This window comes from Homalodisca vitripennis, chromosome X, assembly GCF_021130785.1.
Source record: "Homalodisca vitripennis isolate AUS2020 chromosome X, UT_GWSS_2.1, whole genome shotgun sequence".
Taxonomy (NCBI): domain Eukaryota; kingdom Metazoa; phylum Arthropoda; class Insecta; order Hemiptera; family Cicadellidae; genus Homalodisca; species Homalodisca vitripennis.
In genome coordinates, this window is record NC_060215.1 from 31,113,101 (window position 1) to 31,545,954 (window position 432,854).

The 432,854-nt window shown below is 36.4% G+C and overlaps 3 protein-coding genes across 11 annotated transcripts; 1 reads left to right on the plus strand and 2 right to left on the minus strand.

Annotated features, from left to right (window-relative positions):
* Window positions 1-11,731: 11,731 nt before the first annotated feature.
* Window positions 11,732-260,085, minus strand: LOC124368883 (latrophilin Cirl-like). Of its 7 annotated transcripts, none has more exons than XM_046826373.1 (17): window positions 259,182-260,074; window positions 185,656-185,747; window positions 53,183-53,375; window positions 48,203-48,309; window positions 43,487-43,768; window positions 41,818-42,134; window positions 40,841-41,168; window positions 39,394-39,775; window positions 38,529-38,754; window positions 37,016-37,181; window positions 36,296-36,510; window positions 35,158-35,261; window positions 31,856-31,900; window positions 26,812-26,980; window positions 21,182-21,403; window positions 16,661-16,825; window positions 11,732-13,263 (listed from the first exon to the last, which is right to left on the minus strand). In XM_046826373.1, exons 2-17 carry the CDS (start codon window positions 185,729-185,731, stop codon window positions 12,664-12,666), a joined length of 3,597 nt encoding a protein of 1,198 aa, XP_046682329.1. In that variant the 5' UTR covers window positions 185,732-185,747; window positions 259,182-260,074; the 3' UTR covers window positions 11,732-12,663. The 7 variants fall into 7 exon arrangements, with proteins under 7 accessions (XP_046682329.1, XP_046682331.1, XP_046682330.1 ...); XM_046826377.1 differs by having other exon boundaries at window positions 13,126-13,263; window positions 21,145-21,403; window positions 259,182-260,085; XM_046826375.1 differs by lacking the exon at window positions 16,661-16,825 and having other exon boundaries at window positions 259,182-260,075.
* A 22,633-nt stretch (window positions 260,086-282,718) lies between these two features.
* On the plus strand, window positions 282,719-319,768 carry LOC124368884 (TBC1 domain family member 22B). 2 transcript variants are annotated; one of them, XM_046826382.1, is made up of 12 exons: window positions 282,719-282,891; window positions 284,533-284,673; window positions 289,890-290,002; window positions 293,849-293,976; window positions 297,542-297,706; window positions 298,436-298,534; window positions 301,120-301,265; window positions 304,148-304,276; window positions 306,904-307,090; window positions 310,676-310,858; window positions 314,424-314,647; window positions 319,286-319,768. In XM_046826382.1, exons 3-12 carry the CDS (start codon window positions 289,929-289,931, stop codon window positions 319,424-319,426), a joined length of 1,476 nt encoding a protein of 491 aa, XP_046682338.1. In that variant the 5' UTR covers window positions 282,719-282,891; window positions 284,533-284,673; window positions 289,890-289,928; the 3' UTR covers window positions 319,427-319,768. The 2 variants fall into 2 exon arrangements, with proteins under 2 accessions (XP_046682338.1, XP_046682337.1); XM_046826381.1 differs by lacking the exon at window positions 284,533-284,673.
* Window positions 319,769-333,859: 14,091 nt separating this feature from the next.
* On the minus strand, window positions 333,860-364,885 carry LOC124368885 (short-chain specific acyl-CoA dehydrogenase, mitochondrial). 2 transcript variants are annotated; one of them, XM_046826384.1, is made up of 11 exons: window positions 364,691-364,885; window positions 360,283-360,446; window positions 357,827-357,857; window positions 355,363-355,472; window positions 352,690-352,841; window positions 350,662-350,850; window positions 348,697-348,840; window positions 345,855-345,982; window positions 343,998-344,093; window positions 342,468-342,533; window positions 333,860-334,573 (listed from the first exon to the last, which is right to left on the minus strand). In XM_046826384.1, exons 2-11 carry the CDS (start codon window positions 360,324-360,326, stop codon window positions 334,430-334,432), a joined length of 1,104 nt encoding a protein of 367 aa, XP_046682340.1. In that variant the 5' UTR covers window positions 360,327-360,446; window positions 364,691-364,885; the 3' UTR covers window positions 333,860-334,429. The 2 variants fall into 2 exon arrangements, with proteins under 2 accessions (XP_046682340.1, XP_046682339.1); XM_046826383.1 differs by lacking the exon at window positions 357,827-357,857 and having other exon boundaries at window positions 364,691-364,884.
* Between the last annotated feature and the right edge of the window lie 67,969 nt (window positions 364,886-432,854).

Consider the following 432,854-nt stretch of genomic DNA (forward strand, 5'->3'; position numbering starts at 1 on the left):
ACCCTTCAAACAAGGACCAATAGTTTACAAATATTTCCTGGCCGTAATGTTTTCATCACAAAGGACTTTTATGATAGATAATATACATATGAGAGACCTTAGGAAAGTTTGGCCTGGAAAAAACGTGATCCTAGCAATGAGTGCGTCCACCGGGATGGCTTTTATGGCAGACCTTTCTAACCAGTATAATAGATACCCGCTGATAACAAAGGGACCATCTTTTTTCAATAGGTGAGAAAAGGGGTAGGAATCTATATAATATATATTCACAAATTTTAGAACTCACTCTTTCATCAGTGGCTTCAAGTTCTACTCTTCTTGGAGTTAGCTTTGACCACAGTTGTGAGTTGAGATATATTCTGTATATTTAACTGTAGCTTTTCATATTGATTTGTTTACAATATTTTATGTTTTGAATTTACTCTAGTTGTATGAGTAGATATATTCTGTATATTTAACTGTAGCTTTTCATATTTATTTGTTTACAATATTTTATGTTTTTAATTTACTCTAGTTTTATGAGTAGATATATACTGTATATTTAACTGTAGCTTTTCATATTGATTAGTTACATTACTTTACATATTGAGTTTAACATTATGTTTTTTAATATTTATTTTATGTTCGTATGATAATTTTAACATAAAGTGTACTTTTATGTTTACATATAAATTGGGTGGAGATGATCTAACCTCAAAAGATCAATGACATAATTAAGTTATCTTCAAATTTAAGGGCAGAAAAAAAACACAATTAAACTCTATATTACATTTAATATTACTATCACAGTTAAATGTCACATCACCAAATATCGTACTGTCATTGTAAGTTTGTCCGGATTTTATTTTAAGTATTTAAATACGCATGGATCAGTAGTGAATTGTTTAAAAATGGTGTATTTTGTACTTACTTGATGTGTGAGTTAGTAATGAAAAGTATACTATCACAGGTGTATTTAAAATATTGATCTTTACACCTGCTTTAGAGGAATTAATTTAAATTAGATGGATCTACTGGCCTATTGTAAATTTGATAGCATCTTACTGGTTAATGTAATGGTTTAAAAAAAACGGGAACAGTTTATTAATTTCTCTGCTTATATTTAAATCTATAAACGCAATACATATTTAAAAATTTTAATTGATTATAAATTGTTTCTGTCTGATTTGTTGATGTCAATTAGGGTTTTATCTGTAGTTAAAAATAGGCCATTTCTTAGTAGATTTGAACAAAATTAATTAAAGGGTAGCTGGGATACTAAAGAGTAGTTTATTGAATATTTATAAATGTTGATTGACGTTATTGTGATTGAACTAAACTCTTGTAATAATTTATGTCTTGTACAAGAATTGAATGTAATTCGTATGTAGGTTATAACAATGAGCTAGTTGGTTGTTCGATGTAATATTAAAAATTATGTTTTAAGAGTGGATGTATTTAGTTAATGTTAGTGATGGAGAGAATCGAATACTTAAAATAATTGAATGCAGTGTATTCAAAAGCACCCTTGTATTTTTTTCTATACTTTTTCTAACAGTCAAGTCTAGACTTGTCTTACTTCCTTCCTGTAATCCATTATTTCTTGGTTATTTGGAATTGGCCTGCCAAAAAGGTGGGAAAACCCTTTGCCTTTTTGTGCCTCCTACAAACATGTCACGGCCATGATTTATGAACTTCAGAAAAAATATATTTGTTGACTTGCTACTTCAGTCCTGTCTGAAAGATTCTTTTTTACTGCAGTTTTTTTTACCAATGATCTTAGAAATAGATTTAAGCCAAAAACCTCAATCATATTTTGTTTTTACACATTAACATGAAATAAACATTCATTTTTGTATTTATTGTTTACAAATGTATTTATTAATTGAATATTTTCTACAATTATATATTTTGAAAAGTTTAAACATTCTTAATAACTTATTCCAAATTATGAATCTCCCCTTAATTATTCTTTTCATAGTCCAGATATATATATATGTAGAAAAAGGCCAACTTGTTAATATTAATTAACTATATTTCGCATTACGCTTCTTCAGGTTAAAAAAACATAACGAAACACATAAAATAATTAAAAACATACATGTAAACAGATAAATAAATTAATAAGCATAATATTCTTGAAATGATAAACATATGTTCAAACTGTGGGTGTAAAGATGTGATGAGTGTTCAGATGATTTAAATTTATTGAAGATTTAATCCATAGGGAAATTTAGATTTTGTGACAATTTGACATGCTTGTTCTAAATTTCTTAATTTTGATGTATTTGAATTATTTTTTATTGATCGTATTGGTTTTACTGTATATACATTTTTAAAAGATTCTTTGTGTATTTTACTATGAATGACTAATGGTTTTGATTCATCATTATGCTTAAAATCATAACGGTGACCTGTCATTCTTATTCTTAAATTATTTGTTGTAGAACCAAATATATATATATATATAATTGTCTTTATTGTTTACATATGTATTTATTAATTGAATTATATATCTAATTGATTTATTTTTAGTTAATATTTTGTTTTTGTAATTAGTAATATGGCTGATGAAGTCACACTTAATTTTAGGAACAAATCGATTATTTGAGAGAACTATTAGCTGAGTTGGAACTAGCATCCATATCAGGCTTGTTTAAGATTAAATTTTTTGTGAATAAAAAAATTATAGCAACAATAATAAGCAGGTATTATTCCTTTAGTTTTTATGTAACAAATTTAGCATAACAAGTCATAATTTGGTTGAGTTTCAGTGTTGTAAAGCAATCGTAGAAAATGCTGAAAATACAATGGTAGTGGATTTTGCGCTAAAGTTCAAAAATTGCTAAACAAGTAAACATTTTAAAAGTAAAATAGCTAAAACTATATATTTTTAATAATTATAAAATTATGTTCCTTTTGTGTACCATTTGTAATTTATATAAACCTTTCACACATACTTGATGAGATAATGCAAAGTTATAAAAAATTCAAAAATATTCTTACTAAGAACATTCAAACACCGACATTTTTTTTGAAAGTAAGAAAATGTTAATGAACATAATTTATTATTATTATTTGGATTTTCTGAAAACAATGATACATAATAAGTTGTATATCTGACAAACTTTGAGAGGTATATAACAGTCAAATTTAATTCCATCATTTGACCATCTTTGAAGAGAAGCCTTCCTACCTGAGGCCCAAGTTCCTCAGCCTGCTGCCCTGAGGCAGCCAAAGGAGAAGGTGCACACAACATGAGAAGATGACTCACCACACGGGTACTGGATAGACCATTCTACACCACACAAGATTTCCTGAACTGGAGAACATCCCCTATTGACCTCTAACAAGAAATTATATTGACTCTACCATTTTATCGTTACTATGTTTAATTTGTTAACTACTTAACACCAATTCTGTACTCTAAGTTCATGAATAAAGTCTTCTGATTTCTGATTCTTACAAACGGGTAAAATAGGGTGCCAGTACAGGAGCGGATACCGCCAGTTCAGAGTTAAGGTACACTTTTAAATAAATTTGTAACATGTAAGATGTACACACAAATTGTTGAATAAATAAGAACTAAAGATAGTTGTCGTTCTTTATTGGAGGAAAGACCTAATTTCAACATTTTAATTGATTATAATTCTGTGCTTGTGTGAGTCCAGGTAGCATAAAATTATTTATACCTGTTAATATTAATAGTTTAGTAATATCTGAATTATTTTAAGGTGTTAACCGTATCAAAATAGATTGTAAATTGTTCATTCACGGGTTTTAAGCTTTTCTAATAATCTGTATTACAAATGAAGAGTGATCAAAAGGCTGGAAGGAACAGATTGCTTGTTTACTGTCTGCTAGATGTCTCTGAAAAACAAGTTGGCGTCATTGAAACATTTATCCATCTAGAAAAAATAGAAGTCGTGGACCTTCTCCATCGTAAGCTAACAGGAATGTAGCAGCAGTATGGTGACTCGAACTATAGCAATAAAACTGATGTGCAGTGGCATAGCCAAGACTTCGCTTTGGGGGAATGAATCTGTTTGAAGAGCACACCACACCAGAGGGTACAGAATAAATCTAAATTTTAATAAATTATATACCTTATTCAAAGTAAAATATTTACCTAATGTATTTCGATGTTGTTATACCTAGATTCACAATACATTTTACATTCGTATAATACCCGCTATTCCAATAGTACAATCTCTCAGAGTGAATGAATCGATCTCAACTACTAATTGCTACTACATCTCCCAAATTTTATATCAAAATATTTCTTCAAATTTAAACAGTACTAATATATTTTCTGCGCCTTCAGTTTTTATTAAAAAAAAAACGTATAAATAACATAATTTTCAATTTAACTGTATCAGAGGCTGAGTCACTGATAGCGACCAACTATGGACGGTTTTGACCACTACCTCTCACCCCCCCCCCCCTCCTCAGGACACACTGTATGTGGACCCACTTCCTTGGAGCAACCTTCCCTCAGGCAGATAAGATAAGAATGTATTATAAGAAACCTGTTTAGTTACTTTTATTTGTTCCTTTAGATTAATAATAATAATTATTATGTGTATCTTTTCTGTTCCTATGTATATTGTAAAATCTTGATGGAAATAAGCTGATTCATTTATTTTTAGGGTTTTGGGAATTCTATATCCCTCATCCTCTTTTTAATTATCCCACTGGTGATATGCCACTGTGGTGACATTAGTTTAGTAGGCAAGTCACACAGTTACCATAATGGCATCAGCACTGTATATTTTGAATCAAATGTAATCAGATTTGTTGTAGATGCACACTTTTTAAATAATTTTGTTGTAATTTTTGTAATAGTAACTTCAAATTGTATTTACATAATCATGTCATATTATAATTGAAATCTTTAGAAGCATTCCGATAGCAATGTGAGATAAACCTATTTTTAGTTTAAGGTTGTCTATGTCAGTATCGCATGATAGGTCACATGAACATGATCGTTTTCTGCCAGGGCCCAGATACCACAGCACTCTGGCTAGTTCCCGTCCACTCCGAGTATTGGGAAATAACTATCTTTATCCCACCTGCTCTTCGTCTCTGTCCCAACCCACCTCAACTCTAGATATGGCAATTAGAAAATTCTATATTGACAGCATTTTTCATGTTTAACAAGTGTTCTTTTAGAAATTCATAACAAATATTTTTTACGCTCGATCCATCAATCATTTGGTATTGTTGCCTTCAAAACATTATGAAGCTTATTTATATGCAAAAAAAATATACATACATGTCTTGTTAGGCATTAATTTTATAAAGTTACAGCTGTAAAATTTGTAAACAAACTTCAATAAAACTGAATTTTACTATGAGGAAAAATTTAAAAAAGTTTAAGCAAAATTTGAGATAGCAAAATGTTGCTAAATATTGTTTTTTCTTACAAATTTATGAAATAATACACAAATAAAAACCGAGATACAAACATTCCTTTATAACAATTTTAATCGCCATCTTGAAACCTTAAGAGATGCAGAAAAAGTGAAAATATAATAAAAGTTGTAAATAATTGCCTGAAATTAAAAAGTGTAATATTGTATCTATAACGGTAAGTAGTTGAGTTTTAATGGAGCAGTTTTGAATAAATATACAGAAAAATTGTGGAAATAGTGGTGAAATGCCATAATTCCTAGGTAATTCAAACTAAAATTGGAACTAATACAATACTTGGATAAGTTGACCGCTGATAAAAGTAGTCCCTCAACCAATAAAAGGCTTCAAGATCGTGACTACCCGCATTTGTGCAAAATCATGACATAATGCTAATTTTAAGAGCATACATTCTATAAAATATTAAGTATAAATTACTGTCTAGACAAATTTCAAGTCAAAATCATTGAAATCCAATCATTCTTTCAAATCTTCCATCGATTATAGTAAAAAATCAATTTAATAAACAAAACACAAATTTGAGATATTGTTCTTGCAGGACTGACAAATTTTAAATTCTAAAAATTATATAATTAATATGCTTTCGATACTCAGGTCGCAAAGTCTTGTTCATAAATATTAAAATATAACTTATAAGACTAGAGAACTATAGTGCTACAGCATTCATATATTCATGTTGCCAGTTACTCCCTCTATTTTAGTCTGTAGACATAATGCCTTGTGTGTGGTAAATAATTAATTACCATACCCATTTCACGATTGTGAGATTCATGGCTCTAGAATTCACAAAATATAATTAGAAAGTGCAAAAAAAAGGGGAGATTCTGAATGGTGATCAAGTAAAAAAGTAGGAAAATCATTTAATACGAGACCTGACTTTTGATGGAAAAATCTTGAAGGAAATAAGCTGATTCATTTATTTTTTAGGGTTTTGGGAATTCTATATCCCTCATCCTCTTTTTAATTATCCCACTGGTGATATGCCACTGTGGTGACAATATTTAGTAGGCAAGTCACACAGTTACCATAATGGCATCAGCACTATTGTATTTTGAATCAAATGTAATCAGATTTGTTGCAGATGCACACTTTTTAAATAATTTTGTTGTATTTTTTGTAGTAGTAACTTCAAATTGTATTTAGATAATCATGTCATATTATAATTGAAATCTTTAGAAGCATTCCGATAGCAATGTGAGATAAACCTACTTTTAGTTTAAGGTTGTCTATGTCAGTATCGCATGATAGGTCACATGAACATGATCGTTTTCTGCCAGGGCTCAGATACCACAGCACTCTGGGCTAGTTCCCGTCCACTCCGAGTATTGGGAAATAGCTATCTTTATCCCACCTGCTCTTCGTCTCTGTCCCAACCCACCTCAACTCTAGATATGGCAATTAGAAAAATTCTATTATTGTCAGTATTTTTCATGTTTAACCCTCCATCGGGCGCTTAAAATTAGAAACACCATCAGGCGCTCACGGAGGTTTCCTCCAGGTTAGTGAATAACGGATATTATAGTCGTTTAAACTGTTTTATTTGTTTAAATATTTCATACTGATTTAATTACAATGTAATATATTCATTTTTAGAATTTAAATAAAAATTACTCTCTTATGTAATGAATTTTCCAAATAAGAATTTAAGAAATTAGAAATTAAAAAAAATGTTATTGTATAGTAATACATGATTTATTTTAAGGAATAATGCAATTAATTGTAAAAAATGTTTAACCTTCTGTAATAATATATGGAAATTAACTTAGTTTTTAACTTCTTACAAAAACAACTTACTTCAATTCTAGAGATATACAATTGTAATGTCAATTATTATACTAAAATCAAAATTTATTCTTTACTAAAAATTTTTTTAACACTACACAAAGTTTCAAAACATTTTCCTTCCGGGTTCTTATAACGACAATGTTCACTCCATAAACAGTACTGAAATGTTCCCTAGCACACGGGTACTGTACTGACAAGTCTCTCGTCTTCATTCTCCACTTCACAAAATTCAAATAAAATATATTGCAAAACTTAAAAAGAAACCATCACAGATCAGACATTTAGGCGCACACGGATTATTACTCCATAAAAACTAAACACTATAAGGCGCTCACGGAGATTTCGTCCAAGCACTACAAACACGACATCGGGCGCTCACGGAGGAATCGTCCAGTCTCGCACGGAAGTAGACCTCATACTGACAGATTTTAACAAAGATAAGCGGGAGGCTATTGTTTCGCTTCCCCGAAAGATGTCGTGAAGTACACTGCGGAAACACGACTGCCAACATCAGAAAAAGTACTACTATTTTTAATAATAAAAAATACACGGAGGAAAACTCCGTTTAGCGCCCGATGGAGGGTTAACAAGTGTTCTTTTAGAAATTATAACAAATATTTTTTACGCTCGATCCCATCAATCATTTGGTATTGTTGCCTTCAAAATATTATGAAGCTTATTTATATGCAAAAAAATATACATACATGTCTTGTTAGGCATTAATTTTATAAAGTTACAGCTGTAATATTTGTAAACAAACTTCAAGAAAACTGAAATTTTTACTATGAGGAAAATTAAAAAAAGTTGAAGCAAAATTTGAGACAGCAAAATGTTGCTAAATATTGTTTTTTCTTACAAATTTATGAAATAATACACAAATAAAAAAAACCGAGATACAAACATTCCTTTATAACAATTTTAATCGCCATCTTGAAACCTTAAGAGATGCAGAAAAAGTGAAAATATAATAAAAGTTGTAAATAATTGCCTGAAATTTAAAAAGTGTAATATTGTATCTATAACGGTAAGTAGTTGAGTTTTAATGGAGCAGTTTTTAATAATATACAGAAAAATTGTGGAAATAGTGGTGAAATGCCATAATTCCTAGGTAATTCAAACTAAAATTGGAACTAATACAATACTTGGATAAGTTCACCGCTGATAAAAGTAGTCCTCAACCAATAAAAAGGTTTCAAGATGGTGACTACCCACATTTGTGCAAAATCATGACATAATGCTAATTTTAAGAGCATACATTCTATAAAAATATTAAGCATAAATTACTGTCTAGACAAATGACAAGTCAAAATCATTGAAATCCAATCATTCTTTCAAATCTTCCATCGATTATAGTAAAAAATCAATTTGATAAACAAAACACAAATTTGAGATATCGTTCTTGCAGGACTGACAAATTTTAATTCTAAAAATGATATAATTAATATGCTTTCGATACTCAGGTCGCAAAGTCTTGTTCATAAATATTAAAATATAACTTATAAGACTAGAGAACTATAGTGCTACAGCATTCATATATTTCATGTCACCAGTTGCTCCCCTCCTTGTGTGTGGTAAATAATTACCATACCCATTTCACAATTGTGAGATTCATGGCTCTAGAATTCACAAAAAAATAAACAGAAATGCAAAAAAAGTGGAGATTCTGAATGGTGATCAAGTAAAAAAGTAGGAAAATCATTTAATACAAGACCTGACTTTTGATGGCTGGTTACAAAAGAATGGAAACTTCAGTAATGTTACAAGTCACTGTTTTCCAGTTTTCGTTGAAACAATGTTAGGCCCAGGTTTTGTTACACAATTCTACGAAGTACAAATTGTTACTTGTGTCCACTATTGCCACAGATGAGTGGTATCTGTTACTATGTGATTATTTTGATCCTCCAATTGAATAATGTCAATGCCATGATGGCCGTGCCAATTTCCTATAATATAGCTTGTTCCTACTGTAGGTGGGTGACAATTTGGTATCTAATTAAAAATTTGAGGACATAAAGACAACCATTAATTAAAGAATTTCACTTTAAGAAATAAAAAAAATATTTAGTATTGAGAAAAGTCAGAAGCTGGAGTTCAATTAATGGAGTTTTCGATAGAATTGTGGGTACAGTTTAAACATTTATTGTGAATATCGATTTAAAATGGAACTTTGAGTTGGAATAAATTTATCTGGATTAATTCATTGCACACAACCATACTTTATGTGGAAAAACATTACTATATTATAATCAAAATCATTCACACTCGAAAGAAGAATATTTCTCTCTGTAACTAACGGGACCCAGCGCATCTGTTTCTGTTCCCTGGATAGATCACCGTGATTGGTTACAAATGATGCGTTTTGAGATTTAAGTACGACTTGAACGGTATGTGAGTCGTGCTAAATTGATATAGCATGTTTTTATTATATTTCCTATGAACATAACATTGCATCTTCTGACATAAAATAAGTCGAAATATGTAGTTTACAACTTCCTGAATCCAATGAGACTTAAATAGATGTTTAATTGCACAAAACCCATATGCTTCTGCCACACTTATAGCAATAAGTGTAATTAAATTAACTTAAGCTATTATCTTTTACGAGGTTCATCACATCACCCTTGTAATCGCAGACAGGCAATGGTATCATTGATGTTTGCCACAAAGGCATTTCTCTGTTTTTCATAGACCACTGGAACTACTTTCCTCACTTCTCAGCTGTTTCAAGATTGTCATCAATAATTTCAAATTTGTTTGCCCTCTTTTCTGCATTTATATTGAAATATTTTTCAACTTTGTATTGTGTTTCTTGACTAAGTGTTAACAACACAATTGGGCGCAGAATCACTCTACAATGTAAAATTTTTATATTATAATTTATAACTATTGGCCATACAGGGTGGAGCGCGGTAATTTGCTTTTTTTCACTGCAGGCTGTGTCGGCACTGTTGGTCGAAGAGAGGGGAGAGTGGGCGTGGCTTATAGTGGCTGACGGGAGATTTGTATTCCTCCGCGTTCCAGTTGCCATCATGCAGTGGACAAGAGAGGAGAGGTCGTTTTGTGTTGAAGCGTATTTTTCAAATGCCCACTTGATCATTGCTGTGCAGCGTGCTTTTCGTTTACGATTCGCTGATCCCCCACGCGGACGTGTTCCTGGTCGGCAATCAATTGTAAATTGGGTAACTGCATTCAGAACAGCAGGGAATGTGTCATGTGTACGAAGGGGACCTCAGAGAAGGATTACAACACCGGAAAACATCGATAGAGTTAAAGCATCAGTACTGCAATCTCCAAAACGCTCTGCTCGGAAGCAATCACTTGCTCTTGGCATTTCAAGACGTACTCTCCACCGGATTCTTCATGATGAACTGAGATTTCACCCGTATAAAATGTGCGTGGTCCATCAATTGTCAGCACGGGACTATTTGACACGGCGTACTTCTTGTGAAGACATGCTTGCAACTATACCGCGTGACGCAATTGTGTTCTTTTCTGATGAGGCACATTTTCACCTCAGTGGGTGTGTCAACAAGCAAAACATGCGCTACTGGAGTGAAACAAATCCCAGAGAAGTCCACCAGAGACCTCTGCATTCGGACCGCGTCACTGTGTGGTGCGCCATATCACAAGTAGGCATCATTGGCCCTTACTTTTTTCAGGATAACCGTCGTGCCATAACTGTGAACTCCGAACGGTACTTGACTATGATACAGGATTTTTTTCAGCTCAGCAAATTACCGCGCTCCACCCTGTATCTGTGCCCAACTCTTAACATGTTTTTATATTTTGAAATTTATAAAAATGTTACATAAGGTGGAAATAAAGTGATCTTAGCTGGGATAGATTTATTCCGTTTGACATAAAAAAGTTTTTTCTTTTATTCTCGAAAACTTTGAACATCTTGTTACTTCCTGCATTAACGATCACAAAACATATAATCTGATTCCATACAAAAATACCATCATTGTAAAATTAAAACTTTCTTTTGAAGTACCACTAACCTCAGCCTTGTAACCTATCAGATAAAACTGAATCTAAAGCTGCTTCCAATGAGTTTACTTGCCCCCCCCCCCCCTCCCACGAAGAAAATGGTAGATGATTAAATACTGTTATACTTTGTATTTTGGGTTTAGTGTTATTCTATGCACATTTCATAAAATGAGTTAATACTTTGTTTAAATTTAAATTATTATGGTTTGGAGGATAGTCACATATGATTTAAAAAATATATAGATATACAATTTCAAACTTAAAACAACCACACATTATGTACGGAAACAACATAAATAAGTTTTGCAAACAGCATTTGATGGGTTGTAATATGGGAGTATCCATTTTACAATTTTTAAATGTCCCCTGCCATCCCTATTTCAGAAAAAGGGAAAAAATACTTCAACAAACCTATACAATATACTAGAACAAAATTTTTTGTTGTTAATTAACTATTGACAGCTGATGATTCAAACGATTGCACGTTTGAGAGCGTTACCAAAAACAATGGGATATGGGATGTTGAATAAATAATAGAACAGTATAGTGTTTCAAAATAATATTTATTCATCATAAGGTATATTTGTACAACTAAACCGGAACTTTAGGTATGTACACATTTACAAATCTCCACTTATATACAGTCTCAGTACTGTGATCAGATCTAGGGTCTCTAGACCCTTCACAATATGGAACAACATTTTCATGATACAATAAACTCTCTCTTACAAAGTTTCTTGGTTGTTAGCTACATCAACTATTGTTTTCCAAAGCACTGCCGTAGTTCACAATAGGACATGGTTGTTGATGCTAACACGGTTCGCCTTTTTGTACAGCCTAAAAGAACTACATTAAAATAACTAAATATAAACGTGAGAACTGAGGTTAAAATTTTAACTTTTTCATAGACAGCCAGTACAGGGGCACATTCTGTTCGGGTAAGAGAGGCATACTGCAGAAGAAAATATCCCTACAACAATTTTTTACACTAAAATGTACATCATTTGACATTACGAAAAACTCGGGTTTCAATGACAAATGTGCAATTATGTATTAAAAACTGTATAACAGAATAAATTAAATAATAATCATCACAGCAAAATAAAAGTTAAATAACTCGTATTGTTTATTTGCAAATTGTTGGTGCAAATAGTTAAGTCTTGGGAAGTTTAAAATTAAACTATACATACAGTCTAGGGGTAGTGTTCTACCACTACATGGCCTCATCACAGGTAGTTTTATTATTAAGGTGAACACACTGTGTCCGAATATCTATAATGCGAAGTATTAAACTTAACACATCTCACACTACATAGATTTTTCACAGTGAGTTACATTTATGTATCATAATTTATTATAAAGTTTCTATGTACAATATACACACAAGGAGTCAACGCTGTCAACACGTGTTGTGTCTCCAAAGCTGCACGTTTTTACATTGTATATTAAATAAATTAATTTAATGTCTAAGAGGAATTAACACTCGCTGTACGGCTGATGAATCATAGTCCTGCACGAGTACAGATGAGGGTGAGGGTGAGCTTCCGGAGTCAGGTGACAGACCACGGTCTCACCGTCCAGCACGGCCACACTACCCTGCGCGCGCGCCTGCTCCAACCGGTGACGTAGTGCTACATCCAACGCCATCTGGAAGTTGGGTGACGGGGAGAGATGAGGTGGTGAATACGGGATAAGTGGGCGGTGGTCACCGTAACTACGGGACGATTGTCGGCTCATGTCGCTTTGTCTCCGGCCATCCTCGTCACTCATGTCGCTCACGCTCACCTCGTGTCGCTCCCTCTCACGTTCCCTCTCACGCTCTATCTCCTCGTAGACCGGGTCCTCTTCACGAGCTGCTGCTGCCTGCTGCTCACGTATCTCTGTGTACGTGTGGTTCCATGGACTGGCTGCACGACCACGGTGACCTGGTGGTGCCAGATGGTGTGATGGCAGACAGTCCGGGTAGTAGCCTTGCCGCTGCCGTTCATTCAGTGTACTCGAGTGTGCCCTCGGCGATTCTTCCTTCTCTGAGCCTCCGTGGCCAGAGTCCCGACTGTAAGACTTAAAAGAAATGTTCTGTGAACAAATACAATTATGAATCAACAACAATTTTATTTAAGATAATCATGTTAAATTCTAATGATATTCATTCTATTATAACTCTCTCATGATAATCATTGAACATTAATTCATTAACCTCCCCCAAAACCCCCATTAGTATACATGTTTTCTGTTTTGTCTACTGACACTTAAGTATTAACTTGTCAAATAACTTATAAAATCAATTTTCACAGGTCTTGAGAAAATCTATTTAAGTGAATGTTGTTATATTTTCATTTGACATTTATTTTATAATGGCTGTCATTTTGAAATTGGTGGAAATGCATCTAACATTTTTAGCAATTAGTTAGGTATGTAACTTAATGTTCTTTGGAGAGCTGACAGCAATACTGTCTAATGCGTCAGACTTCGGATCTGAATTAAAGGTAGTGCAGGTCCAATTCCTATTTCTTGCACCTTTTATCAGTATTGACAACCTTGTACTGTACAGATTCTCCCCCTTATTCTGTTTAACATGCCATCGACCCATGAGGACAGGGAGAACATGCTTAACAAAGTAAGATAAGACATGATAAAAGTTCTGTCTTTAGTTCACTTTGCATAATGATTAAAAAATCAATGATTTTTGTGGTTTATCTTACATTCGCAAGTTTTTGAATGTATCATTTGTCATGGCTATTACGTAGGATATTTACTGTCATGTTTTCTACAAAAATAACGATGACAAGTATGTCAGATTAAGAACTGAAGAGAGATTTTTAATTGCTATAAATTCTTGCTCTACGCTCTACCGCAAACCTTGTTTAATAATTCAGTTTGATTCATACAATAGTAATTAACTTGTTATTACTAACTAGAATAACACTACCTTGAAAAAGAAGTGAATTTTCTTCAATCTGGTAAAGGTAAAGGTAAACCTGTTCTTCCAATACTATAATTTTAAAGCCTGGCTTTTTCCCCTCTTTAACCATAAAAACCTACAATATCAGTACTTTTTCAGAAGATTCTTCTTACACATTTAATTCAATTACATATTACACAACCTTGATAATAGTCATTGAATATCCAATGCATAGTACTAAAACCAACAATATCACATGTTAAACTGTTTTAGGACAATTTTTGCTTACTGTATGAGTTTTTAAGGACTTGAACAAATGGGGTCTTAATCACCTTGACTAAATTATGTACTTTAAACACTTTTTTGTTCAGATTATATTTGCTTTGATTTTGAATTAAATTTAAGATTTATATTTAGATAGATTGGGGATGAATTATTGTAAATTTCTGGTGTTTTTTTTTTATTCTGCTTACTATAAATTTTACTTTATACTCAAATTCTTTAGTGGCGATCGAAGTTTTTTAGATTTAAAAGTGATGACATTTGGGGAGCATCCCCCTACCTACTCTTTTTGCATTCAGTTTTTTGGTTTGCTCACTATAACTTCATGACTTATCTATTGAACAATGAAGCCCATGTGAGTGAAATCTCAAATGATCCCCTTCACAAATTCGCTGCTGCACAAGATCTATTAATTTCATTCCGGAACCCTGTTTGATTGTTCGTATTAATCCTTCATTTAAAAAAACAAAAACCGCTTTAAATTGTTGTGATCGCATTATAAAAAATGAGTATTCAATTATTGGAACTGTAACACGTGTTTAGAAAAATGAGAACTTAGTTGGTACTGTATCCTCCTACAGGTCAAAACAGACCATCAATTCATCCAAGAAAGGTGTTGCGGCTTATAACAACCGTTAGCTATTTAAGCAGACCACAGTAATTTCCCGATCAGTGAATGGTATGCTTCCAACCAACTCTTAATGTCATTGCTATCAACAGAACACAAATCAACGATTCCGTACAGAACCAATTAAGTACTGAGCGTGATAGTGATAGTGGCATTGACAAGAGGGAATGATGCACACATTGGAGGCTACTCACCATGTTTTGCACAGAAAGGGATTATGTACTGAGCGGCCTGTCATAGTGGCATTAGCAAGAGAGGGAATAAATTCAAAAATCTATCGACGGGTTTTTTTTTGACAGGCCGCCGAACACAACTCGACACCCGAAAATTCCGGTCGGCCGAGGTGCATATATGCGCACATTGCAGGCTACTCACCATGTTTTGCACAGAAAGGGATTATGTACTGAGCGGCCTGTCATAGTGACATTAGCAAGACTGAGGGAATGATGCGCACATTGCACGCTACTCACCATGTTTTGTACGGAAAGGAATTATGTACTGAGTGGCCTGTGATAGTGACATTAGCAAGACTGAGGGAATGATGCGCACATTGCAGGCTACTCACCATGTTTTGCACAGAAAGGGATTATGTACTGAGCGGCCTGTCATAGTGGCATTAGCAAGACTGAGGGACTGATGCGCACATTGCAGGCTACTCACCATGTTTTGTACGGAAAGGGATTATGTACTGAGTGGCCTGTCATAGTGGCATTAGCAAGAGGGAATGATGCGCACATTGCAGGCTACTCACCATGTTTTGTACGGAAAGGAATTATGTACTGAGTGGCCTGTGATAGTGACATTGACAAGAGAGTGATTAAGTTGAAAAGAGTGATTCCAGCTCAATAAAATATAAAACCTTAACCTGATCAGAATCTGGACAACATTATTCAACTATCACAAACGAATGACATTCAGTGAAAACCCATCAACAATTAAAATTTAGGACTGACATGTGAAATTGTTAGCGGTTTTCAATTAACTTTACTTTTCTTACTTTCACTTTCTGATTATTGCTATAAATGATTCTCCTCCATTAACACTTTAGGCATATCCTCTCTCACTTTTTGGCGAAAATTCTATATGTAGCACTGAGAACAATTTCTGAATTCGTTTTGACTCAATGATAATCTGAACACTGATTACTGTACACAGCAAAACATGAACACATACCTTTTCTCAATATTAATCTACAGATTTTAAAATTATCAGAGTTTTTTTTATACTTTAAAAATGTCATAGTTTTAGGTTGTTTGTTGCATAGTTTATTTAGTTGTTTTGCACATGGCGAAACTCAGTAAAGATTATGAGAACAGCAATTTATAAATGTATTTAATTCTTACTACTAACAGTATACCACTTGTGCTGAATTTATTATGTTTTAGAAAAATGTCAGATTCTCGATTTATTATGATAGTTACTTAAAATCAATATCTACATACAATTATAAAACCTTCTTGTATTAAGTCCTGTTATTTTAGCCTGATGTAACTTTAACATAATAGAAAACAAGGAAAAATTCACCAATCACCAGGAAATAATAGGTTTTGAAGGGGAAAATCCAATGCAACAAAGCAAAAAAAAAAAAAAAATACAGTATAAATCAATATATGGGTGATAGGGACAGGGTTAAAGCAAGCACAAAGCCGTGAGGGTCTCACCTTCCACATAAAAGGCTTATGAAGCGGATCCCATGTTGTTGTAGCGGACTTGGGAATGTTGGGCTGGGGGGGCGGGGGGCGGGGATGGGTGTAGGGGAGAGTGGCGACCGCGGGGCCCACTGCCCCGCCGGAGCCCCCACAGCTCCAGCCCCGCTGCAGGATATACTGCAAACAAACCTACATCAGCCCCGACAACCTACTTCCACACAAACCAATCTGTGCGTTCGTTCAACATTTATAGAAAATCATAAAATGTTAGGCGAAAATAACTTTGGCTTTGTACGCAAAATAAAATTGGTTTAAGTCAGAGACTTTTCATGGAACACTCAAAACTCCCAAAAATTAATATAACAAAATTTAAACCAGCAAAATATAAAACTGAACATTGCCAGTTTGAAAAGAGTGATACATTCCTAATATAGCTATAAACCACCTTTTGAATTAAATTTTTTTAGTTGCCTGCTGAATTTGTTGCTTAGAGAGTTACTCTGTACAGTTATTGCTTGGTAAAGAGCAAATATTTTATTGACTTTATTCACCCGTACTCCATGTCCTAAACAGATCGAATAATTTGATTAAAATCCTGGGGTTTTCTTCGTCTAAGGATTTGGAATTTGTCTTAGTCTGATAGCCCAAAACCAAGGTTGTGAACGGATTCTAGTTTTCTCAATTATTATTGGTACAAAGATTATGGAAGGAGATTTTTAACTTGTGTTTATTATTGTTCAGTTGCGACTCACTAATGCTCAGAAAACAATTTGCAGTACAAGAATGATGGAATAGAGCTAAGAATAGATGTTTCATCACTTCGATTGAACTCTGACTTGTTTACTAAATGTATCATGTGTCAATTGAAAAAATTACATTTAAAAATTACTTTCAGACAAAATATTACATTGGAGAGTTAATTGTACATGTGATACAATTTTGAGGAAAGAATTAGGCAAAGCGGAGGAGATGAGGTTAAATCTGTAATAAAAAGAAAAAAACCCAAGAGCAAACCACGAGCAAGCAGAGATGCATGCAGGCTTCAGGATAAACTAAGTGCGACATCTCGGCGCTAGAAGTTGAGTCCAACTAGAACAAATTGTAAATTAGATGAATAGCCATACTAATACTTTTAACATTTCTCTACTCTCAAATTAATTTTGAAGACTTTGCTCCCTTTATCTTTGTTTGCAATTCGTTATTCCGTAAAGAACTTACATTATGTCTTACAATATATGCAAATACGGAGCCACAACAAAAAGAAATCTTGACAGAATCTCATTACAATAGAAAAAAGCTTTAAGAATAATGTTTAACCTAAAACAAAGAGTTCAGTGAAACCATATTTTTCTCGGCTTCAAATTAAGACTGTGTATGATCTGTATATTTATGAAACTGTTCTATATATAAAAAAAATATAAAAACCAAATAATATTTTTATTCACCACGATTACAATTTAAGACGTAATAAGTAGGTGGAACAACATAGCCTAAAGTTTTATGAAAAGAAAACTAGTTTCATAGGCAAAAAATTCTTGTTTAATCTTCCTCTTAATATTCAAAATGAGCAAAATTATGACAAATTCAAAAAAATACTGACAGATTATTATCTTTATACTCTTTTGGTGAGTTTTTTCCATAAATATGTAAATAACTTTTAAATACTATTAGAGATTTTTGTTAATATATAAAATCTATTTATGTATCTGGTGTATGAAATCTAAGTAGTCAATAAGCTAATTTTAGTAAGTAAATTAACTTCACCATGATGAAAAATAAAATTGTGTTAACTTGCCCTGTAGAAGTCCACAGAGGTCAAATAGAGAATAAAAAAAGTCAAACTGGGGTTTGTTTGTTGTCGTTAGCTGTGGTGGATGTATATTTAAATTTATTTTAACACTATTCTTGTAATCTGTACTTATATTAATAAATAAAATTTGAATATTTCACTAAGAAATAACCAAAAATAAAACAAATACCTCAATAGATATAATTTTGTTTGATAAAATTGCTTGATAAAAATTCAAATTGTTACAACAGCTTAGCTTGAGTGAGAATTATTTTACTTTTAAAATATGAATGGTAAAATAATTCAACTGTTTTGAAGATAACAACCAACTGTGTTTGGTTGTATTATGTTTTTATTTTAGAATTATTTCTCTTTAAGATAACTTCCTTGAAGGAATTTTAGTTTTGATTTTTGTAATATTTAACTAATTTTTATACAAAATTCTTCAAACTTTTTTAAAGGGCTGATTTAGAAATTTTAATTTGGCTATTGAATAGTGTTCTTGTTTTACAGATCAGACTAAATAAAATTGTATAAAACCATAATATTGTACCATAACACGAAAGTTCGTCATTGTGAAGAAATTAGTTAGCAATATGTCAAAGTAAGTGAAAAATTACTTACGAATTTTTGAAATATATCATACAAAGAGTAAACAAGTAATTTGCCACTGTGGAAGTTTGCCATTGTCAGATCTACAATTACAAGTAAAACATTTCAATACGTAAATGAATTGTACAAGGCTTGTATACAATAGTCACTAGTCTATTGCTGTAATAAGTGCCATACAAAACAAAATACAGCACAACTCGCTGCTTTGTGTTCAAGGTAAAACATCAGTCCAGTGGATGGTTACACAAAATTAACACAATTTCAATACTACACATTGCGTTGCTGGAAATCATCACATCCAAAGGAACCCCCTTAGTTACTGTAACTTTAAAAAAGAAACCATCAACTTTAGCAGCAAAAATTGTTTTACAAATTACCAATGAGCATTCTACATTTTTAATTTATACAGTTAAATTTAAAAAATTTAGCTAAAAAACAAAAGTTGTAGAAATTATAATTAAGAGCCAGCTGTAGTGAAACCACCTCGAGACTTTTCCTAAGAACAATCTTTAATGTCATACATTTCTACACCCATATTTTAATCATAGAATTATAGAGATACACCATTTTCAAGATACGATTAATGTGTATCCAATTGCTATTAATTTTTTCTTTTAATGTTTATACTTATTTTTAATATTTAAATAATGAACTATAAATGTTTGAAACGCTTTTGTTGAATGAGCAATAAAAATATTGAAAGAACTAAAAAGAATCGAATGAGAAATTTTTCATAACTTAAAAAAGGTCATAAAAGTGTTTGAAGGTCAAGATTGGTCTTAAGGGGCTTCAATCAAGATAGCCGCCAGTAAAGTCGGCTCTTAGCTCCTGTAATTCATATTTGGATCTCACAACTAAAACTGCCACATACATTTGGTATCATATTCACATCTATGTCCACATAAATTTAGGGACATAAGTAGATGTTGAGCTTGAATGACTGGAGAAGAATGAGTTATCCATTACTCAGCGTACGACAAATTTCAAGATTAACAATATTTAATACAAAAATCAATATTAAAATGTTAGTTTTTAAAATTTGAATGAATCAAATGTTGGGTCAATAGTTAATGACAATGATCAGTATTTTTATATGAATCCACAAAAACGCTCAATGATGTTGAGATTGTGACATGTCTAAAACAGGGTTTCTACGACAGTATTATGATTCAGAGTTCTCAACAAACAATCAGGCTGTACAGAAAACTACAGGTCATATAAATATACTGTGTGAACCCTTCTTCCATTGTTGAAGGACGTGAACGTGCCACCTCACCATTACAGAGTGCAGAGCTCACGACAGGGAGTGGTGCCGCTGTTACATGGTCAAATTCGAACAACAAACTGGTTTGTGTTTTCTCTTACAAATATTGATGAAACTATTAATTACTTACATTCTAAGCTGAAATGGATGTTGATAAAAACAGTACTGAAAGAGCTAGATTACAAGTTCTTCATCCTCCTCTCTTACTCAATCGATCTTTTTACCGAAAAAAAAAAAAACACTCAAAATTTTATTATTCTTGTTATCTGAGCCAACTGCTTGATTTGTCTTCAAATAATAAGCTTTTTGTTTGAAATCCAAGACATACACAATTAATTATGCAACTTCATTTAATTTTTTGTTATTCACCATTTTCATTTTTCAACGATCTAACCATTTTTACAAAGGAAAATCAGGATTCATCTGATATACAAATTCTTTTTAAGTAAAATATATAAACAGCATACAGATTTGGTATTTTAATACAGCAGTCACATATTGAAAATTATTTTACTTTGTGATTTACTTAATAAAAACCACTCAACATTCTTTAGAGTCAAGTTCTGTTTTTTATGTGAAAATTCAGTTTATTTTAAAATCCTATGAAGGAAAATGCTAAGTAAGTGGAATTTATATCAGAATTAGATTAAACACAACCAATTTCATCTCTATAATGGTGAGTAGAGAAGAGAATGAAAAGAACTGTAAACAAAGGGACAAGTTAGGAAATGTTTTCTTTTTGAAATTTTGAAAAGTGGTGTGTGCAAGCATAAATGAGGCCCAGCCCCCAGTGTTAGCATGTTAGTAGCGAGGCCTAATCAAGATTGGTACCTTGGTGGGGGGCTGGGGGGAGGGGATGTGTACCCACACTAGTTCCATGTGCATCTGCGTGCGCGTGTGAATGCGTGTGCGTGTGCGACGACGGGTTGCCGTTGGAGCCCGTGTAGAGACTGGACCTCCGTTCCTTCCCGCTACCACTGCCGCTGCCGCTGCCACTCCCACTCGTCGAGACGCTCGCCTCACCCACACACCCCAGGCACTTCACCAACCACGGCTGCCTCCTCAACATTTTCCTATATTCTTTCTGAACCTGAGACAGACAAACACTCCCATGTAATACAACTACAATAATATCTTTATTTACTCTAAAATCAGTTACATGAAAATATCAACTCGGCAATTTGAACAGAAATAATACTTCCCTAGTAACCACTGCTTTCTACAAGTTCATTAAACATTTACACTTCAAACATCAATAAAAAGTAATCAACCAAACATAAAACACAAATCTAAGATTAAAATACTGACAAAAACATTTAAAATTGTCCTTTTGTTAACATTTTATTTGAAAAAGAGGTTGCTAAATTTATTGTCCTCCGTCCATGCCGTCATTTATATAACCTGTCGAACATTGTTTTCAATGATTTTTTTATTGAAAGAAATTATGTGTAAAAAATAATGCTTTAAAATTATTAATCAATTAATGTTTTTACAGACAACTACTGCATCGTTTTACTGGCTTCTAACATTGCGTCTGCATATTATGTACATAATTCTACTCTTATTACAAAATAAATTAACAAAACGAAACGCATACACACATATGAATCCAATAATAAAAGCAGGACAAATGTAACAGAGCACAAAAATTTGCATATATTACTCTTGTGATACATAATGAAATAAGAGAATATTATTTATTTCCTATACACACACACACAAACCATATTCAACGTTCATTTTTTACAGTGGTCAAGTATACATTATAGTTGTGACTTTGTCTATCATGGAGCATTTATATACATAATAGATGTGACAGCTATCATCAATTAGCACATATCAAGTATAGATGTGATTTTGGCAATCATAAATTAGAAAAACAAGTATACACGATAGATGTGGCTTCCGGTACCGTGGATTAGTAAAGGCAATCAATCCAAAATTTTCAAAATCTGTTACAAGGATTTTAGCAGCCAATTTTTGAGAATCATAACAATTATCAAAACTTATTCCTTAAACTCCAACATTTTCTTATAAGTATGTAGCATATTCATTGAAGAGCTGAAAAAGTAAAAATCGGTTCAATATAAAAATTTTAACTAGAATAATTATTTTATTACATTTGAGAAAATAAAAATAATCTAGTGATTTAATTTACAACTAGCTAGATACAAATAACACACAGCTAAAAGCTAAAGAGATCTACTTGTACAAGAAGTTAAAGTACACTCTCAAATCAAAATTGAATTATTAATTTTAAAGTATTAGAAATAAAAACAGAAAACTAGTAAAGGAATCCTTTCAAATACATTTTAGATCAATTAGTCATATTACAATGCATCAAATGTATTTATACCGACAATTGGAGTTTAAAACTCTGTGAACATACAGCTTTGAATTTTGTATTATTTTCATAGTTACTAACAGTTACATAATGATGTGCCTTAAAATCCGCAGTAAAATTTTCAGAACAAGTAATTGAAGTAATAAAAAATATGTTTGCTTGTAACTCGTATAGTCTTACTTCATGGTACTACATATTGACCTACAAAACTTTTACTGTAATCTTGAACTTTAAAAGAAGCATGATTTTCCACAATTTTCAGTGAGGTTTAAAAATTTGCCATAAGAAACTGCTAATGCATTTTTTATTTCAAAATTTGTACACGCTGGAATGAGATTCTTTTATTTTTGTTACAAAATCTAATTGTATTTATCAATTTTATAAACCTTTACTAAAACCATTAGTTAACACTTAAAAATTTGTTTTAAAGGATCAATATACTACGATAATACAGTTAACATATTTTTTTATTGTGGATAGAACGTCACCTTTTACTATAATTTAGAATCAAGGGATATTTATACGATTTTCTATGTACACAGGACCTAACCGTTTGTGGTACAAATTATACTACATTCTTCCTCACCCTCTCACAGCACTAATCATAACATGTTTTGGCTACACTGGAACAAGGTTTCAAGGGATTTTAAAGTGGTTTAGGCCATATACCCATAGTTTAGAATCCACAATATCCTAACTGAATAGTTTTTAAAATTTTTTTCCTATTTGTTGACTGTTAGCTAACTCTATGTTCTACATTATCCATAACTGGTAAACATATTATGCATTAAAGTGTGCTCAGGTGGTGGTCTTGAATCTTTTAACCGATTTATCATTAAAATCTATGCGAGCAAAAATCATAATTTTTAGCCAAATCACAATCAATATTTGACACAACTATAAATAAAAGCAAAGCATTTATTCTGATATCTGTTATGTTTATTATACTGGATTAGTGTTGGGTGACTAGTTTGGGTAATGGTGGAGCAACGACTTTCAACACGTGAACAATTCAATTCGAAAGGATTCCTACATCTAATAGAATTTAACTAAAACATTAATGTTCGGGGTAACATGCAGGAGATCTAATGCCAAAAAGTGGAATCAAATGTGCTACTTCAAAACGAAGAGTAGGTGGATACATTAAGAGTACTTTCTTCATCTACTTTCATTATTTTTAAATTTTGGTAAGATATGAAATTATTACAGGTCGTATTTACTCAAATTTGTTTTGTGTCAGCCATTGTACGACCTGCAATTGTTGGGAAAGTCAACAAGAAAAGTACCACAAGGCGGTACCAAATCTGACAGAGCGTTGTATACACTCTTGACAGAACACTTTAACTACACATGTTACATCTATTAGCCCTTTTTGTTTTTTGTGGGGGTACTGAAACTAACAATAACAAGCAAATGCGCATGATGCATGAACAGTGAAAATAATTGAACAAACAACTAAGAAATCAGTTATTCTTTAACTTTGAACAAATCTATAACATTTGGAACAATAAAAAATAAGGCGTGAACGTAATTTCCAGAATTAAGAAAGGGAAAAAAGGTAAAAAGTCTTACCTTATTCATGAATGAAGCGGTTAAGTAAAATGAGCGGCATGGAAGAGACAATGACTAGCATGAATATCCCCCTCCACAACAAAAATACATCGAAAATTCTGTGTCCCCCAACCATAGAAAATAAAACTACCTCAGTTTGTGTTTCCATAATATCCTTATGATACAGTTGGACAGATAAAAATGTACAGCTTGTCACAAATGTTTTTTATCACAGTACTTTTAAAACTAGCCCTATTCACATCACTATACACTAAAAAAAAACCAGTAAAATGTTTATATGTTCTTTAATTAGATTCCAGTGTAATATTCTAAATCTAAATTATTATGCACTGGAGTGATAAATTTTCATTACAACAACACTTTTAGTACACTGAAAGAGTACTAGGCCTATACTATCTAGGCTAGTGAGATGGATTTGATGAATTTACAGTCTGTAGTTAATTGAATTAACTTTCAGTAGTAAATATCTCAAACTAATCAAACACCTGGCAAAGCAAAATAAAAAGTATTTATAGTTTAACAAAATTTCAAAAATATATCTAGTTTCATTTTTAAAGCTTATAACAAAATCTACAGTTTAAGAATTGTAGCCTCAATTTTTGGAGGGTTCTTGTTTGTGTCAAGATTACATAATTCGTTAACTTTAATTGTTAAAATAGAATTTTTAGGAGCACAAAATATGTTACTAAACAACACAATACTTTGTTGCTTCATGTTGACAATATATAATACTACGATCAATTCCTAACTACCAATGGATCAACCGTGTGAAGCTTCAGGGACTCTAACCCTCTTTGTTGTTATGACAGCAACAGTTAAAACTTGCAACACGGAGTGGTAGTATTTGATGATTGTAACTGTGGTTCAAACACGTGTTGCGCTTTACACACACACTGACCTCTATATGTTACCTTCTGAGTCCGAAATTACAAAAACTATCTGAATTTTATAATTAACTAAACTCAGACTTAAGTTACACTACGTTCTAAAAACTCTAATGGCGATAATTAGAAGGAAACGAGTAAATTAATTTGCATTAAAACAAAACTCAAACTGGTAACACGGGAAGTAGGACAAAGACAAGTAAAGAGCTGAAAGTGTTTAAAGTTGAGGAATCGGACCATTACTGCAATTAGAGCCACGATCTCGCTTTTTACTCTTTTCCTTTAGTACATTCTCATTGTTAGAGAATAATTTATATTTTAAAATAAATCATGTTTTAATGGACATACTTCTCTTGAACGTAATCGATAAAGCGTTATAAAATTTCTATCATTTGGTGTTCAAATTTTCATTGTTTTCCAATAACCATCTTTAGGTGTAGATGTGTTTTTACATGTTATAAAGTAAAGAGCAAAACATGTTACAAAGTAAAAAGAAAAGAAATGCGACAACTGATTTTGCTACAAAATAGACTACTGTTGGGAATTCTTTGACATTAATAAATTTTTGTTTTTTGTCCAATGTTTTCCTAACAGTTTTACTTCACCTTAGAATATTATATTGCAAAATAATACTGCATATTCTTTTAAACGTAGTCAGTTTTAGTACTCAATCAATACCTTAATTCAAACCAATTTGTTCTGTACTGATTATATAGAAGTGCAATTTGAAAACAAAATTGTTTTCTTATATAATTAATTTGCCACATTTATAGACATTGCCACTTGTCTTGAACGAGATGCAGTTTTTTAGCAATCTATTGTCTATTGTCTATTATTGTCTTTGCATTTCCTGATTACCAACACAGTTTGAGTTAATTATACCACTAGTATTTTATTTCATCTTTGTATACGCTATCAATAATATATGCATTTCTTTTCATTATACTTTTTTTATATTATATAGTTCTAATTGTTTCAAATGTAAAGTACACGATGATTGGTTTCACAAACAATTAAAATTGCAGTAAAATTCTAGATTGAGAATTAGTATTAATACTTGATATTTGATAACACAAGAATTTGTACTTTGCCTAATTTATTATTATACATGTAAAGATGTTTTTATACATATTAATCCTTGTATACAAGATAATATATATATATATATATATATATATATATATATATATATATATATATTTGGGATTTTGTACTTGTTAGCATGTTCATTCTGAAGATTGTACTAGTAAAAAGCCGTTACATTTTCAGTGATTTCGCTTAACAATAATATGTTCCATGTATTGTGGTAAAACTTACAAAAAGCCAAAATATAAAAACACCAAAACTGATAATCCACTAATTGGTATAAACTGAAAACCAAAATAGGCATAAAGCTGTTTACAATGCATTGTCGTAAAGCACAAAAATCTCAACAAAGGGCAAGCTCGTAAAACAAATGAAAGGCATTAAATCAGAAACCAAATGAAATCTCAACTGGTTTATAAAATGACGACTGGCCAGTCAATCATATCATTTATTGACCATTCATATAAAAATCTAATACAATCTGTAGTTCCATTTACATAAATACTTCCCAACATATAACCTAGAGTGCTAACATAACGAGAATAGAACGGAACGGAACAGTGTAGTCTACAAGAGTGTTGTGGTGTGACCGAGTCCGATTAACCGTCTTACCTTTTCATTTTGAACACAATGGAACACAAATATAAAAAGTCCTTGTAAGCTATTCAACACTGTAAATATGTATGCCATGAAGACGGATTCTTCATTGAGGTACAGCAGGCCGAACGTCCAAGTGAGGCCGAGGAGGAAGACGAGAACGATAGCTCCTCTCAGCCAGGCCCTGGAACACAGAGGTCACTCGCTTAGCTCACTTACAGGCGGATAAGCTTTGTACCAAACACAACAAGAACAAGTGGCAGAGTGAACACCTTAATGTGATAATAAATTCAAGCTCTCTTTGTTGTTGAAAAACGTAACAAAAGGTGGAAAATATATAAACTGTTATTAAATTGAAAAAATGTTTTCCTCAATAGCATTTAACCATTATTAAACATACTACCATATACTGTTTGTAATAATGTTTTCCAGATTTCATCATGAAACACTCAAATGTTTATTATGTGTACACAACAACAACAACAACAACAACAACAAAGAACACGGTTTTTTGTTTATTCCCATTTACTACCCCAGAATGTTATAAATTAATGGCAAGTAAATGATAGTGATATCTGAGTTACATGGATGCATGAGTGTTGTGATCACCTAGATTATTTTACCCCAACCGAAGCACAATATGCAAACCAAGACTAAAGCAATCAAAACTTTATTTTAAAATATAATAGAGCAAAGTACATTAGAAATATGGATTGCATATCTATAGTAAAAATAGAAGCAGATTAATAAAACATCTAATAATAATAAAGTAAAGAAATTAAACACTAATGATACAAAGTTGTTAAATAAAGTTTAATGGACATGGCACAACAAATTTACTCTTTTAGAAACAAAGAGAAGTTGATATCACCATGAACCGCAGACCTGTGCTAGGATCTTACAAAGAGAATAATGCGAAAGTTGGTACACAACGAAGTCGACAGTGCTGATAAAAACTGGTCACAGACGATATTTGAACTTGTGCTGTCTCTAACCCATAACTTAAGTCGAACACTTCAGACTGTGCTGGCAATGGCTTACCCAAAAAGAATAATCAAATTTCATAGTCTTGTATTGAATCTTTGAATAAAGCAAATATGCTTTATAAAATGTTTAGTTTTTATTTATAATTCAGAAAGAAACTTAATTACTTCATTCCTAGAACGAGATGGGAATACTTAAATAAAATAGTATAATGTGGTGGGTTCACTGCAACACGTGTTGTTCTGGTAGTCTCGTTCCTCCCAAAATTGGTTACCTCAAGATATACCTATTGATGAAACATCTCGGGAGATGAAAAGTTGCAACTGATCCAAATATCAGCCTCAACACATTATTTTTTACGAGATAGAGCCAGCTTTGATTAAGAATGCCAAGGGAAGAATAATCAAAAAGCAGATGAAGAAGTGGCATTTACATTTCTGGTGTTCCCAGTCCTCCTTAGAAAAGTGAAGTGCTCAGATCTAATAGAACCTAACTTTAATAGAAAGCTGGAACTCCAATGCTGGAACTTTAATAGAATCTGTATCATCTAAATGAGTATATAATTAGGGTTTGTAATTAACATTTCAATGACTGTTTTCAGTCCTGCCTTCACTTTGAAGTTCGCACTAACATAACAGTCTGTAATCATTTCAGAAATAAACATATCTTCTAACAAATTGATACAGAAGTTATAATTATTTTTTAAATCACAAGAATCTTGAATTAACTGTGAATCGCCGTTCTGAAGTTTTCTGAAGACTCCACTTACTCAGCTGATAGGGAGATCGTTAAGTGAATCTAAAGGATTTTAGTCTGAAGTCTAAAACCGTAGAACAACACTTTAACGGATAAGTCTAAAGCATTACAAAGAAAAAACAACCATATGAAAATGGATTGTCGTGTTCTAAAATTCTCAAAATGTTTAAACTCCATCCAAAATGGTTTGACTTGTATTTTTATCTCAACACAGACACTCTTATCTCATCCAAAAGCGTAGCAACAATCTGAGCGAATATCCAATAAAAACAACTAAAAACTTAATATGACCTCACTCAATTTCCAAACCCCCCCCCCCCCCCACCGCAATAAAAACCAACACTAAGTGCTCCCCACAAATTGCGATGTTTCGCAAAACTAATGCAGGATCATTGCTATTTACATTTATTATTATCCTTGAAATCTCTTGGTGTTGAGCCAAAGTTATGGAAATTGTTAACAAAATAAGATGTAATGTATAGCATGAGCATACTTCTAAATGATAAAATAGAAATATGAGCTGTACACTGATCAAGGTAAACAATACAGATTTAATTTAGTGCAAAATTAAATTGAGTTTAAAGAACTGAACTGATTCACATCAAAAGCAAACTACAAATTGACACAAAGCCTTCTATAATTTGTAACTATAACTAGTTTATTACCCTAAAACAACAATAAATCAGATATATGAATAAAACTAGCATTTTAAATCAAAATAAAGGTCACGTTCAACACAATAAAATTATTTGTGCTGAATAAATTTATTGTTCTGACCGATTTTTAATGAGATTTACATAATTTGTCACTAAAATCTTAAAGGGATGATACAATTTATAACCAACATATATGTGTTTATATTTATTTAATTATTATTGAAATTTAAAGTGTAATAAAACAGAAAAAAATCAGTTAGTAACTGAGTGTGTTGAATCTATTCCTTTAATTTTTATGCATGTTTACCTATTCATACACATTAAGATTGAATAATGCAGGCGTAATTGTCAGTTGAACAAAAGTATTGAAGTATAAACTCATATATCTAATGTAACATATACATTTTAAAACATTTATACAACATTGGTTTTTAACCCTATTTTGACTACTTCCAGGCACAGTACATTAAAATACTAATCATTTATCATTATGAGTATTTAACCACATACATCATTTCACTCACACATTGAATGTAGTTCTCTACCACAATCTTTTCAACACTTGTCATTTCCAGAATTTTTCAATTAAAATTAAAAAAACAAGTTTAGAAGATCTAATAGTCAATAAATTTTTTGTAGTCTTAACGAATTTTCCTGTACATGTAGCTTACATATTTAACAGGTAACTATTTAACCATTTGATTAAACAGGTAACTATTTAACCATTTGATTAAACAGGTAACTATTTAACCATTTGATTAAACAGGTAACTATTTAACCATTTGATTAAACAGGTAACTATTTAACCATTTGATTAAACAGGTAACTATTTAACCATTTGATTAAACAGGTAACTATTTAGCCATTTGATTAAACAGGTAACTATTTAACCATTTGATTAAACAGGTAACTATTTAACCATTTGATTAAACCGCACAACAATTTGAAAACGTTTTTGTGACACATAATAGTAACCTAGATAGATTTACAATCATGTAAATAAGATCTGTGTAAAATTTCCTGTGTTTTTCATATTGTGTGTGTTTGTGTGTTCATGTTGTGGTCTTAACATATGCGTTACCACCTGTAATGATTTATATAAAAATATGCCTGATATTTTGTTGCACCTATGAACTTGACAAGTGTGTACGTAGTTGGTATTGGTAACTCCAAATTTTAGTGGTCTTATAAAATGCACTGGAGTGATACTACAACTACTATTTAATTAAGTATTGTAAATAATTAAAATTTGAAACTGTGTAATAACGTAAAATATTTTAAAATTACTATAATATCCTTGTAAAGGAAGCTGTGATTTTATAACCAAGCTAGATGTACAACAATAATTAATATGTTGGAATTAACTCTACATCTTGGAAAATAAAAAGTGCCAATTAAAATTTTGATCAATACAAGTAAAGTAATGCAGTTAATTAATGTTTTTTAAATTAAATTTGGACTAATTTTATTAACTATAAACAGTATAAATAAAACCACTATAAAACGACCACCTGGTATACTAGAGCACTATTTTTTTGCCCAGTAAAAATGCTCATGTTGTATTGAGTAAACCTTCTTAGCCAACACTGTCATCTCTTATTTCACAGATGACTGGTCAAATGGATGTGCTTATTAACCATTAATCAGCACTTATCATATTGAGATAATATTGTGAAATCAAAATCATCCGCTTTGCTCTATTCAAAAAGTCCATTCTGATGACTTTCCCCACCTTGTTGTTATCAAAACGTTTGTACCATTTATATAAGTAGTGATTCAGCAGTTTTCTTCAATGAAAATCCCCTGCAATCATACTCTTTCCACTTCAGCCTCCTTGATGAGGTTTATAAGTTTGTGCAACTAGCCAAGAATACTTAGTTGGCTTTAAGTCAGCAGCCAAAACACAGCAGCCAGGAATAAATAGGGTTGTCTACACAAGTGAAATGCATGCAGCAACAAGTTGCAATCTGGTTTATTGCATGCAAGAGCGCATGGGTCCCGTGACGGTTCTGTGTAGCGCAGTGTTGTGGTATTGTGTTGTGGTGCAACTACTGCGGCACAACAGCCTGACTGCTGAGCAATTCAGACAATCATGAAATTTTAAACAATTTTCACACAAATATCAGTTACTTAAATTGTATTTACAAGTGAATGATAAAAGAGCTTGTTTTCTTATACGCTTAACTGTTGTCTGAGAAGAATTAAGTTTTAATAGGAAACAATTTCTATTGTCAAGAATCGTAAAAACTAAGTTATTACTGTAGAAAACCCTACTATTATACTGCTTCAGCATTTTATCAACGATTACCAAGATTTAAATATAATTTAGCGTGTTTTGACTACCGATGCCGACCAAGTGACACGGTATTCCAGTGTGTTCTTTGAAATGTGTTCTCGTTATGGGACTTACGATAAGATCCTTAGGAATACTTAACTTTCTAAGAGAAGTGCAAATGATTGAAGAAAATAATAAAGTAACTACTCGAACGAACAAAGTAGTGACAACAAGTCTGATCCTACAACAGCTAAAATAGGAAACAAATACAGCTTTGAGTAGGCGGCTAGCGGAGCTTAGCGAATGAGCCTCTAGCTACACTAGACATTCAAGCTACACTACTGCTACAACAGGAGAAAATATGAACAGATTATTGTAATCGTCTTACAGGTGTGATAGTAATTTGTTCTGAAGAGCATTTTCTTCTTCTCCACTATCGCATGCAAGAGAAAGACAAGGGGGTGTTAATACCCGGTCAGTGCAGATAGATCACTATGGCTAGCCTATGGTGTACCTAACCTACTTCGCCTCCACCTCTGCATCCTCTTCTCGCATACAAACCTCACACCTCAGGACACGTAGTATCCACTACAGTTATCAGTAAACTTGATAACCTCATAAATATTAATATTTATATAATTAATTTTAAAAACTGAATTGCACCCCTTTAAAAAAAATACAGCACAAAAGTTCAGTGGGTATAATTACGCCACTTCATTTAATACAGTCCATTCTGTAAGTTCCTTACAGAAAAGAATATATGACTCATGGTTTTTAATTTATAAATTCTGTGGGAAATTGTGAGGATTCTAGTGTACTCTTTTTAATCAAAGTTAGCAATTTTTTGTAAGTTTCCAAAAAATAATTAGCAATTTCCAATTACAAGTGTTCAAATTGGAACACCTTTCATGTGATACGTCGATGCAAAGAGCAACAAAATATGAATTGTGATGTAACAATATTTATATTACAGTTTATTAGAACTAAGCGTATTGTGACATCTTTTAAAAAATGTATAGGGAGCAATCAAACAAAAATTATAAATCACTGATTGAAACACAATTAAAAATTACATTTAACAGAATTAAGATTTTAGTGTTTTTCAACAGTCCTTATCAATTTTTAAATACTGTCCAAAAACACTAACTTATGTATAATTTTACACACATGTATCATGGGACAAAGATTATAATTACAAATTTTGAATTAGGGTTGCTACTATTGTTTTTGTATTAGAAAACAAAGAGCATCTTAAGAATTCCCATCTAAAATTTTCCCAGAACTGAAATAACATGAGATATCATATTGTTGTATCATCACACAAAAACACACCATTTTCTATTTTCACCCGTAAATTAATAAAAAATGGGAAAATGTTCATTATTATTATATAATCTAAAATTGTTAATTAGAAACTTGCCAACTTTTCAGGTCTGGACTATATTTCCTTTTACGTACTGTGGCTCTGTAAATTATTACCTATTTTAATGTAGCTCACTAAAAATAATGTTGTGTTCTCAAGAATTGCTTTCCTCAAAAATATTAAAACTAAAAGATTACTGCAGCTCATTCTGATAACTCATAAGATTTTGATGTTTAAGATTAATGCTTTATGATCACCTAAACTATTCAATTAATTTTTTTATGTCAGATCAAAACAATTTGACAATGAAGTTGTTTACTCAAGAATACTCAACAGTATGATAATTATGATGTTATGCATTTACATTTATTATTCCTACTTATATTACTAGAGGCATTTTCGACCAAATTCTACAATATTAACAGTAGGCACCCTTTATACCTTTTATAAAACTATATAGGTTTTTTAGTATTCCAGATCCAAAATCTTTACCGATTGTTCATTGAGCCTTTTTTCCTTATTGAACATTGAAGCATTGAACACAATATGTATCCAAGGGGTGATACAAAATTGCCAATGGAGTAAATAATGTTGGTCCTTAGTTCCCAAATTAATGTTTATAATTTGAATGATTAAAAACATTATTACCAATAGCTATCCCAATAATTTCAGCACACTGTACTATAACCTATTGTACAGTACGCTATACAATAAAATATGCTATAAAAATGTAATTCAGGTAGTAAAAGAGAGGTTCGGAACAATATTTTTCCTGTAAGACATGCAATTGAAATATTTTTAATTTGACCGGTCCATTTTTGTATATAACCTATAATCCGATTGTGGCCTGGATATAAAAAACCAGTTAATGGAAAGAGAAGCTGGTATTATTATTTTTGTTGATTTTAACAGTTATTTTACCTTATGTTCTCAAAACAGTTAAACAAAATCTACTCCCTACAGTGACACATTTCACGTCTGACATAGAGTATTACTTTAGTCTAATTAGCCATGTGTATCAGGTAACACTGACGCCTAGTAAATTCTTTGGGCTCGAAAAGACGTTCCCAAAATCTATTATCTATTCCAGAACTACGTGTACAGCGGCTGTCCGGATAGTAACTGTACAATAAGTCGGTACAACTCGAGCAGTGGTGGGCTGCCAGCTGTTTGTTTAGTTTCCATTGAAAATTAACAACACCATCAAAAACATAGCAATTCGGTTATAAGGTTTTTGATGAACGAGAGTGTTGTGACTCAATGGTGGGGACAATGTCCATGGCAATGAAAGAAGGGGTATTACAATAAACTGCTCCCGAAAACTGATGAAAACACTCGTAAAAATATTGAAGAATCCTGAACAATGGTCCTAAATTTGGAACTTTTTTTGTAGACAACAGCCTAAATATAATGTATGTCTTCCGTCTTGATTCTCTTTGTACAAGCAGAGGCATTATTTAATTACTCTGCTATATCCTGATTGTTTTATCGTGTGATAATCATATAATTTTAAACATAATTAGCATGAAATTACTTTAATATATAACACACTAGTATTGTACTTTGACTTGAGTTTATTCCTAGTGATTTGGCTGGCATACACTGATCTAATTTAAAGAGTCTCATTGTAAGCTATTAAGTGTTTTACTTTGCCTTTTTTGGAAATTTTAAGTGAATTAATTGGCCAAATAATTAAAATTGCAAAAACTGTTTTTATTTACAGTCAAATTTGTGTAGGTACGCCACATTTACTTAAATGGTTGCTTTTATTGAATATATTTTATGATTGAATTGTTTTTCAAGGTAATAGCGTAAACTTTTTGGTGTTCACAAATACTTTTCGTTTTTAAGTAAGTTTGGAAGATGAATGTCCTTCTAATTTGTTTGTAAGTTTAAAAATAAATGTTATCTACATAAATGTTTTATTGCAATGTTTTTATATATTAATGGCTAATTTTTAAGCTATTTTAGTTTAAAAAGGTACAAATCTAGTCTGAATTTATTTATTTATAATAAAAAATACAATATCAATGACCACCAACATATGTACATGCACGTACAGCTCAGATTGGGCCTGGATGTCCCAGAACGTAACCAATGTGGGGACTTGTTACAATATTTGTTTAACATTAAGGACTGGCAGTAAAAGGGTTAATGACACAAGGAATCTCTGCTGATATTAAAGGACAATATAAACACTGAACGAATGACACAACTGAAGCAACGAGTACCACATAAAACCTGACTTGACCCATATATCAGATCACAATAATTGTGGACACAACAATACGAGGGAAGGATAAAACAAAACAATAAGGGTACAATACCTGGCACTCGCGAGTCGTGAATGCTCCTTACTCTTCATAGACACTGAGGCATTTGCATGCCTGCACATCATATAGATTGCCATACTTAAAAAGACTAGATTTGCCTGCAACACAGAACACAATATAATATTAGCATTTGAAACTCTTAAGAGTTACTATTCTACTTTGTGAAATAGATCATGCAGTGGAATCTGTTATTGGTATGCATTGACAGAATAAGAACAGAAAATAGATAAAATGTTATATACACCTATATACAGTATACAATGGAAAATTCAAATAGTTTTGATTATCTTCATAGCTTTAAGACAACTCAGGTACAAGTTCAGGTATTATCTCACAATCAGTTGTTTCACTGTTGTGTCTAAACTGCACAAGAAAATCAATACTAGATGGATTCCACTTTTAGTTATTAGTTTCATACTACATGAAAAGAAATAAAATACAACACCCAAATTTAATAAGATACTTGGATATATGCTGCAAGTATATTATTCTTTCCATTATTAACTAGCAGAACCAATCTTTGCTAAACTTAATAAATGTGGCATCTGATAATCTTCCCGCACACATACATAACGCTTTAAAAATCAATAATCTTTAAGTCAGATTCACACTATGCGTCCAATACCAACATTGTGTTGGGTGTAAAATTGCACCCAAAATGTGTAAGAACTTTGGAATTGTAGCCCAATACATCATCCCACAAATTTATCATACATTTGACATACAGACGTATGTAATTAATGTTGTTAACGATAAATGAAAACATTTCATGGCTTCGGCACATATTTTTATGTATTAAATTATCCTAACTGAATTGAAGCAAGTAGCACAATGCCCATGAGGTAGCATGATAAATATAACAAACATTTGACACATTGTGTGGATGAGCACAAAATATGTGTCCAATCATCCAGTTTTGTACATCAGAGGTATCGGACACATACTGGATCCAGGTTTAATACTGAACGTACAAAACCGTTAGGTAACCTCACAAAAAATCCTGTGAAGTCTTAATTATTTAATGTAATTCAATGTAAAACAGGTGAGACAAATGTCTATACCATATTAGGAATGGAACCAAGTTAAGACCCAGTGCATTGAGCTCTAATGAATGAAATGTCGAAAAACTCACAAGTATCACAGCAATAACTGGCCCGACGAAGCTGAATATGAAGAAGTTGTCAGCCCTGAGCCAGCAGTAGCGGTCCGTCCCGTAACTGTAGGGATCGATGAAGCACGAGATTGCCACGATGATGAGTGGTGCGCCGTACGCAAACAGATAGTACCATCGGATACGCGACTTCTCCGCCTCAAACACCTCGATCAACATCACATATAACTGGAAACCTGGAATCATAATGTTTGTTTAGTAGCAGAAACAGTGATTACTTACACTATACTAGAAATCGACAGCAACGTACATTCTCCTTGATAGCTGTGTACAAATGATGCAAAATCAAGATAAAAGTAAAAAATATTGAGAAAATCTAAGAATATAAACCAAAGGGAAAATGAAATACGTTTAATAATATTTCATGTGCGAAACATCTACAATTTTATCACTTTTTATACACAAAAACTGTATAAATGTAGACCGTAAGTTACAGTAAAAAAGTACGTGTTGGCAAGCGTGACTAAGTGATCATGATTTATTACAAAAGTGGACTCTTAAATACTTGTGTACGCAAGCAGAAACACAGTTTTTAGCACTGTAAACATGAACAGTATGAATTTGCATACGCAAGCAGTACCTAAGTGATTGCTGGCACCAGACAGATGACAAATCAATAAGCTAACGGTAACCGTGTGTGACGTGGACTAACGTAACATATGAAGAACTCGTGAGCCCTACCTTCCAGAAACATCCAGGCGAACGCACACAGAAAGAAGAAGTGCAGTAGTCCGGCGACGACCCCACAGAGGATAGCTTGGTCTGTCTGGCCGATACCGGCAAGAAACAGGACCTCAGCAACCAGGAGGCACACGCACAGGTTCTTGTGGATCGTGGTCCTGTCCGACTTCAAACAAAACATTTTTATTTTAATTATTGCTAAAAAGACAAATGTGAAATTGTTACAAATAACAACAGGTAAAGAAAGTAGTAGAAGGGTGAAGGAGAGGTTAGACTGAAATTATGCTCATACAAAGATCTGTTTTATATCAAAATTCTATCTATAACACTTACAGCTCTTGAAGTTATACAATTTCCCAAACAAGCTGTTTCAGAAAACATTAGTCGTGTTTCTCTAAACAATTAAAATGTAAAAGACAAAACGTAATTCATGTCAGAAACAAATTGACTGTAAGTAATCACTTTGTCCTGTTTTATTAGGCAATATAACTTGACGCTAATATGAACATGTGACTCTCAACTATCAAAGTGTCACATACATTATAGTTAAACAAATATAGTCATCAACTCCTAATAAACATGTCATAAACTTGACATGAATCATACGTCTGATAATTTATAATATCACTGCCACGTAATGAATGAAAGACTATGATTTAGTGTAAATGGTATAAATCTTATTACGAGTTTATAACCATATAATATAACCAATTACACATGTAGCAATCTAGTTCTGGGTCTCACTCACACACGCAGGTCATTTTTGCTTTCGAGCATGACAAGGGACAATGAGTAAGTTACTTAACAACAACTGGTTCTGAACAAATTCCCTATCCAATGTTGACCTGACACGGTCTACAACTACACATATCTGTTCCCCACGAATGTAAATTGTTGACATTATTTCTTTTCGTTTTTGGAAATATTTTGTCACTTCTCTTCTCATGAATGGAATTTAAGTTAAGGACAATTCACTTACACTACTTGAAATTATAAGTTAAACTTTCAAAATAAAATCAAACTGATGAAAATCCACCATTCAAACTTTCTTGTAAACAAATTGTTTGGTAATTAAACATGGACAACATTCTCGATTGGTAAAATCATGTAACAAAGTATGTCAACAGTTCTAGTATTTATTCAAACTGCCACAATTTTGTGATACAGTTTGGAAAAACTTTAGAAATCTTTCATTGATTCACAAATTATTTGTGGTGTCCAATGTGCTTAAAATATATGGTACTTAAAATCTACTTTTTAACTCTAGACTACTGTACGATTCATTTCATAACTTGATTTTAATAACCAAAAATAATAAAACAAATAAAAAATGTAACTTACTGTATAATTAAGTATTATAAATTTCTTCACAACAGAATAAAAATGAAGTACGTAATGAAGTGTTCAATAAAAAGCTACAATATTTTTCACGAAAGCTTCAAGGACTGAAAAATACTTTTTAACCAAGCTATAAGTATAGTATTATTAAATTGAATCAGTTTTTGAATAATACCTTTAATCCACGGAAAAGTTGAAACGTGATAATCGCAAGTATGAGGCACACCACAGAAATGATGCACCCTATGTAGGTGATGACCTGGAGTGCCCTGGCATGGTTCGGGGGCAAGTAGGTGGCTTGTACGTCCATCAGGATAGCGAAGTTAGTCAAGTGGTCGCACTTACAGATGGTGTGAGTGAGGTTGGTGGATTCCACTCTACACCCTTCCTCGGACCACGAACTGAAACAATGTACTCAGTCAAGTTGGGCAGTTGCTACCATTTCATACACTAGGTATACTTACAGTGTGCTTCTGGAAACCTTCCAAGAAGTGTTTTACAAATATGAATAACACTTTTCTTAATATGAAGTTCATAAAATTGATTTAATCATCTGGTCTACAACCGCTTTGTCAATATATAAGTCTTCATCATAATTCAAGATCAAGATATTGCCAATAAATATACCTCTGGATATCCAAAGTGCCCGAGTATGATGTAACATAATCCAAATTTCACGTCTATCTAACGTGAAGAAAAACCAATTCTGTAAGTTTGGAGACCTGTAACTTCTAAAGTGAAATTTCATAGAACCCTATGTTCATATGAGAAAGGCATATTTTAATCACCAGAAAATGCTTCCAAGACATTTTACATATATTTTTTTAACTCTGTATATAATTGGAAACTTTTAAATGTTTTTTAATAGTTTTTTTTTTAATTTTATAGGGGAAAATGAACACTTCTATAATGTTTTGAAAATTTCATGAATGTGAGCTTTTAAAATGTATGTATATTCCTAAAAAAATTCTATCTTTCATAGATTAATTTAAGATTGAATACTATTTAAGCAAAGCTGGGTGTGGTAACTGGCTAGGCACCTCATGGTGTAGTCCCAGAAGACACAGACAGGATTGGTGACATTGTCGGTGCGGATGTGCCTGAGGCAGATTGTGACTGGGTCAGATAGCTGGATGTGCCGGCCCTTGCCCAGACTGGCCGATATCACCTTACTGTTGATCAGGCGTGTGGCGTTGGGGGCTTCCACCTGCAGGATCTCCTCCAGGCGGTCGAACGCCACCAGTACCAGCCGTACGAGACCACCTTCACTGTTCTCCATCAGAGCTTCACGCTCCAGCCGGATCCAGTTGCCGCCACCCACCGAACTGCCCCCGCCCCCGCCACCCCACTGGTCCACTGTGCCGGGGGCGGGGAACACTTCTGCTCCCACGTTGCGCAGCTCCAGCACTCGCACACTCAACACTGAGCAGACACAAAAGTAAGGTTACTTATCCGTTATTACACTTTAGTATAACGGAGTATATGATAAGTCCTTAGTACCAATCGTATACTGTCGTTTTTTCCATCACATGTCCATACAATTCCCTGTGTCAAGAATATTCTACAGCGATTTTTCAAGAATTTGATGTTGAAATATTTCAACATTTCTTTTGACAAACGAACACGGAACCTTGTTACTAACAAACTTCAACTATTTATGGCAGTAATGGAAAAATGCCACATGACTCACTTTCATCAGTAGTACTGCGTGAGGTTGAATTCACCCTTGGTTACTATTCTGGAACTATTTTAGTCTACTTCATGGTAACTCTGAACCAGAGTAGCTAAAAACACTGATTACAGCATCACCACAACAGATTACTACTGACAATGACAGAATCACTTAGTGATCAGCCATGCAAGAAGTAGTAACGCCTGTTATGCTTCTCAAGACCTCCTACATAATACACAAAAATTGGGTGCTATTTTGACGGAATTTATAGGTTTAGTTTTTTAAACAAAGCATTTTTAACCATTTTCCATAATCCAAAAATATTATATGAATCTAATTTCATACTCCAAAACCCACTTAATGCTTGTAAAAAAATTAACAGAAACAAGTTTTTTATTTAAAACAAGGTAAAGAACTCATAAAACTGTGTTTTCTTTCACTTATAAAAAAGTTAAATTTTTTATATTTTTTTAGAAGGACTCCATGTGTATACATCTTTTTAATAACACCAACCTCATTCATATAAATAATAAGATGTTATTACATTCATCCAACAGAAAAACTTAAATGGAAAACGTACATAAATAAATTTACTTAATACATTATCTTCTTCAGAATATGCAGTCTTGGAAGTAAGTAAACTATTGCACAGTCATCAAAATCACATTTGGCATACTAGACTATCAACTCTACAAAAATAAGAATGTACAACTGCCATCTATAGTGTTAACTGTAAGGGGATGATATCTAAAACTCGCAATGCTCAGAATGTTTACAAAACATATTAACATCGGAAGGAAAGAGCCAAAACTCACATATATTTTTGACGGAATGCGTGACAGTCTTCTCGCGGATGACAGTTTCTGCCAAGAGGAATGAGTTCTCCTCCAACCCGACCAGGAGGGAGGTAGCCACCCTCATTTGCTCCTTATGAGTGAGGTCTCGCCATGAGGCCAGCTGTGAACTGTCCAGGAGGTTGCTACTGGTCTTCACCACCCCATGCAACAACTCGGTTACGATTGCCTCACGTTGCCGTGGATCCGGGAACGTCGCTATGTCGGCAGACATCTTAGTCGCCATCTTCTTGATGATCTTGGTGGTCGTCATCATATCACCGCCATACAGCGTTTTGCTTTCAGTTACCTGTCGGCCAAGAGGCAGTTGTTAGCATTGATGTTAATACATAATTTACACGGTCATAATACTTCTCGAACTAAAAAATAAGTATTTACAATTAATATATTTGTGATCAATGTTGTGTATTATTGCTCTTATTTCTATCGATAAACATTTACAGATTTTTTTTATCCTGAGAGAAAGAGACAAATTGTCTCCGCATTTAGTCCTAGAAGGATCTTTGCGCCTCCCTTACTTATATTTGTGTCCTCAGAATCTGAGGCTTTTACAGAAGCCAATCAGATTTGAGGGCTCCTGTTCTCTGATGTCCTTGGGACTGAGGAGATATGCTCCCAGGAATCTTTTCCTAATTTCTGATATGGCAGGACAGTTTAGCCAAATATGCTCCGCTGATTCCTCCTCTTCATTTACAGTTACACACGCTATGATTAGAAAATATACATTTGTTTGGTAGAAACACTAGAACTTTTTACAATTAAAGTAAAAACCTTGTGAGTAAAACACATACAAAATGTATTATAGTTTTAATATATGTTAAAGGATTAACGTAAAAATGTGGGTCATGGTAATCAAGCTAGTATGAGAAACAAATCAGTTCTAATTTTCACTGGTGAGGTAAAATATGTTTTATACGTAATATGAAGGGCATACTAACAGAGCATAAGTCATTGGCAATGCTGATGATGGTGTCGCCCTCGGTGATGCGACTGTCGAGGTTGGTAAGCCAGACACTGCGACACTCGCTGAGGTCGGGGGATGCAGGGTGGCGACGAGGCGGCAGGGTCGGATCTGTAGCTCCCATACACCGCCAGCGCGCCAGCCCCGTGGCCCCGCCTGGGCAAGGCTGCGCACTCAAATCCCCCACCTGGGTCCAGTTCCAGTACAGGCCCCTGGCAGAAGTTGGTGGACACAGTTCCCCTTTCAGGACCTTTTCTCCTGGACCGTTGCCTGACCCGATACCCACCACTTCCCCTGCAGACACACATACACTGTTTAGCAGCAACTACTTCATTAAGTTACCATATATTAGGGTTCCATCAATATTGGATCTGGTATGGGATTCGCTAACTCAATTCCATGTGGTTTTGTAATGGATTCTGATATTGATTTTTATCACATAAAAATGTTCCAAAAACAGCATCTATTTCTTCATTCAGTTGAGCTCTTTAATCGATATATTGGTGAGGCTATTTCCACAATAACTATAATAATACAATAGTAGATGTAAATAATTTTTATTTAATTCAGATTTAAACGATGAAGGTTTTAAACAAACTAACTTTTCGATATCAATGTTTGTATAAAAGTTTAAAAAATGATGGTATGATAAACATTCAAAGTTAATTGTCTGTAATTTTTAAATGCCTTAGTATTCATACCACAAATCAGAATACATTGTGGACAAATTACTTTAACTATTTTCAACATTAACAATGTACCTGAAGTGTGATTAACAATAGTAAACGCTTAATATGTTTTCAGGTCTGTAGCATGAATAACACTCAGACCTGCTTGGGAGATCATGAACAATCGTGAAGAATTTAAGAAAAGAAATTCCCTTGAATAATTCCTTCATTCCTTTATAACAAGTGTTGGTTTTGTTTGTCGGTTTTAATTGAACTTTAGTGTTCTCTTGAGATAAACAATATACTAAATATACTGTATTTTCATTGCAATACATAAAACATACCATAAAGTTTGAAATATCTTATTTCTAAACCATCAGAACATCTTTTTGCTTGTTTCTTTTAAAACGCTACGTAACCATTCCAACAAGAAATGTATGGATGCTTTAAAGAAACATCTGTTTGTCTACAGAAAATGAACACACAGTGTTTGTGTTTCACACACAACTTTCATGAGAGACATAATTATTTATAAGGCACAGAATTGTCACACTTCTACTGCACATTAATCCCTGATCTAGTTGCAAACATTACATATTACACTAAAATCCTTCAGTGGTTAAATTTGCAAATAACCACTTTTTACTAGCTGACCCTTTTATTAACATACACTCGCTAATTATCTTCTTGAATTCTGTAGGATGAAAATACGTTGATGCGAAATTAAGGTTTATGGTGATAATTAGTATAAATACTTTATTTATCTTATTTTAGTTTTAACTAGCATACTTTAGGAATTTAAAGTAATAGGAGCCTCATCACTACTCTATAGGGACAAAATAGAAGAGCCTTACATTTAATTATTACTACAAAATAGTTTAAGGGAACATTGGGACCAATTGAAGATCAATCGGAACAGTTGATACCACAGAAAAATATGAAGACCTCCTATCAATATGACGTTATTGCTGAGCGTACCTGTGGTGGAAGGTGGGGTGGGGGAAGACACGACTGTGGTAACAGACACAGTGGTGGTCTCCAGCCCGTGGTCCTCTGGTTCCTCAGGATCGGGGTCCTGGAGAGGTGGCAAGGCAGGGGGTGGTGGCAAGGATGAAGATGTGGTGGGAGAGTACTGCACTATCGGCGGGGGTGGTGGGGGCCCAGGTCTCACAGTCACAGGTTTGGCGGTGCTCCACACGCTGGGCTGTGAAGTCATCAACCACGGCGGACTGGGCCTTGTTGTCGTCGTCGTCATAGCAGCTAAACAGAAAAAAACTAATATATTACCATTTGTTACAGATATCTATAAACTTAGCCAAAGGCTACTTACTTACCTGAACACAGCAACTGTATTCTCTATGAATCACAAATTTTCAAAGAAATGGTAGTAACATTTTTAACCTCAGTAACATTTTTAAGAAGGTCTGTGATTTGATTGTTTAAAAAGCTCATTATGTAAAGTAAATTTACTACATATTTAGTGCTTTAACATTTGGATTATTAGAATCAATTTCAAAAATGATAAACAACAACAGAGAAATCTGTCCTGAGTAAAACTGTTTTGTAAAAATAAAGCAAGCAAATTGATGCAGAAATTTAAAAGCCAAGTAAAGCGTGAAACAACAGTTGGGTTTTTTACCATTAGAGCAATGTTAAAGCTCATGCACTTTTATGCCTTTATGTTTTATCGTTGCATAGCGTTATGGGATATGTCTCTGTTTAAAGGTCTTATCAATACTGATCTAAACGCCTTTTGTTGCCCTCCAAACGATTTTTTGTTTTTCAGTAGGTTTTATAATTTTTAGTGTTTAAAATATTAATTACAAAGAAGTTTGAGATTTTTTTTAATAACCAAAAAATATTGAAAAAACTAAAAAAATGTTGGTATGTGTGTTAATTAACTAAACTGTAATACTGTAAAGTAAACTAGAGTGGCAAAGGATGTAGCAATTTTACATTGATTGAAAAGCAAAAACATTTAATAGATTGGACGTATTGTTAAAACCTTCGCGTGTAATGTAATCTTTACGACATATGGAACTAACTCTATGGCATACTTACGTCACATATTGCTACTTACACATAACAATATAATAATTTATACAAACAGTTATAGTAAATAATATTGAAACAAACTGTTTAAGAGGTACAATATGCTAGAACTAAGTCTTCTTATACTTATTATCCATGAGGACAAGTAGAACATAAAATTACACTAACATAATTTTTAAAATGTACAAAATTGTTATAATGATTAATTCAGGTGGCAGTAATAACACACCTTTAGAAGTGGTCCTTCATTGGATATAAACTTTCTTGTACGACTACTTTGTGTGGTCACCTCAAAAGTTTTCAGATACAAGCAAACTGTGTATTCTGTGATAGTCTTAAAATCTTATCTGACTGTCCAAGGTTCAGTAAGTTTTCAACAGCAGTATAGTAATTTATATGTTCTTGCCATGATTTCCTACAATCTATCCCAGAAACAGTGTATAAAATATCTCCTTCTTCCTTTTGATGATGCACCATCATGCTCTAATGTTTTCCAGAGGTATTCAGAATTCCGGAGGAATCACCATTAGCTTCAGGGCATTGAATGTTCAGGCAGGCCAAATTCTGCCTTTGCACAGAAAAACGTGCATGGTGTCCGCACTTTGAATGAAGAGGCAGAAAATGCTCTTATATTATGGTCAAAACTGAGTAACAATTAGATCTGCAGCAGTACAAACAATCTTGTCTTGCCTACAAACAGGGTGTCTCATAATTTGTCAGACCATTAAAAAAGGGGAGTGTGTAAGAATTAGCTTACAAAACTTTCCAAATGACTATTGCTAGTAGTGGAGCTGCTGGTCCCTAAGTTGTGTTAGAGAGGGCTTCTTAGCCATAACATAAGACGTCTTTACTTTACTTTTTAGTGGTCATTAGATCAATTCTGGAACTGTCACGGGTTATGAGACTTATATACTTTTAACACGGTGAAGAGTTGAGAAAGGATGCGTGAAGATGAGCGAAAAAAGATGAAGAACGCCTTATCTTCACTCCACAAACTTTGGAGTATTCATCTTATTTGTGTATCCAGGCAAACCATGACCGTATCAGGTGAATATCCATGTGACTTCTATGTATTTTTCAGTCTAAAAGAAAACAGATGTGTGGTCTATCGCTTTTCCTTGGAACTACATATTTATGGCACAATTGCTAAGCACTTTTAGTAAATTCCAAAAACGAGTGCCTTGGTGCTTTTGACACATGGAAAATTCTACTTCAAAAGTACAGTATATGCACTATGTAGGGGAGTACTTTGAACATATAAGGTTTCAGAAGTCTAGCATGAAAAGTTTGGACTGACCTCTGTAATAGTAAAAACAAAATCGTTATTTAAGAAGTAATCTAGTATTGTAGTTACATAGACTACAATATATGATTTATCGTTAAGAACAAGAGCAAATTTCACACATCTTCTGATCTGACAGAACCTTTATACTGCTGACTACAACGCATAGTGTATCCACTACACACAGTAAATAAATCAAGGACGACAGCAGTAAGCTAGTAACCATAACATTGGAGAGGAACTCATCACACATACGTCAGTCTGTTTGTGCACATAAGAGTCACTGTTTGTTTCCCAATACATGCCATGAATTGACACCACGTTCACAGACATCAAACAAAGCCATTAGCTATTAATGTTTGGTCTTATGTTACTCTTCCTGCTTGAATTGTTCTGCCTGTCTATAAATTATTCTCAGTGGTGAATAAATTTTAACTGTCACCGCTGAGAGAATGGATTTTATAAACTACACATTTTACTCTCACATAAAGATTATTGAATAGCTATAAACTAAAAATTAATTCGCACTGGCTGAGAATTTTTAGATAACTGAAAATGGTATGAAAATACAACTTTCCTATATTTTGTTTTATGAATATTCAGATTTATGAACAATCTTTGTTGTGGAGCAACACAAATTCCAACCACAGTAGACTTGTTCTGGTGCTTTACTATTGGGAACTGGGAGTATTGGCCAGAATCTAAAAAATAATTGATTATAAATGGATCAAAATACAAAATATATGGTTTATCCATCCTTAGCCCAATTTCCGAGCCGGTGTAAGATCCGCCCAATGAATTTTGAGTCATCAAATAACCAGTGCCTCAGCCACGAGTGGCCAGTAGTTGAATAAATACAGCCAATTTCAACTAGTAAGGAAAAGTACATAGGGATTAATACTGATAAATAACAAAGTCCGATCTGAACATAACACTGTTGCAAGGACTGCACATTAAATCATTGAAGCTATAGCTGTCATTCCCAACAATAAAAGGAAATACCAAGCTAGCAATGTTGCTGCAACATTTGAAGCTACTGTATGCTCTACATTGTTGTAAAACGGAGGTATCGGAGAAGAAAACAATGTTTTAGTTCTTATAACAACAATACGTCTCTTCCTGTAGATGAAAATAAATGTGATCGTATGCTGATTCAAATCAAAACCATAGTTATTACAGTTACACGATTGAAGAAAAGAAGTATTTCAATTTCAAAGCATACCCAATGGTTAAAATGCTTGAGTAATGATTGCATTAATCTCTTTGTCCGAGTGCATAGGAGTTTTTTTAGTATCTCAACGCAATAAACCATCATTTATGATGATAAAGAATTTCCTTTGTAAACAAACTCTCTTTGTGTTCTCTTTGAAAATAACATCTCAAACTGCAACTAAACAATAGCATCTTTGTGACTGCCATCGTTGAGTTCTCATTACATATTGTGAATAAAGCTTTTATACTCGTATATGAATTAAAATATGAAATTGAACTATCACAGTTGATTGTGATATTTACTGGTAAAGTTCTCATTTTATCAAAGGCAATAAATATCAACAATAGAAATGTAGGCCTCATACAAAAATGTTGTGTAGTTTTGAAATTACGTTACGCACCTACTTTCTCCTTCCTCTAACTAAGCTGACGGAATGGTAAAACTAAGGCTTGGCATAACAGTAAATAACACATTGGACGTACTGGAACTAGTTGTTAGAGCAGAGTTAGGAAAAATCTTTCTCAAAATTAAAAATAATATATGTGAAAAGGTGGATTATTCAAACAAAAGAAATGTCACCCATACGGTTGATAATTACACAATGCAATACCAAAAATTGATCTGAAGCTTGTTTTTTTAGTGTTTACAGTAACATGCAAAGAGTGTTTCCAGTTTTATTCTCCTAATTCACTTTATTCTGCCAAAGCCATGGACTTCAGGCAGTAGAAGATCCTATCAAACACAAGGGAAGGGGGCCATGACATAAGGGGGAGGGGGGGGGGTTGTAAATACTGATAAATGTGAAAAAACAACAACTCTGATTTGGTCAGGAGAGGGAGAAGTCCAAAGTAGTCTAAATCTGTGTCAACAGGTTCTTTGCTGAATGACTATGACGTTCATAAAATACAACCTTCAATTTAAAGAGGATCATTCAAAATTTGAACTTGAACATCACACTCTGACCTGATTTACATACCTACAAGGAAATACATAATCAGCATGATTTAATTTAATTCATAAAATTCAATAAATCAAATGAATTCAGGTCATAATAAGAGGTAACCACCATTATTATGTCATCAAGACTTGGGATTCACTCAGTTACAGGGTTATAATAGCAAAGTATTGTCTGGAGCACCAGTCTCACCTGGGACACACTGGTAGTGGGCCTCCAGGTACTTGAGAGTCCCAGGACAAGGGTCTGCGAAGAGGCTGGTGCTGGCCTGTATGCTGCAGTTCTGGTGTTGTGTGCATCTAAAACACATACAGACATGTCAAACTCATACATGTTTTAAGGTCTTCATCACGATTCCATCAAACTCGACAACATTAATTAACAATATATCAAGGTCAATACAGTCATCATCAAAAGAAACTTAGATAAGAATAAGAATTCTCTGCCAGAAAATATTCCACACGAATACATTGGCACGTCAATACAATGTTACAACTTTATTTGTTTGAAGGTTATTTTTGACGATGGAAGGATTGTGAAGGAAACAGGATTTTTTTCGGACATTTGCCATCGTTCAGTGAAACAAGAAAACAGTAACACTACGTTTCGAGACCTGCAATCTGATCTCTTCTTCAGGTAAAGAGAGAAGAAGAGATCAGATTGCAGATCTCGAAACATAGTGTTACTGTTTTCTTGTTTCACTGAACGATGGCAAATGTCCGAAAAAATCCTGTTTCCGTTACAACTTTTGTAAAACAATGAACATTCTAAAATTCTTGCTTCGTCCACACTGTTGAGATGTACTCTTCCGCCAAATAGAATAACTTTACAAAGAAAATAATTTGGTTTAGCTTTAAATTCCATATCACTTAGCATCCTTATATCTAATGGTAACTTATTGTATAGTCTAATAGCCATCATCATTGGGCTTTTGTCGGTTTTAGCTAGTCTAGTTTGAGGTAGGTTGATATTGTTACAACTTCTTGTTTCATAATTGTGAACATTTTCTTCAGGTTTACTTCATCTAAATTAGCTCTGAGGTAAAGTAGGCATTGTTATTTATATAAAGAGAATAATGTCAAAATTATTCTGACAGTTTTTTTTTATGTAGAATACTTCATTTGCGTAAGGAGAAGAGCCCCAAACAATCAAACGTAAGTTAAATGACAGTGAAAAAGCCCGAAATAAGATTGTATAAGAGCTTTCTCCTCAAGTTCACCACATAAACCTTTTTTAATTGCAACCACACTTGCACTAAGTTTACTTTTAACCCCTACAATTTGCTGATACCAATTTAAATTAGGATCACAATTCAAACCTAACAATTTTGGATATTAGATCCAATCAAGTGATATGTAATACACATAAAACACATTTTGACTTTAGAAATAGGTTAATTTACTGAAAAATAAGTATCTCTCCACTGATAGAATGGATTATTGACATATGTTTTGCTTTATCTTCAGGCTTTCCTCATTTTCCGTCCTTCATCCCCGAAGTAGGTATCATGCATCAGGTACATGCAAAGAAGGAGGCATCTGGAGGCACATCTGAAGAAGCTAGATATTTGTGAGGAGGTAAAAGGTATGATGTAGACACAGGTACCATCTGGAGGCATGTCTTATGATCGTGGATATCTGTGAGGGGATAGAGGATACTGAGTCGAAACATATAATCTATCCCAAACATTTGTCATTAAACGATTTAAAAATAAGGTTTACTCCCAGACATGTCACATTTTGATGAAACACAATGAATGAACCAAATATTAAAATACATTATATCACTTACTTAGTGAAAAAAACAATTAATGATTCTAATACATTTTGTAACAGAACAGACTAAAGCTTTTGCTGTAACTTTTGCATCTTCATCTTGGAGAAGCTGACATCACTGCAAAAACGAGTGTTTAAGTGGAAAACACTTAGAAAATAACGAAAAGCTCAAGGGGCAGTAACTACTTGGCTTAAGCAATTAGCAACAATGGGACTGATAAAATTGAGCCTCATTATGGTAAGTGACTCAATAAGAATGTCGGCAGTCCAGAAATATAAGGGAGGTGTGTGATGAATACTGTCTTCATTGTTGTCATTAGTTGGAACCAATGTTCTTTACTGTTATAGTGGCAATGTACAGCACCTTTGATTTTTTTATTGTACTGATATAAAACTTGTTTCCAAACGTATGATATAAAACTTGTTTCCAGACGTATGATATAAAACTTGTTTCCAGACGTATGATATAAAACTTGTTTCCAGACGTATGATATAAAACTTGTTTCCAGACGTATGATATAAAACTTGTTTCCAGACGTATGATGTAAAACTTGTTTCCAGACGTGTGATATAAAACTTGTTTCCACACGTATGATATAAAACTTGTTTCCACACGTATGATATAAAAACTTGTTTCCAGACGTATGATGTAAAACTTGTTTCCACACGTATGATATAAAACTTGTTTCCAGACGTATGATATAAAACTTGTTTCCAGACGTATGATATAAAACTTGTTTCCAGACGTGTGATATAAAACTTGTTTCCACACGTATGATATAAAACTTGTTTCCAGATGTATGATATAAAACTTGTTTCCAGACGTATGATATAAAACTTGTTTCCAGATGTATGATATAAAACTTGTTTCCAGACGTATGATATAAAACTTGTTTCCAGACGTATGATATAAAACTTGTTTCCAGACGTGTGATATAAAACTTGTTCCTAGAGGTAATACACAGTAAGTGCCCATGTACATAAAAATTGTGTTTTCTGATGGCATTTAAAATTTTGTTTATCGTCTACAGTTTTTTATACAATTTTGAATACTTGTATTTTGTATTGTTCAATCAAAGTCCGTAACATTGGTCCCATTTAGAGTCCTTAGATAGGAAGAAGCATATTTAGTAATACAATAATACAGTCGAGTCTTGATAATCCGACAGATATGGGACCAGCACACTGTCGGATTACCAAGGAGTCCGGATTACCAAGGGTGCCATTTACACAATGCATAAATAACCTATAATCAGTAAGAAACGTGAAAATAAGCAAAATGAAATAGTAGAATGAACAAACTGTGCATACATAAAACATAAGTGAAAACTCTTAAAATACCATCTTTACACTTAAAAAAATCAAAAACAGTGTTTTTGCTTATTCTTACTTAAAGATTCTGTACACTTGTACAGTGATACTGTGGCCTGGGCAGCCAGCGCCGACTGCCGATAGCCTTTTTCGAGCGTGTCGGACTGGCAAATGTCGGATTATCAAGATTGGACTATATTAAACCTTTGATCACAGAAAAACTTCTGTGTGACCGTGCGAATTAAGATAAAAGAATGAACCGGAGAGGCACACAGCCATGTACATGAAGATCGTGTACAAAAAGGGCGGTGATAACAAAATTGCATAACACGTGTAACAATCAAAGAGAGGAGTCTGGTATCGTGGAGCATACAGGATGTTACTCTCACTACCTCACATATTGTACCAGAATGTATGATTTAACACAGAGATAAATATCGGAAGGTAGACAGTAGTGACAAAGGGCATTGTTTGGGAAGGGAAGAAATTGTAAGGGAGGGCTCTGAGAGCAGAGGGGGAGACCTAGGGTACTCGTCCCAACCCTTGTGTGGGGGAGGGAGGTGAAAAGAACAAGAATGAAGTGGCGCTTAGAAGGGCTTTGACAATGCACGTTAAATACGTCTAATTAGTTTTCTGGAATAGTTACAAGATCTTAACACTAGACTCAAGCTGACAAAGTAAAGCGAAATTGCGTTTAGATAATTTTTTAATAACTGTAACCACAAGTATCTACAAATAGTTCCAAAATTTAAAAAAAATATATCGTTACAACTACAATGAATATTAAACAAAATGCTATCCACTGTGTGATCAAAACAAAACAATCTGATTAGCCAACAACGTATTGTACGTATTGTTGTTGTGGCCGTAGCCTGTAGGAAAAATATAACAGATTGTTCATTGATTACGCATGTTTAAGAAAAACATGTTGTGTACATTGGACGGATATAAAACAATATACATAATATTATATTATATTATATATATATAAATAACATATTTTTTTGGCAGACGAGAAAGTTCTCTCTTTTGTTGAAGCACGTGGAATAAATAGGTTATATCACATTAATTTGCCCTCAAAGAGAAGACGCACTTACGTCATAATGACTCATAAAGACTTCTACCTGTTTACTGAAAGTGACATGAAGAAGCAACACTGTACAAAGACAGCTGTAACGCACTCTTTTCCTACAATGAAGAAAAAGCGTATTAAATTGCTAATCAACGAAGTGGAGTCTTAATGAAGTGTAATTAGGTGGAGAAGTGGCCCGCGACTGATCACTAATTGTAGGAAGGCAGTAGCAGTGCAACAATGAGGAACACTATACAGCCGGCTTACAGACCAACCACTGATTCGATTGGTACATCATCCCTACTTATCTGGCATCACAGATTATTTTTCCATTTTTGCTATAGAGGACAGAATGCTACATTTAGCCTACTCACTTGCTGTGGAGGACGCGGAGGGACTTGGGCGACATGCAGTTGACACTCCACTCGATAACGCTGTGACCACTGTTACAAGCAATGCTAGCAGAGTTGCTACAGAGGACAGAATGCTACATGTACTCACTTGCTGTGGAGGACGCGGAGGGACTTGGGCGACATGCAGTTGACACTCCACTCGGTAACGCTGTGACCACTGTTACAAGCGATGCTAGCAGAGTTGCTATAGAGGACAGAATGCTACATGTACTCACTTGCTGTGGAGGACGCGGAGGGACTTGGGCGACATGCAGTTGACACTCCACTCGATAACGCTGTGACCACTGTTACAAGCAATGCTAGCAGAGTTGCTACAGAGGACAGAATGATACATGTACTCACTTGCTGTGGAGGACGCGGAGGGACTTGGGCGACATGCAGTTGACACTCCACTCGGTAACGCTGTGACCACTGTTACAAGCGATGCTAGCAGAGTTGCTATAGAGGACAGAATGCTGCATGTAGCCTACTCACTTGCTGTGGAGGACGCGGAGGGACTTGGGCGACATGCAGTTGACACTCCACTCGGTAACGCTGTGACCACTGTTACAAGCAATGCTAGCAGAGTTGCTATAGAGGACAGAATGTTACATGTACTCACTTGCTGTGGAGGACGCGGAGGGACTTGGGCGACATGCAGTTGACACTCCACTCGGTGTTGCCGTGGTCGTTGCAGATAGTGATGGAGAATCGCCCGTAGTTGGCACGGATCAGATGTATCAGCTCTCCATCCTTGCACTCGATCTTGAGCGTCTTGCCCTCACACGCATACGCCGTATCGTAGCGGTGTTGTTCTGCAACATAACATACACTCGGCTGTCACAACAATGGTACAAAATCGATACACGTGATGTTTACTACATACTTCTTTCTTTTTCGTCTCTTTTCTCCCTGCCTGTTAAGTTATTTGAGTACTGACGAATTCACAAATAGCCCCTCTACAAAATGTAAAATATACACACAAATATATCTATTGCGTTTAGGAAGACCACTTCAAAGTACACAGTTGGTGAAGTGGCAAGGTAGTTTCCTACGAAGAAATGTAGACAATTGATTAAGTTGTATCAAACTGGACTAGAATATCAACTTCACGAATAGTTTTGGTCACATGCAAAGCCGTAGTAATTTTCAATTAATCACTCTCAAAATCCAAGGAGCCAGGTCTGTGAGAGGTAGACCACTTGAAAGTGCATAGTTCATGAAGTGCTCCTTCAAGTGAAATGGGTAAGTGTTCTTCACCGGGGCACTTCATTTACCATTGCCTGTGTATATTTCACGGTGGCATGCTGTACTGCTTCGTTGTGGATGCTGAACAAATCTATTTGTAGCCGAGCTTCTTTTCTTTCAAAATATTAATTTTATTCACTGATTTATTAGACAAAAAGTTATCTATAAATTCGTACACTTTGTGAACTGCCTCAGTTAAAGGCAGAAATGACTCATGTATTAATATAAATACTTTTCACAACATGTCTCATACTCATGGCGTTTAACAAAAAACAACGTAATTTTACAAAACTACTTTTGATTTTTAATATTTACTATAAGCCAAATTAATAATCAAACTGAACAACAGCAGCAAATTGTATCGCCAGCGATGCTCGGAGCGACTAATCCTGTCCATTTCAAATATTAAAAATCTAAATAATGAAATACCACTGGGAACGTGTTATTGGTGTGCCTTTTATTGGCTATCGTCCGAACAGGCGACGTAACGATTCTGTGAACTCGATGCAGAGACAACAGAGTATTTCACGAACCGATTCCTTGTATTAATTTGGCGCCGCAAAAATTAATCCAACAATGATGTCGGCAGAGGGGAGAGGGCTGATTGCAATCGATTGCAGGATTACTGGAAGCCGGGAGGATGGGTTGTGGCAGGATGATTTGATTAACTAATTGCGGAATCTGGTAGTCGGTGCAGCCATGATCCAAAAATGTGGAGGTGGCCTGCGTACCCGCTGACCCGGCAACTTTGTTTGAGTTAGGGAGGCTTTTAGTCGTCTGCTTCGTGCCATTACGGGACTGCGGCGGCCGGCCCTGGCTTATTGATTGCCTCAGGAGTTCACATTGCTGGAGTTAATTTTAGTATTTCTTGCTTTTTACAGATGGATTCCTAGGTACAATAAATATATACAGAGTAACTAAAAATATAGCGTGAAGAAACCGCAGTCTAACGCAACATACCGCATTATATAAGGACAACTATCATTGACAACCTAGTCCAGATACCGCATTAGATAATGACACTTGTCACCGACAACCTATTCAAGATAACGCATTAGATAAGGACACTTATCACCGACAACCTAGTCAAGATAACGCATTAGATAAGGACACTTGTCACCCACAACCTAGTCAAGATAACGCATTAGATAAGGACACATCACCGACAACCAAGTCCAGATACCGCATTAGATAATGACACTTTTCACCGACAACCTAGTCAAGATAACGCATTAGATAAGGACACATCACCGACAACCTAGTCAAGATAACGCATTAGATAAGGACACTTGTCACCCACAACCAAGTCAAGATACCGCATTAGATAATGACACTTGTCACCCACAACCAAGTCAAGATACCGCATTAGATAAGGACACTTGTCACCGACAACCTAGTCACAATAACGCATTAGATAAGGACACTTATCACCGACAACCTAGTCAAGATAACGCATTAGATAAGGATAATTGTCGTCTTGTCTGTTAATGTGTTCATCATAATACAACATCATGCACGTGAAAAATCGCGATTTTAATAAATAAAAAAAAAATTATTTAAACTATTTACAAATAAATCTGAAAACATTTTAATAAGCGGTTCAAATCAAACCTTTACTTTATCAAACATACACGAAATTAAAAGGAACTAGCATACAGGAGGTCAACTTCCAAAACAGTGCGGTTTTTAACGCTTTTGTGATTACTTTGTGAATAATATATCTCCCCGAGTATTCCTTTGTACAAAACCGTTTAAAATAACAAAAAATTGTTAAATTTGCTTTATTGAACTATGAATCAATTGGAAGATTACTATAAGAATATACGTGTATGCTCAGAATTTAATACCAAATCAGAAAATATAACGTTTGGAAAATGTGACATTTTAAGAAAACATAGCCTATAGTTGTCATATCCTCTTAAGCGAAACAACAATTTTAAAGTAGAATTCCTTAAACTCCCGGATCTAAAACATGACGGATATCACAACGCGAAATCACAGCTTTATTTACATTGTCGTTTCCGAGATACATTTATCAGTCAATTTGTGGTATTTGGCTTCCATATTGTAATTGAAATTGTGTTCAATGTTGTAAAGCACACGTAAAGCAAGTAAATAAGTGTTTCTGCAACAGAAGCCTGAGAGACTTCATGCTTCCAATGGAGTTTAAATGTTACGTATGTTCCACGGTTGGTAATATTAATTAATATAAAAATTTATTAGTTTTAGTTTTTATTTATTAGTTTTTCGGAAACACAAAAACACAACATGACAGACACATTAAAACTTCTACTAAAATCATTTTCAGCAGTACAATACTGCTGTTTTAGTTCCTAAATTCGATTTTCGGAGAACACTAGGGTACAATTAAAACACCGATTGATACAGTTAATACGGAGTTGAACGGTTCCTTGTACATTGCGGGTATGAACTGTAATATAAACAGAAAATACAGTGAACGCGGGAGAGTAGATTCTGTTGTGCTTTATTCTTGCCAATCTGAAGGAACCCTTGTCAAATCATGACAAGTGGCGAGGCAAAGAAATTGACTTGCGGAAGTCACTCGGCGTTGGGATCTGGTGGAAAGGAAAACAGTCACATTTTTACCTCGACGATTGAATTACGTGTGCACTCCGCGAATGACGGGAAATGCTACGAGAAGGTGTGTCCTCGGTAAATCGCTCCTGATAGAGAAAACCGGGGACCCGCGGAGAAGGAAATTTAGTCTGATGGAATTATATTTATACGGGGTATTAAATCAGTGGTAGGACGAGAGGGGGCGGGGCGGGGGGAGGTGGTAGTGGGGACCGCGCTCCAGTTCTTCTCAAGAGGTTATCAGATATTGGATGTCGTCCGTAACAGAACAATCTTTATTGTTATTGTACATCTTTCTACAGCTTCTGTATATTTATACGTTCTCTACAAGTGCGACTCGAGTATTGTCAACAAGACAACGCACCGCTCTCGCTGTCTTATCCACCTCAGTTTACAGAGAGTGGATTACACGTGTGACTTGGCAGAGCGGACATTGTCGATACATCCACCTTGCTGGGACAGGAGCTAAACATCATGCGCCCGAGCAAGTCGCTCCACGTCAATCTTTATTGTTATTGTACATCTTTCTACAGCTTCTGTATATTTATACGTTCTCTACAAGTGCGACTCGAGTATTGTCAACAAGACAACGCACCGCTCTCGCTGTCTTATCCACCTCAGTTTACAGAGAGTGGATTACACGTGTGACTTGGCAGAGCGGACATTGTCGATACATCCACCTTGCTGGGACAGGAGCTAAACATCATTGCGCCCGAGCAAGTCGCTCCACGTCAATCTTTATTGTTATTGTACATCTTTCTACAGCTTCTGTATATTTATACGTTCTCTACAAGTGCGACTCGAGTATTGTCAACAAGACAACGCACCGCTCTCGCTGTCTTATCCACCTCAGTTTACAGAGAGTGGATTACACGTGTGACTTGGCAGAGCGGACATTGTCGATACATCCACCTTGCTGGGACAGGAGCTAAACATCATGCGCCCGAGCAAGTCGCTCCACGTCAATCTTTATTGTTATTGTACATCTTTCTACAGCTTCTGTATATTTATACGTTCTCTACAAGTGCGACTCGAGTATTGTCAACAAGACAACGCACCGCTCTCGCTGTCTTATCCACCTCAGTTTACAGAGAGTGGATTACACGTGTGACTTGGCAGAGCGGACATTGTCGATACATCCACCTTGCTGGGACAGGAGCTAAACATCATTCGCCCGAGCAAGTCGCTCCACGTCAATCTTTATTGTTATTGTACATCTTTCTACAGCTTCTGTATATTTATACGTTCTCTACAAGTGCGACTCGAGTATTGTCAACAAGACAACGCACCGCTCTCGCTGTCTTATCCACCTCAGTTTACAGAGAGTGGATTACACGTGTGACTTGGCAGAGCGGACATTGTCGATACATCCACCTTGCTGGGACAGGAGCTAAACATCATTCGCCCGAGCAAGTCGCTCCACGTCAATCTTTATTGTTATTGTACATCTTTCTACAGCTTCTGTATATTTATACGTTCTCTACAAGTGCGACTCGAGTATTGTCAACACGATAACGCACCGCTCTCGCTGTCTTATCCACCTCAGTTTACAGTGCTGCGTCAGCCTACTGAGTCAATGACGCTCGGCCAAATTCCATATTTGGATATGCAACATCATTGAACTTATTCTTGTGTACGCAGATTAAACGCAAAACACAACAGTTAACAACAGTTAACTGTTAATAACAGTTTTTTTGTTATTCAGTTAACGCAAAATTTAAAGTCACCAGTTTGAAATCCTTCTCAATATATCTTGCCACATAATGCATTCTCACTATTGCACATTACACTAGGTTTCATGGCAGTGTTAAGAGTGAGCTAGAAAGGGTACTACAACGCAAGTGTGCGCTGAAATCAGATCTTATCACCGAGTTTAACACTGAGTTTCCACTCTTTCTTGAATAAAAATCACATGTTGAAATCTCAAATGATTGGATTCAGTTTGTTTTTATTTTGCCATTTTCTTGTTCCCATCATGGTTACCCATAAGACAAATGTACAAATCCCATATTGTGACATGCACCATCATTGAACTCAGTGTTGTTAATATACAGTGTGAGTTAAAATTACGGATACACTCGGTTTAGTTTTGATGGATAAATATGGAGGGATAGGAACTCGGTACACCTTTCTAGGAAATAGAAGTGAACTTTTTAGTCACTGTTACGTACAACTTTCCCATTGGGAGCTTAAAATGTTTAAATGTTGAAACCCATTAAGTGACCATTTTGTACTGGGTTAAGATAGGAAGCTCTAGTTTCCACTGTTCTTATTCTTTTATCAAGACCTTTCAAATGAGGAGACTTAATGGGCCTTTACGTTTAAATATTTTGAGCCCCCCCCAAATCAAATTTTGGGAAAATGGGCAAAGTTGTAACAGTGACTAAAAAGTTCACTTCTATTTCCTAGAAAGGTGTACCGAGTTCCATCGCTCCATCTTTATCCATCAAAAACTTAATAGAGTGTATCCATACTTCTATAACTCAGACTGTATAAATGAAGTTTTATGCAAGCTCTCAAGTCTATCGGTCTGTTCGTTTTCGAAATATCGTGCGGATGGACAGACAGGTAGAAATACAAATTTGTCCAGCCCCACGAGTGGTAAGCTTCGCTAATGCTCAGCCAGTAACAAAGTTACACCATTGCTAGATAAAGCTGTATCTGGGTTACACGTAGCCGAACTAACAAATACGGCCTGTGGCATACACGCGGTCGATTAAGGCGACAAAAGAATGTTTTTACTGAAGTTACGCGGTCCGCCTATAAGCTCACAGGTGAAAGGGTTCCAGCTAGTACTATTACCCCTTCACTGCATCCTCCTAAAGAATCGCCCACTTTGAGTGTTCACATCTCGTACTCGTATGTGGGGATTTACTGTTATGCGATCACTAAACTTTAGGAAGTAAATCGACTCCGTCACTCTTGGTGATGCAAGATAGTCGTAGTCAGGTTAACCATATTGCCATAAGGTACGGGCGATCCGGCCATTGCCAAACCGGGCCGTACAGAAAGTTCCCGGTTACGTAACCACTGTCGCCGTAACCATGAACATTGCTGTTCAAAATTGTCTGCAACGTAAAAAACACAAGTGCAACCAAAATGTTGTGTTTTAAACCATAACTACTTATTTACTGTTACCAGATTTTACGAATAAATTATCAACGGTAGTGAATTTCACATTTCACTCGGGAAATTCAGACGAGTATATTTTTAAGGTGAAATTGCCATTACTGTTAAGGACAGTTGTTTTTTAACCATCAACAATAACCCACCGTTTTTAAACACAATGGGTTTACGCTTTTCATTGTTAGTTTGAGATTAGTTGGTCTGTTTTAAAAGTGTACACGGCTCACGCTATTTACGTTTGTGTTTAGTTTCCACAATTTTAATATATACTAACACTAATATATTGAATAATATTATGAACACATATGTTTTTATGATAACTTCTAAAAAGTGAAATACTCTAGCAGTGCTAGTGTTTTATTGTAGTACAGTATACTAATATTGCACTTCAATTTCTTAAATCAATTAATTATTTCAATCTTTACTAAATAAAAAAAGACCAAAAATGAAAACCACAGATTGATATATTGCACAATTATAAGATTTATCACTGGTAGTAAGTAAGTATACTGAGTCTTTTTCGCTTAAGGGCCAGCACCTTACAAACATACTATACCTGACTAACTGACAGTGCATTTAATCGTTTTTTTTTTTTTTTGTGTTATTAGTTCGTAGGGCAGTAGTCCAGGTACTACTTCTAGTATAAACTCGTCTTATCTTATCAGTGGTAAACGCGCGCCGCTTATCTTTTGCCTGTAATGAAACCTGCGTTAGTTCTGTCTGAGTTTTGTGTGTGTCAATAAAGCGTGGTGAGTTGATCTGGGCTTGGACTTTGCAAGCTCGAGTTATTTTTTTTTCTAAAAGAGCAAGCATCGCGTGATCTGAGTTTTGAATAGGCAAGCTAGGGTCTTTTGTGCTGGCCCTTAAACGAAAAAGACCCAGTATACTGTATAATTGAGTACCCAGACTCTACTTTGGCTGTCATCATGGCTGCGGAAACAAAACACTACATTACCACTATAGCCTCTAGTGGTCTAGAATATACCAATATCATATTTACCATAAATAGTGTTAAAACACAGCATAGGCTTGTTGCTTTTACATAGTATCGTTGCAGAGGACGTTATACGGAGTATGAATGAATTGAATTGATTTATTTCCCAGATATAAGTACAATATAGCAATCTGACCAATAAACATTATAATTGAAAACAATTTTTCAAACAACACAAAGTAGCTTGAAACAACAGCACCATAAAAAGCATTGTCCTTGTGAAATAAGCCTGCACGGGTCATGTGCCTATGCGCAGTGAAAGTAGTACTAACTATTCATTCTTAAGACATTTCTTGGACCCCGAATATTTTATGCTTAAGAGAATTTTATGCACGATGTGGTTTATGTATTTATTGCATATTTTTAGCTAGTCTTTATGGTTTCTTTAAGTATAAATATAAAAGGACATCATCGCATATACAAATTTATAATGTTAGAAAATAATTTTGGTTGTTCAAGTCCGACCATCCGTAAGGGTTCCATCACGGGGTCAATTGAATTCTACGCAACATTTTGGTTCAATGGGTTATAACTTTAAAATGAAAATGTTGAAAGAGACGCAAATTGTGCTATTTGGCTAAGTATCTAATGGATGCAAATATTACCAATCCAATAAAAGATAAATGGCGTTTATTTATTTTGGGTTCTTTACTTAAAATCAAGGCTTTTGGGGGGTAAAAGATTCACAAAACTGGATTTTTAATATGCATAACTCAAGTTCAGAAAAAATCGAATTTAGAAGTTGGAATTGAAACCAAAATTGTTGGAGTCGAAATATGCATAACTTTTTCGAACCGATCCACCTCTAAATACAATCAGGACAATCACTTTCAGGGCGATTAGTTGACAGGTTTCGTTTAAACGATGAGCCACAGTTTATTTCGTCAATCACTCTACTATGCAAGAACCTCCGAAATTTAATTGTTGGTAACAGCTAATTATCATACCTATGAATCATTCGAAAGAAAGAAATTAAAAAAGAGGGTTATATGTGTAATTCCAGGATATAAAATAAATAACACTCATTTTCGATGAATAGTAGCATAATGTATCTCTGCAGTAATTTATACATTAGGAATGTTTAATATTCAAATGCGATAATATATAATGTTCTAAAATGAAAACTACATTTACTTAGCCTTGTGATCATTGACTAGAATCGACACAAACTTTCCTAAATACGGAAATATTTGGTAAATTAAAAAAAAACGAGACATAGCACACAGCTAACTGTTTACTGATCTCATATTTCCATTTCTCGGAGATACTTCCTATCCAACAGTGCTCTTGCGTATCCAACAACATAATTGTGTATCCAACAAACCACTCGGTAAAGCACTGGGGGTCCGTTGTCGCTGAATCAAAGGTAAAGATCAAACGTACAGACTTATTAACGACCGGCCGTCACCGCAATAACAATGACGCGTCAAGTGTGGCAGAGCCGCGTCAATAAACAGGAAGAATGTGTCATAGATGACACAAACGGCCGTGTACCGGGTGACAACACGTTGTGCCGCACACGGTAATGGAACGCCCTATTAAATTCCTTCCATCTCGAAACCTCTTGGTCATTAACGGGGTATTGCTGCCCTACAACGGGGTTAGCAGCTCGCGTGGTCGGTTCCATATTAGTTTCAATACAATACGATACGGCTATTGTCCCGGGCACTCTACATACAGCGCTGTGCTGTATTCGTTAGGGCAAAGTGGACGATATTGCGGCATATCTGACGTTAATCACTTGTTTGGCCGGTTACTCGATAAAAACTAGTATATAGTATAGTATATTCTGTTACAAGTCATCCAAAGATGAGTGGCATCGAAATGTCACTCTTTGTCGATACATGTTTAATTAATCCTACAATGAAATGTTATGACTCCCAGAATATTCACACTGGCTAGGAAGTGTCCGCCGAAAAGTCGTCTCTTTCATTAACTAACGTATTTGTAAAGTCCTGACAATTTCAAGTTCTCAAGCAGGTGAACGATTCTGAAACGGAAAGGTGCTATAATAAGCTTCAACAAAAAAAGTGCGAAGTAACCCCCATGAGGTACTCCGATAACCTAACTGCTTCATGGCTGTTAATAACGGCTAGTGTTTATTCATGTTATTTCCGAGAAAATCGATAATGTTACATTGAATTCAAACTCAGGCCTTTGTCAGAAATCTCGAACGTAATAGCGGTAAACGTCCACAACGTTCGACTAGGTTTGTGTTGCATTATTTTCTGACAGCGAACTAAGATGAGAATTACTAAGTTCACGTAGCTATGTAATTGACAGCTGTCTATTCATCATATATGATAGACGACACTCGGCACATCAAATAACAACATTTAAACGAAGTAATACAGCGATGCAATTGACAGCTGTCTGAAATTTATACATTTACCATACCTGCAATAGAAAAAAATCAACTTATGAGATATATTGTAACGTAAAAACATTTAACTTTAAAAGCTCTTCACGTCTCATACATTAAGAGAGAATGAAAACAGAAGATTTAGGAAATTGTAGTTCCAAAATCATAAAATATACAATTTAGTACATGTGTACAATAAACCGGATGACACTACCAACGTTATGGCCGAGTATACAACTATATGTTATATTACAGTATGTTGTAAAGTACGGAGTGACGCGATCCTGACGCAGTGACCCTGAAACAGTGATGCTGGATCTGAGAGGAATCTGGCTACAATAAACTTGTGTGTCCTGTAAAGAATGAAGAGAACGGCAGAAACACAATACCTGCGGCAACTCGATCCTGCCCGCGAGTGTGTCCCTGTCCTCGGCCACTTCCTGTATCTCTGTCACTCGAGAAATATCTGAAACATTGTGACAACCGCGCGGGAGCCTTCTGCGGCACGAGCGAATCGCGGCAACTTCTCACATTGATTAGCTATCGGCCTCTTCTGGCTAATCTTCAGGCTCCTGGAAGGGATACACACATACCACCCCGTTCGCCAGAACTGGTAGGTAAATGAAAAGCGAATGGTACATAGACAAGTCTCGAATATGCAAAATATAAAAACCCCCATTAAATGTAACGTGTGCAAGTCGGTGACGTATCCAGAAGGGGGTGGAGGTTTCAACCCTTATTTTATGGCGATAGTGGAATACATTGACCTTGTCATTTTTTAATGTTATGTATAAAATGTTCATACAATGTGGAGGGAAACCAGTCGAAACGGTTGAAATGAATTCATACCTAGGAACTGTGCGGACACCAAACGTCTTCTCCTAACATTGTAATATGCCTCCCTAGCTACTATGTGGCGATCGTTTCCTAGAATGCCTCCGAATCGGGTTTTAGCAGCAATTAAAATTTCTACGGTTAAGAAATGCATGACGAATTAACGAAGCAGGCAATGAATCAAATTATACGTCTAATATTATTTCTACAGATTTCAATAAGATTCGTGAACGCGTCCATAGTGAAAAGAACATAGATTATAAACGAATGATTAAATTGCAGGAATCGCCACGTGAGCCATCAACGCACCATTGAACAACGTTCAAACGAACGAACGAACGAACGCACCTGACGGACAACGTTACATTCTACCTTACAGTTGGATTAAAGTAACAAAAGCACACTTATCACCCATAAATCAATATATACGCTTTGTATTTGAGACCGTACAACTTAACTTCATAAATTACACGATTTGATTCAATGTTTATCGGAGGATTGCATAAATTTCTCGAATAGTTTGAGGCATCCAGTCGAAAACGGCGCTGGCTCTAACACGGCACGAAAAGGTAAATACTCTACATACAAACCGAATATTTCTGCAATGCCTATCAGTGTGCTCTATATTTTGCGGCCCACAAATAAACCGACCACGATGAAGTGAGAACGAGTGACTATAACAGGGGCGTGGGCGCTTTCCAAACACACGAACATAGGTGCAGTAATGGTGTTTGGCGCTTTCCTAGAAGGTCAGGACTATATTGCTGACAGCCCCTGATGAGGGTTGACATTTGACGGGAACTTCCCGCGACTTATTCAATACACGGCACAACACACTGCTGCCCTTCCTTATGAGTAGAAATCGTCCACGTCATATTGTCGACAACCCAACGCTTATAGCACAGACCTTGTAATCCTCAGCGCTATTTACAGCGGATTTAAGATAAGGGTGGATGCATTACTGATTTACGGGGAGGGGAGAATTTAGTTCGCCAATATCCTTATTGTAACAGGTGATTTTGCATATCAATGGAAACGAAATAAAAGCAATTTACTCAAACTCAAAGTTTGTTTCATTACGTCAAGTTAAGTTTACTCTTAATAGTTACAGTAAGGGAGTGATTGCGATTTACAAAACCGCCTTTTTTCAAAATCTTGGAGGGAGCCCCCCCCCTTTGCTCCTCTCCTGGATAGGTCATTGAAAACAGAATCTGATTTGTACTGTGTACATCAGATTACACAATTCACACAAATGTGAGAGAAACACATCTCTATTACATATGATTATGTTAAGTGCTGGCTGTATTAAATCACGTTTTGGCCCGTAATAACTGCCCGTAAATGTTTCATTTCACACGTATGGTTTGTAGCGTACAAATTTTCGGGTTATTATATAATATTTTTTGCCTTGTTACTAATGGGCGTTTTAATTTTTGAAAAGTTAAGATTTTGTTTAATAATTAGCAGCCATGTCTAGCTAAAACACTAGACGTTGGTAGGGCTATTGTGAGTAGTACCTTTACAATTAGATGTGATGCAAAACTGTACACTCAATTAAGGAAAAAACGTATTGTATTTTTAATATTCTGTGAAGCTCAAGATGATCAAAATGAAAAACATGTAAGAAATATAATCTTTAAACAAAATTTGATTACTTTCTACAAACATGCAGAACGCCGTTTTATACATGAACGTGTTAGCCAATGGCGCAGTGTAGCGGGTACGACGCTTATCGCGATATAACCAGATCAAGCAACGTCGAGCGTGACTGCTGCTTGGATGGGTGACCGCTGAGCGATCCTGTCCTTGCAAGCAGTCCGCCTGCCCGGCCATTAGTGGTGGTGGTTCGGAAGTCACCTTTAAGCCGTTAGTCGCCAGGTTAAGTGTTAGGCAGGGCTTCTTAGCCCTAACTTCGCCTGATAAAATGAAATTACTTTGCTTTAATTTTACTTTAACGTGGTGACAGTGGTGGATAACGATAAATTGCATGAATCATCTTTAAGTTAATAGCTTTATTTGTGTCCAATAATGTAATACTTGTGTATTGGTTTCTCAACGTAAAAGTTACTGCTTTTACACTACCACATTTGGTTCACTAGAGTTTAATGGAAAAAATATACATAATCATTTTGAAAATATTACAATCTAAGTTTTGTAAGAAATTACAACTACTGGGATGGATCGGCATTTTTACGTTATATAGTGATTGCACTTCTAACAGTTGTCTATTGCTAGTTGATTGTTTAAAAAAAATTATAAAGCTGGCCGCAATAGACGAGAACGCGAAGTAGCGTAACATTACAGAAAGTTAATAGCTTGTTATTTCAGTGACCAGAGAAGACTAAGGATTATACTAAATTTAAATTTCCATCTAAGTAGAAATTATTCTGAAGAGGCGCTGCGCTTAGTTAATTTTATGTAGGTCAATATTTCAACGGTAAAATATTGTATTCATTTACGTTTTATTTCAGATATTACGCATGAGTGTCATCGGAGCAGAGAGTCCCCGATTGCTGAACTATAGTGAACTCCATCAAGTTAATCTGGTCCGAGAAACTGCACCGTCGTTCCAGTCAAGAATTCTTCATCAAAATGTGCAGACTTCGAGGGGAAAAATGTCTCAGGAGGTGACAAATCTAAATTTTATTTATCGGCGACCGGAGATCGATGATAAAAATACTGCAGCTGTGAACCGTAAATTTCGCTGCAATATGTGCGGAACGACTACGGGCTACGGCACTCGGAGATTGAATCAGTGAGAGATAGGATAAGCGGAGAGTCGGAGAGTGCAGAGTGCAGAGGGGAGATCGTGATAAAGAATAAATGTCCGCACCGCGCCGCAGAGGCCGATAACAACTGACGACTCTCGCTTGAGTATGAGGTACGAGGACTGACCTACGAGTGTCCCGAGTCCACACTGCAGCGATTTCTGTGCAGTAATGGAATTCCGTGCGGTTACTTCCTCACCGACCTTCACAATGTGTACCTTTTTCTTGCTATGAAGGAACGATTCCGAGTCGGTATGATTTTTATTCCAGTGAATTTTAATGGTGGAATATAAATAGAACATAAATAGAAATACAGTTTTTTCCAAGAGTTTCTTAGTTTACAGACTGCTTTTCCGAATAACTTAGGTCAATAAAGACTCGTACAATGGAACAAAGGCTTAAAACTACACAAATATAAACTGAGAATTACAACAAACTAATAATGATTTCAACTGATCTCCTTTACTCATCTCTGCTGACTTCCTTACTTATTTCATACTGCTGATGTTTTGATTTCTCAAGGTTCATAAAAATAACCACCATGAATAGAATTATAAAACTTTATTAAAAATACATTAAATGTCATCTCGGGTGTCAACGACCTCTAGCCGAAAAATCACAGACGCTATAACGACAATCTGGTTGCCTGCCATGGTCCAAATCAAAATACGAAGCGTCAACAAGGGTTTATGTCATGATAAAAATATGAGAGTTAATGAAAATTAGAAAGCGAGAGTATTTAGTGAAGTTTCTCGTGGCCTTTTTGCTATCCCAGGTTCCACAGTTGTTTCCTTACGCGAATGTTGACTCCTCGTTTTAGATTATTGTGTCCAGACTTTATTTATCCACAATAACGTTCAGAACTTGAGTACTTCGTTGTTGATCTGAACCGTTTCAAGTGTAAACATTTACGTGGAACTCGCCAAACCGTCTTTTGTTGCCGCGAGGCTTGGATTGCGAGCAAAAGCTTTCTCCAATGTCTTCCGATAACCCCATTAGTGCGACGTTCGGGCGACTCGGTGCTTTCAGACGGCGATAAACCAATCTCGACAGAGTTCTTGTGCCAACCGTGAATTGTGGGGCTGCCCAGAAGATACTTCCCGTTTTCGGTGTAAAATTTACTTTGTTGCAGAGATTGTTTCATGAAACAGTAACACAAATCGGGAACGCTCCTCAAGAGTGAAAGTGGCCGTAACACGATGCGCACTACGCATGCGCCGTCGGCAACTAAATGTATTACTAGGCGAATTAGAGTACAACAACGCATCTGTGGAGTTTCTAAAGTTGTTTTCGGATCACTCTGTAGTTATGTTAGGCATCGTGGTGCATGGGTACAATAATCAGAACAAATCAAATGAATATTAAATAATTTTAGTCGGTTAGTTAAGGAAAAGTAAAGAAATACCAAGTAGTGCAAGTTGGAGGGCACATCAAATCTGGGTTAAGTAAAAAAATGGCAAGTAGTACAAGTTGGAAGGCACATCAAATCTGGGTTAAGTAAACAAATGGCAAGTAGTACAAGTTGGAAGGCACATCAAATCTGGGGTAAGTAAAAAAATGGCAAGTAGTACAAGTTGGAAGGCATATCAAATCTGGGTTAAAAAAATGGCAAGTAGTACAAGATGGAAGGCACATCAAATCTGGGTTAATGCATCAAGGTTTACCAGTGACATGGTTAAAGGCTATTGGCGGGATAAAGCCCAGTACACTACTTTAGGCAATGTTAAGAACTCACGAGAATTTAGCGAATGTTTCTAAGAACTAGGAGTACAACCACAGATTAAGAATCGGTTGTAATGGAACACAACATCGACCGCAGCGGTCCGGCCAAAGTTGGAATGAGTTAATCTGTTTATTACGAGTAACGCATGTCCTATAAACAAGTATGCCTATATAAACAAGGGACACGCGATTTCGGGAATCACGCGACCAACGGGGTTCTGCAAGGACGGAAATATCTCATTACAACGAGACTTAACATTTGTACTTCGCCATTCTGGGTCAAGGACGGCCGACCGTTCCGTCGGTTTCTCGGGGAGTTCTTAACGTTTTCTACATAAATACGAGAATTCCTTTTCTTAATCTTGACTCGCCCGATCAAACGTACTACGTGAAAAAATACAAAAGAGAATAAAACTGATTTATGCATCATACACGTAAGAATTCCGCTTAAAGGAATGAATTAGTGATAAGAAATCATTACACCGAATTTCATGAGGTTATTTGTAAGGTCGAAATATAACAGAAACGTTACACAAAGAACACGCACGCACTAGTTGAAACACGCGGTGCTACGTAACTCCTGTAACTCTAAACACGCCGTACCAAACCCCTCATATGAGTTCAACATCACAAATCACATTATCTCGTGTTATTTTTAGTTACTAACTTACTAGTTTGCGTGTGGGTATATACTTAGTAACTGAAACTTTACGGTATTTCGCAATTCATATTTTAACATAAATACATATTAATTTCAAAAATCTACTCCACGATCCCCCGACAGTCATGGAAGTACATCTAACGTTAGTATGCTAATAACAGTCCTTTCAGTAACTAATTTCGGCAAATTTGAAGGCCTTAAAATAATGTATTTTACAGTACTTGTGCCACTTCTACTTATTTTAATTGTATAAATATGAATATACGGTGTCTCCGAGCAGAGGAAATGGCGCGTATGTATCAGTATATCAACGGGATGTGCATTGATATAAGAAATCAATGCAATATAATTGGCACTTTTATCACTTTGTTTCTAGATTCAAACATACCAGCATCATTGTATTGATTCCTTCTTCTCTTCTACTCTGCCAATACTTTAGAATGTATCGTTACTCACCATAGCAGTCTTGATTTATAATATTTTATGTATACATTGAATTACAATAACACATGTATTCATTGTGTTACATTGGATACGAAGATTTTACATTACTTATTATGTTGATGAGTACATATTCATGCTGCTGATCGCGTCTCGATCTCCACACACACAGGCTACGCCCATGTGGAGATCATTTCCCGTTTTTGCATGTATGTTGAGATCTTTGTATCTATGAGGAAATAAATAAATATTCAATCATTCAATTGATTGCCATCCAAGCAAAACCCATATCCATAATTTTAAATTTCGAAGGAAGGGATGAAATTTACATCGATATTCTAAGAGCATGGAAAAGTTACAGTGTGTTTGTTACCTTCTAAATTTATAAAACGTGTAAAGTTGTCTTTACAGCTTGTGCATTCGTGCAGTTTAGGAATGGCAATTACAAAAAAGGATAAATCAAGGTCTAGGTTACAGACGCATTGTGTTCAGCAAGCAATATCTTGCCATAATATGATTCAGAGGAAATTAATTTATATAATAGTGTCTCTCGTTTATACGTCATCACTTAAACATCTGGGATCTTAAACCCGTTTTTACTGTTGCCATGTTATCGCATGGGGATGAAAAACGTACAATTCCAACAATATTTAGCGAAGGCACCCCATTACAAGAGAAATATGCGAATAAAATAAACGTATTTTTGTTATAAATAGCAATGGTGCAGTAGTGTTAATCTGTTACCCAGCTATGGCTGTAAATATGAGTTGTAAGGTTAAAAATAACACCACTCCCTAACCGCAAGCCGATTGCGTTGACGATGAGTCGAAGTGACATGCAACATCCTAACATGACGGGAACGTCTCATTTCCGTCCCGCTATCAGAACAGTATTTGAAGCAAGTAGTACACGTACTTGCAGCGAGTAGTACACGTACTTGCAGCGAGTAGTACACGTACTTGCAGCGAGTAGTACACGTACTTGCAGCGAGTAGTACACGTACTTGCAGCGAGTAGTACACGTACTTGCAGCGAGTAGTACACGTACTTGCAGCGAGTAGTACACGTACTTGCAGCGAGTAGTACACGTACTTGCAGCGAGTAGTACACGTACTTGCAGCGAGTAGTACACGTACTTGCAGCGAGTAGTACACGTACTTGCAGCGAGTAGTACACGTACTTGCAGCGAGTAGTACACGTACTTGCAGCGAGTAGTACACGTACTTGCAGCGAGTAGTACACGTACACGTACTTGCAGCGAGTAGTACACGTAGACTGTTTCTTGACGCGGGTTTTACGGGGAGACACGACTACTCGGTGTGTGTGTTTAATTCGATACTGGAGAGTTTACTAAGATTACATCTTGCCCATAGATGCATGGAGCGGTCCCCACATGGTTACCATTCGTTCAACTCAACTACTTTAGTAGAGGGATTACACAAATAAAAATCAATACCGCTACTAGTCTGTACAACAATGTTTTTTTTTTTTCAAAATAAAGTTTGTACTACGAAACACACTTATATGAATGCTCTATTGAATAAAATGATGTACATTAAACCTAAACTTTTAATCAAACTTATTTTCATGGTTAATAGTACACTCACGGAAGTTAACTCGTATTTAGTAACGTTAAAGATATAAAACTTGCAAATTACACTGTATTTAAAGTATAATTATTACTTTTATACTTTATTTTTTAATTTTATATATTTTAAGTAAACAAATAATAGGCGAAGGCATTAAAAACATGTAAATAGGAGATAGGCACGACTATGGTTGTGTGGTCTATCCACAGTCCACCGCGTCTGACCTCTGAGCTGCGGTCCGCAGATGATCAGCCCCGGGATGACGGCATACACACCACACCGTGAGTCAGACAGCCTTGTTCCGTTTTCGTGCAGAGGCAATAGGCGATAACCGATCGCACAACCTTCATAGGCCACGTAAAGGCCGTGGCCACCCCTGATAAGTAATATGGGAGAAATGGCGAAGTCAATATTCCTACCTTAAAGAAAGACATAAAACATTATTCAGACTTCAAAAAACCTTACTTTCCAAATTGAAACCGATGCGGGTCTTTTTCGTTTAAGGGCCAGCACAAAAGACCATAGCTTGCCTATTCAAAACTCAGATTACGCGATGCTTGCCCACTGCGCAGCGCTTTGCGCTGCTTGCTCTTTTAGAAAAAAAATTAACTCGAGCTTGCAAAGTCGAAGCCCAGATCAACTCACCACGCTTTATTGAACAAGAAAAACTAAGTATAACTCATAACGCAGGTTTCATTACAGGCAAAAGATAAGCGGCGCGCGTTTATCACTGATAAGATAAGACGAGTTTATACTAGAAGTAGTACCTGGACTACTGCCCTACGAACTAATAACACCAAAAAACGATTAAATGCACTGTCAGTCAGGTATAGTATGTTTGTAAGGTGCTGGCCCTTAAACGAAAAAGACCCACCGATGCAAACGTTTTGTCCATATTACAATTAACGCCCTCAAGGCACATCAACCACATGATTGAAAAGCATAACAAACTGAAGAACCTTACGATCATTAATCCATATTATTTATATAATTGCTAGTTAATCCCCTTCGAAGGAACAGTGAACCGCCACCCCCATATGACACATGATCGGCACACAAGAGTAGCTATTCTAGAATCACACGTTAGGCATGTAGCTCATTGTATGACCTTCAGAAGAAACTGTGTACCAGCAACACAATCAATCGGCAAATAGAAAACTTTCTCTGGAATAACACGTTAGAAATGTCGCTAGTTGCATTATGCCTCTCAGAAGGAACTGTATACCAACAACACAGTCGACAAATAGAATACCTCCTCTGGAATAACACGTTAGAAATGTCGCTAGTTGCATTATGCCTCTCAGAAGGAACTGTGTACCAACAACACAGTCGGAAAATAGAATACCTCCTCTGGAATAACACGTTAGAAATGTCGCTAGTTGCATTATGCCTCTCAGAAGGAACTGTGTACCAACAACACAGTCGGACAAATAGAATACCTCCTCTGGAATAACACGTTAGAAAGAAATGTCGCTAGTTACATTATGCCTCTCAGAAGGAACTGTGTACCAACAACACAGTCGGAAAATAGAATACCTCCTCTAGAATAACACTTTAGAAACCATTATGCCTCTAAGAAGGAACTGTGCACCAACAACACAATCGGCAAATAGAATATATCCTCTAGAATAACACGTTAGAAATGTCGCTAGTTGCATTATGTCTCTCAGAAAGCAACAGTGGATCGTCACCCCTATAAGGCATACAATTGGCACATAGAGAACACCTCGTAGAATAAATAGCACGTAAGGTATATCGCTAGTTACACTATATGATCGTCGTACACGGTCGCGGCGACTACTGAGTACGACCCAGATACTCGCATGCGACTGCAGAGTTATAAAGCACAATGTACGACCATCGTACAAACACAGAGCACACACTAGTCAATCAACTGTACACAATTGTGATTACAGTGTACATAATATCAATCAATGTGTGACTATACAACAGTGCACGACACTAGAGCAACAAACGCGCTCAGGGGTGCCGGCAGCTCGCGATTGTTCAACAGTACAAAAGATCAAACGACGGAGATAGACAAACAAACAACAATAGGCCTATTATCTCATCTCATCTGGGAAAGGCCCCCGATCCCTCATCGGGCAGCGGTGTTGTTGCTCTCGCTTCTCCGTGCCTTCTGTAACTATTGTGCAGAGTTTAATTTTAACATTCATTAAGTACCAACTATTAGATTTTAACAACCCAAATTGTATTAAACAATCAAATGGACTCCGCTCAAATGGGTACAGTATCCCGCCTGTTACCGTTGTTCTCTGTATGTGTGATGTCCACCTTATCATACCCTATTCTACGTATTCATTGTTGATTATTACCAATGGCCAATGGCGCAGTGTAGCGGGTACAGCGGTTATCGCAAGATAACCTTATCAAGCTATGCCGAGCGTGGCTGCTGCCTGGATGAGTGACCGCTGAGCGATCCTGTCCTTGCAAGCAGCCTGCCTGCCCGACCATTGGTGGTGGTTCGGAAGTCACCTTTAAGCCGTTGGTCCCCAGGTTATGTTAGAGGGGGCTTCTTAGCTCTAACTTCGTCTGGTAAAATAAGACACCTTTTACTTAAATTTAATTTTGAACTAAACACCATGACTCAAGTGACAACGAGATCTGCCAATAATGAATGTCAAGGTCACCAATGACAAAAGGATTAGTACGATATTTGGTAGATTATGATAAGAGAAATGTAACTTACAAGCCTGTAGGTTCTCCTGGTATTATGGGAACTAACATATGTTAACCACATTTTTTTTTAAATGCACCGTTTTGAGGAATGGTTTTAATTCAAGTAAGCATAATCTGATTTAGTGGCAATTCGTATAATTCACACAATTTAACCAGCAAAGTGTGTAATACACGGCATTTCTTCAAACGCACAGAAATTTCGATCCCTCCCCACAGTTAAGGTTCGACATTACAGGAAACAAATTAGCCAGACCACAATATGATTTGCCTTCCCTGCTACAAAAAAGGTAACAACTGAGTTTATGGCCGGCAGAGCTTTGCAATAATGGGCAATAACTCCAATAGAACGCAAAGCTTTCATTGTATTGTAAATGCCAATAAAAATGTGTATTTATGGGGGTAGATTATTACTCGCGTAATCACACGGGGAACAATAGAGGTCAGAATAGACTCCAGGTGCTGGAGGCCAAGTCGGCTCCTGGAGCTACATCATTTTTATAACTATTTCACATTTACAACTTTACACCTAACGTGTTAATCAAATCAAGTTATAAACTGTTCCCTAAAAAATTCAGGCTTTCTAACCAAAACGGAATATTTCAGGTAAACTGTATTTGAAAACTATTAAGCCAACACGACAACAACAATCCATTGACGATACCTTCAAATACACGCAAAAATGTACGTATCTATATTTACATTCATAAATTTACAATATATCAAAGTTTAATATCAAGTGAAATAAAAAATATCGCAGCTACCTTCAGATCCGTAGGGTGGATCAATGTTTGTTTACCTAACAATATTCATTAATAAGAATCAATTAGAAAACAATGAAATTTTAAGAACTCAAATTCTATCAAGCAATCAAACGGGATATTAATATATATATATATATATATATATATATATATATATATATATATATTACATCTAAGTAAGTAGATTTTATAGATGTTTGTATCCTCCCTGTCGACAAAACATTGAATCAGTACACAACCCCGACTAATATATTATAACAATTATGGGTCTTTTTCGTTTAAGGGCCAGCACAAAAGACCCTAGCTTGCCTATTCAAAACTCAGATCACGCGATGCTTGCCCGCTGCGCAGCGCTTTGCGCTGCTTGCACTTTTAGAAAAAAATTAACTCGAGCTTGCAAAGTCCAAGTCCAGATCAACTCACAACCACGCTTTATTGACACACACAAAACTCAGACAGAACTAACGCAGGTTTCATTACAGGTAAAAGATAAGCGGCGCGCGTTTACCACTGATAAGATAAGACGAGTTTATACTAGAAGTAGTACCTGGACTACTGCCCTACGAACTAATAACACCAAAAAAAACGATTAAATGCACTGTCAGTCAGGTATAGTATGTTTGTAAGGTGCTGGCCCTTAAACGAAAAAGACCCACAATTATTTTTCTCGTTATTATTTCTTATAGCTTATATCACAGTTTTTCTTCACAGATTTACAATATATCAAGAATTACTGACAGATAAATACATGAAGGTTATCTTCAGATACACAGTTCGGAGGTTGCGTTATGTGGTACTTATCTTTGCAACTCATCGGTTACGGCAATGATTTCGCCTAGTCAACAACACAAATCGAACCATTACACATGAACTGACCATCAAACTGCGTCACAATGTCAAAACTTAATATTGTAACAGTGTAACTGATTTATCCGAGAACTTATTCTTTCGGGTCTTTTTCGTTTAAGGGCCAGCACCTTACAAACATACTATACCTGACTGACAGTGCATTTAATAGTTTTTTTAGTGTTATTAGTTCGTAGGGCAGTAGTCTAGGTACTACTTCTGATTGTAGGACTGTAGGTCCACGCCTAGTTTGACGAGGGTGGCTGACGTCACTTTTCTGCAGGGTAGGACAGTTAGTCCACGCCGACACCTGTGGACTAACTGTCCTACTTTTCAAAACTGATCTGGCTGTGCATTAGTTTTTCTACCTGTACTTATTCTTTACTCTGGTCAGTGATGCTTCCACTACATTCGCACAGCGTACTGCTAAAGCAGCAAATATTAACAATAGTTTACTCAAGCTATCACATATGAAGTGGATTACTAATAGGGAATATATCTTAACGAATTCCATATAGCATTATATTACTATCTGATTAATTTGGCATTGTCCTAATGAATCATAAACATCTACAGTAAGTTTGTATTAGTTATTCCTTATATTGGACCATCGTTTGTATAATACTGTCTATACCAGTAGACACTATAATGGTTAGACATTCTTAAGTTAGAAATGGCGTAACTAACCTGACTTTATTTTATGTATATAATTTCGTTTCATTCTTTTTGCAGCTGTCTTATGTAGTGTACTGAAAATTATTTAGCAGATATAGAGTTTAGATTTCGAAACATCCATTCAAGTGCTGCAGTGTGAGTACGACGATCCCTTATCAACCCCTCGTCAAAAGAAACCCGTGAGTCGGACAGTGAGTCCCAGGCCGGTACCGTGGACCTACTGTCCACCCCTTAAGAAGTAGGTATGAAATGCTTCCGGCAGTGTTACGACGTGGACCTACAGTCCGTTTACCACTACTTCTAGTATAAACTCATCTTATCTTATCAGTGATAAACGCGCGCCGCTTATCTTTTGCCTGTAATGAAACCTGCGTCAGTTCTGTCTGAGTTTTGTGTGTGTAAGAATGGTGAGTTGATCTGGGCTTGGACTTTGCAAGCTCGAGTTAATTTTTTTTTTCTAAAAGAGCAAGCAGCGCAAAGCGCTGCGCAGCGGGCAAGCATCGCGTGATCTGAGTTTTGAATTGGCAAGCTAGGGTCTTTTGTGCTGGCCCTTAAACGAAAAAGACCCATTCTTTCTAAGAACTGACTACTTTGCCTGACTGCCACCGTATTAGAGGGCTGGATTACGTATATTCCGTTTATCGCGACGTATAATTATTACAAACATATTACTCGTATTATAATTTTTGATTGAGGATACTCACATTAATACTTAAATAGGGTGAGTAATACCGGGCAGCAGGAATCAACGTATGTGGACTGGTTTACTGACTGGAGTAAAGTTTTCTAACTGCCGATGTGCGAGGGATGGGATACGTCGACCTCCGAAGTTTCCGAGGGCGTACTCACGTAAGTAACTTACGCAGTAATTACGCTTACTGATACAAACAGTGTGCATCGTGCATTCACTCGTGTGTCAGGCGCTCTTCGCAGAGCTTTCACAAACTTGGGTTGTACACCTTTATTGCTTTATTGAATATTACCTGTTGCTGAACTCGCACATTCGTGTTTTGGCTAAAAAATTGAATCCTCAACTAAACAAATGGTATAGGCTAACTGAAGCACAAATTGTTGATTATATTGAGTACCGATACTTTTCACGTGGTCCAAAGCGGTTCGGAGATTGACGTGTACGAATCGAAGCCTCTCCGAACACATCAGGGAAGTCGAACACGGTTCTATTTACAAACATGTGGTCGGGAATCTCCCTCTCGCACATCCCGTGTACAAGTAACAACCCCGACACGAGGTCGGGCAGTCAGGCTACTCCGAAGAACAGACCGACCCGACGCGACGGTCACCGGTCGAGCAGTAACCGAGGTCGTAACCGTTTGACATATATTACCCGGCGATAACCGCTGTACCCAGCAGATCACTGAAGCGATTATCAAGGAAAGTGTAGAGAGGAGAACAACGGCAGCGGGGCAGGGAGTCGGCCGGGTCCTGGAAGCAGTCGGATTGCCGAGTGCGAGTAGCGGAATAGTGAAGGCCGCCCTGGTAAAGGTCAGCGATCTCTGCGAGGAGCGGCAGCGGCGTCTGTGTCCTACAACACTGTGTATCACCGGTCCTGGCTCCGGCCATACCGCAGTTCCACTGTCAATACTGCGGTCTCGCTCCTACTACCGGCCTACCGCATCTCAAACAACGGATCTCCAACATCTCCGCGGCATCTTCGGCCCATAGACCGATAACCGGTATCTGTATACAAGAAAACTTAAGGAGAACAACACAATGTCTTGTTCAATTCTCACCTAATTCAGCGATCCCGTATCCCGGTAGCAATGTTATCTAGATCCCATCAGTGTTGTAACACTACTAAACAACTTACACGAACTAATATATATATATATATATATATATATATATATATATATATATATATATATATATATTAGTTCCTATTATATAGGCTTATAGGCTTTTGGTGTCACAAACATTTATAAAACTTTTTTTGGGGGGGGAGGGGGAGGGGCTTCTCAGCCCTAACTTCGCCTGGTGAAATGAAACATCTTTACTTTACTTTAGTTTTACATTTAAAATAAATTATTCTGATTTGAATTCTGCCTTATTAAATACTGACGCTTCTATAGTCAATTACATTCTCCATAGGTTTAGGACTCTAAAATTACAAATAAGAAAGGTATAAGAATCATCAATTGATTAGTACAAATAAATCATTACTTAATCCCAGCCTTAATCGTTAAATAATCAGTTTATAATTTGATTTAGTTACTGTGGATTAAATCAACCACAATTACAACAATTACAAAAAAGATGACTACTGTAAAGAAAATAGAAACAATTGTATTAGTCCATTCACATCGATTACCGTTATCTAATAGACAAATCAAGTTGTAATATATTTGTGTAACAGTACTGTACAGTTATTCATGGATAATTAAGATACCAACGGACTGATGAAGGTACTCGTCCCCACTCATAGATCATATAGTCTTAGGGGACTTTTCACTGTGTGTATGTATATAAAGGCGGCCATTTTTTCTCGCATTTCTATACACAAAATGTAATTTTATTTGTCCACAAAAGTGGACATTACAGTACTAATATTCAGATCACATAAAATCTTACACAGACAATTATGCTTACGCAATTCAACAACTTCATTAACATAACACACAGTCGCAACGTCTAGTTATGTTCGAAGGATAAAGCGGAGGTAAAAACAAACCCAACACAAGTGATGGTTCGATGGTTTCAAATAGAGCTGCAGTATTCGATTTGAGACAGCTTAATGCTACAAACAAACGTTTGTTGTGCGCCCTTTGTTATTTTCCACAAATTGCTAAAACCTCATAATTATTTGATGAACAACCTTTGCCTCACTGTCGTAATCCCTTCACACGATCTAATAAACTCCCATTCCAGACGTTCGCTCTTACGATCCAATCTTTTAATCCCACACATAATTTAGCATCCATTGTTCTAATACACTGTTGATTTCGAAAAATCCGACAATAGATCTTAAGCCGAATATAATCACAAACCACACATTCATCAGTATCGAAAATCGATTGTCTGTAGCTCCAATCACCGACAACTCATTTATATAACATATGTGTATTCTGAATTCCCGTTACTCACATTGGTTAGTACTAGCATCAAGGTGCTCGTACAGACATTTTACAATTTCAACCGCAACTACATTACTCTGGACTCCGGGTATTCCAGTGATTCAAAAGAGGTTTTACGCAAGATCTTGCTCTAACAGGTTTTGGATATGTTTGAGTGTGAAGGCTTTTTGAAGTGGTTAAGGGGTTTTAAACATTACGAAATGATCCATACGCATCTCACTGTCAATACTCATGTACAATGGTGTGTGGTACAGTATTGTCACTGAGACTTAACAGTGAGAAGAAATTCAAGTCTCAGAATGGTGTTGGAATGATGTTAAAATGCGTTTCATGTTCAAACAACAAATTTGAGTAATATTAGCCCACAATTAAGAGATTTTCCATTGAATGTTAAAATAATTCGCTACCAAACATACCACCGGGTAGCAGAGCGAAAAAATCGATAGTTTAGTTGGGTTCGGATTTTTTAATTCCAGAATAATTTTCCTTTCTCCAAGTCAGAAAAACATTAAAAGATTACTTGACCACACCATGAGGATCTGCAGGTATGTATTTATAGTAGGACATTTTGGTAATTTGGTAATCTGTCCAAGTAAAACAGCTGAAGTTAAGAATGTGATTGTTACAGCTTGTGTGCGGGTTATAACTTCAGAGAATGAAAAAGGTTTTCAATGAGATATAATTTAGGTAAATAACATGTTTTTCAATCAAATAAAAGAACATACCACTTCTTTCAGACATCTTTCCTGAACATGATATAAAAATAACATATGCTTACAATCAGCCATTATGTAGGCCTAATTACACTACTATAATAGTAACGATTCCTAAATACCACTATATTAACGATTCTTTTTGGAACCAACAAAGATAAGTTGTTTTTACTTTCCTTGCCTGCGATAAATATATTATTGCTAATAAGTTTAGAGGGTCGTGTAGGAACATTCATTCAGGGAGCTCAAAATACTAACATTACCATGTTTGTATATACTGGATACTACTGTACATTGTCGGTTTAAGAGCCAAATGGTTCGAGGTCGTGACATTCACAAGTACGATACAAGGTATCGTGAAAATCTGAGACCTGCTCAGCATAGATTGAGAAGATACGAGCAACTTCCTTCTCAAGCCGGCATAAAGTTTCTAAATGGCCTCCCTGAAATCAATAAATAATGTAAATCGGTTCAAAAGTGCATTGCGACACTTTTTAGTGTCTCATTCATTTTATACAGTTTGTGAGTTCATGGACCATCTCACTAGCTTTTATGTGCGATAGTACAGGGGCGTTGAAATCCCAAGTTATTTTTTATTATATATTAATTTTACTGCTTGACAACTTTGATTGTTAACTAAAAATGATATTGTTTACGATATTTTAATAATTAAATCGTTACCATATGACATTTTATTATTTTAATGAATATACAATTATTATTATTATTATGTGACACATGCTATGCAATCTTAAAATTGTTGTTGCAGTAAAGGTATATTGTATTGCATTAAAGAAGCGGCCACGGAACAGTTTTTAATTACAAAACCACCCCAACCGGGTGATGGGCTCCTCATAAACAATGAGCAGACAGCCCAGGCCCTCATGGATGGGCTCCTTCCAGACTCCTAGCAGACGAGCCCAGGCCCTCATGGATGGCGACGCCTCAGACGCCGCGACGCCGGAACCTGACACCGATGGTAAGGCAAGTGGACAGACAATACCACCGACGTGTCGAAGCGGGGGTCCGACGGACGACCCAGAAATGAGCCAAAAACTATTACAAGGAAATCATCTACCCTTAAAATCGAGGCCGAACTGTAAACTGAGACGCGTGTTTGTTGTCGTTCCACGGCCCAGAACTCGTAATTTCACGGTTTTCACGTACCGTGGACGTAGACTATGGCGGACCAGGAAGCGGTATTGTCTAGGGCCCTGTCCTTTTTCTTGTAATCTGACACTTTTTGCTTGCCCTTAGAACAAGGGAGGCAGTGTTCCGTACGCTGTTGGGGCGATGTCCGCGACCGCTCGCTGCAAACCGAATAGGCTTATAACTTGTTATACACACATTGCCATAAGTTACATTATGTATATATATCAACAGAGTCGTGTTTTCCTCATCCATAACTGATTATCTTGTACCACAATTCACACAAATCGACGGAAATTATTTTATTACTATTGTATGTATCTGGGGGAGGGGAGTTTAAACAGGATGTCTGATTTACATACAAAAATGTTCAAGCCGAATATTTGGTCATGTTCTTCAATGATTTAGAAACATTTACACAAGAATTTTCAAAAAGGTTAAGCAGCAAACATCAATTTTGACAGTCTACATCAATTAGAGCTTGGGATAGGATGAAGCTAACCTTGTCCAAATATTCAATGGAGTCTAACTTTGACAAAACGCAGCGTTAGTATGTGATATGCAACATATCTTCAGATAAGTATATGTTTTACGGGTTACACTGCTTCGATATTTTCGTACACAATTAAAATCGTTCGATTATTTTTGCAGCAAGTTTGAAATATCTCAAGATTTTAATCGAGTTAGCAAAGTTTCCAAGCAGTATGCACAGGAAAATTTAGATGAATGTCATGTCACCGACCGCTTAAGCTTAGAAACTGCAAGTCATCCTAGCTTGATTATACTAATACTCTGGCTATTACTGCCTTAAGAACTAGGATCCATTCCAACTGTCTTACTGCAATAAGAACTACGACAAGTCATCCTAGATTGATTGTACTAATACTCTGGCTATTACATCCTTAAGAACTAGGATCCATTCCAACCGTCTTACTGCAATAAGAACTACGACAAGTCATCCTAGATTAATTGTACTAATACTCTGGCTATTACATCCTTAAGAACTAGGATCCATTCCAACCGTCTTATTGCAATAAGAACTACGACAAGACATCCTAGATTGATTGTACTAATACTCCAGCTATTACTGCCTCGGTTATCCAAGGAATCCATTGAAGCCGTCGCGTCAGTTATGGCGGAGGTTGCAGCAGTAATATATCAAAGTGCAAATATGCCCTGGGAGTCATTCATATACATGTCAGAGATCAATATGCTTGCAGGAGTGACAGCGCGGTTCAGCAATACAGCGCGGGACTGCTGCTACTAGCGTTGTAAATACAACGCGAGTGTAAAAAGCGCTTTAAATTTAAATTATATCCGGTCTTAAACATGTAAAACTGACTACAGAATATGTTTTTATTAATAAGTATTTCTCAACTAGAACTCAAGGAGAATTACAACCACTCATCTAAAAATATGCAATCTGAATCTTGATTAACATACTATTCTTGACAGGCTCCTCTCGTTTAATTAAATAAAACATTGGGTTAAAATTTAATTTTACATATCCAATAGTCATCAAAGAAAAGTTCTTTGTTTAAAGCTGACGATGGATGATTTGAAAGAGTAGTGGGATTTCGGATATGCCGTAGTTTTATATCAGTAAAATAGAACACAATGATTCGAGGACTGGTATTTCCCTCCTTCATAGGGTGTTATAACACTAAGACAGAACGGTTCGTTGCCATATATTTTCGTTTCAAGTTTTATTTTAACCTCATGTGTTAGGGTTCGTTGATACCTGAGGAAGTGGGTACATTTCGATTCTCGAACCGCAGTGTCCATTTTTGTAACATATAACGACGGCAAATGTCCAACTCCTATTGCTATTGGCGGATGTCAAATGATATTTCTGTTCGTGCGCAAGTTTCTTCCTTGGATCGTGGAAAATAAGGGAAGAGTGAATGAAGACTGAATACAAAGTGCTTTTCCGAACAAGCCATTGATCTCGTTTAACTCCGATAAACATATGTTTCTGAATAGAGTAAATTATAAACAAAGTTAAGTACACCGATATTTGTGAGCCGTAATAACGTGACAAATCCTGTACGTAATCAGGTCACAAACCCCGGTTTAGTCACAGGCACCTCTGGAGACTGATTAATTAGGATCTACACACAGGCTTTTGTGGAATTTAAAACTGTACCTTGGAATATGTTTTAATGCAGCAGAGCGTTGTTTTAGGGTACTTTGAATTTGACATTGAAAAATGTGAAGTCTTGAAGAGAAATTGGGAAATGAAAAACACTTACGATATGTGAAACCCAAATGTACCTTCCTCTTAGTGCAGCGTCTCTGACCTGACGTTGTTACAGACTGAACTCCTGAAATATGGAGTAATTCTCACCTGAAGAGATAAAAAAATAATCGGCGACGAATAAGCTCAAAATGAACTCGTTACATCGTTTCGACATCAGAGAAACCTCGACCACAAGATATCTAGACTTTTTTTGGATCTCTTCAGACAAACATGACTCCAGATTTCAGGAGTCAAGTCTGTCATATCGTCAAACCCCATACGCTGCACTAAGAGGAAGTTGAATTGGAGCTTAACTCAACATTCACTTGGAATCAACCCTTCACACCATAGCTACTTAAGTGATGATGTCTTGTATGATACAGTTTGATCCAACTTAAAAGAGAGGAAATGAACATTTCAAACAGTGTTTTATGTTGGCCACGGCAAAACCTAGACTTGTTATGGTAAATGGACCATATATATCTTATATATATAAAAATCTTGAGTCACGATGTATGTTGCCAATAAACTCCAAAACGACTGAACCAATTTCAATCAAATTTCACATGTATCCGTAATTTAGTCTAACTTAGAAGATAGGATAGTTATTATCTGAATTATTCGCTTATGTCGTGAATATAAACGAATAAAATGAAGAAAAGTTTTCAAAGCGCCTGCACATTATAACCTGCAATTACGAGATAGATACGTATATTAAACAGTGAAACACTATTTGAAGGCGCTAAGTTATGATGTATAATTGTCTAAACTAAATTTTTTGGTTGAACTTAAAGGTTGAGTGGTAGACCACTTTGTAATAAAATACATTATGCATGTACAATACATTTTTGACATATTTTCTTGATCGTGACATCAAGGTAAAATCTACATCGGGGTTGGAAATATAATTTACTTCAACCAGAAATGCTCATACGCGGGCAAAACTTACGAAAAGCGTGCGAAGCCGCGGGAAACAGCTAGTATATATATATATATATATATATATATAAAACCATAGTTCAGCCTGGATATACCGAATCAGACAATCTGCCATAACTCTGTTGAACCAACTGTTGTATGAACATTTACTCAATGGACATATTTACTGATAAACAGCAGCTTCCTTTAGACGAAGGGATTATCCACTGACACTAAAGTAGGGTGCTGATAATTTTAAGTTTTGGTTAGTAAATAAGTAACTTGTCTTAAAACGATGCTGTCATTAAACCCTTTAGTATTTATTTGCATTTTACGTAAACTGTACACAGTTTGAAACTTATGCCCATGAGACTGAGATAACATCGAGAGGAAAGACCTCAGCTGTTGGTTTTACACGTCACGTCGAATCAGTTAAAGGTTTACACAGAGTCAGTAACGATATCGTAACAATAGTTACAAAGGTCTGTGTTCAACATAACGGGAGTGAGGGCGTATTTGCTTTGGCACGCTGTTTGGTCATAGCGTAGAAACGTAAACCAACGGTTTCCTTGATGGATGACCAATCTTCTAATAACCCTTCCTGAGGACCAGTCGATCTGGCAGCCTACAAAAAGTGAGTAAAAAAGAACGGAATTCGTCGTCGAATAAGGAATTTGCCACTTATACCATTTAATCGGGCTATAGTCTATTTCGGTCGGGAGAGACCGAGATGGAAAATAAAAAGAATGGAGAATCTCCCCGATAGAAAACTAGTCTCCACGCAAGAGATACGGCCCGACTTCTTCCGATAGTTGTAAACAAATAGGACCACTCGGCCAGCCGGAGTGGTGGCATTACGACAGAGAAGATGGGGTTATCAGGAGTTCCAACTCCAGCCGCTCAGGCAACTCCGCCGACGCGACGGGGTCACTGCTACACATTCTAGCAGAGAGGAGTGTGGCGAAGTGCCTTGGCCCTGACACTCAGGTGCTGACTCTGAGGAAGAGATACAATCGAGTATAATACACGGGTCTCTTCCAGCAGCATATACGTAAGGTGTATCTCGACCCAAAAGAGAATTATCTTGGATGCATTGTGTAGATAAAAGTAATATACTTTTATTCTCTTTTGAAAATCGTTCTAAATTTTTAGAAATCAGTTTTAATGGAACATCACCTTCGCTATTTCAGTTAAGAATGAGGAGTTGTGGCTATCTCCTAATTGGTGACGTCATACCACGGCAACAAAAAACTCCACGGCTTTCCCCTTACCCTTACACAGACAAATCTCCGGCTAGGAATTTACCCCGATGTATTCCGACCAGACCAGTTGCACTCGACCCAGCAATCTTCAAACTCGTTTTTCTTCTATTAAGTGCATGTTTTAGAGTTAGTGAAGTTGACAAACAACATGGTGGTTGTGATTCCTGACTTACGCGTCTCACAACGCTCTGGTATGATTTGTTCATTTTAACCTAGTTTGTAATTATGTGTTAGGTAAAAGAAATGAAATTAATGTGTTAGGTTAGTTATTTCCCTGGAGAAGAGATCAGATTGCAGATCTCGAAAACTCAGTGTTACTGATATTTTAGTATCAATGAACGATGGCAAATGTCCGGAAAAAATCCTATTTCCTTCGCTTTTCTTAATATCATATGGTTACCATCAAATGTAAAATTTAATTCATTTCCAATCTGATTATGTACTACAGTGCAAACAAAATCAGACATAAATTTTACTGGCATTTCAAAATAATGTATAGTTTGTAAAATAATTCACCTAAAACATCGACTAAAATTTACAGATAATTTATAATGGCCAACATTTAAATTTTACAGTTAAAAAACTAAACACCTTGCAATTGTTTAAGTTCGAGCTATTCCTTCGAATTTTGGAGAATCATTATTCTGAATAAGTCCATATGAAGCGTAAAAATGAACACAGGACAGAAAAGTACAACTTTTCTCTCTATAACACGTCCTGGACAAGTTTGTCGCCCGGGTTCAGAGGAATTCTATACAGAGCAGGCCTTCAAAATGGACCTTGCCGGTAATTTATGCGGCGATGCAGATGAATCGAAAAACCTATCAGTTTCATAATGTGGGGAGCGGTGGAAGGAATGAATATTTGAATAGGGTGTGGGTTTTGTTTTGGTTCTTTGTTGCTCCTCAAACTACTGATGAAGGAGTTAGCGTCGGCAGTAGATCCATTGACCTGATCAGTCTGATAAAGAATAACTCCTACCCCACCATATCATTGACATCCCCACGAACACCCGAGGATAGCCTGCAGTTCTAGATGAGTTTTTTTGTTGCTCCTCAAACTGCTGATAAAGAAGGAGAAAGAAGCGTCGGCAGTAGATCCATTGACCTGATCAGTCTGATAAAGAATAACTCCTACCCCACCATATCATTGACATCCCCACGAACACCCAAGGATAGCCTGCAGTTCTAGATGAGTTTTTTTGTTGCTCCTCAAACTGCTGATAAAGAAGGAGAAAGAAGCGTCCGCAGTAGATCCTTTGACCTGGTCAGTCTGATAAAGAATAACTCCTACCCCACCGTATCATTGACATCCCCACGAACACCCGAGGATAGCCTGCAGTTCTAGATGAGTTTTTTTTGTTGCTCCTCAAACTGCTGATAAAGAAGGAGAAAGAAGCGTCCGCAGTAGATCCTTTGACCTGATCAGTCTGATAAAGAATAACTCCTACCCCACCATATCATTGACATCCCCACGAACACCCGAGGATAGCCTGCAGTTCTAGATGAGTTTTTTTGTTGCTCCTCAAACTGCTGATAAAGAAGGAGAAAGAAGCGTCGGCAGTAGATCCATTGACCTGATCAGTCTGATAAAGAATAATTTCTACCCCACCATATGGAGTGGCTCCCCACGAACACCCAAGGATATGTGCAGCTTATGGTTAGTTCCTAACAGATGCTGAATATACAAAAGGTTGACAGAGCATCAGAATTATAAACAAATGGTAAACGTCCCTAATACATTGTTACGATGAATCAATGAATAACGGCGAATTAAGAACACTTGCTTTCTCTATACCTGACTAAATTTGTCCTGAGTGTATTTCGTAATTGCACCCTGTCAATGCTCACAAAATCGGTGTTTTGGTTCAAAACGACAAACTGTCGCTAAATTTGAGTTACATTTTAGCTAATTAAAGCATGCCTATACTCTGAACAAATTTTCACAAACACTGTCTCTCTCTCAATATTACTAACAAAACACTAGAGGTTTTTAATCAAATGAACTGAAACTGTGATTGGTAACGGTCTGATTTAAAGATGATATTTCGGCACGTGAATACAATTTTAACGAACAAACCTGATATGCTACCTTATGTAACATATGACGATGGCAAATGTCCTTAATCCTGTTATCCTTTCATCCCAGAACACTTTCGTTTTTTAATTATAATACTATAAAACCAATTAATCACTATTTGCACAAGAAATATTTTTACCCCAAATAAAAAAGATGTTAAAAGATTAATATTACATTTCTTATTCATGTGATCCATTCCTAATTTTATAACTATAAAGGTATGAGGCACAAACAGCCTTTCGTAATAATAATGAAAAAGATGAGTCTTCAGATTGTGTTATATATCAGATTAAAGCATGAAATATGCTGTAGTCGATATTGCAGACATTAAAATGACATTACCTCGCGTTGGCATCTTCTTTAATTTAAAAAGAACCGTTTCGTTTAAACAAAATCTCTAAGAAGGATAGACGTAGAGGAATCTATGCTGAAGTGTCCATTCTCTAAACGATCTGTAGTATAAGACCTATAATGGCAAAATGTTACGTGATGAAAAAAACCTATTTATACTGCGATACGACCTCAGGTAGCCTTTAAAATGTAAATTCATAGATCTCTGGTTCAAATACTCTGGTAGAAAAGCGCAAATACATTTATTTTAAACTTGGATGTTTCTAAAGTAGTTTGAAAGGAAAAACGACAATGTTGAAAACCTCTTAAGTGATGATCCTTTAATATCAGCTAAGTGTTGTGTGTTTAACACTTGAACATGAAACTCAGACCTTGAATACCAAATCATATACTGTAAACAGTAAAATTACATCATGACGGCATCATAAATCCCGGTTCAGGATTCACATTGCGATTGGAGATCGAATTATTGTGAACAATTGCATCTTGAAGAAACTCATTACTTGAAATAAAAGGTTTTTATAAATTAAATATTACAATAAATTACGATGATTTACGGTTTCATGCGTAATTATAAAATGGGAAGAGGTCTAAGTCCCTATATCCACCAATCCACCAATGCATCTTAGTTTTAGAGGAATAAATCACCGGTATGATATCGTATTATATCTGAAGATATCACAAGTACCAGTAACTCTGGAGAAAATAAATACTAAACGACACAGCATCCCCTCTTTGTATCGAAAACAAATTTCATGAAAATACTGTACTGGACTCTTATTGTTTAAAATCTAATGTAGCATACTTCAATTTTGAACATTTTGTTCGCAATAAATAAATTTCAGATTTCGCGAACTATTTCCAAAAACTATGGACAATTCTATTCATTTCAACTTTCCACTACCGAAACTTCGTACCTATCAAAATGTTATTGAAGAAATCTGGAACGTGATTAAACTCTTATACTTTCTGATGTTCCCTCGACACTTTAAATAATTTACTCGTTGTAGTCCACAATTTCGTTCCTCAGAACATGAAAACAAAATCGATACAGCAATTACTACTAGCTCATAATTTGAATTCGGTGAAGATTTTAATCACGATTTCCAGCATACGACACAGTCAAATTTCCAATTTCATCGAATTTGTTGTTCATCGAAATTGAACTACGGTCTGTTGTCTGTCTCGCACTCAGCGTCCTGCTCCTGTCGTCTGCAGACCGCAGTAAACCACTGAGCGACCTGACACGACACTCCACTGTCAGCAAGCCTACTGGACGGGCGTCATGTTACCGGCCTGTTAATAAATCCCATTACCTCTCACTCTTGCAGCTTCGGTCCAAATTCCAGCCGTCATTGTTCGCAACCAATAACTATGACCCCACCTCAGACTACGGTCTGTTGTCTGTCTCTCTACCGTATCGCACTCAGCGTCCTGCTCCTGTCGTCTGCAGACCGCAGTAAACCACTGAGCGACCTGACACGACACTCCACTGTCAGCAAGCCTACTGGACGGGCGTCATGTTACCGGCCTGTTAATAAATCCCAATATTTCTCACTCTTGCAGCTTCGGTCCAAATTCCAGCCGTCATTGTTCGCAACCAATAACTATGACCCCACCTCAGACTACGGTCTGTTGTCTGTCTCTCTACCGTATCGCACTCAGCGTCCTGCTCCTGTCGTCTGCAGACCGCAGTAAACCACTGAGCGACCTGACACGACACTCCACTGTCAGCAAGCCTACTGGACGGGCGTCATGTTACCGGCCTGTTAATAAATCCCATTACTTCTCACTCTTGCAGCTTCGGTCCAAATTCCAGCCGTCATTGTTCGCAACCAATAACTATGACCCCACCTCAGACTACGGTCTGTTGTCTGTCTCTCTACCGTATCGCACTCAGCGTCCTGCTCCTGTCGTCTGCAGACCGCAGTAAACCACTGAGCGACCTGACACGACACTCCACTGTCAGCAAGCCTACTGGACGGGCGTCATGTTACCGGCCTGTTAATAAATCCCATTACTTCTCACTCTTGCAGCTTCGGTCCAAATTCCAGCCGTCATTGTTCGCAACCAATAACTATGACCCCACCTCAGACTACGGTCTGTTGTCTGTCTCTCTACCGTATCGCACTCAGCGTCCTGCTCCTGTCGTCTGCAGACCGCAGTAAACCACTGAGCGACCTGACACGACACTCCACTGTCAGCAAGCCTACTGGACGGGCGTCATGTTACCGGCCTGTTAATAAATCCCATTACTTCTCACTCTTGCAGCTTCGGTCCAAATTCCAGCCGTCATTGTTCGCAACCAATAACTATGACCCCACCTCAGACTACGGTCTGTTGTCTGTCTCTCTACCGTATCGCACTCAGCGTCCTGCTCCTGTCGTCTGCAGACCGCAGTAAACCACTGAGCGACCTGACACGACACTCCACTGTCAGCAAGCCTACTGGACGGGCGTCATGTTACCGGCCTGTTAATAAATCCCATTACCTCTCACTCTTGCAGCTTCGGTCCAAATTCCAGCCGTCATTGTTCGCAACCAATAACTATGACCCCACCTCAGACTGCGGTCTGTTGTCTGTCTCTCGACCGTATCGCACTCAGCGTCCTGCTCCTGTCGTCTGCAGACCGCAGTAAACCACTGAGCGACCTGACACGACACTCCACTGTCAGCAAGCCTACTGGACGGGCGTCATGTTACCGGCCTGTTAATAAATCCCATTACTTCTCACTCTTGCAGCTTCGGTCCAAATTCCAGCCGTCATTGTTCGCAACCAATAACTATGACCCCACCTCAGACTACGGTCTGTTGTCTGTCTCTCGACCGTATCGCACTCAGCGTCCTGCTCCTGTCGTCTGCAGACCGCAGTAAACGTCACACGATCGTTAACGCGGGATTAATGTATTAAGGACCTGACAGGACCTTATTGAGAACGTGACGTTGCCCGTCTGCGCGACTCTTGAAAAAAGGTCCCAGGCACTTGAACCGTCGTATACAGTTTCCTCTTTGTCGGATTTTAGGGTGAACAGTTTCAGGGGCAGTTACTACACCTGTCTGTCCGTCTGTAAATTATTTGCGTTTTGTTGCGTCCTTCGACATTCCGCTGTACCGTTTATTTGAAGAGATAATGACTTAAAACTGTTCCCTGCCCAATGGCATTTACACTACATATTACACACGTATTACACTACATACATTTTATCGCACTGAGAGGAAAGAAACTAGGAGGTCAATTCCATACTATCGCGGTCCGGTCCGTGCCTATTGCTTGTCTGTGGGGCTTGTGTTATTGTATTTACTCTCGGATTTAAACAACTGAGTACAGCAAAATGTTTGGTCAGGGGTCTGGTCGAGTGTGTGATTTCACTGTTGTTCCATTTATCGCTGACAAGCTCGTGATTTAATACAAAGAACAATAGTTTAATAGATACGTGATTTTAACAACTTCTCACAACCGTGGTGATAAACTGCACGCATTGGAGTAATATGGTGTAAATCACACTTAATTAATCTATAAATAGTTACTAATCTATAGATTGTTTGCACGCATGCGCTATGAAACCGCGTTAGGAGTTAACAGGGCTCTCACCGAGGTATAAACTAGTGACAAAGAAAGCCGAGAGGTAAAGAGACCTATAAAATCGCGTTTTGTAAAGAAATGAAGTTAGTTAGTGGACCAGTCCAAGAGATAGGAGTTAACAGGGCTCTCACCGAGGTATAAACTAGTGACAAAGAAAGCCGAGGGAGGGAAGAGGGTGTACTTGTGTAGCAGTCAAACGACTCTTGTAAACAATCTACTCGCTCAGTACTACTGCCACAGACAGGGCTACCAGAACCAGACAAACCGAACTTCTCACTCCGTGCTTTAGTTTCTTTTCAACAAAATGTAACTTTGCGTACGCTTTTTTACTTTAATTTTTGTTAAACCATTCATTCACTGTCAGAAATTGATCGAAGTTGGTGTAAGAGAGCATTTGTAGTACAGAGCTGATACTGTAAGCAGGATTTAAATATAATCTCTTCGTTTGAAAATTTCAGTTAAACAATGAAATTTTGCTTTCGAATTATTACAAAGTCCGGAAAAAATAGTACCAGTAAAAATAAAATAAAATTAGGTGAAGTCCACACAAGTTTGTGAAAGTTTGTCGGTAATTAGCCTATCCGTAATAGCTGTGTTCATGCGCAGAGGCTTGGAGGAGCAAACCAAACCGGTGCATGAAAGGCAAACAGGCGTGGACAATCACATACAGACACCCCGGCTTCGTTAATTAGACACGAGGAACTAGAATATTCCACTTTCGCAGTGGCGGTAGAAACACGGCCGTTCGTCATGAGCAATGCGCCTTGATGTGCGAGAGTCTAATTGGACGGAACACTACGCATGCGTCATAAACAGAAGGCGTGTAAGTGATAATGAAGAAAGCGGGTGAAAAACTGACGGGGGAGAGTCGGAAGGTTACGGACACGGACACGGACACGGACACGGCAGAAAGAGCCAAGACGAAAGTAAACACGGAAATGGAGCGTGGCCGTGGCAGCCAGCGAACACGCGGTAATGTGCATATACAGTATATGTGGCACACGTGTTTCGACCATAAAGAACGTATTAGAGATATATTTTTGTACATACTCCTCATTCTGGACCGTTACGCAGTCTTGGAGTCCGTCGAGAATGGAGTCACTTCTCACCGGTTGTCTCACGCCTTCTTGCTGTTTGTACCAGAACCGGTGTAGATGGTTAGGGAGGAAAAGGAAACGTGCCACAGTTCTTGTACAGGAGAAATTAGCGGTGATTACGACGATTTAATCAGGAGTTGGAGAAGGTGATATATCAGGCTAAAAAGTCATGGGTAAGAAGAACATTTAAAGCATGTGTCGGTAGACCGCTAGTTGGTCACCCATCCATGGAGCATTCAGACCTCTTGTTGTTGGACATCAACACTCTCGTGGCAACGTAGCTAACTTGCGAAGACCAAATGTAAACAACAATACTCTAATCATCAATGCTAAACTACTGCAGTAACAGGATTGTGAGGATTCCAGCCAGCAGGGGTCTAAAATCGAGCCCACCAAAGACGGAACCCCTTCCTCCCACTACCAACGGTCACTAGAAGATCACAATTAAAATCCTTTCATTTCACTACCAAATGTCATACGGAGGTTACTACCAAATTCTTTCCTCTTACTACCATAGTTGAGATGAAATTCTATCCAAAACCCTTTCTTTCACTACCAACGATAACCCGGAAATCACCACCCAAAATCCACCCTTCCACTGTTAAATGCGATACGGAGGTTACTACCAAATTAATTGATCTCACTACCATAGTTAAGACGAAATTACTATACAAAACTCTTTCTATCACTACCAACGGTAACCCGGAGATCACCACCCAACCTCCACCCTTTCACTACCAAATGTCATACGGAGGTTACTACCAAATTCCTTCCTCTTACTACCATAGTTGAGATGAAATTCTATCCAAAACCCTTTCTTTCACTACCAACGGTAACCCGGAAATCACGACCAAAACTCCACCCTTCCACTGTTAAATGCGATATGGATTTTACTACCAAATTAATTGCTCTCACTACCATAGTTGAGACGAAATAACTATACAAAACTCTTTCTATCACTACCAACGGTAACCCGGAGATCACCACCCAACTTCCAGCAACAAATGTGATACGTAGATTACTACCAAATTCCTTCCTCTCACTAATAACTCTCACTGGTACATGAGCTTGTCCGAATATCGCAGAGGTTGCCGTTGAGATAACCGATGCAAAACAAACAAGAAGCGTGACTATGAATATCCCTCGGGAGCGACCTATTAGAAGTCACCTTTAAGCTATTAGTCCCCACCGCAGACTTCGAACTACAACGGGTTCTTTACCCCCAACCCCACATGGTGAAATACTCTTCCAAGTAATGTTCTATCCGACCTCCAGGAGATGTATGAATGACAGCAATACCAGTAGTCCTAGCCATTTACACGAACCAATACACGATATGCATTTAAATTGTGCAAAACAATTCCTAGAACATGTTCTATATGTCGAATAAATATGTTCAATAACATGCCTTTCAACAACGCACTATTCTGTGGTAACGCTCTAAAAAGTTGAACAAATATAATCTGATACTGATTTAAAGACGAAATGAGTTTAGATGCTGAGCGGTGAAGAATTTCTAACCTATAGAAACCATCAGATAGATTGCTTGAGGGAATTACTTTTCCTTTAAATAAATAACATATGACGCCTACATGAATTTTTATTTATGAAATTAGGTCATACTATCCTGTGTACGGTATAAATGGAAACATTTCGCAACGAAGTACCAAATTTGAGAAAATCAAGTTTGGAGATTGAAAAGCCACACTTTAATGACTCTAGCTGGGATTTTTTCGGAAATAACTACACAGTTGCAAGGATAAGATGGATGTTGTGTGTTACCGAAAACAGAGTTTGGTATTGCCGTGGATTTAAGGCACTGAGTAGGAGATACGTAGTGACCACTAATTAGGAAATTAGGAACAATTTAACTGAATGGAAAAGCTACTATTTGATAACAATTCAATAATAAAACTTTACAGGACTTTGACTCTGAAAGGAATTGTAGGAGAAATGTTATAGTTTGACCTCTAGAAGTTTGTCGCTCGTGCTCAGATACACCCTGTATATCGCAGCGGTCCCAACCACGACAGCTCATCACTCATTGTGACAATGGGAAACACCATCAAACATCTCCGTCGGCTGGCTCTGTTTTACCAACATTTTATGACGCATCAGATAAAAGCAGCGTTGTCTGGTTGTAGTTGTAACAACAAAGAACACGAGCCCTCACTCTGTGTGGGGCGATGCTTCTGGCCTATTTCCTCCCGCGGGGTATAAATTAATCTTGTACGAAATCAATACACGATTTGCGTATACAAAAACATTTTTAAGATTGTAAAATGTCCTGCAGATTGTTGATAAAAGTACTTAAAATTTCTCGTACATACTAAACACAAATACTCAATGTAATTAAACCATTTTAGCATTGGTTGGATATTTTATCATTTATACTTGTATCTGAGTGCTGCCATTTATTTGTTTAAATCTCATCGAAAATTTCAAGCGATACATTTCCACCGAGGAAAAATGTCCAGACATTCATCAGTATCGAAAATCGATTGTCTGTGTACGTTAAATCACCAACAACTACTTCATATAATATATATTTACTGTGAATTCCCATTACTCACATGGGTTAATTCTGGCATCAAGGTGCGTATGCAGACGTTCTACATTTTACAATTTCAACCTCACGTTGAAAAACACAACATTTACTGTGGACTCCGGGTATTCGAGTGATTCAAAAGAGTTTTCACGCACAATCTTGCTGTAACAGGTTTTGAACGAAAATATCCCTATTAATAAAACAGAATTTAAGAGGAAGTTTACTATAAGAGAACAAGAGAATGGATTGAAAGTATTCTCCCAACACTGACAGTTTTTAAAGCATTTACACAATCAGAATAAAACTGGTGAGACCTAGAAACAGAATTTGTAAAGTCCTTAACTTTATAGCGTCGTGATTATGCCACTTTCCGTTTATTGATAGCGAATTTTGATGTATTTAGAGGAATCGCGTGACCGAGCAAGCCGTTTATAAACGCACAAAAACCGTATAAGACTCGAAACGTCTGGATGTGGTAAGCATGTTTCCTTGTGACCTTACTACAATACACAGGGTGGCGTCTCTGTACAGGTCTGTACAGCAGGGTTTACGCAAGCCGTAACAAACCCTCTCTACAACCGATAACTTAGAGAACAAATAACACGTGTGACTCCTCACAGATAAACTAATTGATTTATAGCGAGTTCTATCATTCATGGCTTTTTGATTCTGCTACTAATTATAAAAATAATTGGAACTATGTCTGCATCAATTAATGGGGCCGTACGTTATTATGATGGATGTAGTTTGCCGTAATGCGTTCCCGACACTGAATCATTACGGTTTGCGACGGTTGCGTGGGCCTCAGATAGATAGCGTTGGCTACGGGACGGGCACGGACGTGGTCATCCGAGTCGGAGACCTGGGAGAGGATCTGGCCGGTGTGGACTCTAGAGAGCGTCTCAGTGTACTTCTTCGTGTTAAAGAAGGGATGATGAAGAGAAAAGAGGGTCGACACCACGGAGAATATTCAAAACACTTACTTCTCACTGGAACCAATTCGTTGGCGCTAGAGTAGGGGTAGTCATAGCAGTTATTCAGCAGCTACGAAGTTTCTTCATAAACGATTCATAAAATTCGAATTGGAGAGATAGCTATTTCAAGATTTAGCCAGTACAGGACCGGATGAATAGTTGTTAGTGGCCGGTCATTTGTAATTAGCCACGCTTTCGCCTTTTGTGAAAATGTTTCCACAGGTTCGTGGCTAATTTAGGCAAGCAACAAGGAATGATCGCTCCAGTTGCCCCGTACAGCCCGTACTTTTCTGATAGTCAATGTATCTAACGTCGACGATTATGGTAAGATAACCAGATCAAGGAACGTCGAGCGTGGCTGCTGCTTGGATGAGTGACCGTTGAGCGATCCTATCCTTGCTAGCAGCCCGCCTGCCCGGCCATTGGTGGTGGTTCGGAAGTCACCTTTTTAAGCCGTTGGCCCCCCAGGTTAAGTGTTAGAGAGGGCTTCTTAGTCCTAACTTCGCCTGGCAAAATAACACATCTTTACTTTAATGTTACCACCTACTCACAAAAACAAGGTTATTAGCCCTTGGATACAATGTTGAATATGAAACAGGCGATTAATTTGTATTGCACATGTTGAGTACTTTAAAAACATTATATCGGTATACGACTTATAATACGCTATAACAAAAACTGATTATGAAAAATAGTTAGAATTTACTTTAATCAGTTTCTTCTTATAATAAATTATGTGTGTTTGTTTCTAACGTACGCGTGGCTAAACGTGGACTCGATTAGAACAAGGAACTGAGCAAAGCAGCACAAGGGTTACCACGGTCAAGAACAAGCGATAGCTTTTACATCTTTGAACCTAGTTAGTGTAATTATCTACAACACGCTGCCCGCTGACTATAATTGATTGTCTTATCTACGTCGCAAATTAGCAGCTTTCTCGAAGTCATATTACACGAAAAGAATAGATAATAATAAGAAGAGTTTAAATCCTTCTCGACTATACGGCTTTCAAAATTATTAAGAATACATTGACGCGATGTCTTTGTCGAACTTCATGAGTGGAATATAATTCCTGCATGAATACTGCAAGTATCTGACACAAAATTCCTACGGAGTACTTCTTACGTCCGCGTAATTGCGTGAAACTCCACGTATTTCCTACGTCTGTACATCACTGCACTGTTTTAATGTGTCAAAACGTATTAAGGGACTTTTGTGAAACGCCTGAAAACTAATTTATTATTTCTGGAGCAATGTGTTATCTTTTCGACATAATGGCCAGTTTAACTTCTGCATCACAATGCTACTTCCTCAACTTGAACTCACTATGTTGATGTACCGATCTAGCAAAAAACGCCTCAGCCACATTTGCTATTATGTGCATCACAGTGATCTGACATTGACGCAAATTCCTCAGCCGAACCTTCTTACTTCTGTATAACACAAAGACATCACAATGATGCGGTTTATTTTTTTTAGTAAGGGGTCAGATAGCGGACCTCGAAACGTCATGCTAGTAATGAGTAAGAGGAGACAATGAGTGAGACTCATGATACCGAGAACGATGAGTGATGCAAGGTGTAGAGTTCGATCGGGACCGACCAAGGTTGTGGTACAATGGGAACCGAAACCGATACGACCGCGGCCTCGGTGTCAGTATGTTGACGTTCTGTAACCTGGTACCCGCAACCCGGCGGCCCGCGCCAGCGTGTTCACAATTCTCTCCACCTCGCTCCCCGTCTGGCCTACCCTATCGTCTTACACGTGGGTCTCCCAACAGTTCCCACCTAGACATACCGACGTTTCCTGGGTGCGGGGACCTCATTGCTCTTCAATGATTACGCTTGCCAATGGCGCAGTATAGGGAGTACGACGCTTATCTGCCCTTTGACCTTTTGATCTCATAACCAATAGAGTTGTTCCATGGACCGAGATGAACCTATATATCAAGTTTCAAGCCTGCGTTCCCTTTCTATCAGGAATTATCGTATGTAAGGACAAACAAACAATGGCTCTTTGTAGCGGGTACGACGCTTATCGCAAGATAACCAAATCAAGTGACGTCGAGCGTACCTGCTGCTTGGATGGGTGGCTGCTGAGCGAACCTGTCCTTGCAAGCAACCCATTTATTTGCCCAGCCGTTGGTGGTGGTTCGGAAGTCACCTTTAAGCCGTTAGTCGCCAGGCTGTTAAGTGTTAGAGAGAACTATTTAGCCCTAACTTCGACAGGTAAAAGAAAACATATACTTTTTTTAATAACCGTGACCTCAACTTCTGAATTATTGTACTTATTGCATGAGGAATAATTTAAGAGTAAGGGCCTACGCGATTATAAGAAGTAACAACGTTGAAAGCCCACACCCATCGCCGTAATGAATTTTTCAAATCGTCTAAAAAACAGAGAAATCTACACTGGAATCCCTGTACATGGAATTCTTGAGTGCACCACCGATTAGGATAAAGTGGACAGTACTGTAAAAGAGTACAACACCATGTGCTTCTTGAAAACTTCAACTCATATATCTACGAATACCTTTCTTGCAATACGAATACTTCTGTGATACGAATTCTTAACCCCGATTATACGAGAAAGCAGATACGAGTATTTCTGCTAATTTCCCCCTAAATGAAATGAAACTTACAAGTTGGACCACGTGCACTAGTTGTTCGTATTTACAAATGAGCGAGTTCGGAATTCACGAAAAAGGACGCGGCGCTACAGACGTGATTGGCCCGATCGCGGGAAAACATGGAACGACAGGAATCGTGCCGTCACCAGTTTCTGCATTGGCTTTGCTCAACAGGCGTGGAATATGGAAAGCGAAACTAGAGATAGAACAAGACAAAAGGTGGTAGGCCGACATACATTATTGTCGGATACGGGGTCTTGGGAACGTAGAGATTTCTCCAGGGGCTACAGCGGTATGACAAAACTTCTCTATACAGTATAAAGCAGGCCACACCTCAGCCCAATATTATACAGGATATACAGCGCACTTTGCACATATCCCCTGCCGCGTCGATATTCCGATCCCGGTATCCGGTTTAAATCCGGAAACGTATTAATAAAGTTATGACTGCCGCTGAGAGGTCCTGGCATCATTTGATATTTAAGAAAGTGCACTTAAGAGACTGCACATTTACATTAATAATGAATATGTATTCAATCAATGTTTTAACAACAAGTAATATCTGGCTGTAATAGATTTGGGGTTGAGAAAGAGAAATAAAGAATCAACTGAACAGTAACAGTCAAAAGTTAGATTGAGTTCATGAAGAGGTTCAATATACTATATAGGTTGTAAGAGTATAATCTCGTATCAACAATTATATTCTAAATATATATGTATGTATCTGTATACATTTAAAATACATAAAATTATACATATTTAAATTTAAATATGTATTAAAAATATTGTTTTGCCATGTATGCAAATTTAGCAAGAACGGATAGAGAAAATTATGTAAATTCAGTTCACAAAATTAAGATACCATACAACCGACTCTTCCATAAACTCGGCGTACATTCCATTTATATTTATATACTGCGTCGATGAACCTCGACCCAGGCTTATCGATATGTCAACAAAAAGTGTTATTGAACGATGAACGGACACGACAAAGGGATTTACACAATAGTATGAATGCGGCACTTATTGTACAACTGGTTGAAAGTTAAACTTCACAAGATAATTTTAAACTTAGTTACAAGAAACTCAAGAGAGACGTACTTGTACACGTTAATTTTACTTCACGGTAAAAGTTATACATAAGAACGCAAAATAGACCTGGATGATTATAAATAACCTAAAAGCTTCCAGGCTTGTCGCACTTAAGGCTTCTAAATAAATACGTTCAGTGTTGGGATTTGTACTAAAATATACGAGAGAACGCAAACTGTTAATCTGTGTAAGCAACACCTTCTAGAAGACGGCGTAATCAATTTAAACCATATTACTCTATTACAACTTCTACCATGTGCATTGAACCACAAAGGTCTCCAACTTGTAAATGCTACTTTCTCTCTTATCTAATCGAACCAACGTAAAGTCTTCCTTTATTCACACCAAACACAAAGCCAGCCATAGGTGAATACCAAGTGGACGAGAGAATGTGTGCAGTGCAGTCTTTTTGAGGTGGTCTAGTACTTGCATACTACGAATTATTAGAAATTAAGGAAACTTGGAAACTACAGATTAAAATGGAGAAAAAGCCACTTAGATAGTCTGACTATTGATTAAGTCGACCACTAACTCACACTTCAAACATAGATAACTCTAGTATTGTTCAATTGCCCGAGGGTTACGTACACATGTGCGCTGTACCACCTACGTGTTCACCTGTCCAACGATATGTGGCAGCAGGGCGAATAATAATAAAGGCAGCCCACGACACGTACCCGGACATAACCCGTCAACGGGATATTGTAAAGTCTAACGTAACTTGACAGTCCACAATACGTACCCGAGCTCAAACCGGACTACGGGATATTGTAAAGTCTAGTCTAATGTGACAGTCCACGATACTTACCCCGAGCTCAAACCAGATTACGGGATATTGTAAAGTCTAGTCTAATGTGACAGTCCACGATACTTACCCCGAGCTCAAACCAGATTACGGGATATTGTAAAGTCTAGCCTAACGTGACAGTCCACGATACGTACCCCGAGCTCAAACCAGATTACGGGATATTGTAAAGTCTAGCCTAACGTGACAGTCCACGATACGTACCCCGAGCACAAACCGGACTACGGGATACTGTAAAGTCTAGCCTACTATGACAGTCCACGATACGTACCCCGAGCACAACCCGGACTACGGGATATTGTAAACTCTAGCCTACCGTGACAGTCCACACTATACGTAGCCAGGCACAGGCCGATGTGTTGTGGCAGAGTAGGAAGTGAGTGAATAGGAGACGCACCAGTAGACAGGGTGTTCTCACTCCGTATGGACACCAGATGTCACGAATTCGGCCAGATTCGACCCGTTTCACTCTACAAGCCTCGGATCAGATGTTTGCTTAACTAACGAAATAAGTTACTTAAATCCTCTCTGGAGGCGTGGCCGGGAGACATACTCCTAACAAATTACTGTGAGCCCATAAAAACTAATGACACTTGGACGAAGTACTTGGACTGAGTGATATGACAAGTCATTCGCACGGTTCTTTTCTTCGACTAAGTGATTTGGCGAGCCACTCGCACGATGGTTGTTTTCGACTAAGTGATTTGGCGAGCCATTCGTACGGCAGGTATCTTCAACTAAATAATTTGGCGAGCCATTCGCACGCTGGTTGTCTTTGACTAAATAATTTGGCGAGCCAATCGCACGACAGTTATCTTCAAGTAAAATATTTTGGCGAGCCTCTAGCATGGTGGGTATCTTTGAATGGGCGGTTTGGCGAGTTACTAGCAGGATTGTTTACTTCTACCGGGTCATTTGACGAGTACTCGGATTTTCCGCAAATCACCGGCACCACGTCGGTTCAATTCGGCCGAACAATTTGGCCAACTACACGATAAATTGGCTTCTTGTGGACACAAATCAACGTGAAGTCTTATGTCATACGTCACTTACTTTCCACTCTCGCAGTCTCGGAAATTGATAGACTGTAACTAATGTCTTTCTTACTCCGTGCCGCCTTTACAGTAAATATCTCTCCCTTTGGAAAGGAGACCCGTTATAGGGGCATAAAATTGTAATACACCCAGATCGTTGCCAAGACGCTGCATCAGCGGCGAGTGTAGTAGGCTGGCACTTTTAAAGTGTGGCACCTCGTGATAAAATAAAGGTGAACTGGTTTGTAATAACACTGCTACACTATGTCTTGCACTGAAGCACTTTACTATGTATCATTAGAAACAAAAAACTTTCTACAATCAAAGGTAATTTTGTGAACCTTGGTAGATGATTCTGAAATGCATTATCTCGTATTATTATAATAAATATAGAAAACTTCAAAATTCAAGATGCGTTATTAAACAATGTTTCTTTGTGGATATCCAACAAACTATAAACGCTTATCATTAGGTGTCAAAAAATATAACTACACAAAATATGTGAAATAGTAAATTAAAACCAACATTAAACGGGATTGCAATTCAAAGCATTTTCCTACACGTATAGTGACAATAAACTCAGACAGCAAAGAAATGATAACGTGAATGCTTATTGTTAGGAAACAGATTTAGGAATAAAAAGTAAGTAATTAGTACATACTGTACTTCGAAATGAGAAACAGTAAAGCACTGAAAATAAAGAGGGAAGCAGTATATGAACAAAATGGCTAGGCTTATTTTCATGCTGTAAAAACAACAATTATACATTAAACATATTTCTTAAAACAAATAACTCAAAAGTAGAGTGGACTATAAAGATTATTAGTTTAAAATATAACAAAAATTATATTACATATCATTTATCCTGTTAACCACTATTAAATATGCAGATTTTGGCGAAAATAGGAAGCTAAAGAAAAGAAACTAATTATTCGCTAAAGGTAACGAAAACTAGCTTTTTTTACAGTTACTCCAGTCTAAACGGTGTTACTAAACTAGGAAACATTATAATTATCATAGAACTGTCGGTTGTAACAGATCACGTCCTATAGGTTCTGTTTCTAATTCCACTCTAAGCGTTCCTCGGCAAAGCGTTGGGGTCTTAAGCCTATAAGCTTTAGCATCGGCGTTGAGGCTGTCAACTTAAACGATTGTAACAGATTTCAATTTGTAAGGTCCCTTTAGGAGAGTGTCCCTGTAGGAGGTGGTGGGCCGCAAACAGTCGATTAGAAGGGTCATGCCTAGCGTTTCAAAGTACAAGAATACACATGGCATAGAGTAAGGTAAAGCAAAATAAAAGTAGGTGTGAAACCTTAAGAGGTTAAATTGGATATAAAATATGGATGATATACTTCACGTGTACCGCTCGACCTGCTTGTAGACTCACCTAAACAAACAAAATACAACGAATTAAATGCTTGTATAAACAATTAAGAGACTAAAATTCAAACAATAAATGTATCAGTGTATTTAAATACAAAGTCATTAAGTTTCAATCTAACACTCCAGGGTAAACAAAAAATATTAATTTCTGATCCAAACAAAGCGCAGAATAGGAACAAATCGAGTGCATATTTCAGAGTATGTTTGACGCAGCTAAATACACCAGGAGTTTAAACAACAAATTAAATATTATAGTGATCAATTCAGTGGCAGATCCTGCAATTTAATTTTTATGTAATTTAATTTAGATCACGGGTACAACAGAATTATTTGGGGGGAGACTTATACAGGATACTGTCTGAAATTGTGTGATATAGTTCAAATTTAAAGACGCTAAACTAAATATGATAGTTTTAAATGGCATTTAGTAAATATAACAACAGTATATTTAATTATTGGTATGCGTTACGAGAATCGGGTAAAAAGATGATTTATGACCACGGGTATGCAGTTCAATGCCTATATTTTTGATTGTTTTAATCGTTACGATATGTAATATACGTAATATATCTAATATATGTTACATTTGCAAAGGGCGTTAAAAAACAATTCCACCGATTTGGCTTAGATCCCCATATTTTGTTCTCCAACCAACGTTTAAGGAACCCTGTAAGAACAATTGAGCGGGGTATGAGAAGTACGTTCTTAAAAATGCAGAACAAGGGTTTAAGATACATCTTTGAGTAGCAGTCATTATCTCCTAGAGTTGCTGTTGTCTAATGCCTTTCAGTATTTTTGCTCGGAGATGAAGTAGGTGGTTCTCGCATCACGAAACGCACAGAGGTAGAAGCGACAGGAACATGTGGCATCGGAACGGGTGATTTATTGTGGAAAATATAAGTAATAAGATTATATAGGTGAGTGATGGAAGGCCAGAAGTGTGTTGTATGCGGGGACAAAGTTACGCGATACGTTGCTGCGCCAGGTACGGCCGGGCCACGCCGCCGCTCTCCCGCAGGTCTCTAATCCGCGACCCGCCATTGCTCAAGCCATTACTACACTTAATTACAGTGATCCTTGGCCAAAAGTGACGTTCTCAACCCTTCCCCTTCTCACAGGAGGCGCGGAGCGGCGTGGCAAGCTGCATCTCACTTCGCGCTTTCCTCATCTCGATTCCACATTTACTCCTCTTTTGTCGCACACTTTCCCGTGCCATGCATTTCTTCTCTTACTTATTTCTTAGGTATTAACTTTTACACGTAGCAAATATCTTGTAACGTTAGTTGGCCGGTAACTATCAAACAAACTGAAACAACGCCTCCTTCATACCCAGAACTGGATACTTTTGTTTTGCAATATAACAATCAACTGGTAAGAGAATTGTCTGAATAACACGCTTACGGAACACGGACACGCCATGTAAGTCGTGGCCTACGCCTCATTCTAGGAAAAGGATCCATTTTTCCAGAGTGTTTCACGTTGGCAGACTCCGTTCTAGAAGAAACAAAATCCACTAAATTCCTTGGAATACTCCTTGATCAAGGGTTGACATGGAGTGCTCACATCGACAAGGTTTGTACCAAATTAGCCTCAGGCATTTATGTTATAAGGGTTTAAGCCAAATACTGCCCGAGTCAGGAACTGATGACAGCACATTATGGTCTGATTTACCCACATCTTACCTAAGATTGGTGTTGTGGGATGCTTGTGCAAACAATACATTTTAGAGAACCGTCATACTTCAAAAGAAAGCAATTCGAATCATTGCCAACATGACTTTTTATAGAGCCTTCAAAAACTTGCAACTGTTGACTCTGCCCTGTCTATACACCCTGGAAACAGTTTCATTCTGTATGTCCAAATGTACCCTGATGAGGGGCCGTGACGTGCATAGATATGAGACAAGAGGCAGAGAAAACTACCGTTCTGGAAAACATAGAACGGTGGTTTATGAACACTTGCCTTCGCAAGCAGGTGTCCATTTTTTCAACAGATTGCCACCTTTCGTTAAAAATGCACCAACGCCGAAGGCGTTAAAAACCCGTCTTAAACGCTTAGCGTCAATGGCATTTTACAATGTCGGCGAGTTTTTTGCACGTAACTGGGAGACCACTCATTTTGAAAACAGACCCTGACGTTGAAGATGGTATAAAATGGCGAGTGAATGAGTGCAAATTTTTATATTCAATGGCTGAATTTTACCATACAATATTGTTTACGGCAATAAAATATTTGAATTAGAATGTTTGGGCTACAAGTCGGATACGAAGTCCTGCGAGGATCGGTGAGTTGGAGGAAGGGGGTAGGAGTATAATCAGAGAGAAACGAATCTGAATTATTTCGATGCGTACTTCTCTGCCGCAACGTTGTGCTACTTTTAGACTTTCAAAATCGTTACCGTGTACTATTATCGAATAATGCCAACAAAATGTGGAATGAGTTCAGTTCTATACGTCTGTTGTTGACGGCTGCGGCCGTGTCGCCGATGTTGCTGTAAATAACGTTCCCTCGCTCCCGAGGGAACTCACCCCCTCACCTGTTTTGACAACGGCCCGGAAAACAAAAACAAATTACGAGGTAAACCGCGACGAAACGCGATAAGATGCGGTGTATGGATCGCGGCTGCAATAGCGACCGACGCGCATTGCACATTGCATATTGCACATTGCACGCTGCAGTGTCGTCAATAAGCTCACCTGATCCTACGCCGCGACACCGCACATTACCTGTATATCATACAACCAGCGATACGACCCGTCATCTCTTGTAACCGGATCGCTCTGCCTTAATCAACTCCCCTCTCAATAACCGGTGAGAGGCATTTCGATATTTCACGCCCTTCTCGTATCTCACACCTCTCATCGCACGTACTAAACTCTCTTACTTGTCACCACCGTTGTCGTCGGCGTTCCCAGGGGAGAGTCCACGCTCTACATACTCACGGCCCGGACACACACAACGCCTCGACACGAGATAGGTATCTAAATACTGATTTATACCGCGATTAGATAATGACAGCTATTAAAGCGCAAGTGGAATAATGACGGCCGTAAACTCGGAATGACGGTCTTAATGCACTCAGTTTAATCGCTGCGTACGCCGAGTTCTGACCGATTCCGTCGTATATATTGTTCTGGCCAGAAGTGTAGAGCGCGTCCGGGTTCGAGTTTTCATCCAAACGGATTCTCTCGTAGGAATATCCACAGTGTAAATTTCTTTTAACTTTTAACCGAGTGGTGTGAACTCACTCCGCAACAGACTCGGTTTCAGGAGTATCTACTGATGTTTCAGTGAGTATTTTAGACGAGTATGGGTTTCTTGTTAGTGAAGAATCCAAACGGATTCTCTTGTAGGAATATCCACAGAGTACATCTCCTGTTTAGCCGAGTGTGTGTGAACTCACTCCGAAACAAACTGGGTTTTTGGGCGTATCTACTGATGTTTCAGTGAGTATTTTAGACGACTGTTCTTGTTAGTGAAGATTATCAAATCTCCACTGATGCAAATTGAGGCAATTCGGTTCCGGATGATTTGAGAACCGTTTAAGTGGCGAACGCGGATTTTTGAGGGCACTCGAGATCTGTTCGCTCATTATTATGAAAATCTCCGCTAATGAGGAGGGGACATTAGCGAATGGATGGAGATTCATCTCCGAGGTGTGTCCGGCTCCTAAATATAATTTAGTTGAATTCTCTTTGTGTGATAACAGATGAGTTCTAGACGAACTAGTATCGACTTTGTACCTCGCTTAAAGGTTGTTTTAATTATCCATGGGAAGATTTCAAATCCTCTGTACAAGCCCACAACCTGGAGTTTCTTGAAATCAATATAGGCATTTTCCTTAAGAAAGAAATCGGTCGCTAACTGCGTTAGTTTTAGTGGAAGTCTATTTGGGAGGGTATCAAAAAGGTTACAAATAAGAAACGATATTTTTTCTCATAATAATTTTCTGGTTTGACACATAAACAATAATTGTTACGGCATAAGATTAATTTACAGGAGGCATTTGAGACGAGTCTGACTACCATCAGTGATTTCTTCAAACCCCGCCAAAACTATTACAACTGATTTCTATCAGAAACGTCCAACACTAAAAAACTGATAATTTTCCGCAAGCGATTCCTTCCCGTACTTTAGCCCCAAGAGTCCTGACCGAGTCCTTTTATTTCAAGATATCAGAAATAAAGATAAAATGTACTGCCCAACAATACCGAAATCCTAGCGACTGGTGTAAAATAAATATAGGTAATTTGTTACTATATTCACTTTATCTTATTCGCAACACTGCACGAATACGGAGCTTATTGATTTACTTGTTCCGAAATGCCGGGTTCGCTCATACCACATACCACAACCACAGACATTACTACTGTATCCTATTAGTGATTGACAGGCATTCAGACACGGGTGACGTTATCTGTTATCAGAAAGGAAGTCACGTCAACTGTATACAAATATGACGATGAGTGTGCTATGATTAGATTACCACATGTACACTGCGTCACTTCACGCGTCTAAACATTCGCCTCTAAACCGAACGTCGAGTCACAATCCTAAACAATTCGGGTACGATTCGGTGCGGTGGTGCGCATTTATTCCTGAAACACTCTTCTGAGAAATATTCATTTCTGCGGATGGAACACTGCGTGTTATATGAGGGCATTATTTCACCGTGTTCCGGCTCCTCACTGGATGTACAGAACAAATTAAATTCCTTCGCTAAGGTTTTCATTTCCGTTTCGAATGAGTGACAAACAGGTTCGGTGGCCCAATTTCGACGCGAGTATTGTACTAAACTACTAACTGACGAACTAAACCATAGTTCCGTTTCAACCCAACTATTAATTGTGTTCAATTTAGATTTAACGACCAATTATGGGCCAGCTTCAGTGGCTGAGCTTTGATTTCCCAACAATATGTGGTGCGGGGTTAAGTATCGACTCTACCACCGAATACGGTTGTTTCGATACAACGAATGATTTCCGTTCAACTTCAGCGGTTCACTATCGACTTGCCGATTATTAGTAGCACGATCGTCAGTAAGCTGAGCCCAATGAACCAAGTTCATTCCTGCCAAAAAAGTGTAAGAAGCGATGGGAGATTACGTTTAAACTACTCTCTTCACGTTCTATTCTCAAACTCATAAAATGTCTACTACTCAATACAAAAGCGCACTGTTTTAAGTGGTGCAATCGGTTACCAGTCGATTAAGGAGTTTTCAAACAAAAGTATCAAAACGTATTCGAAAGAAAGGAAAGACAGAGTAAATATTTTAATCCTTCCCAAAGAAGTTGTGGGCATCTGAAGCAGAATTTAACAGCATATTGTAAATAGTTCGAAAGGAAATAAGTTACAGATAAGGATATTGTACACTACGAACATGAAATATAACTATGTAGAGTAAAAGATATTTTCTGTAAATATAAAAAAAAAACAATCCTAAAAATGTGATTAAAAATGTAATTTTACTAAGAAATATGCATTAAATGTTGATAAACGTGTCACTCCCTGAAGCTACAGCTCGTGATCGTGCTCCAAAAACTTCACAATTTTACCATCGACCATCGACCATTTTCAATTGGGTTTAGTTACTACCTCAATTTCAATGCAATTCCTTGTTAAATGATAAAACATATTTCTCTGTATTCAACGAATTTGCCTTAAAGTATTATGAAGGAAACAGGATTTTTCCGGATATTTGCCATCGTTGAGTGAAACAAGAAATCAGTAACCTTACGTTTCGAGATCTGCAATCTGATCTTTTCTTCAGGTAAAGAACTAACCTAATACATAATTACAAACTAGGTTAAAATAAACAAATCTTACCAAAGCGTTGTGGCACGCCTAAGTCAGGAATCACAACCTACATGTTGTTTGTCAACTTCACTAACTCTATAAACATGCACTTAATAAAAAAACTATACAAAACACTAATCATGTAGGTTGTGATTCCTGACTTAGGCGTGCCACAACGCTTTGGTAAGATTTGTTTATTTTAACCTAGTTTGTAATTATGTATTAGGTTAGTTCTTTACCTGAAGAAGAGATCAGATTGCAGATCTCGAAACGTAGTGTTACTGATTTCTTGTTTCACTGAACGATGGCAAATGTCCGGAAAAATCCTGTTTCCTTCACAATCCTTCCATCGTCAAATATAACCTTCAAACAAAGTAAAGTGTTATGACATAAAAAACACAAATTGTCAAAAAATCGATTAGAGAAAGATTTTTAGTAAAAAAAATAAAACCTTTCTCATTAAGGAATGCTCTGCCAATTTCACACTGAGTTTGTGTTCAGGTCCGTTTAAAGATAAACTGTCATGTTCGTAGTTGACATAAATGAAATCTTAATTTAGTTCCTAAGTAAACTTCAATCTCTTGAAAGGAATGTCTGCCGCAAGAAGATTCATAATTTATTTGATCGAGATTGGAACATGAAGTCCAGTAAATCTCTTGCATGATTCGTTTTTTTGGGTTATTATAATATAGTTTTCACTGTATTTCTCTCAGTTATGAACATCGTTTTCAAGAATGAGAACGTTTTCACCCACTCCTTCCGTTTTAATTAAAATATTTTAAAATTTTATTTTGAATGGTTTCGCCGTTAGCTTGCAGTACATACATAAATAATACTGTGCAACAAACGTAAATTATAATATATTTTTCACTCCATCACCGAATCATTACAGCGACTCTGGATTTAATTTAAAGTTTTAATTATTTTTTCTTCTTCATTTTATTTGTAAATGGCTTTGCCGTTGGTATGCATTAAACAAATAAATAATTCTGCTCAAAAATTAACATAAATTACACAACACAAATTACAATATATTTTCCACTTAATTTCGCTCAGTTATGGACAATCTTTCCAAAAATGTCACAAACACCTAAACGCAACTTTAGTTTTAATTTACATTTATTTTAGTATTTTTAAATGTATTTTTAAACGGCTTCGCCGTTGGTTGCATTGACTAGATAATACTGCTAAAAAATCACCAAATGTTCTTAATATAAGCCAACCACGTGTAAGTATAAGTATAAACTACCATACTCGCTATACACCTACGTATTAGCAGCTTTTATGAGTGCCATTTACCATCATTAGTGCGAACGTACATAACCGGATATTACATTAACTAATAACCTGCTTAATACTTAAGCTACACCACCAGTTTACCACGACGTGGAGTAATATAACAGGGCTGGACACTCGCCACAGCTGGGGCGTAATGTTTAACTATCCTACGTAACACTAAATCAAACTGGAGTAAGCGGGTTAATTGAGAAGAATGAGTCACGCTATTGTAAGGTTCGGTTCAGGTCAGCATGTTGGACATCTTACTAAACGTTTTTAGAAAATGCGTGGAAGGGATAAATACATACGAAAGCCTGTATGCAACATGCTATGAAAGTCCTCCACAGGCACTGGGTATATAGTACACCGGAAATTTCACGGTCTATCTGATCTTATCATAAAAACGGATGACAATATCACAAACTCACTATATCGATATGATATGTACGGCATGTGAAGATATGATATCTTCGCTATATGAACGTCGAAATAGAAAAAGTTTTCACTAAACACGACTCTCACTAGCGGTCTTCGTTCTTGTAGCGCCCCCAAATGTATGAGTCGTAACATTCTCATTGTCCAAGGGTGCCCTCGAGATCATCAATCGTATTATTTAATGAAAAGGGGGAGGAACTACTCTTCGATTAAAAATCTCCGTGGGAAATTTGACAAGCTAGGAAGAGTAGGTACAGGCAACCAGGATGAAACGTCCTGTCGAATCGAAGAAGGGTTTGAACTTATGCGATCTGCAACTCAAAACTTTAAGATGGTCCTAGACTGTGGATCCACTGGTTATTTCAAAAATCCGCTTAACAGCCAAGACTTGAGATCCGAACGTATAAAAAGGTGTAGTCCAGGGGGCCGTGCACTGTGAGGCTCTGCCTCAAATAAAAAATAAATAAAAAATATATGTATACACGTCCAAAATATATTTTTCAGAAAACAATTAGAGTTTGATCATTCAACAAGGAGGTTTAGGCAGGCATTGTAGGAAGCATTTAGGGGCACCTTATAACCATGCCCAAAGAACACCGGGTGAATATAAGAATATGAATTTTTACAATGTGTATCCAAAAAATGAATGGAGGGGCAAATTTTTTTTATTTATACAAAATAAACTCCATACACATATTTTTACTAATAAATACGACTTTTTCTTAAATTCTATTTCATAACACAAATGTAGTTACCTTACATCATAAATAATTAAAACATGTGTACTCCGAATCTATAACTTACATACGTACTGTAGACTGTACACTGTTGTTTTATTTTTTAGTAGTTTTTATTTTAGTATCATTACAAAATTGATTAAATTTCCTGTTTTCTATCCCCGTAAAGTGAAAGCAACATTTCTGCTTTTCCATCTTTAGGTTAATTATCTAAAGGGCTACGACTTTCAAATAAAAAGTTATCCCAACCACACCGATAGCAACACTCAAAACTTCCCGTAGCGACGATTCTCCCTCTGACGTTTGCAGATGGATCACAAAATCGGTCCCAAGGCTGTTCCTAATAGGGTACTACAGAAGTTATGGAAGCTTGAAAACACTAGAGTCCCTGTCAAAAGTGACAGGTAAACTGTTATTGTACCCAGACACCATGTTTACCTAGACAGGTACGAGTATCAGCTACGGGGAATAGTTTAGTTGATTTATGGCATATTTTATGGCTACATTTATTGGCTGAACGTTGTTTTCACCACTGAACACGGCATTATTCCAAGTAACTCATATCTAGAGTAAATGTTCATATAAATGGTTTGTTAAAAAGACAGTGTTACTTTATACAGATACTCTGCTTCACAACAAATAAAAAATATTCCAAGATAAATATTTGTTAGCTGTCTGTATTTTACTGAGGATTAGTGATCTAAAACTACTTTAATACTAATGGAAACAAACAAAAACAGTCTTTATGACTGCTTCAAGAAGGTTAGAAACTATTTATGGTTTCCGAACGGTCTTACACAAATGCCTCTGACCATAAGGATTTGGTCCCTCGCAGTGGTGGCCACGGAATAAGACATCTTATCAGTGAGCCAATGGAGATCAGAATACAATTGTAGAGTCTGATCACAAATGCTTGAGAGAGTTATCAAATATTATAAACTCGTTTGCATATATGTATTTTGTAAATAAAACAGTTGTAGTTTCAAGCCCGGCTGACCAGTTGCAAGCCCGTTGTCTTTATAGTAGTGATAAAGTTTGACTCAGATAGTTTCACTGATAACGCCATAAAACGGATTCCTAGTAGTTTTTATCAATGTAGAATAATGCACGAAACTGCTTTACCGTTAAATCGCTGAGATAAAAAAAAATTATGATTTGGGGGCAGCTAACAAATTTCTATACCCAATATAACTTTTTACCATTTATAAAAAACTTGTCTTGATTACATACTTTTAGATTTTATTAGGCGTAGACCAAGCAATGTCCGTATATTGGCATTTTAACATTGAGCACATGTACGAAAGCACATGCAGAATACTGCCTCGATCCAAAAATGATTGTGAAATAAATTACGAATGTCAACAAAATCAAACAACGACCTAATTCACGTTCAAACTGTTCAATTAATCTAACATATAATGCCGTAATTTTTTATAATTCTCTTCCTGTGGACCTAAAGAATGTAAATGATGTAATGGTCTTTAAGAGAACACTGAAGGCTTTTTTAATAGAAAAATGTTTCTACACCCTCAGTGAATTTATTGGTAAATAGTCTATATGTATGGATGTAAACTGTACTTGTATTTTTATAATACTTATGACGCAATCCAATGCATGTTATATGTCTGTTTGGAAATAAAGGGGAGTAGCGCAACGTTACCGACATATTAAAAACTCATACACTACTAACTTGTCCGGAGGTAAGGAATTCTAGTTAGAATTACCCTACTTTCTTAATATGATAACGAGCGATCGCCATCCAATTCAATAACTATTTCAGTAGAAAATCCACAATGTCAATTCGTTTAAACGCTGCAATAATTGAGCATGGTTTACGTTTAATTAGAGAATGATCTGGCATAGACTATTAGCGCACTTTTATTATTGGCTTAATCAATTGAAATAGCACTAACTAATACATCGTAATTGAAATCATAAATTGGCTCAATACAAATTGGTGTTAGTTTGACGGACGATGTCGTATAATTGTTTTAATCGATCCCAACCAAGTCTAATGGTATTGCGTTCTATGAGCGGTTTACAGTTTGGTTATGACGTCTTAAGTCCAACATATATACGGGGTTACTGCAAATCACATTTTCAACTGCACTTAAAAGTGGACGACATTTTCACTTGCCAGAACAGAACACTATAAACATGAAAAGGCCATCTACGCATCAAATAAACTAGATGTGGTTATAAGACGTTAAAAATTCCATCAAATACTCAAATCCAATTCACAGAGAATCGTTAAGACACACGAAACGTTCCGACTAACACCTAACAACACGGATAGACCGAGTGTTTTCATTAAAGGGTTGTCTAATTTAAACACTTACTCTGGAAATAAGTGAGGCAATCGGAGACTGTTCTAGGCTGGGTCACATTTATTAGCACAAACAATTAATTAACCGGCAACGTGACGCCAACCGAGGCCGCACCCCGGGGCCGCTGTGGTTGACCGCAGACCCCGCCACAGCGCACCGCACAACGGTCCCGTACCAATCAGATCGAGGTTACCTTTCATTTATATGTACGATCAGTGAGACCACCAAACAGGCAGTTGTTGAAAATAAAGGAGGTGATAACTACGTCAATCCAGTCATTGGTATAGAACAACAGTTAGTTTAAAACAAGCCATGTTTTCCAAACGATTGGGTATTTTTTTATTATTAAAATAAATTACACAATACCCAATACCAGAGACGTCTGGAAGATCATGGCAGAAAATTTATTAAGTGTGTTGTAAAAAAAAATAATTAAGATTTCCCGAACACTAAAAAATATGATACGTTTCCATCGAGATTAATTACACACTGAACTACGACGAATATGCTTTTTGCAATAAAAATTAAACAAATCGTGTATTCTTTATCACTGCTTCGATTTAGTTCCTCCCTAAATTTAAATTAACTATTTTTTTTTTACAATAATGTTTAGGTAGATAAATGCTAAAAAGGTAATAAATTTCCTTTGGTACAGTAATACCATCACATATTTGAATACTGAAATCTGTTTTAAACACATCAAATGTTACACCATGTATGTAGTATTTGAGTATGATCAAAAATACATTTAGGAATTTTCTATAATTCTGGGGTTAAGACTAAAATTCCGAGTCGGGTCAACTGTTAATTCCCAGGCATTTCCCACGTTCATCACAATTCCCGTCTAATTCCAGGTCTCAGAGTTCCCCATGTCCGTAGATCTCGGCAAACAACTACCTGGAAAGCTGTAATAGGGAGAGCTGTGGACACCGGGACCGAGACCATAGCGAATGATAGGTTCACGCGTCACCGGGTCACCGGGAGGAGCCACACATCACGCCACCTTCGTACCGCAGAATCTGAGACAGACATGTCCACTGATACTAGGAGGAGCCACACATCACGCCATCTTCGTACAGCAGAATCTGAGACAGACATGGCCACATGTCCACTGATACTGGGAGGAGCCACACATCACGCCACCTTCGTACAGCAGAATCTGAGACAGACATGGCCACATGTCCACTGATACTGGTAGGAGCCACACATCACGCCACCTTCGTGCCTCAGCATCTGAGACAGACAAGGCCACATGTCCACTGATACTGGGAGGAGCCACACGTCACGCCACCTTCATACCGCAGAATCTGAGACAGACATGGCCACATGTCCACTGATACAGGGAAGAGCCACACATCACGCCATCTTCGTACCGCAGAATCTGAGACAGACATGGCCACATGTCCACTGATACAGGGAAGAGCCACACATCACGCCACCTTCGTACCGCAGAATCTGAGACAGACATGGCCACATGTCCACTGATACAGGGAAGAGCCACACATCACGCCACCTTCGTACCGCAGAATCTGAGACAGACATGGCCACATGTCCACTGATACAGGGAAGAGCCACACATCACGCCACCTTCGTACCGCAGAATCTGAGACAGACATGGCCACATGTCCACTGATACAGGGAAGAGCCACACATCACGCCACCTTCGTACCGCATAATCAGAGACTGACATGGCCACATGTCCACTGATACAGGGAAGAGCCACACATCACGCCATCTTCGTACCGCAGAATCTGAGACAGACATGGCCACATGTCCACTGATACAGGGAAGAGCCACACATCACGCCATCTTCGTACCGCACAATCAGAGACAGACATGGCCACATGTCCACTGATACAGGGAAGAGCCACACATCACGCCATCTTCGTACCGCATAATCAGAGACAGACATGGCCACATGTCCACTGATACAGGGAAGAGCCACACATCACGCCACCTTCGTACCGCAGAATCTGAGACAGACATGGCCACATGTCCACTGATACAGGGAAGAGCCACACATCACGCCATCTTCGTACCGCATAATCAGAGACTGACATGGCTACATGTCCACTGATACAGGGAAGAGCCACACATCACGCCATCTTCGTACCGCATAATCAGAGACTGACATGGCCACATGTCCACTGATACAGGGAAGAGCCACACATCACGCCATCTTCGTACCGCATAATCAGAGACTGACATGGCTACATGTCCACTGATACAGGGAAGAGCCACACATCACACCACCTTCGTACCGCATAATCAGAGACTGACATGGCCACATGTCCACTGATACAGGGAAGAGCCACACATCACGCCATCTTCGTACCGCATAATCAGAGACTGACATGGCTACATGTCCACTGATACAGGGAAGAGCCACACATCACGCCATCTTCGTACCGCATAATCAGAGACTGACATGGCTACATGTCCACTGATACTGGGAGGCTGCATCATCACGCCATCTTCGTACCGCATAATCAGAGACTGACATGGCTACATGTCCACTGATACTGGGAGGCTGCATCATCACGCCATCTTCGTACCGCATAATCAGAGACTGACATGGCTACATGTCCACTGATACAGGGAAGAGCCACACATCACACCACCTTCGTACCGCATAATCAGAGACTGACATGGCTACATGTCCACTGATACTGGGAGGCTGCATCATCACGCCATCTTCGTACCGCATAATCAGAGACTGACATGGCTACATGTCCACTGATACAGGGAAGAGCCACACATCACACCACCTTCGTACCGCATAATCAGAGACTGACATGGCCACATGTCCACTGATACAGGGAAGAGCCACACATCACGCCATCTTCGTACCGCATAATCAGAGACTGACATGGCTACATGTCCACTGATACAGGGAAGAGCCACACATCACGCCATCTTCGTACCGCATAATCAGAGACTGACATGGCTACATGTCCACTGATACTGGGAGGCTGCATCATCACGCCTGTCACCTCATTCGCAGTTGCTTACAGGTCACGCGTCCAAGTACGTTTGAAACACCAAGAAAAAAGGAAATCCACGGTGACAACACTGTAAAGTAAAAAAATTTAAGTATTTCTCCAACTCCCTACATAAAGTGACCTTTTACCAATCAACTTCAAGTGACTGTAAAGAGATTTTCACAAGAAAGGTTTTTACAGCCAATTTCAAATTTACCATCTTCGGTTACAAGCTGAAAAGTCGTCAGATACACGTACACCGTGACTGTGCCTCCATTCATGGTCAGAGGGTCAAAATACTATCTATCACATTGCATTTCAATTTTTTTTTTTTTTTTTAATTTCAAGCGCGATAAGATTTATATTTACCTCCACAATAACTGGCCCAGCAGCAATATGTGCGAGAAATGCAGTTTCAGCTGTTCCGGTGAATCTGTCGGGAATAGACCACCAACCACATGGCCTCAGGTTACGTGACGATGTAGCAAAACACGAGTATTTAGTTACTTTATCACTTTTAATTTGATGCCTCCACAAGCTCCGTGTATAGTAGTAAATAATACTATGTTCACACAATTATACTTAATTCTGGGAATACGTTGTTTGTCCTCATTAAACACATTAGAATGTTTATCCCCTATGTACTAACACGTTTTAGTAATTTAGGAAATACAAAAGTGACGTAACCTCGTCTTTGGTTTACTTATTTTTTACTTTAATTGATTATTAACCACAATATTTTACAGTAGACCTTACCTACAGGATAACTTTTACCATTTACTCATTCTCATATTGACTGTCAGAAAATGTTTACCTATTTCATATTTTTAGACACAAGGATAGTGGCACGTAAACGCCGTTGCTATAAACAAATGCCTAATGGAAGATAATAGCTACTTGAGTATTTTGATCTAAAGATACAGTATGGACGGTAACAGAGACATAGCCAGACAACCTTGTTTACAGTATCTGACCGCTTGCTCGCTAATGATCAAAGCTCACCCTACCCGGACACCGGGTAGGTACAAACAGGCCCTGTCACTTGTTTGTTTGTCTGTTTGTTTGCTTCTTCCAGAGAGCTGGGAGGCTTTTTCAACAGACCGCGTCTTCTGTGTGATACAATCCTCGTTCAATGACCTTGTCCCAGAAATTCCATAAATTTGTTAATTTCGGCGATTATAATATTTCCATTCATAGTACAGGCGAAAATAGTGCTATAATAAAAAAACAATGATTATTATTTGTAATATATTTATTTGTATATTGCCAATAGCGTAGTGTAGCGGGTCCAACGTTTATCGCAAGATAACTGGCTGAAGCAACGTCGAGCGATATATTTCGAAGTTCTCCATGGGGAATTGTGCGGGGACAGTGCCACTTAGGGAATAGGCGCCCGCACTTGATTGAATAGGAGGAAGTGGAGTAAGCAGTACTGCAACGAGGCAAACAAGACCGTTTCAAGAAGAGACCGAACTCCTTTATAGCCTTTTCTCCGGTTGCATTAGCTAATGTAGACTTGCGCCAGAATCTTATGAAGCATAATAAAAACACGCAATGGAATATAGAAGGAGCCGACATAAGATAACACCTTGACAGCATCTCTCTACGGAGGTCCATGTAATTTTGCTACTTTTCATTTCATACCAAGTTTCAAGCCTGTATTCCCTTTCTATCACGAATTATCGTGTGGAAGGACAAACAAACAATGGCTCTGTGTAGCGGGTACGACGCTTATCGCAAGATAACCAAATCAAGCGACGTCGAGCGTGGCTGCTGCTTGGATGAGTGACCGCTGAGCGATCCTGTCCTTGCAAGCAGCCCGCCTGCCGGCCATTAATGGTGGTTCGGAACTCACCTTTAAGCTGTTGGTCCTCAATTTAAGAGTTAGAGAGGGCTTCTTAGCCCTAACTTCCCCTGGTAAAACAAGATATCTTTACTTTACTTTACATCCTTGTCAAGACAGTGCCTCCACGAAAAATACCCATCCAAACTTATGTACGTGGTATATCCAAACTTGTATACACACATATCGATTTTAGGCTGTAAGTACTTCGTACCTGTCCAGATAGACTTATCATTATTAGAGAAGTTTCTATGATGTTACTGAACTACGACAAAACAGCAAACCTTCTATTAACACTGACAAAATTAGAGAAAAAGACCATTTCACACTTCACTTGTGGATGATAAAGTACTATTATATTCATTTCCTTCATATTGAACGATAATTATTGGAAAGAAAATTGTAAGACCACATAAAAACAAATAATGATAGATTATTATTCTTTTTTAACAGTAGAAAACTTTACTAAACTGTTACAAATAAGTATTAATTTCCACCCAACACGGAGTATTGACAATTATGTCCCTACAACATTTGTACGTAGTATTTAAGTAAAGAATAATAGTAGTATTATAACAATTAGCTCGGTGTCATTGTGGATCCCACCGACTTTACAAATTCCGCCCAAAATCTGGGATTAGACTACGAAGGCAATCGGCATTGTTAGGAGAAGAGCTATTTTTCATGAATTAAACATTGAATATAAAACGGAAACATTTGAAATAACTCCGAGGAATCCATATATTGATTTATGCGGGATTATTATTTGCCAGCCTTACTTTGCATGCCTTCAGAGCGCTGTCGAACAAACCCCCTGCCAATAATCCAAACCGCCGGGCCGCTCTGCGATCTACAAAGAAGATTCATAGATCTGATTTGCAAATCGAACATGGGTGAAATTCCCGATCGCGTAAATAGCTTTTGTTTGTTTATGAATTTTACGCGCATTACTACTGCAACGCCACTTGTGTGCTTGGATAGTAAATAGTGATGGTTGTAAAGATTTAGCTTAGAGCGTATATGGAATTTGGAGCGTACATGGACGATCGTGGAAAGGTGCAAAGAGGCGGAACTCGAGAGGTAGAACAAAAAAGAGTTTAGGGAAGGATAAAGGGTAGACGGTCAGTATTTACAAAAGTGAACCTTTATTCGTCCAACGATAGGTATATGACGATGATGGATAAGTAACTCGCACCAATAATATGCGAGTCATAATGCATCATGCCCTATGTTATCATTATGCATACCTTAAGTAGCCAAGAGTTCCAAATCGTCATTAGGACGGACGTTCCGAATTTTAATCCTGCACTGAGAGATCGTACTGTCTATCTACATATCCTTCAGATACCCTCGTGTACAGTTTATCTCCGGATTTGACCGTATTCTTCGTGACACTCCATCGCCATTGCTTTTCGACAGGATGTTTGAATCAAGTAAAATTCCAAAACCCCTATTGTTTGAGTCAGCATAGTAGTCTGGAGTTTGGAAGAAGACAATGTTTTTTTTTACTTGACCTATCATTGCAATCAACATCTAATCTTGAGATATCTGGTTTATTTTAGGACCATGCCACAATTTCTAGTCGAAGTAAGCATCAAACATAGAAATAATGGTATACCGTCCAACTAATGCGATTTATGCAGTTGGATGTTATACTGTAAATAACTCGCCCAATTCTTCCTTCAACTCGACGAGTGTGTATCGCGAGGAGAAGGTTTAGAGGAATCTATCCTATAAAGCCCTCAAGGGGGTCTGATACAAATCTTCCGTAAGCACAGGACGGATTATAGCTGCAGAGAGAACTGATACGGAACAGTCCTCCCCCTTCCGAATATACGGTACGTAACCACTAAACAATTATATTGTAGTATTATACTTACGCGTGTAATACTTAGCATATACGAATGCTTAACAATATTAACCTTTGAGTAGTTTGTTTTAAAACAATAAGCAACGTGATATTCTTAGTTTAAAGTTTGATATCGACGCAGTACAATGTGAAGGAATAATATGATTTCCGGCATTTAAGTGTTACAAAAATATAATACTATCTTTCATTTTAGCATTATTTTAATGTCTGTGACATGTAACGTGGACTAACGTGATGATATTGCATAGAGTTGACCGTTCGCAACGAGAACGAAGGAAATTACAAAAGATTTTAATATAAAAACAGCCATCTGTAAAGCGACTAGAACAAAATGTGTTTCACCTACTGGAATTTCATTTCCATAAAATGTGCACTGGAACTGTTTTGGATGCACGTTTTCAATACATACCACAAAATTATATAATTCATCAATAAGCAACGATTTGTCACTATCGCCGCACAAAAATTGTAGCTGCGTAAAGTTGGAGGTGCACAATGTACTGTGTAAAAAACAAAATGGCTATATTGACATTAATATAGTGCTACTTTTGCGCACTTTTAAGAATTCTACTCACTTCCGTTTTCATAAAAATCAATTTAAAAGATGACTGCAAACTTAACGCTGCCATATAGCGTTTACTTGACAAATAAATTGACTTGAATTTAAAGTCCCATCAGTATAAATGTTGGTTCTCTTGACTGCCAAATAAGAATTTTTAAGTGTGTTTTTTAATGATTCCACTGATATAATTCTGAGCTTCAGATATAATTGCTATGCGCGTTATTATGCTAAGATAAATGTTCTGAATTAATTATAACTTCCATCTGTTGTAAGCGGTTTGTTGCCAATAATTAAAATCATACTATTTTCTAAATTAGATTTTTTCTGCTTCTAAAATGATTTTCATAATTGCTGGGGGGGGGGATTTAAAAACTGTCTTGCAGTGTGTAGTTCCAAAGTTAACAAATAAACTTTTAAACTCAATTACTGACAAAAACAAATTAAAAAGCCAAAAGCTGCATTAATATCTTAGCAATATTCTTGCAAGATACGTGCAAAATCTTAACTACAAAAGATGACGTAGTCCGAGACCGAGATAAGTTCAAAGAGCCTCATGACAACGTCATCAGAGAGAGGGAGTGCTCCAATAGAACGTCTCGGTCTAGTCTGACTGGAGATGAACAATCTCCCCGGCTAAATTACCAATATGAATGAATGGTAAACCTTGTAATCCACCGACTCGGCCAAGGTGTAAGCCGTTATGCCAGTGGGCTCCGTCGTCCTAGAGTCTCCTTCTTTTCGTGCGAAGTTCATAGAAAAATGCTACAGATAGTTAAAAGGTCTACTTGCCTGGTTACCGTTTAAAACGTCAATTAACCAAACAGGAGGCTTCACGGCCATCCCTGACATTCTCCATTGAGGGAAATGTTCAATTTTGTTACATGACAGTTACGACAATCGATACCAATAAAAATTCCAGTTTGAGACGTATTACTCGGAGCTGCTTTACGCGATGCGGGGTCAGCGGTTTACGGTCGTTTTATACCGTACATTGAGAAGGACATGAATCTGATATTATATGTATGTAAAGTTCCGACACTTACATATGAAATACAAATATTACTTTTCATGGATAACATTCTAGGCGAGTAGCAATGGAAATATTAATATTCTCGCCTTGAATTGTGGGCAGTAAATCGTGGAGCAATAAAAGGGTCAAAACTCACGTGAGAAACTCGGTACCACTAGGGTGAATAGGATCCCGGGGTGGTTTACTTCGGCTTCTTCACTTTTCACCGTTCGGGTCGAAGGAATCGATGGTCGGTCGTCAATCTGGGTTGCAAACATCGATTAACTCACGGACAAGTGGTGAATTGTAAGTTTATCGCGATAAATGGTGGTGCTCGGCTCGCGATGGGATTGGTGGCCTGGCAGACAGATGGCGGCGGAAATGTTAGTGCTATTAGACAGTTTATTGGTGTGAAAGTTTGCTCCAGCAGCGCAAGCACTCGGCGTTAGCTCGGTAATGTGCTCAGACATGGGGTCGATTTGCCTCAATACAGACAACTGCTCTACACCCAGATCTAGGGGCTGTTGAAATAGTAGGTAGTAGTCAAAATGTTATACATAATTTGTAACTTCACGTGTGTAATGTACGATAAGCACAACTCCGAAATCAACGCTGTCTGTATCAAACAATATTGAGACAATGATTTTCAATATTTCCATCTAATCACTGTGGAATGTTTTCGCGTATCCATAATAACTATAAGTGTCATCTCAGAAGCACGATTGTAACTAATACTAAACAGCTTGTACTGTATTTAGATTTAGGTTCACAGTATTATACCGAAGGTACTCACGGAATATTAAATGCGCCTCACTTAAATTTTTAAGTGATCAATACAAAAGAGTTGATACATGAAATATCGACCCATGTGTGAAATAAAAAGCAAATAATTATGTTTTGAGACATTTCATACATGTTGGAAAGGTTTGAACGACGCGACGTTCCCATCCCAGTTTGTTAAATTTTGTTTTTTTAAATTTAAATTATAATTTAATAATTTACCGAAATTTTATCAAACTATTGTAAATGTACTGTATACAATATGAGGTGTAGTGGTAGCGAGGGCTTGATAGTCCTAACTCCGCCTCTTTAATAAAGGCAATTTTATTTCATATTTTTTAATTTTTCAGTTTTCCCCGCTTTAAACGGAAGAAATTCCCTCTGCACTTCGTCATACAAGGACATTGGTGCATGTCCCGGAGTGCGAGGATATTCAAGATGGATATAGGAGAGGGATGAAGGCTGCCGCGGCCGATATCCCAATGTACAGCCACCCCAAGGAAGGATAGTGGGCACAATCTTATTCATGCCACCTTGGGAAAAGTAAAGCCATGTTCTAGCCTCTACCAGCCAAGGTGGGGAAGACAAGTTTCTTCTTCACGTTTAATCCAACAATCGTCTTCTGCAACACACTACATCCATTCTCCGCAATAATTTAGACATATCGATCACGTTATCTTTTTACCCTGTTATCTTAAAGTTTTCTATACATTATACAAGAATTGAAAAACATTAAGTGGCACACAGGGTTTCGCTGGACCCAGTCAAGCCACAATTGGTAGGTATATACTAGCTAAAAGTGAACTCTGCTGGAGAGCTCTGCCATAGCTTGTTACGGATTGGGCTTCGATCTTCAGGTTTGGAACAAAACCGATGTTGTAACGGAATGATATGTTACAGTTCAAACCATTTCTCCTATGAAAAGGACTTTTTTAAATTTAAACACATGATGAAATACAGTTGAAATTAATATTCTCTTTTGAGAGTAAAATGAAACAGCTGTGTTATTTTTACAGCAATTAGAAGTTTGCTAGCAACCGTTACCCAAAGCAGAAATCTTTGAAAGGTTCAGATATTATGGTCAAATAAGTGTTTATTACAACGGATATTAGTTCACAATACAAACAAAAATTTGTATTCTATTTAAATTCTAAGCGGAAGAACGTCTCTTATCATCTGAGAAAACGTGCCGGCCTGTCTCCACGTCATGTAGTCAAGATGTCACATAATTATCCAGTTTAAGAACTGTTAAACTTATATAAAATATAAGAGAATCGTAATATCGTAAACTGTTATTTAAGGTATCCAGTTCGTAGCACAGAAACTTTTAATGTGGGGTTAAGGGGGAATTAAAAATGCGAATAGTAAAAATTTGATTTGGATGTTGAACTGAAGATAACCGGCTGGAGGATACAGTTCTGGTTTTGGAACTAAAGATTTTAAAATATTAGATCTCGAATGCGTCATTTCGACAACACTAGCTAATCTCGTCTATGTATCAATCAAGGAAAGACGTCCATGAGTGTGATGGCTCCCACGCTGACCAAAGTTCAGTCGTGCACTCGACCTCGTAAAAAGGCATAAGGAACTAAACAAATGTTCTAAAAGTACTCACAATATATAATGTTTTCTGTCAAACATTCGGTATGAAGGTCATTTCGACTCAGAGTCAGCGTCTGGGAACGGCGGGCAGGGACCCGCCATATCCGCGTAATGTGTTAAGTTTACTGGAGGTATAAGACTGTAATAAGTGTACGTCTTGTAGATGACTTTTACTCCTTTACTGTCGGCCCGTGACGGACAGCCGCGGCAGGGCCAGGCCGGTCGCCGTCTACCGCAGGGCCTCTCACGTGTCAGCTAAATCATTATTCAAGAGCTGTAAACACTCCCGGTGTCGATGCGAGGTTGTGAGCGCTACGACAACGCTAGTCATCTTAATTTCGCGTAAAATAACCACCTATGCGTCCCCTCAGGCATACATCAAATTCCCGTCGCTCGGACCGCTTACTCCGGCGATACATCACGATTTGTCACTCGGAACTCCCGACACCCAGATACGTGTGTATGTGTGACTCGCGTACATTAACCACCTGTATTCTGTACTTTAGTTTGTAATAGTTAATGTAGTGTTTTTATTAAGTGCATGTTTTAGAGTTAGTGAAGTCGACACACAACATGGTGGTTGTGATTCCTGACATACGCGTGTCACAATGCTCTGGTATAATTTGTTTATTTTAACCTAGTTTGTAATGATGCACCATGTTAGTTATTTACCTGAAGAAGAGATCAGATTGCAGATCTCGAAACGTGGTGTTACTGATTTCTTTGTTTCACTGAACGATGGCAAATGTTCCGGAAAAATCCTGTTACCTCCACAGTGCTTCCACTTCAAACAAAGAATATACGTGTGACTTCGTATATTAATAGCTTTTATATCAACATTCCACTTCTCGAATCGGTGGTATTTGCTAAACAAGTTTCAGCCATTTAAAGCAGTATTATAATCCATTGTCAAGTCTGATCACCACCACTTTGTGGTGTTCTAGAATATTGAAGAAACTATTACGACCTGAAAGAAAACAATAGTATTTTTCAAAAGTAACAGTACTGGTTTAAACATACTTGTATTACAGCCCATTACCTAATTATTATGTTTACAACGCACCACTGGAATAAGTACGCCTGACTTTATGATGTCTATTCGCTTAATGTTCAGCCACGCTGAAAGCCGACAGAGTATATTTCAAGTGCGGGACAACACAAGATGGATCAACGGCGGAGATCTTCAAATGGAATTAGCGAACCTTAACGGATGTCAATAGAAAGTTCTGGTAGGGGAGAACTTGTTTAGATAGAAGCGGGGTGAAAAGTTTCAATGACGAGTCTTGCTTACTTTTCGCGTGCAATTGAAGTGAGTACTAACAGCGTTCAAACTGCTCGCCACTTTCTAATTCGGTCCAATTACACGTCTTGCTGCTTTTCGCGTGCATCGGAATAAATAGCAATAACGTCACAATGTTCACTACTTCGTAATACAGCCCGAAATAGCATTTCTACGTCTAGAAGTTTACCCGAGTCGAAGCGCTCGTCTGGAAATGCGGTGACACAAACTTATGTCTGGTTCAAAGAAATACAACCGAAATAAGTGAGGGACGACACTATTTTAAGGAGGAATCCGGACCACCGGAATACTGAATCATTAATCAGAGTGAGGCGGCGTAGGGTAGACAGAAGCAGTGATAGGGCGCTGTAGCGTGTAACGGCTATAGAGGAGCTGTAGCATGACGCTCTACAGCGCTGTATAACACCACTCTACTTCAACTGGGCACTTTTTTGAAATTGTGACCGCGGGTTTGGATCACTTGTATTTATTTATTACGTCACCCTGCCATAAATGATACAATTGTTATTAATTTGACTAGCGTATTACCTAGTATCTAAATGCCTATCTACACTTTGCCAATGGCGTAGTTTAGCTGGTACGACGCTTATCGCAAGATAACCGGATCAAGCAACGTCGAGCGTGGCTGCTGCTTGGATGGTGACCGCTGAGCGATCCTGTCCTTGCAAGCGGCCCGCCTGCCCGGCCATTGGTGGTGGTTCAGAAGTCACCTTTAAGCCGTTGATCCCCAGGTTAAGTGTTAGAGAGGGCTTCTTAGCCCTAACTTCACCTGGTAAAATAAGACTACTTTACTTTACTTTTACACTGTGCACTGTAATTCACTTTCTGAAAACTGTGTACATTAAACGTATGGAAACCCCTTTACTTTCGGCTTCACTCAGGTCTTCACGTTTTTTCCAGTATTTCTTTATAACGAAGAAACATTTGAAACCGAAGAAGTTACTCGCACCTGTTGAGTAAACTATAATACTCGGACGGCCCAGCGAACGACTCAGCGGCCATTGAAATTCCTGCATCAATATTGAACATTAAGGAGGAAAACCTTTATAGTGATTACTCACATTCCGAACTTAAAAATCGCAGTACAAATTGCAACCATAAAACGCGTTTAATGTCACCGATATCGGGATCTGTTATAATTGATTTTGCCAACCGTACTGAAACTCAGGTAGGGGGCGAATATGACTTCTAGCCGGGTTTAATACACTAGTGAACCGGGCTAAATGCTCGGCTGTAAAGAAAATAACAAAGCGAAATGGCTTCATAAAAGTTATACGTAAGGCAGGCAGATTTATATTAGTAACAGCCAACACCGCACTAACACTACCTGACACTGATACGACAAAGAGTATGGGGCTCAAGGGACATTAAAGTGGCGGGGCTGAAGTCGCCATTAGTGGTCTGCCTTTATTGACCGTGTAACTTAAAGCCATTTAAAAAGCTATCAGATCGAACCCATTTGCAAATCCGACATTCCCAGCAGTTCCATGTTTTCCAAATGGCCCTTCGTAACGAATACAGATCAAATTGCATATATATTACTTTCAAGTTTAAGTGATTTGTAATTGCGCCGTCTGCGCAAGATGGATTGCATTTCAACATATGGTGTTCATTGGACGTCAATTAATACGTTAGCTCATACCACGAACTTAGAACTACACATTTATAATGTAACGTCTGACGTATGTACACAAAGCTGATATCCATATTGTGAAATCTGGCACAAACAATTTAAACTGATTTCAGTGACTTCCCTGACCCCTAAACAACGCATACTGTGATGCAAAACGACCTGTTGGGCGACAAAATTAGCTCAGGTTCTTTGCAGTATTTCTTGACATACTGTACAAAACCGTCTATAGATTAGACAGCAAACTGGTACTGTATTTAAAGTGACGTGTAAACTTTGATAGATAACATTACGGATTCTGCATACAAATAATTGATTTCAATTACGTAATGATTTACATTTACTTATGTACAGGTAAATACAATCAGTTTACAACAAATGTGACATGTATTGGACGTGAATCAAAAGTTATCGAATTATTGAACAGTTTCATAAACTATCTGTTACAGTCGGCGTGTAAATCTCTTTGTATACACGAGTATTAGACCAACAGTGGAACAAAACGTAAGCTGAATAATCCTCCCACTTTACTATAAATACTCATTCACACTTTATGCGTTACTCATAAAACACTCAACTAGTTAAAACGTAATAGACTAGATGTACATACAATTATTAATTATTATAATGTTTTATTACTTAAATGTTAATATACTGTTGTTAGTCCAATAAATTAATCATACTTAATTCAAATATAGCGTCTACGACGTATACACATTTTCCATTTTTCTTTTCTAGTACCCTACCCACCTTTTATCCGAGTCCGGAAATGTTTATGTTTTCTGTTCCTGAGATCGTTTGAACAGACAAATCTTGGCGCTTTGACACGCACCTAGAGATCTAGAGTTTGTAAAGCATTCCATTTAGATAAACCAATTTTAGTACAATAAAATTCATTAATTCCATTTCAATCGACTTTGAAAAATAGTGTGATTGGTCTTAATTACTAAGTCAAATATAAAAATGTTTGACTGAACTACGAAGCTTGACTCTCGGAGAGTGAATACAATACAACATATAAATAATATAATTTATCAACAAACCTGAGAATCAATTGTAAGTATTCGAGGAAACAACCATTATTTGGTTCACAAATAGAAGCAATTAATACACTAAAAGGTACAAATGAGTTAAATAAAAGTAACAAATTACATGTCAACCAGTTTCTGATGGTGAATGACTACCGAGTGACTCTTAGATGTGGGTTGTAAAAAACAATAAACATTGCAGGAGCAATAGAGGGTATAAAGGGGCCGAGACGAGGCTAGGTGCCAACCAGCTCGCAATTCTGAATGACTACCGAGTGATGAGAAGAGGAAAGCTGCAAAAGGGACAATAAACATTGCAGGAGCAACAGAGGGTATAAAGGGGCCGAGACGAGGCTAGGTGCCAACCAGCTCGCAATTCTGAATGACTACCGAGTGATGAGAAGAGGAAAGCTGCAAAAGAGACAATAAAAGTTGCAGGAGCAACAGAGGGTATTCGCAATTTTGAATGATTACCGAGTGACAAAAAGAGGAAACCTGCAAAAGAGACAATAACATTGCAGGAGCAACAGAGCGTATAAAGGAGCAGACACGAGGCTAGGTGCCAACCAGCTCACAATTCTGAATGACTACCGAGTGATGAGAAGAGGAAAGCTGCAAAAGAGACAATAAACATTGCAGGAGCAACAGACGGTATAAAGGGGCCGAGACGAGGCTAGGTGCCAATCTGCTCACAATAGTGAATGACGACCAGTAGACGGAGAAAGGATGGGTCTGGTTGGCACTAGTTCTATTTCAGAGTGAACAAAAAATTTTAATTAATAGCCAAAACAACACACTCTCCCGTGGTCCACGCCAAACCATTAGACCGCAAGAGGATATAGTGATGGCCAAGGCACTATTGGTCACTTAGTGATAAACAGTTTAAAGATTCGTTTTGAAATACGATTTATTTAGAAAGTTCAGCAGAATTTCTGGGTAAACTACCCTTTTAATGCCTCTTTTGTAATTACAAAAACCTATAATACCAAATTTTATATATAGCTGGTAAAGTGATTAAATTGAAACATAGTTTAATTAATGTGAATGATTAAACAATTCATGTCCGGATGCAAGAAAATCTTTAATGCTTTCCCTTTGCGAAACATTAACTGCTCTTATTTTCTTTTATTTACGGGTTCAAAATTGTTTCCTTACACAATACATTACAAAGAATTACAAAGGTAGTTGTGGGAGATATGTGTTTAATTTCTGAGAATACTTATGATATTATGACAAAATAAAATTATGCTGACGTTGCCCGTTTGATATTGCAAATATGTTACGTGAAGAAACTGAATATATGCTAAGATTGGCAAAGCTCTGCAAGATGCAGATGGAAAAACATTTTACTACCGGCAAAGAACAAAAAAATTAAACTATTTTCTGTAAATTCTGTTCAAAATATATAACAGTAAATATAGCCTTATTCTTAATTTGAGACTGCAACCATTACGGAATATAATAGATCGGAATATTCAGGTATCTCAACCCTGGTTAACCAACCCTCTGTAGACCAGAAAACGGCTTCCGTTGGTCGGTGTTACGTCATCGTTCTTGTATAAGGGTTAGTAAATTACTCAGGACAAAGTGTAACGATTACTCTATGCTCACATTCTTCTCTACTAAAATCTCATACGGAATCCCCAAATTAGTACTGCATAACAATCCAGTAGTTGAGTATATAAGCGATCTAGTGAGCCTACTATTTTGAGGTTACCATTGTTCACCCATCCATTGATTTAAAAGATTAAAAGAGAGATTAATCACAATTTTAAACCTCACAAATCGTACTCGAGTTATTTTAAAAGGGGACACTAAAAGATTGTTTATAAATTAAGACATCGAATTAAAAATATCGCACATAGATTGCGATTGTAATCAATATCTGATAACGGAGACAGGTTCTATCGAACCCAATAATATCGCGCTTAGATTATGATCGCAATCAATGTCTAATAACAAAGGCAGATTCTATCGAATCCAAAAGTATCGCGAATAGATTATAATCGTAATCGATATCTGATAAAAGACAGGTTCTATCGAATCCAAAAATATCGCACATAGATTATGTTCGTAATCGATGTTTCATAACAAAGGCAGGTTCTATCGGACCCAATAATGTCGGACATAAAGTACAATTGTAATCGATGTTTGATAAGAAAAACATGTTCTATCGAACCCAAAAATATCGCACATAGATTATGTTCGTAATCGATGTTTGATAACACAGACAGGACTTACACTTGCGTGCAAGTGGCCCACACCATCGATCGACGAGCTCCCTGCTGGTCCCGCACTGATCACAATTTCCCACTCCAATCAGCCTAGCCCGTTTGAGCAACCGGGCCGAATGAAACACGACGAGGAAACAGAAATGTTATATGGCCGTGGAAAAGTATATATCAGTGAAATGCGGTCGTATAACTCCCATAAGTAAGAGTGTGCGTGTGCGTGATGGCACTGAATCACGGGCACAACAGAACATCTGCTTGCCGCCTCGGTGTCCCATGTGTTACGCTGTTTACAGAGTATATGAGATCTCTCAACACTTTTACCAACAGCAGGTCAAGCGAGGCGGGTGGGCGTCTCCACGTTCTTTTCTTTCGTCGACACCAAATTTTATAGTGATGATTGTTTGTAAGCACATAATACCTCGAAAATCCTGCTGTTTCTCGATGTTTGAAAAATTGATTACACGGCAAGTTTTGTTTGTACTCCATTCAGACACGTTTTCAGTGAACTTACTTTTGAGTAGTTGAATGCGATATGGAGCGTGAAGACATTAAAAATAAAATACAACTGAATAACGATAATTTCTTGCTATGCTTAGGTGTCTTCTAACGTATATTGTATGTAACTGTGTCAACTCGACTTTCGTGATTCTAATACGCTTTATAAAATGTCTAATTTACTTTCTTTTAACTTTTCCAACCTGGAATAAGGAATAATGATTAGGCTTTTTAATCGTGAAGAAAAAAATCGTTTGTGAACCAAAGGACAATCAAATCATCGTTTTCATATTGAAATTAAAAACTAAAATAATTTACAATTAATATTTCCAGTACATATCGCTTCACTTCACTCACATCGTGTGATACGAAATGCCACAGCTGTTTTTGACGAAATACGATTTCACAAACCGAGTCTGAGGGATTTCTCCCGAAACGCACCCATTAAAAATACAGATCCGACACCCCTTTTTATTCCCGAAATCCGATCTCGGAGCGAATGCACCCCACCGCGCAGAAAGGCGGGTATCCAGATCCCTTCAGGTTGACGGATGCACAGGTTACGCCGGAAGGGATGTATTATCCCGGGTCGGGTAATCTGCGCAAAACCGGGGGTCTGGGGAGAGATGTGAGGCGACTGGCGGGTCTGTACAAGCAGGGCTACCCCTCACATACTCCGTGCATAACGATACGACAACGCGTCACCAGCCCCGGTCTGAAATGTTATACCCAAGTAGTATTTTCTGTAGAACACGAATGGAAAATAAAGAAAAACAGCCAAAATTATTTTTTACCATTACGCCATATTGTAGACATTTCTTCATGTAAGTTATAAAGCGGCGGGGGGGGGGGTTACACACGAGAACAACCTATGCCCCCCCCCCTGTACGATGCTGGTGCGATGAAAACAGAGAAAAAGTTTACATATTGCCCGTAACATTATCTACGTATTGATGTAGACGTTTTAACACGCAGAGGGTTCTTAATTTAATTCTTTAACTGGTTGTTTTCATCCTTCATTGACAGCCTCCCTTTCACTGCATCGTTCATCCTAAACGAGCTTCCTAAAGATAGAACAGGCAGATTATTTCTTTACAAGTACCAAACGAATCCTAAAGTGGCAATTGTCACTTATTATACAATTAATTGTGACGTTATAATGATTAATTGTAACCTGTTAAACCCCATTTCAATACACTCGTGCAATACTGTGTAGTTGAAACAAGCGGGCAAGAACCACACTTACAACGATCACGCTGACCACCTCGATTTATTATCGATGGAAACGCACGTAGTTAGACTTTAGTTGTAAAAATATATGCTGGGTGTAAACATCGGATTAAAATTAAAATTACGTTACATCAAGTTTTGTTTAGAGATCACTGTTTGTAAAAGCTGAAAATACTTCTATTTGTTTGTCAATAACTTTAATAACATCATGAATTGTTGAGCAAACAATCCTTCGACCATTTTAAACCTGTTTATTGTTTGCCTCCGAAACAGTTTTAACTTAAACAAGCACATATTAGTATTAACGCACAAATAAAACATTATTTCAAGCTATTTCAAAGTATTCAAGGATTTTAACTCGGATTGAATTTTAATTCACCAACCTAATGAGATAAACCGTTCTCAGAGTCTTATTTTGGACTGAATGCACACTCACTTTTCACCAAATGACCTCATGTAGTTTACATAGTATAATGAGAACATAATGAGATGTTTCGCATTCTTAACGCTGATCTTGTGTCTATATATAGACAATATGAGAAGGATTTGCAACGGCAGTAACGTCTGACATCTGTATTATAGCTTAAAAATGTCATTTTTCTTATAGTATTTCTCATTCGAACTCTGTGCATTTGTAAATATTAATACTGGCAATCAATTGAAAATTGGGATATCTGTAAAATTAAAATGCATCTTTTATTTTTGTTACTACTTTAAACAGTATTATTTTTGACTCAGGAAATCACGTTTTCTAGAAATGAAACGAGTCACAAGGACCGTGGAAGGCAACAGGTTGAAGAAATCGAATTTGAAGTGCAAATCACTACTTCAATGACTTCAGGAAAGCAATTTTTTTATAAATGAAAATGAGTCCCAAGGATCGTAGAGGGCGAGAGGTTGAAGAAGTCGGAGTTAAAGTGCTAATCACTACTCCAATGACGCAGGAAAGCAATTTTATAGAAATGAAGACGAATCACAAGGATCATGGTGGGCAATAGGTTAAATAAGTCGAAGTCGAAGTTATAATCACTACTTCAATGACTCAAGAAAGCAGTTTTCTAGAATTGAATACAAGGAACGTGGAAGGCGAGAGGTTGAAGAAGTAGGAGTTGAAGTACGACAACAGTTACCCAATTGCTCGGTTGGTACATGGACACGACCGATGGTGTAACAGATCCTGAGTATTCAGTTTCGACAATGATGAAGACGCCCCGAGTCGAGAGGACATTGTTGGCGGTTACGAAGGATGGCCTGGGAGGCCGTTGATATGGTCGCGGATACTTGATTGTTTCGTTATGCAAGAAGTTACACTACAGTGGGCACGTATCGACTGTCAAGTTCTCTTTGCTGGGAGATAAGGAAAGTTGGTAGTTGAGGCGAGATAAACATTTATAAAGTAAAAAAGTAAAGTAAAGATGCCTTACTTTACCAGGTGAAGTTAGGGCTAAGAAGCCCTCTCTCTAACACAACCTGGGGACCAACGGCTTAAAGGTGATATCCGAACCTCCACCAATGGTCGGGCAGGCGGGCTGCTTGCAAGGACAGGATCGCTCAGCGGTCACTCATCCAAGCAGCAGCCACGCTCGACGTTGCTTGATTTGATTATCTTGCGATAACCATCGTACCCGCTACACTGCGCCATTTATAGGAGAGGAATCGGATGATCAGGTCGTGCGCGGAATGCAACGCTACAGATACGATATTTAATTAAGAGTAAGCATTTAATAATGTTGTAAAAGATGTCATAGTAGAAAATTCGCTTAAATCAACGACTCCAAAATAAAAGCTACAGTGACTATGGTGCAGTATAAAATATTTATTAATTGATGCCGGATTGAATATCGAAAAATATCACAGACACAAAGAACTTCTTAGTCCAATTACATGCGTCGGACAGTACCAGCCTCACAATATTCATTCTGTTCTGAGAAAAGACCAAGCATTGACTATACGTCACAAAGTATTTATCTTTTTCGTGACCAAAACGCACGTCTTCTATGGAAATCCCACACAGATAGTTACCATGGAAACCACTTTCTTGGCGATCCGTTGCTTTAAGAAGTAAGCTGAATTCGTTAACGTTTAGCAGATACGACATTTTGTCAATAGAAAATAAATCGCACGGTGAGTCATATAGCTCTCTTTGGCGAACAGGCTTCAGATTCTGGTTAGTTCCCTAGTGTGTCCATCACCTCTGAATTTATAGAGGCCTCTAACTTGCACCACGCTAGAGCCGTTTCACATTAAATCTAACAGTGTATGTTGCACTTGATATTTAACGTACTTTTTCACACTGCATAATTACTAACCGTTTGCTAATGATTAATACGGTATTCCTAAAAAAATATAATTATAAATTGTAAAAGAACTTATTATATTTTTTTTTATTTTCAACGCGCGAAATTACCTCACTGTATTGTACGAATGCCATGTACATCCTGGTATATCGTTTGATAATGAACACGAGGCCGTGACACGATGCGACAAAGGAAATTGGAAACTGGTGTTTTATTGTTGACTTCCCTTCCAGTTGTACATTTTAATGACGATACCCACAATGGATTACACACCTAAACATGAACGCCCCAAAAAATGAAATACAAAAACTATGATCCAACTATTCGTTTTTTTACAGTTAGTCAACGAGCACAGGCTATAACTATGCGTCTGGTTTATATCAGACTTGTATATACCGATTTTGTGAATTATTAATTAAAAACTGCAACTGCGCAGAAGTGAATAGAAACGTCGTTTGAACAGTTAGTCCGCGCAGTGTGTGATTCACCAACTCTATTCCTGCACATACTCGTTGGTGATGTAGAGCTAGATCTAACAGGCGTGGTCTCAGTGGATGTATAAACCTGTTGGTTAAAGCGGTAGTAAATACCGTAACGTTAAACGAAGAAGTTTTCATAAAGATTCGGCACAAAGGTGGATTGGAAGGTGTGAATGGCGCCCACGGCTCTGTTTCAAATAAACTTCCGGAACATGGCGCTAAACTCTAGAGGTATTTGACATTCATGGAGGTAAACATCGGTTATCCCCAAGTGCGGCGAGGGAAGGCGAGAGGCGACTTTAATATGGCTCGGTCCCCACGTGCATTTTGTGGTTGGGGGGAGGGAGACTGTCACTGAACTTCAGGTGTCAGCACTTCGCACTTTGTCACTCGTGAGTACCCCCTATGTACGGCTGGCGGTTGAGATGTACTAATGGTTCGATTGCATGCCCTATCATGTTTTGTTTGGAATCAATTAATATTAGACTTGAAAATTACAAACTAATCTAAACTTTTCACGGCGAAGTTCAAAGAGAAGTGATTTGTAGGCTATTGTAAGTTCTCTATGAAACTAGGGTATTATTTACATTGCCAACATAAACTAAAACAAACTGACTTCACGGATTGTTATGTAAGATAATTAAATCATAAATACCTATAGTAAAAATCACTGTTATTTCAAAATAACTCCCACATTGTTACCTGATCACGTGGAATGGGTGAATAAAACTACCTGACTACAAGGAATAGGTGCACGAACTATCCGATCATGTGGAATGGGTGCAGGGATTACCTGACCACAAGGAATCGATCACGTGGAATGGGTGCAGGGATTACCTGACCACAAGGAATAGGTGCACGAACTATCCGATCATGTGGAATGGGTGCAGGGATTACCTGACCACAAGGAATCGATCACGTGGAATGGGTGCAGGGATTACCTGACCACAAGGAATAGGTGCACGAACTATCCGATCCTGTGGAATGGGTGCAGGGATTACCTGACCACAAGGAATAGGTGCACGAACTATCCGATCATGTGGAATGGGTGCAGGGATTACCTGGCCACAAGGAATAGGTGCACGAACTATCCGATCATGTGGAATGGGTGCATGGACTACCTGACCATGTGGAATAGCTATTATGCTAGGATATTATTACAACTAGAACAATTTACATAACATATTCGAAGAGCCACAGTGTAGATTGTTTTAAGAAAAGACAAAACAACTACTACAAGTTACTAATTATATATGCAGTCTCTACTTTACGTAGTCAGGATAATTTGAATTCATACGGTTGATTTACGTCGTCTTAGCACATAAGTGTCCAACAGATCTTATGCTCGTGCCAACATAAGATGAAGTCTCCATCGCCTTATCAAATATTAGCATCTTGATGCTGTAGATGGAATAAATGGTTTATTAATAAGTAATAGTATGGTTAATAAATAGTATATACGGTAAATGGGTAGATGGTTTATATTTTTGTTTAATGTTTAACTTTCCTAGTCACTTTGTTAAAATGCCTTTCTTGAAGACACACGAAAATAGAAAACAATTCTTTGACAATTCCACGAGCAATTTTATTCATTTAAAGTAGTATTTGGGAGCATCTACAAATCACGCCTACAAGGAAATTGCTGAATATAAGGTTATAGATTGTTGATAAAAGATTGTCAGTATGAAAGATCACTGAATTAGGTTATCATGAAAAATATGAATCTCCTAATAAAGGTAATACTTTATTGAAAACATGCAATTCCAAAAACAAAATTCACATAAATAATGTAATATTTAGTATAAGTTAATATTATGCCGTTTTCTTTGGATTCGGTTTTCGAAACTTAAAAAATCCCCATTTTAAGTGTCCACAATGGCTCATATGGCGATTAAAACTGTTTTCATGTTGTTCTCTGTCAAGGAAATTTAGACAGAAACCGAACATAATCCAGTAAGTAACACACCCAGTGTCTACGCGACTCCAGAGGTGGTCTCCTGCATCTGCTGGGGAGAGAGTGCTTCTCTGCACACCACATGCGTGCTGTAGATAAGATTATCTGAATTCGTGCTAAATAAAAATGTCGTGTTTTCATTGTACTTCACAACGTGTATTGTTCTTAATCAAACCGCGTGTCTTTTTTTTTGTCATCTAATTATGTTCACCCTCCCTCAGTGGATATGTTTTCGTTACGTTGTACACATTAGGCTTTTTTATAGAAGCCTTATAATAGCTGAGCGTGTGAACAATTAAACACTAACAATATTTGTACTACGGTATTCTATGAAATATATACCGAAAATTGCGAGTGAATATCGAGAACTTACTGACTACTCTTAAGGAAAACCTATATTAAAATAATAAAAATGTAGTTTTCATAGTAATATGTGATTGGTTAAACTGGTGAATCAATTTGTTTAACAAGTGAAATGTGTAGTTAAACTCATGTGTTATGTTTTAAACATCATGTCTCAATTTTGTCGTGCTTAAACGCTTCAATTTGCTTAAACAGTAATTAGCTCAATCCAGAATTAGGCCGCTGGCAAAGGTGAGAATTTTAACTCCGCTATAAATAAAGTAAACTTAATGGTAAATCTTACATGTCTTGCGTGTGGGTAGTGTACTACACAATGTCGAAGTGTCAAGAGTATATGTCACTTCAATTATGGGAGCCAATGAGTTCAGTTTCTCGTGGGGGTGCGTTTCCATACCTATCAGTACTGACAATTGAGTATCACAGTCTAAGACAATTCAACTATGACACCTACTAAGTTCAGTTTCTCGTGGGGGTGCGTTTCCATACCGATCAGTACTGTCAATTGAGTATCACAGTCTAAGACAATTCAACTATGACACCCTACTAAGTTCAGTTTCTCTTATGGGTGCGGTACCATACCGATCAGTACTGACAATTGAGTATCACAGTCTAAGACAGTTCAACTATGACACCTACTAAGTTCAGTTTCTCGTGGGGGTGCGTTTCCATACCGATCAGTACTGACAATTGAGTATCACAGTCTAAGACAATTCAACTATGACACCTACTAAGTTCAGTTTCTCTTATGGGTGCGGTACCATACCGATCAGTACTGACAATTGAGTATCACAGTCTAAGACAGTTCAACTATGACACCTACTAAGTTCAGTTTCTCTTATGGGGTGCGTTTCCATACCTATCAGTACTGACAATTGAGTATCACAGTCTAAGACAGTTCAACTATGACACCTACTAAGTTCAGTTTCTCTTATGGGTGCGGTACCATACCGATCAGTACTGACAATTGAGTATCACAGTCTAAGACAGTTCAACTATGACACCTACTAAGTTCAGTTTCTCTATTATGGGGTGCGGTACCATACGATCAGTACTCAGTTGATAGTATCTAGTCACAGTCTAAGACAGTAGTTCAACTAGACACCTACTAAGTTCAGTTTCTCTTATGGGTGCGGTGCCATACCTATCGGAGTATAAATTGAGTACCCTACAGACTAAGCCAATTCAATTATGGCAGCCACGAAGTTCAGTACGGTTAGTGGGTGCGGTTCCATACCTGTCGGAGTATTGACAATTAAGTGTCACAGTTTGTGTCAGTTCAATAATGAGAGCCACTAAGTAAAGTTTTGCGTGAGGCCGGGGTTCCATACCTGTCGGAGTATTGACAAGTGAGTGGAGTATCACACTTTGTGTCAGTTCAATAATGACAGCCACTAAGTTCAGTTTCGCGTGTGGGCGGCGAGCGGCCCAGCTACCCCGGCTACACGCTCACGCGACATGTATACAAGTCCAAAAATATCCAGTTAATTTGCCTCTACCACTTAACCACCCACTCCCGGCGTTCTCTTATTGTTATGATGGCTTTGGGTCTACAACTGTCGATAATAATGAATGCTCTTTGTAGTTTATGGTTCCTTTTCCACTCGAATATTTGTTGCTTCATACAGAAATGAGTTATCAGGCACAATGACAATACAGTTTATACACGATGCCCATACGGTATCAGGGTTGCAGGCCACGATCTGGGAGACAGTTGTAAGTCTCAAGGGACGGATTACAAAGGGTCGTGCCCCCCAACATCGTCACTTTACGTACAAAGTGTCATCTACTATGAAAGATAAACCATTGTCGATTAACTTCCTTCATTTATAGTTACTCGCGAGAAATATAATTCAACTTTATGTTCTCTAACTTCATTAAAACAATGAATCAGTTTCAGTTATGATTTAAATAGATGTAATAAGCCTTATGTAGACTTAAAACGCTATTATAGCAAAGACGCTGATGTAAATACTTTTAAATCTTTGCTGTTTCAAAAGTAATCAGTTTAAGCTATTAATCAAATTTTAAAATACAACTGTATCTCACTGAAAACTTATATTTACCTTTACAGCAGATTAACTGAGACTCACCTGAAACAGAAATTTGTATATTAATACACAGTAAAAAAGCACACTGCATTTGGTAAAAGGTCAACACAATAACCCAATCGTGGCAATTTCAGTAAGATTTTCCCGAGCACTAAAAAGTGGCAACGTAAAACACTTGATATCCCAGCAGTGTCATTGAGAATCGTTTTCACACACAGGTGACTGCCCTTTACCGCGTTAAAATAACCCTACGCAAGACAGAGACATCCAAGCTCTTAATATCCAAACATACTAGATTTGGTTAATGCAGTGCAACAGTCTTCAGTTGGGTTATCTTTAAATTTAAAAAAGGTTTCTTTACCAACTTCAAATTAATTGGTAACTTTGATTGTAGTTGGCAATTATTTTACCAACTTAAAATCGGGCATAAGCAAAACCTACTAAAGAAAAGGATAGGATATAGTATGTTTATAAAACATGACTGAAGTGAATGATTAGTTTTTATGAAGGAGGGACTTAATTCTTATTAGTAATATTTCACATATTTTAAAGGTTATCTTCTTATTATTAAATACAGTTTAAGTGTATATAGTATAAAAATTCATATCCTTATTTTCAGCAGTGCTTCCTTCGGCTTAATTCATTATCATACTGTAAGTAATAAGGTTGAGTAATACTACAAATTCTTCGATCTCCATCACTTAGCGATATCTTTCGAAGTTCTCCATGGGGAATGGTGCGGGGACAGTGCCACTTAGGGAATAGGCGCCCGCACTTGATTGAATAGGAGGAAGTGGAGTAAGCAGTACTGCAACGAGGCAAACAAGACCGTTTCAAGAAGAGACCGAACTCCTTTATAGCCTTTTCTCCGATTGCATTAGCTAATGTAGACCTGCGCCAGAATCTTATGAAGCATAATAAACACACGCAATGGAATATAGAAGGACCCGACAGAATATAACAAACACCTTGACAGCATTTCTCTACGGAGGTCCATGTAATTTTGCTACTTTTCATTTCATACCAAGTTTCAAGCCTGTATTCCCTTTCTGTCAGGAATTATCGTGTGGAAGGACAAACAAACAATGGCTCTGTGTAGCGGGTACGACGCTTATCGCAAGATAACCAAATCAAGCGACGTCGAGCGTGGCTGCTGCTTGGATGAGTGACCGCTGAGCGAACCTGTCCTTGCAAGCAGCCCGCCTGCCCGACTATTGGTGGTGGTTCGGAAGTCACCTTTAAGCCGTTGGTCCCCCAGGTTAAGTGTTAGGGAGGGCTTCTTAGCCCTAACTTCGACTAGTAAAATAGAACAATCTATGAATTTTGACTTTTTGACAAACAAACAACGAATCGATTTCATGAAGGGCCTGTTGGGTCCTTAATAGATAATCCTACAAGATTATTCGGTGGTAGATCAAAATGATCTATTACAACATTTATGAATGTACGAGCATTTTGATAATTATACATTTTACTGAAATAATAAATTATTTCCTAAATGTGGGAATTAGGAACATTGCTATCTACCAATGAAAAAATGTTACATTTGGACTTAGTGATCTGAATTCGATTTCCGAAGCGATCACAGCCATACCCAGAATATCACAGTAGAATACAATTTTGTTTTTACATAAACACTATATACATCTCGTAGTGTTAGTAAACTCTACAGCCGTATTGCATGTGTCTGGAAAACCAATTATTATCCTGTTTAGGTGCATTTCAGAGTTTCCTGAGGGAGCAGGGAGCAACACCCAAACCCCATAGGTAAGGTCTCGATTCGACAGTGAAACCGCATGCATACATATTGGATACGGAATCAGTTGGCGAGAGCACGTGCCCAATCAAAACTGAGCCAAAACGGCCGAACTTGCCCCATATATGTGCTAATCCACATTCGAATGTCTAAGCGATTATTTATGAATTTCTAAGTACTCAACAGCGTATATAAGAATATACAAATGCTGAGAATTGTAAGAGCATTTACAAAAGTTATAAATGCTATGACCTCAGTGAGATGGATTCAAACATAATTCACGTACTAATGACCTAATCGGGATAATCGACAATAACAACTCGGATACACTAAACACTGCCCGCATTCGTAGTCACGACCAAATGTAATAAACGTACAATAAAGTTGGGACCTTCCGATACGAGCAATGTCGGTTTAACTTTACCGGTCTTTTTTTAATTCGTTTCGGGCACAAATTAAATTCCATCAGGGTTACCAGCCGACGAGGCGACCTTTTGTGCATTACGTCGGCAAACACGGAAAAAGAGTTCGTTATACAAACGAGACACTAAAACAAGAGGAAACAGACGCGAGCCTTGCATACACAACTATTGCATAACGAACTCGTATTGTTCTCCGTTAAACGGTTTAAATTGTTTTGTAGTTTTTATTCCTTATTACATTACCGTATTATAAAGTCAATAAATACTCACGGGACGTTTGATTACGTGATTCACAATCTCTGGACACAGCCTCTAATGAACTTAGGGTAAGTGTTACCGGTATGAAAGAGTTTCTGAAATCAGCTACAATTATGTAAACATTTATAAATTTCAGTAAATTGTGTAGTAAGTTACTAAAGTATCCGTCTCATGAACATTTCATGTGCTACTGGTACATTTTTACCGGCTCTTTTTTCCGCGTACTGAATTGAAAAATGTATTACAACTTGTCGTGATGTGAAATTACAATTGTTTTTAAGAAAGTGGAGACGTGCTCTAAAATGTTTCAGATCATACATGAATCTAAAGCGTAATTAATTAATATTCAAAGTTGTATGAATGATAAGGAAAATTCAATTGTTTTATTTATCTGCGTCCCAAACTGGTCCCAGAGCAGTGATTCTGATGCTGGATATGCTGATAGGCTGAAGCGCCCCCAAATACTCAGGAGCAGTGATTCTGATGCTGGATATGTTGACAGGCTGAAGCGCCCCCAAATGGTGAGGAGCAGTAATTCTGATGCTGGATATGCTGATAGCCGGAAGCGCCCAAAAATGGTCAGGAGCAGTGATACTGATGCTGGATATGTTGACAGGCTGAAGCGCCCCCAAATGGTCAGAGAAGTGAGACTGATGCTGGATATGCTGATAGGCTGAAGCGCCCCCAAAAGGTCAGAGCAGTAAGACTGATTCTGGATATGCTGATAGGCTGAAGCGCTTCCAAATGGTCAGAGAAGTGAGACTGATGGTGGATATGCTGATAGGCTGAAGCGCCCCCAAAAGGTCAGAGCAGTAATACTGATTCTGGATATGCTGATAGGCTGAAGCGCTTCCAAATGGTCAGAGCAGTAATACTGATGCTGGATATGCTGATAGCCTGAAGCGCCCAAAAATGGTCAGGAGCAGTGATGCTGATGCTGGATATGCTGACGGCTCCAGCGTACTCAACTGGTTCGTAACATGTGGCCAACTGATTTTGATGTCGTATATGTTGAAGGCTGTAGTCTAACACTGCAACTATATCACAACTATTTACCAGTGAAAGAGATCATCACTATCCAGGTAATTAATGTACTACCTGACATTAATTTTTGATAACTATAACTGTAAATCACGTGTATATAATATCCACAAAGAAGCATTTACGTAGATTGTAATAAGTGTATGACGCAATGATGTTAACAAATAGATTGAAAAGTCGACAGCTCGGCAAGTTCGGCCTGGACGGATGGACGGGCCGGGGGCGCTGTGTATTAACTAGTTTAGACTGCAGATAGCCAATAACGGGGTTTGGAGGAAACACAATTTCTGTGGGGAGGAGGACGCTGATGGCACCTAAATGTAATCTCACGTTTACTGCCAGTATTGCTTAGGCCCTGCGTCACACAGTGCAATCACAAACCTGTGAAATTTGTACACATAATGTGTACCTTGTAATTTTAATATGGAAGTTACAAATGTTAAGTGTACAATTATATACCACAACTATTTTTAGAGTCCATTTGATAAAAACTGGGAAATGGAACTATAGTTGTAACAGTCCCAAAATAGTAACACAGTACTAAAACAATGTTAACTGCATTAAAATATAAATTATCTGTTATTATTATTACAATGTTCTGTCTTTTTGTTTATCAAATAGGGGAGAGGGGGGCACTTGTGGACAATTTTCAAGATTTTTATTTTTTGTATTTTTTTCTAACATTTATTTTTTTAGTAATATATTTTGTTATAGATTCATTAGCTTATTACTGATTAAATAAACTGCATTTTCAAGAGTACTAATCAAATAGTTTTTTGTATAATAAAATTTTTAGTAAACTAATGCACACTGTCCACAACTGCCCCAATGCGGGGCAGATGTGACGTACCAATATTTTTACGGGGCACATGTGGACACATGGAAAAATAGAATTAAAAAGCACAAATAATTTTTTTTAAATGAGTATATTTTAAAACTACATTGTTCCCTGATATAACTTAACATATCAAAATACACTTTTAATTAGTGAAGTCATTATTTTTAAATGTTTCACACAGTAAGAACAAAATTACGTAAAATATTACAAGTTTTTACTCATGTTATGTTTACAATCTTTTTGAAAAAACAATAGGCCTAAGCTATAATTTGCAATAAATTCTTATAATTTCTCCTTTAAACTGAATGCTTTCTTTAAAAACGTTAAGTTATTAGCCAAAAATTAAAGGCCTATCCCATGTTATATTCATTGAAATCAAATTTAAAGATAAAAAGTGCTAAACAGCTCTTTCAGTACCCCCTACTACAACTTTGGCTGAGCAAGTTTAAAAAACTAAGTCAGTTATGTCCACAATACTCTCATCTGTAACATCAGGCTTCACCAAACTTAAAAGAATCAAACAAAATCTTTTTTTTCTGAAAAAATTTACTGTGAATTCGGTGAGTCCATGTTTTTTTTTCACTTATTTGAGCAACATAGTGTTTTAACGCTTTTTTCCCACTCAACTATAACTAAAAACAAAATCGTTTAAGGTTAATATTGCTTCCATCTTTATTAATTTCCTCATACTCTGCTTCGTTTCCACTTTCTTCACTTAAAAACAAGAGGGCTCAGTCCTTCACACCAAAATCTATCGAATCCTGAGATTCTTCTGAGTCGGATGTTTTATCTGAAGACTTCTTGGTAAACTTAAGTTTCTTACAAATCCCTTGCTTAATTTTCTCCAAACTAAGTTTTCTCTTACAACTCTTCTGACTAGGTAAAATCTTAGCTTCTTTTTTTATCTTCCTTTTCTTAGTTTTTCTTCTTCAATTCTATTTTTTTTTTCCGGCGTATCTGTCAATATGCATGTTTTGCCTTTTTTCCTACCTCTGCAGCTTTCCTTTCTTGGTTGAGATTTAGGATAAGGCCTAACTTCAGGTGTCAGTATTTTGTTTGTTGTTTTGTTGAATATTGTAGGAGAGTTGAGCTGTGCTAAGCTAACGTCACACATTGGTCTTGAAACTATTTCAGAAGGCCCTGCAATTGGGCCCAAATTCACCGTCGTTATCAAAAGGATTTTCTATTTCATCATAAGCCCCACAACCTTCTTTTTCAGTTAAAAAGGTCTGAGGCAAAGGTTGCTCAGTCACTTTAGATGGTGCGTAGTCATCTTCATTAAAAATCATCTTATTGTATGGCACGATACCGGTTTTTTTTTAAACCCAGACAATATGTTCGTCCTCGTGAAAGCGTTATCATAGGCCTTTAAGCAGGACAAACCTGCAACATGATAGATTGAAATCGTCTTTCCTGGGTTCTGTGATATCCAATGATTAAATTCTGCCTTGCAGGTGTTCTTGAAGGATGAAAATACACCTACATCCAGAGGTTGAAGCCTATGCTTGTATGAGGCGGAAACGTGAGCAACACAATTCTATTGTCACGACAGAAATTTATCAGTTCAATGCTGACGTGGCTTTCATGGTTGTCGAGAAGCACCAAGATAGGATTTTCCTTTGATGCACAAGTGTGTTTTTGAATATGTTTCATAATTTGCAAAAACACATCCTGTGATCATCCATCCCGACTTTGTTGCAAAACCAATGCTACCATTTAGGGGCACCTGCAATAAAAGCATCTTTAAAAAAAAACTCTTGGGAAAACATAGGCTGGGGGTATAGTATTGCCCAATTGCATTTACAATAGCACAGATGGTTACAAGTTCACCTCGTTCAGCTGATACTGTCTGTCCAACTTGTTTTACTCCAGCTGGAAGCAACAACTTTTGGTGCCTGCAATACGGTCGTAATACCTGATTCATCATTGTTTATTATTCTCTCATCAGAAAATTTATACTGTTGAGTTACTTTTATACAGGTTATCAAAAAAAGCATCTACATTTTGTTTGTTAAAATTCATGTTTCTTGCAAGGCTGGTATTTTCTGGTTTCCGTAGTGTTAGTCTAGGATGGCGACGCATTGTATCCTTTCATCCAATCAATGCCAGCAGTTTTATTTTTCTTCCCATGTTTTGGGCATTTTACTGCTGACTTTAAGGGCATATGAATATGCAAAATCTCTTACTTGTCTGTAAGTCAATCCATATTGCAAATTTTACTAGATTGAATCAAGTAGTCTTCTAACATATCTTCTTCTTCTTTTGCTGAAGACCTGCATGGAGCTGTACTTTGAAGTACCTCTTCTAAACGGCACTGACGGGAGATCCACGATTGGTACTTCATTTTATTCTAATTTATTTTCCTCTTTTAACTTTTTAAACCGCTTATGCAGCAGCGACTTGGACACTCCATGATCAGCAGCTGCCTTTCGAAAAGAGCAGTTTCCATGAAGGAGATCCTGAAGAGCTCGTTGGATGGCATCTTCAGGTATCGAAGCTCGGTCTGTCTTAGGTGTGTAGGTTCTCACCATTCTACCTGTAATATATAAACTGACATCAGTGGTTTAGGCCTGTAAATAAAAAATTTTTAATTATTTTTTCCCTTTGATTCATTCCTATAAACACCATGGGTTTTACGCAAATAAAAAACGCAACTCGTTTCTAATAGACCTACTTAAATTTCGGTAGGCCCCCTAACCTGCTATTCTAAATGGGACTTTATTACATTAAATATATTCCAATAGATTATAAAATGTAGGAACTGTTTAAACAACATATTTTGCTAAAAATACACATACAAATTGAGTGTTGGGGCACTTGTGGACATGTCCACATGTGCCCCATTTTTAATGTCCACAAGTGCCCCAAGTGACATTTTATTATATTTCCCTCCCAATCTTAGTTTTAGGTTAGGTTTAGGTACACAATACATATACATCAAATTATTGCTAAAATAGTGGAGATTCACCCTAATATACTTTTGTTAAATAAAAACGTAAACACAAAAAATATTTGCCTTCAAACACAGTGCTAAAATTTTTACTTTAGACTATAAAAAAACTAAAAAATTTCTCACCTGTCTCAGAGTGTGTGTATGAGCTTCAAACTTCCTTCGTAGAGACAATACACTAGTACCATCCTGTGGTAAAAACTGTGAACTAAATTCTGCACCTACAAAGCGGGAAATTCAAACTGTCCACTTCTGCCCCTGTCCACAAGTGCCCCCCTCTCCCCTACTACTGATATTATACACCAGAGAGCGACACTGTAAATGTTAAATAAACACATTAAACCATTTTTTTAGCATGATGGAGTACCTATCCATATTTTTCTAGAATAACATGTAGCTCTAGGTTGATATTTAGCACATTGGAATTGGAATACTCACACATTTAAAGATTAAAACCCCATTTATGTCACAAAACGTAGCCTGCTTGTATTCACCTGATACACGACGAGAATGTATTGGTATCAGATAAATATACCTTTAATATGTAATGGGCATCATAACTAAAAAAATAGGCCGATTGTAGTAAATGACTGAGTTTTCCCCCATAAGAACTGTGTTAAACATCATGCAGTGTTACGCCCTTATGTTTAGTCGTAGAGTTATGATAAATGTATAATTTTAAAAAATACACTTAATGACTCTAAACTCTTTATATTTAATAGATTTTTTTTATGAATCATTCCGAAATATTTCAAAATTAGTTTTACTACATTGTTTGAATAGTAAAAAAGTGTACACTTAAAAAAATAAAAAGCATTTGGAAGCGTATTATTTATATATTTCAAATTAGACATTTCCCAAGATATCACGTTAACATATTAGGTCATAGGCATGTATGAGGTTTATTGTTATGGGGAAAAAATCAAGGTCGTTTTATTACAGCCGTTTCTTATCTTTGAAACCCTCAGACGGATTTTTGGCCGTTGGATGTTATCTTTTGACTGTATCTGAAACGTTGCATATTTATCTTTAGGTTTTATGTCTTAATTTGTATTGATCTTAGTTAAATTTGAAATATAAAACAGATTTTACAGCATTCGAAACAATTTACTAACCGCCTACATCATAGCTTGAAAAAATGGCACGGAAGGTAAAGGAAGAAAATATTAAAGGTATGGATTGGCAGATAGGGCTACCTTTGCCGCAAATACAGACTCCTTTATACTGTCACGTAAAATACTTCACGGTTCGGAGCAGCCTCTGCAGCTCTGGTAACCATCTTGTTTCATCATTCTTACTGTACTCGGAGAACCCAAACCGTCAAATGTCTTCATTACAGTGACAGCACCTCGTTATAAAACATTGCATGCAAAACACTTCACAGTCTTTCCAACAGCGAATTACTGTCACTAACACAAGGTTGTCGTCTCTCGAACACCTTATGGTCGAGGGTGTCTTTCATCCGAGTCGATCCAATCCTCAGCCACTGTCGATATTACTATTCTGAGAATCTCACAAGAATGTCTAATCACAGACAGATGTTGTAAACATTGACAACCGAGCCACATAACCTTTGTAGGTCACTTGAAACCGCTGCGTCTTTACATTGCACGCACGAATAAACGTCTATAATGAGATTTCATAATGAACACAATAAGCCCAGTGCGCCAGACTGGTACTAAGCAGTAAGCGGCTTTTCTCAAAGGCGGTCCCTTTGACCCGAACCCGGAGTAGTTGGCCTGGACCTGCAGTGAGCGCCGCGGTCGCGCCACCGTCATTGACCTTCACCCAGATCGTACTCTGAGTTCGTACCTCTGTACTCTGTACTCTGTACTCCGCACTGGCCGGAGTTCATTATTGCCACACGAACCTTGATTACTCAATAATCGCTGTACCAGTTCACGATCAAGTGTATCCACACGAACGCAATACATTGTAACATGCATCACTTTACAAAATCATATAGTTGTGTATCCAAATGATTCGTATTTTTATTCTGTTTTAACATCATAACATGCAAAAGGCGATATTTCGCAAACCGAACAAATTAGTGTTCTCGCACTATCTTCCGAACGTCAAACGCGCCAACCGGTTAGGAGTGAGGAGGGCGTGGGTGAGGAGCAAGAAACGCGGCTAAACGAGCGAGAGAGAACGCTAACCCAAAGAAAGCTTTTAAAGAGCACTCAACATGAGATATCTCAGTGATAAAAAAGGTAGAAAATGCCGGGTTCCGTGAACGGAAAACGGCCGTGTGGCAGCTGTGCGAGCGGCCGAGCGAGGCGCGAGGTGGGCCGTGCGCATGCGTCATGAGGCCGCGCCGAGCGGAGCCGAGGCCGCCCGAGTGCCGCCGAGCCCTCCGGCCACTCCGGACCGGAAACCGAGGTGTTCGCCTCAATCTCGAACTACGTAATACGATTGTACGACAGCTTCCAAATATATCAGTCGGCCGCTCGTCCAGTTCCTCTAAGCGCTCGTCTAATTAATAATAATTATATACAGTGTGAGCGAACAGTAAAAAACGACCACCCACGAATAATGACTGGAGAGTGTTAGAATGATTACATGTTTGGTGATTCGGGCCGGTGCCAGGCAGGTCGGAGCCGGTGTAGTGCCTGGCCGCTCGCGGCAGCGTCACCGCGTTACGGTACACAAATTTTGAAGGATTTTTAGTAAAATGTTCAGCATTTTATAAACGTTCATAAAGAGGTTTTCTAAAACTATAAACTCCCCTCTCACGATCGCATTATACGGTTGGAAATAAGAATTCGTCTTCCTCTGCAAACGCCTCTATTCAGAGGTACAGCGCCCCAAAGTGAGCCGCAAGAAATAGTTTTTCCATTACAGCGCCGAAATAACTAACTGACAATAATACAATAAATTGGTACTTGGGACTACTCTATGCACACAGTTTGGTTCTCGTTAAATAACCGTGACAAGGGTATCCGTGTGTTTACAGAATCTTTTTCATTGCATATTCGGAAAAAAATTAAATAAATTTTTGAATTTAATTAAGAAAGTCGAAACTGAAATAAAAAAAGCCTTCTTATCGACCAAGTTCTGAGACACCGAGCAATTGAACTATGTTGGGTGTTTATTTTGGATGTTTTTAAATGGAAATGAAGTATCTATAGGACGAAAAGAAAAAAACTTATGACCTCTGAATATGTTAACGAAAGGTTTAAATAAGTTCAGAAGAATCTTAAATAACTGTAAACCCTTGGAGTGCTATAGCATCCCGGTGGGCAATGCTGCGATTTGGTCTACAACTGCGAGGATTGCTTTCGGCATATCGACGTCTTTTTTTTTTTTTATTTACTTTAATACACCACAAATTTCATATTACTAAAATAAACTTATAGTGTACTCTGTATATGCAATATTAAGGTGTTTCAATTGCGAGCCCTACAACTACCTCTTCATGGTATATCGTCCTTTTCTATGTTTTAGAAGGCCCTTTCAAAGACACGAGTGTTGCTTAACCTTCTTTTGAAAATCAATCAACTTTGTGAGGTTTTAATATTCGATTGCACATGGCTAAGTGAAATCCCAGATAAACCAGAGTTTCTATAAGCAGCATAGTAAAATGTTCATTAATCATAACATTTTAATTTGATGTGATATGCATTATTTAGTTTTCAGTATCTTTAAATTTTGAAGTACAAAATCTAACATGTAGTAAGTTGTGTGTCTACAACTATCTTTACTTCCCATTCACCTGACAATTATAAGGATCCTATTCATGAATACCCGCACCCTTGCCATTGTTCGACTGCATGCAATAATCCTACAAATTAGACCCACCAATATTTATTTTGTTGTATATTTACTTTCAAAATAAAACAGTATCAGTAAATAAAAATGCAACATCTTTAATTAATTGAAAAACATTGTTGCAAGCCTGCAAAACACCAAATTGTTTATCGTATAACTAATGTATGTATTATTCAGTAAGAACGGAAAAAGTAAGTGATTACTGTAAAAGCAAACTCTGAACGACCAATTATAAAATTAACAATAAAAAAACGTGCCTAGAGGCTAAGTGGTTAGCGTTCAGTTCTTCGTTTAGTACTGCACAAAATCTATCACAGCATGAAATATGTGTTTTTATGTTGGCAGAACATTTTAACCATTTAATAAAAATTGCATTAAAACATGTTCACACGAGTGTTAAAGATACTTCTTGATATAGAGCAAGGAATTTCATTTACATAAGTATAACATTAATGCTACATCGTTATAGAATACGTTATTAAATACAGTTGTCTTTCAATTGAAAAGCAACAAAGCATAATGGCGAAATAAGTGCGGAGATGTAAGAATATATAAGAGATATACAATATTTCTTCATCCTCACATGGTTCTGTACTCTACGAAATAGAGGTTAACATTATTTTACATACAATAAAAAAACGAACATAGAATATTATACAATGTTTATTTCAAATTACAATGTATTGATTACAAAATCAAATTAAACAGAGGCATTTAAAATATCCCAAATGCGTTGAAGTCCACATAGGTGTTACACGTCAAATTCTCAAACGAGTCTACTAAATCGTAAAAGGGGTTAGTGACTTTAAAAAAAGCAAACAAATCCTCGACGTGATACCATGACTTAGTGAAAGAATAATAGCTATATTCAACTTTACCTGACCAGTTAACGTGATTAATAATTCACCAGGACTAAACATATGGATTATACGAGTACCTGCTCGGACGAGAATCGAACCTGAAGCCTGAAGGAGATACAGGCGCCAGTGTCAGGGTTAGGCCAATAAGGGAATGTAAAAGGTTAAATTTTAAGATGCATTACAAAGTGTATATATTCAGCTAGTGGAAGAGAGGATACATCCAAAACTCGCACGTCCTCCGTTCTGAACTTCCAATTCGGAATATATCACGGCGGATACCTCGAAGAGACTCGGAAGAAAATCTACAAACAAAACCATTTTATTTTCTGTGCTCGCTGCACAGTGCAGCTGACTAAATCGGGGTTCATGTTTATGGAAATTGCTTTTCAAGCTAACATATCTTTACCTTAGATATGACGAAACAGCTAGAAACACGAGAGTACGATGTCTATGGCGCAAGACTGTCTTCCACGCTTCCTGTTAGCTTTTCATTACATTACACTAGAACTCAGGATAATTACACTAATGAGGAATAAAATGCTTTTGTTTGTACTCGAGTCACATCATTTCACCAACACAACATGTATGGTATTTGTTTAATGGTATAATTTATGGTCTTACTGTCACACAACATCCAGGGTTTCGGCGGCCCGAGGCAGTTTATTGTCACAGGGAGTAACACACCACTGCGCATGAGTGAAGGCCTATTATCTTGTGAACGGCAGCACGTGACTGGCCGAAACCGATATGGGAAGATAGGGCCTATAAATCTACTTGGGAGATGTGCGTACATTATTATCGTAGATATCCTTCTCTACGTATCGCGCGGTCTGAGCACCGATGACGTGTTACGTGTTAATGCGCAAATGTCATATTCCTAATCCTATATATCCTATTTATGTGTCAAAATGACAAAAAATAGGATAGTGGACTCTATCGAATGATTAACACTGCAAAAAACTCTGGATACGTTGAATTATTTGTATCCATAACTGACGCGCGTCATAAGTGTAACGTTCTTCAAAACTCTGGATATCTAGAAACTATCTTTAACCATGACCAACGCGCACATGTAAGTTTCTGTCGGAAGTGTAACGTTGTTCAAAACTCTGGATATCTAGAAACTATCTTTAACCATGACCAACGCGCACATGTAAGTTTCTGTCGGAAGTGTAACGTTATTCAAAACTCTGGATATCTAGAAACTATCTTTAACCAAGACCAACGCGCACATGTAAGTTTCTGTCGGAAGTGTAACGTTGTTCAAAACTCTGGATATCTAGAAAACTATCTTTAACCATGATTGACGCGCACATGTAAGTTTCTGTCGGAAGTGTAAAGTTCTTCAAAACTCTGGATATATTGGAACTATCTTTAACCATGATTGACGCGCACGTGAAAGTGTCTGTAGGAAGTGTAACGTTGTTCAAAACTCTGGATATCAAGAAACTATCTTTAACCATGACTGACGCGCACGTGAAAGTGTCTGTCGGAAGTGTAACGTTGTTCAAAACTCTGGATATCTAGAAACTATCTTTAACCATGACTGACGCGCACGTGAAAGTGTCTGTCGGAAGTGTAACGTTGTTCAAAACTCTGGATATCTAGAAACTATCTTTAACCATGACCAACGCGCACGTGAAAGTGTCTGTCGGAAGTGTAACGTTGTTCAGAACTCTGGATATCTAGAAACTATCTTTAACCATGACCAACGCGCACATGTAAGTTTCTGTCGGAAGTGTAACGTTGTTCAAAACTCTGGATATCTAGAAACTATCTTTAACCATGATTGACGCGCACAAGTAAGTTTCTGTCGGGAGTGTAAAGTTCTTCAAAACTCTGGATATATTGGAACTATCTTTAACCATGATTGACGCGCACGTGAAAGTGTCTGTAGGAAGTGTAACGTTGTTCAAAACTCTGGATATCAAGAAACTATCTTTAACCATAACTGACGCGCACGTGTAAGTTTCTGTCGGAAGTGTAACGTTGTTCAAAACTCTGGATATCTAGAAACTATCTTTAACCATGACCAACGCGCACATGTAAGTTTCTGTCGGAAGTGTAACGTTGTTCAAAACTCTGGATATCTAGAAACTATCTTTAACCATGACCAACGCGCACATGTAAGTTTCTGTCGGAAGTGTAACGTTATTCAAAACTCTGGATATCTAGAAACTATCTTTAACCAAGACCAACGCGCACATGTAAGTTTCTGTCGGAAGTGTAACGTTGTTCAAAACTCTGGATATCTAGAAACTATCTTTAACCATGATTGACGCGCACAAGTAAGTTTCTGTCGGGAGTGTAAAGTTCTTCAAAACTCTGGATATATTGGAACTATCTTTAACCATGATTGACGCGCACGTGAAAGTGTCTGTAGGAAGTGTAACGTTGTTCAAAACTCTGGATATCAAGAAACTATCTTTAACCATGACTGACGCGCACGTGTAAGTTTCTGTCGGAAGTGTAACGTTGTTCAAAACTCTGGATATCTAGAAACTATCTTTAACCATGACTGACGCGCACGTGAAAGTGTCTGTCGGAAGTGTAAAGTTCTTCAAAACTCTGGATATCTTGGAACTATCTTTAACCATAACTGACGCGCACATGAAAGTGTCTGTCGGAAGTGTAACGTTGTTCAGAACTCTGGATATCTAGAAACTATCTTTAACCATGACTGACGCGCACGTGTAAGTTTCTGTCGGAAGTGTAACGTTGTTAAACACTCTGGATATATTGGAACTATCTTTAACCATAACTGACGCGCACGTGAAAGTGTCTATCGGAAGTGTAACGTTGTTAAAAGGATGGCTTACATTAAGCGTAAACTATGACCGGAGGGCAAGTGTGAAAAGACACTACCAAAACTGTAAAGTAGTTACAATTATAACGTAGCGCGAATGGCAAAAATAATGTTGGTTACAACACAAAATATGTGAAACAGTACATTAACCAAAACTGTTTACAAACGTTAGTTATTCACCTATCCCCTGTATGGACGTGTTGAAACCGAAACCTAAATTGTAAAATTTATTTACCTGTGTGCCTTGTGATTAGAATGCATATTGGTTCCGAGAGAATACATTTACAATACAGATAGACATGCTATATTTGACGGACAATTGTACTTTAAACGTCAATATCACTCGCTTTATTCATCAAGCTCAATTTCAAATTTAGAAGAAAACAATCAAAAAATTTTAACTTGAAATCGATTAAGACTGAAATAAATCCTTTTCAGTCGCCCTGTGTTGACGAAAATAATAAATAGCCCACCCATCGACCGACCTTTTGTTAAGACATAAATAACCGAGCATTGAAATATTTTCGGAACTAAGCAGACTTTCCTTTCTCACAAAACGAGGTTATAGCCATATCTAAATTCCCTTAGGTAAGCTACAGGATTACCCTCAGTGTTTACCGCACAGTCTAACACCAAATGCCACATTTTTATATAAGAATTAATTGATGAAATAACACTTATTTAGGTAAACGCCGTCCTCGCCACATACGGAGAAATAGAACGAAAATAGATAGCTTTTGATGATTTTTAGTTATATATCTTCTCAACCGTGCTGGGTTTTCTTGGAATACTTACTTTCAGATGGCAATCTCACCACTTCCAGGAGACTGTACCGGTCACCCTAATTGCTGCGCTTACGTTTCACTTCCAGATTTAGCCGAGGCGAACGTTTCAAAGAAAATGCAGATTGCTATCGACAGTTTCCACAGAAATTCCGGATTTACTGAGAAATATCCGAGTTCAAATTATCCGCACTCCACTTCCAAAGTTGGACCCTTGGCGATGACGAGTCAAAAGTACAAAGTTCGGAAAGAGCAATCTCATCCGAAGACGTTAGTAAATTTGAGTAGTATAATGGCATCTTTCTCGTTAAGCAAGGAGTCGGCCGCCACTCGTTGTAAAATAAAAGTTAACCAGTTGTGTCAATAGCTGTCTTTGTTAACCACTTGTCTCCCCCTCCACCCCCTCATACCCCCCACCCTTACTCACCCTGACAGACCCAGGCTCCGGGCAGCACCGTAATCTTGCTCGGCTTGCGTCTGGCAAACTCTTGTCTCATTTCGGCGAGTCCAGATTGAAAACAGCCGAGACTCGGGCGGTCAAACATCAGCAGCAGCAGCAGCAGCAACAATATCAGCGCGGGCGGCAAACACTCGCTGCCTCATCTGCTATCTGCTGCTGCTGCCTAACTTTTCTTCATTCACTTGTCATTATCCTCACATACATATTTTTATTCAACAAATAATCCCACTAGATAACATTCGAAGGTTTTAGTACACCTCGTAGTAGCCTAGTAGTGGTTTTTATGGCAACTAAAAATCTATTTCACTTTTAAAAGTAGAGCTTCCGTTCTTTAATGAAGCTTTTGTGTCGCAAATTGACAGCATTTTAAGTTGTTATAATCTCCCTATAGTTGTAAATGCTGGTAATGGAACTGCTGTACAACTTCAACATACTTTTGTGTCGGAACATACCTTTACTGAGCTGCACGCACAGACAGGTAAAAACAAAAGCTTCACGCAGTAAATTGTCATTACTATTCATTACTACACGTGCATTACTTCCAGTATTAGTAAAGAGAATTCGAATACAGCATTCGTTACAAAACAAATTTAAAAATAGTATTGAGTAGCTAATTTTAAGCGAGTATACTAAAACACTCGAAATCTTCAACGAATAGCGAATACAAATGTCTATATTAAACTTGAAATTTGTATTTTTAGTATTGAAAGTAATCTGTATTTCACAGGAAATAAGCCATTTTAAATGGCTCGCGACCCACTGTTTTTGTAATAAGGAGAGTGCGGGGGTGTAGCATGGCGAGTAGCCGAGTAGCCGGTGTCGTTATTTCATTATTGTGTCCCTCTCTATTATTGCCTTTCCCAGTATTCGCGTCAGGGTTTAATCTCGTGTAAACATCCAACAGCCCCTAACGGTGGGACAGGGGGCGAACGTCAATTCCCCCCCCCCCCACCACCACCACCACCACCACCACCAACCCCGACTAGTGCACCGCTCGCATTACAACCGATAACTCATTTTTTATACTTACGGCTAGGGGGTACTCTACGGAATTACTAATTATCCAGTAATGGCCGAACGCTTGTAACAGTGCACAATGCTAGCAAGGGACCACTGTAATATTCCAACTGATGGTGCTGACACCGTCCGTTTATAGAAACGGCGTTCATATACATTCCAAATATTGTTTGAGGATGTAAGTCTCATTAGCGGATATTTAAAAACGGAGAGTGGATGGTACATTCCAAATATTGTTTGTGACGATAAAAGTCTCATTGCGGATATTTATAAATCTGACAACGAAAAGTATTAGTTTCGAAAACACAATGGTGAGTGTGTGTATGGCGACACAGCGTGTACGGCCAGCTTCGACGTAAATAATCTAAATATAACGTAAGTAACATCACCGTAATTGGGGAATTTTCGTTGACTAACGAGGAAACATTGTTTAATTATTCATTACTTTCCTCTGTTAGGAATAAAAATAACGCACAGCAATCGTATAAGAATTTTAATCTTTATTATGTATTATAGCAAACAGTATTTCGGAAATTTGTTATCGTTCGATGCTACCAAAAGAATATAACGATGGCAAATTTCAGAAGTCCTGTTATCCATTCAATTCATCCATCGCCAATGACATCTTTAAACGATGACGTATTACATTGAGAAATGCACACACCAGCTTGTACCATTGACATGTACAGAACGTAAACAAATAAAACAAAGTGTATATGGAAATGTACTATCAACACTCGAGATCTAATCAAAATCAGGGCGGTTGTTTAGTCTAGCAATATGTAAGGACATATACACAAGAATATGTTTACAGAACCCATTGTTAAGACTTTGGAGTTCTTTTTAGATAGACTTTTTATATTGACAAGATATTTTAATGTAGTTTTTGAAGGCATTACATCAATTTGCTCTTGAGATACACTTGTAAACCTCGCCATTCTGGATTGTTATTATAAAAACCACTTAAGGTCAGTACACTCATGGGGCAACTTGAACGCTCGACAACGGGCAACCTGGTGGCGGCGACTAAGTTGCATATTTACCTGTACAGGTCTTTCAATTGGACTGATAACGATCTCGAGGTTGCCATATGACATTTTGGTTTATATGTTTGCACTGGAAGTATTTTAAGATCACCAGCCATGAGGTTTCTCTAAATTAGCAGCGTGTGGACAGCCTAGCGACCAAGTTGATCAACCTCAGACGATTCGCGCATGCGCACTGCACAGCTGTAGTCGTTTTGTTGATTTAAAACTGCTGGCGATTGTGTATCCCGAGTCATAACAACGATCCTCCTAGCAAAGATACACTTACTAAAGAACAGCAAGAATCTGAGTTATCAAAGCAAGTTCTCAAATAGATTTATTGACCTACACCTAAGTATACTTGTCTATGACAAGGTACACTATTGAATATCTGAGCTAGCTCTACTTAACAATTTAGTTTCCCATCGGTTATATCGGGCTGTGAACTTGGTTGAAAGCAAGGTCGAGATGCTAAAAAAAAGCACTTTCAACAAGCAACTCGGTCGCTGAGCAACTAAGTTACCCGGTCGCTGAGCAACTAAGTTGCCGGTCGCTGAGCAACTAAGTTGCCGGTTGACGAGCAACAAAGTTGCCCTGTGTGTACCGGGCTTTATACAATTGAAACTCTTTCCACCCTGTTAGCTGATCATTATTAGTTAATATCATTATTATTATTATTATTATGACTCAATATCTATCGGAGTTCTCATCTGTAAAAAAAACACTGCTGATTTCAATTTTTCCACACAGTGACAGCAGACATGTGCCGGGAATGTCAGTGACAACACCGTGGCGTGCTGACAGTTTGCTCCTGACAGATAGGTTATCGTGTCGATGTACGAGTACTTATCTCTACAGCACATTACTGATATCGTGTTTAGTGATTCATGTCGCACTTTATTGACAGCATTCACATATTTTTACGTCCTTTTCGCGGAATGAACGCACTAGTTTCGCGTCACGGATAGGAAAGTTAATGTTTAGGCGAGCTTTTACCATTAGTACTCGTGCACTTTTAAAACGACTCTTACGTGAGTATAATTCACTTTTTACAACGAGACATAACGTTTCTGAACGGTTTGTTCAATTTAAATTAGTATTGGAGTTACATTTACATAATTAGTTCAAGTTCAAATATTCCGCGACTAGACTTCACTGACATACAAATGTTATTTACTTGAAATCACAGCTTGTGAATTAGGCCAATTGAAATTGTTCTTAATCTATCTAAATACATCTGAAAGAGGAAATAAATAGTTCGGTGCATTCGTGCACACCAGTACATTCACGATAATCCCAGATACTAAAAGTAAAGTTTAATTAGTATTAATTTAGACTACAATTGGATACATTTATGTATTCCAGACCAACTACCAACAAGGTAGAAGTACGATACACCAAGTATTGTGACAGGCTTCGCCCAGGTTGCATGCAAAAAGTCAAATCTAGCTCACTTCAATCTCGACTTGTCCTGTGGACAGATAGACAGAAAGTCGATCATACAAGAAAAGAAGTTGACACGAAAATCATAGAACTCATTCTTTTGGAACTGAAGTATTATGCCAAATGTTAAGCTTACATGCGAAATATGTCTCGACATATGACACATTCATATTATAGTTCATTAAATTTGGTTTCATATCAATGTTTCAAGTCACATTAAAATTATGTATGTGTTAGGATAGTTAGGCTATATGTCACGTGTCCGAATCCCTTATGGTAGTACTGAATTTGTTTACAAATTTATTTATTCTGTTATTGTCTCGAAATCGTCATACTAGGTGTTCCGAGATTACAAGTCTACAGGTCAGTTCGTTATCGAGATATCGTGGAGACAGACAGAAATTAAAATTTTCTAACCCCACGAGTGATAGGCTTCGCTAAAGCTCAGCAAATAACTAATCGATCCGAATGCAATTGGGCGGACTTACAGGATAATGAGGTCAGATTCCGTTATATGCCCCCAACGCTTAAACTTTTTTCAATGAACTTAGAACGTTATAAAACGATGTAGTTGAGTATCAGAACAAACATTAAGCCCCCAACGCTAATTTTTCATTTACGGATGATTATAATGAATTACAATTGGTTGGTACTTACGTATTATATCAACCACACCCCTACATTTCTCCAAACACAAAAATTCAACAAAAACAAACATTACCAAACAAAAACTAAACTCTTTATTGAAAAAACACACACAAAACTTGTTTTTATTCTTGATCACACTCCGCCACCCAAAATGCAAATGCCTCCGGCCATCAGCGCAGGGCAGCACCGAAGGAATACATCCCTCGAGATAGTACCTATCAGTAAAATATCAAATTCTAGAGGAGCTGATCAGAAATATAAATTGAATTGGAATGGAATGACAATTATGTAACGTGTAAAAGACTTAAATAATCATGTGATGCCGCGCGGCCTGCCGTAATCGGGATTCACGAGAAAGATAAGATAACAGCGACAACAATACCGACCGCAATACCTGGAAATGCTTGTTGATTGATGGAATGTTAGTTCTGTTACTCAACTACATCGTTTTATAACGTTCTAAGTTCATTGAAAAAAGTTTGAGCGTTGGGGGCATATAACGGAATCTGACCGATAATGAATGTATGGAAATGTCAAATCAACGTTCCCAGCCTAAGTGCGCAACCACGCTGATGTCAACGCGGTACCCCGGGGCGTCAGTGACTGTCAGTCCAACAACTCAGGACCGACGTAGATCTACATCTTTGATAACTTCATGGAAGACGGTACTACCACTGTAGCCATAATTATGTCACCGGAAAAGTTTGGGTTGTCACATCAATAACACTCTCCAACTTGTGCAGACGTTTCATTGAGAGACGTTTAAACGTTTTAAAACTGTTCTAGTTGGGGAGGAAATTTGATCTATCCCCCTCACTTGGGTTGTGGTTGCGAAGGGGGGAGTACTCAACCCAACTCGTGATATCTCTATTTAGAGGCCTCCCTGTTAGACCTGTTAAAATTGGCGACAACCTATTAGGTGCTTCTGCAAATCTAACCGTTTCGTTTCAACTTTTGGTCCCACTAGTTGCGAGAGTCACGTGTTTTCGGAGTTTCCACATTTCAACCGTTTGTGACCGGTGGAAACACAGATGAGAATCAAGACTTTGATAAATGGAAATCTAATTTTTAACGAATGATTTCCACCTCATTTCATGACGCTGAAATAAGCTTGGAAGTCCTCGAAGAGATATGCTTATTACACTTTTGATTAATGTGCGCACGCAATAATATTACCATTTATTTGCTGCATTTTGGAACCGGAAACTTTACCACTCCTTTAACAAACTCGTTTATAATAGCGTAACACAATTAGGGGACATTTAATATTTTTGTTACCTCCGCTCCATTATACTCGAACAAAGAGATTGTAAAACAGGGTTGTTACAGGAGTCCAATAATGAAATTCCCTGACTTTTCCCTGATTTCCAGACCAAATTTTTCATTTTTCCCTGACTTTTTTCGACGCAATCCCCAGGGTTTTTGGCAATTAATGGGTGGGCCAGCCGAGCCGCCTCGGCTGCCTGCTTCATGCGCCGCGTCGCGTCGTCTGCAGGCTTGGACTCGGCGCGGCGGCAGTAAGTTTATTTGTGTAAAGGGATTTTATATTTTTCCCTGACCAACGTCGAAATTCCCTGACTTTTCCCTGACTTGAGACCGGATTCCCTGACTTTTCCCTTGATTTCCAGTCCTGTTTTTTTCCCTGACTTCCCTGACCTGTAGCATCCCTGTAAAATGACAATACCACGAAAAGCCTCATTTAAGGTATGTTTCTGTTTGCAAGTAGCTAAAAATTAAGGCGAATGAAAACGGGCCAATACTTAGTAAAAATGTGTTGTATATTCGTCTTCCAACCGAATGTATTGTTCCTGCGTAACTTTTATTGTTAGGCCACCTAGTAATTTTCAACACACAGATTGTGTGAGGTGTAAGCATCCAATACGATTTTTGTAATTTTTATCTTTTCTGTCTGGAACGATGGCAGACACGAGTTTCGGATTTCCCGGCATCGAACGTGCGATGCACGTTCATTACATTTTCGATTTTTTTTGGCTTGCGGATAGTTTGTCACCATCTTATTGCTATTGTATAATCATTGAATTTCTATCTTCCCCAGGGTAAAAAGTAACCTAAATTACTTGAAAGGTTTATTTATACGCTTATATTACGTTTTATCTTAATAGTTGTCTGTGTCCGCCAGTACATTATTTTTACACCTGGACGCGCCTTCATATAACGATATCGTTCTTTTAGTATTTTCTTGTCATGAAATGCTGTCTTTTGCACGTTAAGATTATTAAGTCTCGTTTTAAATAAATCTAATTGAAATCGCGCTCATAAATGCGATCTGTGCTTTGAGTTGCGAATGTCCTTGTTCGCAAAGAATCGTACTGTGGAAAAAGAAAGACGTAGGTAAAGGTAAACTTAAAATCAATCATTTAAGTTATTTGCCGCTTACCTCTGGCTGTCGCCGGACACCGGGAGGTCGGGTCCCGGTTCCGACGTAACAAAGTGGGGAGACTCGTTCCATAAACCAAAACGGAAAGGACGGGGAAACGTCCTTAAATTACAGTCTTACCCACGCAGATCGCCGTTAAAGATATAACACAATATACGCACGTTTAGTGAATAACAAATCTGGCACTTAGAAATTTCTCCACCCGATGCATCTGCTTCCTTTCCCTACACAAGTAATGATGTATTGTGTGACAAAAGGTTTCTATTCATCGACAATTGTTGTACTTGTAATCACAAAATATATCAATTCATTTACTACCATTCTATTACAAACGCTGTCTATGCTGATATGGTAGGTGTATTCGAAATGTATCCTTCCACACTAAGAAACTGCAGGACTTGCTAAGTACATATATATATATATATATATATATATATATATATATATATATATATATATATATATATATATATATATACATATATCTCACACTAGTATACTGGTGATCAGAATGTATTTATAAACCTTATTTACCACCACTGCACACATAAACTGTTATCCTTATTTTTTAAATTCAGTTTAATTTATACGTTTTTACATTCTATTTTAGGAATGTGTGGGCAGAATGTCAGAAACATTTATTTTCCAAAATATTTTTTAAGATATAGAAATTGAATTCTTACTACAGTATACTGTGTTTTTATTTTAGTTAAATTAATTAAAAATACTATTTTAAAATGTTCCCTAGCAACCGATTTTGGTTGGGCAGGTTGCCTATATTGAAATATATTTATATAGAAACCATTAAAACTAACGTCTAAAAACACAAATATTTATATTGTGTTCGATGCGGTGTTACTTCTCATGTGTAAGGCGTAGCGCCACTACTGCTGTGCCCTAACCTTATTTCTTGAGATTGCCCTAATTGGCCACACTACACGGGGTCCTCCATCAGTCAGCCCTTCCATCCAGAAGGGTGCAGGGCAGTGAAGTCTCGTAGTTATCCTTAAGTGCTACACGCCTGAAAACTAACATTACCCTGGAGCACCTAACTTCTAAGAATTGCACGAAATAACCGGATACCTCTAGTTGTTGAGATTCGGTGGTTGCAGGAAGACTGTATAACATTTTTCATATTCAAAGACATTGATTTTAACCTTTTAAAAACTCTGGTTTTATATTTGTGAAAATACTGTTACCATACCAGTAACGAAATAAATAGAAAATAATAATTTAATTTAGAGTATGAATATTGTGCATATTACTGATGCAATACAATATCAATCACACGTTGCAAAAACAATACGTTACTGTATTGAACAAACGAGTAAGAGATTGCTGAATTGTGATAAGTGCACATTTGTGTGTTGAATAGCTGGTGTTTCCCAGCCGCTTGAAAGGTTGAACTGGGTGTATGAAAGGATAAATTTCGTCAAATTAAATTGTTCAAGTCTTTATTGGCAGTTGTTTCAGAGAATTCCGAGACAAAGTTCAACGCAGAGATCTTCATTTTGTGGCGGTGGCAGTGGCAGTTGTAGTGATCGAAGGGCACGAGTTCAGGACGCTGCGCGCAGGCGTGGCGGGCCGAGGCATGGCGCAGGCGCACAACGCTGGATGAACACAACACGCATGTCGAATGGGCTAAGCTGGCAATACATTGCGTTTACCCCTGCCAGCGTTCGTCCACACACAATTCACATACCGACACCCAACAAATTAAACGTCACACACGGACCCGTAGACTCGTGTTATTTGCGCTTTATTACCGCTCGTAAAACAGCCCGCCTGGAATATTGATTAAAGTGGTCCCTTGGAAATCTCGAGTTGAGCCTGCAAACATGAACCGAGGACTTCCATCTCACGCCGCGTCTCTATTAACCTATCGACAGGAGTCGGCTTGTACAAACTCCTTCGTGAGAAATAAAATTAATACTTATTGTGAGTAAAGTAACACTTTGTCACAGTCAGAACTATGTACAGGTGGAGCCGAGGATAGTAGAGGTTTCAAGGATCTCACTTTCCCTCACAATCACACAATGTTCCACGCAACTTAAAACTAAGAAGCTGCAATTTATACTTTTATTCCGGAATCGTCGTAAAACAAAACTCTAATTGGTTAAAAATTGTTCATAGAAGTAAATACCTACTTTGCATAACAAGTCCAAAGTAACCCCTGATGGAAGCAGTCCATTAACAAAACACTGTATTGTTATCCGATTCTTTTAACTTTAAAATTAATAATTATACATTCGATTTGAAGCTCGCTAACAGAACGAGTTGCTTGAAAAAGAGCAAAACACACACGCTATACATGATACCGTATTCCCATTTTGTGTTCCAATTTGAATAATTCCAAAATGTACGAAGGTTTACAATGCCTACATGCCATGTATCTATGGTATACTGTACAAGGTATACGCGCGCCAAATTAAATAGTAATGTGAAAGATTTTCCGATTTCAGGCCACATGCATGGTCAGGCGTCCGCGTACAGAGTGTGTCAGAAACTACGCAACCAACTTTTAGGGCTTAACAGATTGTTTAAAAAACTGCGTCCTACTTTGGAGAAATAAAATATAATTTTTAAGAAACCACTGCTCGAATAATTGGTTCAAAAATGGGGGTTCACTTTCAGAAATTCATATAATGTTTTGATGGAATTTTTCGTTGAAATACGTAATATTTGCAACTGCTTTACGACTGCTTATATAAAAGGGGGGATGTTAAATCTTATAACATTTGGCCATTATGTACCATTTTCGAGATAATCTAGTGTGGAAGTGGAAACCTTTACGTGTAATTCCTCAGGGCGGGAAATCCTTTAGCGCACTACAGGTTGGCTAAGCTCATGATACCTCGGCTTTACATAAGGCTCTACACTGAAATGGATGTTTAAAAAAAAACTGTTGTCTCATTTTTCTCTCTGGAATAAACTGTAGAAATTCGTCAAGTGAATTCATATGTAACCCGTCCAAGAAGTAGCGTTCACAAGAACAACTATTTTAGACCGCCAAGAAAACTCAATTCACCCAAATCATAATGGAAATCTTAAGTATTAAATATAAAAACACAGCAGACAGTATTCGTACGAATTATAACGAAATGATTAAACTTATAAATAAGTAATAGGCTTCAAGAGACAGATGGAATAACAATTCACGAAACCAATTACTGGAAAGATGACAACATATTTTTCATTCTTATTTTCCTCGCGGTTGCCAACGAAACGGATATCCAATCATTATTTTTTCAAGATACAGAAGAATTCATAATACACAGTAATAATTAGTTATTACTTTATTAATAGAACAAACATGTTATAAGTAACGAAAATAGAGGCTGTTGTTAATGAAGTGAACCAGGACGTACTGTCTGAGAAACGTTTTATTTTGTTACATATTTTCCGAATTATTCGTACACATTTTTAGACACCCTTTACATGATGGTAACCACGACCTGTGCCTGGAACTCAATTCACCACATTATGGCCGCGACATTGTGAACTGACTTATTTACAACGCCCATAAACCCACTGCTGAGCTGAAGTTCTGCCCTGGAAGGAATAGCAAGGGAATATTATTCACAGGAAGATTCATTGCCCACACATCTACATCTACGAACGGTAGCGCTCGTTTTGTCGGTGCCATTCACAAATTCCTCCGGCGGCTTAACGCGTACAAACGTGAGACCGGTCTGTGCAACACGAACTGGGGAATCTTTTTATATTGGAACTTGAACTCGGAAGTGAGAGATCCAATTCCAAATCTATTAAGTACAAATTGCACTAGATTATTTATTATTTAAATCGGAAAAAGAGAATTTTTACACAAACGTGAGACCGGTCTGTGCAACACGAACTGGGGAATCTTTTTATATTGGAACTTGAACTCGGAAGTGAGAGATCCAATTCCAAATCTGTTAAGTACAAATTGCACTAGATTATTTATTATTTAAATCGGAAAAAGAGAATTTTTACACAAACGTGAGACCGGTCTGTGCAACACGAACTGGGGAATCTTTTTATATTGGAACTTGAACTCGGAAGTGAGAGATCCAATTCCAAATCTATTAAGTACAAATTGCACTAGATTATTTATTATTTAAATCGGAAAAAGAGAATTTTTACACAAACGTGAGACCGGTCTGTGCAACACGAACTGGGGAATCTTTTTATATTGGAACTTGAACTCGGAAGTGAGAGATCCAATTCCAAATCTGTTAAGTACAAATTGCACTAGATTATTCATTATTTTAATCGGAAAAAGAGAATTTTTACACAAACGTGAGACCGGTCTGTGCAACACGAACTGGGGAATCTTTTTATATTGGAACTTGAACTCGGAAGTGAGAGATCCAATTCCAAATCTGTTAAGTACAAATTGCACTAGATTATTCATTATTTTAATCGGAAAAAGAGAATTTTTACACAAACGTGAGACCGGTCTGTGCAACACGAACTGGGGAATCTTTTTATATTGGAACTTGAACTCGGAAGTGAGAGATCCAATTCCAAATCTGTTAAGTACAAATTGCACTAGATTATTTATTATTTAAATCGGAAAAAGAGAATTTTTACACAAACGTGAGACCGGTCTGTGCAACACGAACTGGGGAATCTTTTTATATTGGAACTTGAACTCGGAAGTGAGAGATCCAATTCCAAATCTGTTAAGTACAAATTGCACTAGATTATTCATTATTTTAATCGGAAAAAGAGAATTTTTACACAAACGTGAGACCGGTCTGTGCAACACGAACTGGGGAATCTTTTTATATTGGAACTTGAACTCGGAAGTGAGAGATCCAATTCCAAATCTGTTAAGTACAAATTGCACTAGATTATTCATTATTTTAATCGGAAAAAGAGAATTTTTACACAAACGTGAGACCGGTCTGTGCAACACGAACTGGGGAATCTTTTTATATTGGAACTTGAACTCGGAAGTGAGAGATCCAATTCCAAATCTATTAAGTACAAATTGCACTAGATTATTCATTATTTTAATCGGAAAAAGAGAATTTTTTACACAAACGTGAGACCGGTCTGTGCAACACGAACTGGGGAATCTTTTTATATTGGAACTTGAACTCGGAAGTGAGAGATCCAATTCCAAATCTATTAAGTACAAATTGCACTAGATTATTCATTATTTTAATCGGAAAAAGAGAATTTTTACACACACCGAGTTCTTTATCCTTATTAGTCTGTTATATTTCAAAGATATATATTTCAAATTTGACACACTAAAATGTATTTCCCCAGCAGGGTTCACTTCTGGCTGGTTTATACCTTCCAGTTGAACCTACCACTGGGCACAGCAAAAACCAATGTGTCACTTAAGTCTGGGCAACTTTATGGATGTCCAGGAGCGGCACATCACTAACCGCAAATGTCGAGATTCTGGGGTGCAAGGACAATTCGATAGGTCTAGTCTACTGACTATTGGAGTTTGTTAGGTTCTTATAGGACCAAGTGCAATTTTTAAGCTTCTTGTCCTAAGGGGAAAAAATTATTATACCATTTTGACATTTTTGGAAAAGGTACAAGTTTGGATGAGAATGCCTAGAGCTCCGAAACCGACAAAATCCCATTCACATTTCAAATTTGTCCACAAACCGAGGTGTGAAAATCAATCAAACTTTGGTGAATTCTTTGACAGCTAAAAATTCTGAAAAAGTTGTCATCTTAAAAGAATAAAAGTTAATCAGGTTCATAAAGACCTGTAGAATTATTCTACTGGGAGAATTATTCTATTGACAGGGAGCGAATAGTTTGATAATTTTGTGTGCAGTAAGGCTACGCAGTAACATACATAATTTGTTAATAAAGTTATTCGTATGACTCAGTGTACGTTGTTATAATGCAACACTGAACAAAAAAGTGTTAAACCCATTTTGCTATTTTTATATCTTAAGCTTGTTACAAGTATCTAAAAAGTAAGTTCGCAGGCAAGCAGGAGAAATATTAAACTTTTTGCTCGTCGGAAAAGAAACTGCGTCAATTCTCGGTGTCGGGTATTGTGGTTGTGCCACCCTCTTAGAGTATACCCAAGGCATGGTGAACAACACGGGCCGGTCTCGATGAAAAGAAAAAACTTGCCGGTCTCAATTGTGACAGTCTCTTGACGAGACATTTATAACTTTGGCATGAACTCCGGTGGTTCCATATTACGGCTGTCTGTCTGACAAGACGGTGTTACCAGGAAAATTGCTAGATAGTTTTTTCCTCGTTTGGGCCAATCTAATTTGTAATAAAACTTTAACAGTGCCTCGAGGTGGCATTTAGTAGCAAAGAGAGAAGCTACTCCCGCGCCATCGCGGCAGACACTTTGACACTATTTAACTCACAGTTTCAATCGCATTACGTTTTAAATTAGAACTTGAATCAAATTTGTGGGTTTAATACTGATGGGCAACATCTTTAAACCTCGGAAATATACACTTTGCTCGAAGTACCATTCGAAAAACAGGAAGATTACTGAAAGATTAACTCTTTAATAAGTGGCAGTCCACGAAAATCCATAAGGTGGTTTGCCAATGGCGCAGTGTAGCGGGTACTACGTCATCGCGAGATAACCAAATCAAGCAACGTCGAGCGTGGCTGCTGCTTGGAGGGGTGGCCACTGAGCGATCCTGTCCTTGCAAGCAGCCCGCCTGCCCAGCCGTTTGTGGTGGTTCGGAAGTCACCTTTAAGCCGTTGGTCCCCAGGTTAAGTGTTAGAGAGGGCTTTTTAGCCCTAACTTCGGATGGTAAAATAATACTACTTTACTTAAGGTGCGCTATAGCTTCTCATGGTTCAACACTTCCAAATTCAATATTTTCTGTCGCATTAATTTCAGAAACATTTTAGTTTATCTAACAGAGACATATGAAAATCTCCACAACGTGTTCGATTTTATTACACTTTAAATGCAAGTTTTTATTGGACTCAAACTCTATCAACCTATTCCTGTTTATATTTTTACCGTTAACAAGTTCTAAGCTATTTCACCGAAAAGTTTCGACAGCTAAATCCGGTAACTGTTCAGTGTCCTCTTTCATGAACAAACAAATGGTAAAGTATAATACAATTGGTGTGTTGCAAGAATGTACTACATTCGTTACACATATCCCTAAAGTAAAGAAACTATAAACTACACAACGAACTACACAAGATAGGAGAAACGGCTTCGATAGAGATGCTTGTCCGACATGTCAATATTCTGAGAGTTGCTGCTCAGCAGTCTTACTCCACTTTCTCTTACAGAAGTAACGGAGCAGTAGAATATTGCATAATTATTCATTGACAACTTCTCTATTTTTATTTGTTGCCCCATTGCACAGCATAAAAGAAATTATTATGAAAAACGTGTACTATAAGTGTATAACAATCCAATTTCGGTTTCGAGCGTAACCCCCCCCCCCCCCCACCACACACACACACTAAAACACAACAAGCAATCTTCATCCAATCGGTTTAATAGTTTAAGAATATTCAGGTCTTCAGTCAGCAAAACAATATTTTATTTTATACTCTTCTATATAAATTCTCAACGTTAAAGAAATTTTGACGCTCTCCCCAATATCCACGGTTCACATATCATTTTATAAAAACCAAGGTTACAAAAAAAATGTGTTATTTTTAACCATTTTACTACAAATGTATAACTAATCTATACTATTACGCACACATCAAAGGTAACATCATAAATTAACAGTATAAAAACGTTATTACCGTTACGAATAGCGACACGTGTTTTAAGACAACTAACTCAAGAACATGTATTTTACGAAGTAACTCAAAATATAAACAAAACATTAATTTCTAATCTTATTTTAAACGTGAGCTGTTATCATAACGCATGTACTTCACCTTTTAGTACAAAACATAAACATTCTTGACCCTACGTTAGTTAGGATGATTTTCTTTAATTCTCTATGTCAATAAAGGCCTTAGTATAAAGTGCGGGTATCTCACAAAACCGAATGACGGCTAATGAGGCTTTACAACACAAACAATCGATACTGTCAAAACTCGCGAGTGGCGGAGAGACCCGTATCGATGGCAGAACACAGATGTTGTAATTAGGTTTCAAAAGCGAGGTTTCCACATTTAACAAAAAGCTTTTAAAATTGTCAACAGCTCAGGATCGGAGGCGCCATAAATTTGGCGTCGTGAGACGAACACAGCCACACCACTGTAACGCCCGCCTAAAAGGTTCCGATAGAGGAGGTAGACGGAACGGCCATAAATAATTGGGAGTGGAAATGTGAGACGTTCCAAGCGCCTAAGTGAACAATCATTCTCGTTCTTATAACACATGGGCTGCGATTGTTTTGGCCTTTTACCACCATTTAGTCGAGTCCAGGATACGGAGCTGTGGTCGATCCTGGCTTCTCATCAGATCCGTGTTACTAACGGGACAAGTTAGTTCTAGATCCCTCCAAAGGTTGGTCTTCCACAAACATAACTAGTCAAATTTTTAGATTGGGAATCAGCTGATCTTCCACATTTAGCCGTTCCGTAAATGCCATGTGAAGTAACAATATAAACGTACACGTTAGTCGAGTAATTCGGTAATTTTGTATTTTTATCAATAATTGTCACGTCAAGTAACACTATTACTTCAAACGACATGCTACTCCGTAACTGTCAACACTAAATACGAAACAACAAAATAAAGTAGTTTTCTCTATAAAAATACACGGTAATTGCAATCTCGTGACAATGATTCGTTTACCCTCAGTCCATTATGATTACAGATTACAAAGCGCACGCTGTTAACAATGTTCGGTCACCGTACTAAAACTGGTAGGTGCGCGGGGTAAAAACAAGTCGCGAACTAAATTACAACTGGTGAGACAATGTTGCAACGGGCGAGACGCAAAGTATAGTGGACACTGAAACGTCTCCAATCGTTTTAGTAAAAAAAGTTAAGAGGCGAGAAGAAGGTGATAAGCGAGAAGTGAGAATGTTATACCGGGCAGTATCACAGGCCGAGACCGGCCGGGCCGTACACGTACACATGACACTCGTTTATCTTGGCGAAATGAACATTTAGACAGTTACACGGAAATTCACTTGCCTAATGTGTTCCTGTCGACGCACGCCGCACGCCGCGCCGCACACTGTAGCTGAAGCCACCGCAGCAAGATGAGCAGCGATCCCGATCTTCTCACTGGACTAATTCAGGCCCAACGTTCTCGTCGACACACGCCACACACTGTAGCTGAAGCCACCGCAGCAAGATGAGCAGCGATCCGATCTTCTCACTGGACTAATTCAGGCCCAACGTTCTCGTCGACACACGCCGCACACTGTAGCTGAAGCCACCGCAGCAAGATGAGCAGCGATCCGATCTTCTCACTGGACTAATTCAGGCCCAACGTTCTCGTCGACACACGCCACACACTGTAGCTGCAGCCACCGCAGCAAGATGAGCAGCGATCCCGATCTTCTCACTGGACTAATTCAGGCCCAACGTTCTCGTCGACACACGCCCACACACTGTAGCTGAAGCCACCGCAGCAAGATGAGCAGCGATCCCGATCTTCTCACTGGACTAATTCAGGCCCAACGTTCTCGTAGACACACGCCGCACACTGTAGTTGAAGCCACCGCAGCAAGATGAGCAGCGATCCCGATCTTCTCACTGGACTAATTCAGGCCCAACGTTCTCGTCGACACACGCCACACACTGTAGCTGAAGCCACCGCAGCAAGATGAGCAGCGATCCCGATCTTCTCACTGGACTAATTCAGGCCCAACGTTCTCGTCGACACACGCCACACACTGTAGCTGAAGCCACCGCAGCAAGATGAGCAGCGATCCGATCTTCTCACTGGACTAATTCAGGCCCAACGTTCTCGTCGACACACGCCACACACTGTAGCTGAAGCCACCGCAGCAAGATGAGCAGCGATCCCGATCTTCTCACTGGACTAATTCAGGCCCAACGTCTCTCGTCGACACACGCCGCACACTGTAGCTGAAGCCACCGCAGCAAGATGAGCAGCGATCCCGATCTTCTCACTGGACTAATTCAGGCCCAACGTTCTCGTCGACACACGCCGCACACTGTAGCTGAAGCCACCGCAGCAAGATGAGCAGCGATCCCGATCTTCTCACTGGACTAATTCAGGCCCAACGTTCTCGTCGACACACGCCGCACACTGTAGCTGAAGCCACCGCAGCAAGATGAGCAGCGATCCCGATCTTCTCACTGGACTAATTCAGGCCCAACGTTCTCGTCGACACACGCCGCACACTGTAGCTGAAGCCACCGCAACAAGATGAGCAGTGATCCCGATCTTCTCACTGGACTAATTCAGGCCCAACGTTCTCGTCGACACACGCCGCACACTGTAGCTGAAGCCACCGCAGCAAGATGAGCAGCGATCCCGATCTTCTCACTGGACTAATTCAGGCCCAACGTTCTCGTCGACACACGCCGCACACTGTAGCTGAAGCCACCGCAACAAGATGAGCAGCGATCCCGATCTTCTCACTGGACTAATTCAGGCCCAACGTTCTCGTCGACACACGCCGCACACTGTAGCTGAAGCCACCGCAGCAAGATGAGCAGCGATCCCGATCTTCTCACTGGACTAATTCAGGCCCAACGTTCTCGTCGACACACGCCGCACACTGTAGCTGAAGCCACCGCAGCAAGATGAGCAGCGATCCCGATCTTCTCACTGGACTAATTCAGGCCCAACGTTCTCGTCGACACACGCCGCACACTGTAGCTGAAGCCACCGCAGCAAGATGAGCAGCGATCCCGATCTTCTCACTGGACTAATTCAGGCCCAACGTTCTCGTCGACACACGCCACACACTGTAGCTGAAGCCACCGCAGCAAGATGAGCAGCGATCCCGATCTTCTCACTGGACTAATTCAGGCCCAACGTTCTCGTCGACACACGCCGCACACTGTAGCTGAAGCCACCGCAGCAAGATGAGCAGCGATCCCGATCTTCTCACTGGACTAATTCAGGCCCAACGTTCTCGTCGACACACGCCGCACACTGTAGCTGAAGCCACCGCAGCAAGATGAGCAGCGATCCCGATCTTCTCACTGGACTAATTCAGGCCCAACGTTCTCGTCGACACACGCCACACACTGTAGCTGAAGCCACCGCAGCAAGATGAGCAGCGATCCCGATCTTCTCACTTGACTAATTCAGGCCCAACGTTCTCGTCGACACACGCCGCACACTGTAGCTGAAGCCACCGCAGCAAGATGAGCAGCGATCCCGATCTTCTCACTGGACTAATTCAGGCCCAACGTTCTCGTCGACACACGCCGCACACTGTAGCTGAAGCCACCGCAGCAAGATGAGCAGCGATCCCGATCTTCTCACTTGACTAATTCAGGCCCAACGTTCTCGTCGACACACGCCGCACACTGTAGCTGAAGCCACCGCAGCAAGATGAGCAGCGATCCCGATCTTCTCACTTGACTAATTCAGGCCCAACGTTCTCGTCGACACACGCCGCACACTGTAGCTGAAGCCACCGCAACAAGATGAGCAGTGATCCCGATCTTCTCACTGGACTAATTCAGGCCCAACGTTCTCGTAGACACACGCCGCACACTGTAGCTGAAGCCACCGCAGCAAGATGAGTAGCGATCCCGATCTTCTCACTGGACTAATTCAGGCCCAACGTTCTTGTCGACACACAGCACTGAGAACAAAGCCAAATACCGAAGGCGGATCTATTTATTCGATACGATTTCTACATTAGTGGCCTTCAGTTTTGGAAGGGCAAGTACCAACATCGAAGTGAATGTACTGAACCGAAGTTCAATAAGTAAGCGAAATCGATTTTTAATATTGTTTATTTACGTGCGAAAACAGAAGTCCCTTGTCCCTTGTTCCCAATTACGATCGATTGCTGGCAGACAACCGTTTATTTCTCCAGGCACGCGATCTAAACATCCCGGCCCCATAAATGATGGTAAAAAGGTCAACATCGGTTTCTTAAATTAATTCCGTTAATAAAGTAGCAGAATTATTTCCGTAGGTACCATAATCTATTTTGCAGAAGTGGGGAATGCAAAAGCCCTTGGGTTGATTTGTCTAGGGATGAGGTCCGCCCGATTTGAACAGAATAAACCATTGTGCAGGAGGAAATGAAAAAATATCACGTTACACGTTCGTATATTGTTGGAGGGTTTCAACAAAAGTTTACTTACAATGACAGATATTCTTGCAGTAACCAATAAATAGTTTGTAAAATTTCACAGTTCATTCAACATACCAAATCAAATCACATAAAACGAAGTAAGTAGGCAGTGAGTTTTGTACATTTACTGATAAGAAAACGTCGTGTCATGATTCCCGTTATAAAATTAAAAATTACGTACAATATAAGATAGTTATACATAATTTCCTAAGGATCTGTACTTCCTCCCTGATTGAAGTGTTATGCAGCATATCCTAACTTAGATATATAATGATATTTATATACTTTAAAGATATTGTTCTTCGCAGCCCCCATAGTTATGACAACTCCAGCTCGTCTACTATACAAAATAACAGACAAAAGCTAAAACATAGCCTTAATGGATATAGGGTAAAGGAAAGTGCGTCACAACCAGATTCTATTCCTGCCTTTGTGCTCTGTCCATTTTTATGTATATGAGGATGTACGGTAGGCTGTAGAAGAAATGTAAAGTATCTGGCGAAATAGTAGGAACACAATGTTAGAAGGAAATAAGATAGATATTTCAAACCATTAAGATTAAAATTTTCAATGGTTCACAAGTTCCTTGAGTTCTGCTTTACAATGAGCCCGGTTCCGCATAAATTCAGCTTTCCGTACCCTTATAAATAAGAAATCTGCAATCACAAGGGTGTGATATAAATAAATCGAAATGTATCAGAACTGTCAACGCGTCTTGGGTATTTGATATTCATCTGTAAATATCACTTTAAAACGGCAAAAGAACTTAATTCACTATATCAAATATGTTTGGCGACATTCGAGAAAAGTTTGTGAAATGTGATTTTGATCCGGGCATCCATCAACCGGAATATTCATTTCCTTTCACACTCTCGCTGATTGAATGTAGGGTGAGCGATGAAATTGAAAAAGTTTAACTAATTGAAATGGCATTACGTCCCGTATCTGTGGCTTCTGATTGGCCGACAGTGAGTCGTGTCCTCTACACTTGACGTGTCGAAGTTGACACATCTCACGACCTCAGTTGGCACAAAGTAAATGGCATTACGTCCCGTATCTGTGGTTTCTGATTGGCCGACAGTGAGTCGTGTCCTCTACACTTGACGAGTCGAAGTTGACACATCTCACGACCTCAGTTGGCACAAAGTAAATGGCATTACGTCCCGTATCTGTGGCTTATAATTGACCTCTACACTTGACGTGTCGAAGTTGACACATCTCACGACCTCAGTTGGCACAAAGTAAATGGCATTACGTCCCGTATCTGTGGCTTATAATTGGCCTCTACACTTGACGTGTCGAAGTTGACACATCTCACGACCTCAGTTGGCACAAAGTAAATTGCATTACGTCCCGTATCTGTGGCTTCTGATTGGCCGACAGTGAGTCGTGTCCTCTACACTTGACGTGTCGAAGTTGACACATCTCACGACCTCAGTTGGCACAAAGTAAATGGCATTACGTCCCGTATCTGTGGTTTCTGATTGGCCGACAGTGAGTCGTGTCCTCTACACTTGACGTGTCGAAGTTGACACATCTCACGACCTCAGTTGGCACAAAGTAAATGGCATTACGTCCCGTATCTGTGGCTTATAATTGGCCTCTACACTTGACGTGTAGAAGTTAACAAATCTCACAACTTGAGTTGGCACAAAGTACGAGTAAATGGCATTACGTCCCGTATCTGTGGCTTTAATTGGCCTCTACACTTGACGTGTCGAAGTTGACACATCTCACGACCTCAGTTGGCACAAAGTAAATTGCATTACGTCCCGTATCTGTGGCTTATAATTGGCCGACAGTGAGTCGTGTCCTCTACACTTGACGTGTCGAAGTTGACACATCTCACGACCTCAGTTGGCACAAAGTAAATGGCATTACGTCCCGTATCTGTGGCTTCTGATTGGCCGACAGTGAGTCGTGTCCTCTACACTTGACGTGTCGAAGTTGACACATCTCACGACCTCAGTTGGCACAAAGTAAATGGCATTACGTCCCGTATCTGTGGCTTATAATTGGACCTCTACACTTGACGTGTGTCGAAGTTGACACAAATCTCACAACCTCAGTTGGCACAAAGTACGAGTAAATGGCATTACGTCCCGTATCTGTGGCTTATAATTGGCCTCTACACTTGACGTGTCGAAGTTGACACATCTCACGACCTCAGTTGGCACAAAGTAAATTGCATTACGTCCCGTATCTGTGGCTTATAATTGGCCGACAGTGAGTCGTGTCCTCTACACTTGACGTGTCGAAGTTGACACATCTCACGACCTCAGTTGGCACAAAGTAAATGGCATTACGTCACGTATCTGTGGCTTCTGATTGGCCGACAGTGAGTCGTGTCCTCTACACTTGACGTGTCGAAGTTGACACATCTCACGACCTCAGTTGGCACAAAGTAAATGGCATTACGTCCCGTATCTGTGGCTTCTGATTGGCCGACAGTGAGTCGTGCCCTCTACACTTGACGTGTCGAAGTTGACACATCTCACGACCTAAGTTGGCACAAAGTAAATGGCATTACGTCCCGTATCTGTGGCTTATAATTGGCCTCTACACTTGACGTGTCGAAGTTAACACATCTCACAACTTAAGTTGGCACAAAGTACGAGTAAATGGCATTACGTCCCGTATCTGTGGCTTATTATTTACCTCTACACTTGACGTGTCGAAGTTAACACATCTTACGACCTCAGTCGGCACAAAGTAAATGGAATTACGTTACCACTCGATTGAGATCTATTAAAATAAACAACTACAATCCTGTAACGGTTTAGTTACAACTCTAAATTTATAAGCTATTACACCAAATTTTAAATATCTCCAAAAGCATTTGGATGCTTTTACAAGTGGTAGCATTTAAGTAATAAAACTTGCAAAACTGCAACCAATCATTAGACAATTATGTGACTATTTGTGATTTATTTAAAATTATTGTTATTGGAGTTACAACTCTTAGCTTTAGTCTTAGCTTGAGACGTGACCTCAAGACAGTTCACAGCTACCAATGTGTCTCATTATGAAATCTTGAAGTCTTAGAATAAGACTTGATGATTCGGCAAATTTTCAATTTAAAACAACAGGTCACAGTCTTAACGACTAATGCTTCTGAATTATAATGTCGAGTTGCACTGAATTACAATTTTAATTCGACATATGTCAATTACAATATAATTCAATGTTGGTAAGGTAATATCAGCCCTTGGGGTAGTTTCTGTTGTCCCCGGAGAATGCCTTCTTTGCACGGCTATCCGAACCTACCTACGATCACAAGTTAACGTCATCCTTCTACTGACGATAATTGGCATGGGGTTGAGTCCCAATGAGAATTCGTGTTGGAATAGTATTCTGACTGTATCTCATTGCAGTTAATGATGCCATACTCCTGCAAGTATCTCGCCCCAACAATAAAATACAATCCTAAACAGTTTCGGACACGTGCAATTTGAAAACACAATAAATACTGTTATATTAGGAGCTGAAATTTAGGAGTAATACTATTACACAATTGTTACTAACGCTCTTTGTATTCCATTGATGAAATTATACAAACCAATCGTTAAAATTAAGTCATATTAAATTACTAATTAAATCATACAAACCGTGGTAGGTGCCGAAGATAACGGGCGGAGGAGTGAAGTAATACACTCGTTGTGCTGAGGATTGAGAATGCAGGTCACAAGACAATAATATCTGGATGGCGGTGGCGGGCCGCACAGAACACAAAGGACAGTACATTTTGCGCGATTACTGCCTGGGGCCGTAATATACTGGGGACTGCCGGAGACAGACAGCGTAGCCCCACATGGCGATGGTGTACTGCCGCTCTGTGTGCACTGAGCGATCTGTGGCCGTAATATAGCGGTGACAGACAGCGTAGCCCCACATGGCGATGGTGTACTGCCGCTCTGTGTGCACTGAGCGATCTGTGGCCGTAATATAGCGGTGACAGACAGCGTAGCCCCACATGGCGATGGTGTACTGCCGCTCTGTGTGCACTGAGCGATCTGTGGCCGTAATATAGCGGTGACAGACAGCGTAGCCCCACATGGCGATGGTGTACTGCCGCTCTGTGTGCACTGAGCGATCTGTGGCCGTAATATAGCGGTGACAGACAGCGTAGCCCCACATGGCGATGGTGTACTGCCGCTCTGTGTGCACTGAGCGATCTGTGGCCGTAATATAGCGGTGACAGACAGCGTAGCCCCACAAAGAAGGTTACAGACGGTGCAGCTGATGCGCAAAACTGTCCTGTCACCTGTGTTCTTTGCACAGTTAAAGATTATCTGTCGCTGTCCGGAAGAAACGCGCTGTCACAATGAGCTATTAGAATTGTCTTCACAGGGCAGATCGAGGCCATAGTCACATACGGTGGTGGGATATAAACTTCATACTACTGTAAGGAGAGAATTAGTTCTAGTCTGAACTTCATGCCATGTTCCGACCAAGCAACACGCGCAATTTCTCGTTTTTGCCACATTAGCCTTGCCTATTTGCGGCGCAGAAAACCTGCCTCTGGTGACACCACGCTGGAGAGCCGACTGTTTCTCTCGCAGCGAAAAAACAATGCGAGAGAAAGACTCGTACACTCGACTTTCTATCGAGTTATGTAATCCACCAGGCGCTCCTTCAATATTTTTCAGTAATATAACCGCATCTTCACATATGTTCAGGTAACATTTTCACAAGCGTAAATAAAGCTGCCCACAGAAATGTCGAAGACACTCGTTAAAATGAGTTAGGATCACTCCGTCGCAGTAACAAGCGAAAACTACCAACGAGTATTCCTGATGTTTGAGGCAATAAGGACAATTTTTAACCAGTTCGGTAAGCTATTTAAAATGCTTGTATTCACGTGATCACAACTATTCAAGCAAGTTGAAATCCTGAAAACTATTGATCGAAAACACTAGTTGTTCACATTGAAAGAGGATCAAGTTAATACACTGTATTCATCGGGATTTCCAGACTGATCGTGAAAAATACCGGACTTATTTCTTGAATGATTAATTAGTAAACAAACATGGTATGAGATCTTTAAGCCTTGCTTGCAATGTATTCTTACTTTTATTTTGTTTTTTATTTTGATTGTATTTATTGTTTTATCACACTTTGTATGTAGACCTAGTGGCTATTTGTTACTGACAAACGAAAACAGTAATGCAATATAAATTTCAATTGTTTAATGTTTGGGAGTTTTATTTTTTGTTTTCACAATAAAATTGTTTTATAAGTGTTACTGTTAAGCATATTTTAATTTTTTAATTTTAATTGCTCCTCAACACAGACTTGCCCTTGGAGGTTCTCCTTTATTTTCTCTTCAAGCTTTTTTTGTGTTTTTATATCATTGTTATATTAGTATAGCCGGCTGCATTGTATACTGGTCAGACTTGGCATTTAGATTAAGTTAAGTTTGTACTATTGTAATTGTTATGCACTCTTGTAATGCTTGATTGAGGAAATAAATAAATTATAAATATTATATTAGTTGCTCTGCAATTTTAAGGCAAATACGTATATAAATACTCAATAATTATAAACTTTTATTTGCTCTTTTCTTTAACAAATGTTGACGGATTTCAACTATTTGTCAGCTACAGCAAATAATTTAAGGTTTTCACACCCCGTTTCTACTAACATAGGCCCACCTGAACTAAAAAAAACAAAAAGAAACACTTGTGTTTGTAAACATATAAAAAGTTTTAAAATATGTATATCGGCGGTAATATTGGGTAATATAAGTACGGTGACCTCCTAAAAAAAACGGTTGCTCAATAAGATGGATCGGGCCTACATTTATACGTATTCCAAATGTTGAAGGGTTCGTCCATCTTCGGTCCGATTCAAACCGTTAAAAAAACAAAACAAATTTGTGATAAACATTTGTTCAGCGATGCCGATTAAAATAAAAATAACCGTAGCAGCACAAACACATAAAACAATAAAGTATTTACTTTTGTCGTTCAAACAGAGTGAGCGACGCGTTAAAATAATCCCTTTTCATTCCTGGCTACAATGATGTCCCTCTTAAGTTAAGTACTTCTGTCAGTGCCGTGTTTCCAAAATTATGAAAAGGCATTGCATTTTAGAGAGCGTATTAATACGCTACACGTCAGGTCAGAGGCGGGCTAATCTTAAGCAGCGGGAATTTATTCGTCATTACATTTTGTTATCATGAATATCGTGAATTATTCAAATTGACATGTTTAATAGGGTTTATCCATAACTATGCTAGTTCTAAGTAATATACAAATGGATTTTTAACTAAATAAAGGGGAAATTTTAGGCCACGGGATAGGTATTTTCTCACTGGCGATCCAAGACCACAATCGCTTGATCTGGATCCTGAGGAGCGTTTGGAAACGTGAGCGCTCTTTGTCAGGCTCTAAAACCCATTTCACTAAAGCGTGGGGGGACGTTCCAATGTTCCAATTGTGCGGCGCCGCGGCGCTTTGCGTGCCGTGGAGTATCGAGTAGGAGTTTCAATGTGATTCACGGTACAGTTGAGAGAGTGGTCTGATGTGTTTAGGGTTGGGGTCGGGGTTGAGGCAGGGGCCGGGGCAGCATTATGGCCTCAGCACAATGGCAGCACAATTACAATGGCCTTCCTCGCGGTGAAGGTCGATCCCGCAATCAATACCGTGATACAGATCATGATTCACTTCCCGATCTGCGCCGACCCGCGCCATTGATCGCACAAACATGAGGTTCTTTGTCCGCGGCGCGAGTGTCGTCAGCCGTGTGCAGAGGTCGCACTTGCACACAGTGTACAGTGCGTCTTGGGGCCCGACACTTGGCCGGGCCTGTATCTGAATACATATATTTACAACAAGCTACTCATTTAATGGTAGTTAAGATACCTACACACCGTGTTCAAATATCTTATGTTATCTACGAGAAAACTTGCATCTGCTTTGGGTTCAGGATCGGATCGGCTTGAGGTAAACTGTTTACAGGACACAGGTAATGATCTCTTCCACACGGGAATACCTTTGAAGACGCACAAAATCTGTGAGGAGTACGCGAATATGATTCTCATCCACACGCGAATCACCTTGATGACGCACAAAATCTGTGTGGAGGACGCGGGTGTGCATCTCATCCACACGCGAATGACCTTGACGACGCACCAACTCTATGTGGAGGACGTGAATATGATTCTCATCCACACGCGAATCACCTTGACGACGCACTAACTCTATGTGGAGGACGAGAATATGATTCTCATCCACACGCGAATGACCATGACGACGCACCAACTCTGTGTGGAGGACGCGAGTAATAATCTCTTCTACAAGCGAATCACCTTGACGACTCAGAACATCTCTGTGGAGGACGCGGGTGTGCATCTCATCCACACGCGAATGACCTTGACGACGCACCAACTCTATGTGGAGGACGCGAATATGAATCTCATCCACACGCGAATCACCTTGACGACGCACCAACTCTATGTGGAGGACGCGAGTAATAATCTCTTCCACAAGCGAATCACCTTGACTACGCACCAACTCTATGTGGAGGACGCGAGTAATAATCTCATCCACAAGCGAATCACCTTGACGACGCACCAACTCTATGTGGAGGACGCGAGTAATAATCTCTTCCACAAGCGAATCACCTTGACTACGCACCAACTCTGTGTGGAGGACGCGTAAATCATCTCTTCCACACGCGAATCATCTTGATGCCGCACCGATTTAAAGTATAAAGGTAAGTATGTATGACACTGTACTGTACAAGACGCAAATTACTCGCGTCACTAAAATAGGCACCCTGAATACCCGTAATTCCAATTGTTCCTTTGTCTACGTAGTACAGAGATCACGATCACTCCTCAGTTGTTTCCCTCTAACTGTTGACACAGCTTATGTTTTACAATTTTAATTGTTCACTGTAAGGATTGTTTGGTGTTGTCGGCAATAACCTACTGATATTATGGTAGAAATGTATTTCTAGCTTGGATAGTGTAATCTCTGTTTGTGTATAACATACAATATCTACTATGTTAAAACATGACCTGGAATTCCTTATGGATTGCGGTTATTTTATAAATGTATATAATCTTCTACGTTGTACAGTGCATTGTGACGTATATATTATATTGTACGACTGTATAATGTCGTGTTCCGTACAATAGTACGTTATAAGTGTACGTATTTTGATAGCATCGACCGTGTACAGAAGTGTAAAACAATATTTTAAGACGAGACACAAGACGTGAGAAGTAATAAATCCTGAAGAAAAAAAGAATTATGATGATCGTCACACGCACATTACTGGCAGTCGACATAACATCGTAATGTCGAGTTTAAGTAGTCACCTGTAGCGGCAGCGGGAAACACTTGAATACGTGTCGGGCTCTGAAAGGAAACCTTTGAGTTTACCCTTTGAACATTGAAGAGCACGGTATTGGCTGCGTATAACAGATCAAGCGACGACAACCCCTCTATGCCACAGTTAGCAAACTCCTCACCTCGAATTATACTACAGCACAGACTCCTTTAAATATTTACACGGCGAATACATTTGTAGATTAATAGTGGATTTATAAAACTCCTGTCTTCCTTATCAACCTTATTTTGGGTCATTCATACGTTTATAATTTATCTAGTTTAATAGTTCTCCATACAAATTTTACAACATTGAAATGTAATGATAATCATCCTTTCCACTTTTTGTCAGCAATCATATTTTTTCCTTTAAGATACGTTTTATAAATGTTTCATATTAAGTAGTAACACTGGACTTATTATTGGCAACTCTAGTTAAAAACTCCTAAACTCAGTAATCAACAGTATTTAAGAATAACTAAGCCATACTGTCCTTTATTTAAAAAATGTTACAAGTTTAAAAAAAAATTTAATTCCAAGAGAAACTAATATTAATCTTTATATTTGCAAAGTGTAAGATTTTTCCTTTTTGTGTTAGTATACTTTTCTTTTTAATCGTTATGTTGTTGTATACAGTATTTACATGTTTTTAAATGAGAAAAATAAACGCATTTCTTTATGTATCCCTTCCCTTAGTATATAAGCATACGAAAGGATCTTATCAAACAGAAAGGGGGATAGGTTGGTGATAACATGGATAGCACTTATACTGATTCGATCATGGCCAGGACTCAAACATACTTTTTAAGTCTGACACTATTATAATGGTGGACGTTGTCCAAAACGAACAGTAAATGAGATACTAAAATGTTTTGTACTTGCAGATGCTAGTTTCATTACTTAAATAAAAGGTCAGATTCCGTTATATGCCCCCAACGCTTAAACTTTTTTCAATGAACTTAGAACGTTATAAAACGATGTAGTTGAGTAACAGAACTAACATTCCATCAATCAACAAGCATTTCCAGGTATTGCGATCGGTATTGTTGTCGCTATTATCTTATCTTTCTCGAGAATCCCGAATGCGGCAGGCCGCGCGGCATCACATGATTATTTAAGTTTTTTACACGGTATATAATGGCCTATCCATTACAATTCAATTTATATTTCTGATCATCCCCTCTAGAATTAGATATTTTACTGATAGGTACTATCTCGAGGGATGTTTTTCTTTCGTTGACATCAGCGCGGGCTTCGGCAGCACCTCCGGAGGCACTCGCATTTTGGGTGGCGGAGTGTGATCAAGAATAAAAACACGTTTTGTGAGTTTTTTCAATAAAGAGTTTAGTTTTTGTTTGGTAATGTTTGTTTTTTTTGTGTTTGGAGAAATGTAGGGGTGTGGTGGATATAATACGTAATTGTAATTCATTATAATCATCCGTAAATGAAAAATTAGCGTTGGGGGCATAATGTTAGTTCTGTTACTCAACTACATCGTTTTACAATGTTCTAAGTTAATTGAAAAAGTTTAAGCGTTGGGGGCATATAACAGAATCTGACAAAATAAAACGTTTAACGCATTAATGGTTCTGAATTAAATATTTACGAGGTATGGTGCGCCACACCACGTGTCGCGAAACAGGCTTCATTGAGGTTGTATGCAACATTTCTACTGAGATATAAATACGCTTCAATAACGCACAGCCAAATTCCATGGTTAGACATGCACAATCATACAACTCGTTCTTGTAAATGTAGAAATTAAGTTAACTTTATGGATGAAATATCTTGGCACACGATACATTCTTTTTTAAATTAGTTAGCTTTCATACTAGTGTTCAAATAAAAAAGGTTATGGGGCAGGGAGGGCACTACAACACAAGAGTGCCCTGATAACAAATATTGACACCAATTTATAACGTTGACTTTCCCTCCACTATTTTTGCTTTTACCTCTATGAATAAAAAAAAATGTCACGTGTTGAAACCCCATATGATTGTACTCAGTTGGTTTACAAACTTACTTATTCTCCAATTTCTCGTTGTCATCTTGTTTACTCGTAAGACCAATGTAAACGTATTCGCTAAGGCTCAGCCAAATCCTACCATCATTAAACTCAGTGTTGCTGATACAAAAATGACGCCTCATTCAAACTTACAAGTCTATAGATTAGTTCATTTTCGAAATATCGTCCGGAACAATCATGGAGATGGATAGACATATAGAAATGAAATATTTCCAGCTTCTCAAATGATAGGCTTTGCTAACGATCAGCCAATAATCAGTTAAAATAGAACTAATAAGTCTTTATCTACAAAGAATTGTACTGTAACATGTATGAATTCTGTGGATTTTATAACATTTACATCTTATATAAAATAAAAAATATTGTTTATCGTAAAGTTCCGGATTGAACATTCAAAATTAATCAAAATAAAATAAATACATTTTTAACTACAATAAGAATTACTAAATTTGTCACAATTGTAGTTATTGTACAGTTTAAAATTGCCTACAAAATGAAAATATATTTTGCGAAATAATGTGCTTTTATATACTTTTAAACAGCACATTGTTAGAATTTCAAAAAAGGTATCTTTTAAAAAATCTACAAACATAAATTTTGACGATTTAATATTTTTGACATTATAATATGCACGCCAAGAAAGCACGGATTCTCCAGGAGTTGATGGACATTTGCAATTCTAAAGGGGTCGTCCCAGTTCAATTTTCTATGCGCGTACTTTTGAAAAGGCAGCATTCCCGTCGAACCCCTTTCCAATGAAAATTCCTTCGGTTCGTTTTTAGCCCACGTATACCTTGCCCTTCATTCAAATGCAAATTCTTTATAACCCTTCTGTCTCCTCGCATTTCACTTTAATTTCGCCAAGAGACCCGAGGCGTGTAGGCCTATCAATAGAAGGAATGTATACTTTAAATACGGCAATCACTATTGTTTTGAAACTTCTAATAATTCTAACATGATTCTAACCAACACTGGCAGACAACTCTACTGTTTTGACAGTGAGTAACCAAATTTAGCAATTGAGGTTTAAATGTAAAATTTGAGTTTAACCCCTTGCGAATACAAAAATTATGAATGTTCTCAAAATTATACTTATTTATTACAATTTGAAGACTTTTGCAGCTCATGCAAACTACCTTAACAGAAGGTACAAGCATAAAGATTCCTTTAAAATTGTAATAAAAGTTCACAATAAACGTGTAAATAAATGTAACTTATGGAGCCACATATGTTACAACTTATTTATGAACAATAATTATGCAATGTTCAAACTTTTATAATATGTGGAATCATAAATAATGAGGAATCTATTGAATACGTTGTAATTCCAGCGAAGGTTTATCGCTTTACATTGAACCACAATTTTAGAAATATTTTTAAATACTACTTTCGTCCTGATTCTTTTGATCTCCAAGCGTAGTGATGTGTTCGTTGGTGAGACCTAACTACCGGTACAGTAAGTGTCAGAAACAAGTGTGACACGCTTTAAACACAACTTAATGTAGGATACACGAAAGGATCGGACTGTAAGGAACACTTACCTAAGTTGTTTCGAGCAAGACCATTGCCCGTGTCGATTAGGGCTACGAGCAAGGAATAGATCCAGAGCCACTGCATTGTCAGCCCCCTCCACCTGTGGACAGAACACCACCATGAGTACATAGAGGACACAACACACGCAGTGCACAATACCACAAGTACGTAATTCAAATTATAGTTATGATAGGTTGTCATCTTTTTATCCGAGATATTTTTCATTTTTTTTAGTAGAAGCCGATCCCCCTTTAAGCCTCATACCCGTCCTCATGGGCCACTGGCATGTGCGAGGATCTTATCAAACAGAATAAGGGGGAGAGTCAACACAGTACAAGGTCGATGGTACTGATAAAAAGTGCTACGGTCACAGACAGGATTCAACCTGCACTATCTCTAACTCTCAGACTCAAGAGTCTAGCGTCTTAGACCGCTCGGCCAAAAGCACTCCCAATTTCCATTTCCTTAGCGAATCGAGTAATATCCGGTTGAACGTCATATTCGACTCCCGAAATTGTAGGTTTTCAATTCTCAAAGATTTCAAAATATACAGTTTCCAAATTATGGCCCACTGACATTTTGGAAAAAACATTTTTATAGAAGAAAAAACTTAACCACTCTCGTATTTTAACCACAAAAAATAAAATTGACTTAAAATTGACTACACTTTTAGTGTGACTAAGTTACTTTCTAAACATTTTAATTTGTAGAACCCCGAACGTCTCCCATTCCCTGTAGCATAGGCGTCTGTAATAAAATTATCTTGAGCTTTTTCCCATGCGAGTAGTACAATTTTACGCCCTTATTTTTAGTCGCAGAATCATGGAATATGCCCCATTTAAAATATACAACTAATGAGCACCTAAACTCTTTTTTTCATTTTTCACCGAAATTTTCCCGATTTTTGTTTGGACTCAGGGAAAAGTTAAAAAATGTACTGCATTATTTAAACACTAATAAAATATAAACTCTATAAAAAGCGTTTGGGTACGTATTAGTAAACAGTTTAAGACAAGAAATATCCCGTAAAGATACGATCGAAAATAAGGACATACAAGAACGGGAGATTTAACATTGTTCATGCGAGAGAAAATCTCAAGGTCGTCTCTCTCCACGGTGCCGAGAAGTGGAGACTCCCTCACCACCCCCAATTCGTCATCAGTTCTAATTTTAATACCACCACAAAAATAAATACCAACTTAAATACTGACAACTTCATGGGCATCTGTTAGATACGAGTTTTTCAGTATTTTTCTAAAGTTTGTTCACTAAAATCTGAACGTTAGTCCAGACGTCAACTTCGAGTACTTACAATACTAATTTTAAAAAATATTGAAGGAAAATCAAAACCATAACTTTTTGACAACATACCAAAAGTGACAAACATAATTAACACTTTGAGTGCTGGCCCTAAATGACATGTAACTCTGTAGAATGCTGGGCGTTTTTGGTGGTTTTCAAAAATTTATTAAAAAAAAAAGTATTTAAGGTATGAGAAAAATGCTTACATCCCTTATTTCAGCTTACTTTCGTCTTTCTTTTAACGTGAGATTGTTAGTGGTTTTTTTAAAAAACTACACATAAAAATGTTTTTTTAAAAACATATATTTTTGGAAAAAAAAATATTTTTTGAGACAGTTTTTTTATCTAACTTACTAAACTAAGCATATATACAATTATTTACAATGACCCATTTACAAATATAAACTGTCCTTTGAATAATACAAATCATGTTTTTATGTTTTGTAGTTTTTTGACAAAAAACATGCCGTCATATTGATGCGTCGGCATCACTTTCGCTGTCAGCACTGTTTTCAGCATCTGTAACATAATAATATACTATGTAAAAATATGAATATATTTTCATTTTATTCATAAGAATAAAATATTAGTTGAATAAAGTTAATTTATTATAATACAAATTATAGTTTGATTCACGAAAACAATAACATAACCAAACTTTTGGACTGATGTTTATATGATAAATAGAGTTACTTATTCTTACCTGAAGTATGTGTCTAATCTTCTTCCATTAAATCAGGATCAATGTCAGAATCGTCAAAAATACTATCTACACCAATAAAACTATCTTCATCTAATACATCACTGATCGCAACGTCGTTCAAGCTGCGAGAAGCCATGATTGCGACATCGACTGCCGGCTGCAACGAACGTCACGTCAGCGGCACGTAAACAACGCGACCGAAGTTGCTTTGTCATTAAGCTCATACAATACATCTGACGCTTTCTAGCGGTGAATTGTGTTACTAAAAACCCATATAACATTGTAGAGTAGGCAAAACCCGTTTAAATACGGACTATGTAATATAATACCAATTGCAATGACAACCACGTAAAACTACGGGATTAGCATTCTTCGGAAGTTTCGCCGTTCCGTAAAATTACGGGATTAGCACTCTAAGTGTTAATACAGGTGAAAGTTGTGATTAGCATAATGTTATTGTTAGCTTATAGTAATGATTGCAGTTGTGCCTTTTTTTAAACTACGCGTAAAGGAACGAACCAAACGTAAGCTCAAGGAAAGGTTTAGTTATTTTTATCTCCATCAGACTTCAAGTTTTGGGAAATCAAATCGTTTCTTCTACATTATTTTGCATAAGTAGATACCGCGCGTGTACTGTACACATACCACTATAACATAATCACACATTTTACTAGGCGGTTCAAACTCTATATCCATGTTAGATTTGAGTTGTTATACATCCAGATTAAGATCTATGTGTTTTGGATAACACAAATAGGAATGAGGAAAGTGTCGACTGTCGAGGAAAGGTCAAGCAGCTCTCCTCTGGAGGGCACTCCACTTTTATCGCCGTCGATTTCTGACAGCAGCAAATTTCGGTCCCAAGGTAACGAACGTCCCATACAGAATAGTCTGAAGTGTTGATTAGATTCACGAATACAGTAAAATCACTATTTTAGTCCCCTGTTCCTTGCAAAGCAACGGTCCCTTACAGATAGTATGAAGTGTTGACTAGTTTCACGAATAGCGTAATAACTATTATAGTCCCCTGTTCCTTGCAAAGCAACGGTCCCTTACAGATAGTATGAAGTGTTGACTAGTTTCACGAATAGCGTAATAACTATTATAGTCCCCTGTTCCTTGCAAAGCAACGGTCCCTTACAGATACAGTTTGAAGTGCTGACTAGTTTTACAAATAATGTAAAATCGCTATTATAGTCCCCTGTGCCTCACAAAGAAACCCCTAACGAATCCAACATACTACACCTTTATTATTAATCCCTTTGCATGAAAATGCTTATGGTTTTTATACAATGTTAAATTAGCTGGTAGTATTGTTTCATGAGATTCGAAAACAACGTACGGCGACTAAAGCTAATATTGAAACTACGGCTACGAATATCCCATGTGGCTAAAACGCGTTCTACGATTTTCACAAAACGTTGAACTGCGTTACAATTATCGTCCCTTTTATACAACAATAGATCGAACTGTACAAATGCTTATGTCCCCAATGAAGTAACGACTATGTTCTCGAAATTTGAAACTACATTATTACTCTCATTTCCCTACGAGTGAACAACACCTAATTTAATTAACTACTGCATATGTAATGCACATTCGCGTCTGATTATGACACTATAAAAGTTACGATTACATCAGCACTGATATTGTTCACAATTTGTTAAGTTTATGTCGAATTTTTTTTACAATCTCTATCCAATAATGGTGAACATCACAATCCGACCAGTCGTTCATTTTTGTAACCTCACTTTTATTCTGTTTGTATTCGGATAAAAATAAAAAAAGGACTAAAACTCCACCTAACCTAGAGAATTTAATCTACAACATATTAACAGTATTTGAAAAAATAGTCAAAAGCTTATGGATTAAAACACACAAAGTGCACTCAGCGTATTACGCTACAACGAGCCAAATATAAAACCAATAACTTAAGTAAAATATTACATCAAAGGCGAGTATCCGATTTCAGATAATACAATTCGGATAATTAGTGTATAATTCAACTTGCAACGAGTTAATTTAATTAAACACTTAACTGTGGTGCTATATCGGTCTCAGTTTTACAAAAGAACTACTCATGAATAAAATTACATTTTTGGACAGATATATGATCAAACTATTATTTCAAACATCCACTTATAAAGATTGTTATAATATACAAGCATTGTGTACCCAGGCCATGTACTTAAGTAAGCGACTCGGTTTTAACAGACCAAAGCTTATCACTAATTATATTCAAAGACGAACAAAACACATTTTAAAACCGCAAACATAACATATACAGAGCACGAAAGAGAACAAAGGAATTAATGTGTCTGGCACCAAGAAAACCACACAGGGGCATGTCGCTGGGGCAACATTCCGTCACCTTAGCGACAAACTTCCAGACTCGGTGTGTTCTGTAGTTAAGATTAGTAAAAGAACCAGAGTATCGCCAATAAGAGAACACGGAGTTCCTCATTTATACAATACAAAATCACATGTGATAGTTGAGGTACGATCTATATCATAGCCAACACGGCATTCACAATGGTTACAGTGTAATGTGTACTAACTATAGTCATATATGTACCAACTATAGTCTTATGTGTACCGATTCTAGTCTTATGTGTACCGATTCTAGTCTTATGTGTACCAATTCTAGTCCTATGTGTACTAATTCTAGTCCTGTGTGTACCGATTCTAGTCCTACGTGTAACAATTCTAGTCGTATGTGTACTAATTCTAGTCCTGTGTGTACCGATTCTAGTCCTACGTGTAACAATTCTAGTCGTATGTGTACTAATTCTAGTCCTGTGTGTACCGATTCTAGTCCTACGTGTAACAATTCTAGTCGTAAGTGTACTAATTCTAGTCCTGTGTGTACCGATTCTAGTCCTACGTGTAACAATTCTAGTCGTATGTGTACTAATTCTAGTCCTGTGTGTACCGATTCTAGTCCGACGTGTAACAATTCTAGTCGTATGTGTACTAATTCTAGTCCTGTGTGTACCGATTCTAGTCCGACGTGTAACAATTCTAGTCGTATGTGTACTAATTCTAGTCCTGTGTGTACCGATTCTAGTCCGACGTGTAACAATTCTAGTCGTATGTGTACTAATTCTAGTCCTGTGTGTACCGATTCTAGTCCGACGTGTAACAATTCTAGTCGTATGTGTACTAATTCTAGTCCTGTGTGTACCGATTCTAGTCCGACGTGTAACAATTCTAGTCGTATGTGTAACAATTCTAGTCCTGTGTGTACCGATTCTAGTCCGACGTGTAACAATTCTAGTCGTATGTGTAACAATTCTAGTCCTATGTGTACTAATTCTAGTCCTATGTGTAACAATTCTAGTCGTATGTTTGCCAGTTCTAGTCATATGTGTACCAACTATAGTCATCAACTAACATTAAAAGTGTAAATTAGCTTAACTTTTCAATAAAATAAGTAATCAACATGTCCTGGGCTGCAACCATGCTTACTGAGGATCGAAGAGGATTTATACTGCCGCCAGCCCCTTGTTTTATTGCTGAAACAAAATGTAATCCACTGCTGTATTTTAATTATTGTAGCATAAATGCCTAAATAATGCTGAATTAATAACACAAATATGATATTGCAGAGATAGGGGTATGTACAGGTCTTCTTTATGAGGCGGATATTCAAAGCGCGCCGCAGGTAGTTGACAGGAGAGGAATGTTGTAGATCTGGTTCATGAGATGGTCAGTTGCCATGTAATAAACATGTTGCCAACAAGAGTAAACGGGCATGCCATAGATCTGGATCGTGAGATGGTCGGTTGCTATGTAATAGGCATGATGCCAACAGGAGTAAACGGGCATGCCATAGATCTGGATCGTGAGATAGTCAGTTGCCTTGTAATAAACATGTTGCCAACAAGAGTAAACGGGTATGCCTTAGATCTGGATCGTGAGGTGGTCAGTTGCCTTGTAATAAATATGTTGCCAACAAGAGTAAACGGGCATGCCTTAGATCTGGATCGTGAGATGGTCAGTTGCCATGTAATAGGCATGATGCCAACAGGAGTAAACGGGCATGTCTTAGATCTGGTTCGTGAGGTGGTCAGTTGCCTTGTAATAAACATGTTGCCAACAAGAGTAAACGGGTATGCCTTAGATCTGGATCGTGAGGTGGTCAGTTGCCTTGTAATAAATATGTTGCCAACAAGAGTAAACGGGCATGCCTTAGATCTGGATCGTGAGATGGTAAGTTGCCATGTAATAGGCATGATGCCAACAGGAGTAAACGGGCATGTCTTAGATCTGGTTCGTGAGGTGGTCAGTTGCCTTGTAATAAACATGTTGCCAACAGGAGTAAACGGGTATGTTTTAAATCTGGGTCGTGAGGTGGTCAGTTGCTATGTAATAAACACGATGCCAACAAGAGTAAACGGCTGTTTCAGATCTGGTTCACGAGATGGTCAGTTGCCACGTCATAAAACGCTGTCAACTGGAGAAAACATAACCGTTGCGCAAATGAGCAAATATGACAGTATAGGTGGCAAGCAGATAGAATGGAAATATTTCGTGAAGCACCAATCCGTAAATTTCTCTCATTAAGGAAAAAACCCACCTCCACCCACCTAATTACATTCAGTTGTTATGTACAAATAATTATGTTTCTGTTCGGTTTTATACCACTAGATATTAAAAAAAACACACACATTATGTTATTCATTTTTTAACTTGAACAATTTTTTGTCTAAAAACCTAGAGGAATTCATTTTAAAGCTAGCGTAGTTTTATGACTATCTAAGAAGACAGGTCCATGGTATCGTTCATTAACCAATCAAACAGATCAACATTTTTACGTTTGGTTCGAACCACATAGACATAGTCCAGTAAACCACAGCAGAACACTACTTCAATTTTCAGGTGTGAAAGAATATACTGTAGAATGTACTGATCTGCATTAGTCCTCAACTTAAGTAATGTTTTAGGAGGCAGCATCGAGTATATCTTCTAGTTGATTTCTTTCATCCGGAGTGGAAAGTCCTGACGCAGGCCCATCAATCTTTCGTGAGAGCTCAAAGTTTATACCAGCCGAATAACTTTGGATCTGTATTTACGGATGGATACTGCAGCATTTATAAAGCAGTTCAGTTTCAGATACATACCGTAAGCCTCGAACATTTATACCAACCAATAATTGTTATTATTATGTTAAGAGGAACAAAGATCAGGACACAATTTACAACTTGTTTTTGTGAATGAAGAAGCCAACTTTCTTATATACTCGTGAATGAAAATTATTTTGAAATCATGAAGTCACAATTTGGCTATGAAATTAAAGCGAATATTGTAATTGTGTTTTTTTCTGAACTAATCATATATAACGATAATTCCTTTATCCAGGGAGCAATAACTCGAAGTTTGTCGGAGGAGTTCTGATACTGACGTTGGGTTAGTTTTATCCACAGCACATCTGGATTACTTTTGAAACTAAGACTGCTCAGTCTGAGGAGGGGAATTTAGTGAGAGGCGGTACATACACAACGTTGAGTACCAAGAATTTTGCGGTGGAAGTTTAATTTGACTTGATTATCGGAATTACTTATTCAAACAGACGTACCAACCTAACAATTATATTTTAACTCATAGGAGTGAAGGTTTGTAACACCTTCTGGCTCCTTCATTGCTACCGATCACCGAATGTAGTTACTAATAGTCCGGTCACAACAGTTGGCATCACTAAATCCTAGTTCCAGTTGGCCAGAATTGCTAATGAGAAAATCGTTCGTCAAGTGTGAGAATTTGATGCGGGGGGAAGCACAGGGAAATGTACAACTCTAGCAGAACAGCGGTCTTACTGTTCTCTTGTCTATAAAGTAAAGTACAGTAGTCTTATTTTACCAGGTGAAGTTAGGGCTGAGAAGCCCTCTTCAACACTTAACCTGGGGACCAATGGCGTAAAGGTGACTTCCGAACCACCACAAATGGCCAGGCAGGCGGGCTGCTTGCAAGGACAGGATCGCTCAGCGGCCATCCATCCAAGCAGCAGCCACGCTCGACGTTGCTTGATTATGTTATCTTGCGATAACCGCTGTACCCGCTACACTGCGTCATTGGCAAACAACAGAAAACAATCAGGGATACAGAGACGAGAACTAGGGAAGCGCATAATTATTGTATTCCGGTTTTTTGAACGCTATCGCTGGTGTACGGAACGGCAAATTCACCGCGGACAGCTATCGAATATTGCTGAACTGATGTCTTGGTCCGCCCGGTTGGAGTAATCCGATATTCGTTTTAAATAGGCGAGGGCAGGGAAGGGAAATAACAGCGTTAGGCTGGGGCCTTCGCAACAGTAAACTCCATCAGGTTTCAGAATCGTAAGCGGCAGCTACGTCATGACACCCCTCCCCGAAACGTACAAAATATCGACAGATTGTCGCTAAGCTCGAATATGCGCAGCATCTGCAGGTCTTATCGTTAATAATACTATATTTGACACTTCCCAGTGTTGGGCATATAGGTAAGCTCGGAACACTCAATAGATCCATATATAGGGGCTAAATCTACCTAAGTATGTACACACAATAAGGTATATTTCATTACACCTGAACTCCCAACCTTTATTCTTTTTATTTTATTATATGATTTTCGTTTCATTATATTTCTTTCCTTAGTTGTCGCACTACTATATTTTCGTATCACAAACCACTAAAGTGTCAATTCTAAAAGATACCGATATTGCATGAGAGTTTGTAACGATCACGCTATTTTAATACGAAATCCCAGACTTCATTGCGGATATTTAATGAATATAACAATTTTTACGTACATTTTCCTCCTAAAAACAAAACCTTGTCATAAAAATGTGAAAGATTGATATACTGCACAGAGGAAGAGATTGAATACTCTTTTATGAGCGACGTATCGGCACGAACAATAAAGCATAAACATAGTCAACTTATTTTAAATGATGAAAATGTCAATTCCTTTCCTTAAACAACAAACTGAAAACCCCCCAGTCGAGTGATGCAGAACGATGAAAAGACGATGTTATTAAAAAAATGGAATATGAATCCTATAAAACTGTACATCAAAGTGATAAAGAAATTGAATATGAAAGGTCACCTCTACAAGTCTGATAGCCCGCACGTATAGACCCTTGAAGGATTTCAGTGCAGAAGCTGTCGCCAGCCAGTGCCCTCTGTATACTAGTTCTATGACAAAGGGCTTTGATCAAATCTATTTGACGATACAGTTGACAGTGTAATGGGTAAACTTTGATCAAAGTTCGACTTTGAATATCTCGCCTGTCAAAGGTTGTCATGAGAAAATCTATCTCATAAAACTATGTCGATAATTAAAGACACTGTGTCTATTTGAGACGCCCCGGTCGCATTCATAACTCTTCTGACATTTCCAATCGACGAAGCTCAAGCAATGAAATGGTTTGTTTCATGTTTAATATCAAATATGACTTGACACGGGATTTCTCCCTTAACTAGGTACATATTGAGATTCAACTGTGACGGAATATAATGAACGATATCTTTTGAACAAAACTACAGCACACTTTATTTTACTAATTTACTGTATTTATTGCATACCAGAAAACATTTCACACCTTTGTTCGTTAAGGTAGGTTTTATAACAGTGTTTAAATATCATTTCCAATGTGTAAGTGCTTTATGCTTGTAACTGAACAATATGGAGCAAAAGTTAGACATTAACTTTGTCTTTGCGGTCTCCATTACACTACTGATCAAGCACTGTTCTAAAATGTAAATGTAAACAAAATGTTTCAACATTTACTGAAAGTGACAACAGCTGTTCGGTGGCATTTAAATTCAGATTATGAAGCATAAATATTACCGTTTTTTTCGGAAAGCTTTTCCGACCTTTTTCTTCATATAAACCTTTCTCGGATTTCAAAGAATATTTTACAAATATTTTATCAGCCGAATTGGTCCAGCAGTTCTCGAGGTTGACGCTTAGTAACAAATTTAGCGATTCATTTTTATTTATGAGATTTAAGTTATTAATCGCATATTGCGATTAAGTAACTTATAAAATAAGGTGAAACCCATAATTATTGTTTCAGTGCTTTTACTTTCTTTTTCCACTTATTTCGTTTCATGTTTGATGAGTTTTTTAAGAGAAAATCATTTCAACGCGGGCACCCCAATACGCGAGGATTAAATTCGGTGATCATCGTACAGTTTATTATTTTTATACCACTTTTGTCTAAAATTTGTTGCTTTTATATTGTTACTAACGCCGTTGCTCGATTGTTTATGTTACTATAGCTCCGCTAGCCCGGTCCCAGGTGGCTGCCGGCAAACAGCCTCCCCCAGCCCGTTCCCCATTGATCTCTTCACACGGCCACTATCTGTTAGCTCCATTTCCTCTCCACTACGACCCATCAAGAGGAACTGAAGAACCAATCACTGGCCAAACACTTAAACATGCCGTATATTTAGACGCCGAGCTCCTTCCGTTGCTGCCCCTCAAAAAGTCCGAAGGAAGAGTAACGAACCCAATACTCCTATACGGAATTAGGTTCTTCGCATACCTGCGCCCCTAAAACACAGGAACAGCAAACTTTGATAAACAAGACAGAACACAAACACCGACGTAAAGAACATTCCAGGATGTCTTAAGAGGCGGTCATCTTGATTGTAGTCCCATAAGAACAATGTTAAACCTCAAGGACTTTCACGCCCTTATTCTTAATAACGGGCTGTGTTCGCCCATAATTAATAGGCCCCTAAACGCTTTTATACATATTTTATAAGGTTATTCAGGGGGAAAATCTCAATTTTTTTGTACTTCATCACTGAAATACTAAAAACTAAACGCTTTACAAAAAAGCGTTTTGATGCGTATTCATTATCTTAATCTCCCCATAACGCTTTGATGAAAAATAAGGGCCAGTATACTATGAATTCACAGGCTTGGTTTTTAAAGCCATTCAAAAAATTTCTTCCTACATCAGTTCAATGGATCCCAAGATGACAACTCGCTGAAGGATTTTTAATGAATATAGTAATGGCTAAAATTTCAAAGCATATCCTTGTAGTACGTATTGTGTTGATGGAAAGTTTATTAAATCGTTTCATTCACTATGTGACATCAGAAGTAAAACAGACGATGCACTAGTGACATCAGAAGTAAAACAGACGATGCACTATGTGACATCAGAAGTAAAACAGACGATGCACTATGCGACATCAGAAGTAAAACAGACGATGCACTAGTGACATCAGAAGTAAAACAGACGATGCACTATGTGACATCAGAAGTAAAACAGACGATGCACTATGGGACATCAGAAGTAAAACAGACGATGCACTATATGACATCAGAAGTAAAACAGACGATGCACTAAGTGACATCAGAAGTAAAACAGACGATGATAATTTCTTTGACAGCATACCCCATAGTAGTCGCTGTATACAAGCACATAGTGACTTATACTTAATATCTTGGCTTTAAATCACTTTTCCGAGTGGCAAGGTCCTGTGTATCCATGCACCTCATAAATGAACTACCTCAACAACCAACTTTTAATGATAATAAGGAAAAGTTGTAAGAATTCTGGGGATAATAGTCTATCCACCGGTGATTCGGATTAAGTTAGGAGTATACTTATTACTACCAAGCCACGACTTGTATTATTTCATCGATGGTTAAAACTAAATATATCTCGAACTAGTGATGTGAGCCGGGAATATTCCCAGTGGGAAGGGAATTTATTAATGGGAATATTCCCAGGGAACTTCCCGAAGGCTTTATAAGTTCCCAAAATGAGGGAATTTATGGAATAACTTATTTAAATTAGGTTTACTTCGTGTTAAAACAGTTTTGAATATGCTCCAAATGATCAGTAATACAGACAAATATTCAAAAATATTGTGATATACCAAGGCAAAAACTTCATCATGGAAGAAACTGAAAATGAGTTTGGACGTAATGATGCGATGGAAGATGAAGATGATGAAAACTAATTATTAACACATAACAACTAGCCTACACTCATTTACTGTGCACAATTTAATAATTGCCAATAAAGTGTTAATACAGACAAATTTGTCATTTCTTGGAAGACCTGATCTGAAGAAATAGTGAATCTATCAAATCTAATTTAAATAATCAAAATTATTTAAAAATAGAAATATTTAAATTTACAGTTTAATTTATTAATTAAAAAGGCCTATTAGTAATTTGAGACTATTTTGTACTGTTTTATATTCAAGAAATGTTAATAGGTTTAAAAATTTGATAATTTCTTTTGCTACTAGAAAACATGGTTGGTAGTAATCTACCAAGCAATCATGTGGTATTCGATAACATTTAAAGATGAACGCAAGTATCACAATTTTAAAATTGATGTAAAGGAATTAATACTTGTATGATTTTATATTTTTGAATATGACGCTTTCATAATTGATTTATATGTTCATATTAATATTTTAGATTTTTTTCAGTTGGAGTGCCTAATGACCTATGATTTTAAGAGGAAATCATACATTCCCGTAAATTCCTGGGAATTTATAAATTTTGGGAATATTCCGGGCAATGTTCCTAGGACATTCTTTCCCAAGTAACTTCCTGGAAATTTTATATCACTAGCTCCAACCGTCTACATTGAGACGAGTATGTATACTTGCTACATAAACATGAGTAATATGTTTAGTCTACTACGCTGTGTTTTGCATTTGAGACACCAGCTGTTCGCTAGACATGTATACAAAGTACTCAAAGTTATATTTAATTAGGTCTGGACTGATTGGATAAGACCGACCTTAGACTGCGGGTTCTAGCGCGGGTGTGGGTACGAAGTAGGGTAGGGTATGGGTGCAAGACGCCTTTCGATTATAATCGACAAACAAGTTCGATCGCCATCAGCCAGGATGAAGCTTTGTGTTTGACATATAAACTCTCCCGTGGCTCCCAAGTAATTCACAAAATCTACCAAAGCCGTCTACTTTGCTTTCTTTTCCTCCTATCGCCTTTTACTAATAGTATACAAAGAACTATAATTTGGTAAGGCGAAAAGTGTTACAAATATTTGGACGTTCATTTATCTATGCCATTGGTAGTTTTTGTCAAGATTTCAAAGAATGGTCCAGACCTGCTGTATGAGAGTAATGTGTTCAGAATGAGTGTGGAAGACCTGTGTAGTCCAGTTTAATTGTGCTGTCCCCGATTCCAACACTTGCTGAAGACCGAGAGCCTACCCTTGCAATCAGAGTATCCAGCATACAAATATCGAGGTCGTGCTTTAAAGCTTCAGCCTTCTCGAATGATCGGTCTCCTAGTGATTGAGTGGCAGCGTTTTGTTCCAGGTTTAGACGAAAACAACTTTATATTATGATCAACGATCCTCCATATCCAAGTCAATAGGTGTCAGAGTTTCAGAGAAACCCTTTTAATAATTATGGAGAAGTTCAAAATCACTAGTTTTGAAATTTTTGTTAGTGCTGTCCAAATTTCATCCTTAATACAGTCACAAAAATAAAAAAGCACTCAAGTATCGTCAGTGATGGCAAATGAAATGAGATGCACGATCGATCGGTATAGGAATGAGAAGATACACAACCGATCGGTATAGGAATGAGAAGATACACGACCGATCGGTATAGGAATGAGAAGATACACAACCGATCGGTATAGAAATGAGAAGATACACGACCGATCGGTACAGGAATGAGAAGATACACGACCGATCGGTATAGAAATGAGAAGATACACGACCGAACGGTACAGGAATGAGAAGATGCACGACCAATCGGTAGAGGAATGAGAAGATGCACGACCGATCGGTATAGAAATGAGAAGATACACGACCGATCGGTATAGAAATGAGAAGATACACGACCGATCGGTACAGGAATGAGAAGATACACGACCGATCGGTATAGAAATGAGAAGATACACGACCGAACGGTACAGGAATGAGAAGATGCACGACCAATCGGTATAGGAATGAGAAGATGCACGACCGATCGGTCTAGGGTTTTATGAAACCTCCGATAGTTAACCTACGCTTTTAAGAACACCCTTTATATATTTGAAAAATAAAACTAATCCAAATGCATTCATAATTTATATATGCATTATATTCCCACTGCTAAGATTTAGAGTCACTTTAAACAACACCCTCATAAGTTGTCGTATTCGTCCTTTATTATAAATGTTGAAATTAAAAAAAGAATCTTTTTATTCACTCTAAACAAGGGTTTATTTTACTCCCAACAGAAACGAAGCAATACTGTATCTCTACGAAATGAAATACGAATAAACGGCTGTACTGTGAAAAACTTTTAACTGTTAACATTAACAAACCTCATCATCGCTAGTTCTGAGGTTCTCATCCATCAACTGAACAGTGCTATCTCATTGCGGGTTCTGATGAACTATCAAGTTAACAGTGTTACCTCACTGCCAATTCCGATGAACTATCAACATAACAGTGTTATCTTATTACGAGTTCTGATAAACTATCAACATAACAGTGTTATCTTATTGCGAGTTCTGATAAACTATCAACATAACAGTGCTATCTTATTGCGAGTTCTGATAAACTATCAACATAACAGTGCTATCTTATTGCGAGTTCTGATCAACTAACAATTAACTAAGCAATGCTCAAAAAAGTGTTTATTTCATTAGGATATGTAATTAGGAAAATGTAACTGCACTTAGCCAATACTGTATAAAATAGAGTAAATTATGACGGTTGCTAGTATTAGTGTACTGCCACGGCTTTGTTAATGACCTACCGCAACATAACATCATACAATTTTAGTCCGCTGTTATTTTGACCAGCTTTGTCTAATGCGACTAATTGGCAGTGGTCAAAATGTAAAACCTAATTACATGATAGATTACTGTATTTCCAACATCAACATTGATGGCTTAACCATTTAAACTGCGATTTATACAATTAATTACGCTTCCAGTTATATGTTATTGCATTTTAAATGAGCAGAGTACTTTACCTCTTTGCTACGACCAAAACCATTAATCAGTTTTTCGATCCCCTACCTTTCCGCCTTCACCCCTCGGTGTAGTGGGCTTTAGCACGAGGGGTTACTTTGTCACTGATACCGGCTCCGAAACTCAGAAAATCTCTCTCAGTAACAACGAGTGGTAGGTAACCTTAGTTTTTCAGTTTCCGGAAGAACATTTTAGTCATTCCTGATCCATATTAGTATTTTTACTTCAAACTGTACGGATTTCCACATAACCTTATCAAATCAATGGATGCGTATATTCCGTGATAATAAGAGTAACGGCTTATAATGCATTGTGAAGGTAATTTTTTCTACGTTAAATGGATTTAATTACAGTATAGTAATTACTTCTTTAAGAATTTCATGATTCGTCATATAGGAATAATTTCAAAATATGACGGAAACAACCGATTTTATTTTCAATGCCCTTCAATCGATTACGAAAACTGTATCGGTTTTAAAAGAAAACTTCACTTCAGACACTAGTAATAATGAAAATTATTCCTTGCTGTTACTAAAATAATGAGCTAAAATCGCCCTGGAGAGCTCACTTATATAGTAGTGAGGGAGGCGAGGCCCAATTTGCATTGTACAAGAACACAACCTGCTTTTTCGTGAAATGAATAAAGGAATTACCCGCTGGAAGAAAATCGATTGCCAGTCACGCTAGCTTTGGCGCTAGTCAAAATGGAAGGGAAATTTCACCAATTCCAAATGATACATTTTTTCACAATTCATATTTTTTTAATACCAACCATCAGACTAAGGGGAAATTTCTCTCCCTGGACAATACGAACAATGCATAAGACAGACATCCCATTATTATTAATGATCTACTTGAAATGTATTTGCTTTAATGAGAAATAAAAATTGTATGTAATAAGCAGCATTAGTCGCGATAAAAAGGAATTAGATGGGTAAATTGGCAAACAACTAATTGGATTATTGAATATAATGGAATATTTATTATTTCAATTGCTGTACAATATTAAGCGATAACGAGTTCCTCGAAAATTCTTGTTTATTGTTAATACACGGGGGTTCCGAATGAAGACACGGCTAAATACGGAGAAATACGCGGCATTGCTTGTATGACAACCCGTCGGGTACAACGCATAGTTACGCGACGGGAGTGCTGTAGAACATTTACGAGATAATTATGACGGCGGCTAATGTGGATTGTGGAACAGAGGAGCAAGAAGCGAGAGCAGAGCAGGAAAGGAACGAGTGGTGTGTGCACGGAATGGCAACAGCGCAGAGAGTCGACTCGGCAACGTCGCGGGTGGCTGCATTGGTGGGTCGATAATCGTCCAGGTACGCTGCATATTACAATACACGGCTCCTTCCCAGCCGAAATCCGCTTAGATTAGTCGCCGTGCTGTGATACTACGGTTTGTCTGTACCATGCTCTATCCCTGGTATGACTACAGACACTGTACCTCTGACGTACCTGCTACACTGTACTTACTCCACAATACACGGCTACTTCCCAGCCGAAATCCGCTTAGATTAGTCGCCGTGCTGTGATACTACGGTTTGTCTGTACCATGCTCTATCCCTGGTATGACTACAGACACTGTACCTCTGACGTACCTGCTACACTGTACTTACTCCACAATACACGGCTACTTCCCAGCCGAAATCCGCTTAGATTAGTCGCCGTGCTGTGATACTGCGGTTTGTCTGTACCATGCTCTATCCCTGGTATGACTATAGACACTGTACCTCTGACGTACCTGCTACACTGTAATTACTCCACAATACACGGCTACTTCCCAGCCGAAATCCGCTTAGATTAGTCGCCGTGCTGTGATACTACGGTTTGTCTGCACCATGCTCTATCCCTGGTATGACTACAGACACTGTACCTCTGACGTACCTGCTACACTGTACTTACTCCACAATACACGGCTACTTCCCAGCCGAAATCCGCTTAGATTAGTCGCCGTGCTGTGATACTACGGTTTGTCTGTACCATGCTCTATCCCTGGTATGACTACAGACACTGTACCTCTGACGTACCTGCTACACTGTAATTACTCCACAATACACGGCTACTTCCCAGCCGAAATCCGCTTAGATTAGTCGCCGTGCTGTGATACTACGGTTTGTCTGTACCATGCTCTATCCCTGGTATGACTACAGACACTGTACCTCTGACGTACCTGCTACACTGTACTTACTCCACAATACACGGCTACTTCCCAGCCGAAATCCGCTTAGATTAGTCGCCGTGCTGTGATACTACGGTTTGTCTGGTTTGTCTGCACCATGCTCTATCCCTGGTATGACTATAGACACTGTACCTCTGACGTACCTGCTACACTGTACTTACTCCACAATACACGGCTACTTCCCAGCCGAAATCCGCTTAGATTAGTCGCCGTGCTGTGATACTACGGTTTGTCTGTACCATGCTCTATCCCTGGTATGACTACAGACACTGTACCTCTGACGTACCTGCTACACTGTACTTACTCCACAATACACGGCTACTTCCCAGCCGAAATCCGCTTTAGATTAGTCGCCGTGCTGTGATACTACGGTTTGTCTGTACCATGCTCTATCCCTGGTATGACTATAGACACTGTACCTCTGACGTAACCTGCTACACTGTACTTACTCCACAATACACGGCTACTTCCCAGCCGAAATCCGCTTAGATTAGTCGCCGTGCTGTGATACTGCGGTTTTGTCTGTACCATGCTCTATCCCTGGTATGACTATAGACACTGTACCTCTGACGTACCTGCTACACTGTAATTACTCCACAATACACGGCTACTTCCCAGCCGAAATCCGCTTAGATTAGTCGCCGTGCTGTGATACTACGGTTTGTCTGCACCATGCTCTATCCCTGGTATGACTACAGACACTGTACCTCTGACGTAACCTGCTACACTGTACTTACTCCACAATACACGGCTACTTCCCAGCCGAAATCCGCTTAGATTAGTCGCCGTGCTGTGATACTACGGTTTGTCTGTACCATGCTCTATCCCTGGTATGACTACAGACACTGTACCTCTGACGTACCTGCTACACTGTAATTACTCCACAATACACGGCTACTTCCCAGCCGAAATCCGCTTAGATTAGTCGCCGTGCTGTGATACTACGGTTTGTCTGTACCATGCTCTATCCCTGGTATGACTACAGACACTGTACCTCTGACGTACCTGCTACACTGTACTCCCCAATACACGGCTACTTCCCATCCAATATTAACCCCCACAGGGACGACCAATTTCCGTAGTGTCATAGTCTTGAGAGATGTTTTTTGTTCTTTGTGTGGGAAATATACAAAATTATTTTGACAATTTCATGTTGAGTTTAGGTATTTAAAGTGGTATTTTGGTCACATAATCAAGCCCAAACCCGGCTTAAGAAAAGATAACAAATTTACTATTTATATGAAATATTACAAAGAAGAGTTAAATATTTTGTAACAATAACAATTAATATGTAATTAAAGATCGTGTAAGTTTTCGAATGATATTTAATAAAAAATGTACTTTCCATGTCTTAAATCATTAAAATCCTTGACATTTTCTGAAACTACAATTCGTAAACGAACTGTAAAAATCTCAATTTTATCTTAATCGTGATAGTTTGGCCATGCTTACAAAATTGTCCATGTTACCTGATTTGGTACGTAAAATGTCTCGTAGAATGGTCGAACAAATTTGTATTCTTCTGCCTTCAGAATAATCACCTTGAAGGTCGTTACTTAACATTTAAAGAAATTAACTAAACCTATAAAAGGTTGCATTCCTTTATATTTTACAAGGACTTATACCTATCGAATTCAAACTGAATTTAGTTTTTTTATATATAAATGCGCGCTTTGATGAAAACTTGTTTTAAAGATAACCAACAATTACAATAGGTTTGACGCTTACAGGGGAGTTCTCCTGTTCTTACGGGATGTTTGGCAACTATCATAATAAGGGGGCGAACGATTTAAGGGTTATCATTACGGGAAGAAAATAATGATAAGCGTCCCTAAACTAGGCTTTTAAAACGTTTCCCGCGCCGAACGCAGTAGTTAGAGAGATACTTGTACGAAGTCAAGAGGCATTTAAATTCTTCAAAAGAGACTAGAAGTTCTTTTCCACAACATCGCGAAAGAAATAGTTAAATTATAGCGTCGAACCTAAGAGAGAGGTTTCCTTGTGTGGAAATAACAATTGCGCCGGCTTATTCAAGGAGCCTTTATGAGCACCAATTGCCCACACTTTAAGCGCTGCAAGCGCTAACTGCAAGTGCTGGCACACGTACCGGCAACGAGCGGACGGAGTGTCTAACGATAAGTCCCTCGTTCTTCCCCCAGGAAAGGAATTTTTAATTAAAGAGGATACGATTTAAATGAGACAAAGGCTGTGCATATTCCCTTCTTTAGTACCTCCTATTGCTCCTGGAATACAGACGATTCCACTTATCCAGTGCTCGTAAACCGTCCTACGATTAATTAGTGAAATTACTGTTCAAGAACTGCGTTTCCCTCTTTATTGCTTTTTTCATGTCCAAACGAGCGTTTTCTGTGTCCGAAATCAAGCCTGTAGTTTATGATCGTACAACTCATTTCTGTTGGCTAACTGTGGCGATATACTTCATTTGTCCAATCAACGGCCTATAATTAAAGACACCAATGTTCTTCAGCATCACTAATAAAGCGCACTAAATACGCTTAGTGCTAAATCCCCACACGTGACACGATCACTGGCCTCGTGATTTTTGTCTCAGGGGAATAATGCTCAACCTTAGACAGTTTTTTTAATTTTAAATCCGGCTCTTAAGTTCTGGCGAATATCTTTTTATTAGTAAAATGTATACGCATTTTTAGCTTTCACGAAAATAATACCGGTTATTATACAAAATTTAACAGGTTTCATTGGCAAAAACTACTACACAATATACAAAAATACACCAAGAAAGTTATATGTGTATAAATTGTCTACTTATATAATAAGCTTCGCACAACTATACAACCAAACATGAGGGCGTAAAATCTCTATAACTACATATATGTATATAACATCTCTTAAACTAAAAAAATAGAGAGACTCAACTCTATGTAAGGATATAATATCCATACAACTATGTAAAAGGGAGTAACATATCTAAATCCACAAACAAAGGAGTAAAATCTCTACAACAACATCTGATTCTCTACAATTACGTACTCGCATAAGGGAGTAACATATCTCAATTACACATAAATAGAGGTTCAAATCTACTACCACATGTAATGATATAATATCCATACAACTTCACATAATGGAGTAACATATCTGAAACCACAAATAAAGGAGTTATAGGAGAAACTACAAAATCATTTCAGTTCAGTGGGTCCGTAAAAGTGTGGACTGAACCATCACATTGATTTTATTCCATATTAGCACTCTATATATAAATCATTTTGCTCTCTTATTTGTGGTTTTAGTCTATCCTGTATCGATTTAAAGGTACAGTTTTTACACATGCAAATATGTTACATTTTTCCTAAACTATTTAGTATTTTAAAACAATACCTCTAAAATTGTTTGATAAAAACAGACTGATCATGAAATATTTAAATACACTTAGATACAACATGTATTGTAAATAGTATTGTATATTTAAGGACATTACAAAGCTGTTACAATTAAGGAAATACTTGACAATAACAAATATTTCGCATAGTACGCAATATGTTTTACTATATCTCAAATAATACTATTTTTTATAAATAAAAAAACAGGAGAGGCCGATTCCCTTTTAGGCCTTATCTTGTCCGTCCTCATGGGCCACTGGCCTGTGCGAGGATCTTATCTAACAGATTAAGGGGGAGAGTCGATACAGAACGAGGTTGATGGTACTGATAAAAAGTGCTACGGACACAGACAGGATTCGAATGTTCTATGTTATTAGGTTACAAGATGTGACTTAAAACCTTTCACATAACTTATCTAGGTTACATGTAACGTCATGTCACTCTCAACTTACGATGGCCTCGTAATGCTAAGTTGTATGCTGTACAGAAGTGAATAAGCAGAAGGGAGTTATGCAGCTGATGGCCGAGGTCGAGTAAAGGGGGTGGGCGGAATTATCAGCGCACTATTTATTCAATTATTGTATCCTTGTTTTCAGACATTGATAATGTGGAGGCAAGGTTATGGAGTGGAAACATTTACTTGTAGATATGCGTGTTATCACGAGACAAACGATCGTAATTTTAGGGAAACCTTTTACCGTAAAACTGTTATTGCTGATATCCCAAGGACAAGTTGGAGGCTAGCAGTGGTGGATGGGTGGACAGGACATTCCATCGTAAAAGCCCGCTTGATGACCGTCGCGGAGCGCTCCCTTAAAAAGAACTGGAACCGTTTTAAACGCCAAATCCGGTAAGGTTTTGTGGGAGAAAAGAAAAGGGAGCGGAAATCATTAAAATCCGAATTAGTAGATACTGTGACAGGAAATAATGAATACAGAATAATAGAGGATAAAGTGAGAGAAATATGGAAGCCTGACATAACCGGCTAGATAAGATACTATTAAGGAGGGAGGCCGGAAGCAGATGTGAGCAGACTGCAGTGGTCGAGGACTACTGCAGACATCGGGATACTGTCCGACAGTTTCATCTATGGGGAGCAAGTATTGGAGCTATGAGGTAGTAAATTCTGACACATAAAAATTTTAAACTTTTTTTGGACACTTCACAATGTGTTGGATAGGCATATGGGGCAGACCTTCTGGCCATCTTACACCAGACCTAAACAATAAATGTTGAAGATGCGGATAAGAAACCTTCTTCAGTATGTATATAAAATATGACTGTGGGATAAACCATTTATTATTTTATAAAAAATATATCAGACATAAACAATAAACGTTGAAGACGGGGATAAGAAACTTTTTCAGTACGTATATAAAATATGACTGGGGGATAAAATATGTATTATTTTATTTAAAAGATATAGTTTTTGTTGCATTATATTTAATTTAAAATGTGGTCTTTAATAAATCATAAATGTGGTATGAATTTTAAACTATTATTATTAAATTAATTACAATTCAAGTCGTTTAAAGCATTCTTGGTGTGTACATCCAACTGTGTGCATTCACAGTAGAGCATGTGAAAAAGTTTGGTTAGTTAATCAATAATTAACAAATACAATTATCATAAATTTGTCCCTAAGTAACGGCATTTAACACCTTTGTGCGTGTGTGTGGGAGAAGTGGGAACAAAAATATTGCTTTGATCCCTTTAAACGAATTATCCCACGCCGTACCTGGATATAAACGTGGCTTCAAAGAAATATGAGATTTTCAATTCCGAGCTGAAAACGTACCATTTACATCTAACACACAACGTCAAATATACAAGTTAGAAACATACAACTTGCAGCACAATGTGATACAAATACTTGTTCTGTACATATTAATTAATTAATTTAGGATAATATAACTAGTACCAATTACTATTTTCCGTGTAGGGTAAATTTGAACGAACTAGCTAAAAGCACAAGAAATTGAAGGTATACATGTAATTTTATTGTTTTTATGTATTGTACACTTATCCACCCTTTCCCTTACGAAAGTAACTCATTTACGAGGTAAATTACGAAGATAAGGGTTTAGAAAGGGAATGCGTACCGGGAATTCGAGGGTGTATGAGGGGGAGGTTCTGCTGTTATCTCTGACCACTCAGTGTACAGGTTTTCGGACAATTAGTGTTGTTCCCCAGAATAGCGATTGTCGGTGTCTAAGAGATATCCTCGGTTCCAGTACTTCGCGTAGAAAAAAAGCCCTCGTTTTAAAAACACCTTCCTTTTATGGCTTGAACAACTTATAAACGATTCTAATAAAGGATTTTCGTAGTTTGCAACTATAACCGAAAATCACCATTCAACTCAGGAAGTGCAACTTCAACATTTTAGCGGTACTTTTCGTTCTTGGCCTGTCGGAAACCTGAAGTTCAGTTCTCCCTCATTTCACTATTCGACACTATCACTTACCAGACTGTAGTGAACTTACAAAATGTTTGGATTTTCCATTCATCGATCCCGAATAAAATTACTTTATTCTGGAAAGCGTCACGCAACATTTATATTTAGGACAGCACTGCATATGGAACAAAGGCCTGACCTGAGATTATCCAATGTAAAAAAATTAATTGTAAAATGAATAGACCCACGTGTGATTCAAGAGGAAGAATTTGTATTCTTAAATGATAAAAGAGTCTAGTGACAGCCTTTTCCCCCCGTTTCTTTCCTTTCTCCCGCGGTCATAAAGACAACAACTTTCAGTAATAATCATCGGAAAAGTCAGACTTGATACAATTTAAAATATTCGTATTCCACTGGGAGCGCCGAATAGTGTAAATTGTCAGTTTACTTTGTTATGTATGGGTTACATCACTGAAGTCTGTTAATGCTTGATACGATATAGCTGCAGCGTGAGAAGCTCCGACACCGATGTCGTAACGAATGGTTGGCTAATAACATTATAATTAGTTCCCACATTTTCAACGTTTATAATTATTGTTCAGACAGAACTCATAACTAAGCTGTTGCTTAAAAAATGTTGATCTTTTCGTCAAATATTACAACTGATTGTCAACTTTGTCGCTCTTGCAGAACATGGATTCTTACCCCATCTTAAACAAAACAATATTTTTGTCAAAAACCTTTTATGTTTTTTGCGGGTTTAGGAACTTACAATAGTTTAGTAAAATGTTGGTTATACATAAAAATAATGCTTTTCCGGGAGAATCAGCTTTTCTTGCAATGTAATGTAGTCGTTAACATCCAAATGTTGTGATTGAGTGTTACTACCACCAAAAAGAACGATGGTTCAGCAGATTCAACATGACAAACATGGTAAACCTTGATTCATTTTGCCCTCTACGTCTGTTCTAGAGTTTTGCAAGTAACTTATGCAAGAAGGTAATCGCAAGAAGTTTCAAGTTTTCTTTGAAACTTTAAACTATGAAGAGACACCAGAAATCGAAAGTACTTGAATAAATAAATATATACCGCACTGTAAGACGCTTTGCTAAATTTTTCGATAAAAACGAATGGACTCGAAATTGCCCATTACTGAAATTAAATAGAATAATTTATAGGATCTTGAAAATCGACATTTTAAAATATACCGAGTACGCCAAAACTCAAATCACCCACCTTGACTTTTCAACCGTTGTGCATTTACGACTCATCCTGTTAATATCATATGGAAACGTATCTAGTGGACTTCCAAATTACGCCAATATTTCCCAAACCGAGAGCCCGCAATCCCAGAACTTTGAACTGGGTTATCCCTCGCGTAATATTTTGGATTGTGTGAATTTAGAAATTTCTAATTTTCACCATCCTTCTTCTTTTATCACAAACTTTTACGATGGCGTTACTAAAGATCTGTTGTAGCCCACAATCGCTCATTTTGGAAGACGAGTAAAAATATTTAAACGGTACGCCATCGTGTAACATCTAATTTTCTAGGTATTGATAAAAAAAGAAAATTTTGAAAATTAGAGGCATTTAATGTCAATCCACCCAGCATAGCGTCCGTCCATTTAAGTGTAGCAGTTTACTTGTGTTCGAAAAGTTGTATTTTTAGAAGACTGGTCAGAAATTGTTTTTTGTCTTCAAGATATTTAATTTTGGACAGTATGGAAGAAGAGGGTAATTTTAAAATCTATCAAAAACGTCCCCAATCGATTCATTACAAATCTCAAAGGACATTAGAACAATCTCAGCCGTTCAAAAATGTAAGGTGGGGGTGGGAGTGGGGGAGATTTTTGCGAACTCCCGTGCAGAATCCGAAGAAATTCAGTACTGTACACCTGGGAGTACTAACGTGCCTGAATGATATTACGTTCACCTAAACTTGGCAAACTAGAATTCTGAATCTAAAAACACTAAAGCGAAAATAAAAGGTGCAGAGTGAGTGACCTCGATGTGTACGGCTGGCCCGCGCCTTCTCTTCCACAACGTACCTTCTGGCAGCGCGTGGCACTGCACGTCCTTGGGCTCTTTTGTCATACCTTCATTGCTCGCCCTGCCCACGCTCGCCGGGACTTACACCATCGTCTCCTTATGGACGAACTCAGATGCAGAATGCTAAATCTGTCGGCCTTGACCGGCATCTGGAGGGCGGGGAGAGTTACAACCACTTAGAAATTTATGGCCGAGTAATAGGCCTTTATGAGAACAATAACTCATTTTGACAACTGGTGGACCGGAGGTGTTGGGTTTCGCTGACGCCCCAAAAAGTTCGCGGACAAGGGCCTCAGAATGATATTCCTCGTACAATCCGTTCGTCCTCTCGATTGCGAGGGCCGTTGCCGCTCTTCCTGAGGTACATGACCATCCCGGTCCACATTTCTGGCAGCAGAAGCTGGCGCGCTGTACATTGCTGCTCGCAATTCTCTCATAGGTCTCATTGCGGAAAACTCCAGTTACCAGATGCAGCCCAATTTAATCAGTATTGGTCATACTCGACCAATTCCACCACTTATAAATCAATTCCTAGTAATTGTTGCTTCAAATCTGCAAGTATTGAACAGTTGCTTTTGGACTGTGCACGAACACAAAATTGTTGCGTGATTCATGTATATGTTCAGTACAAATTCAAACACGGTATTGATATTACATACCTAATCATGGCGGCTCTAAATTGTTCTTAATTTTATTGTAAAGTATACAGTCATCCGTATATACAACGAAATCCGGATACATTCAATACTTACTCGGCTTGATCACGTGGGCGCGTTGGAGGACATCGGCCATTCACCGATTGTTGAATCATTAATAGTTCGACATGAAAGCCGAGGTCGAGCAGTCTATCTAATTTACATTAAGCCTATTATAATCTACAATAATCCTTTACTTCTCGCAAGTTTTCTCTAAAATTCGACTCTTTCATCGGTGCACAACTTTAACTCCCTTCGGCAATATGACCTTAAGGATTGCGCTGCTGTGATGGTGGATGATGTCCTCCTAAGAGAAAACTGATTCTACCAAGTTTCTTAGGATGTGTCTTGATCAAGGCCTGACATGGGACGAGCACATAGAAGGCATCTATCTGTTCGAGGGTTTCTTCGGGAATTTATGCTTTACGAAACCTGTCAAAGTTTTGCTCCTTGGACGTACTAAGAACGGCCTATTTTGGCCTTGTATATCCTCATATAACATACGGGCTGAGACTGTGGGGCAGCTGTTCTTAATACAAATTTGAAAGAGCATTTAGAATTCAAAGGAAGCTGTCCGAATAGTTAAAAAGTTGAAATTCAGAAATTCAGAGATTCGTGTAAAAATTTCTTTAGGGAGCTTGAATTGCTGACTTTGCCCTGTCTCTATATCCTTGAGGTTGCTCTGTACTGTGGATTCAAGTGTGAGTTGGTCCAAGGCAGAGAGACGTTCACCAATATGGGACTAGAGGCCGGAACAACTTCCGTATTCAACAGCACAGAACTGCCACGTTCGAACGTTTACTATCCGAGTTTGAGGTTAGGTTGATAAATAAGCTCCGTGGTTAGATAAAAAATTTTAATGATCCTAAAAAATTCATACCTCGATTGAGAAACCTATTGGTGTCGAAGGTGTTGGACTCTGTTGAAGAGCCGCTGGGATAAAATTTGAAATTAATTGAAATTTGAAATTGGTTAAATCCTTTAGTTCTGTTCTAACTTGTAATCAGTATAGCTGAAAAGTGTTTAATAAGTGAAATGACGTGTATTTTAATTTATTTATACAGTTTAATTTTATTTTACTACTTGTATATTGACGAGTGTATATAATTTTCTTAAATTGAGAATGCAATAAAGATTTATTATTATTATTATAATTAGACCACATCTGTAAATAAACTAAATTATAAATTTTGTACAACAAAAACTAAGCGACCGGTCAAAAACATTAGTGTTTAATTTAGGACGTTCCCCAATGAAATAGTGTCCACACTGTAATATTAGCGGTAGGCGTGGAGGACGCCCAAGTCCCGGCCGATACCCAACGGTACTGATGCACATCACTGACCAAGCGGTTTGTTTTCTTGTGGCTTCCCCGCTTTGCTCCGATCTTCTTTCATCCTTCCTCTCGGGATGCTATGATTATACCTTAAATAGCCTTCGATTACTCCAGAAGCGATCCTCCTCCTTCGCTGGCCAACAGATCATATCTGCCTTTCTCCGGGGCTGTCTTGCACTTCGTGAACACCAAAGAATTGTCGAGCTCTCTACCATAAGATCCAACTCAGAACCGAAAGAAAGTACCCTCTAAATATTATGACCTATTGAGAAAGATGACCGTATCCATGGTAAACACTTTCATCCCAAAAACCGAGCAGCTAACACACGATCTTATACTTCCTTTTCGTTAACTATTCAAGGTCTGTGATCGAACCCTTGCTCGGTTTCTAAGCCATCCAACCCCTCTTATACCTATGATTGCCTAACTACAAGGGATTCCTGCGAATTCAAAGAAGAATGCAGGTCCTAGTCTGACAAAAGCTAAGCCAGATGCTCTTCTGGATACTGCGGCCCTATCGCCTTTCAACACCTGTGCCCTCGAAATACCGGTAAGCTCTATAAGACTTCCGCAGGGTCTAAACAAAACTACTATAACTGATAAATGCTGCAAAACATTCCAAATATCGCCATTCCAAAACTATGTAAGTATATTTGGACCACTGGCTTTGATGTATCTCACCAATTCTACAGTCTTCGATTCATTGTTTAAAAATCTGATATCGCAACACGATTCTCTCTGTTTTGATCAAAATTAAGGGAGGAACTGAAAAGTTTATTTGTTGACGTAATTAACTGAATTATTCTGAAGTCATGTTATTTTAATCCACGCACTCACTGTTCATCAAAGTTTGACCTGAAACGTTTGACCTCCGTCAAATTTCAGGAGCCAAAATACACCAATTCACATAGTTTCCTGGAGGTCTAAGATCGAGGGATGGCCAAACTTAGCACACAGTGTGTTTAGCTCATGCCTCACACGTAAGTTTTTCATTCCTTATTATATCCACATATTTGAACCATACGTATCGGGAAATATAGAAAATGCCGTAGATACTCTTCAAAGATAAAATCGTACGAGCCTTTACAAATTTAGGTTTCACTTATTCATAGAAAATACTCTTGAAGAGCTTGGCTTTGTAATGCTAAGGCTTTGTAATCATTGCCAGATGCTTGTAATGCCGGTTAAAGTACGTGTCGGTGCAGAGCAGAGATAATTATCGGCACAGAACTGTAGACGAGTACAATTATATAACACAGCAGCATCTTACAAGAGCATTCGATGACTTCAATCGGAATTCTGTGTCAGGATTACAAACAATCATCGCGAATGCATAAAGGAATCAAACACAACACAGTTCAAAGGTGACTAATACACTGGTTGCTGCGAGGCTATACGTCGCTGATGAGTTAAAGACGATTGTTGTATTTAAGTCGCAAAGCTGCCTTCGGTGTCGATAATGGGAAAATAAATACTAAAAACAAGATTTTATATGGACTTAATGATCAAACAAATATATGTTTCATTAATTTTCGTGAATTACACCGGTTGAAACACGACACAGATATTCGTGTATAGAATAGAGACGTTTATATATGTTTTGTAACAACGTGTTACAAATTCATACGGCAACGTGAAGCGTCGGTGGCGGAATGACTGTGAGGGACGAGTCAGTGTCTACCGCTGAAAGAAATGAAATGGAGGCACAGCGCTGTAACTTGTTGAAGGGGAATGGTTGTGTCGATAGCGACACGTTTGATATTTGACGTCTCCGGCGATGGAATTCCTGTATTTGTTGTCGCCGGAAAATATACGCCAGCAAGTCACTGCTTAACAGGGGAGGCGTCAAACGTATCTATGAATGATAGCTCTCTTTACCAATACACAGGAAACAAACCAAATAATTTTTCATCTTAATTACCCACAGGACATTTCGCACTTTAAATGGCAGGGAAATTGAGTGACGATGCAATGTATAGTCGAGTTATTCGATCCGTTAAACTAATCCGAGAAGGGTAAACGAATGTACAGTTCAACATGGAGAAGGAACCAACCATGTTTAGGTGTGATTAGTGAATTAAATTAATCTCCGCTATATCAGGATTCCGAGTAGAGTTAAAATTTATAGATTCTCCCAATAGCTCAAATTTGGAGCGTAGCTACTCGGATAGGCACCCCGCAGATTTAATCGATATTAATGTACCCTGCTGGCATCTTGTGTTCAGGTAATATCCAACCGAAGTGATAAATTTGCTAAGGAGCGCACGATACCACTTGGAACTTTAAATGATTTCAGACACTTTCTCATAATTACAAGTTTCCCTAAGTGATGTTGGCGGGTTCTTGATAAATAATACCAACAAAGTTGTTTCACATCGTATCAACAGAGATAATACGCCTCTGTCGATCCTCGAGTGATGATAACATGCGTCTGTCAGTGTATTCATCGACTGACAACAAGCGTCTATCGAATTATTCCTCGAGAGATAACACGCTCTGTCGGTGATTCCTCGAAAGATAACAGACGGCTGTCAGTGTATTCATTGACTGACAACAAGCGTCTATCGAATTATTCCTCAAGAGATAACACGCTCTGTCGGTGATTCCTCGAAAGATAACAGGCGGCTGTCAGTGTATTCATTGACTGACAACAAGCGTCTATCGAATTATTCCTCAAGAGATAACACGCTCTGTCGGTGATTCCTCGAAAGATAACATGCGGCTGTCAGTGTATTCATCGACTGACAACAAACGTCTATCGAATTATTCCTCGAGAGATAACACGCTCTGTCGGTGATTCCTCGAAAGATAACATGCGGCTGTCAGTGTATTCATCGACTGACAACAAACGTCTATCGAATTATTCCTCGAGAGATAACACGCTCTGTGGGTGTATTCCTCGAAAGATAACAGGCGGCTGTCAGTGTATTCATCGACTGACAACAAACGTCTATCGAATTATTCCTCGAGAGATAACACGCTCTGTCGGTGTATTCCTCGAAAGATAACAGGCGGCCGTCAGTGTATTCATCGACTGACAACAAGCGACTATCGAATTATTCACCGAGAGATAACATGTGCCCGTTTCTGTCAATGTATTCGTCGAGTGATAGCATCAACCTATCGAATTGTTTCTGAGATATAATATGCGCCTGTCAATGAATTCCTTGAAAAATAACATACGTCTATCAATGTATTCCTCGATAATAATATCCGACTATCGAATTATTCCTCGAGAGATAACATGCAGCTGTCCAATTATCCCTCGAGAGATAAAATGCGTCCTTCAATGCATTTCTCGAGAGATTACTTTCACCTGTCAATATGCCCATTTCCTTGGTTTTAAAAACTATGAAGCAAGCTGTTTTGGTTAACGATACTAAGCACTGAAAATTAGTCTATCGTTAAAAGACCAATGGCGCTCAATCTCATTATTGTGTCGAGTAGATGAGTGTGTCACTACTCGACTTTGACTCGCGTTCTACATCTTAGGATAAATGGTGTTTTACAGCATATTTTGCAAAAAAAGTAACATTAAACACTAACTCGGTTAATACAGATGTTGCCACAAGACATGGTATAAGGATATGGATTAAATATAACGTTTCTCATCAAATGCCCCTGGAAGTTCTGCAACCATGAACTTACAATTTCCTTCAGGACATCGTTTTACATTATGTTGTTTACAACTTTATACTAGAGCAAAATAAACAAATATATTGCTTACATTTTCAAGAATACAGTACCAAAATAGGCAAATAAAATAAACAAACACACTTGTATTTTATTTTAAGATGCTCTTACCGTCTCCACTTAGTAGTAAGAAGCCATCAAGTGTTGAGAAGCCAAATTTACCTAACTACGATTGATGTACGTATATACAGTAGTTATTTCGAAAGTGGAGAATTTCTTCCATCTCAAGACTTACTGTTATTGATGGACTGAAAAGGTTTTTGCGATAAACCCCTCAACCTCGTCCCTCGCCTCAACGCTCGAAGATTGAGCATACTTAATCTCAATTGGGCCTGCAGCGCTGTGCGGTGGGGCGCGGCGTTACTTATATCAACGTGCGGGAATGAAAGGGAAACGTCTTCAAGGGATTAAGGGCTTAGTTAATTAAAACTCGTTCCAAGCCCTACCTAGATCGTGTTACATCTTTGTAGCAACATCGCTTGGCTAGAGCTGCCGGATAGTGCTTCTACTAAAACATCAATTTATGACAACGGTATGGTCATATCCTGAAAAATGAGAACGTACAGCTGCTACATTAAAAAATAAAAACATAATGGCAAAACGCTTAAATTCACTTAACGACATATTTTGTTCCGTAACAAATATTTAAGGTTAAAGATCCAAATTAATAATACGCCCTCAATACATGACATGAATGATCAGTCCAGGAGATTCCACGTTTGTTCAACCTAAATCGAAGTTACAGTTTCTGTACAATATAAATATAAATAATTTGTTTCGTTGAAATAGTATGTCATATCGTCAAGCAATGTTAGGATTAGGAATCTATCACATATACTACCGTGGGTGCCAATGTTTTGTGACTTCCTAACCATCACTAGTAGCAAGCGGGCTACTCGAAAATACATGAACTAAGTACAACTCAACAATTCATACTAGTTACTTTCTATAAAACGTAGAGGCTGATCCCCTTTTCAGCCTCATCCTGTCCGTCCTCATGGGCCACTGGCCTGTGCGAGGATCTTATCAAACAGAATAAGGGGAAGAGTCGATACAGTACACAGTCAACGGCTACGTAAAAGACAGGATTTGAACCTTCCTTATCTGGAAATGGAATTAGGAAAATGTTGCTCCTAACATATTATAACTCTATGCACAAATTGCTTACTGGGTACATATCTACTAACATGCTACATGATAATATGTACTGTTACTTAAAAGCAATCCCATGTTTTGGAGATCTATAGTTATTTATTGACACTGTTCTAAGAATATCAAACATATACCCGAAATCTAAGGTATAAGTATACTTGATATTTTGAACTAACGCAACGTACAACATACATCAGATTAGAGGTGTGATGTGGAATGAACTCTGTTTGACAGCATGTTATTCTCATCAATGCTGCATAATGACATTACAAAGCTGTCCTTTATTTTACGTACTCCTTGATACATATGATACACGAGCTGACAATGATACACACGATACACCTCTCCTTCTACAAGATAAGTAGGAAGAAGTGAATTCTTCATATGATGGTTGGTAATTTACCATGTGAGCGACCACGTCGAGTAACAAACTCCTCCACCTAAATGTTATTTGACTCAATGACACTACGGGGGTGGTGAAGGTGACAAAAGGGGGAGGGGGGAAGGGAGGAAAAACTTGGCAATGTGTGCTGGAATTGTTTACGAGGTAATTTCTAATCAAGGTTTGTTGTTTGCTAGAAAAATATTGGTTTTCCAAAACTGCGCGAAATAAAGGAAATCGAAACCTTATGTAGTGAATTACGTCACCGACCACAACTGTTTAACAGGCCTTGGTCAGTAAACTCCCCCCCCCACACCAACGCAGGGCCAGACACAGACTACTCAAGCAATATTGCTTACACAGGATTCCCGCGCAATTCTACTTGACTGGAGGCCTCTTATAATCTGACATAAGTAAATAATTATCACTTAACTAAACCGCTTATCTTACTTTTTTATAAAAAGAGCTGACTTGTTTTCGTCGAGCAAGGGAAATCTCACATGTGTTTCAATGCCATTAGATACATTGAAACTTTTCGGCCGAATACATTTTTTTCCTATGTATGTTGTTATTTTTTTTAATAATTTTTATAAAATAAAAATATATAGGTAATTACGGCACAGACGGCTGAACAGCCCTTTTACCTTTTGTCCCCAAATTGAAAAGTATTTCTTATTACAATCTATTTTATATAAATAATATTTGATATATACTCTATATTTATACAAAATCGATACACCTGTTACTTGGACAAAGAGGAAACTGTATACGACGGTTCAAGTGCCTGGGACCGTTTTTTCAAGAGTCGCGCAGACGGGCAACGTCACGTTCTCAATAAGGTCCTGTCAGGTCCTTAATAAACAAAGAAATACATTAATCCCGCGTTAACGATCGTGTGACGTTTACTGCGGTCTGCAGACGACAGGAGCAGGACGCTGAGTGCGATACGGTCGAGAGACAGACAACAGACCGTAGTCTGAGGTGGGGTCATAGTTATTGGTTGCGAACAATGACGGCTGGAATTTGGACCGAAGCTGCAAGAGTGAGAGGTAATGGGATTTATTAACAGGCCGGTAACATGACGCGCTTCCAGTAGTCTTGCTGACAGTGGAGTGTCGTGTCATGGTCGCTCAGTGGTTTACTGCGGTCTGCAGACGACAGGAGCAGGACGCTGAGTGCGATACGGTAGAGAGACAGACAACAGACCGTAGTCTGAGGTGGGGTCATAGTTATTGGTTGTGAACAATGACGGCTGGAATTTGGACCGAAGCTGCAAGAGTGAGAGGTAATGGGATTTATTAACAGGCCGGTAACATGACGCCCGTCCAGTAGGCTTGCTGACAGTGGAGTGTCGTGTCAGGTCGCTCAGTGGTTTACTGCGGTCTGCAGACGACAGGAGCAGGACGCTGAGTGCGATACGGTCGAGAGACAGACAACAGACCGTAGTCTGAGGTGGGGTCATAGTTATTGGTTGCGAACAATGACGGCTGGAATTTGGACCGAAGCTGCAAGAGTGAGAGAGGTAATGGGATTTATTAACAGGCCGGTAACATGACGCGCTTCCAGTAGTCTTGCTGACAGTGGAGTGTCGTGTCATGGTCGCTCAGTGGTTTACTGCGGTCTGCAGACGACAGGAGCAGGACGCTGAGTGCGATACGGTAGAGAGACAGACAACAGACCGTAGTCTGAGGTGAGGTGGGGTCATAGTTATTGGTTGTGAACAATGACGGCTGGAATTTGGACCGAAGCTGCAAGAGTGAGAGGTAATGGGATTTATTAACAGGCCGGTAACATGACGCCCGTCCAGTAGGCTTGCTGACAGTGGAGTGTCGTCGTGTCAGGTCGCTCAGTGGTTTACTGCGGTCTGCAGACGACAGGAGCAGGACGCTGAGTGCGATACGGTCGAGAGACAGACAACAGACCGTAGTCTGAGGTGGGGTCATAGTTATTGGTTGCGAACAATGACGGCTGGAATTTGGACCGAAGCTGCAAGAGTGAGAGGTAATGGGATTTATTAACAGGCCGGTAACATGACGCGCTTCCAGTAGTCTTGCTGACAGTGGAGTGTCGTGTCATGGTCGCTCAGTGGTTTACTGCGGTCTGCAGACGACAGGAGCAGGACGCTGAGTGCGATACGGTAGAGAGACAGACAACAGACCGTAGTCTGAGGTGGGGTCATAGTTATTGGTTGTGAACAATGACGGCTGGAATTTGGACCGAAGCTGCAAGAGTGAGAGGTAATGGGATTTATTAACAGGCCGGTAACATGACGCCCGTCCAGTAGGCTTGCTGACAGTGGAGTGTCGTGTCAGGTCGCTCAGTGGTTTACTGCGGTCTGCAGACGACAGGAGCAGGACGCCGAGTGCGATACGGTCGAGAGACAGACAACAGACCGTAGTCTGAGGTGGGGTCATAGTTATTGGTTGCGAACAATGACGGCTGGAATTTGGACCGAAGCTGCAAGAGTGAGAGGTAATGGGATTTATTAACAGGCCGGTAACATGACGCCCATCCAGTAGGCTTGCTGACAGTGGAGTGTCGTGTCAGGTCGCTCAGTGGTTTACTGCGGACTGCAGACGACAGGAGCAGGACGCTGAGTGCGATACGGTAGAGAGACAGACAACAGACCGTAGTCTGAGGAGGGGTCATAGTTATTGGTTGCGAACAATGACGGCTGGAATTTGGACCGAAGCTGTAAGAGTGAGAGGTAATGGGATTTATTAACAGGCCGGTAACATGACGCCCGTCCAGTAGGCTTGCTGACAGTGGAGTGTCGTGTCAGGTCGCTCAGTGGTCACTCCTTCTGCCTGTAAACCCGCGACGCGACTTTCAATCCCAATAATTGATTTCCACTGTATTTGAGTTGTATTTATTTCACTTTAAATTACTTTTAAAACTATTCCAAATACGTACTTAATTAATAAAAATTGAATATGTACTGATTGTACTCGAGTATTTTGCAAAGTCCAAAATACACGACATTACAGGTTTAAAATGTATAAATCAACGCAATCTGTAGAAATGAAAATTGTACGACGCTGTAAGGGACTGTATTTGGTGACGGGGACGCAGGTAAACGACCGGTCCCGGCACATTGTAAATGGCCTGCCAGCGAGCGTTCGTACAAGAAGGGTCTCCTAATCCGACAACCGCTTCCACACGCGGACAAAGTATGATACATATGTTGGTTGCCAGGCGTGAATATACCCACCTACACGAAGAAGCCAGGCAACACACCGAGAGAAAAGTGCAATGAAATGTAACTTTACAACCCTACGGAATACGAGTAAAGTATTAAAATAAAATTGTATTCATTCTTTCACAACCGTTGTCTAAATATGAGTTTTACTTTTGAATTTCCAAGCTGCGTCGGGTGTTGGTTTGCTTTCTGGTAGTAGATCGTCTCGCTGTGTAGTCCTCGGCAACGGGGAAGAAACAATGGAGTACGGATGGATAGTCGGAGCTTCAAACTATCTACAAACTACCAGTCTGTGGATGGTGAAGGTTGGAAGCCACATCCTCAGTAGGTGTTTGCTTTTAGTAATTGGTTTGGGTTCAGATAGTTCTCGCGTTAAGAATTTGTTCACATTGTTTATATTTCATTACCTTATTTTCAATGAATTTGTATTACAAATGTTTTAGATTTGACAGCACCAAACAATTATTAATTACTTGATAGCCTATCATTGGGGATTTACATAATTAATTTACATCCATATTTATGCGCTTAATTTACCACATAGTACTTGTAACGTTATAGTTCAAGTACTAATAGTTATACTAATAATAGTTATTGGTTGAAAGGAGGTTTAAAATGATTACACGAGGTAACCATGAAAACAATTATTTATATAAACGCAAAACCGATAATTTTGCACCGAGTGAAATAATCCCCGATCCCTTCGCCGTCGTTATGTCCACCTTACTCTAGAATCTCCCACTCCATCTTTGCCAATTTACTGGCTAAGATTCCTACAAGTACTGTAAGGATGTGTACTAATTGTGGAGCCTGTAAAGGTAAATGCAAAGGGATGTCTTATTATACCAGGTGAAGGTACGGCTAAAACTCCTCTCTAACACTTAACCTGGGGACCAACGGTTTAAAGGTGACTTACGAACCACCACTAATGGCCGGGCAGGCGGGCTGCTTGCAAGGACAGGATCGCTCAGCGGTCACTTATCCAAGCAGCAGCCACGCTCGACGATGCTTGATCTGGTTATCTTGCGATAACCGTTGTACCCGCTACACAGAGCCATTGGTTATCAAAACGAATTATTAAGACGAAATCTTTATCCTTGTTTCCGTCATGGAAAAATCAACGAGAAAGCTCTCTTTGCAGCAAGTAACATACAACTTTTGCGCATTTTAAATATGTATATATTTCAGTAAACAGATAATTCCTAAAATATCAAGCTTATGAATGCAGGTTTTCAAAATAGTTATTTTTCAAAAGTTTATTAAAGAAATTAATATTCTTCCTGATCGTATATTAAGATAAAAAAAACTTCAATAAGGTTGAATTTTAATCTTACTTGAATAATATCATAACACAAATACGATTTTCAATAAAATGGATAATATTTATTGTTTTGTTTGGGGTTTCACGAGATCTCAATAGGATCAGTAGTAAAGGAATTCGTCAGTAATACATTTATTTACAGAGGGTGTTTACATCTCCTTTTCGCGTTAGCATGCAAACAGCCTATTTAAGGTAACAAAACAGTTCCCTATTTCTCCCCCACCTTTCCCGTATCCACGTGCCCATAACAGTATACATGGCAAGGGGAGCAGGAGAGAGATTGCGCCCCCAAAATTAATGAACAAGTTTTATCACACACATTATCAGAACCACATGTGCCACATGGAAAAGTACACATTACGAGGCTTGTTGCTCCTGGATTGTGTTCTCATGAATACGTCCTCACAATTCTCGTCTGAAACCCTACTGAAAGACTTTCTGCACACAATACTACACTACTAACTTTACCAACTCCACCTCTCATTTCTTTATTGTAACTGGTGATAGTAATTGTACTGTAATAAATCCAACAATCAAATTATAGCTATATTCGTTTACAAGATTAGTATAAATATGTCCAATTTATACTAGTTACCTAACTATAAACATGTATCTTACTAAAAAAAAGTAAATTATACGCGAATACCCTAGCTACTTATTCCAGCTGTAGGGGAATAGAACACCTGGCACAGATCCCCGTCGAAACAAACTCAACTGCAATTACCAACCAGCGTAAAGATAGAACGTAAAAGCTAACGTAAAAAATAGAAAGTCCAGTACAGAACCCCGTCGTAAATATAGTGAACTATAATTGCCAGCTAGCGTAAAGAAATTCAACAACAATCAGAAGCTAGCGTAAGAAAATTGAACACTCAGTACAGTACTCCGTCGCAAATATATTCAATTACAACAGCTAGCATAAGAGAATGGGACGACCAGTATGGAACCCTGTCGTAAGTATGTTGAGATATAATTAGCAGTGTAAGGGAACGGTTACATCACCGGGGCAGTGCACGTGAGTACCGGGGTAGAATAATAATCCAACGAATTACACCACCCGCGCCATTCTTCACTGCCCTCGTGCAGTTTTAAGGCCTCAAAACAAGGGAGCGCTCGGCTAAATATATCCCTTTGGCCTTTCTCTCCACGTAAAGTGTATATGAATGAGTTTGTCAAGTGAGATGGGAGGCAGATGAAATATTATTCCTAGCGAAGCTTCAGAACAACGCGGTAATGAGTTTCCGGCGAATGTCTGAATCTACGACATATTTATGTGTAGTAAGATACATTTTTATAAATTCTAATATACATTTACAACAATGCAATTTAGTATACTTTACGTATAGTTACTGTAATCCGTTTATAAATATTATAAACGTAAATTAATTAAGCATATAAAATAATAGTTTTTATAACGCAAAATGAACGCTGTTAATAACTAGAAAGTTATATTGGAATGAGATACCATGAATGAGAATAGACGACAGATGAGGCTGTTTCTGTACCAGGTGCTAATTGACGGCCTTCGAAGCCGTTGGAGGCTAAGAAGCTCCAGTGACTTTGACAATACTCTATTTTGGCTTGGCTTTCTCCGAGGCACAACCAGAAGAAAACGCTACTTCTCCAGTCTGTTGCATGACGGCGGATATGGCAGTTGTACACTGTTGTTCCCAGAGAAGTTACTGACAGATTGTTACTGTTTCTACTCAAGGACAAGTGTAAACATTAGCTAACATGTTTGGCATGGCAATGCTGGAAAAAGTCGGGTAGGCGTATATACTCCAAAATATTAAACTTTTATATATGGACGAATAGCGATCTAAAACTACTTAACTATTAAATTCAAGTCAAGACGAATAGTCTTTATTATATTTGCAAAAACTTTCAATTTTCCGAAAGGTCTAACATTAAGGCCGACGAACTAAAAACAGACCCCGAGATAGTCACTATCACGTAACAGAATAATATTCTAGATGGTCTGATCACAAAAGCCTGAAATAGCTATCACGTATTATTATCTCATTTGCCATCTAACATGATAAAGTTTGAGTTCCAAGCCCGGCTGACCAGTTGCAAGCCCGTTATCTTTACAGCGATAAGACGTTTGACAGATAGTTTCACTGATAACGGCCGTGAAACTGATTCTTAGTAGTCGTTGACAATGCAGAATAATGTATGAAATTGTGTTAGATCGTAGGGAGCATATCATAAAAATTTCTTTGGGTAAGCTTAAACGACTCCATGGACTCGGCGACTGTCTCCAAACAGAGGACCTGGGTGAACGAAGATTACTCAGTAAGACCCGTGACAATCAAGATTCACTGAACAGAAAAAGGATTTTAGTTGAATATCTTTTGTCCAAAGGGGTTAAGCCGAGAAACGGTGAGGGTCCTTGAAGAAAGAAGTGGCTGAATGTTATCAGAGGGTTGCAGTCCAATCGGAACTTTTGGCAGAATAGCTTCGACTTGCCCAGCCTCCGGCAGGTCACACTCCACTGACCTCGCCGTTTCTCATTTAACACAACTACACAGTAGAATCTCTTTTAACCGGGTCTTCTCTTATCGGGCCTGACAATTGTCCTGTTGGACCGAATCTTTGCCGTGACCGCGGTCACTTCAAAACAATCAGTACTTAAAAAGAAAATAAATTGGACTGCAAAATTGTTACTGTACATTATTAATGCTAATAAATAATTGACTTAATCGTACTACACCTGTAATGATGATATACTTTGTAATCACAAACTCTTAAGACGAGTCGTGTTCCAGGGTTCACTTAGACAAAATTTTCGTTCGTAAGGATTCGGTTGATCCGCACCCGGTTTGTTTCTAACATACCTAAACCCAACAAAAGATAAATATGAAAAATTACTGTTATAGTTTATTAAAATATTACTTATGAAAGATTTTACAGCACTAGATCCACATTGTTCACATAACCACCGAATTAATATTTGTCATGTTCAAGCCTAAATTAAAATTAACCAATTGCTTCAGATAGTCCTTAATAATATTTGCTATTGTACATTGCGTAGCTATTGTGGAGGAGGGTTAATTTATTGTGTATGTTGAGATTCGTTGCAGTTCAACTTCCTCTTAGTGCAGCGTTTGGAATCTGACGCCGTCACACACTTGACTCCTGGAATCTAGAGTCATGTTCGTCTGAAGAGATTCAATAAAGCCGGCGACGAAGAACCTGAAAATGAACTTCTTCACATCGTTTCGACATCAGAGACACTAATACTACAAATTGTAGTGTTAACATTGTGAACAGGTATTCTCATTATCTCGTCAGGTACACAATTGATTAGTTTCTTCAGACGAACATGATTCCAGATTCCAAGAGTCAAGTCTGTAACAGCGTCAGACGCTGTACTAAAAGAAGGTGATATGGAGCATATTTTTAATTTTCACATTTGCTATTATGTTATTTATTTACAATGCCACTCCGTAGCGTCATAACTTTATTTAAATATTGAAATTCCGAAGAATTGAAGATAATTGAGTAATTGTTGAACCTGCTATTGTCGATTTTCCATAAGTTCTCAACAATTCCTAAGGTTTTGTTTAGCAGCTGCGACTCACCAACTCTTCGGCTCCAAAATTTAAAAAAATTTCATGAAAAGTAATTAATAGTTTTAAGAGAAAATTCATTTGAGGCCACGACTCTAGTATTACAATAGTCTATTTTATATTTTAATTATGTTTTAATTTTTAAAGTCAACAGTTATGTTTGTATGCCAATTTTTACAGCAAAAATAGTACTGATAACGTGGTCACATCATAGATGTTTCTCCAAAAAAATACGTATACCAACACGTGTGAAGACCATGGATGCCGTGTTTAACTTTTCCACTATGGTAGTTACGGTTATTATTACAATGAGATTGCTTTCGCGACTGCAGATTCACCACTTCTGCTTTGTTCCGTAAAAGCAAGCCTGTACAAACTCGAGGGTGGGAGGGTACGAACAAAATTTATTTACGGAGGCATAACCGAGTCAGATCCGTTTAAGGGGAGACACTCTGAAAGGGAAGTCCTCAACAAAAGCGCCAATTACTTGACTAAAAGCTGCCCGCAAATGTTGTTACGCCACGTGGCGGTGGTAGACTGAACTGTCACTGATACGGGAGGGAGCTACAAAATCGGAAGGTACAGATATAAGATACATTAAGAACCTAAGATGTTTCTTGCATTCTTCATTTGTGTATAGTATAGGTGTCTCTAATGAAGAAACGATGTGGAGTTCGTTTTGAGCCGAACTGTTTTGGATCTCTTTAGGCGGATGTTGATTCCAGATTCCAATCAGTCACAGCGTAATGGAGCTGAACTAAAAATTCGAACCTAACACCTAAAAAATAGAGGTGTTACTTCACACAACTATTGTTGTCCACATCTTAAATCCAACTGTATGTTGACTTTAGGTTTGGGACAGTCAGTATCTGAACTCTACCGACATATTTCGAATTCTCAAACGGTATAAATGCAACTACACATTTGGAACATTCAATCCCACAATATTATCTACAAATTTGGAATTATCAATCTATCTAAATGTAACTGTTTGAACATCTGATCAATCTTAATCTTATCTACATGTTTGGAACATTCAATCCCACAATATTATCTACAAATTTGGAATTATCAATCTATCTAAATGTAACTGTTTGAACATCTGATCAATCTTAATCTTATCTACATGTTTGGAAGATTTGAATCGACCCAACTTTATCTAAGATTTGGAAATTCAGTCCGACTTAATTTTATCTATAAATTTAAAACATTCAAACCAACAGGATTTATGTGTAGATTTGGCACAAAAAATCCTACTGATTTCTACCCACAGAATTGTATTTAGAAAATTATTCTTTTAGTAAACACGCTCTACTCAGACTTGTTTAAAACAAATCACAATGTAAGTGGTATTAAAAACGAAATATTTGTATTGCCAAATCTGAACTACCTGACATGAACATTACACTTAACTGAGATGACAACTGAAAATATATCCTTTAAAATTCAAATACTTATAACTACGACAATTTGAACGAATTTGTATTCAAATCCATCTTAGCTTGTTGTTAACCTTTAGTTGAATTGATGCTGAATAATAAATTTTAATATAACGTAAGATTCACAATCCCCAATCCTTCCTTTAAACCGACATTTAATGCAAATTAAACCAAAAGTTTGATTACGTACAGTCAACTACAAAAATAGTCTTCTCGTTACAAAACACATAACCAATCTGTCGGTTCTATACATGGTTGGCATTTGTATAGATCTGTCTTTCATAACTAAATAATATCGGAGAAAAACATCAGCCTTTAAAGAAAGAATAAAAGCCGATCTAAACATTAAATCAATCCACAAGACGAGAAACTTTCAGATGAAAATAATCGGCATTTGAAATGGTAATAGTTTTAAAATAAGAAAACAACGAGGAGTACTGTTCGAGTCCCAAATAAAAGAGAATCACTAGTTTTTTCACTTGAGTATTTTTAGAATTTATAGGACCAGTGAGCACGACAGACGACACGGCGGCATGCGACAGAGCCGGCCGTTATTTCTGTGCCTGCTGCTCCATTATTTCCATTCACGGGATTTATCATCTTTGTACCGGATTAAATTGGATCTTTAGTGGCAGTTTGTATTTTTGTGGCATTACTTTTTCATATAATTAGATCACATTTGCAAATAGCGACAGCTTGAACAACTACGCAAAAATGCCAATAAAGAAAACAAGTCTTAATAGTAATTTCATTTAAAAAATTATCACAACGGAAAATGTTTTGCAATTTTTTTTCTGGATATTGTTAACCTGTTTGCTTTTTGGAGACAGTGCGTTTCGATTCACTAGGAAGAATAATCTCTGTACTATTGTCCTATATTTATAATATTTGATTAAGAGTAGGATCAGGGCACACTAATGAGTGAGTATTTCGATAAAAAAAATTAAGGTTATTGTTTATTTACATTATGTATGCTACCTGTATCTTTCAGCAATGCTGGATACATTTACATTAAAATTTATTGATCGAACATTAAATTCATGTTTTTTGAAAGGATTGAGTTAATTTATTAATAATTGTAAATGGAAATTTATTTGGATAAATCTTTTTAGCTACACGGGCAGAAAACAGACTTTAATTACATCGTACTTGCAATCCTCCACCTTGGTGTTTAAGTCAACATTACGTCATCTGGGGAGGTAATTAATTTTCTATGGAAACGAAGTAGCAGGTCAGGGATTTTTGTGTTGCACAGTGATATGATGGGGGATCTCTACATTGACAAAGGTAATTCTTTATGTTACAAAGTGGTAACTTCATGTACGTAACGTAACCTGCCAGCTCCGCCGCGCCACGGCGCTCCGTTACCGTTGTTACCACAACACTCGCATAGCACTATTACCGCAACTGTGCTAATCAACAGTGCGCGCAGAGAAACAATCAACACGACTCATCATCTCTGTGCATGTCGTGCTCGTGCCGTTACCGGGGTCGCTGTCGAACCTTTAATTCTTTGGTATTCTCTGGGAATTATACAAATTTCTCATACCTCTTAAGAAGTGTCATCATAACCTGTATTTTACACCGTATAAAGATTGAATAGAAATCGCCCTTTACTTTTTAACTAGTTCATATTCCGATCGGTTGCCCCCCCCCAACGGTTTGATTTTCCTGGTGGGCGGTGAACCGTTTGCTTAACGTATCGAAATCAAATAACCCGAGAAAAAAGGTGTTGATCTATAAAATGTTCGTTTCAATAATATACCGTACATACCGACATTACATAACCATGTACAATGGTGACAATACAATATGGCGGACTGAAAACATTATAGGGACACGTGAGTTCACTCCTTGTCTGTATAGATTCAGAAGTAAGACATAAAATACAATTATTTTCATAACACTCGGTTTGACATAACGCACAAAAACACTCTTGCTGAACATTGTACCTATAGAATTTAAAATAAATAAAATTCACCCACAACGCCATTGTGAGCCACTAGGCCCTATCAGAGTTTCCCCCGGTTCGGAATGAAAGTGAATCATCCTACACACATTTAATTCACATGAACCATTCATCGGGGGGGGGGGAGATGACCCAAGAGCCAGGATACGATCAGCAACAAAGGGTTGGTACGGGGCCGAGGAGAGGGGAGGGGTTCGTATTAATTCAATATAGATTCAATAAACACGCGTCGAGAACAGGAGGGGAGGGGAGGGGGGGAGGGTCTGAATGGTGGATGCCGCGGTAGTTCGAATGTCAACTGTGAACATGTACACCTACTCCTATCTCTCTACAAATGTCGCTTCGACACCCCGACACACAACACACAACACACAGCACACGGTCGACCACGCGCCACTCCACTGGAGTGACAGACTTGTCTGTCGACGCCGCCACCCCACCGCATCGGAATTAGCTCACTTAGTGTGACACACTAGTTTGTACACTTGTGCGTAGCTAGCAAATCACCTCGTATTTTATTGCATAACTTTAGAGATAATTTGGTTGCACAGACCCACCCGTGAAACGTCACGTTGTGAAGTGTAAACCCAAAACGAGTTCTTTAACCCGTGAGAGGTCCCGAAGCATGCCCCATGTATAGCTGGTATCTAACATTGTATAGCTGGTATCTAACAGTGTATAGCTGGTATCTAACATTGTGTTTTTGTAAGTTACTTTTATTTTATGCTTCTAAAGGCTTTTTTACACTTATTACCCTTACTGTATCTGTTTTTTTTAAGTCTGTACTTATTTTATTGTAAATAATTATATTATTGTATTACATTTTTTTTAAATGTTTCTAAATGCTATTTTACACTTATTACTCTTACTGTATCTGTTTTTTTAAGTCTGTACTTATTTTATTGTAAATAATTATATTATTTTATTACATTTTTAAAAATAATTCATTTTTTAATTTATAAATATATTTGTCATATAAATAACACATTTTAGTTACAACACAAAATACAGAGACAAATGCGGAGTAATAGTTATTATTTTTCCTCTGTTGCTCAATTATGGCACCAATGCATGGTTTTCGCAATATTTTCCTAGCATGTAGACCTTGAACAGCGTAAATTGTTTTTCTGACAGGTCAGTTGGGTGGTAACATAATGTTTATAACGATATCGAACCAAACATTGTATTGGCAGTAACACGCTTGCAGTAAAAAAAAAATAACGGGATTGGTCACATGCGTAGGTGCCGTCTAACAACTGCACTAACGCGGTCGGTCCCGCGAGATGTAGTTGCCAGAAAGCGCGCAGAGTAGTATTCCCCCAAACCCCCACAGTCACGGCTATAGATGAATCATACGGTGTTTGACGGAAAATAATGTGCCATATAGTCAGTGAGGCACTTGTAAAGTATCAGTGATTTATCATTTCATAAAAAAATTTCATCAGACCAACTATGTTTGTTAGGTGCCATCTAACAAGGGGACCTCTCATGGGTTAAACAAAAGCACGAAATCTGTGCTAAATTCCTCGGTAGATTTCAAGATGGCGGCCCTTTGTAAGTAAAATCGACAAGCATTGTAGGCATTCCCGGTATATGAATTTTATAAGATCGTTGAAGTTCAGTTTGAAAATCGGTCTATAATCTACGCAAGGCCGCCCGTCAATGCTGCCAATGCTTAGAAAGAATGCTAGTCCAGGATCCGCTGAACGGCATACCCGTTGTGTTATACAATCAATCAATTATTTACTTGCACAATATAGATAGTACAATCTTTATGCACGTCAAAACACATAAAACCCTAAAAGCAATGGAGTGAACAGTTGGATTTAGAAAAAGGAAGGTTAGGCTGACGTGTATCACTCGTTCTTTATTTAATGGTGCCTCGACGTTATTGCGTATAAACAAGAAGAGTTATGTCCTGGAATAAGTCCTTGGCGCACGTTTTGATGTGGACTGCATTATATGAAGTACATTTGTGAATAAATATAGATTTCGTACCATGAACAGGTATTTATATTAGCCACGATGAAGAATTTAAATTCAATGTTGATTCCAAGTCCACGCGTTCGTAAAGAATACATAATTACACGGTAGTGTATCTTCTTCAATACTACACACGTTACGGTGTTATCGGTCTGGGTGGTGTTTGGTTTTTGCCTATTCCATACTCCGCTTACACTGTGTACTGATCCTGATCCTGGGCAGGAAGTAAATGAGTCCTCAATGCGAAATTCCCATCAGCCGTGCCAGACTTATAAGCAAATCTACCAATCCCTATTGCCGCACACTCATTAAGAGTACCGACTAAACCAAGCGGGCCAATTAGGGGTACCGATTGAAGAAGAGTGTTAGATCTCTGACAGAGCTTACCGTAGGCTACAACGCCCAATTTGCTTTAAACCTCCAATGCCTGTCAGACGCAGTTCCCGGAATAATAATGCGGCCCTGGCGGAAGAATATCACACCGAAGAACTGCTAATAACTAGTGTTTTAGTTCTTGCCAAAATGCCGCTTTTGCCAAAATGTAGGCAAAACACATCCGACCCTTGTGTACTACGCGCATAAGACACAAAACAAAATTTAAGTCCGATATATTCAACTGGAGCTGAAACACACACACGGATATACCCACGTCGATAGTTTACAATTAACGAATACCAGAAACAATATATTGTTCAGAAATGTATGTCGTATAAAAGCCACTTTGGTCCGGATAGCCCAATACAGAGTACAACGATAAATTATTTCTGACAACTTAACCCACAGTGGGCGGTTTTAGGTGAGGGGAGGGGGGGGGCAGGGCAGCATCGATTCAGATACTCGACCGCGAAATATTTTAATTTGTTATCCCTCTAAGTCACCCGGCCACAAAATAATATAATCCCCAGCTCTCCTCCCTCGATTATTGTGTTGTTTTTTATAATTCCAAACAGTTACCCCGCCCCCCCCCCCCGCGGAATGGGACCCCCGCCCCCGTCAATAAAGGCGAAATTAAATACGTGCTGTAATTTCTTTGTCAACAGGACGAGCATCTGGTGACATCATCGTCTCGTCTCCATTTTACCACAGGACCACTTTAACAAGCTTTTCCGTACACTTAAAACATAAACATTGCCTTAAGAAGTCTATTTTACACTAATTTTATTTTATAATTTTCGAGATAAACAAACAACAATTATAGACATTCTGAAACAAATTTAAAAACAATGCAAAATCAAAATGACCGACTAGTTTTTAACAATACAATACTCACCTATTCTATAAACAGTTTTGATTGTACTCGTATTTTTGTCACACAAAACAAAAACACCCAGAAGGGAGAAGAACAAAGATATCTGAAATGTAAAAAATGGTTTATTTTGTTCTTACCACGAAAATTGAACAGCATTTATTTACAAATCGATGCTAAATTCCAGTAAGAAAAAATGAGCCGCCAAAAAAATAAGAAACTAATGCGATTATTTCGCCATCCACCAATAACATTGATGTAAAATCGGTTAAAAAAATCCATGATGATACTTTTTGGTGTCTCGTTCATTTAATACAGTTGGTGAATTCTTGGACCATCTCACTAGAAACGATCTGTTTGTTTGATAGTGCAGGGGCGTTGACATCCAAAGTTAATCTTTATTATGTGTAAATTTTATGGTCTGACAATGGTTTTATTATTAAAAAATTAAAACGTTAGCATTAGACTCGAATGTAATTTTTAATGAGTATAAAATAAATGTGACAACCTATGCAAGTTTACATTAATTCTTGCAATTATGATATATTGTATTATAATCTATTGTATCAGCAAAATTTCCAAGTTCCGTTTTCACACAGTTCTGAGTATTGTAGGTAAGTAACAGCATATCTGATAAAGAAACGATTCAATGTCATTTTGATCGGTCGCACTTTTGATATCCGTTTATTCGAATCTCCTTCATGACGAGGGAAAATGGTCATATTTGCACACACGCGACTCTACAAACAATCTCAGCTAAACTAACTGTTCGGTTAAACATAGTTTTACAGGTACAAGAGGTTTACACTTAACTCACCTCGAAAACTTCATAACATTGATCTGAATTTTTAATCATGCGAAATTACATTACATTTTTGAATTGAAAAATGTGCATACTGACGACCCTCAACGACAATTTTTATAAAGATTCCATCTTCCAACATCCATTGGCCAGTCGTACTTCAGCCCGGCCAGAAACCGTGAAGTTTGCCATTAAGGAGTTTACTAGGCGATAAGGCATAACCACGATATTTATCATGTATATACTGAAGCCCTACGCCGAGACACACGTACCGGCAAGAGTTCTTGAATTCAAAACACTAAAGGAACACTTAGGACATTTGAAGTTGAAAATAAAAAAATGTAATATCTCAGTCTCCGTATCGGCCGACTACAGTTTACAAGTCTCAGGCTGCACTATTGATTCAGGATCAGGCGCGATGTTGGTGGTTAGGGACTTAAAAATCATTCATAGCGAAAGTCCGGAATGTAACGACGCGACGGAGCGAGTAGTGGTGGGACCTGCACGTTCTCCACCGGGAACACGTCGGCCGTGGGTACCGAACGCGATGTCGAAGGAAGATTAATAAGGAGGTAACGGAGGGGTCAGGAGCGCCAACATTCGGTGTGTCGCAACAGACGTTATAACGCAACGTAACGCAACATAAAGTTCTGTTGTGTGGAACGCGAAGCGGCGGGCGAGGCGTTGTACGAGCAGTCGAGCACTTCTGGTGAGGCCGAGAGATGCTGCACCGTCGGTAATGTGCGCATTACTTTGCCTTTCACCGCACTTTCACCGCGGTCCTGCCTCGGCATCCAGAGGCGGACGCGGGGCGGTCATCTGGGGGGAGGGGCGAGGTAGTTACGCGAAGAAAAATTAAGGAAGTTTTCTCCGCCACTGTTTCCGCGGCAGAAGAACATTCATAATTAGCACGCTCATTGGTATTGGTGCAAGGTTAGGTTCGACCATTGCTACAGAAGCGCTCACGGATATTGCTGCAAGGGTAGATTCGACCATTACTACAACGCTCACGGGCATTGCTGCAAGGTTAGGTTCGACCATTGCTACAGAAGCGCTCACGGACATTGCTGGAAGGGTAGATTCGACCATTACTACAACGCTCACGGGCATTGCTGCAAGGTTAGGTTCGACCATTGCTACAGAAGCGCTCACGGATATTGCTGCAAGGGTAGATTCGACCATTACTACAACGCTCACGGGCATTGCTGCAAGGTTAGGTTCGACCATTGCTACAGAAGCGCTCACGGACATTGCTGGAAGGGTTAGATTCGACCATTCCTACAACGCTCACGGGCATTGCTGCAAGGTTAGGTTCGACCATTGCTACAGAAGCGCTCACGGACATTGCTGGAAGGGTAGATTCGACCATTACTACAACGCTCACGGGCATTGCTGCAAGGTTATGTTCGACCATTGCTACAGAAACGCTCACGGACATTGCTGGAAGGGTAGATTCGACCATTACTACAACGCTCACGGGCATTGCTGCAAGGTTATGTTCGACCATTGCTACAGAAACGCTCACGGGCATTGCTGCAAGGGTAGATTCGACCAATACTACAACGCCCACAGGTATTGCTGCAAAGTTAGGGTTTAAAATGTTCTGGATGGTTAAATTACATCTAATGAATAATTACATTATAATTATTTCAAACCGGATCAAACCTCTTTTTCTCTCAGTTTATTAGGTATCAGTGAAGTCGATTATTGTAATCTTAAAAGGTTCCTAGGGACTGTAGTACAATGTGGAATAAAGGTCGCTAGAATGTTGTTATGCAACCTGACTCTTCATGTATCAGGAAGTCGAATGTGTACGGTATATCTCTGTTACGCAACTCCTCAGGCCCATGTGTTGTGGATGGTGGGGGGGGGGGGGGGGGTTATAGGCGCCCGCCCATGCGTACGCCCCTGTCAGCTGTATGACCCCTGCCTCAAGCTGCCGGGCCCTGCTCTTCCTTGTTGGTCTGACCGGCGTGGCGTGCCGGGTGACTGTGCAGTGTGCGGTACCCAGCACCGTCAGCAACTGACTGGTAAATGTCAGACGCCTAACGACGATTATTGTGAGACAGTTGATATGATTGACACTACACTTTCCTCACCGCCCCCCTCCCTACCCTGAACCGTCCAACGTGTAAACTAGAGCTACACAAGAGCATTTTCTCAGCAGAAGAAAGGAAATAGTACTGGAATCCAACTTTAGTTTTGTATTACTTTCCAGGAGTCCCCCTTAAGATGATTAATTGCACTCTCCACTCCTGAAACTTCAATAATAAGACTGAAATAACGACTGTACAAGAACACACTTAGTAATTTAACTTAACCAAATATATTATTTATGACTAAACATGCTTGTAACCAAACAAACCAGCCTCCTGGCATGCACAGGGTGACCAAGACAGTGATAAGATAGAGCTGGATGCGTCATCAGTTGTGTACAAATGAAGCTCAAACTTGGGACAATGTCAACCTCCTCGCATGTACAGAGTGATAAGGTCAGTGACACTACAGTGCTGGATGTGGCATCTGTATACAAATGAGACTCAAACTTGGGACAATGTCAACCTCCTGGAAGGTACAGAGTGATAAGGTCAGTGACACTACAGTGCTGGATGTGGCATCTGTATACAAATGAGACTCAAACTTGGGACAATGTCAACCTCCTCGCATGTACAGCGTGATAAGGTCAGTGACACTACAGTGCTGGATGTGGCATCTGTATACAAAATGAGACTCAAACTTGGGACAATGTCAACCTCCTCGCATGTACAGAGTGATAAGGTCAGTGACACTACAGTGCTGGATGTGGCATCTGTATACAAATGAGACTCAAACTTGGGACAATGTCAACCTCCTCGCATGTACAGAGTGATAAGGTCAGTGACACTACAGTGCTGGATGTGGCATCTGTATACAAATGAGACTCAAACTTGGGACAATGTCAACCTCCTCGCATGTACAGAGTGATAAGGTCAGTGACACTACAGTGCTGGATGTGGCATCTGTATACAAATGAGACTCAAACTTGGGACAATGTCAACCTCCTCGCAGGTACAGAGTGATAAGGTCAGTGACACTACAGTGCTGGATGTGGCATCTGTATACAAATGAGACTCAAACTTGGGACAATGTCAACCTCCTCGCAGGTACAGAGTGATAAGGTCAGTGACACTACAGTGCTGGATGTGGCATCTGTATACAAATGAGACTCAAACTTGGGACAATGTCAATCTCCTCGCATGTACAGAGTGATAAGGTCAGTGACACTACAGTGCTGGATGTGGCATCTGTATACAAATGAGACTCAAACTTGGGACAATGTCAATCTCCTCGCATGTACAGAGTGATAAGGTCAGTGACACTACAGTGCTGGATGTGGCATCTGTATACAAATGAGACTCAAACTTGGGACAATGTCAACCTCCTGGCATGTACAGAGTGATAAGGTCAGTGACACTACAGTGCTGGATGTGGCATCTGTATACAAATGAGACTCAAACTTGGGACAATGTCAACCTCCTCGCATGTACAGAGTGATAAGGTCAGTGACACTACAGTGCTGGATGTGGCATCTGTATACAAATGAGACTCAAACTTGGGACAATGTCAACCTCCTCGCATGTACAGAGTGATAAGGTCAGTGACACTACAGTGCTGGATGTGGCATTTGTATAAAAATGAGACTCAAACTTGGGACAATGTCAACCTCCTCGCATGTACAGAGTGATAAGGTCAGTGACACTACAGTGCTGGATGTGGCATCTGTATACAAATGAGACTCAAACTTGGGACAATGTCAACCTCCTCGCATGTACAGAGTGATAAGGTCAGTGACACTACAGTGCTGGATGTGGCATCTGTATACAAATGAGACTCACACTTGGGACAATGTCAACCTCCTCGCATGTAGCCTAGAGAGTGAACAAGATAGGACTGAAAAAAAAATGCTGAATGCGTCATGAGTTATACACAAACGAGACTGGGGTTATGTAAACCTCCTGGCAAGTACAGAGTGAAAAGGTCAGAGATACTACAGTGCTGGATGCGTCATAGGTTGTGTCATAACCATCCAGTCTTTACGCACACTGATATAAAGACGATATATATTATAATATATCCAAAGGGTTGGGTATAGCAACAAATCTTCTGTGTCTTTTAAATAAAACTACTAACATACCTAGGCCTATAATGGCGTACTAAAGTACGTGTACATAAAGTAAAACTGTAAAAGCCTCTTAACTACTAAACCAAACGAAATCCCAAAACTTAAGTCGACGAATAACAAAATTAAAATACGGAATTGTTTGCAATAACACTTGAACTGTGAAATAAAGTCTACATTAGCAAATGCCAATACACATTTTCTTGCATCACAAATATAAAAACAGTGAACAACCAAAAGCAAAGCATGGAATGTTTTACAACGCAACACCTGTAATAAAACGTCTACTCACCGAAACCGTGTAAACACCGCTGTGTGCATTTGAAATATTATATCCGGTTGTAAAAAGGGAAAGATGGAAAGTAGAAACTTGTAGTGGACTGTGTCCAGTACGAATTTAAAACTTGATAACTGCAGAGCATCAGAAAATTCCGGACTAAATTATCGGACAGTTAAATACGCGTTTCTCTTCGATCCGATTCAGTTTGGAACAGAAACTCTGTCCCCCGGTTTCTCCTTCAATAGGAACAAAAGAGCCTCTCCTCTCAGTCAACCGTAAGGCGAGTAGGTCGCCTAAACAGAAGCTTCAGTAAGGAATCCGCACAGTGTCATCATTTCCACCAGACTTACAATTCAATGGCTGCGATTCACCGTATCACAGGCGGAAAGGGTTGGAATTTTCGTCCGCGGTATTTAAGGGGGTGCCTTTGTAGATGAAGAGCGCGGCGCGGCGGTCGGGGGCGCGACGCTGTATTTCTCCCCCGTAACTTGTCCCCAACACCTGTTAGTTACGGCCCAATTATTTACTCCACTGTATTGAATTGAGAACGGTGCCAATTTGTTTCACCGACGAAAGTCTTCGAAAACAATCGGATCGGGGATCCCCCACCGTTCGTTCTGTGTCGCTTTGTCTTAATTCTTGAAACCTAATTTACGGTTCCGGTCACGTCGAATCCACACGGTTTAAATTCAAAAGTTTTAAAAATCGTGTTTCAGCCACGTTCCAAAATATAAAACTAATTTTTCGACTAAATATTAACTCGCATTTATTCTGTAATAATAGTTTCTGCAGGATTTCGGATATTTTCTATATGTTACAAAATGTATTACACAACGTTTCGAGGGTTGGAATCTGTCCTCTTCGTCAGGTGAAGTTATTGTTAATACATACAAAAATTAAGAACAACAATAAGAAAAGAAGGGAAAGGAAGCTGCTTCAAACACACTAAAGCTTGGAGTCCAGTCCATGCGTTATAACATATGAAGATTTTGTAACGATGGCAAATGTCCGAAATCCTGTTATCCTTTCAAACCTGACATCATCAATAACGGACTTTAAACAAAGAGTCACTGCAAGTTTGGAGTTTCTACGCACAGCAAAATATTTCTCCAAACGAGTTATAAAATCTATTATCGGTTATGTAAATTTACAGTCACTTAATACAACGGGACAAAGTAACTGGGTTAGAGTGATGTTATAACTTCAGGTTACAAGAGGTACGGTGCAGTTGGGACACTAATAGCCATATTGTTCACTTCCGATCTAAAATATTATGTTACACAGAAAATAATATTATTAACGTACTGTTTTATCTTCAGAATAAAGCATAGTTTTTATCCGATATGTACATAATAATAATACATTATGTGTCAATAAGGATTTAGGATAAGAATACATAATTATATAAACATAGTGATTTATTAAGTCAAATATTAAGATGACCGCCAGTACATACCTATTGGAAGCACCAGGACCATTACTACCTCGATTACAATACAGAAAAAATTACAAATATAATTAAACAATATAAAGCGTGTTCCGGATTATATTCCTAACGCTAACCTCAAAATTAATATTTACTTTTATGGAAATATCAGTCAAATATACACAACTTGAATTCGCGGTTCTCCACTAGAGCACGATTGGAATAGTAGGCACTCCATACACTTTATAACTTACACTACTTGAAATCGTGGCTCACCACTAGAGCACGATTGGGATAGTAGGCACTCCATGCATGTTATAACTTGCACTACTTGAATTCGTGGTTCTCCACTAGAGCTAGATTGAGATAGTAGGGACTCCATGCATGTTATAACTTACACTACTTGAATTCGTGGTTCTCCACTAGAGCTAGATTGAGATAGTAGGGACTCCATGCATGTTATAACTTACACTACTTGAATTCGTGGCTCACGACTAGAGCCAGATTGGGATAGTAGGCACTCCATGCATGTTATAACTTACACTACTTGAATTCGTGGCCTACCACTAGAGCCAGATTGAGATAGTAGGCACTCCATGCATGTTATAACTTACACTACTTGAATTCGTGGCCTACCACTAGCCAGATTGAGATATTAGGCACTCCATGCATGTTATAACTTACACTACTTGAATTCGTGGCCTACCACTAGATCCAGATTGAGATAGTAGGCACTCCATGCAAGTTATATCTTGCAGCAATCACATTTTACGTTTAAATGGAGACTTGGCGGGGAAAATACATGTCTCTGGGGTTCTCTGGCTGCCAGTAACTGTAATATTACTTTTCTTCTCTACACTTGCAATTTTAACGGATAGCATGCCTCTGAACTGTAAACACTTTTAAGAACCTTGGAAAGAAAATATATTTCAATTTTTTATACGTTAAATACACAGCTATTTAAAATGTATCTTGACAGTAAGAAAGCCTTTTAGATTTTGATGTTAGCACTCTTTACGTAGATAGATGATTACTGGGAAGGAATCAAAGGGTCGTGTCAGTGTGCAAAGCTAGAAACAGAGCTGAGCCATTGAATGTCTCAAAGCCCCGAACTACCGTACGACACGGGATGGAAATAAGCATTTCTTCCGCGGAAGTGAAGGTTAGAAAATCAAAATTGAAATAATAAGCTCAACAGTTTACTAATGATGATTGTGGAGTAAAAGTGGCAAGTAGGGTATCAGTTAATAAATCTACAGTAGTGTATAGGTCAGCTTGGGTAAAACGCCAAAACACATTGTAATCAGCCATTAAAGGAAATAAAAAGTGGTGGAACACGGAGCTTATCAGGTAGTGAAGTGGTAATCTGGAGTTGCGTGTACGGCCGGCGGTAATCATGGGCCCGACTAACACCATACTGTGTAATTTGGCATGGCGGGGTAGCAGGGTCTGTGTACCACCTGCACAATCGAGTTCATTACTCGGCCATGTAGTGTACCAACTTGCACCTGCTATCATTATATACATTGTCGAACTGTGTACCATCTACACGGTGTATCGTCGCATGGTCACGTTGTGTACCACATACACCTGGTATCATTACATGGCCATGTAGTGTACCAACTTGCACCTGCTATCGTTATATACATTGTCGAACTGTGTACCATCTACACGGTGTATCGTCGCATGGTCACGTTGTGTACCACATACACCTGGTATCATTACATGGCCATGTAGTGTACCAACTTGCACCTGCTATCGTTATATACATTGTCGAACTGTGTACCATCTACACGGTGTATCGTCGCATGGTCACGTTGTGTACCACATACACCTGGTATCATTACATGGCGATGTAGTGTACCAACTTGCACCTGCTATCATTATATACATTGTCGAACTGTGTACCATCTACACGGTGTATCGTCGCATGGTCACGTTGTTTACCACATACACCTGGTATCATTACATGGCGATGTAGTGTACCAACTTGCACCTGCTATCTTTATATACATTGACGAACTGTGTACCATCTACACGGTGTATCGTCGCATGGTCACGTTGTGTACCACATACACCTGGTATCATTACATGGCCATGTAGTGTACCAACTTGCACCTGTTATCTTTATATACATTGTCGAACTGTGTACCATCTACACGGTGTATCGTCGCATGGTCACGTTGTGTACCACATAAACCTGGTATCATTACATGCATGTATGGTTGTAGTGTACCAACGTGCACCTGCTATCTTTATATACATTGACGAACTGTGTACCATCTACACGGTGTATCGTCGCATGGACAAGTAGTGTACCACCTCTACCTGGTGTATGGTACATAATGTACCACTCACCGCATGACCACTTTGTGTACCACGTTACAAAATGAGTTTATTATATGCTCCTGTTGTGTTTCGTGTACAAATGATGAGCAATGTACCACTCTCCGCATAATCACGTTCTGTACCACATAATAAACGATTATTGTACTACCAGAGCGGTTCCCACGACAAAAAACTTGCACTCATTCCAAGGTAACAGGCGTTACAAACTGTATCCACGACGTGATCTCGGAATGTTTCAACCGAACTGTTCCCACAGCAGAGTAAACAACTCGCACTCATCGCACGATCGTACCCACAACCCGATCCCCAAGTGTACCATCCGCACCTGAACTGGATACAAGACCGAAAGGCGTTACATCAGCAATCATTACGCGACCTCTTATTGCAGTAATGTGCGAGTCTCATGAGCGAGGTGTGCCGCGGAGTGATGTCACCAGGGAGTTGCAATCACGGCTCTCGCCAGCAGACTTTCGCTCAGCAAAACCGTTCCTCAGTTATCGTTTATTTATAGACTTATCGTTTACCCTTTACACTCAGCGAGCTACGTGCTCTCAGCCGTCGAGGCGGAAAATCTTTCAATATGCGTTGCAACAACTTACATTTCACAATCGACCCAGGATAGAACCGAATTGGACGCAATGCCCAAAATATGTTCTCGAGAATTACAATATTTGAAACAACAGTATAATTTCACACGTCCGACATATTTTATACGATGCTGCCTCGACGTAAAAATAACACCATGCAGAATATAGGCGGCAGGCACTTCGTTTTTTAGAATTTTTTTAGAATTTTTTCTAGAACTACTATTTTTATATTCCAACTTGCAAGCCTGACCTTCATTATTAATAATAATAAGAGGTCTTAATTAGTTTCTTATAAACTAACCCCCTATATATCTCAGGCCTTAATACATTTAACAACAGCTTTTTGCCACAATCAAATCAGGCAGGCACTGATATACGTCTCATAGTTTATACAGTGAATGGAAAACTTGGTTAGGGTCTCCCTTCACGTTTTTCAAGTCCGTAGACATTAAAATGAGACCTCACCGTCTAAACTTAAGGTCTCGAAGGTGTAGGGTCTGATACTGACTTTTGGGTCTAAAATTCGAGATGACCGCCGGTACAGGCCCTTAACGTGCGGTGAAGCGAGGAGTACAAAATAGCCTAACGTCGACAAAGCGTCGCGCGTGGGGAAAGTTAAACCCCCCAAAGCATGTGTAATATCCCCCCTCATTTATGCACGCAAAGTGATGTATCATCTACGAGGAGCAGACTCGTCCGCTACATCCCTCCTGGTAGCTCGCGTGTTACGAAAGAGGGTCTCCAATGGCTCTACGAGCTGTACTTGTTTAATTGGGCTGAGCCGGAAACAGTAGACAGATGTCTTCAGGCACCACTGGTGCTACTCTGGATGTTATTGCTGTGGGAGGAGGGGAGTGTGGAGCCGGGGGGAGGGGGGGTCGTGTCTCTGTCCTGTCCTCTCGACCCGACATGTGTGTGCGCGCTATACCGACACCGCTTGGCTCCCGGCCTGCCAGAGGCTTCTCTCTGCCAACACTACTTTTTCATTTGTTTCTCCATAAATTATTTGTAGCTGCCCGTTTAGAAGCGTGTAGTATTTTTCTACTCCGCCGCGCCGCCTCGGGTTCTTACTCGACTCGGCCATATTTATGAATGTGGGCATACCTGCACGAAACATGTGTTCCTGTATGATGTACAGTACACAGGCCGCATTAGTATTACGGGAATCGCCGCCGCACCGCATCTTTCCAGCTCTCTAAGTGCTTTCTTTCCAACACGTGTACCCACCAGTACTACGAATTGCGTGTATCAGAGTTCAGAAACTCGGAACAGAACCGATCGGTGGGGATGTAGCTAAGTAGGTTTTATTTCTTTATACACAAACGCACCAAAATTGAAGTATACCTCCACAACTCACACGGTAACTAGAGAAATTACAACGGGAACCGTTGCAAATGACATGAAATGCCATTACGCGACATACACCGATCCTGCAAGTGACATGAAATGCCATTACGAGACATACACCAATCCTGCAAGTGACATGAAATGCCATTACGAGACATACACCGATCCTGCAAGTGACATGAAATGCCATTACGCGACATACACCGATCCTGCAAGTGACATGAAATGCCATTACGAGACATACACCGATCCTGCAAGTGACATGAAATGCCATTACGAGACATACACCGATCCTGCAAGTGACATGAAATGCCATTACGAGACATACACCGATCCTGCAAGTGACATGAAATGCCATTACGCGACATACACCGATCCTGCAAGTGACATGATATGCATTACGCGACATACACCGATCCTGCAAGTGACATGATATGCATTACGCGACATACACCGACCCTGCAAGTGACATGATATGCATTACGCGACATACACCGATCCTGCAAGTGACATGATATGCATTACGCGACATACACCGACCCTGCAAGTGACATGATATGCATTACGCGACATACACCGATCCTGCAAGTGACATGATATGCATTACGAGACATACGCCGATCCTGCAAGTGACATGATATGCATTACGAGACATACACCGATCCTGCAAGTGACATGAAATGCCATTAAGAGACATACACCGATCCTGCAAGTGACATGATATGCATTACGAGACATACACCGACCCTGCAAGTGACATGATATGCATTACGCGACATACACCGATCCTGCAAGTGACATGATATGCATTACGAGACATACACCGATCCTGCAAGTGACATGATATGCATTACGCGACATACACCGACCCTGCAAGTGACATGATATGCATTACGCGACATACACCGATCCTGCAAGTGACATGATATGCATTACGAGACATACGCCGATCCTGCAAGTGACATGATATGCATTACGAGACATACACCGATCCTGCAAGTGACATGAAATGCCATTAAGAGACATACACCGATCCTGCAAGTGACATGAAATGCCATTACGAGACATACACCGATCCTGCAAGTGACATGATATGCATTACGCGACATACACCGATCCTGCAAGTGACATGATATGCATTACGCGACATACACCGATCCTGCAAGTGACAAATCTGGTTGCAATTAGAGGTAGTATAAAACTGATTAATATCCCCTAAAAATTCAAACTCAAAATAAATCAGACTTTTACATAAAGATATGTAGGTATAGAAATATTTTATATATCATGTAAGTAAACTACATACATTTTTTAAATCAGCACGCAATTCATGATTAAACGTATGTATTGGTTTGTATCTTTGTGCGGTATAATTCAAAAGACATAAATCTGAATATGGTGATAACTTGTTAGATGATGAATTAGGTGTGGTTGAATTTCCATAAAAGACAAAACCCAAAAATGTGTGTGTTACTGTTAAAGTTAAAACTCGTAGGCAATGGTACACAATGTATGATGGTTTTGACTTGGACACATCTCGCTCCATATTATGTCGGACATATGGACCAGCCGTCGAAAACGCAGCACTTCCTGGGGACCCAGGACATCTGTCCACCCGACCTAACTCGAGTCGGTGACAGATAATCCCGCAGGGGCTCGGGAGTCTAGCAGTGTAGTGAGTGCAACCTACAACAATAGTGAAGTTCGGTGATGTCGAGTGTCGAGGCTCGGCGGCGCGGGCCAGGACTAGCAGATGTACCTCTACCATGTAATTAGCGTGTCTGTCCCTGCGCATGCGCCGGCCGGCCTGCTCTGCCTGGCCCGTCCTGTCTTATTAATACTCGTGTTAAGTGAGAATATTACCTGTATTGAGCTGTAAGTGTGTCGCCAAATTACCGGTACAAACCCTGAGTCTTCCGCGCCGGCCGAGCCGCTGCAACGCTCCTGCCTTCTTTGACTTCGACCAACCGTCAATTATCGTTGGTCTTACCCGACCTGCCATTTTGACGTGTCGACATTCCTGCACTTTAATTTTTGTCACACCACAGTGTGAATTTACTGTGCATGTATGTGTGTGTGTGTGTGTGTGTGAGAGAGAGAGAGAGAGAGAGAGAGAGAGAGAGAGCGAGACAAGTATGTTACATGTTTACAGCTAAGCAGATAGGAAAAAGACTGTTTATTGGACAAACAAATACAATATATCCCAAAAGCATCAGACGAATTACGACATGGTGGATATTGACAATGGCGGATATTTCGGATGATACTATGAAGGGTTGCAGATATGCAAACCACTAGGAGTCATGACCAGAGTGATAATTTTGGACAATTGGAATGATTCCAAGAAGAGTTGCAGATATGCGACTCGCGAGGAGTCAGGACCTGAGTGATAATTGTGGACACTTGGAATGATTCCAAGAAGGGTTGCAGATATGCGACTCGCGAGGATTGAGGACCTGAGTGATAATTGTGGACACTTGGAATGATTCCAAGAAGGGTTGCAGATATGCGACTCGCGAGGATTCAGGACCTGAGTGATAATTGTGGACACTTGGAATGATTCCAAGAAGGGTTGCAGATATGCGACTCGCGAGGAGTCAGGACCTGAGTGATAATTGTGGACAATTGGAATGATTCCAAGAAGGGTTGCAGATATGCGACTCGCGAGGATTGAGGACCTGAGTGATAATTGTGGACAATTGGAATGATTCCAAGAAGGGTTGCAGATATGCGACTCGCGAGGAGTCAGGACCTGAGTGATAATTGTGGACACTTGGAATGATTCCAAGAAGGGTTGCAGATATGCGACTCGCGAGGAGTCAGGACCTGAGTGATAATTGTGGACACTTGGAATGATTCCAAGAAGGGTTGCAGATATGCGACTCGCGAGGATTGAGGACCTGAGTGATAATTGTGGACAATTGGAATGATTCCAAGAAGGGTTGCAGATATGCGACTCGCGAGGAGTCAGGACCTGAGTGATAATTGTGGACACTTGGAATGATTCCAAGAAGGGTTGCAGATATGCGACTCGCGAGGAGTCAGGACCTGAGTGATAATTGTGGACACTTGGAATGATTCCAAGAAGGGTTGCAGATATGCGACTCGCGAGGATTGAGGACCTGAGTGATAATTGTGGACAATTGGAATGATTCCAAGAAGGGTTGCAGATATGTGACTCGTGAGGAGTCAGGACCTGAGTGATAATTGTGGACACTTGGAATGATTCCAAGAAGGGTTGCAGATATGCGACTCGCGAGGATTCAGGACCTGAGTGATAACTGCTGGTAATTGTCGCCTTAATTTAATATAAAACAATACAGTATCTAATACATCAGTACATCGTGCAAACACGGTAATGCCAATGGTCATGATAAACTACTACTACAACTGTTTGATAAACTAGCGTGTTGTGCAATATGTTCTATGTTACACGATACGATTATTTAGCGTTGGAAGGGTTGATTTTTTTATTACTGCGTTTTATGACCTCCCATTGTTACAAGAGCCTTGGTTTTAAGCACCTTTGTGAGTAGGGAACATGTAATTTTAAGATAGATATGTTACACATGTAAATAATACATGTTTTAACTTTCGTTCTGGGTAATATGGTTTTATTTTTACATAGTAAAAATTTTAATGCCTGCTTAATCAATTGTTACGTAATGCCTGGATCTACTATTATCACCTTCGGATAAACAAAATAATAGAAATTAATTCAGCCATTTTCTTTTTCTTTAAGTCGTCTAACACTGGAAGTAGAAGAAATGCTTGTAATAAAAAACACACACAACAATCCCATTATTTAAATGAATATATTTATAAAACGATAATAAACAAGAAAACACAATGGTCTACTACAATGGTACGTGATTCATACAGTTTATAATGACTATTATAAAATATACGGTTTCTTATCCGAATAAACAACGGAAACCTATTTATATTTCACGTCTAACTTCGACCTAAAACATTCTGATTGTAACTTCGTTAGTTCAATCAAATACTTCGCAACTCAGAAGTTTATGAAACACTCAATACACAAAATAACATTACCTTTACCCATTTAATGCCTGTTATCGCAGAAAGATCCTGTTTCTTTCGTCCGCCACTGAATCCTAAAATGTCGGTCAATGTGGTCAATGTCACACTCGTTTCCAATCTTCTAGAAAGTCCCGTATGACTTCTATTCGGCAAGAAACTAAAAGAGCGTTGTGTTGTATGGTAGTTAGGTATAAATTGCTCCGTACATTGCAAGAATGTACATAAACTTTGTCTTGTATTGTTCTACCGTACATTGTACAGTAATGTAAACAAAGCCTCGCCGTGTAGGATAACTACTCGTATTCCCTAAGAATATAGCCTAAAGAACCCATCCCCTGTACAATAATGAAGTATATTCTGCAAGAATGTAAATGGACCTTGCCGTGAACGATACACACTTGAATTTTGCAGAATACTAAAAAGCTGCGGTATAGTACTGACGCAAATTCTGCAGGAATGTACAGAATCATTCATTACCTTGTACAATACGTACTGTGGTGTATTTTTAACGAATGTACAGAAACATTGCCTTGTACAGTAATGACGTGCGTTCTGCATGAATGCAAATAACTGAGACTAGTACACACCTAATTTATTATATATGCATTTTGCACGAATGCACAAATACTGCTGCTGTCACTTCTAACCATAGCAATCGTTTAATGGTGTCATAGCAGAGCTGACGTGTGTTTGCTGCACTGTGAAGAATAGTGGTTGTGTCGAGATTTCGCAGCCGCAGACACCTGGATGTACAGGAATACCGGGCGTGGATGTAGGCCTACATGTACTGTACACTGTACAATAATGCCGTATGTAATGGTGCATACGGAGATGATACGCTGCTAGCATAAATGTAACAGATTGGTCCACGGACAGCCTTTTTCACCAGGAGTTGCAGAGTCAGATACCGCGATGTACAGGAATGCCGGACGTGGATGTAGGCCTACATGTACTGTACACTGTACAATAATGCCGTATGTAATGGTGCAGGCAGGCAGGCAGAGACGATGCGCGGCGAGAGGAAAGGTAACGGACTGGTCCAAGGACAGCCCCTTTCATCAGGGTCTGCAGCCGCCTGCCTCGCCTCGCCGACACTGCCACGGCTAGCTCGCTAGCCTCACTCGGTACATTCCGGCACCTACTGTTGTACCTACCACGCTCCCCGACACTGCCACGGCTAGCTCGCTAGCCTCACTCGGTACATTCCGGCACCTACTGTTGTACCTACCACGCTCGCCGACACTGCCACGGCTAGCTCGCTAGCCTCACTCGGTACATTCCGGCACCTACTGTTGTACCTACCACGCTCGCCGACACTGCCACGGCTAGCTCGCTAGCCTCACTCGGTACATTCCGGCACCTACTGTTGTACCTACCACGTTCGCCGACACTGCCACGGCTAGCTCGCTAGCCTTACTCGGTACATTCCGGCACCTACTGTTGTACCTACCACGCTCGCCGATACTGCCACGGCTAGCTCGCTAGCTTACTCGGTACATTCCGGCACCTACTGTTGTACCTACCACGCTCGCCGACACGGGCTCCCCGTTACTCGGACGTTAACATCACCGGCATACACGATTACGTTACTACCCGGTAGGATCTGTCGTCTTTATTTAGGAACGATGCACCCACGCGCATTCCACTCACATATCATACTTGTGTCTGAGGATGAGGCGTACTTGTGTAGTTCATGGACCAACTGCAAGGACGAGCATTAGCTAAACCTGTACCGTACCAGATTAATTGTATTAATATAGTTTGTCATACTTTAACGAACTTGAATCTTCTGTGAATACCACTCTAACAATTACATTATATTTTGCAACTGTAACACAGTATTAGTTCAGTATTTTGTATTTATTACGTGAGCATTGCGTATTAAACGTTATTGAAAAATACGTTAGTTACAAATGTTACGTAATAGCCCATATTACAGCACTGGGACGCTTGCGCACCTACGCGAATCTGAGAGGCTGTTACCACCCTTGTGTTGTAAAGAAGTTTTACTCGATATGCCATTTAAAATATTTTAGCTCCACTTCCATTTTGTTTTCATACCAAAAGCACTTTTCACATCTCCAAAAGTAATCGAGGTTAGTTTGACAAAGTAACTTGAGTGATGTGCAATGCCTACTTAAATTGAATCTAAGATTAGCTTCAGGTTATAAACACTGTATGAACCTTTTCGTTCCATGATCTTTTACTTTGACCACCGACAATGATCTCCTGACCAAAGCGATACGTAATTGTAACTTACAGACGCAAGAATTTGTAATTAAGACCATTACGTCATTGTTGATACTCAATACTTGTTTATTGACACAGTTGAACTTTAGAGTTTTTTAGTTTTTTTACACGCATGTACAGATTATTACAGATTGACTTGCCGACTTCATATAGGCTCATCAAGGACCTCCTGAAAACTGTAGAACGCCTTTCCGACCAAGTGGGTCCTCAAGTGGAACCTGAACTTTTTCATGCTCGTTATATTTTGTATATACGGTGGAATTGAGTTAAACAATATTGGTTCAAATTAAAATATTGGGTTTTTAACAGAGCTAATCTTAATTTGTCTACCATAAAATCTGTTTTGTACCTAGTGTGCTATTTAAGATCAGGAACTGAAAAGCGTTTCTTCACGTTTGTAAACAAATATTACCGTATGATAACATAATAGATTAGCCAATGTAAGGATTCCACTTGATCGGAACGTTAGGTTAAGACTTCAAAACACGTGGATAGAAATAGATTCGTAAATTTAATCAATGGGAAAAAGGTAATATATAACCCGATCCGCTTTAACCTTATCAGTCCAATTTTATTTGGTTAACTTTTATTCGTGGAAGTAGTAAGATTGCATTGTTTAATCGTTAATATATTGGATTTGCCGACATTAACGTCTTCAAGAAGGCACAGCCGAGTGTTAGTGGCTCAAGCGAGAGAGTGAACTAATTTTTGAAGTAAGTGGAAGAGGACCAAGCGGGTCGTAACGATGTCAGTTTGTTAGCGTAATTAGGAAGTAGTTTTATTTGGGGGTTCTAAACTTCCGTAGGGGTACATTCTGGCATTAGTATTTGTATTAAACTTCGGTAGAGGCACATTCCGGCATTAGTATTTGTATTAAATTTCCTTATAGGTACATTCTGGCATTATGATTTGTATTAAACTTCCGCAAGGGTACATTCAGACATTAGTATTTGTATAAAATTTCCTTATGGGTACATTCTGGCATTATGATTTGTATTAAACTTCCGCAAGGGTACATTCAGACATTAGTATTTGTATAAAATTTCCTTATGGGTACATTCTGGCATTATGATTTGTATTAAACTTCCCCAAGGGTACATTCTGACATTAGTATTTGTATTAAGATCCGTATAGGTACATTCTGGCATTATGATTTGTATTAAACTTCCCCAAGGGTACATTCTGACATTAGTATTTGTATTAAGATCCGTATAGGTACATTCTGGCATTATGATTTGTATTAAACTTCCGCAAGGGTACATTATGACATTATGATTTGTATTAAACTTCCGCAAGGGTACATTCTGATATTAGTATTTGTATTAAATTTCCTTATAGGTACATTCTGGCATTATGATTTGTATTACACTTCCGCAAGGGTACATTCTGACATTAGTATTTGTATTACATTTCCTTATGGGTACATTCTGGCATTATGATTTGTATTAAACTTCCGCAAGGGTACATTCTGACATTAGTATTTGTATTAAATTTCCTTATGGGTACATTCAAGCATTAGTATTTGCATTAAACTTCCGTATTGGTACATTCTGGCATTAGTATTTGTATTAAAAAGCCAAATAATTAACCTGATAACACATCTGAACTGAGGTATCGAATAACTTTATCAGGCAAATCTTGTTTGATAAGTAAATTCCTTGAACTACACAACTCAATCAATCGGAAACTTCGCGAATGGCAGAAGAGTTTTTTTACGTCTAAAACCACAACATACACAGATTAAAGAAGATAGAAAAGGAAAACGTTAAGATCCGGAAATACGCAAAGGAACGAACAAAGTTCCAATTTAAGGCACTTGATAACTTCCCCGAAAGTTACGTAAATCACTGCATAGCCTAAATGTTAAGACAATTCTTAGAAAATCTCTGACAACTAAAATCATAAAACGTATTAAATGTATTTATCGCGTATTTATAAGTTAAGTATGCATTTATATATTTATAAGTGTAATATAACTTACTTATTCGTATAGTGTAATAGTAAGTTCCGATTTATATAGCATCGTTTAACTCTACGTAGAAATGTTAGGTTACTGATGTGTTTACTAGTCTATAAACCAAATCGTACTTAAATCCTTCAACGTTTCGTACAACAATAGTTTTTAATGTTTCACCGAGATAAGCAACCGTCGATAGAACACACAAATCTCTTTAGAGGTAACGTTTGAACATTCACACGAAAAAGGAAAATTGGGGGAGATTTCAAAATCAACCATTTATTCAGGTACAATCTTAATATGGAGTTGGAAAGCCTATAAAGTAAGAACGTCCTAAACCTGAACTTTTTACACGATAGCCCTTTTTTAAGACATTATTTAAAAAAGAACGAATGCCGACGCAAACCGAAGGTTTACCAGCTTTGCAAAATTTCAGTTTTACAAATTTTAAAATGTTATAGTCCAAGAGACAATTGGACGGAAAGTGGTGAAAGATTTTTCACATAAAACACAGAAAAAAATTCTTTGTCTCTTTGCAAGACATGCGAGGTCTTACTGTAAACCTTTGGTGTGGATGACGAACAGGTACCAGAATTCCTGTTTTTCAGTCTGCAATCTCTCGTAAAAGAAGCAGAAGAAACGGAATTTTGGATCACCCTGTATATTATGGTTTAAATTTAAATAACCCGTACGCTTGGATATCGTAGCTACAATACGTGAAAATACACTTTTTTATAAATACGGTAGTGAAGTCTTTCACGCTTTAAAATAAGCGATCATTAAAGATTTGTAACAAAAGTGTAGGTTGAAAATGAAACAGCAATACTTGCTCAGTTGTGAGGCATTTAAAGTTTTTGTCATTCAGAAACAAACTTTTCACAAACAACATCAAGCGTTAACAAACTTTAAGTCCGTTATAAAATACAATCTACACGGACAGGCCTAAAAATTATAAATACCAGATTTTGAAACCTAGCGCAACCCATCCAAAGCGATGCAGTAGAGTGAGTAACAAATTTGGTTTCTGTAACAACAACGCGTGTTTTGTGAAACACACAAAAAGTTTTGTTGTTACGGTTTGTGTGTTTCACAAAACACGCGTTGTCCGTGGATAATCGTGAACGCAGTTCAATCAACTCGCATTTAAACTAAACACTTTTCTCTGACACACCCTGGTTAATTACCTACAAGCACCACATCGCTACTAATACCGAATTTCAACGACCACCGGCAAAATAAAAATCCATAGTTAGTAATATACATCAATTTTACTCCACACAAATATAAATTACCACTACAAAATCGGGAAATGGTAACGAATTTATTGAATTGGTAAGATCGGATCAAATTTGCACCTTGGTGAAAACTGGCGGTTTTTATTGTTGTGTCGTATACAACTGAAATCCGTTGTATACATGTTTATAGCAATAAATGCACGACTAAACCCTCGCAACAGCCATGGTTTTAACTCCAACAATATGCTGAGCACCTCAATATCGATTTTTCTCTCTCAAAAAAATTTACAAATAACACTCTCTCCAATTTTCCCCTTCGTCGCGAATTGAGGACACACAGAGCAAAGGAAATGTGGGATGTAACGTTTACCGAATTAGTGATCTCACAGTGAGGCCTCGTAGCCCAGTCTCTCTCGGGCCAGGGTCTCTAGACGCTAGGCGGCCGCAGCTGCCGCTGTGTAATAGTTCCCTCACTCAGCAAGGCAGGCAGACCATGTGTTATTACAAAGGTCCGAGGCCTCTGCTCAGGTCGCCCGATCCTTAACCGCACAATAATACCCGATTTTTTCCCCTTGAGGCCCTCATCTAACAGATTTTATTGTTTTCCCTCAACTTCGCGAGACTATCCGAAACGCATCAAAAACACATGGAATTCCGGCCCAGATGATTGGGTCAGACAGAGCACTCGCTCGCTTTAGATGATACAATATTTTTACAGAATTTCATTAACACCTCTGGCGACAGTGGGTGTGAGGGAGAGGGGGGGGGGTAATTGTGTTTCATAGACATAAGCGTGTACTTTGTATGCGATGACAGTGTTAGGACGCTTGACCAGAGGAAGACTGCACAACGAAAGTTGCGTTCAGTTTCCGAAATGGAAATTAACAGAAACCCTTTTAAAACAATACATTTATTAACAAATAGGCTACCAGGAAAGGGCCATGCTGAGGGAACTCTACAATATACATTCGAATAATATTTCTTAATTTATAGTAGTGATTGAGAACTGATATTATATTTTGACACTGCCTTACATGAAATTAAAATAAAAACACGGCGTTTATAATGTTTAGACCCTATTGTTCGATTTAATTTTATTTCGAATCTCCAACACTGTAACTTGTTAACCTTGGAAGAGGGTTCGAAACAGGAACATTGATTTTGTCCCTAAACTTTACTATTGTAGCTATCAAGCTTATTTTATCACATAAATTTTAGGCCTAGTGTACATATACATATTACAACTTGTTATGAATGTAGTGTAACTTACTATAATAATGAATAAGGCCAAAGTACGGTATAGTTGTGTTTATAGCAATAATACATAAATTACCGAAGTAACAACCGGTAACTCTGATTATCATTTAAAAAACAGAACCAGTGGAGAAAGTGTTAAAACATATTTGCAACAATCTGGTGGTTTTTTTTTAACTCTAGACAATGTGCAAATATGTATCTGACGTTGGTTTTTGAAAGGGCCTTCGTACCTATGTACTTAACAGCATACATGAACTATTTTTAGTGGCGTTTAAAAATTGTACATGGAGAAACGATGTCAAAACAATTTGTATTTATTCATGAAGAACGGCTAAAACTGTGATTATTTTATCTCTTTGTGCTAGAGAATTTTCATTATGTACTTTATTTAATTCCAAGATGGCATCCCTGAGGGTGACCCTTTTCGGAAAACTACAAAAAAGGGAACTAGAATTTTTAATATTGGGAGGAAAAACATTATAAATATTTGTTGGTAGCTTTTGGCTGATCAAATAAAAATCTATCAATTCAATCAAAGGCATAATTTAGTACTCATCTATATTGCATTGATTTACCCAAAATTTTAAAAGTTAACTTGTTTTTGTTTAAATAAGGTTTAAACAGTGTCCATCTAGTATGCAAATATGCTTTAAAGTGCTTCTTATAACTGTAATTTTTCTGAAATGCTTATTTCGTCAACTTCCTGCCACTGTTGTCTTTTTTTTACTTTTTATCTTATGAAAGGTTTTAAAGTGATTGAGCTGAAAGTTTTTCTTGTAAACTGATGCCTAAACATGCTTCTTTAACCACCTACAGCCTTTTTATTTTTAACTAAATAATTTTCGCTGACCGCTATATTTATAGAAAGCTGAACCGATTCAGTTGAAAGAAATTTCGTTGCTCATCCACCCTGAGACCAGTTCAGAAAAATAATAAGAGCGTTAAAAAATTTCATTTCAGAATGGAGACAATTATATACATGGTTAATCTTAAATTAATTTTAAAACCCCGTACTTTCTTAACAAATTTGTCAAGACTGGATTCGTTTTTCAGGTTACTTTTATATCAGTATGTATAACTGTCGAAATATCAAACAAAGGGCAACAGAAGAATGTGTCTATTTGATCAATCTAAGAGAGCCCTTATTACTCACTATCTATTATAGATGCATTTTAGTGGTAGTAGTAGGTTTTGTTTAATAATTTAGAAGGTTGCGCCAATAGATATAAATAAAACTGGGTAGCCAGTTTTATTTATATCTATTTGTAGAAATATTTTCACTTAACAAGTTTGTACTAATGCAAAAAATTTTTTTGATTTTTTTTGCCTAAAATATAAAAATTATTTTAAAAACGAGTGTACGAAGGAATTGATTGTTTTTCTCACACTGGGTTTTTAAGCATGACTTACGTACAGTTTATTTCAACTCAATTAAGAAGTACTAATAATATTAATGAATTGGCAAATAAAATAGCTGTTTAGAACCATGTCTATACGGAAAATTGTCTTATGGCTCATATAATAAAAAAACGTATTGTTTTATGTCCCTGCGTTAGTTTTTTTAATCATTTTTTTTATTTATTACTAATGATGAAACGGACAATAGGATTTTGGAAATTAGCCATCGTTGTTATTGAAAAATGTATTACACTACGAGTCGAGGGTTGAAATCTATCCTTTCTTGACATAAAACTTTTAGTTTTTAAAAACTATTAAAGCCTACTGCGGCAATTTTTTAGTTTTAACGTTTTTTGTGTATGCATTAAAACCTGAAGAAGAGGTTAGATTTCTATCGTCTACACGCAGTGATATACTTTTTGTAACAATAACGATGGCATGGCTGTGTTTGAATTATGTAAACTATTAAACTATTCTATTGTAATTATAGATTAAGGTAGATTTTACAACAAATATCCGTTAATTAGCAATTACAAAACTAATTGCGTTAGTTATGTCTATATCAGAGTTAAATGTTAATTTATATCATTACAATGAAACCGCCCATTAAAATTTTTCAGCAAACTGTTTACCTTTCATTTGCATAAGCTTTTTCAAATTTAATTGCAGTTTAAAAAAATAAAAACAGTAGAAAGCTACATTTTTTAGTAAATCGTTAATTTAAGGAAATCGTATGTTTATAAAATATTCTGTGCGCCTTTTTTCTGTTTTATTTTTTTCTAAATTATGTTGGAAAACATAACTTGTAACTTTAATATTTAGGTCCCACAGACATTTCAGTTTTTACCAGCTGACTAACTTAACCATGTTTATTCAGAAAAATGTATAAATGACAAGTTTTTTAATCTAAATTAAAAACAAATTACTTTTTAGTCTACTGTATGTGTTTTTATTGAAAATTTTAAATGCGATTATAAATTATTGACTGTTAATGAGTTCCCTATTGCTTTTATTGTACAGTTTTGATTTCTAGTCAAACTTCTTGTTGAAGTAATAATAGCAATAAAGCAAACATTGATGGTATAAACCTAGTTACTAGGTATAAACCTATCCAAGAATAAAATATTTGACTAATTTTCTTGGTTAACTTTGTTAGGCGTTCCATCTCTCCTTGAAACCATGTATTGTTGCCTTTATTTTTGTTATATACACAAGAGGGTGATAATTATAATATTGCCATTCATAGTAACTTATTGAACTAGTCTAGACTTATTTTTCGTCACTTTTTAAAATTGTGGTAAGCCTACAGCTTCCAATGTTTAAATGATATTATTGTGGCTATTTTTAATTTAACAAATTGTCAAAATTCAAAATATAAATTGTGAAATATGTGTGATTTGTGTAATTGTCCATAATTTATTTCCGCCTCAAATATGATGCATGATAAAAATCTACAATGTATTAAAATTTATGTAATTACAGTAGAATAATTTTTAGCACATCATTCTTAACTCTTAGGAAAAATATTTTGATTCAAAAATCTAAAGTCTATCTTGAGCTCTATTTAAATCAGTAGTTTTACTGACAGAACCAAATATTGTTTTTTTTTCTTTTTCAAATGAATGGGTTACATATACTTAAATTGTGTGTGTGTGTATATATATATATATATATATATATATATATATATATATATATATATATATATATACCGTTAGAGTAAACACCTCCCTAAATGATGATGTATGTTTATGTAAAATGGTTTGCCATTATACTTTAAATGTAACCAATCGCATCAATGGTTTCAATGTATCGAACTTAAATTCTCATGTTAAATATATGTTTATTGTGCATAAAATTAAATTTTCCATCACTAATAAGTGTATATTTCCAACTGAATTTAAAAAAATGCATTAAACAACGTAAAGGGGGGTGTTTTGAGAAATCATTTGGCCTGCAAACTTGAGTTTATATATTATTAAAACTTAAAACCATGTATTTTGTTGCCAGAGGTAATAATAGCAAAAAAAACAATTGACTTTCCTTAAGCAATGTACAGGAGCAAAACTATAATATCACTGCCTATGTTCCCATTCATTTTTTGGGTAAAACTCTGCAAAACACAAAAATATGCATGTACTGAGTTTGCTTTCTGTTCTAGCAATATTTGTTCATCTATGTGGTACACATTCATCTAGTGTAACTATGTGGTAATGTGCTGAGTTTTGAGACTCAACGATTCACTACCAATAACTGGAACACGCTGGGATTTGTTTGACTCCCAGCAAAACTGACCAAGAAAATAAATCAGCTTACATATATCGCGAATCTAACATTGGCCATAAAGACGTACTTCCTGATACGTTTAGAAATGTTATAAGACGTATGAAAAGACCAGGTAGGCTAAACATTAAAATGTAAGTAAAGATTTCAAGTGCTAGGTGAACTGTTTTATCCCATGTACTAATATTATTGCATAATATACGTGGGAAAACAACAGCCCTAGGCAATGATAAATTTTATAGATCAAGATTTTACTGCAACACAGTACTCAAATAAAAGTAACTTGACGTTATTTTGATAGTATTAAAATATGTATATATTCTATGGTACACAATACATATGTATTTTCCAGAGTATTTTAAAAGCCAGGTAGGATACTTACCTTAGTACAAGGTATGAGAGACTTCTTAAAAATAATACTACACTGTAATAGATGAAAATATGTATAATTATAAATTGTGTTACTCAAGAAGCATGAAGCAACATACATAAATTCGAGCAAATAGTTAGTTTCAAGTAAATTAGGATAAAAATTCTCCTTATACTATAAACAACAGCAATATCCGATTTGCTTTATCCGAACATGTTCGTTCAAATTTCCGTTTTAATGTTGTATAAAATTTGTTAGTCCATTATTTGCTGAGACTGCTTTATAAAGTATCATGTGATGTTAAAAAAAAACAACACCACTTTCTGAAATGTATCCAACTAAAAAAAGTTGCTACAACTTGCGTCATTGTAAGCAATTCATTAAGTATCTAGCAGATAAAGAAAACTCTAACTCGACTTTCAAAAGTCGATTATTATTTCAAATCTGACTCTAAGGATCAATAGTTGCCTACGATGTCTAAGACAGGGTGTTATAAAATAAAAAGTATTAAAACTACTATTCAGCCTTGAAAATGAATTAATATTCAGATGACTTGTGATTCGTAAAAGCATTAGCTTATTTGAATTTTAGCTGGAAAAAATATACGAAGACTGAACCAGTAAAAAGTATCTCATAAAATGTATTGCACATAGCAGAATTATCACCAAATAAGTACTAAAATGGGCATAATGTTGATTATATAATTTGAATATCGGTTAGGGCTTCGACTACCTATTATGTTATGATGCTGCGAGATAAAAAATCGCATAGTATACATTCAAATATTAACTTGCGTTATTACATACATAGCTATATTACAATGTACTTATGTACTTACCAAATGTTGGCACGGTGAGGGTTTGATTTTATGTTCGCTGATGTTCTATGATGTTTATGTGTTCCAATTCCAATTGACAAAGAGTTTGGAAATTAAATCCAAAATAAACATAACGGAAACTTGAGACTGTTTGATCTCAACATACACTGAAACACTCACTACACAAAACAGTGCCACCAGTAAACAGTAATTCGTTTGTATTACAGTTTAAAATTGTGCACTTCCACTGAAGACGACTTTACACCAGGTCACATAGGTTTGAAAACATAAAATATATACATTTTAAACACAAAGAACTAAAATACAAACACATACTGCATAAAATGCGAACAACAGCTATGCACGGAGACTTTAACTAAGCGTTTCATTAGTTAGGTTCTTGTTTTTTAAAACAGCGCATTAAAACGAGAAACAAAACTGTGGTCGTGAATTAAAACTTTCGTTATAACACATACGGAGACGAATGTACATGAACAGGTACAACACTCATAATGCGTTTACGATGAACACCGTTCTAAACGACCCATGTATCTTCGGTGTAGTACTGTAAACACAATGGTGGGCCCGGATTCTTAGCCCAGATGCACACCAACGTTCTTTTCGGTCACAATTCCCGCTTCGTGTCGCAGAGACAGTCCAATTTACACACACCACTATACAAAACGCACACTTATCAGGAGAGTTTCACACATTCGGAGTGAGAACTAATTAAAACAAGTGAACTTTGAAAGCTCGACTAGTTATTCTGCACCCCATACAGACTGACAGTGGAGACTGGCCGCGGCGGCGATGGCGAAGGCAGCCAGACGAGCGAGTTCTCCCCACTCCGCCGACTGGTGTAGGAGCATGCCACGAGGTGTCGCTAGTGAACACAGATGCGGAATGCAGTCCTTGTACTCTGGCGCTAGGATGCACCACTGTCACTTCACCTCTCGCATGCTCGTCCCCTTGCCCACTGCTCCAAGCTTGCTTCGCATTCTTTCCAGTGTACTGTCCCTACCACATCACGACTGCTTTGCAATCTCATTGTATAATTACTTCGTGATAGTAGCGCTAATAATGCGATAACCAACCTGCTTTTTATTTTTTTTTATTTGCTTTTGTTTAAGTGCCGATCAACAGTATTACTCAACGTTGATTCTTTACTCATATCAAAGTTGTCTCTAAAATATAATACCTGTTGCCATTATATTTACTAATTGTTTACTACATGAAATTATCAGTCGATTAATCTAATAATTTACGCGCACCTACAATTTGAAATGTGTACGCTTATCGGCTTTGAGGCGGTCGATCTCCAGTATAGTAAATAGTGAAGAACACACAGTTTACATACTAATGTTCAGATTTTCCAATTCTGCCGTTAAAGCAGTATTACTCGAATATAATAAATTATTGTAACACTCGCGTTTTAACGGTCTTGTTGATTCAAGATCTTTATTCGTAAATGCAAAGTACATATTTACATTACGCGTTAAATACTTAGAACTAAATCTAACCTAACAAATCTTTTATACAGTAATAGCACTTATCAAGAAAGTGTGTCTTAAGTTTTTGTTTTTTGACTCTTGAGCAATATAGCATTTACAGAATTTTGGGTGCGTGGACTAAATGTTGCACTGTACAAATTGAGGCGTTCTTCTACGTCAATTGTTCGACACGACGGTTCGAGGCGGACGCGAAGCTGGTGACGGGGGCGACCGGTATGGCCCTGACAACCCCGACTGTAGACCAGGCTCTGCCGGCACCTCCACTCAGTTCCGCACTAGTGGCCGGTTCGAGGGATCCGGCGCATACTTCAAAGCGGTGTTGTGTCGCAAGGCAAGATAAACCAGACGCCCCCGTATGTGCTAAAGTTGGGACCCCTTTCATTTAACATATAATTAACGGTTGAAATGTTTATGCCGTGTACCAACTTATCGCAAAGAAATATTCCCTGATTGCTTGGTGTTACCAGATGGTGGCCGAAGTCTGCATTGCCGACTGACCTCCAGACGTTTTAATACAGACACTACTTGATTATTATTAGGGACCTTGGTTAAAATTACTTCGTGAAATAACCTCAATACAACGTAGATGAGATTTCATTAATGTAATTTTATTTATTGAGATTAATTAATTTACTTGTTCGAGGAGTCCATTGTGAAAAATGTAAATGTTATACAACGGTTTGTATAATGAAAAGTGAAATGAATATTTTATAGCTACCCAGTGTCACTATACACATGTTGATTAAAGACGAGATAACAATTTTATTTCATTCATAATTGTCTCTAAGTTTAGCAACAGTGAACAATTTGTAAAGCAAAGGGAGACAAATTAAATAAAGTTCGGTTACAATAACGGTCAACGTTGGAGGTATGAACATGAAATGTATATCTATACTTTGAAAAAAACAATTACGCCTATATCAGGTTTGTATTATAGACATAAAACACTATTAACACTATTATTGAGTAGTGCAGAACCATTTTATGAGAATTATTTTGTACAAACAGAGGAGAGATAGTTCTTTTCCACTTTTTTGTCGACTTAAAATATTGCCTTTGCAGAATTTATTTATCTTTAAGGTATTAAGGGCTTTTTATCTCAGAAGTGGCAATTTGGGAACTACTGATCTAACATATGAGACCAGAAGTAGAGAAAATCGAATTTTCCGAATTCCTAAAGTGAATAAGTCTGCATTTAAACATTCTTTTTCCTATGTTGGTCCCAAGTTTTTTAATAGATTGCCATACGAAATAAAGTTAGCAAACAATATAAATTCTTTCAGTTTTAAGCTAAAGACATTTTTACTATCTTTTGAAGAGTGTAATTGGTTTTATGATTAACTTCAAATTCAAAATTAGCACTAATTTACAGTAACTTTAATTTAAATAAAATAAGATGAGTATGTTTATGTTCTTAATAAAAATTATTTTCAATCAGTGTACTGTATATTTGCCGGGTTTTTATTTTTATTTCCACTTGTTGCTGTGGAAGCATAATTTTCTTTTGTTTTATATGTATTGTAAGCCATTTGTTATCTAGTGAGTAAGGTATAGAAGTGTATTGATAAGCCGAATGCTAGTGTTAAGACACAGATGCCATAGAGAGCGGCTCGGCTGTTGAAAGCACATTAAGAAACTGGACTCTGACACAAACAGTGTATTTTATTTTGTTATGTTTATACTGGCCACAATACTTGTAAAAGTGGCCAGTTAATACCAAGATGTTCATTTTTTCAATATTAACTTTGTATGCTAGTGTTAAGACACAGATGCCATAGAGAGCGGCTCGGCTGTTGAAAGCACATTAAGAAACTGGACTCTGACACAAACAGTTTATTTTATTTTGTTATGTTTATACTGGCCAAAATACTTGTAAAAGTGGCCAGTTAATACCAAGATGTTCATTTTTTCAATATTAACTTTGTATGCTAGTGTTAAGACACAGATGCCATAGAGAGCGTCTCGGCTGTTGAAAGCACATTAAGAAACTGGACTCTGACACAAACAGTTTATTTTATTTTGTTATGTTTATACTGGCCAAAATACTTGTAAAAGTGGCCAGTTAATACCAAGATGTTCATTTTTTCAATATTAACTTTGTATGCTAGTGTTAAGACACAGATGCCATAGAGAGCGTCTCGGCTGTTGAAAGCACATTAAGAAACTGGACTCTGACACAAACAGTTTATTTTATTTTGTTATGTTTATACTGGCCACAATACTTGTAAAAGTGGCCAGTTAATACCAAGATGTTCATTTTTTCAATATTAACTTTGTATGCTAGTGTTAAGACACAGATGCCATAGAGAGCGTCTCGGCTGTTGAAAGCACATTAAGAAACTGGACTCTGACACAAACAGTTTATTTTATTTTGTTATGTTTATACTGGCCAAAATACTTGTAAAAGTGGCCAGTTAATACCAAGATGTTCATTTTTTCAATATTAACTTTGTATGCTAGTGTTAAGACACAGATGCCATAGAGAGCGTCTCGGCTGTTGAAAGCACATTAAGAAACTGGACTCTGACACAAACAGTTTATTTTATTTTGTTATGTTTATACTGGCCAAATACTTGTAAAAGTGGCCAGTTAATACCAAGATGTTCATTTTTTCAATATTAACTTTGTATGCTAGTGTTAAGACACAGATGCCATAGAGAGCGTCTCGGCTGTTGAAAGCACATTAAGAAACTGGACTCTGACACAAACAGTGTATTTTATTTTGTTATGTTTATACTGGCCACAATACTTGTAAAAGTGGCCAGTTAATACCAAGATGTTCATTTTTTCAATATTAACTTTGTATGCTAGTGTTAAGACACAGATGCCATAGAGAGCGTCTCGGCTGTTGAAAGCACATTAAGAAACTGGACTCTGACACAAACAGTTTATTTTATTTTGTTATGTTTATACTGGCCAAAATACTTGTAAAAGTGGCCAGTTAATACCAAGATGTTCATTTTTTCAATATTAACTTTGTATGCTAGTGTTAAGACACAGATGCCATAGAGAGCGTCTCGGCTGTTGAAAGCACATTAAGAAACTGGACTCTGACACAAACATGTTTATACTGGCCAAAATACTTGTAAAAGTGGCCAGTTAATACCAAGATGTTCATTTTTTCAATATTAACTTTGTATGCTAGTGTTAAGACACAGATGCCATAGAGACAGTACTGGACTCTGACACAAACAGTGTATTTTATTTTGTTATGTTTATACTGGCCACAATACTTGTAAAAGTGGCCAGTTAATACCAAGATGTTCATTTTTTCAATATTAACTTTGTATGCTAGTGTTAAGACACAGATGCCATAGAGAGCGTCTCGGCTGTTGAAAGCACATTAAGAAACTGGACTCTGACACAAACAGTTTATTTCATTTTGTTATGTTTATACTGGCCAAAATACTTGTAAAAGTGGCCAGTTAATACCAAGATGTTCATTTTTTCAATATTAACTTTGTATGCTAGTGTTAAGACACAGATGCCATAGAGAGCGTCTCGGCTGTTGAAAGCACATTAAGAAACTGGACTCTGACACAAACAGTTTATTTCATTTTGTTATGTTTATACTGGCCACAATACTTGTAAAAGTGGCCAGTTAATACCAAGATGTTCATTTTTTCAATATTAACTTTGTATGCTAGTGTTAAGACACAGATGCCATAGAGAGCGTCTCGGCTGTTGAAAGCACATTAAGAAACTGGACTCTGACACAAACAGTTTATTTCATTTTGTTATGTTTATACTGGCCACAATACTTGTAAAAGTGGCCAGTTAATACCAAGATGTTCATTTTTTCAATATTAACTTTGTTGTTTTTGGAAGGAATAAAATCATTTATTCATTTTTTTTTTTTTTATTAGAAAATCGAACAATTTGGACTCGGATTATTTCAAAAAGAAATTCAATTTTAAGGTGTGCAATCATTTTTGGTTGGAATATACCGGGTGCCTTAACCCCCCCCCCCCCACTCTTATAAACTTTCTTATGAATTTACTTTGGGATATGTTTATATGACCAACTGAGACATTAGTTATGAGACACAGTAACTGGACTGAATGTGTCTCACATACTAACTGGTAACCAATAAGAGATGACATGGTAAAACCAGCTATTGGTGTTCCCAGAACTTCCTAATGGGCTTCTGTCAGACAAAACAAAACCTAATAATAATGCTGTGCTATTCATGGTTGTTGATTCCTGTAATAACTTGTTTTACAATTTGTTGTCGTAAGTTCTCTAAATAACTAGCGTGTAAATGTTTCACCTGCCTTAAAATAACTTTAAATGTAACTGTAATTGTGGGGGTTTCAAACTTTAATTAGCCACAAAATTTGATGAGTAACATTACAGACCTCTATTTTGTGGCTATTCTACTCCTTTTTATTATACCTTTAAAATGAGGGGTAACTTTATATAGGTTCCTAGTTAAAGATTTTGGCTTACCCCCAAAATATCCTATTTGTTGTGGGGGGGGGGGGGTAAAAAATGTCCGTACATCAAAAACTCCTCATTTAGTCATATTGTCATACCCCAAAGTAAATTACTTTATACCTATTCATAAGTCAATGGGGGAGGGGCTTTTAAGACATCCGGAATATATATATATATATATATATATATATATATATATATATATATATATATATATATTCATTTTAAAGTCATAGCCTTTCAAGATAACATTGCTGAAGACAGGGAAAGTGCAATTCAATTTTAATAATTCAACGATAAACTATAGGAGTTTATAATAAGAAATTTAGATAATTTTATACCAGGGCCAATTAAAAATTTGATAACAATGGGCTTTATTACAGTACATAATTATGCTTTAGATATAGCTTCAAGGAGTGACATCTGTTTATGATTTATGACTTAGTTTAGTTATATTTTTATTACTGGAGTATAAGAAATTGTGTTTCAATTATATTTTCCTTGAGCAAATTATTATTATTTTCAAAGTACAAATGTGCCATTCCCCCAGTTACTTTTCATTTACATAGTATAGGCGACATTAAAAATTAATATCCATATCTTAAATGGGTTTTTGAGACCCCGATTATAAGACGCCTTCAATTCCTTTTCATTTACATAGTATAGGCGACATTAAAAATTAATATCCATATCTTAAATGGGTTTTTGAAAGCCCGATTATAAGACGCCTTCAATTCTTATTCAAATGATTGCATCTCTTCGTGGAATAATCAAAACTTGTTCATATTGCCTGTCTTATATACTGTATTATATCAGAGACCAATAATATAAGTGCTTGAATTATTTGTCTCTAATTAGATCGTAATATTAATAATATTAAGGTATCTTAAGGGGTTGAGACCTAACCTATGTCTAGTTAAAATTGTAATGTGTAAACGTAAATGTAAAATTGAAAAAATATCCCACCAATTTCAATAACCGTCTATTATAATCTGTACATAAGAGTGAAATTTGGGCATGCCCCAGACAAAGATAGCTCTGACGGTGGTGGACTGTTAGATCGTGATCAAATCGGTATTTGGATTCAATTTACTACTTCTCTGTGTAGAAACTTACGTACTTTTCATTATCATCGATATCGTCTCAGAATCATATTCTTCCCACAAGTCCATCGGTTAATGGATTAAATATCTAGAACTAAATGTGGATTGGGAGTAAACACGTTTAAAATGCTGAGTAAATGGGAGGTGGCCTTATCTCATTACTTAAGGGAGAAACGGAAATGTTCCACTCTATAAAAAAGCTGCAGTCTACCTAGTTTAAGGATTTTATTATCCGTACTGAAAACAAACGCCATCTTCTTACTTAAGGTGAGTGAGATCCGGCGACCATTACACTAAGCAATATTTTCAGGGAATTGATTAGATTAGATAAGATACAATTGATTAGATAAGATAATATTCCTTATCATCATTAAGCATTACACACAAACAATAAATGTAATAAAAATTGCAATAAATGTATACGATGTACACAGTAGAAATATATAAAAAACGTGTTTTCTTAAGCTTTTCTCTTAAGCTAAACATGCATTCCAAAAAAAAAAATGTCTAAGTATATAGATGTAGCTATAATGCTCGGGGAGTCGGTCTGACAGAATTGCTGAGTGGCCAAATGGATAGAAAGACTAAAACAACCGACATATTTACATGCTATTTATACTTACAAAAAATTTAAAAAATCAGTAAAAGACAAGTCTTTCGTACAAGCTGTAACACGAATTCTTAACAAGTAAACCATGCAATCTTTTTTGGGGGTAGGGTAGCTTATTATAGAGTTTTTAAGGGCTTCATTAAATATGAAGGCCTGGTATTCTGTAGCCTACCAAAACGGACATCCAAGAATTCACTGTTTCTGGGCGAGGGGGGGGGGCGGTAAACTCACCATGGATTTCGGACATTTGCCATCGTTATATGCCAACGTAGTGTTATTCAAAAGTACAACACTTCGTTTCGAGTATTTAAATCTACCCCCATCTTCAGGTGTCAAAAACCTTAGTACATAAAAATGAACACAAAATTATAAAAATGGTGTAAATTTATTGTCCCTAAAAAGGGTCCTTTGAGTGAAGTAAGGATATCGACACCTTTTTTAGTATTTGACGGAAGGGGCAAGCAAGGTGTATAGAAAATGTGGACCAAATTTCAAAAAAATGTTGAATATTTTCTACTATTTTGTACCATCTGTGTGAGTTTATATTTGTACATTCTTAATTCAAAAACTGTCTTATGCCACAGCGTTGTAAATTGGTTTTTATTGATTTAATTGGGACTTAATTTATCTTCCAAACAAATTTTTTAAAAATTAATATTAATATTTTAATCTATTTTGCACACGCATAGTAAGCAATAATGTCGAAATGGATTTTTTTTTTCAAGAAAATGACTATGTATGATTGTAGCCTGACTGTTACGTAGCGATATTCTTATATGAACTAGCACATTTACTCTCTCTAGTCTGATAGAAAACGTAAGGGCGGTGGTACTCCGTAGAAATCCGAAAGGGTTCTGATCTAACAAAGTTTCTTCGCTTAACTTAAGACATTGAATAATGCTACCAAGATAAATGATTTCAATTAAGCCAGTGCAAATCATCTTAAGAGTTTAATATATTTATTTGAATTTTTGAAACTCAACTTGTAAACTCAATTTGGGACCTCGTTTTCCCATTTAATACCAGCATAGATATACACAACACAAAGCAATACGGGAGAGGGGGTTGGATTTATAGAAATACAATTGTTTAAAACAATTGTTACTAGTATAAAAAAAGTAAAATATATTTTATATATATTTGTAAGAACATGTTTATATTGAACACATTAAAAACTTAAATTATTTCTAAAAAGCTATTAAAAAATGATACAAAGTTTTAGCGTATAAAGCAAATAAAAAAATAGGAATATAACTGTATAAATGAAGTTACTTTGTATTTTTAATATTTATTAAACAGATATAGATGTGTTTATTTGTAATTGGGAAGCAGTGTCTTTTATTATCCCTGAATCCAGAATCGTATATTCTGTACTGACGGTGTTGTAGAGAAATGATATTTCTCGGGGAAAGGTCACCACTTTGCCATCAGGAAATTCAATAATAACTGTTAACCAACATCGCGCAGCAATTCAGGTTACATCAGTTCTGTACTGTCCGTGTTCCGGACAGACGATATTCCTTGTGTAAAAGTCACCTCTTTGCCATCAGGAAATTCAATAATAACTGTTAACCAACATCGCGCAGCAATTCAGGTTACATCAGTTCTGTACTGTCCGTGTTCCGGACAGACGATATTCCTTGTGTAAAAGTCACCTCTTTGCCATCAGGAAATTCAATAATAACTGTTAACCAACATCGCGCAGCAATTCAGGTTACATCAGTTCTGTACTGTCCGTGTTCCGGACAGACGATATTCCTTGTGTAAAAGTCACCTCTTTGCATCAGGAAATTCAATAATAACTGTTAACCAACATCGCGCAGCAATTCAGGTTACATCAGTTCTGTACTGTCCGTGTTCCGGACAGACGATATTCCTTGTGTAAAAGTCACCTCTTTGCCATCAGGAAATTCAATAATAACTGTTAACCAACATCGCGCAGCAATTCAGGTTACATCAGTTCTGTACTGTCCGTGTTCCGGACAGACGATATTCCTTGTGTAAAAGTCACCTCTTTGCCATCAGGAAATTCAATAATAACTGTTAACCAACATCGCGCAGCAATTCAGGTTACATCAGTTCTGTACTGTCCGTGTTCCGGACAGACGATATTCCTTGTGTAAAAGTCACCTCTTTGCCATCAGGAAATTCAATAATAACTGTTAACCAACATCGCGCAGCAATTCAGGTTACATCAGTTCTGTACTGTCCGTGTTCCGGACAGACGATATTAAACTGTACCATGGGGAAATTGAATTATAACTGTTAACTAACTAACATCGCGCAGCACTTCGGACTATATCGATTCTGCACTGTCGGTGTTCCGGACAGACGATATTCCTTGTGTAAAAGTCACCTCTTTGCCATCAGGAAATTCAATAATAACTGTTAACCAACATCGCGCAGCAATTCAGGTTACATCAGTTCTGTACTGTCCGTGTTCCGGAAAGACGATATTCCCCATGGAAAGGTCATCACTGTGCCATGGGGAAATTCAATTATAACTGTTAACTAACATCGCGCAGCACTTCGGGTTTTATCAATTCTGCACTGTCGCTGTTCCGGACAGACGATGTTTCTTGTGTAAAGGTCACCTCTTTGCCATCGGAAATTCAATTAATCTGTCAACAATATCGTATAGCACTCTAGGTTATTAGACACGTTAGAGATACCTTTAACGATGCTTCTAATAGATAGGTCACCAATTTTCTAACGGCAATTTAATAATAATTGTTAACCAACATTGCGTAGCACTTCGGGTTATATCAATTCTGTACTGTCGGTGTTCCGGACAGACGATGTTTCTTGTGTAAGGTCACCTCTTTGCCATCGGAAATTCAATTAATCTGTCAACAATATCGTATAGCACTCTAGGTTATTCGAAACTTGAGAGATACCTTAAACGATGATTCTCATGGAAAAGTCATTACTTTGCCATCGGCAAATTCAATAATCACTGTTAACTAACATCACGTAGTGTTTCAGATTTTATCAATTCTCCACTGACGGTGTTCCGGACAAACAATATTTCTCGTGTAAAGGTCACCTCATTGCCATAGGGCATTCATTACTGTTAACCAACATCGTAGCACTTCGGATTATATAGATTCTGTAGTGACGGTGGCACGGACAAACGATATTCCTCCTGGAGAGGTCACCACTTTGCCATCGTGAAATTCAATAAAACTGTTAACCAACATCGCGCAGCACTCAGAAACTTGTCTATTGATGCAAAACAGGATGCGAACTCAGAAAGCTTTTAACTTCATTATGCAACTGTAGCGACACCATCAACTCGGCCATCAGCCATCATAGCAACACACTTCACAGTTTTGGCGGAGAGCTTCAAATTGTATTTTATATTTCATTATATTAACATCGATAAAGCTAAACGCCAGAGCAATTATTTCATTGATATTTTGAAGACACAATTTGCTCCAACGCATCTGTCGTAAATAGTGGTTTTTTATATACTGTAAACACTTGACGCTTCAAACTCTGTATACACGAAGTAGACACGAAGTATACATGCCCGGCAAGACTAGTGATGTAAAATGCTAAAACTAACAATGCCCTGAAACATGCTTGTGCTACGTATCAAATTAAAAGTATTTTCAGAGAATTTAAATACTAATTCATGTTTTACAATACAAAAGAGTCAATATACTGTACATGTATGTGTGTCCCTGACTGCTAAAAATGTAATAATTTTGTGAGGAAAAGGAAATATTTAAAATCACCCAAAGTGGTTTATTTGGTATTGTTTACGTCAATCTGATAACAACCTGATTTACTGTGTCAGTATAAGTATAATAACAACGTTTTATTTTCTAAAAAAATGTGTACAGTTGTTTTGCAAACAATAATTTCTTAGAAACCAGGTCTGACCTCAAGAATAAAATTATACATATTTTTAGAAATACTTACATATAGAACATAAATCAGATCATCTAACAGTTGTAGACAAGGAAGTAAATAAACATTCAATTCATCACTAATTCTACAACTAAATATCAATATATACCGTACATAATTGGAGAAACTTTTGGGCCTCTAAGGCTAAGCCTGTTTAGAGGTTCCATCAAAATGTTTAATGTGCGATCAGAAAAAAATTGTACTTATACTTTTTTTATAAAGCGGTCTAAAACTAAAAATAAATCTATGCCATTTCTTAAAATAAAATATATATATATATATATATATATATATATATATATATATATATATATATCTGTTACAATTTACAACATAAAATAATAATAATAAAATAATTTTTTTTCTGTGGTTGTATAATAATAAAAATAAAATACTGTAGGTGTATGAACAGTATTTGCTCAACATCAGATTCAAGCAACCATTTTTTTAAATTCACAAGGAATATTTTCCTACTAGGTAATAATAGTTTTTTTTGTTTTCTGGCAATTTATTAAAAATACATGGTGCTATAAAGTTAAAAGTACTTGTAAAAATGCATTGTTTGGCTTAGGAACAGTATAGAGTTTAAAATTCTTAAGCCGTAGGTTATAAGTACTTTCGTTCTGGGGAAGATTTTCACTTGGATCATAAAACAATTTCGGAACTTTGAACAAGAAGAGATACTTTAAAGGGAAAATATTTTGTGATAAGAATAATGGGAATAAGTGTTCAAATTTACTTTTGAAATGAAATCAATCTTATAAAATGTTTTTGTTTAAAATATATAGGATTAAAGGAGATTTAATACGTATTACCCCATAATATTATTCCATATTCAATCCTACTTTGTACCATGGCCACTATTGGTGGAATCGCTACGTGTATGTCACGATATCACCAGACACGCCAAAGGCCTGTCGAAATGTGTATGTACCATGGCCACTATTGGTAGAATCGCGACGTGTATGTCACGGTATCACCAGAAACGCCAAAGGCCTGTCGAAATGTGTAAGTACCATGACCACTATTGGTGGAATCGCTACGTGTATGTCACGGTATCACCAGAAACGCCAAAGGCCTGTCGAAATGTGTATGTACCATGACCACTATTGGTGGAATCGCTACGTGTATGTCACGGTACCACCAGAAACGCCAAAGGCCTGTCGAAATGTGTATGTACCACGGCCACTATTGGTGGAATCGCTACGTGTATGTCACGGTATCACCAGAAACGCCAAAGGCCTGTCGAAATGTGTATGTACCATGGCCACTATTGGTGGAATCGCTACGTGTATGTCACGGTATCACCAGAAACGCCAAAGGCCTGTCGAAATGTGTATGTACCATGGCCACTATTGGTGGAATCGCTACGTGTATGTCACGGTATCACCAGAAACTCCAAAGGCCTGTTGAAATGTGTATGTACCATGGCCACTATTGGTGGAATCGCTACGTGTATGTCACGGTATCACCAGAAACGCCAAAGGCCTGTCGAAATGTGTAAGTACCATGACCACTATTGGTGGAATCGCTACGTGTATGTCACGGTACCACCAGAAACGCCAAAGGCCTGTCGAAATGTGTATGTACCATGGCCACTATTGGTGGAATCGCTACGTGTATGTCACGGTATCACCAGAAACGCCAAAGGCCTGTCGAAATGTGTAAGTACCATGACCACTATTGGTGGAATCGCTACGTGTATGTCACGGTATCACCAGACACGCCAAAGGCCTGTCGAAATGTGTATGTACCACGGCCACTATTGGTGGAATCGCTACGTGTATGTCACGGTATCACCAGAAACGCCAAAGGCCTGTCGAAATGTGTATGTACCATGGCCACTATTGGTGGAATCGCTACGTGTATGTCACGGTATCACCAGAAACGCCAAAGGCCTGTCGAAATGTGTATGTACCATGGCCACTATTGGTGGAATCGCTACGTGTATGTCACGGTATTACCAGAAACTCCAAAGGCCTGTTGAAATGTGTATGTACCATGGCCACTATTGTTGGAATCGCTACGTGTACGTCACGGTATCACCAGACACGCCAAAGGCCTGTCGAAATGTGTATGTACCATGGCCATTATTGGTGGAATCGCTACGTGTACGTCACGGTATCACCAGACACGCCAAAGGCCTGTCGAAATGTGTATGTACCATGGCCACTATTGGTGGAATCGCGACGTGTGTGTCACGGTATCACCAGACACGCCAAAGGCCTGTCGAAATGTGTATGTACCATGGCCATTATTGGTGGAATCGCTACGTGTACGTCACGGTATCACCAGACACGCCAAAGGCCTGTCGAAATGTGTATGTACCATGGCCACTATTGGTGGAATCGCGACGTGTGTGTCACGGTATCACCAGACACGCCAAAGGCCTGTCGAAATGTGTATGTACCATGGCCACTATTGGTGGAATCGCGACGTGTATGTCACGGTATCACCAGACACGCCAAAGCCCTGTCGAAATGTCCAATATACATCTCGATTCAATTAAAAGTAGATTGTGGTGGCTAACATTTTTGGATAGTTGTAACAATGGGGAAATCTTCCATAAATAAGAAGAATCACAGTGTTATTGACAACATCTGTCCGTCCAATGATTGTCTCAAAGACGAACTGTAGGTACCTGTAGGCCATGCTAATACGGTGACCATACGTCCCGGATTTTCCGGGACAGTCCGGATTCCTGAGCTGTGTCCCGGCGTCCTGGAAGTGTCTTAAAATGTCCCGGATTTCAGGATATACTAAATGAAAGCCTACTCCAACATATGCTGAGGTCCGATAGTAATGCCAATACGCATTAGACACACACCGTGCCAATTCACCGTTCATGCACATTCTGACAGGAGAGCAGAAATCATTCTAGTTTGACCGATGCGCCGATGCGATTGCTAGAAAACTCAGCAGAAATCGCATGTGGTAAACTGCTTAACCCCGCATCACGTCGTGGGTATTGTGTAGTGGACTAGTGGACGTGTCGTACATACCATTTTTACCTTGTTGCCTTTCTAGTGACTGCTTAAAACGTGTGAGAGTGCGAAAAAATGGACACGACGCAAATGTGTGTTCAATGAAAGTTTTCAAAAAGGGGTATCCTTCGTTTGCTAAACGTACTAATTCAAATTCTTTATTGTATACACAATCTAACAGTAAAAACAGTATTGCTCCTAGAGGTAAGTATTGACTTAAAAGGATCACCTGAAATCTAAAAATATTTAAATGCTTTTTTTGCTATTGCCGAACACATAAATGAACAACTTCTTATTAAAAGCACTCTCATAAAAATGATCAAATTGCTGAGGAAGCGGTAATAACCTATCACGTGGTTAAACATAACCAAACCTTTAGGCCTCTGGATTGTACTTTAAAGCTCATGTCTTGTTTGAGACAAAACTTTCATTTGCGAGGACAAAATATAAGGGTATCACGAAAATGTTTAGCTCCTGAAACTCAAAGACAAATGATAGAAGAGTTGGCCGAGACGTCCTGTCTTTCAGTAATGAATGGTTGGTTCATCCAACCATGGCTCTGATAAACTATTACCAATCGTAGTAAGATATTTCCATGTAATGTTAAACTCTTAGAGTTATAAACTTTACCTGGAGGGACCATCAGTGAGTAATTAACTGACTCTAAACAAACATGAACTTGTGGAGAAAGTAGTTGGTTCGTCAGTAGATAATACCAATACCAATTTTAGTGGTACTAAGAGAAAAGGAACTAAAAATCTATTCAAAAACTTATTTAGAAGCTGCAATAAAACCTTGATTCGTATGGGCTGCGTTGTATCAACAAATCATCTTTGCCATTCGATGAAGAGTTTATTATTGCGATACTTGGACAAGTTGGAGACATCAACCCAAACAGGAAAAATTGGAAAAATGCTGTACGCCAACATGTCACCTGATGACATGTTCAACGAAATGGTGATATTAAAATCGTATCTTAAACTAACAATCCACTGAGCAAAGATGGCTGACTCTCTTCAGGAATTTGACAATACAAGGGATAACAATTTCAAACGTAAAAAAGTGTGAGTTTTTTATCTCTTCCAGGCACGAATGCATCCGTTGATAGAGAATTTTCCTTAATGAACAACTTTTGGCTTTCAGAAAAAACTTCGATGTCACAGATATCGATCTGTGTCAAAGCTATATTATTGAATAATTATTCAAATGAACATAAATCGTTCACTGAAATGTTTAAAAAAATAAGGAAAAACGCCCTGCAACAAGTGTTTTCTTCCAACAAATACATATAAAAGGTTTCTTATATAATTGTACACATTATAAAGAAATATATTTCATTTGATTTTGATTTGTATTTATTGAATACTTGAATTCCTATTATATTTTAGGTATGGTATTTGAACCATCTGGGGACCATTTAAAACCAATGCCATGAGTCTGTTTATAGGCTTTTCATCTGAGGTTACACTTCCATCTCGTCACCAGTCGGGTAATTCCGTTGTCCTATTTAAAATTATGTAAACATGTCCTGGATTTTATATAAAGAAAATATGGTCACCATGCCTATGCGTCGTAGGTGGTTAGTAGACGAGTGAAGACGTATTGTGACCTGTATTCCGTAGTTAAGTTAATGATTAGCGTTTTGTATAGTTTTTTATTAAGTGCATGTTTATAGAGTTAGTGAAGTTGACAAACAACATGTAGGTTGTGATTCCTGACTTAGGCGTGCCACAACGCTTTGGTAAGATTTGTTTATTTTAACCTAGTTTGTAATTATGTATTAGGTTAGTTCTTTACCTGAAGAAGAGATCAGATTGCAGATCTCGAAACGTAGTGTTACTGATTTCTTGTTTCACTGAACGATGGCAAATGTCCGGAAAAATCCTGTTTCCTCCTATGCGTAACTTATACAAAGTAGAAACTAACTTACTGATTGATTCCTAATTGAGGTAGAAACACCAAGTATAGTAATTGGCCAGGCTTGGATTTAGAACATTAGAAAATTCAATATCTTTGAAAAGCATTTTCGTCGTTCAAAGAGGTTCAAATGTATTTATTATTTATTTGTTTCAATTATATATATAATAGCCACAGATGCAATATCCCTATGGCTATTTTGACATTTTATAAAACTAAACAAAATACAATACATTTCAGTGCAATGGAAAAAAAACTATAAACGAGAATATTAGGCTAAGCAAAAATTAATAACTTAACATGATGCTCTGTACAAGTTCAGACACTTGTTATACCTAACTAAACAAAAATATAATTTTTATAACAATACAAAATTGAGTGGGAAAACAATGAGAAAAGTAGTACATAAGGTTTGCTAAACATGTTGTGTAAGATGATTTCATAAACGGTCACTAACTACTCGATTTATAATACGTAGTTCAAACATTCTATGGCTAATATCTATGCAAAACTTGATAGCACTAAAACATATTTGAATTGGGCATACTATTAAAGTGTTTTTTTAATAACCAGTATGACCTTTAATATTTTGTTACATTCGTCGAGCTGGAAAATTTATATTTTATCGTTTGCGTTACCAGATATTCAAAATACGTTATGTTTAAAATATATTTTCCACTGTGTTCTGACACTAGTAGCGTCGTCAAGTATTATTTTACCGATGAAAACATGTGAGGTAGACCACGTGACTATGAGCGGTAAGTTCAAAGGCCAGAAAGAAAGAATGTATCGTAGCCCAGCGCGCGATGAACGCACAGCCTCGGAGCTTTGGCCTCTACTTCGCGGGTGGCGGAGGGGGGGAGGTGTTCGGCGGGGGCAGGGGCGAGCAACCGGACACTCCCCCCTCCCCCTCTCTAACACCTCTCCCCCTCACACCATGGCTCTGACCAGAAGTCGCAGTAACAACAGAACTTCTTGCTGTCTTGCTCTGTCTCACTAACCATTCTGCATTTTAGAGCCATCTAGTGGCAATTCCACAAACTACTCACTGTCACCTTTGAACACGCTTGTTGGGCAGATATCCCTATCACTGTATCCACCCATGTGGGGTCGTGGTCTCTGTTTGGCGAGCCAATGAATAAAATATTTATTCAGTAAAAGAAAACATATTTCAATATAATATCAGATCCCAACATTGTACGCCGAATAATTTATTCGAATATAATGTAATCATTTACAAAAAAATTCTTTTCGGCCTTTTACGCAAGAAGAGTTGACCACATTTTCGTAAAAGTTTCGAATTTTCTTTTGGGGAATGCAACGCTTATAATTCATTATTTTATTCGTGAAATTTTATCACACTATTCGTTTTAGAATCTGGTTATAACAAACCGCTGAGGCAATTCATGAGTACTGGTCATTAATGCCTGTCTTACAAAAGTTTTGCATAGGTCATCTCATGTGGTGAGAGGAGGCAAAGGGTTTCTGACATTGGAACAATTTTCAGAACCCTATGTTACCTCAACTTATTCACTCGGCATCTAAACAATGGTAGGCATAGCCTGGCGTTTAGTGTCAGCCTTATCCAAAGCTATTGGCGAATATAAAAGTAGATGTAACGAATCATTTCATTGGTGGAAAGTACGCTAAAGCGTTAAGGGAAACAAACAAAGGCGCATGACAAAGGAAAGCAAAGGAAATAAAGTGAAGAAAAAAACCAAACTGATGAATAAATTTGATCAAACAGGCTGTACATATGATAGATTACAAATGTTCACAACAAGTCAAACATGAATTGCACATTATGATTCCTTATGTATTACATATGTATGTGTGTGTAAAATAATGTATAGCAACAGTCAATAATTATCTAAACATTTCTTAAGGGTTTCTAATTATTTATTTTGTGCTCTATTTCCGCCGTAATTACTAGTCAGTTCAGAAATAATTATTTAAAGTTTGGTCAATTTTATATTTCAACAGAACTGGACGTTCTATATGAGTGCAAGGGTAAATAGTAGTATTTTGGGTCTTTTTCGTTTAAGGGCCAGCACAAAAGACCCTAGCTTGCCTATTCAACACTCAGATCACGCGATGCTTGCCCGCTGCGCAGCTGCTTGCTCTTTTAGAAAAAAAATTAACTCGAACTTGCAAAGTCCAAGCCCAGATCAACTCACCACGCTTTATTGAACACAAAACTCAGACAGAACTAACGCAGGTTTCAATACAGGCAAAAGATAAGCGGCGCACGTTTATCACTGATAAGATAAGACGAGTTTATACTAGAAGTAGTACCTGGACTACTGCCCTACGAACTAATAACACCAAACAAAACGATTAAATGCACTGTCAGTCAGGTATAGTATGTTTGTAAGGTGCTGGCCCTTAAACGAAAAAGACCCAGTATTTTTACTGTAGACCGTAATATGTTGAATTTTGAAATTAGAATAAACCCAAATTTAAGTGAAACGTTACTTTAGAACTTAAATATGCATTCGATACATATGCCGGAATAAATTACATTTAGTAATATAAGTTTATAATATGTAACAGTATAATGATGAAATAAACTACTCATTTTTCCTTTGGGCGTAAAGTACATAAGGATGTAGTGTTTTACTTTCAGATTATCTAAACACAAATCTTAAAACTAACTTTGGGTTAGGTTAGCTCACCTTTCTTACCACCTTTACACACAAAGTTATTTTCTTTTATCCTTTTTTTCTTCCTTAGTATAATTTATTTGGACTAAATCATAGTATAAGACCATAAACTGGACGTTAAGTAAAATAAAATGTAATTTTACAAATATATATCTTTATATATTTTGTTTTGTCGAAGACTTAAACTTTGGAAATCTCTATCCTAATGTATATAAACAAAGCAATAGGTGTATATATAAATAATATTCTACCATCACACCCTAGGGTGATTAAACTAACATCGTGGGTTTCAGAGCATTTATCATTAATTGTTGGAAATTATTTTCCTTTACCACATCTTTCAGGTTTATATTATAAAGACTGTTTCAGTAGTAATTATTCAACCAGTGTAGCTCCGTATGACAATTATCCGAGAATGGATCCAAATCCCGTTTACTCTATGGCTGCCAGAGGCTACTGTATCGCTAGTGTCAAACTGCATGTTCTGCGGCACATACTGAATCAGGTAAAACCCCGACTGTCAAAATAAGACTAGACCTTCGATCCACTCACAGTCCTAAGCCAACTCCACCAATCTTTGTCAAAAAATCCTGACCATTGGATTCAATATCCCAATTGACAAATCACTCCGCTACCCAATTCTTCTGGCAGCCAGCCAGTTTGCTCGATTTAATTGAAGCGCAATCCTACCAGCGGCTTTGTTTGGCTCATACCAATCATTACTACTTAAAGAATATTTAGTAACACTACTCAAAGGAATTACACTTTAACATTTTACATAAACAACGAATAATCAATTACAGCGGATTAAACTCAAATAGTTTAGAACATCTAATACGTTAAGACACTAAAAATAAAAACGTACAGAGAGTCACGAGTTGAGATGAAAATGGCGTCATGATTAAATCACTTTAACGTTAAGAAACGCTTTGTTAGCGAGAAAGTTGGAGATGAGATCGATCCCAAATTTAATGTCGGTAGGTTATGAATAAATTTATTACGACCTATTGTGTACTTTTCAAATCAAACTGGCCGATGATTTGTGTTTGATAAGTGTTCAAACTATGAGTGTTCCATACTCACCCGCTTTGAAAACCTGTTGTCCAGAGTGTACATAATATAATTATTACTGCCGCTGCGATACAGTATTATGTGCGATACATGTATTTAACCCTTAACGACAATAAATGATAATATTTAATTAGTATTTGGAATGGTCTTTTGGCTAAACTATTTAACCAAGAAAAGCAAAAGAACATTGTTCACACCCCACATAAAAAAATAATTACGCTAAAATATAATTTTACAAACATTTCCATACATTCAGGTATGTAATCTATAGATCTAAAATTTGCTGTCTTAGAACAATTACTTGTAACTACTTCATAATAACTCGATTTGGCTCTTTACATCAATACGACATGGCCTCAGCTCAAAATAGTACTTATTTTTACCATAAAACAATTTATGAGAAGATATACCAATGCTATATTATTTTGCCACAAACCGTCGGAATAAAGCCATCCAATGAAAAGGTATTATTTAAAGTGAATTACTATCTAATTTATAGCATAATCGCAATGCAATGTGCGTGTCATGAACAAGTGAGTTGATTGATTTTTGACGCTCGTCACTAGGATAATTATTCATCGTGGGCGACCAGTCTATGCAGTGCATCAAATAGGCTTTATATGCCAAGCCAGTAAACCGGCTCTAGTTATTTCTTTAGTCGCTGGTCCGGTCCCCCATACAATTACAACGCCGTCTCAGGTGGGGAATTGAAGTGAACTTGACATTCCGGAAATCTACTCCCCATATACTGTAGTACCAATCTCAAGGAAAAGACTGTACAATTTCGACATCGAAGTAATCCTTGATGTCTTTGACAGAAGTGCAGTTGGCTCCTACTCTGAAGTATTTAAATGATTTAACATTCATTGGTAACCTACAAAATTAGCGTATCAATATGGCAATTAAAAATAATATCTTTATTACTTTTTGGTGTTTTTATTCAGTGGTTGTAACAGGCGATTTAAAATTCGTGATTAATAATTCACTGGTACACCTTTCCTAATAATCAGGTGAATATCACCTCCCTTTGATTGCGAATATTTTTCATAGTTTACAGATTCTTAGATTGAGATTTTGTTACAATAAGCTACATTGCAAAGAACACACGTGCATGTCTTATATTAGGCCTATCAGCTACTCCAAAAAGAGGACTGTCCTGCGGATGAGTGGGAAGTGACAATGGTGTCACTAACTGTTATAGAGCGCGAGACATTTATTGTAATAGACATTCTACTGTACTGTATAATAATGTAATCAATTACTCGTCTCCCAGCTTCAAAAAGAAGCTTCCGTTAATAAAAATTTGAAATCTTTCTGGATTTAGGATGAGTAGTCAAGTGGCAAAAATTTATTTGGAAATTGTCTATAGTTAATAGTTTACTTTTGAACTTATATTAAGTGAGCTCAAGAAATGACATCTTGTTACGACTTGTAAGAACATACTTAGTAATTAGCCTACTGTCAAGCCTAGTATTAGAATTAAAATTTAAAAGACAGAAAATGTCATGTCCGTGAATGTTCAATATTACTCCATATTCCAATAAAAAGCTCAGTTGTTTTTTCAGTTGTGATATCAGAAGAAGATAGAAAACTTCAGTTATTGCTGCCATCTGTGAAATTGATACAAATACGTCCAGAATTCTTGGAGGTTTTTTGAAGAAGCCGTTTTTAGCAAAATATGCCTTTTTGACCTATTAATCCGATCATTCAGATCACTTGTAGTGAGCTTGAATTTTGTCCAATCTTTAGCATGTCTTATTCCTAATACTTTTTGTATATTTTATTTGGTTAGATATACAATTTCGTCATTTTTCTGAGTGCTTTTCTTTTGTCACTATCTTGTATACTATTGGAGCATTTTAACAGAACGTATTGTATATATTTGAAGTAAAACATTTCTATATTTCATCGGCGTCCTACATCTGACCGATATGGCTCCATTGTATTTCTTTTATTTGAATATTGAGATACCGCTCTGTTTACATGAAGAAATCTCTGTAAAACTCAGTAATAAACCAATCATATCGTTCGTTCTTAATGTTTACTCAGTTATAAACCAATCATATCGTTCGTTCTTAATGTTTAGGATGCAATGCACGAACAAAGAGAAATTAACTAGGTTAAATGGTTGAGTACACTTTATAGTCATCATTTAGTCTATAATTAATGCCATTTTTCTGTTACCAACTTGTGATCCATCATATTTTCTATTCTTCAGTGATGTCTAACTCATTAATAACACCGGTTCTTTCAGCCTCGGTTGATCTGTCCACTACGATATAGTCTAACAAGGTGGCCGAGTGAGGTGTAACTCTTGTGGGCTCATTTATTAATTAATTCACACTTGATTGTGTCAAGAGAGAGCTTAAATGTTTGACCTCGAGAGAACATAAATATGCTAATTTCTCCCCCGTAAAACAAGTCATAATGTTCACCTCTGCAGCAAGATAAAATAAATGAGTGAATAAGACTGAAAGTGATGCGTACTTCTCTTTTGGTGGTCGATTTTTACCTCTTTAAGACAACGCAAAGATACTCAATGCCATGATCAGCATCTACTAGTAAATTTTAATGCATTATCACGCTTGGACACCTTCACTCACTCCGTCACCATACTGGTAATTTCACTCACATGACAGTACAGCTTAGCATGCTATAGAATAGTTGTAAGAAAGATTGTAAATCCTCAATTCTGTTGCACCAAATAAATATATCAAACTCAAAGATAATAATCATTACTCAATTTGTAAAACCAATATTTAGCGATCATAATTTTAGGTGAGCAATACTGTGATCATTTTTTTAATCCTCAGGCCAAATAGTTTTCCGGGGCATGAAGCGAGGAGTGAGTTAAGCGATTATGTTAAAATTGTTCACCACATCTTTCATACTGGGGATCTAAACCGGAATCTAGAGCTGCTTTATCTTGAGCAGATCTGCTACTAAATCCACACCATTATCTAGACTTTGCAAGCTAGTTTTTATAGTAAATTACTAGGTTAGTATCTAATAATTATTAGAAAACATCTGGAGATGAGTCTCTATAACGATACTTTTTAAGTGTCAACCAACATCTCAACTATATGTACCGGTATCATCTAACCCATTCCTACCGATTAGTGATATTGTCGTTAAATGTACAAATATTGTGCACTTATCTTGATACACCAACGTAGGCTTATGCATTCACGCCAACATTTTATGAAAAGAGTTGCTTAAACCTAAAGTATAATATTAAACGTAAGGTATTAATTTATATGTATATGGTGTTGGGCGTTGTTTCATTCTTGTGCCATTTTGATTACAACACGTTTATTTAAACGACTTTGTGCGGAAAAAACCAAAATAACAGATGACAACCCACTTCCTAGCCTGTGTCAAACTTTAGTTGGAATTCAATTACTACTTTTTTGTTTTTAGTTTACAATAATATTTTCATTGAGGTCATGTATGAAATTTACTAACTTCTTGTCTTCACATATTATATATGTTTCAAGATTTATAGAATTACAAATTTCAAGTGAGTTTTACTTAAGCTCTTACTTGCTTCAATTTCTAGTTGAATATTGTGATGAATAATATTTGTTACACACATACCTCTTATAGTTAAATTGCTAATTGGTTTACAGGCCTATGTTAATTGTTAACGGTTTAGTTGTAGTCTTATTAGTTACCTAGTTATGTTTGATTTCATTCAGTATTATTTAAATCGCGTAGTTTATTTTAAGATAAACTAGGCTATTGCCATAGTTGCTCAGTTCTATAGTTTTTAGGATTGGTTTTACTTTAAAAATTTACCTTTCTTTTTAAAATAGCCTAGGGTATTGATTCAAACCCTACCTTAACCAACTAATCTACTTCACCATTCAGAATATCAGAGTTTGAACAAGATCTATAAGACTAAGTCCTAACCCAAATCAGATGTCTAAGAAATGGCTGATTACTGATATTGCACAAGGTGGTGTTGATTACCTCACAATGGACCTTATCTTGGTGAATATTTAGTAATTTATCTACTATACTGATTAAAAAATTAGGTAACCTAAATATATACTTTAGCTACTTCACACTATTAAAACATTCTTTCTCCAGATTGGAAATGTTTATAAATTGAACAGAGAAACAACAGAAAACAATTAAAGTGTTTACAGGCCAACAAGGTTAGGTGTGTAAAGGCCTAAGAGGTTAAAAAAAAACATTGAAGAAGGAACGTGTTGATACTAATGCCTCTAGCCAACAATGCAGGCTGATGGTACAACTTGCTGATAAGGACGAACGGAAAACATCCCTCAGATTAAAGATAAAGATTTGAAAGAATCTGAGGCACTTTGGTATTTTCCGGAGGCCACTATCTTTGCAAGAGTTTTTTATATCTGGGACCTAAAAAAACTACATTATTACATTAAAAGACTTTATTTGACTTGCTGTGAAAATTACATGTCATTCTTGTTTTTTGCCTCCCAAAGCGATGTTGGCAATAAGGCCTATGTATCCTAAGTAGGTAAACTCGTACGTATTATTAACATTAAAAGTTAACGAGAGCGCTCATGTGATCTGAGCTTCAATTTAGATATTCTCTCGAGTGATGTTTTTTTTGGCAGAAGTGCAGGATCTACTGAACTCTGACAGCAAGTGTTTGTTCTTGTTCCGATTGGTAGGCTACTTTCCTGATCATGTACCAAATCGTCCAACGTTATCTGACGTCAGAAATTAAGTACGATCTGGGCCATGATCTAAGGTCGGGAAAGTATTGATCAGAAATGCCCCTGGCCATTAGTGCGGGCTGTTGGTACCAGTTGCTGATGAGGATAAATGAAAAACATCCTTCAGATAACATTCCAGAGAATATGAGGTAATTTAGTAAAATACGGAGGCCACTATTTTTGGGAGACTTTTTTTACCAGAGGGCTAGAACATTACATTATTAGAAAGAAAAGATTTTATTATGACTTGCTGTGAAAATTACATGTCATTCTTCTTGACTCCCAAAGTTATGTTTGTGATAAGGAGGCCATTCTGTCCCTATCTACTATTTGTTATTAGACTATATAAGTGGGTAAATACATATGTACATATTATAAATGTTAAAATAACGAGCGCTCATGTGACCTGAGCTTGAATTAAGGTACTATCTTGAGTGATGATTTTATTTTTTCACCAGAAGTGCAGAATTCACTGAACACTGATGGCCAGGGGCAGTTCCAATTGGTACTTTCCTGACCTCAGATAATTTAACAGATCATCCAACTTGATCTGGCGTCGAAAAGTTGGACGATCTCGGATGTGATCTAAGGCAAGGAAGGTATTTATCAGATTATGTAATGTACCCTAGCCAATAGTACGTGCTTCGCTAGTGCTGTAGGTGCAAGCCTGCACTTCTGGCGAAAAAAATCACTCAAGATATTACCCAAATTCAAGCTCAGATCATGTGAACACTCGCAAAGATAATCTTTAACTCTGATACTACAATGGTTACATATTTATGACAGCCTAATCTAATCCTACTGATTACAGCCTAATAACAAACAAATAGTAGATAGAGATAGATTCGCCTTCTTCTTTCCGACATCGCATCCCGTTGGGAAGAAGAAAACAAGAACCAACATAATGATGTATAATTTTCACAATAATGTAGTTTTTTAGGTCCCATGAACGAAAAACTTCCAAAATTAGTGGCCTCTGAATAATACCAAAGAATCGAATCTAATCACGAATCTTTCTGTAGCTTGCTTCTTTCTTGATATGTCAAATGTGATAGATAAACAGAGACAATGATTCAAAATGAAGTTGTCACGAAAATGATGCATCCTAGAACTCATTCTTGTAGAAACCAAATTTCATGCAAAAAAGTCTATGTATGAAATCTTTCTCGGCATATCTTGCCACATTATACATTTAAATCCGTATGTATTAAATTGAATTTTATAACAGTATTAAATATTTAGATAATAAAATTCTACAAATCAAGTCACTGTGAAATGATGTTGTGTGTGTTGGGATAGTTAGGCTACACTTTTTGTTGATTCAAACATGTGATGTGTTATCACAAGTTTTCGATTCTCTTATGGGTGTATTGAGTTTGTTTACAAATATGTTTATTCAGCTATTTTCTCGTTGCTATCATGGCTACCCATAAGACCAATGTAAAAATGTAAACCAAGGGGATCAGTGTCAACATTTCCTGTGGTATTGCAGCGTATGGTGTTGTGGTACTGAAACATGAGACAGGAAGGCGATGTTCGGAAGGTGTTGAAAGGTTAAAGGCAGCCGCCTCTGGCCCTATGTTTGTCCTAGACCTTAATTTCATGTATGAATTTGGTACTTTGGGATTATACCGACCACACCAGTATGAAGAACACAAAAATATAAATTTATAGAAATAAACATGATAGAACGAAAAAACAACTCTTTAATTACAAAATTACAAACTTACAAGCATTTCCAGGTATTGTGATCGGTATTGTTGTCGCTGTTATCTTATCTTTCTCGAGAATCCCGATTACGGCAGGCCGCGCGGCATCACATGATTTGCACTGTACATAATTGCCTTTCCATTACAATTCAATTTATATTTCTGATCAGCCCCTCTGGAATTTGATATTTTACTGATAGGTACTATCTCGAGGGATGTTTTTCTTTCGTCGACATCAGCACGGGGCAGCACCAAAGGTGCTGTCGAAGCCCGCGCTGATGGCCGGAGGCACTCGCATTTTGGGTTGCGGAATGTGATCAAGAATAAAAACAAGTTTTGAGTGTTTTTTCAATAAAGAGTTTAGTTTTAGTTTGGTAATGTTTGTTGTTGTTGAATTTTTGTGTTTGGAGAAATGTAGAGGTAAAACACGGAAGTACAACAAAGCGACGCACCAGCTGAACGGGCGGCGAGACTCTGCAATCACGTTATCTACTAGACGCGCTCGACTTTGACCTCTGTCTGAGGATGGGGAGGGGTTTGCGATAAGACAATTCCTGTTTTATATTGACGAAATATTGTTCTACGCTAACCTAGTAATCAGTAAAAGCAAAATGTCGAATAACGATTCATGTCTGGGTGTGGTCGGTATAATCCCAAAGTACCAAAGTTAAGGTTTGTTTGATTGTTAAAATCTTTGTACGTTTCGTAGTTAGTTCTTTTTTTAATACTGGCTTAACCTCATCCGAAGGTTGACTTAGCGATTTGTCTGCTAATTTATGAAGTATCAAAACTGTTGTGTTCAAAGAAAATCTCCCCGCAATATATTATTTCGGCATCATCACATTTCATGTGATCCTTTTCAGGTCGACAATGTTGAGCAGTTTTAGACTTTTGTACTAGCTCTTTTTATATTTTATTTACATTCTTTAATTCTCTCGTCTATGTATTTGTTATTACACAAACATATTTTTATTGTAAACATAGTTTTTGAGTTCTGTGTGCCATTTTATTTTACAGGACCTTGTCTTAGAGTGTTTTGTTGTTCTCAACACGGTTATAATATGATATTTTCTACCTACTTTTCTAATTTTCTTTGATAATCCTGGCACATAAGTTTACGTAATCTTTTGGTACTTAGTTACTATACGGAGGTCACTAATATTCCTATTGTACTCTGTCCCTATCTACTACTTTTTATTACGCTTTATTAGTAGCTAAATACATATGTATATATTTTAAATAGAAAAGGTTAAAGTTAACCTTTACGAACACTCACGTGATCTGAGTTTGAATCCCTACATATACATATCAAAGAAAATCTCCCCGCAATATATTATTTCGGCATCATCACATTTCATGTGATCCTTTTCAGGTCGACAATGTTGAGCAGTTTTAGACTTTTGTACTAGCTCTTTTTATATTTTATTTACGTTTTTTAATTCTCTCGTCTATGTATACATACAGCTGCATTTGTTACTCACTGACTGATAGGGTATACAAAATTCTAACCCACTTCTAGAAGTGCAGGAAACACAAAATTTTGCACGCAAGTAGTTTTTACCTTCAAACCACTGGGAAAAGTCTGAAAACTGGAAATTTTTACTTTTAAACTCCTTAAAAAAATTCGCAAACTTTCACACTTTTCACTCTTGCAGGCATTTATTTGAAGCCCGTTAACGGGTGAACCGTTAGAGCTAGCTCGGATCTGACAGAAAATCATTAGTCGGGGATGAAGTGATCTACAAAAAAGATCCAGTAAATGTTTGCTCTATCTCTATCAGATTGGCCACAAAACGCAATTATGTGGAACATTTTCGCAATTTTCACTTAAACATTTACCTTCCGGGCACGATAGCGGCCGAACCGTTAGTCGTAGGTCAAATCAAATTTTCAATGGGATTTAGGAAACAGCGTGATCTACAAAATAAGGTCCAGTAACATTTTGCCCTATCCTCAATGGTTTGGCCGAAAAATGCGTTAAAATGCATTTCTTTTCTAAGTTTTACGTAAAAAATGTGATTCTGGGCTCCATTGCAGCAGAAACTCTAACTGTAGTATAAAATAAAAATTTTATTTAAATACAAAATAATGCGATCTACAAAAAAGGTCCAGTGGCTTTTTGCTCCATCTTCAATTATTAGGCTAATAAATATTAATATTTTGACATGATAATTTTGTTTCTGGAGTCGATAGCGGCCAAACCTTTGGTCCTTGCTAAAATTTAAAACTTTTTATATCTAAACAATGACGAGATATATAAAAGAGGTCAAATAGCTTTTTGTCGTATATCATTTTGTAAGCCCAAAAAATGCTCTCAAGGGCAAAATCTTTGTCTTAAATTGACAATTTTAGGAGTTTTAAATGTTTATGCGACTACAATTTGTGCAATTCCATCCAGTCCCACAACGAGCTTTTATTACTCTATGAAAGAAAGATTTGTGTAACTTCTGATATGTCGATGTAACTCATCTGGTGGTAAATGTTTGTCTGTCTATATGTATTTCATAGGATATCTCGAGAACGAAATGAGCTGTAAACTTGAAATTTTGCACGATTCATCGTTACTACGCTGAAATCATTTCGTTCAGATGAGGCATACGTATCTCCATTGGATTTGGTTGAGGGTCAGTGAAGTTTACTGCAGTACGATATTTGTAGAACGAATAAAGCTATGGACACGAAATTTTTGCATTTTACATTAATTACTCGTTAATAAGTCATAGGTCAATTACGGGCTATATTCCCCCATGGGAACTGGTGGAGCGTTAGCTAAGCATTAATAGTAGAGAGGGACAGAGTGAATTCTGTTTATTTTCACAGAAACTACACCTTCCAAGAAAGAACCACGTGTGTCTTACGTGGTAACATTATCCCTCCCTCCGGAATTTCCTGGTATGATCAGATAATCTCCTGTGTAAATTAAACCCCTGATCTACGAATCTGATAAGGATTACTGACAGAATAAGCACTCTTCGTGTATTAAAACAGATTGTCTCATAACGCTCTGGTGGGCAGATTTACTCAGTACACAGTCTAATCCTGGTATGCTATAAACTTGAAATTTTGCTCAATTCTAGATTAGTCCGTTTAATCACTAGAAATTACCTGAAAGCCAGCAATTGTACTTAAGTTACTCAAATCCAGAAGTAGAATTGAAGACAAAATTAAATTTCCGACAAGAAATGTCCAGTCACTTTTTGTTGTATCTCTTAACGGTTAAGCGATTAAACGCCCCCAAACTCTAGTTTGGTTAAAATTAAACACTCTACTTTCCACTTCCTGGCAAACCTAATCTTGGACTTTAGTTATCACAAAACTCTTCTTGTCTCCTAATTTTACTAACACGTCACCTAATTTTTCGACGAAATCCATTGATTTTTTTTTATATATCATACCATTTGGCTGAGCGTTAGCGATGCATTACAAACCGTACGATTTTCGAGATCGGATACAGCAGGGAACATGAAATTAGTAAACCTTATGCCCGAATTTAATGAATCACCAAATCCATGTAATCCCCGAATTTTTAAGCACTTACTTTGGGGGCCTGGGGATGTTTTTCTTCTTTTGTCAGAACTGCAGTGGCACCGAGAGCATTCTGAGCATTCGAGAGCATTTATGTTCATGGACATTTCCAATTGATGTTTTTCCGGTGTCAGATCAAGTTGGACGATCTGGCACATGATCTGAGGCTGGAAAAGTACCGATTGGAAGTGTCCGTGGCCATCAGTACGGGCTTCGGTTGCGCCTTTGGTGTCACCCCACTTCTGGCGAAAAAAAGAAAACATCCCTCGAGATAGTATCCAAATTCAAGCTCATATCACGTGAGCGCTCATGAAGTTAAACTTTATCTTTGGTAGTACCAAAGTACTAGTATATGTACTAGTAACATATATTTATTTATGTCAGTTGGAGGTGTTAATACATAAAATACAACCCCAATGTTTGTCAACACACAGGAAAAATTTACCCAGAATACCTAAGTAAAAAATACCAACATTTCACATTATTGAAGTATATTTATGTCACAATATTAGACGTTAATTTTTATACATTTAACTTTTTAACTATATACATACCTGTACGTTATGTTACCTTGTTTCCAGGAGATGGTTTTGTTAATTCAATAATTTGAAACATCAATAATGGAGAACCATGATAACAATGAAGACCAGGGATCAACATTTTGGAAGAAAAGCACTAAACCGGTGCCTGGAAGGTAGGTTTTAAATTATGAACCGGTTTTGTGTAGGATAGAAAATTAATTTATCAAATGTTACCATAACTTTCTGTTTAGTGATCTTTAGTATGTACTTAATTTTATTAATTATTACGAGAACAAAAATATAGTTTAAGAGAGTTATAATTTTTGTAGAACATCTTTATAGATAAATACAAAAAAAGTAGGGGGCAGGAACAGAATGGAAGTTCATCACTGGAGTAACCTGTCGCATGACCTAAACAGCAGTTCTGTTATCAAACAAGTCAAGCTGCATAGTCAGTAACTTAGTAAAATAGCACCAATAACAGTGACCCATTATTCAAAATTAAACATTTGATTTTCAAAGATTCAAAAGGATTCTAATTTTATGTTTGATATTTGTTTTTTGTTGGTTGATGAATATGAATTTTGAGATTAAAAAATATCAAGATTAAGATTTTGTATTTGAGAGAAAAAAAAGTAACCGAATTCTGTTAATACAATGTGGGACACTTTGAGAGCAGAAGAAACTCTGCATGTTCATTAGTGATCAAATAGCTCTTTAAGCATTGACAAATTTTTCAAATAAGTTATGGTCATGTTGAGAGCTAAATATTGCCCCATGAAATAGTCCCCCATAAGAATTTTTAAAGAATTCAACAAGTTGTAATTTATGAACAGACCACTCGTCTGCTGTGTACAGCTACTGAACCAACAAATATAGCTTCTTCGTTTTACAAAATACAAACTTAGTATTTTTGGCGTCATTTCTAGACCATCCAAGATAAAGCCAAACTTTAGATACAAAAATTTATGTTTTTAAGAGAGCTATTGAAAGGTGTAATGCAAGGCATACCTTGATGTTTGAAATTTTAGGGTTTACAAGTTAACCTTATATATCCTAAAAGTGAACTATTTTTTAAAATTGGAAATGTGCTTAAAAGTGACAACTGCAACATATTTTTATTAAGAGTACTTCTTTGTTAACCTTGGATAAAAATCTGGATTTGCTAAAAAGTTTTAACGAGGTAACGGTGTAAAAGCTTTGAAACTGTATAACTTTGGCAACTTTTGACTACTTTTTTTTTTTTAATAAGCAAAATAATTTAAAACTTTATTTCAAAATGAACATTGAATAGAAACCTTTAGGATGAGCTACGGCCCGACCTACCTTTACATTTTTAAATCTTTAAAAAATTATCCCCCCCCAAAGGGCCGTTTTGGGGTATTTTTGGGTGTTTTAAACTATTTGGGGTCGAAATATGGGGATTTTCGTTAAAATGAAGAAGGTAGATTTCTTGGTTTAGCTGCTATACATCGCGGAAGGGTAGTCTACCTCACCCTGTATATGATGAAGCATAGATTTTTCCTTTAACTGTTAGATAAAGTTGTAACCATTTGAGAGGAAACTAATAATTGTACGAAAAATCTAACAAATAAACATAGCTCTTTTTCCGAACCAAACTGCTGCTTTTAATAGCAAAATTTCAGATGACTCTGCTTTCAGCAACAGTGCTGCGAACTCCAGAAGTAGAAATATCCCTTTAAGTGTTCCTTTTTGCGTATAGGGAGCAATTCCAAAATTATTTGACCGTACTTTATGTATTAGGCCATTACGCCAATTATGTATGATAACATTGAGAATGGACAAGTTAAGATTGCTAAATTATTTTAGTTAATAGGATTTATATTTGAGCTGTCAAATCACTGTTATGTGTAACTCAGCGAAGTAGATCATTATCAATCACAAGGCAGTGATTAACACCTTACCTGTCACGTTGGGTCAACCCTCACGACATCCATAGTCGTTCAGACATAACTTATCGGGTGAAGTTACCCGACACCATCACTATACATCTGGTAGCCATTTCCTTTACCTTCCCACTAATGTTGTACTCTGACAGAACTCAATAAAACGATGAACTAGAAAGAGTAGGACATTTCACAGGACATTGTCTTTTGTGGTAAAGTGTTTTTCCAGCTGAGTAACTGAGATTGTAAGATTGGACATTATCAGCACAATTTGTTGAGCCATTTTATCCGACAGGTCGTATATATTCACATGTAAACTTGGTTATGTTATTTGGTATTACAAAAAGTAACACTGTCTTATTTTTTTTACTCAATTTATTTCTAATTTTATAACATTATTAACAATTATTGCTAGTGAATGAATGTCTCTGAAACAAAAATGGTTTTTCGGGACATTCATTACAAAATGAAAAACCAACCATTTCAATGAATGTGTTGGGACCTGAGCCGTATTTCTTGGCACATTACGTTCTTCGTTCTTTTTCTTCAGACATTCTTTATGTAGCACATTTTGTACATTTTCCTTGATCTGCATTTTGTAGCTCCTTCCCCAACAAAAGAAGATGACGTCAGGTAGTAGTGACCAGTTGATGTTACTTTCAGAATAAACGTTTCTTATTGCTCGTCCATCAATGAACAGGGTAATTCCTGTTTGAGCTGATTAATTTAGACCATGTGTTTCTTTTTTTTTTTTGTGAGTATTACGAGTTATCAGAGTTCAGGACTACCAACTATTGTAAGCCAACCAACTCTTAACTACTGAAGTCCGAAGCAGAAGTTCCTCTCCTACTTTATGGAACCATTGCATAGTATTTCGCACTACAGTGCTGAAGGATGACAATTGATCTAAGAGATAAATCCCAACTTTTGCTTTATTGTAGTCAACAACAAGTAAGGGCTTCAAGATTTGTGGTCCACTGGATATTTTATGGTCAAGCTCAAAATATTCAGGCCTTTGGAATGTGAGGAACAGGTGTACTTCTCTCTTATCTTTCCACTTAGCAACAACTATGCCTTCATTGTTTTTTGAGCACATCATCTCACCTTTTTTGTTCCAAGAGGTTTTTTGGCAAACCTTTGTGATTCTTTCTCAAAGTATCAGCGATAATAGTTCATCAGTTTGGCAAGATCAACAGAAGTATAATAATTGTCAACATGTAGTATTCAAACTGTTTGTCATAAACTCGTTGACCACTTGGTGGCAACAGACCTGTCTTTTTTATTTCGTACAGTACCTTTCCCTATGTATATTTTTACTGAATATGTGTACCCAGATATATCACACAGTTTGAATATTTTGATCGAGTACTTGTGCACTTTTCCAAGAATGTATTGCCGGAAACTTAGTCTACCATGAAATGGTATCATTGTCTGAAACTAAATCTTTCTATGCTACTTTCAAGTTACGAAATAAATCATTCAGTGTAACCAACAGGGTTAAATTTTGCCAATTCACCCAGCTTTTTTCTCGGTTCTCGTTGTTATGGAAATGCCAGAAACGTGAAAGTAACTGGAATCTGTTTCATCAAATCACAGTTATTAGTGCCCAGTAAAGAGGAAAAAACCCAAAAGTGACAAGAATTTATGTTAATAAAATTTGGCACTATACCGCTAAAATGTGATGGAGTTGGCAGTTAATGTATTAAAGGAAAATAATACGCACTTAAACAATTCAAGTAAAGTTACTTAACCGTTTTACCTTTTAACGAATATATTGGTCAAGAGAATATTGAAAGCATGCTTATTATGATTGAATTATTTTTAGAAATCCTGAACCATCTGAGAAAACCCCTTTATTACTTCAGAGAAGGGACCATTTACCACCTCCTTCCTTAAATCCTTTCACCTGTCTAACACATCCTTGGTCGTGGTCCGCTCGAAGACTTACTCAGTTCTGGTAGGTTGTGAGCCATTTTTAAATGCATCCTTCACAATAATATAAGCTTAATATAAGATTATTTGCAAAATAAATATTTGTTTTTCAACTTAACAAGTACTATGTAACTATTAAACATACTGTAGGATAATTCTACATAAACCATGTTCTTGCAGGCCAAGTCCTAGAAAAGAAGTAAGGAGCAACTCCCAGCAAAATTCAAGTTCTACATCATTCCAGGACTTCCAAGACAGTGTCAGTGATGCGTGGGATATCGGAGATGATGAATTCTGTAATATATTAGGTAAGAATGACAATTTTCTGTATTTTGTATAAAGAGATCCAATAATTATCCGGCATGATTTGATGCAAGGATCTTACCAAGATTTATGGCAGCATCTGTCTACAATGATCTATATATCGTAGGAAAGAATCCGCATGTAGTGTTAGATGTGCAAATATTGAAATAAAAGGAAAAAGGTTTTTATTTTTAAGTATTATTCTTAATTACATTTACATATAATTCATGTGCATTCATGCACGTTTGGATTATTAATTATCCAAAAAGACATTATACATTTGTGTCTAAGCAGTTGCAGCTGTTCATATATCAGTCCTTTTTCATCTTGACGGCAAATATATTTGCCACATTTATAAAATATGAAGGAAAGCAAACATTAAATATTTAAAAACAACTAGTAATGTTGATGTTTCTTAAAATTTAACTAAATAAAATTAATTTACATAAATAAAGACATACTTCTATACATTGTATTGATAATTGTTATATATACACTTGATGACCAATTATTTGTTTACATGAACTTTTATGTAATAATATAACGTAGCATATATGCTGTAATATATAACTATTATATATGTATAAACCATGGAAAAAGAATCAAGAATCAACAAGACTATGAAATAATATTTTATAAATAATTTAAACACCTCTAATATGTAATGAAATCATGGAAACAGCTTTACAAAGGTCCGAATTAGCCATTTTGGTTCTTATTTTGCTCTTTTACTGTCTATAGATGATGTGAAACTCTACTGAAAATGTCTCTCTCAAACTTTCTCCAACATTATGTTTCAAAAATTCATTTAAACTAAATTTTTAAATGTAATGTTTAGTATATAATTTTTGATTGTAATGTTCTGCTCTACTACAAGAAAGCTTTAAAAATTAAAGTAAACTACTTTTTCTTATACGTTTTCAGTTGAAACTTTTATTTTTTTTCATACTGTAAATTATATATTTTTTGGATGTTCCAAACAAATTAGAATGTTGTGTACTTCTTTTGATATAATTGCATATACAGAATCTTGTAGAGATAGCAATTAAACATTCACTATTTATTTATTTTGGTAGGTAGTTACCATAATATTTTACTAAAACTCTGTGATTTTACTAAAAATTCGGTCAGATAGAGAATTGAGAAAATATTTTGTTTTTACTTTCTATTAAATAAATACAAAATTTTTTAATATGATTTTGGATTGCCTTTTAATGTTCTACAACACGAAAGCATTGAAAACTACAATATTCTACTTTTAAAATTAGTTAATTCAGTTCAAACTCAATTTTTATTGTTTCTTCTGGGGAAAATGCTCTTTGTGTTAAAAAAAAACATTTTTTTATTACATTCCATACATTTTCCAATGCATAATAATTAATGTTTAAAGCAAGACAAAAGTTTTCAGATATGTTCATAAATAATATTTAATATTCTATATTCTATTTGTATACATTTTCTCCCAAAACCTTGCGTTTTTGGCCAAACACCTGGCACTTTTCGCAACATTGATTCCAAAAATAATGTGACACTTTTCAGCATGTAAAACTTGCTGAAACTAGCGTTAAAAGGTGTAAAATTTTACGAGGTGAATGATGATAAATGCTGAAATATAGTTTCTTACTCTTCCAAACTTGCATTGAGAAATTCTAAACAGCAGACATGGATGCTGAATTACGGAGTTATCTTGCTTAATGACAATGCTTATTTAGACGTCATAAATGCAATCCAAGGTCAAAAGAGATAATACTGCTGTGAACAAATAGATCATTATTGTTCAGCTCTTGACAACTCTCAGGCTGCTACATTTTTTTCACACGAGGTGACCCTTGGGTATCAGAACTGTGAACAACAGTGTCAATTTTGTAATAACAACAAACAACATCAAACCAATCAGTTTGTTGTTATAAATTTGTGTTTTGTATCAACAGCAAACCATCATTGACAGCAAATTTTTATGAAAATAGTATTCAAAAGCTGATTATTTGGTATGGTAAATAAATGGCTTCAAAATGTTAGAAGTTGATGTAGAAGTTTGGTTTACTATGTTGTTATTTTGTTTCACCAAAATAGTACTTACAGAACACAGAAGAGATTTTTAGAACACTGACGTCAAATGTCTGAAGCTGTTTCTACGCTAAATGCGGAAAAACTTAAAAGTGACTTTGACACCGCCGGTGGCTAGCTAGGCAGACAAATATTCATTATTACAAACAACTACACAAAAGTAACAGGTTTAATGACAGCTGTATCATACAATGATGACAATTACTGGAACTGATAAAGATAATTATGTTGTAACAGTTATCACTATATCATACAGCATTTTTGTTGAAAGTTATCACTTAGCAAATTCATATTTTTCAAATCTATGTTAGATAGGGAGAATTGAAATTCAGTTTTTCTGGCCTCTATCAAAGAAACACAGTATTTCTGAACATGTTTTTATGTTCTGTTTGATCTGGAAAATAATAAAATGGTGAAATGTAATCCCGCAGGCAGAGCAGCTGAATCAATTCAGCCCCCTAGCGTCAGAAGTGCATCATGGTAATTCAATCAGAAGATAGTGATAGTGCATTGATTGGACAATCCTCAGATGTTTAATATTTGTAATGATTCATTTAAAAATATAATTGACAAAATGAGAGGAGAACAGCATATATCTCAAACAATTAATATTGTAACAGATTTTAGTATTAATTTTTGGGTATATTGTGGCTCAAAGTTGACGTAGGTTATTATTAGTTATAAACAAAAGATTAAGAATAATTTTGGGAGAAAATAATACAATGAATCTTTGAACTAGAATTATTTTAGTTTAAAATTTATAGACCTGAAGTCCAATATATTGGACTGGACAGTTAGCTAAAATAACCTCAGTCTGTTATATTTAACATCTGCTATTTTTAAATCGGAAAGTTACTATACAACACGCTCAAGAATCTGTCAGCAATTTTAAAAGATCTGTCTAAGGAACTTCACAAAATTGATTTGAAAGAAATAAATTGTTTGTCATCCTTGTTCAAATTGAAACCGGTTTGATGTAAGATAAACTTGTACCAAGCAGGGGTCACTTCTGACTGGTTTATACTTTGTAGTTGAACCCACAGTGGGTACAGCAAAAACTGATGTGTTACTTAAATCTGGGCAATCTTATGGATGTCCAGGAGCAGCACATTACTAATTGCAATTGTCGATATTCTGGGGTGCAAGGGCAATGTGATGTCTAGTCTACTGTGGGAGATGATTGTTTGAGTTAGTGGGGTTCGTTCCCTAAGAGTCAAAGGTTCTTGCCAGCCTAGACATAAGGGTGTGCCACCCCTTGCCTGCTTCGACTGGAGAGGCTGGTTCAGAGTTGGCTTCCCCTTCGTCCGAGGAGACATGACTTGAGATTAGTGCCATAAATTCTTCCTCATGGATCTCGACAGGAGGCGCCCTACCCACAACCTTACCCATCCAGAATATCCTGTCACTCCGGAAGCAGCGCAAAGGTCCTTATAGGACTAGGTGCAATTTGAAAGTTTCTTGTCCAAGGACAACCAAATAAAAGATAAACTTGTTATGTTACAGATGTTAAGATTTCGAAGCAAGTGGTACACTCCACAGCTCTGAGTGTGATCAACAGCCATCGCAACAAAAGTGCACTGCAGTCGGCGGAGCAAGCAGCACTGCCGGCAACGCAGCCTGCAGCCCAGGCTCAGCCACCATCACACACTCAGAACGCTGTCAAATCAGGTAATCCTATGAGCAACAAAATTATACCGCAGCAAACCAATTAAAACTCCTAGCATGAATAAACCACTAAACTTGGTTTATTGTTTCAACCATTTTGGATTTCTTACAACATGCAGAAGACATTAAGTGAACAACAACAATAAATGAACAAACACAACACATACAAAGCATGCTGTATGCTATGAACAAAATTTTTAATTGTATTAGTTTCACAAGAGACAACTCATTTAGTGCTATAAATTGAAGCACACAAGTTGTGAGCACTTGGACTGCTCTCTTTAGGGGCTTAAGTAGTAAATATCTGAACGGTAACAATCAAATTTACGTAGGGCAGCTCTAGCGTCAGACCTCAGAAATAACTTAAATACTCCCCCGGACCCAAGTACATCAGTATACCTCATCCATATGAAAGATTTATTTCCTTTGCAACTAGTACAATCAAGGAAAAAAGACACAAAAACATTTAATATCAATAAAAATGTATGTGGTATCTCAATTATATCCATAACTTCGTTTCAATATTATCCTGAACTGTCAATTTTATTTTTGACTGTTTGATGTTTCGAACGATTGACAATTAACTGTATTGAAACCAGATTAGCAGTTTTAGTAACAGTGTAACATGTTCATACACTGGTATTTGCAAATACATAATAGGTAATAAATCACATTTATTTAGAAAAAAAAACATTATTATAAACTCATCCTTATAACTCTGCTTGTTGACAGTTCCAGAGTTGAGTCAAGGAGACTACACGGTTCACAACTCTCCCAAGACAGTAACCAACAACAGCCATCGCTCTCTCACAAAACTGCAAAATGCTGTTGGTAAGTAGAAGAGACAAGTTTCAATTAATTGGTGCTATATTTGAACAAGTTTAAATTTAAATATTACTAATTTTTAATAAAAACACTACTTTTCCAAATTGTTTATTTTTTGGACAAGGCCTTCCGAAACCAAAGGTTTCATCTTCAGGCAACTCCACAAATAAATAAACGCTCTGTATAATAAGTAACCGGACTGAGCCTGCCCCGCTCCGTCAAAGCGTCTGCTAACCGGTATCTGGTGCTGTAGTGGTGGTGGGGGGTCTAGTGAAAGGGAACCGGGCTGCAGCAGTTGCCTCCAAGCGCTTGAAGAGTTAGTATCGAGCGAGAGCGGAGTGCATGTTCAGTTACCCCCGTCGGAGTGAAAATGGAGAGTACGATCGAGCAACGTTTTAGCATTAAATTTTGTGTCAAACTCAAGAAAACGGCCACGGAAACTCTTCAAATGATTCAAGAGGCTTACGGTGAGGATGCTCTGTCCAGAACTCAGGTGTTTCAGTGGCACAAAAATTTCCGGGAGGGCCGCGATGATGTCCATGACAAACAGCGCGTCGGTCCTTCCATCAACGAGTCACACGGACACAAATGTGCAAAAAGTGCGTGATGTGTTGAACAGTGATTGTCGTCTGAGCATTCGGGCTATCGCAGATGAGGTCGGAATTGATAAGATGACCGTTCAAAACATTATTAAGAACGATCTGGGCATGAGGAAGATCTGCGCGAAGCTGGTACCCAAACACCTGACTGATGAGCAAAAGAAGCGTCGTGTTGCTGTCGCTTCGGAAATCCTTGATCGACTGCAAACCGAACCAGAGATTTTCAACCACGTTATTACAGGAGACGAGACGTGGGTTTTTTTAATACGATCCTGAGACGAAGCGGCAGAGTTCGGAGTGGCACACACCGGACTTCTTTCTGTTCCCCAAGATCAAGAGACACCTTAAAGGGACGCGGTTCGGGACTCTGGAAAACGTTCAACGTGCTACGATGAGGGCTCTAGACAACATCGAGGTTGCCGACTTCCAGGGAGCGTTTAGGGAATGGAAAATACGGTATCAGCGTGTTATTCGACTCCAATGGGGACTACTTTGAAGATTTCTAAAGAAAAATTGTACATATTTTGCCAATAAAAAATTTTCTGAAGTCAGTCTGGTTACTTATTATACAGACCCTGTATTTATGGATGACTGTGACAAAATTTATATTGGACAAACAAAAAGAACAATAAAAACACGATTTAAAGAGCATTTGTCACACACAAAATATGGAAGAGTTGACAAATCTGCTGTAGCCAAGCACTGCATTGAATCAGGACACAGAACATCAATTAAAAATCTAAAATTAATAAAAGAAATAACAAAACCAATGAACTTAAATGCTTGGGAAACACTACACATAAGCAGAAATAAAGAAAAACTCATGAACAATGAAGAGGGTCCTATTGAAAATTCCAGTCTTTTTTCTTCTCAATTTATTCAAAAATTAAACTCTAGTTAAATTTAATTTCTCATACTGGCTGAAATATTTCCAAAATGTTTGTATTTACATTTTTACACCATATGTTATTTTAATATTAATTGTAACAAACAATATGTAAATATTTATTTGTGGAGTTGCCTGAAGATGAAACCTTTGGTTTTGAAAAGCCTCGTCCAAAAAATAAACAATTTGGAAAAGTAGTGTTTTTATTAACATTTAGTAATATTTAAAGAATTTTCCAATTGCTCCAAGAGTCTACAAAGTTTAAATTTCTCGTCATTCAATAAAGTAATTAGTTTCTTACAAAATACATTATTAACGTATTATTAAAAATATATAATTAGGTATTTTTAACCATTTCGATTCTTTCCCTTTTGACTTCCACCAAAACAAGCTGATTAATAATTTTAATTTCTTTTATAGGAACATTTTTTATTGATTTCATGAAAAACTAGGGTTGCATGTTTGTACAACAGTGTATCTTGGCTCTCAGACTAGAATATGTGATTTTGAAATGTATGTTTTTTAATTAGTTAAGTGTGAATACAACAGTAAATTTTTAACTTTGTACATAAAAATTAAATACTACATAATAAACCCGTATAATACTGATTCAATATAATGATTCAACTTCAATTGGGATATGTCAGTTCTAATCATCGTTGTTTCTAATTTTGAATTTGATTCCGATTCTAGTTTAAAATAAGCTATCCAATTAAATTTTTTAGTTATACCACATTGCTTTAAATTTGTTGATAAATTGCAGCAGTAAATGTATGTTCAACATCTTGTTTAAAACAGTGTTGCAAAGAACACATAGAGGAAAATATTAACAGTTTTTGTCCCCCACAACTTTCTAATTATTCTAATACACAAACACCTCCCTTGAAAATCTTCTATGCCTTCCCTGGTGTAAGATATAATCTGAAAGGTTTTACTGTGATCTGCCATGTCAAGATTTACTGATTATCCACTGAAGTTATGCTACCTGGGATTTCGGTACTTCGATGTAATACGTTATTACAATATTGGTATTCAAACCAAAGTTTTTTAAGTAAAGGTTGAGACTCGTGTGGAAGTCAAGTATGTACCGAGTTTGTTGTGTCCAGGGGTGGACAGTGAGACGACTGTGAGCAAGTTGGCCAAGTTCCGAGCTTTGCTGGAAACTACTTTACTCAATCTGGATGACCTGCGGCACCTCAGCTGGTCAGGAATACCTGTGGAGGTGCGACCCGTCGCGTGGAGGCTGTTAGCTGTAAGTATGCACTGAGAACGCGTAATAATGCCATTTCTAACTGTTTTCCTGCCTGCTCAGTTTGCAAACTGAGTTTTTCGCAACAAATATAATATTGATATTTATAATAAGAGTATTACAATTTTACCATTGATAGCTTTTAGTATAGGAAAAATAACCTTCCAACACTTTGTTTGAAGTTTGTTTTTCACGATGGAATGATTGTAAAGAAACCAGGATTTTTTGGAACATTTGCTATTGTTCAGTGATACAAAAAGTCAGTAACACTACGTTTCACACTATGTGGGATGAAGCCAACATAATACATCAGAAACCCCATTTCTTTAAAAAGAAATTAATCAAGGCTACATACTACATTAAATTGGCAGACCAATCAATCAGTCAACCATCAGTCGAGATTCGGCCGTTTTGGTTGCCAATTCTGAAAAATGAACTAAAATGAAAACCTAAAGTATCAAACAGATTAGATATTTGTAATAAACCAATGCGGAGTTACAGTATGGTTTTAAGAAGTTTATCTAGCAATGAACCAATAATAAAAAAAGGCCCACTTCTGTTCCCCTCTTTTTTACCGCAATCTTTTTCTGCCGTGACAATTGCCATTTGCTATTGGTCCCTGGTCAGTCGTACGTGGTTGGTCGGCGAATGCAGACCTATTGTGACCTGTATTCTGTAGTACAGTTTTAATAATTAGTGTTGTTTTTAGTTTTTTTTATTAAGTGCATGTTTTGGAGTTAGTGAAGTTAACACACAACATGGTGGTTGTGATTCCTGACTTACGTGTCACAAAGCTCTGGAATAATTTGTTTAACCTAGTTTGTAATTATGTGTCAGGTTAGTTATCTACCTGAAGAAGAGATCAGATCACTGAACGATGACAAATGTCCGGAAAAAATCCTGTTTCCTTCATAACCTTTCTATTCCCCAAGAAAACCAAAACTTCTGGTTGTTCTTTCCTATATTGCATTAACCACTTGCTGGGAAATGTTCTTTCTCCACATTTGGCCAGCTGCATAATAGAGTGGAATACATTACATAGGTTTGAATTTGTTATACAGTAGTCATTATTGACTACTTTGATTGTTAAAACTTTAAAACAAGTGGTCTATTTATTTTACAAAGAGCATAAAATAGTTATGTGAATCGGGACCATTAAACTCGTGGGACAAAATTCGATCAAAACAATCCAATTAAGACTCCTAGCATTAAAAAAAACAAAACTTCAAAATAAAAAATCACAAATATTTTATATTAACCCTAGAACTGGCAATGGTGTCACTCTGTACTGGCGGCTCTATTTTAACAGTCTCGTTGGTTGGTCAAACACAATGTGGTTGACCCGTACTACGTTCACGTCAGCTGTCCAAAAAAAACGATGTTTTACGGTAAACAAAGAAGACAATAATCGAAGTAAAAACATTAAATTGGTACTATAGTTATTGCTCTTCCAGAATATATCAAATAAAAATCATTTATATGACCTTAATTGCCTAAAATTTCAATAATTGTACATGTCTACTTTGGCGACGAATATTCGTCCTTGCCAAATTGGACGGGCCTTTGGCGACGAAAATTCATTTCATACCAGCTCTAGGGTTAAAAGTATTATAGCATAATATTGAGAACCGCTAAAGTTTATAATAGAAATAAAACAAATACTAGCCTTACTGACAGACAGGGAAATAGCAATAATAAGTTAAAGTTTATCAGACATGCTTTACATACTCTCATAAACATTGCAATTAATGTAAAAATAACACGGTAAAAATTAAAAAAATTATGTGAAGACTACTCTTACTTAACAGTTGAATAGGAATTTGTAGGCACAATTCATAACAATTATTAAATAATTTAATTTAACATTTATTTACAATAAAGACATGCCATCGAATAACAATTTGGCCATGAAATCAAACGATGTGTTAAAGATAACTCGATGCCTATCTATTACTATGTCACCATAGCATGTCTAAATTCAATAACATCTTTAAAGATGGCTTAGACATCTTCAAAATCTCTTCTCACATCCAAAATCATCTGAATAGAATTTCCACCATTATCTTGGTGACTCAAAAATTCTGTACTTAAAAACGTGTTAAATTTTATTTTAATTCATCAAGGTTTTGTTCTAACTACTGTCACAAAACTTCACTTGTGTTGGAATTTTTTTATTGTATAAAAACAAGAAATTAATTTTTGTTGCGATTTATTATTATAAAACATGACAAACTTTAACTTAGAAAAACATGTATACAACTCTGATTTACATTGACAAACTTTTTACTATGTGATTGTTATTTCTAATTAAGTGTTATTCTGTCCACCATAATGTTTTGAGGTCAGTTTGTTAAAAAAAAAAAAAAAAAAAAAAAAATCAAATCAAATCATTTATTGCCAAACAACTTTTCAGTACTGGCATTTGTTGTGTTTTCTCCTAAAGATAGTTACAGTTATTGTACTAAAACTATCCTTTACACTAAATACTAATCAATATTAATACTAAAGTTTTGACATATTAGCAATTTTCTGTAATGTGGAAAAAACCATATATATTGTATTAACATTGGTAAAAGCAAAATAGTAACAACAAAAAATTAACCAATAAAAATCAACAAATAACAATTAAAAACTGAATGTAAAAAAGTCTCCTATGGAATATACAAATTTTTCTGTTAGTTTATTTTTAACGTGTCTTTTAAACGAATAAAGAGGGAGTTTTTTTTATTTCTGTCGGTAAAAAGTTAAAAAATTCTTATACTGCTACCATAAAAACTTGATTAAGACTTGCTGCATGTACAACAATTGTTAATTTATTTGTTCCATAATCTCTACTAATACAACCATTTATGAAAGCAGTATTTTTGTAAATCTGTATTTCCTAGGGATATCTGCCGGCAAGCCTGGAACGTAGACAAGCTGTGATGGAAAGAAAAAGACTTGATTACTGGAACCTTGTGAAGCAGTATTTCGATACTGAGAGGGATGAAACGTACCAGGATACTTACAGACAGGTACTGTCTAAGGTGTAGATAGTTCTTAGTTTAACACTTTTACATATTGCGAATGTTGAATTTAGCTCCAGTTCACCTTCCTCTTACGTGGAGCATCTGAAATCTGATGCTGTTGCAGACTTGACTCCTGAAATCTGAAATCATGTTCGTCTGAAGGACAATGTTCGTCTGATCAATCTGTAAGCAAATGTGGATTAAAGAGATTATTTTTAATGCTCATATCATAGCGGTATGCTTTTTTGAATAAAAAACTCATCCTCAGTGTGGCAAAAGTAAAACAGGTGGTGGACAGTTTTTTGAATAAAATGTAAACTATTAAAAAAATTAATAAAATCTTTTTTGAAAATATACTTACTATTTGTTACTTTAACAAAGGAATGCATATCTTCATGAAAGGGCAAATATGAAATATAACAAAACTACTTTAGTGTTCAATGTGTTTTAAAATATTTATGAAAAAACCCATAAAAAGTATTTAACAAGTGGAAAGTAATTTCTCTTTTAGAGTATACATGAAACATTAAAATCCATGAAAAAGAAAGTGTATAAGGATAAACACGCACTAGCACGGCCAATACCAAGACCAAGACCACGACCAAGAGTGTGCAGCCAGGACAACCTGAAATGATGTGGAGCAACGCGCACTAGTCAGACCAAGACACGACAGACGCACGACCACAGCTGTACGCTCTGGTCGCACAGACCAAGCGCGAGACCGGCTTGACGTTGCGGCCAGGCTTCCATCAGCTGTTATAGAACAACGCGCACTGGCTATGGCCAGTCTGCGACCAGGAGTAGTTGAGAGAGGTTTTGTGTGCGATTGAGTTGTTTGTGATTTGTGAACAAGTTTAGTAGACAATATTGTAAAATGGCAACAGAATCAGTGTTTGATACAGACCGTTACCTTATTATTAAACTTACCTTAACGTTACTAGTAGTTTTTCTTCATTTCCAATACACAAGCACATGGCAGTATCAGTTCCACTTATGTGAGGCGCAATTTTCACTAACAGTTCGTCAAAACTTTTAACACTCATCCGTGTGTAGTTAAAAAACTCTTCTTCATGCTCACGTAAATTAGCATAAAAACTAACGGAAGTACCCTTTTAAAAGCCTCTCTGCTCTCAAAGGGTGTATCCAGTGTTTTCTTTTACCTTTTACATATTTACGGTACACATACACAGCCACTGCTATTTCCTCGACATGCATTTTCAGACTGACTGTTGTTTTTAGTACATTACAATACTGTCTTGGTCTTGGTCGAGGTTGTGGTCGTGCTGTTCCAGACCAGTACTGGTCTTGGTTTTGGTCGTGATCTTGGTCTTGGCCGTGCTAGTGCGCGTTTACCCTAATACTTGTAAATTTCTAAACATACTATTTATTATTTTAACGTAATTATTAATTTATTGTAATGAATAATACAAAATACATTTGTTTTTAAGTATTAATGGTTTCATAGTGATTGGTATTAATGAACTGATGTATGGTAGATTACATTCTTTCTAAAAATATTACAATGTGTTTTATTTAGATAAAATAAATAATTAGCAACAAAAATAATATAACGTGGCATTTTTTACATATGACTGTTCTCAAGTAGAAACTAATTGAATTGCTATAAATACTATATACTATGCATACTTTCAACTAACTGTTTTAGTAAGATATAATACAAGCCAACAGCAAATGAATGTTTCTTAATGAAATAAAAAAGTTTATGGTCATAATTCCAAGAATTGTCAGAACTAATTATGATGACTAATAACTGAAATGTGGGAAATGAACATACACATCATACCGATCTGTTGATTAAAACCATTTTTTCATTTTATTCTTGCAACTAGCTTCCAGTGTGTAGATTTACTCACAATCTATTTGTTTTTGAGGAAATAACACTGATTCAGTGGTGTCATTGACTAACTTTTCAATGTATGAGTGTGTTTTCATTGCTGTTTACATGATGAAGTTATTTGAGTGACCGAGTATAGCTTGTTTCGCAATGGGGTGCTGTGTGAATCGTAGCTAGCTTAAATCCTCAAGACAGTAGAGAGGCTTTTAAGAACCTGGATATATCACAGTGGTGTCTGTTTACATCACTGAGGTAATTCAACAAGCCTTAAAGGGAAATCTTTGAGGAACTACAATATCCATAATCATCAAACAAGACATGGCGATGACTTTAATTTGTCACAGATCAGCTCTATTTGCAAGGAATCCATCTTATGCTTGTGCCAGGCTTTACAAAATGCTACCAGAAGAACCCATGGCCCTCAGGTTTTGAAGAAGAAAATGTTCAAGTAGCTAGTGGAAAAAACTGTTTATAGCCAGGAAGACTTTAACAACACCATTTAGTTTAACGACTAATAGAAGTTAATATGGATTTATTAACTTCTATTTGTAAATAATGTATTAACATTATCTTTATTCTAAATGAATATGAAAATAAAGAATATTGTCTACTGTGTATTAGCTGTATATTGACATTTTCTAAATTGCTCAGTACTGTTTATTGTAGTAAAAGATTTTAACTGTTGAGAAGAGAAAGCAATTGTTCGTTCTATTAGATGTGACATGTTAACCTACTGGAGTATACATGATTACATGATTGTGCTCAATCTGTTCTGCAGATTCACATTGATATTCCCCGCATGAGCCCGCTGATAGCACTCTTCCAGCAAAAGACTGTCCAGGAAATGTTCGAGCGGATTTTGTTCATCTGGGCGATACGCCACCCTGCTTCCGGCTACGTCCAGGGCATCAATGACTTAGTTACTCCTTTCTACGTTGTCTTCCTTCAAGAGTTTCTTCCAGCTGGTGAGTGTACAAGTATCCATCTGGAGTGAGGTCGTCGTGATCTTACAAGGAGCATTTTCCTTCGGTCACAGAGATAAATGTGACAGCGTCAGAAAATTGTGACTACTTCAAAAGGGAGCGTTGAGGGTAGTCTGGGGAATGAAACCGGATGAAAGCTGTAGCGAACAATTCCGATCAAGTTGGTCCTAACTTGTCACGTCAGGTTGTGGTTGATAAATTGAGTCTGCATCCCGATCACCATCATTCTCAGAAAAGTTACCCACAACAACGTATTCGGACAAATCTAAAATTGATAAAATGTCCTTTTCTTAGTTGTAAACAGATTCCTGCCATATCGACTGAACTACATAAAAAATAATTGTAGTAGCAACTTCTAACACGCAATTTAAAAAAACTAGAAAATAATTACGTTCTGTTTCAAACATCCAGAGTGTGGTAGCAATTAAACAGCACTTCTGTGGATTTTAGTAGTTCACATAAAAACTACTATAGGCCAATGTGTATCATTTTATAGCTGTCAGGCGTCATGTAGTGAAGCAGCTGTTTGAAACGTGTTAACACGGTCGTGGCAGTTAAAGGGTAAGAAATGGCCATTTGGCCGTAGCTTTGTCTACATAAATAAAGAACTATTTTTCATACTTGAGTTTTAACCATAGAGTCATCCTTGTAAGCTGTTTAAGTAGTGTTTTTACTAAGTAGAAAGCAAATTTCATAGTTGCATATTGTTCAGTTAAGGGCAGTCTGACATGAAAAAAAAAATTTTTTTTGGGGAATTTTGGTTTTTTATTTATTAATATTCTTTTAGAATTTTCTCTTTAAAATGGTATATAATATACCTTATTACTATAATATTAACCTTATATAAAAAATATATATATAAAGGCTTGCAACTGTTGTTTGGCGTTGAGCACCACTCCTTATAGTAAACAACAATCTATAAAATAGATATTAATTGGTTTTGTTATGTTGGTACTGTTTTGCTTTTAGTCTGGTTTTTAGCTGATATCACACACTGTCAGCAATATGACAGATGTCATCTGTTGTTATTATTTTATGTGGAGGTTATTGTGAAGTTTTGAAATACTGTGTTTTGTGATTTGCAAGTTTCCCTGTTGTTTTTATTTGTAAAGGAGTTTATTGTAATTGAATGTAGATTAAAATGGGTAATAAGAAGAGAGTAGGAACTAAGAAACTATGTTACAAGAAAGAAGACTGTTGTTCGTAGCAAGAAAACAGTAGTAACTTCAGGTAATGAAGAGGATAGGCCTAGAACACCCAAAGTTGTTTCCACATCCAATGAGAAATTGAGCCCTAACCTAGCCTTCTATGATAATTCAACTGATACCTTACAGTATGACATAGTAAACATTGTACAGCTAGAATCAGTTTTTGAAAGATGTTGCAGTGTGTAGGGTTTGTCATGGCAACCTATCATTTAGTCGAAAAACCATTAGCAGGGCTCGCAGTACAAATTTCCGTCTCCTGTAGCTGTGGCATGACAAAAGCTTTTGACAACTGTCCCAAAGCAACAGATATTAGGCCTAGGCCTATTGAGGCACCAAGCAAAAGTTCACAATGCTACTATGACTTGAACCTAAGGTTAGTATACGGCTTGCGTGTAATAGGAAAGGGCTATACTGCTTGCCCAAACTCTTTGCGGCATGATGATGATTTACCCGCTCACGCCCAGCAAGTTCAATCAACATGAACAGTTTTTGTCCAGCCATGTAGAAAGTGTGTGTGAAAACTCTATGAAGAGAGCAGTGACAGAAGCAGTTAATTGAAAATGGAAATTCTAATGACTTATGTGTTTGCGGTTGACGGAAGCTGGCAAAAGCGAGGCCACACCTCGCTAAATGGCGTTGTCACAATTACTTCAGCAGATACGGGTAAAGTAATAGATATTTATTCAATGTCAAAATACTGTAACTGCCCTCAGAGAACAAGCAACCAAACACTTAGAAATATGCAAGGCAAATTATGTAGGTAGCAGTGGAGGTATGGAAGCTGAAGGTGCGACTGCAATGTCAAAAGATCCGAGACTAAATACGGTGTTCGCTATGTGGAGTACCTTGGAGATGGTGACTCCAATGGCTATGCAAGCAGTTGTGGCAGAAGCACCATATGGCCCAGATGTGTCCATTCAGAAGTTGGAATGTGTAGGACACGTCCAGAAGAGGATGGGGACAAGAATAAGGGACTTTATCATGAAAAATAAAGGCTTGAAGCATTCTGACGGAAAATCTCTTTCTGGGAAAGGTAGGCTAACAGGGAAGGCGATCCAACAAATCCAAATATACTATGGACTAGCCATCCGTAGGAATACACACAGCGTGGAAGCCATGAGGCGAGCAGTTTGGGCGTTTGTACTGTCATGTTCAGTCTACTAACGATAACGCCTTTACATATTTTATGCCCAGACACCGAAGACACATGGTGTAAGTATAACAAAGCCGCCAAAGTAAAAAAACTAAATATGACCACAGCCAGCATTTTTCCACCTCTCACCTGTTCTAATGAAAGCAATCAAACCTATTTTTAAATCTTTGTGCAGCCTAGAACTACTCAGAAAATGTCTCAAAGGAAAATCTCAAAATCCTAATGAGTCTATGAATAATGTCATTTGGGCTCGGCTCCCAAAACGCACCTTTGTTACACTAGGTGCTCTTAGGCTAGGTGTCTATGAGGCAGTCCTATCATTCAATGATGGGTACAGCTCCAAAGTGAAAGTTTTAGAGCACATTGGGCTAGAACCAGGACTGAATATGCGGTTAGCTTTAAAACGTCTCGACACCCAGCGGATTCGCAAAGCAGATAAAGCGGCTACCGACATTGAAAAAAAAAATCAGGCAATCAAGGACTTTAGCCAAAAGGAAGCTGGAGGATCTGTATCAAGAAGCAGAGGATCCAGACAACCCTTCCTACAGTGCAGGCCATCATTAAACCAAGGTATGAGTCCAAAATATGCTACCTTCTTGCTTTTTTTCTTGATTTGCCGAAACTTGTTATTTTTTAACTTTGGGGCCCTATAACTCAAAAACTACTAGGCCTACCCCAGTCAAATTTTTATACAGTATTCTACTTACTATTGCCTAGTTTCCCTCTCATGGGAATTTATAAATATCTCTTGTCAATGAGGCACAGTAAACATTTTTACTTATAAAAAAGTTAGTTAAAAAACAATAAATTATAAAAAAATTATAACTTTTTAATTTTTTTTTCAAATTTAAAAACCTCATGATAAGACCTAGATTATAAGCTATTTAATAAGTAAAATAAAAATCAGGACTCTATCTATAAACCATTACAGAGATATAGGTTTCCCAAGTTAACATTATGTTCTTATGGAGGTCGGGACTGCCCTTAAAACCCACCATCATAAAAAATGGAAGAGAAAACACGTTTTTTGGAAGAATTTTGTTCAGTGCACAGTTTTTGCATCAGTTTACTCAAAATTATTTTTTTTTATATTCCGAACTGTATGGATTTATACGTTATATGTAATTTATACGTTACATAGTATTGTCTGTAAGTAAGTTGAAAATACTTCATAGTTTATAGGATTTACAAATTTATCTTTTGCAGGTGGAGATCTGGATACTTTAGAAGTCGGATCACTTCCAAAAGAACATCAAGATATAATCGAAGCAGATTCCTTTTGGTGCCTTTCAAAATTCCTCGACGGAATCCAGGATAACTACATATTTGCCCAGCTTGGTATACAACACAAAGTAAAACAGTTAAAAGAGCTCATCCAAAGGATAGACGGTGAGTTCCTAGTTACCAAGTCCACAGTTATCTTTTCAAGTTTCCACATACCAAATTTGCCTTATTTATATATTTTGTGTTTTTGTTAGATTATTATATGCAAGGGTCACTGAAAGTTTTGAGGTATATGAAGAACTTTTGTGCTAGACTTACCAAACACTGAGTGTGTTCAAAGTAATCCCCTCTAGCAATGAATACACTTTTGAAATCTGATTTTCCTCTCAGTTTTTGGAATGGAGTCAGAATTTGTATGGATCTCAAGAAAAGCGACGACTGCATAAATGTTTCCTTGAAGAATAACCAGAAATCGCACATTACGAGATAGGGTGAATTAACGGGGGGTGCTCCATTATTTTGATGCCATTTTCTGCAAAAAGTTTTCTCCAAAGTTTTGTGGTGCAAAATTAAACGCTTAATGTTCAAGTCCTGAAGAACTTCTAAGCATTGTTCAGTGTACCAACTTGCTGTAACAGTCTTTTGTCCCTTCAGCTTAATAGTCTTCATCAGTCCCATACTTCTGAAGAAAACGGGTACATTACTTTCTTCTCTGATCATTGTGTGGGGATGGCCCATATGTGACTCTTCTCGATTTGAAACATCAAAAACTGGTATGTACGTCTCATCATCGGTGACAATTTCAGAAATAATCTGATCACCATCACTATTAAGCAGTTTGTGGGTCTTCTGGCTAATTCTCACATGATCAGCTTTTCACTCATCTGTCAAATCGTGAGGTACCCATTAAAAAAACATTTTTCTGGCTTTCAAAAATTAATGCAAGATTATTCGTAGTGCTGTGGTTTGAATCCCTAGGGAAATTCTAACGTTTTCTTGAGTGACGGAATATGGCCTTCACAAGCATTCGTTGTCTTAAAGATAATTACAGCCCTTTTGAAATTCTGAATATCACCTAAAAACACTAGTAAAGGAACCAAAGTGAACCAGTATGCAGAACCAAAGGCAATTTTGAGAGGTTTGACGCACTCATCTGGAGACAAACAGGCTTTAAAATCATAGCCCAAAAATGCTCTTGATAAGACCATGAATCACGAAATTTATCTTTCCGGACACAGGTACATCAATGAAGTTGCTGTCAGGTACTCATAGCCACTTGGACAATCAGATAAGAACGATAAGATTATTGCAGTGTACGTTGTTTTTCGTTATCTCAAAACTTTTAGAATGACCCGTGTAGTGTGTTATGGTTAGCTTTTAACTGTCATGGAGATAGGCTATGTTTAATTATCAATTCTAGAATGCTATCATTCTGGTTGTATCAAGGTATTATGGATTCTCAAGTATATGGACATTTCCATTTAAACGTTTGTAGTGCATTGATGTTAAAATCGTCTTTGTAAAATAATATAAAAGAAAATTGTAGTGATAGTTACTGAATAAATGAGATTTTAAAAAGTGGTGCTTACTTACGCCAATGTATCAATACACAATAATATAACACGATTAAATTGTACGTTATGTGAGCATACAGGCAGAATTGAATAGTTTAAAAATGTTGTATTATTCTGTATACTCATAAACACTTAGCTCTCAAACAAAAATTTAAAAAAATAGTTCATAGTTTTATTTCCATAAGTAATGAGCTGCCAGTTTACAAATTAAACAATTTTATGACAGAAAATTGTATTAGTTGGCAATAACTGCTGTGGTGAAAATTATGACCCAAATTGTGGATATAAATTGTAACATAATTTTTGTACTGTTGTTGGCTGAGTAAATGGGAGATAGCGACATTACCTAGAATCGGTATTTCATTTACATACACATGGTTGACAACTGCAGAATAACATTGAAGAAATATAAGGATATATATATATATATATATATATATATATATATATATATATATATATATATTGTATATATATTTCCAAGAGATTATCTCGTGTAATTTTTTTACTGAGACGAATAATGAAATATGTGCCTGAAAGCTATGTAAAATGTGCTTACTATGCATTTTTTCAATCTATAATAAGGTACGGTTTAGTAATATGGGGTAACAGCACTAAAATCAATGAAATTCTTATCTTACAAAAAAAGGCAATTAGGGTAATAGCACAAGCACAACCACTGGACCATTGCAAACCACTTTTCATAAAACTAGAATAATTGCAAACTGTTATTAACCTATATATATATATTTGACTCAGTATTATACATTATGAAATATATTCAATCTCAAACTTTTAGCGGAAATCTACATAGCCATAATACCAGAAATAAAAATAATATTGTAATGCAACATTGTAGGCTAAGCAAAACCCAACAAAGTCATATTTTAATTTCCCAAAAGATTTACAACAAATTGATAGGCCTAGTTAATAAGTATTCTGTAAATATTTTTAAAACTAAGCTATATAACTGGTTAATACAGAACCCATTTTATGAACTTTCAGAGTTTCTAAGTATTAATGATATATATTTCTAGATTGTCCAATTGCATATTCCAATTTGTTAATCTAATGGTTTAAAGCTTTCATCTGTATACTGAAATTATGTTTTATTTAACATCAAATCTAAAATGTATGTACAGTATTTTTATGTATTAGAGTAATATTTCTTTTGACTATGCCACTTAAGTGTATTTATGACTTTGTCAATGCATTTTGTAAAATGACAATAAACATTATTCTATTCTGTTATATTCTGTTCTAAGTATCTGATTATTAAATTGCACTATTAGACTCTAAGGATGAAAGGATGTTTTTCTAGTCAGAATTCCTTGTTCTACTAGTCAGATTTGAATATGAGTTCATTACTTAGCTGAACCTCCCTCTACAAAGGCTAGATATGAGAATAAAACGTACAAAAAAAAAAAAAAAAACTTGTTCACTTACTAGTCTCTCAGAAACTGTACTGTAGAGCAATATAGCACCACCTGAGATTAGACGCAAAGAGGCTCTTCTGAGAGAGTTCAATAAGATCGTGTCGAATCCCGAATTGCCCGTTACGCGCGACCTTCCTCAGCAAGATAGCAGGCTCAAATCACGCAAGCCATCACTACGAACAGCATCCCAGTTGATAGAGGAGAACTTTACGCCTAATGCTAACTGGGCGTCATCCTGGGAATCATTCGATGGGCGGAACAAGTTCTTGATATCCGATCCTACGAAAGCAGCGGGTGGCTTGGAAATTCCTCGAAAGGAATGGGTTTTATTGAATCGTTTCCGAACCGGGGTTGGGAGAAACAATCACTGGAAATTTAAGTGGGGTATTACTGACGACCAGACGTGTGATTGTGGCGCAAACTCTCAGACAATGGAGCACATTGTAAACGACTGCCCTTTGCGATTGTTTTCTGGTGGTCTGGCTGGTCTAAGTGGTTTAGAGAATGGGTCTCTAAACTGGCTTAGTAATTTGGATTTAGCTTTGTGACGGGAGATCTTAATATTATTCTTAATTTATGACTCAAGAACTTTGTTCTTACGTACTTTTTAATAATTGTAATTTTTAATTTATTTATTTATGGATAGCTGCCTTTGTCCCCCATACGATATATATATATAGAAACTGTACTTGCTACTATTCGTTGAAATTATGTTTGCAGGCACATTACATAAGCACTTACAAAGACATGGGATAGATTATCTGCAGTTCTCGTTTCGGTGGATGAACAATCTCTTGACTCGTGAGATCCCCTTGCGCTGCTCCATCCGACTCTGGGACACGTACTTGGCCGAGTCGGACAGCTTCGCATCGTTCCAGCTCTATGTGTGTGCTGCCTTCCTGCTGCATTGGCGTCAAGAGCTCCTCCTCGAGCGGGACTTTCAGGTACTTTGTCTAGATCGGTCAAACTGTACTCGTACGACCTTACATGCTCTACATTTGCAATCCCTTTTAAATACAATTAATTAATCACCATAACAAAATCGTTTCCACAATTTTGTACTTAAAATATTCAGACTGGATACCCATGTGACTATAACAAAGCCACTTGATGACTAAGTACAATTAATTTTGTTAAGTTTTTCTTACAATTGTGACTATTTGCTTTGACTTTTATTCCGTTATTGTTAAGTAATTTTGATTACTAATCTAAACTTTTGTACTCCCAGTAAGTAATATTTACCTTATTCACTGCTATAGCCCAACTATATTTACTTATGCTAGGATATACATTTTTTCTACTTTTTATTTGATTCAGATTCAGATTCTTTATTGGCTATTAAGTAACACAAATTACAATAAGCTTCGTCAAGTTAATACAGCTAAGTCATATTATTACAACAATGAATTGTATATTAAAAATTACAACAACATTCAAATTCTTAGATCATTAAAATCACAGTTAAAATATTCTTCAGTGGTATAAAAGCATTTTCTTCTTAACCAACTACATATCACACTTTTGTATTTATTACAAGGTAATTGCCTTACTGCTAATGGTAACTTGTTAAACAATATGTACTGTTGAAATTTAAAACTGTTATGAGTCTTGTCCAACCTAACATTTGGGGTCACTAAATTAAGACATTGTCTGGTCTCATAATTATGATAAAAACTGTGGTTATTAAACATACCAAAATGTTCTTTAACATGTAGCAGATTACTATATATATATATATATATATATATATATATATATATATATATATATATATATATATACACACACATGCAACTCAATGATGTTGAGATCAGGAAAAGTTGCTCTACAAGAGTCAGAAGCTGATAAACCAGTGATAGCTCTTATTGCCTCTTTTGCCAAACAAAAGCTTTTTTGGCTGCACTTGAGTTACCCCAGAGTCTTACACCATAGTTTAGTTGCGAATGAAACAGACCAAAGTAGACCATTAACAGAGTTTCCAAGCTGACACATGATCTTAACTTTCTTAAGAGACAAGTTACTCTAGATAGTTTTTTTCAGAGATAATTAACATGTGCATCCCAGCTCAGTTTAGTGTCAAGATAAATACCCAACAGCTTGACAGGATAAAAATAAGGATCATACAAAATGTCTATATTATGTTTTAGTGAGACTAGTATATGTTCAGTCTTACTTTCATTAATCATTAGGTTATTTACAGAGAACCAGATTTTGGCTTGTTCTAGAGAATCTGTAATCTGGGTTTTAACATTAATAGGATCGGTATTATAAAATAACAAGGTTGTATCATCTGCATATAACATTGAAAAACATGGTACATTTATACTAAAATCATTAATAAATATTAAAAATAAAAAGGGTCCCAAAAGAGAGCCTTGCGGTACCCCTGAAACTACACTTAAGAATTCTGAGGAACGGTTATTAACATAAACCTTTTGTTCTCTGTCTTTTAAATAACTTTCAATTAATTGTAATTCCAAATTCCTTATTCCATAAAATTCAAGTTTTTTACATAAAATAGAGTGATTGAGTGATAGGCAGTGTCAAAAGCCTTGCTCAAATCAATCAGTGTAGTTCCAGCCACCAACTTATTTTCAAAACAATTCAAGACAACCTCAATAATTGCTTCAACACCCATTACAGTGGAGTAATTTGGTCTAAAGCCAAATTGATAAGGATAAATCAAATTGTTTGATGTAAAATACTGAAAAAGTTGCCTTATTAAACAGGATTCTATTATTTTACTAATTATCGGGACTATTGTAATAGGACGGTAGTTCTTTGATAAATTCTTGTCTCCTTTCTTAAATATAGGGGTAACCTTAGAAAATTTTAAACAGCTAGGAAACTGACCCTCAACTAACATACAATTAATTATATTTCTCAAAGGGTGATGTAATTTCATAAGGAAGCCAAATGATTACATTTCGTAGTGATTTCACTAGTTGTAGGTCGATTTCATCCCAACCGCTCCTTACACAAGTCTACATTGTCCCGTCGGCCCAAACATTGCTGGTTACTCACAAAGAGGTGTAGGCATTATTGTTTTTACTGCTAGAAACCGTTTTTCCTTCTTCATTCCTAAACCGATATGACAGTGCTTTCTCATTCGGTTTATTTTATCATCACATTTTTCAGTCTTTGTCAAATTGTGCAGTGCATTTCTTGGTGGCGTTCTTGGTGGTTGTTCAGGAGGAGGAAATAATAAGGCCCTAGTCAGATAATTTTGAAAGTAACACAATGACAGTTTGCTTTTTTCACTATTCATGTTGTAGAAGTTGAAGGAGGTTGAGATTATCAATATCTGCAAATGACGCACAAACATATTTTTTTAGCATCTAATACTGTTGCACTCACAAAGGTAATATAAGAGCATTTGGTTGCCACGGACCATCCATATTTATATCTTCTGAGAAAATTGGCTTACTGAGTGATATGCTTCAACAATGCTCAGCCAAATTCCGTGGTTGGACATGCACCATCATAGAACTCATTCTTGTCTATGTAGAAATGAAGTTTCATGCAGAATTTCAAGTCTACAGATGAAATCTTTCTCGAAATGTATTGCCACATGTTTGTTCATTAAATTGGGTTTCATATAGTGTTTAAATAATAAAAGTTTATATACCAAGTCACCATAAAATGATGTATGTGACCGGATAATTAGGCTATACAGTAGAGTCCCGTTAATCCGACCTAATTGGGACCGAGCCCTATTCGGATTATGTGATTGTTCGGATTAGCCAGAATTACAGAAAAATACGGTTTTTAAAGTTGAGAATGGGTCTATTTTGTTATAGAATTATCAACATTTTTTATTAAAATGTGTTTTCTGACTGTTGCATTGTATTTCTTGACAAATAAACGTGTTTGCGAATACTAAGCACATTTACCGTATTTAGTGTGAGAGTTCTATTGTTAAGCAATGTGAGCGTACTGGATATTGTACGGGTCCACGCGCTACGGGACGACGAGAACCTGGGTGATAAGGAGAGTTGGTGCCACACGCAGACGGTGCAGCAGCGCTTAACCTTGCACTACGATACTTAGAGCAACAGGCTACTGCTACACCTGCCGATATCATGTTTATGACACGATGGTGAAACTACGCGTCATACAATAGACTCTCTTCAATGCGACAGAAGACAATAACTGAATTTATGTCTTTTAACAATTAATATTGTACTCAATAATAATATCAGTATTGTACGTCCAATTTTTGTTTGATTTCACTTCTTAATACAGTAATTTAACGCATACTTAACCTATAAGTTTCAATTTGGTACTGTATTTAACTTCATTATTTTTGTACTGTACCGTACACAATTTGTCTTAATAAAATACTGTATGTCTATTTAATTAAAGTTTTCTTTGTTTATGTACAAAATGATGCACCCATTTTCATTTTTTAAGTAATTAGTTCCTATAACTGTTCATTATCGTTATAAATAATTCCTCCTGGACCTGTTCGGATTAACCGACGTTCGGATTACACGTGTTCGGATTAGCGGGACTCCACTGTATGTGTTAATATGTCACATTTTAAATCATCTTGTGAATTTATTGAGTTTGTTTACAAATTTATTTATTCTGCTATTTTCTCGTTGCCATCATGGTTCCCCATAAGACCAATGTAAATATATTTGCTAACGCTCAGCCAAATCCTATGGAGTGACATGCACTATAATCTAACTCGATGCTCCCCATACATACATGAAGCTTCGTACACAATTTCAAGTCTGTAGGTCAGATTCGAGATATCGTGGGGTCAGACATAAATGAAATTTTTCCAGCACCATGAGTATAAGCTTCGCTAACGCTCAGCCAATGCAAAGCTTTAGGATTTAAAATGTTGTAAATAATATATTATAATTATATTTTATAATCATGTAATCAGTAATACGTATATGTGTGTGTGTGCACATTGTAACCTATAATATATTTTTATTAGGCTATGTTAATTGTTATAAATTAAATAGCAGTTATATTTATTCCATACATATAAAGTAGAAAATGTGTACTTTTCATTATTTACCAACAGCAAAACTCAGTTAACAATATTCAACTACAATAAAAATGACATTGTCAACTTATTTTTTCAATACAAATTATTCAAAATAAGACAATAAATATTGGAAGTAGAGTAAAAATTGCTAGTTAATTTAGATATTTGAAAAGATAATAAATGAAGCAAAGGTTGGAGATAACCTTAAATTGTGTTTATCAGGTGTTTTACACCAAATGTATTCCCATGAACAACAATCAAGATTTTTATTACTTGTCCAGTTTATTGAGTTACTACGGTAGATTAATCCTTAGTAGACTGTATGTAGACTAATTAATAAATAACGGGTATATTATAAAAAATACAAGGAATAAATATTGTAAACAAGTTAATATTATTGATACCGAATTCTCACCAATTAAAAGTAATAACCTTCTTGTATCCTTATACTTGAATTTCAGTTCATTATTTTAGCACCGTATTAAATTTGTTAATTTTGTACACAAACATGCATTATTCATATTTTGCATTATTAGTTATGCAGTCATTTTAATGATGTGGTTTTGTTTTTCTACAGGGCCTGATGTTAATGTTACAAAATCTTCCAACTCAGAATTGGACGGACTCGGATATCGGTGTGCTGGTAGCGGAAGCTTACAGACTCAAGTTCACTTTCGCAGATGCACCGAATCACCTACAGAGTAATGATCACAGATGACCAAAATTGTAAAGTTCCTCTTTAACATAATATATCTTAAAATATCAAGTGTTCATGTTTTGGCACAATGTAAATTTAAAAAAACGTTTTAACTGTGTATTTTTCAATCAGTGTTAAAGAGAACTCTTATAAAAATGTAAATTACCAAAACAAAATTCTTTGATGTGTTTAACATAATGACATTTGTACATAATAAGTAATCCAAACCATGGTTTATAATACTAATATTTATTGATTACTCTGACAAATATCTAAAAATTTTTTGACTTTAAGACGTAAAGAAAGTTTGTTTGTCCGAACATGTTAATTTATAAAAATTAAACAATAATGCTATTTTACAAATTGGCTTTACCACTTCTTTACTGTCCAACCACATTCCTTCATTCCTTAGTTGTAATATGATTCAATATGTTAAAGTTTAATTCAACCCCTTTTAGTGTCAAGCGCTCATTGAGAGGTTGGTGCGGTTAGTGCCAAATATTTATGAAACACCATATCTCTCAGTGTCAAGCACTCTTTTGGTATTTACGTAGAGTTCCGCCAAATAACTCATAACTTTGTCAAAAATAGACATAATAGTATGATTTTTGTTTTATTCTGTAAGTGAAAAAGTTGGCTTGAAATTATAATATTTGTTTGTACAATAAAATCTGTTGAAATACAAAGATTGCAATTTTATTATTTTAATTGATTCGTACGCTCATTTTTGTGTTTCTTATGTAAATAGGAATAAAATATACGAAGCTTACAAAACAGTAAGTATATGTATAATTGAGTTTAAATTTGTTTATATATTAGTACAAAATATTGAAAATCGGCACATATATATATATATATAACAGGCAAATACTCATATTTATACTTATATTTTGTTATGTTGACTCATATTTGACAAATAACTTGTACCAAGTGTATCAAAGTCAGAGTAGATGATATATCTAGATTATTAAAATCCATTATTTTATATAAAAAGAGATACTTGGTATCTAAAACTTAATATTAAATTATTATTATTATTAATACTATTATTCTATGTATAAAATGAAACTAAAGATTTTTTTACTTGGTTTCTCAAACTTACATGCCAACACAGGTTGAATAGCAATGGTACACTCATCTATATCAATACTCTACTTCTATAATCTATAAATCTTCACTATGGTGTGAGTGATGCAAACATCCTTGGTTTATATAAACAACTCCTCCCTCCTTTGTATAATTGTCCCTCCCTCCTCTACCTGAATTCATTTGTTCACCAGCAATATAGTTTTGTAATTCATATAGCACTTTCTAAAAAACTGAGCCATCATGAATTTGGTTAAAAATTTAATAAACTATTTTAATCTTAGATAAAAGGGAAGAAAGCCGTTATTGTGCAAATCAATCAAATTTCAAAATTCATTCACATCTAAAAATAATGAGTTTTTAGTTCCATTGTTCACACTTAAGTCACATATTATAACTTAAGGTACTTGTTCTGAAGATTTTGCACTTAAAAAATCCACTGTGTTTTCCATCTAAACTGTACATGTTTTGGACACTATTCTAAAATCTTATTGAAAGATTAAAATGATGCAGTAAACAATAACAATCAGTTTCCATAAAGGTATGTTTTACATTATTACATTCATCTGGCTTTTTCCCTTTCTGGCATGGTAAACGTTCTTCTGAGTGGAAATTTGCATTAAAAAAAAATATTGAAACCCATTAGGGTAAAATTATGTCTTTGCATAGGCAATTAACCCTTCGCACGCCACTAATAAATTCATTAACTTTCCTATAACGCCAAGAAAAGTAAAAAAATGTCAGTTTCTTTAAGTTCAAACCTTATTTTTATTATAGCTAAATTATAAAAGGTAAAAGGAAAAAAGTATAAAACAGGGTATTTATTGATAAAAATTAAACAAACTATTTACAAAAACTGTTTATTTAAAATAAATTTAAATTTAATTGTAAAATATAATTAAACTGAAAAGTTTAATTACATTTTGCTATAAAACAAGATATATATTTCAAAGTAATCACAACACTACCACACGATGAAGAATAATAATGAGATACGTTAGTAGATGTGCACTTGTGACAACCGAGAAAGCAGTAATACACGCCACGGATATGTTTGGTTATGGCTCTGTAGGAGACGCAGAACTGAGGAGCAGGTGGTCGGAGTAGACAAAGGCTGCTCCCGTCCCCCTGCCGCTAAGTGAAGGTCGTTTATAAATACTTCCTTGGGAACCCCGATAAGCGCGGAGCGTGCACCGGGCATTTTGAAGGCCTTTTGTGAACTAAAAAACTCTCCAAGAGACATAATCTATAATATCAGATATAACTGTATTTGGCGTTTTGGTCAATATAAGTAATTTATTATTTGTTGGTAGTTAATCCCTGCATTGTTGTGTGTTATTAAAAAATATTTGTTTCTTGTTCAGTCGTAACTCAAATTACGATTTGCGCGGGTCCACATCAACCTTTGGGGTTTCAACATAGGGTTCTTGATAGTTTTCCATGTCTTGTACTAGGGTTGTTAATGGATGTTGATGACACAGCTACAGCTGTATCCAATGATGATAAAGGTGATTATAAATTCCATGAATCGGACTTATAAATAGCTACTGTGATATTGTGGGAGTTGAATAAAGCTGAAGTAGGCAATCGTGAAAGGGCTCTCCAAACGATCTGAGAGTCCACTCACAAATGTGAGTCGTTTCAATTTCAGGTGAATAAAGTTTGGCGTAGAGAGCGAGTGCTCACTTACGTAAAATTACAAAATGCGAGTGTGCTATCACGATCTGAGGTGGAGGGAATCGTTCAGGTCTGAACCGAAGCCCCAGCTGATTAGCCCATCCTTGGACCACCGGCACAACACTTTCTCGATCATGTACATATGAACTTTGTCGTCTTCTATTTAGTCTAACTTGTCACAATTGAGAGGTATCAGTTGTTTGTTGCTCCTGGCTTGTGCAAGCGTATCTTTAAAATGGTCGTGTTCTCTTATGCATTGACGGATTTCTTTGAAACAAGTACCATTGGAATTGTAATGAAATTTTTCAAATAGTTGGTGTCTAGTGAATTTTTTTTAATTATTCTGATTTTTGTTATTTTACTTTAACAATTTTCAACAGACGCCATTTTGTTAATATTAAAGAAAAAAACACAGATTTTTAAAATTTTCCTTCTAACTATTGAAACCTATATGCCAAATTTGGTTAAATTAACTAGTTTTAGAGATATTTTTTATAAAAATTACAAAATGGTGGCTAGCATCTAAACAAGACATTTCTCGATCTATATTGTATGACATTCTTTTCTTGAATGATCAATACTATCACCCACAGAAGTTTGTGACACCCTTTTGTGAACACCCTGTATTCATTACAACCCGAAGCAGTACACTTTAAGTTTGGCGGAGAGTAAAAAAATAATTATGTGTGAAATGCCATACTACTTCTCATGAAATGATAAAATAAGTGTTTCTTTACATCCTGTTTTCAAAAAAAGGTGATTTAAAGGTGGGACCAGAACTTCGCTTAACAATGTAAAAAAATATTCTATTGAAAATCAATTGTATCAAATTAAAGGTAGCTGTCACAAATATTATGTTGATGTTTCGATTTAGAAATCTCACTTACTCATTTCAAAAATGAGATGAAATCCTGTAAATTTTATCTTAAACGTTTTTTCATAATTCTGGTCCATTACAGATTCTTTTCGCCTAAACAAAACCAACAAAAATACGTTTTTGTTTTGTTTTATTGCCATAACTACTACAAAACTATGGGGTTTTCAGGAAATATGATATAATAACATCTTTTGTAGACGTCTTCATACAAACATAATAAAAGGGTTTTAAAGAGTTTACTCCATTTCGGTTGATTTCCTAAAGGGCTGCAAATTGATTTTCAAATGGGAGTAATATCGGTAACCCTCTTCTTGTGCATTTCTGCTTACCTGTTACAGAATTCACAGCATGAGAGGCCACTCATCGTTTGAGGTGTCTGTTTTTTTTTCATCTGAACCCAAGTGGCACTATCAAAATATGAGAATTGAGAGGACATTCATGTGTGTTGTATTGTTTTAGTTTATTGAAGTTGAGTTTTTTTTGGTAATGTTGTGATTCAGTATTTATGTGCTAGTTAACACAAACTATTGTAACAGATTGGTCATCATCTGTATAAATTTCACTCTCTCTATATAAAATGAGATCTGTAAGTTTCACAAAATCCCTGTACATATTTTTTTTTATTAATTTAACTGCACTTTTAAAATATGTTTATTAACTAGCAGTTAATTAATTTGGACTTAAAATAACAATCCTTGTACTTGTTAGATATTTATATTTAATTTCCAAAAGCTTACACAACCACTTTTTTTGTAAAAGTTTTCTCAAGAAAAGGTTTTTCTTCTTTTAAATAAATTGAATTAAAGTTAACTTGTTTCAAAAATAAAATTGAACTAAAATTTTACTTTTCTTATCAAACTCAATTAAAATGAAATTTATAATTTAATTCAAAATAAAATGTACTTTTCTGTATTATAAACAAGGCTATATAAAACTGAATTAAAAACTTCCTGACAAATTCTTCGTACAACTTATGTCACAACCTGTTGCTGTTGGTACAGTCTTAAAGTTCAAACTGTAATTTAACTATGTTTCACCCCAAAATATTTATTAAAACCTTTTTATCTTGAAGTATAAAAATTATTCTGACTGTTGAATACTAAATGGTTATTACCAGTAACTTTTAAATAATATTAAAATTGAAGAATTTACTCTGAACAATACTTGCAACACATGTGCTCTCTTGAAAACTTGCGTTAATTATTAAGTGATTATTAAGTAAGTAAGTAATTATTAAGTCTTCTTATTTCCCTTTTGTGTAAACGTTTATACAATATCCCTGTAAAAGAAAGCTACCATTAGTAAACAGCAAAACTCCCATCTGAAAATCGTAATTTGACTATAAAAGAGCGACTTACGCAAAATCCCTCACAGATGGGTCAAGAAAACTATTAAGACGCAAATCACAAACTAAAATTAACCCCAAAAGAAACTCCAAAAAGGCGCTGAGAATCACATGTCGTAACTATTTATACCTCCCCTTCCAGTAAACCAGCTAACTAAAAACCAAGCCTTTGATAGGCCTCCAACTATCCAATCACAAGGTCAGAGAGAACAAAGTAATCTTCAAACTACCCCTATTGTAATCACGTTAACAAACTAGACTACCAGAAAAACCTGGATACTACCTGCTAGGATCTCAATGTATCATCCTACAAACGCAGACTCTTTCTTGAGATATTACATAATTTAATTTACTTACACTTTAACATCACTAATTAAATTCTAAAATATTTTTGCATATATTTTCTCCAATAAATAAATTGCCTACAAAGTAATGCTACACTCTATACATCCGTGTGTTTAAATTCTTTTATTATTGCAATTTTTCTTACAATATGTTGAATTTTATCACATTTGTACTCGAAGGCTTCACCTTTTTGCCCCAGAGGTGTACATTCTAGAACAGCCTCCAACCCCACAGTTTGACAGAGAATGATACACATGCCAGCCTCCTTTGGGGCTTCTTTGCTGCTGTGTTTTGTACTTTCAGCAACCACAAAAGAGCTGCATATGTGACTTGTTTTATTATGGTCTCAAAGATTAGGTTTAATCTAAGTAGTCTTTTGAAAACTCCTATAGCAGTTGTACTTTTGAAATACTCTCTACTGCATATAAGCATTCCATGTTACCCTACTGTCTAGAATTACTCTTTGATACTTGGCTGTATTAGAATGCAGTCTTGTAGAACCTTTCAGAATATGTTTACCCAACTCAAAATTTAAGTTTGTAGTAAAGATTAAAGGAATTGTTTCAGTAATATTGATCTTAAGAGTTTCACCTTTACTCAAGTAACTAAAGTCTAGGACATTTTGGGTGAGGTTCTCCCAAGCACTCCTGGCCAAGCACCAGATCGTGAGAATAGAAGTGGAAATGAAATGAAATATAACTTTATTTCCACAATTTTCATATTGATACAGATATCACAAACATGTCTGCAAAGAATTAATTAGTTAGCAAAGACATTAAAACATTGTAATTCCTGAATATATATTTTATTGGAAATTAACCTAGATGGGCAAGCAGCCTGTGCGTAGGCTAGAGACACTATCCTTTACAGAAATTAATTTTAGTTTGTTTCGCTGTGTAAGGTACAGAGACAAACGAAAGAATAACAATAAAATTAACAATTTAAATTAAACTATCCGGCACAGAAATATATTTAATTTACTTGAACTAATTAACAACTTGGGTGGTGTTGAGGATGGAGGGAGGGGTGGGAGAAAGGACCAAGGTCAAGCCTGCCTATATTCAGATAAGATTAGGGCCTCCTATATTCAGATAAGATTAGGGCCTTGCTCCCACAAGGCCAATTTGCAGATGGAAAAAATTAACGTTTTTCTTAAAAATTTAAATTGAAGTAGATTCAATTAATTTGAAGTGATTGAAGTTTTTGCAAATTTTTCTGAATAATACTTGGGAAATATAAAAGGAATTTGTTATTGGAAATGATTTAACTAACTTTGTAACAGGTTTTAAGGAGGTACTCTCTTGTTATAACGGGTATAAAGTGGACCTTTATATGCCACTTTCTTTTGCTTTAGTCAAGAGATTGTCCACCACGAAGACCATAAAAGAGATGACATTGCTCTCCCTTGAGGACATCCTTTTATGGTTGTAATTGTAGTAGTTTCTATCCAGTCTATCTCTTCCTGTAGACAAGTTGTAAACATTCTGTGTCCTCCTGGTGATTTGAAAGGCTTTAAAAAAATAGCCAACTTTTTCTGATGAGTTTTCCTGAAAGCAACTTCCCGACAGGATTCTTACCTCTGATAAAGAACACATTTTTTATCTGAGAGCAAGCCCTCCTCCCTTCAGGTAAGTGGGTATTCAGGAGCACTTCTAGGGTCTCCTTTCTACCTAGGGTCAGACTGCAATTCGTTTTCAGTACTCTTTCTTACAGGATGGTAAATCGTTGGCAACTTATGGTAGACCCATGGTGTCTTTACAGAAGTTTTTCACCATTAGATTATTTTTTTTCTGGTTCCTTAATTATATTAAAGTCCGACTCGCCTGTTTAGCTTAAAAGAGATTTCTCATTTAACATTTATAATAACAATAAATATGGAATCAATGTTTGAATTACCAGTGTTAAATTATAAAATGGTTTTGAAAATAAAATTAACTTTTCATGAAAATAAAAACTATTTCCTCTTCAACGTTTTGCTTTCCTTCAGATAATATGTTACTCAGTAATAAAATCAGACACTCTTCTACTTGCCTTTAGATGATGCTTTACATAAGAATATTATCTCAACATCAAGATAGCTTACAACTAAATGTTTAGTGCCACAGTTATGACAATATTATCTCAACATCAAGATAGCTTACAACTAAATGTTTAGTGCCACAGTTATGACAATACTATAGTATAGATGAGCCGCTTTGAAAGCAACCTATTAAGTGAACAGTGCGGGGGGTGGGGGGGGGAGGAGTGAGAGAGAGAGGGAGAAGTGTGGACTCACTTCCTCCTCCACTTTCCTTATCAACCACTCCTCAGTCGCCACTTGTAGGGTATGTGTTACATAACAGCTGTTTTACAAACCTGGTAATAATAACACAGCTGTTAACAATAAACATATGTTAAATACTTCCTAATCATACTAACACATTATTAAATAGGTGCAATGCACTATTAACATAAATAATAATATTTGTTATTATGTAACAACGAGAATAACAGACCATAGTGTGATGCTCCAAACCAACGAAGGGAAGCAAAGCACCAGCAAGAAATAGATGAAGCAGTGAAAGAGGGCGTGGTCAAGCTCCTGCCCCCCCCCCCCTCATGCACAAGAAATCTTTGAGCAGGTCGCTTTCAATGTGGCTCATCTATAGTTAGTATACTTTGTGGCCGTCAATAAAAACAAGAGAGGCAGCAAAGAGCTTTAAGTCACTTCTTCCTCGAAAGTTGTCATGCATGCCCTCTGAAATGCCATAATGTGATGTGACGAACAAAGAATGGGATCGTTTACACCACATATTTTTGCAGTCAGGTGCTGAGCAGTTTACCGGCATTATTTTATATATTTTTTAATTTTAAAATTTCTTTACAGATCTACCTACATCATATCATACATTTCAAATCAATCTTCTCACTCCTGGCTTAACTGATGCCTTCCAATTATTACTGATCACGCTATCTATCGCCAAAATTAAATAACAATAGTCTCCTACAAACTCACCAGAAGCGCCTTAAACAGCTTATCAATGCAAATTGGCGATTCACGTTCTGCTATCCATTTGCATAGCATGCTTACTTACTGCTCACATACTTATCAAAATCCGAGTAATATTTTATTTTTCTATCTGCATTGCATTGAACTTTGTATACAATTAATTACAACGTGAGTATTTTTAGTCATTCAGCCTCACTTCAGGGAAAGGATCTAACGTCACTTCCAGTTTTAGGTTAGTGCTAATCACACCCAAATATTCGTCTTAAATTATTTTTTACATTTCTTTGATACAGTCCACTACTCTTAAAGACTTCACAGATGACACAAACAGTGAAAAATTTAGTAATATTATTGATACATTGCTTATCTTAATCCACTGTTTAATGGGCTACAAGGTTCCAAATACAATGAATGAGATTGATCAGAACAGAAAGTGAAATGCTGTAGAAAACTTTCTTGGAATAGACTGAATTGGAAGTGAAAGGGATAATTGGAAAGAAACACAGAAATTATATTTGTACTTCATAAAGTATATTGATATTCACAATAACACGTATAATAATATACTTCTTTTCAACATATAAAATCCACAAAAAGACTAAAAAATACGTGATTTTGAAGCATAATGTACAGTTTTAAACAATACATTTACTAACTTTATGAAATATACTTGATATTGTGGAACTAAACATGTAAATCTCTTGACTTCAAGGGTTGGACATGGACAAGACTTTGGTTAGCTGCTGAGACAAGTGTTTGACTTACATATCACATTTCTCACTTGAATACATAGACATTTACTCTTCTACATGCATACTGATAGTCGTGCAATTCATGGTGTAAATTAGTATTCAACTAACACTAATCAATACATCTTTTAACATAGTAAAGTAGAACAGTAAACATACAAGAAAATAATATATATTTAAGTAAAAACTGTACATGAGGAATTCGAGAGGGATAAGCGAGATATTGTGCCATCTCGTTTGTACTGGTCAATCCTAGAAATGTCAAGTCTATGAAAATCTTAAATGCAAGATATTGAGTAGTAGCATATCTTTTTAAATTAAAATCTTGACAAAACATTCATTAACGTTAGCTAAACGTACATGTAAGATTTTCTACTGACACATTGTACACTCTTCACAACGAAGTAATAAAATTTTCCTTGTATAAAAAAGTGCATTTTTAAGTTTTGCGTTGACTGATATGAATATTTCTATTTGTATAGTGTATAGAATATTAACCCTTATAACGTCACAGACGCCGTATGGCGCATAGACAAACTATCTCCAAACGGCAAAGACGCGGTACGGCGCATCGACACAAAACTGCGTCTATAGCAAATTTAAGTTCCTTTTAAATCCGATCAATGTCACTAACGGTATGCGTCAACCATGTGTGTGGGTTATTGACCTATGTCAAGTGTCAAAATATAGCTGTCGCGTTACATTGTTTGAAACAATAGACGCGGTGTCTAGACACTCTCCCCGCCACACAGCACAGACGCTGTACAGCGCACGCGCTTTTGTTTGCAGTTTGGCTTCAGGTAGTGCGTGTCTAACCATCGCTGAGTCGGTTTCCTTCGTCGTGTTTTCTGTTTATATATGGTTTTTATTTATTTTTAATTTTATTATATATAATTTATTATAAATATAATTTATTTTAATTATATTTATATAATTGTCTGGTAATGTTTAGTTTAGTAAAATTTTGTGTGCCTTTTATTTTGACTTTATTTATATCTACAATTTAATGTCCCATAAATATATGTACGTACAAGATAATTTTAAAATTTTTACTTTTTTATACTTACCATAATTATAGAAAGTAAAAATAAAAATGAACTTTACACATTTAAAATTTTTTTTTATTTATAATATTGTGCCGTTTGCTGGAAGTCGTGAAAAGATATACTGACGTTATAAGGGTTAAGAGAGAACTCTAGTCAGCTATCGGTCATGTATCTGAGACCCTGCAACATGGGGATCAAGTTTAAAACTGAGTTATAAATAGTAATTCATCTTAAATCAATGTACGTTTCATAAATTTATATTTTAGTACCTTAATGCTAACGAATTGTTATAAATACGATTGATTACCTGTTAATACTAATGGCTTGTAATTTGTATTCAAAATATAGTTTGTTATGGAAAAATCTATAATTAATAAAAAAATTAGTATTAGCAGATAGCTGTGTTTTTAACAATTCATTAGCATTGAGACACTAAAATCGTTTCTGAAGTAAAACATTTATGTGTTTGGAGACGTTCCTATTTTTAACGCAGTAAAGATCATCAGCTGCATTATCGGCAACTGGCTAGCGTTCCCTCTTAAGAATAGAATAGAATAGAAAACTCTCTTTATTGCAGGAATATACAAACTCAATTTCAAATGAAATTAAACAAATAACACAATTAAGTTTATAAATAAACAATAATTACTTACAACTAACAATAATTACTACTAAATTATGTACTACAAATATGTAAATTCCCGCAAAAGGTAGCCCTTACAGGCATAAAGCCCAATTATAAGGGCTTAAGGTGGTTCCATGCCTTAGATATAACAATCTTAATACGTAATGTAATTTATCGATTATAGACAGGAACTTCAGAAGCTAACTTCAATATTACCTTTATCTAAACTGAAATTAATAAAATGTTGTTATAAATCTACAAATATTTCATGTGCGGAAAGTCCACAGTAAACCCGCTACCAATTCAATAAACGATAATAAATGGATTTCAATCCCTTTTTTTTAAATCTCGCTCACCCCTGATGTAAAGCACATGAATTTTTCTCCTGGAAGTCAAGAGTTTAATTAATCCCTGTATTCGTTTAAAGTTAACTTTTCATAATGGTGGATTCGAAGAGGTAAACAGGATTGTTTAGTGACATCTGATATCATATACTATTAATGAGAATTATTTTCAAATACTTAGTGATGGTATATGTCCATAACTATCCTGTTACCTTTTCAGTCCTTATATATATCACACATATTATATATACTTTATCAAAATTAAAATAAAATCATTATAAACTGGAAGCTCTCAAAGTTTTGTGAACAATGTAAAATGACTAAATAACTACGGTTTAAATTAATTATATATATATATATATATATATGATATAAAAAAGGAAAGAACACTATAAACACATACTTAATATACATAATTCACAATGGCTTTAAATTTATCAGTCTCACATGTTTCTGTATTTCAACAATTAACAACTATTGAAATTGTCCTAAGAAGCTTTATGGTATTAACAAATGACTTGACTCACAATAAGGGTGTAGGATGTTAGTGGTTTTAACTTCATAACTACAGTTATAAATAAATTTGTTTCTCTTCCAAGACAACACACACAATGTACACTTTTCATATAAATTGTACACAGAGCAACAATTGTGTCATAATTTGAAAAATATTTTTAATTTTCACTGTGAGAGCCCCCTAACTTCCCTTCTTTGGAGAGGGGGGTGGGTGGGATGAGCCATCTCTCCTATACTGTTATAATATGTCATCGTCATGTATATTGAAATATGAGCTTTAGAAGCATTTAATAAATGAAAAATACGATTAAAAAAAATTTAAATGAAACTTTATGAAATCACAATATTAAATCATATTCGTACAAATAATCTACAATGTAAGCTTAAACATCGACTCACACTTTCGTATTTCTCTCATTTTATAATCCGAAACCGAAAAATAAATGCAGATGTTACAAAATGGTGGATCAGACTAAACCTTGGCTGCTTAGAGCTATGATAGATTAATATTTAACTTATAACCCTTTTTTCCTGTTGAGGTATGGCTAACACGCCCAATGCACTGTGACCTGAGGTCTTTTGAGCATAAATATTATTTCCCATCAAGGTGCAAGGTATAACAGAACTCAGTTAGCTTTCTGGAGTCCACCTCTCTCACAACACAGGGCTCAAGAAAAGCCTTTCTTATCCACCTGAGTCAACTTTTGAGATGGCTGGACAGAGGTGGTCTTTTGACTCATCCTTATTGCAGAATCTAGAGAATTCTGAGGCACAGAGTCCTAGTCTTCTGTGTTTCCAAAGAGGACCAAGGCCTGTCAAAATTCCTAACAGAAGTCTTAGTTAATTTTTTTTGGTAAGGTCAAAGCTATCTCGTTAGCGATCCTGCAGCGGGTCTATGAATAGCTTTGACATTCTTAATCCTTGGGAGTTATGCCACTTGAACACGTTTTAACTTTTGTTTCCTATCTCTCTACAAACCTCTTGACGTAACTAAAGAATACACCAAAACGAATTTCCAGGACCTGTCGATGTGGATCCTACCCCTTTTCTTGCCAGTATATCTGCGTCCTCATTTCCTTCATTCTCCCCCACCCTTTTATGCCTTATTCTGTCCGTCCTCATCGACCACTGGCCTGTGCGAGGATCTTATCAAACAGAATAAGGAGTAGAATCGATACAGTACAAGGCCAATGTTACTGATAAAAAGTGCAAGGGTTACGGACAGGATTCGAACCTGCGCTATCTCTAACTCAGACTCAAAGAGCGACGTCTTAGACCGCTCGGCCATTGGCACTCCCAAGGCTTTGAAGCCTTCATGGCCTAGTACCCACAACAGGTATACCTGGTTCTGTTTTGCCAGTTTTCTTTCCCTTCCTGAGGGAAAAGGACAGTTTGTCCCTGCACTTAGTCCTAAAAGGACCTTTGCGCCTCCCTTACTTTAATTTTGTGTCCCTGCACTTAGTCCTAAAAGGACCTTTGCGCCTCCCTTACTTTAATTTTGTGCCCTCAAAGACCGAGGCTTTTTCAAAAACCAATCAGATTTAAGGGCTCCTGTTCTCTAATGTCCTTGGGCCTGCTCCCAGGTATCCTTTCCGAGTCTCTACGATGGCAGGACAATCTAACCAAATGTGCTCCGCTGACTCCTCCTCCTTTCCATAGAGTCTACATTCTTTACTCTGACTAAGACCTACCTTCATAAGGTGCTTCCTTAGAGGGCCATGTCCTGTCAACATTCCTAATATCAGTCTTATATCCACCTTATTCTGGTCTAGGAGAGCTGTCCACCCTTTAACGTAAGGAGAGATAAACAATTTGGATAGTCTTAATCCTGAGGCTCTACTCCAATTATTGTGTCTTGTCCTCTTTTCCCAATCTTTGACCAGAGCTTTAATGTTGGAGAAGGCTATCCCACAACCTGGCTCAGGCCCCACCAATGTGGATTCTGCTCCCTTTTTGGCGAGAATGTCTGCTTTTTCATTCCCATGAATACCTTCATGACCCGGTACCCAACCGAGTGTTACTCTGTTATTGATTGCCAGCTTTGCTAGAGCATTCCTGAATGTTTTGCCAGTTACTTTACCATTTGGTACCAACCAACATTTGAATCAAACTTGTAGACTATTAATACCTTACGAGCTGCCTAGCTGAGAACATATACCCAACAGTAAAAAAAAGGTATTACTATTACAAATAAGTATTATTATTATTAGTTTTATCCTTCTTCACACAGCTAAACATTCATAGAATTATTTTATCTTTTTATCGTCGTAATTCTATAGTAAAAAACACAACACTCCAAACAAATCCATAAGACTAATGCAATCAATATAGTCAAGATTATATTCCAAACTAGTACTCTAGAACAATATTGGCTTCTTATAAAAATTACAGCTAATGTTCTAATAAATATGTTATTTTCCCCTTATCTGGTTTTAAACATTTATAGTATAAAAATGTTTCCAACAAAAAGTTCATTATAATGAAAAATATTTAGGTAAAATCTTTTTCTGTGCCAATATTTTTCCTTGCATCACCCGTTGGCTAGTTTAGTACTAATTGGTAAAATTCTGTGTTCTTCTTGGGGATGTAGTTGACAAAAGCCTTAAGTTAATCATGTTTTTGGACTTTAATAGTCATTTATCCTAACTCACATGTTCAAATTGTTGGAAGAACAAGTTAATGGCTTATATGTACGTGTAGCCAATGAATCAATTAAGTTTTCAGATATTACAGCACCTTTCACAAGCCTATAAGTGATGGGCATATAAGACTTTATTCCAACATACTTTTCAGTCATGTTTGACTTTAGTATCTTTGGAAACACAAGTTTTTTTTATAATATGCCTGCCAACATTGATTGAAATTTTGAATGTTACTTGATTACACCTCTTTCTAAATAAACTTACTTGTAAGGCTTGCAGTTATTATTATTCTTGTCAGTTTGTGAAGGCTGTACAGCCTGCCATGTTTCTTCAAAGCCCTTTAGATAATTACAAAGTCCCTATCACAAGGAAGAAACGAATGTCCTCGAACAGGGTAGTACTACTCAATTTTTTTTTTAATCAATGCCAAAAACAATCTAGGCAGTGATTTTTATTTTGGCCCCACAAAATTATCAGGATAAATATGAACTTCTGTTAAAATCTTACAAGCTGTCATAAGATATTCATAAACAAATTGTATACTTGGGTGTACACGTAATCAAGAATTTTCAAATCTCAAATCCAATCCCTAATCTTAAAAATCACCACGTATTTGGCAGTTCGACATAGGATCTTTTACTGGTTAGGTTTTTCATCAAATTAACTATAATAACTATCTATATAGAAACAATCGTTTAACTAAAAGATTGAACATTTTCTATATATAGACAGAATAGATCTAAACTAAGATCAGATGAGACTTTTCATGAACGAGTGTCACATTCAGAGGCCGTACTCTTTAAATACATTAGCTGCGATAACTAAACGCTGTATCTCGGAGGTGCCTTCGTATATCTCTGTTATTCTTGCATCTCGATAGTGTCTTTCTGCTGGCATGTCCGACACGTAGCCCATTCCTCCAAGAATCTGCCACAAAAAAATGTTCTATAATAAAATAATTTAATAAAATATCAGTTGAAGTCACAATTTAAGATCAGTAGCTGCAGCAAAATTCAAGTTAAATTATTTATTAATAAGAGGTTCAGAACAGTTCTTGTCAATTCTTTGAAGTTTGGTTTTGACGATGGAAGGATTGTGAAGGAAACAGGATTTTTCCGGACATTTGCCATCCTTCAGTGCTACAATACAATCAGTAACACTACGTTTCGATATCTGCAATCTGATCTCTTCTTCAGGTAAATAACTAAACTAATGCATGATTACAACCTAGGTTAAGTAAACATAACATACCAGAGTGTTGTGAAACGCATAAGTCAGGAACCACAACAACCCAGCCATGTTGTGTTTCTATTCCATACACATTAACTCTAAAATATGCACTTCATAAAAACTTAACAGTAATTATTAAAACTGAACTACAGAATACAGGTCAAAATAGGTTTGCACTCACCGGCCAACCAAATAGAACTGGCCAGAGATCAATAGTAAATGGCAATTGTCATGTCAGAAGATGGGGGAAAAAAACTAGGGACAAGAGTGGGCCTTTTTTATTGGTTCTTGCTAAATGAACTTTTTAAAAACCATACTGTGACTTCACATTGGTTTATTACAAAATTCTAATCTGTTTGATACTTTACGTTATAATTATTTATTTTTCAGAATTGGCAACCAAAGCGGCCTAATTTCAACTGATGGCTGACTAATCGGTTGGTTTGCCAGTGAAAGTATGAGGCCTTAATTATTTTCTTTTGTAAAAATGAGGTTCCCAATGTATATGTTAGCTTTATCACAATTCATATGATGGTCTTCGGACCAGCAATGATGTGCAATTTTTTACTTTTCTGTTATCCCTTTTCTCGTGTTTCCTTTGTTATTTTATCCTTACGTTTAATGGTCTTTTTGTCTCACCTATATATTCCCTATTACAACTAAATTTTATACTGTAAACACAATTTTAGGATCCTGTGTGCCATCTTTTGGTTTTGTTTTTACGAGACTTTGTCTAAGAGTATTGTGTGTTTTAAATGCGGTTCTAATGTTGAATTTTCTACCTAATCTTCTAATTTTCTCTGATAATCCCGGTACGTAAGGGATTGACATAAATGCACGTTTATTACAATTTTGGTTGACTGGCTCAGGAATGATTCTTCTGTTTTGTTTGCACTTGTTTATTATTGATTGAGGGTATCCATTGTGTCTAAGATCCGATTCAACTTTCTTAAATTCCTCTCTTAGCCCATCTTTATCTGAGCATAAGCTCTTTGCTTTATCAAATAACGAGTAGGCCACTCCTTTTTAAGAAAAAAACCGTAGTCTTAAGGACATTCCTATCTCTTAATACACACACATCCATAAAAGAAAGCTTGTTTTGGATTTCCACTTCCATTTTGAGGCGGATGAAAGGAGAAATACTATTAATATTATACAAAAACTCATTCGATTTAGTGTCTCCAAAGGAAAAACAACAAAGGTATCATCCACATATCTCCACCAAATCTTCGGTTTGAACTGAGCTAAAGCCAATGCTTTTTGCTCATATTCCTTCATAAATATATTGGCGAAAATAGGAGACAGTGGAGAACCCATTGCCATGCCTTCATCTTGACAGTAAATTTTACACTATAACTCAAAATAATTAATTGTATAATTTTAACAGTTCCATAATTACTGGAACATGAAGTTTAGTTCTTTTACTTAATGTTTTGTCTTCTTTGAGACGTGATTCAATGATTTTGAGAGTTTCTGGAACTGGTACATTTGTGAATAGACTTTCAACGTCAAAACTTAATAGTTTGTCAGTTTGTCAACTTAAGGAATTTTGACTTCTCTACAAAATCCATAGAGTTTTTGATAGATGAGTCAGTTTTTCCTATCAATGGTGTTTAAATATCCAAAATGACTTAACAACAACCCCCCCCCCACAAGGGGGGATTCTTAACAATTCCCTGGAAGGTAAATCGCAAGAACTGATTATAGGCTAAAGAGGGATGGTAGTTTGTGGATTTTGGGAAGGCCATACATATGGGGGATTTTTAAATGGTGAGAGTTAATTTAAATCCGAATTTACCTGAAAAATGTGCTTTGTGTTTTCTTAAGGTGTTGCTACTTTTTTTTCAAATGAATCAGTTGGGTCTTTTGTTTAAAACTGTATAATTGCCAGTATCTAAAGTTTCTGTAATCTTTTCTTTATATATTACTGAGTCAAGTACAACAGTAGTGTTACCTTCCTTGGTAGGTAAGATTTTGACAGTGTCGTCTTTCCCAAGGATCGACATAGCCTTTTTCTCCTCTACTGTCAAAAATTGGGCTTTGTAAGAAAAATGTTTCTGAGTAAAAGACTGGCCTCACAACGAAACCGGTCACCCTGTTCCTTAGATAACTGTGCAACAGCAAATACAATTCCAGTTACGAAATCCAGTACCTTTACCGATTTTGTTCCAAAGAAAAGTTTAAACCCTTTGATAAAACTGATATGTCCGCTTCATTGAGAATTTTAGGAGAGAGGTTGATTACATTTTTATTACCTGTATCCATATTCGCTTTGTCATCTTTAGGCCTATTTTTTTCAAGTATAGAGATTTTCTTTTCCTTGTCTATTTCAGAAAAGTGTTTACATCTATTTTGGATGCTTTCAAGAATGATATTAAATTTTGTACCAACCAGGTTTCTAATTAAGTTTTTTTACATTCAATACTATTTTGGAAGAGGATACTTTCACGATAGTGATATGCAATTCTCTCTTTAAGTAATGATTTAGATGCAGAAGACAAGATTTTACTGGCTTTCCTACAATGAAAAGGAGTTTTTAGAGTTAACCCAAGAGGCATGAGGTTTTCAACTTCACATTTACGCAAAAAAGTTAAATGATTAGTGTGTTTCGCTAATTTAAGATGCAAGCCCTCAAGTTCTTTGATTTTTTTACTGGTTCTGGGTCCATACAGTGAATCAATTCATTGTTTGAAGTTTGTTTTTGGATGGAAGGATTGTGAAGGAAACATAATTTTTCCGACATTTCAATAATTAATGTTTAGTCTTTATTAAGTGCGTGTTTTAGAGTTTGTGTGCATGGAATAGACCACAACATGGCTGTTGAGGTTCCTGACTCATGCGTGTCACAAAGCTCTGTTATGTTATATTTACCTAAGAATCAGAATCAGAATCAGAATCAGTCTTTATTGTTACGTCAACGTTTATACATAGCATTGCTATAGAAACAGGTAACATTGTCATAAATTAATGTAATAATGATACATACACATATACATTCATACATATGCACATCACAATTCACATATACATATAAACTTAATAAAAATACATATAAGAGGTCAAGACAGCGTAACAAATTTAATGTAATCTATGTTAAAACACAATTTTAAAATTCAGGATCCATCAAATACTCATCAACACTATAATAGTTTTTTTCCAACAAAAAATCTGTTAGTTTGCTTTTAAATGTTTTTGAATTGATTAAATGTTTATATTTTTGAGGTAACTTATTGTATAGTTTTTTTTGCCGTGTATATTGGAGTTTTTTCTACCAGACGCAGTCGATGTATGGGATATTGAAAATTAGCTTTAAATCTTGTATTGTAATTATGATCAAAGTTATCACTTGATAAGCTTTCAAAATTTGATTGTACTGTTAGTAGGGTTTTCAGAATGTATAAATTTGGAAGTGATAAGATTTTTAATTCTTTAAACAGAGGTTTGCAAGAAGTTCTAAATGATGAAAAGGTCATTAATCTCATAATTTTTTTTTGGATCTTAAAAACTTTATCAAAGTCAGAAGATGATCCCCAAAATTCAATACCATATTGAATTATTGAAAAAAAAGAAAGAGTAGTAAAATTATTATTCTAGTTTCCAAATTAATTGAATTTCGTAACACTAGCATTTGATAACATGCCGAGTTTAATCTTCTAATAATATTTTCAATACATTTTTTCCAAGAAAAGTTTATATCCAGATCTATACCTAAAAATTTTGCACTATCACATAATTTTATTTGTTGGCCGTGGAAAATCACATCCTTATTATAGCCCTCCTTTAATTGTGCTGTTCGAAAATTTAATAGTTGAGTTTTCTCTTGATTTAATTTCAATCCGTTAACCTTAAACCAGTATGCCAATTCATAAAAAGCTTGATTTAATTTATTTTTCAATTGAAAGTGAGAGTTTGCTTTAACAACTGCGGTTGTGTCATCTGCATATAATATAATTTTTGGTGAAACATTTTTAGGTAAATCATTAACATACAGAAGAAAAAGTAGAGGCCCCAAAATAGACCCTTGAGGAACGCCAACTTTAATTTCCTCCCAACGAGATCTAGATTTTACACTATTTTTAAAAATTACAGTTCTTTGAAATCGATGAACTAAATAAGATTCAATCCACAGGATTGATCTATTTGAAAAAACTGTACAGTTTAAGCTTTTTTAAAAGGATATTATGGTTCACACAATCAAAAGCCTTGGACAAATCACAAAAAACACCCATGGTTCTCTGTGACCCATCCAAAGCCCAAGACACCTCATTTACAAGTTTATTAATGGCCCCTAATGTACTGTGACCCCTCCTAAATCCGAATTGATCACAAGTCAAAATTGAATTAGATTCTAAAAAATTTGTAATTTGGTTTAGTGCTAATTTTTTCAAATACTTTAGAAAATGATGGCAGTATTGACTACCTAGGTTGTAGTCATGCATTAGTTCAGTCATTTACCTGAAGAAGAGATCAGATTGCAGATCTCGAAACGTAGTGTTACTGATTGTATTATATCACTGAACAATGGCAATTGTTTTTATGCATTTATACACAAATTATTATAATTATGAAAAAAATTATTTTATTTACAAAATTTGAATATAAACTTAAATATTGTCAGTATTTTCTTATAAAACATACAAAGTTCAACCTGCAACACAAAAATAAGGTTAAAACATACATCAGATATAACGACAAAATTGTACACAAACAGAACTAGAATCTGCTGATTACTTGGAACAACTGACTGAACCCTGTCATAAGGTGGTAAATTGGAACTGAAAATAAATATACCAACTGCTATCTAGTGGGAACAAAGAAAACTATTTGAGAGTGTTTCTTATCCATTCTACTAGATCTCATACGTATTCTGGCGAGAATTATTTATCATGAAACATTGTTGTGTGAAAACTGTTTAGCGCAATAGCGCTTCCCACATTACTCCCGGGATTATTGCAGGTGGCACGTAGTGCGCTCCCGAATTCGATACGGGATTACTAGTCAAAGGGTTAAGTTGCCCATTTTCTCAGTATCACTGTTCTAAAATATTCATATTAGAACTATTACAACTAATTCAAAGTGAACAGTTTGTTTAAAGATGTGTTATGAATTTTACTCGAGATGTTACTTTGGCAGTTTATTACAAACATCAGAATTAGTTTGACCCCACGCGTTGCGGCCAGCTGCAATCTGAGTCTACTTGGCAATTTATAAATAGCAATATCTGAACTCCACTCTTAATGGGAATTTAAATGCAATTTTATGGAATTTAAATGCAGTTGTCATGTTCCCAGAGCTCAAATACATCTTTCTTACATCCAAGAAATGACTGTTAAAATAGAAGGATATTAACTCATTGGCCACCAATGATATATATTACCCGTCATCATTTAGCATCGGCAATTACCGATGACGGGCACCGCCCGTCAAGCTAAGTTTAATTTTTGAGTTGAAAATTCCTGATATAGATTATTTTGGCATTTGTCTATACTATTACATCAATAGTCTGTTAAAATATAACATGTTCGACTTTGAAGCTGGCTGACTCTCTCGAAATCGACTGTTGTTTACTGTTTTGATTGTTGCCATCTGAAATCACATCGCGGCAAAGCCACTATCTATTCTGAGAGTTTTATTAACTTTTTATGCAACATATTTAATGCTAGTAAAAATTAAATGAGTGATGGTAACTTTGAAGATGAAAGTTTGAGTGACAGAAGTAGTGATATTGGCTGTGAAGAAATTCAAGAAAATTGTGTGACAAGTAAAAGGAAAGACAAGCAAACAATCCACATAATTTTATTTTCTGGTAGAGCATAAATTCAATTGTTGCTAGGCAACTCATTACTGAAAATATAAGGTAATAAAATACAATTTTAACATGTTATATGGTAGTTTAATTTTTTAAATTTACCCTAACACAATTTCCATTGCAAAATGAAAAATTAATTTGGTACCTGAGAGTAAAAATATTTGAATTTCAAATGGTAGTTAAGAAGAAAAATATAAAAACTGTATTCAAGCCGGTTAAAATATTGAAGAACCGTTTGAGACCAGTGAAGGACAAGATAGAACTCTCCATGACGCAAGTCTATGAAATTCCATGTAGGTGAGGTTCAGTCTACATTGGGGAGAAGAAATGTTTGATATCTATACGAGTGAGTGAACACATTAGAAACACAAAATATCAAGATGCAGGAATATCGGTTACAGCAGAATATAGTTTCAAAACCAAACATGCAATAGAATTCGAGTTAATAGTGCCATGGAAGCCCTTTTGAGCACAATGAACTTTCTGTGAACGATTTAGTAGGTGTCGCCGTAATTTTTGCATTCTAACACAGGTTAACGTAATTTCACCGAAAAAATAGTCCCGATTTACTCCCCCCCCCCAAAAAAAATAAAAATTTGAAAAAAATAAAATTAAAAAAAACCTGACTGACAGTGCATTTATTCGTTTTTTTTGGTCTTATTTGTTCGTAGGGCAGTAGTCCAGGTACTACTTCTAGTATAAACTCGTCTTATCTTATCAGTGATAAACGCGCCGCTTATCTTTTGAATGTAATGAAACCTGCGTTAGTTCTGTCTGAGTTTTGTGTGTGTAAGAAGTCATGGCGTGATCTGGGCTTGGACTTTGCAAGCTCGAGTTAATTTTTTTTCTAAAAGAGCAAGCATCGCGTGATCTGAGTTTTGAATAGGCAAGCTAGGGTCTTTTTAGCGTGTGACAAGAACCATCGCACGCCATGTCAATAACTTCACTAATTATTCCTTGTCCATGTGGGTTTGTTTGTCCGTTTGGCGGTCAATCGAAGCCGTCCTATAGGTCACGTGATCCGCCCGGCCAATCAGAAGCTTTCCTGTTTGTCGCGTGACTACTGTCAACTCATCAAAAACGACCATGGCCGGCCATTGTTTTAGTTTGATAGTCGAAAATCTTGTTATTTATGTGTTTTGTATTGCCAACATTGTACTGCCGAAAAACTGGTTTTTATATGTTAGCGATAATCGGGACTATTTTTTTCGGTGAAATTGCGTTAATCTGTGTTAATATGCAAAAAATTATGGCGATTGGAGCGGTAGTCGCTGATCTTAAGATTTACCGATAATATATATGGTCACCAACGTTATATGAGAGAAATTCCACACTGGTGACTTGGTTTGTGAAAATCTTTTGTATGAGAGGAATAAAGAGTGTGGGTGCCCTGTGTAGTCATGTTCCTACACAATCTAGACTGATTCTACGAAAAAGTAATAATTAATGATCTTATTATAAATAAGTTGTGATAATTAATAACTTAATGTAATATATTCCATGGTTATCCTTTTATATTGCTTTGTAATATGGTAACTTAAAAAAAATTAATTATTATTCATTGAAAATAATAACTGCATAGTCTAATAATAAATAAGCATTTTGACACGTAATACTTAAAGTAATCATTAACTTGCAGATAAAAAACTCCTTTCCTAGTTCTGACAATTTAGGTGTAGAAAAATAAATAAATTATGCACGCCAGAAAATGCAATTAATAAAAGTTTCTTCATTCAAAGCACTTAAAAACATACACGGTTTTAAAATAGAAAATCTTTATACCTGTATAGCTTGATGTGAAATGTATGTAGCTGCTTCAGATGCAGCAAGCTTGGCCATAGCTGCTTCCTGAAAATTTACATTAGTAGTGTAAGTATATGTGTTATTTACATACGCTATATTAAATCACGGTAAAATACTAAGTGCATAATTTCCACTATTTCATTGGAGCTCTTCTTACTGGAAATAATGTTTCAGTGAAAAAAAAAAAAAAAAAAAAAAAAAAAAAAAAACACACACAATTGTCCAACAAATTAAGAATGTTGAAAGGCCTTGTGGATTAAATTTAAAATTATTGGACAGTTGTGTGTTTCTTTCACTACAAGTCATTAGTGTTTATGACAAAACACCCACATAAAATATTTACTGATTTCAGACTGTACATTAAATATCAGAGATTTCTTTAGGATTTCCGAGTAATCTCATTAAACTATACAAGGACAAATCTCTGTGTAAGAGATGGTGAGAGAGAGACATGAGCAAGAGATGCTCGTTGCATAACATATAAAATAATTAAAAAACAAAGACGTTGAATTAAAGAAGTTTCACTCACAAGTGCTATTTGGGAATGATGAATGGATGAGAAAACGTGAAAGTTCAAGACATGATTAATGCCAAAGGTCAAATTTTAGAGACAATAACATCTATGCAGTTTGTGAGTATCATAGATTGACTCAGAATTGATGAAATTGCTTCAGAGCTGGGTATCAGCCATGGGAGTAGCCATGAAAAACATCAAAGTGCCCACATTGGCAAATTCTTGAACTCTCTTCTTCCAACCCCAATTTGTCCCCATGTGACTATTTTTGGCTAGGTGTTTGAAAGATATTGGGCTCACACGATACTCATAATGTACTGGGCATCATTCAATCTGCAGGAGATTACAATTCGAGATCTCCTTCAAGAGTTATTACTTCTGTTTCGAAAATATTCCTTGTTTACATAGGTACAGGCAGTATACACGTGACAGAAAGATCGACATCTATTGACTCTATGTTACGTAATGTCATAGTGCCAACTAGAACTCCATATAATTGCAGGTGGCGTTTCTGACATTGTAAGTGCCTATGGATGATCTGCCAATCTACAGACAGATACTACAGTGTCACTGCAGCAGAGCAAGCTTACAATCTTCATACAGAGAATATTATAGTTTCAGATACAAAACAAATTAATGTTATCATCATCCATATGGTCATAGTTTTTATGAGATCCCTGGGTTTTAAAAAGTATTGGAATGACAAAAAACACAACTGACTTCTACACATAACACAGCAGTCTTGACTCCTGAAATCTGGAGTCATGTTTGTCTGAAGGGATCCAAAAACAGTCAGCGACGAATGTGAAGTCGAAACGATGTGGAAGGTTTTGTTTTGAGCTTATTTGTTCTTCGTCGCCGACCGTTTTTGGATCCCTTCAGACAAACATGACTTCAGATTTCAGGAGTCAAGTCTGCAACAGCATCAGATTTCAGATGCTGCACGTAAGAGGAAGGTGAACGAGAGCTAAACTCAATATTCACAATTCACCTACCTTGGTAAAAGGTTTCTTATTGTCCTTAAGGAAAGCTGCTCTCCAAGTGAGCAGTCTGGCTGCTTCCAATCTCATTGCCATGTTTGCTATCTTGTGCTACATCAAACAATGAAAAATTACAAACAATTTTCTACAGTAACACAATGGTACATCAGAAAGCTAATAGAACATTATGTTTCATGGATTGGAATCAATCATCTTTTTAAGGTATTCAAAAAATGTTTCTGAAAAAGAGGATGGATTACAATCCTCGAAACGTAGTATTCTATTTCATATAATCATATTTCAAAATTCGTTATATTTCATATAACGATTGCAATGTTAAAAAATCTTTACCCTTTAACATGTTCTCTGCGGGCGGTAACTCTGGTTACCACAGGGCCTTTGTTCTGAAATGAGGTCAGTGTGCGGCCAGCACTCGAGCTATCACAATGCTGTATTTCTCGCTCCTCAGTAGGTACTTTTCTCGCGTTTTATATGAACTTTCGTTTTTCACATTAGACTTTTTCATTATTTTTAATGATTTTTTAAAAGTTATTTTGGTAGTAATTCATTGTGCAACACAATGGATCTTCCCCCGGACCAAGTGGTGTACAACAACCAAGTTCTAGGCGTATTTGTAAATAATAAACGACTTTTGGGTGGGTTGGTTAGGATGTATATACACATTTGTATCAATATTTTATTTTAGTAAACTTATTTCTTCTTTTTTCTTATATTTTTATAAACTTATGTACTACAATATTTTTTGTAAACTACAATCATTTCAGGTAAACATTTAAATATATTTTGTTATAATTACTCACCACATATTTGTAAATAATAACTGAATTTGAGTGAGTTAGCAGAGATGTATATAAACTTTTTCACATTTTTATAAACTTTTACATTCATTTTGGTTTACACATTTACATATAAATATTGTTTATGTTTGTCTAAATGAATAAAATACAGTTCACTTAGCTATGATGTATTCATTTGGAATATTCCCACTGCCATAAAAGGGCGTTTCGTAGTGCGAGCGGTAACTAGAGTTACCAGCTGGCAAGGACGACTGTCCTCAGGAGCTAGCGGTAACCACAGTTACCCCATTCCCAAAATGGTAGAGTGATAATTTATGTGAATAATGAGTAATTTTCATATATTTCTATCAGATTTCATCCAAAAGTAAGTAAAAATATATTTAAAAAAATTTCAGTACATACGGAACTCTATATAGGGATTTTTAGCAGCAAACGTCTTAAAATCATCAATTATCAATAACAAGTTTTAAACAAAGAACAAAACATGTATTATTAGTTTCTTTAAAATCTAATGTGCAGAGAGAAGATTTAGGAAGGCACTATATTTTAATATTGTTGGAAATAACTGAATGATATTGACAGATATATTGATAATAGTATTGAAGTAACTACGGAGCATGATAATGTTATTGACAGTAATGCCTGAAAGTGTTAAGAATTTTATATAACTTTGTTATTGTTTTGCCATGTATTACAAATTATCTAGAACCAGTGGTTGCTGGTTTAAGGTGAAGCTGAAATTAACTTAGCATGGAGCGTCTATCAAGTTGTCAAAACGTTCAAAAACTTTGGATGAGTTAACTTACAGTACTATTGATCCGTCTTAGTAGTTCAGAAAAAAATACAAATTACAAAATTGTCGTAGAAAGAGATGAAAAAAATATTTAACCATTATTGCTGCACACTATTTTAGTGCCAGTGGCATGAGAAAAATACTGTCCATGTAATGTGACCACTCTGCATTTAATGAGAGATAACACTTAGATCTAATTAAAAAATATTTTAGATTTTTGTTTTGGTTCAAAGTTGTAATATTTAATTGGAGAATTTGTACCTGAATAGCTTGAAGTTTACTTATAGGAGCACCAAAAGCTTGTCTCTTCGAAGCGTAATCTACAGCACAATCTAATGCAGCTTGAGCTATCCCGAGACCTTGTGATGCAATGCCAATACGTCCTGCATCTGCAAACATTGAATTCCTAATATTATTATAAAACTGTTAAATAGATTGAAAATATATTTGATTTTTTAGTTTTCCAGGTCTGTTGGCATTAGAATCAGAATCAGAAATATTTTATTGCCATCAACCTTAATTACAGCGATAGACAAAGCCAGCATATTCATTTATGTATATACAGATAAGTTAATAAATAAAACACATACTATATCACGAATAAATAAAACGAATACAAACAATTACGGTTTATAATTTAACAAATCAATGGGACACACAAGGAATATTAATTTTAAAAGCATAAACATGTAATATCGCTGCTTAAGAAATCTGAGACTGAGTAATAAACATTATTCTTGAACCAGTTCTCTAATACTCTCTTAAAATTGTTTAAAGGTACAATCCATGCATTTTGTGGTAATTTGTTAAACAGTTTAATTTTCATAAAAATATGGCTACCTCTAGTTTTTTCTAATCTTACTTGAGGAAGATCTAAAAAATACTTCCTCCTCGTATCATACCCATGTACTTGTTCCCTAATTGTAAAGCTGGGGAGGACTTCTTTTACACTTACTAAACAACAGTAAATATAAAGATTTGGCAGTGTCATAATTTTATACTCTCTAAATAGAGGAACACAAGTTTCTCTGTCTGATACATTTTTTATTGACCTAACCGCTTTTTTTTGCCATATGAATGTTCTTTATGCACTAGTACTGTTTCTCCATAAAGTTACACCATATCTTAATTGCGATTGAAAAAGGGCATTATAAACTAATAACAATGTTTCAATAGATACATAATTTCTTAACTTTCTTAGCAGATAAACTATTCTAGATAGTTTTTTACAAAGGTAATCAATATGATAGGCCCAATCCAACTTATTGTCCAAACAAATACCTAATAACTTAGCAGTTGAAGTACTCTCTTCTAATAATAGATTGTTTAAAGAAAAAACTATTTTCTCCGTCTTATTACTATTTACAACAAGTGAGTTTGCTTCAAACCATTCTAATGCCATTTTTAATGTTTGATTTTCATTGTCCATTAATTCATCTAAATGTTTTGTGCTGTTAATCAGAGTAGTATCGTCAGCATATAACACTGACCTACATGTCACATTGAATGAGAAATCATTGACTGCCATTACAAATAAAAAAGGACCTAAGATCGAGCCTTGAGGCACACCTCTAGTAATATTCTTAAAGCTAGATTTATCATTACATTGTACAACCATCTATTTTCTGTCATTCAGATATGACCTTAGTAAATTAAGCTCATTATTTCTAATTTCATAATTGTGAAACTTATCCACTAACATTTTGTGATCTATACAATCAAAGGCTTTAGTTAAGTCAATTAAACATAGCAGATGTTGACATACGCTCTTCAAAACTCATTAGAATATTATCAATTACAGTCTCTACTGCTTTGATTGTACTTCCCCCTGGAATAAACCCAAATTGTTCTTGACAGTATACATTATTTTGGACAAAGTAAAAATGAAGTTGCTGTTTAATGTTTAATTCAAATATTTTACCAAGTATAGGTATTAAGGAGATTGGGCGGTAACTTGAGGGATTTGATTTGTCCCCTTTCTTGAATAGTGGACACACTCTAGTTAGCTTTAATGCCTTTAATTACTTAAGTCATGGAAAATAACTTTCTTGTACAGGTAATATCTCTATTTGGCTTTGTTATTCAAGTTGAAGAGATTGTTTTTTTTCTTTTTTTCTTTGAGTCATAGAGGTAAAACTTTGCAATTTAACTACCATGAATTATCCTCCTACTTTCAATTTATCAAGTTGTACAATATTTTCTATTGCACTCAAAGTCTAAAGATATTATGAGAATGTAAACAAACATTTTAGACCACTAAAAATATAGTTTGTTACAACAGAAATAGTCCTAAAATAAATGTAATATAATTGTTTTCTCAGGGGTCTATAACATTTTTCTCCTTACACAGGGTTAACAATATGTAAAATATCTATTCTTTACTATAATGGACACTAAAATATATCTTTAAACTAGCAACACATATAACAGTTACTTCACATATTCACAGCAACAAACATAAAATTAAAAGTAGACCAAAAATAGCATAGTAAGTAAAAAACAAAGATCTAGTGGTAAACCAGTAAAATACAGTTTTTGACGATTTAAACATAAGAGATATAACGTGTTATTGTTTACGCTTGTTTACAAGAAGGTAATAGTGAGTTTTGAAATAGAGCAAACAACAAGAATGAAATATACTGACAGATGGTGTAAGCCGCTTTAGAATACAAATCACAGCACTACTATTACATCATAGTAACCCATGTCACTCATTAACTCTTCTCACACCATAGACAGATATATTAGAATGGTAGACTTTGACCAAAACGCCAAATACAGTTATATCCGATATTGTAGGTCATACTCTTGGAGAGTTTTTAGTACACAAAAGGCCTTTAAAATGCCCGGTGGACGCTCCGTGCGTATCGCGGTTGCCAAGGAATACATTTTTATCAATAAATACGCTAATTTTTAGTAAAATGCCCTGTTTTATACTTTTTTGCTTTTATCTTTTATAATGTAGCTATAATAAAAATTAGCTTTGAATTTAAAGAAAAAAAATATTTTTACTTGTCTTGGCGTATTAGGAAAGTTAATGGATTTATTAGTGGTGTGTGAAGGGTTAAAAAAGTTAGTTTGGAATTATAATTATTTTTCTCACCTAATGTCATCATAGCTATTTTAAAGCCCAGTCCTGGCTCTCCCAGCAAGTTCTCACTTGGGACTTGGCAGTCTTCAAAAATTAAACTGCAAGTAGAAGAACCTCGAATGCCCATCTTGTCTTCCTTCTTTCCGAGGGTTAACCCTGAGAACAAACAGTATATACTAAAAATAATCGAAAGTCATTCCTCGTACGCCATTGTAAAGCAGTTGTAATGCTCCTAATATTTCTAGGATCTTCTTTAATTACAATTATATTATGTTCGACAATAGATTGTTTCTTCTAACATACATTGCTTTTTTTTATTAGATGTCAGAATAAAACCGAAAGACTATACCATGTTCTTAAGTCAGCTGTATAACATTATTGGACTGGAGAGAGAAAATGAAAACAATTTGTGTTCACAGCACAGTGTAGAGATGATATATATGATGATTTGTTATATGACATAGACACTGAACAAACTTCACGTTATTTTACTTGTAATTTTTCTGCTTCATTTGTTTTGTATTTTTTAACAAAAATTATAAGTGGTAAATCATAACGTCAACCATAACATAAATAACAAAAAGTAAACAATATAAAGAGAACTGTTTAATTATTCAAAGTGTCTGTAAAACCGAGAAGCACATAAAACAAACAATTTTGTTTCTTTTTTAAAAATATTGATTTTAATTATAAAAATACCATTGTTAACTCGACTAATTAAAAAGATCTAAAATAAGCTTGAGAAGCTCACCTAATATTTACAGAGGAAAAATCCTAAAAAAGGTTGTCTGAAGCAGTCATATGGACGACCTCAGCTAATGAGGATATTGAGGTCTGAGGGAGAATCAATGGACTAAAGATCCATTTCCACTGTTCCACCTTTACTAAAGTTTTACTTTCTTGTATTACATTTATGATACTAGTACATGTTAGTAAATTGTACATATTACACACTACTTATGTACAGCCATTATTTATGTGGCATGCTTTATTCTAATCCTAACCCTGCTTTTGGCCATGTGTCTCAAGGGTTTGACTGGTAGTTCTACTTTTTTCTGGCAAACGTCACAGGCTATGTTTATCAGAACTTCATCTAAGGTTAAAAAAAATCAATAATATAATTCAAAATGCAGATTTCACACGTCACGTTAACTTTCACCTCTAACTGATATACTTTTGGTGCTAAGCAAGCTCATTTGGTTAGACTCTATTTTTCTTGTGATTTTAGGTATCTAAAACTATTTTATGTACATATTTAGTATCAATCTAGAGTTCCTACACTCTAGATGTGCCTTTTGTGGATTTGAAATACATCCGACAATAGGGCTCTGCCCCCTTGCGCTTCCAAGTTTCGATGTTAATCTTATGAGAGTATTTCTGTTAAGTTTAAAATAGTTGATTACTAAAAAGAAGTTTTGCGCCGGCAGTTCTTGACAAAAAATTATGAATTCAATTTTTAATTGTTTAAATGAAAATTTTAATTTTACTTTTAGCTCACCAGTTAATTTTTTAAGGTCAAAGTCTTTACGTGCTATACATTTTGTATATTTTCACGTTGTAGGATGTTTCAAGTAATAAATATTATTGTATAAAAAAAAAAAAAAAAATATATATATATATATATATTGAAAATGATTAATTTTTTTACTCACTTTCAAAAGGTAATCATTCAAATTTTAGTGTATAATAAACTAGCCATGCGTGCCTATTTTGTCATATATCATATGTCAGCAAAGTTTTTATGCAATGTGAATTGGAAAATCTAAAATATAATTAACTGCTGTATGACAATGGTCGCATGATAAGCCCAAAAACAAACATATCAATCAGCTTATGGTATGAAATAAGTTTGTGATTAAGTAAAGATATATATGGAAACTATTGGCTCAAATCAGTATTACTTCATCAATATACATAAACAAATCAATATATAACAATATATTCTTTTTTTTTAAAAACTCATATTGGACAACAAACCTGTTGTAGGTTTAGGTACGATGAATGCACTGATTCCTTTATGTTTCTTGGCTTTGTCAGTTGTGGCAAAGACGACAGTAGCTTCAGACTCATAACCATTAGTGATCCAAGCCTTGGTGCCATTGAGGATATAGTCACTGCCCTTCGCTACTGCCATTGTGGAAGCGGCCCCGGCGTCGCTCCCATTGCCTGTGAACACATTACATGGCGATCTTAACTACTGATTAGTCTGTTGGATTGCCAGTAGGTACCAAACATAAATATCTGAGTAAACAGAGCATTACAAACCTGTACTATACAGGGTTGTTTATTCAGTAATTGATAAAGTGTATAGATTATACAATGAAGAGATTTGATTTGATGGGATGACATGAGCCAAATAAACAACCAATTTTGATTCCTTTGAATTTTAACGATAAATAGTAAACTAGTTGGTGAAATATATGCATGCAGTATGAAATTTATTCAGTGGCTAAGTAATTATTTGACATAAATACGATATTTAACTTAATTACATTTAAAAAACACCAACCAAAACTTTAAAACTTAATTTTGTATTTATTTTTTTATGAGGCCTTTTGATAGGAAGGCTATCTTCGTCAGACACTCACTTTTATGATCAAAAGGCCTCAAAAAAATTTTTGTAAAAAGTTTTAAGTATTGGTTTATGTATTTTAAATGTAATTAAGTTAATAGTAGCCAATACAAGCTCCATATTCAACATAAGTATGACATGTTTCAATTTTGATTGACTAGTATTAGATATTTAGAAAAATGTAATTAAATTTAATGCACAGAAAGTCACATTTATTTACTATTTATAATTTAATAAATTGAAAAACAAACTAAAAAAAAAAAAAAAAATACTGATATTTACTTTATTATTAAACAGATTACAGTTTTAAAAGTGAAATTGTATGAATACATTTTTACTAAGACAGGTAAAAGTGAACTGAACATTGAGTGATTTCCTGCCTGAGGCTGCCATGACAATAGTATTGAGACAATCCCCACTGTCTCAACATTGAGTGACCAAACTCTTAACATCAGTGAGTGAACTTTGTACTGGCTGCAATTGTTTGTCCACCTGTATTTGTTTACATGTCAACTGATAGCATTGTTGGATAATGACATCCAGCCTGGTCTTCAGTTTTGGCTACATAATGCTCAATAATAGAAATAATAATGTACAATAAAAACAATTTATACCTTACATGTTTATTCTCCATAAGATTATCTGGATGGTAATTCTAAGCATTGGAATGAAGTCAGTTCTCTGGTTTTGAATTATCACAGAATTACAATTTACACTGGTTTACTTAATTCAGTTTTTTTAGTGCAAAATACTTGTTTCTCTGTATGTTTTATGTAGAATTTAAAATGAAAAAGAATAATAATTATCCTTGTGGTGTTTGTGAGATAGGAGTGTACTCATATACAGTTATCTGTTATGGACAGCTGTTATGGACTCTGTCCATAGTGTCAAGTGTTCCCATTGTAAAATGAGTTTGGAAAGGCAGAAGAAATTTTATTTTTTATAAAATATTACTCATAAAACAGCATAAACTGGAAATTAGCCTTCTGACAATAAAGAGAAACTGGGTTTTTTAATCCTATATAAAACATTTCAAAATAAAATTAATGTCCCCGTTATTACATTAAAAAGTAATAAATCCAATGATGATGGTACCTTGTATTGGGAGGTGGTAAAAACAATGAAAAGAGAGAATTGTGATAATGCTTGAAAGTCATAGTGCTATCACATAATTTCCTTATATTAAACAAAGATTAAGAGTCGTACCTGACATTGTGATATATGTAAAATATGTCAACTGTGAGGAAGAAATAATTCTGCAGAGTAGGAAAAACAAGTTCTTCCATAAAATCAAGTTTCAAATGGTAGCTTTCTACAGCGATAAAATTAAAAGAACTTATGTACCATACTGATAAGTCTTCCGATTTGATCAGTGACGTTTTACTTTCTAAACACCAGTTATTTTCTGGACAACACTTAAGTTATAAGTGTACCTGGTTCACTTAAAGCGAAGCAACCAATCTTGACACCGTTTGCGAAGGGTGTGATGAAATTCTCCTTCTGTTTTTGGTTACCAAACTTGAGGATGGGTCCGAGATATAATGAGTTATTAACACTCATGATGACCCCGGCTGAAGCACAGCCCCTGTCAACATACACAATCATGTATGTAAAATTATATGAATAATCTTTCGTGGCTAAGATTGCCAAGGCATATTTCATCCTAAACGTTTTCACTTAAATGTCATGGCTATCCTCTAAATTTTTTAGTTCCCACCGTATCACACCATTGTTAACACAATGATAGTTCTATGGGGAAACTGCAGTAGGATATTAGAAATTTTTACTATACAAAAGAAAAAGCCATTAGAATTATTGCATGTTGTGAACCATTAGTTCACTGTAAACCAATTTTTATTGCCAATAAAAATTCAAACTATATTTAACTTATATATATATTTGATATTGTACTCTATATTCTCAAACATCCTGAACCTCTGAAGACATATAGTGACAGACATATGTGTAACACCAGAAATATAGAAAATGTATCCATAGATTTTTATAGACTAAACAAAACTATTAATAGTCAGACAGTAATCGCTTTGAAAGTCTACAACTTTTTAAGACCACTTACCTCAAAATATAGTTTTAATGAATTTAAACAAAAATTTTATTCCTGGCTTTTAGTCAATCTATTTTATTCATTAAAAAAAGTTTTTGCCTGGGGAACTGTTACTTTCTAGACATAACCTATTTAGTTCAATGATTAGATTTTAAATGTTAATGTCATATGTTTTTTATCTATACAGACTATATTAGAAAAGTTATCAATGTTATATAATTCTGTTATTATAATTTCTGAGGCTGTGTTTTACTTGTTGTTGTTATTTATTTATATTTTAAAATAAATTAAATTGTGGTGTGACTGTTTTGGTAACTTCATGTTATGGGTAGAAAATTGTCCTTATCTAGACTTATGCTAGTTTTCATATTTTATACATGACTTGTGTCGATGCTTGTGTAAGCTTTATGACAATAAACGTATTCTTATTAATAATCTGGAAATTTTTCTGCTTCACTGTGGAATGCCATCCTCAGTTACCAAATGTTATCTAGCTTTTAACTTACATGCAACATTTTAAAATTTACCTTGAACGACGTAAGAATTGGGCATACAATAAGTATATATTACTGAAAATTTACAATCTGGCTGTTTTAACGATAACAGTTAAGTATAGTTTCACGTTTTTGTCAAACGTGTTGAAAATATTTTTTCGGCGTAGCATAGTAAGGAGTAGTTTCATACAAATTGTAAAGAATTTGAATAATCAAAAGTGCATTAAAAAAAAATAAAGTAAGCAGTTTGATACATCGGGCCGTGATCATTCACACTAGTCTAGTATGATTCTATATATCGGACAGTGTGGTAAAGAAGGTTAAATCTCTTACAAAAATGGTTGTGGGTTAAACATACAAAACATTGTGATCAATAATAATCTTAGTTGGGACCAACATATTGATAAGATACTTAAAAAAATGTCATCTGGACTTTACGCATTGCGTCAAATGGCTAAGGTTTGTAGCATTGACTTTCTAAAAACGATCTATTTCTCATTAATACATTCACATTTGGCTTATGGATTAAATATTTATGGAGCAACGACAAAAAAAAATTTAGACAGAATTTTAGTTCAACAAAAAAAGGCACTTAGAATTATATTACATTTGAAAAATACAGAAACAGTTAAAAAATACTTTGAAGAGCTTGGAATTCTGACAGTTTATAGCTTATATATTTTCCAAACCGTTCTTTATGTTAGACAATACGAAAAATCAACAGACAATAACAATGAACATAAATATAACACAAGATTAAACAGAAGAGTAGAAAAACATACATTAAACTTTTTTGAAAAGAAAACTACATTCATGGGAACAAAATTTTTATTTAATTTGCCAAGGGATCTGAGATTAGAACCAGATCTTGGCAAATTCAAAAGGAAATTAAAAGAACATTTGTTAAAACTTCCTTTATATTCACTTGATGAGTTCTTTTCAGGATAATTGATTTATATTTTAATAATGGTTTTTTTTTGTGTGTGTATACATGTATGTGTGTGTGTGTGTGTGTGTGTGTGTGTGTGTGTGTGTGTGTGTGTGTGTGTGTGTGTATATGTATATGTATGTATGTTTATATATATATATGTTTGGATAAATAAACTTTATTGGTAAAATAGTAGTAGTCTATAATACTTTGAACAATTAATTGTAAACTGTTAATTACTAAGCATAAATTATGTTAAACTAATTAATGTTGTTTTGACCCTATTCAATGTACAGTGTGCATTTTTACTTGAATAAAGTATTTATTGATTGATTGATTGAATGTAAAACAAGATACTTAAAATGTAACCTTCACACCACAAAATGTAGTACATCAAAGTGTACCTTGTATTGTGAAGCAGGTGAAAAGTTTGGTAGCCTACATATCTGTTAAATTTTTATCCAGCTAGAAAAAAGAGGAAAGTTTACTTGGTATTCATTCGCAAAATGAAAATAAGTTAAAAACAAATATTTTACTTTAAATGAATGTTTGAAGAAAAACAAACTGTGCTTGATCAATCCTGAAAACATTTTACATTTTCTCTCATAAAGTAGATTACCTGGAAATCTCTTCCATGGCTATGGCATAAGCCAAATAGTCCAATCCAGTTCCACCAAACTCCTCCGGTACATCAACGGCCATTAACCCTAGCTCCCCCATCTTTTTAATCTGTAAAAAGATCGAATGCATTACATTTTAACTAAACAATTTTTAAGGCCTGCTTTATTATTTTCTAATGCTAAATGTTTTACAGAACTGTGGTAAAATCGTTTTACACAAAATACCCAAATTCTTTATTTTAAGTATTTAAAGTTACTTGTTTGATTAAGAGCATTTGAATGTATAAGACATTTAATTCTTTTTAAGTATTTGTCACAATTACTAACATATTTAAATATATATATATATATATATATATATATATATATATATATACGGAAAATCTGTAAAGAGACTTGGGAGTTTTGAATATAACCAACTTTATTAATGCATCTAAGAGTCAACTGAAAGGGGAGCAAGAATTTTTTTTCCTGGATCTTTATCTATGATCAGAGGCATTCCTGCTGTACTCCGATGTCTTACTCTATGTTACTGCTCCTTCCCACTTTGAGTCAGTTTCTTATTTAACAAAATATTTTAAGAAAAGTACCCAAGTATACGCAAGAAAGAGAAATAAAAATCTTTCTTCATTGTGCATGTCTTGATTTTACCACCTGGATGGTAGGTGTGTACTACTGACTCCTAGATTGTTAATGGACAAACAAGCAGCAAGCAGTAAGCAGTCTGGCCATATTGTAAGCGTGTTTCAGTAATGTTAGAATCTGGGTGATGAATGATGGTTGTATTCCTATACCTACCAGTGCAGTGCTAGACAGGTTTTGTGTGTATGAGAAGATTCCACATTCAGGTTTAGGCTGAATTAAGAAACTAGAGCTACTTGCGGAAAGCTAACACGAACTGCAGCCCTGAAAACTCCAAACAAGAAACAGAAATTGTTTGGAGTTTTTAGGTCACACTTGAGAAAAAGATAAAGAGACATGTTTGGTAAGAAGTAGTTGGCAGTTTTTTGTTTATTTTAAATTAAAAAAAAACTATTGGTTATACAGATTGCTGATTATAAAGTAGTACTTATAATCAAATACTAATTATAATACGCATGGTACTATAAAGTAAGAATATTATTGTGTTGTAAATATAAATTGGCAATACAATTTTTTTTATACTTAAGAAGAAAAAAGCGGCCTCCACTTAATTCCTTCTCAGTAGAAAAGCTCGAAGCACTCTGTTGTATGAGTAACTTAGTTCACTTTTCATCATTTCAATAAGTTACACAACAATGTTACTTAGATAAGCAGAACTTATGTTCAACACTAGTGGAACTGGTATATTTACAATTATCCAACAATAAATCAGTAAACCCCAAATAAGTATAAATTATTAGTATACACTAACTGCTTATATATATTACGTTCTGGTTTACTTTCATATTTCAATAACTGATTTCAAAAACAACCATTGATTTTCAATTTGCAGTGATTTACTCTCAGATCAAAAAGCATAGATACCCGAGTTTGAAGGTTAACCACAAACTAACTAGTACAGCTACAATAACAACAACTACATACAAAAATTAGCTTGTTTATTTCTGCACGTACAGCAATTAATTTACAAACAATATTTTACAGTTTTTATGTTGATAGCAACGAAAAAGAGTACCGGTTTCTGGCAGTTTTCAACGAAACTGTAACTTTTAAAATTCATAACTTTGGGAAATTGTGAAACGATTAGGATAAGATTTTTATACAATATAGGTACAAGTGTAGTGTTTACGTATGTCATTTTTTAATTTTAGGATTATATGAAACACAGTTGTTATTAAATTGCCGGACTTTGTAGACAACACTGCACTGGACAGTCTGGCGCTTTGTGAGTTAAAATGGGCAGGTGCTGGCCATGGTAAATTAACAAAACCAAAAGGTCACTGAATACAATATATTTTGACAAAAGAGACAATAAAAAAAAGAATATACCTTGAATTGCCTAGTATTAATGTTAAAGAAATATAAATGTATGCTACGGTTAGAAAATTTTATTAAAAATAGGAGATGTGACACTAGCTAGCCTTACAAAAGCATTTACAAAACAAAACAAAATTTTTAGACCAATTTGTAAAATAAACAAACTTAATGTTTAATTAACATCTATATACAAGTTTATAGCCGAAATTTCAATCATTGACATTTCCAAGTTAATGAAAACTAACTAACCATACAACTTCAATAGAAATAAACTAACAAGATGTAACCTTGCATTCAAACAGTTCAGACAATAACAGTTAGAATACAGATGCAGGCAAATGATGCTAGCCCACGGGACTCAACAGTGCATGTGCCTGCCGAAATTGTTTATTTATTTCAACTCACCCTGTGAGCGAAATCTTAGCTCTCACCAAAAAAGTTTGAAATAACAATAAACAAAACAATAAATCTATTATCTCAAACTCTTACTCTGACAAAACTTACCTGACCAAATAATAAAGAGCTTCCTTGCATACTGAAAATGTCATGTCACTGATTAAAATTTAATATAATCCTTAAACGTTAATCGTAAAACAAAATATCTTAAAGCAAATAAATTTGCACAATTTTAATACCGTTAAGAAAGAGCAAGTAGTAGTCATTAAAATACACAGAACAGCATTTGATTAAGTCTTTTAACGAATTCATTACAATCAATCACTTGAGTGTAACAAAATTTTCCAGGACATATATACTGAATAGTTCTGAGTAGACCATATGAATAGGGCTAATAAGAATGGGTACCCCTTAAAAATAAAAAGGAAATAAATATTTCACTGTGTCCAATCATATCTTCAGCTTGAATCTATTATGTTAGTTTCTCTTGATCTATAATAATATTTTTGAATTGGATTTTCAGAATCAACCGTTTCACTGGTGGCAAATTTTTTACTGACGTGTATGGAAACTGCCTGGGTATCTAATGAAAAATCGTAAGGAGCCAGTAATTAACAATGTACAAAGGTTTAGATGTTGTACACGAAAAACAAAAAAATACTTCAAATTAAAGATGGAAATATTGAGTAGTGGATAAAAAAGCCTCTTGATAAGCATTATTCAATCTAACTGTAGCTATACAACTGGCCTGCACGAATACAATATTTAATATGTCTGCATGTTCAACTCGATGGTCACATATAGCTAAATACCACATTGTTTACCATGAAGAATAAGTAGTAAAATTAATTAATGAATTAAAAATCTGGCACTTTGGTATTATCCAGAGGCCATTATTTTTTTAACAGTTTTTCTTACCGGGAACCTAAAAATCTACATTATTAGAAAAAATATACTTTATTTGACTTATTGTGAAAATGAAACAGCATTATGAACGATTGGTTCTTGTTTTCGACCTACCGAAAGGATGCGATGTCCACGAAAAGGAGACCACTCTGTCCCTACCTACTACTTGTTATTGGATTATATGTACATATTAAAATATAAAACGTTTATACAGGTTGTGGAAGTACCGATCGGAAATGCCCCAGACCGTCTCTGCAAGCTTCAGTGGGGCCTTCAGTGGAAAAAGAACAACGTTCTACGATATAGTACCCGAATTCAAGCTCAGATCACGTGAGCACTTGTAAAGGTTATCTTTTACTTTCGTGCTACTAGTAACATATTGTGATAACATAATCAGAACCTACTTAAATAGCATAGTAACAAGAAGTAGATAAGAACAAAGCGAATTTCTTTTCACTGACCACTTCCTTTTGGAAGGCAGAAGACAAAAAAAAGATCGTAAAAATGGCTTGTACGAGGGGTATTAGAAAAATAAGGTTCCCTTTGCTGCCGAGACAGAATGCGATATGATGGGTAAAATCTGGCGACACAGTCTTGCTCATCAGCTGTCCCTCTCTCTATCCATACCACTTGCGCCTCGCTACGTCCAAAAGTGCCGGCCTAGCTGCCTTCGAAGATGGAGCTCTTTATCGTTGTTACCCGCCAGATGCGAAATTCGTGCTGTAATACGTTTTTTAAATGCAAAACAGATTTCACCTATTGAAATTCATCGTCAGTTAATCGAAGATTATGGGAAAAACTGCATATCTGTTCAACACGTTCGGAAATGGTGTAGAGAAGTCAGTGAAGGCCGCATGGAAATTTACGATGAAAAATGAAGTGGACGGCCTTCAGTTTCGTCTTTTGGGACAGGAAGGACCTGCTTTTGATCGACTTTTGCCTCATGGAACATTAAACTCTGACAGATATTGCGACACATTAAGAAAACTGAGACGCGCGATCCAGAACCGCCGGAGAGGAAGATTGTCCAGTGGCGTGAGGACGTTCTCCGTGACAACGCTCGACCTCATGTCTCACGTCAAACTCAAGAACTGCTGACAAAGTTTGGCTGGACTATTGTGCCTCCATCTCCAGCCCAGACCTAGCCCCAAGTGATTATCGCTTATTCCCAAAAGTAAAGGAACACTTGGGTGGCCAACGCTTCAGTACCGATGATGAAGTCAAGGAAGAGATTACTCGATTCCTCAAACGATTGGCGGCAGAGAATTCTACAACATGGGGATAGAAAAGTTGCAACATCGTCTACAAAAGTGTTTGGACAGAAACGGTGATTATGTGGAAAAATAGCTTAACTTTTAAGTTTTAAATTGATGTATAACACTATGTAGAAATATAGAGCTGTCTATTTAAAAAAATCATGGGAACCTTATTTTTCTAATACCCCTCGTAATTTTCACAGTAAGTAAAATAAAGTTCATTATTTCTAATAACGTAGCTTTTTTAGGTCCCCAGTTAGAAAAACCCTTCCATAAATAGTGGTCTCTGGATAATACCAAAGTACCGGATAATCTTTTATTACAATATGACACTCAGCATTAACAACTAGGTTCAGATGGACAATTAAATAGTTCTATTGTTAAATAATTTCATACACTAACTTGATCTTTAGGATAGAGATGTTCTTTATCAAATTTTGCTGCATGAGGTTTCAATTCTGCTTCAGCGAAGTCACGGCATGTTTTCTGCAGCATTTGGTGAGTTTCTGGAAGGGATGCCAATGAAGCAATACATCTTGAAGGAACTTGGCCAATACATTTCCGAGCTGAAAAAAATATAAGTATTATTAAACCAATAGCTATGAATTTCTTTTGAAATTTAACACATAACAACATCCTTTCTTACCCTATTAAATATTACTTTAACAGAATGACCACTGAATTGGTGATGCCAGCGATACCAAAAAGTAGTAACTGACAAAAATACCTCATTGCAATTTACAAGGGTAAACGTGTTAGGTAAACAGGTCTTGACTACTTGAGGTGGCAAGTACGGGCGTCTGCCTATCGGGTTTTGGAGGTTTGACTATAGGACCTACATGCCTGTTCATCAGCAACTACATGCATGTTCATCAGCAACTACACGCATGTTCATCAGCAACTACATGCATGTTCATCAGCAACTACATGCCATGTTCATCAGCAACTACATGCATGTTCATCAGCAACTACATGCATGTTCATCAGCAACTACATGCATGTTCATAAAGTAATATTTAAGTGTCAAATTATAATACTACTGATGTTTAAAACAGACTAGTGTAAAACACGCCACTGAATGACAATTGTACGTCAGCAGTCTATTTTAATGAGACAATGTGCTGCAGTCTATAGTTAGAATCTAGTCACAGCACATTAGCGGTGCCTAGTCTCTAATTTGTGGATTTGTATTATATGTTGGTAATTAATGTGTTAAATAATCAATATAACTTTGCCAATTTCTATAAAATTATTTTTGATGAAGATAAAAATTAGTAAATGTCCATAATCCTTGTGTTACCGATCTGTTATAAATTATTATGCTGGACTAATTCAGTTTTTAAATACGATACGTACTTTTGATTTTACTTAAAAAAAAAAACTAAATTTTTTAATTGAAGTTGTTATTGTAGATTAAAAGCACACTTCTTGTGCCAGCCTAGATCCAGTTACAGCAAATCTTACATTAGTTTATTATTTGTGATTATACACTCTAGAAATCTGGTCTGTTATGCAATTAATACTGTCTCAAGAGATAATGTTTTTGTTCATCACCACCAGTACGGGGCACAATTGACTTAGTTTGACTCATAGCATTAGTATCAGCCTGGTATGAACTATAATTCGGTAAGATAACAAATCGGAAACTAATAATATTTTCTAATTTTGTTCATACAATTATAGAGACTGCTTGTTTTGCATTTCTATTACAGTTGTAAAAGTTAAAAATAGAAAAAGATTAAGTTTTAGGGATAGATACAAATATTACCTACAAATCTAATGCCTATTTGTGACTAGCATACAAACTGTTTCCTATTAATAGCGTTTAAAAACCAATGTTCTTAAAACGTTTAATACACTTATTAAAAAAAAGTATATAACAAATATTTAATTACTTATGAAATGCAATCGGTTAATAAACATATGTAATATCTTGATGGATATGTTTGTACTTTTGTGTGGGAGTATTCACAATTAGACAGTTCACTAGCAATTGTAATTGTTTTTGTTGTAGGGAATTTACAATTCACTGGAATTGTAATGTATTAACTGATATAGTCTATTTTAAGTTTGGAGGAAAATCCAAGGTCTGCGTATTTTCACTAGTATTAACATAAACAAAACTGTATTAGTTAAATAAACAAACAATATTAGGTTCTGTAAATATAAACGTGCATGGTATATAACAAAATCCAGAATTACTAAAAGGATTTTAAAACAGGCAATGCTTCTGGTCTTAAGTATATTGAATGAGGAGGGTCAAATTGTCAAATGTAATTCTGAATTAGTTAGCATTCATTCGGAAAATAATTATTCGAAAAAAAAGTATTATTTTCAAATTAAGATGTTCAACCGAGTTTGAATTTTTAAATAAGTTACAAATAATAAATTCAGTCATTAAGACCTACTTTAATTTGCATTTATATATTGTAATGTGACATAGTACTTTCAAAAATGTTACTCTCATACCAGATGTCATATCATAGAGAATTTCTAAAGCACCCTCCAGAATTAAAGGTTAAATATGTGGGTTCCTTCAGAACTGGCTTAACAAAATTGGACTTTGTACTTCTAAGGTTTTTTCCGAATATAAACAAACCATTCCTGTGTTTCACACTAATAAGTGATGCCAACCAAACTCTTTTTGAACCTTTTCGGTTGGAAAATTAAAGAAACATACTGATCAAGAATACACCTTGTAGTTGTATTATTGTGTCAGTTTATTTCAACGGACAAAGTCAGTAGAGCCACCCGTCGTGTAGGAAGGGTTGCGATGTTACTGCATTGTGTTAAGTACAGCATGTGTATTAATCAATTTTAACCTACCCAACCCAAACCTTAACTTGTCATACCCGTATCTTAAAGCTATCATACGCAGGACAAATATATTGATCTAGAGAAAGAAAACTTACAAAAAACTTGGCTGTCATTCATGTACTCCAACCTACCAAACCCGAAAGACAACTGGCTTACCCGGGGATGTGGATATGGTACATCTGGGTACTCGTTGTCCTCCTATAGGGTTGTTGGCCCTCAGATAGGGTAGGATGGAACACGTGTTTGTCAGTCAGGTAGGTGAGTTTTGTTCTTTCTTTCTCAAGAGCCATATATATATTGTCTTGGTTGGGATAGGTTTAGGATATGGGCATGGGAAGTTAAGACTGTATAGGTTGGGTAGGATAGGTTAATAGGTTTATATCATTTAGGGACACTAAATTTTTTGTACTAAAACTTATTTGAAACTCTTATTATGGTGTGTACTAATGTAGAAAGGGAACATACAGTTTGTATAAACACGAAATAAGGAAGTTATGGTGGCTGGCTAGGGTAGACAGGTTGACTCTGAGGTGGGCCAGTCAGCCCTCAGGTAGGTGCGAAAGTCAGGTAATTAGGTTAGTTAAGTTTTCATTAGTTACCTCCAATAATAACAGTTAGATTATAAACAACACTTTCAAGTAGGATGGTTGGCCTTTGAGTAGATCTGAGAGTAAGGTAGTTAGGGTACTTTAGTTTTCATTAGTATATTTTTTGTGTTTGTAACCCTTTCATGTTCGTCAACAAGATTTCTCTACGTTCTCCTATTTTGTTAAGTTTCCCCCCTCTAGAACCTGATTCTCTGCTGGTCTCCAAGTATGTTGTTGGTTAGTAGGTACTGGGTTAAATTCTGGTTATTATTATAATTTATTAGTAGTTTTCTTCACTAAAATTTGTGGCAATAATGACAGTTTACATAGTAGGAATATTTTAGATATGTTTATATCGTTTTAGTAGGTGTCTGTCAACTCTAGCCTACATTTACCATTTAATACATGTATTAGACTGTTATATACATAAGAAAAGTAAGTATGGTTGATATTACACGCATGAGTACTTAATAGTGATAAAAACAATTACCAAACATTAATAATTACTGTTTAATGATAATTAATCAACAAATATGTTTAAATTAAAATGGTAGCAATTAGGGTGCTGCAAGTTCTGCACAAGTGCGGATCCAGAACTGATTTTTGGGAAGGGCCACATTGGTTGTAATTTACCATTATTGTTACTCTAACAGGACATTTTGCATTTCAAGAAAAAAAATGTTTAATAAGACATTTACTCATACCCAATATCTAATAATTCATTACTTTACCATTAAATTAGCCTAGCCTAAATGAATTATTATTATTATTGTTTATGGTTACAATACAAAAATAGTTAATGTTTTCCATAAAACCGTCTTTTTTTTTTAAATCTCTGAGGGGGCCATGGTCACTACATGGTTCTTTCCCTGGGTCTGCATCCCAGTTTTGTTTCAAGTATCAGCAGGAGACTACAACAATAGATCAGGGGTTCAGTTATCACAGCCATTCTAGAGGTACCAAATGGTAACTGACTGAAAACAACTATGATAGTCACTGGTACCTACTAATCGCTTCTGAAATCCACATATTGTATTCGAGAAAAGAGGACCAAACAAGAAATTAAAGAAAAAATAGTTCATATCATATAGGCAAGGCACAACCCTTGCCTGAGAGCCTCTGAATTTTTGATGTGTTATAGGCTGTGGAATTAACTGTTTGATAAATCCACATAATTGAACTGACAATTTCATCAAACACTGGTCCTTCAAACAAAAATTATGTGGTACTCCTAATTAATAAAATAAATATTTTGTGAAGAAATACAATTTTTTACAGCAGTGTGTTTATTTAAGTTATTTAATTCTCTGATGCTTAGTTAAAACTTAGAAGAACAAGTCTATTTTGAATACATTATAATTACACTAACTAAATTTAATAGCTTCAATAAATTAAATCATACATACCTAAATTTAGAGCCATAACTAGCACCTTAATTAAACAAACGAAATTAACTTTAAACAACTAACACATTATAATTCGTAAGTATTGTTTTAAATAAACACACTTTAATTGGACAACTAAACAATGAGTGAACTAATGACTATCAAGTGGGATAGGGTTCAACTATTGGAATTGGAATAACGTCTGACCCTGACCGAACCGGACTGAACCATGGACTTTCAAAGTTTAAAAGACAAAGCAGCTAAAATGCTTCAGCTGATGATTTCAGAAAAGCATATTCTAAAAGTTGGTGAGTGTATAATTTTTTGTATCGTCTAGAAGATTAAAAAATTGAATTCAACTGATTTAAATCAAACAAATTATAAAAATTTACGTATGAAAAGAAATATACTTGCAATTTAGCCTGCATAAGATTAGTTAACTAGGGTCAATGACTAGAGTAGTATTTCGTATTCTGTTTGTATTAGCAATTGAAAGTCCTTGTGATTGAGGTGCCCGGTATTTATTGAATTTAAAGTACACTTGGTAATAGACTTGAATACGTGTTTTAAAACTTTGATTTATTATTTACATTCTACTATATTCAATAAAATATGAACAATAAGTAAATATGATACATTAGAAGAACACTGTTTAATTAGCGTCCAAAGACCTTAACCGACATGAAGAAATTAAAAACAATTACTTAAATAAAAGAAGTCGTTCCTTTAAAGTCTATAAACATGCTCACTATTGTCTAGTAAATTTAAAGCAATATGATTTGGATAACCTTCAAGTTTAGTTATGAAGTGTAAATTAAACTTTGATATCTCCTCTATTACATATGCAATTCCAGTGCCTCTCTGACTCATTGCATTTGTAACGAACCATGGAGCTTGCAGTATTATTCTCAGTACTTGGGATTGGAAACGTTGAGTTATTTTCAAATTCGATAAAGATACAGTACCTCACAATTGAACCCCATATGTCCAGATAGGTTACAAAACAACTTAGTACAGTAACAATAATTTATTTTCAGGAGAGAGATGTGATTTTCTTCCAAAGAGCCAAAACACTTTTCAAAATTTTTTATTTAACTGCAGTCATTTGTTCCAAATGTGGGTTCGCCATTTTAATCGCCAATCCAGGTGGGTTCACAAATATTTCAAATCATTTTGTTGGGTTAGTTGAATTTTGTGACGGAAAGCACGTGAAAAATAGATAGTAGATGTAATATTGACAGATTTATTTTCATTTATTTTTATTCTCCAGTGTTTGAGCCAATCAGATATTGAATTTAAAACATCTTGCAAGATCTGTGAGGTCACAAATTGGTTTTGATGAAAAACCAAAACTGCAGTGTCGTCTACAAAGGTTGCAGTTAACGTCGCTCGAATCGTTGGTATACATGCTGTGAAGAGTGTACAAAAAAGGGCCCAATACTGGAACTAAGATTCAATCTTTTTCAGACCTGAATAATAGATTTGAAATTTAATTCTGAAGTATCTTTAAGATAGATAAGGTTTAGTACCCTTATAGAAAGTATAAGGTAGAAATGATTTATCTTGAACAAAATGCCATCATACCAGACTTTGTCGAATGCCTGGCTTACGTCAAAAGACACCGCAGAACAGAATTTACCTTTTGCAAGAGTTTGCTTAATTTCATTGACCACTTTAAGTACTTGTTCAATTGCAGACCATTGACATGTGAATCCAAATTGACGATTCGGAATCACATTTAGGTCAGTAATCAATGGCTAAAACAGTTTCAAAAACAGATTTCCAAAAAGCTTGGAAGGAGTTGATAGGAGGCTTATCAGTCTGTATGAAGAAAACTGGTGAGGTGGTTTACCAGGTTTCAGGATAACAACTATTTCGGTTACCTTCCAAATGCACTCAAATGTTGGAATGGCTACAGTATAGTTAAGAAAATAATTCCTTTCTAGAGAGCTCTCTTAACAACTTTCCCGCAATGAGGTCATAATCGAGAGATCTTTTGGTATCCAGCTTCTCTTATTGTTTCCTTCACTTCCGGTGGTGTGAGAGAGTTTATTGGCATTGAAAGAGGGTTTAGCGATTCTAGGAATTCCTTTATTGCAGGGCTTCCATCATAGTTGTTGTCTACAGGGTTAGGTCTGAACACGTTAAAATGGTCTTCAAACAACTCTGTCTTTTCTATTTAATTTTTGCCCAAATACCATCAGTTTGAAATAATTACTATTTTATTAAAAATTAGATCGACCCGATGTTATTCCAGGATCCGAGAGGGATGATGCGGGTGTTGCGGTAGACTCATGAGCCTGGCATACAGATGGATTTAAGCCTGGGGCAAAATTTATCAGCCTTGCCATATTCTGGTGTTAGAGTGGGTGCTTTCTTAGTACTCGGTTTTATAGAAGGGAAAGATTTATTTTTATGTCCTTATATACAGAGCATCCTTTGTAATTTGCTTAGTACTCACCACCACATAGCTAGCATTTGGGAGGAGCATTTGTTGATTTCCATATCTATGGAAAGAGGAAAGTAATAAGAAGACTGCTAAAAAACTGCAGGGTCCAGTGACGTATATATACATTTATTTAGCAGGGGGCTGACTCACTGGTTGGTTTAGGAGGTATAAAATATCCTCCAAACATTTCTTTCAAACTTCGGTGGGCACTAGAGCCCCCTGAGCACCTCCTTTATTTACGCCCCTGGAAGTTGCTACAGACATTGCACTGACTCACACATGACAAATCACCGATGGGGTCATATACATGACACAGTACCGAGTAACGGTATTCTTAATCCGTACTCGTATAGCACATGTTGAAGGTGTTCAAATTTCTAAAGGTATCAAATATTTTCGTACTCATTTTTTACTTCACTTGTGCCCCCCCCTACTTTGTGGCCTGGGGAAAAATTCTCTTTTATTGTCCTCCTTCCTCTCTGAGCGAGCGGCCCTGCGTATATATTATATGCTCCATGGGCGTGTATCAGGGGGCTCATTGGGCTCAAACACCCTCTAAAATGTTTGAAAGATAAAAATAAAAATTGCACCCAGCAGTTTGTTTTAAGCTAGAACACATTTATGAGGTTTTAAAGATCAACAATTTCTAAAGAGAATATTCTTGAGTCCCTATTTTTGAAGTAATTTTATATTTCTTAAACAACAAAGTATGTCAGGACTGGGGATAATTCTCTACATATCCACAATATGCTTTTGCCCAAAATACAAGCATTACCCAAAGTTTCTTTTCTCCATGAGACTACGCCTTCTCAAATGATTGTATAACCATGTTACAATACTTTAAAAATATCATTGGAGATGATAGAATTCTGTGGTATAATTTATTTGACTTAATCATAAATGTAGGCTGTATAGTTAGGAAAGGTGTGTCGGTTAACAGTGCCGGTGAACGTGATGCAAAACCTTTGATTCTGAGTGTATAAAATGTCAGTGAACAGTGTGACTAAGATATGCAGTATGTAAATAAATTACTCATGGACAAATGAGTGTGTAGTTATGTAGGATCCTTCGAAAACGTCTTATTTACTTTCGTAATTTTGTGGTTTTGGAAATCACGATGTCTGTGGCCATCGTCAATCGTAGGATTACACGTAATCGACGAAGGGTCAGGATTTCGAATCTCGGGATTAAGACCCCTTGTAATGATTGTGTGCGCAGTGCGTGGCATGCAGTCGGTGTGGAGAGAGCGCGTGCGCGTGTGTGCGCCGCTGACCGTGCGTCGTGCGTGCTGTTTGCCTTGGACAAGGCTGTGTTAACTCATCTGACCATTGACCCTAATTTGAAATGTATACTCGAAGAAATATCCTAGTTACTCGCACGTCTGTACTTCCCTTGGCCCTTCTCCATGACAATACAACTGCTTTGTTTGTATACTTGTATCGTTTTGTGTACCAACCTCCTGACAAAGGACCAGGATTTCGAACTCAGGATTAAGACCTCTTGTAAAGAGATGTCCTTTTAATGGTGTACAAATCTCTTTACTGAGGCCTCCTAACGTTATACATCGAGCTAAGACAATACGGATTCTTTTTATACGCACATTTGTTGTACACAAATCCTAAAGATGGTTTTCATTATTTCAGTAAGCATTTTGGTTATGTATTCACCAAAGTCCAAAACACAACAAAACAACAGCAGAAAACACAACACAAACAAAACAACAACCAGCATGACACACAAACTGGCAACTTAAAAATGTTTTATACATTGTGTTACAATTTTATTTCAGTGCACGTAATTATTCAAAATGTTGTGATTAAGTGTGTCGTTCTATGGGGAGTATGTTTATGTACAAATCGCCACTATTTCAGTTTGTACATAGATTAACGCTAGTTAATCTGAGCAGGCTTTGGAATTTTAGGAGATTGGTAAATCCTATTGAGTAATAATGTATTCGCATTTGATTCGATATAAATTTAAACATACCATTGTTTTAAGGTTGTTGGTTGGAAATCCAACACTTACTTTAAAGAACTCTCATACGAACGTTCAGATATCAAGTGGATAGTATGTTTATCGTAATCTCATTTTTTAAATGTACATTTTAATATAAATTTATAAAACAAAATGTAACGTGTTTTACACCCCTCATATTTCCATTATAATAACGTAATCCAGAAATATCTTGTAAGTTTAATTGGTACTGAACTTAATACTGAATTAATTTATCAGTCCTTTGAGGCAACTTTGCTTTTTATTCAGTTTTTGAGGTTATGACGGGATTCGAATGTGTGTAGAGCTTGCTTGAGAGGCTATAATAAAACGATTATGGTCGTAGAATTTTGGGATATGTGTAATTTTAAAGACAGTGTTATTTTTTAACCACATATGGTTAAATACTAACCGGACATACAAACGCTTTTTAGTTTTTCGTGTAAAATGTACAATTTTTGAATAGTTAAAGTACATAAAAGGTAGAGGTTGTTTTTTCTGGATAGCAAACAAGAATATAAAAACCACTAAAAAGGGTTTGGACACGTATTAATAATATCTTTAAAATAAGACATCTCCCAAAATTCTACTAAGGCTAAAACTAAGGCCATAAGAGATTCTGGACTAACATTCTTTTTATGGGAATAAAATCAAGGTGGCCGCCAAAACAACTAACTGACTATTTATATTTTTCATGGTTCTATCTGAAAATATAACGGCTAAACATGAGAATCACGTGTCTCCATGTGTGTGTATGGCTTCCAGTGCGAGTTAGTCATTTTAATGCCTTTCCCTCTTAAATTCCGTAATCTTACTTATTCTTACAGGTATAACATAGTTTACTGTTACAAATGTGTAACAGAGTTATAACATTATTATACGTTGGTTGGTAGAAAATAAGAACAGATCTTCTCAAAACGTTCAATGTATTCTAACTAGGGAAAGCTGTTCATTCAAGAACTAATAATTCAGAATTATGTATTGTTAAATGATTACTCATACTCTTGGGTTCCAGTGATATTGTATGACAAATACCGTAACAAAGTTGACACTGTATTGACGAGATTAGGTAGTTTGCTCTTTCACTAGACCACACTACGGCATACAAGTTCTTATGACATTAACACTGTTCATTTAACATTTAAGAATAGTCAAATTTAAAAATTAAACCATGTAAAATCAATAATTTCTCATAATCACCGTATTAGTTGATAACGATCAATGCCCTCCTTGATAATAACATTTCATATCTGCTGAAATGAATAAACCTTTTGCCGACCACTGAAATGTCTTATCCTCATAACTAAGTCCACCGTACTACAGCGTCTCTCCTTTTTGTAATGTTCCATAAGATCCTAGCATTTGCCATTGTCCCTCGATGATGGTCAGAATAAGGCTATCAACCTTACTTGAGATCCTTACTCAGTCTTGTAAAAGTATTAACATCCTCTAAAAGGCTTTTTCATATTGTGTTTCAATGTACACGTGTGTTAGTCCTTACGTATAGAATACATTAATATTTCGTAATAATACTTATGTATGACAGTATGCATCTGTCAGTATGTCTTGTGAGGAAATTTGCTAATTCACTTGAAAGAATGAACAATTCAGTCCTTTACGACAGTCTTTATCCTTTACGATCGTCTATCCAAATGACGATCATTATAGTGTGCGTTAAAGAAATAATCAAGTCTCAAACAATACAGTAGAGTAGCTAGTGCGTATAATATTTGGAAGGTTCAGAGTTCAAATCCCGAAGTCGATCCTGACATTAGTTTCCATAGGTTCTCACTCAATTAGGAAAATATGGTTTGTTTCCCAAGCATGCCTTTGCTCGTTAGAGAGATTTATTCCACAGTTTTTAACCTACCAGGTAAAATACAATCCTAAAACAATCAAGGGCTTATACATATAGTTGAGGTTGAGTGGTAGAGAGGGATTCACAACCCTAACTCCGCCTCTTTAATAAAAATTTTCATTTAAATTTTCAATAAACATGCGTAGTAGATAACAGTGAAGGTAATAGAACAGGAGACGTTTTGAGAAATTTCAATTTTTAGGGAAGAACCAGTCCGGGCTCGATTCAACTTTTTGGCTGAAGCAAGGTTTTCCAGTACCTTTTTTATCATTGGAAATTATAATTTCCGCGAAACTGCCATATCCTGCATTAGTTTTCTGATGACTGCAATAATTCGTCTTCCTGACATTTCTGTACCCTAAGCTAGATTCTCAATATCAGTCTTGAAAATATTGACTACATTTACACTTACCCCAAGGTTCACTTCCAAAAATTGAAGAGTACTTTACTGACATGGTAAAATAGCGAGACGATAATAAAATGTTAATTAGAGTGACTAAGGAATCTCCTAACAAGTTATTCCCGCTATGCTATAGTTAATATTTTGCTAATGTTACGCCAGCCAATCGTTGACTGTCAATAAAAAAAATAATTTCTTGGTGTAAAAACACAATTATTTATGCAGTTGTACCACAAATTAATATTTTGCTCAGGTTCCAAGTTTTACATACTTGAATGTTATAAATGTGAAGATGTAAACGGCAATATGTGGACATTTCGACTATTTGAATATGTATATTGTAAAATATAGTATATCGTATTACATTTTAGTGCCTAAGAATACAGTAGTATTCTACAAATTTACATTACATTACTACAAATTTTTATTTTATTTTAATCTTTTATCTGACTGCTATTTGAGACTTATTTAACTAATTGTTATATTTGTGTATTTTTATTATTTTAATGTTAAATGTTTTGTATGTATGCATTGTAATTATTATTGTCACCTTTTATGCTTATAACTTATCTGGCTTACAACTTTTGTATTTTAATTATTTGTAATTGATTCACAATTTACTTTTTATTGTTATAATAACTATTTATAAGAGTCTTAATTACTTTTTTATTTTTTTTTTAACCTGTCTTAATTGTTTTTAAACCTGTCCTGAACGTTGGCTTGTTCAATGCCTTTGTTCCGTATGAGTATAGCCCTGGGGTTCTGGAATCAGTGAAATACAGTAGCTATACCGGACATACGCTCAAGTGGCCAAAACTCAATTTCTTGAACTTAAAATTTTTATTAATTTTACCATTTTATTATATATGATGGAGGAAATTATTTATGAAACTCCATTGCACGATGATAACCAGGAAGAAATTCTACTTTCTCTGTCGGGAGAATTGAATATTCTTGCTGCCAACAATCCTGACGTTGATTTTGAAGCATTATTTGTACATATTACCAGTTTGCTTCGTTTTTTGGACCTTTTAAATGTGGAGGTGTAAAAATAAACAGGACGATCTCCAGGCTCTAAGTGCGGAAGTGAAAGTGCTAGAGTCAAAAACTCAATTTAGAGAAGGACGTAAGACAGGAGGAAAAAGGATACGTCTTTCAGAATCCAGGACCAAGCAGCGTCAGAAATGCGTTCACTGAGCCAGCGCATTGAGACACTGCAGGCTTCTCTGAGACAGCGGGATCTGCACATCTCATCCATCACTGCCGAAAAAGACTCTTACAAGCTTAAGTTAGATGACAGGTCTTAATAGTATTAAGACTCTTAAGTTTGAAAAATGAAAACAAAAATAAATGTATAGAGATCTGAACCTAAAGTTTGATTTAGCAAAGAAAGAAATTTCTAATCTTAAACAAATGACAACTGATAATAAATGGTTAGATGATAATATCATCCATGATTATTTCTCATCTATGCAAAGTAGTGTAGGTGATATGGGTCAGTGCTTATTTGTCAGTCCCTCCGTGTCACATCTGATTAAAAAAGACAGTAACACTGCTTTGGATCTTTTAAAATCTCCATCTTATCAGGCATGCAATTATGTGTTTGTTGCTGTCAGTGATTATCCTGGGTGAGGCTAATGGGGGGAATGGTTCTCACTGGTCTCTTGTTTTTATTGACAAATCTAGACACCAGGCTTATCATCTAGATTCTCTAGTAACATTTAATGACCTTCCTGCTCTTACAACTGTTACCAACTTGAAAAATCCACCTGAAAATTTGATTTCTGTTAGTTGCACTCAGCAAAACAATAGTTATGAATGTGGGATAAATGTAATCCTAAATGCAAAGTTCATTTTCAACTGTTTTGTTGTTCTCATGTACAAAAACCATTTCTCGAATGGTTCCATGATGGGTCGAGTTTGCCTGATGACTCAGTAAATAAAACTGATGTAGTTGATCTTCCTGTAAATAGAAAATCTATCTGTCAAAGAGTGATAGCTTTAGTGATAATGCCGAACAAATTGTAAGTCCTGTTAATACTCAAGAAATCAGCAGAAAATTGCTGGAAGTTAGTTAAAACAAAAAAAACTAAAACTAAAAGGGAACGAAATAAAACTCATGCCGGTTGAAAAGCAGTCAGCTCGCTTTGAATGTAGTAATAAGTTTAGTAGTTTAGGTTTCACAAGAACCACTTGATGTACAAGTTTCTTACATAAGAAATGTATCTGGAACATGGAAAACAAAAATTCTCAAAGTTCAATGTCAAAGCATAAAAAAATTTCAAGAAAAAGACCATGTTAAATTAATGCGCCACACTAAAACTCAGTCTGTGACTGAGAAAGAACAGGTAATGACTCTATTACAATGACTAAAAAATCAGTCTACTCTTCAAAGTGAGTTGTTGGTCGAAGATGTGAGTAACGGAAGTAACAACTCTAGATTTAATGAAAATGTGTTATTAATAGGTGACTCAATTATTCGATATGCAAGTGAAATAAGCTTTAAGAAGGGAGCAATAGTGGAACTTTGTCCGGGTGGCAAAATTAAGGATATAAAAGAGAAAATTGTTGAAGTACACTGGTGAAAAAAATTTCTGTCATATATTTTCATGTGGGAACAAACAATCTTAAAAGATGGTATAATGGAGGGGCTGGCTATAACGGTGGCCATGGAAAGCGTGAGGCCCTCCATGACATGGCCGACCTTTTGTTCACCACCAAAACCCATTTTCCTAATACTATGGTTTTTGTTAATAGCATATTAGTAAGGTCTGATATAACATATAGAGCTTTGTTTGATTTTAATGATCAGCTGGATGTCATGTGCAACAATTTTGGTGTAATGTTTGTTGAGGCAAATTGTTGGGTGAAGAAGCAACATCTTGCCAGAGATGGTAGGCATCTGAATTAGCAAAGGTAGCCATCAGCTAGGAACTCTGTTTTCAGAAGTGTTTTCTGTTACCTTCGGTCTTAAAAAGGGATATGACACTGTTAGTGTTAATTCCTGGCTTGGAGGAAAATGCCTCAAAAGAGCCAATTCTGCCCGAGGAGGTTCCTTGCAGTCCATCTGATATCACCCAAGGAGAACATTTTTTAGAGGATCTGTCTCAAATGACCCTACCAACTGTAGCTGAGCACAGTTCACCTTGCAAAACTAAAGATAGTTCACCATAATGTTCAGGGTCTTTCAAGTAAGTTTGACCATTTTCAAATGTTCATTGAATCTGAAGATCCAGACATTAATTTGCCTTTCGGAACACCATTTAAGAGACTTTGAATTTGAAGTTGCATCTTTCTACGGATATAATGGCATCACAGCCTACTGTCGAAAAACTCTTCATAAGGGAGGTGTATGTATTTATAGTAAGTCTTCAATCAAATCTGAGGTAATAGATGTCTCACGTTTTTGTCTGGAAGGCAGGTGCGAGCTTGCTGCTGCCAGGTTTCACCTTAGTAACACCTCATTTTTGATAATCACTGCTTATAAGCCACAGCCTTTTTCGTCCTCAATACAGGAGCACGAGACATTTTACAGGTGTTTATCAGAATGTCTGGAAAAATTATAAGTCCAGATATCAGAACCATTGTTGTGGGCGACTTCAATGTCGACTTGTCTGTGTCTGATGGTAAAGTTGATGACTTGATTTACACCATGGCTTCTCATGACCTTAAAAATAAGGTAAAAATCTTATACCAGGGAATTTAAAAACTCCAAGTCCCTGATTGACCATGTTTACACCGATCTCTCTGATGACGTTTGTAGTTGTTCCGTTTTAATTACTGCATTGTCCGATCACCATGCACTGGTGATCAGTGTTCAAACTACCCACTTCAAGTGACTCAAGTCATCCTAAGTATTATCTCAAGCGATCGTTTTCTGATGATAATATCCGTATTTTCAAATATCTAATTGACAAGGAAACGTGGTCTTAATGTTTACGAGGCTGGGACTATAAATGATAAAATGCGTCTATTCCAATCTTCAATCTCCTTTTATTTTGAACAGGCTTTTCCTGAAAAGAAAAGAAGAGTTCGCAAAGGTGCCTCACGCAGCAAAGTGTCCTTGAGTGGATCACCAATTGAAACTTAGAGATATGGTTCTCCAGTGGTATTGCTTCACTAAAGATTTGGATTCTTCTGATCTGAGGAGAAAGCATTACTTATCATTGAAGAGAGAATACAAGTCTTGTGTTAGGCTTGCTAAGTCATCTAAGGTGCTTGATGTTATACAAAGATCTTCTAATAAAGTCAAAACTATGTGGGAGATCGTTAATGAAAGTAGAGGGAAGAATCAGTCTCCATGTAATGTCCCCCGCACCGTCAAAGATGACAAGGGAGTTGATATCAGTGATCCAAAAACTAGTCTCAAAACATGTTTAACAAATTCTTTATTGATGTGTCTAATAGTGCATCAAACCTCATCCAGTATTCCTCATTCTTATGTGCAGCCTGGATTGTGTACATCTTCATTTTTCTTATCACCAGTTACTAGGAGAGAGATAACAGATATCATCAGGTCTTTGAAGCCAAAGACGTCTTCTGGGCTGCGACAGGATATCATCTAAATTGCTTATGTCATGTAGTGAATGTTTTGTTGTTGACCCACTCGTTCACCTTATTAACTGTTCATTCGAAGGTGGAGTTTTCCCAGATTTGTTGAAGCTTTCTGTTGTGAAGCCCTTGCTTAAAAAGGAAGAGTGGATGAACTCGATAATTTTAGACCAATATCTATCACATCAACGTTTTCAAAGATATTTGAAAGGGCAGTTCTTAAATAGATTATGGTCTTTTATTTAATCACAAACAGTATTTTGTTTGAGAATCAGTTTGGGTTTGTTAAAGGACGGTCAACTGTCAATGCAATGTTTACGCTCATCAACAAAATTGTAAATGCCTTGGATAGAGGTAGGTCTGCTTCCGGTGTCTTTTTCGATCTTCGGAAGGCTTTCGATGAGGTTTCCATGACATCATGTTGGAAAAGCTCGAAGGCATTGGAGTTCGAGGAGTGGCGAACCAATGGCTTTCATCTTATTTTGAGGGATCGTCGACAGGGCCGTAGAAGTGTCCTTCATCGATGCTGCAGGCACTGTGAGGCGATGCTACTCGGATGTGCTGAGCGTTAAGTACATTACTCGGCCACAGGGCTCCATACTCGGCCTCTTCTGTTTATTATATATGTAAAACGACCTCAGGGAGTTGTAATGCGGAGGCCCAGTTGTGTTTTGTTTGCAGACGACACGTCCATCGTAATGGAAAACCAATGTCGTGAGGCCATGGAGGTTAGCACTTTTGTGGAGTCTAATAAGATTGTTCAATGGTTTAGGGAAAATGGTCTAGTGGTAAATGCTGCTAAAACCGCAATTGTTGAATTCGCAATCTCATCTTAATAGCATTAATAATCTCAGCGTTTGGGTCGATGATATGGAAATCCTTTCTGAACAGCATGTTAGGTTTTTTGGGGATTGTCTATAGACAGAAACCTGAATTTTTTCATCCCACATCGATTTATGTAGCACGTAAGCTTTGTTCTGGAATCTTTGTGCTTCGTAGGACTGGCACCTTTTACAAACGCTGCGATCCTATTAACAACCTACTACGCTCTAATTTTCCCTTATCTTTCGTATGCGGTGACAATCTGGGGATCGGAAAGTTGTCGTACAAAAACGGCTTTTTGTCTTGCAGAAGAAGGCAGTGAGAATAGTTAGCTGGCATCCGTCGAATGGAGACTTGCAGGCCTGTTTTTAAGGAACTTAAATTGCTTACCTTCCCAAGCATTTATGTTTTTCAGACCTTGATTTTCTTACAGCAGAACCATGGTGTTTTCCGGTCCCTTGTTCCTCAGTCGGGATACAGTCTTCGACAAAAAACATAAACTGAATATTCCTTACCATTCCACTACTTTTTTTAAACATCACACCTTTTACAATGCCACGTCCCTTTTTAACGCTCTTCCTGATGCTCTTAGAGATGAAAAGGATTTATTTTGTTTTAAAAGAATGCTTAAAGCTTATCTTATTGAACACTGTTTCTATTCTGTAGATGACTACATTAATAGCAATACGTAATTTATTTAGTCCTTCCTATGTATTTTGTTCATATGTAAATTGTTCTCTTACACATGATTGTACTAAGTTAACGCAAACCAATGCATTGTAATATGTTATATGGAATAAAGGATGTTTTGATTTGATTTGATTTGAGTCTCAAAACTATTTTAAATTAACCCTACCAAACGTTTTCTTTATTACACAGCAAAAAAGTATTGTAAAACAGGATCTGGATCTGATAGAAATGTGTTTATCATCGGATGCCCTCTCTTATTGAGAAATGCCACAACCATTTCTACAACAGGAAAATCGGAAGGACCAGGATATAATTCCCCTTTTCACAAAACGAACAATTTTTTAGGAGAACTACGAGTAAACAAAACTAACTATTAGAGCTAAAATAACGGGATTTAATTTCAAATTTAGCTTGTTCATTTCTTCGTTTAGACATTTAAAGTAAAGTATTTACAAACACCAACTTCAAGTATTTACGATTATAACAGTGAAAAGGGTACCTACTAGTTTTTGGAACTTTTCAACCAAATTGCAACTTCGAACATTCATAACTCAGGTCTTGTGATGCATAACATAGTGTGTCAACCCCATACTCACTAAGCCTAAAATATGCATTAAATAGAACAAACACAAGTTGTTATCAACTGGACTAAAGAATAGATGTCACAATAGACCTGCACGCAATAGCCAACCACTGACAACTGACCAGAGGCCAATAGTAGCAAGCGATCGTTACGGCAGAACTAGATGGCGACAAATCAGGGAATGGGGACGACATAATCATGGATATTACAAACATCTCAGTGAATTACTCTTAATAATTCTTTAGTTCAAATTTGATTACATTAATTGAAACTGTGTTGTTATTTTATAAGCTATCCGTTGGTGTCTTGAAATGGGGGATGTATATAATTTGGTAATTTCCTTATTTATCCTGCCATTGTTTGGAACAATGGTCCACTCCACCACCATGACAAGCAAAAAAGTACATTGCCACATTTTATACAATGTTTGAGTAGTATCCTAATTTACACTCATTTACTCTTTTTATGTTGATTAACTGAAATCATAATGACCCTGCGACGTGTTGTAGGTGTTGCACAGCGGCGTTGATGTGAGAAACCTGTTAATCGCGTCTTGTACTTATTATTATTGTTAAGCTTAGCATTTGTCATCTGTTATTGCTATGTTGTTAAGCTTTATCATATTGTTATTTGTTCATATTTTATACTATTATTGTTATTAAAATTTATTGTTGTTACTGTCGTTTTAGTATTGACATTTCTTGAATTATTATTTAATCAGTACCTTGGTTTTGCTCAAAACATATGTCTCTGGTCTGGTTATTATATTCCGTATGCAAAATAGGTTAAATTGGTTAAAACCATTGGAACAATAAATAATCAATCAATAAATAACTGTAGTACTATTTATATAATCATTGTATAAATTATGATAATAGAATGTTGTTACACTTTATTACATATTGTATTTTATTTTTACTAGGTACCAGCTAACAGAAAAGATACATCGCGTAGTGTTCGCTCTTAATTTCAGACATCAGCGCATTCAGTTTTCAGTAAATTTTCTAGATTGGTTATGAAGACGGACGATAAGATTCAATTTTCACGTATAATTTTCTATCTTATATTCATAAAACCCCGGGCTGAGATTTTTTTTGGGGACTTGTAGGGCTGGAAAATTTCACTTCTGTCTGTCTGGCCGCACGATATCTCGAAAATTAACTGACGTATAGACTTGAAACTTTGCATAAAGATTCATTTACATATGTGGAACACTAAGTTTGATGGTGGTGCATTTCACTCCATGGTATTTGGCTGAGCGTTAGCGAATATATTTTTACATTGGTCTTGTAGGTAACATGATAGAAACAAGAAAATTGCTTGATAAATAAATGTGCACACTGTGTACAATCATATGACATTTTAACAAGTGATACACAGAGTAAAATAGATAATAGAAGAGAGTTAATGTTAAAAGTCGTAGACAATATTTGATTTCAGCGCCCTCTTAAGTTGTAGTCCCATCGCAATCTTACAGTAACAGTTATTTGAACACTGATGTAAATCCTAATAAATTAGTTTTGTAGAACAAAAATGTGAGTATATCATGTGCAAGATATCTCGAGAAAGACTATACTTTGAATTTTGCATGAAACTTCATTTCTTCATATTAAAGAATGAGTTCAATGATGAAGCATGTCCATGAGCTTGGATTGGAGTGCCTAGCACTCAATAGGGTCACAAAATTTCTCTTTTGTCTGCTGGGGGATGTAGAAATTTCTTTTCTTTACGAGTTTATGCTACAGGTGGTGTAGCGTACATTTATCATGTTTTAAAACGGTATACGAGACAAACACAATCTGATTACACCATAATCTCCCCATTACCTCATTTTTATCAAGTTGTAAAACAATAGTACATCAAAGTAAAAAAAAAACCACTGCTAATGCTTCAATATTCAGTGTTGATGTTGATTAATTATCTGCCCGAAAGAGCTTCCTACAGCTTGAAGGAGGCTCTACAATTCAAGACGCCATCTTTTGCTTAGTTTTGAGTGTAAATTTTCCAAGGTTATGTGATTTTCGTCCATTCCATGCAAGCCTATATCCTAAACAATCTATGATGTAGTTTTAATTTTTAATTTTTTAATTTTGTCATATTTGACTGATGAAAGTATAGGACTAATATGAGACTTCGAAATGTGACTGAAATCGTCCTTAAAAGTATAACGAGTTATCAAACATTTAAATAAAAAAAATGTCTCAGATTATGTTAGTCCTCGCTAGGTCGAGCACTTATCCCACGTTAAACATCGATTGATATGTCATGTATTTAGGGAGACTTCGTAATAAGTTAATTAGTAAGTATAATGGCAGGTTTTCGTGAATCACTACGATCGAATTCCTGTGATCGGTTTGGAGGTGGGCTAAAAAGGTCGTTATGGGAGCATGGTCATGTGCAAATGCAGACAATTGTGCAGCAATTGGGCCACACGGTGCCGCGATCTGCCTACCACCTACTCAGAGCCATTCTACTTTAATCAAAATCTTAAGCCCACACAGAGAAATAAATAAAATGTTGCAACTTGAATAATGAGGTATTAAAGTTGTCATATATTACAAAACAAAAAGGTAAGAGCTCTTTAAGCAGGTAAGATGAAAAAGACATGAAAGCTGTGTACAAACATGAAACAGATACACATTTTATTTTCAAAATATTTATTTTCTTAATTTATTCAGAATGTTATAAATCAATAACTTTTCCAAAACGGAAGTTTGTAACAGTATCGTATTTTATTGAATTACTTGTTAAGGAAGATCTAACCTTGCAATACAGACGTCTTTAAATATGTGTTTGTTGATATAAATTGGACAGTAATGGTTTATTAACCACAGTCGACACATTTATGTTCACAATTGTAACTCTGTAATTCTTGATGTCATTTAGTTTTACTTGATGCCAATTATTTAGGAATTTTTATTGGACCGCCAATGTCATCTGTAATTATATCTCGAAGCACTTTTATTTCTTCTGGGAACTCGGAACCACTGATATCTTGGACTCACTCATACTCTAACCATTAACTCTTGACCAAACTGCAGGCATTATTCCTTCAACTAATTTTCATTTAGGTCTTTCAGGTGGTTGAGGAAATCGAACAACCACGAGTAGTTCTAAAACTTTAAGAACCTCATGTTTACCCTTGGTGTACATTACAGAATAAGTGTAATAAATATACTTTTATCTACAGACGCTTCTTTAGCACTGTCAAATTTACATCCAGACGGGGTTTTCTTTTTTTTGGAGAGTTTTCTTTCAAACTCAAATTTTGCTTCTAAGGTTTCTGCAATCTCATTCGAGTAAACAACCTCGAATGGTGTTCGAAGTGGTATACTTCTTGTATTAAAACACCTTCCTAGTGGAACTCCTAAAGTATATTACTTCTAAGAATAATTAATATTGATGCCACTTACAAATCTATGCTACTTGCTAAAATGAATGGGTGTTAAGATGATATGTGAATAAGCCTCGTTATAAAGGTCCTCACTAACGTGGTAATAATAGAAAACGTAAAAGTAGTTGAAAGATAGTTTTGATGTCTATTTACGTTGCTGTTTTCTTAAGAAATAATTCTGAATAAAAATGGAATTTATGCAGTCACACAATATGAATTAAGTATAGTGATAAAAACCAAAATGAAATAATATTTAAAATTATACAATTACCCTAAACGTATTTGACAAACATTAAAATTTAAAATTTTGATCGTTACTACACTATACCAGAAACGTGTATTACAATTGTGCATGAGAATATTTTTTATCGTACTAAAATTAGTTTTATGCTATTTGTTTTGTGTTTTCTATCAATATTTTAAAGATTGGATGATTGATATATTTTTATTTCTTGTTAGTTTCACACGAAGTATAAACTAGTTCTTACTATTTTGTTGTTTTTAATTATCATATCATATTTGTGCTTGTAATCTTTATACTTTAACAGGTCCATGGCTCTCGTAAAACGGCCGCTTATACAGATGAGTTGAGGGAAGCCGTGCCGTGTCTTGATTGGCTGAAGCTTAACCTCCGGCACAAACTGCCAGCTTTTTGATAATTGTACGCTACCTACTTTGTTGGAGATGATGCCCGGCTGTTAGTTCCTGGCTAAGAAGGGTATCTACAGGGTTTATGGGAAACACGAAAACAAATGTTTTGACGATTATTTAACATTTTTCAACGTTACAAGATGTTTCATCTAAAGTATCACGGGTAGCTGTTTGTTTGTGATACTCTGTAAGATTTGAGAAACAAGTCGTTGCTTAACAAACATTTATGACCAAGGGTAAAATGCGTTACACATTTCAATGAGTTTCTATGTTATATTTAGAAGTGGTATCGTGGTTTTCACGAGTTCACGGAATTAGTTGTGATCACACGCATGAGAGCATTTTAGAATTTTACAGTTTTGTAAGGTGGGATATTTCAGCTCTTGAGGTTCCGAGGAAGATTCAGAACATGGACAGTAGATATAATCTCTAACCGATCCAGTAAAATGTTGCTTCTAAGCTACTACTGAGTCGTTTTAAATAGCAGATATTTGTTTTATATTCCCACATACAATATATTTATAAGTCACATTTAAGCTATAGTTATGTAGATCGCTTATGGTTTATTGATGTTCTTTCATGTTCTGAAATAAAATATTTAATATTTAAGTAGTTATTGCATTGTTTTTTTGAACATTTTATTCTTCTGTACCGATTTACTGGCAATTTTTATGTACCGTTTTAATGGCACAATTGAACTATGTATTCAATTGTTAAAAACTCATTATGTTGTTGTCTATGATTATGTCATTTATTTTTATTTAACTTAAGCCATCTTGGCCAATCATATTTAAATCTACTTACTGTATATAAGTGATATTGCCGTTGGTAAATAAATAAATGGCTTGAGTAATCATAATAATCAATATGGTTTCACAAAAGGGAAGTCTACTGAAGATGCTTTGATTTCAGCAACTGAACAAATTTACAATAATTTTAACTCTGGTGATAAAAACTATAGGCATCTTAGTCGATTTTAAAAAAGCCTTTGATTTTGTAAATCACGAAATTCTTTTAACTAAACTAGAAGCGACGGGAATTCGGGGTGTGGCTTTGGATTGGTTTAGAAGCTTTTTGACTAACAGAAAACAACAAGTAAAAATAAATAATTGCTACAGTTCTCAAAAAAGAGATTAAAGTTGGCGTTCCGCAAGGAGCAGTGCTCTCAGCAACTTTGTTCGTGGTCTTTATTAATGATTTATTGAAGATTTGTTAGAGGGTAAATATTTCTGTATTTCCGATGATGTTGTACTGTTTTACAATGATAAGCAATTGACACTATTAGATAATTACATAAATAGCGATTTAAAATTATTAAGAGATTGGTGCAATTTTAATAAAATGCAAGTAAATGTTAATAAAACTAAATCGATACTTTGTGATCCAAATGGTGGCGATTTACCTTTTGAGATAAAATTCCATTCCACTGACTGTAATTTACTTGTTTGTAACTGTGGAAGAATCCAATGTGTAAAGAGCATTAAATATTTGGGACTTATTTTTTATAACAAATGTAAATGGGACGAACATATATTATCTCTACACAGGAAAATAAAATCATCTATTAGAATTTTTTATTTTGTTAAGAAATTTCAGTGAATCTTCATTGTTAAGGTCGTTGTATTTTGCTTTAATTCTCTCACGTATACAATATGGTATCGTCTGCTCTGGAGGCACATTTAAAACTGATAAATTACGAATCTGTCAAAATTATGTTTCACGTAATATTTTTAAAAAGCAGAAAAGGGAAACCTACTTTCCACTATATCAAACGTTAAATATACTACCTTTCCGTCATATTTTTGTGTTTAAAGTTTTAAGTCTGTTCTACAGGAGAAGTGGCAATAAAGAAAATAATTTAATATATCACTATAATACTAGGAGCTGTTCTGCAGGTAATGTTAGACCAATTAAAGTATACAAATCTATTTTTAGGCATTCCTATAGTTACCTTGCACCTAAATATTTTAATCAAGTCCCTTATTATATAAGACAGAGCATTTAGACTTAAGGAATTTTGTTCACTGTTGAAAAGTTGGCTAATGACTAAACATGATGTAGAATTTTTGAATTAGGTAATTAGTTAATATTGTTAAATTATTTCCATAACATACAGTATATGTCATAAATTAATCTTAACGCACATTTGGAAAACCTTTTCACAGTTCTAATTATTGAATAGTTATTACAATATTAAAGTAGTCTATTTCAAAGTTTAAAGTCATAAGCATTGCAGAGAGTGTCTTTCTTGAATATTTTAAACTTTATGTGCTAGACTAAAAAAATATATATTATTGTATTTTTATATTTGCCTTATAAAAACTGGCCACACTACCGGTTACGTGGCCAGTCAATTTCCAGGTTTTCTATTTGTAATTTCTGTTGTATGATGCTGATGGAAATAAATCATTTATTCAGTTAAGACTTTTCAATGTTAGTAACAATGAAACTAAGTAATCATCCTTGAGCCAGTCTGTATGGGAAGTGTAAAAGATGTTTAAAAACCAAAATCTCTATATATTATAAGGAGAAATAGAAACCACATCGAAGCCGAAAATGTTAGACCTGAGCCTTATAGTACATCTATGGTATGAAAGGAACTACAATGCTATATTTCGGCTTCATAGACCAAATTTGGCTTTCGAGTTAAATGCTTAGAAATCCGAAAAAATCGCCAAGTGACAATAAAATCAGTTATTTGAGTTTATACTATTTAATTTAAACAATAGATGCAAATAACATGTAAAATAAGTTTTATATAGATTTTCGACACAGTACTTTCTCTAACAATATGTTAGGGAGGAAACATAGCAATTTTTATGTTGGAGGAAAATACAGTTTGATCAGTTTTAAGGACGAATTACTAAACTCCTTGCCTTATATATAAAATATCAGAAAGACCACAATACTGAATATCAGCTCCATAGGCATTCACTAAAATGATCAACAATAAAAAAGTCGTGTGTTTTTACGGTTTTCAATAGTTTTGTATATTACTCGTATTCTATAGAATTCATTTCTTTGATCAGGTGCAAGTGTTGTTGTCCATAATACGTTTAGAAGGCGTAAAGTAATACATTAGAGTCAGTGGTATCTACCTTTTCATTTATGCCCATATTAATATTTTTACAATTACAGTATTTAGTGTTATTACATAGGTTTATGCTTTTGTGTAAGAGTTTCTAAAATTAAATAAGTTTAATTTGAATGGGAGGGGAGAAAGAGTAAAAAAATGTTCATACATAAAAAAAAAAAAAACTCCTCAGTTGGTATATATACACCCCCCAAAGTAAATCACTCCATCTCTATTCATATGAAAGTTAAGGGAACTTTCAAGACACCCGGTATATCCCTTCTGTAGTTACGGAGATTTCGGGGTCAGGATTATTTGTTTTTAAGTGTATATAGATAGATTTAAGTTGTTTAATCTAAAAGATAAGTACTATTGAATGGAGAGCGTCGGAATTCGATATAAATTGTAAAACTAACAAGGAGATTGGGGTGACCGGAAAGGTTTTATGTCATTCTGAAACTGCTAGGATAAACACACACGTATCCTTTCATGTAATGCATTTTAGTTCAATACCAATACGTTGGTAAACGAAGATGTATATGTGAATACTTTGTATGTGTTTAGAGAAATTTATTGCGCAGCTTTCAAACGACCTCCCTCCTGAATTCTGATCACTACAAAGGACATCACGTTTAACCTTGAAAGACTCAACTAATGAGATGCAGACGTAGAGTTTCCGTAACTAGCTAAACTCGGTCCAGCATGTGAAAGCGGTTAGTTGACTAAGAGTTCGCACACTTCCTACACAATATAGCTTAATGCCTGTAGCTTCGTTCGTTTGTATTCCACCACAATATAAAGGTATTCTTTACAGGTTATTACAAGTTATATGGTTAGGTATAATCCCGATATAAATGATCCAAAAATGTCCCCCAAACAACAGATCTTTGGAAATTGAAAATTGAAATATTACGGGAAACAATGTGTTTAAGATGGTGCAACCCATTCGGGTTGGGTAGATTTAAAAATAGTTTGTGGTCACAATCCTTCAAGATACCATCCCTGAAGAGAGGAAAAACAAAACAAAATTGTTTTTTTTTTTATTTCACGAGGAACTGTAGGCTATACATTTAAAGTAGTCATCTTAGACATTTTAAAATGCGTTTAAAGTTGAAAGGGACGACATACTGCCCGAAATTTGATTTTTAGACGGCTTTGTAAATCCATATATTTATCAAACAACTTTCTTTAAAATCTGTATGTGGTTACGGACCCATGTAGGAAGAAAAACTTTGGAATGGTGCATGGTTTTTAAAGCGGAGGATTTTTAGTAGACTGCCACAAATTTGATTGTTTTTGGCTGTGTATAGCAGTGAATTTAATTCAATACATAACCCCATACGGGGTCAAACATTTGGCAAAATTTCAAAAGTTTTTGATATAAATTCCAGATTGGTTCATTAAAAAATCAGAAACAGGACTCAAATTCGTTAATTTTATCGGTGCGTAGGCTGGCGACACTTAAATAAAATAAATCTGATTTAATACTGTAGACAATGATAAATGCATATTTAATGGATGGTACCTTTTCTCTCCTTCTACGTACATTATAACTGGTACATCTAGCCTACAACTGAAATTTTAAGGATTTCATCTAAAAATGTTATAAAACCTAAACATACAATACATAATTATTAAAATCTATATAATAATTTATGCACTCTCTGAATCGGGCATATTTATCAAGGGGTTGTTTTACTTGTAAGCAGCTCTTGATAAAGGGGTACCACGGAAGCTCCATAATATTATATTGTTCAGCATTGATCCAAACTATCCTGTCCAAATAGATGGACTGTGCATGTTAAAAGTATAAGGGCACTAGCAAAACATTAATACATAGGCCCTATTCCTTAAACATATGTTAAATCTAATTATGTTATGTTATTGCCACGTAGTCCGTAAGAAATGAAAATCTTTTGACGCAAATTAGGCTGTTCTATCTTTAATACAACGGACTTCATAGATTTTTCTATTTGTAAAAACGGCCTAAACCGAAAAAAAAACCTTGCCGAATTTTTATCTTGGTGGCGGTTTTTAATTTAGTATTTAAAATATATAACTCTAGAACCGATAAAACTAGACAAATTATATTAGGTATATGAATAGCCTATTAGCTAAGAGAGGTTTATCTGGTGTTAGAAAAAATTAAAAATATTAGAGGTTTGTCACAAAGTTAAAACTGATTCACATACAAGAAGAAAGAGATTGTCGTTTTATGAACTTTAAACAACTTAGTATTCTATTTCTTGAATTAGGTGTATTCAAATTAAACATATTAATTTTTTAATTAAATAAATCAACTTTATTTTTATTTTTAAATTACTCAAAGACATTATTATATCTTTTTATTTCGCATTTTGATTTGAGTTTTTTAACTTATTTTTATAAGGGTATTACAAATATTAGTTAAGTTATTAGTTAATTGGCATGATTTACGTTACGAGTGAGGGGGTGCTACGTCCAGGGGTGCTACGTCCAGGGGTGCTACGTCCAGGGGTGCTATGTCTAGGGGTGCTAAACCAGACTCACCAAATTAGAAGAAATTTAGTTGACAACCTGCTGTTCATAATCACCTGACATATTATGAATATTTTTATATCTGCATGAAAACTCGCAAAAATTGTAGTTTTTATAAGTAAGATAGAACTTGCTGTATATTTATCCATGCATTTTGCAAATGTAATCGAGTTGCATTTCCTGGCCTAGGCCAGTGCCGTTGTCGAGGAAGTGTTTGGACTACCGCATTTCACAAGTTGGTGCCCCTGAGATGCAGTTGGCAGTTGGCATCATGTTTTGCTCTTTGTGTGCTTCCTGGCTTCGTGACATATTTCCCCTTACACAATATCTGATAGTCGGCTGAACTATTGATATTTGAGATTGTGGCTAGGGGTGGCTTGTGGCTTAGAACTAGGTGGCTTAAGCCAGAAAGCTCTTTTAGTTTTGAAGAAATTGCGTCTGTGCATTTTAGAAGGCTGGGCGAAGAATATTGTTGATGTAACCGAAGTAATAGTAACAGGAATATCGGTCCTAGTGAATAATTTAATAAGTAAGCACAGCCTAATGTGCCTATTATAAGACACGGGTGAAAACCAATCCTCCTTGTTTATTCAAAGAAACGTTTGTTTATCTTTAGGTTATATGTGAAACTGTTTTAAACATAACCATACCATTTCATAGCATGCGCCAACACTAAAGGGGTTTTCATTTTGGGCGGGTGGATGTTGAGATGAAATAAAACAAGCTATGTATGCTATATTAACGAAATTTATTTTTCATATGAAAGGCCCATGCACGAGTATGCCATTATGTATGGAATATGACATTGTTCAAATGTCCACCGCCGTTTCTCACAATTCAATTTCCAATTTTCGATTACTCTGTCGCATAAATCCGGTTGAATTTGAGCGATGGGCTGGGTTATGTTGATCTTAAGTTAATCGGTAGATTGAGGCCTGTTGGCATAGACCTGCGATTTCAGAAAACCCCATAAAAAGTCTAGGGGCGTCAAATCGCACGATCTTGGTGGCCAATTCACGTCACCTCTACGAGAGATAACCATACCCTCATCGTACCCAATCGTTCATGCAAAATGTTCATGGTGTCGTTCGCTGTGTGGCACGTAGCGCCGTCCTGCTGAAACCACATGTCGTTCACGTCCATGGCCTCAATCAACAACGTTGTTTCAAAAAAAAAATCCGCACCAAACAGTAACTTTTTGTGGATGCATCGCTACCTGGTGAATCTCGTGTGGGTTGGCGTTGTCCCATATACGGCAATTATGCTTGTTAACATAGCCATTCATCCAGAAATGTACTTCGTCGCTGAAGATAATTTTTCGTCCGAAATTAGGGTCTTCTTCCAAACGCTCCAAAGCCCACTCGGCGAACAAACGACGTTGTCTAGTCATAAACTTTAAGCTCCTGGGTCAGTTGGATTTTGTACGGATGCAGGCCTAAATCCAGGCGCAAAATTTGCCAAGTTGAAGTTTGCGAAAGGCCGAGTTCTTGTGCACGGCGAGGAATTGACTGCCTCGGGTTCCTCTACACGCTTTCACGGACAGCGGCGACATTCTCGATAGATCTGCTGTTCCTTTGACGTCTGGGTGTTGGCTGGTTGTTTAACGAACCGGTCTTCTCGAATTTAGCTACCAAACGTTGAAGAGTTGACATTGAAGGGCCTCCGTGTCTGCCGTAAAATGGTCGCAACGCACGTAACGTTTTAACTAGTGAAAACTCATTTTTATAATAAAGTTTAATCATCTGAACGTGCTGCTCAACCGTGTAACTTTTCATGAAATGGCAGCACTCACTGAACAACAATACTCTAATAAAACAGCTGACACGAAAACATCATGACCGCCACAGGCTGCCAACATCTACCCGCCCAAAATGAAAAACCCTTTATTATAGATATAATTATAGTACTCATTATAATGCCAACAATAAGGCTTTCGACATCACTTGTAGTGGGTTTTCAATTTCACTATCAATTATAATGTTTAAATATTTTCTTCCCAGCGGATCATCATTAACTTCTCAATAGAGTAAATCGCCTTTGACACCAAGAGGTGTTTTAAGCGAGATTTTAATTACTTAGGATTATTTAGATGTTTAAAGATCTCGGAGATCTTATTGATTAGTCTCACACCAATTTGAGACGGCAAGTGTTGAAACGCCGTCGTTATGTGTTGTTCTTTTCTGAAGTTGTCCCTGCCTCTCGTCTCGTATTGGTGGACGTCCCTGCCTTGATTTATTCTGCATTTGAAACGACAGTACAGGGTGACCTCGAGAATATAGAGACAGTATAAAGTTAACACTTGATAATCCCTGAAGTCATTTTTGCACAACTCCTTGGAATTCAAATTTAAAATAATTCGGATAGCTTTCTTTTGTAATCTAAATACTTTTTCAATTTTGTATTTAAAACAGCTGCCCATAATGTCAAACCATAACAAAAATATGGATGTACCAAAATATAATATAATAAGCCGCTTTTAATGGAACAAAATTTTGCAAGTTTGAGGAGGAAATAAATGGCGGAAGCAATCTTTAAGAAGACGTTTTCGGTGTGACAATTCAATGTTAACCCTTGATCAAGGAATAGACCAAAGAACATTGGTGGATTGAGATTCTTGAAAGAGAACGTCATCTATCATCACCACGGGAAGATTCTCTTTGCTCCAGTTGTCTAATGCAGAAATTCATCACATTTGATTTTGAACTGCTTGTTTTCAAACATTCTTATAATGCTCAATGCATTAATTCAGCTCATTGACTTCACTTCTAGACCGTGTTTTGTTTTTGTTCTAATAAAGAGTCGTGTTGTCAGCATATGTATCATATTTTCATTCTGGATTCAAGAATTGAACCTGTTGACATAAATGAGAAAATGTAATGTGGTAGTGATAACAGCTTCAATACTTGGGAAGATTCTGTTTCTTGGATATCATTGCTATTTTACCTTATATCAATTTCAAATCCAAAACAAAAACTAATTGGAAATCAATTCTTTTTTGGAACTGAATTAATGTATTCAGTATTTTTTAACATTGAACCTGAGAGCAAACAGTTCCAAATCAAATGTGATAAAGTTTTGCCTTCGGCAATATGAGCCCAAGGATTGCGCTGCTGTGATGGTGAATGATGTCCTCCTAGAAGAAAATGATGCTATCAAGTTCCTAGGGATGTGCCTTGATCGAGGCTTGACATGGGATGAGCACATAGAAGGCATCTGCTAGAAGGTTTCGTCGGGCATTTATGCTTTACGAAACCTCTCAAAGTTTTGCTCCTTGGACTTACTAAGAACGGCCTATTTTGGCCTTGCATATCATCATATAACATACGGGCTGAGACTGTGGGGCAGCTGTTCAAAATACAAATTTGAAAGAGTATTTAAAAGTCAAAAGAAAGCCGTAAGAAAATTTCAACATTGAAATTCAGAGACCATGAAAACATTCCTTCAGGGAGATTGAATAGCTGACTTTGCTCTGTCTCTATATCCTTGAAGTTGCTTTGTACTGCCGATTCAAGTGTGAGTTGGTCCAAGGCAGGGACGTTCACCAATATGGGACTAGGGGCAGGGACAACTTCCGTATTCAACAGCACCGAACTGCCACGTTCGAACTTTTACCATCCTAGGTTGGCCTAAGTTGATAAATAAGCTCCATGATGAGATAAAAATGTAAATGATCCAAAAAAATTCAAAGCTCGATTGAGGAACCCTTTGGTGTCGAGGATGTTCTACTCTGTTGAAGAGTTTATGATCAGCCTGCTGGGATAAAATTTTCAATTAATTGGTTCGATCCTTTAGTTCTGTTCTAAATTGTAATCAAAATAGCTTAAAACTGCTTAATAAGTAAAATTACATGTATTTAAATATATTGATACAGTTAAATTGTGTTTTACTACATGTATATTGACGATTGTATATTTTTTTCCTAAATTGTGAACGCAATAAAGATTTATTATTATTATTATTATTATTTGTGAATAAGTACATGACTCTTTCTTTACAGAAACATATAATTCTACAGCGCAGAATGAATTCTTTTCCAAATGAATGCCAACCCAATAGATGAAGATAAAATCTGTTTTATATATGCCGATCCACATTAACGTTGTAATGCTTTTCAATAATTGAAGTGATTTTAGTTAAACCAACCACTACGACAATACAAAAAATACGTATTTCATACCTTATAATCCAGTACGATAAATCTAATTCAACTGCTAACTCTTCATAAAGACTCACTGACCTAGAGAATGTATATAACACCTACATTACAGGTTTCAAACTTATTTACTATCTTCACATGTTTCCTTCTTCAATAATTGTGTTCAATTACTATAATTTGAAAATTATTTAGAAGTATTCATCTGATATTGCTGTCCTCATCTAAAATCATCTCTAAATTTGTTTTAGTTTAACTTACACTTTATTTTGACGATGCATAAAACGTTAAACAATTTTAGTAGATTGGGATGTTGGCAGATTTTGCTCGGATTTTATTGAAATAATGAAATAATGATTTATTTCCAGCATTTTTTTTACAATAAAAAGAACAAAAACTCTTTCTACGAAATAAGAATTGGCCACGTTTACAACACCTCCACGTTTATTTTCCAAACGGTCTTATTAAAAGCGCCTATTATTTATGGCAATTGCGTTTGCGAAACAGCCAACCTATTCACCATACATAAAGTATAGCAAGATTTAGCTTTATGGCATGACTAGATTACAATTTAAAATAGCTCTGGTGGATATTCTGAAGCCTGACATCTCTTAAAAATCTGACAAACATTTCCCCCCCCCGAAATACTCTATAGAAAAGGTGTGACATAATTATGAGATAAAATTACCCCAATTTTGAGGATATCCTGAGAACGCAACTGTGGAAGGTTACACAAAACGTACGCAGAGGACTTATCTATATAATAATAATAATAATAATAATTCTTTATTGCAGTAAAACAATTAACAAAATTGCATTGCAAGCGTCATTTCAACATTTGGATTTAAATATCTATAAACTAAAACCTATCTTAACATAGGCACAGTTAATCCCACATACTAATGTGTGAACCTAACAATATATTGTATTTTGCATGTTTTGGATATCAGAAAAGGATAAATAGAATAATAATAATAAAATATTAATTTTCATCCCAGCGGCCCATCGTAAACTCATCCTTGACTATATCCTTGAGTAGAACTACTTAAAGATTAATTTAGTATAATTAGGGAAGATAAGGATTAATAAGTCACAACTGGGGTTTCCTGTAAAAATAATTTACAGTTATTAGATTCTCTGGCCTAAATTCGTGCAAACAAATATTCTTAATTCATATATCAATTGAATGATTTTGATTTCTAGTGAATAATACTTGAAACAATAGTACTTATTCTATACGCAGTATTACTAATACTTAGTGGTATTATTCAAGATCGTATTAATTAATTTATCTGATTATTGTTTTGTTATTGGGATATTTAAAACTATAAACAACGTAACGTATACTTTGAGGTTTTCATAACGTAACATTTGAACATATAAAATTATTTCCTTGATAAGTTCCCCTTTTATAAGTTGGTACACGATATTTTGCTTAAAATTTATCTTTTAGTTGATGAGTGGAATGGGTTTTAAATAATTCATTTCCAAATTATAAATCTGTTATATCAATCTTTGTACAGAAAGTGTACTCACATAATTCACCTACCTGAAAAATGTCTTCATTTAACTTAGTGAAACTGTATGTTACTATACTGCTGTCCATTACAGCAAAAATTGTGCTTCTGTTGTTGCTTGTCTTATTATACAGTGTGAATAAAGATCGGGAACCCCTCTATTTTTTATGAAGCTTATAAAAAAGCAAGTTTCATTTGACGATTTTGAACATTTTTGTTTCCCCCAAAAAGAATGAGAATAGGAGATAGCGATCTCTGGGTTTTACCATTATTTATGTTTCTTTATGTTCTTAAAAATGAAACTTCCTTTTTCACATTTGCACCACTACCGAAAGGATATCTCCCTATATAAACTTTAGAACAAATAGCGGGGTTCCTGACTTTTTTATTTACCCTGTAATTACATCAACTTTAAAATATACAAAATATTGAATTTGATTTTTATACGTGATAAAAACAAATGGCTCGCCCAACAACATATATATCTAGGGCTACTATAGTTTTACACAAAATTTGAAACTCGGTACAGCCTATGGCAATGAGATAGATGAGATAGAGTAGATGCTAGATTAATGAGAACAGGATAACCAGGAAGTGGGTAAGCATGTCTCCCTATGCTTAGTGCAGATACCGGGTTCAGGATTCAGGTCCAGTGTAAAACACTTGGCCAGATTTCTATCTATGGAATTAGTTGTGTGAAAGATATGTGTAAAATAGGTAAAATAGGTAATCAAGCCAATGGACCAACAAATGTCACCTACACATACTAAAAATCTACCAAAGGTTTCGATTGGCAGCCAATGAGTTCCATTTGTGCCTTTGAAGTTTCTAACATAGATAGGCTTGTAAAGGGCTATCAGCCCAGATATATATATTTTTGTTTACTCCTAGTTTGCTCAGTAGAAAATTACTTCGTTTTTATTATTTGGCTTATAAGAATTAAATATAAGTATTTGAAACCTATATTAATTTTTCTTAAAGCGGCACAAACAAGGTATACTTGGTGTTATTGGGTACGGCTTGGCAAAACTAGACACATTCGTTATCGATTTACTATACACTACATTCGATACATACCGATTTATGAATTTTATATATATATATATATATATATATATATTATATATATATATATATATATATATATATATATATATTAAGATAAATGCAAATATATATATATTTGCATTTATCTTAGTAGACATAAAAAACGTAAATAATAACAAATTGATAAAGGTCTCTGTTATTAATTTGAATGTGAGAGAAAATATTTGCTCCAATAACTTTTTACTATAGATCGAATAGTAATTTAAAATAATTGATATATAATGTTATGGTATTCATAAGTAATTTAAATTATTTTTGTTACAGTACACAGTGTATTAAAATATAAGCCTCAAGCTAAATTAACACCAAGTTGTCACTTAATACTTAATATTTTACAGTCATGTGAGGAATGGATCATAAACATAAATATTCACATAAATATTCATAAGATACGAACTAATTATGTGGTAATGTTTTGGCGTTAATGATTGGAGATTTGGTTTCACAGGCCAAAAAGCACAAGTTTAATAGTTTTGATATAGTTTCTAGAATACTAAAATGTAGAGTTCATGTGTTAGTGGACAGTTACAAATTCTACAGTACAACCAATATTTAGATATGGCTCGATAACCAAAGTTTGCAAATAATTCCACTACAATCAGATATCTAACGACATGGTATTTTAATTTAAGTAAAATTTATTGATCGCGGTTGATAAAAATTAATAATAAAAGTGTTAAAGGGAAATTTTCTTAATTGGGTAATACAATTTTTTGATGTGTTAGTCAGCCCCAGGAGAGTCCGATTCTTGCTAGTTTACAACGATGTCCATAAGCGGGACACAAATACCGGTAAATTGTGGGATATTGCAATGAAAATATAACTTGATCGACAGCTATCATTTATTTCACAATAATTGGTGGGATAACTATTTAATTTCCAGTTTTCCCCATTGTTAATGATAAAAAATGACATAATAATTCAAACCTTTCATTTTAGAAAATTTAATTAAATCATATAAGAAACTATGTTAATTTTATGTGCAGAAACTAAGCCAGAGTCAAAACTAGTTTTGCTTAAACAATTTTAGTTTAAACTAGTTCTGGCATTAAATACAGTCGAACCGATTTTGACCTTGCATGTATTGTGGTATCTAGTACAAAATATATTTTATATTATATTACGTTTTTGTCTCTGTATAAATGCAGTCTCTTCTATCATCTATTCCCCCATGTTCTTCCCTCAACCTTATTTTGTCTATTTACTTACGATCCCTATCCTTTTAATGTTTTGAAGTCTTCTGGCCGCGAGACAAACATAATAAAATTTATCATATTTTAAGCTCAAGGGAATCAGCAGTTTTATTGTTCTCGAATCTCACATAATATTACATGGTATTACATTATTTCGCAATTAAACCAGAAGCACCACAAACCTGTCTTAATAACATATTTGATTTATTACACCATGAAAAAGCTATTGTCACACTTGGAATTACAAAATAAGATTTTGTTCTTTTGTAAATACATTATTACGAGACAGATTTAGTTTCACGTATGCAATGAAAATATCTCTGTCCTGTTCCAAGAAAATGTTTCTGTAACTGCAGTATAGAGTTAGTTTTGATTCTTCTTATTAATGTTTAGGGTGTATATAACATAAAACAAAAATTTTAAATAAAATCGTATTGTTTGGGACCAATCGATGTAGTTCAAACGCACTGGAAAAAGTAAACACCTCAACAATTTATTATATAATCAACTTTTAAACTTCAAAATAACTAGAGAACGATGTATTTTACTCGATACGGTTTTGACTCTATTATTTGGTCATTAAAGCTGATTTTGATTAAGTTTATTAGGGAAAACAAGTGTTGACTGCCTGGCTTGGCTAAAACTGTTTTCAAAATTTAAAATTGTTTTGTCAAGAGAGCTTGGTCATAATTGGTATGGCTAGTCAACACTGGTTTTGGCCATTGCCTTTGGCTAAATTAGTTTTGACTGGTCAATACCAGTTTTTGGCTGAATCCCAGTTTTGGCAGTAACGTATATACATAAAAATGTGCATATGAACTCATTTTCATTTGACACTGTTTATAATGTTATCCAGTATATATCCGTAAAACAAACAGTACGATAAAATGAAATGGCTTGATAAACAAATTACGTTTATATTTGAGACAATTAATTTGATTTGATGGTGGAAAATCCAAGATAGTGCCATAAATTCATCATTACATCTATTTAAACCAAAAATGTTTCCGCAAATGTAAGTGGTTCCATTAAAAATTAAATTCCCTCAAATACGGAAAATAAAGGGGTTTAACGGACTCGTAACTTTAGCAACGTTCTGCTAGTTAAATACTCTCGCGTTGGTCCAGAATGTGTATAATTTCTTAATTTTACAGAGGTTGGAACATATGCAATTGTCACCGGTATTTCTCGCAGAACTATCGGCAATATGGCGATATGGTGTTGTGATTTGTCGGTTTCATACAAGACGCGACGTCCGCAAGCACATCCTCCGACAGGTCTGGGACCAAGGACGGGGGATTGCGATATTACCAGTACACTGCTTGCTCCCACATAATTACACCTTTCCCGAACTGAGTGAGACCTTCACCTACACTATTTACAACATTCCCATACACTTAACCTTCATGTCCCCTTGTAAAAATAGTAATTTAGAAGAAAATCTTCCCAATTACACGAATGGTAATTTATTCTTATTGTTGGGCGATGGCATTAATAGCCTAGGGATATAGAGCCATTAGAGAAGTAATGGCGTCGAAGTAGGAAAATAGACATAAATTCTAAAAAGTATGTTAAAAATTACAGTTTTGTTCAATATGTTTAATATTATTGAGACAAAACTTTATACAGGGTGTACATAAAGTCCTGCACAGGAATAATATTTTCTGAACGATAACAGATAAATCAACAAGATTTGGTACATCAACACTACACCTAAAAATCTACTTTTTGAAGGAACTATCAGGTTTAAATGCCCTCGAAACATAGTTGACACGAAATGTCCTTAAAATCGTATCATTGTCTGTCTGTCCGCCTGAATCTTGATAAAAAGATCCTCGATAATTGAGACTTAGTACCTCTACTAGAACTTAGTACTCAAAGGATGATTTAGTCAAAGAGCAGCAAAATTGAATGTAACGGTGTAAAGAATACTGTGTTAGGTTTCGTTGCGTTGTATCGGTTTATTTTTTAAGCTTATTTTCAATTTTCGTCTGCCATCTTGCTTTAGGCTCCACAATAATTTTGAACTTCAACCACGTTTACGATATTATTGTTACGGAACATTGATGTCTCTATTTAAAATATCATTAATTGAAATTGGAAACCATGCAAAGTTTCTGATCACAGACTGTGTTTCCGGTTGTCCACTATCAGGCTTATATTAAGTGTTGTATACGCATGTACAAACATCGTGTAAACGTTTAACAAAAAATCTGTTCACTACAGAGGTTTAAATGATCTACTGAGAACTATCTAATACGTTTTCAGTAGGAGAGCTTTCTATAAAAAGTATTATAGAATATTCTATACGTTTTTCCCACCTTTAGGAATATTACAGTTGTTTCCTGTGGTTTCTTTTCATAGCTTGTTATACAGGATCTTACAAAAATTGTTCAGTCCATTATTATTTTGTAGAAATTGTCAATCACTTCTGTCAATCTCATCCCGCTTACTGCACAGTGCGTGCACCATGCATTTAAGCGGTACGATTAACGTTGTTGTTATGTTTCATTTGTCCTTCTCCTGGCGTGGCGCTGGATTCAGGTAAGTATAAGTTTTTAACTTTGGTGTTTTAATAAATATATGACTGCGTTTGCGTAATTTTGAGTTTAGCTCCAGTTCACCTTCCTTTTCTCAGCTTAACTCAAAATTCAATTGAATCAACCCCTCTTACCGTAACTACTTATATGCGTTTGCATAGTTACTATATTGCATACTTAGCCTTGTTTTAAGATTTGATGGCAGAAGAAGAGAGAAGACACCAAGTCTCGAAATTTTGCGTTCTTTTGTGCCACTTAACGATAGCTTTGCCTCTAACCCAGTGATGCTTTCAAATAATCCATTGTCTATAGGAAAAATCCATTGGAAGAATCAGTTTGTCTCAAGGAAAGTTTCAGGCACTAAAAGTTTAGAAAATAATAATAAGATATTTATATTTGATTTTTTTCTCATTAAAGAATTATACGTTTGCTTTTAAATTACCGTTACTTAACTGAAGAAATCTTTATATGTAAACATTTTACTTATATAACACCTAATATCAACGCAATAACCGGTAACGTAAAAAGACCGTGTTTTAGACTTGTAGAATTAAGTGGCAAGACACACTCCGTGTAATAAAAACATTATAGAAACGTCACCGATATAGAAATATCCATGCTTAATGTTTCAATTTGATAGGAACTGTCTACATTATCATGAGGATTAATTACCTCTGCTATTAATTCAACTATGTCGATTTTATTATTATGAAATACTGGCTATGAACGAAAATCAGCAAGTCTGGGGTTACAGTTTCAAGCCCTTAACATTTGAATGACTTTGTTTGAAATCTTGTAAAAAGTTTGATATCAAAATCACGAAACTGATGTAAAATTCACAAAGTAATCGGGTTGACCATCTTCTTCCACTTCTGATCAACCGAAAGTTCTTCCGGAAGATGTAAGATCTTCTTGATTTTCCAGATATACATTTTAATGAACGATTCACAGTTGAAAAGGAAGCGGTTGCTAATCGAGAAATGGACTTAAGAAGGAAAATAATTTAGAAATCAATTGCTGCCACTTTTTGCCAAGGGAGGATAGGTGAAGGACAAGCTGAATCCTACGGTGACCTTTTCCCTCTATTACCGGAGTCATCAACAACCAAACATAGCTTGACCTTGATCTGACCTCTAGTCGCCACACAGGAACCGTCTCTGCTGAACCACGGCACTTCATTATCAATACGACTTTTAATCATAGTAGCAAGGCTGTTTCTTAATGACACTTAAAAATTATAATGACCATTTAAATTGTTCTTCAAATATACTACTGCGGGTGGCATGAGTCACATGTTATACATGATAGCGGAAGTTACTATATTGCCCGTGGCACCGCAAATGACCTCCCTGGAATAAGGATACAAACTCTTCGACTACAGGTGACGAGTCCTCTTTGATTTTTAAGACCACAGACTGCAGACAATATGGCGTATCTGTGGTAAGTCGGTTCAAGGATCAGAATCAGAACCCTCGCCGGTCATCTCAACCAGGAGCTACTAGGCACTTTCTGTGCTCATCCAGCCGCCAGATTCCATCGTCCTTGAAATAGACACTACAGCCCCTAACAGTAATACAGTATGGCTACGTCCATCACTGCTTACCCCACAGGGTAAGAACTTTATACTTAAAACCACCGTGGGGGGACGGACGTATTTATACCCATGGGTTTGTTAAAATTTGTTTTTTCTGCGGTTACTGTGTACGATTAATCATTGTAACCAACCAATGATTTTAAGTAATACCAAAACGCCTCCAACTGATGGGGAGTAGGAAATGGGGGAGGAGCAATGATCGTTCTTCCTTGGAAGGATGAACTCCGAGGAGGGCGAAGAAATATTCGTCGATCCTTCCCGGAATTTTATAAAAAATTCCCTGAAACATAATGCAACTGACCCGAGGACGGAGCCCTTTAACATTTGGCTTCAGTTGGTGGAGGTTTAGACATTTTATGCGAAAGTCTGCAACAAAGCAAGGACACATATTACGTTGAATCCTAAATGAAGGACGCGTTTGATGCATCGACAAGTGCCACAAACATTCCTGCCTAAAAGACCTTGACATGTGGCTTCTCGTGTGACATCTAGTCATCATTGAATTATAGTTATGATAATAATTAAATACCCACCTTGGAGTAATTGTGAATGGCGACCAGCCAACCTGTTATTACCTGAGATCAACCGTTTCTTCTGTGATATTATCACTTTGCAACAATGTTGTGATGGGCAACATAGTCAGCTTATGTAACCCCGGAAGCGAAATGTGTTATAGGTGCGCAATCACTAAATTGATTTTTTTTCTAATTTGATTTATTTTGCCTTTTTGATAATGAAAACCTAATTTAATCGATTCTAATTGTTACGACTTCTTTAATCAGTTCCAAAGTAAAGAACTTTTAGAGAGTTTGTCCCACAGACGGTTTCAGGTATTTTAGGAGTGTGTATAAAAATTAGCAACTAAGAAACGCATTTTAGCTTTTTATATTATACGAACTTTAAGAGTTAAACTCACCTTATTACAAACATTACATTCTGAATGTCCTAAAGCAGCAGGAAACGATTAAAAGTTGAGTACACCAGTAATTGTGAGCTGTAAATTACGAAATAGTGACATAAGGGATAAATATGAACGGGAATTCTTGCACGCGTGTTCATGGTACACGCGTATCCTCTTTGGTGCAATAAGGGTTCTCGGACCTTGCCCTAATTTAAATCAGGGTTACAGAGTCAGCACTGTTTGCCTCATACGGTAGCAACCATTCTTTTTAATCCATTTCATAATATTGTCTGGTAAAATAATTTAGACAAATGCAGGAATAATGAGTTTAAATTCAAATACTCTAACAGAATTCCTGAAATTTGCCATCGTTATATGTTACAAAATGTTATGTGTTATAATTGCCTTTTGAAACGTATAACGATGGCAAATTTCCGAAGTCCTGTTATACTTTCAAACAGTTCCTTAATTTCAATTTTCGTTATCCTTTCATCGTCAATTACAAAAGGTCTTGTTTTATTAACTGACGCACGTAAATCAAATAAGCGAGTCGTCGGGCACTGGGGAGTACAAAAAAACTTAAAACAGGGACGACTAAAATATAAAGAGACAAAAGGAAATGGTCACTTTGAGTTCTTTTTCGGTCTCTAAATCTCGTTGGTGAAGCTGATTGTTTGGTCAAACAGTTATTTATGTTTCACTGTTAGTGTTCAAAGTGTGAAGTTAAAACAACTACTAGTGAACGAATTTATTATGCCGTATTTTCACCACTTTCGGTAGTCAATGGCGTAGTGTAGCGGGTACAGATGTTATCGCAAGATAACCGAATCAAGCAACGTCGAGCGTGGCTGCTGCTTGGATGGGTGACCGCTGAGCAATCCTGTCCTTGCAAGCAGCCCGCCTGCCCGGCCATTGGTGGTGGTTCAGAACTGCTACAGAGGGCTTCTTAGCTCTAACTTCGCCTGGTAGAATAAAACATCCTTTACCTTTACCTTTTTAGCCTCCCATTTCTACTTTCGCCAAAACTGATGATTAATTTCTTTCTTGGGAAGAAACTTCCTGTACCATTATAACGAAATCTCATCTCTCTGAACCTAGAATTTCTAAGGGAGGCTCTGGGAACTGGCTTCTGTTACTATCATCTGGATAAGGCCTTTATAGCGGTTGTAAAAATATATTTAACGAAGTACTATGTTTTAACATAGACGTTTTACTTTTATATTGTAGCCCTGCAATTGATTGCAGTACACATGCAGAGCAAGCATTTATAATATTTTCAATAAGGGCTTTCTCTCAAAACTATGCCTTAATTAATACAGCCATTCTTGCCAGTCACGAAAGTCTCCGGCAATGCAAGAACAAGAGTGAGTGAGCTGGCACGTTAGACACATATCCCCGGCTGATTGGGAGGCATGGCTGTCAGTGTCTGTACTCTCCTCTGGCATTCGCCGTTGTGAAAGAGCCATGTCGATATTTGGGCGAACCTGCTGTTCACACACATCTACCATTATTGCCTTTCCCACCATAGCATTAGGTATTGCGTCAGTAGTAAAATGAAGGTTTTACTATTTCGAACCGTTATTTTTACTATCTCGGAATTTCGGGTTTCATCAATCCCACGAGGATGTTGTCATAGTTTGGTCGAGATCCTGAACCACAACATTATACCAACAAACCATTAGTGGGCTCTACGTGATCCCCAAATAACGGACATACCACACACACGGTCTTGTACAGGTCTACAACTCAAAGTCATGGGGTTATATCATCATCATCAACAGGGTGATAATAAAAGTAAGGATACAATTAGGAGGGATACGGAAAGATAAAAGACACTAATTCCGAAAAACTGGCATATATGAATAACTCACACAGGCTAAAAACGGCAATTCAGGGTGTTTTGCGAGAGGTTGTCATAAATTCAGGAAATAATATTAGTTACAACAAAGCAGTCAAATTTGTATAAACATTAAACCATTAATTCTATAACAATAGCAAGAGTAGGGTCAAACACCAACAAACCATTTTTTGGAATTTTAAGACAAATCCAACGACATTCATTTGTTTAAATTAGTTGAAAAATAAAAATAAGTCATGGCTATTTTAGGTAATATTTTAGTTTAGTTTGGTTTTTATTCCTTATCAGACATAAAAAAAAGAACTCTTAAACAAAAGCGGAGTATTTAAAAATTATTGCTTATTGCTTCATTAAGGGCCGATTTGTAATTGAAATAGAATATTTATATAAAAAAAAAAATAAAATAAAAAGGAAGTTTTTATTTTACATAAACTACATTTACAACAAATCATTGTTAGAGGAATAACGGTTTTCGAGAAATTTTAAATGCCACCATTTTGAAGCGGACGGTAAAATTATTTACTTAATGTTTTGTTAAATGTTCCTTTGTTTAACATACAAACTACCAAACTATCCGCATTAACCATAAACTAAAGTGTGATTAACCATTTATAATAATAATAATAATAAATGCGTTTATTTTTTCTCTTTTTTTTTAAATACATGTAAATACAGTATACAACAATATACAGATTACAGAGAAAAAATATACCAACCCAAAAAGAAAATAATCTTGCACTTGGGTGGGAGCCATCATCAGCTTCTTAATTTAATTTAAGTTCTATAATAACAATATGAAAATACAACAAATAATAATAAACAAACTAAAATTACTCTCAACCATCAAATTAACACACATTAATTAGAGAAATCCAACTCACCTTCAATATAAAAACATACATTTACAATTTATAAAATAAGAACAAAATATTTTTACTGAACAACTAAATATAAATTTTCAATATCTTTAACACTTCTACTCAATAAACCAAACCTTCAGCCTCTTTTTAAAAATATAGATCTATTAATTTTAATTTCACTTGGAATTAAATTAAAAAACTTATAACTTAAAAACACAAAACATTTTTGAAACAAAGAACAGTTTGGTTTAGGCAATCGCAAATACTGTTGATTACTGAGTCTAGTAGAATAACCAGAGTTGTCAATAACAGGTCCACTGTTACCACTTAGTATGAAAAAATTACTAAAACTTTAAAAACATATAAATATCTTAATGGTAAAATAAAATTTCTAACAAAAAGCGGAAACGAATGTTCTCTAATATTAGAATTACATATCAATCATAAATTTTTTTTGAAGGACTATTAGACTAGTTAAATTTGAAACATATGAACTACCCCACAATGACAATCCATACTCCAGCCTAGAATTATTATATTATATTATATTTTTGAGATGTGTTTTCTAAAATAAAAAACCATAACAAAATGACATTATATGAACATTTGTGATTGTTTTTATGTCTACCTACTGTCATTTCCTGAAGTTATACCAACATTTCGCGGAACACCCTGTGTATATGAAACAAATAGTTTTAAAGACCTACTGAATTACGTTACATTCATGTAGTTTATATCCACAAATAGAAATTTTAAAAATAACATGCTTTGAACATAATATATCAATTCAATAAACAAAAACACTACGCCACTCTTTCTTCCATTCACATGTATGCATGGAATCCCCGTACAGAGCCCTGCATTCTCCAGTCCGCAATAATCAGACTAAGGAAATCTTCCTCAGCCCGGCCGCAAATCGACCGTGGTTAGCATTCAATTTTCCGTGAGTTTGATGGGCATTTTTTAGGCAACAGGTGACGAAAAGAGATCTGTCTGCTTCAATTGTGGTTGCTTGCTGAGGAACGCGCAGCGAAGAAAATCCAGAATTCGATCTTACCAATTCTTCGTTTACAGGCGATTATTTGTAGTATTAGTATTTATACGACATTAGTTTTAGTACAGCAAAAAAATTGGAGCAATTCTGGCAGATAAACATCACAAAATATTTAAATATCTGGCGGATACAAAACAGATCGTGCCAATACCCCTGAAACTTATATATATATATTATATATATATATATATTTATATTTAACACTCATTATAAAGAACACTGACCTGACCCACTTCGTGGAAAGCAAAATTCCCATTTTTACAACTTATACAAATCATTATATGATTTAAATAAACCAAATTATAAACGTATTATACATCATATGGATACGAAATACATAGGGCACTTGATAACAAAGATACTAAAAGTTTCTTAGTGAAAATTTAAATTTATAGTTCGATAACATTTTGAATATCATTTTAATTAAGAATAAACCTGGATGACCATTCATTTTTGACAGACATCATATATACAGGTATACCGGGTGATAGTCTTCAAAGAAATATTGGAATTTGAAATAAATTGTTTAAATTTAAATATCTCTTCAAACAATTTACCTTTTTTTTCAAGGAACTTTTAAAAAAATTAATGACGTGTGTTAATATCATAATTTTCAATATCGATTTAAATAGAATACTCAAAATTGTTGGAGATTCAAAGCGCGATAAATTTCAACCAGATTAAATTGTTTTTGTTATTGATGGTTTTATTGTGATTTTTGTGACCCTTTATTGTGATTTTAAGTGATCGAAAATATAAAATTTGTAAGTTTTACAAATTCACTTCTAACTTTAAGAGAATTTTTGAGATGAAATAAAACAAGCTACGTATGGTATATTAACGAAATTTATTTATCATATGAAAGGTATATATGGCCCGTGCATGCCATTATGTATGGAATATGACATTGTTCAAATGTCCACCGCGGTTTCTCACAATAGTACGGGTTCGAGTGGTCCAATTTTCAATTACTAATCTGGTGATAGTCGTGATGTTACCAATTACAGGCCCATAGTCATACAATCCGTCCTTAGTAAGGTTTTTGAGAGCATCGTTTTAGATATGGTTCAGCCTCTATTTAAACAAGTTATTATTGATAAGCAACACGGTTTCACCTCCGGTCGCTCTACCGTGACAAACCTTCTATCACTCCAGTACATGGTGATGGAGGCCTTCAGCCGCAGAAATCAAGTTGATACCGTTTATATAGACTTTAGCAAGGCATTTGATAAAATCAACCATCGTCATCTTCTTGCGAAGATACAGGGCTACGGGTTTTCTGGCACAATGTTGCAATGGTTCAGCAGCTATCTTACCGATCGTCAACTTGCCGTGCGCCTTGGTTCTGGCGTCTCAACTAGCTTCACTGCAAGTTCTGGTGTTCCACAGGGGTCTCACCTTGGACCATTCTTGTTTTCAATCTTTATGATACTAAGCATGCCATCAAGGTTCCCTTTCTTCTCTTTGCGGACGACATCAAGCTGTTCGTGGAGGTTGCATCTCGGAATGATTGCCAGTCTCTGCAGGATGCTCTTGACGATGTTTTTGACTGGTGTCGTGTGAATGATATAACTGTGAATCCTTCCAAGACCAAGTTGATGACGTTCAATAGGAAATTAAATCCAGTGGTAGCCGAATACTTTTCTCGATGGCGACCGGGTGGAGAGATGCAATACCATCAAGGACCTTGGTGTTTTTATTGACTCTTCTTTTGAGTTTGGTCCCCACATCAGTCAAATCTGCGCCAGGGCCTCTCGTATGCTTGGTTTGGTCCTTCGTTCTTCAAAACATGGCTTGAATACCCATGCTTCTACGATTCTCTACAAGTCCCTTGTCCGCACAGTTATTTGAATATGCCTCTGTAGTTTGGTCTCCATATCAGCTCTGCCAGATTCATCATCTCCAGTCAGTGCAAAGACGTTTCGTCAGGTTCCTGGGATGTCGTGCGGGATTTGACTTTCGTGAAGTTCCAGTCAATGAGCTGCTTATGGTCTTCTGAGTCTTGAGCGCAGGAGGAGGGTGGCGGATTGTATCTTCCTTTCCAAGCTCCTCAATAACCAAGTCAGCAGCCCTTTCTTACTGGAGTCAATCAACTTCCGCGTTCCTGCCAGATCCACCAGACATCAGCGCCCCTTCGAGCCTGACCATGCTGGGACCAACTATCTTCGATTTAGTCCCATACCTAGACTCATGCGTTTCGGGAACGACATTGGCTCATCAGTCGACCTCTTTGTTGCAGCCCTGGGTGCGGTTCGGCGTGCTGCTGCTGATGAAAGCCTGATCGGTGTTGCCTCATCCTCCAATGTGCTACGTTTATAATTTAGTTTGTTGTTAGCTTGTCATTTAGTTTACGTTGTTATTGTCATACATATTTATTCCTTGTTATCTTTGTCTATTGTTATATTGTTACGTTGTTATTTTTTATATATATATTTTTTTCTGTTAATATTTACATATTTTATTATAGTTATTTGCTTGTTTTCTCTGCTTATTTTTATACTGTTAACTTATTGTTATTTTTTTCTAAAGTTATTTTTCTAATGATTGTACATTTTAAACTCTTGTTTTCGATTGCATAGTATAGTAGTTGTTGGTTGCTTTCTTTGCATGAACTCCATTATTATATAATAGTTGCCTCACATAATTTATTCATAATTTAATTATTAATACTTATTTTTAATCTTGTTACACTTGTTGGCCATCTTTATTATTTTTCTTGTAATAGTGTAAAATGGTGTATGCCGTTGGTGAATAAAATAAAATAAAATAAAATTACTCTACCGCATAAATCCGGTTGAATTTGAGCGATGGCCTGGGTTATGTTGATCTTAAGTTCATCGGTTGATTGAGGCCTATTGGCATAGACCTGTGACTTCAGTAAACCACATAAAAAAGTCTAGGGGCGTCAAATCGCACAATCTTGGTGGCCAATTCACGTCACCTCTGCGAGAGATAACCATACCCTCAAATCGTTCATGCAAAATGTTCATGGTGTCGTTCGCTGTGTGGCACGTAGCGCCGTCCTGCTGAAACCACATGTCGTTTACGTCTATATCGTTCAGTTTGGGCCAAAAGAAATCCGTTATCATCGTTCTGTAGCGTTCGCCGTTGATAGTGATGGCCTCACGAACGTGGACCAATCACACCGCCAGCCCAAAATCCGCACCAAACAGTAACTTTTTGTGGACGCATCGCTACCTGGTGAACCTCATGTGGGTTGCCGTTGTCCCATATACGGCAATTATACTTGTTAACACAGCCATTCATCCAGAAATGTCCTTCGTCGCTGAAGATAATTTTTCGGCCGAAATTAGGGTCCTCTTTCAAAAGCTCCAAAGCCCACTCGGCGAACAAACGGCGTTGTCTAGTCATAAACTTTAAGCTCCTGGGTCAGTTGGATTAAATCCAGACGCAAAATTGTCCAAGTTAAAGTTTGCGAAAAGTCGAGTTCTTGGGCACGGCGAGGAATTGACTGCCTCGGGTTCCTCTGCACACTTTCACGGACAGCGATGACGTTCTCGATAGATCTGCTGTTCCTTTGACGTCTGGGTGTTGGCTGGTTGTTTACCGAACCGGTCTTCTCGAATGACCAAACGTTGAATAGTTGACATTGAAGGGCCTCCGCGTCTGCCGTAAAATGGTCGCAACGCACGTAACGTTTTAACTAGTGAACACTCATTTTGATAATAAAGTTTAATCATCTGAACGTGCTCAATGGGCTCAATCGTGTAACTTGTCATGATGAAATTACTTGTCATGAAATGGCAGCACTCACTGAACAACAATACACTAATGAAACAGCTGACACAAAAACAACATGGCCGCCGCAAGCTGCAAACATCTACCCGCCCAAAATGAAAAACCCTACTTTAAGTCGATGTACTGATAAAAAATGCACCGGTCCACAGACAGGATCTGAACCTACCTACAATATCTATAGCTCAGATCCAAGTCCTACGTCTTAGACCGCTCGGACATCGGCATTCTCAAATTATTTATTTGATATATTGGAATTAATGAATGTCCTTCGCTGACTAACAAAGTTTAATGTTTGAGTAACTAAAAGCATGGAATTCAACAAAAGACAATCACGTAATTAGTTAATGTTGTAGGAAAATAACAAATGAGTTTGGAATGTATCATTGGAAGGTCCTCAAGGTACAGAAAGAACTACTTTCATCCTTTCTATTTCACTTCTGTTCATCGCTTCATCTTAAGATTTGCCTTCTGTCCACCCCCTTAGGCAAAGATATCTTGGCCTCAAGAAGTTTGTATCGTAAGCTTATTCTGAAACTCAAGTCTGATAGTGTGGCTAAGCGGCTCAGAACGTCATCTAATAAAACCAAAACACTTTGGGGGATCGTTAATCAGAGTCGAGGTTCACATGACTTTAAAAAGTACCAAAAACCAGAAATCAGGAATAATTTAGGAGAGGTTGTTAATGATCCCTCAGAAGTGTGTAATATTTTCAATGATTATTTTCTTAATGTGGGTGATAAGTCCAACAAGGTTCCGCCTAATATTAGCTCTTCTGCCTTGAGCACATGTCCTCTGAATTCGTTTTTCTTGTCGCCTACTAATCCTATGGAGATTGCTGAGTCAGTTCGCAGCCTAAAATCAAAGAAATTCCGCTGGTTCAGATGTAATATCATCTGCTTTGTTGAAAAACGTAGTCTTAGAGCTGGCAGAGCCACTCAGTGAATTGATTTAATCATTCATTTTCAATGGGTATATTTCCTGACTGTTTGAAACTCGCTATGGTCACCCCTTTGTACAAGAAAGGCTGCAATCTGGACTGTTCAAATTACAGGCCGATTTCTGTAGTTTCAACCTTCTCTAAAGTTATAGAGAAAATAGTATTAAAAAGGCTTTGGAGTTTCCTACAGCACAACAAGCTGATTGTTTCAACATCAATATGGGTTCACCCAAGGGAAAAGTACTGTTGACGCAATGTTCTGTGTCGTGCAGAACATTGTCGATACTATTGACTCGGGTAACCGGTCTAGTGGCTTATCTTTTGATTTAACTAAAGCCTTTGATTTAGTTGATCACGTTCTTCTTCTAAATAAATTGTCTATCATGGGGATTAGAGGTGTCGCACTTCAGTGGTTTCAATCATATCTGGTCAAAAGGGCACAGTTTGTTAAGGTTAGTTCTATTGATGCGTCAAATAACATCTGCAATAGTTTTTTTCCACGAAAGGAACTATCAGCAAGGGCGTGCCCCAAGGTTCAATTATGGGCCCTGTCCTTTTTTTAATCTTTATCAACGATCTTTTGTAAGGGCTTAACTGTGCCAAACTTGTGCCTATATGCAGATGACACGTCATTAACGTTTTCTAATTCCTCCAGAGATCACCTGGAACTCGACACATTCTTAGAAGGGAATGAACTTGTTAATTGGCTTGAGCAAAACAGTCTTCAAGTAAATGTCTAAAAAACTACACTCATTGAATTTTCAATTAACAGCCATTCAAGCAAAAGTTTGCTCAGTATTCATTTGGGTGATGAAGCTGTTTTCTCAGAATGCTCCGTAAAAATTTCTTGGCCTTATTATTGACCGCAATTTGTCTTTCCATCTCCATATAGAGCATGTATGTGGGAAGCTGAGTCAGGGTATTTTTTGTGCTCAGAAATCTGGCTCGTTTCGCATCAACTGAAATTCTTACTGCTACTTATTATGGCATCATCTATCCATTCATATCTTACGGGGTTTCCATTTGGGGTTCTGAAAGCACCAAAACTAAGTCTGTGTTTAGGCTTCAAAAGAAAGCTTTAAGAATAATTTGTCATGTCCCATCCAGAACCTCATGTGCCTAACCTTTTTTCCTCCAACAAACTTTTAACTTTTCCTTCCATTTATATTCTGGAAACCTTATCATTTTCTTCATAAAAACTTTCACCTATTTAATAGATTTTTTCCGACTCACATGTATGGAACAAGAAGTAAACCCAGATGCATTATGAATATCCCGCCACACTCCACCTCATTTTTTGAAAATCATTTAAAATATTCAGCAGTAATTCTTTTTAACAGTCTTCCATTAAGCTTAAGATTAGTCCAAGATTACACAGTTTTTAGAAAAAAAATTGAAATGGGTTGTTTGATCGAGAAGGCTTACTATTCTGTTAAGGACTTTTTAGCTGATAAGATAGTGTAAACTTGAAAAAGTAAAATTATTTTTATTGAGAGACATTATTATATTTTGTTAAGATTTGTTGACTTGGCATATACATTGTTAACTCTGTCTACATGGCTGAATAAAGAATTTGAATTTGAATTTAACGACTTTGCTCCTCGAAGTGAGTTTTGCTGTAGGCCAATACAATTTGAAACACATTTTTGGACGAGTAAACCTTCACAAGATACCCACCTCTTTGTGGAGTTTTCAATACACATAATCTAGATTGTTGCATTTCAGAAAACCCCTGAGTAAGTACGGAACGCGCTTTTCAAACACGCTTCAAAATGGGGGTTTAGGCTGGTGGTATTGGCTACGTAATGGTCTACATTTTTTAGTCGGAAATCTTGACGGTGCTATTTTCTTGGACTTTCTGCAACATAATCTTCCTGGAATTTTCGATAGGCTAGACTCAACTTAGACACAATACATATAACATTTTCCAAATGCAGTGTGGCAACGGTTGCTTTTAAATTATCCCACATGGATAGGTCATTCGAGCTAAAGCTAAATTCCACTCAGATTGGCAGATCTGGAAAAATCTAGCCTATTCGGTATTTTTTTAATTTTACGGCGGTAAGGATATATAATTAATTGTGCATCTAATCGAAAAGGAGCATTGGATCATTTAATATATCATTGGATGTTAGTCAATTTAATTTAGATGCCCAGATTTTCAAGTGCAAAAATCTCTACGGCCCTGATGTGAAGAGGAATACAATATTATGTTTAACCAAAACTGGCAGTGATAGTAATACAAATCGGATCATAAAAAAGTAAGGGGTGAAAATGTATCGTGGTTGGCTGAGGCTCGACCAATCAGCGAGCATTATAAATTCGTTATCACATGCTGCCAGTTTTTCAATAGTCTAATTTTTATATCGACAATAATAAATTTAAGTTTTTATTGAAATATATACTTTCTATTTGTGAAGAAATGCCTAGATATATCAGTGAAGTCGTTATCATATCTAACTAACACTATACTAAGAACATACGTTGCATAAGTTATTTTTCTTCAGCAGAAACAAATCACATATCCAAATTATTCAAACAGCTGTAATAAATAACATTTAATATTATTCAGTGTTGTTCTGTACGAGGCGGGTAGAAATTATAACAGAATGTATTTTATGAATAGTATTAACTAATATTTGCTGCAGAAAAAGTTCAATTTATTTTGAATGTGTTATGCCCAATTCATGAGGTCAACAAGATGAAGAACAGTCGCATGAACACTCTATCTATACTCATTCTGTCTGCACACACAAAACTCGATAATTCTAACAGGAAGCAAGATTCTTAAGACCTCATTAATCATCTTTAAGTTCCTTTCAAATCTAATTTACAATGAGCCTAATACACAATGCCTGTTTACCGAGGGTTCCGGCTGACCTTGCTCATTGCAGTTCTGCTATTGAAAGTAATTAAAAGAGAACTATTGACAAAAGAAGTAAATGAATAGCTCACGGATCTAAACCGATAACAAAGACGACACCAAATGTTTTGAAAATGGTAGGTTGTAAGGTGGTGTTCATTTATTTTTCCTAGTTCCTTTCATCAACTGGTGAATTCTAAAGCATATGACAGGAGGTGTTTTAGCGCTTATTTATGAATTGGCAAAGTTTTGCAAGAAGCTTAAGATCTGGCTACTTGAGCATGAGAGCTTGGAATTTCTTAAGGAAGTGTTGCAACAGTGCAAATATGTAAAAAAAGTCAGTTTTCATAATCTTTTGTAATCTTTATAATATGGTCTGGTTATTGTTATAAACATGGTTTAAAACATTGTCCTAATACTGCTCTTTATTTTACTATCTGTATTTGTATTTATCATTTATTCTTCCTAATACTAGTGTATATTTGTTAAAATTGTAGCTGACGCAACTGAGCTAAATACTTTGGCTATTATGTTACTGGACTCTCAGTTTTTCAACAAGTTTATTGAATATTATTTATTGTCTATTTTTTGTGCATTTTTGGTTTGAATTTTTTCTAAATAGCTGCCACATATCTTTTACGTGGCAGTTTTAAGTTCTAAGAAATTATTACATGTACCTTGCTTGTATCAAAAGGGAGAGATAAATCATTATTTCCATGAAAACATTTGAGTTACGTATCCTACAATTATTCAATTCTATACAATAGGCTAAACACAAACAATAAAATGTTTTTAATACAAGCCATTTGATAGACGATTATTAATCTATATACCCGTGTTTTTTTTTTAAAGTATACATTGATATGGTAAGCGAAGCTAATGTCTAAAAGCAACACAGGACTTGGTGAGTTTTATTTTTAAATTCTGTCTAGAAATAGTTTAAGTTATAGTTTAAGCTATACATGTGTAATTGGTTAGGTAGAAAATATTACTTGTAATTTGGCCCGCTGACGTGCTTTGGACTGGCTGGGTGCCCAAAAAAGACTCATGATGTAGTCAATCTTAGATAGGAACATAGTCCGAGTTCGTAATAATATATTAAGGCTAGAACGTAAATTATATATTGTGAACAAAAATTAAAAAAAAATTGGAATTTAGGTGTTAGATTTTAGCTTTTGTAATTTTGTATTTTAATTTAGTAGTAAATGTGTCGCAAATGAGACGCACTAAAGTAAAATGTGTTTAAATTACTTGTTTATCTAAACACTAAACTATTCCCATTCCAAGATCAAAGATCGATTTCAAGAAGAGAATACGCTCAAACTACGTGTCTCCTTCATTATTCATTATTTCGCGAGAATTGGTGTTACATATTCCGTAATAAGAAACAAGAGTTCCGTAATGATTCGATTCGTAGGTTAATAATATTAAAACATCTACCATGAAGGAACTGAGAAACACTGTACGTAATTTGGTAGAGTGTTATTGAACTAAAATTCACGAGTTCTACTAGGACAACACCCGACTAGTTTCGTTTGTGTGTTTGTGTGTGTGTGTGTGTGTGTGTGTGTGTGTTTTAACATTCATAGCTAAAAACGGTTCAAGGTACATCTATCTGATTGATTTAAAACGGATATATCTTTTGCAATATATTAGTAACAGTTGCTAAGGAATTCTAAATGGCTCCGATCTAAAATGTGGGTGGGATATTAGGAAAAACCGCCAGGAAACTAAATCATAGCCTCAAAACGAAGACATTGACAAGGATCCTTCATAATCATATTTGAAAACAATTAACATTATTTAATTTTTTTTTTGGAATTATGTCGAGTTTTGTGGAATTCAATACCAGAATGTCTTCTTACACCATCATTTAGAATTCCCCCCTTTTATTCTTTACTCTCAATTCCACTCCATTTCAATTACTTCCGTAAAAAACCTTGATCATATAAATTCATTTAAAAAGCAATACGTGTTTTTTACACCTCATCTGTTGAGATGAAGAATTGGAGGTTAAGCATTGCTGTACTGGCAGCGGTCTTGATCTTAGCACTACAAGAACAAAGTTAAACTTAAAACAGTTTTATGACCTATTAAGGTCATAATTATTTAGTCGTATAGTCATGGGAGGTGTCTCATTTTAAACATATAATTAATACTCATCCAAACGCTCATCCAAAAGTATAAAATCGTTTTTGACTTTATCTTTGAAATATTCAAAAAGTATACATTTTCAAAACAAAAGAAAGAAAAACTTAAGAGCCTTTGTATCCGAAGTAATCATATCCATAGAATAATCAAGGTCCTAACTAAAAAAGCATATTAATGACTAAAAAAGGTTAGAAGATACGTATTGATGTTTGAATTTTAACATTATTCTTAAGAGATAAAACTGAAGTTCCTTTAATTACATAGAAATCTTGTAACAAAATGTTAAATGTGTAAATGTTGTACCTCTTTGAGTTAAAAATGAAGATGTGGCAAGTTCGAAATTGCTGTGAAATTTCTTTTGCTTTGTTTTGAAGACAAACACTGTGCTGTCAATATGGAACTCCAACCAGTAAATTGGAAAAAAATCTTTGGTGCAAGTACAAGCACTTTGTTTTAGATTGATTCAGTAAAACAACTTCTTGGAGGTGGTGCTTTTAACTTTTGAACTTTTAAGCATACTGAAATCTGCAGTAATGTATAACTTAATTAGACAATTTTATAAATAATTCATTCCTAAAATTAAAATTTACGTACTCAAAAAACTTACCTCTTTTGCTTGTAAATATTTTAATACATAAATATTAAATAGTGTTTAAATTTAAAGTAACACACATATTCTTAAGTTATTTAGGATGATAACACATTCATTTTTGAAGTTCAAGACGGTTTTCTATGTTGTGAAAAAGATAGTCAATTCGGCAATCTAACTCTCGGTGACTCATTTCATCATTATTGTTTGAAAAAGCCGCGGTAATTCAATTCTTGAACGTGAATGACTTGAACACCTGGTCAATACCAAGGCAAACACTCAATAGTCTGAGAACCGTTGGGGCCAGGAGATGGTGCCGCCGCACGGTGAGGTATTCGTTCAATTGAATCGGCCACAATTATTTTACGCTGTAAACCTATTTTACTGGTTGGAAATTTGACATGGAATTGTTTAATAGTTAAAGAGACGATTAAAAATAATGATTAGCTTACATTACTTTAAGGCTCAGTAGAATTAGTTGGAGGTTCATACTAATTGATAGTGAGCTGGTAGAACTGATCATTAAATTGTTATGTACAGTATAAACGTAAATCTAAATTCAACTATGTAATGACTATTAGATTTTGAAGTTGTTAAGTTTTTTTTGGAACACGGTGTATATACAAGTTGAGTCAGATACAGTGCCTTAAAAGTATATCAGGAAAACGGATTTTTGTTCTTTTAGGACAAGAAGCTTATAAATTGCACTTAGCCCTGTAAGAACCTTTGCACTGCTTCCGGAGTGACAGGATAATCAGGATGGGTAAGGTTAGGGGGTAGGGGCCGCCTCCTATCCATCAAGAATCCATGAGGAAGAATTAGGGCACTAATCTCAAAGTTATGTCTCCCCGGAAGAAGGGAAGGCCAGCTCTGAACCAGCCTCTCCAGTGAAAGCAGGCAGGGGGTGGCATACCCTTGTTAAGGCTAGCAAGAACCTGTGATAGTTAGGGAACAAACCCCACCAATTGAAACAGTCATCTCCCACAGTAGACTAGTCCTATCGAATTAGCCTTGCACCCCAGAATCTCGACATTTGCGGTTAATGGTGTGCCGCTCCTAGACATCGATAAGCTTGCCCAGATTTAAGTGACACATCGGTCTTTGCTGTGTCCAGTAGTAGGTTCAACTGGAAGGTATAAACCAGCCAGAAGTGATCCTGCTGGGTTCAGGAAAACGGTCAGAGCTATAATAAGGAAACAAAACGCAATCGCCGTAATTTACATACTAGGGATCTATTTAAAACCATTTCATCCAATTTAAGGAACAAGATGTGCGAAAACTGGAGGTCCAGAGTTCGAATTTCCTCATTTCCGAATGTAAACTACAATATACCGACAATATACTTATATATACTTATATTAAACCGACAATATACTTATATTTTTACTTTTTTACTCCACTATGAATATATTTTAGATTTTTTATATTTTATGAATAATATGGCACATTGTTTTAAATTTATATTTCACAAAAACATTTCTGTGAAGTTTGTTTTCAAAACTATTATACTGTTTCAAACAACTAAGATACAATCTTATCAAAATTGGGAATTTACGCAAACCCTGTATTTATTACACAATTCAAAAAATAAAACAGTAAAACCAGGGAGTTCTAAATCTGCAATTTATGCCCTTAAAAATTTACATGTACATATTTAATAAAAACTGTCCACCGTCGAACAATAATAAATATCTCGAAAAAGTTAAAATGGGAAAATATAAAACAATGAAATGGAAGGTTTCATCATATTGTACCTCATTTTAAATGCCTTTGAAAAATATTTCTTTTAACATTTACATCGTGTATCTATCTGTAAAAATGTTGGAATGAGAACTAAAGAAATTGATTTTTAATACTAAAAATAAAGCAGTATCCAGTGTTATTACTGCATATTATTAATATTAAATTTCCTCACATTATATATGTGACCTTGATAATTTTGTAAAAAGATAATTTTATAACCTCGATAATTTTTGGTGTAATTTTTTAAATAAATTTTTAATTATTTGAGAGTGACAGACAAAAGCATAAAAATATTCAGGAATTAAAAAATATCTTCTATTTCTACGGTTTTGCGGTACTAATAAAGTATAAAAACGTGCATATACTTTATTTGAAATGAACTTCTTTAAAATTTATATGCCACATGAAAACATTAAAAACATTTGCCTGGACTTAAAAAACAAACATTTTGTAAAAACTTAAAGTGGTAATATAAAAAATAAATAAAAACTGAAAACATAATTATTTACTGAATTTAATTGTATTCAATTTGTTTATAATTTTTATGTTCGAAGTTGTGCTACTATTTCCAATTTTATATACATTTAAACCGACAATATAATTATATTTTTACTTTTTACTCCACTATGAATATATTTTAGATAATTAGAACGTAAAATATGCTATACCTTGGGGATTTCTGAGAATATTTATTTTCCTATAAAATACTGTGGCCCATCAAGGCATCGTCCGTTGCGTTTGCAACTGCAGGATTAGTACGAGCCTTTACGTTAATGTCCAAATACCTTAAACTTTATTATTGGCGTTGGAATAAGTTACCGTGTTTGCACCCCAATCCTCCTCACTGCATCAGGCAACATACTAAACGAATAGAGTGCCGATGGTCGGGTGGTCTAAGATGTTTGACTTTGAGTCTGAGTTAGAGATAACGCAGGTTCAAATCCTGTCTGTGACCGTTGCAATGATTACATAGTATAAAACCTAGATAGGCCGTGGACTCTAACAAGCATTAAAAGCAGTTGAAAGCCAACGCGCCGCCATCTTGGTCGAGTATAGAAGCGTCAAATGCAGTCTTTAACACGGAGAAAATTTTAATGGGCGCTTTTCAAATACACTGTCGTTTGACCGACTTACAATGAAGTTAAAATTTCGAAACTTCGCATGCAGACAAAACATTAGTGTTGGACAGAAACGGTGCAATTTAAAATTATAAAATAATTTTTATTACTAATTAATATTACAAGTTAAAGTGAAAACTTTTGTATGGTTTTTAAAAACTTGACATGAAAAAGTTGGTCTGCGAGGATTTTTTTTATTTTTTTGGGTAGAGAAGTTTTGTAAGCGACAAAGTTGTATATAAAACACTTGAATTTAGCTTATTTTGTCATAAAAAATTTTTACGAGCTATACTCTGGACAGGAAGGCAGGTTGAAGATAAGCGTAATTCAACACGGCCCGCGGCACTAGTCGCGTCAGAATTGCACTCCGAACCTGGCCACTGCTCCGTAGGCCGCTTCCTATCATTGTAACCAAAACTCTTATTATTAACTATTATATAATTATTAAATACTTAATTACAACACTACATTTAACTGTTCACAATTTAAATATTTTCAAAACAGGTAATTTTCGTCCTGTATATTTTATGTTGTATAACGTGTTTTATATTTGACACATTGACAACATTTATTAAAAGTCTCAATACGACTTAGGAAACTTGGTCAGGTACAAATAATAAAAACAACTCATTTTAGTTTCAAATACTGTACATTTAATGGAAAAAGAACATTGTTAGATAAATTTACAAAAGATTTAAAACTAACTCAGGAACTTACTGTTGTTGAGTTTTAATTTACTGTCCTAAAAACGTTATTACTTTAGTTAAAATGGCTTCTAACTTTATTTTTATTTAATAACTCATTAACATTTTAGCATGCTTGTGTAAGCGAAACTGTGAAATACTTCTTACACAACGCTTTCATTAACAAAATAGTATGGTTTTGATCCGGTTCTTGGTCAACACTGTGGTTTCCGACAAACAAATTAATGTCAATACACTTTCTCATAACTTGCACAATCATTACTAGAAGCCAAGTTTTTTGTTGTCATTAATTTATCAATATTTACATAGCTTTTGAATACTGATTCACAAAGCAAACAAAGTTTAACCACACTTTCAGAGGGTTGAACCAGTCCACCCCTGTTCTTAGAGTGAATTAAACTGTTTGTCTGGGTAATACTACTGACTAACAAACCGCAACAACTCACACATAATATTTTACACCTCAATGACCTAGCCACATATCCTGCCACATACTCGACTATATCACGTCCTATTTCTGTCGTAGCCCCTAAAATATTTACAATTATTTCATCATCTAGCAGGTCGTTGTTGTTGGAGGTAGCTCGATCTTCGTCCTCTAATGAACCTCCAGCTAGGTGTGGAGAAGTTAATCTCATCAGTTTTCGTTCTCGTTTTTTTTTGTTTATTGAGAAAATCAAACTCCTGTTTAAAATTAGAGCATTTCCTGAGTCAGATTCCTCTAGTTCTTTGTGTAGCAAAATTCTTCTCAAAGAGGCAAGTAAACTCTCTGCATGAGGGGTTATTATTATAGCCTCCGCGAGAACGTACAGTATATAATCCGAACAAACGTTTCAGGTGATCTTGGCTAGTTTTATACAGCGGTAAATATTTAAGCGGGCCTTTACCTACAAACTGCTCATATGTAGCCAAAGCACTTTCGATACATACTAGGGCTGTTGCCAGCTGTTGCTGGGCCCTGGACTGGTTAGCGGGTGGCGTTGGCGCTCGGTACTAGGGTGAGTCATGCTCCGCGCCGCCATCTTGGTCTAGGTTCGGGCTGCCGAGGCTGCTTCACCGAGCGCCTCCCATGGCCTATCTAGGTTTTATACTATGTAATCATTGGACCGTTGCACTTTGTATCAGTACCATCAACCTTGTACTGTATCGACTCTCCCCTTATTCTGTTTGATAAGATCCTCGCACAGGCCAGTGGCCCACGAGGACGGACAAAATAATACTTAATAGGGGATCGGCCTCTCCATTTTTGTAAAAAAAAATACAAAAAATACACATTTGTATTCATAACTAACTGTAAATAAACTTTTCAACTTTCGATCTTTATTTCAAGAGCGTTGAGTTCACACGAGTTATCGCGATTGGTAATGGCAACATGGACATGTGGGGTCCTTATGATAATTTTATTGTTTTGAGAATTCTGAATGCGATAAAAATTGCAATTACAAATATCGCGGTGTTTCTCTTATTCCCATGGTTATTCCGCGAAAGAAAACGTTTCTTAGCGATCACCTTAGATGTAAGATGAAAATAATTTATAAAGTTCCTCGTAAATTCGTTCTGTAGTTTTGAAGATTTCTTTATGAAACAGTCAGTTGTATTTGGCTTTTATGCATGCATGTGAGTTGGATTATACCTCCAAGATATTCAAATAGTCTGATTCCCTTAGTGAAAGGGAATCTATAATTTCAAGATTTTGTATTCATTGAGGGGGAGGAAGAAGAAATGAGATTTGCCTGAAGGGCAAGTTGCACTTGTATGAATGGATTAAGGAACAGATACAGATCAACTGAACTGGTTTTGTATCCTTGACAATATGCTGATTATTTTGATCATTAGATCGAGAATTATACTTTGAATAACAGTCACTATTCCAGAAAATATAACAATAAAATAACTACCATTGTATTAACTACGTTGCCTCAAAAACCTTACGATCTATGAAAAATAAAGTGTATATTTTTTTAAGGTGGTTATTTTTTTACATAGTTGTTTTTTACTCGTATCAGCAAAAATTGAAATTAAATACAGGAATTTCCACCAAGTTGTAGTCTGGCGTTCTTCTCTAACACTCTACCCATAGCACCAGAAGCATTCGTGAATGGAGTTCTTCTTTCATCAAGCACATTTCTTAGAATTCTTCCGTTATTCAGAACGCAACCACGCGTTTAGTTGTTAGTAAATTTGACAAGCGCATTCCCTTTGTACAGCATGTTACATCCACTGGTTTAGAAATGAGCAGAATGTCTGAGCTTGTGCTGAAAAGCATGCTATGGGAGGTGGATATTAGTGGATGCGCAAGAGAAGGTGAATCATATTGGGGAATCAACAATCTAGAGAATGCGAATCATTTTAGTGGATAAGCAAGCCGGGGAAGGTTGATCACATTCGTGGATGAGCAAGCCAGGGGAGATGGCTCATATTAGTGGATCAGCAAGCCAAGGAAGGTGGAACATAATAGTGGATAAGAAAGCCAGGGAAGGTAGCTCATATTTGTGGATAAACAAGCCAAGAAAGGTAGAACATATGAGTGGATCAGTAAGCCAAAAGAGCAAATTTTACCTTCACCACCAAATGCTTGCCAAATGACATTTTCATAAGGATAGCCGTCCATCACAGCGATTCCCCCAGTGCCATAGACTGAGTATACCTCTGTAGTATAATTTTCTTCCAGATCTCAACCAGAGACACATATTTATATATTTATATGCCTAGAAAAACAAAGACATTTCCACTCGGCCAACACCATATCATGTAGATAGGTAATGACGCGGATGGATCATCGACGGATTAGCATGAGGTCGAGCGCGCGATGGACATCCGTGTGACGGTCGAAATGCCTCCTCGGCCTCGGCCAAGGTCGTGGGGTCGACATTAACTACTCTGATGTCAGTATCGTAACAGAAAGTTGTAGTACTTGGATCACAATCGATATTGAACGTCAATACAGCAATTAGGTTTAATGTAATATCGATATATTATGCAATGTAAATGTCTTGATATCTTTTAAGCTATTGTAGGAAATACAACGCTTTTTCAACAGCATAAGGAATTGTATTTTTATTTTGTAGTGATTATATCACGAAAGGAAATTGTATTTATTATTAGAAGTAGTGTAAAGAGAATTGCAAAAGATTCTTAGACAGTGTTTGAAAATACTGTATCAAATTTGCAATTGGTAAAACTGTCAAAGGAAACAAATTTATTTGGACTACACCCGATTTGGTTTCTTTAGCAAAAGTATTTAGGGGTTTATCTAAAAAAATGTAATCTGTAAATTAAATTAAATATACCTGGTATAATGTAATTTACAGTTGTTTAAGTAGTTTACTTGTATTTTTTTATATAAAAAACTAACATAATTTCAAAGCGAAAAAGCATAGCCCTAAGGTACAGTACCATAGTTTTAAATGGCTTCGAGTTTAGAGACGAGTAAAAAGCTCAAGTGCAATCCTGTTGAAATAACTGGCAAATTTTGATTTAAATTTATCAATATAATTCAAGTCAAATTTAGTAATGTATTAGGAAAATTGGAATCTGTATTCTTGTTCTTATAATTTTAAGCCTGATTATAGAGCACTTTGGCTTAAGTAATCGGTTGATCACTTAAGCTTAAACGATCATTTATATTACGGTTAAGCTTCATAGTAATAAACTGGTATAACAATATCCCGGTATCTTGTGCCTCAACATGGACACTACAACTGTGGCATTAGCTTCAAGTAACACCAGACGTGACAACCTCTTCCGGCTTGTTGTGGTCTTCCGCAAATGGTGCAGTTTTAAAAACCTAAGTTAGGGTCATTTATATAGGTCGGAAATAAAAGGGGCCGAGGACATATCTTTGCGGTATTCCACAATTCCTCATGCGTAGTCTGCTCTCATGGTCCACTGGTTGGTAAGTGGAGAGATGAGTAAGTTGACCTAGTTTACTACGTCACAGTAATTAATAATAAATAACACACTATTATACTTCCCTAAGGATGTCTAATAACTGGCTGGTGTATTACTGTCAGCAGAATCTACAATGTGTGCAGTAAAAACCGATGTTTTCATTTACATTTGGGCATCCAGTGGATGTCCAGGAACGACACGATTAACAGCAAATTTCGAGATATTCGACTAAAGGAGTAACTGAATCGGTAGGTTTAGTTTATTAAGAATGGTAGTTGGGTTAGGAGGGCTCCTAAAGGTTTTATCAAGTCTACGTATGCAAGATAGACAACCACCTGGTATTTTAACGGTACAGAATGGAACAGAGAAAACTTCCCTTTCTTCCAAGAAGGGTGACTGAGATAATGTGTTATGGTGTCTGTTAGATGGACCTCGGAAGGAGACGGGATCGATGAACCCAACCATACGCATCCCGAATACACTGTCACTCTAGATGCTGTGCAGTTTAGTAGCGGTTCCCTAAGACTTTTTCCCGTCCTACCAGTAGTAGTGCATTTCACTGGTAAAAAAAAACAAAAGGCTAAAATTTACCCCGTATTTATTACCAAAAGAGGGAACCTTGGTAGTGTTCCTCTTAACTATTCGCTCTTAAAAGGGAACATTAGTAGTAGGAGTCAATTTCCTTTTCAAACTACATATAAGTGATGGGTGCATGCAGATCAAGCAATATGTACAACATATATAGTTTTATTAACTTAATCTTAATAAAGTTTACAAGTACGTTTTCATACCAATATTTCCGAAGTGAATAATTCTCCAAATTTAATTATTGTTAGTTACAAAAAGAATTTAAAACCGGTGTCTACTGATGGTTTAACTCGAGCCTACGCACAGGCTGCTTGTCCATGTAAGCTCATTTCTATATAATTTTAATTTAACCAGACAAAGTTATCATATATACTTCTAAGAATGGTACTTTTCAATAATTTACCAAGTTTTTGTATCATTCTTTAATGTGTATATTACTTGGAAATATATTTATATTTAATTTCGTTTCAGTTAATTATATTTAACTTTAAATTATAAAAGTTTTGATTGAAAATTAAATGACAAAAAAGCTCCGTTCAAACATGCTAAGCATTTATATAATGTGTCCGCCAGCTTAAGATTACAATTCATCACGTATATGCCTAGCACTACGTGGAATTGCTGACCCATAGAATACAAACGTAGTCGCAGACATGTAAGTGCGGAGTGGTGGAGATGTAGGCCGTTTGTTGCCAAGGTCTTGCGGCAGCGGATGCGTCAGACATACAACTGTAGACTGACCACGACATACGACGCTAGGAGCTAAGGTCGGCTTTAGGTGTGAAATCTCAGTTTGTGTGGCGATGGAGCAATGGTAGCAGGATGTTGTCTAGAACTACGGCCAGCTGTTGATTCATGGGCAGATGCTCAAACGAGGTTTAGCAAGTCCACTTGGGAGTTTTGTTCACTTAGGGCAGGAAACTGAGGAAACCACTCATTGCACTTAGTCCTAAAAGGACCTTTGTCTTGCTTCCGGAGTGATTTTCAGGATGGGTAAGATTGGTGGTAGGGGCCACCTTCTGTCTAGATCCTAGGGTTAGCGAGCTCTGTACCTCAATCAGGTCACTTTGGAAGAAGGGGGGCTATCTCTGTTCCAGCCTCTTCCAGTAAAGGGAGTAGGGGAAGGTACTCAGACATAAGAACTTAGTTAAGGCGAATAAAAGTTAGTTCGTACCCTTTCTCTTAACAACTGTAGTAAGTGCTCGTTTTTTTATATGAGTAAAAGGAACAGACCCAACAGAAACCGACGCGACCGGGTTGAAACGATAAGTCAACTACTGACCGTCGTTTGAAAAGTTTTATGATAATAAAATGTACATTTTCCTCGCATAAATGAGCAGATTGCCAATCTACTCGTTTGCAAACTCAAAACTGTGGAGTATTGACGTTTAATAATGGAATATTGCTGAGTGTATGCCTATTCGAAGTGAAAAAGCTACTAAATGCAGTGGAACAAAAACGAAGCTGATTATAAATCTACATTGGGTTAAAGTGGCGTAAGAATTGGGGAATCTCTGAAAAGGATTCGAAACACGATGAAACTCAATACAAAGAGAACAGTGCAAATGTTCAGTTCAGCTTTATTCCAACTTCCTTTTCCAAAATTCCGGAATACACGTAAATCCTAGAAAAGACTATGCGATGAACTGAACATTCGCACTCAATCAGCCCTTCTTACCATAGCTGAATTATGGGGACAAGAGACAGCTTTCCGACAGCAATAGACATGTGTTCATATATCCATTCTGAAACTTTCTAAATTCATCAGCAGAAAAAGGTTAAAGGAATAGAGGTACCGACAACATGCAGCCTCTGTCCTAGACAAACACTATGGAGAATATGAAGTCAAAGCTTTAGACGCTATCATAGTAACAGATTACGGTTATAGTTGTTAAACTCTAAAGCTAAATTGGCCCTGCGAAAAATCCAATGTCTGCAAGAGATTGATACAATTTGTATATTTTAGCTAAATGTGATAATAGGAATGTATTTTGGTCACCTAAAATAGTGTAATCCTATTTTGCACAGGGAAATAAGGATAAAGGTTCAATCCATCAGTCCACCAATAATAGTTTATTGTTTTCCTGTCTTAAGGGGTTGTGATTTAAAGATTAAAAAAATTAAACAGAGAACCAATGAACTTATTGGAGATGCAAAATATATTTGGTTTGGAAATTATTTCTTATGTTAAATTCATAGCTAACTGAATACAAAAAAGTAGAAGCAATCTTTTTTATCACTCCAACAGGAACTACATATATTTAAATTGGAAAGTTTAGGCAATGTCCTAATCAAGGCTAAATAAAAAAGGTGAATATAAGAATGGGAATCGTTACGTGGGTTATAGCTTCAGAGAATTTCCATTTTTGTTTATAACACTTTAGGAAGATATATTATTTTAACTAAACAAACACATGAAGTGTTTTAATAGTGTTTGTCTTAGGGGAAATACATTTTTAGTCATAATACCACTCTCTCCGGTTCTCTTTTATATAGATTTTGTAAAATGTTCATATCCTTATACTCAACTACTTATTTGAGCATCCTTTTAATATGTTCCAAAATTCTGCTTCTAAAACTCCTCGTGGAATAACAAAAAAAGTTATTTTTGTATTGCCTGTCTTCTGAAATGGTTCATAAAGGGCTGTGAAAAAAGTTGTATATATATATATATATATATAAACAATTCTAACCGAGTACCGTTTGCACCATATTAACTTGGCGATGAACTTTTAACAAGAAGTGTTTATTTACAAGCATCGATGTACAAAAAAATCTATCTAACCAATGCATGTATTTATCCACGGTTAAATGTAATAACAGCGTTTGCAGCATTTAGTTTCTTACCTTAGTTATAAATTGTATCTGACGTAAGAAGTCATTTATTTATAAGCTAGTACAAACCGTTAATATACAATATACAATAAAAAATAACAATAATTAGTAATGTTAATATTAGAATAAAAATAAGTGTACTGATAAGTTTTTGTATTGGCATCTTCTAAACAACATAAAGAACTATTAAAAACCCAATTCAAAGGATCCATTTAAAACAATCTATTAACAATAAAATTCAGTAAATATGGATACGGGGGTATTGTTTGACGGATGTGCCTCTACTGTTCGTTTATATATATACTATAACGGTTACTAAACTTGTTATAAATTATTGTAGAATATGTTCGTATTAGGTAAAATAGTTGAAATGTCATTAGGCAGAAATCCAGTACAAAACTCACACAATAATTATTGTTTAGATATTTATACTTCTTTAGAGATTTTCCTGATATCTCCTGAATAATTCCTGTTTGGTTTGGAGTAATATTTCACTTACAAACTTTGTCTTATTGTAACTAAGCTTGGGTCCTGTAAAAGTTTGCAGATTGCAATTTATGTTCTCGTTGTTTTTGTTGTAGGCTTTGATGAGACAAATGTCGGTTCTGTTTTTTGGAGTATTCCAGTTGTTTTTGCAAAACAGTGAGCTACAGTTAGAGCACGTATAAATCTTATTTCCATCAGTCACATGATTTTTCGTCAGTTTTCCAGTGAACTGTCAGTACAGTTGGGTTTTTTGAAGATGGTCTTCTGCGAAATGTCTTTCGAAAACTGCATGACATCAAAGCATGGATGGAGTTGAAAGTCGAGAAAGTGGTTTCCGTGATCTTGGTGTGAATATAGTTAATGTAATGACATGGTGGCTATTTTAGTTACTTGGCACACCTCCATACTTTCCTCAAAATACGGAAACACGGGATGTAGTCAACACATCGTGTAAGTATCAACTATCTTTATATGTACATACAGGGTGTTCAACAGAGGATGTCATAAACGCCTGTGGCTGATAGTTCTCGTAATTAAAAAAAAATTACTAGCCACCGTTTTATTTATTATAACAAAAGTGTTACCTATAGGACTAATAACGCTACAGATACCAATAATTGGGCATATATTGAGGTAAATAAGAGGAAAATAAAATAAAATAATGGTGTGATTTGAATAAATATTGACAAAGGTCAATATTTGGCTTGTCAAATATAAAACGAACCAATATTATTATAAAAAGTATATGAGATACCGTAAATTTTGAAATTTCTATTACAATTCCAACGGTATTTTGATCAATGATATCCGTCAACGCATTAGCGAGCACAACTACTTTAAAGGTATGTTCGCACAAGCTGGGAGCAACAAAAATGTTATCAGTTGTTTCTGAAGACCCTGTATATACAGGGTCCGAATTTTCGGACGTCAGAAGTATCTCCTAATTTATCCGCAGTTAGAATTTTCAGACAGCAGGGGTATCTTCTAAATATCTTCTAAAATGATCCTGCGTCGTATTTTTATGACGTTCAGAAAAAAAAACGTGTGTACTAAATATGTAATTTTACATTGCGATGATTAAAAAAAATCAACGATATTTTATAAACAAGGCGGAGTGATGCCTTCACCACCGTGGTTTACGTTACACTATACGTCCGGCTAGCCGTATACTCGTCATGCATTTATCACAGCTGATAATAAGCACGCGTTATTACTTGTTTGCTGCAGTGTTTTGTTATTCTGTTGTCATGAGCCTTACAAAGTATGTATGTCAATTTAAAATCTAATGTTAAAAGTAATATTAACCTATTTTTTAAAACAAACTATACTTAAAAAGTAGAAATGTTCTCTAGAACGTATAGCATTTAATTATCTTCAATTGCAAAAGTCTGTGAAATATTACAAATTATGAAGACTTAGCGCTCTCGAATTCCCTTGCACCCCAGAATCTCGATATTTGCGGTTAGTGATGTGCCGCTCCTAGACATCCGTAAGTTACCCAGATTTAAGTGACCGGTTTTTGCTGTGCCCAGTGGTAGGTTCAACTGCAAGGTTTAAACCTGCCAGAGGTGATCTCTGCTGGGTAGACCCAAGGGGTCTACTCTTGTGTTTAATGACACCGCAAGGTGGCACGTTACATGTTTTGGTACGAAAATACTTTGTGAAATTGGAAAATAAGAATCAACGTACCATATCGACTGCTACGCGAATAAATTTTTTATTCAGTGTTTTAAAACCAATATAAAAACGCAAAAATATCTAAAGGATATTTAGAACATAATTGGTTGTATATATATATAAGCAAACCCTGCGTTGCTTATTAGGGTGGGTAGTTTGCGATTATCTGTAGATGACCACTAACTGAGATATGTAGAACATATAGTTTGATGGATCTGAAATATATAAAATACACATAAGCTGAATTTAGTAACAGTTATGAGGCTAATTTTTCTGTGGCTTGAGCTTCTTCTTTTGAGGTAATTATTTACGGATTTCGGGCTAAAGGTCAAAATTTGAGGTTAATAGTTCCAACAGTTTTTGGAGAGAAATTTGGCCGTGAAATATACACAAACCGTTAGCTCTTTTTAAATCGCACTTAAAGAAAGTTTGAAAAACGGGCCACCTCGTTTTCCAAACTCAGTCGTCCACGGTTGAAGATATTTGAAGTTGTACAGTCCTTTAAAGACCACGTTTCCATAGAAAGGTCTCATTAATCCTTAATAAAGAACATTCCTGTGACTGTTTCGGAGCGATCTGGAAAGGTAAGCTTTCAATAAAGGTGAAATACGATTTTAGATAATCAGTAAATGGACGGCTAACGAGCTTTGTCTTAAACCATAAAAATAATAAAGCTTAAAATGTCAAGAGTGGCTGGAGTGATGTAATCATGCCTGTAGCTCCTTCCGACACAAGCAAACGGTAGAACGATGAGCTACAACACTCAGTACGACACACATCTTGTGGTCACGAAGTGACGGGATTGTGAATGAAACAATAGTGTGTCGAAGGTTGTCCAGGAAATCCCTCTCTGTTCGCATTCATCAACCAAGTAACGAGAGATCGCACAACATCTAATTACTGACAATGGCCAACTAACAACTATGCTACGAATTACATTCAAGACAAAAGGGCAACGCCAGTAATCTCAGCGTCGCGATTACTATTACTTACATTCGCCCATGACCGATTACTCGTAGTGATTATATCTTAATTAGCGGGAGCTGCATTGTTTGACCTACTTTGCCACATCTGTGCCACCACGGTAACTGCACTGCAGACTGTCATTTGTTATTTATAAAGGAACTATCATTTAATCCTGTCAGAAAGTAGTTTGAGTCTAGACAGAGAGCGTTATTGTAGAACAGTTTTGCAACAGCACTTGGGCAATTCAAATCTTGTTCAGTATAGCCTACTTTTTATCTTGTCGGAAGTTTAGAGAGTGAGAGCGTTATTGTAGAACAGTTTTGCAATAGAACTTGGGCATTTCAAATCTTGTTCAGTATAGCCTACTTTTTATCTTGTTGGAAAGAAGTTTAAGTTTAGAGAGTGAGAGCGTTATTGTAGAACAGTTTTGCAATAGAACTTGGGCATTTCAAATCTTGTTCAGTATAGCCTAATTTTTATCTTGTCGGAAAGTAGTTTAAGTTTAGAGAGTGAGAGCGTTATTGTAGAACAGTTTTGCAACAGAACTTGGGCAATTCAAATCTTGTTCAGTATAGCCTACTTTTTGTCTTGTCGGAAAGTAGTTTAAGTTTAGAGAGTGAGAGCGTTATTGTAGAACAGTTTTGCAATAGAACTTGGGCATTTCAAATATTTCAAATCTTGTTCAGTATAGCCTACTTTTTATCTTGTCGGAAGTTTAGAGAGTGAGAGCGTTATTGTAGAACAGTTTTGCAATAGAACTTGGTCAATTCAAATCTTGTTCAGTATAGCCTACTTTTTGTCTTGTCGGAAGTTTAGAGAGTGAGAGCGTTATTGTAGAACAGTTTTGCAATAGAACTTGGGCAATTCAAATCTTGTTCAGTATAGCCTACTTTTTATCTTGTCGGAATGTAGTTTAAGTTTAGAGAGTGAGAGCGTTATTGTAGAACAGTTTTGCAATAGAACTTGGGCAATTCAAATCTTGTTCAGTATAGCCTACTTTTTATCTTGTCGGAAAGTAGTTTAAGTTTAGAGAGTGAGAGCGTTATTGTAGAACAGTTTTGCAATAGAACTTGGGCATTTCAAATCTTGTTCAGTATAGCCTACTTTTTATCTTGTCGGAAAGTAGTTTAAGTTTAGAGAGTGAGAGCGTTATTGTAGAACAGTTTTGCAATAGAACTTGGGCAATTCAAATCTTGTTCAGTATAGCCTACTTTTTATCTTGTCGGAAAGTAGTTTAAGTTTAGAGAGTGAGAGCGTTATTGTAGAACAGTTTTGCAATAGAACTTGGGCAATTCAAATCTTGTTCAGTATAGGCTAATTTTTATCTTGTCGGAAAGTAGTTTAAGTTTAGAGAGTGAGAGCGTTATTGTAGAACAGTTTTGCAATAGAACTTGGGCATTTCAAATCTTGTTCAGTATAGCCTACTTTTTATCTTGTCGGAAAGTAGTTTAAGTTTAGAGAGTGAGAGCGTTATTGTAGAACGGTTTTGCAACAGCACTTGGGAATTTCAAATCTTGTTCAGTATAGCCTACTTTTTATCTTGTCGGAAAGTAGTTTAAGTTTAGAGAGTGAGAGCGTTATTGTAGAACAGTTTTGCAATAGAACTTGGGAATTTCAAATCTTGTTCAGTATAGCCTACTTTTTATCTTGTCGGAAAGTAGTTTAAGTTTAGAGAGTGAGAGCGTTATTGTAGAACAGTTTTGCAATAGAACTTGGGCATTTCAAATCTTGTTCAGTATAGCCTACTTTTTATCTTGTCGGAAAGTAGTTTAAGTTTAGAGAGTGAGAGCGTTATTGTAGAACAGTTTTGCAATAGCACTTGGGCATTTCAAATCTTGTTCAGTATAGCCTACTTTTTATCTTGTCGGAAAGTAGTTTAAGTTTAGAGAGTGAGAGCGTTATTGTAGAACAGTTTTGCAACAGCACTTGGGAATTTCAAATCTTGTTCAGTATAGCCTACTTTTTATCTTGTCGGAAAGTAGTTTAAGTTTAGAGAGTGAGAGCGTTATTGTAGAACAGTTTTGCAACAGCACTTGGGAATTTCAAATCTTGTTCAGTATAGCCTACTTTTTATCTTGTCGGAAAGTAGTTTAAGTTTAGAGAGTGAGAGCGTTATTGTAGAACAGTTTTGCAACAGCACTTGGGAATTTCAAATCTTGTTCAGTATAGCCTACTTTTTATCTTGTCGGAAAGTAGTTTAAGTTTAGAGAGTGAGAGCGTTATTGTAGAACAGTTTTGCAATAGAACTTGGGCATTTCAAATCTTGTTCAGTATAGCCTACTTTTTATCTTGTCGGAAAGTAGTTTAAGTTTAGAGAGTGAGAGCGTTATTGTAGAACAGTTTTGCAATAGAACTTGGGCATTTCAAATCTTGTTCAGTATAGCCTACTTTTTATCTTGTCGGAAAGTAGTTTAAGTTTAGAGAGTGAGAGCGTTATTGTAGAACAGTTTTGCAATAGAACTTGGGCATTTCAAATCTTGTTCAGTATAGCCTACTTTTTATCTTGTCGGAAAGTAGGTTTAGAGAGTGAGAGCGTTATTGTAGAACAGTTTTGCAATAGAAGCATAATTCTTGTAGAACAGTTTTGCAATAGAACTTGGGTTCTCAGACTGTTCAGTATAGCCTACTTTTTATCTTGTCGGAAAGTAGTTTAAGTTTAGAGAGTGAGAGCGTTATTGTAGAACAGTTTTGCAATAGAACTTGGGCATTTCAAATCTTGTTCAGTAATAGCCTACATTTTATCTTCTCGGTAAAAAACCTCTTTTTTGAGTCTAGGACAGAGATCATTATTGTAGAACGGTTTTAATAACACATGGACATTTAAAATCTTGTCAAAGAACGGTTAAAGGCAACAGGTATTTCATTATGGTTAAATTCTAAAAACCGGCTCTACTAAAACGACCTTTATTTTTACCCCATAAGAACAATATTAAACTTAAAACACTTTGCTCTCTTAGTTTTGTTCGTTAAAATATGTGGGATGTCTCGATTTTTAATACGCATCTTAAAGCTATCTAGATATTTCGTTAAGCTTACACTTTTAGAATATTCAAACAATGAATCGCAACAGTGGTTGAGATTTCTTCTCTGAATAAACAATACAAATTTAGAACAAACTAAAACATCGTTTGGATACATTTTAAATATGTCTTAAAAACTCATTAGAGTTTTAAAGTTTGTGAGTGTCTCAACATCACTCATAACTCTAAGACCAAAAATAAGAATGTAAAATTGAGAAGCTCTAACATTGTCCTTATAAAGCTGAAATCAGATGGCTCCCAGTAAGATAACTTCACTCCCCCATGAGGGTTCACTTCTGGGTGGTTTATACCTTCCAGTTGAACCCAAACTGAGTACAGCAAAAACTGATGTGTCACTTAAGCTGGGCAACCTTATGGATGGACAGGAGCGGCACATCACTAACCACAAATGTCGAGATATTGGTGTGCAAGGGTAGATCGATAGGTATAATCTACTGCGGGAGATGACCCCTTGCCTGTTTTGACTAGAGAGGCCGGTAAAGAGCTGGCTTCCCTTCTTCCGAGGAGACAACTTATTAAAAAAAAAGTACCACCATGAACAAGTCCTCTGAGTGCCAATACATTTTTGAGTGCGTGATGTCCTTAAGAAAAATTAACTAAGAAAGAGAGGAAGAGTTTGGCCTCAAAAGTTATTGTGACATTGAGCATAGGATGGTTGAACTTCTGGTCGTCGAACGCCAAGAACGTGAACTGGATCACGTAACAGTGGATTAGAATTAGATAGTGAATTAGAGGGGTGGGGTAGAGATTACAAGTTCTTTACTTCTCTTGTAAGGTCTGGAGACATGAAAATAGAGCCTTGGCACAACTTCTTGGCAGCCCCTTCCAAGAAAACATCCAAACGCACAAATCTACGCTGTAATGTATTAAGTATCGACTTGTTTTGAATTTCGTAATCTGTCCTGTTTTGTTTTTGATTGAATTTTTAAAGTTTTTTGTTGGTATGCTACCCTTGAATATATAGTATAAGTCGAAAACTCTTTAAAACAGCTTCAATGTCAAAATACGCATCACTCGAGAAAAGTGAAGCAAAAGCTAGGATGAGTCTCACAGTCTTTACCTAAAACGTTTCTGGATTAA

Coding starts and splice junctions, on each gene's coding strand:
- LOC124368885 (XM_046826383.1), bottom strand. Junction 350,851..352,689: donor CTTCGCTTTAAGTGAACCAG/GTACACTTATAA, acceptor ATGTGTTCACAG/GCAATGGGAGCGACGCCGGG. Junction 334,574..342,467: donor TTTCACATCAAGCTATACAG/GTATAAAGATTT, acceptor TTTTTGTGGCAG/ATTCTTGGAGGAATGGGCTA.
- LOC124368883 (XM_046826373.1), bottom strand. CDS start 185,731: ATGCAGTGGCTCTGGATCTATTCCTTGCTCGTAGCCCTAATCGACACG. Junction 37,182..38,528: donor AACTTTTCCGTGGATTAAAG/GTATTATTCAAA, acceptor TTTTGTTTGAAG/TCGGACAGGACCACGATCCA. Junction 36,511..37,015: donor CGCCTGGATGTTTCTGGAAG/GTAGGGCTCACG, acceptor TTATGATTCCAG/GTTTCCAGTTATATGTGATG.
- LOC124368884 (XM_046826382.1), top strand. CDS start 289,929: ATGGAGAACCATGATAACAATGAAGACCAGGGATCAACATTTTGGAAG. Junction 290,003..293,848: donor ACTAAACCGGTGCCTGGAAG/GTAGGTTTTAAA, acceptor ATGTTCTTGCAG/GCCAAGTCCTAGAAAAGAAG. Junction 314,648..319,285: donor TCCTCGAGCGGGACTTTCAG/GTACTTTGTCTA, acceptor GTTTTTCTACAG/GGCCTGATGTTAATGTTACA.